This window comes from Streptopelia decaocto (genome assembly GCF_964273445.1).
Source record: "Streptopelia decaocto genome assembly, chromosome: 4".
NCBI classification, from domain to species: Eukaryota; Metazoa; Chordata; class Aves; order Columbiformes; family Columbidae; genus Streptopelia; species Streptopelia decaocto.
In genome coordinates this window covers 31,692,380-32,189,553 of record NC_138658.1, presented here as the reverse complement: position 1 = coordinate 32,189,553, position 497,174 = coordinate 31,692,380, and the positions used below count along the sequence as shown (strand labels likewise).

Genomic DNA, 497,174 nt, shown 5'->3' with positions numbered 1-497,174 from the left:
TTATTTCTGAGAATAAACTAAGAAAAATCAGATTGCTTTGCAAGATAATTCTGTTGCCTTTGAGAACCATTAAAATCCTCTGCTTTGCAACAGCACCCTGGACACTAAACAACAGGGAGATAATTTATTTCAGATAATATCTTTTTAAAAATCACATGAATATGTACACTAACTTCAGTGTCCTGATGCATACTCATTTGGGAGATTAATTTTTGATGTGATATAGGCAGGTTGCTTTCTGTCCTTTGCTATTTTTTGTGTAGCATACCACTGATGCTATAATTTATCGGGGGGTTTTATGCTGAGGATGCATTGATATGAGTACATGTTCAGCTATTTATGTTTAGTCCTGTTATTTGACACTCATTAACAGAATAACAGAATCACAAAAAGGCTCAGGAGGAGGGATCCTCTGAATGTCATCTGGTCCAACACCTCTGCTCAAGGAGGGCCACTCAGAGCCAGTTGGCCAGGACCATGTCCAGTCAGGTTTTCAATATCTCCAAGGATGGAGATTCCAGAACCTCTCTGGGCAAACTCTGCCAGTGCTCAGCCACTCTCACATTAAAAAATTGTTTCCTGATGTTCAGGCAGCACCTCCTGTGTTTCAGTTTGTGCCTATTGTCTCTTGCTCTTTTACTAGTCACTACTGAAAGGAGTCTGGCTTCATCCTCTTTACACCTTCCCTTCAGGTATTTGTACACGTTGATGAAATCCTCCTCAAGCCTTCTCTTCTCCAAGTTGAATGGTCTCAGCTCTCTCAATCCTTCACCATAGGAGAGAAGGTCCTGTCCCTTCATCATCTTCAGGCCCTTTGCTGGACTCTCCATGTACCCATGTCTCTGTTGTACTGGGGAGCCCAGAACTAGACCCAGCACTCCAGGTGTGGCCTCACCAGTACTGAGTAGAGAGGAAGGCTCACCTCCCTCAGCCTACTGGCAACACTTCTCCTAATGCAGCCCAGGGTACCATTAGCCTTCTTTGCTACAAGGGTACTAATATTTGAAGAAAGCCTGCTTTGGGATGCTAGCTTTTGACACCAATTAAAGACTTGAGTTCTCATTGTAAAAATAGGTAATGGGTCAAATTCCAACTGTTTTTCTTTTACATCTGCAAACCACTATAATATCTACAATTTATAAGAATAACACACACCTGAATTTGGGCACAAAATTTTTGGCCAAGGAGAATGGAACAAACCTCTAGAAGAGACTAGGTGAGACCAAACAATGCACACAGTTCTTTTCCGAAAAGTCCTTTCTTCTCCATTTATAAGACTGATTTCTCTTCTATGATGCAGCAAGCCTCAACCAATGGTTACAAAGAGAAGACTGATAACATGTAAAGAGATTAAAACAGAAACCACATTCAGGTAGATATTTTGTTCCAACAAATAAAAAAATACTAAATACACTGTAAAGTCTTCTAGACATACCAGTACTGCAGTTAAATTTACATAAAGGGTTGCACCAGAGATGGCCTTAAGTATAAACCTTGCAGTAGAGGAAGGTATTAAGCAAGACACATCAAACCCAGTTCAACAAAAGAGGGCAGATTAACTTCACAAGGCACTGAAGAAAACTCTCTGGTATGAGGATAAGTATTCCCATAGGCAGCTCTCTCAGAAGACAGTACCTTTACATATTGCCCTACAAAAATTCCACAACATATTGTAATAACACTCTTTCCTCACTGTCAAGGGTTCCTTACCTACTTACAACTATGTTAACCAGCTCAAGACCTCATGGTGGTCAAGAAGTAGGCTTTGCAGGTGAGCAACAGTGGAAGGTCTTGGTCCAGACAGAGCCAGTGGAATCTGTTTAGTGAATGAAGCCGAGTGAATGGAAAAAAGAGACTCCCCTGTCACTGTATTTCTCCGAGTTGGTTCTTAGTGGGATCATACTTTGTCTATAACAAATAAAATGGCCAACAATTGTTAGTAGCAACAATTAAGCCATTCATTGTGCCTTTTGGAAAATGATGGATGGAGTTTCTTGTACCATCCACACCGCAGCTGCACTCTTTATCAATTCCTCCTTCATGGAAGCTGTGCTCTTTAAGCATCTGTTCTGAGTCAGTAGATAAACAAACCACTATGGACTTCTTTGTGCACATGCCTATTGACAGACAGTCCTGTAAAGCAACAGCGATCCATTGACCTAGAGAATTGCACAGTCAGTGTGATAAGCAACCCTACATCTACTATTAGTCTCCATACCTAAGTGAACCAATCAGTTGAAGGGCTCCTTGAGCTTTTTATAACCACCTTTATTTAGATAGTTCACCAGAAGCACAGGAGATGACATAGTGGTGCTGTGCCACTGTTGCTCTGGCAACACTGAAACTTTCCTCAGTGACAAGTAGAGGGGAAGTGTATTTACAGGACAAGGCTTTCCAGATGATAGTGTCAGAGTAGTGTGGGGTCTCTGCTACTGAAGGATCTTCAGAGTAGTGTGGGGTCTCTGCTACTGAAGGATCTAAGCGATTTTTTTCCCAGCTCCCTAAATCAGGGCTGCATAACATCAGCTCTGATTTCACCTATGGCTAGCTGGCTGAGAATCAAGGAGCATTAAAAAACTTTCTTCTTTCTGCCCTCTACAGCACTTGCAATCAGGTGAGGTCCTCACTCTGTGTCTGCCATCACATTTTCAAGAATAAAGCAAAGCAATACCTTTCAGAAGACATTTCAAGGACAAAACCATTTTCAAAAGCCTTGCCCTAAGCCAATGATGTGGCCTTTTGTTGCTCCAAGAGGACAAACTCATACTTCCTGAGAAATAAAAATAATAGTGTTTTGCATTGTGGTCCTCCTTTACACTCTCTGATGCTGACCAAGAAATGAACATTTCTGGAAAAAGGAATTAGCTGCAATTATTATTTCAGTGCATGAACAATCAAGGTCAGAACCAAAGCAAAACATCACGAGCCTCCTAATAATTACAATGAAAATAATGACTTCTTTTCTGATCAATAATTATTGATTTCTGCAAGACCTCTGATGTCCATAGCATGGTGTTCATTAGAAGCACTATACAAAGCCATCCATCTTACAAGCTTCACTCTCTAAATTCTCAATATGCTCTTAAAAACAAACAAACAAAAAAAAAAGCTGAAAAAAGTCTCTGTACCTCACTTTAAATTGCACAATCTTAATTTTATAAAGAAAAATAGTATTCTGACTATTCCACCCAGTAGGAATGCTGATGGTTGGAAGCCTCTTTGAGGTATAACTTTGCCATAGGAATATGTTACATTCACTTGTAGGATGGCTATTCTTGGCCCAGGCTTAATATGTATATTGCCTTGGGAACTCCGAAGTTACTAAAATAATATGGGTGTTAGTTGGTCTTATTCTTTAATCCATTTTCAGCCTCATTGCTTCACTTTTATGTAACAAATACCTAATGCTTCAGCATTAACTAATGGCATTTAAAAATCTGTCTGAGGGCCACACATATTGTAACAAAGCGATAACAACCTATGGATTCAGCTATGTCAGTATGGCAACACTCAGAATGTCAAGGGAGTCAGTGTCAACCTCCTTTTCAAAAAACTAGCCTTGACACATAGGAGGAACTACAACTCTGCATTCCACCAAGACATAGCCAAAGACACATATTTCAGTGAACCTATTTCCAGCCAAAGAAGAATGGAAACTGGTTCATTATAATGCATTCAACAGAGGTAGCTCACTTTCAGTCTGTGGAGTCCATTCTTAAAAAAGCCCATTGCATGAGTGAATTCCCACTGAATTGAAGGTGAGGAAGAAACAGAACAGAAAAAGTATTTAACTTTTAAAAATTACTCCCCTAGGTATGTAAAGGAGATTCAAACGTACTGAAACCTTCAAATTAAGACTATGCATCTTTCTAAAAGACAAACAAGCTGCAGTGATTTGGTTATTTCTGATCTGCTGTCTCTAAAACTAGGCCATTACTTTTAGGAATGCTTTGAAATACATGAATGATAGGATAGGATTTCAGATTGTTCTTAACAGTAATCCACACCCCTCCTAGGAACAAATTATTTCGCCTTTAACCTTCTAGCTTATCCATTTGGGAACCATATTATCATCTCACAAAAAAAGAGGCACCTATCTTAATATTCCTGAATTAATGAGTTCCACAAAATTCTTTAAGGTACAAGCTAACCAGATCGATAAACTACTGCTTTACCCATCCAAATCAAGCTGGATTTATGATTAATTGCATGCTTGCAAATAATCTTTCAGACTGTTTTATTCATTGTTCCTTGTATGCGAAAAAAAACCCAGACATTTGATGAGTACAATAGCCCTTCATGTTTGGAAGCCTGCATTCCTTTAGAGTCTTTCAACTGCTTTATGGAAGGGACAATGACGCCACTATCAGAATATATTTAAATTTTAGCTGACAGCAATGCCCATGGTTACCCAAGCTGCAATGTCAATGTGAAAAAGAGAGATTATTGCAAAATATAATTTCAAACTGAAATTTTAAAATAATGGGAAATTGAAGGTATTGTATCTTTCCAACTGCAACTTGGCCCTGTGGGATCCCTTAGATGGTTTTATTCTTTCATATACAACCGGGCTTGTGACCTCATAATAAAAATGGCACTTAGGAATCATAGTGGCTTGTGCAATACAAATTTCCAGAAAGAATAATTATGCAATTTTGCTCAGTTATGTCAGTTACATTGCTCAGTTAAGTTATATCATGTATTCACATGCTACAGCCTTGCCTTATGAAGGATGATCTGAAGAATGTACAAAATGAATAAATGAAATACCTTCAGAATGGAATAATGTATTGTAATATGGCTTTGTAAACTAGAGAGTTGTTCTGACTGATTTCATATGGCAGATTCAGTCCTTGCTTACAGTATAAAAACTACTGCATACCTTACACCATATAATTCAAACAAAAGGTAGCAGAAAAGACGATATTAACAGGTGTGTGACAACTTCTGAAATCTATTTGTAAGATGGGTAAGGAGCAGAGAGATGGGAAAAATTGGTCTTACAGAAAATATAGATGAAGACTCTCATCCCATGTTATGATCTCCAGTGTTCACCTGCCAGAATCACAGTACATGGTCCATGATGAGTCAATTACCGTCCAATGGTCATGTGTCATGTTGCTGTTATTTCATGTCAATAATTAACATTGAAATTTAGATCCTGTAAATAACCGCAGATAAACATGTTTCATTGAACTTAATAATGAATATTATTACTTTTGGAATTAAGTTTATCACGAACCTTATTAACTGAGTAATTGATAAGGGTGTCTTAATGATTTTAAGGGGAATCTTAATTGTTAGCCCATAACTATTTTATAATTATAATCATGTTTTGGTCAGTTGAGTTAATTTCAATTAATAAATTTCATTAACTTTATAACTGAACATTAACAGCCTAAGGGAGATACTCCAAGTGAATCAGTAAGACAGCTTTGAAATAAGGTCACAGTAAGTGAATGTCATTTTCTTATTTTAATTACATGCAATTTCAGGCCCATGTCTAGGCAAACTCCGGTATCCTGATCACTAGTTCAGTTATAACACACTACTGACATCTGTATTCTGAATTCAGATAAAAAGCCAAACAAGAAAGGTGGTAACTGTATGATAAGGAGTTTTTGCTTTATTTTTAAAATGGCTTGTAAGCAACCTGGGGCTACAGATTACCTTCTGTTTCTGTAACAGTACCTGGCCCAGTGATCTTCCAATAAAAGTGTTCCTAGATGCTACAGAAATAGTAAAGACTGATAATAATATAAAATGCAGAATAAAATGACAATGCCATTGGTGCAAGTCAGAATTTTACATCAGGTATTTAATGAACTGATCTGACACTGCACAGGTTCTTAGGAAACAAGCAAGCCCAATTGAATTTAAAAGAAATTACAGCTGCTGATGAATATATTCGGTTATTTTCCTCAGATATTTTTCTTCATGCAAAGCCCACAGAAAACAGCTGCATCCCTATCTTATTTTTTCTTTAACATTTTGAGAGATTACTAAGTAGATTGTGCCTACATGTGGCTTGCTGTTTGAAGATCAAAATCCAAAATTCAGCCTAGGTGTCTGTGTTGTGGTAAGTTACATTAACTGGTACCTCAGTTACTTTTTTATTCCTCAAGTAGGTGAGCATACTGTTTTTCTTCCAAAAGATTTTTAAGTCTTAGTAAGCCTCAAATCACATAAATTCTTGTGGCAAAGCAGATAGAAATTTGAAGACAGGAAGAAGGCAGAAAGGAAGGAGGAAGGATTAATTCCTGTAAGATGTTTATGAGAACTTGTCCTTACCTACCTCATTTGATTCATCGTTCTTCCAGTAGGAAGTTAGGAGAAAGGAGGAGTGATCACAGAATACGGAATGGAAAGAAAAGACTAGCACGGAGACCTAGTCTTTCCTATGACTACAGAAGAGATAAGGAGGTCATGGAATACAGTGTTCCAAATTTTAAAGGGGGGAGGGGGAATCACACTTCCTTTAGGAATAGAAATGAAGAACATTAAAACCCAGCTATAAAAAGTTATTTGCCTGTACTAAGAGAGAGAACTTGGAGCGACACAGCACTCCTATCTAGAAAGGGAAGGGAAAAAGGAGGACTATGTTCCTTTTCAGCATGTTGGTAAGTAACAATGGATTTGGCACCATTAAATCTGGCCATTGACTGCTTTGCAAGGATTACCTGTGTTGGCAGCTAACACTGTGCTTTGCATGGAGAATACTGAGAATTCTCTTGTACTGTGGCGAGTTGCAAACTGGCCAGACAAGGTTGGTCTGGTGCAGTCACTATTCTCCGAGTGAGGTCAACCACAAGGTGAACAGGTTAGTTCCCTGATCAACCACACACACTGCCACTGCCTGGCTTTCCTACAGACCAAGGTAAAGGATCAGGTAGTTTCATACCCCCCAGAAATATTTATGCGGCAGGGGGAAAACCAACAAGGCAGGCATACACAGTGTCACTGATCTGTTTTCTGGGGGCAAAGGTATTTGAGAAGCTGACACACCAGCAAGCATGGGAATGCTTACACCTCAGTGCCTTCAAAGAAAGTTACAAAGCATAATGCATGTAACAGCAAATGAGGTTTCAGCTCAGGGGCTGCAGCACGAAGAACTTCAGGGGATTATTTAGCATTCAGTGAACATATGCCTAAAAAGTCAGTGCACACGCTACCAGAATTTCAGCATCCTGCTGCACATGAATGAACTTTGCTTAGGCTTCATCAGGTTCCATTTACATTATGGATAAGAGATTTTGGATGAAAACTGATATAAGTGCAAAAGAAAAGGCAAAAAGCTGCTTTCTTGGGCATACATCAGGAAGATGCCTGAGCAGATTTTAAATAAAACACCTCTGAAATTTTCCATTCATGTCCCAAGTCTTCCCAGAAGGACTTCTGAGATTATGCATATGTGTCCTGAATAATTTCTCTACATTTTAGAGACTTAGGCAGCAGCTTTCAATGTTTAATCCAGGCAAGCAGTGGATTAACTGCCTTCAGCTGAAAGCCTCCCAGCTGACAACATTTCCCTGTGCACATGACATTTGATGTCTGCCATTTAAATATTTCGACATTTTGTGAGAGACACTGTCCTGAAAGGTCACCACTTGTCTCAGCAGTTGGCTGGCTGCCGCTCAGGCTTGGGAAGCTTAGCTCCACAGCTGTCATCAAAAATGACCATTTTCACAGCTAAGTTTCAGGGAAGCTATGAATTTCTGATTCTATATGAGGGAAAGAGAAGACAGGAGGAAGGAAAGAGAAGCTCCAAAATCACTTTTCACTTGCTACAATGAAAACAGACATTTCTGCATCTACATCTGTAAGATGAGGCTGAAGAATTGCAAAAGCAGCTTATAAACAACAGATTGACCAAACATACTTGTGTTACAGCAGCATTATCAAGGGAGTTATACCACAAATATATTTAGCCCTCTATGTGCAGCAAACAACACAACATATATACTCTCTCTAGTCACTTAATTGCAGTAACCTGTTAACTGTGAAAAGGACATTTTCACATGGCTCATAAAAAGCTGACAGTACCACAATGGTCCCTAAGAAATAACAAAACCTGTAAATAAGGCAAGAAACGTGATGTGGCAACACAAATAAACTGACTACAGCCTGCATTTCTCATGCAATTATCTGTCATTTCTACTTGGTACTGTTCACAGGCTGTTTTCAATAAGCAGATTTCGTTCACAGCACAGTAAGAATTCACTAGCCACAAACTCAATAGGACAATGGCACTACAGAAGCTTTGAATTAGAAAAGAGAATAAAACCCAAGATGCTGTTCCTTCAGAGCTATGAGAGCAACACACATTAACAAATAGCAAATCTCTTCCTTACAGTATCACCGCAACACTGAGAAACCTTCAGCTCCACTGCTTCCCAACCACCTTACTATCCTACCTTCATGCCACACAGCAGATAAAGATCATCTTCATGTGCACACGGAGTGAGATTGGTGAAAAACATGCAGTGCTCACCGTGCTACGTTCATTGTTCTTATCATGTCAGATGCAGACTTACTGGTGCCCCTTATGACGACTATTTGTTTGTGCTTCTAATAATAAGGTACTGTCGAGTTTCTTAATGAGAAGAACGGGTCTGCATTTAAGGATTTTTCAAGAAAAATATTCCAGGTAAAAAATACCATGGCAGACTTCTCTCCTATGCGTTCACAAGCCGTCTGTTACTGCTGAAGTATCTTTCTTGCTGTATATCTAATATTATCTACTCTAAGCAGAAAACCATCTCTCTAGAAGTACCTCCTGCATTTGCCTGGCTTCTCCCCTCAAAGGCAAAGTTGCAAGCAGACATTCCAAAAATCAACAAACATGACTACAAACTATTTGTTCCAGAAAGCTTTCATGCATCCCTTTCCTTCAGTAGCTCTTCCACTGAAAGCCAGAACAATACTGCAGAAAAACTCTCCCTGTCAGGATGTTTTCAGCTTTCATCTCCCTGCTTTTTCAAGCAGAACACTGAGGTAGAAACACTAATTAGCAATCTGAAAGCACCACATAGGCAAGGAATACTTACATTTGCAACTGTATTTGTGATATTTGTGCACTGATCCAGCGACTGGTGATTACAAAGAAGAGAAAGAGCTTTTTAGGCTGCCTTTCAAGCCTTGCAGCAGTGAAAAGGCGGCTGTTATCTGAAAGCTACTTATTTTCTATATGCTGTGCTCTACTTGCTTCCCATGTGCACACAACACAGCTGCCAGATTTAATAACCGTGTCAGCCTGCTTTCCCCATAAAGCAGCAGAGAGATGACAGGATGAAGATGAAGTAGCCAGTGTGTTAATCTGTAGTTATGGCTGCACTAAGCCTTGAATGAATGTCATGGGTTTATTGCCCTTGAAGAAAAAAAGAAAACAAATCAACACTATTTGTGGGGAAAAAAGTGCAAAAGGATTTCAGAAATGCTAATCCATACTTGCCTCAGTGACATTGAAGTATATTAAAGAAATTTCTTTTTTTTCCTCAGTTAACAAATCCTAGGACTTAATTACTTTTTACTGCATCCTGATCTTTCAGAATACATTTTTCCTAGCAGTGCATGCTTGTACCCCAAAAGAACAAACCTATTAACTGACAAATTAGTTGAGCTTCACTCCTCTCCAGTTCCTGTCTAAAAGGAAACATTTACATACCTGTCTGTCTTTGCTGACTGCTGCCAGGGAAAAAAAAATAAATAAAATAAATAAATAAAGGGAGAAAACTCTCATTTACCGTTTACATACTCCCACGCACAGTGGTTCCTAGAGCACTGGGCTTTAGTATCTGATGTGGTCAGTTCAGTGCCAAGGTGGAGCACAGCTGTACCTCCAGTTGAAAAACCAGTTCCATGTCAAGGAAGGGTGGCCAGAGTTTACATGACAAGAGAAGGTGCCAGTCATGTAATCAAAAGCAACAAACTAAAACACGCAGAAACGTTCCGTTAAATTTACAATAGTGTGGGGATGCCGCATAGATCATATGACATCTGTGTGCGTCTTTTTCTTTCTCTCATTTATATTCCCTTCACTTCCCTTGGAGGCACCTGTCTCAGCAGGGAGTGGTTTCTGTGGAAACTACGGACAGTCGGCTTTCCCCTGAGAGAAAGTGTTACTATGGCAACCTTACATAATGTATATGGCCTAGATTATTCTTAAAAATAATCTAATTCTCATTTTAAAATTAGAGCTGATCTGTCTGGGGGACAAGAAACACAGTTATTTAAAAACTGCATTAGAAATGTAGGATAAAAACCCCCAAATGATATTACAGATTAAATGAGAGTGTAGGGGCCGCTGTCTTTGCATCACTAACAAAGACAAAATAATTTGTAAATTCCAGTAAACAAGGTCTATTATTTAGCATTTGTGGGAAGCATTTACTTGCCATTATGGCTCAACGTAGCAATCAATAGTGCATCTTACAGAGTGGAGCTTTTTCTGTGTGCTTATTTTTCCAGCAAGTAGGATCTCAGTGATGTAAGCACAAACACTGCTTACTTCTACCCTGTTCAAAACTGAAAATCAGCTTCAAAGTCACTGTTTCTACACTACGAAATTGTGCTATGCTAAAAACTCAAGGAAGGGCCTGAAAAGAGCTGTAAAAGTCAGCAAGGCATAGTATGCAGTGGAGCAGAATCAAAAAAAGACACACAGACTTTTCTCTTGGCTCAAAGGAGACAAGCCTGCCCACAGCCATGGTGGGGAGGGCAGATCTGTCAGATTCTATCAGGGAGACATGGAGGCTAGGGCCCTGATAATAAGGCTGTGCAGGGTGAGGAGGCTTTGCCTCCTAAGTCAGCAGCTGAAGACCTGCCTGGGTTGGGAACGACATGAAGTGATAGTCAAGTCACAGTTGTTTTGTGACCCCTGTGAAATGGGTGAGTAGATGTCTCCACTCCCTCCCCTACCTGCAGCCACCCCTGCAGATCACCCTTTTATCAGAAATACAAATCAAGAGTCAAATGGTTAAAAGGCAAAGCTACCTGTCTACTTGTTTACCTCTACACAAAATCCATAATTTTAGTTTGAAAAATATCATTGAGGAAACTTTAGTAATACCCTACCTATGGAGTATCTGTGTTGTGACTCAGTGGATCGAGATCTCTCTTGACTTGTCGATCTAGCAACTTATCAGCATGAACTACATTAATATATACTGGGACTGATATTTCTTTGCTATTCCTATTCAGAAGATGAACAAGAGAGAGCATCCTGTCTACAGAACATTTCCCCAAAACTTACACAAGGTCTCCTACACTTCACTGTGCAGAGCAGCTTTCCAGTTGGGACAAATCAGGCAAGAAGCATTGGTTCAAACCCCACAGCATTTATAATATGTTCCTTTCTTGTCTAGTGGAGTCACTTTTAAAAGGAAAACTCATGTTGCTTGAAGGTGAGGTGTTGTTTGGGATGTTGCTTCTCCAAGCAGGTGTTCAAGAACTAAGACCAGGATATCACAAAAAAATTATTGGTGCAACAAACAATCGGACATTCTCTAACAAAAAAATCCCCCAAAGGGGCTTCCGTGTACTGGGAAAACTTTGACTTTTAAATGAAAGAAGAAAACTGTTCCATAAATTGCATTGAATACCCAAACTAACCTATACAGGAAGTCTACTTTGACAAAAGAGCGGTATTTTGTCAGAGGCTGTGCACGCACATCTTTTTGTATGCAAAACTCAAGTGTGAAGATGTGAAAGCATTAAACATTATCTCTCCCTTTACACAGAACAACAAAGGAGATTTGGTGTGTGGTGTTAACATCAACTGGATTTGAGAAAGTTCAGCACCGCTAGGACACACTCTGCATCTTACGTGACTGAAATGTTTATGATTTATCAAGCACCACATGCCTAATCTAACACTACAAAGGAGTCAAGGCTCCTTGACATTTCATCTTTGAACCCTGACTTTCACGTTCTATCCACAGGACACGTCAACTACAATGTGTTACAAACAGTCTTTTGCCTTCTAAAAGTTGAAAAAAAAAAAAAGAAAGAAAAAAGGAAATATCATCCAATTCTGAATTAAACTTATATACAAAATCACACAATAATTGGACAGTGTCTAGTGAAACACATTTATTGTCCCTCAGAAAGACAATACATTCAGAAGAAAAGCACTGAATTGAAAACATTCCTTAAGCAGATTTGAAAGAGCTAAGCTGTCACTTGAATTCATGTAGCCCTGACATTTTTGCTATGTAAAACCTTCAACTTCAAAGAGTACCTTGCACAAAGACAGCACAATGGAGAAATTGAGAAATACATATTATAACAAGATAAAGCAATGACATTAATAGCTTATTTTAAAGAAAGAAGCAAACATCTGGCATAGAATGAGAAGGCTCAACTACTTTTCATAGCTGTGTCAACTATCCCAATGTAGATTATCAGCTTGAGCACATCAAAAGCTGAGATAGTTACATGGCTTCTGGACTGAGCTAAGTGAGATCTAGCCAGCTCAGTGTGGAGGCAGCATGAACTTGGATCCATCTCCATTCATGTGTGTAAATATGCTGTGTGTATCCAGTTAGTGTGCACTTGTGACCTTCACGAGCATAGGACAGGGTGTCTGGGCACCAGCCTCAAGACTGGTCATCTCACTAGCACCAGTGTACTTCCAGTAAGTTAACCTACAGCACTTAGATTTCTTATCTTAAACTCTGCCTTTAGCTACCTGGGGATCCCACGTTACCCAGATTTCTGATCACACTGTAAGGAACCTGGTTGAGATACTGCTGAGAAGGCAGTTAGAGGAACAAAAGAAAGATTTGCATTCACAGCAGGACTCAGGCACACAGAGATGCAGTAGTAGCCTGTGAACTTGCTGTTAGTTTCCTTCCACAAGTGTGTTATGCTCACCCCAGGAGTCCATGCTTCTCTTGACAGCTTAGGATCTGCAATAATGGTCTCTCAGTGAATAGATGCAGAAAAAAAAACATAATTGAGCTGTTATGACCTGGACATTGTTTCGCACACATCACTGAACATGATAGCAACCCTACAGCCTACCGTACCTTTGAAGAAGGCAAACTTTCAGTGGTGATTTAAAATGGCATCCACCCATTCCAGCAGTATTTACTATATGTTTCCCAGGTCTTTTCCTATGTCATTACATCAAGCCCCTGAAAAAATATATTAGCAACACAATATGACATATGGCTTTGCTCAGAGATAGAGAGGAATATCAATAGAAACCCTTTGTACAATATTACATTACTTATTCCAAAAGAAATTGCTAGTCAACACACCACCTTACTTAACTCCATGCTAGGCTTTTACATAGACAAGCTACGTACACTTTAGGGTACTGATTGCTCATTAGATTTATACTGCTTTTTATGCTGCAATCTCTTTTCTCCCATGGTTCTATTATAAAGTTCTCTTTTCTATCTACTTGGACTGATATGATTGGAATGAGGCAAAACATCTTAGCAGTAAATAAAGGGAGAGACAGATTCACACAGAGGCACAGGCAGGGATGCCAGTTCCTAACCACAGGGTGCCTTGCAGTCTGGAGATCCCCAGGCCAAGAGTTCTGTGCTTAAGCAATCCACAGGAACGATACCCACAAAAGCCAGCAAGTTAGCACAGAGCTGCCCAACTTAGCTACTGCCAAATGCTGAGAAAGAGATTTTAAACTTTCTCCATGAAATTGGTGTCCTCCTCTGGGCTGCAGGAAAATGCACATCTCCAACTGGGATTCATACATACCCATTCTCTTGAGTTAACGTCCCTTTCTCACAAAAGCTGACTGGAGAAGAGATGAGAGGCAATTACTGTACTCAAGAGATGACAGATTTGGGCTAAAATCTACTAGAAGCCAGATGAAAGCTTAGCCAATATTCCCTTATTTGATCATATCTTTTTAAATTACTCTAAGGTAGGAATCCTCCTGAAGCTGCTGCCATGATATTACTAAATAACAAAGGGAGTGAGTAAGAGAACAAAGACCATTGTGTAGCCTAGTAGTCAGGTGGTTGTGTAAGGTACTAACCTTGAAAGTCCAACCTCTGCTTCAGTAATTGGATGTTTATTAGGAGTAGAATCAGGTTTCTGTGTCCCTGATGGCATAAGCTATTTGGCTGGGGTTCAATTGGTGCTTTCTGAGCTCTGCCACACCAATCACTTCAGAGAGGACAGGCACAGGGTATCTTCTGTGATGGTGCTGGAATGTCCAGGTATGGGGGGATGGCCAGCTGCTCAGCCCTTGCTGCTGTTTAGCATCTCCAGACACCTGGGTTATGTGGCAGATTTTAAAGACCTACAATTCTGCCTGAAGTGTTTAAGGTGGCCATTAGGTACTTAAGGCCATGTCTGCAATGTGGGAGCAGGGCCACCTGGGCTGGAAGGGATCTGCATACTGACTCAAACCAGAAATGCTGGAGAATCCAGTGCAGAAACACACAATCTGTCTCTGTGCATGGTCACTAATAAGACACAGTCCTATGCACAAGGCTGCACTCCACTGTGACTCTTCCAGATCAAGGTTACTTGAACTCTAGCTCACCCCAGAGAGCAGGCAGGCCCTACATTTGGCCTCAGTCCCTGCATGAATCTTGCCTGAGTTCAGCCAAGGAAATAGTCATTATGGGGATTAAAATAATCTGATTTCATCTAGCCTAGAACATGCAGGAAACATATCAAAGATGGATTTCTGCCTAGGTTTCTCATGGATTTCAGCTTCAGTTAATGCTCCCAACTACAGGCCTGCATACTTCTTTCCTTGTTTTAGAAGGAGAAACCATCACCAAGGCTCTGGCAGCCAGGCTAGAAAACAGTGACAAATAGGGTAAACTGATCTGGCAGGCTTCATTAAGGGCAGATTAAACACTGACAGTCCCCAAGGTTTTTGTGATATGATTGCATGACATGGCCAATGAACTAGGCATTCCCTAGGGTGAGAAGCAGAGATGATATTCAACTGCCTGGAAAGTGGAACACAGACTGGTCTGTAAAATTACCAGTTATGACAATGTAAAATGCAAAGCATCATCTCTAAAAGCTTCACCTCAGATAAACCCTGTGAATAGCTAAATACAACTCTATTTATTCCTAAGTGGGCTGAGTGATGTAGAAAGATCAAAGAGACCTGTTAAAGGCCAATGTAGTAACTCAACAGTCCATCCCAGTCAGAATGCCTTCCCTTTTTTCCTGTGTAAAGTCCATAGCTCTCGTCATTTAAGTTTTTTTTTTTTTCAACAAATACTTGAGAATTGTCCCTTATTTATTATTATGTCAGAATGTCAATAAGTCTGAATTGTCTGTGCTCGTGGCAAAGTTGTCTTGGACCTAAAACAGCCTCCTAGTTCTACTATCTGCTTGTAACCTGAAGAGTTTCCTTGCTCTACAGGGTAATGAATCTCTAAGTTTCAAATCACAAAGACTGGATGATAATATTTCCCTTTTCAATACAAAAATGTTCCAAATTCTTCCAGATTTTCTCTTACATCACCAGACCAAATAAGCTGATCCTACCTGAAAATTCACCACTTAACATTGTGTTACTTGATTTTTTCTGTACCCATTTTATCCAAATAAAATGCATATGAAATCCAATGCTTTTACACTGAAATAAAAAGAAAAAGAAAGCCCCACAACATCAAAACAAGAATGTTAGCCATCAATCTTGATCTGATCTGTAGGTGCAGAATGGATAGAGTAGAAGGAAGCTGCACCGGGTCTGTGTAGCTACAGCACAGAAGAATGCATTACGATAGTGACAAACAGAAGAGTAAAATTTGTCATTGACCATCTGAAATTTTAGAGTTCTAGCAGCATAGAAGTGAGAGGTGAAAGCCTCATCTGTGCCTGACTACTTTATCCAGCAAGTCAGGAAATTTGGATACATAACCACTAACATTATAATTGAAAAGTGGTAAACAATTCTGCAAGCTTCCATAGAACAGGGGATTTCTAATTCAGGCAGAAAATTATCCAAGTTTTTGTATTTCTCTGCTACAGTCTGGATTGTATTTATTGACATAAGAAGTATGGAAGAGATAAAAAAAAAAAAGTGCTAAGTTTATCTCATACCCAGAATGCACTGCATCCAAGAGGCATAGCACAGTTTCTTAGCTGTCTTGTGGATTTAGAGTCACAGATTCTGCCTTTATCAGTCATGAGTGATTTCAACCACATCTGGACATGTTTGAATGGTGTTATATCTAGCAAAAACCTCTTAGACACAGTATGTGCAGTCTCCTGTTTGCAGGGGTCTACCCTGCCTTTATTAAATAAAATTGGTTTGCTTACAGTTATTACAGGACAGCAGGTGGAACAGAGGTGTACGTATGAGAAGATGTATCTGTAAAAGGGAAGTCAAACATAGTTTTATCTGGAAAACAAATGAGCGGCTGCTGTCACAGTTTGGTCCTTGCCTTGTCCACCTTCCCTATTCCTCCTGCATTTTGGCACCTCAACACCATCACCATGACCAGCACTCACAACTTCTCCATTTAGCTCTTTTAGCCCAGGGAGCTCAAAAAACAAGAAATAATTGCCTTTAGCTTTCCTGCTTCATCAAGTCAGCACAATGACACCATTTATGCCCTAGAAATTCTGAACTGAAATAGATGTTTCCAAACTCCAGGGACAACCAGAGGGAACTTTCCACAAACAGCACTACTTACTTGGAACGTCTTTATGTTTGTTAAATATAAGAAAACAAGTTAAAACACACAAACCAAAATTATCCACCAGTAGAATTTATTCCAATGTGATTAACACATTCAGCTAGTTAGAATTCTTTAGGGTTTTACCTCCAATTTTGAATGAATTGAGTAACTTTCTGGTATGTAGGGGTTCCAAGTGGAATGGAAATTATGAAAGTATTTATTCAAAACACTTGTTAGCAATCTTTTCCAGCATTCAGTCCAAATCAGCTATTTGAGTGGATTACTAGTAATTTAGGAACCACACACTATGACATGCAGGAAAAAGTGAATTCCCAGAAAGAACTAAAAAGCTGCAGAAATTGCTATGAATTAAAATGAGAAGAGAGGAAAGAGCTGCAATGATGTATGTTTGCATTATCTTTTCTCTCTTCCAGATTCTGCTGAAGTCCTTTTCCATGCACAGGTAGTTCCTCGATCTCTAGAAGCAAGAGGGCTCTGATTTGGTGGGAAGGAATCTGCTCCTACCATCATTTTCCCTAGATAACACAGAGATTTATTTAGACAGAGCTCAGACAATCCCAGTGCCTGAAACTAATATTTTGACTCTAGGAGTTGCAAAATTCCTTCTGCTCCCAGGCTGAGCCTGAAATTAGGGAACAGAAAACAAACCCTTGGTTTCGCAGTATAATGCACTCATATTCACCCTAGAAACAGGTTTCTGCATTGACTTGCACAGCTTTTTTTGGCAATACATCTCATTGTACCCTTCAGTCTGAAGCTAAAGAATTGAAAAATACCGCTCCTTGTTTTGCCTTCTCTGAATACAGTCCTGCTGCAATAGATGACATCCATAAGGGAACTCTTGGTAGGAAAATATGATACCATGTGACTTTCAACAGCACCTTGGTTATTGAAAGCAAGAAAATGAGGACAAAGTGCTGTGATCACTGTTTTCTTTTGGCTACTTCTATGCTGAGCTTGAAGGCTCTTCATTGACTCCATAGAGTTCCTAATTCTGGTGCCTAGGCTTAACCTGTTAGGACTAAGCACAATTTTTACAGGCACTGCAGCGTAGAACTGGAATTCTTGAAGCAGACATTATAGATCTAAAAGTGGAACACTTGTGTTATAGAATCTCAAGTTATTATCCTACTTCTAAGCAGATTCACAGTAGCATCTCAGTGTGTACAGAGATATTCACTATATTACTCGGGGACACAAATGTCCTGTCACAACCTTTGCAAACACTGCATGCAGCCATATTCCTGCTTTCTTACCTTAGATGTAGTATTATTATATGTGCATATATTTCTGTGCTAGTAATATAAGAACCTAAATGATTCTACTGTGCTGAAGAACTTCATGTATCCCTTGTGTAATATAAGTTTGCCAAGTTCTGCTGCAATCAGCAGTATGCCCAAGCAAGCAACTGTTCTAACAGGATTCATTACAGGCAAAATGAGATTGAAATCCCATTGCTGACTAGTGAAAAAAGCAGCTAAATAGCTCCTTTTCTTTAACATCAGCATCTTATTTGGTTTGTATTCCTAGAAAATAAAATGTGATGGGAAGAGCCCACTTCTCAGGGAACAGCCTGTCTTAAATCTCTGCTTGGCTAGTTAGTGCATGGTGACTTCTCTCCTTTTTAAATTAAGGAAACCCTAATACTGTTTTCCACAGAAGAACCATTTTCTTGCTATGAACTATTCACATCTCACTATAAAATACTTCAAGATTAACATTACACTAATCAATAGTTAGGCCTAAATAAACTCACTGATTTAATTACATCAAATGTTGGTTTTAGAGACTTTACTGAAAACATCATAGATCACGAGAAAGACGTTTTCATTTCATGCTCTCTCAACACCCTGAGCCTGTCATTAAGTCCTTCCCTACACATGTCCATCCTGACACCAGCTGGCTCAATAGCTGTACTAGAATAAATTAAACCTGGCCATCATGGTCACATTCAGAATTACTATCAGAGAATATCACGCTCATCACCACTGCTGACAAACAACTGGTTGTTGTGATTTCATCTACAGATTTCCACACTTCCTTTGTTGCAGTATCCCTTTCTATAAATGCAAACAATGGATGTATAGCTATTGCTCTGTGTTGCTGGACTGCTTGGCTTAGAAATTGTACTACCATCTTTTGACTGTAAGGAGAACTACACCTTTAGAGTGACTCCTTTCTGTATTGTCACTGCAGTAAGTAATATTTAATTCAGTGAATGAAACATGAAAGTCCAGTTAAATATGGACACACAAGATGAACAGTGTAGTCTGTGAGCCAAGTCCTTTATAAAAAGTAATTTGGTTTGAACACATCCACAAGGTGGCCCATAATTTCACACAGTCACAGTATATCCAACAAAAAAAAAATATATATATATAAACAGTCTCCCACAGCATTCTTGCTGCTAAATTGAGGAAGTGTGGACTGGATGATCGGGTAGTGAGGTGAACTGTGAACTGGCTGAAGGAAAGAAGCCACAGAGTCGTGGTCAATGGGGCAGAGTCTAGATGGAAGCCTGTATCTAGTGGAGTGCCTCAGGGGTTAGTACTGGGACCAGTACTATTCAATATCTTCATCAACTAGAGTGCAGTGTCAGCAAGTTTGCTGATGACACCAAGCTGGGAAGAGTGGCTGACATGTCAAAAGGCTGTGCTGCCATCCAGCGAGACCTGGACAGGCTGGAGAGTTGGGCAGGGAAAAATTTAATGAAATAGAACAAGGGCAAGTGTAGAGTCTTGCATCTGGGTAGGAACAACCCCAGGTTCCAGTATAAGTTGGGGAACGACCTGTTAGAGAGCAGTGTAGGGAAAAGGGACCTGGGGGTCCTGGTGGACAGCAGGATGACCATGAGCCAGCACTGTGCCCTTGTGGTCAGGAAGGCCAATGGCATCCTGGGGTGTATTACAAGGGGGGGTGGTTAGTAGGTCGAGAGAGGTTCTCCTTCTGCTCTACTCTGCCCTGGTGAGACTGCACCTGGAACATTGCATCCAGTTCTGGGCCCCTCAGTTCCGGAGAGAGTCCAGCACAGGGCAACAAAGACAATTAGGGGAGTGGAGCATCTCCCATATGATAAAAGGCTGAGGGAGCTGGGTCTCTTTAGCTTGGAGGAGACTGAGGGGTGACCTCATTAATGTTTATAAATATGTAAAGGGTGAATGTCACAAGGATGGAGCCAGGCTCTTCTCAGTGACAATCAATGATAAGACAAGGGGCAGTGGGTACAAACTGGAACACAAGAGGTTCCACTTAAATTTGAGAAGAAATTTCTTCACAGTGAGGGTGACAGAACACTGGAACAGGCTGCCCAGGGAGGTTGTGGAGTCTCCTTCCCTGGAGACATTCAAAACCCGCCTGGACGCATTCCTGTGTAACCTCATCTAGGTGTTCCTGCTCAGGCAGGGGGGTTGGACTAGATGATCTTTTGAGGTCCCTTCCAATCCCTAACATTCTGTGATTCTGTTAAATGTGGCAGCCACAGTGCATTTACATCTATTTCATATGTCATAGTAAACTGTCTGGAAGAAGCTCCGCTACTACAGCTCTATGTCTCCTCTGGCACTTTCAGTCTGTATAACTACAATGGTGCTTAGGTCAGGGGCAAACCAGTATGGAATGGAGTTGACATTAACTACTCATGGAAAATCAAAGAGTCTCTCATATCTAGATCAATTCAGAAGCAATGAACAGTACCATTTTCTGAAAGGTAAGTGATCTATACAAAATTATTTCAGTTTTTATGGACAAGGTGTCATACAGGATTACAGTTAACTGTCCTTACTGGAAGTCTTAATACCAAGGACTCTTCCACTTCTACGACAAAGACAAAGTTCTTCTGAAACAAGCCAGAAACACATTGGAGAAGCTCATAACAGATCTTCAGAGGTTGGTTACCTTACACTGTGCTCATACACGAAACTGTGATATTTTGAAACCATGCTGAAACACAATACTGACAATTCTAGACAATTGCAGATCCATCTCATGCCATAAAAAACAAATTCCAAAGCACTGCAAATAGGAAAATATATTTAAAACTCAAAGTGACATGTAAAAATATATACTGTATATTTGACGTGAAGAACAGGTTTGGGAATGGAGTGTTTAATAACAGTCCTCTGCATATCGACAAAGTTTCTGCTGAATATCTGACAACAGAAACACTAGTTTAATATCCCATGATCTTGCTACAGCATTTTTGCCAATCCCTGAAAACAGACCACTGGTATGTTGGGTGTGCATTATGGCATGTGTGGTTTAGTAGTGCTTTACCACTTTATAAATTCAGGGCAAAAATCTTGGTTTCAGTTAAGTCAATAGGGTATTTGGTACAGGCCTCAGTGGAGTTGGGCTTTCATCCACAATAGTTAAGTGGGTCTATAGTCTGAAAAAGAGCAAAAGAGAAAGTAAAGTTTTTTCCATTGCAAACAAAATAGTTACAATAAACACTAACAGGTAAAGTCTAAGACTCTTTTCCCTATCAATTATGCTGTGCTGTACACAGTTTGAGCAGCTCTCAACCAATTTATCTATGTACACATGCAAACAAACTGGAAAATAGTACGTATATATATATATAGGCTAAAGTCAAGATAGGTGTTATTTTTTCATTTTCTTCTCTCATTAGCATAGTTTCAGTAACATTCAGTCCCTTTGGTGTAGCTGAAATTACATATGGTAACAAAGAACAGAGTAGAGCTACTAATTCAAATATTTTTGTTCTTAGCTGTAACATTATTAAGAGGAGCTATTACAAATTAGTGGTCAAGGGTCTTCACCATCACATTTCATTTTGACCTCTGATCTACATCCTCTCTGTAACAGACCATTATACATCACAGTACCACAGTAGCTAACTCCTTCACACTGGAAAACCAGTGCACAAACTTATGTTTTATACCTGCTGGATGGAGCAAATACATTACTGCGGAATAATTTGACAAAATAACATTTTATCCAAAAAATCTTGTACATTAACTACTACTCAGCAGTGATGAAAGCAATTTCCTGCTCCCCCACTCCATTAAACTACACAGAATCTACTTTTATCCTGGGTAAATTTCAATAGAGCAACAAAAACAATTTTTCTGTCACTAGTAACAATGTTTCTGTAGTTGAACACAGCACCTAAAAAGTTAATTGCAACAGTAAATCTTTTCCATCCCTTTTTGTCTGCTGGTTCAGAAAATAACTTCTCATGGTATCTCTCAAGGTCTGGCAACCCTTATCTCAAACTAGTGTCTCAAAGACATTGGCTACTGGCATGATGAGCCTCAAGAATTAGTGATGTACTAAACTGCTGATCTCTTTTACATGCTTGTATCCCATATAAGTATTGGTTGATAAGGATTTACAAACCTTTGTGAAGAGCTATGTACTGAGGTTTGAGCATCATCAATCAGCTGAAAGAACATTTCTCTTGCAATGAGCTAATTAATTGTTTGTAGTCCAGTGAAACAACCAGTCTGTATGCCATTGGGAAAGGAGATGACCCTGCCCAGCTAACATCTGAAACACATCAGCATTTCTACAGTAAGGTGAACCGTCACTTGTCCTGTATGAGAATATTCAAAATGACGTTTAAGTGATAAATTACAGAAAAACATTAAGAGAAACAGAGAGAATGCTTGAATCTGAACAGAATTCCAAGAAAAGCTTGGCCAGTTCTCACATACAAATAACCCCTAAACAGAAGGTTTTTTTCAGTGACATTTAAATCCAAAGCAGTGGGTTTTGTCCAAGAACTGGATCCCAGCCACAAGGCACCAAGGAATTCTGACTGCTTGCTAGCTGAAGATGAGCTAAAATACAGGTAGATACAAAGATTTGCTTTTATTTCTTTTGGCTTGCCTCTGCACCTACTAACTTTGCTGTCTATATTTGGCTTATGTACATAAATTATCCCTCCACTTTTATCTTTTGGGGGATTTTAGGCTAGCTGGCAATAAATGAAACATTCTACTCTGATGGGTGTGGATGATCATTAAGACATGGGTATTGGACTAATTTTCAAGGTGCCAGTACCACACCACAAGTATACAAAATAAAGAAAATGCAAGAAGGAGATCCCTTCTCTAAGCTGTTCTGTCTTACTAGGAAGCTGGCAGTACCATGTCACTACGGAGGAAACGTCATTCCCACTGATTAGCATCATCTTGAGATATCCCAGCATGCAAAAGAACTATGGAGAGAATGCAGGACCTCTGCTATCACCCAGGCCTCTTCAATGATTCATGTCATAGTCCTCCACCTGGACCAGGCAGCGCTGAGCAAGAACCTGTTACATACACGTATATTCCTAAACTGCGTCAGAAAGATTTTGAAGATCCCCTGGTATTGAATGTTCCCATCCCTTGCCTGGCAACGACAAGAGATACTTCTCCCTCTGAAAAAATCATCACCAACCACAAGTCCAATGTATGTCTCTCTTTAGGGGACATTATTAGCTTGCTTATTATCACCATTCTTTCCTAAGATTATCAATATAACACAAACGGAAAAACAAAGGTTTGAAAGGTTATGTATTATGGAGTCCATGAGCTGTGTTTATGTATGTACTCTGTATCATGTTTGAATAGAGAAGTCTTATCTAACAATTTTGGACTTTCCATTTTCAGTACTCAACAGAAATATTTGTGGTGACATTCCAAATGTTCATAGTGTGGATTCCTTCCTGTTTCACTGGGAACTCTGAATTAGACCCCTACTTAAAAGATCAATCCAAACAAAATAAAAACCACTTGCCTAGAAAACTAATCCACAAAATGGCAGTGTTCACTGCATGGGTAGTGCAATATTTCATTATTTTTCATTTTCACAGAAAAAATTTCCATGTGCTCAATTACCAGCTACAAGTGAATTCTGAGATTTCTCTGCATGCCACAGCATGAAACTGATGATCTACACTTGATCCTAAATGCTTGGCAGGTCTATGTTCTGATATGTTTTTGTCTCTCCCTTTTTCTTCAAAAACTCAGGCTTCTTTTTGAAATGGGCCTGCTTTACGCATATGGCTTTAAGCTTTTATTCTATACCAAAATACCTGGAAAACAAGATGACAGCACAAGAAAAAAAGCTACAGAGTTATTTTAAAAGTCAGGTTTGCCAGCATATTCTGGAAAATGCCAAAGGGTTTGTGGAATAAATTCCACGTGGCAAGTTTAGAGATAAAAGAATCCAGCTGCTTTCAAACACCAAATGTACCACTAGAAAGTCTCTAAAACTGCAGAAACATCTTCAATTAAGAAAACATATCATCCTCCCACACAAACAAGAACAGCTACAAAAGAACCACAAAACATTCCTATTTAGATAGACTTCAATGCTTGCTGAAGTAGGTCTATTCCAGGCAGTTTGTCGAAGAATGTGCTTATGTACAATAAAAGGCATAAGGTTGAGGGATTTTCTGATGCTTCAGGCTATCGCAAAGCTAGGCAAAGAGAAGAAAGCAGTCTTGCTGCTGAGGGACCTAGGATAAGGAACCAGGCTGAGCCATATGATGATTTAGATCCTTTGCAAAAGCATTTCTATCCACTTCATTAGAGTCTTTCAATAACCGTATTGCTGAACAGGATTTACCTGTTTAGGGCTGAAGTCAGTTGTGGCTTTCTTCTACCTTTGAATGGTCTTTGGTGCAAACACTAGAAGATTAAAACCCATCAATTTATGTAACCTTTATTCCATGTTTAGGTTCAACCTGTTAAACTCCATGAAATGTGCATGTAAAACAGACTTCTGGCAAAACTGGAACTTAGAAGTACATAGGACAGGTACTAGCTCCTTCCTTGTAACATCAGAAAATACTGAGAGGAGTCTGCAGAAATGGCAAGAATACTGTCCTTTTAATTCTAAAGAGAATCTGTATTTTCAGGCTGTTGGTTCCTTCAACAGAATATCCACTGTCACAGATTCCTAGCTCTGCTCACAGCCACAGCCCCTTGGCAGAAGTTAATACCCACAATCCAACTACTTGTGTGACTGTACTCCAAAACATACTTGCAAAATATATTTACCCTACTGAAATGTGAACAGATTTTCACTTTTAAATGGACCATTTCACAGATCTAGGTTTGAAGTCAGCCACACTAGCACAATTGAATTATTGAATTAATTTAATAAGAAAACACCAGTGAGGGTAAGGTAGCTGCCAGTAAATGAAGATGAATCACTGGAAGCTACTAAAAGAATACGGCCCTGCAACAACAGGCTGGACATCCAAAACGCCAAAGAGTCCTTATGGAAAGAGCTCTCCTTGTAGGTAACTAACACTAAAAAGGTAACAATTTCATTAACTAAGAAGCAAAATTAATATACATTCTATTGAAAGTTCATTTCATCCCTCCTTATCTCCTGATAATACTACAGTACCAGTTATGAAGAGCTTTGAAATTCACATTTCAAGCTGGTGATTTCCAGCTAGTCTTTTTAAAGAAGAACACTGAATCTAAGTAAAAGCAGTTCAGGAATTTGCAGTATGAAAAATAAAGAAACTTTTCCATTTCTAAATGCACACGTACAAAGAATGTGAAAGAGAAAGAAGTGTTTAAATGGCTGGAGAAAGAAGGCACAAATTTGGCAGGCAAGATGACTGAATAGGAAGAAATGCCTTCACATTTTCCAATTAAAATGAGATTTGCTTTGACTGATCTGCTGCAAATCAGACTTTTTGTCCTTTATCAAGCGTTTTTGTCCAGCTTGAAAGAAAGCAGCTAAGAAACATCATTGCTGTGCTCGTGTATGATTAACTCAGCCAAGCAACAAAACATTCAAAGAAACAGAACAGCCCTGTCTGTGATATGTAGATTTTTATACTGTGCTTACACTGTGCTGAATATGCAGTATGGCAAAAACACTATAGCTCTCAAGATCTGTGTATTTATTATACCATATTTCTGTATCACCTCCACAGTCTCTGTAAAACACCTGAAGGAATTACAAAAGCTGCAATATCACAGGAAGTTGTTTTCTATTCAGTAATCAATATAGGCATAGGCACTAGGGCTTGAATCCAGAAAGGGATGCCTACATGTCCCTATGAATCAGACTCTTTATAATTAGGGTGAGGATCACCTCACTATAGAGGTTCATTACTTCAGTCCTATGACTTCAGATATCTGAAGAGCTCTAAAGTGGTCTATATTAGAAATTTCATCTTATACCTCCTCCTCCACACAACATGTGCCTTCCCAATATTTGGCCTTTAATTTGCCAGCAACTGCTTTGTTAGGGGGAGAAAAAAAAAAAAAAAAAAAAAAAAAAAATCTTGCTTTTATCAGTTTGCCATATCACATTGTTGAAACGCTACACTGATTTCAATATCAAACTGACATGAAGTACCTTGTTGTCACCATACTGAACTAGCTGTAATGTTTTTCCCTGTAGATTTCTTTAGGTAATGAGGAGCTTTACTTTTGATGCTCCAGCCTTTATAGTGTTGGATATCTGTATGAAAATTATCAAATTGCAGACAGAAGCAACTTGTCCCTGTATGCTTTTGCCAAACAGTTTAGCAGCCCATTTGGCAGATGCTGGTTGTGCATGTTCATATCAGCTATTAACTGTTTGAGTCATGTGTATGCTTTTCATCCATTGCCTTTTTTGCTGAGTGGATGGCTGAAACTTTCATGGAAAATATTTGATAGCAAACAACAGAGAATGGATTTCCATGGCAAATACTTTGGGATTTGCAAATATCTCCATGAGTGTTCCACCATTGTACAAATATTAAAGACTGGCAAACAGCAGAGCCACCACAGTCTTCAAGAATGTTATATTAAAATAATTTGTTATTATATTTACAAGAGTTCCCTTTTCTGCTGTCTTGTCAGCCTTAACCACTATTTTCCATAGCAACAGTGGCTAAAAAGAAAGCAGCAGATTCCGCTAATGCCCTACAGAAAAATACTGATAAATAGACTTTTCTTCCATCTTCAGCTAATATGCAATCTGGAGGCTGCACCCATATTCCTTTCAGATGGTTGGGAAATCATAATCTATGTCTTTAGGTATCTCCAGCTTAGACCACTGCAAATGACCAGAGTCCAGCTGCATGCCTTCCAGGCAAGCTATGAGAGCACATTAACTTCAGTATTGTGGAGGTCCTGCTGGCTTCCCATCTAGTGAAACGATACACATTTCAAGCTCTTGTTCCTAATCGAAAAGGAACCTTTAATTATTAGGAACTGGCTATATGGAAACCATTTAAACTTTTTTGCAGCACTCCACTTCCATAAAAACAGGACTTGCAGATACTGAAACTACTCAAGGCTTATGAAGAAAAAATTGTTGGGAGCTCAGGGCTGAGCATCTTTAGCTGATACTCTTGAGCTACTGAACATGTTATCAGAAGGCACCGGCATAAGTTTAAATATACAAAGGAAGATGCTTGTGACCCGCCTCTCCTCATATTGCAAGCTTTTCCTGTAGCAATAAGTACAGAATACACAACAACCTCATGGAAGAACAATGGACACTCTAAAACCACACCAAAATAGACACCAAGAGCTAAGCACAATGATGGGTAACGTACTCTCAAAAAGGAGAGCACAGACAGGACTTGAACACAGAATGCATCAGGTATCTGGCACAGCTGGTCTAGCTCAATCAACTAAAGGTCCCTAGACCTCCAAAGCATTGAGAGTAAACTTGATTCATCAGAACTAGAGGGAAATCACAGCACAGTACAGTCAGGTGTACAAAACCTAAATTATGTCAACATGAAATGAAGCTTGTTACTGTTAGTCCAGCTCAAGAGCTGGAGGTCTGTGCTCCCAGTCCAGCCAGATGACATATATAAAAATTAAAAAACCACATGTGAGTAGTCCCCTGACTTACAATGCCTGTGCCATTTACAGCAGGATGAGTGTCTGGCTACAACAAAGCTTTCGGTAAGGTTGTTGATCACAGCTGTCAGTGAGAATGTGCATTAGAACTGCTTTTAGTAGGAGGAATCTCACAGTATGAACATTTGCTGCTATCAGGCTCAAGACAAAGAACCTATTCAGAGACTTTCAGTCACCCATTTTAAAGCGGTTTTTTAAGGGTTTAATAAGAATTGGCTGTACTACACTACTGAAGGCAACTGAGGCACTACAGAAATAAGACTTTTTTTTCCTAAACAGCTGCTTCTTTGAGTGCTTTAGTGTTCTTGATCCAGGGTTAAGCTATTGGAAAGACTGAGTGTTAGCAGTAGCCGTGTTCCCCTGAACAACCTTGTCATCGCAGCAGGAATTTAACATTTCTTAAATGTTAGCAGAGCCTGAAGTTTAACACTTCAAGTTAAATACCCAGATCTGAAGAAAACTTTCTAACACATAGTTCTATGTCTCTAAAACCACAGTCACACAAAGTGAGTGCTGACATCTCAAAGATGTTTCTCCTTCAGAGTAAGAGTAAATATCAGTAAATGAAACAAGCTATACCATATTACTTGTTTGTCCAACAAAAGCAACAAGAATAATTTGTTATGTGGAGAACTTTGCAATAAAAAGGCATATGCATGACAATACCTTAAAGAACTATGGTGTAGAAATACCACTAGAATTATACAGAAGGGGATTATTATGAGGACAGTACTCCAGTATCCCATCAAAAGTGGTTTGTTAGAAATAGGAACAAATAACACTGGCTCTAACTTGGTTGAACTTGTATCAATGACCCTCAAAGCTAGGAATAAATTTTCCCAAATACCTGAAATGATAAAAGCTGCTTTTGTTGTACTTCTCTCTTTCTAACTGTTCAGGGACATTTTAGGCCTATAAAATATACCAGTTTCAACTGATGTGTTTTATTTTGCCTGCATTCTTTGTCATTCTGTAAATATATATTTTCAAGTACCTAATAACTTACATTTTGCTCTCTGATCCTTTTGTTTTCTTTTCTTATGGGCTTCAGAAATAATTTATAAACAACATACAAGGAAACACGGTGATGGTTTTCTGCTTTCAAGAACAGGGATAAATGGTTTGAGTGGGGATACAAGAATTAACACATACTGAGATGATAAAGAACTCAGAATAAGAGCTGAAGTTCTCTACCAGCACATATGGAAGCTGCTTTGGATAAATCAGATGCATTACAGAGTCTGGGATAAGATATTCTAAGAAAAAGTTACTTTAAAAAGGTAAAACAAATACACACCAATTACTTTATTCATGAAGGACTAGACTGGAGCTTTATCCCTTTTACTTGAAATAATATTAAGTTATATTCCAAGTATTGTTCTGAACAGATATTTCTAGAATCAATTATGCTAAGAGGTGAGCTACCTAAAAAATGATCTTTTGGTCTCAATGAAAATTTAACTGAATAAAGTAACTCCTCTTCTGCAAGAAATGTCATTCTTCAGCTAGAAACAGAGGAAACCACTTCCAAAAAGGTCCTTTTCATGATCTTCACTGTCCTGGAGGATAAAACGTTCATCTGACTGTATTCTTGCTCCTGCCAGCAAAAATTAGACTGCCTAGATTATGTTTTCTATTTAAACTGCATGAAGGTTTTCAGGAGCGCAGGTGTCCTTCAGTAGTCAGCCCTGCCAAAATGGGGTGTTTTCTTTTGGCACATACTAGTGAGACACAAAGCTGCATTTGCAGGTGGAAAAGCAGAAGCAATTACATAGAATATTAAAAATGTTGATTCATGCATTTTTATATATGTTGACATCATTTTCACATCTATTAAGCTCAATTCTGACACATCTGTGCTACAGTCCGGCACCTGACTGCCACTGATGTACACATGAAAGAAGAGTAATGACAATAGCATAGGTTTCAGCTCTTAGACATTACTCAGACACATGCAGCACACACTGAGCCTTGTGCTGCTTCAGCCTCAGTACAACAATAACATTCAGTCTGCCTTAAACCATCTGGGGCATCTTTCCTCTGTGTCACATGACAGGCATACCTATATCAAGGAAAATAGACCTGCTAAAAATTAAAGTCCTTGGTTGGCAGGCTCTCTGGGTCATTCACCATACCATCCACTGATGATAACGACATTTTAAGACCTTTTGTAGAAAAGGCCATTTAAAAAAAATTACAGTACTTTAAACTTCTCAGCAATTTTTCTACACAGCAAAACCAAAATATAAGTATTTTACCATAATACCTGATCAACAAACTCTCAATAGAATGAGACTTAAAATTAACTATAAGTGTGTGTAGTTTGTATTCTAGTTGAAAAACCTTCCAAAGAGCTTCATTTCCCTCATTGCCGGGGCTTGTCTTTTGCCTCAGGCTTGTCATAATACTCAGTCCTTTATAGTTTTGCACTTTTTCTCCTCTAGGGTCATTCTTCTGTCAGCTCAGCAAGACCTTTTTCATTATATATTCTCTTTTTTGGTCTCTCCTTTTCCTCTCAGGCCCTCTCTTCTGTGCTTATATTTACTAAGTATGACCATGTTTTACATTTCCTCACTATTGCTTTCCTAGGGTTTCTTTAATCCTATCTACCCATTTCGTAAGGAATACATCTATATTACTCACTTCTCTCCCTCAGGCATCCTTCCTCATCTCCATGTGGTCCAAGCCATCCCCTCTTTTTATCTTTTGGTCTTTTTCCTCATCAGGCTTCTATCACCTTCCTCTGTTCCTATCACTATCAAACAAATTATTTCTGGAGTCCACAGGCTACGGACCACTAGGCAGCACCCATTTCTTTGAAGTTAGCATCCAATTCAAGAAAGGAGATATCACTGTCCTTCTGTAGTGACACGTGACTTACATTAAAGCCCAAGAATTGCTGTCTCGCAGCTATTTGAGACCAAGAAGCTGCCACTATGGATGCAATCTGCAGCTGCCACTATGGATGCAATCTGCTCTTAGGAGATTTCAGAAATCCAGGATTACAACATTTTACCAATACTAATCCTGTACTGATCTTCAGAAAAACTGCAGTTAAAAATTTCCATTCTGATTGATGTAACTTGGGTGACTATAAATTTTATTTTCTTCAAAAGCCTAACTGCAACCCTACGAGCTGTCATTGGCTGTGTGTGGCAGTGTGATAAGAGTCATATCCAGACTACCTTCCAAACAAGTGAGGAAGCAGCAGGTGTAAAATCCAGTGGGTGTCTTAGTTGGCAGAGCAAAGCTGTCGGGTCATAAAAAGTGAAGGAGAAAGACTGAAAAATCAGCTTCTGCAGATAGAGCTAGCTTAAATATTGTTGGAACATAAGATAACCATTAGTCCCAGAGAACTTCAAGAATTAGAAGGTGCCATAAATAAACTGTAAATATTAACCCCTAAAGACAGGCATACATATGCTTTCCTCTACCCGTGTTTTACCAAAACAAATTAGCACGCAAACACACACTACAAGGGAAATTCTCTCAAGAGCACAGAAGGAGATTTATCTCCCCTGTCTGGTGAAGCAAGAGGTACAGAGGGTAGAGTCAGGATTAGGTGGGAGCTCCTGGTCTCAGCTTGGCTGGGCAGGAGAGGAAAGGAAGACTATCAAGCAGAGGCAGTGCAGCTCTTCAGACAACAGCAGTCAGTAGGGAAGACAGTTTTAAAATGACAGCTCAAAAATTGGCTGTAATCTTAATGTTTGGCCCTAATGAGCTGGACTGAACTTTCTCCAGCACAGCTGTGTTTAAAGTTGTTTTTCTGGACAAAGGCTGCTGTCCTGGTCTAATTATTTTAATAATTCCACATCCCACTGCCTTATGTAATTAACTTGGGTTTGTGGTTTTGCAGAGAAGACCGCTATTAAAACAAAACCAAGTTGGTTGGTGGTAGCAGTAGTGTTTGTATTACTGCAGCACCTCTAAAACCTAGTCATGGCTCAGGATTCTAGTGTCCTGAGGCTGTGCTGAGGATGAAGAAACATAATGGAGTATACACTGTCACAAGGTGGAAGCACTGCATCTTTCTCCATCTTGGCAATATGCCTTAGCATTTCACATTTGGTTCTTTACGGACACCCAGTTTCCTGCTACTCACTGCACACTAACCTGGGACTGACTCACAATGCTAAAATATTACTCATCTATTCAGATACGAGGCCACCTTCCTCACAGCAAGGGCCTTCTGCAGGCTGAGGGGCTGACTGTTGTGGGTACTCACATGGTGCCCATCAGAGAAACACTGAGGAAGCTCACTGCCCCTTAAGTACTCACCATTGTGATGCCCCTGTGTAGAGAGGCAGCCTACCTCTTGAGAGATCTTATTGACAAAATACCTTGCCCAAGGTGCTAGAAAGAAAAAAAAAAAAAGAAAAAAAAGAAAAAAAAATCAAATCTGTGTTAAAGCAGGAACTGAATTCAGATTTTTCTGGTGGCCACATGGCTTGAAGTTTACCATTCTCTGAACAGCATCTCCTTACATCACACTAGGTTTGCATGCCCTATTAAAAGCTGAGGTGCAAACATTTACACAGCACATCTAATTTCTTCCTCTTAGAAAAGACAAGTATAAGCTCGTGGTATGCTACCAAAAAAAAAATTTGTAATTTCCCTTTTTTTTAAAAAAAAAAAAGTCAAGAAATTTCAAGCTTTTTTTTCCATCTAAAGTAGTTACACCATTTCCCAAGTAGGTCCTATGTAATTGTATTTGTCCTTGCACCATTTTTCCTCCACAGATTTTTTTTACGCAGCAAGAAAAATTTGATTAACCACATTTAGAGAGAAGCTGAAACCCAAGGTGAATTAATGAAACATCACACAGCAAGTGATTTGAGGCTGCAAAAACACAACCCAGCACTGAAGAAACATCATGTGGGCCCTATGGGTCCTGTTCCATGTTCTTCACTTGGCATGACAGTGGTAGGGACCAAGTGCATGGTCTGCTGCAAGACCAACAGTCACAGCTATGCAGCAAGTGAACACACCAAGAAGCAGAGTTTTAGGCAGCCAAGAAAACATATTTTGAAAATCAGAAGAGGGAAGAGATGGTTTGAAAGCCACTCAAATACTTCATTCATAATGATGAACCCATGGCCAGAGTTTTCAATTAAATTAGAAGAGCCTGTTCTTTTGTGTTTAAATAGAAGCGGTCTGTGAGCTGCGACTCTATCCACAGAGCAATAAGTATTAAGTGGTGGTGGAGGACTAAATGGCAGCAAGCTGGCCCATTTAGGTCTTCATTCAAGGGAGTACTTGGCACAAATGGAAGTTTGATTTCAGTCTGGTGCCTTCCAGATTTTGTTTTCTTACATTTTTGCTCTTCCTACACATAGTTTTTCCATCCACCCAAATAATTTTTTTCTCTTACTTTTCAGTTTTATGACCACACCTTTAACCTCTTTTGTCCAGCTGCACTGGCCTTTGCTCCCTCACTTTGGCCCAATCCACACTCACACACACCTTTGTTTGCAGTCTCTAGAAAACAGAAAAAAAGCCCACCAACATTATAAACTAAAATTTCACTGAAGATTTCATTTTGTGATTCAAGGAAATAATAGCTCTGAAAGAGTCTGACACCTTATTTAGAGCCAGACACAGTGAGCCCTGATCTGAAGGCTAGCCCATTTGTTCATCTAATAGTTCACTCCAAAAGACAACCATGCTTATCATATCAGAAAGTACATCTCTGCAAACATGCCATGGTTGCATATTTACTGGGAAGCACTTGAAGTTACTTGCACAATCATGCATCACTGGTTACGTGTTCAAGATCAAGTTTAAATGCTGTGTATACCTTTCAGTTTATATCCTGTTACCTTTGCCTGTGTACTAAGAAGATTTAAACTCCTCACACCATTCCTTATATCTAATAACAGATTAGCAAACAAAATTGTAAGGTTGTGCACAAAATATTTCACAGATACATTAATGTGAATTCTCCATGCAATAAAACATGAAACTATAAGTATATACTAAAGTATTTTGAATCGTAATTTATATCTCGTAGGTTTCTAACTCAATTATTCTTAAAAGATATGTTCCTTTAAAATGAAATGCATGATAACTTAAGCATAATCTTACACTTTTTGTATGTTTTCTGCATATAAAATGCTCCTGTGTATATTTAAATGAACCCTAGTAATAACCAACAAATGCCATGAAAATAAAAACAGAGTAGTTATAAGGTAAAGTAAGGAGTCCTTGCTGAGCCAAGCTATTTCATCGGTGAGCATTGCAAAACCAAGGAAAGTGTTTTAATATTTTATATGCCCAACATCCAACTTTAAGCATCCCTCCTTTGAAATTGGAGAGCTCACAAACCATGAATTCTCTCATCAATTTATGACCTGTCCCCAGTGCTGTTACTCTTCTTTCAGACCAAGAGGACCAGGCAGTTTTACAGACCACATTCAGCTGCAGATAGGAGGTAAATAAGCTCATCTGCCCTATTAACAAGAAAGAAAGAATTTGTTAAGTACCTAACTTCTCATTTTCTTCATTCCAGTTGCTCTGCAGACTTTAGCCTTGCAAAGCTTCCCCAACCTGTGTGACCCCACAACAGACTCTTGAGTGATTCATTGTGGCAAACTTCCTTCTGTTCAGCTTCAGTTTATGTGGCCAGACTGGCTAAGGTTGGGGATGGGGGGCAGGGGGAGGCAGTGTGTGTGTAAGTGAAGGAATTAACAGGAGAAACTAAAACTATCTTAAGAAACAGTGGGTCTGGTTAAGGCACACTGTTCTTTCACTATGTCAGAATTAGTTTACTGACTATTGACTTTGGCGGTAGGTCACTAGGGTGCTAATGCCAGACAAGGCAAAAGGCATCTTGTCCTTTGATAGGATTTAAGGGTAATCTTCAACAGAGAGTGAGAACAGTTATTACCATTTGGGGCTGCGATTGTTAATCCAGCAATGATGCATGACCAATTTATTAACTATTTCACTTGCAGAAACAAATGGAAGAAGGTTCTGCCAAGAATCTGCCGTTCTTAGATGGAGACCACAATGTCTAAATCCCTCTCCAAGGGCAAAGCTGTGACAAATGCTGAGCCTGTGAGTTTCACAATAAGGGATTAATTCTGTCTTAATGTATAATCCTATATACTCACAGATGAGAAAGTGTTGCAGAGAATTAAAAACCATGCAGAAATATAGCTACTGTACTATAGATTTTTATAGACAATGAGGAAGAAATATTTCTGCATATATTTTTCCCGTTTAACAACATGATCAGTAGCTAAACCAGGTCATATGGCCAAAGTAAGCCACAAGTGCTCCCTCTGCTTCTTCACAAAAATTGCCACAAAAGCAGCCAAACTGCATGTTGTAGGTTATTCTTCAACAGGACTATGTGGCCTTGACAAACACTAGAGACTCTTAAAGAAAACATTCTCTGTCCAAATCCAACCATGCACCATGCTCAGACAGCTACATTAGCAGCTTAGAAAAAAAAAAATCATTCATTTTCAGTGCTCTGTAAATTCCCATGCCACAGGCACTTATTTGCATGTTGCAATGATATGCCTGGGAAAAGACTTTGTGATCTACACAGTGACCCAAGTGCAAGGACCAGAGGCAGAAGTTTCTACCCTGAAGGGCGAGGTGTACAACACTTAGATGTCACATAGCCAGGTCCTTTATCACACATAGCATTGAGCCTTTTAAGTTGAATTCATGTCTTGCTTTCAGAATTCTTCCCAAGTCTAAGTCTACTGGTACCATCCCAAATCGTATCTACTCTCTAAACGGTATCTACTCTCTATTACAGCTTAAGAAACCATCGCTTTTGAAATAAGAGCTATTAACATTTGCATTGTGTCTTTATGCCAGGAATCACAGAATCACAGAATCAACTGGGTTGGAAAAGACCTCAGACATCATCAAGTCCAACCCTTGGTCCAACTTCAGTCCATTTACTAGATCATGGCACTAAGTGCCATGTCCAATCTCAGTTTAAAAACCTCCAGGGACAGTGAGTCCACCACCTCCCTGGGCAGGCCATTCCAATGCCTGATCACTCTCTCCGTAAAGAATTTCTTTGTAATATCAGCCTAAATTTCTCCTGGCAGAGTTTAAGCCCATGCCCCCTTGTCCTATTGCTAACTGCCTGGGAGAAGAGACCAATCCCCACCTGGCTATAACTTCCCTTCAGGTAGTTACAGAGAGTGATGAGGTCACCTCTAAGCCTCCTCTTCTCCAGACTAAACAACCCCAGCTCCCTCAGCCTCTCCCCATAGGTCTTGTGCTCAAGTCCCTTCACCAGTCTTGTTGCTCTTCTCTGGACCCGCTCCAGCACTTCAATGTCTTTCCTGAACTGAGGGGCCCAGAACTGAACACAATACTCCAGGTGTGGCCTCACCAGTGCAGAGTACAGGGGAAGGATCACTCCCCTTGTCCTGCTGACCATGCTATTTTTGATACAGGACAGGATACCATTGGCCTTCTTGGCCACCTGGGCACACTGTTGGCTCATGTTGAGCTTCTATGATTCTATGATTCCTGTCAATTAGTACCCCCAGGTCCCTTTCTGCCTGACTGCTCTCCAGCCACTCTGTGCCCAGCCTGTAGCACTGCAGGGGGTTGTTGTGGCCAAAGTGCAGGACCCAGAACTTGGCCTTGTTGAACTTCATCCCGCTGGATGAAGACTTAACTGTCTGAGTTGTCAGTTTCTTAATTACTTTATGTACAAGATACCTCATAAAAACAAGTCAAGATGCAGATCCTGGTTCAGACAAACTGCATTCAGCATTACATGACAAGTGAGAATTCTTAGCTGGCAATGAACAAAATAAGAGAGAGAGAGACAAAGATCGAGGAGGGGAACAGCCTGTAATAAAGTCCAAAAGTTATCTATGCCTTCAGCCTGATACATACAGCCAGAGCTCTCTGCCTGTATGAATCCTGCAACAGCTAAACATCATTGTTGAGCCTTCTACCACACTTTTTCCTCTTCACCTCTTGCTTTCAGATTTAAGAGAACTTCTTGTGAACATCAAAATGCAACCCACTGCTGTCTACACAGCAAAAAAACCCTCAAAATTATCCAGGGAATGGACTGCTGAATGAAGAGTTGGCCTGAAAGTAGGCAGAATTGGGCACATCTCATCAGCTGCATAAGGTGTGCAATCCATGTGCCATTTTAAGAGATCCGCATAGAAACATCACTTACAAGCAATCAGAAAAAGGCTAAAAATTAAGATCCCCCAAAGCTGGGTCAAACTTTTTTCTTTTCAATGAATGTCAGGGGGGTGTGGTGGTGGTAATGTACTTAAGTAAGAAATTGCAAACTGTGGGCAAGAAGGAAAACATTTGCATATTGCTGCTTTCTCAGCAAGTCCTCTCACTTGCACTGTGGGCAGTTTCACTGCTTATGTAAGAGCCCTGCCTAATTCTTTGCATCTCATCTTGCTTTGGCTTGTACCATGTAATATTATATTGTGTTTCATCTTTGCAATTAATCTCGATGACTTTTTCAGACAGATTTGGACCTGTCCTCTGATAATTTATGAATCCTGGAAGTTGATCTAGGTGTCAGAACACCTACTCAATTAATATATTGGCTTATCTTGGTTAAGTAGTGACCTTAAAAGTAGCATAGAAATGACAAAATGTCTCAAGATGTCCACATGTCATTAACAACTGGTATAATGGCATAATGTTCAGAAGTTTGCCCTCCACTCTTGGTCCCAACTTCACAAGCCTGCTTTTGTCTAAAGAACGGAAAGGCCTGGAAATAAATAGCTATAGGATACCTTAGCAGAGGGAGATACAAGAACAAGGCACATTTCAGATCGAACAAGATGGCAACTCATTGAGAGAGTCTGGCTCACATCAACCTAATGATGGGAGCCTCGCAGGGTAACAGGTTAAGCCCAGTGGAAAAATTTATCCTAATAGTCTAGTTTCCCACAAAGTATACAGCCTCCAAAACCCATTATAATCCCACTTAATTTTTTTTACAACATTATCTGTCAAGAATTAATGCAATTTAGAAGGTATGTATTGTGACATCGTAGAAATTCACTACAGTTTAAAGAGTTGATTTTCTTCTCCAGCACAGATAGTATCTTTTTCCTTACTTAGCTGGTACATATTCAGCACCAGACTAATTTAAACCACTGAGACTTTATCAACCATGTCTCTCTCTAATATCCTAAAAATACAGCACTTTTTTTTTTTTAAACACGTTCACAGAAAGTAAAACAGCTGTTTACTCTTATTTTTTATTTGATGACTCCACACAAATTGTTCCTTCAAAGCCTTCATGGTCTTCAGAGGAGGAAAGCCATAAACATCCCTTAGCTGTAGCACTTGATACCTGAAAGCTCTTGCTGCCTGTTTGCATCTTTAGATACCAGAGTCCCTGGCAGTTCTACCAGAAATCTCGAACACATAGACACAAACCACAAAATTAATCAACACAAACACTGTAATTGCTGAACACCAAAATATTTGATTGTGAACATTTAAATGGTATACGCTGGGACTCACATCACATGATTATCTTCCTGTATCAGTCCAGTCACAAACTTGGACATGTTATTTCTAGAGAGAAAAAAAAAAAAAAAAAGTAGAAAAAATGGCTTAGTCCTTGCACCAAGTACTGGACCATCCAAGAACTGCAGCTGGGTAAATTTCAGTTTACTCTTAGGTCTGCAACCAGCTTACACTGACAGGAAGAGAAATTGAGAAGGTTATCTCCCACTGATCTGTTATCTTCTTCCTCACAAAAAACATTGCATCTTCAGGGTTGAACAGTCTGCATAGATAAATCTTCACAGCTTTTCAAACACCTGCACAATGGTTCATCAATTACCCTTCCCTGCCTTCTGTCACCAGCAAAGTTTGGAGAGAATTTGTTTGGCTTGGAATAAAAGTCTACGTCTTTTCTTTGTTCCATGCCTAGAAAGAGAATGAAGAACTATAGCCAGGTTGTTAATCTAATCAATTTCCTCACCAGAAACTTTTTTCTCCATTTTTAGTGGTCTTTGTTTAATTTCACTAGCTCGCTCAAGACTTTCACATTTGTTGTTGCTCAGTGCTTTGAAGCTGTGGCACAATGCAAGACAGGGCAGAGATACTGAAGTCAGCTCAGTCTAAATGGCTTCCACACCCAGCCTAGGTCAGTACCCAGGAACATGCCAGGATGACTTTTTTAGCAGCTATGTATACATCATGTCCTAGGGAGAAAACCTACATGTTTTCAAAAGGCAACTTTGAGTCTGATTGTCATCTCAATTCTGCCCATGTAAATGAGAAATAATTTCCATTAGAGATGAAGAACAATTGAACTAGAGGCTGGATTTAGTGAGATTCACACAAATCACTCAGTCCTTTCATGCAGGGCACTTCTCCCTGACTCTGTACAGCAGTTAAGCAACTAGCTCACACCACCCTGACCTGCAACAAGGGTTTCTAGGCATAAGAGGAGGTGGGAGGAAGGGAGAAACAGAAGTATGCATGGAGAGCCCCATCTGCCAGTCAGGAAGGAAAGATAAATTGCCTGAAAAGGATCCATGGCCTAGAGGAGGTTCTCACATTATCATTTATACAATGTTACAGCTTTGATCTGTAATCCATGTTCTCTTATTCCTTCTCCCCCACCTTTCACATCCATGAGCAATAATTATTCTTTATCTCACTTGGTGTTAGTGGTGTGAGCCTGGGGAGACCAGATCTTTGTAAAGTGCTTTGCCCTTTTGTGGCAGCATTAAAAAAAAAAGACAGCTTTCCATGCCCGCATTTTTCTGTGGGAGCAGGTTTCCTCTCCCAGAGCAGCAGGTATTGCCCACTATCATTACAGAGCACTTGGAGACCCTGGACTGAAAACAAGTGCAGAGTACCCGTACATACATTTTAAAAACAAACAAACAAGAAATCATCTTCTATTTTAATGTAACTAATACAGTTTCCCATGTTCTCCAAGGATTACTCAAAACCTCTGATCAGTGCTCTTCGCTTTGAAGTTACCACAAACACATCTGCAAACAAAAAGTCATACAAAAATTAACCCCTATTTCTTTAAGACTTATAAGGCCAAATCCTCCTTAATGAGGCAACCCAGACAAACACTACAAATCTATGAGTTTGACCCATGTCATTCTCTTCCCTGCAACAAACCAGCTAAAGGTCATGCTCATAAAGGCGTGCCCATTTCAACTGTGATACAGGTGCACAAACAAGCACGTGAGAATGGATGGATGTAGTCAAGAGAAGAAAATTTCATGAGGATCTAGGCAAAACCCAGATAAGATAACTGACAGTGAGGAGAGTTCCTGTCTTAAAAGGGGCTAAATAAGTTCTCATTTCAAGTAAGAAGTTGCAAGATGTTTAATTTCCCCAATGATTCATAATGTTGTGACATTGAAAGCAAGAGGAGGGATATGCAATGGAAAAGGGCAATGTTTCCTCTCCTGTTACACAGGAGCTATTCAAGAAAGGAAAGAAACTGAGCATTTGCTGACTGGCAAATAGATAATGAGTGAGGGAAAAGGTTTAGGGATTTGACATCTGTTGGCAAGGAAAAGGCTCATCATCTGCATCCCTTGCAGCTGACAATACTCAGCCAACACGCTCCTACTCTGATGTCAGTGGTCTAAATGAGGGCCATAGTCCCAGGAAGTCTCTGTTGAATTATCAGCTGAGGCTCTGACTTCCACAACAACTGCACACTGCTCCTGGAGCACAGAGAAGACTCCATAGCTTCCAATTTAGGCAGGCAAGATTCTGCAATTATTAAACTGTAGTGCAAAGTTCAAACTTACTTTCAAGACATCTGTTTACACATGTTCATCACCACAAGCCCCCAGTGAACAGAAAACAATTGCCCAGTCCCTCAAGTGATTAGAGCTGGCCTACATCAGTAATAAAGTGCAGCAAAATGCCATCTTGCCACTGAATAAAGTTATTCAGAACACATGAAAATACTGCAACAGCACTTCATCTTCCCTTCTAGTGGCTGGAAAGCTAAAGTTTGTTCAGCTTTCAGAGTCTCTTGTGGATATAATGGTTTTATATATAACTGGAAAACTTGTTAGTGTCTCATCTGCCTGTATTTCCAAGTGGATGTTTCAGTCCAATAGCCAGACGTCCATTATGTGGGCTGCTAAATGATTTACATTGATTGAGTATGCACTGTATGCAGCTCTTGCAAATTTTATATGCTGGCTTTACACAGAATGAATGCTTGCTGATTATGCTCCAAATAGCAATGAACCCAATTACCTAAGCCACTAACTCACAGTAAGGAAGCCAGAAATACAGCTGTTGCTTCACTACCTTAAAGAAACATTTACCGTATGGATCCTAAACTACCATAAACTGAAGTAAATGGGAGGCTCACATTACTGAAGAACAAGCCTGTGAGTTCAAATCACCTCTTTTAATAACTGTTGTTAACTCCTTATGCTCTAGAACTTGTATTCCAGAGTAAGGCCTTGCCCCACACCTGCAAAAGTAGACAAGAATCCAGCTACTCTGGGAATCTGAGTGACTTCTGAGATGGAGCCACCAAGATGAGAAGCCTGGAAAAAAAAGGTAAATTTGAGGGATAAACATAACGACACTTCTAAATCACCTTGTGGTGAAAAACTGACTTCTATCATACACAGCCAGAATGAACTTTGATATGAGGAATGTGTACTAATGACAGCAGAAAAATCATTTGAAAACAATATTTTGGCTGAAAGCAACACGTGAAGGCCACCTAGTCCAAATGCCTTTTCCACATAAGGGTAACTTCACATTAGATATCAAGATTTTGGGCCTTGTCCACTCAAGGGTCAGTGTAGATTGAGATATCACATCTCTGTCACTGGTTCCAGTGCTCTGTCACTCTCATGGGGAAGAATTTTTTTCCATGTCCTTCTGCAACTTCCCTCCTTGCAACATATTGATGTTGCCCCTTATCCCTTCATTGTGCACCTCTGGGCACTTTTGAGCACACAAGCTTTGTTCCCAGTGTGCTGGTTTTGGCTGAGACAGAGTTAATTTTCTTTGCAGTAGCTAGTGTGGGGCCATGCTTTGGATTTGTGCTGAGAACGGTGTTGATAACACAGGGATGTTTTTGTTACTGCAGAAGTACTTACACAGAGTCAAGGCCTTTGACTGCTGCTCACACCACCGCACCAGTGAGTGGGCTGTGGTGCACAAGGGGTTGGGAGGAGACACAGCTGAAACAGCTGACCCCAAGTGACCAAAGGGATGTTCCACAACATATGATACCATGCTCAACTTATAAAGCTGGAGGAACGGGGAGATGTTCAGAGTGATGGCATTTGTCTTCCCAAGTAGCCATTACACATGATGGAGCCCTGCTTTCCTGGAGATGGCTGAACACCTGCCTGCCCATAGGAAGTAGTGAACGAATCTGTTGTTTTACCTTCCTTGCATGTGCAGCTTTTGCTTTACCTATTAAACTGTTTTTACCTCAACCCATGATTTTTCTCACTTTCACTCTTGTGATTCTCTCTCCCATCCCATCAGGGTGAGGGACTGCACAAACATCTGCATGGTGTTTAGCTGCTGGCTGGGGTTAAACCACAATACCCAGTGACAGAGCAGAACCATCACCACAGGCACCAAATGCAGAGTAGTGATAGCAGTGGCCCTGTAACTGCAAGACCAAAGGGACATCACCACCAGAGGAAACAGATGCAGTTCTATAGATTGAGAGCAGCTACAAATTCAGCCAAGAACCTCCCTTAATAGCTCATATTGCATTTCAGGGCTTTGATGCACATGTAATTGTCTGACGTCACCACACAACCCTGCATCCACAACACTGCTGAGTCTGTGCTTCAGGGAAGGACTTAAAACTAGGACTGGAATAACAGGAAAATCAGAGGAAGGTGAAGAACAAGCTTATTCTTTTAAATTCACAAAGCACCTGTCATAGAAAACACCTCTTCCTTTCATGAGCACCACAGGAAGTCACACAGTGTACCACAGAATTAAATTTAAAAGCCAAAAAACACCAGTGTGATTGAAATCAGATCCCTCTGCTCTTGTTCACTTAGCACATTATGAAGACCAATGGTTATGCAACTTTCCATTCCAATCAATAATGAAATTGCTGCCCATAGTCAGTAATGTATTAGCTCCTATTCCAGACTATGAGGTATCCTCAACAAGTGCATTCATCACTAAAACCCATGAGGAAGGAAGCACCCCCTCACACATATCACACTGCTGCACACCTCAAGAGACTCAGAGTAGATGTAATCTCTTAAGTTTAGCAACACAATTGATCCAATTAAATATATATATAGACTTTTTTTTTTAAATAAACTTTTGCATGTGAGAATCGGCTTCCTAAACTCTCAAATTGTTTTTTTACAGATATTAATAAAGCTTAACCACATCACGGAACCTAAGATGGGTGCCTGCAGCTATCCGTAGGGTTTGGGAATGGGAAACAGTACAGTTCACCAAAATGCAAGTCTCCCAGTTAGCAAAAGGTACTGCACAGAATCAGGCAAAGCAGAAATTAATTAATTGTGAAACTCCACCTCACAAATGCGATTTGAGGATTCAATCCATATCCCTCTCTTGCTGGAAAGAAAGATAAGGTGCTTTGGAGGATCATACCGAAGGCCAGTTTATCTGCACATTCTCTTTCCTGCTCTGCATCTTTCAGACTACTTTGTACAGAGGCTGAAAGGGATGATGTGAACAGATGGCTGTTTGCACTGATAACTGTGTCTGCTCCTAGTCAGATTAACTGGTTAAAACCCAGTTAAAGATTACAGCTTGGTAAAATGATACAGAGTCTTTGAGTTACTCTTCACAGTCCATATGAAGAGACTAAAATACCTTCCTAAGAATGAAAATGGAGTTTCAATACATGCTAGGGACTGTGCAAAACACATTGCTATAGAGTACAGTATTTGTCTTTCCAGAGTAGATATTTAAAGAGTATAACATTTACAGGAACATGAAGGTCAAATGGAGGTTTAGAGACACAAGGCGTTCATGAGCACCAACAAACCCTAGGATATTTGACAGAACAGTATCAGGGTCATGACTACTTTTTGTTTACCCAAGCTTCTCATGAGACTTAGGGGCTGCAGTAGTATCTAATTTCATACCTCTTCTGATTATGCTGAGAAGAGATTCTCCTTCAAAAAACTGGGAACGTGCCAGAAGTCTAGAGCACTATACTGTTACTAAAGAAGAGAATGAGTTGACCTCAGTAATTAGAACCCTCAGTAGTACAAGGCAAGATAATGGCAAAAACCATGCAATGCAATCAATAAAGAACAAAAGGATGGAACATAAGCAGGGCTAGTCTACCTGATTATATAGAAATCAGACGCTGATTTACAAACCTGATTGCATTCTCTGAGACTTTAGGATTGATTGCTAATGATAATCATGAAAGCGTAACAACTTCAGTAGAGTACTTAACATAGTGCTGCAGGGTGCTCTATTTAAAAAGGTAACTCTTATTCTGCACCAAGGAAAGCACAATAAATGGATTAAAAATTGCCTAACTGGCAAACTCACAGAGATACTGGGGAAGCATGATCAATTGAAGAAGTTTGTAGTGGGGTTCTGCAGAGTTTCATTCTGGGTACATACCCCATAAAGGTGGGGTTCTTCCTCCTTCTTCTTTGAAAGAGACATGTACATAACACATGTTTGTATGTGTGATAGATACACGTGTATGTTTATCATACCAAGACTGACAAAAGGTAAAAGGACTCAATCATAAGTAAATTCATCTCAGTAACACATAGTACTCAAGCAAATGCAATGCAATAAATGTAAGAAAAGCAAACACAGGCCTCACAGGACTTGAGTGTATTCTAGAAAATAAAAAATTAGAGAAGAATTTGGATTTACACAAAATTAAGAGACTACAGACACATCTGAGAAGGCAAAATGAGCAAGTCCAATTCAAGTGTTTGTGCTGCAGGGTAGGGGAGAAGCAGAAGAGGTGCATGTTTCTCAGGTCTTTGAGTATGAACTCAGGAGGAGGCAGAGTGAGCCACAAAGAGGTGAAAGCTCAAGAAAATGCTTTGCAGGAGAAGCCTTTGGAGATCCAGCTGTTCAAGCTATCAAAAGGATTATTTGTTTACAGCATACAAATCCTTTAAAATGAAAATTATTAGAGAGATGTTTAACACAACAGAGAAACACACACAAAACCTCAGTGGTTCAAGCCAAGAAAATTAATTTGTGAAATCAAGACAAAGTTGTAATGTACAAGGAGATTAACCAGGAGAGCAAAGTACCTGGGGGAAGATTTTTCATCTTTGCTTGGTGAATCCAAACCAAAACTGTGTGTCTTCATGAAGAACTGAAGTTTTAGTCTGACTCTTCACATCAAGGGAAAAATAAAACTGAAACTGCCAAAAGCACCAGTTTTCATCCTGTGGTGCATGCCCATAGTTTACTTCAGAATTTGCATAATCCCTCTCATAGTGCTGAGATCCAAGTCTTTCATCAGTCACCTACAGTCAGCTAAGATTCATTTCTCTCACTACCAATTCTCAGGTTTCTTTACACATACTCCATATATCTTTAAACACATTGTTGAGTAGGCCTGACCATTTTTAATTAGTGCAATAACAGAAAAAGTAATGCTTTCAAGCAGATACCTAAAAACCCAGGGAAATATACATCACCCACATGATGAACAGCTATAACACATCTCCAACACAGACTTTTAACTGCTCCCAATCCTAACCTCATCTCTTCCTCTGCTACTAAAGATGCACAGCTTGTGTCAGACCAATATATGCATCCCCCATCCCTGCCTCTCAAAACAAGGGGAACAGATTACTTCACTTTTAAAAAAAAAATATTTTAATCAGGAGATAATTCCCAGGATCACAGTCAAAGAACTTGTTTTTAACCTTTTTTTTTTTTATTAGATGACATCCTCCCCTGTAACTTTGCTGTTACGTCTGCCCCAGCGAGCAAGAAAGCCTTCAGAAACACACCCCGCAAATCCTTCACCTACAGACTGTTTTTTTCCTGCAAAGCAACTTGTGCCTGTTAGGAAACGTTAAGACCAAAACGTGCCTCTCTCAGCACTTAGTAGAAACACGCAGGCCTCCTCTGACTTTCACCCTACATCAAACAGCTGCAGGACTAAATCGCCATCCATGGACGCAACCACCCCCACACCCCTCATAGACGGGCTGGGCGTCCCCTCCCGCCTCCGAGGCAGCGGGGAAATGGCCACCAGCCCCCACGCTGACCGTTGCGGCCGTTGGCAGCGGCCTCTGGCGCCACCCAGCGGGCGCGACGAGCCGCGCTGCCGAGCCCCGGGGAGGGGGGTGTGTGGAGGGGGGAACCCGCTCCCGGCCCCGGGGCTGCGGCACCTCCGGGATGCGTGGCCCCAAAGAGAAAGGCCGTGCCCTGAGAGCAGGGCAGAGCTGTGGGAAGGATTAAACCCACCATCTCCTCCCTGAGGCACTGAGGGAAAGAGGAAGCCATTTTTCCTGCCTGAGGAGCCGCTGCCACTCTCCCACCCACCGATAAAGAGCATTTTCCTTACAGAGCAATACCTCATAGTCCAGATGATGCAGCACCTCCTCAGAGAGCAAGCAAATTCTATGTGGGGGGATTTATACCACAAGTCCAAAGCCCGGGGCCAGTGGGGATGGAGCTCAGCTGCAGCCACACAGACTGCTGCCACCCACACCCTATTAATTAAACCTTGGCCAGGCTCTCCTCTGCCATTAATAAGCAGTAGGAGAAAAAGCTCTCAAGCACTCTTGAAAGAACACTGTAAATGCCATCTGCTAACAGGATGCAATGCAAAATGGCTGCCTTCTGCTAGCTTTTTGTGACCTTTCTTGTTGTCGAGGCTGCAGTCAATGATCACGGGCTCTTCAGCGCATCGGTACCAGGGCAGCAATTAGCATGGCTGCAATTAGCATGGCTGCAATCAGGGCCTCCCCATGCTGCTGCAGCCCCAAACAGCAGCAATAGTAATGCACATTACTACAACTAAGTAATGCCCTACTGCATTGGGATGGAGCTCTTTTGCACAGCCCATGGCTGCTTTGGGCTGGAAGACATTCCTGGCTTTCAAGCATGTCTGCTGACAAGGAGTAATAAGGATGTATATGCATGTGCACATTTTTAATAGACTTTTTGGGTTTACAGGCTTGTTTTTTTAATAAGAAAAACTGCTTGTGTTTGTGAAGGATGCAGGTTTCAAAGTTTGCCCATTGCTAGGCATAAAGCAGCCAACATGAGTTTCCTCAGGTTTTCCCCTTCTGTCAAATCAATCCACAGGGTGAAAATTCATTTAGGACAAACATTTTTAGTTCTAGCACCCAACCCAACTTTGACCAAAAAAAGTCAAAGGCAGCCCCTCCTCTGCCCCCAGCTGTGAAATCTACGCCTACAAATTTGCTATATAATTTTAAAAATGCAATTTTATCCTAAGAATTGCTGCCAAAGCTTAGTGGGTAGGACCACACTGAAGGGGGTGCAACAAAGAGATACAATAATGTCTTCAGATGTCCTGGGATGTATTGCCTCCTTCAACCACTTAACTGATATAATAAGCTAAATGAAAGCATGGGTTTTTTTAATATCACAGAGCTGCTGCTTACAGTAGGTGAAGTGCCTCCATTTTTAATGCAATGTCTCAACCCCTTATCTTGACTTTCAACACCTGCAGGAGCTAACCTATAAAATCTAATGATGGCTAACCGGCAGACTTCAAACTTGATCTGAATCAACTCCTGTTCTCTGTCTTTTCCACCCAAGAAGTGTGCCCCTTCCCCCATCTCTCCCTGGAATATCCTCAATTGTCATGCTGCTTCCACCAGCAAGCCAAACTCTTCCCTTCCTCCCCTTATTTCTTCCCACCACTGTATACTTCTATCATCTTATGCTACAGGATCACTTTGGCATAGTTTTGTTTATGTCTTGTTTGGATAGCAATGGACCGATGATTATTCACAGGGAAGACAGCATCTCAGTGTTTTCCAGTTGTTTTGTTTTGTACATCCTGTAATTTTTGTGACATCCTCTTTTTTTGGTTACCTGCAAAGTGGTCTGATAATCTAATTGTATTCTTGGTTTCCTCAGGCCTTCTCAAAGCCTTTTGCTTCTTATAATCCTCTTTTCAAATCCTGAAAACAGCATTTTTCTTAGCATTGCTGTTTAATACTTTTCTTTTGAACTCTGCAAGCATCTTCTCTCCGAAAAGGAGAATGCAAATACATGTTCCAGAAGAGCTTGCCCTTCTCCCTCTGCAGGGACACCTCCTGCATTATCTAAGAAGCATTTTTTTAAAAAGCTATTTTTCTATTAGCTTATTGTGTCCATGGCCCAATGAGAGCTGGCAAAGGAGCTGTTTATCAGGTCTCTCCCTTATAAATTGCTGTTAATGGGCACACATACCTTATACCCACACAAAACCTTGCTTGGTGGGCTGTGTGGGGTGTTGGGTGGACCTGGGCCTGCATTCCTGCAAATGCTTGTGGGCACAACCCAGTCACATCCTTGCACTTAAGTGTTATCTTAAGATACACTTAAGATAATTGTCCACTTCAGATTATTTTTGTCTCAGTTTTACACGCTTTAAAGGGTATGGACCATCTTGTCATCCCTGCTTGCTCAGTGCTTGCAACTTTGATGTCACAGCCTGCTGGATGGTCTACCAGATACTCTGCCAATACACATAAGCAACAACGAGTAATAAATTGAGGCATGGAAACCTCACTGGTAGGGTTTCTCTGGAGGTAGGACACAAAATATTGTATGTCCTACATACATAAGAGGAGGGCTCGAAAGGGTGCTTTACAATTATGATTGCTTTGGAGATAACAAAGGTAGATTTGGGTTTTATATGTCTGTTTTTCAAAATCACTAAGCATGTATAATCCTCCCAGCAGTCAGGAGGAGCTGAGACTCCTACATATCTGCAAGCTTGTCTGCCCGAGGAGGAAGAGCGCTGTATTCCAGCACTGAACCTGTTGTTCATAGCACTGGTTTAGAGATGGAGATCGGGACCTTGATTTAACTTAATACATGACTGACAGTGCCATTTTAACAGCAAAATCCTCCATCCACATGCTTTTAAGGAAGGAGGAGCAGAGCCTGTCAGGTGGATTAGCCATATGTCAACTCCCCAGCGCACTACAGCAGAGCCATCATTAATCTGAAATTTTGATCACAAGCCAAAGGGAACAATTATATAACCTAGAAATCTGAAAAGCGAATAGTACAAAAACAAACAAGAAAGAACAATCATCCTTACTTACACATGTGCACATTTTACTACAACTATTAAGCAATCAAGATTGTCATATAATTGGCTTTTTTAAAATTACAAAAACGATGGAAGGGTTACAGTAATTAAAAAGTTAGGCAAGATGTTGAAAGATCATAAATTATATAAAGGTCAAGTGCAAATGAAGCAAAATCTTTACAAGGGCTTATTTGCTTATCCACAATTTAGAGAATTTGTGGATTTGCTGTTTGTCTGCTCCTGACTGCCATTGACAAGCCAGTGTCAAATTGTTCAGAGGGACAGATAGCCATCAGAGGGAGTTGAGTCATCAGAGCAGAAGATTACTTTTAAAAAATAGTATCAAGCCACAGAAAAGATACAAGATGTAGGAGTGGGGCTTTTCACCAAGATGGATTGCATGGGCAAGTTCTATGGCACATGCCTGAGTTGCCATGAACGTCCAAAGCAAACTTTGGAAAACTGACAATGGAAGGAAATGGCCCACTAGCATTATTCCTCCCACATGGCTAAAAGAGATGATCATGCAATTAATTCAGCTTATTTATTAGGACAGTGCCTAGGCCCCCTCAAGGTGGGGCCTTATTATGTTAGGCATGTAAAAGCAGAACAAGTCTCTGCCCCCAAAAGACTTATGTTCTCCTTATACAACATAGGAGAGAGGAGGATTAAAATATAAGATAGATGAAGTAACTGTGAAAGTGAGGTTAAGATAAATCCTCTAAAACACACTGGAAATTATTCCAAGACAGAAGTGTCTACCTAGGTCAGGGGTGTCAAACTCATTTTCACTTTGGACACATCAGCCTCGCAGTTGCCTTCAATGTAATTTTAGAACTCTATAAATGTAGGAGTAGCTACACTTCCCCAGAGACATCTGCCAGAGATCTGCTGCAGAACTAGAAGTCAGTGTCAAATCCCAGAGGAGTATCACCAGTCTGTAGTAAACTCCTAGGACCAACCTAATCCTCAGGGCTGATATTTCATTGGGTGACTCATGGGAAGCTAAAGGTCCCCCTGCTTCAAGGGTCCTAGTAGCAAGTCTCCAAACCTGGCATGAGTTTAATACCAAATATCTGGACATATGCTCTTGTACATACTGTCTCGTGAGATATTATTTGCAACACATGGGTTGCAAACAATTTATTTCTATTTGCATCTTCCTTGCCTTTTCTTTTCTTCCCCCTTTTCCCCCAAATGCCCCAGGTTGCACAGCCCTCTAGCACTTTACAGGCACATGTCTGAATTTACTGTGGATATATGACAGTGTTCCTCACTGGCATGGGCAAATTCTTTATAGTAAATACTGCTAGTAATAATAACATTTGGTCTTTTTCTGTTCTTTTGTAACTTCAAAGCATTGAACAAATTAACTAAGATTCTACAAAAGCTTTTCTAGCAGTAGATTTCAGATTTCACAAAACCATCCTTTTGCTCTGTGCCCAAGCTCTCAAGTCACTGCAGTGCATGTACAACGGTAATCTATAGCAGAGAAATGTCAAACCTGACACAATCTCCACTTCAGCACATGTGTGTGTATACACAGCCCTGTAAGTTAGATGTAAGAGTTGTCCAGCTGATGGGTTTTTTTTAATATATGATGTGTAAAGAGACTTCAATGAGAATAACCCTGAGTTTGGGTTAAGGGACCAGAAGGAAACAACCCAAGCAAAAGACTAGTGGTAGGGTGTCGCGTACAATTTTGTCTGCATTAGCCTGTTCTGAGCTGGAGACAAAATGGCTGTCAGGCTTTCTTGCCAATTTCGACATTAAGAGGAGCCAGGGAAGCTGAGGGATTGCATGCCAGCCTCAAACCCAGGAAGCCTGCACCCCACAAGCTGCCGTCTGAGCAACACAAGGCGCACTTCACGTCCCCTCTCTGCTTTCCCACCCATTACTACTTTTGTAAATTGTGAACTCATCCAGAGAGAAGCTGTTTTCTCATTCCGTTTATGCACAGCAGAGCCCTGAGCTCAGTCGGGCCTCTAGGCACCGCGCTAATATATATAATAATAGTGTGGTAAAAAAAAAACAAAGACGTAACAGTTTCATGACGGAACGCATCTCTGATGAGTTAATGTGTGCAAAGCTCTTTGAAGTTGAAAGATTCTGCAGAATGTAAAAGCTGAGCATTACTTTCATATGGATTTGTTGATCTTGAGGACTCACGAAGGCTCTCAAAATATGCCTCTACTCAGAGAAGTGCCGAGTGAGAATCCCTGCTACGCACTCCGATCTCCAAATGGAATAGTATGTCCAAAACATTCCTATTCGAGGATGTCATTAAGAAAACTCATGTCATTATAAGCAAATATCTCGACTTTTAGCACCTCTCTATATTAAAAATGAGCATCCCTAGGGAAAAATGCAAATAGGCTTTTCACAATCCTGCTGATTTTGGCATTATCTCTTCTCTGTTGCTTTGAGTCACTCTCACTTTCTGCTTCTCCTACGTTAAGTTGCCATGGGAAATACAAAAATTTAACGAAAAAGCATTACAACCTGCCAACAGGTTGATACGAATCTCATCCATTCTGGCTCCTGGAGCCAAACTGACTTTCCAAGGTTCACTGAAGCAAAGCTGATCCCCAGCCAGGAATAAAGAGCATCTTGTGAACTCCATATCCAGGTTTGCTGGCCAGGTCCTTTCTGGTGCTGGAGGTAAGACCCAGCCTAAATGCTCCCCAGATAGATTCCAGACCCAAACTGCTACTTACGATCATGCTCACTTTAGTTATTCTCATACCTCACCACCTATTTTGGATTATTATGTCTATATTTCAGGAGCAGGGAGCACCCTAGCTCAGAATTAGGGACCTGTCTCATGAAGTGCTGTCCAGGCACTCCCAGCAGTGGTCCCAGAGCTCATCTTCTTACTGAGATGAGATACAACAACTGAGCAAAATATCCCCCCAAATAAAGCACAGGGGTTACAAGAGAACGAGGGAGTACATAGAGCAGTTCTGTGCCTAATTTTGATGGGTTTGCAAGTGTACATATATCACGTGGAGCTCCACACCAGCACATGCTTAGGCATGCTTCTATCCAAATGGAGCAAAACTATAATGAAATACGCCTGACGGACACGCACCATGCCCACAGGCCGTGTCCCACCCACGGCCACAGCCATCTTCCCAAAGGCGATGCCGCTAGATGGAGCTGAGTCACAAAATTCCTCCCAGCCATGTGCATAGCTGCAGCATCTGCCGGATTGCCTAACTCACAAGTTCCAACATGTTTCTTGCTTACCGGGCACTAAAGTTGTTTCCCCGGCCAGTTGATACAGGGACAAGCTGTGGCGAATTGTCATTAAGAGATTGCAAAACCATGCTCCCCAACCACGCTGATTCACCCTTAGCAGAGGATGATGTCAGTCCAGGTAGATTTGGCAGCCAGAAATGAGTTTGGGAAATGAAAGGAGGGGCTTCTGCATGCCCTGTAGTTCATAGGGCAGAAAAGCCTTCTCTGTAATAGCTTCTTCTGGTTATCTCGGGAACAGGGGATCTGGCAGTTCTTGGCCCTTAAGTGAAACCCTTCTGCTCATCAACAGCCTCCCAAGAACCTGGGAGACAGGCAGGAAGCATCTCTGCTTCCCCATGGTTGCCTTTCCAGCCTTTCAAATAATCCAGTGACAGGAACACAAAAGCTCCTCAGTGACTGGACACGGAACTGTCTCTCTTCCTTGGTGAGAGGTACCACAACAGAGAGGAAAACAGGGAAATATGGTAGTAAAATAAAAACCAAACCTCATGGTCCAGACAGAACAGAAATCTCGTGGAAACAATCAAAATGCAGGCAGCTCTGGTAGTAAAATGATATCACTCTCATATTGCATGGGTAGTGGTGCAAAGAGGCTGAAAACTGGTGCTGTGGAAACAGGCAGCCGTGGGATGCTCCACCTGAGAGAAATGACATTGCCAGGTCTTGTTTGCACACAGTGTTGACAGTGATTTGTCTCCATCTCTTCAGAGGCAGGCAGAGTTAAATGTGCTCAGCTCTGCACAGTGGACAGGATTACCCCATCATAAAGGCTGATTAAAACTGTCTCACTTATTTTGTAAACTAGTTTACCTATAAACTCTTCCATATCTAAACAAGTAAGGTGGCAGGAAATCTGCTTATACCTTCTTAAAGATGTAATAAACAGAGGAGATAAATGAATATGGAAACAAAAGGAGAAGAAAGTAAAAATAAAAGTTATTATCAAATCAGCTAATAGCACATCCAAAAATTCTTTAGGATGCAGATTGTCAGGCAAAATTTGAATTATATCTGTTGACAAATATCATGGACTGCAGGGAGCTGGGAGCTAAATGCAAAGACAATCACAACTTGTAACATTTAATATTATTTAGGTTACGTGTTGAAATGGGAATAGGGATTAGTTAGATCTGCACTACAGAGGGTCCAATATAAATTTTGGAGAAACTGGTGTGAAAACAGAATCAGATCTTCAACTTTGCAATGCACTTATACAAATTACATGTTCATGTGAGAAAAAAAAATCATTGGATGAATCTGCACATACACAGTTTCTGTTCAAGCATAAATGTATTATCTAAAATAAGGCTATTTTTATTTACCTAATCAAGTAAATGTATCTACAGAAATACAGTATATCATCTCTATTCCATGTGTATGTCATATTGTGGTAACCTCAGTTTTAGATTATTATAAAATTACTGTTTCCCGCATCCTGGCTCTTTAAGTAGCAAAAGTCTGCAGGCAGACACCATTAAGATGTCTTAACGGTACATTATGCAAAGCAGGCTGTACAAGAGTCAGTTTCTGAAATGGTAGCCAAGTGGCTAACCTGTCAGAGGACCACTCTTCTCAAGCCAACAATACTAAGATGTTTTTCAGTCAAGGTGTGTTAAAGCCTGCAGGAAAGGGTGTGGTACACTCACAAAAGTGTGTCTGTGGCCAAGGTGTTCCCAGGAATGTGGGGTGAGTCACCCATGTCACATTGCTTTGCTGCCTGTGACAGGTGACATTTGGTAGTCGCATTATTACTAAACTGCAGCATGAGCATGCCTTGCTACATGAAGGCATTGAAGTCTGACATGACCATCCGATGCCTTACAGAGGGCTTCAAGGAGCACACAGGACTGAAGCTGTAGGATTATAGCCTGAGAAAAACCAGGCCCTTTGTGTCTCGTGAACAAACCACTTTGAGGAGATTGATAACTTTCAAGAGTCTAGCCATATATTACCCCACTGTAATGAACATAAATAGTTTTTTAATGATTTCTAATCTAATTTGATAATTAACTTTGTCTTCAGAAAGCAATTCAGTATCTACTGTAGTTGAATCTTGATGTTGGGAAGCTGGAAAATGAAATTCTTGTTTTCTGCCCTATTGGGCTTTAGGCATACTTAGATGGCATCCTCAGCCAAGAGTGATTCAGCCTTTGACTTCAGCTGTGCTACTTGACCTAGGCAAACGGAAGCCCTGATGCAGCACTGTCACGTTGAAGCCTCCTTGGCCATCCTCTAAAACGTGCAAAGTGCTCCATTTTGCAGGTCCTGCATTGCACCGAGCCTGTGCCACCAAGGAGGTTTCCCTCCAGACCTGCCAAGACTTGTCAGCCACCCAGTGTGCTCGCAGACCAGCCTGCTGTCAGGTCTTCCAGCTTCCCCAGGGCACTCTTTGGAAAGGGAAAACTCAGGTACCCTCGTGCTAGCCCAGCCCGTCACATCTGCAGCACCAGGTGAGCTGGACATGGGTGAAACCCAGTGCTACACACCCTGGCCGGACAGCCAGCAGACCAGGTGACTGCGAGAGTGTGCAGATCTCAGGGCTAAGCGTGCTGAAGCCTGTCCTGAGCACAGACATGGCCCCAGGGGGGTTGCAAGCTTTGCCTCTGCTCTGCAAGAAACACACATTGTCCTCACACTCCTGAGGAACCTCTCCAGCTCATCTGCTCCCCAATTTTACAGGAGCTCAGAGCAGCCAGCACAGCACACAGAGCCCCACTGCCCAAAAGCTCAGTTTGATCTTGGTTCATGGTGCATATGAAGAAGATCCTCCCTCACCCTCAGCAGCACAAGGGGCTGGTGGCAACATGGCACTGACCCAGAGGAAGAGCCATGTGAGCATCCTGTCCAGGGGATCCACAGCTCCCAGACCCCCAAGCCTTGACATTATCTCCTGCACATCTGTGCTGCAGCAGTGACAATGAGCATTTTCAGCTGCTGCCAGCCTGCCTGCTTTCCAGCACCATGGACCCGTGCCTTTTGACATGAATCTGAGCTGAATATAGCCTCAGGCTTCAATTCACATTAATCCTACTACAAGTTCGTACAGTGTGGTGCAGCCAAGCAGATCAGTGCAAGAAATGGAATAAGAAGGGGAAGAAAGAGATAAAAATGGAAGCGGGGGGAGGGTGTTGGGTGTTGACATCTGTGCTAGGAACATGGCAGGGAGCAATTGGGAGATTTCTGACAGCCAGATTCAGATCACCTTTCATTTAAAAGGCAATCCTGCCTGTTAGCTGCAACACCTTTGACTTAGAATAAAAAAGCAAGAAGCAAGCATAAATCAGTTTTGGTGTTCAAGGCTTTAGTCTTTTACCCCTGTTGGGGAATGAGAGGAGAGCTGGTGAGTCGCAGCACACAGGGAGAGGCGCAAGGGGAGCTGGTGTCTCTGTTACCACCCAGAGATGCTCACTAACACAGCACAGCTGAGTACAGAGCATGTCCCCCACTACAGTAAGCTGAATGAAAGGTACTTTTTCCACTGAAAGGCAGTGGTTTGTACTAGGAGCAGGAGGAAGAAGCTCTTTCAGAAGGGGGAGGACTTCCAACACCACCAAAGCTCCATCATGTGGCCATAGTTTGCAGCACCTTCCAGTTAGCTAGGGAACTGGGCAAAGCACTCTTCCTGCTAAAGGACAGGCTGGATTTGCCCACTGGCTGATGTTGATGGAACAGACTAATAAATACCTTGCCCTCTGACAGGTTTACACTGGTCCAAACTAATGCCTGAAATCAGGTGACATCTCTTGAGTCCATGCACTGATGGGGATAACCGGGGCACAGTGACCATACAAGCACTGCCTGCACACTGCTCCCTGCCTCCCAGCATAGGCAGCTGGATAGGGAGCTGTAAAAACAGCCTCTGCCTCATGGTAGCCACTTGCCAAAACTGTGAGCCCAGCCATGCTGCCAGTGCCAGGATAGAGCTGTTGGATCCCAGGGCTCAGCAGGGAAAAGCACTTCTCCCTGCCTGGGGGAGAGAAAAACCTGGCTAAAAACTGCTCGAACATGAGAAGGGTCACCTGGATGAATGGCAGAGGGTTGGTTTTGCTCTGCTGCTCAGCTTACAGGTGACATTGAGGACAGCTGAACAACCTGGAGACAGAGTGTCTTGAGTTTTCTCTTTGGCTGCTAAACACCAAAGTCAATTTTTCAACCAGCTCTAACAGTGATTTTAACATCTAGCCAGTAAAGATGTGAGGTGTCCTTTCTCTGTGTGTATAAGCCCATTTGACACTTTTCACCACAGATTCAGCACTAAACATGGTGGTGCTGTTGTTTCCTCTCTTCCTCCTCTTCTTCTTTGCTTTGTAACCCCCAGGACTGGTTTCTGCACTTACAAAGGAGTTGTCTGTCCTCTCAGGACAGACAAGAGATTGTTTTTAAGTCCAGCATCTATTATTTATTGTTTGCCACAAAAGCTTCAGCTTTGACCTTAGATCAATGCAGTTGCTCTAAGTGTTGGAGTGTTGGAGAAAGTGTTCAATTATCACAAATCTTCCTGTCTTTTGTCCCTGTTCATCTGCCTTGTGCTTGGGCTCCAGGTCACAAGCTCCAGACAGACTGCAAAGGGAGACATGAAAGACACACACACAGAGTTACGCCAAGCTGCTAAAATTAAAGCTGATTAGAGTGGTGTGAAATGCCCCGCAGGCAGCATGGTAGTGTCTTTTTCCTAGGACCCTTTTGCTGGGTAACAATGAGAGCACAACTGTCAGGGAAGCCTCTTGCTGTCCTGCCTTTGCATGCAAAAGCCGTATTTGTTTTGACAAAATAAAGCTGGTGCCTTTCAACAGCAGAAATGCTCATGCCTACAAGTGGCCTGCCTTGCTTTTTCTGAGGTGTCTGTTGTGGTCACTTCCAAAGACGCCAAATCAAGATGGAAGTGGGGCTGTGGTAGATGCTGTGGAGCAATACGTTGGTGCAGGAAGTCCCACACCCTGCCACAAACAATTTCCACCCCAATGTGGAACAGGCCAGAGGAGCCAACAACTGGCTGTGCGGAAGGTCATGGCTAATGGGAATCTGATCAGCCTGGAAAGCTTGTTCTGGGAACAATCTGATCCTTCAAAATCACTCGTAAAGAAAACCAAACAAACCCTTGTACAGATAGAGCCAGTTAGCTTTGAAAGCTATCACAGCCAGCTCTCGGTGTCTTTCACAGCCTGCTGTAGACTGTCATCGCCTTTGCAGCCTCTCTTTGCCCAGCAAGGGTGGCACAGACCCCTCCAAGGGCAGGGAAGGCTGGGGGAAAGGGAAGCAAGCAGCATGGCAGTATTGCCCCACCTCCTGCCCCACAGCGTCTGCCTGCCTGCTGGGACCTGCCAGAGGGCTCTCCAGAAGTCTGCCCCTGTCAAAAATGGGTGGAGGGGGCCCAGCCCCACACAGCTGGGAGGCAGTTACAATGGGAACACAAGTTAAAGCCACCGTGTGAACTGCCTCAAAGTACTGAATACAAAAGCAGATGCATAGAAACAGAATTGCAATACCAGTTTCAGGCAGGATCCACTGGAGCACAAGATGAATTATATACATATAAGATTTCAAAGGAGATCATTAGTACAGGGTGATTTCTGCCCCTCCTCACTGCCTTGTGTTATCTGGCTGGGGAAGGTAAACTGCAGAGATTTTCTCTTCACTTCAGGCCTTAAAGCACAGCTTCAACTTAAGGGACAGGGCAGGGGGGTGATGATGTGGTGCTGCATCCCAAGGAGCTCCCATCACTCGCCTGGGGCTGACTTGTTCACAGACACAAACCCCAGGACTGCCCTCAAAGCAGAAAACAGGCAAAGGGGAAGGAAAGGGGGCCTAGCTGAGTGCACTTGGAGCAAGTGAGGAAGGACAAGGGGGAAGAGACTGCCTGAAATGAGTGTTTCTTAATCATCACTAAAGGAAAAAGAGAGAAAAATGAAAATAAACAGAGGAAAGAAATAACAAAGGAAGAACTGGATGGAGAGTTTAAACCAAAAAAAAAAAAAAAAACAAGAGATGAATGAAGGGCATAGGAGATGTCCCTGCGCCTTGCAGATCCTTCCAGCATTTCCTTAAAACAACTTCTCTAAGTTCTGCAAAGTGCCTGTTGTCCAACAGTGGAGAGGCTGAGCATGGCCTCCCTACAGCCCACGCAGGGTTTCCCTGCATGGCAAGCGCTGCCCACCCCTGCACAGAGCAGCTGTGCCCTTCCAGAGCACTGCTAAACCACCCCACGCTTGCACACCTTGGGGCGAGTACATTTTTCCTGGGTGAATACACATTTTCCAAGTCATTGAGATATGATAAGCAGGAGTAAGAGGCCAGATTATATAGCAGGGCTCATGAATTTTCATGGAGGCCCAGGAATGAATGCTGTGTCACAGGCAAGCAATGTTGTCATCTCTGTTATTTTTCAAGACCAATTTCCAAAGATAATTTTTGGGTTGCAATAAACAGCCTTGGAGTCACTCTGGATTTAGTCTCTGTAGATCACATCCAGTGACTGTTCCCTCATCAGGACAGTCACTGCCCTTACAACCCCAAGGCTATAGCCTCTGAGGGATGCGCGCTGCAGCCCCAGCAAACACCCCATCAGGCTTCCCATGTCCTACATGCAGTGTGGTGGGGCTGGATGGCCGCATACAAAAGCCCACCCCAAAACTGTGACTTCTCACAAAGCACCAGGAGACCTTTGGGCAGGGTGGACCTAAGGGGTTAGTATAGCTTTAACCCCGGCAGGTGCAGAAGACGTGACCTCATATAATCCACGTCCTACCCCTCTTTGCCAGGCAAAAAATGCTGCCGTTTAGGTTCCCATGCCATTTATTGTATACCCTTTTATCCTAAAGCTCTGGCTCTGTTCTTTAATATAATAAACAAATCACAGGTCTTGTTTTACATATCTCCGCACATGAAATCTCTTTCCGGCACTTTGTCTTTATGCTTGCCTAAAAAGTGCCTAGCAAACTGCTGCATTAAACAAAAATGAAGTCAAGCTTGGGGCTCCCTTACCCAGAGCCCTGGGGTTTTACAGAGCCTTCTTTGTGCAGCTTCTATTTCTGTCTGATTAAGCTATCTAATTCTCAAAGATTAAGGTATCTAAACTGACTGAGTACTGAAGCATTTAAAATGTAAATGCACTGAGCTTTAATCACAGCCTGCAGACTACCCCCCTCTCTCTTTCCATCTGGTTGTATGTGGGGGCTGTTTCCTTGCAATTTCTTGATGTTACACCTGCGTATAGTGGTACTTTCACATCCCACAGTTAAACAGATTGCACTGTGGTGACAGACAAGGTGTCCAGGCATATGGATGTGAGGCTGAGGGTGCAGCTAGAGCAGCTAACATGACCATGTCTCCCTTCTCTGTCCTGCTGCCCCCACAACCTCACACACCCCATGTCGGCCCCCACACCACAGGCTTTTTTGGTGGCTTGGCTCACCCTTGGTCAGGCAGCACCACTGCCAGCATGAAGTCAGGGAGAAGGAGAAGGCAAAAAAACACAGTTCCCCAAATGGAGCCAGCTTATGCTTCCACAGTAATGCACCTCAGAGAAGTCAGAGCTGCCAAGCTTTCCTTCCCCCAGTACCTCACTATGATATTCAGAAGTCACTTGAATTTTTTACATCTGATGAAAAATCTTTACAGAGGAGTATTTCCAGTCTGGCACGGTGAGCCCTGGGAAAAGAAGGCACACTACAGCCATCTCACTGCTCTGGCCCATGGTGGTTATAGGAGGAAAACTGGGGGGAGCCTGGTGCAGCCCTCTAAAACCCAGCGCTCAGCGGCCCAGGGACTTCCTGTGCCACAGGCTGCATCTGCAGCAGCCCTCCATAGAGTGCTGTCCCATTAATTTGCCTAATTGCTTCTTAAACCGACGTATAGTTTCAGCACCTGAAGCATCCCATGGCAATGAGTTCCACTAACTAATTATGGCTGTGTGAAAAAAAAAGACTTCCTCCTCTGTGCCTCAAAAACTATCTGCCTGATGATTTCATTTGACATCCCTCGGCTCTTGTCTTATGAGCCACTGCTGCCCTTCCTCCTGCTATTCGTCACGTTGTGGACCTCGTGCCATAGCCCAGAGTCCTCTCTTTTCTAGGTTGAAGTTGATTAAGTCTCATCTCATATAGATAGCATTGCACATCTCTGATCATTCCTGTCATACGTCTGTCTGCCTTTTCCCATTCAAGTACAGCCTGAATTTCAGGAGTGCCGCACACCCACAACCCTGAGGTTGCTCAGGGGGAACTGAAGATATTTGGTGTTATGCCCTTTAAAAAATCAGAATTTGCTGCTGTGGGTTGTGCTCCAAAACTGATTGCAGTCATCTGAGGAGATGTCCTGGTGGTCTTTAGTGCTAACCCTGCCTCTGGTGTGCTGTGTGGCAGCAGAAGGGGGTAGCACCATGCCCGGCTCCCAGGGCTTTGGCTCTGAAGTGCCACCATGGTAGCAGGTAGCACCAGGCAGCCTCTGTCACTAAGCCCACAAACAGTAGGTGACTGCCACAGCATTTGTATTTGATATTAAGGGGACAATGGAGGTAATATGTTCATTGAGCAATTGTAAGCATTACCACAATTGAACCATTATAGGCACTTGCAATAGAAATTTTGCAGATAGGAAAAGAAATGACCTCAGACAGGATCAAATATGCAAAGCTAACTGTGGCTGTGGACTTCTCCCACAAGATAAACAAGTGGCTCAACCCTGAGAGGAATAGCAGGAAAGGGGAATCCCGGAGAGCTGTTCCTGTGACAGGTTTTTTTGCAAGGCTTTAGCAGGAGCTGTGCCTGGGAGCCCAGAGACAGCCGCCCCACTGCCCGCAGGGCGATGCTGCGGGACCCCCGCTGCCCTGTAGCCCCTCACCCCAAGCCCCTCTCACCACAGGAGCAGCGGGCTCCTGCCTGCTCCGTGTCAGCAGTTGCTTTGAAACAGAGCAGGGCAAAAACGTAGGCACAGGTTTTGAAAGGAGGAGGGGAATATTCACATGTGAGGTGCCCAGGTAAGGTGACTTTCTCTTGCATGTGAGGTGCCCAGGTAAGGTGACTTTCTCTTGCCCCTGAGATGCAGAAGTGATTCCAGCTTTCCATTCCCATCTGAGACAGCTACAAAAAAGACAGGAACAATGTGGGGCAGAAAAAAACCAAAAATGCTGTTCAAAGTACTATGGCCACCTCCCTGTATCCCTTGTCTGTGGGATAACAACCCGCCAGCCACTTCTCCCTGCACCTGAAAACCCCGCAGCGCGCCAGCTCAGAGAATATTTTTTCCATCTCTGGCATTTTTCTAGCTCAGCATATAATCCATCTCTAAGTACCCTATTTTTCTTAAACAACATTGCCATTCCCTTCAAAACAGCGCTGTGTTTATTGAAAACAAGCAAGGGTTGGTATCGCACCACGCCAAATGGCAGCCGCCTTGCTGCTGGGTGGCGCCTGACAGTGCCGAGCTGCAGGTGACAACTCCTTTTTCCAGTAGGTGAGACAGGCAAGTGCCAGCAAGGATATGCCCATAATAAACCACCACTTAGCTGTTGGGGCAGAAACTTTTCCTCTGGTTGCCAATAAAGATTAGAGCCTGAACCTTTCTTCAGCAAAAAGCATTTACAGACGTTTCCACTGTTTCTTCACTTAGGTTATTCTGCAAAAGATGAGGAAAACAATGAAATTGTTGGCTTAGCAGGAGTGACACAGCTCTTCTTTTAAGCAGAGGATTTTGATTGTGCCCTGTTATTTAATCTCTTTAGAATATTCACTAGACAAAGTAATTTTCCTGTCTCTGAGCAGCGCTAAGCTGTCAGACTCCTTTTCTCTGAACAAAAGGTAGCACAGCATCTTCCCCCCACACAAGTGCTTTTTTTTGGAAAATAAAAAACTAAAAAGAAAAAACACCTCCACCCCCCACTGGTCACCTAGAGGCATGTGGGTTTCCAGAGGTATCAAACTGTGCCTGTTCATGTAAAACTCCAGCACCTGGGAATTGCTCCAACAGGATTACCATGACAGGAGAGTCGGCCCCACCTGGTAGCATAAGATCAGGAGGCTCACCTAGCAGCTAAAATAACCACCCTGCATATATCCTCTCATTTAGATTTAAATGGCTGATGGGCCAAAATTCAGCCTCAAGCAAGACTGGGGATGGGGTGGGGGTTGGGGTTGATGGGGGCAGGGCAAAAAGGGATTACTCAGAGCCCTCCCTTGCAACCAACACAGACACTGCCCATGTTGTTCCTTCAACTGGGGAAAACAATGTGCTCTTTCAGGGGCTGCAGGTGGCTGGGGGCAGTGCAGAAAAGGGACATTATGGCTTTCTATGATAGCGTGGTTGAAAAGTTTGGAGCCCTATGTACAAAAAAGCCTTTGCTAAGGGTATTGCTGCTGCATCAAGTATCAATGAAAGCTGCACATCTGCTGGTATAAAGCCGATTGCTGCAGAAAATGAATGGGAAGCATTAAGAGTAGCAAAATTTCAAGCTGCAATGAACAGCATCCAATTCATCAGTGAATAGCAGGCCAGGGTCAGTGAAATAATAGCTCTGTTTGGAAGAAATATGGAAGAGCCTTGGACAGTCTGCAGGAGCAGACGCACAAAAGAAGTAACCGGAACTGCGGGCAATTGTGAGGTCTGATGTAGAGCCGGGTTCCAGCAAGGAAGTCTGGCTGGGTGTAGGGTCTGCAGCTCCCCACATGTGGCCTTTAACAGCACATCCCACACCCCCGTCTTTGGCAATAAGCCTCACTGGAGAAGAAAAACAACCTGTATGTGCAAAAGCACTATAGGTCAGCATAGTCTACCTCCAAATGCAGTGGTCAGCCCTTCAGAAACCAAACTGACATGGAAAACATGAAGGAATTAACAGCGCTTCTACAGGTAGGGAAACTAAGCGTGTGTAGTAAAGCCAGAAGCAGAACTTGAATGCCTCAGTTTCCCATCCCTAATCCTGACCCTGCTCCTCTACTTGCCTCTGTTCCTCTGGTTTCTGGGATGCTGCGATGATGAGAGCTGCAAATCCAAAACCAAACCTGTGGGCAGACTGCTAGCTTGCCAGCCTCCCCAGCCTCCAGCCCACACACAAAGCATCAGTCCCCCTCCCTACACCCCTCCTGGCTCTGCATGTTGTTCTGCAGAGCCCAAAAACCTCTGGTCACTGCCTCTGGGTGCTGGGAACCATGTGAAGGATCAAACACCTGCCTGCTCACAGCCTCAGCCCAGCTTGCCTCCTTGCTTGATGGCCAGGGCTTGGTGGGCTCTGCATGGGTTTTTTCCTGGGTTTATGGGATCCGCCTGATGCTGGTCCAACCCTGCTGGTGGCATCCTGCCCATACATACTGCAAAATTAAAGGGATGACAGTAGAGGCTACAGGGGGAGGTCAACCGGGGCTCAGACACATGGCATGATGGCTGATAGTCCCAGAGCTGCTGGGGGTGCCACGGGGCTGGGCTGTCCCCAGGAACTGTCACCCCCGTTCTGCACTGGGCTTTTGCCTGGAGATTTCTCTGCCTGACCTCTCCGTGGCAGATGCTGCCTTCAAGGGGTGGTGACACAGGAACAGCAAGACAGCTGATAAGGTTTGATGGGCCTTTACTTAGGGGAAATCCTCTTGACTTTTGCCCAGGGCAAGTGAGACTCAGAGGCCTGAATTCCCAGAGGAGGAATCAATGCAGCAGATCAAAGTCTGCTCCCCAGCACTCACCGCAGAGGTATCACCTCCAACCTTAAGAAGAGGTTATAAAAACAAGGTCTCTCCCTGACACATCCCAGGCTGCACAAAGAAACCAGGTCCAAAGAAGGGAAGGCAAAAAAGAGACCTGGCTGCAAGCACACTCTGAACTCTGGGTCTGAGTGGCCAGCACCCAGAAATGCCGAGGGATGGTGGCTCCAGCCCCAGGGATGTGCTGGAGCCATGCGTGAGCTGGAGCAGGGGAGCACACATTTCCTGCATTAGCTCCCATAGGCAGGGCTGTGTCTGGGGATGCATCTGTTTGCTTCCACTGTTACGGTTTTACAAGAGGGGACTTAAATTCAGAGCACCCTGGGGCTCTTGAGTTATTAAAAGTTCCAGAGTATAGTCCTGAGTTTTTAAACAAACAGGGGCACAGGGTCCTGCTGCTGGCAATGTGAGTTCTCTTGGGCAGAGGCTTTCCAAAAGCCTTGCCGCTGCTGGTACGTCATAGGGAGCACAGCTGCAGGCAGGCAGGAGCTGCATCACCCCACTCATCATAACAGCCACGGGACTCACTTGCATGTCCCCACGTGCTCTCACGACAGCGGCTGCCCTTTGGGGCACAGATCACGCCAAGACAGTGTCAGGAGCAGCCGGCAGCCCTGTGGAAAGCTCGCTTGGCACGCGATAGGCCAAAGAGCTGAGCTGTGTTGGTTGACGTTGCTTTGATAATCTATATCACATTTTATAGCTGTTGATGTTACAATTCCTTCAAGGTACTTCAGCATGAAAGATGGCAAGGTCGCTGCCTTGGAGAGCTTACAGTCTAGTACAGACAGGTAAACATGACAAGTAGAAACATTAAACCTTAGGTAGGGAGTGGGGACAGGTTGAAGGAGCATGTAAAGAAATTATCTTTGGCACATCAAAGAGCTGGAAGAAGTCCATCAGAGGAACCTTTAGGCTATTTATGTATTTCAGGTAGCAAGATAAAAATCATGAATAATGAGTTCCTGCAACCTTTTTGCAGAACCAGTGCTGAAGCAATGCTTACAGAGGTGCTTCTCTGCTAACGTATGTGCTTCAGATGGGGAATGCCAAGTCCTACCCAGATTTACATCGCTGACTTTTAACCAGTAATGAAAAAATGAATAACAAGCAGCACAAGCACAGCCAGCATTCTTCTAGGTTTTGGTCCCTGTCCATGGCTACCTGATCACAATGTCTATCTGCCCAGCACCATCCTCAGCCTCTCTTTCTTTTCACCACAGTCTGCTGTGGGAAACTGCAGTGGGTCTGTGGAATCCTTGACAGAAAATATGGGAGTAGAGATCAGCCTTGAAGATATTAAGATTTACCCTTGAGAAGGATGGGAGTAAAGGAGTATCCGGAGAGAGGAGAGATGTACCCGTGAGAGAGAAGGGGATAGAAGAATAACATGGATGATAGAAAAATTAACCAATGAGATGTTAGTGCTGTAACTTGTAACCAATAGTGAAGAGACACATGAATTGGTAAAACTGTATAAAAATGCACTTGTGGCAATAAATGGCATCTACTACTTTCATCCTGGAAGAACTTGGTCCATGTTGTTTGTCCATCTCAACCACGACAGACTGCTTATTCTGAACTCTCAAGATACCACTCTCCCTCAAAAAAAAACAAAAAACGTTTTGAAGTTGAAGTTCCCAATCCCTAATCCAGCTCTCCCTCATGATACCCAGTCCCTTCTGTCTTCATTGAAACATTGCTGAGTGAGAGAAGTTGTGCACCACAGAGAGAAACAACTAGACCCATCTTCAGCAGAGCTGCCTGTCTCCTTGGCGCTCACAGGGGTGCAGCACAGGGGCCGTCACACCAGCACCTCCCTGCACATCTGCTCTGGACAGGAGGCAAAGGACTTGGACCCATCCTGAACAGGCTTTCAAACCCTTTTGGTGCAGAGCCCAGCATGTGACTAGGGAAGCAGAAAGGCAGATAACTCGCTCACGCTGCACTGTCAGGCAGTGGGAGGCTCACGTTCACATGCACTGGAGATAGTTCAGGTGCAGAGCAGGTGGTGTTTCTGGATTTATTCTGCTCATTTGTGAGGGCTGCCTTGAGCAGACTGACACAAGACATGAAGTCTTTCCAGTATGATGCAAAAACATGTCACTCTGAAAAGAATACAAATGTACATGGCAGCACTGTTAGCTGTTTCACTGTCAAACAGATCAAGCCAAATGCATCAGTCAATCAAATCGCAAAGGAATCCTGTGCATACAGAGGCTGGAGACCCTTTATGCCAGGCTGGTGTAATTCTTGCCAGCCTGAGCCCCAGCAGTGATGGTGTGAAGCAGAACTGCCACAGAAAATCAGCAGCTCCTGCCCATCCCTGCTGCTCCCCTCTGCTGCGCTGCCTCCCCAGCCCTGCCAGCCCCAGCACTGGTGCAAAGAGCTGGGTCAAAACAGTGACCCACCTGAAAAACAACGGTATGGCAGAAAGCATTGTTTCTTAGCCAGATAAATTCTGCAATCCAGTTCATCCTATGGCAGCACCTCTGGGCTGTATCAAGTTAAAAGCTAGTCAGTCTCCATCCTTAATCATCCCCTGGGCAACCTGAGTTATCACTTTTCTGTTTGGTGGCAAACAAATGCAAGAGATTGCCAGTGTTTTGTTGTTGTTTTTCTCTTGCTGTTTCAGCCACAGTTTGCTGGTCGCCAGAGAAACCTGGGCAAAACCACACAATCCAGCAACAACAGTGGCCATGGTACGGCTGAGGTGGCAAGGGGGCTGGCAGGCCTCTTCCCCTTACATGGCTGGGGGCAGAGGGCTAGCAAGAGGCTGCCGCTGCTTCAGCCACCTGATAAACTCTGAGAAAACTGTCAAATTTGGTTTTTTCCTCCTTTTCCCACTTGTGTTCCCCCCAGCCAGCACCATCTGAGATCTGCCCTCCCGAATGAGACAGAGGGACCTCCCTGTTCTTGCCACTCTCCTCACGCCTTTCCCCACCACGGTGCCACCCACCAGTTACAGAAGCTGGGATGTACCTCCTTCCCATTCCTTCCCCTCACCTACGGTAAACACCCCCTTGTTTCCCTTCTGTTTTGACAACCCTATCGAATTGCTGTGGAAAAGCAGAGGCAGGTCTCCAACACCTCCTACCTCCTGGGTAAACAGAGGCACAGTGGCAGGGAGGAGGCACAGTCTCCGTCAACCCCTGTGAGCAACCAACTGCTTATTATCTACAGAGGGCATATAGATTTCAAGATACAAAGTGCTCCACAGTATATGCCATGAGAAGTTACAAAAGGCTTTTAAGTCACCAAACGTCCCCTTTCCCACTGATTTGGCAGTGGACACTGTAAACCCATGGTACTCTGCAGACTGCAGATCTCTGAGGATGGGGTCATCTGCTTGCCCTGCTGGGCACGGAGCCCAGCACTTTGCACACAGCCATCCTCTTCCCCTCTGGGCTCCCCCACTATAAAATAAAAACTAAATTTAAAAAAAAGCACCATGTAAGTGCATGGAATTGCCAGTTACTTAAAGGCAAAGTAAACAATTGTTGAGGAAAAAAATGTTTGTAAGTGGGTTGGCTTAATCTATGCCAAGAGAAAAGTATGTTTGTTGCACAAATAAAGTGATCAGGAGCAAGACTTTCCTGCCTAACTGGTGGAGAGCTCCGTAAATCAAGACTGGAACTCCTTGCCACGTATATGAATCAATTAAAGCACTCGATGAATCATTTATTTTCAACATAGGCAATCAGCAACAATGGTTTGATGTTCAATTGATTTCTCATTTGTCTTGCTCCCCTGAGTAATGACGAACAGCTCACCACTTACATGGTGGTGCATGCCTCAGCCCAACTGCTCCTGGAGCAGCTTCTTCTGCAAGGAGTCACTCCGGGCACCTGCTCCTACCGGCTGACGTTTCACACCTCTTGGTCACTACCAGCCAGTGCCTGCTTGTCTCAGTCATCTCCTGCCCCATGCTCTTCCCTCCGGGTTCGTCCTTCTTCCTTTGTTTTAAAAAATAATAACAAATAAATAGTAAAGCACATGGCAGTAGAGCCAGATTCCTCACTAGAAGGCATCAGCATTCTACTTCTCAAAAGCTCAGAATATCAAAAATTGCCAGAGAAGCAGCACAGCTCTGTGTACAGCAGATTATGTAAAATACTCTAAAGAAAGGAGGGAGTCTTCAGAATATTTTCTGTTGGATACCATATCGATACAGCACATTTCCTTCATCCAAAGTGCCTTTTAAAGTGCTTTGTGTAGACCTCTAATCCTTATTTGGGATGCCTCATGGTGCATTTCACTATTTTAACTCAGGGACATACCGAAAGGAAGCCCTCTGTTCAGATGCTGGTTACGCTGAAGTCACGGAGATTAAGACATCACACCAACAGCAAGGACTCCTGTAGTCACACAGTTAATTTTACTGTGTGTGCAATTCACACGGCCCCAGATATCTGTCCTGAAACACGAAGGCTTGGCTGTGGCTGGTGGTTGTTCCTAGCAGATACAGGGCACCCCTGGGATTGGGCCAGGATGAGCATTAACATAATCCTATTATGATGAATAAACTGATAAAAGATGGGGAAGAAAAAAACCATATATTGGGACATGCTGATCTTTCTCATTAATGAAAACAGTGTGCTCACACCCAGCTCGCAGGGCTGAGAACTGATTTAGGGGCACAGGGGCCAAGTTTTTTTGGGGTCCGAGGGCCCCGCCGTGGTCACCCATGTGCTCACTTTGGCAGAAACTGGAGGCAGGAGCTGTGCTGCCTTCTGTGCCCAACACTCCCTGGCACAGAAGCTGCGGGTGAAATTCAGGCATTGGTGAAGGACAAAGAGCAGGCTCCCCTGGCTATGTTATGGTCAATATTAGGGATACACGAGTTGTGCTTCACCTCTGGCTGCCTAAGGTCCCCTCAGGAGCATCCCCTCCCCAGAGTAACCCCTCCCCAGCACCAGGCCCCCAGGGCTCTTCTTCCCTTCCAGTGAGCAGGGCAACTGACCAACAGATCTCCTTTTCCCCATCACTATGTAGCTCTTAAAAAATAATTTTCAGCCATATTTGTGCATAAAGCAGTCCCAAGAGAGCTGCAGTATAATAATAATAACAGTAATGAACAACTTGTTCCTCTGTGCTCAGAACACTTCCCAAAGTTTTTGCTTTTCAGCCATCTTGCTGGAGAACATCTCCAAAACCCTTTTCCATTTATAGCCATGTCTCAAAGATTTTAGATCCTTTGCCCACCTCCTTGTCTCTAAAGCTTTTGGAGAGCAAGGGGCCAACTCAGGGAAACAGCTTCAGGTGCTGCACTTCCAGCTCCTGTAAGAGTGAGATGTGGAGAGCAGCGACCGCCCCGTGCCCCTGAACACACACTCTGACTTCTTAAAACTTGCTCAATAGGAAAATATCAGTATTTCCAAGATTACCCAACACATGGCAATGAAAGCTGTTGAGACACCTCTCTCAAAGCGCAAGCCTTGTGTCATGTCATTTGCTGTATTTGGGCAGTGTTGTGCACGCTGCGGTTATGACTCAAAAAGAGCGAGTGCAGCAGCTGAGGAAAGTCCTTTCAAAAGGCTCCAGATTCACCTCCAAGGAGCGGGCACGTTCAGAGTTCACCCAAGCCCAAATTCAGCATTAGCTGCCTGATGTCATAGTGATTGCAGCTCACTTCCTTGAAACCCTGCAAGCCAGAACAGAAATGGTATTCACAGGGGCCGTGCAAATAGTGCCCTTGGTGCTCTGGGTCTGGCTTGGGCCGTGCTCGGATGCACACTTGCACTAACAAAGTAGCTGCCCTGGAAAAGTCAAACAGCCTTTTACCTGATTGTTTCCATCTTACCTGCAAAATCATTAGAGAGCCTCACAGTTCATGCAGTGCATCCCGCAGGTGCAGAGGGATCCTTTGTCTCAGCTTAGCAGCCTGTCCCTTTAACCAGGGAAGCAATCAGGCTGCCCCAAGATGGTCAAATGTTAAAACCAAACTGGAAAGCAGAAAGGGAGGAGAAACACATACCAGACCAATTTTCACACAAACTTCAGATGTGAGACTAGATACCTTTGGACCAACGTGCCGCTGAGAACCACCACGTTCATCCTCAGTTGAGATCTTCATGAGGCTTTTTTGTGACACACATCACCGGACCTCAGGAATGGAAAATTAGTGGATGTAGTGGGGGTGGGCTTGGTGGTATGGTCTGGTGCTCTACAGTGAAGAAGTCTCATCTGGGATCAGTTTCTTCAGTCTTATCAGTGCCTAGTCCAATGATTTCATGATCTAAACTGTGTTGTTAAATGTGGTGAACCACCAATACACCTAACAGAATCATGAAACAGAAAACAACTGACGCAGTATCACGTTGGGGATTGTCAGCACTATCCAGTTAGCACCAACACACGGAGGTGCCTTGCTCAGGAAGAGTGATGATGGCCATCATGCTCACAGCTCAAGGAGGAGGCACGTTCAGGAGTTGGTCCCCACCAGCTGCTCCTCACTGCAGTGTGCTGGCTTCCCACAGCCTGGGCACATGCGTCAGAGCCAGCAGATGCGTCACCACAAAACCCCGGGGATCTCCGGGGTGAAGTTTCCTCCTCTTTCTCCTTAGGTCTGAGCTCCAGCAACAGAGGCTAGGAGCAGCTTTGAGCTGCTCCACTGTCACAGAAGGAAATTCCAGCTTTATCAAATCCACTCCAACAGCCTGTTTTTTTATACAAAATATGAGTTGATTTTTAATTTCCGTAAAATTCTTAGCCTTGTACAACTTCAAGATGATAAAAAAAATCTGCCAATTTTCTGCACTGTTCTTGATTTAACAAGACCATAGATTTTAAATAAATAACTAGCACTTTTCATAGAATTTCAATATTTGTCTTAGGAGAAGGAGCACAGAGTTGCTGCTTTTTATATTTGAAATCAGAAAAGACTATTTGATGCCTGCTCAGAAATTAGCAACCTCTTTGAAATAATGACAAATCCAATGGAAATGGAAAACTGCCATGAATTAATTTTAGAGAAGAGGCAAAACACTTGATTTCAGCTGGAGTTAAACTTGAGTAAATCCTTCAGCTGGGTTTGGTGAGTGAGTTTGAACCAGTATCGCAGTAACTCGGCTCCATGGGCAGGACACAGTATGCAGAGTTTACCTCATCAGACCTCAAGTCATGATCACCCAGGATAGACAATACAACTTGCAGAATCCTAAAAGTAGATGAAAACAGACAATGCAAAGAGAAATACTTAAAACTAAGACCTTTGTGGACACTGTGCCAAATCATCCCTCCTTGCCTCACAGGTTTTGTTATGAAAGCCACCTCAAACTATTTGTATATATTTTGCAGCCTCTTCCTTCCTTCCTCACAAGAAGGATCTTTGCCATGTTTGTCCCTTATCACTGAATCACGTGCCTGGTTAGGTCACCCATAAGCTCTTTGCTGGGATGCCATTTTCCCTGGCTCTGAGAGCAGAGCTCCACGTGACTTTATCCTTATTCCCCTCAGCAGGCAATGAGATCATCCTTCTGGTGGCCCAGGAATTGCTGCAGGTCTTCTCTCAGCCTGAGGTGACTCACAGGGAAGCTGCTGGAGGTGGCTTTGGTGGAGCACGGCACCCCTGACTCACCCCTGCACTGGATAAACATCGGTGCCGCGGTGAGCTGGCGTGGTGTCGGCACCGGCCGAGCCGCGGCTGCCGGAGCAGCGCTGGTCCCAAACAGCAGCTTCAGAGTCCCTTCCTCCCTCTGCCCCGCTCCAAAGAGTACAGCTTCTTCGGTTACCATAGCATGGGGCTCCACAATAACATCAATAAAGCAAAATGACCCAGGATAAGGCCATCTGGTTTATAGATCCCTCGAGGCGCTGCAGCAAAGGTGTTGTGCACAACTGAGAGATGGTTCACTTCCATGGCAGAGTGAACAGAGGCAATCGGGGAGCATCACAGCTCATGTAGGCTCATAAAGGAAAAAGATTTGGGACAAAAAGGAAAATAAATTTATAAAAGAGATCTCTCTAAAAGGCAGCCTTAAAATAGAGAAAATGGTCAACACAGTCAAAAGACGGCCAACTGAGAAGCAGGTGGCATGGCTGCCATTTCATCTGCAGAACAGCTCCAGGCTCCTCATTAGCATGAGCATAAGGGAAGGTGCAAAGGAAACCAAAGAGACAAGGGGAATGTCAGAGCTCCCTTTTTAAAGGATATCAGTAAAAGTTATCACTTGTCTCCTTAGCTACAGAATGCTCAACACAGTCCCAAGATGGGAGAGAGAGAGGTTTACTAAAAAATGCCTAGTCCTAGCCTAAGGGACAGCAGGAGAAGTCCAAAGAGCTGCAGGCCAGCTGTAGGAGATAACAAAGGAGCAAGTTGATGGGGTTTATCAGTGTCCTCATTGTCCCCATCAGAGAGAAGGGAAGAGCGAGTACAACAGGTCTGACCAAAGACAGCCCTGGTGATTCCCAGCAGCATTCAGGCTCTGCAATTGGCTACATAGGGGATGCCTGGTTAAAAATAAACATTTAAATACAACCATCGTGTACTTCTGAAACACAACCCTTTTGTTAGTCACCTTTTAATAGGACAAAGACTAAAACTTGGGTTACCGAGAGTGGTTTTGGGAAACCATTGCAGCAAACACAGGTCTGACCTTTCGGAGTTTCCACCTTGTGTAAAAATAAACTCTGCTGAACAGGTTTCTAAATAGCTCCTGTGGGTCTCTCCCAAGGCCAGTGGGCAGACAGCAAGCAGCCCACCAGTCAGAGCCGCTCCTGCAAGCAGGAAAACTGCCCCCCATGCCAAAAGCCAGTGTGCCCTGCTGAGAATGAGGTCCCCCCGCCACAGCCCAGCAGTGGGAGCAGAGCACGACACCCTCTTCTAGCGCAGCCTTCACTGGGGGAGATCACAGCTCCTTTCTTGCAAAGGCTGAATCCCAGAACCAGAAATCTGACAATAAGAGCTTGCCAGTTTGGCACACAGCATTGTAACAGATCCAGTTACCAGCAATTAGACACTCCACCCCGATTAATTTGTGCTAGAAATACTGTGACAGTTTTAAACAGAGAGCTCGATTATCTGTTCAAACTATTTACCAAAGGTTGGGGTGACTTCTCTGTCATTTAAAATATTGTATATTAAGGCTGGACGTTTTATTCAGAGCTATTTACTGTGGTTTAAACAAGACTTATTCAGAGAAGTATTTTCATTAAACAAGAAGTTAGACTCAATGTACAATGGACCTCTGTGATTAGTCATGGGCCCAGTTTGCCAATTCATACTGAATTTTCAAGCTACACATTCTTGCAAATCTCTGTTTTACAGTCTTTTATTAAGTATAATGCTGTTGGTTTTTTCTACAATCACAGGACCTCTCCTGCTGTATTTCCGCACGCCCTTCTCCCACGGGTTGCTTATGCCACATTTCACGTTATTTCAGATACCATCTTTGTGCAGGCTGGAGGCACTGCGGCCCCCAGGACCCTGGGGACACAGGGCTGTGCCTGGTGGTCTCGCTCCTCTGCTTGCTGTGCAGATGAAGAGCAGCCCATGATTTCAGAGATATTTCTCATAACTGTTTAAAGACCTCCTCCTGCTAATGCCTCACTCCCAGTCACTCATCCCTGCCTTTGTGCTGTATCTTCAGCTTGAAACTCATCTGTAAATTCACTTGCAGGGGTCTGGGTTTGGCTGCTTATTTTGTTTAGTGGGTCCAAGTGGTCAGTGAGAATCGGTTACACTCCTACTGCAGGCTGCCTATGGGGAGGGCAGGGTTAAGATTTGGTTTGAGCGTTCAGGTTTTCCCTGTAGCCATCTCCTTGCTGCCTTACTCAACATGAGGTCCTTCAGAGCATGAGCTCTGGTCTGGAACCATCTCCACAGGGGTATGAACAGGTACCATGTATTGCAGTGCCCACTAAAAGCACCAGCAGGAGCTGCCGCGTGATACAGCCCACGTTCCATCCCGTTGAGCTACAAATCTCTTGCAACAGATTGCATCAAATCCTTCAGAGCAACACAGGCAGTGTTTTGCTGCAATGAAAAAATATTCACTAGATTTCTAGGCTTACTAGTAATCTACTGCTTTACACACTTAATATGAGCATTAGTATCAGCTGGGATGACCTTAGCAGCTCTACCATAAGTGTGAGGGTGCCAATCTCATTAGAAAAGCCACCTTGCAAGAGAAGACATGCATTAGAAGTGTCGCATTTATCATGAGATTTGCTGCTTAGCTCTATATACATAAACAGGCATCCCATCCTGGAGAACCCAAGCTAGTCATCAGGAACACTTACTGCAACTTATTTTTCTATTTGGCCCTTATGTCCTTAAAGAACAGGGCAAGCAAACATGTGCCAGGAAGGACTGAGCTAGAGCCAGCGTTTCCTTGGGACAGAGGGACGGACTCACCTGGCTCACGAGGGTCCTTCCTCCATTTCTCATGGGTCGATTACAGCATGGCCAGCAGCTGCCCACACTCTGATTAACAGCCCTGGACCTGGCTACTGAACATCTCTCACCTCTCCTCTGCTCTCTTCGTCCAAAGTGCAACTGTTCAGCCTTTCCCACAAGACTCTGCAACTGTCAGAGTTTTTTTCCCTCTGATTTCTCTCAAGCCACAAACTTACTTCTCTCTTGCATCCAGTAGGGTCCCTTCTGCTTTCTGGATTTTCCTCAGATTTCTTTCCTCGCTCCTGCTTTCACTTGCTTTACTGACTTCACATCACCATCAGCCTCCTAAGGCAAACTTCCATTAGAAGTTGCAAAATATTCCTTGGACTGGGTGGCAAACATTTTTCAAGCCATAGACTACAGAAAACCAGCATTCCTTTCCCAGTTTCAGCACCCTTGTTTCAGTAGCACAACCACATTTCTCCCTCTTACAAACACTTTGTGCTAAGAACAACCCTCTGTGGCCCTCAGCGAAGTGACCTACGTGTGAAGTTAGCCCTTTTTGGAGCAGGAGGCTGGGCTGGGTGACCTCCAGAGGTGCCTTCTCAGGAAAACTATTCAATGGCTTAGGCTACAACCTCCTGGGAGGAAAGATAGTCTTAAATAGGATTCAGTTCTTTTTAGAAAGAGCATGTGCGAGCACCAAGTACTTGCAGCAATAAACAGTGCATACCCTCTATAAATACACTATACATGCATCCCAAGTGCTCTCCATTTTATGTAGAGATTAGTCACTTCCAGCAGAAGGAAAACTGAGTATTTTCCAAGAGCCATCTTTGGGCTTCTGAGTGTTCCCTCTCGTTGTATTATAAAAAGGTCTTGGTCCTTACTCTATGAGAGAAAATCAACTCTACCAGAACCTTAACCTGCACCAAGAAAAGCTACGTGTGAATTTAAGAAACCATAATACAATTATTTTGCTCTGATGCGCAGGGAAACAGCACTGAACTAACTGCACAAACCTATTTGCTTGTGGTACCAAGGGTGGGGTTAGGAATCACTTTGCCAGACAGCTTTTTAAGCTGTCATCAACAGTCTTTCGTTAGGGCTTCTTAGACTTGAACCACAAAGCTAAATTGCTCACACCTTTATTTGAACAGATTTCCCTCACCCACCTCTGCAAAATCACCCCGTGCACTCAGCATCTCAGCTCCCCCACCTGCCCCCTCGTAGGCTGCTCGGCATAGGGGGTGACCTACGTTCATATAGAGAAGGTGCAAAAATGCATTTCTGCTGGGTAACTGCCACTTCCAGCAACTTGCTTGCAGTGACAAGGAAAAGCTGTAAAATACAGACACATAAATCTTAAAACATTAGTTCATTTTGTTTCTCTATTCCCACATCTTGCTGGAAGCTGGCAGAGAAAAGTCTCAGCTTGCAGATTTTGCAGACAGACCTTTGGGGAAAGACTCACATTGGCAGATAGAAGAAAGCAAGCGGTGGAGCAGAACGGCCACTGAAGAGTCGAGAAATGGGAAGAAAGCAGAATGAACAGAAGAATACAGAAAGCCTGCCAGGTGAAAAGAGGATAGAGAAGGGGGATGAGTTATTAGCGGAGGTTGGAAAATTTAATAGAGGAGGATGGAAAATGATAATACAGGAAATAGGAGTGGGAGGAAACAGTCGTGCAATGTAAAGGGGCAAATACAGCTGCAAAAGGGTGGGGAAAAAAATCAAAATCTTATTTACACCAATTTTTCATCCCAAAACTGGAGATAAAAGATTTATATAGGGAATACATTTGAATCAGTTTAAAATGCTGTGTGAGAAACACCAGACACCAAAACACAAAGCTAGCAATATGTCATATTTTCAGCCCCAGAACTCAAGTGACTCCAGCAGTTCTCAGTCCAGTGCTTTCTGCAGTGATTCAGTGGAGTCTGGCACAGGGGAGTCCACATCTCTCCTGAAGACTGTGGTTTATACCTGGATTTGCCAGAAACAGCAGACACACAGGGAACCATGAGGATGCTAATGACAGAGAAAAGGACCCCTACATTTTTTGAAAACTGTTCTTCAGTTGCACCTATCCATTTGTTGTCATCACGTTTTTCCTTACACATATTTCCCTAATTTCCATAGATAGAACATCAGTTACTGGGCTTCAGTAACTCATAACGCCCATTGCACATCTCTCCACCTTAGAAATATATGCAGTTCCTTCTCAGAAATTGTGCTAGCCCAGCAGCAAGATGTAAAATCTTACTCTTGAAGAAACAATCAGAAGTGCACAGACAGTCAATTACTTTCCCTAACCCTACAGAAAAAGACTGTGAGGAGTGAGCAGCAGGAAAATGATGCAGGTGTGGGTGGTACATTTGCCCCATCAGCCCTGCTTTACTGCTCTCTGTCAAAGGTAGCTTTTTAATTTTTAATGACAATGAAATGGAAGAGTAATGGGAAATAAAATTCGCTGTAAACAATTATTTGGAAGTGGGATCAAATATTTTCTAGCCAGCTCCTGTTGGGTGGCTGCCCAGATGAACATCTTCTCTGTTCAGTTGTGGATTTATGTTTCAGAGTATGTAGTCACTGAGATGTGTTCTGTAGTTAAATAGAGTTCTTGCTATCCCGCTTATTTTGCTGTTGGATCACTACAGACACTGGAAATATCTGGTGCAGAGAGTTATTTGAAGCTACCAGCCCTATTTAACAGTCAAAGTTCTATTGTCTTAAAAAAAAAAAAAAAAAAGGTAGGTAGAGCTCATTTGACCCAAGAGGAGGCATCAAAGTTTTCTCCTTTTTTTTTTTTCCTTCCTAATAAATAAGGATAGAAAAGGATAAAAAAAGGATAAAAAAGGAGCTATTGTTGAGACCTGATCAAAAGCAGAAGAGACACATCTCTATTCAAAGGGAGTCTGTCCAGAGCTTCTGCTTCAGATGGGCTGAGTGGTCTCAGAAACGCCTGTAACTCTCTCCCCTTCATGCAGACACGGCCACCCTTGCCGAGCATTGCTCAGCCACTGCAAACCTCACCATCAACGCCACTGCTAAAGTCCATGTGCTAATGTCACTTCCGTCCCCCCCAGTGCTTCAGCACAAAAAGAAATGATATCAGCAGCTAAAGGTTAAAAGGGTCTTTTTTTTCTTTTTCTTGTTTTTCTTTTTTCTTTCTCCTTTTCTCTTTCTTTTTGCCTTATTATCTTTTTCTTTTCTCAGAGCAAGTTGCTAGCCGAGGCAGTGCATGTCCTGCAACCTTAGCCTTCAGCCTGAAAGAACACAGAAACCAACTATATGGCAAAGAACAACTGCTGACTGGAAACAATCTTCTTTTAGGTGCAAGTAGTTGATTGTGGTAATGGTGATGATCACACATTGGGAAGAGAAACACACATTCGTGCAACAAGAACCCTTCACGTGTCCTTCGCCTCACTGTTACTTTCTTTTCCAATTGCAAGGATATTTGCTCAGCCGCCAGCTTTAGCAGCATGTGAGATTTCCAGAACGCATCTTTCAGCCAGGAGAACAAGACAGATTTTTTAATATAGGCTTACGAGTAATAAAAAAGAAATGTATTTCTGGCTATTTAGATAGTGACGTGGCTAAAACAAACTCCTTTGTTTTCAGCAGCTGTTAACAATACCTGTAGGGAGCTGTTCCCAAGGCAGTTATCTCTGGCAACAGTAGGATGTAAACAGCCTGTATCAGGTTAATGGAAAACATTGAGCAGCCAAATCTGAAAGGAGCTGTGTTTAGCTGGGCCTCTCTCGCAGGGATTACCTTCTCACGTGTCGCAGCAGCAGCAGGAATGGCTTTTGGAGGACAAGGTCTTTCCCGGGCGCGGACAGCCGGGGCTCTGCTGCAGCGGCAGAGCCCAGCTGAGGGTTTGCAATTACAGCCACGGTGTTGGGGCTTGGGGTCAGGGCTGAGCCAAGCACCCTACACCTCCAGCCCAGGGCTGGCTCGTGTCTGGTTAGGTGGGAGCCAGCGCGTGGCTGTCTGCATCCGTCCGCACAGACGTACCCCGAGATGAGAGAGATACTGATGGGTTATTTTGAATGACATAGTCCAGACTTGTATGCTGTGGGAGGTGTGATGGGAACTCATTTCTGTCTTTCTTGATAATTTAATGAGCTGTTGTAATGAGGGATGCACTGAGCCCCTCATTTGTATGCAGTTCCCACATGAGATGTGAATATTAAATTCCTGCAAGTATGAATCAGCAGCTCTTACTCCCACAGCTCTTTCCCCTATCTCTCAATCTCTACCAGCTCCACAAGCCCCAGATCCCCCCATGGTCCCCTGGGCTGCCCCACTTCACTGCCCCCTCAATAGCCACTGAAGGGGAGAGATGTGTCTCTGGTCACCCCGAGAAACATGGGCCACTCAGCAGAACAAAGCTGGAGAAAAGGTCTCTGTTTGCTCTTGAAAACTGAGTGCAGCCGGGCTAGCCCCGTGGCCTGTTAGTGTTTGGGAAAATTGCGTGACATGGGAAATTAAACCTACAGGGCATCACTGTCTCTGACAGATGGTAGTTTAAATAATGAATTGGTAATTATAAACCCTTTTGAAATAAAAATGAAGTTTAAAAAAACATAAACTTTTGAGACACACCTTTTGATGGTGAAGGGCTTTCCCACGTAGATTCCAGCAGCAGCCATCAGTCAGCGCTGGCAGACAGCAGGTGCTCACTGCTCCCTATGGGGAGAGAGACACTCGCCAAACGAGAAAAGTCAGGGGCTAAATGAGTTTGCAAATAGCAGCAATTCCAGTCCAAAAATCATTTCCATAGCAGAGGGGAGGAAGTGCTCCCTAAGGACAGGGAGGCTGTCTGGCTTTTGCCTTTTTTCTGCTGAATAGTTGTTCTTTTGTATGCAGTAAAGAAGGAAAAATAATGGGAGAATAGGACAAAATGTAAAAATTCAGAATTGCAGTGTAGAAGTCACTACCTGCTCCGGCAAAACAGGCTATTCTTTATTCCCAAAGTCCTGGGAGCCGTAAACCAGGATTTCTCAATAAAGTGTGCTAAGCTAAAAGGCATGAAGATAGCGACAGATCCAGACTTGTCAGTGCCATGAACATTTGTCTTGGCCACAACACACAACGTGTACGCAAAGTGCTAATGCCTTCCATGTTATACCCAAACCTGGGCAGAGAGAAATGTTCAGAAACTGAAGTTAAATTGTTTGTCTTAGTATAAAAACAAACTAGCATTTTAAATGCCAGGATTTACGCTATAAAGTCCTTCCTTTTGGGACTTTTCACACAGTCACCTACACCCGAACTCCAGTTGCCTGAGATCTCCAGGGCCAAAGCCAAGAGTGTAACAGGAAGGAGAAACTACAAACCTCACACCCAGTAAATGGGAACTTTATTAAACTACCAAGTTACTCCGAAATGTATAAATGTTCCATTAAATACATTCAGTTTTCTTTTACACAGATTTATAGAAATTTATTTACATATTCCAAACACAATTAAATTATTTTTCAAGCTTGCTACCAATAAAAGTTTTTGTTGTATTTTTTTAAAAAAGGAAAAAAGTCAATCATCTGCTCTTGCAGATGCGCATACATACACACAGATACAAATAAGAAGGGAGATGCTTTTATAACTAACCCACCAGGGAGGCAGTATCCAAAAAGCTTATAGGCTGTCAAGAAAAAATTCACCCTTGCCAAAAAGCAGGCTATATAAATTTTCCCTGTGGGACAGACTCAAACAAGAGGCTCTATGCAATACTTTATGGTGTTTGGGTATGCTGTCTGCGTCAAGATGTGCTGGTATGTGGGATGAGCTAAAGGCCCCTTGCCAAATTCAAAACACGAAGCTAGCTGTCCCTGATACTAGCCTGTGAGAAGCATGCAAGCAATTAAATGGCTCATTCTCATTGAATTATGCTCTCCCAGCACTGAGGGATAGAGCAGACAAACAGATAGATCTACCACTAGTAAGTCAATGCCACTTGTCTGAAGATATTTTCTTTTTTTTTTTTTTTTTTGGTCTTAAATGAGGCTTCTTTCGTAAGTGAATAAAAAGGCAACTCTTTAAATAAGATACTTAGGAGAACAGTGATCTGTTTCCCCACCTACATACATTTCTCTTGGGAAGATGCACAGCATGCCAAACAAGTTTTCCCTCATTCTCTGTACCTTAGTCTGACAGGAGGTTAAAATTTGTATCTGCAGGAAAAAAAAAAAAAAGAGGTGTTTTTATTTTGTAAAAAGCTTATCAAATACTAGTTTAATTCATCCTTTAGAGTCTTTAAACATTAAAAACCACATTTGAAGCAACCAAAGAAGTCTACGAAAACATTGTCATGCGTAAGCTCTGTGTTTCATGCTAAATATTCATGTTGACAAGGAGAGGGAGAGGAGGAGGAGAAGGCAGGGAACCTAATGGCTCAATCAGAGCCATTGCAACATTCAAGTAATTTGGTAGTAGATAAACCAGTGGAAACACGGAATGGTAAGAAAGTGCTCGGCACTACATCGCAGCCATCAGGAGTTGAACTGCAAACATCCTTGATATGTATCATAAATATATGGCACTTCTGTATGACCAAAAGCTGGCAGGTTTGCTTGTCACCAAAACAAGTCAGGAGTAGTCAACATCTCAATGGGTACTGATGGCCCTTCCACCAGTCACAGCCCCCAGCCGTGCTACTCGACCCAGCACCAGCCGTATCTACTTGTGCATGCAAGGCAATGCTGCCACATTCTTGGAGAGCAAGGCTCCCGCCCAGCAGAAAGCCTTCTCCAGACACAGGTACACATTCATAAAACATGCTATAAATTCTTCAGTGAGGTTAAAGACAGCCACAAACAGCAAATGTTCTGGTTTACTATTTTTCGGCCAGCAGTTCCCAGTCTGTCCAATTGCCAGCAATGGACTTTGCAACAGGCAAAGAGTTCCTGAATCCAAGAAATTGAAAGCACAATCCGTTGAAAGCACAATCACCCAAGTTAGTTTTCTGTACTGTTCCACAGGATTCACTTTGACATCAAAAAAGGGCCAGCACAAAGGCTTGAGTCTTAGCAAGAATCTTACGAACACAAACACTGGCCTTTATCCATGTTTTCTGTCACAAGGCATTTCATTTTGTAGTGTAACTTCTTAAAAATTTTTGGCTTTTGGTGATATTCTGTATCACAAATACGCAAAGATTTGCTGTTACGCTCATATTCCATCACAGTAGCTTCAAATACATTCAAATTCATAAAAAAGGATTTAGACCAGAATACAACTACTTGCCCTTTTCCAACAGCATGCTGTACTTTAACGAGCACATGATGTTGCTTATCAGCAATGTAACTGTTCTAAGGAGTTTCATGACAGAGACATCCAGTGCTTGAACAAGTGTTCACATTCAAAGATTCAAAAAAAACTCTCCTTTATTTCAGTAACGGCTTCAGTATTTTACCAATTGCAGTCCGGTTTGCATCTTTCAGTTTAAGAGAGGCCTTTTCTGCCGTTCCCTGCTCCTTTGGTGCAGGCTCTACTTTAGTGCTGACAGCCTCTCCCTGCAGGATGCTTCTTCCAACCACTCTGGCACTATTTGCTCTCTTTAAGGTACCCACACAGTTCTCCTTTGGACTCGGATCATCAGAGGTTGCCGCTGGCTTCGCTTTAGGCAGCCTCTGGGACACAGACCTCGTGATGGTTGGAGGTTTGGAGGAGCTGGACAGATCCACTTTTGCGCGCTTTGAAGAAGAAGCCACTGTATTCCTTGCAAAGCTTGGGACAACAGATGGTGTTTTGGGGACACTGACTGTGGCAACCTTGGTCTCATCTGTAGGGGTCTGGGGTTTTGCACTGGAGCGACAGGTCTTAATTTCATCTGTCTTTGATTTGACATTACTCCTAATGGGTTTAGAGATCGGCTTCTTGAGAGAGACTCTGTCCCTCTCAAAATGTGCACTGCTCGAAGTGACAGTGCCCCTCTGTAACCTTGGCTCTTCTACTGACACGCTGTGCCTGTACGGACTTCTTGGCAGCGTGTCTGTTGTGCCTCGGACAGAGCTGCGACGGGACAGCCGACTTTCCACTGCACTAGTTTCACGAAGAGCTGGCTTGGCTTCCGGCTTTTTCATGCTGCTCGGTGCTCTGTTTGACCGAGAAATAGGCACCACTTTCCTCATACTTTCATTCTCAGAGGCATTCAAAGTTCTTACGGGTCTGGAAGGAGCTGTGTGGTTAGGGCGAGTGCCACTGGATTTTGAGGAGCTTGGAGATCTATCTTTTACAGAGTTTCTCTTTGGTCCTGTTTGGTCTTTATTTTTTATGGTCTTTTCTTTAGGAAGGCTCTGCTTGCTATTGGCATCATCCTTATCATTTGCCGAAGTGTGAAGAGACAGATCCTTGCCAGACGCAGAATTCAGGTTTGAGAAGAATGTTCTAGCCCTGTATTGCGGATCATTCCCAGAAGAGCGTGCTTTGCCAGCCTCACTTCTTATTTCATTGCCTGTTGATTTAAAATCATTTCCCTCTTCAGAGTCCAATGTCAAAGAACAATCAGTCGTTGTATCTGACACGTAGAACATCGGCCCATCTTCCCTACTTCCTGAAACACTTGTATCCACAGACATGGGGCTGCTGCTGGGCTCTGAAGCTTCACTCCTGCAGCCCACCACCTTGGCTTTATGGTCATGGGCATCTCTGGAAGTTCTGCAAGCTGGAGGCAGGTCGTCATCGGCAGTGCTAAGGGAATGAAAGCTTAGATCATCTAGAGTCTCCACGTCTGTTCCACCAGCATCCTCTAAATATATTACAGGTGTATCCTCTGTAGGCTTTGGTCCTTGAATATCAAACTTACGTAACCCTTTAACAAGTTCATGCTCTTCAATTGCAAGGGCCAGAGCGTTTATATCTGTGGACTCCTCGCAGGACACACTGGAAGCGTGCATTTTGTAGTCAGTGCTTCTCTGTGAGTAACGGGCACCAGGACCAGTTGAGCCACCAAAGCGACTGGGCTGAGCTGGAGGCACCTGCAGTAGGCCACCACTTTTCACTTTGGTTTCAGCCTGTTGGTGCAAGTGCAAGGTATTTAAGTTGAGATCTCTCGTTTCTTTGGATTCAGTCCAGGCTACGTTGGGTCTTGCTTGTCTGGTGTTTGTGCGGGGAAGGCTGTTAAACTTGTTTGGATCCTCATCTTTTGAGATTTCCAGGAAACTCTGCAACTCCCTGTCTGCAGTAATCCCCAGGGAAAGTCGAGAACGTCTAGAATTGGGGTTTCTGTACAAAGGGCTTTGAGGTCTCTGCTGCAAGAAGGGAAGAAATTCTTCAAGTCCTTTTTTGGCCAACATCTCCACATCATTTTCACTGCTGCTCCGCCCAAAGCTCCCAAGCTCTCCAGCTGCCCAGGATCGACGCTTCTCCTCCAGCTCCTTTTGCCTTTGCAGACTATGAAGTTCCTGGATCTCTCGCTCCTTGTTTTCCTGACGAGGAAAAGCATAAATACATGTCTCAGAGGACAGTGGCCTATGCATGAGAACAAGTCACACTCATTTAACTTTCCCCTTATTTTTTCCCATCGAAGTCAGCTCCTACTCCTATCACCTACCCCCAACCCCCAATACATATATGCACACACACACAAAATCACCATGGCAACCAGAGCCTGAAACCATTAACTGTATGGAGAGCAGTTCCATGCATAATTAATGCTGGTGATGCATCATCTGGTCAGCATAAGAAAAAAAAAAAAAGCACAAGTCCTTGTGAGACCAAGAACATGACCTATCAAACCCAACTAGATGTCAAGTCCAGCCAAAGAGCTCCTGCTGTAAGATGGAGATCTTCAAGTCCACACTACATTTAAAGTTGGCAGTTTTATCAGGTGAGGAAACCTCCACCTAATCATTGCATACGTACTTTAAGACAAACTCATCTGATGAGCTTACAGCCAATGTGTTCCTTCCATTCTCCCTTATCGCAATTGCAATTGTGCCTCAGCAAGTGCAGTTTCTACAGGGTGCTACAACTCAAACATTACTGATTGGAAATTTATGAAAAGATGTTCCTTAATTGCATATGAAATATATATGAAATTGTATATGAAAGCAAGCAGAAAAGTTTACACAATGCCTCATGATCAATACTTAGACATCAACTGACCCCACTCAAGGACCTCATTCCAGTTTTGGATCTTGTTTGTATTCACTGTTGGCTTCAAAAACCGGCAACTATTGCACAGAAGTTGCCCAGGGCAGGCTGGAGATTTTGGCAGCTAGGCTGAGGGGTTTGAGCTCAGGAAACCAAAGAAATAGTTTATATTTGAAAGGTAACACAGTAATACCTTTTTACTAAAATAATTAGCAGTGGATTACTATGAATATCAACATTTTAACTGTCATCCCTAGGCTTCAGATTCAATCTAGCTGAACCTTTGGTTGAACTTTCCAGGTTGTTTTCTGAATTGGAGAACATGGTTTTCTAGAGCCAGTACAGCTGTAGCAAAAGAAAGAAGGGGGAGGCTAGTCTTGACAGAGGATTCAAAAATTACATGATTTTCCTTCATGTTGTTAAATCTGTTCTGAGCAATGACACACTGTTTAAATAAGCACACCTATATTTGTTTGAAGCACTATCTAGTTTGATCTTCCCGTGGTTGTGACAACGGAAGAGCTGCACAACTAGAAAAGCTTTCAGTAAACAAAAGCCTAATGCTGAAGCTCTTTTTGATGAATGGGTTAATCTGCACCTCTTAAATTGGATTTGAGACTACACCAGGCTCTGAAAGATAAGATGCATTAGAGACCTAAGAAACTCAAACAGTTAAGAAAGGCAAAAAAAAAATAAATAAGTATTTCAGGAGAAATGCCTGTGGCAGAAAGCTTGCCTTCACAGGTATGGAGTTACAGAATGAAATCTTGCCTAGTGCTAAAGCTCAGCTTTAAATATCCCATTGTAAAGAGAAATGGTTAAAAATAGTTGTAGATATTATTATCATATTCCATATTGGACATAGAACATTTTAACCTTACCCAAAACATGTTTCAGAAGATTTTATTCAAATGAGTAATCTATTCTAAGCACATGCAGACATGTTACAAGAATTGCAAAAAATGTGCACGTGGCCATTATGGTACGAACCATCATTTTAGACTGCAGGCTAAACATTTGTTTGTTAATGAAGGTTAACGCTCACAAAATACTTAGTAAACAAATCTCCTCAATATTTACAAACAAGAGACTAATTTTTAATTTTTAGAGTGTAGCTACTTATCACAGAGAGGAAGGAAGATCCCCATTGGACCTCGAAGTAGCTATCCAACAGCCATTTGTAATGTGTGACTATAAATTAAATCCCCAATCCCAAATAATTGAACACATATGCATGAAGTTACCTCTCACTAAAATGCCTGCACTAGTTACCACCATTTCATTCTATCTGTTTGTATAATGTTCGAAACCATGCACAAATACATGCTATCTGTGGTGGTAAAGGGTAGATAAACTAATGGCACACCAGGCATGCTAGCTGAACATCCTGTCAGCTTGCTATAAATCAAGATTGTTCTCTTTTCTGAACTAAAGCTCTTATACAAAGTGCTGTCAAATGCAGATTACATAAGGCAGCAAAATAAAGAAATGTGTGGATTCACCTAATTAATGCTATTTATAAAGGCCTAAAAAAAAATATTTGTAATGATAGGCAGACTTTGCTGAACCAAAACTGGAACAAACACCGACACTGCTCCTTCATCTTATTATACTTCTTGAATTATTTGGGACCAATTCAGGGTGTTTAACAAATGAATCGTCACACAGGAAATGAGGTATCTTTGTACTGTAGGCTTATTTAATTTCTTGAGCTTTCGCCCACGAAAAGCATTTAAAAGACCAAATGCTGGGGTGATGGACTAGATGACCTTTGAAGGTCCCTTCCAACCCAAAGCATTCATGATTCTATAAGTAGAAGACACAGTCCTTGCTTTACTTGGCAAAGTGTCTAGTCATGCAAAGGAGGGCAGTGGAGAGTCTGAGCCAGTGCTGATTCAGGCTGGTACATCCATGTAATGCAGTGCAACATCTCAAGGCCTTTCCAGTGATCCAGCCTTACCAGTCCAGGGCCTGAACAGTGAGGACTTGTCAGAAAGTCTGCACCACCTGTTTCACTGCTCAGCTTAGCAACCACCGACCTCCTCACTGACAGAGAAGGAGGGAGCCCACCCACGGGCAGGCCAAGAGGCTGCCCTGACGTGTCACCTCACTGCCCTAGTCAGCCCGCAGCTGAAGATACAGAGCAGCAGGACTGCACACAGGGCTGGGCAGAATGAACATTTCCCCTGTGGCTTTTGCCTAGAAGAGGGTGGTTTGTTGGAGCTATTTGAGCAAATATATCAAATACCACATGATATAAAACATCCCTTAAGCAGAAAAAACAACTGAATTTATGTGAGCCAATATTTCAAATGCATGAGAATCTCATTCAGTGCTCTTACCTTAACAGCCTTGTCAAATCTTATGCAGAAGTCCCTAAATATCTGGAAACATTCATCCAACTTCATGGTTTCTCTGTCTTCACAGAAAAAGTCAATGAGAGCGTTTCCCTCCTTTTGTAATTCTCGTTTCTGGTGTTCAAGCTCCTTTAGATGTCTTACAGCAAACTGCAGTAAAACATATATATGGCATGTACCAGGCAGAAAAAATAAGGTCACAACAGGTCATGTATATATTAGGAACCTATGAAATTCATGTTCCAAACCAGGAGTTGTTACAGAGCCTGGGACAGTGACTGACCATGTTGGAGCCCCCTGAAAGCTCCACATGCCTTATTTTCCCATTCTCCCTGTCACTTTCAGCTAAGCATAAATGGATTAATTCCTCCACCCTACTTTCCCACCCCCCCAAAAAATATGTGGATATATTCATGGATATATATCACAGAATCGACTTCTTCATAAGTTGACCCTAGACCACAATAAAAAAAAAAAGTTTTTCATGCCAGAACAGTAAGGAACTGCTGCATCCCCAGCCATTCACTCCCATCTTTGCATAATCCTCGATCTGACACCATAGATCGCTCAAAGTAATCTGGGGAAAAAAGTTAATTTTCAGACAAACCTGTTCTCTAACACTGTCTAACTCACGAACACCTAAATACTTTTGATACTTCAGCACTGGGGTGGGAATAGGCAGCTGGAGGCACTGGTGAACATTTAAGCCAAACCTGCTGCCACAAAATTACTTGGCAAATTATGCCAGTAGGGTAGAAACAAATCTTACTTGTTAGTCTTTAAAAAAAAAAAAAAAAAGGCACCTAATAAAAAGCTGGATTGAAGATAAACTGGACAATTGATAAAGGCATACATAGAAAATTAGTTCCTCCCACATATTTCAGTAATTTTTTCATGAAGATAAGGAAAGCTGATTTTTAAATCAGTTTGGTTATCACCTGTAATTTAGAAACAAAAACCGGAACTGTTTACGTAAGGTATGCATTTGTAAAATGAATTTTTTCCCAACATTTCTTTTGGAATGTGTCCTAAACAAGGTTGTAGTGTTACATAAAACCAGCTATTAAATTAAAAAAAAAAACAAACCACATGTTAGAACATAACATTAAAGAGTCTGGGTGCAATGGATAAAAGCCAATAATAAGGAGTGAACAAGGACAGGTATTTTAATCTTAACCCACCCTTTCTTCATCAACTTCTCATCTCATGAAAAACTGCAGGGACTATTAACTACATTTGCAAGTTGAAAATCAGGGCGGGTTAAGTTCCAGATCAACATCTGCTTTCTTACTTTTAATAATTATCTATAGCATGAAACAGAAAAAACATTTCATTGAAGTATAATATATATTTCTCCAGGCATCACTACATACTCAGAAAATACCAAGAACTCTGCTTCAAAGTTAAGTGCTATGCACATTCATGTCTATAAGGTCACCGCAGTACTAAAAAAGAAAAGGAAAATCCCCCCAGAAGTAATGGTGTGGCTCAGAATAATACACTCTGCGCTAGGGTAAACTAGTAGATAAAACAGTCCCTTAGCCTTCCAGTTTCCAATAATATCTCTTCAGTCACCCAGCAATCAGGATTCATATGCATAGCACAGCCTCAGCTAAAACTGACACGCTCCTGTATAACATAACATGCAGATACTATATTTTGGGCAACTCTGAAGTACAAAACCAGAGACCAATCCAAATTGTCTTATAGGGGGTGTTTTAAAAATATGGACCCAATTTCAAATCACTGTAGCTTGGAAACTGGGTCCATCTTTTTGAAACATCCTGTATTTTAACTCCTGATGTTCATCAGTCATTTCACAGGTATTAAACATGCCTGCCTAACAAGCCTCAGGCAATGTACACTCAATATTCCTCCCTGTAAAAACACAGTCCTTCCAACTCTCTTAATTGACAAACAGTGTGTAGTAGGAACAGCTTTGTACAACTGATAGGGTAGACATTAAAACAACACTTCTGCTTATTAACATGTCCACGCAGATTACACTGAGCTGAGGAATGCTCCTACTATGTTCAAGGCAGCAGTAAGGCATTAACAAAGATATCCTACAAACCTGGAGAAAGCTTTCCATCTGGTGAAAGAGTTTTGGGTCCCGCCGAACACTGTCTTTAACAGATCTTGCCTTGAAAGACAGCGACTGGAGCTCTGCTTCTACACTATCAATGGATAACCTAAAAACAGCATACACAGAAAATGTTTATCGAGGGGGAAGGAGCTGGCCACAGGTTAGGCACAATATGCTTCAAAATGTTTAACAATAGGTGCAACCTGGCTATCAAACAAGACCTGCCTGTTCAGGAAATCTTTTCAGAGTAGACAACAAAAGTCAGGATAGAGATAAGCACACTTCTTCTTATATGCAACCTGAAAAGATTCCCATAAGGTGTGGTTTCACGATTGGCTCCAGCCAGCCCCACCCAACCTGATCACCAGAAAGGGTAATGCTGCCCTGCTTCTGACCAGGTGCTCCTTTTCTTTCCCTGGTGCCTGTGCTAGCACTCATTTTCTAGATGGCTGGACATATCTCTGTACTGAAAATTAATCTAGGAAAAGGAAAATACAGTTTTGTTCCAGACAGATCATTTGCTTGGTACAGCTGATTACATGACTGTTCTGAGTGCAGTGGCTGGGACAAAAAGGGGGTCACAAGGGATTGTCAGCCAGGACCACCTGTTTTGGAAGTAGCATTTGGCATCATTAAATTGCACGTTACATTCTTCTAAGCAGTCACAGCAATGCACCCTACACAGTCTCAAGCCAGCACTTACACAATATTTCATCCACCTAACGCATACCAGCAGCAGAGCTGCTCCTGCAGAAAGGTAACTCAGAAATTGAAGACCACATCTGATGTAATTTAAGCTTTATCCTGGAAGTCACATGTTCCATACAATGGGAGCTCCCACCCAAATCTCTTAGTCACTTTGAGGGTAAATGCTTCTAAATCTCCAGCATTCCTTCACGAGAGAACGGAGCTCTGCCTAGGAATCAAAGCACTACAGTTTCCAAAATGATAAAAATTAACAACTGAACACATGCTCCTCACTAAGGTCATTTCACCAACAGCATGACTTTAAAACAGTAAAGCTGAAGAATTTGTGGCAGACTGACTGAAGTGCACATGGGAGTGGCTGGTGACAGCATGAGTAAGTTTGCCAGTGCGCACACAAATGAATATTATGTGTACTGGTTTTTTTCTGCTTACTTCACCTGCAAAGGTTAGTTCCCTGTTCTGGCAGATGCAAATAAGAAAAGCAGTGGGAGACACAGGCCATATTTTTCTGCCTGTGAAGAAGGAAGAGGATGGCCTACAAGTAAAGAATGCATGACAATAAAAAATAAAGAACATAATGGTAGTGGTTTTAACAGGCTCTAATTGGAAGGGATTTATGAGCAACTTGTACGTGACAGTTGTCTCTAATAAAGATCTTCCTCATGCCCAATGGTGAAACATGTATTTCATTTTGTTTCATTTTCACATACAGAGTGCATTCCCTGAATGTGATTAACAAATGTGATTAAAGAACAAAATGGTTAGAAAAAAATATCACCAGATTTGGGATTCTGCCTGTTCCCTTGCTGTTTGCCAGGGGGCTTGGATGCCGAGGGAAATTACATTCCTCAGCAGGCCACATGGCAGACTGCCAAAAAGGTGTGTGGGTTGGATGGCAGAGAGCCACACAGGTGGTCCCTCAAACATTTTCTGATTAACTCCATGGCCACTCCTTTCCTCAGAAGACTTCAGAGTCCTTTGCAGACGTTACTTAACCCTGCATCAGATCTAAGAGATTTCATCCATTTTACAGCTCGAAAAAAGAATGTAAATATGTTGCCCAAATCTCAAGAGTAAGGAACTAGCAAAACTGGGAATAGAACTCCAGCATTGCTGGCTTCTAGTTTGGGGTTTTAGATCACACTGTCTCACAAAAGCAAGTACAGTTATCAAGGTACGAATCAGATTCAGTTATGCAGCTAGAGACTTTAATATGAAAACAATACAGAGCCCCAAACGCATCAGATTTTCCATCCAAGACAGAAATGTAGAAGCAAATGAAATATCAAAAAGCAACTAACAGAAGCCAGAGCCAGTACTGGTACTAGATTTTGAAAAGTATTGTAGCCTGCTCAGAGACAGATGAAAATTGGTTTAAGGAAAAACAGCAACATGCTTTTAGTTCAGTCCCTTACAAGTAACACACATACATTTGTATTTGACAGAGACTAAACTGACAAAACCTATGGAGATCATCTCATAAAATACCTCACACCTGAAGGCACATTGCAGGCATACTTCTGCTAGCAAATAGAAATGAAGCCCTCAAAGCTATAGTAAACATTTATAAATATCTCAGGTTTTGTGCCAAGACTTCTCTGAATGAATAAGCTTCATTGTTTCACAAATAAGAAAATTCCAAGTCACAGTCTAACTGTAAGTTCTTGGTTTTCTTTTGACTTACCTGGCAGCATCATGAACATTCCTAATTTTTTCAGAGAAGTTGAGAAGAGCAGCATCTTTCTTTTGGGCTTCCTGAAACAAACAGAACAAAACCAAAACACACACAATCCATTAACATTCCACCACCAGGCCAAAGTCCATAAGTCCAGCAGTTCTAAAGGCTCTGGGAAGGCACTTAAAGGTTTCTCTCCTGCACTGTTTTTCTTCTTGTTCAATCCTAACACAACTGAGTGGAGGACACCCCTTAACAAAAGGCAGGGATCAGAACTGGAAGCTTTAAACAACAGCTTCCATTTTGCAGTGTACAATAATAGCTGCTTCTGCCAGGGAACACAAGCCACATGTATTAATAGGGGATGTCAGGGAAAGAACAATTTACTGATGCCCATTGTTTGAGCAGATACGATGTTTCCTGCGCAAACATCAATTAATACCCTATTGTTGGCTGACTGGAAATCTGTTAAGCCAGTTTGTACACAGATAACCAAAGTCACATATAGAAGCATTTAAATTCTCTCCCTTCTAAAATCAGAAAGTTTTAAAGAAAAGAAAAATAACTTGAGAAAAGTCTGTAGTTGCTTTAAAAATACATTTCAGTCACTAAGGGAGACAAAAAAAAAAACCCCACCTCTACCAAAAACATTACTCAAAAGATTAAACAGGAAGACTGAAAGAATATTTATCAAAATAAGCCACTTCCACAGTGTAAGAATTCAGGAAAGTAAAAGAACAGCTACAATGGGGAAATTAGACAAAGGCAAGCTTTTACATGGATAGGATGACCAGACATAGGTAAACTGGTGAATTTTGTGGCAGGGGAACAAAGGTGAAGATCAGGATCAAAGCTGCAAGAAAGCTGCTTTTTCTGAGGCACATGGCCCTTTATATTATCTATCATCTACGGCTCTACACTTGTAGCAGTTGCTTATACCAGCAAAACAGTTTTTCTATACCAGAGCAACAAAATGCAGCAGACTCATCCCAGGTTTGTTCGCTTTTGTGTCCGCCAGCTTGAGCAGTGACGACAGTTTAAATCCAACAGCATTGCCGGCATAACCTCCCTAAAAAAGAAACGAGCAAACAGCTGAGGCATGACATCAATGAACTGCAAAACTAACAAGGAAGTTTGGTCAATCACCCACTTCCATTTTGGACGTCACTTACCGCATTCATAATATTCCCAGCCTGAAGGACCAAGTGCAATATGGAATGCAGCTCCTCACAGGTCATTAATTCTATAAGGAACAAGAAAATTGCAGTCTGACAATTGTTTGTTTAGAAATACATACAGTTACCAAGCTCCTCTTCACCTCAAGCTTTTATAGGTGAATTTTGTCATTTTAACACAAAACAACAACAAACTGAAAAAGTGGTAGGGGAAAAAAAAAGTACTGTATAATTCAAATTCACAAACACGGTTGACAAACCTCAAGTATATGTTCACAGTAAGTGTGGTGTTTCCAAAGCAACCCACAGCAGCTAACAAAACATTTGGGGTCTAATCTTGCAATGTGCAAAGTGTTTCATGCAAGTGGTTAGGTTATCCTCACCACCTATTAATTCCAGTATGAGGCAAGTGTTCTGCACCCTGCAGAATCTATTTGCCATCTGCCAGGACCGGACTTTTGAACAATTATTCTTTTTTTGGGAGACTTAGCCATCAGGCCTGAAAAGATAACAGCAATAAATTTTCCTTGCTCATCCCACTCCCACTATGAATCATCATTTTATTTCTGTATGATCACCCACTCAGAGCAGCATTTATTTTACTTCAGTCACACCAAAGATGATTTAGCACAAAGTTACATTCAGTGTGATGCAAAGAGCCAAATAGAAAAGCTTTAAGAGGCAGCTTTATTCCATCACAGAAGCCTGTTTGGTACATATTTCCATTTTTTGCAAAATGCACACTAGTTCTCTGTCTGAATTCATAAACCTTTTCACCCAGCCACATATGAACACAAAATATATGTACTTAAAAGTCACCAGAGGGACTGCTTTATAAATAAAATACAGAAATTCAGAACAGTAAAGAGTTAATAAATTAGTATTATGTAAGTGGCACAGCAAAACAAATAACTCAAAATTTGCAAGTGCCCATATGGCAAGAAAAATAACGTGAGCTGATTTTAATGTAAGGTACTGTATTTTACACTGATGAACATAACACAAGGTGAAATTCTTTTGACTGCAGTGTAAATACTTTAAAAAATATTTTATCATAGAATAGAATCATAGAATCATTTTAGATGGAAGAGACCTTTAAGATCATCAAGTCCAACCATAACCTAACTTAACTCTAGCACTAAACCATGTACCTAAGAACCTCACCATTGCATCTTCTAAACACTTCCAGCGATGGTGACTCCACCACTTCCCTGGGCAGCCTGTTCCAATGCCTGATAACCCTTTCCGTGAAGAATTTTTTCCTAATATCCAATCTAAACATCTCCTGCCACAACTTGAGTCCATTTCCTCTTGCCCTATCACTTGCTACTTGGGAGAAGAGACCAACACCCTCCATGCTACACCCTCCTTTCAGGTAGCTGTAGACAGCGATAATGTTCCCCCTCAGCCTCCTTTTCTCCAGGCTGAACAGCCCCAGTTCCCTCAGCCGCTCCTCATCAGACTTGTGCTCCAATCCCCTCACCAGCTTCGTTGCCCTTCTCTGAACTCTCTCCAGCACCTCAGTGTCTTTCCTGCAGTGAGGGGCCCAAAACTGAACACAGGATTCGAGGTGTGGCCTCACCAGTGCCGAGTGCAGGGGGATGATCACATTTCTAGTCCCACTGGCCACACTATTCTTGATGCATGCCAGGATGCTCTTGGCCTTTTTGGCCACCTGGGCACACTGCTGGAAGTGTTTGCTTCGAAGTTCAGATTCTGTAATTTACCCTGCATTTAACTGCTCAACACAATCCACCAATCTATCATTTTGGAAGCAGACAGCCCTTGTATCTCTGGATTTCAGTATTAGCAGCCCAAAAACATAGAACTAATTAAATAACCTTTGATCTAACAAGCTATAGGTGAGGAAGCAAGAAGGAAGAAAGAGGAGAGAATACAAAGGAGGATACCACATTTCATAAGGCCAAGAGAAGAAGGCAGCTTCTAAAGATTTTGCATAGCAAGAGCCTGCTCAGCGTCACTAAGAGAGACATCCATTTGCAGGCTAGATGAGAATCCACTGGACTATTTAGACCATCCTAACCCTTAGTGATTATTGGCGTTAGAATTTAAGTAAATATTCTGTCAGCTTAATTACAAGGAAAGAAACATAGGAGATGGGAATAGAAAAGGAGACCTAATTCCTAAACAACTCTGGGCTATCAACAAACCCTGAAGTGAAAAGACCAAATGGAGAAGAGCACATGACACAAGTGGACTGAAAACAGGAAGGCTCAGTCAGTCTGATTTGCATGACTGGCCTGATGCAGGAGCTGGAGACCAAAGTGTCTCCTCTGGAGGGAATGAATTCATCAGTTCTCAGATGTCCTGAGTGAAGGACATGAACGACAACAGGACGTGGCTGCTTTGATACATAACATATTCGCTCACATACGTCTGTTGCTCAAAACACAAAGAATAATGACTTGAAAGAGATCCCAATGGAAGGCCAAACTCAAACAGCAGCCTAAGCTAAGGCACATTTTTGAGTCAAGAAGGATGAGTTTAATCCCCACTGGTGGGAAGAACTCACCAGGCTTTTCTCCCTTTCCTTTCACTAAGAACGGCTATTCTAAGTGCTGGTGCTCACAGCTGGATATTTTCACTACTGTGCCTTTTTATACCACTAGAAGCAGTCTAAACAGTACTCCAGTAGTGCATCAAAAAAATTGCCAGCATGAAATAGGAATTTCATATTGAGGAACAGGACAAAAAGGCACTCAAGGCGTTTGAGAAGGTCAGCATTAACGTTTAACTGAAACCAGGAAATTAACTGTTTTCCTGCACAGTAGAAGACACCAGATTACCTTACGAATAACCAGCTGCAGAATTTCAAAACTTGTGAAATGCAGAGAACAAGAGAAATGTACAGAAACATAGAGAACAAAAACAGGAAGAAAAAAAAAAAGAAATAGCAATAGTATTAAGTCTCTACAATAAAGATTTTAGGCCATCAATACTACCGCCTCTAAAAGCAATGGCATACAGAGAAATCTGGAAACTATACAGTGACTTTCTCCATGGTTCTCTGAAAATGAGCAGAGAGGTTTAACAACCGCATTCAATCAGGGAGACAGTGATGCATGAATGAGTAAACTGTACTCGCAAGACAATTTAACCAAATTTGGCCATGGATGCCTTTGCTTCTGTCAGTTTTGGACACGCTGCTTGTAGGCTTTGGTCATAAACTCATTGCCAGTGTGTCCAAAGCGTCCAGATTTTTTATTTTGGAAGCAAAGATTCGCCAGGCACACCCTGATGGCATTTGTCAGAGGGGAGTTAGCTTCCTTTTAATAGCTAAGGTACCTGAAATTCAAGCTCTAGTCTTCATAATGCAGACTAATTAACATGCTAACAAAACCAAGAGTATTATGCATGTCCCAACATGCTTAATTACCTTTTGTTGCCCGTCTTATAATTTTCATGTCATTCTGTAGAGAAGCACAGGAGGGTGAGAACTCCCTCTCTAACACCATGGCTTCAATCCTAAGAGCATAGCTGCAGCACACAAACAAACAGGTTTAGATCCGACAGTCAAAAGAGAATATTTATCATAAACAGAATAAACCTACTATCTCCTTACTTTGGCACCTGGATTAGTAAATACATGAAGGAATCAGCTTGAGACAGTTTTGATACATCTCCATCAAAGGCTTTTAATTTCTTTACCTAGAAAAGAGAAAAAAACACTAGCAAAGAATTTTATCAAAGATCAAGATTAACTTGACTTTGGAAGGAAACACCTTGAAAAGAAGTGAATTTAACAGAAGGCATTAGAGTCCACTTGGTGACTGAATGGCTACACTGTCCAAGCTCCTGTCATTTCCACACACCCCAATCACAAAAAAATTAAACTATCACTCCTCTCCCAAACACCTAGCTACACAATCCAGTGGAAAAAAATATGATGCCATCATTCTGATTGGTGATTCTGATTTCTGATCAATGACTTCTAATGTCCGATTCATTGTTCTGATTTTTGATCAATGATTGTTCTCACCACTGTTTTCTTTCCAGCCAGTCAACTTACTGTTCTCTAGGTGTTCGGCCAGGAAATAGCTGCTTATGTGATGGTCTGAAAAATGATCCTTGACTCTTCAACAACGGTGATATATTCTTAGGCATAGCTTAAAGTTCCAGCGTAGGACTGCCTAGATCTCTTTCACACAATGCAGCTAAGGTTTTAAGTTATGGGGGGATTGGTTTGGTTTTGGTTTTTGTTTTGTTTTTTTCCTCTAAAACTCTCTTAAGGGGTAAACTTCATGCTCTTGAGTTTTTACTTTTTTTAATCCACACGAAACATTTTAAACATAAATGCAGTCTTGCATTTTAAAATATCTGCTGTCAGTACTCTGAGAACATCATTTACATGCAAAAGAAATATCACTGCATTAATTATGTCGATCTTCCCAGCTCCACCAAAATCTGTATATTTGCATGATCTGGAAGCCACTGATCTGCCCACATACTTACTATTTGTTTATATAGAAGAACTGGAAAATACATGCACATTTGTTTAAGTGTAACTGGAATTCCTTTCACATCTTCCAACACACCAACTGTGTCCAAAAGCAGAGCTCACCCTCAATATCCCTACTTCTTCATTCAACCAACAAGTTCACACCCAGTTATCAGTTGTATGTTTCCACTGACTTACAAACCAGCCCATCATCTTTCCTTTATATAACATTACACTTAAAGCCCATTCACAACCACATTTACACGAGATGGTCTTCACTTTTAGAAAGCATATTAAACTATCCTGGAGAGAGGAACACTACATGCAGGGCATCAATAGCTATCAGGTTGCCATGATTTCCCAAGATATCCACACCACGCTACAAATTAATCACTTAAGCTATTTTGCTGCTTTCACAGCAAAAAAATAACTCATTTGTAATGGAAGATAACATATGCTATGCTAAATCAGGGATTTAAAATAAGTTCTGGACTAGCAGAAGAAAAGGATTATTTTAACAGCTTTGTTCTGCTTTATTCCCATTTTTTTTTTCCACATTATAAAAAAATTAGAATTGCTGAGAGCACAGGAAGAGAAAATAAAAATTACAAATTAAACACAGAATAGAAAAAACCCTCGATTATCAAATTAAAAAGCAAACAAAACAAAACAAAAAAAAACCCACACCACACACACACACACAAATATCCACTTATGACTGAGAAAGAGAATTCTAATCAAAGAGCAATTTTTATTCACGATATCTAACTTCATTTCCTAATCCACTGCCCCCTTTAATTCAGGACACTCGGACAAAAGCTCCTTCTAAAGATAAACAGCATACCCTTTTTTTTTGAGGCCTGAGAAAACTCCTAATTTACAGAGTCACTCAAGAAGTCTGCCAACAAAAAACAGGAAAGACCAGACTTGACATTCCTGGTATTTCTAAGATGTTAAACGAGCAAGAAACACAACCAAAATAAACACTTTTTCCTCCATCATAAAGTGGGGAGTGTGAGATACCTACTCAGTTAGTCTGTGCAGTTGTCCTTTAATCTAGGTTCCAAAAAATACTGGCTGCAACTTGAACAACAAAAATTGCAAATTTTCCAGCCTCACTTCAGAATATTGCAAATATCAAAGTTTGCCTGAAAAGGCTACAGGCGTTCAGATTTGAGGTTCAGGGAGGGGGAGAAAAAAAGCAACCTACCAAAAAACCCTGCCGAAGTCACCAAAATCAAGGTCATATAAACCACAGGCACATATAGGAAGATGCAATCTTAAGATCTAAATGCACAAAATGTGAACAATGATGTCCTGAGATACAGGAATATTAACTTATTCATGCTATCTGTACTATATTTAAATATACTTTTGACAGTAACTAGCGATCAATGTTATTTATCTGGAATGTTAATCTTACAGAAAATGGATGAAATCCTCTTTCTTCTACCTTATAATATTAGGAAAAATGCCTGGAATGGTACAAAGGAGTACTGAATCCTAGAATTCATCCAGATGAAGAACCTTCCTGCATGTGCATAGCAGAGGGCATTGACGAGGCTGCCTTCTGATGGGTGGGATGGGGTGTGAATGCCATAGCACAAAAAGCTTTGGGCAGTAGTCAAGCCAAAAGGCATCTGTAATCAATCTTAACACAGAGATCTGTTCACATCCTGGTGACACTTCTTCCAGCCCGCATCAGCCAGCTTAACTTCCACTATCTCTGCCACGTATGACCAAAAGTACCTTTTCAAGAAGCAGGAAAGCAGCTCATCAGACAAGCCCAAACCCCAGGCAAGGTGGAAGATAGTGACCCATTGCACAAACAGAAACACCAAAGAGTTATAAGGTCCTTTTCATCCTGAGTTTTCAACACAGGAGACTAAATCGGCTGTTAATTTGGCCTTAAACCAGTCAACAGTCTGGGGAATGGCTAAGGTAAAGTTAAGACAACAATTTATTTTCTGGTCTGTCATTATTACGAATTTCATAATTGAAAAACACCAGTTATCTCAACATAAACCAGAATAAAAAAAGGTTATTTGACTTAATTGACACTACCTATGAACCAAAAGAACAGCTTCTCAACAGCAGAGCTAAGAATTACTGGAACACATTTTGGATTGCTGCCCCTACACGTTCCAAGGGAGGCTACTCAAAAGCCCGTGGGATTGGCCTCTACTTTCTGCAGCTGTGTTGTCCAAGTCTTCCCAAGGAGAATGGAGATTCTTTGATAGCTCCTAGAAGTGAGGGTCAGATTCAAATGCCAAATGCAGCTAGGAACTGCAAAGAAACTATGGGGACTGACAACTACTAATCATGTTAACAGATACAGTAGAGAGGTTTATAATTAGTGTGAGAACACAAAGCAGCTAAAAAATGTGGTTTATTTTAAAATCACAATGAATAACTCTATCAGAGTCCCATCTTCACAACAAAATCTTTTCTGCAACAGTATGCAGTCACGTACCAAGATATGGCAGTGTATTGTATACATGCAAGAGAGTATAATTACATTGTATGCTAAGTTCTGTATTACTAAAATTGGGCGCAGAGTTACTAATTTATTTTTTCATTAATTTGTATACGGATTATGCATTTGCACTGTCCATGCATGCCCATGCACACTAAATCAGATTTTAGATATAGAAGGTTCTCACATATGTAATTTGCTTCATTTTAAAAACAGTTATGAAACAGAAAGCCCAATCTTTGATTTGATTTATGAACAATTGGAGTAGATATGCCTGTTGCAAATATCTCATTATTCATCACAGACAGGAAAGCTACTGCATTCCTGCCACTCAAGTTTTCAATCATTTTTGAGTTACTAGTAGCACTTATTTACATCTACTGGGATTTTAACTTCGTAGCATAAAACAGGTATGTTGCACTCCTATGAAGGACCTTTGAAGAAGAGTGCAAATCTGTACACTACTCCTTCTCATATATGCTTATAACTCAGTATTTCTCCACATTCTTAGTAAATAAGTCAAATATTCCTCATGCTACAAATAAATAAGTGAAGCCAAGTGAAGCCAAGTGAAATAGTCCAGAGGAGTAAAGAGTTTATCTTGTGTTGTTGTTGTTTTTGTTTTGTTTTTAATATATATTTCCATGCCATTGCAAACACTCAGGGCACTAAAGAACAACACAGTTGAAAAATACCAAGTACTCCCAACGGCATCACAGTGGAATCCAACTACAAGGGCACATGGGAAAGCAGCTCATGTATTAGGTGAGGAGGCACATGGGGCAAGCGCCTGGGCAGTGGAGAACCTCTGCCAACACATGATAAAAAGGAGAAAAACCTGCAGCCATCATAAGGGGTGAGAAAGGAAGCAGGAGATGAAAAACACACAGGATGATCAGCCATATAGAGCACTGGCTGAGGAAAGGTGGGGGTAGATAACTACACAAACATGATTTGAAAAGGGTAAAGCTGACAGACAGAAACAATTCCAATAAAGCAGGTGACAGATGACTAGGGTTTTAGAAGAGAGTACATGAGCAAAGGACAGGTTTGAGACATTACAAAGGAAGTTAAGACATTGTGTTGGTAACCTGGGTGTGCATATGTGTGGGTGAGCTGATCAGCAGCATGATACGCTCTCTTCAGTATATATTTAAAGTACAAATTCTGGCTATTCTAGCTCGTTAAACACTGGACTCTCTCAGCTTTACCAGTCTGGGCCTGCTGAAGATTGCAATGATATGCACATAAAAGCAGCTAAAAGCTTCTCCTCTGCTTTGGTCAGGATGCCAGTAAATGACAGCTGTCAGCCACTTCAACACAATATCCTTAGGAAACAGCTAGGAATCTTTTTAGAAGTGACACAGCAGATAAAGCCATTCCTTCAGTCAAGGCAGGCTCCCTGGAAAAAAACGGGAGCTGCAAAATGGATGAAGCACAAAACTGCTCACCACAGTAAGGTACAAACAGCAGGACTTCTAACAAGGCTTACACAAAATCAGCGATCTTATCTTACTTGTTAATGTATGGATAATTTTTAAACCTTTTATTGATCTTTTTTTTTAAACCACTGTATGATGGCTGGGCTGGTGCCACACCAACAGCCCCCAGCAAAACACTGAGTGGAACCTTGCAGTAACCTCTAGGTTTGCCAGCTTCAAGAACTTGTGAAGTTTTTTCAAATTAAACATTTGAAAATATCCAAATGTTTTCAGTTTGACAGAGGACTTCACTGCAGTGCCAATATTTCAATAATGGTCTCAATCAGTTTGACAAAAAACATCCAAAGAGCCAGTATTTGCCATTTATACAGAAAAATCGCAACAGCTTTTGTAGTTGCTGGGATTTTTCACAAAGAACAGCTAGAAAATTACTAGCACTGACACCTATTTCTGCATGTCAGCAGAGTTGCCACATTAAAATACTGCAAAAATAAAGAAGAATTTTAAAGACAACAGATGTTAAATGTATTTGTTAGCCTGAGTATTTAGCCTCCACTGTCAAAAAGCTCTCCCATCTCAAAGGCACTGGAACATCCATCAGGTGCCTGAGATAACACAGACTCAAATGATGTAAAATATATCACTTACGTCAAACTGGTGACCAGCGGAACATTCAGGTAATGTGACTACATCACACCACTTCTAGATAAGATTGGAATATAAAGCCAGTGTTTATTCACACTAGATAAACTGTAAAGGTGGTTGGTAAAAAAAAGAAGAAATGTGATGGTCCAAGAGTTGCCCTTTCTACAGCTATGACCAGGAACGGTCTTCCTCTCTCTTTCCTCTCATTTTTACAGACTAAGGATTAATGGTGCTATATAAAACAAAAAGCAGAAGTCAACTCCTAACAGAGTTACTGGGGTGGAGCACACGCCTGGCAGGGGGCACTTGGCTCTCATTCCAGCCTGCAAGACAACTGTGCTACTGGGAAATGTGACTGTAAACATCTGAGCTGCTGTAAAGAAGAGCATACAAAGAGGAACCGCAGAAGCCCACCCACGGTTACACCAGGACAGTTAGCGCTGGTAACTGAATAACAACTAACCTTCTAGGATCTGACTGCTTAAGTCTCTGCACCAAAAAATTCTCAATCCCTGCAACAACAAGGCAGGTCTTCAGGAGAGCAGGAAGTATGGAAGGGTAATCCCAGGGAACCCTTGCTGAGGACAGGTGCAACATTCTGCAGGGAGAGGTCAACATGATGACACCTCGACAAAGCTCTCTCATGTGATAAGACAACCGGATCAAAGATAAATTAGGGACTACTAAACAGGATAGGGAACAGCAGAACAAATAACACCACTTCATCTGGTATCACTAGTGATTTTGGATTACTTGTATGTGGAGATGGACTGTATAATTGTGATGGCTTCCCCTTTGCAAATGGTGAATCACTGTTCTAGGAGACAGGTATTCAGACTGGGAGGCAGATGATAAACTAATAAAAAAGAAAGGGACATACAAGGAGAACAATGCACATACGTTTAGGGAAAGAAAATGCTGAGAAAGATGAACAACAAAAGCTCTGAGGCTCATAAAGAGAACAATTTTTTTTTAACTGTCTACATCAAAATTTTAGGAGCCACAGTAGTAAATGAGTTATTGCACCCACTTATTCTTTGAACACTTGAAGGATGAGGACATGAAGGCACTGAAACTTTCTTCCATACCAGCAGAAGCATCAGTCCCTCACACTCAGGATCTTCTCCCTGTCCTGCCCCCCCGACCCCAGGTCTCATGGCGAAAACTCTCGAAAAGTTAAACAATTACAGGGAGAATAACAAAGGGAAAGGGGGTCTTTCCTTTTCCTGATGGTGAGCAATGAGACCTCTGAAGCATGGAACTAATTTAATACATACAAATAACCTCAAAATGGGAACATGCCTCTTCCCAGCCTTCCCTTGGGAACTGCTAACATCTAATGCCCCTTTAATTTCTAATAACCCTCTGTGCCATAAAATCTCTTCTATTAGTTTCTCAAGTGCCTCCTTAGAAGCACTTAAGTGCTCTGGTCCCACCATCTTGAGGGGCAGGCTTGTTGTCAAATCATCCACTAGGAAATAAATATACCTTTTCACTCTTAGCAGCACCTACTGTATATCTAAAGCATCTGGCTGAGTATTGCAGACAATTTCTGACAAAATTCAACAACCTACATTACAATTCTAGCTGAATTATAACATTTATATCACATAGGAACATGCTATTTGAAATATTTTCTACTTGTAAAATAACAACCAAGATCTAAACCAGAAAGAGGAAAAGAAGAAAAAAATTGCTGAATATACACAGTTAACTAGGAGTCACTTAACTGTTCTCCGGTGTCTTTCAGACAAAGGAGATAAATTCTGCTTAAATAAAGGAATATGTACTGAAATTCAAATAAAGAGGGAAGAGCTAATAGTTTTGATTTCCCAGAACTACTGTCACCTCTTTTTTTTCCAGATTAATTACATTTCAACTTGTTGATATCCCCCAACTCTAAAAAATATATTAATCAAATGCAATAACTAAACACCATTTTTACAAGATTCCCTGCAAAAGCAGCCCAGTTTAGGGTTATATATTTGACACCAAAACGACTGGATCTGAGATCTGCTGCTGCACAGAGGAAACGGCGCTTTGACAGTATGACCTTGAAGTGGTAAAGCATGTGAGTTGAAGTTGACCTATATGTGGACATTAACTAGCAATTTCCCAGGTTTCAGCCATGACTTTGATGTGAAGCACTCAAGCAATTCTAACGCTAATTTTGCCAAGTTTGTGGTATACATTTCACTCCAGTACATACAAATGGGTCAATACAAATACAGGAGCAGACAAGGAACTGTGCATCATTAAGCAAGGCTCCCAGGTCAGTCCATGAAGCTTCACCTCTTTAATTACATGAATGGACTTGAGGTTAGGACTGGGAGTGGAGAAAGCAGCACTTGCATGGTTATTTGGTGAGCACAGGGACATAGAAGAAGCTGCTGGTATTCTGAGCCTTCTAACACATCTCCTTTGGAGCACTGAGCCACATTAGCACATTCTGTGGGTGCACAGCAGCCTTTTTGCCCTGTTGGAAGCCAACAGCCTAGGCCCAGGAGCAGGCAGATCCCAGATACACAACACAGGTAGCAAACCAGAAGGGAGGAGAGACAGTAGCAGAGGGCTCACCAGTATTCAACTCGCAGGCACTGTTACTGGAAAGCATGAGGTAGGTGCCAAAGAAGCGAAACTTAATTTGTTTGTGTTAGGATATACTTTGACTCTGAGCTTTCTGACCCCTCCAGAGCAGAGTTATCTATGCTGCACACAGAAGGGTTCCATAGGGCTTGGTAAAATGTTAATGGGACAAAGGGAACATCATAACAGACATCAGAGAAACCTTATATACCTTATCACTACCTTAATTAAGAAGCACCTTAAAAGTAGGTGAAATTCCACGGTGTGAAGGGAATGTGTACACTGCAACCTCAATACTATATGTCAAATGAATATTAAACCTTTGTACTCAGTGATTTTCTATCCCCTGGCTCAGGAAGGATTCTTCTTTTACAGACCTTCATCGTGGAATCCCAGGCAGTAGAACTCCACACACAGAAAAGTTCCATGTAAAACCATTATTTACCTCCTCTGCTTCTGGTAATAATTTAAGAAATTCATGCAGCAGTTCAGAACCATAGGGCTCACTCCTTCCGTGATAAATATCTTCAATGATGGATTCAGCAGACCTTGAAAAAACAATTGAGCATACACATTTCTAACACTTGCAGGGTGAATTACAGAAACTGAGAAAAAAAACCATGCCTGGGCTACTCAGAGGAATTATAATGAGGTTATGTATCAGTGTCCACAGCAGCACTGTTCTAACACCACCTCCAGTGATGCCTTTACTGAAGGACAACATTATCAGTGAATAAAGATAGCATCAAAACAGCTAGCTCACCTCTTTCTATTCATTCTTTATAAAGAGAGGAAGCCAGCGAAAAGCAGCTCTCATGCAGTACTACATGAGATTCAAGGGCTCCCCTTAGCAGCTGGTTAACAGTAGCAAACTCTAAATGGTGCTAAGTCACTAGGGCACTCAAAACCAAACATAGTAGAAAACAAGCTATGAAACATAGTCATTCATGACAAACCTCTATAGAACTGTAAACTCCAAAAAGAACAGAGCACAATGTGCAATACATTTCATGAAAACTACGAAGAATTTAATACATCTGTAGCCTGCACTAGCTGCATGGAAAAACAAAATCTTACTTTTTGAACTGTTTGAGAAATATCCCAATGTTCATACTCCTTTTTGCATCCAAAATGGAAACCTGAGAGAGAAAGCAAGAAAGATTAATCTACCAATACCTACGAAAAGCAGCATATCATGCAGATATAATTTCTTAAATTGCCACAGATAATTGTTTGCAGTTGCCACCAAATCACAGGCCAAATGAATACACAGAGTCACTTCTTACCAACAAAGATCATACGTTACATAACTAGTTTTTATCAGGAAAATACACAGCACACCCACACCATTTTTTTCCAAGTGAGGCAAAAAAAAAAAAATCCATAGCAACTTTCATAAAAGGAAAGAATCAAGTTCTATTTCATTACAACGTAAAAACATTCTTCTTATTTCGTAATGCTGCATCTGCAAAATGTTGCTTATCAAGTAATACATTGTATTGCATTTGAAAGCCCCAGATATTGAGCACCACACTTAAACCCCCACATATGTCAGAGGTTTTGTAACAACTGTGAGGATGGGCTTTCTAAGCAGAGGTCAGTGTGCGCTACTGACTCCATTCACGCAAACTAACAGACATGCTGATCCACAGAAAGATTAGTAAGTTGATCTTGAATCAAAACCTGAGACAGATAATGCTCAAATTTGTTTGCTTTATCTAGAAGCAAACACAAACCCGTAATAAAACATAGTCTCTCCCCACTTTATATTTTGAAGTTAATTTGCTGTATCATCTTACATGTATCATTCTGCAGACTATGCAAAGGAAAAAAAAAAAGAAAGCTAACTTTTTTTCCCCTAATTCAACTTCTAAAAATTTTAAATAAAAGAGTTAATTCTTTTGATACTAGTTTTTCTTGCTGTAACTGCGTACAAATTCAAGCCTGAGATGTCTGCCCTGTTCTAGTGAATAGTGTCCTTAAGGTCAAAATTTTACCACAGCTACTTTGTTGATAATACTCACAAAAGTCATGAGATGTAGAAGGACAAGAGAATTGTTTCATGTTAACAATGCCACACGACCGCTACAATAAAACTCAGTACACACAGATGTTCAAGATTGCTGTTGGACTCACATGATGATTGAGGTTTTGACAACAGGAAAGATGTCTTGAACTCCGTGACAGTGCACAAATTAGAAATACATACATAAATGCAATGTTGGCATCGTCATGAAATTGAATTAGCCTGCAGTCAGCTGGTGACAGTGAAAATATAGGTATGATTAATGTGCTATTCTCAACATAAACCCAGGAGACAGCCTCATCTGCTAAAAAGAGAATCAAATGCAAAAGTTTTTTGAAATTTTGGAATTTCCTCCCTTCTGAAACCAGCAAAGACTACAAAACACAGGGAATAACAGCTTATTAGCTTTAATTAGATGATTGCTAGCCTGAAGCCCTTCAGTTCTAGCATATGCAAAGATAAGAGGACAGATTGTGGTTTATTCTCCTGTTATCTTAGGAGCTGAGAGGCCCCCAACAGATCATTAAGGAAAAGCCCCTTAACACAGGACAGGTTCAACTATCTCTCCCCCTGCATTATCTAATCTTTTTTGAATGTTTTACTGCAGGGACCTCTCGCTGACCTCTCAAACTGCAGCTCCAGTCTCCAGTTGCTCTGGTCACTCCTAATTCTCTGATTTCTCTGTACTAGTTCAAGCCTATAAGCTTTGCCACCATGATTTGGCTTTTGGTTTGCTGGAGGTTTCTAAACCATATTCACAGTTAACCTTCTGTACATACTCTCAGTCACGGTCGGTTACTATTACAATAAGACTGACCATCAGCTAGGTGAAAGTAGGGCACAACTCAGATTTACAGTACAACCTCAAACAAAACCAGTTAATTTTTTTTAACATCTTCCCTTGAAGAAAAACAACAGATAGCAACACATACATCTGCATTTGCCTTATCAGCGCAACCATAAACATGTCATAGCTGTTCTTAAGTATAACGATCTTAGACACGCTTCTTGCTCTGTATATGATTGTACTATATTTTTTCTCTTATTTCTTGTTCAAGTACACAATCAAAACACATAGCTCAGTTTTCGGTCACTCTTTGCTTGGTATCCACTTCAAGATTATCAAAAGTGTTTGAAAACGCTGTGATTACTCAGCTGCCTTCAAGGAGTTTCCAGACGGGAGCATGAGGAGGAGAAAAGGGGAATCTGGCAGATACGCCATAAATACAAGTTCCTATTCCTTGCACACAAATAGGGTATCTTCCATCTCACATTCAGTTGCATATTAGATTCATAATCTTGGTCTGAACATGTGTTCATAATGTCTACTCTTCTTCCCCACTGAGCTTTCATTCAATTTTGTCCTTGCAGAAAGCTGTCTGCATATGACTTCCTACCAAGCTGTTGCTTTTTATCCTCTAAACAGTACCCCAGCTTTTTATAAATTCTGCTCAGCCTGCTCCTATCTTCTGTTCATACACACCTTCAGTACTGGCACCAGCACAACATGTTCCAAACCTCTGTTCGTCACCTACAAAGATTTTAAAGTGCTGTCCACCAGCAACAGCCTTGGATTTCTTGACTCAAAATGTTACACTGGACTGTAGTTAAAGACTCTCTTAGCCTAACTGGGATTCTCTACACCAAAGAAAACTGTTATATGGTTTCTTATTATTTACTTCAGATAAATTCAGGAGCGCTTTCTCCATTATCATCTTTTTCAACTCTCCTGCCACAGAAAACTATTAAATTTTTGTTTATCCTGCTCTGGAAATACTACAATTTTCCCAGATACTCTGCACCATCTCAGCACCTGCACTTTGTCAGCCAGTGCAAGTGTCACTGCCTCACACACTCGCCGCTTCTCCTTCTAAACCAGTGCAATCTTTGAAGGAAGGGCAGCTGATGCACTCATGAATCTGCTGCTCATCAGGACAGTATTCAGCTCAATGTATTTCTGAAATATGCCGTAGGCACAGATCATGTGGGGTAATAACAGCATCAGCTTGACAAATATTTATTCACCAATGAAATATTCACTATTTTAGATGTATTAAGGGGAAAATTAGCTTGAGTACCATAGTGTAGTTCTGATGACGGTAAGAGGAAATCCACTTCCGAACTCCAACACAAACTTGCAATCAACACAAAAGATTCAGAGGAGTGTTCTGGGAGACTCAAAAAGCCCCATATCAATACTGACTTTGCAGTGACTGCAGAAATGCAATAGGAGTTTCTTGCCATGAGATTGTCAAATGAGGAAATAGAACACGACAAAGTGGATTTAAAACAGAATAGCGAAAGCAAAATATTATATGTATTCTTTGCATCAGAACAATGGCGTTTCACATGGTAGGATACAGTTTACAAGTTACAGCAAGCATGAAACAGCCTGATGCAGCAGGCTTGGTGCTGGAGGTTAAGAAGGATATAAAAAACTTCCTGCTTCATCTTCCACTTGACAACACACTAACCATGTTGAGTTTAATATTTTGGGGTCTGTTATCCAAGACACATGTGCTGACTGGAGTGGCTGAGGAAAGGTGGGTGCACTTTCACAGTGCTGCAGAGTGAACCCAGCAGCTTACTGCAGGGCTGCCCTGCTCCGTGTCACCCTCCCTGTCACGTTCCTAGCCCGCTCTTCCCCTTCGGCAGGCACTGGTACTCATCTCGTTGGTTTTTTGCTGTGTTAGTCCTCTCCTGGATTAACAGGTTGAAGCAGCTCTCAAGGAGGCAGAACGAGCATCAGAGCCAGCACAAGGAAAACAGAGAGAGCATGTTCAGGAGAGGGGAGAAGAGACAACCTGTTTGCCCCTTCTCATCTTCCCTCTCCTCTCTACCCCCTTGCACAGGCTCTGGAATTCACCGCACCCTTTTGCAAGCCATCAAAACACACTAAAATAGCAGAAAACTACTCCAGTAGAAAACAAACAAAAAAACCCCAAACAGCATTCTGCTAAGCTGCTGATTTAAATCTGTTTACAGAGCGTCCAATGTCTGCCAGAGCCAGCACACAGATGGGGGAGGTGAGGGACCAGAGCAGAGGGACAGGCTGCAGGAGAAAGCAAGAGCAGCTCCCTTGGCTCCAATACACTGTTCCACCTGCTCCACTGCCAGGCTAGCCATATAGCCCAGGTGAGTGTATGTTGTGCCATACTGTGACACCACTGAGGGGAAAGTAAACTGGCACATAAACTTAACTCTACACTCCCTATTTTTCACAGGCTCAAATTACATGAAACCATAGGGCAAATTAAGCCTTTAGTCAAGGAAACATGCTAATTAATCTCCTAAGGGTTTGGTGAGGGATTGTTTACAAAAAGGAAAGCATCTGCTGTAGGAGTTTCACTCAAATCTCAAAAGGGACTTCTGTTACAATAATAATGTTCAGTACTGAGCCTCCAGAATTGGGATTTGATAATCTGAGTTTGGTATATAATTTCCCTCTATGAAGCACCAGTGAGTGGGGAATTAAAAAGGACATGCAGTTCTGGAAGCTGCTACATGGAGAACTTTTTCCAAAACTGCTCATGATTTCATAATCAACAGCGATCTCTGGAGCAAATATGAAAACTGTCTCTCCATCACAGTCTCTGCGGGAGTGCCCTCAACTCTGGCTGACAAGTCCCTCCGCACCCCCTCCCACAGAAGCTACACCACTGCACCTAAAGGAACCCCACTGAGCCAAAAGAGCAGACTCTCCAGCCACACACTTCCATACAGCGCTTTGGACACATGCTGTTTTTTTCAGATTTGGCTCTAAGCAATACTTGAATTTAGGCACTTGAAGTTACCTTGAAAATTCACTGTTAGCATACTATGGCAATTAGACTAATTCCACTATTTAAACTCCAAAGAACATTTTTCACTGTTAGACCATAAAGCACTTTCTAAATGAATTGTGTTTTACACTAAAGGAATAGAGATACTGAAATACAAGATATCTTGTCCAGGCCAGCGATGCAGCCAGGAACAGCAGTACAGCTGCCTTGGCCCCACACTAATGCATTCTCCATAAAGTAACACAGATGCTCTGTACTTCAGCCTGTCACCGACTACTTTCAACCTCCACGGGTTTTACTGCCGTGAACTGAGAATAACCATCATACCATCAAAGTGAGCAGCAGCTGACAGAACTGATGACACAAGCACTGCCTGTGCCTCAGATCTCCATACTATTGCTGAATGATGCCTGTAGTAACGTTAAGCACATGAGCTGTTGTGTATCCTTGCTTCCGCACTTCCAATAACGCACAGCCCTTCCGGATTATCTCCTTCCCTCCTTACTAAGCAGCCAGTACTGCAAAGCCCATTAACACACAAGAAATTGCTCATCACTCCCTGACTCAGCACTGTTGCATGCTTGACAAAGCTTAGCAACGGAGTTGAACATTTTGTCGCTTAACTCAGAAGCAAGTCCTGTTGCCTCACCGGCTGCCACGTGCAACAACACTGTGGGAGCCCTGAACCAGGGTGGATGGGCATCAAGCAGTAGGGACGCACTGGACCACTGTACCAGCTGCAGATGGATGGACAAAAACACAAACTTGCAGCAAGGCAGGTTTTTGTTTCCCAGGCACTGTATCTTGGAGAAACCCTTGTATTGCCTGTAATTTTAATCTCTACCCTGCTCATAACCTCTCCAGGATGCCCAGTTTCAAGCTGCACGTGAAAACACGTGAGCTCTGGAGCACACAGGGGTGTTCTCTGCCCTTGCTACTGTACCCTAGTTTATGAAACTTACAATCATTTTTACTATAACTAGATCTTCACACATGGCAGCGAAGCTTCTAAAGACACATGTGGGGCCAGAGCTGTGTACATGTGTAGGCAGCGCAGGAAGTCCACTCACTGCCATCCTGATTCCAAGGTGAGCACAGCCTGAAAACCACGCAGAGGCTGATGACTGCCTCTGGTGATGGCCCCAATTACTCCTTCCCGACGTCAGGGTTCCAGAGCTGGCAGTACACATGCCTCTTTTAAACCCCTTATTTTAGGTCATGTACCACACACACAACTATCAGTACACTGGTTTCTTACCTCATCCCCACTGATCTCATTTTTACATATTTTGACTCCTACAAGATTCCATGAACTTCGAGTTCCTATTTTCTGACTAAAAACTGATACATTGTTACATCTCTTAACCCCTGCCCTCTGTATTTTGTTTACAAGCCATCATGTATATAGAAACACACCGGTGATTAGATCTGCATTTCAACCCTCCAATTACTTCACAGAAAGATCACTTAATACAATTCAATTCAGGCTTCACAAAGAGTCTGTTTATAAATCAGGATCTAAGAACTAGAAAAGCTACTTATCAGTTCACTGGAGAGTGTCTTAACCTAAAGTGCTTGGTATCTACCTTCTCACCACCAGAAAAGAAATAAGTAACAATCTTCAGACCTTCTTGGAAGGTTACTCTAATGTCCAGAAAAAGCAGGATAGATTAAATAAAGTTTTTGTTAGCAGGAAAGCAACATTTATTAAAGTTGAAACCTTAGAATTATCTAAATTAAATAATAAATTCCATCTAAATTAAATAATGAATTCCCTTAATCACTATATTATATTTCCTCACTGTCATACTGGTACTTCCCTTCCTGATACCTCTGGGACACCAAGGGTATATACAGCATTAACTCTTGCAACAGTATTCCCTTTCCCTGCTGCCTGGTGCATGTCTGCATGTAGAACAGTTTGTTTGCACAGCAGTCATAGTGGAAGAGCTGAAAAGTTACAATACACCTGTTTCATGCTGAAAACTCAAGGGCTATTCAACACAATAAATACACAGTAAATACAGATGCCTTCAGCTCCCTCCACTTCTTTATGTTAACAGGTGATCAAATCACAGCACTTAGCAACTTAAAATAATGAAACACTGTTAGTTCTTTGAAAAGCAAATGTGTGCCACTAAGGATAAAGTGTTTATCTTCCCCATCGCTCCCCTCCCCTTCAAATCAATACAAATTTTCGTAAGGATGAAACACCACAGAGAAGGAGACAAAGACATGTCAGAATTTACACCAGTTTCTACAGCGTTAGGTAAAAGAGAGATTTTACTGCAATTCTTACCTCCTCTTTAGTCTCTTTAAATGAAGACTTTAAAGACCGACTTCTGTGGTCCTGGGGCTTGGTTTCTTCCTGCTGCCCAAAAAGTTCCTCAATTGTCTTTGTATCAATCTGATACTGTGGTCTGGCAGCAATCGTCCAGATATTGTTTTTACCACGGACTTGTTCTTCGGGGATAGTTTTCCAGAAAAAACTCCGCATTCGTTTTTTTTTGCTGTGGTTGTCGTGCCCATTTACCAGTTGTGGAGGCAGAGGTACGCTTGGCCCAGGCAGCGGAGGAGGAGGGGGCGGTGGGGGCGGCATCCCTGGGGGCAGCGGAGGGGCTGGGGGTGCCCCTGTGAGGGGACATGGCGGAGGGGATGGCAGTGCCGCAGGCTGAGAAAGCTGGGACGCTGTCGTCGTGTCTTCGCTCATTAATCCCGTCACAACTGGAATAGCCCCATTTTCTTTATCATTGACCAAGGAGAGACAATTCATAACATGCATTTTATGGCCCCTCCGAAGAGGAGAGCGTTACTTCCTCAGATGGGTTTGAAACATCGAAGAGCGAGCACAGCAGCACCGATCTCAGGCACTCTCAAGCCCTAGTCTGCCAGCAGCAGTAGAAGGCGGGACTGTGCCATCTCCACAACCTGCAACAAAGGACAATAGGGACACTCAGATCAGAGAGACCGGAGATCACCCCTCACACTGAAAGGACACTAAAATTAAGGTATAACAGCTACAAAGCTTTTAATGCAGAAAGGAGCTGTAGTGAATCAGAAGTCTTTCCCAGGGCAATCGTATAAAAATTATCCACATCAAGATTTCAAATAACTTTGGGCATCTACACATCAAGAACGTATATAAAAGTAAGAATACCTCTTAATCACCCACAGTAGATACTGAATGCCCCTATTAGTTCAGTGCAAATTTGTAAAAGAACACATCTCAAATGGTTAAAACAAACAAATATTATCTCACTCTTAATTTTAGATTTTCTTGTAGAAGATGATTACACACAGTTAGAAAATGTAAGTACTAACTACGGTACTAGATTAACTGGATCAAACAGATTGTTTGAATCCTTTTAACTCATGGCTTAAATCCAAGCTGCATTAAAATAACGAACAATATGTCAATGACTTAACAATCTAGCCTAATTAACTGCTTTTTTGCCTTCGTATTTTTCCACACAATTGTCGATAAGAGAAAAATAGTGTACAATCCCTAAACTCTTTATGTTCACTGAGCATAAACTTAGAGCATTTGCATTGCACCATTACTGGTCTGCTTACACTGCCTCCCAAAATGCACTAAGAGAAGAAAAACCGCAGTTCAGTTAAGCTGCCTCTTATAATCTACTTCAGTATCTATGTTAACAGAGCCAGTTCAATAAGCAGAGAGAAAGGATAGAGGAGCTGATAGTAACAGTAACCTACACATCCTAAGCTCTGTACATATGCAAAGCTTTAAATATTTAGGAAGTCTTTTACATCTAGATTACCGCAGGAAGCAGCTTAACAGGAATCACAATAATTTTGAGAAATTTTTCTTATATTTTCACCTACTAAATGAGTATGTTGTCATTCACAGTTAACCTTCAAGTAAGAGTATGACTTCCAAAAAAAGCAGAATTTTGACAAGCCAATTCTATTAAAACAGATTTACTTCATAAGTCTCAGAGAAAACAAATTAAGGTGTTTCAAATACAGACTAACGAAGAATCCTATGGTTTTATGGAAATTTGTTAGATAGCTCTAAAAAAAATGTGGCATTTACAAAAAAAAAATCAAAGATAACACACATTACAAATTTAGATAGAAGACAGCCCCTGAGCAAAAATCATTTGTAGGAAAGCTCAACAGAAGAAGCTGAAGTAATGCATTGGCACATGAACAATATCAAATCAGAAATTTGGCACTGATTTAGTCGTATGCCTCTTCAGCAGGGTTCACACAGAGCTAAGAGCAATCCAGATCAATTTGATGTTGTGTAATAGTGATGAAAAACCTTCACTATTTTTGCCAGAGTTCCATCATTAGAGTGTACACGAACAGACGCAACTCACAAAACAAGCCTTAGGGCAAATTCCCTCTTGGTCTGCAAGGGCTCAGCCACTCACAGCTTCACTGAAGTCAACAGAAACCAACACAAAATGATCCACTATACCTTGTTTTCCTCAACCGCTTGCTTGCACAGGTAGCATCAAACTCCTCTTTACTGCTTCAGAATTTCTAACCTTATAACTTACATTATCAAGGTATTTACAAAAACAGAAAACACACATAAAAACCTGTATGAGGTTTAAGTCATAGGAATGATGGAAAATATTTTAATGGCAAGGTAAAAAGGGGAAGAGCTACAAAGAAAGTAGACCAGGATAGAGGGTTTCTAATTTAAATCAGCATTAATACCCAGTTGCTATTACAGAGCTCTGTATGTTCATGCCTCTCCGCCCAACTTCATGATCATAGAAGCAGAGAGGCATAACAAGGCAGGTGCAAGGTGGTGGAAAGAGATTAAGCACTTAAGCAATTAAGTGTTGCACTAATTTAAAGAAACACTCAACCAGGAAAAAATCTTTTCCTCCCTACCACTTATTTAAAAATGAAAAATGTATTAGCTAGTCTTCCACCGTCACACAGCAGTGTTCAACAGTTCTTATTTTCAGACTTGGGCTCACACAGATTTAAAAAAGAAAGAAAAGAGAGACAGACAGACTGACTGACCAACGGATCATGCCCCTGGGCACTGTACAAGAACTTCCAAAAAATCTAGATGCTTTAAGAAAAATGGGATCAAATCCTAGTGAAATAAAGTTGTAGGTGATGAATCATCAGAGTCCCAGTGCTAACACACAAGAATGGAAAATGACTGATCTCAAACCTGAGCGCTTCTGAGTTGGACAAGAGACACTCCTAGTGAAAGGAGTGGAGAACACAAGAGGAAGAAAACATCCCAACCTAGATGTAAAGATAGATAGGAAAAACTGTCTTCAAGCCAGCCAGCTCTGTACTGCTTTAGATGAAGTAACCGTCACCCAGAACCAGGAAAGGGGAACCACCGGCATCTGGAAGGAAGGCATGAAAGGAAAGACAGAGCATGATGGCTAGCACTCAGCTTTGTCTTCTGACAGACAACCACGATGCAGGTGAAAGAGGGCACCTGCTGGTAAGAGGATGGTGGTCTCAAGTTACCAGATACCAGAAGACTGGTCAAAATCCCCTTCTCCTGCTGCGTCTGGGAGATGTTCCCGGCTCCCCTGCCGTTGCAGTGGGTGGGAGAGGAGAGACGCCAGCAGCTGGGACCGGCTCTGGACTGCTTGTTGGTATCGGCAGGTGTCTCCGAGCAGGAAGCACAGCCAGAGGAGGTGGGGAACAACGCAGCCGTTCTGACGGGGAACTACAGGTTACCGAGACACGCCGGGACTGGGATGTATAATAAAACCCAAGCAAAATTTTAACTCCTACGGAGCCTCTTCGCACTTTTCAAAGGATTAAAGAGGAGAAAAAGAAAGGGACCCAAGAACAAACGTTTAATATGTCTCAATTATGCTTAATTATTGCATGTTTGTTATCCAAAACAGACCAAGAAGTACAAGAACTCTCAAGTAACATCTTTACTGCACTTTTTAATTGCATCCATATTTGGCATAAAAGAAATACTTTATTTCTTTGTCTCATTCATTGTTTTAGCCAACCTAATCTAACTTGGAAATATATTTCAAAGTTGGAGGGTGGGGACAACTTTCTCCCCAGGTAAGAGGACAAACGCTCTAAAGTAATTTGTTTCTTGCAAAAAAGGCAGTTGCCACTGAGACGGACATACAACATATTTGCATACACAAATTAAGAGCTGAAATGCACAATGTGCTGAAGGGCACCTCATAATGCATACTGCAAGATATTACTCCCTTTAACTCACGCCTAATGTTCTCTGCTGCCCACGTTCTGTCCTCCAAATTCTCATGAGAACAACGCCGATTTTGACACCAAAGCCCGACCACAGCATTTGTATGTCTGGGTCTCCACAACAGCTGTACAAAAAGGTGAGCGGAGCAACCAGTCGCTAACTGTAGATAAAGAAACTGCAAACGCCGCCTCGCACAACCAGCCACTGATCTTGCCAAAACGTGTGGGCTACAAAGAAGACACAGCTCGTGCTATTGCAGCAACGTAGCGCTTCACCACTTCACGCGTCCAACAGAGTCCCTCGCGGGGCACGGCCTCCCTGCCAGCCCGGCTGGGACGGGAACCCCACGCAGGTTCAGGACACGAGCGAGCCAGGCAGGGACTTTACGGCTTCTGTCGGGGCGCTTGATTCTACCTATTTTTTGTTCGGGCTCCCCAGCCGCTGCGCTCACCCCGCCGCAGGGATGGGAACAGCAGGGGAGCAGCCCTCACTCAGTCTTACCGTCCGACTGTCCGTCCGGAGCGGCTGTCCGTCCGGGGCGCACACAAAGGCCGGGCCGGCGCCTAAACGCCCGCCCAGCCGCCGGGACCGCCCGAGCGGCCCAGAGAGACCCTCAATTCGTAACTCCCCTCAAGCGACGCCGCGGGCCAGGATCGCTGAGGGCTTTTCGGGAGTGATTGATGCGGCTGGACGCAGGGAACAGCCGCGACCCACTCACCTCAGGCTCCCGCCGGACCCCGGGCACCCTAAGGCGCCCCGTCCCGCCCGCAGGAGCCGCCCGGCCCCCTCGCCTTTGCAGGGGCCGGGCGGGGAGCGACGCCCACCCCAACGGCGAGAACCGGAGGTGCCCGCGGCAGCCCCCGCTCCGCCGCACACGCCCGCCACATAGACAGGGGGCGGCCGGAGATCTAAAAGAAGCAGCGGGGGACGCCGGACCCCGGGGTCCCGCGGGGCGGGGCGCGGCGCCCGCTTCCCCGGCCCGCTCTCCCCTTCGCTGTCTCGGGGAGGCGGACAAGGACCCACACAGGCGGCCGCGACCCCTTCGGCTGCGCCCCTCGGCAGCGCGGAGCCCCCGCGCAGCCAGCGGGAGGCCCTGGCGTAGCCCCCGCTCCGCTCCGCGCCCCTCCCGCCGCCGCCGCTCACCTCCGCGCGCAGCTGAGCCCGGCGTCGCCGCCACCTCCTCCCATCGCGCCGCCGGAGCGGGGAGGGCGGGACAGCGCGCAGGCGCGGGCGGGGCCGCGGCAGGTGACAGCGGCGGGAGTGCCCCGGGATCCGCCCGCCCTCAGCCGGACCGCGGGGACAGCGCCCCGGCTCCTGCCCGGCACGGCCGCGGTATGGAACGCTTGCGCGGGAGCGGGGCGGCCCACCGCGGTGTGCGGAGATGGGTATTGGCAAGCTCCTGATAAAATTAGTGGTGTATGAATACACATATGTCATGGACTAGTTTGGGTTGGAAGGAACCTTTGAAGGCTATTTAGTTCACCCCCTCTGCAATGAGCAGGGGCATCTTTAACTAGATCAGGTTGCTCAGAGCCCCGTCCAGCCTGGCCTCAAATGTCTCCAGGGATGGGGCATCCACCACCTCTCTGGGCAACCTGGGCCAGTGCTTCACTACACTAATTGTAAATCATTTCTTCGTCATGTGTGACCTGAATCTCCTCCCTTTTAGTTTAAAACCATTACCCCTTGTCCTGTCATAACAGGCCCTGCTAAAAAGTCTGTCCCCATAGGCCCCGTTTAAGTACTGAAAGGCCACAATACAGTCTTCCCCAGGGCCTTTTCTTCTCCAGGCTGAACAACCCCAACTGTCTGAGCCTGTTCTCATCGGAGAAGTGTTTCAGCCCCCTGATCATCGTGGTGGCCCTCCTCTGGACCCCTTATCTCATATCTGTATTTCATCTCATTTCACTCATTTACCACAAACTACCACTGAAATTGCAGCAACTATTTCTATAGAAACAGGACAGCAGTACCATCCATCAGTCACACTCCCAGTTAGAAGGAATGGGCTCCCTTCCCGACTGAAGCCAGGCAAGCATCCCCTTTTCCATCCCCAAGCCCTGCCCGCCAACTCAGCTGAGCAAGCCCGCTGGGAGCAGGTAGGCAGGACAGGCATGCCAACATGTCTCCAGCCTCCAAAGTGAACAGTGTGAGAGAACTTCAGATAAAGCTAAAATGTGATCGCAGCCCTGGGTTACGTCACACTACACAGCTCACGTGGCTTGTGGACACCTGAAAGCCGAAGCACCATCCACAGGTTATATTTTAGAACAATGTATTTGTTTGTTGTATTTTGCTGAGAGATTCAATCACATTTCAAAAACAAAACCAAAAAGAGTGAAGGTGAAGAACTTCACTCAAGTAAACAGTCACAGCTGCAAGGAACAAGCACGGCCCATACCCCCCAACACTACTTTTTACAGGAGGTCAGTTCTGAGGCAGAATCAGAAATATTTCCTTGCCTGAGAACAGAGGGAGGAAAAAACCTCACCTCCAGCCTTGCACAATCAGCTTCTGAGCTGAGCACATGAGAGAGAAAACAACACGTTGGCAAGGCCAGGGGTGGGAAGGCAGGAGGACAGAAGCGTGCCTCACCTCAGCGTGGGGTGCTGAACCTGCACCCTGCTGCCTCTGCCTGGGGGTCAGGAGGCAGGAACCGGAGGCAGAGCAGGAGGCCAGGCAGCATCCCCCAGCCCCAGCCTTAGAGCCTAGGCCTGTGGTTGCTGAGGTTACACCATCCTCGCTTTTGCAGCCAGAGATCTCACCTACTGGTTTGGCAAGACAGCTTGTTTCATTTAAAAAAAAAAAAAAAAAAAAAAAGGAAAATTTAAGGAATGCAATGTCAGAACCTGCTCATTTAAAGCTCAAAATTCAGTGAGTGGAAGCAGTTCAGCTGCAGTAAATGGCAATTCACATCATGTCACACATCTGCGCTTGGCAGGGCTAGCGGCAGCTGGGGGGGACACGCTCGGCCTTGGGCCAGCACAGACGTTCCTCGAGAGTGTTGGGTCACCCCCGAGGTCATCAGCGAGGAAGCGCATTGCCGCTCGGACTTTAGCTGCTTGTGTTGGAACCAAAGAGGTTTGTTTTCATTGCTGCCTGTCACAAGCACAAATGTTCACTCGAACAGACGGAAAGACCAAGCCAAATAAGAGACTTGCATAATAGTTTTGTATTAAAAAAAACCAAAAACAACCAACACCAAAACCCAAACAGTGCAGAGGACCTGGGAGCCAGTCCGGATGTAAAGTTAAACACTTAACTTTTCCTCACCCTGTGGGTTTTTTCCCCAGAACTTTTCCAAACACAATGTTAGCAAATTAATTTTAAATTTTTAGCTCCCTGCCCACCTCCCACCTCCCCCCATCTCTCCCCACCCCCAGCAGGCAAAGATTTTGCCCACATGGCTAAAATTCATCCAAGATACAAACAACTGAAAACAGGTCTTTACAGTAGAACTATTAAGCAACATTAATAATAGGTAGATTGAGCAGCCCCACCTATAATAAGCAACAAATGCACCTCCCTAGAACAGATAGCACTTAGGTGGGTTGGTGTACTACGAAAACAAATCCTATTGTTAATATTTTAAGATTTCTAGTTAACAAAATGCTCAAGACAGTTTTCAAGATTACTGCTTCTCTTAAGGCATTTTTTTCTTATGACAGAAAAAAAGTGTTTTGTAAATTCTGCTTTTCTTTAGAGCACAAAGAACTTCTAATGCTTTAGGCTGAACACGAATTTAGTGATCAAACAGATCTAATGGGAACAAAGTAATTTATACCACCTGAACAAAAGCCGTCATCATCTTCATTATAAGCCCTCATTTCTACAGTGTTCGGACAAAGGCAGGAGAGGAAGTTAATTGTGACACTCTCATCACCTTAAAACCAAGTTCTATTTGGTTTCAAAATGAGGCACTGTGGTAGTTAACCTCTTGAAACAAAACCCTGCAATCAATTACCACTATCACATAAAACTAGCATGATGCATACACATATGCAAGAAAAGCAAATCAAGACTGAACAGGCAACACTAGTTTTTAGCATTATTTAACTCGTTTGAATTTACAGCCTTGCGTATTCTTTAAAAGGCAGCAAGGTGTATAATTTTTTTTTTTAATTAGCACAGTAGGACATAACATTTGTTAAGTACCATTTACTAGGAAAACATTGTTGATAGCTGAACTGTTCCTGACTGAACCAATGGATTTATGCTGGCACAAACAGTAATAACAGGGCAAACCCCAACTAAAATTTGTTTCAGGTTTACTCTGTTCTATATCTGATCTCTGCACTTAATTAAGAAATATTATCATACAGCCACAATGGTACCTAAGTTCTACCAACCAATGATGCAAGGAAACCCTGGAAAGATACTCCTGATCTCTTTTTCTGCTTCTCCTGGAATATCAAATATTCCATTTTTCCAATAGCTGTTATCTTTAAAATTGGTTCTCATAAAGAGATGAGCCAGATTATTTTTGCTCAGAAAACAGTTTTTTTCTCTACAGTGATTATAAAAAGTTGAACATATATTTTGCTGAGCATAAGTATTTAACAGAAATACACTGTCAACAGCAGAACAGCACAGAATTGTTTCTGCTCCTGCCTCCTTAATTTTTTTTTTTTTTTTAGAAAGTCAGCTGAAATGTAAAAAGTAATGCTTTTGTACCAGCACGCTCAGCTGTAGGAAACAAGAGATTTGCAAACCATAGATTGTGCTTTTATGCCCAAAGCTGTTACTCTGCAAGGTTCATACGCTGCTTCTCTGCATTTGAGTATAGGGACTCTGATTAAACAGCAACACATCATTTTTCCTTTCCACTGCAGCTCTACCAATTCACACCATCCTTCTCCAAGGCTGCTTGCTACTCTTATGCTACAGGGTAAGGTACTTCTTTCATTAATTTCAAACTATTGCTATGGTGACACACCCCATCTACCTGGCCACCTGGTTCCCATATAAGGACTAACAGAAATTAAAAGACCTTGGTGAAAATAGGTGCAGTGAGGCGAATCTGCCATCACAGACACGTGCTTTGACACCATAACATGCAAAGAACACATATGTCAAGAGCTACTAACAACAAGAAGTAAGAAAGAGAACAATGAAATATAAACTAAGCAACAGTCAGCTCCTCTGCAGATCTTCTCATCAAAAAAAGAAACTTTCAGTTTGATACAACTTAGCTGCCAGTTGTTGGATAATTTTGGGGTGGGGGCAATCACAAAATATGAAAAGATTAATTACTAATTTAAAAATTCTGTGACTAGTACAACCTCCACATCAAGCATGCAACATAGAAAAGATAATCAGACTTTAAAAGAAAGCCCTAAAGATAATTGCAGGTGAGGAATGCTAAATAATTATAATACTTTATGATTCTTGTAACACCACAATAAGGAAGAAGAGTAGATAAGCATTAAATACAAACTGAACATGCCCCCCCACCGCTTCAGTTCAAAACAGAGTTGAGGTGAATGTTTAGCTTTCCTTTTATATTACTTCGATCATTTTTTGAAGCAGAGACAGAACAGAGATAAGGTTGCTGGGAAAACCAGTTGACAGAAGATTGAAATCAAGCTGTTACTTTAATGATACTGCTGTGTTACTATACTTATATACTTATTTCTCTTCAAATATAAGTATAGGTAAATTTTATAACCAGAAAGGTTCTTTGTATGGACTTGACAAAGCATGAAGTATGCCAAAGAGCATTTTTACGGCAGAAGAACTGTTTGTAGAATTCATACAAACAAAATAACAGGAGCTACAAGTTTCAAACAAGCCAGGAGTGCAGGTAACTTACAGTATGGTCATTGAGAAAGGAAACAGCTCCCTGAGTCCCTGTTTGGCAGAGCAGGTAAAAGAGCACATTTGAAACTATTAATGGCTTTAAATTCTTCCTGAGAAACCTCACACAACACTAGAAGCACTAATGTGACAGAGATGAAATGCTTCACAGACAAGACTCCACTAGGTGGGTACAGCCCCCTTGCCAAACAAACAAAAAAAAAATTCCACCCTGCCAACTGCCTATCCAGATAAACGCCAGCATTACCACCTTAAGATATTTACACAGCTTTTTTGTTACCATCAGAAAACCTGACAACCATAATTACTTTCCATTAGAAAATTCAGCAGTATCTTCTTTGTATGATCTCCATAAGCAAAAGATTCTAAATTTCATTAGGTCTAAAGAGCTAACTTCAAATATAAAACATTAGCTTGAATTATTTCATAAGCATGTGTATTTGAATGGGGGCAAAGAAAGTTAAAGTACTACAGAAGGTAATCAGTTTACTATCGTATCAATCAGCTGAACACATAACCCTCTTCACTGAAGCTATCAATTAGAACAATCGCTTCAGTGAGCAAAACGGAAATCATTATTCCTCCCCCTGCTATTAAACAATACAGACAGATTTTAGTGAGTAATCTCTTGTCCAACCTTTCCTTCCAGGTGAAGAGACTCTAGCAGTTCTAAGCCATTGCAGAAGTTTGAGGGTTACACAATGCCACAGGGCTCGTTCCAGCATAAGGCAGTTTTAGATTCAAATTTACTCTTACCATTTCTGACAGATCAGGTTCCTTCTGCACGGGGACCATCCTCAGCAAGAGAAGCGTGAATCTGAGCTAGAAACCAATAGAGAGTGTTCCGTATGTACCCTTTTCCTATAGTGTTCTGAAAGCTGATATTCCAGTTGCAGTCAGTAGGTTTGCATTCTTCATCCCTGCTATAATGCTGCTATTTGCATTTCCTAGTCAAATGTAGAGTCATACAGTTAACTGCTTTCTTGCACCATCACACCATATGCATGCCAAGTGGAAGCCAACAGCTTCCTAAGAGTTGTAAACTTAATAAAACGTCCTTTAAAAGTTCAAGTCAAGAATTACAATATACTGACAGATTTGTTTCACTATGACTTCACATTCAAGTTGAACTTGCACCCTGTTAAATCATCCTGAAATAAGCGTTACCACCTAGTAATGCTTTACCAGAAATTCTTGGCCAGGGGTATCAACTAAGAATAACAGGACTATGCTTTCACTGCAGAAGCTCCATTCTACTCTTAACCATCACAAGTCAAGAAGTTTGACTGCAAACACCTTTAATATGAATACAAAATTCACATAGGATATACATTCTGGGGAATGTATATGAACTATTACAAGAGATTCTGACAGAACAAAAACATAAAGAAGGCTCTGTCAGCCCAAGAATGTAATGAGGAATGATTAAAAAGTTTGATTTACAGTTACATTACAGTTGTGTTAAGCACTGAAACTTTAAGAATGTCAGCTGAAAGGCATTTGAACATACAGTACATAAATCATACAATCCACACCGTTTTAAGTAACATATCTGAAGTATTTCATTTTACTTAACAGAACACAAAGCAGCGTAACATGTGCAAATGAAGACTCCAATATATTGAATTTTAAATGTCTATGATAAAATTGACACCATTTTACACAGAAGGACTGAACGATTGATGGAGAAATTAAAAAAGTATCCTCCATGTTACTCCCATTACTGAAGTTTGCTTTCCAATTTAACAGAAAAACCATTCTGGCCTCTGTCAAAATCATGTCTGTCCATGAAGGTTAACTAAAAGCTTTAACTTGCTCTAAGTGTACAATGAAACAGTATTTTTACATAGTCTCCTTCCCCTTGGGGGGAACTGACAAACCATTACGCAAAGGGTTCTTGGATTATGTACACTGTTGGAAAATACTATCTTATAAAAAGGCACATACCTGTGATTTAAGGCTAGTACGGTATTTGTTTCATAGAGAAAGTAAAATTTTAAATGAAATTAGTACACTGCATGGTTGGCCTCAATCAGCAAACCACTTGGTGCAAAGCAAAAATGTGTGCTTAGAAGCCTCAGACTGACAGTGATTCTTGCTTTAGTGTTTTCTTTTTTGAACCTATGATGGAAAGGTACATCTTTTAAAAAGACATTTGCTGCAATTCCACTAGTCAATGAGCCATCTGCTACTGTTGCCTTATATGCAGATATTGCATATAGGCCTTATATTATTAATCTGCAAAATATTCTTTTAACTCTCTCCTTTTTAAAAGTCATACGAAAATTACTAAAGACATTTTCTATATTCATCTATAAAATATCAGATGTCGCTACAAATGATGTAAACCTCCATTTGGAAATATTTTGACTAGCCACCAAAATGACCAGAAATCACAAATATAATTTGTCAGTGCAAATCTATAATAGTTTTCTTTCCCTTCCCTCCCTCCCCTTCCCCATTACAGAAATAACCACCAACCTTCACATACAAAAGGAGTGCTCTGTATTTGAAATGACAGAAATTATGTTTGGTTACCTTAAAGTCACCCACTTTCCCACCAAATTCAGTTTTACAGTATTATAAAAGGGGAAAAAATTAAAGCTGTCTGTGCAAGAATCACTACAACAGTCCTTCAACCCCAACCCTTAATTATTATAAGATTTAACGATTTTATGTTAACATTGGGTCCTCTTCTCTCATCTGATTACTGTTCTTCAAGCCAGGATGGGGCATCTGCTCCAGGAGTTTTCAATTTGATGTGGAACTGTTTAAGTGTCTGTTCAAGCTGCTTTTGATTCCCGGCAAAGTATGCCGCAATGGCATTGTGGAACAGAACAAGCTGATTGTGCAATACCTTAACCTGCAGGCAAGGACAGAAATGGATTAAGAGGAGGCAGATGTTAACAACATCACAGGTCAGCTATAGAAAAAAAAAAAAAAGTATTTGAGATGCTAAGACTTCATACAAGTTTATTTAATACAAGTTAAAAACCACAAATCCAAATTTCAAAATTCTTTAACATTAGGGCAATTTTGAGTTTTCATAAGGTATGCCTAATAGTCAATACCAACTCAGTATGCATGGATCAAAGCAATTCATGAAACAGAATATTATCAAATATCAAACACTTGATTACAAGCACTTGTTTAATTGAAATTAGATGTCAAACCTCTGTTTAAGATACCCACCTGCAGACCAAATAGATTTCTGTGAGACAGTACATGACAAATGCATTATCTAAGTATACAGTTCATTTATTTGCCCCCCCTTTCAGAGCTGCCGTTTTCCAGCTCACATATACCCAAGTTAAATGAAACTGATGTTTTTTTTTTTTCCCAGCAATATTTCTCATCCCTCTTCTGTAACACCAGATTATTTACAGAACTTGGTCAATACCTTGACTACAACATCTGTGCGAAGTAGTCATGAAACACACAGGTCACAGCAGTAATCAAGACTCAGGGAGAAAAGCAGAGGAGCAGCTGGAGGGCATCACTGTTACTCTCCTTCCATCTGGTCTATGATGACAAGCCATAGCATTGATGAAGTCAAAGCTGAACAAATGTTATGTTTCCATCCCAGCATAGCAGTAAACTCAAAGTTATGAATGATGAACAGTAGTATGCTAAAAAAAGGCAGCTGCCCATCTTCTCTCGCAGCCAAAACCCGCCCTTTTGGTTCTTGAGCGTGTGTTCAGCCCAGCAACACCTCGCTCTTCTGTCAGAGCCCGAATCCCTACAGTGGTGACCCTGTGCCTGTTTCCAGCTACAAGACCCTGAGCACAGCAGCATTTAGCCAACACACAAGAGAACAGAGGAACAGGGCGGCTGATGGGTCCAAAGGGAGAATGTAGTAGTCAGCAGATTTAGCTTTCTCTGCCCAAATTGTGGATCACTGCCCTGTCTGTCAGCACAACCCACAAGGAGAAATCTACTCTTGTCATGCTAGGAAGCAAAACTGTCCTTGGGCCAGGCTTGGCCTGTGCCTACCAGCTGACCATGCTTGTTTCAACAGGTCATCTGGCTAACGTGCTTTTCTGAAATGCATGCGACTCAATATAGAGATCCTTTATTGCCTTAATTTAAGAAAGGATCTCCAATTTAAAAAAACAACATGTATTAGGTATGCTGTTACAACAGAAAAATGTAACATCTATGCTATTACACAGAAACGTAATAATATACTTTTAAAATACAATACTTTGAGAAAAAAGGGCTGAGCATGCATGCACGTGCATGTAGATGTAAGTAAAAGTTTAGCAGTAAAAGTTGACATTTTTTAATGAGTATACAACAAATTTTTTTACAAATAGTCTCATTTCATGAATTAGATTTTGCCCATGAACTGATGACTGTACAGACCTTTGTATCCTACTTGAGTGATAAACTCTCTTTGATGACACAAATTTTTTCTAAGTTGCTCCGACAATTTGAAAACTGGTATTCCTGTGTTTTCTCCCCTAATAATTCAGGCTAATTTAAACTTAATAGATGTGAAATAATAGGCTTTTTGCCTCATTAACAGTGTAAAATGGTAGGTTCTTCCATCAAAAGGATCTCCAAAAAGAAACATGAGAGAAGCAGGTATGGGTACAAAGGAATCTGCAGTACACATCTGATCTCAGCAAAGTCTTTTTCATTTACAGTAGAAGACTTCACCAAATTCATGAGGTCCAGACACTTTAAGGGATGTAGAATATAGCTAACTACACTTGTTCAACAAACTTACAGTTCATCTTTTCAGATTAAAGTAAGATGGCCTCTTTCAGTTCACGTGGGAAAAGTAGTATATATATATATACACATATATTTTTTGTATCTATAAAAATGTGTATTTTAATCTCAAAAATATTAAGTGACACAAGTGGAAAATATCAGAATACCACCAAGAGTTTGCTTTTAAAAGTCAAGAGCAAAACATTTAGCAAGTAGAGTTGTTTTTTTCTTGAGCAGATTCTTTCATCATTGACACACAAAGTTTCACACAGTCCAAGCTAGTTCCAGCACATTATTAAAATGCCACAAGAGTTTTATTCATACCATTTGTAGGAACTCAAATAAAACAAGGGTAATTGATACACTGTCCCAGCCCAAGCTCATCAATTTGAGGCTAAATCAGTACTTCCTTAGGGGTAGCTTTTAACAAAGCTTTTGTGAACTGCCCTGAATTCTCCTGATAATTGTATAAATTCAGTCAGGCCCAGGCTTCAAATACATGTGCACAGACACACACACACAGGAATTCACAATGTAGAGGCAGATGATTTGGGCTGAAAAATGTTTTGTTTTGGTGGGGTTTTTTTTGAGCTACCAGAGCTACCTCTTTGCATGAGGTTCAATCCCCACACCAGAACTACCCCCTCATAGTCTAAATTTCATGATCATTATCAAACTAGTTGCAGAGATTCAAGATGTTACAATTTCCGCTCTCCTCCTTCAGAAGCTAATTGCTAAGTGAATCCCAAAAGTGATGGTGGGATTTTTTATCCGTAGCTACATTCAGGCAACTTTAAATTTCTAGAAAAAGACCACTTAAACTGCCTGACACTGTACAATGAAGCTCTACAACAAAGCAGCAGCCAGCTAAGAGAAAAGTGAAAAAGCTGGAACATCTCAAATCACCTGATGGCCACTGCAAAACCACCTGCAATCACAGCTAAGAACTGAACGACATGTATTCACTTAAAGCCAAGTTCAAACCTAACCAGTTTTCCCATGAAAAGAATCTCAGCCTTGCCCACTCCTGTCTCCAGCCACTGATTCCCACTTCCACACTGTTTCACCTTAGCCCTCTGTTGGCAAAACATTAATGCAGTTATGTAGTCAGTTGGATCAGATCTAGATTAAAACTAACCAGACAACAATGTATTTGCTTTAACCTGCATCAGCTCCCCAATCTGATTCTCTGCACAGCTGCAAAAACACTTTTGTAAGCACAAGAAAGCAGGCAACGTGTGGGAAGGGGGACAGGGGAAGGAGGGCAGACTATTAAGGGACCACTTTTTTGTGCAGCAAAGCCTTGAAGACCACGGTGTTAAAAGCCAACTCTTCTATTCCAGTGAATAAGCATTTGAAGATTCATCTTTCATTAAAAGAATCTTAATGGTATGCTGCTAAAATACAGATTCCAGTGTATGACTAGCACGCCTGTCAAAAAGCCATCATATTTTACAGTTTAATATAATTTAAAATCACTGTTCCTTGTTAATTAATTACATACATCTATTTGTTCCTAATTACTAGCAGAGTAAGCACTCCATAACAGACTTGGCAAAACAAAACTGAAGTTTGTGGATAAGCATAAGAAATGGGCATGCGCTAAACAGAAGACTTAGATTTCATATACAGAAGGTACTGTAGGTTGAATTTGAGTTTTCACATTTCCTCTGGATGCTCTTAACATTTCATTTCTTTCTGAATGTTGTCCTCTTCCCTCCACCTCCCTCTGAACACTGCATTTTCCATGGCACAGTGAATACAGATTTCTTTATATCCAACCTCATTCAGTTCTTCAGCCAGAAGAACTACCCCTGTTCTCTCTTTCTGTTACTTTGTTCCTCCTCACAACCATCAGAATCCTCTCCCCTTGTTATCTTCATCTGAAGTTACTTGGTCTGAACAGTTATTTCATCTGGGTTTCCATTAGACTGCATATTGCTTTCATTTGCAGAGGAAAGCATTTAAACACCAAACTCCTGAAGCACAACTCACAGAAATGCATTCAATTTCTTTCTTTACACAGAGAGATTTGACATTTCTCAAGTGCATACATGAATAACAGTTCTTCCTTTCTCAAAATAATGCCTTTTCAAAAAAATTTCAGTGGCAGAAATCTTTAAGCTAAGAACAGTACACCATCCCTATTAAAAAAAGTTATCTATTTGTAAGCTACAGATTTTGATTGTAGCTATTCTTATCACCCAATGCCACAAATTTCTACACAACTCTGCCAGCTGGGGATAGCCCTAACTTCAAACCCAGGCACTATAATGAAAGTGAACAGAAATCTTGTATATCTTGGTTTTACAGACAGAAACTTGCAATCCCAGCTTGTCAAGGTTTAAGGCAAGGTGGCAATAAACCATGGCAGACATTCCCTGTTATCCCCTCACTTCCCGCCACCCCTTTCCTTTAGATGGGAAAGATGATTGGAAAGATAAGAATAAAGGAAAAGAGACTTCAAGTTGGAGAGTTTTAAAGGATTTTACTAATGCTACTAATAGAGAATATATATACAAAATATACAAAACCACTCTCAAGTGCTCAATGTGGAGTTGGCGTCACTCCAGCAGCAGAGCTGGGTGTGCAGAGCTGGCGGCTCCAGCAGGTGCAGCTCAGGCCCCTGGAAGTCATGGGTGGGACTGCACAGCAAACCGGAACCTGGTTGCAGGGATGCAGGGCCTGAGGCCTGTAGGTCACAGGCAGACAGGCAGGGTCCTCTCCTGATGCCGGCCATGGTCGAAGAGAGAGTGACCCTCGTGATCACCCTCTTATGTAGGGGGTATGACAATTATGGGATGGAATACTTCCCTTGGTCAGTTCTAGTCACCTGCTGTATCCACCCCTCCTCAAACACGCCCCTCTCACAATGGAATGTTGGAAAACTTCTGTCTTTCTTGGCTACCATAGTAATAAATCTAAACATGAGCTTCTTCAGCATTCCGCTGGTCTCTTATCAGCACCAAGTACAGCATCCTAGGAAAAATATGCAGGCTAAAGCTCAGAAAAGTACAGCCACCTATAAGAACTTAGCTGAAAGAAAAATCACTAAAAGAGAACCAGTCTTGTTTTTAACAAAACCAGGACACAGCTTTACTGTATCACAAAATCACAGAATGTTAGGGAATGGAAGGGACCTCAAGAGATCATCTAGTCCAATCCCCCTGCCGGAGCAGGAACACTTAGATGAGGCTACACAGGAACGCGTCCAGGCGGGTTTTGAATGTCTCCAGAGAAGGAGACTCCACAACCTCCCTGGGCAGCCTGTTCCAGTGTTCTGTCACCCTCACTGAGAAGAAGTTTCTTCTCACATTCAAGTGGAACCTCCTGTGTTACAATTTGAATCCATTGCCCCTTGTCCTATCATTGGTTGTCACTGAGAAGAGCCTGGCTCCATCCTCATGACACTCATCCTTTATATATCTGTAAACATTAATGAGGTCACCCTTCAGTCTCCTCTTCTCCAAGCTAAAGAGACCCAGCTCCCTCAGCCTTTCCTCATAAGGAAGATGCTCCACTCCCTTAATCATCTTGGTTGCCCTGCGCTGGACTCTCTCCAGCAGTTCCCTGTCCTTCTGGAACTGAGGGGCCCAGAACTGGACACAATATTCCAGGTGTAGTTTAATTCTCTGAACCTTTGGGGGCTTTTAATTGAAATATTAACATATGAACCCAGGAGAAGAGGTACAAAGAGACTGCAACGACAGAATGCCTTTTTTACTCTAAACATAGGGCCAGCTGGATTATGGCTGTTTGGTGACATTAGCAGCAACACAGATCAAACAGAGCCCACCAGCCAGTTAAACTGCTTTGCAGTGACAGCTTGAATCACCTCCCAGTTTTCCATGCTCTGCTCATATGTCATGCTTAACCAAATATGGGACAAAACTTTTGAGTGGGAACATAATTGAGTGCATTTAGTGGAGGCACAATTAGAAAAGAGCATCTATGATTCTGTTTTGACATTAATTTGTCAGGCAAAAAATATACAATTCTTTTTAATGTTTAATATTGGTCAGACTGTAAAAACATTTATTGAGAGATAATGAACTGATTTATCTAATCTAAAATTAAATCCCAAATTGCTTAATTGCTTTGCTATGGTGAGGTTTCATTACACAATTCTGTTTTCAACACAGAAGTGATAATAACAACTAAGCTTGAGACTACACTGTACACTACATCCTGCATCTATGTATATAAAACTTGAAGTCAAAAGTTTTACAATCTGCAACAGAAAAAATTATACAGCTACCATAACCATTTTCCTACCTAAAAAGGCTTCTCTAATCAGAATAAATATTAATTCACATCTGGACTCACCACCATGATAATATGTATTAATAAAGTTGATGATTAGAGATTTGCATGTTCTAGTAAATCATGAGTCTGGCAAGGCCATGCCTTGATACAGCTGCTCAAATACTAACCTTCATTTGCCTTGTATGCAATAAGCCTGCAACAACACAGGCCTTCTAAAACAGGCTACAAAAAGGCCCTTTGTGAGAGACTGAGTAAAACCAGTATTTTGTTCATCTGATCTTCCTCTATTTTGATCTCCCATTCTATTAAATGGGCACTAACATGGTGCTGGGGACAGACACACAAAATGGCAAGTTCCCGTTACTAAGGATCTAGTATCAGTATAAACAGTATAATCCCCAGGACAACTGTATCAACTTAACAATATCAAAATTGCCCTTGGGAATTCAGCATCATATCTGGTCTTCAGTTTACCCATTCCCTAAAACCGTGCTACTCCCACAGCAGAAGGGGCTGTCTTCCTCCTTCTTCCTGTTAGGTGCACGCTGTACTTCTAGCTGTTTAGATTATGCTGGATCATAGCAATGGTTACAATGTACCTTTGGAAAAAGTAGAACATCTGAGATTATCAAATCTAACTGAAATTTAAATCTAGTTCTTATACTCTTGATTCTATACTTATTGAGTTAAAAATCCTTTAAAATCTAAAAAGTAGTTGACTTAAGAGCAGTCACATATTTTGTATGCAGCTAAAAATTAAAAGTAATGTTTATCATAGTAATGTAGCTGTCTGGCAAATCAATTGTGCATTCCAATTTCTTAATACTACCCACAGGACAAGTATGAGGTCTAACAGGAGCTCCCCTCCGTTGACTTTAATGAAAAAAACGGTTGATACCAGCAAAACAGATAAATACATCAGACTCGAAAGAACATCATCTCTCAGATAACCACTGCCTCCCTCTACGCCCCAGGAAACATTCTGAGCAACAGAAGAACAAAAACTAGCAGATACCGATGAAAGCTGGGGAAAAAAAAAAGTGCTCCCAAAATGTAAATTTAGGATTGGGATTACATATTGTTTACTATGGAGAATCCTATACAATAAATAGAAACACTAAACTTTACAAAATTACATACACCCTTCACTAAAAATTTTGACATCTCTAGTGTCAAAACTGAGACATGTCAATTGATGATAAAAACTCTTAGCCATGTGAAAATCCCCACTGTATTAACCTAAACAAAAAGGCAGGAAGGAAAAAACAACCTTTTTCAGAAGTAAAATTTGTAGGCTGTGACTGCTAACAGGATGCTTCATCTAATTCAAGACTGTCGCTAGGAAGACAACTTCATTAGTGTTCCCTAAACTATCCAATTTAGTTTTTTTAAAAAACATGGAAACTTTTTTGTACAATATGGATGTAAAATGCTTTCACTCTGGAACTTTACTATCTCTATAAATATCAATTGATCAGTCAGCTGTACAGTTAATGCAAACCAAGGGGAAGCCGGGCACATGCTATTTTCAACCAATTTGAACTTCAGCATCAGAATTCCTGTACAGGTATGAACTGCAAGGATCAAACTATTTCAACACAAGTACATTATATTAGTAGGAAACAATTTACTAGAAGAAGAAAAAGGGGGGAAAAAAGAACGACCCACCTTCAGTACATCCATTTTCAACCTAGCATAGTTTTAAAACTCAGTTATAAGCATTTTCTAATTTAAGCATAAGTATCAGCATTTAGATTACACTCCAGCTTGTTCAAGAAAATTAATTTCAATATGGAGTTTTTCCATTTGAAAGTTAATGGGCTACAAGTTCAGCAAGAACAACAAACACCAGGGCCATACCAGTTTTTAAACTTCTGATGATCTGGCTCATCAACTCTTAACATGCTGTGTGATTCCAGACCCCTGGTCCTAATGCAAATGCCTAGATGAAGTAAGAGTGCTCAGGAGCTACATTTTTAGCATCTATTGTTTTGGAAACCAAAAGGTTTGTTGATTTTCTCCACTTCTTTTCTTTTCCTCATCTGTTGACAGTTCATTTCTTCCTTGTATCCAATCTTTATTCCAAGTAGCTGATACAACTGCATATGTTACAATTTACTCAATAATTCATAATAATCAGTTTTAATTGGTCTAGCTTGTCCCCATGATTTTCCCTTGAATTTCCTTCTTCTATACAAGTAGTATTGTTTGCTACTGTTGTCATTTGGGGCCTCTCCTGGATTGTCTGACAGGCAGCTGTTACCTACATTGAGATCTTTAAAATATATTAATTAATCCATACTGAACATGTTAATCCACTGCTAGACGTAGACAAAATGTCAAACTACTATCTTTTATATAAGTTTTGATCATATCCCTCCCTCTGGAGGCACAGGAAATACTAGCCATAGATTGTTATAACCATTTCATTTACTATGAGTATGAACAAAAATAAGATATTGAAAGACCATCATTTTTACATTTAATTAGAAACAATTTAGAAGAACTTGTTTATCAAAGACAGCACGGTTTAAAAGTGTGTTCTGTATGGCAATTCTGGTTTTGCCTGGTAGACAGAATAAGAGGGATAAGAATTCCATCATTAAGAGGGTGCAGATTAAATGGTACGGTTAGAACAAACACATACGAGAAAAAAAAAACCCTTTAAACCAACACTTCAAGAGCCCTGTTTAGAATTAAGAAACTATAAGGGCACTAATTATAGAAAGTTGTATTTTGCAGTTCAAGTTATTAGTTTGAAGAAGCTTCTTCACAGTTCTCTCTTTCTTTGTGCGTATCCTCCATGACAGTGTTGTCAAACATAAGTATTACTTTGAATCTTAAATCCGTATTTATATGACTCATGGTAACATTAGATGCAATAAACTGGAAAAAACCTCCCACGTCAACAAGAAATTTACTGCCCTATTGTTTGCCATTTGCAGCTGGAGCAGCTTGATTAGGGACCTCTAAGGTTGCCTGTTCTAAAAGTGCGTCCTCCAGTGATACAGCAAGAACTCAGAAAGTACACCTTACTTTCTTTGCTCGCTCTATTTTTAATTTAAGATATATAAGAATTCAAATATTTCTAGCAAAGCAGAAACTTACAGGACTAAACTCCTAAGCATAACATCAGAAACTGTAGCTTACCTTATTTTCTTCCAAAAATTTCAATTTGATGGATACATCATTACGCATTTTGTCGTATTTCTCTTTATGCACTTGAAACAGTTGTTGTGACTGCTCAATCTTTGGCAGAGTGTTTGCATCACGAGGGCCAAGATTCAGCTCTTCTAGGTCTGTTCGATAGGCATCATATTCAATCCTGAGAAGGAGGAAAGGCAAAGTGTCTCAAAACAGACCTCACAGACAGGGCCAAGTACAATAGAAGATGAACAAAACAGTCAAGTACAGAAAAACACACAGAGAAGCTTTTTCCCCCACCCCCCCATACATCAAGCAAAAACATCCTTAAGTACATTGTATAAAGCTGCCTCAACAAGAACCGTCCCTCTTCCGTTCCTGTCTCAGCCACATGCTCTGAGTCCTCCAGTTTGTGCTGCTTCAGTGGTCAGAGCCTTTTCTGGGACATCTCAGCTTATTAACCCAGATAAAACTAGTTGGTTTTCATTTTTGTTTGTTTGTTGGGTTTTATTTGTTTGGTTTTGTTTGTTTGTTTTTGGGGGCATGGGGGTGGGGTTCAGGTTATTCTTCTGCTATTGCATCAGTTCCATGAAGAGTTTTGCCAAGAGCAATAGAAGCACGAAGAGCGGGACATCGCCTTTCAGCAGATGTGTGAGCAATGGCTCAGTTCTACCAAAATCTGTCCCTAGGCTTCTTCGGCAGCCTCTGGGCTTCTCCGTGTGCTTTTACTGGAACAGCTCTAGAGCTTTTCCACAAGAAGTTTTGCAAGAACTTGTCTGCTCTATGGATAAATAGGCTGCAAAAAGATGATGCATTGTTTGTATGATACTGAAGGCCTATCTTATTTTCCTAGGGAAGTTTGACTCCCTGGATCAATACCACCACCAATGGAGATAAGGGAAGAGATAGACAGAAGGTTAAGACTAACAGCTGGGTGGTTAAGCTAACTCTACACCAAATGCATATATCCCACTTCTAGATAGGACAGATAAAAAGTATTTTCTAATTTACTCTTGTTCTCTCCAAATTATCTATCCTGGATACTACTAGCAAAACCAGAATCGATGTTATGGTATAGACTCTTGCCTGCAGACACCCAACAACGTTTTAGTTGAACCAGCTAGTCTTCATACACCACTATTTATTAAAAAGTTATAAACCTCCTTGATATCCTTCCATATTGGAATGTAAATTTTTTTTACATGAACAAAGATGAACCAGTCATACCCTCTTTCTCATTTCAATGGGAAAAAAAAAAAAGTCTTAAAAGTATTTTTTAATACAGAAGCTTGAATATTGATAGTTTTGCCTTCAAAACCATTAAGCAATTATTCTTTTCAAGAAAGTTTAAGTTAAGCTTTCTATTAATCAATGTTTAGCATTTATAAGTGGGAAAAACACCTATGGAATGTTAGCAGTTTAAAGACCATACCACTAAATTAATCTGCTTTGCAGTGTTAGATACAAGTCTGACAAATGTTGGATCCTTGCCAGGTATACCATTTTTATATTTTAAAACATTATTGCAAGTGGATAAGAGAAATATAGAAACAAGCTCTAGCTTTTTTCTTCCTCTTATGCAACGTGGTCCTTTGTTCACAGCCATTCAGCACTTGACCAGGTGAAGCAACAGGCAAGAGACAGAAATGCCTGCAGGTGAGGGGCAGCCCTGCCCAAAGCCTCACTGCTCCTCCCATACTTCTTTGTAGCTTTCAGATAATGGAACCCAGCATGTGATAGATGCCAATTTTAATGAAACAAACCAAGCTATTCCTGGCTTTTCAAATAAGTTTTCTCATAGGCATTTCTAAAACAGGAAACAAATCAGGATTAAAAACTGGTTACAAACAACAACTTTTCAGTTGGCATAACCACTCCAAAAGAAAATACCTCACTTTCAGAGGTAAAAGGAGTTATAATATTCACAGGGCTCTTTCTGATTCTCATTGCCACTATGATTCCAGCTTTATTTAAATAACTTAGGACTTAATTCCAAAAAGGAAACAAACCAGAGTTGATCGAAGAGGAGAAGAGGCGAATGCTGAAGTGCAATTTGGGACAGGGAAGAAGAGGTACAGAAATAAACGCACTAGACTGCCTATGTAAGTGTAGAAGCTTTGTAATTGATTTGCCTTACTGAAATAGCAAAATACTAGACATCTGTAATGAACAGGAAGGGAAAGTAATGACATTACTTCAGGAGGGAAGAGCCATATATTGAAGAATGACTCACACTAACAATATCAGTAGATATATTTTGTGTAAATTTTCAAGGGGATACCTGGAAAATATGTTAACAGATGGGGTCTTTTTACATTTAAATGTAAAAAAAGGAATACTTTATATTCAGAGTAATTCTGCCTTTTATGCCTTCTGAAAGTTTACCTAGATATCTAAACAATAACTTACTATTGTGCTCATAAATAAAACATTAGAAAATAAAAAATAAAGGGGAGGAAAGAACTTCAAAACTCAAACAGTTTGCAATTTCTGACCTAAGAAAACCCCTCAACAACTCACAAAAAATTATAGACGTAAACTAAATCTTTGGCAAATTGAAAGAAACATACTTTACGCTATTGAGTCGAAGTCAGAATGGAACCAAGCATCAGAAAGGACTGCAAGTTCAAACCCTGGCTTTAGAGTACTGTACCATATCCAGAAGTAACGTTCTCCAGGGCAGGAAACCAATTAGATAATATTCACTCCCTAAGAAATGTCTTTTTTATTTTCCCCTTTCTGACTTAGCCTGCAACTTCTACAGAAAAACTCAAGTATGAATTGCAAATATTATGCATCAACAGAATCATGAGATTAAATGTTTGTCAAATAAATTATTTCACTTATTATAATGTAGTTAAATAAAAGGATTAATCTTGCACTGTTCGCACTGCTTAGAAAGCCACCTGAATCTAGCAGGCAGGAAAAAACAGCTATAATTGCTCTTAGATACAGAACAAGTAGAACAGAAAGTTTACAAAACACTTGAAGATATGGGCAATGAGGCAGTTAACTGTAAATCCTAATTATATGAGAGTTTTGTTATACTTAGAAGGTTTTTATCTGACAGGCTAGTCACTCAAATACAAGGACTAAACTGATACAAAGTCTCTTTCCTAAAGAGTAGTTTGTAATGAAAATAGCTAGACAGAGAATAGCTACCTGGCACTTTCATACTGTTTCACAGTCAATAAAGTATCCTCAATTGTTTTATTCACCAATGTAGTCACACTGGCAATAAAAAAGTTAATAGCCCCGAGAAGAGTTTCTCCATTTTTAGCTAGAAGTTTCTGCGTATCTGCATTGTAGCCAAACTCCTCCTATAAACAAAAAGCAGAGAAAACAAAACTGTAGATCATTTAAAATCATAACATTCATCAGCAACTATATAAAAAAAATACAAACACAAAGATGTGGGAGCTCTCTCACTTCTGTTTGGGGATGGTTATGATTAAACAGATAGGATTTCAATACAATATTCAGTTCGCAGTTCTTACAAAATCTGTCTAACATCAGTAAAATACGGTTTAAAATTTTGTTACCACACATTATGTTAAATTCTATTTAATAACTCCCTTTTTTTGTGTGTGTGCACTTGGAAGACTTCAATGTTACTTAAAAGTAAGTGCTAATGTAATCTTTACATTGTCATTCAGCAGAGTTTTAATCCAGCATTTAACATGTGGTTGTTTAAGTAATGCTTAATACAGAGACACCACTACATAAAATATTGTAATATAACTGAATTTACAAGGGTACACAGAATTAATTAGCTATTAAGTTTTATTCTTACATTCTGGAAAAGAGCACTGCAAAAAACCTCAACATCTATCACAGTTTAATAGGCTGTAAATAACTGAAGAGCAGAGCATTATAATGGATAGCAAATAAAAATGATAATGTAGCTCAGCCATAAATTTTAAAGGGACAAGGGCAAAATTATTTCCAAGGCATTTCAGTCACATTTGGATATATGTTTGTGCATGTCTTTGTTAACAGCAGTGTAAGCCCTGACCAGGGTTGCAAAGATTTTCCTAATGCATGGATGCCAAATGAGTCCAATTATTATATTTATGTCATCCATATGGCATCCTCATATTCCACAGATGGGAGTTCTCACAAAAGAGTACAATCTATGTTTGTAATAGCTGTAACACACACTAGGTTCATATTTGGAACTTGGTTCTTTTTAGGCTTGCACATTGCCAACAACTGACTCAGAAGTGCTGTATTCTCCCAGTTTCCTTTCATCTGTGTAGAACACAAACAGCAAAGCCAAGTGATATTTTATGTTAACATTAATGACTTCAAGAGGGTAGGGTTAATGGGCAATGAAAAGGGAAGAAGCCTCTAGAAAATGAGGTGCAGTGGAAGTGGGCAATTTGAGGGAGAAGAAAAAAGAGAACTTAGGGCAAGTTTTCATGAGCAAAGCCCTCCAAACACCCCCTAAAGTTTTGTCACCTTTGCTTTGCACAGCTTGCTTGTGTGGCAAAAGCAGCCAGCCAAATCACTACAGATCTTGCTGAAATCAAACTAAGTCTTTTTCAGCTGGTTTTGCTCTAACACTGCCAGCTACACAGTAACACAAGCACTAGGAGAGGGAAGAGGCAGGAGCACATGCGCAGAGCCCACAGCCTGTCCCTTACAGCAGGGCTCAATCCCATCTCTCTTCCCTCCTGCAGGCAAGACTGCAAATAGTTATCCAGCTGGTCCTCTGACCCAGATCATTACAAACCCAAATGAACAACGCTACCAGTTCAAAGGAGGGGGATAGGAAGGCTGGGACTGCAGTGGCCTGCAGTACTAAAACATGCTAGCTACCAAAAGTGTCCTTCCACTGGTTCATACAGTTTCATACAAAAACTTTGAGTTTTGTCCATGACCTCTGTGAAAACCTCTTATAAAAGAGACAGGAAATCCTTTCAGTATCAAGAGTTTATGCTCAGTTCATACTCCATGCACAGGTCAGTTAAAACTGGAATTTATCTGTCTATATAACTAGAGGCACATGAGCCTGGAACCAGGAGTTGTATTTGTATCCAAAAGAAAAACAGCAAAACATTCACATTAAGTAATACCACATTAAAATCTCATTTTGTTAACACGTATAAAATATTACCTTAAGAAGTGGTGTTGGTTTTGTTTTCTTTTTAAAACTTAAATATTGTTATCATTTTAAACATTAACAACTAACTGTTCAGAAATTTTACTTTTAGTCTTGCATAAGTGTTAAGAGACAAGAATGCTATCCAAACATCGAAGAATAGGCCAGGCTACAGATGGTAACAAAGTACAGATTAAACAAAGGGGGAACACAAAGAGGAAAGAGGCAAACATCAGGCAAGTGTCCAAGAGGCAAAGGTTAGATAACTTTTATTACAGCAGCAGAAACCTTTATTTGATTTTCATCAACAGCCCCATTCAATAATCTACACACGAGATGAATGACTGAAACAAATTCCAAGACCAGTACAAGATGCTGAAAGAACCTGAACAGTATTCCCATTAGAAGTTACAAACTGTTCATGGAAAAAACCCATTCATTAAACAAGATCATGACACCAGATTTAATCCAAGTTCCAGAAGAAGCACCCAGCTTCAGCACATACTTCATAACAACCACTAAGTTCTGCCACAAACCACATGCCTGTATTTGTGTCAAGAGTAAACTCATGATTAAATAATCTGCTAAAAGAAGGTTTTAATTTCTTAGCGGCTAGAAGCGCTCTGCTTTCATGAATTTTCATCTGTCGGAATGATGTGCTCCAGTGCAGGAGTCTCACATTTTTCAGCTAGCTATTGGTTAAGGTTCCTCTGTGCAAGCATGAACTCCACCTCCTCCCTGAAAACTCAATGGGAATATGCAATCATGAAAAAGGGAAGAAAAAACAGAGATTAAGTTTAATCATCACAAAGGTGATTTGGGCAGCTATATTTTAGGGAATCATTAAGTTCTTCAACACTGGTTTTCCAAAGGATCAGTAGCAGTATCAAATTGCTTTAATTTCATGAATACGGAACGACCAATGTAGAAGCAAGTCAGCTACCATGTTTTGGACACAACACCCACCTTCTCTTTACAGCAGACAGTTTTATTACCAATAACAAGAAATAGCAGTGTTACATAAACTTCTAATCCAAAGAAACATAACAGCCCAAACACAGACCTCTAAATATTGCCTTTCTTGCTCAGAAATTCCAAACAATGTAAGAATGCAAATTAGTCCTATTAGTAACAAAATTTGCATTAAAAAAAGACTTTGAGATGAAATCTCAGTGCTTGAATATTCTACAGAAAAATAATTTACTCAAATTCAATGTGCACAAGTGAAGTAATATGTCCTATTCTACTTACTCCCAGGCATATTCCCCAAAGACATCCTGTAATTGACATGATGTAACACCCTGGAGCAGTTCAATGCTTCATTACAAGCAAAAGAAATAAAATGCATTTTCTATATAAATGAAAGTTGTCAGTTGTCTAGTCCAATCATCAACTAAAGGCAAACATTTAAGAAACAATAAAGAACTACAGTAATTTCAATAACTTCCTACAGTTTTAAGTGAATTACATAATCTTTTAACACAAAGAACATGTAATATACTGTCAACTACAACGTTTAGTAAAATAGCTGCTAACTACTATATATATTAATATTATATACCCTGCATGAGGCATTTAGGCTTATCTTCATCTCTGCCATTTTATTTTTTTAACACTATAAATGTCTTACATGAAGTTCCAATGATTTCAAACTCAGGTCAGCAAATGCGTCTCCAAGTTGCCTTTGGGTATGTACCATCTGGAAGAGTTGTGTGGACAATGTCTGTGCCAGTCTTAAGATATTTTCATATTTTTTCTTGTTATCTCTCAATATATCTATTTGAGCTTCTAGTTCCAGATCTACTGTTCTCGAGCCACGACCCAATTTTTCAGAGATGATCTGACGTGTACACTGGGGGAAAAAAATTTAAATTATAAAGAATCACATATATTCAAGACAACACAGCATACACCCATTTTCAGCTTCAAGGGACATATAATTACACACAATTCTTTCACAATCACCCCTCCCAATAGAAGTTTGCACAACAAACTGAAAAAACAACACACTCTTTAGAAGTTTATCAGGACTCAGCAAGAAGAGCTGGACAAGTCTCAACTCCTACTAAGCTGAATATTCAAGTTAGCAAATCAAGAGCATAACTAATTGTTTCTCAAGTAAAAGAACACCTATCTCGTTTTAGGTTTGGTGAATCTCATTAAGTTAAAAGAAGCAATTTAGCCCAGTGCATTAAAGTCAGTTAAAGAGAGCATTACTAGTTCTGCATAAAAATATCTACTCAGTGATCTTTTGGGCTTTGCCTACCACCATCCAATTCCAGATTATCCATATTATGTTTTCCAAAAATGTTGTGGTTTTGGTTTTTTGTTTTGTTTCTTGTTTGGTTGTTTTTTGGGGGGGCGGGGGGGGTGGGGTGGGAAAGAGATAAGGAGGTGATGGTCTTCAGCATGTTTTTTAGAGCTGTCTGGGAAACTGGGAACTACTACTACTAAAATGCATTTCTCATTATTTATACATCCATAAAATGGAGCTGGTTGTCTCAGAAAGACTTACTAGTTCCTTTTTGTCACAAGTCAGATTCTTAATAGATTTGGAGTTCATTAACACTGTAAGCAGAAAACCTCTTACGAGGCTGTAGACGCTTTCACCCTGGCAATGGCTGTCGCAGCTCAGGCTGCTACCATGTTCCACTTATCTGTGACACCTTCTCTGCCAGAGATTTGAGCCCAACTTGGCAGTGAACCTCCCAAGATACACATTGGGGTTTCCCTTACTGAGACACAGGAGAAGCCATTTGCAAAGCAGATGTGCAGCAAAGCCATACAATATCTCTATGAAAACCAGGATTTACTGTTATAGTAAGTTATTTGAAGTTAATCTGTGGTCCCAAGAGATGAAGAGGTAATCAAGTTACACATATGAAGAATTACTGCTAGAAGTGGAATTACAAGGAAATGAAATTAGTACATTAGTACACAAACTACTCTGAAGGGACGTAACCTAAGTGCAAAACTGCTATTTTGTTAGATGAAATAATTCCAAAGCCTATCTTATATCACATTCCCGAAATACATTACAGCACTAGATTCCAAATGCAAGGCCTTTAGTTTAATCCAGTCTTTAATTACGCCAAAGGAGATACACATTTCACCTGCTAGCACTTTTACAACCTCATCATAGACAAAAACTGAAAAGACTCAAAAATAATCAAGCAGAATGAGTTGGTCATAACTCAAACTTTAGATTAGAAGGTATGGACTATTTGGGCTACTTCATTAGATTCAACCAATTAACAAGAAAGAGCACAGCTAATCTAGAAAACATTTGTCAGTCAAGAATCAGAAGTTTGGGAGAGTATAACAAATTGTATCAACACAGAATACAACTTTACTACCAAAGTCTGCAACAGAAATTGCAAAATACAGCTTAGCAATGAGTGTGATCAGAGCATAAATAAGCATTTCACTAGGAACTATGGAATTGATGGACAAATTTTGGCTATTTTCCCAAAAAGCTGGGACACACACTTCCCTATGGAAATGCAAGAGAAAAATCTGAATCATGGGAAGCAGGAATAAGGAATTATTTTCAACCAAGGAGTATTTGTTTCAGAAGTTACAGCAACACACCTAAAAACCCTGGCAGTGACAAGTAAGGGAAAACTAGTAGCTGGAAAGACACTGCATACTTTGTTAAACTGAGATGTAGTTAAAGTTGCACACTGAGACCAAACAAGAATAGTTGAGAAAGAAGATGCACCTGTCTATTTTGATTTACTCTCTAGTACAGACACACAAGTCTCTGTATATTCTCACTATTACACACACAAAATTCCACACGTTAATTCCATTTTGCTTTGTTCTAAAAGCGTATCTGTCCTAAATACAACAACATTCCTCAAAAAGTAGTAACACAAGGCAAAGTTTAAAAAAAACGTGCTCTCTCTCAAAAAAAACCCATGACACCAAAACACACTTAAAAGAAATGTATTTTAAATTGTGTGTATATCAAAAAATGAACACAGACATTACTAGACCTGTCTCAGAAATAAATATTCCATTAAATGCAGTAGCCTAGTATTAAAAAGGCGTGTAAAACAGGTATATTTTTTTTCCACAAAGTTTAAGAACTCGGATGAAAAACAAAAATACAAGCTTTCTATTAGAATGCTGAAAGTCCAGGAGAGTCAGAACTTTGTGTGCCTATGTCTTTTTGCTAAACTGAAAATGCCCTTCTCATCCAAAGTGAGGAAGTGGGGGAAGGGAAAAATAACAGAAAAAGCTCTTGACACTAGATTACGGAAAGAAGGGCAATATCTTCTGATGCTAACTCATTATTACTAGGGAGCATAAAATTGAAGAGAGTGAAGAGGGACAGTAGTTGCAATGGCAACAGTATAATCTTATCAAGTTAAGGGAAAAAGTTAAATACAGTGTACAAAAATTAATGGTTAGGCTGGACAGAAGAGCAGCTTTAATCTCCTGTGATTTGCAATTGGAAACGGTTTCTTAAAACAGAAATAAAAATGGGAGATTGTCTCTCACAGAAATATGTAGGGGACAAAAAGCAAGGCACTCAGAACATATGAAGGCATACTTATTCATTTATTCACAGATGGGTATGACTTCTTAATGTATCCAATAATTTGATTTCACAACTCCTGATACAGACACTCTAACAGAGGAACTACTCATCTCAGATTCCTAAAGAACCTCCCAACAGCAAGTTTCCCCACTAACTCCACTTGCAGATTCATTTCTGGTACACTGAATAGCATGGTTTTCAGCTCAGAGTGGCTTAACTACTGACTTCCCTCCACTAACCACTTACTCCTGCCCTTTATTTCCGCATCTTCTAACCTATGATCAGTCAGCTATTATGAGATAAGGAGAAGACTTTTTCCACAACCTTCCTGATGGGAACCAAAGCAAGCCAGTATGTCCACAAACTGAAATACTGTCCTTAATCAAATTAAATATGCTTTTCATATGTAGCCTACATATAAAGTATATTCGAATGTGTGGCATCTCCAGGGATATTTGCATAATACTCCCTCAACTCAGAATGAATTCATAAGCTCTCTCTAAATAATCCAGTTCCTCAAAAAAGCCATACAAGAAGTCAGTACGTGACTCTAGAAAGATCATAATTGACCTGTCTCCTTAAGCATGTTTGGGAAACAACTTCAAGCTTATAGATTTCAAGCAAACAGATTCACTTATTTTTCTGATAGTGCTAGTCTTTGCTTGCTATGCCATAATTGGTGGGATTCTGGATTTCAGGGAAGGGGAGGTTTAAGTCAAGAATGAAATATAAAAATCCAGACTTTGCAAAGACTGTTGCCAAAGAAATAATGTTCTAAACAAGGATCTGCGACCACTTTTCCCAGCATTTTTCACTAGCCCTCTGGCTACTGCCTCACATAAGTGGGTTCGCAATCATTCTGCAATTGAGACAAGGATTTTTTAATTTTGTTTTCTAAATCAAGGCACCCAAAAGAGAATAAGGTCAAGTCCTCTCCTATTTAGTTGTGGTATAGCAGATTCAATCTGAAGAATCAATGTTTCTTAGACACAGAATTTTAAAGAATGGCTTCAGCTGAATAGCACATATTCTGATTGGAGTACAGCACACTCCAGGAGTAGCTGACAGATTTCTGCAGTTGGTAGAAAACTGAGATTACATGAAAAGTAGAAACTCTAAAAGCTGTTCAGACATAAAAAAGATGCAAACTTCTGATTCTAACACAAAGAACAGAATAATCATTTACTAGTGGGTAGAATATCTCCATCCCTGCTTCCCAACCTCAGAGGGTAGGAAGTCCTCATCTAGACTTAAGAACACTGGCAGGATTCAGACCTGTGTTTTACAAGGGACATTTTTTCACAGATTCGCCATTTCTTCATGGTTTGATCTAGATGCCACTGATGCACAACCCACCTGTCCACACCTCTGTCATTTAAGTTGAGGGCATAACAAAAAGCTATTTTTCAAAACTGGTCTTTGTTTTAAACTCCTGATAGTATCCTATTTCCTGACAATTGTTCCTTACCTTTAGGCTTTTTAGTGAGAGTCACTTCTGGCAAACTGTTTTGCTTTAAGCACCTTTTTAAAATTCTTTTGTTATTATTTTAATTTCACCAAATCCCAACTGATCACAAAGCAGCACCATGGGAGAGTAAAACACACATGAATTGTAGTAACACTTCAAACACTAACAAAAACAATTAGCCAAGACAAAACAAAAACATCAGAATAGCGATTAACAAGTTTGGAACGTGTAGATGGGCCTGACTTTTTTCCATTAGCTAAAATTTTATTTTATCAGCAATCAATTCAAAGATAGCAATAATATTTAATATAAGCATTAGTGCTGAAATCTGTACGTTCTGTATGTTGAGGGGGACATAACGGAACATTCTTTACCTTAATAAACCAGTAACACCTATGAAAGATTTTCCACTTAAAACCAGGTCTTTAAAAATGCTCACAATAATGCTACACTTGGAAGAAAATGAAGCCTTCCCTATGCATTCTTGCTTATGCTCACTGCAACAACAGATTACTTTCATGCAGTAGTACAATACTTGGAAAGCTTCAGTCCAATCCAGTAGCAAATTCATATCTGGAATACACACATATAAACACACAAATGTCTGCCTGCATACCTTGTAAGTGTTTAGGCTCCACTTTCTCACCAATTCCAATTTCTCCATTGCTGGATTCTTCACTTCATCTGCTAACACAACAGGTCCACTCTTCTGTTGAGCTCTGCCCCCTGTATCAGACAAGGCAAATCTTCAAGGCCTTGGGTTTTTTGTTTTAAGGAAACGTATGGAAGATTTGTGCAATTGCACATGTAAAAGCAGAGCAAGGTGACAGTGAGAACTTAAGATGAGTATGTAGACTTTCAAAATCAATTCCAGAAAGGAATCATTATTTAAAAACTGTTCTAAAGAATACATAAATCTCAGTATTTCACATAGTAATAGGCTCAATAAAGCTTACCTGACTGCACTGAGTTTCACCAAACAACATTAAAACATCTTTTGAGGCATGTTTATCATTTAATCTGTTTTAAAATTCCAAGAGTTGAACATCCTCTTGGATATAGCCAGCCTAAAAGTCTGTTTACAATCTACAGACCATTAAATAGCAACTATCGGCATAGAAAAACTGTTGTCACAGAGGACAACTAATAAATTTCAAAACGGGTTTTTTTCATCTTTTCCAATCCTTTCCAGAAGATGTGTTCAGCCAATATCTAACTTATTTCAGCTTATTAGCTCATTAGATTAGGCAAAATTAATTTTACAAACCACCAATATAAAAACAGCAAAGAAAGATCTAAAGCAACAATTAAAATATCTAGGGCTAATCGCATGCTATGTGCCAATATTTAGCATTTTCCAGCTAGTTTGTTGTATCACATGGATTCTATGTTTTAATTTTAGAAAAGCATTTCCTAGTGTCCTAAATAGAAAGAACTGCAAAGCATTACCACTTCTTAAGCAACATTTTTATTTATTCACATACAATTTTGACTACTCCTGCCTCTAATGCCTACTGCTACTTACACAGTCACCTGAGCCTTGCCAGGTTATTTCTGTAAATAATTTTGGAAAAAAAGTCTATACAAATGCCTCAAGATACTCCTTCAGCATCAGGCTCTACTATATTCTTTATGTATTCAAAATGCTGTGCAAACATTAAGTAATTAATCCTTCTCAACACCCTTATGAGGTAAGTGAATAGGTTTTCTCCTTTTATATAGGAGGAAACAGACAAAGATGTTAAGTAATTTGCCCACAGGCACAAAATGAGTCAAGTCGCAAAGCCTAGTTTGGGTGTTGTGAATTCCTAATGGCCACCTCATATTCTATTCTACTGGAATATGTGATCATTTTGGCAAAAACTACCAAAAGCTTCAGCTTTAACCTTAAGAAAAGATTTCGCTTGCTCCCATTTTAGCTACTGCTTGTTATTATTAATATTCAGTAATTATTTGTAAAATTTTACAGAGCAAAAAGCAGCATACAGAAAGGAAAGCAGAGGTTACTTTGTGAACTGTTAAAAGCCAGAAATGAGAGGCACCAAAAAACCCCAGAAATCATATTTGCAACTAACAGTAAATAAAATTATTATAGACATGGAGAAGTTAGTACAATGTCAGCAGAGTCAAGGGTGTTATCCATTCAGTGCTATGATACCTGTGGGAATAATTAAATCACAACCTTGTCCAGCCAGTCTGCTAGCTGCTGCACTGCTAGGAGATATAACAGATGATTTGGGTGATGCTGAGGAACCTGAAAAGGGGACATATTTAATCATGAAAATCCATAATTTTCCCTAGAAGGCAATGTGCACTTTTACACAGATTATTTTTTTTTCAATACGAAGAAACATTTGCTTCAGCAACACATTAAATAGAAGCATTCACAGAAAAATTGCTGGAATTTCTGATGGAAATGTTTTTTAAGAGGTGCAGCTGTTCCTGTGAGCCTCTCCAAGTTTTCATGATTTAATGTTTTTCTCTAGGTCATAATGCCAAACTGGTTTGGGTTTTTTTGTTTTGTTTTGTTTGTTTGGGGGATTTTTTGCCTTTTGTTTTATTTTGGTTTTGTTTGTTTTTGTAAGAGTAATCAAAATACAACTGACAGCTTCATCAGTAAAGTATATACCATCAACAGAAAATTCCATGATATTTATTATATACAGCTTCCATGGCTGATACCTCCTTTTTCAGGATTAGATAGATTTCACTGTGCACTTTACTTCACAGCATTGAGAGATGAAATAAGCTCTGAAATCTGTGCCAATTACAGATATACTTGATTAACATCTCTCCTAAGTCTGTGTAAACACACAGCAATAAACTACCCTGAAGATGGTATGAGCCATTAGCTGTTAAGATGTGTAATCTCCTTCCCAAAAGAAAGATTTCACAGCACTTGCTTGTCCTCTTTAAAAACAAAACAAAACAAACCCAGTGTTAAATGACCTGCACTATGTGTGTTCTATGAGCTGGTTTAGGATTATGCTTTTTAGAGCTTGGTAACTCTTTCATATCACATAAATGTGCAGCAGCATTCTTTTTAAGTTTTCAGTACTTAAAAACCAACCAAACATATTAGCTTTTTCTCTGTAGTGATGAGTAATCAACAGGGGGCGGAGGGAGGGGCTGTGTGTGTGAAGATTTTATTACTTTTTGCTGAGAAATTCTGAGATACTTCAGGGCTGACTGTGTGCTGGAAGAAAAGGAAACCAAACCTAAACTTCAGCAGTTTCAACAAAATTTAGTTATCAGTAGCACCCAAAATATCACTCAAAGTAACTGAATCAGCAACCAGCTTTTGCCTTTTAAACACACTACAGACCACTGCTAACATGGGGTACAATTCATCTCATGATTTGGATTCAGTTGTACCAAAAGTACAAGATTGAAAGACACTTGTTGTGTCCTTCTGTAGCAAGAAATTGCATAAGAGCTGCAACTGGATTCATCCAGGCATAAAAGTTTGACTGACTGCGAGATCCTGCTGAAGGCCTAAAGACTGAATCACTTCAGCAAGCGAGCTAAGACAAGCAGTTTAAAAATCCTTATCATTTGAACAGAGCTATTAACACAGCCTTACGTGTGCTTCAGCATTCAACATCCCACAAATCCTAAAAGCCTTTCTCCTCCAGTATTGTTTAATTTGAGTGTCCTTATTAGGGCATCATTTTTTAATGCAAACAGAAAACAGAATTTTTAGAAACAAGGCAATCGTTCTACTTTTGTCCACAGTTTCCTAAGAAGCCTTAGTTTCTACCACTTTTCCTCCCTTTCTCTGATTTGGTTAGAGCATTAGGAAAAATATGAAGAAAATATCCTTGGAAGAAAACTGTGATATCTTAAGTGTTTAAAAATCACATGTGCAATGCTCATCATTTGGGTACTTAACTTACTAAAAAACATTTGGATTTCAAACATATTAGTGTGGCCTGAAACACATCTTAGATACTTTTCCCTTTACGGGCTAATGCACTTTAACAGCTGCAGCAGTTATCTTGCTAACAGAATATAAAAAGGCAAGATTGGTGAGCAGTTCGCCCAGCTTTTAGCTAGATATTCTGCTACTTTCAAAGACTTAAAGAAATCACAGCATTCACTCTGTAATATAGGAAATGTACAGCATGTAAATCACTTGTTTTCATATGAACATCCTACCAAACAGGAAATGCAGTAAAACAGAAATTAAATCTATAACTACAAAGAGATTTATTTTCACATCTGTTCATTTGAGATCAGTTCAAACTTTTCAAAATCAGAAATTGTTGAAGCTACATAATTCATTAAAATATAACTTTTACTACTATATTGTGGCACTGTTTTTAAATGGAAGACATTGACATTACTGGCATGTTTATCACTTTGTATTTCTCATTGTTTAATGCTAGCTTATATTCTCTAAAATAAATATTAATACTTGCATAGTGAATTAAATATTAATTAACTACAATCCTCCTGCTATAGACAATCACAATTCTGCTGAGAAAATATGAAAACAGATACTTTTTTATTAGGTAGTACCTGCAAAAAGAGACACAAAGCATTATCCGTCCTAGCAACAATACATTAAAGTAATATATGCACTACAACAAAAAAAGGAGAGAAAAGTCTCAGGGACAAAGATTAATTCCATTCATTAATCTGCTTCAGGAAAGTGAACTGTGTATCAAGAAATGAATAATTCTCCAGTTACGTTTCAAATCAGAACAATACCTGTGACATTTAAAGAAAGCTTCAATGCAATGTAATAGTAAAATTCTTCAGCCTGACACCATTTCAAGGTGCTCAAGGACTTCTCTTCCTGTAAATGCATACCAATTCAACACTGAGTAGTTTCCGCTAGTCCCTTGACAGATACAAGTGTAGCATATATTCTCTATTTTAACAACCCAGCTACCAGAGAATATAAGCAGGTTGTCATTAATGTACATCTCAATGTGTACATTTACACAAAATATTCAAAGCAGCTACAGAACAGTGTATTCCTAACCATATGAAAATATGCCTAAAGATTTTAAATTGAGAAATACAGACAAAAAATCAGTTACCTTTACCTGGAAATGGTCCTGCCTCAACAACTCCCTCTTTGGTGCTGTCAAAGCCATGAGATGTTATTTTGGTTTCAGAAAGTCCAAGTCCAACTGGTAATGAACGTTTCAAGTCCTTAGAAATATTTGAATAAAAGTAGAAAGTTAATGCATAAAGAAGTGATTCAAAAGCCTTACAATGCAGTTTCAGCAGCCCTCAGACAGACAATTCTGCCTTTAGCCTGGAATGTCTTTACTGGTGTTAGAGCATTCTACTGCTATGCACAAATAAAACATAAATGAATGAGAAATACTGTAAGTATAGCCTGTGTACTTATTCTAAAATTTTTTATGTTGATGAACCACTAGGATGCCATCTCTTAAGAGCAGCAGTTACCAAAAATGAGGCTCATAACATCACATTATGTGGTCTGACACTAGTCCAACCAACCATACCAATTTGATAATGTGTCTAGTTAAAAACTGACAGGGGTACAAAATGATCTAAGAGTAAGAGAAGACAACATTTTACAAACAAAAAAATGTGGAAGCAACTATCATCTTAAAGATTAAAAAAAAATTCATTCTAAGCAAGAAATAGCTTTAAAATTCACAGCACTGTTAATTTCTACAAACAGCACATGAAATCTCTTTAGTATTTCACATGGGAGAAACATCCAGAAAGGTATCACTTCAACAGCTTCCTTCTGAGCACCTTACTCTACAACGTAAGTGCTCAAAGCACAAAGTTACCATTTACTTCCATTTGCTTTTGAAACTTGATCTAAAATTGCCTCAGATAACCTTGTTTAACTTTAGAGAGCTAGAATTAACTACAACTTTAAACTTTCAGTTAACTGAAGTCTTCACAGCAGCCCAGTACAGGCGTATTACTTAACTATGAATTTGTTCGCCATAATTCAGATACCATCCAACTGCCCATTTCTGTTATCTTGTCTCTCCCAAAGGTTTCCCAGACTGTATTTCCAGCCATCTGACTGAAGGTTAAGCCTCTGGTGTTATGGCATATACTTACAGCTTTAAAGAAAGCTCAGCTACTCAAAGCAACTTAAAACCACTAAATTGTAAAAGTAAAAAGTGAGTGGAAATGAAAGCAAAAAGGTAAATACACTTAAAAAAATTAAGTATCAAGAAACTGCAAAACTGGCAGTTTCTGGAGTCAGGTATTCTTTTGCATGCCCCTCTGCCTCCATACAGAGGCAAAAAAAGATGATAAAGTATAGAGGAGCAACAGTGAAATTTGCAGAGAAAAAGTATACATAGCTTTAAGATGTCAGTGCCTGGACATGTACAGTAACTATTTATGCACCTTTAGAATCCAATCCATGTCTGACATATTACTGTAGTCACTCAATCCACAAACCAGAAGCAAGCTAGTGCATAGGAATGATACTGCCCAGAGACTGACTGTCAGGAAGTGCCTTTGGATCACATTCCCACAGATTTAGTTAGTTGTCTTTAGTTTAAGACAAATTCCTGGGAGAAAGAACAAAGGAAAAGCTACAAATGTGAATTCCAGCAGAACAGAAATCTTGTTGACATCAAAACCCCAAGATATTATTGCAATCAGAGTAATCAATTCCAATAGCCATACTTTCACTCCCATGGACTGGCTATTTAGTTATAGATTATGCTGTACTTGTGTATCTGAAGCATTATACCAAAAAAAGAAAAGGTAAAAAAAAAAAAAGAGGAAAGGAAAAATAAACTGCAAGAAAAATGAATAGTCTTCACATGCAGAACCTGATCTCACAAATGAAGCCTTATCACAACACTGGATACATACTGCTTTCAGTCTTCACAACTGACTTAACATTGGTGCTTCCACTTAAGTACTTGCATTTGTCGGTATGCTGGAAAGCCTTTGCTTCAACTTAGTTTGGCTAATAGACAGAGTCCATTTAACTCAAAGCTGCAAGTCACTTGGAGCTGAAAAAGCAGACACTTCAAAAAGGATAACCAGATTGCAGAGGACAAGATGCACTGATTTAACAAAATGGACATGCCATCCTTTTTTTTTTTTCCTGAAGGCACCTTGGCACATTGTATAGCTTTCAGAAATATCTAAATCTGTAGTCAAAGAAATGTAGACAGCTAACCTGCTTAAGCATGTTTGCAATAGTAATCTAAGCAATTGTATCTAAGGTTAAAATGCATAACACCTGCTTCATAAAGACAGAAGTTTATATCTAAACTTAAGCAATTGTACTACTTTTGTATATTCAACTTAATTCTAATTTGAAGCTAAACATAAGCAGAACAAACTACAGAGTTAAATAAATAAGAATATTACAACACATCCTTCTCTTAAATAAAAACCTGATAATTGGATCACGAAAATTATTAAGATCTACAACTGTGTATGTATATACATCAGGGGGTTTTATATAAATATATACATATGTATATATATGTACACAAACATTTGTTTGAAGAGATCTACACCCTTTTCATTGGCAAAAAGGCAAGGTTCAATGTAAAGAACTGTATTCAGATCTGGCTTTAAACACCTATATTAACCAGTTGAAATATACCCTGCTGAATATGAATTTACCCTTACATATTAATTTAAAAGAAATATTTACCATTTGTTGATCTATACATTACCAGAATTGTCATCAAAAGTCAGTGATCACCAATAGACTACCTTTTTGTTGTTTATAAACATGAAAGTTCAGTGGAGACAAGCTTCTGCATGTAAACTTCAATTTTTAACATGTCATTCATGCAACTGATTGTGCTTGCCTTTTTTTCCCCTCTCCCAAGTGTAAATAACAAAAAAGCTACCCAAAAATCTGTAATTATTCTAACAAAGCAATCTATTCCTTCAATAATTTACAAAGGAGGATAAGTTAGAAACAGCCTTAAAGTAAGAAAAGATGTACACAAAACTTCATGTTTAAGAGAATGCATGACAGTACTTAAGGAGATTTTTAGAATGGTAAGAAGACAACATAAATAGCTTTCTTTTTTTGTCAGCAGAAAAGCGAGGACAGATTCCCCAAGTACAACAAGACGATTACATTTTGATTACATATTGCTCTTCTAGCTAAGAGGAAGATTTTGATGATCAGATTATCTGCTTTCAAACTCAAAAGGGATTTCCCCCCTTCTTTGTAAAAACAAAATAAAGTCTTTAGAATTTATCAAAATTTGCTGGTACATTTCAAAACCACCAATCTGCTAAGGGATCACTATCACAAAAAAAAAAAAAAAGATGCTTAGTTCATAATTTTCAGTTGTATCAGGCTGAAAACCATTGCAAGTTTATGCAATTACCATCTAGCAGAAGTATTTTAATACTGTGACTTAACTAAGACCTAGAGGTATAAAAGCCCTACAACTCAGAAGATTCCCAAGAAGTCGAAAGGCTGGATTACCTATCCCATTCTCAGTCATTTAGCACGCTAAAGGCTCAAAGAAGCAAACGCATGAAATACAGATACACATTAAGCTGTACTAGCTTAATTTGGTCTAGTCAAAATAGTGCAAGCCTATATTGTACACAGCATTTAAACCACTTTAACTCTTTGTTAAAATCCCATTTAATTAGTTCAAATCACCATATTAAACTAATCATATTTTAGTAAGGTTAGCCTTCTTTACACAAATCTAACAGGGATATTCTTCAGTTTATTATACAGATTATCTAGAACAACCAGTATGAATTTTTGACATATCAATCCTGTTGAGACAGTAAACACAGCAAAGAAGTCACTCAGAGCTTAGGAGGAGCCAAAGCAACTGGCTTAGCCAAAACTTAGTAGAAACTAAGAAGCAAACAACATCATATTAATTTCTTAGTCTATTATTAATGTATGACTAAGCATTATTTTTTGCTTAGTACCAACAGTAAGCTTAAGAGATCTGGGTTTATTTGCCTTTACTACCTCAAATAAAGGTGTTTTAAAAACCCCACAGCACTAGCTAGTTCAAAGAGTCTATTAAAAGTGGAGCAACTAAACTGGGAACAATGATTTGCTTTTTTTTTTTTTTTAAATGATGGATAACATTTTAAATAAAACTACTCAAGTTACCTCTAAGAAAAATTTGCAACACATCTTATTGTAAAGTTCACAGTTTAAAGTTTCAAAGATTACAAGTCCCATGAAACAAAATGTTTATTTAGATAGATATAACATCTACCCAGTCAGATAACTGGCTCTGAACTTTAACTTCTAACCCTAATTTGTGTGCAAGTGCTCTATTATATCACTCAGCTCCTGTTTTCCATGAATTAAGCCACTACATCCCCACATCAATATAAATTCAAGCATAAAAATAGATGGGAGAAGAGCTGAAGGCTTTAATCTATGCTGAAATGGCAAACATGGACTGAGACGTTTCTTCTGTTCTCCAATACACTGCTCTTCACTCAGAAGACCCTTTTTTTTCCTACATCCCTTATGACTTACCTAATGTCATACCACAATCCAGCCTAAAATTAGCTTCCCTTCTACTCTCAACATTAACTTTCATATTTTGTTTTTTAAGATTGTATGAAGCAGACCACTTGGCAACAAAACAAAAGACTGGTCTTTTTCATTTCATCTCCTAAAACCAGTTTTCTAGAACTGACACAAAGTTATATTTTAGATCAGTCTACATTAATTAAAATATAATCGCCCAAAGTAAAATCTAACTATGCCAGTCAATACAGCAAAACCTAAGAGATGAACTCAGGTGTTTCAGGCAGGATGTGAGTGACAAGGTTGGCATTTTTTTTTCCCCACAAGGCAAAAGACAAAAAAGAATTGACTTTATCTATTTGCGCAGACTGGCAATAACAGAACACAATACTGAAGCCATGCACTCAGATTCATCAGATACCAGAGCTTATTTCACAATTCTAGGAAGATAAATTGAAGACTCACAACAAAGTTAATTTATCTTTTGCAGCCTAAAGTTTATTACTGGTATCATATACATGTTTAATGAAGAGTTTGTCCCCATGGGAGTACAAAAAGAGCCAGGAGAAGAGACCAAATACAGAAAATGAAAGGAAACAACTGGATCAATTTCAGAGACTCAGACTGATATGAACTTCATATAGATTTTCTACAATAGTTTAAACATAACAAGTAGCTTACAGCTGCCTGAAGACCTTTATAGGCAGAACGTTTTTTTTTCATTAATTTATTCCTATGCAGTTTTCACAGTAACACATGCTATTGAATTATGAATAACATACCTCCTCACTCCTTCCCACAGTCCTTAGTTCACAATCTCCCCAGTGACATTACAACACCACTATTCCGATGACATAATTACAATAGCATAGGAGGAAAACTGTGTTCTAGAAGTTGGTGACACATTAAATAACCCAGTGAATAATATAAACCAGCAAGACCTTTTCCCTTTTGCAGAGTTTTCTTGTACAAAGTAGTAAGAAAAACATGTTTGATTAGGAAGTGCTGAAGTCCTCTGTTATTAAGACAGGCTAACAAACATCCAAACATTGGCAAATGGTTCTACACACCAAGTTCTTAAAGCTTAAGTGAGTTCCACCAGAGCTTTTTCCTAATGAAAGGACATTAGGCATTTCATCCAATGACAACTGAAACTGTAGGCTTTTTTAGTTTAAAAAAGTTTCCATCCATCACACAGGCAAGACAAAACTTGTCAGAATTCCACAGGCATCTCTTATTATTACAAAGAAGTCAGAATTAGAATGTAGCAGCATATTTCTGAATGAGACTTTACAGTTAGGCAAACACTTAAGTTACCTTATAAATATGCTTTTGATTCTTTTTCTTAAAAATAAGGAACCAAGAAGATGGATCTAGTAGAGCTATATCACATTCCCACAGGACTGGAACTAATATACTTCCTTCTGAAATGACATTATGGCAATCTATGCTGTCTGATGTTCTGCACAACTAATAGCATTTTTTTTTTCAAAGAACGAACAACTCCACTTGCCACTTCCAGGTAAATATATTTGCACTGCATTGCCTCGCAAAGTGAGGTACTTTTCATGCTTGAGTACATACAAATACTGCATTTGGTGGAAAATAAATATGCATTTTCATGCCTGAGCAGCTTACGGATGAGGTCTGATGGAAGGGCTAAACAGAACGCAAGTCTAGAGGGACATTTAATTTTGTAATTAAAGAACCCTGAAGAAAAGACTGTACAACTACCTCTTTACTCAATCTATCAAAAACATGCAATTGAAGCTGCTCAAGTGTTTGTCACAAAATAGCTGCAGAAGACCAAATAAAAAATACAGGATAAATGATGTCTTATTGTTTGGATCTGAACTGTACAACATCTAGATGAATGGCTCCCTGATCATCATAATAAGAAAACAAGAAACCAAAATAACTTTGTTCCCCAGCTTCCCAGGAAGGTGTAATTGAAATCAGTACATTGGAGTTTGAGTGCTCTAAATTCTGCTGTGGTCACATACTCTTAATAAGCACTCTGCTAACAGTACAACTTAAAGTGGTAATGGTTTCTTGCCCCCTTCTTAAGCAACCTCCTAAAAAACAATATTTGGCTTGTCATTTCCATAAGAGTATAAGAAAAAAGACCCCTGAAAAATTGGCAAAGAAATTGTGGTGCAATGCATATTGCTTTAGGTTAAAACAAAAAATTACCTGGCAAGGAAAAAAAGAGAAAGCATAGCATTAAGCATTAGAAATAACAAACACAAAGCAAGATGAATAGCAGCTAAATATTAGAATTTGAGACTAACAGATTAGTAAACAGACCTAGATGTTAATTCCAAGAAGTTTGTTTTGTTTATAAGAAGTCTTGATTATCACAGATTCTGAGTTCAGGTCACGCATACAGGCATTAACTTGTACAAGACAGTTCAAAAAAATATTTGAAGTGCACTTCATTTTCACTGATCTCAGAATAAGCATTGTGAAAATAATTACAGCAGCAAACACAACTATGCTTGCATAATATAAATGTTCTGCTACTCGACCAAACATTTGACAAATTTTTGTGAAAGTGGAAGTTTCAAAATACAGTTAACTCCAGGCCAGCAAAATAATTAGTATGCCAGCGAAAACCTACTTCAACTTTTATATGTGGCCATAAACAAAAACTACCTTAACATTTCAACTTTCCACAGAAAATGGTGATTACGTTGTAACTGCAGAAGAGATCTGACCCAATCAACAAGAATGCTAGTTCCATTTACTGTAACCAGTAATTATGCAGGACACTGAAGAAGCAACTATTATGTAATGTATAGATAACTTGGACAGCAGTCCAGTCACAGTAGCATCAAGGTCATCAGGCTTAAACAGTATATCTGTTTCTCTACTTCCAGAGGAACCCAAATTCATTACCACATACATAGGTACATCTTAATGAAATAAAGGGAAAACTAAATATTGATCAAACTTTGTCTTAATTTCTACATTAGATTACTGGTAGATCTTAGTTGAACAATTAATCATACGAAACAGAAGCCTTCCCTCATCGTAGTGCTATTCATAAAAAAAATCATGGCCCATTCAGCAGAAGCAGAAAAAATGCCCACTAATAAACACAGTGTTTTTTAATAAGAGCTCTAATACAGATGTATTTTCATCTCATGAAGTTTTATACATCTTTTCACAGCCATGCTCTCTATACAACTACCATCCAGTCATAGTCAAATGGTCTCAGATGTTGTTTTCAGTATGTATTTTATCTTGAAATATATTTAAAATACATATTTTTACATATTTAAATAACATTTTCATTTATAACAATAATATAATAAATACGTGTTTAAAACTATACTTTTAATATATATTTAAATGTATGTTTTCCTGTTTTATGAATAAAAATGCTGGATTAAAAATCAGTATCCTAAAGGCTTAGAGTCAATAATTAGAAATGTATACACTTGACTGTGCATTACACAACACTCAGTACTTTACACAATTTAACATTCAGAAAAATTTGCCACTGCTAATACACCTTTCATACAAAAAAGTTATTGTAATGTGCAGTATCTGCTTTGGCTTTTTTTAGTCAACTTTAAGAATAATTTATCAGCTTTGAAGTTTTTAGATTAAAGCTAAAACTAGAAGACAAAATGAGGCAGAAGCTGATTTTACCAATATTCAGGAAGTATATGTAATTTGGTTTTAAACTTATGAAGGTTCTCCACTGTAATCAGCATTTTAACAGGAGAGAATAAAATGCTGAAGTTCTGCTGAGTATTTATTTTAGAAATAATCCTGCACTGCAAGTCAGAATGGGACTGTTACAGCTTAGAGATTTCCTTAAAATCTAAGCCTCAACAGATATCAAACAAATACGGATAACTAGTCTTTGTAGTTCTAGCTGAGAAGAATAATAATCATCAAAGTAAAGAAGCCCCAACAAATTCCATCGGCTGTACCACAGCGCCCTCTGCTGCTCAGCCAGGCACAAGGAAAACCGATAGTAAAATACATAAAGGTTGAAGGAAAGAACTCAAAATTGTACACAGATGCTTATGGAAGTATAACTTTTTTTTCAACATACAACAAATAAGATGGATTACGATACATCTCATCTATATATCATACAAAAAGACAGCAGTAATTTTCCACTTTCTAGACGAGAAAACTTACCTCTCTCCTGCTTACAATTTTGAATCAGAATGCGACTGTATTTACTTCCAGGCATGTTCTGTCAAAACTTAATACTCCCTAGAAGTAATTTGCTTCAAACCACTTGATACTTATTCATAAAAAAATGTAGGATTTGGTGTCCTGAATTCACAGGACCTGTTAAGTCTTGTATTTTTAAAATGCTTGTTGTCCTGTTTTATGAATAAGATTGGCAGCTTAAAAATCAATATCCTCAAGGATCAGAAACAAGGACAGAAGCATAGACAATTGTGCACTACAGAGCACCAAATTCTTTACATTATTTCATGTTCAGAAATATTTGTCATTACTAATGTGCCTTTTGTACAAAAAAGGTTACTGAAATGTGCAATCACATTATGTTATGTCAACTTTAATAATAATTTATTAGCCTCAAAGGAGCTTCTATTAAAGCTCTAGAAAACTATGTCAAGTGAAGTCTGCTATGCATTGGATTGTAACTTCAGTATTTCTGATAATGGTATCTTTTCAGACAGGAAAGAAAATTCTTACCCTGTTAAAGCTGTGCTCATGAGAATCTTCCAGTTGTCCATTGCTAGTCACAGGAATTTCTGCCGCTGAATTTCTGGGAGACTCTTGAGCCATTGCACCTTCCTATAATATAAGATGAAACAGGTTAGCATTTGTCTTAAATTTCCAATGAGTAATCTATATGAACCTATTTGACATGTAGGTTTCATAACAGTCGATTTTACTCCAAACTCCTATTGGCAATATTCTGATATACTAAGTCTGTATACCTTCATTTAACCACATACCCATACCACATTAATATACCAGCAGAGATCAGAGAGAAGTAACTCAAAACTTCAGGATCTAAGAGAAAAGAAACACTATGATTTAACCCATTGATATGGAGGGTGAGAGGGTATCAGACACAAATAAGACATGTGAGGCCAGACAAGTATCTTCTACATGTACTTGACCTTTAGAGCAGTTTACATATCTTGAACTATAAAAAGGTGAGCTTGGCTAAAAATAAATAAATAGAATCGCGCTATGTAATCATCAGCAAGAAATATTAGAGAAGTGCAATGAGTTTTAACATGTGTTAAAAAAGTGCAATTGTTCCAAACTTGGAAATAGTTTAACTTCCCTATTTTATCATAATACAGTGCCACCTTCTGACTAAGCTGTTAGTATGCAACTCTCAGTCAACAGCGGTAAGTCTGAAGTGAAATGCAGAAACAAGAACTTAAAAGCACCAATGCAAATCAAGAATCGAAGATAGTTTCCAAATGCAGCTGTGTTATGAACAGTAGCAGCTGTGAAACAACTGCTTTCAAGAATGACCTAAGGTATAAGCTAGAAGAGCCATCCTCAGAAGAAATGCACACTGTTACAGGCATCCTAACACTCTCTGAAACTAAGAAAGACTGAAAATTTCGACATTCTCAAAAAGCAAGCCTGAACTCTGCAAGACAGCTTCGTTAGTCAACTTTAGTGTAAACGGTAGAAAAATCAACACACATCCAAAGCAGTGTTTGTTCAACTACCTACATAAAAGTTGTCTGAAGTCATCAAGCCAGCCCATGCCCCAGTGCAAGACTGGCAAGACACTGTCAACGGGTACTTGAGAATAGATGCTTTCTTCGCTTAAACCTCTAAAATCATCAGACTGAACCAGCTGAATGGGTCAGGGTGAGGCCAAGTCTGAGATGAGGCTAAAGCACCAGCAGCTTCTCCAACCACATGTGAAGCTTTTACGGAATATCCATACAACACAACAATTCTACTGGTACTGAGGATCACCTGCATCATTCTCAGTGGCAACATCTGTCATACCCCATTGCTGATATTTCCCACACTTTCACCTATCAACACTTCACTTACATTAGTGAGTTTAATTTCCTTAGTAAACCTTGAGGCCACCCAAACTGTTTTTCTGACTAGTCACTGTCTGTAGGCTCCAATTAAATGTGCTCCTCTAACTCCAGATGGCTTTCAAAGTCTTGTTATCATAACTTCTTCCAAAGACTGTGAACTACTGAGACTTCACTTCTGTTGGTCTTTTGAAGCAGAACTCACTACTCAAACTTCATTTGTTATCTACAAAATCTGATTTACATTTCTGAAAGCATAATATGCTTCTTCAATTAGCAGCATAAAACACCACAACAAATTTAAAGAAAAAGGCAAGGAAATCTAAGTCCATCAAGTTCTGAGTGAATGCTGCTTTTTACCCATAGGGAGAAGGGAAAGAAAAAGGTCAAGGAAAGGCCGCTCTAAGAACCATACATTTGAACTACAATCCATGGATGCACACTCAAAATACCATTTGAGGTGATACATTTTCCCCTTTTGATGATGAAGACCTTCTCTACTACAACTTAGCAAAACTGAATTGAAAGCTACTCTTTCAAAATACCATGCTTTATGAAACTTCCCTAAAAATGAGAAGCTAAACATTTCAAAAGCACAGCTTTTGAAAAAATTCTAAATATACAGAGAACAGATTTCGAATAATGTAAGAAAAAGTCAGTGTGTTAGAAATTCAAGAAAATGTGGTTTTATAACACACTAACTTACTCTATCAGCCTACCTCATTAAGGATCCAGTAAGTGCCTTCTTTCAGCACTAGGAAGGAGTAGCTCCTATACCATATACTCACATCAGCCTAGCATCCCAAATTCTCCATATAGTCCAGTCTCCACCCACAATTACAACACAGAACAGCTTTTCTGGGGGTCATTCTTCATAAAACAGAAGAAACTCAAAACTCATAGCCTTTAAGTAAATGAAAATATTGAAGTACTCCAAAATGTCTATGTTTACAAGTAGTTTTAAAACAATAATTTGTTTAGTTTCATAAAATATAGAACACCTGGAGTTAGAAGGGACCCATAAGGATCATTTAGTCCAACTCCCTGCTCCTCACAAGGAGTTGCTAGTTACCTGCCATATTAGATTTTAATTTAGGAAATCTGTCCACTTGCTCAAGCTTCTTAAGCTTGCTCTAAATCTTGCATCTGCTTAAACTCCAAGATTGCTAGGAACTATATTTCTACTTGACACAGCAAAGCAAGATATTTTTCAAAATGCTCTGCCTGTCACAGCTACCTGCACAACACCAAAACATTAGCATAGACTAATACAGCTATTTCGTTGTTCTTTCTGCAAACTGTCAGAAAACACAATGTCAAGGGGAAATCCTGTACTGTCACTTCATTTGGCAGGGGTCACAAATAAAACTGCATCTCCGAATTTAATTAAAGACGAAACAAATACTTGGCGTGGATGCTTTTCATCAAGAATCCCAAATCATTTTGCTGATATTATACATTGATACATGTTTATGCATTTATTCAGATATATAGATGCTTGCACATATGCATACTTCTCTAATAAATACATATATTAGAAAACAAAAAAATCATCAGCTTCTCTGGATAACCCACGAAATTTAAAAACACCTAGAAGCAATTAACAGGTTTTTTAGGTGTTTCTACATATCAACTTCAGAGAAAGCAAAAAATTACTTTGCTAACTTCAGTTTCACATTACATCTGAACTAAAACACCATCTCCCATTGCTGAAAGGATGTTTCACTACACCCCTTTTCCAGTTCCTACTGTGAGCCCCAGAGTGTCCCATCTCCCAGCCACAACACATCCCTGCCACTCACCTGACTGCACAGTAAACAGACTCAGCTCACTAGCCTGAAAACAGACCTTTTCACCAGGTTCATTTCCCACAGTTGCAGTGCAATGAGGTCAGACAAGTACTACAGACAGGAACTGAGCAGCTGAAAAACGGAAGTGGCATGAACTGCTAATTCGGCTCAGACATAACAAGAAATCACCACCTGCATTTTAGTCAACAGTCTACAAAGAACAAGTCCTTGCCCTTTTTTTTCCTTTTTGCCCTTTACCCCTATCTCTTCCCCCACCTCTTCCCTGGGCCAGAACAATGTATTTGTACAGCAAACAAGATAGCTGAAACGTAGCAGGTTAAAAGAAGGCGACCTATGCCCAAAAAGGGGATGGGTAATTTTTCCACTCAAATTGGTTCTCCAACACAGTTCATCACACAGCTCCATCTCTTGTACCTACAAAACAGAGGGGGTAATAATGCAATAAAACACTACTCAGATGAAGGACGGCTCTCAGCCACAGCACCAGCTTACTTCCGCAGCACAGCATCTCAAAATACTGTAGCTGCAGTCTACTGCCAAAACCACTGGCCATTTCTTTTTACTTCTGGATGCATGTTCCTGCAGCCTCACACAATCCTGGCCAGCTTACTGATCTGAGAGAAAACTGAGACACCAGATCACAACAGTATTCCATTAGAACAGTGAGTATGATTGCTGACTGAAAGTGTCCCTTTGGCAAGCGCAGCCCATAGCTGATTTAAACCAAGTACATAAAGAAACTGCATCCTCAGAAGAAAATCTATCATATGTAGGAAGACTCTAAAGTAAACACAAAGTTCCTAAATTTGCATTGATGTATTAGGCATTAATGAAATAAGCACTATGGAAAATCATGAAGGATATTTTATATAGAAAAATATATTAATCCTTTAGTAACTTTTTTAGCACATCTTAGTTTGCAAATATCAGATTTAGAGATACACTAAATATCTATGGAATCACTATTCCATTTTTTATAAAAGTTTAAAAACAATTCACTGGTATTGAATCTCTAACAGCCATAAAGTCAGCATTGTGTTTTTTCATTCTCACTCTAGAGCAGCCAGGGAAACATTTACTCTTTACCTTTCTGAAACAGCCTCCCAAACACATCCAATTGGCTAAATATTACTGAGAACCTTAGGAATTTGTTCATTATTTTAAAAAGTCACAGACTTATTTACTATGAAGATGCAAGCTGTATCTACTCCCAAGAAAAAAGATTCACCACTGCAGCAGAAGACAGAATGCATTGTTAAAGTGAGGTTACACAGAAACTGCTGCCTTTCAAGTACCAACTCTTGTTTCCCGCAGCACCTACATATTTCAGACTTCACCCCACCTAAATCTATTCAGCTTATAAAACAAATACCACAGCACGGCAAAAGACTACTGGTTGAAGTAATCCTTTGTTATTAACTAACTGGGTTGCTCTTAATAGCATCTCAAAACCAAACCCACCCATTCAAGATAACATGCATGAACTCATATCCCCACACTAACTTTACTGTGCCATGTATACCAGAATTTTTGGCAGTCTGAAACTGTTGCTGGGATTGGTTGATTTTTACAGTAACAAACCATCCACCCAATCACCTCAGAGTCAGACTGGACCTCCTCTGCAGCTGGATGAGATTCATCAAGTGTTGTGGATTCATTGCTGCGTTCTGACATACCTGAAAATAAAATAGGTTTGGCATGCATTAATTGATGTGACAGGAGCTGGATGCCACACCTTACAGAAACGAAAGCAGGCTTTCAGAAAACTTTTATTTTATAAGTTCTGCTAAAGCAAAAAGAAACATCTCTTTTGATGACAACCGGGTCTTTAGCTATCCAAAATCTAACCAGGACTAGGAACATAGTCTAGCATAAACTCCCATTGCCAAAGCAACCTTCCCTGCACAGACAGCTAAGTTTGCAACATAAACCCCAGCAAATCAAACAAGGTTCTGCAGCTGATATTTACTGTCACCTGTAATAACACACTGACTGTATCCTACCATTGCAAAGATCCAATTTTGTTAAGACATGAGATTTAACGAAACATCGCAAGTCCTATCGATGCTAAGTCACTGGAACCTAGTAAGCTGTTCAGTCTGTTAACTAGAAACAGAATCTCATTCATTTTATTCTCAAAAAGATCTCATGAAAGTCAGTAACACTGAGCACACACACAAGAAAACAACTCTGAGCAGAGCAATCATGAAAGCTAAGTTAACTAATTTAGCCTAAATAAGCAAAGTATCTAAACTTGATTTCAAACAGTTGGTATCTACAAGTGACATTACAATTCACTCAGCTGTTTGAGAGAAGGAGACAATAATTAAAAATTAAACAGAGCCTGTCAGTATTGAGTATAATCACACATGACTTCAGTTAATTAAGTCTTGCACTATTTTATATACATTCAGCCAAATATCAGATTAAGAAAAATTATATAGAGAGAACCATTTATATTGTATTTCAGTTTCCCAAGCTATAAAGCATTTTAATTAAAGCAAATAATTAATAAGGTAAGCAGCTCACATGATAAGGGAAATAAAATAAGGACACAAAAGCTGAGAAACTGAAACACGTAGATCATATTGCACTAGATAACCTATTACTTTAGTTTGGAAAGCCAAATATGTAAAGTAAGGTATTTTCTCCATTAAAAAAAAAAAAATCATTCACTGAATTAAGTTCAGTTTTTCTCCAACCAATACAAAGTCCATTTCAAAGGACTTGAAGAATGATAACGTCTTCATGTACCTTTCTTAATTTTCTATAATTCTTTTGAATATGAAAGACCATACAGCGGAGGTGCTGTTTACCCACACAGTCCTGCCCAAAATCCGTTCATCGTTGAAAACCACCTCCATGCTTAACAGCTTATTTCTGAGCAGATAAAGAATTTCCATTGTGGACTAGAAGAATAAGTGTGATTTCTTTGCTCTGCTGGTTAAACAAGAAAATAAATTCATCATGCAGCACAGTCTTAGTTAAAACAATCTGTACCTCAATTTTACCACATTAGTAATTCTGGAGTTATGTTTGTACCCCACATACAAACTTACACACCATGGCAATGCTGTTTAAAACTACTAAATGCTATAAGGAACAAAAATATTTTCTTGATAGCATTAAGAACTCTTAACAACCTAATCTAGAGGCATAAACCATCTCACAAACCCATGCAAAAGACACAGCGTAAAGACAAATAATTCATATTGTAAACAAAAATTCACCATTTGTGTTACAACCTACCCTCACCCATTTTTCTGTAAAGTATTTCCTGCAAGCAGTATCAACACTTCCAACACAGCTCTGCCGGATCACACTGACCAACTTCAAAACATAAGAAGGTAAAAACTGTAGATTAAAGGTGGCTTTTGTAAAAAGTTTAACTGTATATTCTAGTTTAACTATAGAATTCCCTGATGACTGCTATATAGCAAAAAAAAAAAAAATGGGAACGTAAACATCAAATGCCGGATGTAAGGATAAAAAAATTTCTACATGTTTACAAAGATTCAGAAGATAGTATGTGTATGTGAATTGTGGCAAACATGACATCTATATACATATATTCCTTTTATTTAAGGTTCCATTTTATAAATACATATAGATTTTTGTATCTCAGTAGTTCCCGATTTGCTCTTGCAGGTGTCAGAGAAAGGGACATTCTTTAAGAGCTTGATAATCTTCAGTACAGTATGAATTCCATGTACCAGGACACTAAGGAGCATGAACTGCAATTACAACAACTCAGAGATGTTCTACATGGAAGAAACATGTCTGATCCATATTCTGAGAGAAATTTAAGCCAAAACCCTGCCCTCCTCACTCCTGCCCCTATGAATTTCTTGTGTTTCTTTTGTTGATTTTTTGTTTGGTTGGTTGTTTTTGTTGCCCCCCCCCCAATTCTGCAAATCCACACAAATACTTGTACCAGAGTAGAAGAGAAGAGACAGAATAGACTGAGAATCTTCCCCCCATGGCAAAGACACCTCAAATGCATATTAGATTACAACCTCAGTCATTTTAAATTCTGCTTACCACAAATAAAACCACACAAGTTTTAAGTCCTGGGGATTTATATACCATTACTTCAACTGACAAAGTAAAAAGTAAAGCAAACCAAAAAGTTATTAACAACATACTAAGCATCCTGTAAGATGAAGACTTCCGAGACATTTAACCAATTATAATTAGTGGTTATACAAGGACGCTTATGAATTTGGTTTTTTATATGAGAAGTCCATATTTGCTTATTCATGCATCTATGAGTTAAATGTAATCAACAATAAATTAATCTTGAATAAGGGATTTATTCTTAACATAATTACATTACTTCAGTAAATTACTTATGGTCTTGGAAACAAGAACCATGGGATTCTCAATAATTACACCTGTTTTTCTAAGCAGTATGTGCAGGCTCCTTAAGTTTTTCCCTTATATTAATTGCCAAAAAGGTAAAAGCAAGATATCTTCTCTCCAAATAAAGTTCACTACACACTTTTGTTGTTGTCTTATTACTCCACACACAGATAAGAATTAAAGGTTTTTGTAACACTGCATAAAATGCAAGCACTGGTGGAAAATAATGATAACACATATTTTCTTAATTTCATTTTCTAACTAAGAACACTACCCCTTATTCTTGACAAGATCACGATCAATTGCTTTTTTTAAAGAATTTGAAGAACTGCATTAAACACTTTCTGCTCTGATCACACCATAGTTTTCTCTTTATGCTCTTGAATTCCCTGGCTGCTCCACTTGCAAGATCTAATTATGCTTAAAAGTTACACAATCTGATGGAGATAAACACTGGAGAACAGAACCTTCCACACTTCCTACTCCAGGTCAACCTGTCCCATGGCACTTCAGCACTCTGCCCCTGTCCAGATTACCTAAAGCATGGGCTCCCGTTATGGTTCCAACTTCTACCGAAACAGAAAAAAAGCAGCTGATCAAGATACTGCCTCAGCTTACAATTTTTCTAGCCTAGTATTCTTCCGTACTATTTATTCCTTGCATTTTAACTGTGTGTGTGCACATACGTATATACAAAAACATATACATGATTCAGACAGCTGTTTAGTTTTGGGAGTTGCACTGATCAAATTACATCCTTCTCCAGCTCTGCAAGCCAACCATTTTTACCTTTTCTGGAGAATCAACACTTAGATAACAAAGCCACTGACTGCAAGTGCCAGTTCCACCAAGCATGAAAAGATGACATTGAAAATACATCCAGTTCAGGGGATGCAAAACGAAAAGCTATGAGGAGGGTTCAGTCAACAATGAGAGATCAGACATGTACTCTAAGCAACACTAGAAGAATTGCTCATAGTTTGTAAACAATACTAGATGCAACATCTGCTTGTCACAACACCACACTGTTTCCATGTTTTAACAATAGTAAGCCAGCTGCAAAAGACAAATTGGAACACTTAAAACAATAATTGTCAGGGTGTGGAATAAGCCCCAGGGGCATAAAATTTATGCAATATCTACAGTGTTTTCCTCCACCAGCAATCACCTTCCCTTTCCTTCTCATGAATCCCAGCTTCTACCAAGCTCAGGCTCTGCCCGCCGTCTCCGGGCGCCCACCACCCCCTGGGGCAAGGACCTTCCCGCGAACCCCGCAGACAGACGAGGAGATGGGCAGACCCCCCCAGCACCGCGCTCCCGACCCCTACGGGAAGGGCACCGCCCGGCCGCCGGCCCCTGGGGCGGTGGGAAGCGGGCGGGAGCAGCCCCCGGTGGGCCCCGCTATGGGCTGCGGGCTCCCCTCACGCCGCTGACAGGCCCAGCCCCCCGCATCCAGGGGCTGCCGGGGAAGCAGATGCCGTTCCCGCGGTGCGACACGTAGGACGGGACGGAAGGGAAGGGAAGGTGAGGCCTCCCCGCCCCGCTGCAGCGAACGCCGGACTGGGCTGGGCTGGGCCGGGCCTGGCCTGGCCTGACCCGACCCGAACCCGGGGCCCAGCGGCCCGCCCCTCACCTGCCGGCGGCGCTGCTGCCGCCCCGGAGGCGTCTTGCTGAGGGAGAAAGCAGGGCGGCACGGAGGAAGGAAAAGGGGGAGGGAGGACGCCGGGCGGGGCAGCACCGCTGCCCCCTCTCCAGCTTTATTTTCTTCCTCCTCCGGTACCAGCAGGAGCCGGAAGCGCTTGGCCGGAAACGCAGCTGAAGGCGGCCTCGCCGGGGAGTTGCGGCGGGCAGCGGCCTCTCTAGGCTGCGGCAGGGATGTCTATGGTCGCCTCCTGGCCGAGCGGTAGCCATGGCAACCAGAGCCGCGGCCGCAGCTCCTCGCCCGCTGACAGCGGCTCCCGCCCGCTCCTGCCGCGCCGGGGTTGTGTTACCGCCCGGCCGGGGCCTCTGGGGGCCGAGCGGTGCGGAGAGGCGGCCGCGGGGCGCTTCACAGAACCCCAGAATGTTAGGGATTGGAAGGGACCTTGAAAGATCATCTAGTCCAACCCCCCTACCGGAGCAGGAACACCTAGATGAGGTTACACAGGAATGCGTCCAGGCGGGTTTTGAATGTCTCCAGAGAAGGAGACTCCACAGTCCCCCTGGGCAGCCTGTTCCAGTGCTCTGTTACCTTCACTGTGGAGAAGTTTCTACTCAAATTTAAATTGAACCTCCTGTGTTCCAGTTCATACCCATTGCCCCTTGTCTTATCATTGGTTGTCACCGAGAAGAGCCTGGCTCCACCCTCGTGACACTCACCCTTTATACATTTATATACATTAATCAGGTCACCCCTCAGTCTCCTCCAAGCTAAAGAGACCCAGCTCCCTCAGCCTTTCCTCATAAGGGAGATGTTCCACTCCCTTATCATCCTCATTGCCCTGTGCTGGACCCTCTCCAGCAGTTCCCTGTCCTTCTTGAACTGAGGGGCCCAGAACTGGACACAATATTCCAGATGTGGTCTCACCAGGGCAGAGAAGAGGGGGAGGAGAACCTTTCTCGACCCACTAACCACCCCCCTTCCAATACACCTCAGGATGCCGTTGGCCTTCCTGGCCACAAGGGCAAAGTGCTGGCTCATGGTCATCCTGCTGTCCTTTAATCCTTGGCGAGATTGAACTGTGCAGCCCTGGCGTATGTGTGCCAGCTGCAACTGGGAGGCTGCCCCTGCCCCTGCCAAGTGCCATGCCCGTGAGATCAGAGCACCGCCTTGAAAACGAGCCTTACGGAAAGCGCCAGCAGCCCGAAGCAGCAGAGTGGGAGCGTGCCTGCCCGGCGTGGGTGTGCGCGCCTGGGACGGGGAGCTCGGTACCATGGCAGAGGCTTCAGGGAGCCCTCCTCCACAACCGACAGTGAGGAGGAAAAAAAGCATATCTATTGAGGAAAAAATTGACATCATAAATGCTGTGGAAAGCGGTACGAAAAAGGCAGACATCGCAGCCAAGTATGGCATAAAGAAGAATTCCTTGTCTTCAATTATGAAGAATAAAGAAAAAGTTCTGGAAGCCTTTGAATCTTTACGATTTGATCCTAAAAGAAAAAGACTAAGGACTGCTTTTTATAGCGACCTGGAGGAGGCACTGGTGAAGTGGTACAGGATTGCTCAGTGCTTGAATGTGCCAGTAAATGGTCCTATGTTGCGCCACAAGGCTAATGATTTTGCCCAGAAGCTTGGACATAGTGATTTTAAATGCAGTAATGGCTGGCTCGATCGTTTCAAGTCAAGGTATGGCTTAGTTTTCAGAGCTCATCCTATAGAAGCAGCTGCTACTACAGTGGATGCTCCAACTCTTTGGTGCCAAAATATTCTTCCTTATTATTTAAATGATTATCAGCCAAAAAACGTGTTTTATATACAGGAAACTGGTTTGTTATATCAGATGTTACCGCATAACACATTTGCATTTAAAGGGGAAACTTGTTCTGTAGGTGAAGTAAGCAAGAAGAGAATAACTGTAGTGGTGGGTACAAATATGGATGGCTCTGAGAAACTTCCTCTGCTTGTTATAGGAAAAAACAAGAGTCCTCGCTCTTTCAAAGATGTATTGTCACTCCCTGTGGATTATGAAGCAAATGATATGGCGTGGATGACTTCAGAAGTGTTCGAACAGTGGATGCGTAAACTTGATGACAGATTTCGAGCACAGCAGCGACGAGTAGTTATTATTGTTGATTCTCTCCCAGCTCACCCAGAAGTAAAGAACCTGAAGTCTGTCAAGTTAGTGTTCCCTCCTCCAGACTCTTCTTCGAGTATAGCTGTGAAGCAAGGGGCTATCAGAAGTCTGAAGGTTAAATACAGGTGCTGCCTTATCAAGAGATTTGTTGACTGTGTAGAAGGTAATAAAGAGTTTATGCTGACTCTTCTCGATGCAATTGAGATGTTGCACCTGTGCTGGAGGAAAGTAGCACCAAAGACTATTGTAAAAAGTTATAATGAAGCAGGATCCAAATTAGAAACCCAGGCAAATGATAATGACACAGAGGTTGGAAGTGATTTTGATTTGATTGCACATGCACAGGCAGCTGGAGTGGAGTTTCCAGAAGATTTGTCTTTGGAGGAATATGCAGCTCTAGATGATGGCTTGGTAACTTGTGAAATGCCCACAAATAACAAAAGAATGTGTGCCAAAGAAGGTGCATCAGATAAACCTGGGACATTTGTTGGTGATGAAGATGAGGATGAAGCTGATCGATTTCAGGGAGCTGAACAGCCTTTACCATCAAAACATGAGGCTTTGAGTGCTTTAGATACCCTTCGAAAGTTTCTCAGAAGTCAAGACACGAATAATATTTTTCATGACTCCTTAGCTGACCTGGAGAATTTTATTCAACATGTAGCATGTAAATAAATATTTTAGTAAAATGTGAAAGCATGTAATGGAAAAAAAGGAATTGTATAAGTAAACAAAAATAGGCAGTTTAATAATTGTTGCTGCTATGTCCTCTAGCATGTCTTGCTCAGGTGCCTAGATGTACATAATGAAAGAAATTTGAAATTATGAAAAAGGGCTGTGAACTGAAGTTTTCCACAAAATCAGGTGGAAAGAACACAAAATTTGGGGTGGAGAGAGGAAATAAGTTGAACCTTTAAAATTATAACTGCAGTATGCACAATGGAGGCAAAAGCAATTCTTTGAGCAGTTTGGTACACTCGGAATGAACTGGTGCCCACTTGGAATTCTTTCTTCAGGAAAAGATTAGCACTTTTTCACATCGATAATTTCACCAGTGTCTCTGTTATTGTTGACAGTGGAACAATAAATATTTATCAGATTGGTGCTTTTGATGCTTAAAAAATTGAGTAACACAGAAAATATGTACTTAAGTTCTGAGGACTAAGGGCTTTTTAAATTTTTTTTTTTTGTCCTTGTTCAAGAATTCTGACCACAGTTTATTCTTGCAGCTGATGGTGAACAGCAGAAAGTTACCAGCATTGTATGTGCTTTGTTTTCTTAAAGCTGTTCATGTGTGGATACACACAAATGGCATCATAATTTATCCAAGAGTCAAAAGACAAACAAACCTTTATTTGGTCTTTGAAGAGGTCAAAAAGGAAGGTCATTCTCTCCTTCTCAGCCTTTTTGGTATTTGGATTTGATGTAGGTCCTTCTGTGCAACTCCATTTACTACACTAAATACAGAAAAATATCAGCTTATGCATCACCTGCACTCAAAACCTTACTGAACTCTTGATTTATTTACTATACTTGAAGGCTTTGCTGTCAGATTCAATGCACCAATGCAGTTCAGCGTTATCAGTGCCATTAAGAGGGGTGCTGTTTGCATGACTACAGTGTGAAGTGGAGTAAATCACAGTATGTTTATACATCTTCAAGTATGGGGTTCAAGCAGTGTAACTATCCCAGAGCCAAAAATCTCAGTTTGTTTGAGACATACTGTTAGTGACTTTTTTCAAAACCCGTTTTAAAGATTTTCCTCCCACAGAGGCCAGCGGAGGATTTTTCTGTAGTAATTTTTTTATTTAAAATCCATGGTTTGCTTTGCATCAGCATCTCCTACTACAAATAAGTTCAGGAAAAGTTTCTATTATCCACATAGTAAATTTGTATATTGTTTAAAATTCAGCTCCATTATCCCAGGATCCCAATAAGGAGACTCCTGTTTCCTTCTAAGAGAATTCTGAGTGTGAAAGTGTGGATCTGAGTGAGAAAGACTTGCATAAGTAAGCAGCAGGTCTTGGTTAAGCAAGTGTTAGATTTACAAGAAGTGTAGTTCTTTGCAAGATGAGGTGTAGAAAATCAGGAGATAGGAAATATCATTAGCTGATGACAAAGGAAGTAAATTACTGAGTGCTGTCATACTCCCTCATAAAATCAGCAGGAAGGATTTACTAATTTGGCCTGGACTTTGTTTTAACAAACATACAACCCATCAAAATCCTGTATATTTAGAGAATATATGACTTTTCCCAGCCTCTTCATTCATTCTGAGAAGCCAAGGTAAAATTCACTCACTAAAACAATTTTTTTAGGTCAGACACTTTATATTCTAACACTATAGCTTTCAAAATTATTTAGGAGCCCAAATCTTTCTTTTCGCTTGGGTTTTGGTCACATTTATATTTGAACAGAGAACATGAAATCCATTATGAAGCTTGTTGCTACTTTAGGTGTTTGTTCATGGGGAAACGCGGACTCCTTAGATCCAAAATGCTAGCAGTGAAGAAGGAAGTGGTACACCATGTAAATGGTAGTCATTTTAGCCCATATATGCAGTTTGAGCTAGAGAATTTTTTACACTGTGTAGGTAAACCATCAGGACACTGGCTTTTTATGTCTGGGGTGGTATCTGTTGGAGGGAGAGGGAGAATATTGCTTTAGAGTGCACTGTATTTAAAAATAAGAACCTTTTCTACAAAAGGCAGATTACGAAGGCTGTAATTTGCTTTAATACTTCAAATACTAGTTTAGACAACTAAGTGTTTTTTCCTATATGCTTTTCTACTCCATGCTATAGTTAGATAACAGTTACGTGCTTTGGCATCAAGTCAGTGAGGTCATTTTCAGTAACCCGAAGTTACTTCTAGAAATGTGAACTGAAAATATGAAGCTTTAATAATATAAGTAATTTCCAAACAGGGCCAAAATAGAAAAAAAATAAATTGGAACATAGATTTGATATAATCAAAAGCATCCTCAGAGTCATTCTCGAGACAAGTAATATATAAAATTAAGTATGCTTTTCAAAATACATCTGCATTTGAAAATTTTAATAAATACTACACTATTTCTGATTTATGTTGTGTGTGTTTCTGATTTACTGTTGTGCGTGGTTCTGGATACCTTTCAGATGTATGAACTATATCTCCATTTAAAATTGTTACTCAAAGCAACATTACCTCTAAAAGTAAAAGGAAATTAATCATTTTTTGCACCATTGCGCAAAAAGATAAGAGAGGGGGCAGTCAGAGCTTTACAGGAGAGCAATCCATATGTGCCTCTATACCCAAGACCCCTGACATTTTGATAGCAAAGCAATCTGGAAGGAGTAAATAAGTAGATTCTCATTATTTATTATGTAAGGCTTGAGAATTATAGTCTCAAATGCACAGAATCTTCACTGATTTTAGATTTTAGAAATGCCTTACTACTTTGTTAGCTAGAATTCTTAGAGTAGAAAACAGCAATCATATGCAAGTATTAATTTCAGTTAGTTTCGGACCATTTTATTTTGTTCGCTCTAGTGCCCTGGAAATTATGCTGGCTCACATAGGCATCCAGTTTTTCAATTAACAGTAGGAACTGATTTAGTAAAATTTAGCTGCAACAATTTCATAAATGTCAGTTAAATTGTAAAATATTAGTAAAACACTGTCAAGATTTTTTGGTGGTTGCGTTCAATGAAAAGGTAGGGTGAATATTGCCTACTCAACAGTTAACTAAAAACATGTGGTGGGCAACCATGGCATGCAATGACACTATTTCACATTGTTTTTCCTCCTTTCATATCAATAAAAGTAAGTGCTTTCTATTTTGGGGGGGCAATTGTTAAAGGAGGACTTCATGAAGTTCTTATTGAGGCTGTCACCAGAGAAGAGATTTTATATTTAAGCAAGGAAGTCACTATTTGTATCTAGATGTTTAATGTGACTATTTGGGGTTTCCTGTCTTGAAAATCACAACCAAAATCAATCAATCAATCCATAAGCATACAACTGTCTTTCAATTGAATTTTTTTTTTATGTGTTGAGTTTATGGCTAAATTTTTTAGAGACCCTGTTCAAAATTGTAGCAATATAGGTATTTATTGGATGTAGCCATCTGCTTTGTGCATTCAAGACAGGGAACTGCCTGACAATTGGACTGAAGTTCGTACTTTTTATTGATGCATTCATTCACAATAGAAAAATCTTTGCAACAGATGAAAAGATAACAGTGTTATGTCAGACAGCCTGTTTTTACACACAGCTTTTATATTGCTAAAGCGGAGATGTACAGAAATGTGATTCCCTTTTACTGATGTAACTAGCTGTGATATAACCACATAATTGTTATATGAGATTACTAATTCAAGCATAGCTCATTGCCTTACTTGCTAGTACAGTTACTCCATTTGAGATGTATTTTCTCTCTTACAGCCAAAGCTGTTTAATTATATCAGTCTTTTAAACCATACAACTTTTTGATATCTGTGTTACCTCTGTTCCTTGAATGAAACGGAAAACCGTAAATTACAAATTACTCTGATCAGTAAAGTGGACAAATACCACATTGAATTACCAGATCTGCTGAGTGAGAAGATGCCATATTTACAACAATTTTTTAAATGCCTTACTGCGTTTTGCACTATTTCAGCTGGAAGCCACCTTCTTCCTAAGCAACTCTGGCGCAACTTTTCTGCCTTGTGCGTGAACAGCACCAAGGGGAACAGGTCAGTCCCCTCACCACAATCTGTGCGAATTGTCAGCCTGCATGCAGGTCGTTGGCCACGTCGCCGGGGAGGTGAGCTCCAGAGCTGGTTTGCATCCTCCACTTCTGCATTTTTGTTGCTTTGTGTGCCTGTGCGAGCACTTGGTGATGATCACTGAGGTAGTGACTCATCTGTCTGGGAAAGCTGTGGTCTGATGGGGTCATGCAACATCACCTCAAGTGCCAAATTAAACACTGTTCATAATATATTTGTTAAAGAAATGTTCTTGACCCTAGATTTCCCCTTGTCTCAGACATCTAGGCTTAATAAAACAGTTTAATCAAAGGATAACAAATAAATTGAAAAGTACAGCAAAGAAACAGTCTAGACAGGGTGCCTCTCAAGAAGAAGGACCCTGAGACAAAAGCAGCTTGGGCTTTTAAACCCTCACAATCTATGCACCCTCTCTTCACGTGTCCTTCACGTGCTGTCCACATGCTTTTTGGTCCAATGGTAATTCTGAGTCTCGGGGCTTCTTTGTTTCTCACTGGATTCTCTTTCTCCAACCTCCAGACAGCTTTTTACTGTTCTTATCTAAATGGTTTGCAGCCTCTGCTGACAGTTTCTTCTTTGTCTCCTGGTGCAGGTCTTCAAGACTTCCATCAGTGAGCAACCAAGTTAAGAAAAGTTCACAACTTGCAGCCTGGAATTCCAGCGAGCCTGGCCACTCATGCTAAGTTTGGTGCTCATGCAAAAATAGGTTATTCAAACAAAAGAATGCAGCTAAAATAATAGAATACAATTTAAAAGTTAGTTTGATTAAGCTTATTCTGTAACATATTGATCAGCTGTTTCAAAACTCTGCAGGACCTGGGACTGCTGACAGAGACATCCCAGGAGGGTGGTAAGAGGTCTCAGCTCTCCTGGTCCCTGCTCAGTAGCAAAGCTGGAGAGCTCTACTCTCTGGAGAAGTTCTTAGAAAACACTTGCTGTTCAAGAAGGATTACTTCAAAGTCTGATAAATGGTTGCTGGATTTCTCATCTGAAGTCATCCACTTATCCTAAGACGTGCTGAGGGCCTGCCACCATGTCATGCGTACAAGGCGACCGCTTACTGAAACCACTGCTTTTCTTCTAGCAGTGGTGGTGTCTCATACGTGTAAGCTGTATAAACAATGGAACATTATATTTTGCTATTCAAAATTGTATTTCTCTCCTCTTCCATCTTATTTCATCCATTGCCTTCCATTGTTTTATATTAATTGTAATCCTGCTAATTCTAGTGTTGATGTTAGGATCGTTAGAACCTTCTGACAAGCTGTTTTTCCCCTTACTTTCCCTGTTTCTAATATTATGTTCTGCAGGTGGTATTTTTGAATCATCACATGTAGCAGTAAATATCACCCTCTTGGTACACAGTCTCATGATCTCAGGCCTTAATTTCTCCATTGCTGTATTTAGTGGCCTTCCAAATTCCTTGCTTCATTTAGCTGAGAACATTTAGTATGTCCATATTTCTGTTTGTCTTTTCTTTTTGTAGAGCAGGGTCAGCAGTACTTTTTCCAGCAGTTGCCCAGGATGTCTGAGTGAATTGGTAATAAAACATGCAATCTTTTTCTCCTTTCAGGTGTCTCTGTTTCTTCCTTCTGTCAGTGGCCCTTTCTGATCTGTACTTTTGAGATTCTCATTTTGACATTTAGTATCTTCATCTAAACCATTCCCTTTTCTCTTTCATCTCTTACCTTTATCTGCCTGTATAGCATCCTTGGCACAGTTAGCTTCTACATTTCAATTTCTAAATATCGAACCCCTAACCTCAGCTCTTTAGATCTTTCTTTCTTCCTGTTTTACTGGACCCATCTAATGTTTAAACTACATTTCAAACTCCCTTTTCCTCCTTTCCATGATTAGTTTTCAATTTCCCTTCTCCAAAAACAAGTATTTAACTCTTTCTGGAGACAACCAGTTTTTTACTTTCTATTTTACTTGGTGTGTCTTCATGATACTCTTAGATCAAAGATTATATATTGATTAAAAGTATGTTATTTTCCCTAAATTTATCTTTTTGTATTTTGTTTTCTCCGATTCTTTATTCCTAGCACTTTCAAGTCTTTGCTTTGCTTGAGCCTTTTTTTTGCACTTGTGATCACCAGCATTTGATTCATTTTTTAAGGTTGCAACAAAAAACAAACAAACAAACCAGACAAACAAACAAACAAACCCCCACACAAACAAAACCTGCACAAAGAAAGATATCAGGGCTAATATTTTTACATAGCTAACCATATTGCAATGTCACATAAAACAAATCAGAGGAAAGCCAGCTCAAGCATTAGCTAGTTTATATCAATGTTTTAATTTTAATTTACATTTTTATTGTTTATTTTCACTCTGATTTTTCCTATTTTAGTAGTTCTTTGTGTGTTGTCAGATGTATATGTCCTGTTTGGCTTTGTAGCCAGCCCATGTGGCCTGAGTTCATGGAGAAAAGCAGGTAGATCATAAAAACGGAGCCAAGGTCCTGGTCCATTCAGATTCCCCTGCAGGAATTTAAGGAGAGCTTGTGACGCAGGTTAAGCAGAACTTTTCATTCAAAATCAATATTTAGAGTCCTCTGAAAGTCCACATCCATACACAAATTAGCCACAAAAACTTATTTGAGAGACAACACCACAGCTTGCCTGAACTTAGGGTGGCAAGAAATTACCACCCATAATTCAGCTTCACTTCAAAATTAATTGATATGAGAGTTTGTTTGTTTGTTTGTTTGTTTGTTTGTTTGTTTGTTTGTTTCCCAGAGCTAAGGAGACATGATCTACGTAAACCATGTGTCACCACAGTGCCCAGGGATTCGGTATTCAGTAAGCAAACAGAAATTTGCCTAGAGACAGAGGAAGGCTGAAACAGCATTTCTGGGTAAGAGCAGTAATTCTTTATAGTCTAGAAGTTGCAGGAACAGTCAGATGAGCTTGAAAATTGACATGGCATTTCGGAAGTTACTGAGAGAGACTTTGTAGTGTGGCCTTGGGATTTCTGAGTTAAAGAGATACTTATTATTTGCAGTTCCAAACAACTACTGAACTATTCTTGAAAAGCTGGCTTGATGGATATCGATTTTACAGGTCTGAGAAAATGTGGCAAAGCATTGCGTGCACATTCAATGCATGGCACAGACAAACATTATAATTAAATTCCAGCAGAGACAGACCCTCTGTTCCCTGTGAGAGCTGAGGGTGACCAGACGCAGTGCATACCTGGTGAGCGTCTGCACAGAAGCAGGAGCAGATGCGGTGTACGCTGTAGACATGCAACAGCAAGACAGAAAAGACAAGTACAGGCAGACAGAGCTACAGGCTCTCAGCTTTGGTTGTTGAATGACTATAAAGGACTCTTCTATGCCTTATCAGAAGTGCTTTCCCTACATGCCCCATTATCAACCCAACTTTTTCAAAAGCAAAGGAAAGCCTCTTATGAACTGAAAGCTTTTCAAGATTTGATAAGTTCTTGCCAGTTTGGCATTGTTGTGCTTCATACCCTTGAAGCACACAGAAGTTGGCAGCAGAAACCAGAACTACAAAAGGTAAAGCTGAACTAAATGCATAAGGAAGCTTGTAGGTCTTTATGTCACGTTCTTACCCGGCTTTTACTCAGCCCATGTGGAGTTGGCAGCATTAATACAAGGGGCCACCTGTAGAGTTCCCCCAAGTCATACAGCACCTTCAAAGATTTGTTAAAACCTAATTTAGTACCAGCAGTTTGCTCACTGCTGCTCACAGGAGAGCGTTTGGCAAACATAATGCTTGGATAGTTAGAAACCATCTTGCAATTGCATCTTAAATATTCATGGTTAAATAGCCACTGAGAGCTTTAGGAAAATAACAGAACTTGATAATTCCCTAACAATAGCTACACTATTATGCATACCCAGCCTTAATGCACATGTGCATCTGCAAACCTGTATTCTTATTTAAATGCCTGCATTCACAGTGTTGATCTGTTGAGGTCTAATACTGGGGTGGCAGATATCATCCTGGACAATAAGATTATATGAAATATACATTAATGTAAGCTTCCTAAGGGATTATTTAGAATGGAGATTAGGGAGCTTTATGAATTTAAAACTTCCTTTGTATTTCTTCATCCTCTCACCTCATCTCACAAGGTGGAGAACCCAGTGGCTTGCACTGGTGCAGTCTCACAGTGGGTAACGTGATCATTTTGAACAACCTTCTTTGCGGGGAGCTCTGCTAGTGTTTGCCAGCATATTAGTCTGCAAGAATTAGGAGGAAATGCTGCTACATGTGGAAAACAGCCCTCAAGCTCCAGCCAGTGGGAGGTGTAAGTGCTGCACTGCCTCCCAAGAGGGATGAGTGAGCCTCCTGCTAGGATGCCGACTCCTCAGGCAAGGCACATATTTGTGAGGTTACATCTTCAGAAAGCAGAAATGCAGATACTGGTTTGCTTTTCATCATTCATCCTGCATTTCTCCTTCCTGTTTGCTATTCCAGCTCCTCAGAGATGAAAAATTCCCTCTCAGCCACTTGCCCAATCCGATCAGTTCTCTAGTTCAGAAAGTTGAGACAGTTCTGTGCCACCCACCCGCCTGATTTACAGGCTTTAAATATAGCTCCTATATTTGGCAGGCACCTTTTTGCTTTTTTTTTTTTTTTCGAGCACCAGATATTTGCATTCTCTAAAAGCATTTCCAGCTCTAATGGCAAAAGAATGAGTTGTGGACCTCAAATGAACTCCATGTTCCTTTCTCTGTGTGGAGATACAATTATAAGGATTTATACCAGGCAGAGATCTGGCCTTAGTGACTTTCAAGGGGGTTGTAGACTCAGGCTATGTGTGGATTGACCTTTGCAGACATGGTAGGAGACTTCCCAATTATGTGATCAGAATCAGAATGATTAACAGAAGAATTATACATTCACTTCCAGGAAGACTCTATATCCTATAGGATCATAACTGCAATTCTTTCCATCATGGGTTTTGTTACCAGGCATTAGCACTGACCTCTTTTACTCTTGATGCAGCTGCCTGTAACAGGACGAATGCCAATTCTCACAGAATTTTAATATGGCTTACCTTGTACACAGCATGCGTGCTGTGGCATGGACAGGAGCCGTAGGAGTCAAAGGCTATGGGTTTGTATAGTGCTATTAGTATATGTAATTAAGCTGCTAGCCCGTACTGAAGTATATTTCACTGTTACAACTCTGTACAGCAACTGAAAAAAATCTAATAACGGAATGCCAACTTGCAGTGCTGTCACGGATACCAGATCTACCTGAAAATGAGCTACAGCACATCTAACCCAGCTGTTTGGAAAGGATTTCTCCCCAAACCAGCCTCAAGCAGGAGGAAGGGGACAAAGGCAGCTGCTTGTATTTTAGGAAACTCAACGTTTCTACAATTTATACAAATTCATGAGGTTTCACTAAGTTACATTTTGGTAAGCTCAGCACTCACACAACATAATCAAATTCTTAAGGTTTCACTAAGTGACTGCTATATTGCAACTTAAATATGGAGCCGTTCTGTATATTGAGAAAAAATGAAGTGAATAAACACATAAACTTACTTTAACCATATAATAAACCAGCATAGTTTCTCATTAGGAATGAAGAAGGGCAGGTTTGAAAGAAACAAAAATAAAGTAGCAGAAGAGACGCAAGGCAAAATTTCTGAATTTTTTTTTCCCCCGGGTAGTCTTGCAGCACTACAGTCAGCTTTACTGAACTGAAAGTTAGGTTTGAACACAGGGTGCTGAGAAGTGGTGCTTTCTTCCATAACTCCACTCAGCATATCCCTCCTTGGCTTGTGACAGATGGCATTCTGGATTAGTAAAATATCAGGGAAAAGTATTATCACGTGCATAAAGACCTGGTCAGTGATTAAAGACACCACATGTTGGAACAGGGCACTGCTTTCAGAGAAATAAGAATTGTAGGCAAAATACCACTTGCATTGCCTACTAAAAATGAGGGTGCAGGTATGTGACTTTCCAGGTTTCAGCATGGCATCTGTATGATTTCAGATACCATGCAGAAGTTTACAAATTCCTGAAATAGAATCCTTGGCATTGCAAAGACTGTAGAAAACTCATATAGAGTTAGCAATCTCTGTGCTTAATATACAATCACACTGACAAAGGGACTTATCACATACTAGCATCTGTGCTGGTAGAACAAGTATCAACAATATAGTGCCACAGAAAATACTTTAATTGGATATTTTGTTTTAAAATGCGTTTGGAAAATATACTTAGGTCCATTTTAAATAACCACCTATGCCTCATTGCGTCAATGGTAGTTTTCACTAGCATAGAAGAGCGGGCAAAAATGCCTGCAAGACCATTGATACTTTTCTGCACAAGGGCCTAAAGTTATTATGAAAAAGCACATGATGGAAACACGGGCTGAAAGCCATTCACACAGCCTCAATTTAGTCTCTTGCTTGTCTACACATTATAAATACAATCTCTCTACAGACTATCACACTTTTTTCCTTTAATATATGTCTAGTTTTCTGCCGGATGGCGTCTCTTTGATTCCACTGGGACTATTTATATGCTTAAATATGTGCACAATTCTGCAGAGCTGGACTAAGACAGGACTGGAGGCTGCCTCCATGATTTTAAAAGAGGGCTCATAATGCTAGACTAGAACTGGGCACTTGGGTTAGGATCCTTTAAAAATATTTAAATGACCAACTAGGAAAATGCACTTTTCTGAAGTATCTAGGAACCAAACTTGCCCCAGATCAGATATCCATACTCTTGAAAGTAATTAGTGCTTATTTGCATCCTTAGGTATCTAAGTAGCTTTAAAAAAACCTCTTCTTTAATGTTTCTTTATAGTCTGGACTTTATATTAGCTATTTGTGAGGTTAAGTTCAGTAATTACAGTGAAAGTATGCAAAGGCAAAAGCAGAGGACATTTTAATGCTAGAATAGAGAAAGGGACTTAGATGGGAGGATCAAATGAGAGCTGCCACAACCAAAAAAGTATCAAGCAACATTTAAGTAGCATTATTTTAGGACATCAAAGTTTATCTTCAGATATTTAAGGTGTGGCTGGAAAAATCTCAGTACTCAAATTACAGTTTGGATGTGCCAGTGTGTTTTTTATGGTAGAGTATGACTGCAAGAATGTGCTTTTTAGATTTTATTCACTGCTCTTGAATTGTTCACAGCCAAGAAAATAACCTTCAATCAGTCAGCTGAAGCGCCCTAGAAATAAAAATAGGTGTTTAAAAAAATCTAGTTTACTTTCCCTCAAGTACCTTGTTTCTCTACTCTTCATTTTATTAATTCACCGATTATTACACCCAAGACAGATTTATGTTTATTTTTTCAGTCCTTTACTTCATCATTCTCACTTTTTATTATCTCTTCAAGAGAAACATTTCCATTTTTATAGAGTAGTGTGGGTTTTTTCCAAGCCAGATCTTAAGCTAAGACTGACTTGAAAGTGACAACTAATGAGTAGGCACTTCCATGTAAGACACACAGGACTGACATTTCATGTACAGATAATTAACCGGTTGACAGCTTTTTTCTCCCATTTAAGTTGCTGACTGTGCATCTATTCACTGAGCTGACACATGAAAGCCTGTAACCAGACAAGGCTCTGATCCGTGTGCCAGACACCCAGGCCGCGTTTATTCTCTTGCTCCCATGAGCAGAATTTCCATTTTCTGAAGTGTTTTTCTAAATTACACAGATATTCTTTTTAGCATTGCAATTGTATTGTCCATCCTGTGTCTGTCCATCCTGTATCCTGCAAGGTCTGCTCTCCTCCCATGCCCGTGCAGTCATGTCCATACAAAAAGACTTTATTCCTGATGCTGAAGACTGTAGCCAGCTCCTGTTCTGAACAGGCATTTGAGCACATTCACATTTCACTGTGAGGCATCTGAAGCAATTCGTTCCTCCCAGCTTATTGCATCCACGTGACTCTGTTTTTGGGGTCCACATCTGACAAGATGTCTTCCAAAACCTCTGGCAGGGATTGCAAGGGGACCCTCTCCTGGCAACAGAATTTTCATGCCCTAATGAACCACCTGTTCCTTAAATCAGTTTATCTTGGACTGTTTATACCAAATATGCAATTAAAATACAAGTTTGGAATACATTGCAACCCTGCAGAAAATTAACATTTAAATCATGCAGTGTCTAATTCCACCCCAGACCCTAAGTGTTGTAATGTATCATTTACATAATTATTTTCAAAGAACGAGACAAACCTTTAACTAATAACTCCCTGCACTGCTCCACAAAGAAGTAAAACCCTGATTTATTCACACATAAAAGATCAGGAAACTGACTTGAGCCCTTTTAAAAACTAATGCATTTTATTTCAGTTTCATTCTGTCATGGACCTCGAAGGATCCAAACAGAAGAGGTTAATAAATTGTAGATTTCTGTCACAACAGCAGAGTTGTCAGAATTAAGAAAAGTGCCCGAAAACTCGATTCTTGGAATTGCATTGCACAGCCCTTGGTTGCTTATCTAAGATGTCCATGGCTTCATGTCTTAAGACAACACTTTGCATCATTTAGAAATAAAGTGGGGTACAGCCGCCTGGCCCAACCACCTATGTGTTCTGTGTTAAAACTGAGAGTTTTGGGGGCAGAAGAGGGTGGGGTGCACCACTGCTGGAGTTCAGGACTACTTGGACCTTGCAAAGTTGGGACAGAGCCCTTATTATTTAGCTGCTGAAGGGAACATGAATCTGGTAGCACTGAGATAAGCACAGGCTTTCCCCAAAAACAAACCCTGAAGCTGTACTTTGGGGTGTCCATCCCACCTTTACCCAGCCTGCATTGAGACATCTCATGGAGTCTCACCTAGATTTCAATAGTAGAAGTCTTGGAAGGTCGGCGGTGAAGGAAATCCCACACTAGACTAAATGAAGGCACCGCTTGGAACTACCTTGGTCACATAATACTGCTGTGTTTCACTGGCAGTTGAAGATGACTTTGCTGACCAGCTGTTGTCCTGTCAGAAGGGCAGTCTTCAGCTGTGGAATTTGCCCAAAGTAAAGCTGAGCCCCTAGGAGGAAGCATATTTCAAAATGCAGTCAGTACTACAGTGCATCATCTATTTTAGAGTTTTACGCAAGTTACAAATGACTTGAGAAGCACTTGGCATGCGCAACATTTAAAATCCATGTACTACTTTCCAAAAAAACAGTAGAAATGAAGTGTCCAGCTACACTTTGGTGCAAGCCTGCCAGTGCCCTAGCTGTACACTGCAGTCTTTTTCATTTCAGAGAAGTTTTTTGATGTTAGGGGTCTCTCTTTCAATCCATTTTTCATTTTGTTAAAGGAAACTTAGATACAAACATCTGGATATTTTCAAGTAGTTTTGTGTTTCCTTTCTGTTCCTATTGAAGTCTCCAAAATATTTTAGCCATGATTTAATGGCCCGTGTTGGGTGAAATGAAAAAAATAAGGAAAAAACCAATAAAGGAAAATAGAAATTTACAAGCCCACTTAAACAAAGAGCTACCTAAAACTGGCACATGCTTGTTTTTATGCTTTTATTGTCACTCTCATTCTAGTTATGTTATTTTATGATACCCAGTTATGGCCAGTATCTCATTGTTCTAAGCATTGTTTTATTTTATACTGGTGGCATTGGTGTCAGAAAGGTATACATCTTTTTATTGAGCACCTCTGAGGCTGAAATAAAATGTAACTTGTCTTTTCATGTAATCCAGAATTGAGATATTTTACTGGAGAGAGAGCTTTGTCTTCTACAACTCACTCAGTTCTACAGCCCACTCTGAAACAAGTGCAACCCTGGATGTGCTTCCTGATCCAGGTCAGGTTTCTATACAAGGATGCTGGGGATTTTAGCCTTGATTCAGCAACTGGAACTTATCTGTGCAGTCCACAGAAGCACCATTGCAGCTGGCACTCAGGCTGGCTTGAGAAGATCCCTGTGGCCTTTGCAAACCCTTCTTTGCTTTGAGGAGTTTAGATAGATCGATAGATAGATAGGTAGATAGATAGATAGATAGATAGATAGATAGATAGATAGATAGATAGACAGACAGACAGATAGATAGATTTTTTTTTTTTCTTTATGTCACAGTGAATTGCAATATAGTGCAATTTCCTGTTCTTTCACAGTGACTTGAGGAAAATTTTATCTGTCTTTTCCCAACATATGTCAGAGACAGAAATAAGTCATTAAGGGACAAACAGAACCTGACTGGCTCTAGCCCTTGCCTGCACTTCAGAGCAGGCAGATTAGCTGCTGACATCTGCAGCAGACAAGCTGCCCTAGCAGGAGGTTATAACATAAACCCTATAACTAATCAGAAGCTTGCTGTGTCACTCTCAGAAGGCTCACTGCTGCTGTTGTTGTTGTTGTTGTTGTTGTAGTTTTCATAGGAAAGAGGAACAAGAAGAGCATGAGTCAAGTGGCTGCAGCATTACAAAACATTTCTGTTTTTCTGAAAATGTCACACTGATGATATTCTGTAATCTCACTGATGCAAACCTTTCTCTGATTAGGGAAGAACAATAACAAACAGCCCAGCTAGGTAGTCAGAATTCCCCTTTATAACATAAAAATCCATGAAACAGTACCAAAAGCATGTGCAGATGTTTCCAGCTGGGTAACACACATTGAAAACACCCAGGAAACTTAGTTGCCTTACCTGTGAAAAGATATTTCTTTTTGCAAAGGTGCATCGTGCATCCTAGTTAATACACTAAGCCCTATGAAACTATCAGATACAATCTAGCCCTCTTACAATAATCGTCTGTGACTGAAGCCACCTGGGCTTCCAAGTGCCCAAGTTTGTTTTGCAGCAAGGCTGCCATTATAGCTTTTGGTTTCCATATTTCCACCGTGAAGAGAGAAGCACATGGCTGAAGGTGATGACCCAGGTGAAGGAAATAACCTTGCTTCCCAGGCAGGTGAAAGGGAGTCCACTGAGAGTGCTTCAGGGGAGCATCCAAAATATCTTTTTCCTCTTTCTCTACCTTTTTTTTTTTTAATTAAAATAGTCAACTGCATGCCAAGCTGCCTTTGTATCACTCTGAAGCCTTAATTAAAATGTTATGTGGCACAAAGTCACATTTCCTGAACTTTAATTTGCCTTAGAAATCACTAATTGGGTACACACCAGGGGGTGCCTGTCTTGCTCTCAAGGGGCAGGGATGAGTTGTTAGCTAAATGTGTGTCAAAAATAGTTGATGAGAATCTGAGTGGGAAATGCTACAACTCATATAGAAAGACTGAAAGGAGAGGAAAAGAGGAAAGGGTATAGTTTTGTACATTAGAAACAGGAGATAAAAATGCAGCAAAATACATAATAATAAGTCCTTTCCTCTTTTCCCTTCCAGTCTTTCTAGCTAACCTAGGTTTTCTAGCAAGGCTGTTTTAGTAATGGGTGACTTGGGTGACTACAGAATGGGTGACTACAGAATAGGGCAAACCAGCCAAAAATGCAGGACAGGACAAACCCAGAGAAAGTGTTTGCAGCCCAGTATTGGAAAGACTGAGAGTGGCAAACACAGGAAGGAGATGGGGAAGAAACAGCAAGGAGGGTAACACATCCTTTATGCATTAAATCAATAACAGATAAAAATACTGTAAAAAAGCATGACTTTGCCTACTATTGACTAAAGCTAAAGAAAAGCTGAGGCTGGACAATAGTAATAGTCTTAGGGCTCGAGTCTATGCTCATCAAAACACAGAGAGTCCTTGCTCGTCCTGCCCCAATGGCTGATTATTGGTTTTCCCATTGCCAGACTAGACAAAGCTACAGTGCCTCTGAGCACATAGGAAATGCCTGGGTAGCCTCAATTCCTGGACTTTCATAATTGAATGCATATCCGTTAGACACTATTACTAATAATTGGAACTTTTTAAACAGGAATTGTCATTTTTTAACAGGAAAAATCTTAAAAGCATTCACAAGTCTCACTTCTAACACTTCTGTCTGGTAAGTATTGTAATGTATCGCTATGACATAATTTAAAGAATATCTCCTAGAAATATTTGTCAGTCAGTGGTTTCACAACTCTGAGCTCTTCTTGTAGCTGTAATGTTGTCACTCTGGTTTGTTTTTTTTTCTCACTGTTTTATTAAGTGCACAAACATACATTGACAATACTAAGCAACCAGTTCGGATTTTTAGTTAACTAAATCATTCAACTGTTTTATATCTATTAACAAAGTGGTCATTAAGTTAACCACTGACCCATTTCTCAGCTACTCAAGCTAAGAAACGATAGCTGATGACCTATAAAAGCATCAGTGTGTTAAGAGAAATTATTAGATGCAAAAGTAGAGCAACAATCAGTCACTTCAGCAGCTCCCACCAATCTGAACAGAAAGATTCACCAGCTTAAACTAATTCACCAGAAATCACATTTTGACACAGATTAATGTCTAGGGGAAGTACCATGAAGCTGCCATACTGGCAGCATATGTTCTTCCTTAGTTTGTTACTGGAAAATTTTGTGCAAGTATTTAAAGTGGCTCAGATCTGGGGTACAGACTCTCCTGGATTCAGAGGGATAAATTTCAGACCTAGTGCTTATTTGTACAGTGCAACAAACCAAACCCATGGTCCAACCACCACCCCACACACACGCCCCCGACTTGAGGACAGATATGGTTTAGATCCAGGTCCAAACTCTGAGCCCTGGCTAGGCCCACCCCACATAGCAAGAAGGTCAAAAATGTTGGTTTTAATGTTGAGCTCCTCCATTTCACTTATCCAGTGACACACGATACATGGAAGCCCCTGGTGAACCCTCATGTGTTTCTGAGTGAGCAGGCACTGGTGGGGCAGTGGACACAGAGGACGGGGCAGCATGGGGGGCACACAGCCATGCCCCATAGCATGCACACCCAGGGGGAGGAAAAATCAGGAGGAGGGAGGAAGGGAAGCAGGAGTTACCTTCCCCTCACCACCTCCATCATCTGCAGCACCACGGACCCCCATCCTGCTGGGCCTGAGACCTTCTGTCCCCCATCACCTACAGCCATGGTCACACGGGCATCTGAACGCTTTCCAGCTAAGCCACCTGCTTCTAACAAACAACGATATGGTTTTCTGCTTTTACCTCTTCTCTGTCTCAAACCAGCCCAAAATACTCAGTTACAGGCTGCCAAGCAAACCAGCCACTTTTCCCATTTGCTGAAGACAGCCCCACTTGGGGCTTGCCTTTTGGGATCACGAATGCATGGTGTCCCACTGTGCTGGAGGGAAAATGAGAGCTGGAAAACCAAGGCGAGGAGGAGGGACACACATGACTATTGAAATCTGCTCGCTCAACCACCCCAAAAAGCAACCTAAAACCTTCCTGCTAACACACATAAATGATCTTCTGTGTCTGATTTGTATTTGCGTGATGTTCATCCCATGACACTGCAGGTAGATGAAGACAGATGGTAGTAAAGTTGGCAGTCAAAATAGCAGCAGAGAGTAGGAGCGCGCTCACCTACAGCATAAATGTGCTTCAGCCAAGTTAGTGCTTGAAGAACAACTTTTTTTTTCTGCTTCTTCCTTTTGCAATCATTGCTTGCTTGACAGGCCCAGACGGAATTACATCACTTCCTAAAACCCATCAAAGAGAGTCCATCTCCTGAAGAAATGCAGCTCAGATGCACCCCGGCAGGAAACAGGAAATGTAAATGTTCGGGTGAAGCAGGGAGGCAGCTGAAGCACCCCTCGGGTGGGAGCACCGCCGAGGTAATATGCGAAAGCGGAGCCTCATCATGCTGTTCTCTGCCCTGTTGCTGGCCGGAGGATCTGTGGGGAACGGTGAGTAAGAAAGTGTCTTTTGCCTCCCGAGGTGGGACTGCGTTTCATGCCTGCAGCGATGGGACCGACTCGGAGGGCAACACCCTCCAAACTGAGCACTAGGAGAAGATCTGTGGGGACTTGCTCTCTGCTTCTTTTAGCTGTGCTTAACCTCTCTGTTTTCAGCTGCCTGGCTTTTTCAAAGCATTGACTTTTTTTCCTTAGACCTAACCCCAAACAGCAGCAACCAAATCCTACAATTCCTACATTTCCTAAATTGCAGGTATGTAGGGAACTGGACTTTCCATGCTGGCCCACCAGGCATTTTGGTTCTAATTTTAATTATTTGTTGTATTGTTTTAACCCCACACCCATACTATCAGCATTTAATAGTAAAGTTAAAGACAGAGCACTGCTTCCATTCAAAAGCCCACTGCCAATTTCTGTAGTCCCAGTGCACTGAAACCAGTTTAACAACAGAACAGCTGGTTCTGGAGAAAAATATTTTGAATTCTCAACTGCAGAACAAAGTAGTTGGCACTGTGGATTTATGTCCTGACCTTCCGAAGGGAAGAACTGCAACAAAATGCTGAAGTGTTGGAGTGTCATTGCAGAGGCTCTCACTCATTTGCAGGGGGTAGTTTCTTCCACTGGCATTTTGGCAGCCAGCGACTCTGCAAGACAGGCAGCTCTTTTCGTAAAACCTTGCCAGGCGGTGCTTATGTGCCTTTTGGTGTTAAAAAAATCACTGCCAAAGTGCCTCAGTATGGACTAGAAGTATTTTCTGCCTCTGTGGTGCTGTAGCAAGCAGTAGCTCTCCAGAAAGCAGGGAGAGAGGGTGCTCACCCTCTGCTATCGCTGCACTTCTACTAAGGTTTTAAAATTCGTTGGGGAAATAGGTGGTTTGGTATGGGTATTTTTTCACTGAAAAACAGTACTATAAGCAGAGTGTAAAACTGGGCTGCTGGCTCCCGGCGTGCTGCCGAGCTGCTCACGGTTAGGAGCCTTGCTTAGCTGTAAGAGTGAGCTCAGTGACGTATGAAATGGTTCGGTCTTGTCTGCATTACAGACACATTTGTAAAATATGCTGCAAATGTTGAACGTAGCTCAGAATAAAAGGAAAAAATAACCCACTGTGGACAGAGCAGAGGAGAGGTCCCAGGGAAAGAGAGAGGCACGACACAAGCAATACAGAGTAATCAGCCTCCAGCTTCCTCAGCTCATTTGCAGTGCACTGATTGCTGGTATTTCATCACCATCTCCACAGGGTGGAGGGACACCTTGGTCCCAAAACCTCTCAGTCCATGGCTGGCCCCCCTGCCCTTCTTTATGATGGGCATTGAAGGCTGCACAAAGCACCAGGTGGGTGCCACATACCAGGTGCCCCAGTCTACTCCCCCCTACCTTTAGGGGCTTCCTACTCATGGGTCCAACTTTAAATTCTGGTTGATTTTGAAACCGTTCCTCTATGGAGGTGAGACGGTCATGCCAGAGCTCTCCCTGACTGCTGTCAGACACAGCTCTCCTGAGCCAGTCCCCAGCTGCTGGGGAAGGGGAGGAGAGCACCCACCTGGAGAAGAGCAGGGACCCTTGCTCCCCACACACAGGTGGCTTTTGCTTGTGCAACCAGCCCCAAAATGTACCTGGGGCTTACTCTGACTGCAAGGGTGGGAGGGGGAAAGTTGTGAACTTGGACCTTGGGTGGGAAAGTGAACTGGAGAGGGAAGAGATTGTGAAGGGGCTTATATTCCCTGCAGGTACTAGTAGGTCAGGAGCCCCTCTGCTGAGGGCAACCTCCCAGGGGGATCCTATGCTCTCACCCCTGCTTGTCCACAGATCAACAGGGAATGACCTTTAAATGAGATTTTTTCCTTTTTCCTCCAGTCCCAGACAGTCTTCCCCCTTAAAGTGCTCTGCTGGGGAAGGGAGGAAAAAGTTCTTGGGGATCTTCCAGATCTCACCTCTCCTGTCTAGAAACCATTTACAAAATAGGCAACAAGAGCATGATTAAATCTTGCAGTGTGGACAGATTGAAGCCTTTATAAGTCCTGTTCCCATTCCATGATGGAGCCCTGTAAAACCCTAGCCTTGCCATTTGGATCACTATTTGCAGATGGTTTTCTCTTGGCTACATGACAATTAGTCTAATTGGGTAGCTTTAAGACTGTGCCTAAGGTCCCAGCCCTGGGTCCTGGCCCTCTCCCAGCTCCACACTGAGGGGAGATAAGGGTTTGCACTAGTCCCCTTCCCTTGCTTTACACAGGCAGAAAGCCCTGCTGATGGCTTGCTGAGGGCCAGCAGTGGCCCTTCCTGCTTTGGGTGATGGTGCTGGCTGCTCAGCCTCACAGCAGCCCTGAAGACCCACCTAGGTGTGTGCTGACCCTAGGAACAAGTATTAAGGCCCTTACTATAGCTTAAAGGAAAAGGCTCTGACCCTGTGGGTATTTCCCAGGGTACACCATCTCCCTTTGTGTTTGGTGAAACATTCAGGAAAGTGTAGGTGGTCTAATGCAGGGAACAAGAAAACATGAGAGGGAAAGGGGCAGCCAAGTGTGTGAGATGGTTAAGTGGAAGAGCTGGGATGGTTGCAGGTGGTGCTTGATTTTGGCTGTCTCTGTGCTGTTGTTTTGAGCCATCATTCAAAGAATATTGCTATCAACGATCCAGATATTCAGCAGCATATGTCATGAGCACAGGCAGCAGCTTCCTCTTTGGCAGAGAAATGCCTTTTAGGTAAAGTCCCCTACAAAGCCAAGGTGTCTAAGGGACATATACTTTTGACCTGTTCCCCCTAGAGTAATGAGCTCAAGAATGGGTTTGAACCCGTCAGAGCCACCTGTAACAGTTTTCAAGCAAAGCAACAATATAAAAAATGAGGATTTGCTACACGCTCTCTTTTCAAAGTGCAGCCCCCTAAAAAGCAGATGAAAAAGCCTTTCTACTGAACGCATCAATTCCTTTTATGTATCTACTTCTATTTCTCCCTTTTATCCACACACACAAAATTCCACTGTGTTTATTCAAGTGCTTCAGGGACATTTTAGAAAATCTCTCCATCAGCAAGATTGTATACTAAATTTCAGTCAGTGACCCCAGTCTATTTTCCCTCAAGAGATTTTTAGGACAGCTGGAGATCCTCCAGAGCTTTTGAAGCTTTAATTTCAGTGTCCTCCTGAGAGCAAGGAGCACCAAGAGATTTGCATCACAGTGAGGTCACAGGGCTATCACTGATGCTGAGCTAGAAGGCCATGAGATTAAGTAGATGCAACTAAATGCATAAATTTGTCTGGAAAAGCTTTAGTACTAGGAGTGAGAAATGAGACTACAGGTTCACAGTTTGACTCTAAAATGCGTGACTGAATTTGCAACACTGGCAGTTAATGCGGCACTTCAGCTGGATGGAAGTACAGTGAGGAAAAAAGCAGTTTCCATCGTCTAGAAATGGACTTAAACAGTTGTTTCCTCTTTCAGGTTATACCTAGATAACACTTTCTAAGCACTCTGTTTTAATAGGATCTTGTCTACAGATTAGCCATCCTGAAATGTTTGTGCTCCCTCCTCAGAAGAGCGTATGCACCCAACAGCTAGCCTGCAGGCTTTCCAGGATTCCTCTCCTAGCCAGACTGACAGGCAGGACCTGCCACAACAGGCGGCCAGGCAAGCCCTGGCCATGGCAAGGAACAGCCCTTCTTACAACAGCATGACACACAGGGAGAGGAACAGAACAGGGATGAGTCAAGCAATAGTAAAGAGAATTATATGGACCACGTGGAGTCGTATGACTATACCACCAGAAGGAATCCATGTATGGAGGAGAGTGATATAGGATATGGCAACTTTGCTCCAGCATACACAGCTTTATAGCATTTTCTTGTTTTGTCACCCTCTTGTGAGCCTTCCTTTCACTGCATTTTTATAGCTTATAGGAAAGTTTGGAGAAATAAAAGATTCCCTTTCAAACTAATAAGCTTGACTATCCCATTGACTTAGCTCTGGCTTTTCCTCTATGCCATCCCTTTTTCTTTTGTAAGTTGGTACTATAGTGCAATTTCAAAAATTCCCTTCAGAGATCCCAATCCTCCAGTCTGATGAGAGAGCAGCAGGGAGACTGATGATTTATTGCAGAACCAAATGTGCTGACTGCTGGCTATTTTCCTTTGCCTCACATCCAATTGAAATCAGAAACCTGTTTGCCCACTTACTTCATCAAGAAGCTCATATCACCACCTCTGAGTACTGCAGCACAAACCTCAGAGGAAAAAATGCTGCAACAACAGAAATTATGTTTGTTTGTTTGAGATGCAGTTGTTTGGACTCTAGTCTGCAAAGCTGCTCAGTATATTCAACTCCCTCTGCCTCCCTTGAGAGGCAGGCTTGGGCGCAAAGACCATCAGTAATCAGAGCATCATTTTAAAATAGAAAATACTGAAGAATATCTTCTACCATGGTATCTGCATACAGGGACATAGCCTTTATGTAATTCATAAGAACCCTAATGGAACGTTTTTTTGAGCTGCTGCTAGTGCTTGCTCAGGTATTTTGGTCCCCTGAGGACTAGATCCTCTGATACCTCAGTGGTGGGAACCTGAGAACTTCTTAGCTTCCAGTTCCAGCTATGCCCAGCTCCCCAACAGGGTGGAACGCAGCTGCATGCCAGCCCCTCTCTTTTCTGCTGTTGAAAGCATAGAGAATGGCAATAAGGGCTGGGCTGAAACTGTGGTATGCTCCCATCCACTTCCTTCGACACAGGGAGAGGCCACCAGTACTCCTGCCCCAGGCAGTCCAGACAAAGCTGAAATTGATGCTGTTGTTGTGTGAGCACCTGCTCTTTGGCCAAGATGTGCAGAGGGCCCAGTACAGATGTGCCAACAGCACAAGGCTGAGCTCAGCAAGCAGATGGGCATGGGTTTTGCAAAGTCAAGGAGATACCTATATTGTCAGATGTGACTTGCTCCTTGTTCCACTCCATTTGCCTTGGTATTCCATCCTGAATGTATGTTATGGTCAGATTCCCTTTTAGAGGGAGCTCATAGATCTCTGCAAGGTGAAACCCAAGCACAGCTGACAAGACAGTTCATGGTACGAATGACCACCGCAAATTTGTCTCCCTCCAGGCAGGGAGAAAATGTTTTAATAGCATCTCACAAAGTCTCTGACTTTCAGATGCTCTCCAGCCCTGCTCCAAACGTCGCAACATCCACCTTTCATTCACCCTATGAAACAGCCACTGGGACCAGCTGAAAGACAGCCCACTTGCTATTTTGAGCACTTTAAACTGAAAAGCTACGAAAAATAACAACTATCTTGGGACCAACCACGTGGGTCTCATGTAGCCCAGGCAGCTGGCTGTGGCAAGCACTGTGCCTGCACCAGGAGGCCCAAATCTATCCTCACCAGGCTAGAAGTACAAATCCTTCCCTGGTGCGAGCCAGGCAGGTATTGATTTTCTCACCATGTAAAAAATCTGACGTGCGGGTGGCCTGAGAGCAAGAGCAGCCCCTCTGTGACAGGTGGGGCATCCCTTAGATCTGAGCTCCAGTCCTCAAAGCTGACAGGCAGAAGAGCTGGAGAGAGATGTGTCAAGGCAGCAGGTGAACCATGGGAAATAAGAGCAATATCTTTGCAAGAACATTGTACCATTGACTGCCCTTCTGCTGAAAGACGTATTTAATTCACTCTGAGAAAAGATCTCTGTAAGAGGAAATGGTGTTCACAGAAGTGATGCTGTTTTGTCCCTGGAATTATGCAAAGTGAACAAAAATACATGGCAGCAAGGTCACTCCCTGTGATTTGCTGTTTTCTTTGCCTAGAGACTGGAAAAGGTAATTCTATTTCACACAGAGACAAATTACTTGAAATCTGCTTCATAGCTCAAAACCAGGCAAATAAAAAGTACCAGAGACACCAGAAATTGTCTTGGAAATCAAGTGCAGCATATGTTGCAGCTGAGAGTTTAACCCTGCAGTTTTTGAGGTGTGACTGTTTGCTTTTGCTTTCAAGTCACACCATGCTTTAGACATTTGAAAAATCCATTTCAGCTCTAAGGCTAAATGAAAAATAAGGTGTTTTCCCCACACCCTTTTTGCAGTTGTACTATTTTAAGCAACAGGCTTGTCCTTGTCAATATATCAAATGAGGCAGATGACAGATTTCAAGGGCAATGGCTAGAGGAGGAAAATGAAGTAAGGTCATTGAAGTGGTTCACTGAGGCTATGGTGGCCATCGGCTCCACTAGCAGCACAGTCCATCACTCCATCATGCCCTTGTCTGCGGCACAGCCACCTCTAGTGATACCTTGCTGCTCTGTGCAACAGCAGTCAAAATGCAGCAGCTGCTTGCACCATGGACTGTAAACTACCCTGGGAAAGATAAGTCAGTGGCCAAAACTAATGAGGGAGAGGAACTCGCCATCTCGTCCTCTGCAATAGGATTAAGGAGAACCAGCAGGTCATGGGAAGGGTGAAGGAGCACATGCATAAGGGGTCATTACCCACAAGGGAGGCAGAGATAGTGTTTTGCTCTTGACTGAAATACAAAATACGGAAGAATATAACATAGAGACTATCAATACAAATTGTTTTGTCAGTGGAGAGCTAACATTTTCATTGTCATATTGCAGTGAAAGAGTCTGGTGACCTTTACAGTATTAAATGCTATATTCAAGTATTGGGTATTATTTATTAAATATTAAAGTTATTTCATAGCTTTTAGGAAAGCATGAAATCAGGGCCTGAGTGTTAAGTGTGGCATAAAAATCTATATAAATCACTGCTGTGACACTCAAATGATTTTATTTTTTTGAAATTGGGTTTCCTGGAACACAGTCTCATGAGCTACTCATCTCCTCTTTGATACAAATCTGACAGGAGAGGAGATGCTGCAGAGTGGATTAAGCAAGAGATAGCGCTCTAATCCCAGTTTTCCTTTCCCTCTTGGCATCCCTTGGAAGGACAGCATCCCGTCCTTCTGATTTCTCATTTGTAAAATGGAGATGATAACTGCTCATCTCTCAGGGCCATTATGAAGATTAATGTGTTTACAAAAGCATTTAAAATGCTAAGTACTTTTGGTTCCAGTCCTGTGAGATTTGAAATGCCAGCACTGAGGTGCTAGAAACCTTAAGCTCTTATTAACTCTAGTGGAAACTATGGCTGCCCAGCATTGTACAAGAACGGGGAGCAACACATCATTGCAAAAGTCATGAAACCCCATCCTGCTTTATTGCATAAAATGGGAGTTGCATCATGCCAACATTGTATCTGAAAGGGCAGATAACACCAAAAAATCATAACTTCATTTCATGCTAAGAAATTATTGAAGGTTTTGCATTCTGAAATATGATGGTGTAATTTATCTAGGGACTGATTCCTGTACCTCTGGCTATGACAGGATTTTTTGCATGGGTAAGAAATACAGTGTCAGCCCTAAATTTGCTATGCTTTTGTTAAGCTTTAAACTCCATGACAGTAAACAGACTCTTAATTAGCCACAAAAAAGGTTGTTTCACTATTACCAATATAACCAATTTTAGCCACTTTTCTTGCAAAATACATGCTAAATGAAACCAAAACACAAATCAAGCTTCAAAACCCCCAGTCTTAAAATTTGTGAAAAATACCCAGCACTGATTCTTTACTGCATGCTCCTTTATCCAGCCCACAGGATCAGATAGAGGAGCAGTTAATTGCATTTGTATCCAGTAAAGTCCCTGTGTTATTACTACCTCTTCTAGTCCAAGCAGAAGTGAAAGTCAGCAGATTCTGCAGGCCTCAGACTTCTGTTTTTCACAGCAAAGCAAATTTAACACATTTGAGAAAGGCACAGAAACAGGTGGAAGAGTGACCTGATAGAACCAGTGAAGCTGGGATGCTGATCTCCCCAGAGGGAGTACCAACTCCTTGGGTAAGGAAGGATGAAAGAGGTTGTGATCATACGTGCCAAGGCTGAGGAGCAAAGCAGGATGGTGTGGTTTACTGAGAAGATAACTTTTACGTGAGAGAGAGACCGGATGCCAACCTGCAGGTAAAAAGGTCTGGTTTTGCAAGACAGCTGCACACAGAGAATCCAGGCATGCTGATGCATTCCAGTAAAACCCAGCTGACAGACGCGGTCAGGACTGGTAAGATTTTGTGACCAATTTGTGATCTAATTTTACATCTGACTTAAAATCTATGTGTATGGGGCATCTGCTGATTTGTTTTTCAAGACATGCAATGAAAAGTTAATATTAAAGCTGTACATTTTGACTTACTGATAATACAAATAAAATGCATGAAATGTTAAGTTGTCCTCATATATTTGGCAGGCTCTGAAAACGATGGTTCAGGAGATGGATTGCCGATATTATCCACCAGTACAGTAACACCTCCTCCTGCTACACATCCTTCAACTGTGGATGACCGTGAGCCAGTACTTGTCACTGCAAGCGCTACTGAAAGTGGTTTTGAAACAAAAAGTACTCCAAGTACTGAATTGAATGCCATGAACAATCAGGACAGCCTAGAAGTGGCAGAACAGTCAATCTTGATATACATTGTCCCCGTTGTGCTGCTGGTCCTGCTGATTTTGCTGATTGCATTTTTTGTAATATATCATAAAAGGAAAAATTCTAAGCAAGGTAAATTTGCCTACTTGTGCATCTGAAGGGTATTTTTAGGACACACTTGACATGAACAAAACATTATTTGGAGGCCCGAGATGCCACATGTAGTATGCAGTTCTCTGGTTGCAGTTGCACATAGGACAGATAGGAAAGGGATCCATCCCCTGCCATCTGTATTTGGGCACGCAACTGTCCTTGGGCAGGGGCTCATTCTGCTCCTGCTCTCACTGCACATCCACAGGATCCACCACACCAAGCTCCATCTCCTGGCAGTGCCAGGACCAGCGTACAGACATAAGCGGGTGGCTGCAAACACTTATGCCATCTTTATGCTTAGTACCTTCATGCAAGGTGAATGTAATGCTCCTGTTGCCTATACTGCCCACAGGGTAAAGCTCCTCAGAGCTTCAATAAAATAAGAACAAGTAAAACCATTTAATGGAATCCTTTAAAAGGATCCTGTAGGGTCGTGGCAGCTATGAAGGTATCACAGTAAATGAGCTGGGAGTCCAGGGGTCAGACAGCCTGGGGGCTGCAGTAGGGAGAGCAGCACTACAGGAAACTACCTTGATCTGTTAGCAAAAAAAGAAATTAGAAACTAGGAATATGAAGCAACAGAAAAAAAACCTGAGGTGTCTTATTAAAACCACGCAATTGGTAAGTGAAAACCTAAAATGGTCGTATCAGTACCTTTACAGAACAGGAGTGCAGCTGTAAGCTCCTCAGTCTGCAGTGACATACATTCAACATAGATTTTTTTTAAGTCCATTTTTCAGGCATTTTTAGGCTGCACCTGCTTTATCACCAGGTTACTCTCATAACAAACTTTGAATCACAATCAGGCATCTAGTTCCCCACCTGTTTCTGCATGACCTGAAACACAGATAAACTCTTCAGAGGGATAGGAAATGTGGAGCCTTGCAGGAGCACAATCCTGGCATCCCTTGCCCTGTGCATATTGCTTGGAGCTTGGATTTTGGGCATCCTCAAGGTACTGGCAGGTGGCTCCATGGCCCTGAGTGGCTCTGCAGCCAGGGAATGTGCTGGAACAAGTGGGAGGTGTCAGCAGCCATTGCAACATTGTATTAAAAATAAGCTGCTATAAGAAAACATACAATGTGAAACCTATATGTAGTTCTTAATTCTTTTTTGAGGGCTGAGACTTCCTCAAGAGGAAGTTGTTTATCTGAATAATAGCTGTTACACTATTGTTTTCCCCATCATTACTTTGTCTTGGGGTGACAACTTGCTTTGGATCCCTTTTGGCATCTGGCTAGTTCAGCTTCATTTACCTGAGATTTAATCTGCCCTGCAAGTCTATTATCTCCTTCTTCTCTCCATGAGTGGCTTCCAGAGTCTCCAGGCAGAGACAGATTGCACACAGATAGTCTGCAGCAAAATATTCCAAAGCTTCCAGTAAATTTTTTTGCAGCAGTGGCTCCTTTTCAGGATGCCATTTCTCTCACAACATCTGTGTTGCTCAGGAGAACGTGCAACTGCAGTGTCCTGCCCACCATGGCACCAACAGTCAGCTTCCTCCCAGCATGGCTGAGCTAATAACGAGCTGCTTTTAGTGTGTTCAAGATTAAAAATAATGAGTTCCTCTGAAAATTGCAAACAGGATGAGATATTTTGTCTTTCATCTACAAATTAACTACCATGCCTTTTGAAAATGCAACCTGTTTTACATGACCCTATTCAAGGCTTGCCTGCAGTCTGGACCCTCTATATGTAAAGAGCAGAACTATGAACACCAACTTTTTTCTTTTCCAGATGAGCTGGGAAGTGAAAATGTGAAAAGGTAAAGTTTATGAATGTTACTTTTAAAAAATTCTCTTAGTCCAACAGGATATAATTTTTTTTGGCTCCTTCACTACCTAACTGTACACTAAACACCATTACCTTTTGCCATTAATTCTCCCAGTTAACTGCCTTGAGAGGTGGCTAAAGCATGACTTCAGTATTTTGCTGAAGGTGTAAGACTGGAACAGAAGTACAGGCATTTTGGTGGCAGAGGCGAGCGCTGCCCTACCACCACGCCTACACCTCCTCTAGGCACCCCCAGCCACAAGATGCCACAAGCTATGGGTATACCATGAGCAAAGGGGATCAGTTCCCAGGCTCAGCACAGACTTTTACTATTCAGAATAAGCACTGTGTCTTGCTCCCCTGTTTTTCAAGTTTGTCTTCTCACTCTGAGGTGAGGCAGAAAAGCTCGCCCAGCTGCTGTGGAAGTAATGCCTAAGCTGCTGGGAAAACAAGCCAAAAGCTGCATGGCTCTTACACAACTGATAATTTTTATCATTACTTTTTATTGAGCTCCATCTTGCTGATCAATGCTGGAAGTTATCAAATTGACTTCACAGGGAAATAAAAAGATGGGTTTGCTAATAATATTTTTTTCTCTACCCTGTGACTCCAGGAATGACCAGCAAAGGGAAGCTAAACAGGCTTTTGAATGAATGCAGAGTTACTATACTTACAACCTTTCCTTTTTGAAGACACTGACAACATCACTTACAGATAGGATGAAACTTTAGGCCCTCTGCTTTTATCACTGGAGCAACAGGCCTTTTGCTGTTTGTTCCAGCTGGCCAGAGTTGAACTATTGCATGTTTTGATTTTCTATTTACAGTAGGGCCAGTTCTTGAATACCTGCAGTGGTCCTGTTCTCTGACATACCCCAGGCTGCACTGTCAGAGTCCCTCTGCATGTGGGGTCCCAGGCAGCCCCACCTCTGCCCAGGACCAGCATCTCTCTGCCACTCCACATCTGTTTGCAGCTGTTTTATTTGCACCCGCTGGGCTGACATCTTCTCAGATTACTTGGCTAGGATGGCTACATGTGCCTGGAATGAAGAAAGACTGATAGAAAATTACTACATTATAAATTGCTTGAATGAAGCATTTTGTGTAATGCCTTTCCCCTCCCCCCTTTTTTCTCTCAAGTCCTATTTTTGAAGAAGACACACCCTCTGTTATGGAGATAGAAATGGAAGAACTTGATAAATGGATGAACAGCATGAACAAAAATGGTACACGGTAACCCCTCTACTCCATCATTCCTCTCTTTATAGCTGATGTAGATCCCATGTGTAGAAATTCAGAGGCATTTTGTATGTATGTCACTGCTTTTCCTACAATATTTTTAGTTATGTTCTTGTCTCCCTGCTACTAAAACAGCAGCACAAGTGTCAGGGGTAGAATTGTTCAGATGAGTATTTTAGTTTGTGTGGGAGCTCATTTTTAACATATGATGGAATATCAAATGTTTTGAGTTTCCAGTAGACACTTCTATTAAATGCACATATAGCTGTGAACAGTATTTACATTTTTAAAGTCACATTTTTAGTCCTAAGCATACTAGTTCTCTCTGAAGCATCTAGTCCTCTCAGACTTCAGTTTGTACAGTTCTGTGCTCCACATCATGCTATCACAGAAGAAACACACATTTACTCATAGTTCAGATGACCATTTACTTACAATTGCTGCCAGGACCCTATGGCTATATTCCTCCCCTCTCAATGTTCTTTCCTTTACTTGCCATCTCTACCACATGAAAGACAAGCTGATCTGTGCTGCCACCACCGTTCACCATCTACATCCCCTCCAGCAAGTCCAGCAGCCCATGGAGCAATTGGTACCCATGGTAACTACCACCAGCAGCATCTTCAGTGCCTTCTTAGCTACTTTGAACTATCTTGTATTTTTTCCTCCATTTTACTCCCAGCTGAAATCTCCTAGTCAAAGTCTCTAAGGGCGTCACATCCTCCTTCAGGGCTTTCCTCAAAAACTGCAGGTTGTTGGTAAGGTGTGAATTAACCAAGCCCTGATTTTGAGCTGCTAACAGCTTTTCACTGGCTAGGAATTGCTGAAATCCTGACTTCTTTTTTTTTTTCTTCTTTTTTTTTCATTCCTGGTCCCTTGTCTTACATCCAAATGGCTCATTTGCCCGACCTCCTAGGGGTGTTTTGTTTTTCAGGCCATAAAAATCTTTGGAGCGTTTCTTTGCATTAGCACAGTACTCCACACGGTGGGGTTTTGACCTTCGCGGTCTGTAAGCTCTACCAAAAAACATGCTAAATGGCAGGAGTGAAATAGAGGCATTGAGTGTAATACATGGAGAAACAGTGCTGTAAAATATCTTTTAAATTCCATGGGCAGAAGGGAGCAAATAGGTTACATATTGGGGTTTTTTCCAATATTGTTCCCTAAACACCAGCCCTGAATTCCCAGCTGTACTATAAAGCAGGTGCAACTATAAGCAGTGGAAGATTAACAAATAGTCCTCCCCAGGGTAGTTTCTGGAAAACAGTCCTCAAAAGTACTTAATTTATATCGGTGTGCATAAACAACTGAAATATATATAATAAAGAAATGACAGCAACACCTATTCAAGGTAAGGAGGATTTGAGACAACATTTACACTATGTAGACTGTGTTGATTTTACATATAAAAGGGTACAGAATATAATCTGCAGTTTTACATTCTAGAGACACTGCACCAGAAATGTTGATGCAATTTTTAAATAAATGAAGAATCACTGCTAAGTGTAACTATAGTTTTGTTTCTTATCCTTTTTCAGCTGATTGTGAATGTTTGCCTACTGTAAGAGAAGAAGAAAAAGAATCAATTGCTAACCCAAGGTACTTTTAGTTCACTATATTATTTGAAGAAATATGGTCAATGTCATTCCAAAATAATCTATTTTTTAAATATATTTTGTTATAAATAGACTGATTCTTTGGTCTATTTAAGTGTAAAAAGATCTTTTATATAGGAACTTTGATTTCCACTTAAACAAATGGTTTGATGGTCTTATTTCTAAGCTGGTCTCTGCCTGTAAATTGCACTCCTAAATAATCTTGTGGTTGTAAACGCACACAAGATAGAAAACCAGATGGCACAGACTGAGTTTCACTCACTGATCAAGCTTTAATCACAGTTTCCCAAGGTGTTAATACAAGCATTTAGCATAGCTCCCTTGGTACTCCTTGCCAGTGCAGACACCCAGCTCCCCTCTGCCACCAGGTACCTGTGGGTCCCTGAGAACCACTGCCAGATGTTTCAGCTGCAGCTGTGACCTGCCAGACAGGGGCTGGTCTGACATTAAGGAAAAGCCAAAGGATTTTCCCAGCACCCTCATGCAGCACATCCCCAGACCTGGCACCAATTCACAGGCACAAGCAGAGATCCCAGGAGTGATGCAAAACCATGATCCTGACAGCTTGTAAACTTCAAAACTTTCCAGCTGGTTTCCCCAGGATTTTGGCCAGAACCCCTAAACCCCTCTCAGACTCCCATTTTCCCTAACTAAAACTGAGCCTGGAGTTTCAGCTGGAAGGAAAGGGCTGCCTGTCAGCCCTGCCTGTATGCTTGTGGTGCAGCTGCATTTCAGGGAGAGGGTGAGGCAGCTCTTCTGTGCCAGGTTACAATAACAAGCAATTAAACAATCCTGCCCATTGAGAAAGTCCTTGGTGTGGTGGAAGCATGCGGGGGGGATGGTGAGAGGTGGCCCTGAGTCTCCCCTTCCCATAGGATCAGATAATGCAGCTCAACACATCCCTCAGACAGAGCTGCACCTTCCACTGTAGACCATCATAATATCCTGGTCCCTCTCTTTCCTGACTTTCCTTGTTCAGGGGTGAAATAGCAGTGATGCTAAATCACCACTGCCGGAGAGTTTGCAACTTGGTTGCTCCAAAGCTGCAGTTTCAAAGTAGCTTCTGGATGCAGCAGCTCCACCACTGCAGCTATTTGTATTTTAAAACTTTCTGGTTATGGTTATTGCAAGAGAGATTGTCTTTGTGGGTTGTTTAAAAAACAAAAACTCTCCAGATGCAATCATTTTACCTTGCACTGCTGGAAAAGATGCTGGCTTCACTAGCCATCTGAGTCTTCCTTGACAGAGTCTAAATGATAACTCAGAGATGGAAAATTTCTAAGGAGGGTCAACTGCACAATGGTTCTCTCAAAAAAACAGGTTTGCTGGACATGGCACTAACTACAGGCAGGGAGTATGGGACAAAGCATGCTTGAGCCATATGCTAACACCAGCAGAAGGCAGTCTAGTATAAAAGGCTTTTTAGGCATGACAACACTCTGAGAATTATATTTATTTCCCAGAAATTTAACAGTTCATTTTAAGGAAAGAAAAAAAAAATAGCCACCAAACATCATGACCTAGCAGCTTGAGCTGGCATTTTAAATACCACCCTTGCTAAAGTGCTTTCATACAGGATTTACATTAACCCCACAAAAAGGAGGGGGGTTTGCTCCTGATTGGCAAAAGGTATCTTGGGCTACACTATACCTCAAGTTCTCCACCTGTAAAATAGAGATATTGTAACTTCAAAGCACTATAGGGAGGATTAAGCCTTGATGCAGAAGAGCAGCCCTGTTCAGATAAGTATGCTTCATTTGAAGGTGCACAGTTTATTCAAGCATATTTTCTTATGACTGGTATCTTAGGATCAGGCTGCAGAGAAATGTATGCCTTTAAATTGTAGGAAGGCAAACAAATGCAAATAAAGAAAGGAGATTTATCTCTAAAACATTCAGAGCTGCTCAGGCAAAGGGTATTTGTTGAATACAAAGTACAAGATTATTAGGTTCAATTTCAGATTCTGGAAGACTGCTTTGTTGAGGCAAATATATTCTCAAATTATGGTAATTCCTGGTTTAGATTTTATTGATGATGTTGTTTTCCTGTTTCATACAATATATTGGGGGGAACAGTGTTCATCAAGACCCAGATGTTTTGAACTATGAATTGATTTTTATAAGATATCATTTTGAAAACATCTGAGACTAAATTTTTCAACAATGACATTGACTTTTTCAGAACCAAAGTTGTTCCAAAACTGCTTTTCAGAATAAGTGATTTTTTTATATAAAATTTTTCAAAGTTTTAAAGAGCAGAACCCGGCGGTGGTAAAATATATCTAAGTTGTTTCCTTTAACTCAAAACTACTTTTTCAGATTTCATTTTACATGAAATTTTGAAACACGCTTCATTTCAAAGTGAAACTGAAGTGGTGGGATTTCCTGGTAAACAACAAAGACTCCCATTTATTTCTGCAACTGAACCATATCATACCAAAGTCTGTTGTTCTTCCCTGACTAAACTCTTAGCTGAATAAATAACACCAGAAAGAGAACTATGCACAGATAAATGGGTGTTTCAGCAAATCTTTTGAGCAAGAAAAGTGTAAGACTACGAAGTAAAACAAAACAAAGCTTTTGTTCTGGCAAACATTTGTACTAATGAGCATCAAGGCTGCAGATTCACACACAAGAGGCAAGACATGACAGCCCAGGCTCCTTTGTAGCTGGTGGTCATCTGCCTTGCGCATAAGCCGAGTTAAGAATATATGTGTTTAAATACATTAAATTTTAAATATATATATTTAAAATAATACATCTTGCCTTTAAAACCTAGTGCTAAAAATCACAATAGTACCTGAGTGGAGAGCCAAGAAATATTCCCAGTCTTGATGGGGCCAGGGTTCCTGCAGCTGCAGGAGGGAGCGGGCAAGGGGGCTGCTGCCTGTGTGATGCACAAGGGGGTGTAAAACCAATCTCTTCTCCTGGGACCTTTATTCTCTGGCAGACAGAGGTGCAGCCTTTCCCCTTCCCAGCATTGCTGTTTGTAGTCTGCCAAGTATGAAAACACACACCAAGTGAAATATTAAGATTCTAAGCAGCCCTTTTATCTTCAGTGGTGGTTTAAAATCCTGCTGTTAATGCTAACTGAAATCTAACCAGCTGATAAAAGAGAATGTTGCATTCTTAATGTTGGCATGAACCAAACGTTTATTAATAAAAGCACAAGGGAGAAAACTAGCTAGGCAGAAACCAGCAAGACAAAGAAAACTCACTTGTTACAAGGCCAGATTTAGTACTAAAATTCCATCTGTAAAAAAATTGTCCTTATCTGTGGGAAGAGGGCAATTTTGTTGCTCAGTCCCCACCTGGGAGCAGGAGCAAGGGTGCTCTGGGGAGCCACTAACCAGTAATCAGACCAGCCCTCACTGCCAGCATCCAGCACCACAGATGGGTCGTCTCGTGCATTGCATGGCTGACACATGAGTTTTCTAACACCTTCTTGTGGACTCTAGAGATACTCTTGCATACTATTTCCTGCTGAGACAACTAAACCCATAGCATGACCCTGGTGTGTTTTTTTTTCTTTTCCATGTACACACAGTGATGGTGAATCATGAAGTCAGAACAGCAAAGAACTGGCTAAAGAAAAGTAGTGCACAATCTAATGGTCCCTCATATTGGATGAACTGGATTTAAATATAATTAATCTCAAAAGGCCAGAGAAGCACGTGCTTTTGTTGTGTCTTGCTACATACAGTCTTCAGAAAGGAAATATCACCAAGGGGAAGAGAAAAAGAAAATAAAAGAAGCAGCACTATAGTAAGATTAGGGGTTCATTTAAATTCCTTCTGCAACGAGATTCTTCCCACCCCACTGTCCCCCCAAAAAATCTAAAAATAGTTCATGTTTTTGTCTATTTCTTAAGTTGTATATCATGCAGCACTTAAAAACATTTCTGTTCCAAGTTTGGAGGGTTTCCTAATACTTTTTTGTGCCTTTTTTAATATGAACAGGATCCATAATTCTGGTCTACCCTGCTTTGGTGGATGCAAAGCTCATCCTATGCAATGTTTGTTTTTCAACTTCCTTTTTGGTAACAGTGCACTGATTTGCACAGGGCTTCTGCTGGGGAGGTACCACACTAGGATGGACAGACCAGGTTTGAGGACAGACAGAGCAGCTGGAAAGCCTCTTCAAGGATTCCTTAGAAGGGACTGCAGCCCAGCAAGGCTGGACTGCAGCCCCCCAGCTACAGTCTTTCTAGTGTGCCTTTTAGTTTTCAAATTAAAATGAAAAATATTATTTTAAGACTGCCTTTCAGTTCATTGTCTCCACAGATTAGTACCCTGGGCTGGCTCTAACCATTTAACCCTCCTCCTTGCTCAGTGCTGTTCTCTAACAATCACCTACTTCAGGAATATTCATCTTGAAAACTTTTTGGTTTTTTTTTTTAATGAGAGGTTGAAAAATTGAACAATTCAGTAGTCACACCAAACATAAGTTTAGGTAAGTGTTGTGTAACTACTTGGTCAAGGCTTTCAGATGCAATAAGATTTCTGCTTCTTCTGGTTTTGAATATTGAACTTGCAATATCTGAAAGACACGGACTTGTAAGAGTGCCTGGTCATTTTTAATTACACTGCAAAAAAAATAGTCCTGAGATAACTCAAGGTGGTAATATAAATGTTGTAACTGCATCCACTAATTTTAGGTGGCATGTCCCTTACGGATGTAGTTTAAATAAGGAACACAAAAGAAAGTGGATCCTTGTCTATGTAAAGTTTCCCCCACCTCTTTTAAAATATTAAGTTAACATCCAACCACATCTTACATCCTACCCTATTATATCCTGCCTATCCTCATCTTATTTAAATGCATAATTTCTTCCCACTCAATATGTGTTTAATATGATCAGTTTTGCTTTGCCTGCAAATATTTCACTAATATGTTATCATGTACAGCTTGGTTAAAGAGAGCAAACAAAAGTTTCCAGCGTCTGGCATGACAGCTAAGTGTCACTAAAAGCTGACAGACACAGAGGAGGGTTCAGCTTTGTGAGTAACTGAGGATGTGTCAAAATATAAAATGGAAAAAAATGTTCACAGCTAACCATATTCATTCATTACTGAGTATGACTTGACTAGTAATTCTGTGAAAGAGATTTCATCATTGTTCCAAAACAATTTATTGCAAATATTGGATTTAATATATGAGTGATACTCAATTTTCCCTGCTTGGATGTTTTTTAACTGTAAAAAAGTTTAAGTTGATCTTTCAAAACTTTTAACCATTTCCACAAGTTCCTGACGGTAAACTCCTTCTCTAGAATATTGATTTAAAATAATGCAGTCACAAGGGGGGAATAAGTGAAAGACTGAAAAACAGAAAATCAAAAAAATGGAAGTGGATATTTTCTAGTAGCAGCTTTTTTAACAACTACTTTGCAACAAGGATGTTATGCTCAGACTTCCTACTATTTGCAAAGCACTAGCCTGCAGGTGCCGAAAACAGTGTGGTTTATTTTAACAGTACAGGCTAAAAAGATGTACTTTGAGATGTGTACCAGCTGTGTGGCTGGAGGGCAGGCAGCAGTGACCCAGCAGTTGCAACACCAGTGCGCAGTGGTGACTCTCTTCCTGACTTGCCTTTTTTTTTTTATTTTTGAAAGCTAACCGAGCCCAAAAGTGACATTACCTGGTATAACTCAGTTCTGACATGCTGATGATCCTTCACCCTGTCCTAACCACACCTATGATAGTGCAATGCACTAACTCTGTCTGCTACAGCACTGGAAAAGAATCTGTGTCATGAATGTGTTTTGTTGCTAGCTTGAGACTAATGTTAATTCTGAGTAGTCCTTCTGCCAGATGAAATGCTATACAGTTTCAAGTAAGTTTCTCAGAGGTTTAGTGTTTCTTAAAAACATTTAAATTTAACTTCAGCAAATGTGTATTCTGTAAACCCATGTTAATAAGCATTAATTCTTATTCCAGAGTTCATGATCAATTAATCTCTGTATCAAGCTTTAAAATCAGTTTTGCCCAGAACTAATGTCTAGGTTAGAGCTTTATAATTATCCAGGTTATGCCATTTATCCTCTCTAAAATCTGGTGGGCCAGAAAATTTCTCTTCATCTTCTGGAACTTTCAAAGCATTTAAAAACACAAAATAATGTTTTGGACACTTCCTTGGCCAATTATAAATACAAATTACCTTGGTCTACTGTTGAATATAAGTCTCATAGTTGCTGAGTTACTATTGAAAAAGACAGCATTTCATAAAATCCCACCCTCCTCATGTGAAACAGACCAAGTTTCAAGTAATTCAGATACAAGTATAGTTATGAATATTTCTAATAGATTCTGTCAGTGCTAGGCACGTATGATTTTCAGTATTTCTATTTTTCCTACACATACTTTACATCTTTACATCATTGTTATTCTTCACCTCTGATCTGAAATCCTGACCTTAGACTACTTCGTAGGGGATCAGCCACTTGCCTGATAGCCCTCCCAGCTCTGCACTGCCCATTTCACCCCTCTGCTCTTTGTTCAATCTTCATTTTTTATTTTGACTTCTGCATTTGCTGTAGCCACCCCCCAGGACCCACTCAGGTTACAGCCAAATCTTTCTGCAAACCCCAGAATCATGGCTTCAGCGTGGTCCCTGCATTGGCTTCTCTCCTCCCTCACCCCATTCGGTATTTCCCCCTCCTGCTTACTTGTGTGCCCCTTGCACTCTATTTTACACTTGTCATCAGTTCCTGGTTGTTCCCTTTTACACACAGTTTCTCTCAGTATACTGATACTAGCAGATTTTTACAAATTTTAATATTGCACTGTGCACTACACAGTATTTATGCCTCTGCTGTAGCACCCTCAACATTAGCCTGATCTGAGCTGATCCACCATCTTGCAACATCTACCATCAACTGATAAGTTATTATCCCTCAGTAGAAACTGAGGAAAAACAGGCAAATAGAAAGTCACTTGCACTATGTATTATTCTAAAATGTTTATCAAATGTGATGATTCCTAAGGAACTGTTACCTCCTCTTCCATTTTCATTGAGTATTTCAGTAGTTATCTATCACTACTCAAGAGAATTCAGTATCTAATTCACAGTGCAAGTACTTTCTGTCCTACAGAAGGCAGAAAAGCTACCAGTTCAAAGGAGGAATTGTTTGAGAAATACGTGGATCAAAGAAGGGTAATTAAGAACCAGCATCTCTCCTACATATGCTAAAAATCACCATCTTAGAGATTTTTTCAGTAAAATAAAAACAAGTCCTTCATAAAATTGCAAACATGGTTACTGGCGTTACCAGCAGTTAATTCATACCATAACAGTAATACACTTGTAAAGCACATAACTCTTACATTAACCTCAGCAAAAAAACAATGTTGATTTAGTTTCTAAGTAGCTGTCAGTTATGGATCCATAGATAACTATGGATCTATGAGATCAGAGTAAATTGTTTAGCAATGCTAAATCTGATGAAGGGCTATAAAAAACCCCAAACTTTTGTTTACATTCTGTACATTAAATTGCTGTATGTGCAACTGTTTTATTAAATAGCTGTTTCAAATGATTTTGTAACAAATATTTCAAAGTTATAATATTGCTCAGTTCTATGTAAGAGTTTGAGATTTTAAAGAACTTTTTCTAATAAAGGTTTGAAGCAGTTTTTAGTGTCTACAGGTACTATCCTTCCCATAGTCCTGCTAATCCATTAAAGTCACTGGGTGCCAATTATTTGTTGTTGATGTCATACTCAGGCCTTAGAAAATGTACAAAGATATACATAGTATGTAGATATGTTACTCTCATCAGCTAGCTAAAATTCAGACCAAAAAAAGCCTAAAGGCTAGCGCACTAGCCTTTCCAAATTACAGAAGTGCTTTGAAATTAATTTTACTGAAGAAAGAAAAGCTGCTTTATATTTCATTTTATTTTTTGTTGGGATATTCCAGATTGTCTTTATCAATGATCAAATTCTAGCGCCAGTGAAACTGGTGAATACTCCCGTGATTTCACCTTGGGTCATTGTATCCATCTTTTTTAAGTGATCAATCACTTCTCAGTTTTTTCCAGTTAAACACCAAAACTAGAGAGTCTCCAAACTGATGAAGCTGCTGAAATGATTTTCAGCAGATTTAAGGGAAAAGGGATGGCAGGGGGAAAGAAGAAAAGAAAAAGAGGTATTTCCAGATAGAAAAGATTAATAAAGCAGACCATTACTTTTATCCATTTTTGCAACAGATGGTTTCATTAGAGTGGAACAGAATGGCCCAGGGGTAATCCAGAAAGTTCAAGTCAGTCTTGATTCCATCTAATGCTTTTAATGTTCAAAGAACCTCAATTTGAGAGCATCACAGCAATCACCAGGCAGTAACTAGCTTTTTCCCCTCTCTCTTGCTTAAACATCCTCTTGGCAAGAAACTAATGTTTGGTATAGGGACAGACTTTTAAAATTTGCATCTTGATGTGGCACTTGTCTAGTTCTCTAGGGAAGTGCAAAAGAGGACTTTGCCACAGAGCCCCAGGATCTATTTTGACACCTTGGGGAGTAACACAGAGTCACTCCCCCATCCCCAGGGTTTTTCTTGCCCTGGTCCTATTAGTACCATCCTGTTGCCCCACAGACCAGGAGCTTCTCCAACGTGCATTAAAGGCAGCTAGGAGGGGTCATGAGTAGCTGGTTTGGCAAGGGGAGACGAGATGAGGGACAACCAAAAGACAAATCCTGCATCAACATTATTATCAACATACATGGAAATGCATCCTGAGCACTTACTCTGTGCTTATGTTTTAAGAAGGGCTTAAGACATACTTTCTGTGAATATTAGTAAAAAGAAAATAGCAATGACAAGGCCTGACACAAAAGCAAAGTGCAACAGCAGCTGCTCTCCCACAGAATGCTGTGCCCTTCTAGCACATGGTCGCTTCAGGTCTGGTTTTGCACTGGATCAGTTCCACGCCTGATTTTGAGATTCTACATGCTGAGGGTTGGGAGTGGTTCCCTGCTACTACACAAGCCCCAAAGCAAACAAGCAGACATTGCAGAGGGGTGCACAGGTGGGACAGGCAGCATCATCACCCCTCTCCACAACGCAAAACACAGTACAGGGTCAGACGGTTTGCACAATCATGTAAATGGTCAAACACATGATCGTTTATACATGTGTTAATGTTATTGTTATTATCTGTTCTATGGGAAATCATCTTTCTCTGCTAATGAAGGCTAAAAGCTTACCTGAAACATAATATTAAAAGAAGAAAGGTTACAAGCACAACATGGCTCTGGGAGCAAACTGCACCTCATTTCCACAACCAGGCCCCAGTGCATGGTTGCTGCTCAGGTACAAAGAGTCACTTGCACCAACACACAAGTTAGGAATTATTTAAGTATTGCATTATTACAGCCCAATTTGCACTCTCCAACAGGTTTTTATTTGTATATTAAATGGCCTTTTTAAAATTACCAGATGTGCAATGGTTATTTTTATACCAGCAATGTAAAACTATAGTTTGAGAATTGTCAGATTAGTTCCAGCAACTAGAGAAATAAAAATTGCTAATTTGAACACTTGAAATACACAGGAAGCCAATCAATACACACTAAGAGAATTCTGGGACAGAGGTAAGGTTTGTTTTCCTCCCTCATTTTTTAAGAGATTGGATTTGCTAAACCTTCAAAGAGAAGGGGAACTATATATATATATATATATATATATATATGTATCTAGCTCTTACTCAGCTAATTTTGATTTTAAAATAAAAAGATCTTAATAGAAGGGTCATAACATCTTTTGACTAACTGCTCTTTCATGAGAAGGATGATTTTTCTCAAAATCCAACCATTTCTAAATATAGACATTTCAGTGGTTTTCAACTTCTGAAATTTTTTAAGATTGCTGAAAATGGACTTCAACAAATTTTGGAAGAAAGTTTTGAAACAAAAATATTTTTTTTATAGAACACCAACATCAAGTCCAGATATGGAGTGAAACTCATTAGTTCAATTAACTTCCCCCCTCACTCCCAATCAACTCAAAATTTTGTTCTTACTTCAAATTCACCAGAGAGGCAAATATTTGAGACTTATTCTTTTTAAATCAGAGGAAAGAAAACCTACTACAAAAGTACCCACCCAGGTATTACTCCTAAAAATACCAGCAAAGAAAACTAAACCCAAGTCTGAGTTTGAACTTGCATATTTAATTTTGAACAGCAACATTCAGTTAAGATGTAGAGGATTAATATTTGGTTTTTAATCTCTGATGCTTACCAGATTTGACAGGTTTCATGAACATACTTAGGATTTGCTTGTTGTAATCAGACTTCCATTTTACAACCTGAAGTAAGGAGCAAAGAGCATGTGCTCTGCTGCTGTCATTGGGATTTGTATGACAAGGCATCAAAACTATCAGGTTTCCCCAATAGAAGAAGCAGTTTTATTAGTTCTGTATTGAAGTAATTCTAGCAGATTCACCCCTACTCCTCCCCCCCTCCCAACAAACAAAAAAAAACCCCAACAACACAAACACCATCACCGAACCAAACAAGCAAAAAAATCAAACCAAAAGAACAACCACCACCAGAAACAAAAAATCAAATAGAAACCACACAGTAGCTTAGTTATGTTTGCTTTCTACTCTCGGGGATGCTAGTTGAGCTTTTGGTTGAAAAAATTGTTTCTCTTACAACAGGTCCAAATAACACCTGGGAAATAAAACTTTTACAGTATCCCCAACCTCTGGAGCAAATGCATTCAGACAGTAGATGCAATCATGGCTATGATTTATCTGCCTCAGACCTCTGAGGTTACATTTGCAACAGATTAGCTGTAACTTTTATTATTCACTTTACTGCAGTCAGATTGTAGCTATCAAAAATAAGCCCTTTAAATACACCCTTGCTGGATTAAAGTACCTGCACGCTTGTCCTGCTTAGTATTTTTCTTGCAGAATACAGCAAGCAGCACTCACTGCAGGGGAAAAGTGCAGTAAATTGTTAGAAATGAGCACATTATGCACAGGGTGGAATAACACTATCAAAAAGCCCTTGTCCAAATTTCCTTAAAATATATATTTGGGCATGGTATTACCATGAACAAAGGGTCTTCTTCCCAGCAGGTGGCTGCAGACTTGCTGCATAGCCCCCCGCTACCAGTAAAGGAGCATTTTTGGGTCTAGTGACACTGCTGAGGACTCTCCCAGCTGTACCTTGGCTCAGGGCACCCACTTTGCACTCAAAATGAGACTGACTGCCACCCCCAGGAGGGAATCCCTACCTGCAACTGCAGGACATTTTTCCTACAACGCATATTCTGCATCAAACCATAATTCCTGCAACTGAAAGAAGGAGCCCAGAGTTTGGGGGGTGGTTCACCTTGGCAGCAGCGCCTGCAGCATGGGGATGTCTCTCAAGTAGAGACATCAAGGTTGGCCCTGATTGTTGAAGACCAGCATTTACTTGCCCAAGGATTAAAAGATTTTAAATAAATCTTAATAATATTTTATAGCAAAATTGGAGCAGTTTAAGAACAAAAGCACATAACATTTTTATCCCCCTGGTAAAAGTACAAGCATTTTCTTTGGGGAAAAGAGATAATTTTGATCCACTATGGTGTTTGCATGTGAAATTAACGCAGAAGAAATCAGACAGCAACTTCCAGGAGCAGGTTGATTTAAGAAGTCTAGTTTCTTTCAGTTGGTATATAGTCAGACCTGTCAAGGGGTTTGATGCTTTTTCTCAAACAGCAAAGATGGCAAATAGGACTCATGGAGACAGTAAAGTGGAAATGTTTGGGTGACAATGCTACAGGGATATGTGCAAAGAGCATCGCTGTCTGTGAAGCAGCGACTGTCAGAGTACACAGATAAAAGGGGTAACCAAAGAGAAATAATTGAATGAACATAAAATAAGGACCCTATAACCCTAGAGGAAAAACAAGGATTTGTATAGTCATGCATTAGTTGGATTCACAGAAGAGATTTATTTTTACAAAACACATGAACAATGGAAGGCCTCTTTGCTGTAATTTAAATACTTACAGTTAAACATACCACTAGCACTTAATTTAACTGTAGATAATTATTTTTAGTGCTGTGAACAGCTTTGTAGGAAAACTTAAAAATATAAGAGCAGAAGTAGTCAACTCATAACAGACCACAATCTAAAAAAAACAGATCCCTGTGTTACCTCACTTGAGACAAATTACTGAACTGAAAGCAAAGACCAGAAGGAGGCATGAATTGAAGTATTATCCTTGTGCATTCCAGGAGCACGGGAAGAGCCGAGGTCTGGAGGAGGACTCGTAGGTCCAGGCAGGCAGCACACTAAACTGGCTCCTCTCTGTTCTAAATATTTTGCACAGAGCGTATCTATTCTTTGAGCACAAGATTAGTCACAAGAGACTCAAGTTAATACTAGTTATAAATATACATATTAGCATAAAATAACACCAGCCCTAAACTGCTCTCTTGGGTTTTGATCAAGTGTTATTTATTTATTAATAATTAGGTTTAACACTCCCATACACGAGACCTCAGAACTTGTTTACACCAGTTCATGCCAAAGCTTCAATGTATTAAAGGGGAAGTTCATTATTTTTGATTTATAATTATCTATGACAAGGAAGATCTTAGACAAGAGCAGAAGAGAGCAGGACATGATCTACTCATCCTCTGTTTATCCAACTACTACAAAGAGGCATGTGACAGTTTTGGCATCAGTCCAGCTGCCATTCATCTCTATAGGATTCTTTCTATGACTCTCACACAAGTATCACGAGGCCCTTTTTCATCTTGAAATAACTCAGGTGTAGACAGGCCATTGCTCTCAGCCTACAAAGATACCAAGCTGGCGCCTTTTATGGCTGATGAGCTATCAGCTGAAAGAACAAAAACCTCATTGATATATGGCATCATTGTTCTCACTGCAAATAAATTTTCCTGTAGCCTCAGTGATTCACTTCCCTCCTGTCCTCATGTCATTAACTATCAACTAGGAAAGTCAACTACACTTATGTAGTTCTGGCAAAAAACAACACAAAACACACAAAGCAAGCAGCTGAAACTGTTGTTTAAAACCAATAATGCTTGAGCTAGGCCAGCTCCGGAGCCATGTCGTTCCCTGATGCAACCCTTGTGCACTGAGTGGGAATGCACTAGCAGCAGCCCTGCTTGTCAGCTCCTTGTGCCCAGGCAGAGATGCTCCAAGGGCTCAGGAGCATGAGGGGTCTTGGGCAAGTGCCTCCGCACCAAAGTGGATCCCAGTCCCATCCTTGGACTCCATCCCTGCAGCAGATACAACTTGACAAGCAAGGCTTGGCAAGCTCCCTGCCCTACTCACTGCATCCCTTATCTGCCTGCCCACCATTCATTAAACCCAACAAAGCCACAGAGCAGGAGGGAGCTTGTCCCCACAGGTTAGGCATCTACAGTTTTATTATTAGGGTCTTTTCCACGTTACAATGAGTAACTAAATCACAGCAATTTGTAATTTTATAGTCATCAGCACATAGGCATTTTATTCCCAGTAGCTCCTCATGTCATTACCCTTATCTTACCTTCAATCATAAATCTATGGTTTTGTTTGCCATTATCTTGCATGCAATTCTGTGCCTTATTTATTATCCTGAGGTTTCTCTGCCTACTTTTAATACAATCCTTGATCCTAGACAGACAAGGCCTGCATCTTTTTGCTTCAAAAAAATTACTTCCCCTAGTGATTCTTCCAGCAATAAACCTCTAACCTTTCATATTAATATGAAAATTCACATATATATTGTTTTATTTTCAGTCTGCATATAAAATATTTTACACTTGAATATGAAGCTGAAATTAAAAATAATAAAACAAATTAATTGCTTACATCCTCCCATCCATTCTAAACGGCATTTATAGAATTTATTCTATCACCATATAAGCATCTCAATCCTTGGCCCCTTGCCTTATAAATATAATAAGGAGAACCTCCTGGCATAACTTGCTGCTTTGTTTTTCTTCCCCTTTCACCTCACTCCGCACTCAGGAGCAGCACAGGCCTGCAGCAGGGCACTGCAGCTGTCTGTGCTGGCAGCAGGGGATAACTCTGAGCAGGACTCAGTCTGTGCCAGGTTACACTGGGGCCTGGTTTTAGTCCTCTGAGGTCTGAACTGAGGAGAAACAGAAACATGGCTTAAAGCAATCTTTTGTTCCATCCATGCAAAGGATACTGCAACTGCTATCAAGCTGCAGATTCAATTCTTTACTTTCCCTGAGGCAAAGGCAAGAGGCATTACACCGCCCCCATTCCCCAGCGCAGGCTCCCCTCCCCTAGCTGCAGCAGGGAGGTTCCCCAGCTACCACCCTACCCTCCTGGGCAGCTGGGGTGGGCAGGCGTGCAGCTTGCAGAGGAGCTACACACCTTCTCTCACCTGACCCAACAGCTTCAGCACCTGATCTGTCAGTGCTGTGAATCACTGACGGGATTCGCATTCAGCAGGGCTGCCAGGAGCAGCAGAGAGCATTTCAACTTTGCAGCGTCAGCAGCATCTGGAAGACAGAGCTGCTGGATGTCTATAAGCAGAGAGGGGCAGAAGATGACTTTTATACAGATTGCACAAGCATGTTTAAGCCTGCATTCATCATCAGTTTTGAGATAAAGCCAGTAGGGTTTTTATTATTTTCCCAGTTAAATGTAGATTCTCAATCCCAAGATCATACCTAAACTAACATGCTTTAGGTAGAGGTAAGTGTGTCCACCTGTACTGTTAAAGGCAGTCAAGCCAAGGGAAATACTGGGATGGGGAGGGATAGGAAGCCAAGGGTGGCTGAGTACACATCCAAAAGCAAGTGTGCAAGAAGGAACCTGGTGTAATAGCCCAGGAGAAGAGGCAGGGGAAGAGCAAGAGCTAAAGGATCCAACTGCTGTCTCATAAAATCCTTATTCCATAAAAAGGCACTAAAACTAGATCACACCTATGCATCGTGACAGCTTCCTTCATACAGATGAATGTAGTTTCTAGAGAGTGATAAAGTTATTGTAAAAGAAAATGAGAACACAGTTATTTCAAACTGTCCACTCTGAAACTGGCCAACAGAGAAAGAGAAAAGGGCTTCTGATTACAGCACCTTCAAGAAGCTTTTCAACCTCCTCGCTCCTGGAAGTGTTCTTTCAGCATTGGATGTGCCTACAGCTCTGAAATGCTTTGTTTGGGTGCCATTAGAAGAAGAGATTTCCAGACAGATGCCTTATGTGAAGCCTGTAATTCTCCACATAGAGATCTGTCTCAGTGAAGAATGACTTTTATATGAAAATTAATACTGTTTCAGGTATCATTTTGTCATGTGGCACATTCCAGTTGAAATTGTAGCATTTTATATGTCTCAGCAATGGGAGATTTTTACCATAGAGATTTATTGAATCTATAGTCTATATTTAACAATTCAGTAGATGAAAGCTGGAGCTAGCTAGACAAATGCAAAGCAGAAATAAGAAATGTTTCTAATAAAATGGATAATGTAGGACCAGGTTGCATTTTTTATTCTAAGACTCCTGAAGAAATCTCAGTTTCCCTCCACGACACAGGAACTCTGAACTACCACCAGCATTTGGCTAAAGTGGAGACATAAGTTGTCTAGGACATAGTTAGAAGAGTTTCTGACATCCCTGAGGTCCAACAGTTACAAAGATGCCTCCTATACATAGTCTTCAAAGCACTTGGAAAAGAGCCTAGTTTTTGAGGACACATGGCTACAGCTGGAAGGTATCAGCACAAGTGAAAGTCCAAGACCTGGGAGTCATAGGCCAAGCTCATTCCTTGTCTTCCACTTACCTTTATACCATCTAGAAGTGAACCTTTTTTTTTTTCTTCCTCTTTTTTTTCAATCAGTGTTTCTCAGACTTGTGATCCTTTAGCACACACACTCTGGTTTAAAGCTCACAGTGAACCTCTGTTGAGGCACCAGCCTCACTGCCAAGCCTGTCCCCCAACCACCTGCTTTGTCACATTCCACCCCACAGCTGCTTTTCATAAGCCCACACCACAGAAAGCTCCCACTGCACTTCTTACACACCCACCGGGAATAAGTGCTGTAAAAGGTTTTATCTGGTTCCTAGCGGTGCAGAGGCAAGTTTCACCTTTGCTTCTCTGCCCACAGACACCCGCCAAAAGATGAACCTAAATATTTTCAGAGCTTGCTGCTTTCAGCCTCCTTATGTAGGCAGAAGAAACTGCCCAAATTTGAAGTTATACCCTATTGCTTGCCAACAAGTGTAACTGAACCATCGCGCCACTGTTAGACATTCCAGCTGTGTTCTTCATTTACTGTCAATGTGTTACTTCACAAAAAATCCAGAAAGATCCATTTTGAGTGTGGGGTTTTTTTTGTTTGGTTTGTGTGGGTGTGCTGTGTTTGTTTGTGGGTTTTTTGTTGTTGTTTTATATTACTGAAATACTCTTTGCAGTTATTTCTTAACCTTCAGGAGTTCTGCATTTTTTTTACTAGCCTGTGGTTGCTCCTCAGTTACCATGGCACCCACTACCACACTGAAAACTAGGGTCTAAGAACAGAAAACAGCCAAATCACATGAGAAGACAGACAAGTTACCAAGTAGATAAGGCTAAAGAGCACAGAGACTCCTTAGCCGATGTGAGTCTGTGTAGCTGCATTGAAGTCAGAATTTTAAGTCTCTCCCTCTGAATCAGTAAACACCTTCAGAGATCAGAGAACCATACCTGCAAATTGCAGTGCTGAAACAAGTGTTTTATTACAGATACTTTTTCACCAACATATAACCATTTCAGGCTACACAAATCAGAGTGCAATTGTTTCCAGGTACGCACTTAAAATTATTATTTCCCCCCCTCTCCTTTTGCTGCTCCAGACATATTGAAATGCTTCAAAATACTTAACTACAAACAATAACAGGCAACTAAAAACACATAGCAGCAACAATGAATAATATAACCCCCTCACTGTTTGTTATACTGCAAGTCTGACCATTGCTCTGAGGCATTGGTGACCTAGCCAACAGGACAGCTATTGCCTCATGTCTCTTTTTTCCATTTCCTTTTGGTCATGTTATGGACTACCTGACTCTCAAAGACTTAGGAGCCTCTGAACAACAGTCCAGAAAATCCCCACGCTGAGCCAAAAGCTGCTGAGAACAGACCAATATAAACACCACAGGGACATGCCTCATTTCCCACCTGTCAGAAAACAAGGCCAAGTGCAAACAGCCCCGAGAACATTAAAAAAAAAAAAAAAAAATTTAAAATACCCAGTCTTCAACATTCACATGCAATGGCTACTTTCTAATCCAGTATACCATCTATTAAGATCAATCTCCAAGGCATCTGTTGTTTTTCTTACACCACACAAGTCTCAACACACTTAACTCGTGGTTCTGATACAAGCTTCAACAGGTTCATGAGGAGCCATTTATGTAGGGTCTGATCAGCCCAAGGCTCCCTAACATGTGTCTTGCCTCAGAGACATAGGAACCCACATCACACTGCCTCCTTTCCCTGGAGAGAGCCCTTAAGCAACCAGCCTTGCTTTTATTGCCACGTTTATCTCCACTCTCAAGCCACAGCTGTGAGCCAGGAACACAAGATTGCAACACTACTGTTCCAGGTCTGCAGTATAAGAGGACCACACCAAAGCAAACTGGTGGGCAAGGTGACTCCAGGTGATGCCCATTCCTGAGGCTGGGCTGAATTGCTCCCAAGAGCTGAGATATAAGGGCTTCCAGGGCAGGCAGCTGCTAGGTGGTTCAGGTGAAGGATAACTTGAAGGGCAGGCTTTGATGTCAATGCAGATAAAGCCTCAAAGGTTAGGCACTGCTTCACCCAGATTTTGGGTGCCTGATTTATTTGGTGGCTATGGCATCTAGCTAAGATTTTAAAGGAAACTTGCAGCTAATGAGAAAGTAGAGAGTGAGAGAGGGGCTTCAAACAGTCAGTGTTGTCAGATACTAGGGTTTTTTTGTGTTTGGTAGAAATCTTTTCTTTCTTTTTGCAATGTAAAACATAGAAATGTCTGACATTACAGTGCTGGTCTTCCCTTAAACAGAGTTTGCTAATTGGGGCTGTTAGAAATCAGATTTAAATAATGAAATTTATACTGCATGAGAGGTACTCTGAAACAGAATTTAGGCCTCCATGAGGGAAAGCCTACTGCATTAATCCCACTATGCTTCTGATGCTAGAATTATCATAGATATATCTTAATGAAACATGCTGTAGTTATTTTTCATTTAAAAAAAGAGACAAGATTGTAACCTATTTTAGGTAGAGACAGATTAAAAAAAGTAGGAAAAGATGCCATTAAGCAATTTGTTTAACACATTCATTATATTAACACTGCCCATGGCAAATACCTATTATTTCAAAGAGCAAATCTTCCTACAGCACAGCTGTCAAACTAAATGTAACAAAAAATGTTATTAAAATGATAATGTTGCATTAAATGTTACTAAATGTAACCACTCCTACATTTATACTGTCCTAAAATTACATTTGGACATTTGAAGGCAACCACGAGGCTGATGTGGCCCCTGGTAATAATGAGTTTGACAGCCTGCCCTAGAGTACATCTAGATTTCATAGGTGTAATAACAATAAAAACTCCTCCTTGATTCCTGTATTTATTATAAAGCACTGGATTTAATTATTTGACTACAAACTTAAGGAAGTGACTTTAAAATTTCAGCTTATTCTATACCTTTTAAACAATTACCAGTTTGTCTTATGCAGTAAGATTTTAAAGGGGTGCTGTTTCTAGTGTAACAATTTAAACAACAAAATGTTTGTAGTTCTTCCATTGTAATACTGCAAACTAAAGCTGAGCTCTGCAGCCAGTTTGCTGAAATCCTTTGTATACTCAGCATGTTATTCACCTGGATCGCCTGCTGAATTTTACTAAGTAGAGAGAAGATGAGCAAAGTGAATGCTGTGGGTTTTGTTTTTGTAGTTGAAGTCTTAGGATTTCAGAAATAACAACAAACACAGATGTAAGCATGTAATTCAGCATTTATCAGAAGATATTCAATGACTTCTCTGAAAGCAGAACAACAAAAAGCAGGTAAGACTGTGTATGGAATATGAACACTGAAAGAAAAGTGGAGGTAAAACTAAAACTCAAAGGACATGGAACTGATTCTAATTTCATGGCACAAACATTGCCCCCCTGCTCAGAGATTCTGTCCTGAATATCAAGTGCTTGAAATTCAAGTGAGCAACAGGAAAAAATTAAACAAGTTTCATGCTCCCCTTCCTTCTGAGTAGTAAAAGGTAAGAATTGAATTGTCTTTAATCTGCATTAGAAGATCAGGCCATGCCCAGCTTTGAAGGCTTTACAGGAGCAGTGGGAAAGGTAAGTTTTTATGATGACACCACAAGAAATATTTTATTGCCCTTTTATTTAAATGGGTGAAGTCCTTGAACTAGTAAGGTCAATGTGACTTGTGCCAGCAGTTCAGTATGCTCTATTTTACATTTGCTTTCACAACCATTTAACAGAAACGAGGGAAGCCGCTGGGAGGCTATATGAAGCACAACCTGCTGTGAGCTAAGTTTGATAGCTGGCTGGATTTGGGAAGTTCCTGCTTCCCCATTCGCCTGCACCGCTACGCCAATTAAAAAAAGGAGCTGTTAGCTGACTGAACTTCAAAATAAGCCTCCTAAGAAGGGGTTATTTCTGATCTGTTTTTCATTACGGCTGTAAAAAGCTGGTATTGCAGTCAGGGTGGGGACAGGGCTGTGCAGTATGGATGTGAGAGGGGCACCCAGAGCTATCACATGTCGAAACTGCAGTGTGACACGGGGCACCTCTGCAGTTGCACAGGGGAAAGACCAGCCTGTGTTTCTGAGGCTGCTGCCAAGTCAGGGGGCAAAACTAGGACAAACCTGACGTTTTATAAAGAGATCCCAAGCAGAGTCTGAGATTTCAAAGCATTTTTTACTACTCCTCAATTCTTGAGTGAAAAGCTAAATCCCTGCAACTGTCTTTACCTTTTCAGATTGGCTGATCAGACAGCAAAATGCTGGGGTTTTTATTGGTAGCAGCATTAACAAAAATCCAGAAGGCCACACCCTGTCTAGCAGCAGTTGCTAGGGAGCATTGGGGTTTGTGTGCAGCATCATTAACACACCAAACTGGAGGCCGCAGGAGGGGTTCCTGCAGCATCATTAACACACCAAACTGGAGGCTGCAGGAGGGGTTCCGGCTGCAGCCCAGGCTCCCAGGGGAACTGGCGTGGCCCTGGCTGGCTCAGCCTGCTGAGCCCCAGTACGCTGCTTTTCCTCTCTAGCCTCCTATGCAGGAATCCGTGGTTTTTCTTAACACCACCCCCCTTTCAAAATTCTGCTGCTAAATTGTGTGTAGTTGCAGTGTCAGCAGCGTCAGGAATCAGTATGAGCTTCCTCAGCTCTAGCAACTGTTTTCAGCCCTGTGCCATTGAGGAATGCTCCCAGGAGGTCTGATGAGCATAATGTTGAACACGTCTGAAAAGTCTGAGGGCTATCTAGATTAAGGCTCTCAGCACTATTAATATTCATGCAACTGATTGAGTATTATAACTCTAGGCATTTTTTTTTCTACAAATAACATGGGTCTCAAGGTTTCCTGCTGAATTAGGATAAGTTTTATTGCCTTCTGAGCAACACTGAAGAAGATAATTGAGGAGACGTTCTGGCTGAGGAACTTTTGTTTGTTCAATTGTTTTCTAGTACTGCTTCTGCTAAGGGGTAATTCTGCAAAATAACATGTGCAGGCTCATTGCTTTGCTTAATAGAAACTGAGGAACCTGACCTGAGCAGAGCTGCAGAAGAGATATTATGTTATCTTGTTTTTGTTCAGTCTTATGACATAGTTCAAGCCCATTATAATAGCTAAGCTACAATAAATATTTGACCTGAGAGTGTTAGAACGAAATTCATCCTTATTTCCTCCCCCCAATTACATAAATCTGAATGACAAACTATTTAATCTGGGTAATAGTTAACAGTCTCTGATTGCAGCTGTTAATATTACCCAAAGGAATACCAGCTACTAGTCGAGAACTCTATGGCAACACCTTGCTAATGAGAACAGTATTTGAGGATACTCAGATTAATAGTTTGATTCCCACAAGCAAGTAATTTTTTCAAAAAAATAAATTTTGCTTTTATAATGATAGGGTTAGTAAGAAAGTCCAGCTATGTAAGAATCCTGTACATTTTTGGAAGCTTATTTGGACTGCCTTCAAACATCCTGGAATCTCCTTCAACTTTCCCTCTCGGGCAGCTGGGACTACTTCTTACTTCTAAAAAACAACTGCTTTCAGGCTGGTTTCTTTAATTGAAACTTTTAAAGCACTTCACATCGCATAATATAGTCTGCACAGAAGCACTATCTCTGGAAGTGATGATGACCTTCAGAAAAACTCTAGAAAGCACTAGGGAATTTTTTTTTGGCTTTCTCTTCCCCCTCACTCCCCTGTGGTATTTCAGGACCATCTCTCTTGCTGATGCTTGGAGATCTTCAGCTTTTCCCTTCTGGAAAGGGGTTTTGTGCTGTACTGCTAACTTTTATATCCGAGATAGATGGAACATAATAATCTGAAGGGATCACTCATCATAGCAGTTGCTAGGGCTGTAACACCTCCTCTCTTCAGGGTTTCCTTTTTCAGGGGAAAAAGACAGTATTCAACACAAATTTATGGTATCATTTTTTTCCCCTCCCCTGAACTAGGGTCTTCCCTAGGAGCCTATTTAGCTCTCTATGCTACTGTCTCCTGGAGAATTTTGTGTCACCTGCCTATAACAAAAGTATGCTCTGGAGACAGAATAAAACTGCAGCCGTGTGCTTGTTTCCTCAGGTGACATCTATGGGTTCTGCCTTTGAAAAGCAAATCTGAGAATTTTCTCTGTGAAGATAAGCTCTCGGATGCAGGTACTTTCAATGTTTGGTGTTCCCTAAATGCTGAATGTTTCTATTTCTCAATGCTTTTGGCTGCCTTTGGTGTAATACGAGATGGTTTTATCTGACAACGCATTTACTAAAGGAAGTCAGAGAGCGTAGCACTGTGACTTAACTCTGCTGCACAGAAGCCACTCTTTGTTAAATAATTTAAAACCTTTTTGTTACATTGTTGCTAATTTCTTGAAAAATTATCCCAAAAAGCACTGAGGAAGTGTAAGAAGTTCAACCTCGCTGTCTTTCCATTCTTAACAGGGGCCTGGATTTACTGAAAAGAGGGTAGCAGCATGACCGACTAACCAAAACTGTTATTTTAGATTGCACCATTAAGAGATAGCAATACTATTCCTTTTTTTTTTTCACAAGGCTTTCCAAATCTGTATAGTTTTCAGATTGTGTTGTACAATTCTGTACACAGCTGAGTACTCTAAAAGTTGTTCTTGCTCTCTGTATGTATGTATATACATAATTAAAATATAGTTATTGAAATATAAGTAGTTAAAGTCTGTTTATTCTGGAGCAGCACAACTACAGAAACTTGATTGCATTTTATTCAACTATGGGAAAGTTTGATTTCTTAGACATGGGAGAAATAAGAATATAGTACCAAGTAAAAGACAACAACGCAGGAAAAAAGTTATTAACTGGAGAGCATGCAACATAATTGAAAGAAAGTTCTCAGCTTACATTCATTTGTCAGTATTTTTTATTGCAAAATATAATCTTGAAAAAACCTCAAAGCCTAGAAATTGATGAGATACCGTGCCACTCCATGGCGGTCCTTATAGCCTAATTTGGATAAATTGAGAGCTGTCTCTCTCAGATAAGCTTTGGGAAAGTGCCTTTACCCCATTCCACTGATTTTATTAGTTAGACTAGGTGCTGATTGCCTAAAACTTCAGTGTCACATTTTATAGCCACATAATTAATATTAGAAGTAGAAATTACTTCAGAAACTTTAATTGATGAGAATGCTGTGTTGCCTGTTACAGTTAGTGATGATTCTTTGAATTAGCTGAGTACATGAGTCCAACCTCTTTTTTCTCCCTAAGATTGTCTTTTTTTATATCTGTGCACACCTTTTTGCAGGAGCTGATGTACTAAATAAGTATTTGATAAGAAGTAACTGTTGGAGGGCTGTTGATGGTCAAAGGAAGATGGCTGAACAAAAAGTTAATTATACTGGAGAGAATGACAGTGTCAGTATCTGAAATAAAGATGAAATATAAGTATTTGAATTTAAGTCGAAACAGTAACCTTATTGTAGAAATACCTTTGGAGATGTGTGCAGTAAACTAATGAAAATTCTGAAAAAAAATGGGCTCTGCTGTGGTTATTCAGCACTAAGATCAACCTGTAGCAGAAAACAGCAATGTTATTAAAAACAGGTTTCCACAATGGTTTCCTATGAACTGTTGTTTAATGGTATTATAAATAATTTAAATATTACAACTGTGACTCAGTTATTTTCAGTATTGGGGGATACCTTATTAGGATTTGCTCCTACCAAACCTGCTTTGCTTACCATGGCTAAATATAGATTATAAAAGAAAAGTGCTAACACTTTCAACTTCAAGTACACACTTAGACAAATGCTATAAATAGGCTGATGTTTTGTAAACTAGTACTTGACAGAGGCACAGACTAGATGTTCTCCCGTGGGAATTTTCTGTATTCCCTCTGTGGCTTTCATGGGAACAAGTAGTTGCTCTTAGTTAGATATCTGAGCTCTCTTTTTATTACTGTTATTAATAATTTCAGGTCCAAGAGCAGCAAGAGACTGACAAAGCTTGCTAGCAGTGAGCTTTCAGAAAAGCTGCCCAACGTAATTTTGCCACTACATTGTTCCGCACTACCCTTGCTATGTTGGCCCTGACTTCGCCAGGGTACAGTTAATTTTAAAAAAGGTTCTAGTGCTGGTTTAGTTCTGCTGTAATCATGGCCCTGGTGGACCTTACTAACTTTGTGTTTTGGTGCGGATTTGGAGGCCAATCTAGAAATCAGTTCACTTGAGTGCATTACCAGGTGTGTTAGTGGCAGGGATGGAGCTAAATCCCTGTCCATAACATTGCTGAGATCAGAGATCTGAGCATGCAATATTGCACAGGTCAGGTCAAACTCAGGCTTGGTTGCAAACATTTCACAAAATTCAGTGGGTTTTTTGAAGCTGTGTCTTTTAGAAGTACAATTTTGCATACAGTGTTCAATAGTATTGTAAAGAAAAACCCCAGAAACTTTCTTGTATTATAAGCAAACTAAAATATCTGTATGTAGCACACTCACGCCAGACCTGTTTTAACTTGAGCTACATTTGCATTAAGCTATAGCCAGACATGCATGCAAAGGTAATGAACTCTATCATTAAAACTAATCTATTTATACAGGCAATCTTTAGTAAACCTTCTCACCAATTGCACTGTTTCTCTTGTTTTATAAGTTACTTCTGCCAAAACCATTACAGTGCCTATAACAATATGAGCAGAAATGGAGAAAAAGAATAGGTGAAAAACAAACAACAACAACAAATACCCCAAAGATCTTGCACTGTATCATGTCTGTAAGTATCAAAAATGAGGCTATTTTCCTGAGTCATGGTAGAATTCACAAACCCTATCTGATATGATATTACTGCCATGAAATTTATAAGTAGATGCCCATGGCAAAGGATGGTGTTGTCACCAAGACCTATGGTTTGAGATTGAAATTCCCTGTTGATGAGATTATCTGTGCTATCCTGAGCTGGTGCTGTTGCAGTATTGCTCTTTAGCTTTACTTGCAGCCTGATCCTGGCTCTGCTGCAGTTATGTCTGGCTAAACTTTTGTCAATGTTGGTTCAAGTAAATTTACTCCCTTTGTCTCCCAAGCGAGGAGGCCTGGGAAGTAGGCTCCAGTTGTTTGACTGCATCCACAAAAATTTGCCTTATCTGTCCTGGAAATTTCTTCGCTCTTTCCCAGACTTTCTATCTGCAACCGAAAAGCATTAGGCTGTTACATCTCTTGAAAACAAGATCGTGGCTAGCTCTTTATTTGTTTACCTATTCCTTTCATTGGAACAGAAAATTACACTATAACTCTGCTTAAGCTTAGCATTTCTGTGAGGCCCTGTTTCCTACAGGAATGAAGATTTTAATTCTTGTTTTCCTGTTGTCGCTTCTGTTGTATCTTCTATATTTTGTTTGAATGCAATAGGTTCTATCTACAACCCTGATTTTATTGTCTCAGTCTAGTGCAACTTGGCTTGCACATAGCTCTACAGTGCTCAGTAAAACGATGGAAGAAACATGAATTATGCCTTACCAGTGACCCTACAAACATTCTTGAAAAGAATAGCAAGAAAACAGAAATTAACCAAACGCCTAGCTGCTGGGAGGCAGGAGGTTTCAGTTCCATCAGGCAAGGTATTTAAGATGACCGTCCAAAGGTCAGCTGGGACAGCAGTTTCATTTGTTGGGAATTAAAGGTAGAACTAACTGTGATTGAGCTTGGGAGGCTTTCTATAAGAAAATGAGCTCTTTGCTTCTTGAAGTCTGTCACATCCTTACATGAAGCAGATAGATAGGATGTTTTGTAACAGTTAGGAAGTGGCAGCAGGCGGTCTGAATTAGTAGATTTAGTATGAAGGTTTTGACAGCCAATGTGCAACATACGCACTGCAGCTGTTAGGTTGAAGTTGGAGACAGATGAACCAATCTATATTTCACTAACAAAAAAAGTGTGGCTCTTCTCCCTTGTCACTTGCTTATCTTCCCCATTTTGCTACCTTTTGTCTGCTCCTGTGATTTTTTTTCCTTGCCCAGCAGAACATGCTGTGATTAAGACAGCTGCTGCTCTGGCATCCCCCACTCCATTGCCTGCCTCCTCCTCCACCTGCAGCACAGCAGCACAGGTTCCCTGCAGCTCTGGCCCATTTGGCAGGGGGATCAGACTTTTTAGAAGGACCTGTTATGATAAGACAAGGGGTAATGGTTTTAAACTAAAGGAGAGGAGTTTCAGGCTAGACACTAGCAAGACATTTTTTACAATGGGAGTGGTGAAACACTGGCCCAGGTTACCCAGAGAGGTGGTAGATGCCCCATTCCTGGAGACATTCAAGGCCAGGTGGGACAGGGCTATGAGCAACCTGATCTGGTTGAAGATGTCCCTTCTTATGGCAGGGGGATGGGACTACATGAGCTTTGAAGGTTCCTTCCAACCCAAACTATTCTACGATGTTATGAAAATATGCATGAGCACTTCACCGCAAGCCAGGACTTGGTGTCTACCGGAGGTCCCTCCTCACAGGATTCTTGCTAAAGGGTCAGTTCCTCAGGCAGCAACCCTGCCTCAGAAACCCTCCCCAGCCCAGGACCCCCACAGGTGTGACCCCAATACATGGGCTGCCTGCTGCTCCCAAACCCTGACACCGGGCACCTGGCACTTCATGCATGGGCAGGTTAGAGAAGCTGAAACACCCACCTAAAATAGCGTTCAGGTTTTCATTCTCATTTCTACAGGTGGTGTGATGTACTGCACTGCAAGCCTTTGGGATTTATCTATCTGTAAACACTAGGGGCAAATAGTCTTAAAAGAAAAAAAAAGTGAATTAAATTGTATTAGTCAGAAATTAGTACAGAAAGCTTCTTTCAGCATTAACTTCATTTGGGTTCATGTTTTCACACACCAAAAAAATCCTTTATGCTTCCCTTTATCTGCAAACAGGGCTTCAATCTTACAAAATTTATCATAGGCATATGATAAAACCATAAATATGGGAAAATGAATCAGATTTTTTAAATGGCGGTTTAGTATTTGAATTTGCTCCTTTCGTTCGGTTATTTCACCTTATTATTTATGTCATTTTGAAGATGACATAGTACAATACAAGGCCAGCTTCCATCTATAATAACAATTTTCATGTAGATTTGTTACTAATGCATGTGCCTTCTCTCTCTTGGCTAACTCACATTTTCAAGTCATCATCTAATTTTTCCATGCCTTTTATCATCTAATCTTTTCAGTTATTAAGGTTGGGGGGAACTTTTAATGTATTTCAGTGCAGTTTTTCTTATACATGCTTGTTAAGCTTAATAAAAAAATGATAGGTTGCAGCCTTGCCATTAAGCTTAATATCAAGTTCTGGTACAGGTGCTAGTCTATCAAGATTAAAAACACCACAGGAACAAAATACATCGAGACAGTCAGCAGGTATCCCTTCAGCCTCTAGACAGAGTACTTAAGAACAGTATTTCTCCAGCTTTGTCACTATTTCATGCACAGTAATAACCTCTGACAAGTTTTTTTGTGTTCTCACTGGATTGTATGTTGAAAACAATACAGTTCTAGTTAAAACTGTTCTATGTTTTATTTTTAAAATCAGTTTTATTGAAACTGTATGTGTGGTGGCATTAGAGTCTGGCATACGGCAGTGTTAATCTCCCTGCTTAGTTCTGCCAATGCATTGATCTGCAGTATGATTGCTATTTTTATCCCTGCTGTTTGAAGTACAGTCAGTCATGACCACATTTCCATTAAAGACTAGGCGCTGAACAATTTTAATCTGTGGCTAATAAAAAAACATAACATTTTCATTAAATCCACATACAGTCTCAGCACTATCATCTGTGCTGGCAGAGTAGGGATTCTCTGTTTCTTGAGCTATGCATCTGCCATTGTCAGTGATCTACACTGATTAGACAGCCAACTTTTTCCTTCACTCCCAACTAATACGTACTCAGTGTTCCAGATGTGCATGATCTATGTGTAAATCTATTGTTCAACTGGCAGAGGGAGAACGCTGCAATAAAATGGAAAACCAGAAGAATAAGCAATAGGTTGAAGAAACAGGAACTAGTAACCCCTTGATGTGGATAAGGTCTGAGCGGAGAGAAGTCTGTTCTCTTAGCTCAAGGGGCAGAGATCCATACTGTAGATGTAGAAATCTTATCACTGCCATTCCCTTCATAGAGGGGAAAAAAATCACAAGCATTTTTGTAAACATAAGCAAAAACCCCAAAACAACAAACCTTACCAAAATGAAAATATTAGAATTAGATTTCTCGGGCAGACTTAATTCTTGCCTGTTCCAGGAATATTAATATGTTTACATATTTATCTATGTATTTATTACAGGGCTGCTTGGTCATTCTGTGGGAAAGCTGAGTGATGCTCTGTGAGGAAGCAGGGCTTGCTGGTGAAGGAGGCTGCTGTCTGCAAAAGCACCCCCTGCCAATTTGTGACAAAAAGCGTGAGCAGTGACTGAGATGTGGAGCTTCAGCTGGTGAGGAAGGGACCTGGCCAGAGCTCTGAATAGTGAGAGTTCTCCTCTGCTGTGTTGTCCCAGCAGGGGCAAGGAAGAGGTTTGGCAACTCTGATAAGCTCAAACATCTGTTTTTAATACACAGGAGAAGAAAAATCAGGTAAATGATGTTGCGGGAAAGGGTAAAGAAACATCCAACACAAGATGATGGAGGGTAAGAGGTAGTATTAAAACTGAATAGCAGATGGGGAAAAGCTGGTGGGCAATGGGAAGACTTTTAGCATGGTCAGCCTCTGGCCCAGAGCTGCCTGGGGTCTGGGCAGAGCAAAGATTAGCACTCAAAAGCAAATGCCATGTTTAAGTTACATAAGTGATCTTAATTTTGTTCTTGCATATGTCTTATGATAGCAACGCGATCAACTACTGCCTTTTTTTTTTTCCCCACAGAGCACAAGCTTTTCTTGGTGCACAGGCCGGATGTTGCGAGCAGCCACCACACACGTTTGATGAGTGGCAATTAAGTATTTTTTCCTTGGGCTCAATCAACAGCGCCTTGTCTTCTTTATCACGCAGTAAAGGAACCCTGTCGGAGCTCCCGGATAACGGTCACAACTCTGTTATAAATGTTAGAGCCTCCTGTAGTTACTATTTTTTTTTTAGCAGGGCCTGTATAGCCATTGTCCCGATTACGGAGTTGGAGGCGCCCGGAACTCGGCAGCGCTGCGCAGAAGCCCGAGCAGAGAGATGAGGTACTGCCGGGCACGGCTCCGTACCCGGGCGCCGGAGGCACCTGCGCGGCCGAGGCGCAGCAGCGGCCGCCGGATGACGGGCACTTTCCACCGGCGCTCCTCACACCGCAGCCGCTCGCGGTCCGGCAGGGCCGGCCCGGGGGAAGCGACGATCTCGTTGCCATGGCAGCGCCCACGCCCGCCCCTCCCGCCGCCGGGGCGGGGGCACGCGCACGTGCGCGCGGGCCAGGGCTTCACGCCCTCCCCGCGGCCCTGACGTCACGGGGAGGCCGGCCGAGCGCCGCTCCCGTCCCAGGCGGAGCTCACGAGCCGCCCCGCGCGGCGGGAGGGGGCGGGACGCGCCGAGGCCGCCGACTGCGGCTGCGCACAGACCCGCGCGGGCCGGCCCCGCCCCCTTGTCGTGGGCTGAACCATGCGGCCGCGGCCGTACCTGCTCGGCTCCACCTTGCCTTCCGCTGGCGTCATCGCTCCGCGCCGGCACGGGGGCGGGGCCTGTTGCTGGGTTACGGCTGTCATCCGCGCGCGCCGCCGCCGTGCTCGCTCTCTCGCCCGCCCGCCCTCCCCGCCCCCTCCCGGCGCCGCAGGAAACGAGCGGATCCCGGGGCGCCGCTGCCCGCCACCTCCCCGCGCCTGGCCCCCCCGGCCCTGCCCCGCCGCCCAGCGCTCCGCGCCGCCGCTCACACATGCCGGAGAGCGGAGCGGCCGCGGCGCCCAGCCCTGCCGCCTGGCTGCCCCGCGCTGCCCTGCTGGGGCCCTAGCGGTCCCCCCCGGCCGCTGGAGCCGGGACCCGGCGGCGCCCGCAGTGCATGAGAGGGAGAACGGGGCGGGGGCTGCGGCCCGAGCCACTCGCCTCGCGGCCGGCGGCGGCGCGGAGACCGGCCCGGGGGACAGCGAGGGGCGGCGAGGCGGCGGCTCCATGTGAGAAGACGCGGCGGCGCACCTGAGCCGCCGGGACAGCCGCAGCCGGTGGGGAGCGGGCCCCGGGGCCAGCCCCGAGGCCCACCTGCTCGCCTGGGGAGGGCTAGACTCATCTACCCTCGTGAAGCCGCCCGGCCCCTGGCGGCAGCCCCGGGACAGCGGGCCCCCTCCCGCCGGGGGAGGGGGGCTCCGCCTCGCCGCCGGCATCGCCCTGCCGACGGGAAGGCGTGCGCGCCGCGAACGGAGGGAGAGCCCAGCGGAGCCCGTCCCGGAAAGTGAGTGTGAGCGGGAGGAACCGCCGGGGGAGGGGGGGCTGGGTGCCCCGGGGCTGCCGGTGGAGCACGCGGGGCCGGGCGGGGGGCGCGGCGCCGCGGCCGCCGCTTCCCATGCGGCTCACGTTGCCGGCTGCGCACGGTCTGGTGCCCCGCGGGCGGGCGGTCCCCGCCCCGCTCGCACAGCCTGAGGAGGGGTTGGGGAGGTGGGGGTTCCGCGGCCCCCGGGAGGGGCTGAGGTCTCCTCCGCAACTTCTGACGCTCCCTTTGTACCCGCCGCGGCGCGGGCCGGGAGCGGTGGCCCCTGCGAACAAAGGCGGCGGGCGGTTGGAGTGCCCGGGACCCCTCCGTCCCCGCCCGTGGGAGCCGAGCGGAACCGCCGGGGCGGAAAGTTGTGCAAGGCTGGGAGGGAAGCGCACGGCCACGGTTCTGTAAACGCTGAGATTTTCAAACATACCCCCCTCACCACCCCTTTAGGGGGTTGAGTTGTTCCTAATAGACCCTGTGGCTGCCTCCTGCCTGCTCATTTACATAACACTTGGGTGGAAATTGCCGGTGTTATTGTCACAGGGAAACGTTATTAAGGAGTTGCTTTTTCGTGTAAAGCATTTTAATACAGTTTAAAAGCAAGAAGTAGTGTTGGCTCTTCCTGTTTATCGGAGAAGTTGCTTCTTCACAAAGCACGAGCAAGTGCTCTTGCTCTCACTCCAAAACTTTCTCTGAGGCTGAGGAACGAAGAGTCTCGTTTGGAAATGGGACTCTTTTTGCTTGGGTTTTGTTTTGCTTTGCTTCTTAGCATTTCTGCGGTGTGCAGAATTTCCCTCTGAGCAAAAATACAGCAAAACTTAGATTGTAACTCTGTGTGAAAACTGTTTGCATGAGCTTAGCCTAAGCACTGCTTCCTCTTCGCATATCTCTGGATTGAGTCTAGAAGGACTTTGGAGAGAAAAATTGCAGGATTTGTCTGGTTCTTTATTAAAAGAAGAATAAACAGCTTGTGAACATCCTGTGGGTCAGTTGCTGGGGTCCTGCTATTCTGCATTTTCTTTACCAGATGGAGTTTAGAGAAAAAACGTAGAAGAAATGTATAGTGGCTGAAGGTCTAAAAATACATGTGTGTGAATGGAAAGCTCTACTGCAGAATTCCAGCAATGTGTACTGACTCTGTTTGTTTGTGCTGTGCATTTGAGAGTAGATGGAGTCTCTTTCCCAACTGCGTACTTGCTGTTTCACTGAGAAAGGGACAGCTTCTGAAAACTCAGGGGAAAACGTAGACATCAGTTCAAAGGTAGACAGGGCACCTGACATTTCACATTTTCTTTTTGAGACTAAGTATGCTGACAGGTAAGATGATTCTTTTTTTTTTTAGACCAAAACACCTCCATGCAGTAAGCTACATGTCGTCACTACTGTTTTAAAGAGAGGGAAAAAAAGTTAAACTTGCTGTTTAATTTGCTTTTTGCTTTTCTTGGCCCTGGAGCTGGGGGTTCAGGTAGCTGCATTCTCTTCAGTCCATAATGTTAAGGCCAATGCCATGCTATGTTCAATATACGGGGGCTAAAAAGTTCTACATCCTTTTTCCAATGTGGTGATTACACTTGCTTTTATCTCACTTCATATTTCCAAACTTAAATGTGCCCTTTCCCACTCCATCATCAGCCAATGGTTAACGGCAGCCTGATTCTGTCTGTTGATAGTACTTATGCATTCTTGTTGGTGTTCCAGGTTCATAAATATCTCAAGAAAATATATCACCTTATGTTATTAAAATGATTTTTGTGAAGGTTTAAGTTTTTCCTCCTATTGCAGCTTAGTTCTAATCAATATAGTTCCTTTATTCAAGCTGAATAATCTTTTACTGTTCCAGCATTGTCTGTTTGGAAGCAAATGTTTATCAGAAAGTATGTGAATTTCATTTTTATTAACTGTTAGAAAAGCTTTTATAAAAAGTGGCATTTCAGTTTAGAGAAAAATAATTCTTATCTTCAGACTCTTAGACTGACAAATTAACTTTATTTCCCCCCATTATGTACATACACAGTACTTTGCAGAACTTTTGTTAATTACTTCAGTGGAATTTGTTGTCTCTCAATCAGTGAAAGAAAGGAATGGTGTGTGATGATTTAGGCCTGGAGATGTTATTGAACAGAAAGGAATGCTATTCTTCTGGCTCTTTAAAGTAAACTAAATTAGTTAAGTATCTTTTGGTCAGCATGTTTTAAATTCAGGCTGTGTTTAACGACCATGTTTATTCTTCTGAATCTTTTTCTGAAGAACAGGTGCTTGTTAACCAACCATATGTATATAGCATTTGAAATAAAACTAACATAAAGACCCTATCTGCAGACCTGCTTCAGCCTTCTCTTATGTGGGCTGCATATATTGGGTAATTGTTGAAAGAGATAATGAGGATTATGTGTAATTGCTCTTGAAAATGCTCTTTCATGACAGAAAGTATTGTAATTTCGTGGTTTTGTGGAAACTAATGGATAGTTCTGTACCAAAATGCTCCATGTGTGCATAGGATAGACAAAATCTGTTAATCAAGATCACTTCTACAGACTTGGATAGTCTCTCGTGACTGTGAAGGCTACAAAGACTTCAGGGGTTTGTCTGGTGAAGACCTGGAACCATGTAAGTGTAGAAGTTAACTTACTGTTAACAAACCTCTTGGTCTTGCTTTGTGGTGGTATAGCCGGTGGCTTAGATCAAAGGTCAGTTTAGCCTAGTATCTAGTGTTTCTCAATGGTCACCGGTGGATGTCTGTGAAAGACTATAGGCAGCACTATGTGCTACAAGTCCCTGTCCCAGAACAGCTGTCCAGTCACCGTTGGTGTGTGCTTTAGGGCTGTGTCACTTCTGTGCATTTGGCAGCCCTTAGTAGCTTCCTCTTGGGTGAATATGTTTGATGGCTTCAAGGGAAGAGTGGGCAAGTCACCGCTGAGTGACTTGTTTTGAATGTACGAGTCATCAGCCATGTTGGATACCTTCTAATTCCTGTGTGAGGAGAGAGGAAGAATAATTGATACCTGTCCACTCCTCACCTATCACAGTTTTGCATTCAGTAGAAAATGAAACACGGTTCTCCAACTTTCACTTCATATAGAATATGGCTGAAATAATAAAGTAATACTTTTTTAGCTCTGTTCTCTGATCAACTGGAATCAGTAAATAAACATAATGGCTTGATTAGGCATTTACTTAGATGTTAAAGTACACGTTTGCTTTTCTCCTTCGAGAACTTTGCATATGCATGGTATTTTTTTGGCTGTAATGAATGCTAGAGGCATTGCAGCTCACTCGTGAGGGAACATTTCTTGAGAAGGGAGAGGGAATGGGAGCAATTATTCTGTTGCAATGTTGTGAATCCTGCCTAATTCTTTACACCAGCACTTTACTCTGATCAACCACTCCAGTGTTCATCCTATATCAATGCATACATTGTAATTAAGCATTTTTAATAGATCCTTGCCACTTTTTTTTGTCAGTAGTGTCTGTATGATTTGTCTGTAAGCACTTCCTCTTGCAGCCTGTATTTGAAGTTTACACTTAAAAACACTTAATAACTGTGTGTTGGGGGGATGTTTTATTGCTGCCCCCCATTTACTTTGAAATAGCAGGGTTTTTTCAGACTTTGATCAAAATAATTTTCATTTGGAAACATAACTCATGTATATTTTAGTTTGCAAGGTCAAGTACCTCAGAAGTAAGGAATGTCAGAATAAAAAGGGACTGCTGCATTCAATCTTGTTTGTGCTCACCATGACAAAAAGTATGTGATCATCTCCACAGGACTGTTCGTCTTTGCAAAATAGACAGGTCTTGATTATTCAGTAGCTCTCCACTGTTTTCTCTGTATTGTCTGAAAGAATTGCAGTTATTTTTACAAGGGCAAAACAGTGTATTTTTTTCATAATGTCATGTCTTAACATACCAGCAGACATCTTTTCCCATTTGTTGGGGCAATTGAAGATGTTAGCCTTGCCTAGAGGATACAGCACCCACAGCTTGGCTGGTAAGCAAAGGTGTGTGAAATAGTCCTTATTGTCCAAAACCAGCTTGCTTAGCTCAGAAACTTTGCCTGCATCTTGAGCTGAGATGGTTGGCTTTGTGTTGGAGGATGAGGAATGTTGGTGCATGCTGTTTTGCCCGCACAGTTCTGATGTGATGGTTTCAGCAGGTGCATGCTCACAAGTAGCTACAAGAGCAAGATTTGATCTCAAACAGCACTTCTTTTCCCCTCCTGAATCTCCCTAACATGATCAGTAGTGGCTGTTGCAGTATGAACTAGTGAAGTTTCTGTAGCTTTTTGACCAGCCACAAATAGGACCCTGAAATGGAGAAGCATGGGATGTCTTTATTGTATGTGTTCTTTTCAGTTTTGGCTGTAATAGAGTTGTACCAGTATGAGATGTTTTGCAATGCTATTTATTATACCTTAGACTATATTTTAAAAAAGAAAAGCAATTTCCCTTTAATAATCTCACAAAAAGTTGAGAGTGCTGTTTGGATTTTGTAGCCCAAATACATTGTTATGATACCGATTAACATTTCAGTGTGCCCTAAATGTCACATGGGTCATTGGGATGTTGAGGAGGAAAGTAATGTGTTTCTTGAAATAGCTTGGTCTGTTTTCCGATTGCTCGCACAAGACTGCTTTCTAGCAGCTGTAGTATCAGGGAAGCCTGTTGCAGGTAGTGGATGGCTAAGCTGGCCTAGGTGAACTTACTTTTTCTTGTGACCTGGAATCAGATGGCTGCTTATAGCAGAAGGGCAGCTCGGAGGTGGTTAACTGATGTTGCCCATTTAAAGACTGACTATTCTAAGATGTTTAAAATGTGTTTTGAAGTGCTTTCTTTCTTGAAAACCTTTCATTAACATGGATGGTGTGAGCTATGTGTTGCTTCGCTAGAGAAGGCTATGAGCTTTTCAGCATAGGTAGGCTGAGCTGAGGTGTGCTCAGAGGGCAGAACACGCTGTTGAAGCTACGCTAAGCACAAGATTTGCCTCCTTACCAGGGCAAGAGAGCTGCCCACAGGAGGAGCCAAGAGGTGTGTGAGACCTGGCCTCATGGAGCTGGAGCTGTGGGGAAGGGGACATTGGGGGAGGAGGAGAAGCTGCAGTAGTTTTCTGTAAACTCTTCATAAACTTCAATTAATTAATCTTGCCACTAGGTCGTAATCATGGATTCATTCTTTCCCTTTCCTTGTTGTCCTCTTTACATGTGGGCCTCTCTTGGAAAATTGGAAACCTAAACTAACTCTGGGATAATTGTTATGTTTACTCTGTATTCCCTTCTCCAGTTCCTCAGCCTTTTGGTTCAACATCAAATCTTGTCATTCTCCCTCTTCAGCACTTCTTCCTTTGGAAATATTGCTCTGGGGAAGGTGGGAGGAGATCTTGACATGATACAGGTTACCAAAGACTTTGCCTGTGTATTTCCTTGCTGGGGTTATCCAAGAGCTTAAGTATGGTGATGGATTGCTGACTGCACGTGGAGTGTTGGGGGTCTTTTTGGCGGAATGAAGTACTCCTGGAATTGGTTGTGTGGAGTCAGGGTTACTCAGCTGTGGTTTTGTGTCGCAGGTTGTGGCAGATGCTTTGAACTTCTGAAGGACAGGAACTGCGAACTTGTGGTGTGTGTCGTTGACAGTATCTGCCTAACTCTGCCCACTTTGACTGACATAGTGTCCTTACTGCACACACTGGCTGGTGAATTCTTTTGGAGCATGTGTTTTTCAGGATAAAGTCTATCATGTTTTCTTTAAGGTGGAACTTTATGTTTGAATCTGCTGTAGCGTGCTGCCTATGCTGGTAGGGAGTTTGCCATATTACAAGCTGTATGTGAAAGGATATTGTTCTCTTTATGTAAAATATGTGATATATAAGGATAGACTGTGTATCCTCATATATCTGCAGGAATGAAAATAGTCACAATATTTTCAGAAGCGAACAGGCTACTTTCAGACAAGCTATTTGTCTTACTAAATGACTGACAAGCCCAGAACACCACAATCCAAAGCCAATGGGGAAGAAAAGGTTTCAAGCTTTTTCCGAAGTTCCCTTTTTAGGAGGGTAAGCTGCTCAGTTTGTTCCCTGGTGAGCGCAAGCCTTTCAGCACCGTGACACAGTTCATGCTTGACAAGTTGCTCACTAGCTATTGCAGTAGCTGCAAAATGTAGCATGTCTTTGCTAGACCTGACAATAGTGGGTACATGCTTTTGTTGACTTCTCCATGGCCTAATAAGGCTAGTTCTTAAAAACAATATTTTCTTCAGTGTTCAAGGCTGTAATCTTTAAATAATGATAACTAAAGCTACAACTTTGGATTCAGGCCTCTCTGAAGAAAAGTTACTCACCTTTTGTGGAAAGTGTTGTCCCACATAGCTTGGCATGGTTTTGAATCTCTGTTGATTATAGGGTGTCTAAGCCTTTGCTTTACCATATCCTGTGTTTTTGCCAAGGAGTATTACTTGTGGCCTTTACTTGTTCAGTAAACCTGCAGTTTGCCAGGAGTGCCTACTTCTCCTGCTGTTTATATCTTATTTTGTTTTAATTCATGCAATAATGCTTAGAGCAAGAGATCATCTAGCACAATAGAAAAGGGTCCTGAATCTGATTGTGGAGATACCCTTGTCTATAGAAAAGAACCCTGAAACTGCGATTCTGGAGATGCCCTCATCTAAGTTATCTGTAATGGTTGTTTCTGAGTTCTGCTGTGGCAGTTTCGTCTGTTGTTGCCTGAGCTGATGAATGTCTTCAGATCTGTGGCATTTCTGTGAGTGGGTGGATCACTGCAATGGCAGGTAACTTTCTTTTCTTAACTGCAGAATACAATAGTGACAGTTTTTATGGATCTTGAGGGCATCTTCAGCATCTTTTAAATCATGCTAAGGCAAAGTTGCTGTGTTGTTGGTTGTTTGGGTTTTTTGTGTGTGTGTGTGTGTTTTCTTTTGTTTTGGTTTTGTTTTTTGTTTTGCCAGGAGACTTTTGACACTGTTTCTTTCTCCATGTACCTAGACAGCAGGCCCTACTGGATATTCCAGCAAGATGGAATTTGGAAGAATCAGTTTGTTTGGGAATTGCTTTTCTTCTAACGTGGTACTTGCTGCAAGAGTGCCCGGGGAAGGAGATGATGGTTCAACCTGCTGTGTTTGTCCCCACCCCAGACTGCCTGCCTGGTGCATATTTAAACTTCTCTGTGTAGCCAAGAGGGGGGCAGATACACACCCTTGTGACGAGCCTCTGCTAGAAGAGGGCAGTTGTACCCCTCTGTTTCCATGGTGTGTTGGTTGCATTATCTGTGGTAGCAGGTGGATTCTGACTCTGATTAAGAGCTAGACTTAGTCACTGCTTGCCTCCCAGCTCGCTGGACTTTGTCTTGCCCTGGACTTGCTCTGCATTGCCAGCTGTGTGGCACATGGTCCTGGATGGCTGCTTGGGGGTCCTGGAATGTGGCAGAGTAGCATGCAGGCTTTGGTAGCCCTTTAGTAACACACAGGCAATACTAACTACGTTTTGATGTGTATCTTCAGGGAAGTCACAAATGTGTGAAATAGGCAGCATGAAGAATATCTTACATGGGCTCTAATCTTAGGTGGGCTCTAATAGACAGATGTCTGAACTTTCAATTTTTCAGACCTGTAATACAGAAATATGTTTGTGTTGATGACCCTGATTGTCTCCATAATGGCAATTTCTTAGCTTGTCTAGATTTTTAAGTTAATTTTGAAAGTTGTGTGTACCTGAGAGTGCACTAAAACTAGGCTGATTCTTAGACATGGCTTGCTGTAGCAAAACAACTTTGACATTCATGGTTATATTTGATTTGTTTCCTGGACATACTGTTTCTTCATTTCAGGTTTTGTGTTGTATTCCCAGTTTTATAGCTTATTGCCATGGTAAATATTGCAAATTGTTGTATTGTTATTTTTCCTTTGAATACTGTTACGCCCGACTGTTTTGAAATCAAGTAGTTCCTGATATGCAATGGAAAAGAAGTGGGCTGATATTGAAATAACTGAGGGTCAAACTTCAGTTCTGCCATTACTGCTGTTTGGCTGTGCCTGGCGGGAGCACTAGATAACACTCAGTATGACTCAGGAGCACAGGCAGGATTTTTTTGTTTGAAGGGGAGGGTGGGTGGTGTCCCATGGCATGGGGTGGATGTATGGCTGTCTAGGTAGGAGAGCTACATGCTGCGGTTGCTGGCTGCCTATGTAGGAGGTATGTACAGTCATCCTGCTCAGCCTGCGTGTTGTTTACACGGGCTGTGGGAACCTTTCAAAAGGGTGCTGGGAATGACTGGAAAAACAAAAGCTTGCTTGGTGGCACAAAAGAAATGTTACCGTTTGGGTCCTTCTCATTCCTATTGTTTGTTTACACTGCAGCGTGGTGGGAACAAAATTGATTGCGTAGGTTAGGCACGACTTAGCAAAGATTAAAACCAGGAAAATTAAAATTGAAACAATTTACCCTTCCTTCATACAATGTTTTTGAGCTTTGCAAAGATGGAGGGTTCCTGAGAAGTTATATTAATTTGTCCTTTATGGGTTTGTCTTCTGATAATGCATTTGACCTGCTCAGTCGCTGCTGAAAGGAGTGGTTCCAAACAGCTCTGCCTACCACCAACCTCTTCCTTTGCTAGCTATTGGTTTAATCCAACTTTTTGGTAAATAGTTTTGTGCAAGTGGTTTTCTACCATTTTAGTTCACTGAATTTAAGTGAGAAGGGAACTAAAAAATCAAATTGAGCTGACTCAGTGTGACACAGGATTTGTGTTAGAGCTGGCACAGGGCATGCACAACTGGTAGTGAATCCTTTGAGCACTGGCTGGCCATTAGATCAGCTTAACTGTGTCCTGAAACCTCATGATTGTGGTTTGATGATCTGCTAAAGCCGGTGTGGAGTATGTGCTGCAACCTAAAGGGCTAATTGTGCTCCTCCCAAACCCTTTTTGGCTTTTGTAGTTGTGGTGTCCGCTTCCCAAATACAGCTGGTTGTGAACCAGTATGGGTGCTAGTGCTGCCTGACTTCTTAGCCTTTTGGGTAAATGGAGTGTGGGATTGCCCCTTTTAATAGCAAGATAAACTTAAGCAATCTAAAAATGCTTATAATCATATACTAAACTGCAGATGTATAGTTGTATGTATCATATTGTAAACTATATGCATGACAAAAAACACATTCAGCTATTACTGCCAATTCAACCTACAAAATTGAGCATGCACTTGATCTTCAAAGGTTTTTCCCTGGAGTTCTCTTCATATCACAGTCATAGCTCTGCCAATCTGGACAAACTAATCCTTTTATTCATCAGAGTTACATTTAACACAGTGATCAAAGCTACAGTGTGCAGAAATCTTAGTATTCAGATCTGTAAAACAGAAGGGAAACAAATTGTTCTATGAGCAGCAGAGCTAACAAAACGTAGTTTCCTGTGGATTCGTATCCTCTGCTGCTGTATCCTACCACTGCAGTAACTGAGTCTTCATTGCTGTCCTATTATCTTCTGTGACCTCCCTTATCACAATATGTTCAGATCCAGCAGCCTGACTGCTATGCTACTCCCCACACAACCTACCAAGCTTTTTTTAGTTTGCTAGCTGAGCTAAAGCAGCATGTGCTGTGTAGCTGTTGCAGAGCTTTGTGTATCCATGCTGGCTGCTGCCAAAGAGGAAGAATGAAAATCATGTTCAAGAATTCTACTGATTGTAGAGCTCAGAGTTTAACTTTTGTGCTGTTCTCTCTGCCTACTGGTTGCCACCTGCAGAAAGAATTGGGATTTCATTACAGGACACATGTATGTCTTTGTCCTTTCTTTTGAGAATAACTTTGTTGAAAGGTGTGTAGTGCCACAGAGAAGCTTCACATATAAAACTTTAATAATTCACTAGTCTTCAAGATTGGTCTTAATTGTTTTTACAGGTTGTTATGCTGTTTAATAAAACATGTAATCCTTTTAAAAAGTATGTTAGGCTTATAGTTTAAGTAACTTTTTTTTTCTTTTTCTTTTTTGAACCAAGTTTGGAGATCTGAGCATTCGTTGTATGCAAATGTATTGTTTCATATTAATAATGAATTTCATAGTAATGTCTTATATAATTATTGATGTTATAACCCCATAGTTTAGTTGAATATATTCTTGTTGACATATCTGATCTTTCTGATGCTTTTTGACAACCCCTTTAAGATGACTGGTTTAGTTTAATTAGCATTTCAAACCATTTTTTACATTGTGTCCCTACCTGGAGTGCTGCATATTTTCCGAGTGCCTACTTCGAATGCTGTATTCAGTTTATAATGTACTAACTGTGATATTCTCCCAAACATTTTATATACATCCTAGCTTTTTTTTTTTTACTGAATATTATTCTTCAATGGACTGCTTGGAGTGAACACATCTCTTTCTGAATTTGTTGTTAAAATACAGAAAATTGGTGAGTAGAATATTAGTCTTGACGTGCAATCCCTTGTTGATTGCTCATTTTGTCTGTCATGGATTTCCCCTTTTATCTAGCTTGGTTAGACTATCTGAAGTTCTTACAGTTCCTTCTCTTGTCTTAGCCTTAATAATTTTGATGTGGATTTTGCCACTTTTTGCTTTCTGGACCATTAGGGAGCATGTGAAGGTAGTTCTAGAGCAGAAACCCAGCCTTCTGCTGTTAACCCTTGCCTGCAAGTTAACAGACCACTTACTGCTTTTTCTTTTGATGCTTTGTTGCTGGCATCTACATGCAAATATTTTTTCCCCTCATATCATGAATAATTTTACTTAATGGCTTCTTGAGGGGAGGATTTTTGAAAGTCAGTTTTCCAGCTATTTCTCCTTAGTTCACTGTTGTTGTTATACAATTCCGCTAGTCTAAAAAAGCATAGTTTCCTTTCCAGAAACCATGCTGTATATATTGTCCAATATCAACCTAGGTAAGTTTTACAATAGTATTTCTAAACAATTGTTTCAACTAGCTTGCTGATGCATGAAAGGTTTGTTTGTTTGTAACATACTAAATTATGTTTCCTGGCTCTGTTAAATGTAGGTAAGTATTGTGTTTTCTCACATTCTAATATTAGATATCTTTAGTAGGAGGCTAAAGTAATTTTTTTAATATTTACAATTTTTTTTTTCCTCTCACTTTTCTGGCATGACCCAGTTCTGATTTCTGCTTGTAAAATGAGCAAATGCAAAAGTACCAGATTTTCTCCAAATGCGGTGTTAATGATTTAGGTTTGTTAGCTCTGTTCCACGCCCCCAAGCTGTGCAGCGGAGTTCTGGCAGCAGAGAAATGTGTGTGCTCAGGTGTCTTTCTTAGACTTTGATTTTAGGATCTAGGAGGTCTTGAATTCAGATGACAGAAACCCTGTGAGATGTGCAATGGAGAGGGAACAAACAGGAGTATAGAGGTCTCCCTAATTAGTGAACAGGCTGATGCCTGTCACTTGTTCTTCCATCTATTTTTTGCATCCTTTTTCAGGAAGGAAAACAACCTGCAAACCCATTCCAAGGTTATTTAGGTTTTCTGGGGAGACAAATGGCAGCCAGGACTGTCTGCTAGTAGACCCTTCTGCTGCACACTAAAAGCTTGCAGACGCAGAGGGTGTAGGAGGGAAAGCTATGAAATGTTTTGGTTCGGTGGAGAATAATCAGTAATGTTGTTCCAGTAGAGGTGTAATAACTTTTAAACTAAGATTTTGAATGAAAAGTCAAGCTTATTAAAACATTTGAATGTAATGTATTTTATCAAGCTAGCAGTTTTGAGAGGGGGATCAAAATATTAAAATACTTTTTTGTATTTTAACTGGTATGTCTGTTTAAAAATGTGCTTATTAAATAATTTGAAAACAGAATAATTGCCACACTGTATCACACTGATGTTCTTTCTAGCCTAGTATCCTGTGTCTGATAGCAGCCATAAAAGAAAATCGTGTACAGGCACACAGAAGTTCCCTGATTCTTCACTTGATTCATCTCCAGAAATCTGGAAGGGGATGCATGAGGAACATTGAGAACAAGATGTTAGCTGGAAAGTAAGCATGAAGAGTATCTACATTCAGCTCACATAATGTCTGAGCCAGAGACTGTTTCTGTTTATTCAGATATGCTTGAAAGTTTACTGTGAACTTGTCTGATTTCTCCTTGAACGCATGTGAATTTTTCATGTGTGCATCTTTTCACAACAAATTCCACAGGTCTACTAGCTATTGCCTGCAGAGTCACTCATGTTACGAAGGTGGCTCCTACCAGATTCATTAACTGCTGTCTAGTGCTGGCGTTGGAAGAGGCAATGAACAGTCAGTCAGTTACTATCTTTTGCTTTTCATGTCTCTTGCCTCTGGCATAGTCCCTTGAAATTGGTCGCTTTGGTCCAAAAGAGACCATTTTTCAGGTGTCGGTTCTTATATACGTAAGTAATTTTTGCTGAAATAGTGCACATCGGTAAGAAGATAGATGTTTCTTCAGTAACTGCTTGATTTTTTTTTTTTTTTTTTTTTTAAACTGAAAAAGAGAGATGCTATTTGGGCACCAGTGCTTACTGTGTAGCTGTTCCTGTGGCCATCTTTTAATGTGATTAGAACATCAGCTTAGCAACTCTTAAGTTTCAGTGTCTTGATGATAAGGATCATAAAAATAATAATAAAGAAACACTAGGATCTTTCTGAAATTATAAATAGCAATAGTGATTTGTAGAAGATAAATGGATAAAAAAATAGTCTGCAAGCTACATCTTGAGGTCTTATTAAGGTGTTAATGGCTTGTAACCTAAAGTGTTTCTTTAAAAGTTGCTTTTAAATAATAATCATAAATTTTTTTTTGGTCAAATTGGTTCCTAACATGAAGACAAATCTGAAGACACACACAATGCATTGTAACTCAGCAGTTAATTTTCTGTTGCCATGACTGATAGGCTATCATATCAGTTCTTGTGGAGTACAGGTGAAGATAGATAAATGAAATGCAGCTGTAATCCTGCAGTCATTGGAGTATACACTTAAGTTTGATAATAAGAATACCTATAGAAAGCTCAGTGTCTGCCTAAATGTTAGCTGCATCAGTAGCTACAAATGAAAATTTATCTGACTTCTTAGTGACATACTTCTGTTGTCTCAGAACAAAATTGGTTGTCAGTTTTTCATTGATAACACACTCTAAAATGTACTGGGAATTTTCATTAGTCTAAGCTTGCATGTATTTGGAAGAGCAACAAGTTAATCTCTGAAGTATGCTGAAGTCATCTAGCATCATAAATTCCATTGACTTTGCACTGTGAGAGGAGTAGAATTGAACTGAAGCAGAAGGTTAATTTTGGAAGTTAAGCAAACTGAAAAGTGCGGTTGATCACAAATATCAGGCAGAATATTGTGTTGTGGAGGTCTTATTCTTGTATGAATCTTCTTAAGCCTAAATGAATGTCTGACTGTAAAACTGTTGAAAGACTTGGGCAGGGAGAATTAGCTAAATGTGAATTCATAACTTAATTAGTAAAGCATTATGTTTAAACTTTTTTTTGATCACTGTTTAGAAGTCGTGTTTATTTGGTCTCAAGAAGTATATAAGAAAAGCGTTGTATAACTCTTTTTAGAACCAGTGTCTTTGCAATAATTATTGTACGGCTGTTTTCTTTGCTAGCACGTGTCAGTGGTGCAATAGTAGGCAAAAGACTCCAAAGTTCAGGAAACGCTTTAAGTGAAAACCATAGAAGGTGGTTGAAACTTCACAATTACGTAAAATTACTGTTACATTTTTGCTATGAAATGTGGTAGTTTGTTTGCTTCTTGACTGCTCATTGATTAACTATTTGTTTGGCAGTTGCTAGGAAGGCTGCAAAACTTGCATGACTCTAGTTTCAGCTATCAGTTTTCTTTCTGTGTCTTATCAGGCTGCTGACAACTGTTTAATTGAAAAGTTTCACATACTATTGAAGTGTTATTGTTAGAGTAGGCATTAATTCCAAAAGGAGGATATAATCTCATGGCCTGACAGGGAGAGTCACAGTGTAGGGGGAGGGATGTTATCACTGTCCTAGATAGCAGGCTTGTTTATTTTACAAATCCAGATTATTTTTTCTGAATAACGAAGGACAGAACCTTTGCTAATTGTAAATATCTCTGAGTGGGGACAAATATTTTACTGTCATTTTGTTACAATAACTTTCAGTGAGACTTCAAATACTACATCCAGTGTAACAAATGGGAATCTTGTCCCTGAGAAATTGCAGTAGTAAGGATGAAGCTTGCTTATTTATTTTTACTTGGGTAGTTGTGCATATAAAAAAAACAGTTGCTATGCTTGACAAAAAGAAGATGATGAGAAATGTTAGCAGAAAAGTGGTTTCAGGTTGCTTCTACAGTGGCTTGCCACTAGGAAAAGGGGTATTGCACTGTTAAATATGAGTGATAGAGTGCATATACATACTCTTTTCCCCTCAGGTCTTGTTTTGCTTTATTAATGTGTTAACATGTTATGCAGCTACAATACTTTTATGTTACTGCTGGTAAAAATGTCTTTCACGGTTTTGAAATATAGTGGTTTAAAGGAACTGTACCTGCCTGTTTTTTTTGCCTAACTGATGGTCACTAGATGGAAGGATGCTTTTTTTTTTTTTTTTTTTTTTTTTTTTTTTTTTTTTTTGACCCAGACTCTAATCACAGAATGATGGAACTGACTTGCTAACAAAGGAAACTTAGAAATTGTAAGGGAGGAGACTTCATTTTAATTCTTTCAAGGATTGCTAATATTGTACAGCTAAAGGTATTAGGGCAAAAATAGTGATCTTGCTTGGAGGAAGTTTGTGGCCGTAGTCATGGTAGAGCTGGTTATCAAGTATAGTTACAAAAAATCCCACACAGCAACACTGAGCACTGGGGAATTATGTTCAAACTTTGCTTCAGCTTAATTGAAAGCAATGGGTACAAGTACTTAGCAGCATTTTTGATCTTTGCTCACTACAGTGCTTCTGATTTCTTTTGTTTGTCAAATCCTGATGAATCTTTGCGTCCAAACTGAGTGCACCCATTGAGTGATTTTTGTTGCTTTACAGAATTATGGTGTTCTTTTTATTATAGGTTGTCAGTGTTGCACAGGAAATTTTGCATAAGTCATATGATAAATGTGAGCTTTTGGCAGGGGGGATAACTTCACCAAGAACTCTAAACTTTTCTCTTGATGAATAGGCAGGAAAGTTGCATTGCACTTACTGTCTTTTAAAAAGTCAATGCTAAGGTTTTTTATTATCAGTTTAAGGAAGTGTAGAAGTTAACAGATTTTAGAACTTTTGAGTTGGTGATTTTTAAGAAAGCATAGTTAAATGCATTCTATGAGGTTTCTGATGTTTCATAGACTAACAAAAGGTTGCTTTATTAGTAGCTTTAATGAACAAATCGCTTTATTGGCTTAGACATACTGGTTGCTTTGTCGGTCCAAACAGCTATGGGTTCTTGTTTCAATTCACCATTGTGCTAGAGTAGAGAAGTGATAGCCATTGACCTTCTGTTAAAGCACAATAAAAAGTTTTTTGTGAAGAAGGAAAGTGTGCAGGGAAGAAGGCAATGCAGTTCTCTGACTTGAGTTCAGCAATGTGAAAATCGAGAGACGGTGTACCTCTCCTGTTGCTTTTCTTGCTAGGTGGCTCAGTATAGTGAACCACCTGAAACAAGAAAAGGCGAGACTGACATTCCGAAGGCTGTTTTTCATGGAACCTCTGTGTAAAGTAAGAAGGTATTTGTATTGTAGCTGTAAGGAAGCATATCAAGTAGGTACTCATTCAGTTCTGAATGGAAAGTGTGTTAGTCTTAAAGAAAAAATATTTTTATTATTGGTGGTATGGTTTCTTTTATTAAGTGATTAACACACATGACTTAACTGTAGCCTTTGACTGAATTGTGGCCGTATTTTATTTCTTGAATTACTTCTTAAGAGTTTGTTAAAATGAGCAAGTAGTGGTTTTTTTTTTTCTGGCTGTATGGTTAAGACAAAGAGGAAATTAGACGCTTTAGACTTCTGTTAGCAATAATAATTGGTTATCAAAGTTGATGTCTGTATAATGAAAGGATGCTAAATCAGGTGGGATGACCTAGCAGTCCCCCGGCTCATTCCTGGAGTTATCAGATTGCTTTAAAAACTTATAATTTTACTTGTAAAAGTTGAGCATCTTCCTGTAACTGGAATAATAGTGTTGCAGTTGAAGCTGGGGATTCAGATAGATTTGCCAAATGTATTTACATTATATAACATGTGAAGTCATAATCATGATTAAAAGGATTAGGAACTTTTTAAATGAAAGCACTGTATGAAAACAATTTACTGTTCTGTGCAAATACTTTTTTTTTTTTTAGGGTGGGGGAGTACAGTGGAGGTCAGATGTTCTGTAGCCAGCTGTAGCTGGCTGATTTCTAGTTTGCAGATTTGCACTGGAACACTTTTAATTTGGTGGGAGCAGCTGCTGGAATATATTTTACACTTTAGTTATACTTTGAGTTTCGTTGTAGGGATTGTGTTGTATGCCTGGTGGTTATGATGTGTTGGGCCAAGTTCATAGTGGTGGTTCTATTTGTATTACAATAAAATGTTCAAATTACTGTTTTTTTCATGGTGCAGTTTTGTGCCCTAATGCATTCCTAATTTCTCAGGAAAGCAAGTTTTCTCTGAGACAATTTCTTGGTGAAAACTATGACAAGCAGTGACGCTGTCCTAACATAAATTTATGTAGATTTCATTTTTGAGACGGTTTTTCCCTATAAACTTGTTTCTGAAGTTAGGAATGAGATTTGGTGATCTTGTATATGCACACATTGAGGAGAAGCAGCACACGGAGAGTGTGTTCAGATTGTGCATTGCTGATCCTGTACAGAGAGGATGTGACTCACCATTGTGCTCTGGTAGCAGCTGTAGCTTAGCAGGGCTATTTAGAGGAACTACCTTTGGACTTGCTTTAGTTTTCTTCTGAATCTTATAGCATCAAAATGCCATTAATGTAAAATTTACATGGTTTTGTGTGGAGGAGACTTAGAGCAGGGAAGCACTTTTTTTTTTTTCATTTCCCCTTCCTGTGAGGAGATGGGTTGGAGTTCTTTGCTGCTGCTGTACACAGTGCCCTCTTTCCTACCTTTCTTTGTTACTGCCTTCTCTGCTTTTCATCTTTCTCTCTGTGGTCTTCCAGCATGTGCTAGGATGTTTGTTTTGCTCTCTAGAGCATTCTTTTCTTGGTGCTATCTCCCTATTTCCTTCTGGCTGCAGGTTTTTTTGTTTGTCCACTTCTGCCCTCCCACCCTTGTTTTGCATTTTAATGCTGTTTCATTGGTTTTATATGTCTTCAAAATATGTGGTTTTCTTTTCTGAGCCTAAAAAGTGACTAGAGTCAGCCCTGATTTTTTGAAGGAGCCACCTCTCCCAGAGGCCCTGTTAGCACCCCCTTCAGCTGGATATTCACAGATGTTCCTCAGGAGCTCTGTGCTTGCCACTGAGTCTGGATCTCAGCTCCCTGATGTACAAAATTAAAGGTAATTTATGCCCTCACAATTGTTTAGAATCAATTAAGGTATCTCAGGTGTGTGACGTGATAATGGTTACTATAAAAATACTGGAAAAGTAGTCGACATATAAATTTAGTTCAGAGGCAGCAGTTGGCTAAACACAATTTACATTTTTAAATTCCTAATGTCCAAAGTATTGTCATGAGTAATGAAATGGAAGAGGTTGTGTGTCATTGAATAATACTTTTTAACCCTTCATGCTGCTATATGGAAATTTGTGTTTTACTAGCCTGCTGTTGGCGAACTGGTTTTGAGGTTGTGTTGATATTATAATGACTACGCACCATCTGTAACTTGAGTATGTGGTGGCAGCTGATGCCAGCTGTACATGTCAAAGAAAAGTGGTAATTCTAGTGCAGTTTGCATTGGAAAGATAGATCAAGTAAAGAAAGAAATTGCAGAATTCTAGCTGTCCAGAGCTCTGCTGCAGATAGCTTTTTTTTTTCTTTTAATTATATATTTCTTCCTCAATATCAACTTCCTAAACATCCATCTCAATAACAAATGGCAGCCCACAAACTGCATGTATTGAAGAAAGAAGACACAATTAACATCTGTTAGTTTTAAAATGAGCAACCATCTGCAACATAGAATAAAACATGTACTGCTGAGCCCTTAGATATCACTGCATCTGCAATAAGGAGAATGCATCTGATATTCGTCTTTCAAAATGTATACCTCAGAACACTGTTCCTCTAGAGAAATAGTAAAATCTTTGAATATCATGCAAGAGCTTCCTGCAATACAACAAGAAAATCCCGTTAGTGGCTTAGCATTGTGCCTTGGAATCTATACAGAAAATGATTAAACATTACCAGCTATAGTGGAAAATGTATGTGGAAGAAATTTCTCTGTGACCCCCTTCCTTAGCTTTCTAATATTGCCTTACAATCAAGTTCACAATCAGAGCCAAACTTTTTGTAGGTGAATTTGCATCAAATAGTACCAGGCCCTGCAGAGCAACAAAATGCAAAGCTTGCCAATTAATTTTCACCATCCTATGGTAAATATTTGTTCTCCTCCCCACTAAAATCAACAAAATCTGTGGGTCTGACATATTCACACACCACAATGTAATGCAATGTACTCAATACAGTTCACTAAGTGTTCTTATTGGAGTAAAGGGAGGTAAAGCAAACAACTGCCAAGCACCCAAATGAACTCCATCTACAAATAAGAAAAGACCTAACCATTCTGTTATTTCAAGGTAAGCAAGCTGTCAAGAGAAACTGGGTAGTCAGAGTTTAGCCAAGGTGGGCCTAAAGGAACCTTCAGGACACAAACCTGGGTCTTTAAGTGTGGGATTTTGCAAGCCTATCATGGCCTCAAGAGAGGGGTTTTGTGGAATGCATAAACTTTCCCACTTTAAATCTTTGGTATATCACAGCTAAATAGCAACTGTCTGTTTTATCCTCCTTGAATGACAAAGGCATTTGAACTTTTCCCATCTTACTTGGAAAATCTCCATTCCACAGTTTTTCAGCCACCTCATGTTGTTTAACATAGCCCAGGTGAAATCAGAGCTCATATTCTCAACTGGAAGTTGTTCTGAAGGTTGTTTTGGCTTTTTGAAATCTGAAGGTCTTCTGTACCCGATCTGTTCAGCTATATCAGTTTGACTAATGGAAGAGATTTTTTACTTTGTAGTATCAGTGCTTCTAACGCTGTTCTTCAGACCAACATTGTCTTAGATAACTCAATTTCACTTAATTTGAGCAGACTGTTAACCTGGCCTTACAGTGTTCAATTTCCCCTGTTTAGAGTCTAGTGCTGCCTTCAGTGAGACTCTGGCTCATTTGGTTTCCATAGGGCTTCTGTCATCATCACTGCCTCGCTAATCAGAAGTTATTTTTAACTCGTGTAACTGCCTTTTTCATCAGTCCTTTGGGGGTGGAAATGTAGACAGAGCAGTGGCATGATAGTTGGAAGAACTGGGGTTTCTATTCCTAGCTTCTGCCACTGACTTTCTCTGAGATGCTCTTATTTAAGACCGTAATATTCCTTTTTGTGTCTCATCCTCTATAAAATGAGAGTACTTAGCCTCATCTGTAGAATGTTTCAAGATCTTTGGGTAAACACTATTCGGAGTGCTTGTATTTGTTTCAGTGGATAACAGTCTGTGATGATAGTATAATAATACAGGTTTTTTTCTTTGTGGAAAAGAGGTAGCACTAGTTCACCATTCTGCATTCAAATGGCAGTCTGTAACTTCTGTAATATTCTTAAGTTAATGTGGTCTTTATGTATAACTATTCATTTTTTAATGGGAGCAGTGACTTCAAGTGAGTTGCTATTAATTTTACTGGACATGAGAAGTTTTAATGAAAACAGGCATTTATATTAATTCAGTGTTTCTGGAACTGTTTTAGCAGGTGCTAAATTTCTGTCCTCCTGGTATTGTTCAAAACACATTTAATGAAACATAAATATTGTTTTCCTGTAATGCATACAATATCCAAGACAGGCGCACAAACTCCAAATGAGAAGTTACTCTGCTTAATGGTCCACATCTTATGTTTTTTCACTCTCATGGAAACAGCTTACTGCTATAGCTGCTGCATTAATCCATAATCCAATAAAGGGGATTTATTCGAGGGGTTGAAGGGAGAGAGAAGAAAAAGAATGTGTCTATACTGTGCTGTGGGCAATAGTTGAGCTAAAAATAAAATAGAGCTCTTGAATGGGCCCGTGTTTGCCTTTCTCAGTGTGTGAGACATACGCACTAGAGTTTCACAGTAAAATTTTAAGGTGTGATTTTATCCTTTCTCGTGTTTCTCAAGGAAAAAGACCACACCAACAAACCAAACAAGCAACTCCCCAGGCCCAAGTTGTTCTTCCTGTTATCTCAGCTGTCATAAATGCAGGGGTAACTGGGCCACTACTTAAATCTGTACAATTGGCTTGCATTAAATATCATATGGTATTAAATGCGTGCTGACCCTCCAGCTTCGGTAAGAACTATGTCAGTTCGGTGTTCAACTCTACTGTAGTATATCTAGCACAACTCTAGCAGCATATATGCTCAAACTTATGGCATCAAGACTGTTCTGAAATTAAGCATTGTATAGGTACCTGTCATGTTGAAGCTCCTACGTAACGATGTAGTAAAATGTTTGAATTAAAGCCATTCCTGATTGCAAAGAATACATATGGATAGCATGTACCTGTAGCTGAAGGAGGGGCAGCAGATTCTCCATGTGCGTTTTTAAAGCTTTAAAGACGAAACTGGAAGAAGGAATGCATCGATATTTATTGACGCTGATAAGTATTTACAGAAAGTTCAATGACAGTCTGGTTCTTCCAAGGGTGTGCTGACAGACAAGTTTTCAAGTTGATACCTTATTGATAGAATTGCACTTTTTTTTTCTTTTTCCCTCAAAGGAAGCTAAGACCTTGATGGATCTTTCTTTGAGTTTGGTGCTTCATAGAAACCGAATGCAGGATCTTCGAAAACATTAGTTGTTTTTACTAGAGTTTGAAAGCTACAATTATGTGACTCAGTCTCTAGAAAGTGAGCCCTGTGGAGTTTTTGACTCTAAATGTCAGGTACAATAGTTTTCATTCCTTTCCCCTTCCTCTGATGTGAAGGCTTTACCTATAATTTTTAATGCAGTTTGTAAAGAACTCTGAAGAAACTTTATCAAAATGTTCAGGCTTTGTAGAAAAGATGTTAGTACTTACCTTTCTTCTTTAGAATATGGGTTGACTTCTAAGAGCTGTTAGATGCCCTATCTGCATCTTGTAAATAACTGTCCATATAAGATAGAGTATTCATACTTTATTTTAAAATGTTGCTTGTTTCCCATGTCTGAAATGAATTTCACAAAATAGCCAAGAAGGCATGCCGGTTTTTAATGCTTGAAAATTTCTCATGCTAGAATTGTCATTTAATGAAATGATGTTTTATTCCCCTTTCCAGTGTACAGTTTAGATATGAGTAATGGTACTGTATTCTTAAGGTTAGATATAAAAGCCAGAAATTATTTGGTGCTGAGGTACACATGTGTATTCCTGTGGGTCTAATTAACTGGGAAGAAGTTTTGAACAGAATTAAGTGAAGGCATAAGAATTACAGGCCTAAGGTTTGATTTTGGCACCTGCCATCATGTGATACAATCAAAGCCTTGAGCTGTCTATGAAATGCTCGAGGCCATGGGCTGCAAAGAGAAGCCTGCAGACATCACCGGAGTGTAATCCACACAGCACTGCCTGCCTGGCACTGCAAACAGCACCGGCACAAACCGCTGTGAGCGTCCAGGACATCTTGAAGCAAGGTGAGGAGAGGTAAAAAATGGTTCTAGCAAGCATGTCTCAGTTTGAGTCCATGTTCCAGGTAGCAGTGAAGGGCAGGGGGAGCTTGACACATCCCTCTGGGTCAGACACAGCAGCAGCCACATCCGTGTTCTGGCCTGCAGCTCCTCATTCCTCGCTCTGCTAGCAGTGGACTGGTTGCTTCTAAAAATAGTAGGTGTTGCAGATGCTTCTGTTACCACTGCATGAAGGAACGGGATCCTTCTGCTTTGTGTAAGTAGAATTACAGTCCCTGAATAGGAGCAGAAGCAGAGCTGCAGGAACCCACGCCTCGGTGGACATTGGTGTCTGGAGCACCTGAATCTGCTTATGGTGCTCATCAGCTGGGTTATATATTGTTTCTTCCAATTGCAGGTTTTGCTGGTCTTTGAAAACTATAATGCTAATTTAAACAGCAACCAGCAGGAGGGTCTAGCATACAGTATGTCATTAGAAAGGATTGGTTTTTCCCTTTATTTTGAGTTTGGGAATTTGTATAAAGGACAGCCAGATTTTTAGAACAGACTACTCCTCAGATTAGATTGTTAAAGTAGAATTCTTTTAGCAGTCTCTTTTTTATTTGTTGTTGTTTATTTTATTTTTTAACAAGATTGGTTCATTTAAAATCAATTTCATTTTTACCCTTTTTGTGCTTCGCTATTGAAGTAGTGGTTACTGGGAGAGAGTACTGTATCCCATTTAAGTTTTCATTATTTTCTGTTTGTTCATTCAGAGTGCTGCTGTTTTATAAAGTTAGACAGAATGTTTTGTTAGCAAACAAATGAGAAGTATAAAGCAAACAGCCTTTCCTTCTCTAATAAATGCTTCCATTATTCTTTCTTATTAGACAGAATATTATGTCATGGGCCAAACTTGAGCTGATAGGCAAGCTGGAAATGATAATAATGTCTCAGTTTTGGGAAACAGATAAGGTTACTGATAAACTTCTTATTTTGCAAGGTGCCTGGTGTCATCTTGAGAGTATTTTCTTAGTTTAGACTTACGGGATTTGCAAACTCTGATAGTATTACTTTGTGTCCTTTTTTTTTTTTTTTTTTTTTGAGAGAGAGATTGGAATTTAATATTATAATATGATACATGAAACTATTGGAAATTGTTGGCATGGATTGTAAAGATCTGAGTTTTATCCAGTTAAAATAGGAGCATACATGCAACGAATGCAATACTTATTTTCTTGCTTTGATACTAATATCATTAAAATATTTAGATAGACACAGAGCTGAAAGATCTTGCAGGATAATTTAACAATACTGCATATGAATCTGGATGTGGACACAGATTTAGCTGTTAATTTGAACATCTCAATTTACTAGAGTATTGCACAAAAACCTAGATGGCTGTATGCAAGTTATTGAAAACCTGAGACTTGGTCTCATTGAGAGGAGTTTCAGAGTTGTCCCAAGAATTGTCTGCCTATCCAGTACCTTGTGGTAATTCACTCTTAAAATAAAGAAGGCCTGGATCAACTGATCTTACATGTGTGAGAAATCATAGATATACAGGTGAATGGACCAGGGTATGCAGTAGAATGACAGGTATGGTGCTGTACATCAGAATACTGACTCTGTTTGTGTCTCTCACAATTAGCTACACATCCATATTATCATAGAAATATATTAGATGCCTTTGGTACAGAGTCTTAGCCAAGACCATGCTGTGAAATTTCTTGATGTTTATCTACTTCAGTGATGTTCTACTAGTTAGAAAGTGAAATTTATTCTGTCTGTTAGTACAAGGTAAGTGAACAGAATTTCTAGTCTTCCATACCTGGTGTTAAATTTAGATTGACTGTTCAAAGAATTTGGAAGAGCCCCCAAGGACTGTTAAGAGTTGCTGTGACACACTGTTTTTTAATCTTATGCAAACTAAACCAAACAGAAAATAAAATTGCAAACCCTCCTTAATATCAGAGACTGATTTCTACTTAAACAGCTGAAGAACCTAGCAAACTTGTCATCCTTTCTCTTTTGACAATGCAGATTCACGTTACTGTAAATTTAGCTGCTTTTTCCACAGGTATCTGCATCTGTGTTGTTCTGTGAGGTTTTTTCTTTGTAAATCATGGCCTGCAAGTAGGTATGGAAAGTGATGCCTTAGAACAGTAACAGAGAATAAGCTTGTCCAACTTTACGTGCCTCATTTAATGGCATGTAAGCCATTAAAGACTGGTGTACAAGGTCAGTAATAAGTTTTTGCATACGCAGTAGTTCTTCTTTAGTCTGAAAGAAGATAATGTTACATTACATTCGTTACCCTTACTAGGAGAAATGAGCCTTGGTCTCTGAAAGCCTCTTTGAAAAAATGCCTTGCCATTTCTGTTTACTCTCCTTCCAATTGTAAAACAAAATTGTTGTGCGAGTAGCTGGATTCACTGGGTTGGAGGAGTTTGAGGTTATCATGGATTACTCATGGGAACTATTGCATCCTGAGAAGTTGGTTATTCCAGTGCTTATAAAAAATAAAATTGAAAAAAAATACGCTACAGCCAAGATATATTGGTGGTAGTTTGTCATATCCTAGGAGGGTGGGCCCTTGATTGGGACCAAAAGATCAATGTTAAATGCTCTGTTAATGGCCTATTAATGTTTTGTATTTCTTTGTGTGAGGTTGCATACAATTACTCTTCGTTCTGTCTCAGTTAAGCAGGGACCTCAGGGAGATTTTCTTATAGAAAACTGAGAAAATGCACCAATTAATGTGTAGGTTGTTCTGTTGCTTAGTATTTCCATCAAAGTCATCCTAATGACATCAACATCTGTAAGCATGCCCTGGCATTCATAGATCTGTTAAACTGTCTCTATCTTTCAAACAGCACAGGCTTAATGCAATGCCTCACCTCTTGATGCTTGTCTGTTTGGACAGTGGGTGATCAAAATGCAAAAATAACTGTTAATCTTTCACAGTAATCATAGCTTAAACTTTGCTGTCTTTGTAAACTTAACTTGAAATTACTCTCACTGTAGCTTCATATGTATGCTACAGCACGCTTTTGTTTTCTTTGTGATACTGCTAAATTGCTGAAATAATTTCCTCCTTGTTCAACAGTTGCGGACTTTTGTTTGGTTCTGTTTAGTAGAACTAAACCAATATAACCATAAAGAATAAGTACAGATTGCATTGCAAATGCACTTCAATTTTATTTGAAGGTTTTAAAGCTGCACAGATATAACTGAAGGTATAATTGGGATTTAAAATTTCTACTGCTATTATGGAATCAGAAAAGATCATCTCAACGTTCCCATTTTCTTCTTTGTTATCAGCTCTGATAATTAGCATCCACTTTGATCCAGAATTTCAGTCATCCCACAGGAGTTATTTTCCAGTCTCACTTCCTCCTTCAAAATAAAAAGGAAGAGGCAACACCAATAACTTAAAGATCTGGCTCTGAATCTCCAGCTGAATCCTAGGTCATCTTGACAGACAGCTTGAAACAGTTCATTCTATTACTGTTACTTTAGATGTATAACTGTATGGTGTGCAACTGAGATCTTAAACCCATGGCAGTGTGATAAGGATACTCTGTTTTGTCACCAGTGTTGCATTCAAAAATGCATACGTTTGACAGAGTTCTTAGCAAGCTTTTTAGCTCCTTTGACCTCCTCTATAAAATTTTGCAATAAAAAGACCTGTCTGTGATTGCAACTTACTGTTGCTATATTTAGACTGAAGTTCTGTGCCATGTTTGTATGATGTGATCTGTCTGTAGCAACGTCAACTGTGATGTTAGCAATGGAGGAGTATACTAGAGGGCCTCCACTACAACCATGTTCTAGTTTTTCATTAATCTACCTCAAAGCTTTGCAGTAGTTACCTGTAGTGTTGCTTTTGGATATGGATAGTAAAGCACATTTTAAATATTGCATAATGGTCTTCTTCAGCCTCTTCCTTGTTCTATCTTACGCCTATAGTGAAGTCAGTAAGAAGCAATGTACTGAACTGATGAAGGAAAAAAAAAATCCTTTCTTTTGTAGATATTTAGAAAACCAGTCTTCTGAAGGTGCTCTGCTTTTGCATCTTCAGCTTTGAATAGCAGTATTGAAGTTTACAGTGAATTGTGATTATTTAAATTAGATCTTTGAAATACAGCAAAATGAGTTTGTTTTGTTTCAGGAAGGCACCATGGTGTTGAACTCTGAAGCGCTTCTACTTTATCTCCACTAGAGAGCACTACCAGCTGCACTGCTTAAGGCCTCCCATGTATTTGCCAAAACACTGATTGTGATGTGATAGTCCTGTGTAAAATGTCATTAGAAATGTTATAAACCTGTTATCTTGTCATGTGTGCTCATTAAGAAAAACTGGGGCCAGAAGGGACTTTGGCAGATCATTGAGACCCTTCTCCCCAGGACAGAAATCTATCTAGACCAGTGTCTGTCAGGAATGTTTTGATCTGTTTTTAAGTCTTGAGGGAAGGACAGTCCATGTTTTCCCTAACCAGTTTCTTCTGACACTTTGTGACTTGTCTTACTGCTTTGCCTCCTTCTTCTTGGTATCACCTTTCCTGCAACTCAGTTCATTTTTTTTTCCTCTGTATTTGTTGTAGATAGGATAAATAGTATTTACTTTCCTCCATATACATGCTTTTTGCTTTAAAAGAGTGCTATTTTCTTTTCCTTGCTCTTGTCTAAGCCAGAGGTTAACAAATCCATGTGGCACTTTAGCATCATCAGTGGTGATGGGTGCGGACATCCAGCTGTGAGACAACTCATTGCCAGTGGCACCTGCTGGCTCTGCTGGGCCATCTGATGCTGTGGTGCATTGTCAGTGCTCCTGAGTTCTGACTTTATAACTTGAAATCTTGCCGAAGAGAGACCGTGACCACAGGATAGCTGTGCGGGGCAGAGGGCTGGCCTTAGCAATACTGCTGGGGTTGGGAGCACTCCTCTGGGGAGGCTGAGGAGGGAAGAAGGGTGGCTGTGGCCTGGAAGGAGTGAGTCACGCTGAACCCAGATAGTTTTGCTATGCTGTGCTAGGCTCGGTGACCAAAAAAAGGTGGAAAAGCGCTGCTTTGAATGCACAACTCTAGTTTCTTCAGTCTTTTGTTGCAAGTTGCCATTCCAGGCTTTTGGTTGTGGTTGTTGATTCCTCTATTCATAGATAACACGGTAAAGACTGATTGTGAAGCTGTGGTCAAAGGAATAAATATCAATAGGATTTTTTTGTTATATTTGCAGTACGTCAACTTCTGTCTAAAGCAGTGTTATAGAGAAACTGCTTGATTTTTCACATTGTGGATTCAGGGAGGCTGGTACCTTTTCTGTACTGGGGTTACTTATTTCCCTGTACTTGCTTCGGACAGTACAGCTTCATATGAAACTTTGGACTGACCTAGGGAGGAACACAATTGACAGACTATTTTAATGTCCAAAAGTCTGACTTCTGTTTTATAAAACAGAATTAGTTCTCTGTGCTTATTCAGTGAGCGTTCTGTGTGCTGAAGCAGACAGCTTCTGGCTGGTTGGCAAAACCTGGTGTGGTGGAATGGTGATATCTTGTCAGGTTTGCAGTCTCCAGAGTGCAGGGCAAGCATTTGAAATGAAGTATGACTACAGCTCCTCCCAGTGGCAGGTCTTTCTCTGCTTCTCTTTGCTGGGACAGCAATGCCAGGCCAAGCAGTATTCTGAGGAACACCCCCACCACTTTTTTACAGAGGTGGGAAAGGGTCTGATGCCTGATGGGTAGGATCAGTAATAAGGAACTGACTGTATATGTAGCAGCCCACCGGACAGAAAGGCTACCAGAAACATTGATAATGTGTGCTCCCTCATTCAACTTTGCTTCGTGTTGTCTCAATACAGGTTTGAAAAACAGCATGTCTCCACAAAGAAACAAACTGCTGCTGTTATTTTGCACGGGCAATCACCCTGAATCTTCCTGCAGAAAATCTGTGAGATTCGTATTCTATCCACATAGCTAAACCTCTCATCATCTGGCGGCGTGATTGCTGCAGCATCCTCTTATCAGGCCTTAACAAATGCAGTCTTGCTCAGACTACAGCTGCATGCTGAATTTAGTTCTTGTACAACCAGCCATTTCAAAAGTGTTTGGGCAAGGCTTCCAGGAGGCAGTGCGAGAGATACCATAACTGTTGGCACCAACTGGTTTTGGCTCTGTGTCAACCCATGTTTGAAGTCTTTTCTGTGGTGTTGTATGTATATAAAGCCTCCATGTATGTATATATACACACACAATGTGAATATATAACACTTTATATTGTTAAAAACTGTACAGGATTTTTGAAAACCACTTCCTCATAAGATTTTTCTCTGGCATTTCCAATTGCATAGGCAGTTGCATTTGAGTTCCATTTCAGTTCTGCTTACAGTATTTCCTTTTTCTTATATCCTTAAATGGTAAGCATCTATGTACATTGACAGACTTGCATTGCAAAGTGCAAAACCTCTACCATGTCCTTGGAGGTTTTCAAGACCTGACTGGACAAAACTCTGAGTGACTTGGTCCTAAATTCAGTATTGAAATATCATTTGAATAGAAGATTGGATTAGAGACCTCTTGAGATCCCTGAAGTCTCAAGTAGTCTGATATTTTTTTCTTTTTGTGGGCAGAATGAAAGTCTGGCTCTAGAGTCAGCAGTAGGGGTTAAAGCTTCAGTGCTGGAGGACTAATCCAGTGGAGAGTCAAGGGCTCAGCTTCTACTGACTCCTGTCAGTTTATCGAAGTGCCAAACAAATGTATCAGAAATACTGTGTTTTCTTGCCCCTTTGCTTTGAGTGGAGTGCTGGGATGTGCTTCAGTGCATGTGCACAGCCTCGGGAGAAGCCACTTGGCTCTGAGTGTGTACGAACTCCACACTCTGTGGAGGATGTAAAACTTTCAAGTGGCTTGAACATTGTTGCTGATGTGTGTTCACAACTTAATAACCTCTGTTCTTTCCTGTTGGATCGTGCCAGCCTCATCTCTGTATGGTTGCATTCCTTCACCTCTGTTACATCTAAAAAATACTGTTTATGTATATTTTTTTTAAGAACTTTTGTGGCTTCTCCCTATTTTGGCAGTTTGATGTAAGTCATTAAAATATCAAGACCAGTAGGGTTCATTTGATAAGATTTTGAAAAGGTCTATCAGTATTCTGTTGCAAAAGCAAGTGATGACATAGGGAGAGAAGTTTGTCTTCAGTAAAGCCAAGAGTAGGGTAAAATTATGGTGCAATATTCTTTGTTCATTGTTCTGTCTGCTGTTAAAACTAGCCTTTCATAATTTTAGAATTAAAGGTTCTTACTTGTCTGTGCTACCTAATACAAAGCAGGCAGAACTCCAAAACCTTTGAATTTTGGTCCCACAGGAGATCTAAGTTGTGGAAGGGAGAACAGGCACCTCCCATCCTTTCCTTTAAATGCCAGCCAGCAGTGACTGGACTTGCAATACTCTGCTGCTTTCCTGGAAGACATCTGAACCATTAGCCCCAGATGGTCAATGAATGAGCTTTTTAAAGGGAGCTTCTCTTGGTGGGTTTGGCCAAGGGTCACATGCACTTCAGGAATACCACCCCCTTCTTGCAGCCTCTGTGCTTTCATCTGTCCATCAAGTCTGCTCCTTGTTTGGACCTCCTGTGTGCTTGTGTTATTTGGTATGTGAATTGTGAATTATTGGTTGTCAACAATAATACTTTGCAGTAAAATGAAGGCAACTTCAAACAATGCGCTGATTATTTCCAAAACATATTTCATAAAAATCAGTATTAGATGATTTGACATCGTTAATTAAAAGATGCAAAGGTGAGGTTGCCCAGCAAGTTGCCAGTTGTCTATGGTTCAACTTGAAAAGTAGCTTTCTTTTAAGAATTTAACAACCTCCCCCCCCTCCAGAATTCTCAGTGAAAAAGAAGTGTTTTGTCGTGTGTTTTGTTTTTTGTGGTTTTGTTTGTTTTTTTAATAGGATCTCCTGGGATAGTCATTCAAAAAAATAAAACTTTTTTGTTGATGATTTTTTTAAATAGCTGTAGTAACTCTTGATTAAACAGTGTTGTGGTTGTTTCATGTTTGTGGGTTGTTTTTTTTCTCTCCTCTCTTTAGAATCCATTTAAAATATCTTTTTTTGCGTAATGTTTCCTATTGCTCTAAACTTGAGCTAGATGCATTTTGCATAATTAAATGAAATTGTACTTTCACTAGAATATTATCCAGAGGAAGATCTGGGTGTTTTCTAGCAAATTAATTAGATACCAATTGCAAAATTAATTTAGAATTCTGTTCCTTAACTTTAACACTTCAAACAACACAAATTACTAGTTTCATGTACTTTTTTCCTTTTTTTCTTTAGGAGACAGTACATTTCCAGGGGGGCTCTTCATGCATATTACTCCATTTTGTTCCAGAGCTGAACATCATGCAGTATATTCCTTAGCTGTCAAAGTCTCTTTTGGTAAGAGAATGTTGCAGCTAGTGATTTTTATATGATAGCCAGCCCTTCATTCTTTAATGTCTGCAAAGAGGGTGCTGCTGTTGGTTGTCTTTTCCTTGAATGGCCTTTAGGAGGATGACGTGCCTCCAGTGAGATGGAGCTGAAGAGCAGCCGTCATTGCATCGACACCAAACAACCTAGCTGTCTTGATGGTGGCCATTGCCATCTGCTTGCAGGGATGGCAAGAGAAGGAAGACCTTTGGCAGGATAGTTCATAGGTTAAGCTGGTTCCAAGACTGTCTGCTGGGATGGTCTTAATTGAGAGAGTTAATGATAGCATAGAATGTCTCTGTGCTGTAGACTGAGCTGGTTATGAAGCAGTTCCTCACTTTACAGTCAGGAATTTTTAAGGTAAACAAGCACCGATTTAGTCTGGGTCAGAAAGCCACTTTTATAATTCAGTTTCAGTTGCACAAAGTAGATTAATATTTAATAACATACTTGCAGTTGTCTTTTTAGCTCATGTTTTGAAGTATATGCTGATTTGCCAGCTACTGGAGGATGATGAAATATTTAAATTAATATAAACTTTAGTAGAAAATTATTCTTTTGGGAAAAATTTAATGGAAATGCTTTCTTAAATTTGGATGAACTTTTAAACTTGTATGAAATGCTAGAATAAAAATAAAATCTTGCAATTGGAAACTGTGAGGTAGGGGCATTGTTTGTACCCAGAGGTTATTATGAAATGTTTTCTGCTCCTCACTGACACTACTTTGGCTAATAGGTTCAATATGTGACTGGTTGACATGTTCCATGAAGACTTATTTACATTGCATACATTGCATTAAATTATTGAGCAGGAAAACCAGTGGATAAGAATAGAAACTATTTGCAGAAAGCTAAGAAAATATGACTTTGAGATCATAAAGATGACAAGAATTCCTAAAGAACTTAGCTTATCTGACATGCTCCAAAGATGCCGTTACTTAGCTAGGGGGACTAATATTCAGGGATTGTCCTGAGATGAGTGTGTAAAATGGCTGGAGGTATCTGTTCTGAAAGGTCCATGTTGCATTCAGGAGTGGCGAGCTGTTTGGCAGCTCTGAAGACCACTGTGATAAAAGATGGGCTGACCATTGACAGTGAGAATACTCATAGTCAGGTTAAGAGTCTGAGGACCAGACTGCAGTGAACCGGGGCCATGTACACAGGTGACATATCCAAGTGTTAGAATACAGTACCGGGAGGGACACTGGTACTTCTTCATGGGAAATGTCATTGCCTGAGTAAATATAACATAGAATTGCAAATATTATTTGTGTGTTTTAATAAAGTCATTTGCAGCTGGTAAAGTCTAGAAGTACAATGCATGTGTCATACTGAAACACTGAAGATATGTCAATTAAAAAGCTCCAAGATACATCAGTTAAAAAGCTCCAAGACATAATGTGGGAGAACTCTTCCTTGTCTCTTAATTTAAGTCTTAGTCACTGAGGAATTCAATATTTGTGCTCAGACTGTATATGTTTTCTTTTATGCCAGCTTGAAAGATTAGTTCCTATGAGTTTTAGAATTACTTAAAATTTTTGTGTTGTGGAACATGTCATATGCAGGCATCCTGAGGAGTGGATACAGCAAATCATAACAGCATCAGAGCTGGGATGGAGTAAAGAATGAGAGTAAGACCAAGCTTGTTGTGCAGTGAGGGGCAGGAGATGGAAGAAGGGTAATATCCCTTATTATACCAGCTAACAAAAAAGGGGAGGGGGTGGAATTTTCCAGTGTATGAATTCTTAGGTGTAAATGGCAAATGATTAATTAGTTACACTGATTAACTAAAGCATTTAATGTAATTGAAGTTGATTTAGTTCTGTTATGGCAGACCAAAAAAAAAAAAAGCATGAGCAAACTGAGACTTCACCTTGACTGTGTCCTTAAGCACTCTATTTACAGTGCTACAACAAATGAAATAAAATGAGGTTTGTGTTTGAATGGCGACTGTGACTACACAAAATGAACAGCAATAGACTTTTATGTCCTAAAAGGTCTTGGTGTCATTGTCTCCCTCTTACCCACTCCCAACTAAATAAGAGGCAAAAAACAACCCCCAAAGAATGAAAACTAAACCAAACAACAAAACAAACCATCAGATCTAACAAGATCCTGTGCAATTCTGTAGGTTTTACATTCTTCAATGTGACCCTTAAGAAACTAAGCTGGGAATGGATTGCTTGGGATGCATCATACTAAGTATATTGCATTACTCATGTGTTGCTCATCAGATGTTAAAAAGATCCCATTAGGTGAAGAATTTTTAATAAAAACATTGTGTTGCAGATAAACACCTCAGAATTATGTTGGTAAAAGCTCCACTTGTACTACTCTTTAGTTAATAAATTATGATAGTTATGTCGTATTATAGTATTGTTTTCTGTCTTCAGGGTTTTTTTTAATGATGTCTACAGATGCCCTGTTACTTAGCTCAGTTATGATTGTCAAGGCTTTGCAGAGCATGCTAACTTTACTGTTTGTCATAGGTCAAGGAAAATGCTTTTCTGAAGTCTGGAGCAAAGAATGTCATGATCTTAACAGCAATGATAAGCTGCTTATTCTTTAGGATCTCAGTTCTTCAGGTATCTTGCTAGTTTTTCTGCTCATCAAGCTAGAATGTGAAGTGGTTATCATTTAGTTCTTGTACACTAATCAGTTCATCTTGGTGTTGCTTTAGGGAGAAAGTATTTCCCTGAAGTTTGAAAAACAGTAAGTCTTATATATTCTAAATCACTTGTAAATTGGATGTTTTGGGGCCAAAGATGTTCAGAATTGTAGAGAAAGTGAGTATTTCTCTGAATTATAAAAATAAAAACTGGTAAAAGGCATGTAATCAGATGTGAAGTTTGCAAATCCTTGTATACATATATCTGCTTCCAGTTAATTATTTTAAACTTACTAAACCTTACATAACTTTGTATGGCTTGCTTCATTTGCACTAGCTACTTACTGCTGAGAGATGTGTGTATGTAAAACTTGGCTCCCAGTAATTGCACAGGTGATCTCACTGTGACCTCTTTTACATCTTGATATTAACTAAAGCTTAGGAGCATAGAATGGTTTGGGTTGGGAGGGACTTTGAAGACCTAGTTCCAACCCCCCTGCTATGGGCAGGGACACCTTCCACTAGACCAAGTTGCTCACAGCCCCATCCAGCCTGGCCTTGAACACTTGCAGGGATGGGGCATCCACAGCTTCTCTGGGCAACCTGGTCCTGTGCCTCACCACCCTCATCCTTAATAATGAGCCTTAGAACACAAGAACTGTTTGTCATTTAGAAGTAAAATCTTGTTTTGGTGATGCACAATGAAAGCCTGTTTAGGATGTTACATTGATGGCTAATTATCCTGTATAGCTAGGGTACTAGTTCTAAGTCAGTTCTCCCCTGTAATGCCATGGGTCTGCTTGCTGCTCAAATGCAAATGCAACTAGGGATGATAAAAGTGCTTTGTGTGGCACGTTAGAGTGCATCCATCTCAAGTTCCTGAGCAGCATTCAGAATGTTTATTGCTGCAGCTCTGCTCTCAGTTTTGAGCACTTCTTCCTCTCTGGCAGACTGGCTTCATCATGTCAAAAACCTTTACGTTTATTTCTCCTACAGTTTGGTTACAGGAAAAGGAAAGAAAACGACTTATTTCTCCCATTAGCTATTTTTTCTTGCCCTGTCTTCAAGAGGATTTGTATCCCTCCTTTTATATCCTCTCATCACTACAATAAGTAAATAACTTAGTCTATACCTTCTTTACCTTACCAGAGTGCCCTAAGCATAGTAAGTATTAGACAAAGTAGTGAGGAATGGAGCAACAAATTATTTCATCAGTGTGGCATATGACATCCATGGATTTTGTTGTGCTTGAATTCCTGTGACAACCCTCCTGGCTCAAACAGCAATATCCCGGCCTCCCCAGCCCCCTTGGTCCCTGTTCTCCTCTACACTTCACCTCACCATCCGTATATTATGTTGATAAAGTCATATATAGTGTAGCACAGTGATCTAGACTGGCCATCCTAGGAAGTGTGGCCTTCTTTCCTGGGTTATTTTTCATCTTAATCAATTTTCTATTATTCCCTGTCCAACTAAATGAATGATTATACCTCCATTGTTTTCTCTGTACAGGAGGGAGGGGGTTTGAAACGATGAATCAAAGGCTGTGTAACCTGGCATAAACAACACTACTGCAAAAACTGAAACTAGTGTTAGGCTATATTTTTTGAGTACTTTACAGTAGGTAGTACTACTGAAATAAATTCTTCTGATCAGTTTCTGTCTCTTGACTTCTTCTAGAAGTTTTGGAGTATTTGTGCAGTGAACTAGATTTCAGAACTATTGCAGGTTAAAACTGATTATCTAGAGAACATCTAAAATGTGTGTACAGTGTACACAGATTCTTGTGCCCACACAGGGCCAGGGGTGACATGGGGATGGAAACATGTGAGAGAGGCTTGAAGTATGTTTTTGAAGCTAGCCTAAGTATTTCTGCTGCAAGTGCTTGTTGGACTGCAGCAGCCTCAGGTGAACTCTCCTGTGGTGAGCACTGACACTGGGTTACTCTGGCTCAGCAAAATTCAATATGTGACTGTATGCCTATGCTAGTGTGTGTTTAGGTACTCTCTTTAATCATGAAGAGTGCTTCAGTTTTGTCTTCTGGCACACACTTAAAGCTTGTACTGAAGCATCTGTACTGATATTGTTACTTGTCTAGGTTAAGCTCATACATGATTATATAATACCTTGACTTTTTTTTTTATGGTCAAAATAGATGGTATGGCATAAGGAGGGTAGAGAGGAGCCAATTGTCTTTTGTTTTCTGCCATGTAGGTAAATTGGTAAGTATAAATATATTTGATAGTTCATAAAAGATTTAACTATTTCTTCAATTCTTTTTGTATTGATCTCTGATTTTTGAATGGCTGAAAGTATTATAAGATGTACTAAGAAGTTCAGTATATAGCAGTCATAAATGTGGAATGTCCTTGTAGGTGGTTCCTTTCTGCTCAACACAGTTCAAGAACTGACATACTACATATTTCTGCAAACAAATTTTGCACAGCATTTGTATGGTATGTGTATATTTGCCACCTCCTTTTTTTTAGGAGGTTGAAGAAAGAATGTAATTTCTGTTTACCTAGTGTTATATTGGTATTGCATTTTTATCTGTCTCACTTTTAGAGTTGAAGTTCACTCAATCTTTGTTAAGGAAACATGAAGTATCCTCTAGGCAGTACAGTTTACAAAGTGCTTACTTTCTCTGATAGCTTTGGATTACCTTCACTTTTTTTTTAGCTGGAAGACACAGTTTCCCTTCTAGGATTACCAGATTGATGATCTCATATGAAAAAAGTGAACAGGCAATGCACTTTTTTCATCCTGTTACATCAACATCTGTAAATGTTTCCTGCTGTTAAATGTAGCCAGCTTCTCCTATTAAGAAGATCCAGCTTTTCACCAGAAAGTTAACAGGGACACAGAACATAATTCTGTGTTGTGATGAACTTCTATCTAAATTAAAAATAGCTTTTTAAACTTTCATAACCTTCTGGTGTTAAGCTAGCATTTTTCCACATGACTCACTCATACAGATTGTATGAACTGCAGCTGTGGGTAAGGCTGTGCAGAAAGATCTGGACTGCGACTTCCACAGGGGTAATGAAAGCGCATTTGGTGGTGGATAAGGACTTCAAACAGACTATTGCAGAAGGTAGTATTTGTAGTAAATATTTTGCCTTACTGTAAGCCTCTAGGTAAAGGGTGAGGCTTGAGTGGAGAAAAGGGGCAGAAAATGTCTGTTATTTGAAAATGGTCATGACAATGTTGTAAGCGCTTATTTGAAGTTAACAGTCATTTTTGAATTTTCTACATCTTAAACATAATGAAGGCCAATCCACTTGTTTCTTGCAGCCTGAAGAGTGTAGAGGATTAGAACAGCTTCATTGTTGTGGTTCTTGATTTAATATAGTGGGAACATTGATCTTTGTAAGGCTCTTGTTATTCTCTCTTGAACTTTGAAATTGGCTTGTAAGTTTTCTTATTTGAAAAATCCTGTTGGTTTACCAGATAGTGATGATCTGCGTTCCTCTGTACTTACACTTGAATAAAGCTCATATTTCTTGGTTTTGGTTTGGCGTGTTATTTTTTGTTTTGGCATTTTCAAAAAATATTGCTGAAAAGCTGAATTTAGTAAAGCTGACTTCTGTCTGCAGCTCTATGAAGACAGATTATGGGTGAAAGTACATTACATTTTTAAAACTTAGTAATTCTGAGTATTCCTTGAAGTCACAGTGAACAGAAAGAACTGTAGGTCTTGCTTTATGATGTGATTTGACATGGGGACGTGACAGTTTCTATATCGAAGGGTTGGCTGTTCTTCCAGAGAACCTTTCTGCTCTTTTGCCTGTTCTTTGCAGAAATGCGCCTTGCTGGATGATGTGGCCTGACTCCCAGCAGCAGGGAAGGGAGGGTGGTCTCTCCTGCCTTGTCACTTGGAAAGACCTGCCTGTGAGTGGGCAGTGGAGTCACTCTGCCCGTATATGGCAGGCCTGACACCTTTCACAAGCATCAAGCTTTCATGACATATAAATGTACGGTTATGTCAATGTTACTTCTCATACCTCCCCACAAGGAGACCAGGGGTCAGGTGCAAAGTCTAGGCTAGGTTACTTGGGGCAATCCTACATAAAGGGGTTGAAAACCACCATTTTAAGACTTGGGTTTCAGCCTTACCAGGTCAGAGACATTCTGTTCCAAGGGCATAGCAGGAATTGCTTGGTTATTATCCTGTGCTTCTTGTGGAAAGATTACCATCCTGTTAGTGGTGACAGTGTGGCTGTTCTGAGAAGTAGGTTGTCTTCATCCTCAGCTCCATCAGTAGTAATGGAAATGGATGGGTCTGAAATTTGCAGTCAAATGATGAACCACTTGCTTCCTCTGTTATATTTATTGCAGGCGAAGGCATAATAGCATTCCTATTTCCATCAGACATCAGTTTTCTTTTATGCTATTTTGGGATTTTTTTTTCATTGCCTTTGTTTGAAAAGGGATAGCACTCATGCTTAAGTCACCTTTAAAAAGAAGTACCAAGCATAAATTGATAGTGTTTCCTTCTTAAATCAGCGATAGGCTGAAACAAGAGCTCTGAAAGAGAGAAGCATTCAGTGCTTGCTGAGGATTACCTCCAAGGAAAATATTAACTATTTCGATACTGGGTTGTAACTTGGCAGCCACCTAAGTGTTTATCCCAGACTGCTTCCCAGAGCTCTAGAGAGGGAAAATTATTAGCTGTTAGAAGCAGGCACATGTGGATATCTTTAACAACTTTTAGTACTTATGAGGTAATATTTTAGAATATTGAAAAGGAGTAGGTAAAACATGGTCGTGTGAATTTATTCTTTACTTGAAGGATTACTGACTTACATTCAATTGGTTTGTAGTCTCCAGCTGTTTTTCTGTTCTGTGTAGAAAACTGTTTTGTACAGATGGTTTTTAGGGAAGAGGCGAGAAGAGAAAGGGAAGTAGAAGCTACACAGTGCATTTGGGAGGACTGGAGGAGAGGAACAACTCCTGTGCAGATGTCGCTGTATTTAGCTGTAATAGCTCCATACCTAATTTGTGCGAGTGGTTGCTGCTGTCTGTGTTCATGACTCAAATGTAGGCTTCCCATCTAATGCCAGGAACCACATGTCTATCAAAAGCGCTACTTAAGCTAAGTGATTTTAGCTCCCAAGCCAAATAATGAAATCTGTTGTCCTTAAGCCCACTAGAAAAGGCATCCAGAAATCTGCCACAGGATCACCTCCTGCTCTCTCAGGAGATATCCTCACCAGCCCCCCACTAATTACCCTCATTAGACTATACTCACTGTGTGGGCTAAACCTTGTTTTTTCTCATACAGCTGGAAGATGATAGAAAGGACTTTTTTTCTGTTTTAGCAGGTGCTGGGCATTGTTCAAGGTGTGTGCTCTTTACTTAGGTAGTCAGCTCAGATGAAGAGATCATTTCACTCCTGAGAGGAGTCTTAGTCTAGGCAAGTTAGCTAGAGAGGCAAAGGCAAGACCAGTGGCTGGGGGACTCACTCAAAGAAATGTCAGTGATTATTTCTTATTTTTCTTTTTTTTTTTTTTTTTTTTTCTCCTTTCCGCCCTCTCTCTCCCCCGCTCCCTCCCACCCCAGCTTTCTTCCTTGCTTGTCTGCAATAAAGGCAACAGAACACACGGGGTGAGAAAGACTGTGTGAGGGTGTTCTATGGCCAGGAGAAGAGGGAGACTAGCCCAAGTATGGTCCTTATGTAAGAGCAGATACAAGAGATTCTCAAAAGTTTTATCACAATTTTACGTAGTATGTGACTCTTGTTGATTGAAGCAATTAAATTTTAAAGTGCAAAATACCTTGAGTCTAGAAGATATGTTGATTTCCGCCCCCCCCCCCCCCCCCCCCGTCCTTTTAAACTTTTACTTTTTTAGGCTGCGTATGAGTATGTTGGAACACATGTTGAGAACACTTCACAGGAACAACTTTTTCTTCCTTGCTGCATCAACTTGCAATAAATACCAAATGATGTTTCAGCTGGGAAGAGTACTGTAGCGAAGTTAAGACAAAGAAATGCAATTGGTATGTGGGTCTCGGATATAATGAATAAACACATATCAAGTGTGGAAAATGATGAAGTGGTTCTTAAAAAATTACAGAGAATGAGTTGGTATCCTGTCACCTTTTTTCTCTCCAACAGAGTCCAGGTAGATGGACAACCTGCAAGATGAGTACTCAAAATATCAACAGAGTATGGAGTTAATGAGAAGGCAATGTGTATGGGCTTTTAAGCAAAGGGAGCCTCTAATTTGGATGACTAATGATGATAATATAGCTATACTGAGATGTTTGTCAGTTCAGTTGGTTGGATATGTCACTGCACTTGCCACAGTGAATGGTGTTAAGGAATTAAAATGGCAGTGGTGTGGACTCAATGTCAGAGCAGATGGGTGAAGCACGGGCCCCAGCCGCCCAGTGCTGCAGCGCTCTGGGGGCACGCGCTGGTGCTGTGCAGGGAAAAGAGGCAAGTTTGCTGAACTCCAGCAGAGTTCAAGAAAACACGTCCTGATACGGTAAATGCCGGGACTTTGTTGTTTTTCCTTTTATCTCTATGGGTGAAGCTGGGAAGAGTACTGCCACTGGGGTTTTGGAGAGAGGTGCTGTTTGTATGTCTTGTTTTCCAAATTAGAGAACTTGTCATCAACAAAAGGGGTCAGGGATGAGATGGGGATCTTAGGAGTTGCAGCCAGTGTTTGTAAGCTTGTACAAATTGCACAATTGAGGAACAAGAGAGTTTTCTCCTGCTTTTTCAACCTTTGTTTGTTTGTTTTTGTTATTCCTCACGTGTGAGAGGGGAAGGAATGAGCCTGAGTTTGATTAGTCATTCATCTCTCCCCACCCTGAACAGAAGGAAGGGATCTTGAGAAAAGCTGATGAAGCTGAAAACCACCTCTTATCTCACATTGTGTGTCAGGTGAAATGGGACATTCCTTTCTATATCCTTCCTATAACCATTTTGAAATCTGTCTGTTGCAAGGGATTGTGGTGGCGTTTTTTTTTTTTTTAATTTTAAATCTTTCTGTTTTCTTTTATTATCTTTGACATGAGAATGCAAACATCCAAAGACCATTTTCACATCTTTAAGTTGGAATCTTGAGAGTGCAGCAGATGATGTAATTTTTAAAGTAATTTGCTGCCTTCCCTAATGGACTTTTTAAAAGTTTTTATTACCAGTAGCAAACCTTCAGTTAGAAGCAATCTTTTACCTATTTACCTATTCTACTAGTATGTTAAAAGACTTTATATGTACCAATAAAGCATCTTTTTGGATTAGGAACAAATATATAGCCTAGGTTCAGTTTATGGCACTACAAGTTCTTTTATTATTTTAATAAGATTTATGGAATTTCTTTCAGATTGCTGTCATCTTCACTTGAAAAATAATTTCAAACAAGGCATACATTCTTGTACCAATTTTTGCCTATCACAAACAAATGTATATTCTGGCTGTATTAAAAGTTAGGTGTGTATTGAAAACAGGTTGTTGTTGTGTGTAGTTTTTTGTTGTGTTTTTGCTTTTTCCTAAGCAAGGATGTGAGCATTAACTTTGAGAAGATTGATTTATTTTCAAGGAAGTTTACCAAACAGCCCTTTTCTTGACCAGCTGTTGAAAAGTATAATGTAGGTGCTTGCTCTTTGTGTGGCATTTACTTTCTGAGAGAGCAGAACTGGCTGCAGACAGAACAGGGGAGCTGGTGAGGCTGGGTGGCAAACCTCAGGGGTCTGTGGTGTTTCCCACTGTCTTTCAGAGAGTTGCCTTAAAACTTGTTCATCTGTTGTGGAAAGTCTGTTCTGTCCTCCTGAGCCCTTTAGGGTTGTAGCTTCTCTTGCATTCTCTTCCTGTTTTCTAAATATGTAACAAACCTATTGGCTTTTTTCAGTTTCAGTATCTTACTATATATCGAGCATGTTGGACGTTTGGATCTTAGCAATATGTTTAGACATTAAAACTTTACAATGAATTGTATGTAGTATAGTGGGTTTGCCCTGATTGTGTATTACTAATTATGTGCTACACTGGTCTGGCAAGAATCTCTTTTTGTAGGAAGGCTTTCCCCCAGTTCAAAGTCGTATATGTTTGATTATTTGTTCAGTAACTGTGTTTCATAATTTATATAGTCTCTATATGTATATCCTTGTGAACAATTACGTGAAGTATATACTCTGCACTTTTGTTGTTGTTAGTACTTATATTTTTCATAGCTGACAGTCTTTTCCACTCTCTGTGTCCAAGTGGTATTTCATCCAGGCTCTTTAACTAAGAGCGTGTCTGGCTGTTTGCCCATTGATACTTTGCATACAGGAGAGTATGGCCTTAGCTTAACATGAAATTATCTCTCCTTTGCAATTTTTATATAGAAAATGTCTGTGGCTTGTAATGGAGAATATTTCAAGAAAGCTTTGTTAGTATGATAAATATTTCTTTAAAACCATAAACAATCCTGCTGCTTTTTTAAGTTTGGATTTGACTGAGTTGTGGAACTCATGAGAGTTAATGATAAAAATAGTTGGTATTCTGAAAGGTTGACCAACGTTCTGAGGGTGTTGTCTTTGTGACTCTGTCTTGTGAATAAATATTATGAAGGAGAACATTATGCATTTCATACTTTAGTTGGAAACAGTGAAGTAACAAAAAAGATTATTAGTAAGCAGTTTTAGTTTCAGGTGAAACACATCATAAGGAGTAAAGTAGTATTGGAAACTTTGCTGATAAGACACTAAAAAAGTAGAGCAACAAAAATATAGTGGTAACACCAATATAAAATATAAGCAAGTCTGTCTTTTTGTTTTAAATGACATTATAGAATGTTTTTGGTGTGGGAGGAAATGTTTGTTCATCTCTATTAACTATGTAACTATGAGTGGGACTTCAATTCTGCTGTCCATAGACAGAAAAAAAAAATCCCACAGTGATATTACTTTGATATTCTTAAAAATATTAATTTATGTTGCAGATATTTATTCTATGAAACTGTGGCTTGTCAGTCACTGTCTCTGTCTGCACGTGCCCTGGGATCAATAGTACATTAAGGAAACTGACAGGAAGAGGAGAAGAATTCATAAATAATGAATAGCAGGCTTCACTGGTGGTGCTTCATTTCTACCAAGAATAATACAAATTCTAGTGGAGTACCCTTGTACTCTCTAACACTGTTAGACTTGAAACCATTATCCCCCAAATATTGATACTCTCCTTTAGGCTGTTTCTTGTTAAGAAGTAAATCTGTGTAATCCTTAACTACATGCCTCCAAAGGAAAAAGCTAGTGTTTATGTTTATCTGAAATGCAGGTACAGTTAGTATATTTGTATTAGACCTGATCTGCAGTCTACTGAGAAACCAGGATTTGAAGTAGGGGGATGATGTGGTGGTTGCTATTAATGTTTTCTTATCTTTATAAACAATAGATGCTTGTGAGAAGATATTTTTGTGATATGCAGGACATGTGAAATGTTAAACATTAGAGCATGATCCTTGCACTTTAAATCTGTGTATTAATTTTTTCATTAGCTCTCTCTGCTTCCACATCCTGCACATTGCTGGTGAGCATGCATCAGCAATGACAGTTTTTTCACTAATGTGTCTGAAATGTGACTGGTCAGAGGTATAGCTGATTTTTTTGAAAGTTGGTTCCTATCAAGCCATTTAAGTAATTTCACCTGATATGACTTAAAATTTTGTATATAATGTGCTCTTTCGATGAATAGCCATGTAGAATCAGCACAGGAAGAGCAAAGTCCTTGGCAATACCAGCTCAATTGCATCTGCAGATGAGGATTTAAAATTCTATGCAGCAGACAGTACCTCCAGCAGGCGAGTAAAAGGTTACTGCATTATTCTGCTTGTTTGCATCTGTAGTCTTTATCTACTGAAGGTTTTTTTTATTGTTCAATTTGTTGTGCATGCTTCTATATAGATACTACGGAAAATTGATTTAATAGAAACATGAATATCAAAAGGGCAGAGCAAGGTGAAGGGAGAGGCTCAGTTCAGCTTTAAACCAAGGGAAGGGAGGGGGAAGAAAGACCAAAGGGGAGGGGATAAGAGAGCAGGAGAGAAATTAAGCTTTTTCAATACAGTGTGCAAATGAGGAGCTTTTTGTGATTATATTCATTTCAGCTGCTTTCACATCACTTGCATTTTTCTTAACCTTTTGCTAAAGGGGATGCTATTGAACAAGCACTGATATCTCTATAAATGTGACAATTATTTCAAGTCAGATTATCCCATAATCAGGTTAAGCAGTTGTGTTAATAATAGACCTACCTTCAGAAATCATATTGCATACCATCTTAAACTAATTAAAATGAGCTTTTTACAATATTACTTGTGGGTTTTTTATATGGAAAGGAAAAAGAATTATATAGTTACTGCATTAGTATCTCTTGCAAATGCAAACATTTTCAGCAGTAAGTTACTTGTATGTGTTAAATTAGAAAGGTATTCTGTATTTTATTTTCAGCACTTCTAACCTTTAAAAAGTGTTGAGAATAAAAAGAAGACTGCTGTGTGACTGCTCTTTTGAATTAGTTTTGCCTTTTCTTTTTTTCTTGGAGTGAAGGGCTCCTCAAAGACTTTATTAAAGCTGCTTATATGATCTGCCTCTAACTTGCTTTAAGAGTAGGTTGTGGTGCCTTTTGATACTCCACTTTAAATACTTTCACGCTTGTTTCTTCCTGGGTTTAAATTTCTGTTGGCTTTTCCTAGTGTTGTTCTCACTCACGTACCTTTGTTGCAGCTATTCTTATTTCAGGATTTGGCTAGCATTTTTCAAGAAGAGTTTTCAAGAAGACTTTTTTTTTTCTTTCCTCGCAAACGGTGCAAATAGTCCGTCTCAGAGTGCAGCAGTCAGACAGGTCTTGTCGTTCTCCTGTGTAATTAGCAGGTCCTTTTCCAGCAGAGGCTTTGCGACAGGCTGGCAGCTCTGAAGTTGTGCGGTGAGGTGCGGAGTGGCAGCGCCGGCGCCGTCCCCAGCGCGCAGGGCTGCGCGGGGTGGGGCTCTGGGCTGGCGGCTGCTGGCGGAGCCGCCTCTGGCCGGGCCCGGGATGCGCTGCCGGGGAGGCTGAGAGAGACCTCAAGTGACAAGAGCCACAGAAGGGATAGGCAGCCAGCAGTCTGGAGAGATTGCCATCCCTGACTTTACTTCTCTGTTAGACAGCTGTATGTTTTTTCGAATCAGCTTACTTTGCAAAGAGTAGTAGAGGGGAAAACGTATGTTTTTCAAATGTGAGTTATTACTTGCTGATGAGACTGTGGCTGACATTTTTTTTTAAGATTTTTTTTTTTTTCTTTCTGTTTAGCAGTCTCAATTTCAGCCAGGGAGCTGCAGAATGAGGCAGCTGGCCAATTTTGAGTGTTTATGGGACAGTACCAGTCCTAATTTCTTTAAGAATAAACTTGTCTGATGAGCAAGTCAATGTGTGGCTGGGGCTGCAGCATTATTTCTTCTTTAATGAAGAGGCTGGGCTGTTTGACCTGCTGCTCCAATCTTCTATCTTGCAGTCATACATCAGAGCAGTTGCAGAGACTATCCATTGAATGTCTCAATCAGCCAAAGAAGGTAACTATATTTTAAATTTCAAATATACCATTAAGAGGATGCTGTACAGTTTGGATTTACATGATAAAAAGACAAATTTCAGATGTTCTTAGCAGTTTTCTTGACCTTGCAGTAGCTGTCTAATATCATTTAGCCATTATCAGGTTGTATAGCAATAGAAATGTGCTGCAGTAATTGATTTTGTAATAGGATCAGGTGATTTACTGGCTGCACTGACAACCACTTGCTTGCTTGTTCTGAAACATGGAGCACTTTAATGGATGTTTTGATTGCAGCCTCGAGTTGCTCTGAAACTGCTAGAGGCTTGAAGATGCAACCTCTCATTTGTCAGAATAAAAACTTCTGTAGCTGTATTCTCCAATAACATTGGAAATTAGTTGTATTTTTAAAATACGGAGTCTTCAGATTCTGGATTCTTTGTACACTCCTTTCTTTGTAGAACTGAAAATTGTCTTAGCCAACTTTATGCATGTCAACTTATCTCCTTTCCTGATAGCCACTTAAAACACATCAATGCGTGTGCTTGATGCATTTCCTGAGAATTTGGTCCATGCGAAAAATAGTCCAAGTCTGTGCCTAGAGAAGAATATACAACAGTTCCTTGTGGACTGCTATTAAATGTTGTATTTTTCTGTTAGTGTATTATGCTTTGGAAGCAGAAATCTGGCTCAAATTAGAAACCAAACTAAACTAAACAAAAACCATTCTGTATCAGAATATGGATTTTACTGTAGAAAAGAGTCGTTAGGAGCTGTGATCCAGTGAATGAAATTGGGGAGCTAAATTGGACCAAGCTGTCTTAAGCTGATAAAATTAAAACATGTTGTTAAACTCTTAGAGCTTTTAAGATATGTTGTACACCATTCATCTCCAGGTTAACTGGAGAGTAGTATAAGCACAGAGGATGTTACAGGAGTTACTGATAATGGATACCTCATTCTTTTCACTTTCAAAAAAGTCTTAGTTTTTATGCATTATCATGCAAGAGCAAACATGCCCTTTTGAGTGCTTGTTCACTGTTATGTGCTATATCATGTAAGAATGAAAACTTCAAAATAAAAACCAACACTGAGTTATTAAAAATGGCTTTTAATTGTTGTTGTGCCTATTTTGGAGTGAAAACTGATGGGGAAAAAATTGCATCAGGAAGTAGAAGAGTCTTGCATGGACCTCAAAGTAAGAAACAGTCAAAAAGTAACTTCAGTATGCTGAAATTTAGAGGATGACACTCTTTTTGACCTAAGGACATCAGTATGCTGTGTACAATTGGCAATTAAATAACTAATAGCCAAGATCAAACATGTAACAATTTTTCAAGTGATACAGTGGTTTAAGTGGCCCAAAGTGAATCCAAGGGGTTGGATTTGAAATCATTGAACCTAAACATGATTAAACTAAAAAAGTATGACCTTTCAGTCAATTCTCACTTGATAAAAATCCATGAGCAAGAAACATTTGATTTAAACCAATAAATTTAAATTTTATTTGCTATTTGTACTTTAGAGAAGGTAACTAAAAGAAGATTGATTCTCACTCATATAATGTGTCAGACTTTTTTCGTAATGAGGAGAATATACTACTATTTATACTTTTGTCCATGTGGTGTATGGTTAGACATTCAGATTTGTCTCAACTGGTTGTGTGTTTTTTCTTTGTTTGGTTGGTTTTGTTTGTTTGTTTTTCCATTGAGCCTGAGTCCCCTTGCAGAAATAAGTTTCTATCTCACCAATTTATACATATGAAAAAAAATTCAATTCTCATTTCTCCAGCATATGATCAGTTTTTCAGTGTGAAAGAACTGGCCATTTTGTTGGAGTAGCAGAATGAACCCAAGTGTGTTTTTTGAACCTGAAGAAGAGTAGTGTTCAAAGGAGTTGCAGGATTTACTTAGTGATTATTGAGTTCAATGATTTGACTTCAAAGAATGTGTGTGGGGAGGCAACAATCTCATACAGTTTCAACTATTTACTTTAAATTGCCTTAACAGGCAATAGGAAATGCAACTATTAGCTTAAGAGAGAGAATAATTAAAAATCACTTCCATTTAAAGGAGTTAACTTGATGAGGAAAAAAAGTCTAAGTTTGATTTTACTTTTTTTTATTACATCTTTTTCAAGGTTAGTTTATACTACGTGGGTGTTTTGCCACCATAACGTTATCCATTATAAAAGCACTTGTGAGAAAGTTGATGTGATCTGCTGATTTTTTGATTCTAAACACAATGATAAAGAGCTAATGAATTATGTTCTGAAGTTCAAGAGGAAAATCTTTGTAAATTGCTGAGGAAAATAGTTGGGAAGAGCTGTTTTTTTTCAGAGAAAATGGAAAATAGGCTCTTTTTGTAAAATAGTAGTGTTTTGTATGCAAAACTGCACTGCAAGACATAGAACTCCATGAAACTAGCTAGGGCAGAGGAGAGAAAAAGGCCCTTCTGTTGAGGGTGATGTTACTGAAATGGTAGTAAATACTGGTAATATGTGCCATGGGAGTACTGTTACACCAACGGAGTGGAAGGAGTAATGGAACTAATTGAATAGTAGTATCAGGATCCTTGAAATTGGATTTAGCAGTCTGAAAGTTCAGCTGGAGACCTTTTCAGAGTCTTCCAGTGTGTGCTGGTGACCCTTGGGGAAGGTCCCAGCTCCCACCCCTCAGGTGCATCTCTGGACCATGGGGCAGCTTGGCCTTATCTACGGCCTGTAACCGCCTCAGGGGTGCACTAATGAACAAAAGCCAGCACTTTGCCAGATTTAAAACAAGAGTTTCTGTCTTATTATTCAGCCAGAAGATATTTGTAGTGGTAGCTGCTACAATAGCCTTGGAAAGGAGTTGTTTTCTAAATAAATTGTCATGAGTCAGACTTTGAGTTTGTGAAACATTAAGCTCAACCTATATCAAAGTCACAGAGAAACTGGCTTTATCTTAAATGTTCACTGTGGAAAATTAATCTTTGCAATTAGGCCTCAACATTTGCCAAAATTTGATTTAATTGTGCATGCCGTTTAGTGGGATGATTTTGTAGACTTGAAATGTTGCATGTGCAAATGTCTCTTGAATTTTTTTTATTTAAAAAAAAGGAAAAAAAAAAAAGGAATCTGAGAGAATTACATCAGTTTCATAAAAATCGATGCTGCTAATATACTTTTAACCTCCTTTAACAGAACTCTTAGAGGTGTTTCCCAGAGATATACTGACAAAATGATGTTTCCTGGAAGGACTTTAATTTTTAACCAGTCTAGTTTAATTTGATTTTGCTGAAATGTGATAGTACTAGGTGTTTGTGTGCATGTGCTGTTCCACATAACCATACTGTCTTCTAGGGGAACTGACGGTGTTACCAGATTGTGAATGCTTGTTATCAACAGCAGAAACCCCATACTTCTGTTTAGTGATCTTTTTGCAAAAATGAAAAGAAAAAAAAAAATCACTGTGTAACACTTCTGAAATGTTTCAGTCCCTTGTTTGAGAATCTGGTATTTTCTCTATATTCTGGAAGTGGAGCATAGGCCTTCGTTCCATTCTGACTTAGCATTACAGTGGTATGGGTAGCACTTGATGAAGTGTTGGATATGGAAAACATATGTTGTAATGGCGTCATCAGTAGAAAACACATGTTGTAATGGCATCATCAGCCTCCCTGGCAAGTAAAAGCAGCTCCTCCCTCCCACGCAGGTCTGCGGCTGGGCAAGGGGCGTCTCTGCTTTCACTTGGGCGGCTCGTACTCTGAGGAGCAGATGGTTTCATCAGGGAGAGGGTGACAGAGTGGGGCAGCCGTGCTGGGGTCAGGCTGTTACCTGGGATGCTCCTTTGTGCCATACTTGGGGATGCTGGAACTGGGGTGAGAAGGGGTGAAGCTAGAAAACTAGTGAAATTTTGGATGAATGTGGGAGCAACATATCTAGGTTAAGATTAAGTTATTTCTAGCGATCTTATATAATAGGGTTGGGATATCATCAATGAGCAAAGTCTCTTTCTGATGCAGAACTGAGGGGTGAAACTCTCTCCAGTAGTCTGCAGTGAGCGCTTTGCTATTTGTGGATGCCTGTGTAGCTAAAGAAAGAAGATAATGATCTTTTAGACTGGTTTTCTCACTTTCCCTGACCTTTCAGATCAGTTGAGGGCTTCAGTCCCTGATTACTTAATGAGGAATAGATCAGATTGATTAATAGTTTGTCGCTTCCCCCTGGTCATTTCAGTAGGAACAAATACTAGTTCGCTGGCGATTGCAGATCACTTTAGGGCCTTATCTAAACCAAACTTGAATTAAGGCCAGAACAAAATCATGTGACTATGAAAATGGGTGCATGGTATATCTTGCACCTCAAACTGTGTTAGACATGCTCATTTTGTAAGAATGTATGTGACTATATTCTTGTATGTTTAGCAATTATTTCAAACTGGAAAAGAACCAGTAGTGGAGAAGAAGAAATATTAAAAAAAAAAAAAGTCGTGCACAAAATTGGAGGAAGATTTGAGGAGGCTGAAGGTGAGATACTAAGAGGAGAAGCAGTATAAGGAACTAGGAACAGGCAGGGATTTTATTGGAAGGTGGAAAACCTTGCAAGTCACTGCTCTTATTATCTGTGTATGTATGAGTTTTGCACAGGTGCTGAATCACAGTTTTGGTTTTGCTCTTGCAGATAACATGCAGTGTGTGTGTGTATTTATATACACACTCAGGAGTTACAGTTGGGATTTATGTTTTCTTGTTTGTTTCCTGCTGCCATCCAAATTGGTGTCATTAGAAACTTAACATGCGATCTGAATGTCAGGCTTCATTCTCTCAGAAATAAAATTTGTGATCATAATTCTGCATTTTAGATAGCAGTCCTAATGTGTCTAAATGGAACCTGCTAACTCCCACACACCTAAATTTAGATCTGCTAAGAATAATATTTAAAAAAAAGAAAAATATCTGAGCCTTCTATTGGTGGAACGAAGACAAAATATAAATCCTAGCTATGTCTAATAGAAAAGGCACAATTATGCCTTTTTAGGTGAAGAGCTATAGTAAATTTAAGATTAATTCTCCTTGTAAATAGATTTTCATATTTAAATGTTATGTCATACAGATGCTGATGGCTAAAAGTTCTTAACTTCTGTTTCCTATGGAGATATCTACTTCACATATTTTGCCTACAGGACAACAAAACTAAGTAACGTCATTCAACAATGGCATGAAGTGTTTCAGCTGAGCAAGCAGCTTCTTCAGTTGTGCCATCTTATGTCCACTTTCTGGGTTAAGACATTAGTATAATTACAACAGAAGAGAGAAGACTATTGTGAATTCCAAAGTATGGTGGCCTGTGATTTTTATGAATGAATGTTGGTTCATGGGGTGGCTTTTTGTTTGTTTAAAACTGGTCCTTCTCAGCATAGGTGGGCTGTTCTGTTTGCCAGCAGTTTCTGCTGTGATCAGAAGGGTGGAGAGGGTAAAACAGACTGTGAATACCCCAAGAAATAAGATTAACTTTAAATAGAAACAGAGCTTTTCTTCTGAATAATCAGGAGGCAAAGAACCTTGCTTGATGACGTTTGAATGAGGAGGTGGTGGTGAGGGTGCAGAACTGAGCAGGAGGAAGCCTTCCATATGTGGGAGACAACAGCCTATGCGAGGAACTGAGTGGGGGGAGAAAGGACAAATAGATTTTTTTAAGGTCAGAGGAGCCCTTATGATTATCTAGTCAGACTATTTGCATAGCACAGCACAGGATTGCACCCGTGCTGTAACCCTGAGTTTGAGGTTCAGCTCTAAGAGTATTCAGACCTAAGTCATACTGCTCATTCTCTTGATGAAGACTGTTCTGTACCACAAAGCGCTAATCCAGCATTTGTTGCATTGTCATCTGTTAACTCTTTAAAGATTCAATTCTATATTAGTATTTCAATTTTTCTTGTGCTTTGTCAAGCTAAAGCGGTTTCTCTCTTTTACTTTTTTTACAGCAGCTCATAATTTCTTTCCTGCTGTTGGCAAAACAGGAGAAATGATGAGAATCTAGTAAACAATAACATTTTGTGGTAAAATGCTATTACTGCCATCAATATTGTCATTATCAGAAGAACAGCAAAGTAAGAGATAGCAAAACCATTGCAATGTCCTCTTGCTCAAAGCTGAATTTAGAAAGATCAATTTCAGAAGTAAATGAGATTTCCCAAAACTCCTAATAGGAATAGTTTACCAGAGTGGTAAAGTTTTTTCTTCATCCCAACAGGCTGACATTGCAAGTCTTGTTTCGAGTATGGTCACTCTCTCACAAATGATATTAGAAGCGCTACAACACAGACAATTGTCTTAATAGCATTAAAGAGTATGAGATTCTGGGGTTCAAATTAAATATTGTTGATTTTAATCAAACCTACTTTTCATATACAATCTTAAGAACTCTTCCCCTAATCCGCCCTCTTCTCTCCCCCTGCCCCCCCCCCCCCGCCTTTACTCATTAAATTACAGTGAGCTGCAAAGAGTGAAATGTCATCACATCACAGCAACTTACTGAAGCAAAATGAACATGTGTGGTTGGCTTAGCTGGTTTCAAAGGTGCTCCAAGAAACTTCCAGCCTACTGGTAGCTTAATGTTTCTGCTGTTCCTGTGAATGAATTTTCATTTTGCTAAGTACCACACTTAAGTCACTGGGACTTTATGCTGTGTCTTAGAGCTTGTTCATGTTCAGCCTTAGGAGGTGGTATTCAGGGACACATCAAGAATAAAGCTGATGCAGTAGAAACCATTCTGGTCATTCTTGCAACACTTTCAGTTGCGTAAAAATATTATGCATCCTCATAAGCTGAATGCTATACTCTGCTCACTGTTTTGGTAAAGTGATTGCAAACTATTTTTTTTTTGTACATTTTTTTTTAAAGCTTCTGTTTTGAAGCTTTCATGATAATCCTTTTCCCAGCACTGTTTTTATTCCACTTTTAGTAGCATTTTATCTGTCACCTTAACTATCTTTGCATTATACTGTAGTGCAAGAAAAACTGAGAAACAAACATCTTGGATATTGGTATGTTATGCTTTGTGGATAATGTTACAATCAGACTGTAAATGTAACAACTTGCTCTCCACAGCCTTCAAAAGATAATTTTTTAAAAATACATATAATTTTTCTTAATTCCATAAGAAGCCTCCTTTTTTCCTTTAGCTTTCCTGTTGAGATGTCGCTGATGATATTGTATTGATCCACTAAAAAGGTTTGCAGTGGAGCTTTTTACTTGATGTAGGTTGTCTTTCTAATTGCAGCTATGGCACGATGCTGTGCAGAACTCTGTAGTTAGGGTTGTGTCAGCACTTACATTTTAAATCATTTTTATCAGCAACTCATTACTGACAATAAAAAATAGCTTTGAGGAAAATTGTAGCAAGATCTTAGCCTTAGGGTGAGTCACTTAGAGTTCATTGTACTAAAAACTATTCAGATGAATCTGAATTAATGAAAGGTTAACCATTTTAACACACAGTCTTTATGTGTGCTTCTGATTACTATTTTGCTTTTCTTTTAAGATTTTTTTCTTATTTGAGGTACTTCAGCATCTAAAAAGCAGCAGAATTCATTTCTCCAGTTCTGTGGGCATCTCTAAGGGATCTACAATAGTTCCTGAACCTGCTTGCCTCTTTGTCCCCCCCCTTTCTTTTCCCTTCTCCCAAACCTGCAGTTACTCAGAGGAGGACCTGATGATAATGAAGGATGACTGTCTCAGTTGTGTTTGCTATATGTATACTTATCAAATATTTTATCCCACATAAGAAAGGAACATGTGCAGAGGGGTATCTTCTCCGTATTTTAGAAACAAAGCTACTACTGTGAAAGAAGGCTGTTGGAAATGGCTCTGCATTAGATATCTATGGTGGCTCATGATCCAGAGCACAGAGCTGTTCCCTAGTGATGGGAGCCTAAACAGGACTTGGGTTTGGTTTTGGTTTTGGTTTTTCCAGGATGGAGTTAGTGATAGTACTGGCCCGTTGGGTGATGGCTGGAGCACTCCGGGCTAGGTTCAGTTTTGTCCTCATTCTGCAAGGGTGTAAATGCACATCCCTCCCTTTTTTGAAAGCGTGCTAAGAAATTGTTTGGGTGGGGGCACCTCCCAGCTCTGTTGTGTGTAGGTCAATTGTGGGATCAAGAAAGATGGGGGGAAGAAAGGAAGAAGGATTTGCAGACTTAGTGTACTTTGCCCTGAGTTTGGGGAAGAAATGCCTGAGTAGTAGAATCTGCTCCCTGTGTTATTTCCAGATCTCCTTCAAAAATTTGACAACTATACAGAAAGAACAGGACTAAAATACAGCTTTCCCTCCTAGCTGATAGCCTAACAACTGGTTAGTGTTCTCATCCCTTCTCTTATTCTGTGCTGTCATGTTAGAATGCTGTACTGAGGAGAAAAAAATGCTGGTTTAAATCTCCCTCATCAAATTTTGCTCTGATAATGCGCTTCTGTGTGTTTCTTCATTTCTCATCTAACTGAGCCTGGCATATGGAATTTATGATCTTCTGACTTCTGTTTTATTTTTGCCCTAGGGCCAGGTGTTAGCCTAGTCACCAGGCCCTCCTGGGATGGGAAAATGCTGGAGGAAAAAGAAACATAATCAGCACAGGCAACTGGCGATGGGTGCAACGGTGAAAAGAGGAGGGAAGAGGTGTAGTACTGAAAAAATTGAATTTAAAGAGTCAGAGTTGTAGCATAGCTGTGCTGTGAACTCTGACATTGATATAGATACAAGTCTGGATTTCACAGTAACATGACGTGACAGCTAAGTTCACTGCAGCCGACCATGCTGAAGCCTGGGCAGGCCTCTCTGCAGAATGGAGACAAAGTCACTCTTTCACCTTATGTTTGGTGCCAAGGTAAAGCAGTTGACTGTGAAACACACATACATACCATAGCATTGAGCACCCTAGAAAATATGTATAATAAAATATATCCTGGAAACTTAATTGAATAATGAGGATGGAAAAATATCTCACTAAATATACCTTGTTTGTGTTCTGTGATCACGTCAATAGGCCTTGAGGGCAAAAATTAATATGTGAGACTCTGTTGTAATGCACATTCAGGAAGAAGTTAGTGACAAGGCAGTGATGTTCATGATCCTTTATTTACCTTGCACGTTTTTCAAAGCTCTTTTTCAGGGAAGTATATATAATAAACCTCACTTTATCATGGGGAAACAGACTCTGATGAAGGTCCCTCTTTAGGCCTCTGGCAAATCTGAGCATGGAAGCCAAGTCTCCTCTGACTGAATTCAGCTGTTTTCCCCCTAGATCACATTTTCTCCACATAGTTATTTCCTTTGTGGGAAAAGCACAATGAAAATTTAAGTCTCAAGTGCCTGAAACGCGGCAAAATATTTGCATAGGTATTGAAAGTACCTTTTTAAAAAGGTGATTCCCACTTTGTATAGCTGGAAAAATAAGGCACAAGGAAGATACTGACTCACCTGGATTCTCACATCTGGAATTGGGATTTGATTTCTATCTTTCTAATGGTCTCTGCAGCCTCTTCTTTACAAAAAGATGGACCTTTTTGCTTCAGTTCATTTTGTGCCACTTCTTCACAAGTACGTGTGTGTAGCATCTTTGCCAACCATTGTGGACTGTGTGCCAACTAATGCAGCTGCTACTTGATTATTTTTTTTTTTTTTTTCTTAAGCTTTTTGGCTCCATCTGCTTGCCTGGTCACTTCCATAGTTTGCTTTACACTTTCGACTGTACTGCCTGCCTGATGCACAGTTGTCAGTAATAGTCCATTTGTCCCTTGCCTGCACCCCCAGTCTCCCCAAAGGATGCAGATTACACCTTTCCTTCCTCCAAATGTGTATGCCCATACTTGCAATTCAGGATGAGGAATAGAAGAGGCTTCCTGAACATTTCATAACTTAATGTATACAAAAGCATTTTCCATCTGCTTTCCACCCACAGCTCATTCTCACAATATCTGGAGTGAAAACAAAGTATTTTTCTTGAGCAAGCTTTGGTTAGGTGGCATAAATTGAGGAAGAAAGGAAACAGCCAGACACCATGGACTTGAGGATAGTACAGGAGCTGGGAAAGCAGTTCTGTAATTTATTTCTTTTAAAGCTGTAACAACCTCTAATTTTCAGTGGTAATTTACTGATGAAAGATTGGTCACTTATCCTTTTTTCTACTTAGAATGATGTCTTACCTAAAATGAGCAATTCAGGGTCTTAAGATGTGCAAATCACGTTGCTACATCAGGGCAGGGCATCAGAATTAGTGTGGTGGCCAGCTGAATTTGAAACAAAACATGAATTGGCAAGCCACTTAACCCAATTAAAGTGAGTAATGTGGCTAGATTCTACCTGCGTCTCATGCCCGTCTGAGACTCAATTTAATTTGTTTATGTATTTATTTAAAATATCTTTACATCTCTATAGGTCTACTTGCAGTTGACTTTGTGCCAATTTTTGTTTTGGAGCTCAAGAAAGCAGCAACAACTGGCAGTTGCAAACCAATTAAGTTTTTCAAGTATTGTTGGTCTAAACTGTTCTTTCATTCCATTTTTGTAACCAAGATTTTTTTATCTTGCTTATGTGTACATAGACTTTAGTAGCTTCTCCTTTAAAAATTTCTTCATATCTTCAGATATGAGCACTGATGCCTATATGCATTTTGCTTAACCTGTTACACACCTGGCCATTTTTCCTTCAGAAAAATGAGTAGTTAATGTGTTTTCACCGTACTTCATCTTTGTAGAGTTTCTAAATCCACAGAATTCTGGGAGGAAAAAAAATCAAATTTTATGTCACCCTGAAGAGACAAAAAATTGCCACTTCCCAGTTAGATTCTTATTAGAAATGTGGAATAATCTTTCCCAGTCTGAGAAGTTCCTGGTCATTTGGTGACCATAGTTTTCATTGTGGACAAACTTACAGAAGAGGCAACTTCCCTTATGAAGAACATACTGGATTTCTATGTTTCAGTCCCAAATTGAAGGCTTCCTCGTATCTGTTTTATACAACATATAACATTAATCCTTTCACTATTCTATACTCCCCCAGTGGTACTCCACTTTCAAGTTCCTTGTGAACCTTTACTTTTGTAACTGAAGTAAATGGCAGCCTTCTATCTGTGGAAGAAGTTAGACAAGGAAGGATAGTGTTTTTTGTTGGAAACGACATTGAAGGATTCTGAGCTGTTTCATTGACTCAGTGGCTGGCAAAGGTAGCAAAAATGACTTGGGTTTTGGAATATTTCACATACTTTATGATCCCACGACATCTAAAAAAAATCCTCAAATGAAACAATGCTACCACCAAACAAAAACCAGCCACAAGCCCTGTTCTGAGAGAACAAGCATACAAACTGTGTATTGATATATTGGAGACATTAGCTCATTTGATGGCAGTGACTATGCTTTCTCTAAACACACAAAGCTAAATGTTGTACCTCAGTTGTTGCATCAGATCTAAGTAAAGGGCGGAGACGGCACATTAAGAGGAATCTATAGTGTCCAGCAGGCATTGTTTTCCATTAAAGAGGTGAGTCCTTTAATGCAAAGGCCCTGGTCAGCCAATACACAGCAGGGTAGTCTGGCATTTTCTAATTTATTCTCAGCTTTGTACAGATGGCTAAGTTTCATTTTTTCTTGAACAGAGAAGAATCTGCCTTTTTTTTTTTTTTTTTCTCAGACTATACAAATACAAGGAAAAACAGAGCTAAGAGATTGCAGAGCCCCTGGAAAGAATTTAATCAGGACATTTTCAGGGATTTTGTTTACTTTTAAGTCAATGTAAGCTTTGTTATATAGATCTAGCCAAATTCAGAATAAAAAATACTGAAGTTCTCAACAAATTCTTAGCAGGTACCAAGCACTTCACCTGTCATTTGATATACAGAATGTGCCAATAGCAGCAAGTGGGCACAGGATTTGTTTTCTCTGCAAGTCAGTAGATGAGGCTGTCTGACTCTTTGTTAGTGCTGAGAGTGGATGCTTGTGGAATAGTGGTCTGCAGAAGTGCTAAAAGCCGGTGGCATCAGATTCTTGTAACTTATGGAGCAGACTCCTAATGTCCTCTCTTGTATGCTGATACAGGAAGCACACGTGAAAAATTTCGTATGTATGCTAGATCTCCACATGGTGAATTAAGTAGATGCTATTCCAATGTGTGTAGTTGATCTTTGACTCTCGGAATTAAAATTCTAAGTGGAGGAACTATACAAAATAATGCATGCAACAAATACCTGCTTTTGAGAATAGCTGAGAAATAAAAAGGTGATGGCAGTTCATTGGCTGTCTTACTGCTATCGATTTATTTTTGCCCTTGCATCTGAAAAGGTTTTGTATTAGGACATACAGCTTTACAGGTGTTTCTGACTGGTTCTATGAGCAGGAAAATGTGCCATCCTTTGCAGAGTGGTGGCTAAGGTAAATGTCCCGATGTCATATATTACATAAGGTATAATTAGGTGACAGATGGCATCAAACTTCAGTTGCTGTTTTAGTTGGCATAGTTTTTTGGGTAGGGAACAGTAAGGGCACGCTGGTATTTTTGCACTTAATTTAGCCACTTCTGTTCACAAATAACAGATATTGTGCATTTACTCATGCGGTTTGAATGCAGTTATACTTTTGGTTTCAAAAAGCAAGTTCTCAGATGACCGGTTAGGATATCCTTGATGCTGAGGAAGGCAGGTTCTATTGCTATATAAATTTAAGGTTGTCTTTTAATGTGTACAGTATACAGTGGTAGTTTTATCTTGACAGGCCATCTATCACAGTAGCAGGATTGATATTCCTAGAACAACAAGTCCACTATATTCCACAGTGAAACTTACTACAACTGTAAATACAGACAAGTACTATGAATACATGAAGACATTTGTCTTTTTTTCCATTGGTTTGTATTAATGATAGAACTGATGGCTGGCAAACAGCTTCTGGTGTCAGGCAAAATCTATCACAAACAGAAAACTTGATGTCATTTTCATGCAAGGATTGTAGTACAGTCTTTCAATTTTCTCTGGTTGAGTTAAAAAAGGCAGTAGTTTGGTATCTCATGGTTTTTAATTCTATAAGATTTATTGCTGTCCCAAGGTCAAATTTTGTCTCTACTGGCCATGGTGAAGAGGGCCTGTTGTTTGTAATCTTCTAGCCTTGAATTTGTTTTTGCTCATTTAGTTGGTCAATAACTCTTACTGGATCCTGTTGTAGACCTGTCATAGCAGCTCTAAATAACTTGGCTTTTGCTAGGAGTCCCATGCAAAGGTGAATAGACTTTTGCTGCTTTCACGTGATGTGAAACTTCAGTTGTGCTTCAGGAGCCTTTACGTTTAAGGATCATACACAGATTTACACAAGCACATGTTGGGTATGTCAAATAAAAGTTCAGGTAAATGACTTTTTGAAAATACTTCTAAACACTGCAGCTACTTCAGACATTAATTAGTCTAGGTGGTGAACTTCACTGGCTGACTGGTTTAACATCTTAATTGTTAGTTTCCAATATGAAAGTCTTGTCCTAACAGTATCAATATTATAATATGCCGCAAGGACGATGCTGCTTGCACTCCCTTCATCTCCATTGTTAGAGAAGCTTTAAATATTATTAAATTAAGGAATTGAGTTCTTGGCCTTTATGACAGTGTTCTTCTGGGTGCACAATGCCAATTTATTTTGAAGCATAAAATAAACAATCAAGTACTAATGTTATGAAGTGTCCATTTCTGCTTGTTTCAGCTGTTACTAAATATAAAAATTGATATGCTGGAACACTTATTCTTGATTCCTCATCTTTTTCTAAGCCCTGCATAATACAGTAGATCAATAATGCACTTTCTTTGCTACAGGCACTGAACACATCAGATCCTGTTTACTCTGTGTCTAGTAATGAATTATCCATAATTTGTCTGAGACATTATATTGTATAATTTATTCTACTCTTCACATTTCTTTTTCTTGCTGTCCCCTTATGCTTACTTCATTTCTAGTTTTATGCTGCCATACCTGCCTGGAATATTCTCTGTTGTGACACACAGCTTCTAACTTGACCTTCCAATTCCTTTTCGAAACACACGATTTCAAAAGTGCTCTGGAATCAGGCAGCTGTCAGTAACCCTCAAAAATAACACCTGTAGATCCTGCATTCATTCAAATAAACTTAAGAGTTACAAGTCCTTTAAAAAATAAGATGCGATGAGAAGTCTGAGCTAGCTGAATAGAAGATTCTTTGTTTACTCTGAAATCACAGGTCAGTCTATGCCAACTGAATCAGAACAGAAGAGATTCGGTTGGCAGAGACTGACCTGTGATTTATGTTTTCTACTTTATTGCAACATTTGTGACTATCAAAAGACTGTAACTGTTTTTACATTTTGTTGTGTTCTTTCCTGTCGCTGCTCATTGATGAGGATTTGATAACAGCAGCATGTACTCCCGAACAATGTTACTGTATTTTGTAGCTATAAATATCTAATTCTTCAATCATGTTAACTTTATTGCATCTTCATGAAGTATCTTACCTTCTGATCTCTCTGGCACATGCCTGCTTTGTTTAAATAAAGCAACCACAAAACACAAAAAATGGTGGGAAAGTCTTTGTTGAGTTCTTTGAGAGATATTCTAAGTATAAAAGCACCCACCTCTCACACCTACTTGATCACTGGATGGTTCTGCACAATCTTGTTAACATGGAAGGTGTTTAGAAAAGAATAGGGTGTTTTTGTAACATGTTTCATAGGTCTAGATTTTTCGTTCCTTATTTTTGGTCATCAGTCCAAACAGTTTAGCTGTCCTGTCTGTATGTCTGCGTCTTAGGCTCTTCCTGTGTATAGACTGATTGCTTTCTGCTTGTAGATAAAGAACGCTCAGGCAAAGGTGTTTTTAGACCTTCTTGGAGAAATAGCAAGAAATGGAAGCAGAACAGAAGCAAACACATGTAAATGCAACATAATGGTAGTGAAAATACTAAATCCTTTACCTTTAGAAAGACCTTCTTTTATAGCTCCAGTTGTGGAATGCCTGTGTCTTTGCACTATATGTCTCCTTGAAGCTACTGATGAAGGGATTGGTGATATCTTTGCTTATGCTTTCTAAGTATTTGCAGACTTGGCTTATATTTTGTTAAACTTCTGAGGTTATTTTAACAAGTTATTAAAAAAAAATATATATTTTAAAACTTCAGAGTAAAATTGGGAGTAAAACACTCTGGCCAAGTAGTAAATTCTGTGGTGAATTTGCCATCTGGATATATATGCATGGATTTCCCTCCCACCCAGTTATCTGTCCTCATGAGTTTTCTCAGGATGCTTACTTACGAACAAAGAAGCGGGAAGGCAGGAAGCCCACAAATTAGGCTAGTGAGGTGCCGGTGCCTCCAGTTCACCTGTACTCTTTTCCTCATTATTTATCAAACAAATAAAAATAAAATAATTGTATGCCTCATAAAATATGTAACATTTTAATTGCATTTACAGCTTTTCTCTGCTTAAATAAGAGAAGTGGTAGCATTTCATCCTTAAATATCACTTGTATGGTTCTTGTGATTTCTGAGATGTGCATTATGTCTCAGACTTACTAGGCTGTAGGTGCTAGCTGCTTGGTAAGAACTAGGGTTGACATCCTTGATTCACTTTTCATGGGTCTTATCAACATGGAGAAGCTGTGAAATAGAACAGACCATGAATCTGAAGTGAGTTCTTAATCGTTTCCCAGGAGGCTGTTGCCGGGCTGCAGTGAGTGTTCCGTTCAGGTTCAGCTGGGGTGGTCGCAGGTTACAGCCACATGCTGTCTGTCCTGTCCCACTGCCGAGGGAGGTTGTTCGCTTCTCTAATCTGTTCATAGAACTGCTTGTGCAAGTGCTTCCTAATCTATTTCAGGTAAAACGAATCTGCTTAGCTGAGAATTTGAACTTGTAAGTTAACCTGGCTCATTCTGACCGAAGCAGATTAGTGATGCTTATGTGTGCAGGTATGCCAGGAGATCTCGTTGAACGCAGTGATAAGCGGGTTGGGTGTGGGAGGCTGAGCTACACCTCAAGAAGAATGTGTGCATGTTTGTCTACACTCCTTTCTGAAAGTTTCTTTAAATAACTTATTTTAATGTGTTAGTCTATTTGAAAGAAAATTACAGCTTGTGCAGAATAAGGCCACTGGGGAGCTTGCTGAGCACTTGCTTTCGATTAGCTGCAAGTCCTTACCTGTTCGTTGTTTGTGGTTTTTTTTAAATATATGAAAGCTCTGTAGCAGTTCTATCTCTTAACTCAGTGAGCTAGAATTTCACTATGATACTTGTGTTAGTGCTAGTATGTCACTTGCTATTGAAAGTTCAGCTAATATTTCAGTTCCCACAGGAACAGTATGTGCACAATTAAAAAAAAGACCAACTAAATGATTGTTCAAAAGTATCTGTGCAAATACTGTTTTCTGGCTTTTGAAGTTGATTTGTTATGTTTTGAAAAAGTCCTGTTAAAAGATCTGCTGAAGCTTCCTTTCCTTTTTTTTTTTTTTTTTTTTGAGAGAGATGTCACCAAGTTCTTTTGCATAATTAGGAGAATTTCTGTGCAAGTTCACAAAAAACTCTCATGCTTTCTTGAGATCAGTAATGTGATTTATACCAAGTCAAGCATTTCTCATGGATGGATGGTGCCTGCATCTGAGCTGCTTAATACTTACATGTTGGGGTATAAATGATGGAGCACTCATCATCCAATCTCTGTTCCTTCACCAGTGGCAGAAAGACTTAGTGATGTCCAGCCTGCTGCCCTGCTTGTGAGTTGAGCCTTTTCCAGATGTTATGACTCTTCAGAAAAAGTTTTCTTATTCTGTTGTCTTGTAAGTTTATTATCTGGGATGGAATAGACTTGGGATCAGACTTTTAAGTTGCCTCTTCCTGTCCACTTGTAACAGGTCCAAATATGTTAAGATTTCTTTCTGGTAAGCCCTAGTGCTAAGTGTGGCAGATGTTGCTCACTGGGGCAGTTCCGCCTCCCAAGCCAGATGTGTGGCAGGCTGCTTTTTTTTCACCACACATAGACTCAAAAATAAATAAATGGAAGACTGTATTTGGGCAGTCTAAAAATGGCCTTGAGCCAGAAGTTCTGAAAAGAACTACAATGCCTAAATCTGCATTCACCAGTACTTCTAAAATGGTCAGTTCCTCAACAGAGAATTCAACATTGAGTGCAGGAGCTGCTACTGAGAACAGCCACGATCCTGAATGGGTTGGTGCTCTCAGTGTCAAAGTAGTTATTGCACATGTTGAAACAAGATACCAGAAGCACCTAAAAGAGCTTGGGGGTTTCAGGTCAGTACCTACCCATGAAGATAAGATGTCTTGGAAACATGTGCTTGATCACACTGTCTGAGGAGTAAGTGCAGATCTGTGGACCCCATTGGTGCCATTACCCCATGTTAACTTCAGTACCTTTGAGAATGGCTATGTACTCCATGGGAACAGATTTCAGTACATGAACCCTGCACTGTTACAAGTAGAAAATATGTTCTTTCCAGGCTTTGATGAAAATCTGAGTAATGTCAGCAGGAAATGAAAGCATTTCTTAGAACCTACTCTCTTTCCAGGATTCTTACTGGAGAAAGAAAACTTATGTCCTAAATATTTCCCAGGTGTTGAGGTGATAGGAATGGAAATGTAAATACCTTAGTGTCGAGGGTTAAGATTACGGGGTGACAATAAAACCCTGGCAGATGTATTGTTAACCTCCTCTCCCCCCCCCACTTCCCCCTTTTGCCCCTCCCTCTCCCCCCTTCCCACTCAGCACAGGCGATCGGGAGGGAAAGAAGGACAGAGAGAAGAGAGTTGGAAAAATTAAAGATGTTTTACTAATGCTACTAATAAGAATAGAGAAAATAATACAAAATATACAAAACCAATCTTGAAAGTCTCAGCAACTGCAGAGCCGGCACCCAAAGTCCTGGATTAGACTCTGCAACCAAGCGGAGCTGGATTCAGTCTCTCACTAGGCCTCAGTTCTCAGGGACGACCAGCAAGATCCTCTCCTAAGGTCGGCCATAAGCAGAAGGGCAAAAAGGCAAAAAGCAAAAGGGACGAGATCCTTGTGATCTCCCACTTTTATATGAAGTATTCACGTGAATGGAATGTTATACACAGTTGGTCAGTTTCTTGGTCACTTGTTTCTCGTCGCCCCTCTTGCGAGATGTCCATCCATGCTTATCAATAAATTTGCATTCCATTGCTAGGTTTACCAAAACATGTGTCTGGTTCTCCAGGAAAATGCAGTTAATATGAAGGCTTTAGCTGACAGGCAAAATTCACTGAAAGAGAAACTTGTTTTTAACAAAACCAGGACACTTAGAAAGTTCGATTGTATGTTTGGTACCATTTTACAGTTTATACCTAATCATTGCTTCTGTTGAGCAAATCACTGACTTCTGTGTCCTAGTGACCAAAAAGTGATTTCTGAACTTTGAACAGAATAATACCATTTGCTAATCAGCCTTGCATCTGAGAACGTGGAAGCGTACATGTAGATTTTAAGAAAAATTAAGATAGATACAGATTTGAAGGCCATGATGGATGACTTGGACTTCACATTGCCAGCATGGTTTTTACTTTGTGCTGTTTTCCTGAATGGAGGACTGGACCTTTTGGAAAGTTGAGCTATTTGGTGAGAGAGCCTTACGGTTACTGAAAGCCTTTTTGGGCTGCTGCAGTGAGAATGGTTACTGTAAGGTCCATTTTGCAGGCTTCAGCCTGTGTCTATTGTAACCTAATCAGCCAGGTTTTCCAGTAAGGACAAATATAGATGCCGTGGTTTTGATAGTGCTGTTGCTACCAACAACCAATGTATTATTCAGAAAGTAATCCAATTTGGTGTTCTATCAGTAGAAACAGTTGTAGTGAAATACAACTGTTAGCAGCTGGACTATTCCACACATCACTCTTACTTTGTGGTGTTAAAACCACATTCTGAATTAGTTGGATATGGCCTCAAAATTTGGTTTAAATCAGTTATTTTACAGGTCTTTTTCTTGAATGACGTTTCTCTGTTAGAAAATGAGCAACCAACCCAGAAATATGCCTTGCCTGTTCAGTGCATCCAGAGCTCTGTTCTTGTGTCAGCAGGGTTTGACTCTTCAGGCTCCCTTCCTTATAATGTTGTGGATCCCTGAGTCACATTGGAGACAAACCATCTTGTCTCACAGATTGTGCCATATCAGGCTGCTTTGGAATTCCACCTGTGACCAGCAATCTGACAAGTCTCTTCCTCTGAACATCAGCACACTCTTCACTAGGGCCTGAACAGCTTTGTCTACTCACTTCATAAAGGTGCTGGTCTCCAAGATTTGCAAGGCTGCTGTGCAGCAGAGCAGCTGTCTTTTGTGAAACACTGTACATCTGATGTAGCAGCCAGGGCAGATACCAGGTTTGGATGGGGAGTTGTGTGATCTGTGTCTGATCAACACAGCTGATGCTGTTTAGCACTGCTGTCCAGGCAGGATGACTACTCTTCACCTACATGAATCTGCACCAACAATGCCCTTGGAAAATCAGGAAGATAGACTGGCTTCCAATAAAGGTGGGTTGAGGCAATGACATCAGAGCATCTTCCTCTTTGCGGCTGCCATTGTATGATGGGTTCACTGTTGGAAAGAAACTGTCCTAGCCCTGCATGCCTTTCCATGTAGGCATGAGAAACAGTGGCTCATGCATGCCATGTCTGGCACACTGGTGGTTTGCTGAGACTTCTGACAACAGTCAAGTTTAGATCCATAATGCTAGCACTGAAGCATGGCTTGCTTTTATTGAAGAATGTGGCTTTAAGTTTATGGGTAGGTGTTTATTTTGCAGCAGTGTAAGATGTTAATTGGCCCCTAGCTGTTACCTGCTCTCGGCTGGAATGGTGTAAGGTCTGCTGTCCTTACAACAGTTCACATCAGTCATTTTTAATTCAGCGCCAGCAGCACCATGTAGGTTGGAGGAAACTGGTGAGTTTAAGTAGACTTGCCTAATTTTGTCTGGAATGGGTTAGGGAGCACTCAGTTGACTTCAATGAAGCTCCACTGAATATATTCTGTGGCAGAGCAGTAACAGCATCTTAAATGACATTAGTCTCTGAAAAGGATCTCTCTCTACAACCTGTTGTTTAGCCTTTCAAATAATGATCCCAATTTCAAATTTTTAGTTAGTTTATATTTGTATCAGTTATCTCTTTTAGTTGGTAGTTTTGTTCACTATATCTGTGGTCAGTGCTGTCCTGTGTTGGACTCATCTCTTTTTACTGCTTGGAGTCACACCACCTTTCTGTCATAGGAGAGTGCTGTAGAGCAGAAAAGTAGGATATTTAGAGTTGATGACTACATAGGATTTGAAAGAAAGGTTGAATGCCTGCCTGACAATATTGTAGGCCACCGTACATTATTATCTAGTCATCTACTTTCATCTCTGGTCATGCAAGTACAAAAACTTACTTTCCTGGTCCCAGAAATAGATTGGCCAAGCAAATTTAGGTTTCCATAGGCTGTTAGGCAAATGCCCTGCTGCTGAACCATACTGCTTAATCAGTTATTGAAATATGATTCTCAGAGAGCCATTTTAAGGGCATTGAATCAATAACAATAATTGCAACCATTTCCATTTCTCTAGTGGAGTCTGCTAAAAGTCTGTTTGGGCTGGGGCCAGAATCTTTTAGACAGGTTTGGATATCATCTTCCTTCAAACCTGGCAATCTCGCATGCTGTTTGTCAGCAAGCACCTTGTTGTTCTGCAAGGTCAAATTTTAGATCTGCTGCCGGAAAGCTTCCCTGTCACACGGAGAACAACACTTAGGAACCAAGTGTGGTAGGCAGTGTTCTGGACATACGAGGTTAACAAGAAGGCATTTGCCTTTCTTTTTTTAATACCATGTGGAGACTGTAATTGTTTGGGGTTTTTTGTTTTTAAGTAAGATACCAGGAAGGGCAATTTGTTCTGCTGTGTCCTAGTGGTATATGACCTTGTTTTACTTGTATCTTTTTACTGTTAAAGATGCTGAAAATGCAAACAAACCAATGTATTAATGGATTTCAGCAAGTCTGATAAATGCTGCCATTCTGTCTGTCTGTGTATTTCTTGCTTTTATTAAAAGGAAAAAAGTGCAGATCAAAGGCTCCCTATCAGATATTGATGCAAAGGCATTTAAAAAGTTCATTGACTAGCTCGGGAAGAACGTACATGATTTGGAGTTCATCTTAAAAAATACAGTATTCAGAATGGAAACAATATTGCTCAGCATATACTGCATGAAATCTGGTTGAATGTACACAGCTGAACATTTCATAAGATATCACTTGGGACTGTGGACAAATAGGAATTCTTTGTAAAATATGCATTACTCGTTCTTTTAGAACAACCTCACAGGAGTAAAGCTGAGCTGTATTTTTTTCCCCACCAAAATGGTAAAATACACCAGTATTAATATCTTGTGTGGCTTGCATGAAGCATGTTTTCTGCCTCTACCTGATCCCCAGCTACCTTTTCTTATCTCAGAAATTCAGTTTATAACTTTGCTGAACTAAACGCAAATAGGAAGTTATCTTTGTCCATAATATATCACAGCCTTTCACTCCCAGCTACTTTAAGAGTACTGATACTTCCTTTTCTTCCAAGCAATTAGGACTAAAGGACAGCTGAATATTACAGATAATAGTCCTTCAGACTTTTAAAGAATAGGCAACTGAAAACAGGAAATAAAGATAGAAATTTTTGGCAATAGCCTGGAATAAACATTGTTCACTATGGATCTTGAGGTAGAATATATTATTGATGGTAGGTTGGCAAGACTTGGGGATTTTGTTCATTTTCCCTTATCTGTCATCTCCTTGTATGCTTGGAATAATATGGAAGGACTGGGATTTTTTAAAAAAAAGTTTATAAAAACCCAGGCAACAAAAATCAACAAACAAAACCCACCACCAACAAAACCAAACCAACAAGCAAAAAAAACCCTGTAGTGTTCAAATTAATAGATTGCTGTTCAGTCTCTGGTAGGGTATTCTTTATTTTTACAATAACTTGATAATATTTTCTAGAAGGTTAGTCTGATACAGAACCCTGCACCAAAACACAATAAAGAGATTGCACTTTTCATGCCATAGCCTGTGTTACTTTCCCTTAGTCATTATTAAGAGGCTTGAAAATATTGTTCTATGCCTTGGAACTTCTTCGGAGTTAAGGGAGTTGATTATTCTTGGTGATTAGAGGTAGTATAAGAGCTGCTTGAAAAGGGGGTATTTATATTGAACTTTTTTAAATAATTCAAATATATGTGTTCTTAAATAGTAGGCACTGCTCTTGATTTTTTTTTTTTTTCTTCAGCTTTAATCCTGCTGTATTTTTCTTTTTAGCCACTAGAATGCTTTTCAGTGCACAGGTTTTATGTTTTGATTTGTGTGTTTTCATTCCATTAGAGGTGTCTATCTGAAACAACTCTGAGGTAGGGGAGAGTTTAGTACTTGGTGTTAATTTCTTCTCCTTCCACTTAAATTTAACAAAAGTAAGTTTAAATTCAACTAAATCTTGTTGCTTATTTGTCCTCAAGGTCTATCCCCCCCCTTGAGTTAAAGATGAACTTTTTTTGGTCCATCTTTTCTGCTCTGTGTTCTAAGTTGACTTATTTTCCTGACTATTTCTGCTGTTCTGCACGTCTGCTTTTCTGTGCTGCACTTATGCAGCATTTGAATTGGAGATTCACTCCAAGAAGTCATGCTACCATTTTGCCAGAAGCTGACACCAGCCATCTGGTAAAATTACAATTCAATATCAGTAAAACCCATAATTTGGAGAAATGTACCCAAAATTACTTTTATGATTAGTGGACAGGAAAGAAACAGAGAAGTCAGTTGGGTACTCTCTAAATCACTTTGAGGTTTTTCAGACCAAACGTCTTAATGGCAGCATTCTTGCTGCCAAATGCTGTTTTGCTTTTGTCTTCAGAATAGTTTGCATTAATAATGAGTGATTCTGCTTGGACGTTATTTATGTATTGCTCTTACGATACGGGTTTGCAGAGCAGCACCACGTGAGGTAACAGACTGTGTGAACGGATTCGTGAAGTGGTTTAGCAGATTGTACTGCTGATGTCTGTAGGTTTTCCTGTTGAAAATGCATCCCAGCCTCAGGGTCGCATTCAGCAATGTCGTGGATACTGAAGAGAAGTTTACATTAGAGCCATTTTGGCCATACCGCGCTAGCCTGTGTGTTAAGCCAGGTTTTAATTAGGAGTTTAACTCGTTTTGCCTGTATGTCACTGTGGGAACAGGGAGGAGGGGACAACAGCAACTCCTGTTTGTGTGTATTCCCAGGGAGGGGCTGTCAGGTAACTCTGCCTTGGCAGCTGCACAGGTGTTGCATGTTCTGCAGTTGGTGAATGTGTGTGTTAAACTCAGATGGAACATATTTCTAATTTAAGACTTAAAGTAGTGATGAATTTACTATCTTCCTAGTAAGCTTTTACAGTGAGTAATTATCGTCATAGTTAATTCCATTTGGATTTTTCTAATTTCAGCATTCAGTGATTGGATCTTGCTTCCTGCCTATTAGATAAAATCCCTGCTCACCTAGATAGCTGGGAAGAAAGTAGTTGTTTCTGCATAGTTAATCACATTGCCTGTTTACTTAAAATAAGCATTACTGAATGATTGTTTTGGACTTCGTAGTTGAGATTTCCAGTTCCGTCTGTTGATACCTGTAGCTTGACATGTGTTAACTCAGTAGAGTTTTCCATGCTGTGGTAACACTCCAGCGTGGCTTAACTGAAGTTTACTAGTAGAAAGCAAGACCAGCAGTATCAACCTTATCACCCCTCAGGCTCCTTCTCTATAGAGGGAAGGCCTTGAGTTGCATGAACCCATCCTAAGGAGTTTTTGTTCCAGGCAGCTGGGAGATCCCCGCATGCAGTCCTGTTGACAATGATGCTGTAAAACTTGACTGCAAGGACTTTTGTTATAGGCAATATAGGTGGTCTGGCTTGGGGGGCAGAAAGGCATCTGTAGAAAGTGGAATGCAATGCTTCGTGCTGTGGAGATTTCAGGCCAGCTTGGAAAGCTATCACAACTACCACAGACCAACAAACCTCGTTTACTTACTTTTGGGGAAGAAAGGTGAATTAAACCCCCAAATTATCCAAACCTGTTAAGTTTGAAGGACTGCTTAGTCTCCTGTTGCACTGTAAAAGGATTTGTGATGGTTTTTTGTAGATAAATTCTGTACCTATCATGAAGTAAGAGTTGGGATGATTCTGTTTGTACACTTCTACCCTTTGCTAAGCAGGCATAAAACAGCATCTTTAAATTCCAAGGGACTATAAAAAACTGCCTGCCTGTTTCTCTCATCTGAGAATTTTTCAGCCCATGTGCTTCCCAACTAATGTAACTAAAGATACTGTTTATGTTGCTGTAAGGATGATCTAATTTTTTTTTTTTTTTGGCAGGAAATCCTTGTTAGTATCACAGAAGGCATAGTTTACATGAGACTGAAATATTAACAGAAGAAACTTGCTATTCTAAATCGAGCAAACAAGCATGCTTGTGCTGTATCACTTGCAATAGTAGTATAGACTTCTTGTAGTAATGTAATTTGTGAAAAAAACAGGTATTTATTAATTATCCAAGGTAAGAATTTTTTATTTAGAGAGGTAAAAATGTTAATACAGGAACCCAAGTAATGGTACAGTTGACAAAGCAGAAAGCATGAGAAAATGTAATTGAAAATTATGTGCTTTACTTTTCTAGCGCGGAGGTTCTTTCAATGAGAAAATGGACACTCCATTAAGTGGGGGGTTGTATGGAGGACTTGCCTGTTTTGTTTCCAATAGTTGTTGAAAAACTTGGCACCCTTTAAATAACTCAGAGCTTTTTTTCTGCTTTGCCTTTTCTGAGGAGAAGGGGAGAGAAGCTTTTCATTAGTTGCACATGATAGTTAACTTGTCACATTTTATAGCTTAATCCTTTTGCTTTAAAGAGTTGTTAGTGAAAAGTCAAACCAGCTATCTTCTGTATAAGTCATTATTAATATGACTACTAAAACTAACATGATTATTTATGTGAACAGAGTAAAATCAGTCATAATAGTGATCTTCTACTGTGGATTGTTGCCTCCCATGATATAGTTCAAGGAATTAAAATGGGTTTATTCTAAATTATATCCATTCTCTGATCTTGATGAAAATACAACAATGCAGAACTGAAAATAAGGAGTAACTTTTGTACTTCTACTGATGGTCCTGGCTTTTGGGGAGCTAGGGAGTATGAACAGTATTCTTGATAGACAGATAAGAGCTCCCCACTTCTTCAATAACACAATATTGGTGTTAATAACTTGTCAGTTTGGATATGACTTTGAGGAAAAGGACTTGAAAGTTTTATTTTTTAAAAATACTTTTTCTTATTACTGGGTGATGGAAGCTTTCAACAATTTCCTAATGGTCACTTTTGCATTTCCCTCTTATTTGCACTTCATCCTTACTACAGTATCTCACAGTAATTCTCATTTTGTTGAGTGTCAAATTTTAAGGTAAAACCATAACTTGCGTAGCACACTATTTACTAATCACTTGCTATATTTTTCTCCTTTGTGAAACAAGGAAAATGCAGGCATTTTTTTAACACTTCAAATATAATAATTAAGGTCATGAATTACTTATGTAGAAGTGTTTACAGAAAAAAAAATCAGTGCTTTCCTCTCTTCCTGTTATGTGTTGATTGCTTTAATTTTGTCATCAGGTCTCTATTAATACATTTTATAGCATGATTCTCTGTGCTACAGCATTAAAAACTGCTACAGCTTTAACTCAGATTGGCTTTTTTTTTTTTTTTTTTTTTTTTCCCTTTCTGCAAGGAGTCTTTGAGTTAATATTGTTAATATTGTTAATACAAGTTTTAGCCAGAGCAGCCCTGGTTTTGAGGAGAAAGCATGAGGAGGGAAGAGAAGGGCTTTTGGTTTAAAGCATTAAGACTTGATACTCCTCTTGCTGTTGCAAAGAGAATCCGTGGAATCCATTTTAGCTGTAATATGTCCAGATTCTGTGTTTGTGTGTGTGCATGAGCCCCGCAGGTGGTTGTGTTTTCCACGTGAATGGGATGAATCCAGGTGTGCCCTGGTGGGATGCAGCAAGGAAGAACGTTGCATCTTTTGCAGCTTTTCCCACTCTGTACCCACAGTCACTCTCTGTGAGGGTTAAGTCAACATGTATCGAGGAGACTGGGCTTTTACAAGGATGGGTGAAAAGAATTTTGTTCATCTGCATACTTGTGCAATACAGTGATATTTGTTTCTGAATAAAGAGTTTCAGTTAAAAGTTAAAGTTCTGTGATGATGTTAAATGTCCACAAATGGAGATCATGTGGAAACACTATGGAAAAAATAAATGTAAAGAAAAGAACTGACAGATCCATAAAATGGAAGACTTTATTTTTCCACACTAACAGGACAAAGACCTGTTAAACAGATAATCTTATATTTGGTTCAGCAGTTGAGTTTTAAGCAGGGTTTGGACATCTGCAGATGGGAATCTGTGTGTGAATGTAGCTGAAGGTCAGGAGAATGCAATGTGAGTCCTGGGCTCTTGTTTTGTTAGTGATATAACATACCTTAATGTGTATAAAGTAATTAGGCATAAATATTTTATTGTAATCTAAAGCATAAGTATGTTGACTAATTGTAGCTCAAGCTGTTTCTTCTAAACTTCTGCTCATGCCACGTCTATTAATCTTTCCTCTACCTCTGATACTCCTTATCATCTGAAGTAGTGCTAAATATATGTAAATTCTTGTAGCAATTACGCATTTCCGAAACCACTTTTTGTGTTCTCATTCTCTAGTGGGTTTTGTGTGCTATTTCATATTTTATCCCATATTGAATACTTTACTTGTGTCTACAAAAAGAGGTACGATTACCTGGTAAGTCCTCTGTGCCTCTTTGTCCTTCCAGGCCCGAGTTTTCTTTTTAATACTATGTGTTTGTCCTCATAAATGATAGCACGGGACATTGCTCTATTGTGCTCTTACTACTCACATATCATCAGCTATTGTTTCATGTAACCCTCTTCGCTTTCTGCAGGGAATGGATCAGAATGGAACAATGTGTCTGGGACTGTAAAGTAGCACTGTGGGCCAAAAGGGGTTGGGAGGCTGAGTGAGGCATGGGATGGGAAAAGGAGTCAGTCCTGGGAGAAAAAAAAAATAAGTTTGGATGGTGAAAGAGAGAAAGGATAAGGTCTGTTGAAATAGGATTGTGGGGTTAATAGAAGCAAGTGACCAGAAGGGAGAGACATCTACAGTAGACCATATGCACTGGCAAAACTGGAATTCTCTTTGTTCAGAAACATTTAGGAGGGAAGGTCAGGGCACAAGGGCTTGATGAAAAGCCTCAGAAGGTAGATAGAAAATTGAGGCCAGATTACAGTAGGGAAGAAGGTAATTAAAAGTGGCCACACAAGAAGATTAGAGGCATCTGGACTTAATTAGATTTGTACAGGAAACTAATTGTGGTATTTTTTTTAATTTAATGAATGGTAAATATTTTTTGTGTGTGCTGTCAGATTCATGTTTGACATAAGTAAGTAATTAGGGGAGCACTTTCATTTAGTAGTGGTTACTCTGACCACTTAGCATCAAATAAACAAAATGACCTGATTGTTACTAGAGAGAATGAAAAAGGGAGCAGGATAATATTAATCCAATAGAAAAGTTATGTGTGTGTTTCCCTAAGCATTGCCAGAGCTTTGCTGGATAGGGTGATAGAGCAGAAGCAGATAATTTTTTTAGCTGTTAATTTGTTCTGGAGCTTGGAGCCATGAATAATGGAGTTGACTGAGAGATGTGAGGTGTGTATATGTTTGGAAGAAGTAGTTTATTTTTCTTACAAAAAACATGCATGTATGCTTGTAGAATGAGATACGTTGTTAATGATGTGTTTGATTTTGATGAAAAGTTACTGAAATTATTTAAAGCTGTGTGTTAATCTTGCCCTAACCAGCATTTTGTGCTGATGAAATACATGTTTATTTATTTTCCTCTTTTGTACAATGTATTCAACTCAGAATTTTATGGCTTGAGGAGTCCATTTCTATGATCAAGATTGCCATCCTGTGTAACACAGCAAAATTATTCTTCTGTAACTTCTGTTCAAAGTTCATAACTTTTATTTTAAGTTGTGGCTTTAAGTTGTGGCACTACCATAATCTATAAAAGAAGGTGGTGGATTCTTCATTTGACTTCGTATAGTTTCAGTTTCCAGTTACTGCATATTGATTGTTTTGATTTGTTACTTTGCTATTGTTCAAAATCTTTCCTATATACAAACTGTGTAGCCAGTAATCACATCAATATATTAAACATTTTTGTTAATATAGCACGTGGGTTGCTTGCTCATAGTGTTTTGCATTGTTAGCTGTTATGACCATATACTCAACTATTTTTTTTTCCTTTTTTTCATACAACAATGTTAATTATGTTGTTTGCTTCTACCTGCTTGAAGCTGCATTTAATTCTCTTTGTATACATGTTCTTTAAATGGGTTTGACAGGTTTTAGGTGGCTGGCAGGGCTGATGTGTACCCAGTACCCATTGTCACGTGCATTTGCATTTTGTCTGTTAGTCTGAATTTGGATCAACAGGACACTTTGGAAGTGTAACTCCTGATTGTCCACACCTGTTCCCCAACAGAAGGAGTTAAAGCACAGGTGTCCCCAAGCACTTCCTGGGCAAAACTAAACCAGAAGATGTGCTCTGGCTATGAGGGTGGACTGTGGGGGTCAGAGCTGGTCTGGAAATAACAGCCCTTTCCCCCCTGCCACAGCCGAATCCTGGGCTGCCCAGTCCTCACGTTTGCACATCTGCTCCTATGGTGCTGCACTGCTTGCTAATGTCAGCTTGGCTCTGAGGTACCAACACACCAGTGTCCAGCTTGGGCAAAGCATGCTTGTAAGGATTTCATTTTTCCTTCAGAAGATAGGTTGGGATGTTGAAATTAAATCATAGGAGATCCTTAGCTTGGGTGGGATGTTCCTTTTTTGCTTTCTACTTAGAAAATGCAACCTGCTGTGGTAGATAAACCCGAGGAGTTTTCTCTGTAGTTTTCTGGTGTTGCTTGCTACTTCTTAGAGGTGGTTTTGAGCAACTGTTGTTCTGGGTTAATTTGTATAAAGTCCTCTGTGCAAATTTAATGGATAAAGCTGAAGAATTCTGCTTAAGGAGCATTTTATCTTCAATATAAATGGAGGATGTGTTCATTAACTCTGAATTTACAGCTGGATCAGTCCAGGGACTTCCATTTCCCTTAGGGATTACTTGTATTTTGCTTTTCCATACCACTGACCACAAGCATTACAAAACTTACCTGGGAGTTGCTAAGTTAGACTTGTTGACCAAATGTAATGAGTTTTGCATGTTTATGAAAGTGTTGCAACTGTTCTGCAATGTTTCGGTTTCTGTCTAAAAAAAAAAAAAAAATCTCTTCGTGGTCTGAGTTGTGTAGGAAGCAATACCTTTCCTCTCTGATATGCTGGAGTTTAGCTGATTTGAGTAATTTGCGGCTGAGAGTATAAATGAAGGAGGTACTGTGCTAGCTGAAAACACAGCATTTTAGTTCTCTGGTAGTTGATTTGTAAATACATTTCTTCCTGCAAAATAATAATCCTGTCTTATTCCTTATCTGCCTTATATATTGAAATGATTGTATCTTGTGTATTAAGCTGACAGTAGTTAATTCTGAAAGCACTTATGTGACAGAAGGCAGCTTTAATGTTTCAAATATCTCAGATAATGTACATCCATCTGTTCTTCAGTGAATGCATCACCTCTTTGCATACTGATGATTTCTGATGCAGCACTGCTTGTAATTAAATTTTGATAATGCATTTTACAGGCTTCTGGAAAATCCAAGTTGAGTTTATTTGTGCAAATACAGAGTAAAACTGAAATAACTTATGACTGAAGCTAATTTTGTGAGTTAATGGTCACTACAAAAATGTAAGAATAATTAATAATATGTAATAGTACTAGTGTATGTTCATTTCTTTTTAATTGGCTGGAATTTAATTTGGGTATATTAACAATAGTGTCATTTTTGTCACTTAAGCATTTAGCAGATTCAGGCATTTTATTACTTGCTGACCTTTTTTGTTGGTTGTTCATAGGTATAAATTGAAAGTATGTATTAAATTATGGAAACAAATGCAACATTTGCAGTTTTATCAAGTCCTAAACCAAAAATTGATGCATATATTTGAAGTAATGCTGTTGATACTGAAAAAAATATGATTAAAACTTTAAAGCTTCATTCACAGCTATTTAGAGAATCATTTGTGATGGAAGCTAAAATTGGTAGATTGTGAAGATGTAGATCTCTTGGCCTTTTTTTTAAATGAGTGATTTTTGCATGATTTAATGCTTAAAATATTCCAAATTAGATGTAGTTTTGTCATCTTCATAATGCCTGAACTATGTAGCAAGCCTGTTAAATAGGTTGTACTATCCTCAGATTATATATGCAAACAAATTTGATATTTGATGAAATGCAGTTATTAAACATCACTCCAATATGCCAAGGTTTCTGGGCTTTGAGGAAAAATTTTAAGTGAAAACATTCCTCTTAGATGCTATGAAGAGTGCACTCTTTCTCATGTGCTACTTACTATATATAGAAAGTGAAACACACTCACTTTTGATGCCCCTTGCACTGAAGGCTGCAGTCATTAGCTTCTGGTTTGGGTCACATGCACCCCAGTGCCCCTAATGCTTTTTGTCCTGGTAAAAGCAGGAGTCAGCATGGCCTCTGCTTCCATCATGTCTTTGCCTTGATGTGTGGAGCTTAATTGTCTTTTAGTATTAGCTTCTCATTCACTGATTGGAGCTAATTGCCGGTGGACTCTTTCTTTAGAACATATATTTAGGCTTTTGAACTCATAAGGTTTTATTTGGGGGCAGTTGTCATCTGGGTAGATATGTGGAAACTTGAGAACCACGTCTTTGGGATGTAAGTAATGCTTCCCTGAGAAAGAGGGGTCAAGTGTGCAGAATCCCATCTACGAATCCTTCTCAGTGCAACACTTGAAAAAAATCTGTAAATGTGTTTCTGTGACTTTCATGGTACAACACAATGAAAATTACCTTAGAGCTATGGTTTCTCCTACTTTCTTCCCTCCTCACGAGTAAGTTGAATGTTTTCACAAATGTCATGAGTAAAGCTGGGCTTTATCAGTTCCACACATCTATCATCCAAGGTGCCAGGTGTGTGGTTGTTGTGGGTTTTTTTGTGTTTTGTTTTGTTTGTTTGTTTGTTTTAAACAGAGATAGAGGACTTTCTCAAAAAAGGAGTGAAGGGGGTGGGAAGGGTTGGGAGAATATCTTCCTGTACTTGAAGAACTCATGGAAACTTCTATCCTTCATTGCTTCTACTCCAAGGACACTCAGGAGTCTTTCTCCATTCCAGTATTGCATTGTTGTGCTTTCTGAACCTCTCACTGTGTAGCCTGCTCAGTGTGTGTTTGGTCTATGGACCCTATGGGCCCCTCAGTTCAAGAAGGACAGGGAACTGATGGAGAGGGTCCAGCGTAGGGCAACGAAGATGATTAAGGGAGTCGAGCATCGCCCTTATGAAGAAAGTCTGAGGGAGTTGGGTCTCTTTAGTTTGGAGAAGAGGAGACTGAGGGGTGACCTTATTAATGTTCATAAATATGTCAGGGGTGAGTGTCACGAGGATGGAGCCAGGCTCTTCTCGGTGGCAAACAATGATAGGACAAGGGGTAATGGGATCAAGCTGGAACACAAGAGGTTCCACTTAAATTTGAGAAAAAACTTCTTCTCAGTGAGGGTGACAGAGCACTGGAACAGGCTGCCCAGGGGGCTTGTAGAGTCTCCTACTCTGGAGACATTCAAAACCCACCTGGACATGTTCCTGTGCGACCTCACCTAGGCGTTCGTGCTCCAGCAGGGGGATTGGACTAGATGATCTTTTGAGGTCCCTTCCAATCCCAAACATACTGTGATACTGTGATATGGACACCCGAGCACAGTGGTGAAAAAGCTAGTTGATTTCTATTTGTGCACTTTTTCCTGTGCAATCTGTGAATCTGACCGCTTGTTGAGGTCATGTCTGACTTCACCAACTCAACTCATCACATGAATTTAGGGGACTTGGAGTCAGGATGTGCCAGCCTGAAAGGTTGTAGAGCTGGAAATGTAATACCAAATTTAAGATCTAGCTAGACTGTAATTTATTTCTCTGTTCTTTTATATTGTTTACATGCACATGTGTAGCCAAATGTGTGGATAATTTTGAAATTGTGTATTTTTCAGTTTCTGTTAGTATCCACCTAAATTTGGCAATTTCTAAACTTGTCAGAGTCTCATTCAACAATTCTTTTAGCTTCTTAAGATTTTGGAGAACTGATACTGCTAACAGTGATTTTTGTCGGACAAGGCATGTGCCATTTCTGGGCTGCACAGGGTGCCTATTGATGTCTGCTTTTGACCACTGGGCATCTCTGTGGCCAGTTTATGATTTGAAAGTGATAAGGATATATTCTTTAGTGGTCGTTATATTTTTCATTTATCTGAAAGAAAATCTTAGTAACAAGAAATGAAACTTCCAATTATAGCCGAAAATATGCCTGCTCTTAAGGCATAAGACCAAAAGCAATTCATCATTTGTGAGTTAGATATATATATATATAAAGTCTGTAATCAAATGAGAGGGAAAATATCCCATTTGAAAATGTTCTTTGTCCAATTTTTGGCAAGTAATATGACATACTTGGATCTTCTGTTAACATGAATGTTAATGGTTCAAGTGGATTCTCTAGGAGAGGAAGTAGATATTCTGAATTTTGCAGAATCTGGTGCTTTTGGAAATCACGATCAGACTGTTTGATAGAAGAAATAACAATCCTGCTACAAAGTTCTCTGCAGTCTGGGTTTTTCTAGTGTGCCTCAAGTAGAAATTTATTCCTTGTTTCTTGGAATTTGACGTTGTCAGGACTAATACAATGAAATAAGTTTTTACTGCTTTATCTAATAAAAATTGTAACTTTTGTAATTTCCCGCTTTTTCGTGTTTTGTCTCCTTAGAATGTGAAAGCATTTGCATCTTCAGATAGCCTAGCCAAGGTCCAAGAAGTAGCAAGCTGGCTTTTGGAAATGAATCAGGAACTGCTCTCTGTGGGCAGCAAGAGGCGACGAACTGGTGGATCTCTTCGAGGTAATGCTTCCTCAAGCCAAGTAGATGAGGAGCAGATGAATCGGGTTGTAGAAGAGGAGGAGCAGCAGCAAAGACGACAACAAGAGGAGCAGCATATTGGGAGGAATGGGGAGATAGGAGGAGAAGAACCTGGATTTGATGACAGGCATGAGTCTCAGCAGGAACAGTTAGAAGAAAATAACAATAGACTTATTACAGTGGATGAAGAATCCACTTGTAACCAAGAGGAAGAAGATGATGAACATTCTGGTGATCATGAGGAGGAGGCGGAAGAGGAGGAGGAAATGGACCAGGAGAGTGATGATTTCGATCAGTCTGATGACAGCAGTAGAGAAGATGAACACGCTAATAGTAACAGTGTCACAAATTCCAGTAGCCTCGTGGACTTGCCCATTCACCACTCATCGCCATTGTACATAAAGACAAAGGTGAGAAGCTACATTTTTTTTTAATTTAATTTTTTTTTTTTTTTTTTAGTTCTCACTCCTTGTTAACTCTGGATTTGAGGAAATAATTTTTGTATTTAACTTAGACTGAAGTTTTACAATGAAGCAAAGATCTTTCTTGCTGAAGATCTCATTGTGAAGAATTTATGCAGTCCACAAAAACTATGCAGTTTTAACTATTAATAATCAAATTATTTTCATGCATTCGACATGAGCAAATACTCCTGTATATTTTAAGGAGTAGTACTCTGGTGACTCTGTTCAGAAGATCAAGGTGTTTCTTTATGAATATTTTCACATGCTAACTCATACACTAAATAATACCTTTCTGGCACGATTTATGATGTTTTCCTTCTCAAAGCAGGCATGAAGGAAGGTAAGGAATTGTGCATATGTGGTGTTCTCTGAGAATATCTGATTCATTTAGATGAAAACATTGTAATGAAAAAATAGGGTGGAATATTACTGAAACATCAAGTTTTTCCTTCTGACCAGGTTATTGTGGGTTTATTTACAGAACACAGGTTAAAAAAAAAGTGTCTTAGCCAGTCATTCAGTTACAAAGTCATTACATAACTTTGTCTGATATCCTGCTTGTGAATACCTTGTAAATTGTATGCAATGATTGTTGAGACCTTCAGATTTGCAATAAGAATTTGGAAATAAATATTTGTGGGTTTATTGCTACTTAAATCACCTAACCTTATAGATTAAAGAAAAAAACGTTTTTGGAGTTTTAGCTCCAGTGTACCTTAGTAGTTCATTATATTTTTCAGATTCTTCAGGAGAGAGATTTTCTTCACTCTTAGCAGTAGCAAAAACTGAAAAAATAATGAAAGTGGTGATACTGACTCATAAAAAAGAGGAGCAGGCAAGTGTTCTTGCGGAAGAAGGTTATTCCTAAGCCTGTGTGCCAGTTCCTTTTTCTTAATCTTTAATTGGTAATAGAACACCTAGCCTCCTCTTAACTTTCAAAAAACAAAATTACAAAACCCCCTCAAATGTTTATAATGTACTTTTTTTTAAAAAAAGCCAACAAACCTGATGTAAAACAAAACAAATCCACAAGAAATCAGTGAACATAAGTTAACAGGGTTTCCTATGTGATTATGAACAGAATTGTATAGAGATGCAAAATCAGTCTTGAAGATTCATGAAAACAGGTAAATAGAATCAGGAAGCTGCAGCAACGTGGTTTTGGTAGTAACTATGTATGTAACTTGTATGTTTAAAGTGTCTCAACTAACATCTTTGATTTTTGAAAAGTTGTAATATTTTCACATGAGTTTTTAGTAAATTATATAACTTTCTATTGATAATTCTACTGTTCAAGGTACTGAAGTATATGCTTTTTAATGTGGAGTGGAATACTGTCGTATTCCACGTCATTCAGTTTGGCTTTTTATAACTCAAATTCTTGTTTCTATTCTAATGCTTTGGTTTTCCTGGTTTTAGTATGACTTACTGAGTATCATATAAAAACTTGCATCCAGTATGGACCTGACATCAAAAATATAGTTTTAGGTCTCTGAATTGGTAACTCTTTGAAGTGCTTTGTAAATAACCATACTCAAATCACATACAGACATAGTAGAGTGGAGTTTTCAGTGGTGGTCAGTTCTGAAGCTTTTTTTCAATCATCTCTAATAACAAATGCAGGTTTTCCCTTTGTTTCTTTGAGGTGTACTTGTCATAAGCAGAAATAAGCTGCTTTAGCCTGAAGGAAGTTGTCTGAAAGATTTTTGTGAAGATGCATGATTTCTGTGTGTCCTGATGGTTGCTTGGTGTATTGTTTCCCTACAGTGCTAGCCACTTTGGGCTGTGCTCCGCCCCCAGGCCTGTGCTCCTGCCAGAACTGTTGGGACCAGGGTACCATGTTTGGGAATCATTCTTGATTCATGATGCCACTCTGTTTTAGGTAGTTTTAACTGCGTAGCCAAAGGATCAGCACAGGTTAGAAAGCTGCTTGAGCTGGCACCGCTCTAGGTCATGGTTACACAGTAAGACAGACATAGGGTGACATTAATGCTGCAAATCATTAATAAACTAACATTTAACTATAGGAACACATTCTGTGTTAAGAAATGTTGTAGAAATGTAGCTGTTCTGGAGCATGAGTGAATTACTAGAGTAAAAATAAAAAAAGGCTAATATGCTGTTCTGTGAGAAGAGAAAGTGTTTGTAAACTCATCAGCTGTATTTGCAAGTGATTTCTGGTTCTACCTGTTGAAGATAGACTCATCCTGGAAGACTCAAACCTGATAGACTTATTTTTAGATTTTCAGATACGATTCTCAGCATTTGTAGTCTCGTACAATTCTCCTCGTTACTTGGGCTGAATTACCTGCTCCCTTGCTGTGTGCTGTTCTCCTGGGAAACTTGCTTTGCAGCACCAGTATTGGCTGCCATGGGGGAATCCACTGCTCAGACGTAAGCCTGGCTCCTCAGGAGCATGCAGTCCTGAGCCAACACAGTCTCTAGTTTAGTCTGGTTGTACATAGCAGTATTGGCAACACACAGTTTTCGTCACTACTAAGTGCCAAGAGATAATATTGAAGCAGAATAAAATAGCAACTGCTACTGCTATAAGTGGTGTTGTGCAGCTCATCTCAACTTTTGGATATTTCTGTTCTTTAATCTTCTGGTTTTTTATGCCTTTCCTCATCAACTACTGAATGAAGTCTCTTTCTAATCTGACTTCCTTTGGTTCTTGGCTATGTGGGATCCTGTGTGGCTAAGGAAGGAAATGGCAAGGTTCCCGCATAACACCACAGTGTGTCCTTGCCTACGTTTGCCACATATCACCTGGACTTCCACTTGACAGCAGCAGGCTGTCTTTTTATTTTAATTGAGGCTTTCAGTTTCCATCAAGATGAGTTGTTTTTCATTAACTGCTGTGAACTTCTCTTATTCAGAGGAGTATTTGCTTTGTGATTATCTTAAAATTGTTTCTAAACAGTTAAAATATTTTACAGGTTCATTCAGCTTTGGTTTGGATTTGATATATTTTGTAGAAAGGGAAAAAAGTAATTATCATTTGTACTCAAGCTACCATGAGTTTAACTTTGTTCTAGTAGTTTTTCTTTATCTAAAATTCTACATTACGTGATAGTTTTAATATTAAGTGTGTCTAATGTTGAAGCCACCTTAGTTAGGAAACAATCACTTAAAAAGTAACATTAAACCCATGAATTCCTGAGAAGCATTAGCTGCATTCATTCCAGCAAATATTGTGACAGATTTCTATGATTAGGCAAAATAACTAATTTATATCTGACTAGCAGGTGTGAGATCTCCAGATGCAGATACATACTTGTTCTAGGTCAAATTGTGGTATCAAGGCATTTTCTTCCTTTCTTACTCCTGCTTGCATGCTCAAAGTTGGTCTGTGGCAAAAAGAGGAAAACAATCTGAAAATTACACAGAAACTAGAAGATGCAATTTACTGTGTCCATGTTAAAAAAGTTGTAGGAAATGGTTGTTGGGAGACAGGCAAATGGCAGCCCTTTTTAATCTTAAAGTATGCCTCTCACTTTGGGGTGATGTCATCTCAAATTTTGATATAATATCTTATTTTCATGCCACTCCCTCCAATTTTAGGTATTATCAATTTCTCCACAAATTGTGTTTTGTGGGGACAATACATTAGAAGGCACTAAAGGTATTTTTATGTATTCTGTAAGGACCTGAATTCTAAAATCCAAGTGAGCGGGTAAAGCTGGAGGATTCTTAGCTGGTGCACAGCAGTTTTTTTGTTCTGAGTTTCAGGAACCACATTTGGCTGCCCTGCTTGTCTGGAGGGATGTCTGAAGGACTGTTTGGGCCTGTCTGTGGGAGTTGTTCAATCCTTCTCGACAACAGGCACTGTTCAATAAGTCTTTGCAACAAAACTCCTCTTACTTAAACATTGGTTTCCTTTTCTTCTATTGAGGCTGTCTTGAAACTTCGCAAATTGGGGTATATGAATGTGAGATGTTATTTCTGTGCTATTTGGGCTGTGATGGTGACTCCTCATAAGGGGTCAGACATAGTGCATGCAGAACTCTCCACTAACTTCCTGAGTTGGTGTCTGATTGTGGGCTGTGATGGTGATTGTTTTGGTGGTTAACCAGGGCTCCCTAAGAACTAGAAAACAGATTAGCTAAAATGAAGATGAAAAATTCTTGTATATTTGGATCTACAACCACAAAAAAGACTTTGATACTCTTTCAGCAGTTGCCATATTTGAGCATTTGCTTCCTTACTAAAGGTAATAAGATGATTTTTTTTTTTTTAATAGATGCCTTTTCTAGATAACATATATTGCATATAACAATGGTAAAGGCTGAGAAGCAGCTTCGTTTTCTTGTAAAAATGGTGTACTTTGTTTGCAATATTCTCTGATTCTGGGTACCGTGCTGTCTGGGCACACCTGTGTAAGTAATGCTGCTGTTCCACGTGTGCCTTTTCTTGGTTGTGTGTTGACCCTAGGGAGTGGAGAGTGGAGAGACAGAACAAATAAGCTGGGTTGACTTCTTGGAGCTGGGACAGGAAGGTACCACAAGAAGATCCATCCCTTGGAGTTTAAATACCCATCTTGCAAATTCCAAAACAAATCTAAAGCCATGCTTAAAAAGCTTTGAGCTTAAATAGTGTGAACAGGGACAGAATTTTTTACTGCGCTGTGCTTGGTACATAGAGCCACAAGGATATAAAGGATTTCTTTTCAGCGATTTTTGGCTTTGTATGGAAGGATAGACTTAATTTTTAAAACTAACGAAAACTATGCATATGTGAAGTGAGAACAGACTCAGGTATGAAAGTCTGCAGTTATCATCAGAATGTTAATAGGCTAAAAGCTTTGTAGGGGTAGGGGGAAATAAAGAATTATTAGAGAAATGCTGATCCTTAGAAGTAGTTTTTTGGTGTACAGGCAGTAAACACAATTGAGAAAAAGCTGGAATATTATGTGTAGGTGGGGTGGTGTTCTGGTAATATTGATGTTAAAATATTTCTTCTTTTTGAGCAGCAGAGGGGGCTGCTATTGCTTTGCTGCAGCCCTACAGAGACTTGTGCAGTGTTCCTTTGCAAAGGCTTTTCCTGCTCTTGCAGCTGAAAACTTGAAGCATGTCTTTTAAGTCTAGGGACTAAATACAACTGGAACACAAGGACTCAGTATTTTTTATTTGGGAAGATATCAGTTTCCAGTATCTGAAATGATATAGGAATGTTTTCTTTAAAAAATAATTATTAAGCATTTTCAGGTGGCTTGTGTGATAAGAATGTGATGTATAGTTCTCTGTTTTGAGTGCATAGGAGAAAGAGGAAAAACTGTATAGTACAAAAAAACGGTTAAAAAAACGTGATTTTCTTTTTTTTTTTTTTTTTTTTTTTTTTTTTTTTTTCCCCCCCAGGGATCACACATAGGGGAGACAGATTCTTCATGCATTCTTCATGCCTGTTATCTCCTGAGTTTTCAAACAGTTAATGCTTTAAAGAGTTCTTAAGCTAAATAATAATTTGGCTAAAGCTGTGTCAAAAAGGATACACATAAAGACTTGCTCTGTTTGTTAAAACCAAACCAAACCCCCAAAAAACAAACAACGCAAACAAAAATAACAAAAACACATTCGCCCCGCTCCCCCCTCAACTTAGTACACTGGCAATATAACTTTTTTTCCTCTTGCTTCTCCCTGGGATTTGCCTTGTTAATTAAAGCTTCTTTTTCTTTCACATTGCTCTTTTTAAAAGATTAGTAACTGGCAAATTTTCTCCCCCCATGGTTATTCTGAGCTATGGAACTAAAGTAAAAGAGTTCAGTACATGACTTAGAATAAACAATAAATGGTTTTTACAGTTGCCAATCAGAATTACTTTTGCATTACCGTGAAAGTTTGGTTATTTTTGAGCAAATTTTGCTGTTTAATTTTTTTTTTTTTTTTTTTACTCTTCTGATACAGAGCTTTGTTTTCATATTGGACTCTAATAATATTACAAATATTCATACTCTGAGATTAATATCAATCAACACTTTAAGCCTTTTACTTTTTTCTTATTTATATACTATGTAGTTTAGTTGTTAATGATTCCAAGCATGCAGGATCATTCGGAAACGTTATACTACTGTCATAAAGATGTAGTTTGTTAAATATTTAAACATCCATGGAAGGAATAGAGATTTTTCAGTTTCTCTGTAATAGCAAGGTTCCTCCCCATGTGTACTCAGCTGTAGCGTGCTTCTTTACTACAGGTGGCAACACTTCTTTCTCAAAAGTACTTCTCACTTGCTCTGCTTTTATTTGACTGCGTTAAGTAATGGCTTTACTTGCTGCCCAAGGCCTGCAGAGGTTTAGCTGTACTTTTGCAAGTAGAATTGACCATACATCTTCACTAGCAGGAAAAACTGGTGGTTTTTGCTGCTCTGCTGATTTTCCCTACTCTGTAAGCAGATCATGAAGCTTGCTAATTGAGATGTGGGCTCTGCTTGTAGCAATGTGGTTATCCCTGATATAGGTTGTGGCTTATCTAAGAACTTGGCTATCTAGTTCAGCTTTCTCATGCAAAGTTCTTGGAATACCTAGTAATTATGTTAAAATGTCACTTGCAATCAAAGGACAGTAATTTCCTCTATAATAAGTCCTGGTTTTTCTTTCCCTTAATGAAGGATGTCTTACCTCTTTTCAGTATGATTTTTACAATTACTACTACAGAATTAAATGACTGTGCTAATGTATAATTTGTGAAGTAAGTAATTGTGTATAGAAGGGAAAGTGAAGAATCTTTGCCTGGAAAGGAAGAAAGGTAGTTGCTGCGGATGGATTGTTTACATGGTTTGGATTTAGCAGCAGTTTGAAATTTATTGAGGTAGATCACAAGTTTAATATATGATTTCTAATAACACTTAATCAGCAGCTGATGAATAAAGTGATCTAATGCAATTCAATTGGATTTGTTGTAATTAAAACAGCGACTTGCTTACAGATTCGAGAATGGCAAGGATCACACTACACTTGCAAGGAGATAAATCGGATCACATACATATAGACACATACACAGATATATGGATAAAAACACATACATACAGGTCTGTGTGCATTAATCCATGGATATTTGAATGTATGTGGAGGTATAGCTGTGGCCAAAATTGCCCTCTTGTGATAAGCAAATTACTCACTTTGAATGTATCAGCATTCTCAACAGGTGATCGTTGAGTCTGGAGAAATCTATCTTCCCGAACGGCTTTGTGGCGTCAGTTTGTCGCGAGGTGGCTCCGAGAGGCATCCCAGCTGGGAGGGAGGTACGAGGTGACAGCCTGCTGCCACCCCCCAGAGCTCCACAGGTCTCGCTTAGCATTGCTATTTATAGGGTCCCGAGATCATTGACTTTGGTCAGTACATTTCCACTCTGGCCGCACTTAGGATGAGGTAATTTCTGGTGCTTTCCACCTTTTGTCTACATCCAGAACTTTTCAGATGGTAAAGTTCTGGTACCATCCTGCTCAGGCTGCGATACAGGTGGCAGGTGTGTCAGGTTGCCAGGAGTGACCCCATGGTTGCTGCCTTGCCCAGGCAGAAGGGGGGTGTTTCACCACCTGGTGGGAGCCCTGAGACCACGGAGGGGCTGTCTCAGAGCTTGGGCTCACAACACCTGTGTTTGTTGTGGGGGTTGTTCTCTCCCAACACACCTGGCTCGTGTGGAGGCAGCCTGGGAGAGGGATTGCAGCCACCACAGTAGTTTAGCAGGAAACATTGATATTGACAGTTTGGCTTACAGTTTTGACTCCAAGATTGTATTTAATAAGTAGATTTTCATTGGGGTTCCCCCCCCCCCTTTTTTTTTTTTCCCCTCCCTTCCCCCATCATTACAAAAAGATGCATGTTTTTTGATGAGGTAAGAGCCAGTGCTGATTTAGTTTCTCATTTAGTTTCCCATTACACAGTTTGCTTACTAGACTAAAGACCTAGCTGAGCAAGGCATGAGCAATTTTCTACTTCTGTGCCAATAATTGAGGTCAGTCTTTCAACTTCAGTCAAGGGTTTTACCTCAGCTAGCCACACTGGAAAATAAACAGAGCTTTTGATTGTGACAGACTTGTCTGTGCAGGTGTCTGACTTAATGTACAATTGCACCTTCTTTGCAGTGAAGCTATAGCCTGCATCCCAGAGTGTACACATTGCTTTTTATCCTGGTGGTTCTTACCAGACATGTCCAGTAATTTCTTCCGAACATAAATGTATACATCTAATTCTTTCATAGCCATGTTGGTTGGTTGCTCATAGGAGGATTTCCAGCAGTTCCCTAACGCAGAAGAGATGCCAGCCCCCTTCCGGAGTGGGGAAACAGCCTCTTGGTTTCGACCTGCTCAGAACTGATGCGTTGCCACAAGGTTGTATTGAATTGTCTTTCAGTTGCTTGGCTTATGCAGAGCTCCTTAACAGTAAATACTGGAAAGGAACTTAGCTGTGTTACTCAAACTGCTCTATCAGTTTACTTTGTGAAGAATAAATTAAATGGATACCTTCAGGTAACTACTTGAAGCAGTGCCTTTTAGTCACACGTTTTTTCATAGGTTTTGAAATCAGTGGCTGTTAGGCACCTACGTGGTTTTTGCTCTGCATCTTTGTTCTCAGTGTAAAAATGAGCTTTAAAAAAAAAACCTGCCGCAGTACCATTTCAACTCACCAATTACATGGCAACAGCATTATGAAGTAGAAATCATGACAATGTGCTTGAAAATACTTTCAGTATGCTTACTCAGTTGGGATGCATGGCTTGTCTAACAAATACATTTGGGAGCTCTGCCCCACTTAGATATGCCATTTGTTCCTCATGTTGTTCTTAACTATGTGGCAGGTGCTGTTGGCTGACGTGATTGTTACCCCAAATATCTTCAGTCTGTAGTGATACAGCTGTATTTACTGGGCATTTTATCAGTGGATGCCCTTGTTCTGAGCGTCACTTTAAACTGCTTCACCTTTTGGGGCTTAACTGAAGTTGGTGTTACTGGCTATGAAACTTGATGTAAATGGTGAATCTAAGTGTGAAGAAAGTAAAACTTTTGCTGGCAGGTTTGTTTTTGGTTTTGTTGACACTCCCTGTTTCCAAATTAAATATTCTTTGGGCTGTGAATTTGAAGTGTATGTTTAGAAATATAAGTTGTTATCAGTATATTCCTTGTATTCACTGATGTTTTATCCTTATGAAATCATGAGATCTGAAATCAGCTTAGAGGGCCAGAGGAACAGAAGGTGATCTGAGGATCAGAATTACATTTAACAGCTGCTGCAGGACTAACATTTTTTTCCTGATGCATTTCTCACTCACTGTAATCTGCGAAATAGCAATATGTCCTTTATTTCTGTAGGAAACATTTATTATCTGCAGAACATGTTGCTATTCAGCAAACTGTGCACAGTAAAGTGATTTAGATATCTTTACAAATTCTTGAGTGTAAAGAGGAAAACTAGACATGGTCAATTTTTATGCTTGTTTAGTAATTTCTGGAAAACTGAAATTTCTAAGCTGTCTCAGCAGAGTGTTTGAATAGCCAGCATCTAATGTCTACTGACAAAGGATGGTTTTTGACACATGAACTGTTTTTTCGTTGGTAGCATATGGTGTCTGATCTGTGCATGAAGCTTTGCTTGTGTAGTAAAGGTATAACACGAATTTTGTGAAGATTTATTAATCTGCCATTATGTTTTGTTTATGTTGCATGTGGATGTTTTACAGATTACTTTATTAGTGAAATTTCTATTAGAAAAATCCCTATAAAACTTAAAACTAGTGTTTCTATAAACTGTTCTCTTTGTGACAAGCATCTGCTTTCTTCATGTCCGTAGTGTGGTTAATGAAAATGCTGTCTAAACTTCAGCTTAATGCAAACTTTGCTAGAGTTCTGCCCATTCTGTCATGGCCAAACAAGTTCAGGACTTCACTGAATTACTGTAAAATGTGCTTTTTGTTAAAAAAAAGTCTATAAAACTTCATGTGCATTGACTCTGTGTCATCAACTTATGATGTAATGTTATATTTTGTTAATTGACTGAGTTTTTACAGGTAAAAGTCATGAGTTCTTGTACATGGATGTGTTTCTCTGTAATAATCACTGAGGTACAAGTGGAAAACATTGCTGTCAGGCATCTCTTCTCACTTCTCTCTTATTTCTCCTTTCTCCTCTTCTTGCTAATTTTCGATTATTTTTTCTTTAGTCTGTTATAAGAATTAGCAAGACAATCTGAGAAGAACACAGTTACTGAGGAAGTGCAGAGATTTCTGTCCCAAGTCAAGGTGGTCCAAACCATTTCCTTATAGAACCTTCTTTTTATATTCTTAATAAAAGCTGGTGTTTTCTCCTGACGTTACTACCTGACTATATATTGCATAATATGAAAGGAGCAAATTGAAAATTTTAGTAATATTCCATGTAATTTAGCTTTGACAGACAGTGGCTATTCTTTTCAGCTGTGTCATGAAATATGACTCTGTTAATGCTTATTGATTTTTAATACATTGGTTCAGTCCTTGGTGCCTCTACCGAAGTGGAAGATGTACCTACCGCCACCACAGATTGCCAGCAGGGAAAAATTCCACTTCATGCATCATCAGAAGTCATTACTACTTTTAAGTATGAGCAATGTTTCCTGTAAGTGCAAATCACATTCTTATGTCATCCAGCCACGGGTTATCTATGCTTAGAAGTGGGCAGGAGACTCTTCTTCTTACTTATAGAGTGTCTCTTAAGGATGGAAGCTATCATGATGGTTATTGACCCAAATACATTAAGTGCTAAAAAAAATTGAAAGACAATAAGTAATGAACACTCTTTTTACCAATATCATAATTCCTTCAGTTCTGATCCCTTGGTCAGATTTCCTAAAACACACAGAAAATAATTCACTTAATTTAATTTTTACTTATTTTAATTAACAAACTGGAAGTGACAGATCTAAATGGAAGAAATCAGACTTGAAATAATTTTCTATGGATCCCTCGTTCTTACTGAATGTATTAATGTTCCTTCTCTTTAAGCCAGACTTCATCCAAAGCAAGGACACTTTGAATTGGTACCTTCAGACATTCACCCATCTGCAGAATTTTTGGCTTTGGTGCTGTAGGACATGTAATACTAATGACTTACAAGTACACAGAACACGGTGTTTATACATACACGTGTATATGTTTTGGTGGACAGACTGCTGAAACTTGTCCTACGCTGTGCCAGTCAGAATTTGGTACTGCTGTGCTGCTTTTCTTTGCTGGCGGGGTTGGAAGTCAGAGTATCAGACAGCTAGTAAACTCAAAGATGGTTTTGTTTGTCCATATACAAAAAGTCAATTTATATGAAGTACTTTTAAGCATTTTAAATAATAAGTGATATTTGAACAAATCAAAGAAAGACAGTGTTTTAAGATAAAAATCAGGCAAGGCTTCCCCTTCCTCTGAAAAAAAAAAAAAAAGGGGGGTGGGGGGGGTGAAAAAAGGAAAGGCAAAAATAAGTGGTAACCATACCAACCAGGAACACCAGCCCTTCTACAGGCTACCTGCTTTTTCTGTAGTCTAGGCATTCATTACTTTGCATATCTTGAGCTTTATAAATAGCCTCGCACCCCTTTGCAGGATGCTATTAACCAGCTGAAAAGGATTATATTGCTTAATTTGGTGCTATCAAATGAATGCCAGTGTAACAATCAGTTGTTGCGTTTGTTAGATTTATGTGTATTTTACAGTTCTAGTAGGAAAAGCAAGATCTTGTATCAAAGTAGGCCTTGATATCTATATTGTTTCAAACATATAAAATGTAGTACTTTGCATTGTTCAACCTTTTATTTTGGCAGTAGATAATATAGCTAATATGAAGAGTTACTATGTTGTCGGGCTTTATACAAGAGAAGACTTTTTTAAATGCTGAATAAATGGTATGTGGACAGAATTGTTAACTACAGATGTTTGTTGTTTTGTTTTGTTTTTTTAGGTGGCAGAAATATTTTCAATGCTTTTCTGATGTTTTGGTGATTGTTCCTTTTCTCATTTAATATGTAGAAAGGAAGAAATTTCTAAGTCCAAAACTAATTCTTGGCAGTGCTTTTTAGACACTGTTCAAAACCTGATAATAATATTTTTAATATTTGGGTACTGCCTTGTGTATATTGTATGCATGTATGAATATTAGAATTTCCCACTGAAAGTCTTGCATTTTACATGGAAGAGTGATACAGTGATAAGAAAAGCTGAATTACTATATGGAAAACTAATTTTTCCATTTCCTATCTTCTTTTTTCATAAAAGCAGCTGCATTACTAATAAAAACACCTGCTTTCCCTTCCCCCATCTTATTCTCAGCTGGGAATTTGACTTGCATTTTAATCCAGTGTTAAATATTGCATGACTTCTCTACCTGTTGTTGTAGTTATTAATTCTTGTCTCAGCTTTATTTAAAGGTGCAACAACAGCATAAATAAGTGGTCAGCAAATAAATTCCTGCAGAGCAGCTGTAGCAATTCTTTTTAACAGCTGGTGCAACTCTGACTAGACCAAAGAGTTAAACTTGCTTATCCAACAAGTCATTTTACAGCCAGTGAGAACCAGGCAGACATTTCTGGAATATTTGTAAAACACGTGATGATGCAGCTGGATTTCTGTTACATACCTGTAATATTTTCTGAAATGTTTAATGAAGAAATGAAGATACATACTTTAAAGATAGTTTAAAAAAAAGTGACAGTGATGACAAGACCCCATAGCACGGTAAATAAAGCCAAATAATATAGGCCTCTGGTTACAAATTATTAAGTACATTTAAAGGGATGTCTAAATATGGTGGGAGTTCTTTTTTTTTTTTTTAAATGTGCATGGTTAAGTATGTGTTTTAATGATACAATAGTGTGATTAGTTGATATGATATAGTCTTGCCAATATGCAGTTTTCTAGACAGTCTACGTGTTTCTTTCATAAACACTGAATATGACCTTACAAAAAGGTAGCTTGTGCAAATGGTCCCTTGTAATTTTTCAAATGCTCTTTTGCACTCGTACTGTCATGACTGAGGGCAGCTTCCACAGCTATAGCTGCATATGCTTGCATGTTCCCTTCCCTTTCTTTGGAGATGAAATTCTGTATTCTTTGAGATGCCTAGGGAACTTTTATCATTGGAATCTCTTTGAGAGCAGTATTGCGTACTAAGGGATCCATGGACAAAGAGAGGTGATCTAGTAGCTCTTTGCTGCCCAAAGATGGAGGTCTTGACTACTCTCCACTTCCAAACACTTTTGCTTTTTCTCTTGTCTCATCATGTGTTTGGCTGCTTTGTGAGCTGTTTGCATTTGCTAGACTAGTGGAAAAATAACTCGGCAACAACAAAAAATGGAGTATTTTCAGGTATCCTACTTACTGGAGTCATTTCAGAACTCGTAAGCCTCACAGATTCTTCAGCCAGTTTAAGGAAGAGTTTGGGAAAAAAACTGCCAGAGCAAGAAGGGCAGATACTACTTTTCTTTTTGCTACTTGAATCTCTAGCTGACCTGTTTGTTTCATTTCAGCTCCAAAGATGTTTAGCTGTGGGATCAAATAGATCTAATGGAGATCTGTTATTTTTTGCTGACAGTCATTCAAACTCACTTGCATTGGTATTCACAACCGGAAACTGAATCTAGTGAACCCTTGGTGTTGGTTAGTCTGACCTACTGCTTGGGTTCTCCAGCAGACAATGCTACTAGAGTTAAATGCTATCCATGAGTATTAAAATGCGGTAGGTCAAATTTGACGATGACTTCATTTTTCCATGCATTCACACTTAGACACCAGGATGCTTAAACAAATATGAGGATGAACATGGGCATGAAAGATGCCTAGTAGATGTGTTTATCTGATTATTTCCCCTTTGCTTGATATTCATACCTTCTTTGACATCTGCTAGGGATTTCTGGAGAATGCTCTCTTCTGGAGTGTGAAGTATTTTGCCATAGTTGTTTGAACTTCTAGAATTTTTTTCAGTAAAGGAGTGTCATACAAGTTGTACCATCTTCCACCAGCAGCTGTGAAAGGTGTATCATCTTGCTCTTTCATGGCAAAAATTTTAAAGTAGCTTTTTTGTATTAGATGCTAAACTCTTTAATCACTGTAGTTATTAATGGCCATGCCAGAATTACAACCAGGAATTATCATCTCAGTAAGTCCAAGTTAAGAAAATCTGGATGATTTCTGGATGATGTCTTGAGATCAAAATTATCTTCATTGATACCCTCCATACCCTTTTCAGGGGTCTGGGTCATTATGTTTTATTACAGATATAGATTTTTTTAATTGGGTAGACTTGGATATGATAGAGAATCTTTAGAGCAACAGTTTTTTCTGTGAAGCACCACTAATACAGTTGCAATTAGTACAGTGCCTTGTTTCTATGCAGCTTATTAGTTTGCCTATACAAAGCAGGCTTATGTGCAGTGTGTCCTTTGGGAGCTACATTTGTATGCTGGTATTAGAAACCCCTCACATAAATAAGCTTAGGAACACAGTCGCTACATAGGAGTAGTTATAGTGTAGTACAGACTGCCTTGCTTTGCTAACAAAATGGTTCCTGCTCTTTGTACACATGGGTGGGGGCCAGCATGGATCAAGGGAACAATAAGGCTGATGTATAATGTGAATTATAGTGCATCCTGTATGCTACAGCTATGCAGAGCTTACTAAAAATGTTATTTAGGAAGTACATTATCAAATATATTCAAAGGTTTATTATGCTGCTATTATTATTTTTGAGAAGGTAACTTTTAAAATGTTGCAGTGCTCTACTTTATCCATTTGAGGGCAGCTGTTCACCGATGTTAAGAACTGTGGAAAACCTGTCTGGGTTCTGCTTTTTGCATTTTAATCTTTGTATACTTGCCAGTACTTCATTTTGCAAAGATGTGTCTTCACTGGACCAGCCAAAAAAAAAAAAAAAAAAAAGAAGAGGAGGAGTCTTCTGGATTCTTAAGTTTACAGTTAATACTCCCTGATGTTCTCAAGCTACTGTTTTCAAAATCAGGTTGTCAGGCACTTGAATGCATCTAAATAAAGCGATCTGATTTCAAACATGATCTTCTGATTAAAATGACAGACAGGCACCTTTTCTAGGAGCATCACTGGATATCAGCCCCACTTCATTTAGAAACAGGATGTTAGAGATATGTATTACAAAGCATTAAAGCTCAAATTTTCATAGTTTCACATTTGTCAAGGTTATATTAAAAATACACACTTCTAAAGATAACTGCAACAGAGTGGCTTGTAAAAATTTACATTTAGAGCTTAGATTAGACTTTTATGTGTAATAAATACAAAAATAAGTGATATCTAGTATATGCAATGTATTCCTGACACTTCTAAGATAGCCAGCCCTCTCAACTTTTGTTTTCCTGTTACTCCCCCTTAATGCTTAAATTAGACTTTATCATACTTTCAGGCTAATATTTGTAGCTGTCCAGCAAAGCTTTGGGCCTTTAAACGTTACTGTGAGACATACTTACAATCAGTAATGTGTAGCAAATCTGAGACTAAAACAAAATGATGATATATGGAAACAAAACTGGGCCAACAAGATCTCATCTGCTAGTGCAAATGTTTTTTTTCTGGAAGACAGTGATAAAAAAGGGGGGATATAGGCAGAGAGAAAACCCAAAGCTTTTCCTTATTGCTATGATAAAGTGTGAAATCTAGCATGGTAATTTCATATGGGACCAAAAAAAAAAGACTTTAGTTTGCTTTGGCTTTATCCACTTAGAAAGGGGACTGCACTAAATGTGAACATAACACCTTTTTTCAGCTAGAAGTGTGTCCCTGTGGAAGTACTCTAGAATAGCTTGGAAGTTCCTGAGGGTATCTCAAGCCACAGAAGAAGCAGGGCTGACAATCAAGAGTTTTGTCTTTTCAGAAGTGTGAGAATAACCTGTGACTGGAGATTTGTGCTGTGAGTGGTGCTTGGAGGGTGCTGTACTTCAGTCTTGTCTGCTCCCCAATTGTATGTAAATTTGTAATTGGGCCAAGTTGTGCTGCTATTTTGCACTTGGGTTATGAGCTAATAGTTAAATTTTTTAAAAAAGGAGGAAAAAAAGGAAGGGACAAGTAAGCATGTAAAGTAAAAATGTACTATGCTCTTATCAACTAATAATGGCTGGTACTAAAATAGTGTTTTGCCACACTGTCAAATTCTCCTTTCAGCAATTGCGCAAGGAAATAATATTTCAAAATTGAGTTTACTTCAACAGTTTCTCTTAACGTGCACACGCAGGCATTTCTGTATGCAATTAAACAAAATATTGAGTACTTATTAAACTATAGTCTGAGGTTTGCTTTGTACAAAATACTGTATCTGATCTTGTGTTACATACATGCTATTCAAATGTCAAATTATATAAATATAAATACATTTTATTAACCTTCCCACTCTGGAATGACAGAGACAGCAACTTGTACATCAAAAATGGAAAACATTGACCTGTTGCTTCTTTTTGAATGACACATCAATAGGGATATGTGAGTTGATCTATTTTGGGTTTTTGGCTCTGTTCTTCACTTTAGTTATTTAAAATAGAAACAAAAGGCTAATTTTTCTCCCTCTTTGGAGTGCTTCAGTGAAGTTTTCTTATTTGAGTGAATCTAAGATCTCAAGAAACCTTTCCAAAGTCTTCCAGCCAAGTGAAAGCCTAATATTTGTTGTATAAAATATGAAGTAATTCAGAATGAAATTATAAACTGTGATCTAATGATATTGCTGTTGAGTACAGAAGAATGGTAAGCTGTTTTTTGGAGTTTATAGGATGAAGTATGAACAAGGAAATGTAAAGGGTCTTTTAGAAGAGAGTGTATGTCTAAAGGTGCTTTAGACTGGCATTTGAATAGAATGGCAGAAAAGAAAAAAACAATCAGGGCTTGAAAATATTGTGCTACCCAGCATTCCATCATAGCATTTCTGTATGCAACATCTGAAAAGAAATAAGGATTTCTTGTTGTTCATCTGAGAAAGAGATATTTTGTTGTAATTGAATGCTTACAGTAATGTATGTATACTCAGTGAAGCATTACGGTTTTTCATGGTTGTTGTTTGTTTGTTTGTTCATTTTTTAACTGTTCAACAAGCAAATGTTTGCTCAGGGGAGGCCCTCTATATGCAAGTGAGACATGCTTACAGCTTGGCTTTTAAAGGGGAAACAAAGGGTAAGTGGAGATGCTAATACAGGCGTATTTTAATGCTGTCTTTTTGTGAAGTTTCAGTGTTGTGCTTCAAGCATTAAAGCACTACTACACTCCCTCTTTTGCCCTCGCATAATTATACAGTTAATTATGTTTGCTGGGTTGTGCATAAAGGAACTTGTAAGATTTCTTAATGGTCATTTATTCACTGTGTTTTGGACTGTACCTACTCAGTGCATACAAGGGCTCTGATGGCTTTCTGTGTCTCTTATCAGCAATTTAATAAGACATTTTCATAGGCTTTTACCGCTTTCTACTTAGTTTTGCTCAAAAAGGTTTTCAAGATTTGAATATATTTTTAAGAAACATGTCCAGGTATAGGGATCGGAAAGGGATTGTGGGAACCTAGAGGCATTGTAGGAAAGCTAATTTGATCAAGAAATTATTTAAAATGGAAGTAAACTAATTGTGGGTAATGTGAGTAATAGACATTGCTGTTCTAGCTTCATTTGGTGGAGTAAAAGCTTTTTTCCTGGAAAATGGCCCCGAGTCAGGTTTGTTGCGAAGAGCAGGCAGCCCTTTCCCCACGTCCTTTGGGAGATGCTGTTCTGGGAGAAGGAGCCCTCCTCCTTTCCATCGGTGTGGCGGGTAGGCCTGAGCAAACTGGTACTCAAACCTGTGATGGCCAGAAAAGGGAAGAATGTTCAAGTACCATTGCAGCCCTAGAGCCAAAACCCCCTGGATCCTGCTCCCCCCCAGCAGCAGGGAAGGGGAAGAGGTACAGCTGGGCTACCTGCACATAAGTAAGGAGGGCCAGGAAGAAAGAGCTAAAAATCTCAGTATAGGTGAAAAATACGTTGATAGCCTCTACTTTTAATAAAAAATCATGTTTTGAGCCAATACCTTAATTTTAGGGGACTCTCTTTTTATTTTCTTTTCTGACGTGTTGTGTGTTGGGGTTTTTTTGTTTGGTTTGTTTCGTTTCCTTTTTTTAACTTTTGGACTTAGTAATACATATTGTTTGTGGAGATGGTGGTTGAGAAACAGTGAAGTCCAGGTCAGCTTTTTAGTCAGTAGCTGTCAAACTTATTGGAAGTCCAGAAGAAGTCTGCCTGGAGAGTGATGGAGTTGATCCTGCAGTAACACGGTTACTGTCTGAAGGTTGCAATCTCCTTGGGTTCTTCTTCTGAAAGCACAATGCCAACTTATAAATACCAATTAAAAAAAAAAAATATTCTTTTAAAGCACAGGCATAAGCACCTGTGGCTATTAAAACTCCTGACAGTCATGATTTTCTTCTTCTTTTTCAATCTGCGTATCCCGTTTTGGAGAAGGGCTCCTCTGACATTGCAGGGGAGGTTCCACCAGCTGTGTGACTGGCAGGCGCAGTCTGCCTGCCCCTTGGTAGTTTAATTCCTGTCTATACTAGGATAGCTTGCACTTCACTGAGCAGCAGACAGGTCAGGACACTTGGCAGAAGGCTGAGAGACAAAGGCAGCAGGCTGCGGGGAGCCGAATCACCAATCTGAAACTTTAAAAAAAAAAAAAAAGTCATGCAACTCTAGAAGCAAAGTCTTTAGCAATGTTCTTGCATTATTAGTAGACCTGACAAAGTAAGAACGATAAAATGTCCAAACCTGGGAAAACTGCCATCAACCATGGCTTGGTTCCTGTTGATCTTAAAAGTGCCAAAGAACCTCTACCACACCAAGCCGTGATGAAGATATTTAGCATCAGCATCATTGCACAAGGCCTGCCCTTCTGCCGTAGGCGGGTAAGTGTAAAAGTCTTTAAAACCTAAATTTTGATCGCTTGGCTTGTAGCTCAGTGCTTTGTCATGGTGCATTCATTCCATGAGGAAATACTTATATCTGTATGATCTGTTCACTCAGAGTGCCATAGAGGAGCCCTCAGGTCATTTATTTCAATACTTCTTGTGCTTGAATTGAATTAAAATCCGTACATGTTGTCTTAGCTATTACCCATTTAAAAGGGATATGCCAGAGAGTCTTTTATACTTGTAAACCACATAAATGAAAACAAATGCTGTACAAAATAGGTGCATTCATAAATGTGTATTTTGCTTTTATTCACTCCTTTAGGTGATGTCAGTCGTTTTGAGTAAAATCTATTGAATGAACTTCTGAATGCTATCGGCGCGTGCGACTTGTTGAATATTAAAGTAGATAATTTAGAGGTGTTAAACTAATTATTATTTAAACATTTTCAGTAAGAATTCTTAAAATACAATTTTAATACTTTTGTAACTCAGTAGTGGAGAGAACATTTTTGCTGTTAGAGAAAACAAAAATAGCATGTTACTATGTGGAGGTTGCGATATAGTTTATATATAGACAATCCCAGCCTGACAAACTATCACGGGTCTTATGCTACAGCTTCAGGGACTATACGAATAAAGTGGCTCTTAGAGCACATTATGTGAGTTGTTTGGGGGCTTTTTTAGTTTGTTTGTGTTTTGTTTTGTTTTGGGTTTTTTTTTTAAAGTCTTTTAGATTTTGTTTTTTTCTATCATATACAATTTTCAATAAAAAGTGAGTATTTTCAAATCAACTTCCATGATTATTTTGTTACTCAGTTTGCATATTGCTGAGCTCAAAATCTTTAAAGTAAAATTAATTTTTCTTCTTTATTACTCTTTGGAACTTTTTTTCAGTAAAATTATAAATAAACTCATTCTACATAATTAATTTTCCCAACACTACCTTGAGTTTTCTATTGCTATTGAATAAATACTATTTCCATTTATTGATGCAAATCTAGCTCAACTCTTTTAAGTGTGCTGGCTTTCCTTGAATGTAAACATATTCCATAAGCTTCATTATTTAAATCATGAATTAAATTTAAATTTGACAAGATCACCCTTGAAAGCTTGATTTCTTTTTACTGTGTTGCTTTGAATGTCTGAGTATGTTTCTTATATGTAAAAAGTATGTTACATGTGTTGAAAACTAGCAACATATCAACCTGCAGCAATGCAAAAATTAGAATACGTATCATACACATGACTGCTTAATGTTGGATTATGTACATTTCAGAAAATTATTTTTTCTTCTGAGATTAGATATTATACGTATGTTTGAACATTGAATAGGAACATTTCATAAAGTTGAAAGTGATAAAGTAACCCTCGATATTTTAGTAGATGTGCTTTCAAATTTTTTTAATATGATTTGAGAACTGTTTACTTAAAAATGAGCATTTGGGATATTGATAGTTTCAGTTCTTTTGTCTTGGATAAAACCTATAGTATACAGCATAGAAGATAAGTTTAGTAGATATATTTCACAAGTCTTTTTGTGACTATATTAATATGTTATACTATTGGAACTTTACTGTTGATGTTTTATGCATGTATTTTCTGTAATGAGAAGTGTGGTCACACATTAACTTATCACAAATATGAAAGATCTAAAGCAGTTCTCTGAATACTTTGAATTGTTCCAAAACAACCATGACTGATCTCAGTCGTCCTGTCCTATACGATGTTCAAGCAGTTTAATGACACAGAGGTTTTAGGTCTAGGAAGGTTTAAGAAGCTGTTCAGCATCTACTTTACTTTTGGCATTAGGAAGAAGGAGAAAATTAAGAAATGCTGTAAATACATGTTTTACCAGCTAAGCTATCATCAATCTGTTGAAGTTTTATCTTCTGAAACTAGTAATTCTCAGTGTGATGGCTGCTGATAGTGGAGAAGATGAGAGCTCTGCCTTTAGTCTCATGCCTTGCAGCACTCAGAGCCTGCGTGTAGCTCCCAACCATTACCATATTGGGTTCCTTCCATGCAAACACGTGTAGGGTGCATGTGACATCTGCATTTTCATTTCTGCATATTAAAAAAAAAAAAAAAAAAAAAGCCAACCTGATTTTGGATATCAAGAGATGAAAGAATCAGTACTTTTGCTACATAGATCTATCATTTAACATAGCAGGAACAAAAAATAATTTTCATGTAAAATATGAGTTCTGACACAAAGTCTGCAACACTTATATGAAAAGTAGAATTAAAATAAATCTAAGTAACGCATAGAATTATTTAGCCTTTAATGTTCAGACCTAAACTTGATGTGCTTTAGAACATAAGTTACAGATTGCTCCTAGGTTTTTAAGTTGGTAAGATGTCAATACCAACTTTTTCTGGCAAGTGCATGATTGAGCCATTCAGACACAGTCCTGACTTAAGAATTACTGACCTTCTCCTTGTTCGAACTCATTTCTTCCCCTCCTTAATTGTACGTCAAACCAAAAAAACATCTTCAAAATGTGCACTATGATCCTTGGGAGTAAAAGTGCTTCCTTTCTGAAAGCTGACAATTCATGGCTTCTGTATCCTCTACATTAGTTATGCTGGGGCTTCTATCAGGAAGTGCACTATAAATGGTCACAGGATTTAACAGTTTGCCCTTATGCATTTTGTCAGCTTGCTCATGTAGTTAAAACACTTGTCTGCAATACTACCCAGTTAAAAATAGTATTACTTAGCATTCTTTGTGTAGCACTTGAGGATAACTTCAGTGCATAGCTCTAAAAGTGCTGTGCTTACACAATGAACATACGTATTACCTCAAAGCTGTCACTGAAAACACTGATGCAGTGTTGTCAAACATAAACATAGCCGTGGTCCTCTTTAGCTGTTAACATATCGTTTGTAGGCACTGAAGTAGATTTTGCAGTATAATGTGAAGCAGCACTGAATACCTTTCTAGTAGTGCACACTTGAAGTATCGGGTGTCATTTAGCCCTTCTGTGCAGTGTAACTGCAGCTGATCATTGGACATAAGAGATAGTCACGCATGTCACAAATGTTCCACAATCAAGTGCTGTATTTTGTTTGCCATGGTAAATACTTGCAGTTGACAAAAAATTGGTCTCTTAATTAACTATGTGATTTTTCCCTTAGACTGCTTTTAAACTACTAACAGTAGAAGTGCTTTTCATTCTGAACTGTTCCAATTCTTAATGATTTCAAAAGCTGTACCTTAAAAATAGATTTCTTCCCTCATTAGTTTTCTGTGTTTTTTCCTGAAAATTCCAGTACTTGTTGCTCTTAGAGGCTGCTGTATAACAGTTTCATCACATTCAATATATGTTTTTAAGAAGTGCTAATAAGCTGGAGAATTTGTGAAAGTGACTTACACACCTGCAGCATTCCTTCATTTCAAATGCTTTAGAGTAGCACTGAATTCTTATAAAACAGGGGTTTCCGTGTGAACCCTGTGGCATTCCAGCTAAAAACGTCAAGGCAATAAATGTATCAATTTTTAGTGCCCATACTCTCAGAAACACCAAAGATTCTGTTAATAGTTTTGCTATATATGTGTATGTTTCACCCCTAAAATGTATCCAAACAAATTTTGGCAATTCATCAGCTTAGTTCATCAGTGAAATGCTTCCCCCTGTAGGATGTACTTGTGTCTTAGATGAACATGGGATAAAGCATTTAAGCATTGATTTATATACTAGCCTGTGTTTTTTGTATATGAGAGTATCCACTGTTTTTACGTGTGACATGTGGCATTGGTCCATTTGTTACTACAGTGGAACACTTGGGAAGAGACTCCATTCCTTTTGCTTCCTCTGGTTGACTGGTATGCTAATAATTCATTTGAAATACTAATGTGTTGTAGCATGAACAACTTCACTTATTTGGACTTGTTTCTTTATCCCCTCATTTCTGTGTTAAAACAACCAAAACACCCTTTTCATTGTCAGTCCAATCTATGCAAATGCTTGCACCAGCAGTTTAACCAAGTAGTCCGTCTGTTCAGTTTTTCAGGGAGATGTAGTCCTGAAATTTTCTGTAACAAATCATATTTATTGCTTGAGTATGGCATGCTATTTCATGGATGACAGTAAGAAGTTACTTAATGGACAAAAAAAACTATTTAGCTTTCTCTGAGATGATATATCCTCTCATCTTATACTTCCTTGTATTTCAGCTGACTTTGGATCAGGTCCTGAGTAATATGAAAAAGAACTTAAACACAAAAAAGAAAAAAAAATTCTCTTTTTACCTCAGAATTTTTTTACTATTGGGTCAGAAGAGCATTTAAAAAAAAGTGTGGAAATGTACGTGTGTGCATGCATATATATGTATATGTGTATAATTTTTAAATTTAAAACTTAAGGGGGTCTTAAAAGTCTGTCACAGGACAAATCAGAGCACTCCCACATGCCTGCGTCTTTTACAGGAGACCTTTAGGTTCTGGGCTTTGTGGCAAGGAACTTGCATAATGGTTAGTGGTGTGAAGAAGCCTCTTTGAGTGGCTGTCAGATATAACTTCATTCCTAAGCTGGTTTAGCCTTTTCTTCAAATTTTCTTGTTTGTTTTAGAATTTGTCACCTGAATGTGCAGATTATGGGCTAGTCAGTTGATATCTACATGAAAGGAAGCTTGTTCTTGTCCACTCTGCTTGTTTCTCATAAAGGAGTGTGTCCATTGCTCTGGATATCCAAATATTCACAATAAAGCCAGCCTTCCAGAGGTTTTACTTTTCATTGTTACACTTACAATCTATAGCGTTTGTTTTCTTGCTTTTATTATTTTTAGAGTTTTAGTTTTGGAAGATCTTTGCAAAGAAACATAAGGATTTTGAGTGGAAAGAAAGGAATACTGAGAAGTCTTGTGTAACATTGCCTAGAGGGTAACTCCTTTTAGAAGATAAATGATCTTGAATAATGAACTTTTTCCTCTCTTTCCACTCTGCATCTGCTTTTCCCATGCCTTTAATCTCCTCCAAGAGGGAATAAAACTTTTTCCTGCATGAGGTGATAGCCTTGAAGAAAAGGACTGTTACTTATTTTCTCAATGTGGTACAGAGGCAGTCTGAAAATTCTCTTCACCTTTTTTTTTTTTTTTTTTTCCCCTTCTTTCTGCAATTATCTCTTTCATTTTGCTTTCAAACCGTGCTGTACTTGAGAGGTAATCAAATAGGAGCTACAGAAGTAGTAGACAAATCACGTTATCTGGTCAGCTCCAGGTGGGTTGGTTCAGCCTGGCTCAGCTGAAGATCCCTGTGGTCTCCCAAGCTACGCTTCCAAGAGGTTAGTCAAGTCATACCACAATCCATCTTTTTTTTTAACCTCAAAACCATGGATGCAGTCACGTGTAGCCAATGTTTGTGACTCTGTAGAACTAGATACAGGCAGAAGTATGCTTGTCTACCCCTCCCCTTCTCTGGGGTGTTACAGAAGCTCTGGGCTTAAGATAGCATTTGTAGGAGTAAGCTCTGAGTTTGTTCAAACAGCTGTTCCCTGTGTCCCCTGAAAAAAAGAAAATTGCTAGCTAAACTGTGCATATCTAGTCCAACCTGCTACACTGGGTCAAAAATACTTGGACACTCCAGAAAACCTCCGACAACTTTGCTTGGGTTTTTTGGGGGATAGAGAGTTAGTTGGTGGTTCTTTTCACCAAAACTTCTGCAACATGTCATAGCACTCCCAGAGTCTGCTTTTTCAGAATATTCAGTGATCCTCTGTCACCATATTGACTCTTGAGAAACACTTTTATACTTAAATTGTTCTACTTATTTCTGGCCAAGATAAAAGCAGCAGTCGGAAACTCATTTATATTTAACGCTAGCTAAAATGTTTTTCTTTGTGGCTTTGATGCATTTAAAACTTCAATTTCTCGTACAAGGAGTGGTGCTGTCTCTTACAGACCGATGCGCGGGGTGCAGATGCTAAAAGCCTTTTAGGAGGGCTCTGCAGTCAGTCACTTCCTTTCAGGAGGTGTCAGAAGGAAGATTGCCTGGGCAATTTTACTCCTTTGTGCCTGATTGTTTAGATGTCTTTAGAAACCTTTATTGTTATTCACGTTGAGCTATTCAAACATGCTGGATTGACTTTGTGAAAGCTCTTTACCTGCTTAAAGTCTGTCAGTTTTATCATCTCAAGCTGTGGAGGCTATAGAATCCAGCGGAAGAAAAGAGGGAATGGGAGGGAGAGTGATGCCATAAACTGACCCAGCTGCCTCTTTGCTGATTGATCATGCCAGAGAGGAATTCATGAAATGTGTAATTAAATACTTCATTTATTGCTTTGAAACCTAATTGCCTTAACTGCAAATCTCCTTTTTTCCTCTTTTTGCAGTCTGTTGTATCACTAAGTAAATACTTTTTCTTTCTACAACAAATGAAGCTATTTTAATTTCCTGAACAGATCTTTTTCAGGTAGGGGGAAAGGATCCCTTGTGAGGAAAAAATGCTCTGCTGTGACATGACTATCTCATAATACAAATACACAAAGAGGGCAAATGAGTTTTAACTGGCAATCTTTGTTCTGGCATTTCCCAGATAATGACTGGAAGCTGAACTGAACTGGAATGATACCTAAGCAGGATTGTAGCATTAGCATCTTGCTGTCTGATCTCTGCCACTTATCACAGCTATTTGATTGTTTTTCCTTATGTGCTGAACTGTTGCTGTCACAAAATGATGCTTTTACCATTTGAAATAGATCCACTCCTCAGGGTGGAAATCTGAACTCATTCCTGGTTTCACTGCTCAACTTGTGTTTTTCTTCCAAACTGGTGCACTCTATCTCACTCACCCTTCTCCTAGCTTTGGACTGTTAATGCTGCTTTCTCCCAACACCTTTTCATTGATATTCATCCTCTGTTAAAAGTGAGCCTCTATTTCCTCTCTTCTTTGTCCTCTTTCCATCTACTGGTACACTTATTTATCTTCGTTTCATGATAAAATTTTTTGAGAATATAGTTTTGCACAGGGACAAGAGGCAGTATCTTTCTAAATCAAGTATTTTATAATGTTACTCAGTTATTTGAAAAGGCAAGAAAACAACACTGGAGTTGACATGACTTTATTTTTAGTCAAGGAAATGTCCACTCTTGATTTGTTGTGTTCCTTGAAATACTTTTTGAGTAACTAGTTTGATTGTGAGGCTTCTTGGTAAGAGGATTGAGATGGTTGCAGATCATTTGTGTAGTCATATGCAGCTTAATCACATTTCAGGAAAAATTCTCTCAAATACACATGATTTTAATTATGAATTATACAATCCATGAAGCAGGGTAATGATTTTTCTTAAAAATTCAGCTGATAATTACAAATTTGTACTACATTTTTAATATGCTACAAATATACATGTTTGTGAAAGAGAAGTGCTAATTATGTATGTCATATGAAAATGCTGACCCTGTGCAAGAAGGTGATATAGTAAATCTGTTTTTAATAACTTCACTCTTACCATAACATTTTGAAGTAGTAAGCAAGGCATTGTAAGATTTGTATGTGCGGTATTTTTCATCTGTTTTGTACATCATATGCTAATGTGTAGCAAGACCACCAAAGATCTGATGAGCCGTAATTGATTGATAAAGGGAGGAGAGAAGAATTATTTAAAATACATAAATGATACTAAAAGTCTAAATATATTCTTCTATACATGTACTTCCCTTACAAATTATCTGAATTTAGCAATACTTCCTTAACCCAACTTATTTTATACTTAGCATCAAAGGAACTCAAAACACTAGCTAAATGCTAATTTGTTAAACTTCTTTGTGAACTGTGGAGATGTTTTTATTCCACAGGAAATAGTACGATAATGTGGCAAAGACAGCAAATGTTTTTTGTTGTAAATAAAAAAATATGCTGCTTCTCTGTTTCAGATGGTTCATTATTTCAGGTAGTTTATTAATCTTGTACATGCTTCATTGCTTTGTATATGAAAGGTAGTAGATAGTATTTTATTTGTAACTTGTTAAAAAGAAGCAAGTTGTATGTAGAAGGCTCAAATTGGTAAAAGAACTATTTTAGGAATTCGGAATATGTAAATACGTGCAAATTTGAGACCAGATATGTTAATATGTGTACCTTCCTGTGGAATTTCTAAAATTGCATTTGACTCCAGTTCCTGAAGTCAGCATATACTTCAGTTTTATAATGTGTGTAGTGTACAATGAAGGTAACTGGTTGTGATTTACTGCTCTTACATTGTATTGTATGGGAAGTTTTCTCATGATTTATACGCCCTCATTTATATATACAGATGTGGGCTTTAAAAGTGTACTTTTATTTACCAATATTACTATTGGTATTATAATGATATTATCCTAAAAGCTGTATGCAGAATTGTCCCTGCACAGAGAGCTTACTGCTTGTAGAGATAAAAGACAGAAGGCAAAATAGGAACAGAAACATCATGTGTTGGCTGCTAGAAACAGAAAATTGTTGCTTGGCTCATAGGCCGGGAGCCTGTAGGTGACACTGTCCTGCTCTTTTTCTAAGGATACTCTCCTAATAGCATTTTACTTTTTGAAAATGGAAAAAGAACAGCAGTGGAGGTGCTGCAAAGGGGTTTTTTATATTTTTTTAGCCCCTTTTTTTTTCCTGCTTACCCTTTATTTAGATAGACTGACTACTATACTTAAACAGTTCAGATTTTGTTGCTCAAAGTGAATCTGCATGATGGTGTTCTCTAAGTACAAATGGCAGTCTCTTCCAAAGCATGCTGCTATTAATAAACCTAACACAAGATTACTTCTCATGATAACAGCAGCAGCTGGCAAGAATGTTTGCAATTTTAACATCTTTGCAGCACTACTACATCCCATCTTACATTTCTGCTTTTGTTTGTTGTCAGTGAGATTTCAGACTAAATTCTTACCATGAATTTCTTCATGGCCTTGCAGTCTTCCCCTCTTTTGTCTCTCCTTCCCCAAATCCTGTCTAGATACCAAGCTATTAAACAAGTCCTCTACAGTCTACTGCCTGTTCTGTCCACATAGCTTTTCTTTAGCATATCTCTTTTCTTTCCTTCCTTTTTACACCCACAATGTTCCTGTCCTTTGCCTGTCTGCTTATGCCGCATGCAGTTCTGGGAAGCCTTTCCTGCCCACACACGTCCTGTAATGAAATGAAGAATTATTTGTAGCTGGCTAGTCCAATATTTCCTAATTGAACCAGATAAGCTATCAGGTTGAAAAAAAAATACAGCTGCTATAGCATCTATTAACATGCATTTAGGTTTAAGTATAATAAATTCAGTATTAAAATATTGCATGTCAATCAGTTTTCACGTCTCACCTTTATCTCTAGGCAGATAATAAGCTCTTATAGTTGCTGCCAATTCTTTTCTCTTGAATAATGTCCAGAATAGATGTTTGCGCACCCTTTTTTTGGGGGGATGAATGTGTCTGTTTTAAACAACAATAATCTTCTGTTTATTTCATATATTAGACACGTGAGCTTGTCTCTTATTTGCAGTTTCCATTCGTACTGATACAAGAAATAAGTAAGATTATCTAACACACGCTGCACATGGCAAAAAACTAATTGTACAAATTAAAGTGGGGCTACATCATCCCTTTAGCCTATGACAGGATCTGTGGTGTCTGTGCTATTTCAGACAGATTTATCTAATGGTGTAAGATTGTTTCTGATAGAAATTCTTAGCTTCCTCATCATGTTTGAAATATCATTATGTGTTGAGGTCACTTTACACTATAAAAATTTGACGCTGATAGCAATTCATGTGAGGGCTGAAATTAATTTCTAGATTTATTAAGGACATGCGTCCATAGCAGTATTTCTTCACTTCAGAAAGAAAATGGCTTAGAATAATAACAGCAGCTATTTTGGTCATTGCCTAATATGTAATATTAATGTGGATTAAAATTGCAAAAGTAGGTTCATTTTAGGGTTGATCTGTTGATGTTTTTTAAGACACACTCTTCCCTCCCGCTGCCATGGGGTAAGGGAAAGTTTGTTAAAATATTAAGGGAATTATTCCATTTAATTGTCAAATTAGTTTGCTGTAAATTTATTTTAGTTTGTTGTCTGCTTCAGTTTCCTTATTGCATGAAGAGCTGACCATCATGGGAGGAAACTTCAGTGAGTTGTAGCTATTCCCTTCCAGAAGCAGCAGAGGAGGCAGCTTGAGCCACCTGGCGCCAAGCTGTGTGAGTGATCATGGCTTTCCATGAGGTCTGTTGGCAGAACTGAAGTCAGCTTTCCCAAAGGGCCTGTGGACTGCGCTGCCTCGCTGAGGGAAGTTGCTATGGAGCATCTGATTAATGTGGAGCACTTTCTGGACCTGGCACCGCCTCAGTTTCTTACATCTGTTCAACCTGTCTTCCTTGGTTTGTCCTGTGTGTTCCCATCAAGGGTTGCATCCAGATGTCTCCTCGGTTTAGTGCCCTACATAAAATGAATGCAGCTGTCTTGAAAGCACAGTACTAAGCCCTGCGCCGGTCTTGAGATTTCTGGGAAGGCATCCAAACTGCTGAGAGGGTCAAGAGGAAGTAGTTTCCTGTTCTGAAGTGCTGGCCCATTTTAATTTGTGCACACAAATGAATGTTTTAGGTGTCCAGAAATGCTGCATATTTGTCTGTTTGTGGCCATGTTTAGCAGGTCAAGTCTTACAAGCTCTTCCCAAATCAACAAAAGTATCAGAAGTGGCTTATTCTTTCTGGTGTGTGGAGAAAGTATTAGTTGATGCTTGAAGACATCTAAGATATCCTTAGAGAATTAATTTATTCCTGTAAATATGGCAGTGAGGATAGGCAGGTGTGGAAACCTTCATGCCTGACCCCCTGACTTTTCTCTTTCTTCTTGATACAGGGGGAAACCTGCAATAAAAATTCACACTGGTCACTGGAGTGCAGGAATGTTAAAAACCGTAATTTGCCCCTCTCTCTACTAACATACAGTGTCTTTCGGACTTGGGGGACCTAATTTATTAAAGCAGATAGCATTGGCAGTTCCTTGGATTGGACACGCAGGCTGTAGGAGTTTATAATTGCTGAAAATTTTCAGCATGTTCTTTGGGCTTCAGTAGACAATTTTTGTCCCCTGAGGTTATTCAGACATTGTTACCCAGTTATAATAGGTACTACAAGCCTAATAAAAGTAATCTTTCAAGAGATATCTGTGCTTATTTGCTCTTAGTGTTGTCTGTATTTCGTGTATGCATATTGATAAAAAAATTGAGACATTTAGTAATTAGTCCTAAGGCCTCATATTTTGATGGTGGATTTAAGATTTGTAATTCAGATTTGCACTGCTTAGGCATGAACAATGTTAGTGAGCAAAAGCTTTAAAGTTAACTGCATTCTCTATGAAGAGAGAACTGTAGTCTTCTTGATAGAAACACCAAAATGTGTAAATTTTTATTACATAATTTAGTGAGTGACTGTGTACATAATGTACAGTATTTGCATATTTATATATTTGGAAGAAGGACATATAGGATCCCTTTTGCAAAGGTATTTGTGATGTCACAAGTCAAATGTCAGTAAGAAGAAACATAAGACAGAATTATTGAAAAATAAAGTAGCATACTCAGTAGTAGATTTAAATGTCATGTAAACTATTTTCTACTGTTTCTCTAATTTTAATTTCTGATTGCCTGTATCTTAGAGTTGTTCTACCTTTTTACTTCATCTTCAGAACCGTGAAGTCAGGACACCTATTTGTGTATTTTCATGCAAGAAGTTCCTTGCTGTGAGGCAACATAGGAAACACACTTTGTTCTTGATCCATTTTTTTTATATTCCTGTAATGTAGCACAAATTGGAAGGTTCGATCTGTCTTTACTAGGAGTTTTAACTTCTTTACAGAGTTTTGAAGAGTAGTTCATGTTTTGATGGTATATGGACATACGGCGGATGAATATTCTGTGGAGTATTGAGGCTGAACTTTTGAAAATCTGAAGTATTGCTTTATTTCCTTTTTTTTAAGCTTACTAGGAGGCAAATTTGGGAGAAAAGAGGAAGGAGGAGATGGAGAATGTGAATTAAATTTAGACATTGGAACTTTGAAGATCCTGTATTCCTTTATAGATACTTCCAATTTAATTTTCTAAAACAAATACTGAAATTAAGGGGAAAAATAATTACTGCTGCTAAGTAGCCAACAAATGAAAGCAATTGAATAAATGGTCTTTTTTTTCCCAAGTGTGGCTCCCTTTCTGTTGTATGTCTCTTAAGAGAGTATTGTCCAACTGCTTTATTCTAATCTTTAAAAGCTTATTGATAATGCCTAGTTAAAGTTTTCTCTCTAAGAGAAAACCAGTATGCATTCTAGTAGAGAGGACATACAAATGTATGTTGTCTTTGAAGAATTAGAGTGCCAGACATTGAATATGGCATTCCAAAGCATGTAATGGCACAGATCACAAAACTGTTGCCCTATTTAGAACCTAATATATGCAACCATCTTTGTATTTCCAAAAGAATGTCAGTTGCTACTTATAAATATGCAAAAAACCTTTCCGAACTTCTGAATTCCTTTGACAGTGCTTGTGAACTTGATGGTCTATTTTTAAAATACAATATATAATTTTCATTCTGTAGCATGCAATATTAAAGCTAGTAGGTAATTACTTCCTTTCTTATTCCACTCAGAACTGGGGAGTCGTAGCATCTCGTTATCTAATACTACTTAATAATGGTCCTTAGAATACATACACAGATATAGATGCTGTTTTCTGTGTTTTCAGAGCTGTTAGTTCAGTGAGAGTTTTAAGATTCCCTTCTAGCTTTTTGCTAATAATCAGCAGCAGCGCTGCTTCGTGAGACTCTGCCCTTGGTTTTATATATCTATCATAGATGTATCAAAAACTGTATCAAACAGAAAGGCTTTATCTGGGTTGTCCTAAGTGTATCTTCATTACGGGTTTTCACAAATAGAAAAATTAGCATTTTTACTACTGTCATCCAGCAGAACAAACCTTAAGTTCCTCCCTTTCCATTTTACTTTCCCTTCATATTATCTTATAATCTAGCTTTAAGCAGATATTTTCAGTAAAAACAAGTGCTCAGTTTTCAGTAGGAGAAATATTCAATGGGAGGAATTGAATATTGTCTTTTAATGTATGATAAATAAGGAAACTTAGTTTCTTTCTTTCTCCAGTCCTTCTCCCCTTGCCCCTTAAAAACAGTAATGAAATGAATTCTCCCAATTTACTTCAGCACACAATTTCTATTCTATACAGATAAGAGACAAGAACCAAGATGTCATAGTAAGCAGTAGCTTTATAGACAAATCTAGCAACTAAGGTAATCTTGCATTATGTCCTGCCTTTCCTTGTTTCTTTCACTGCAGGGATGGCTGCCGCCATAGTCTCTAGACATGCAAACACCTGCTGCTCAGAATCCCTGTCTTTTCTGTTTGACTTGGGCAAGCAGGAGTGGTTTGTTTCCTGTTAAACCAAAATGGAAAAAATACTGGCGTTGAACCCTGGTCGCATCTCAGGTTGCAACAAGTTACAAGTTGGAGATCTCTGAGATGATACAGAAGAGAGGTTTCAAGAACTGAACACTCATGGCGTTCTGACTATTCCCTGGTCTAGAAGGCATCTAATACAAAGCCAGAGACAGATAAGACAACTCCATGCTGTCCTAATTCTGTTGGGAATAGTATAATTTCTCCTGAGAGAGGAGACCTCTTGAAAATCCTGTGATCCTTTCTGCTGTTGTCTTCTGTCAAGTTTCCATACTAGTGAGGCCTTAGGAACATGCATTTGGTTCTGTGGATGTAAAATTCAGTTGTTTTGTCAGCGTAGCTTGCTTGTTATTAAATGGTCTCAAACTGAAATCTTCCTCAGATTTTGCTATCCTGTTTTAAGTAAAATTGTATATATTTCTTTACCAAGTATAAAAATGTTTCAATATATGGAACTTGAGGTAATTGAAATGAACCTATTAAGTCTGTTATAAATATATGTATTTTTAATTTGGAATGGGGAAAAAATTGTCTGGAATATATGATTTTTTTTTTTTTTTTTCTGAAAGTGTAACTTTGCCTCTGAAAATGTGTTTACCTCATTGTGTCCAAGTAGTTCGTATTCATTGAATCAAGATTTAGAGAGGCTGTTTTTCCATACAAAAGTAACAGAAGATATAGGCAGGAGGATGAAATAACTGCTGCATAGAAACTCTCTGAAAAGAGAATTTGATGGCACTGCTTTGTAAACAAAGTGCATTAGGTGTTGAAAAATAACCACTGCATTTAAAGTGCTAAATGTGTTTTCTTCATTTATGAATGAGCATGTTTGAGCTCTGACTTACAGCTGTGTTTATTTTCAGAAAAGTAAATCTGATTCTCACCTAAAAACAAAATTAGAAGTGGTTAGGAGCATTTGGTAGATTACTCTAAATGAAAGTTTTGAGAGATTCAGTTTATCTACAGATGGAACCTCAGCTGCATTTTGTTTGGTCTTAGCAGTTATTTAGTTCTTTTGCAGTGGTTGCTTGAAGGGACATGGCATTTTCTGCTTCCCTGGTGGATGCTTCAAATTCAGATGGTTTAGCAATGTTAATCACAGGGTGGAGAAATCCAGGCACTGACACACCAATCCCAGGCTTGTATTGTAGATACAGCATTGCTTTGTTGCCTACAAATGACATGAGATACACAGAAAATGAGACTGATGAAAGACAGCCACTCATTTTTCTGTTCTATAGTACCATGCAGCCGGATCGGTATTGCTAAAAATGTGGCTGTTTCTGTGTATACATGTCAGCAAAAACGAAATTTTTTGTAGCAGTAGAAGTTACTGAAGTATTTTTATTACTCCCAGGTAGCAGTCCCACTTGACAAGAACTTTACATCATTTTAGAAAGAGACACTGTAGATTATACAGTGAAGTCTCTTGTAAAAGAATATATTTTTGAGAAAGAATATATCATTACTTGTTTGAGAATCCATTCATTTCATAAAAAGAAGGCAACACTGAGTGTTGGACAGTCTAACTATGCCATAGGTCATTTTTAATCTTACTTTATGTCTTGCTTGCAGAGTAAAAACTGGATTGGTTGTAGTTACAGAGATCTGACCTCTAGGTGCCACCAGTATGATAGAAACACAACTCCCTGTTCTTAATCAAAAGTCTTTCAATTAATTTGATGCTGACATTTTAAGTAGCAACCTCTTACATAGAGAATAAACCCCTGAAGGGGAGGTGCCAGCTTTACTTCAAAGCTCAGAATGCACATTTAAGGGAAAGATCCCATATAGTATGTTGATTGACACTTACGTAAAAAAAAAAAAATCATCAGACTAGGCAGAGGAGAAAATAAAATACATGTTGGTGCTGATACTGTAACTGAAATAACTGTAATAATGATTATTTTCAAGATTTATTATAAAACAGCTGTCTTATCTTTTAAGTCCCCTTGTTTCTACTTGCATGTAGTTGGAAGAGAAGGCTTGAATTTTGTTTACCCATTGTTAGAAGAGAATTCTTTGGATGTTATCTTTATGGTTATGGAAAATGGGTTTTTGCTATACCTAGCGTCCTGTTATTTATGATCTTTTTAAATTAGAAACTATTTCTTGCAACAGTTAGTTAGAGAGGGGAGCAGGGGGCTGTGAGTTCAAAAAATGGTAGATCATCCTGTTCTTTTTAGCAGTATTATGAAGAATGCAAATTGTACTGGTTTGAAGACTCTCAGTGAATAAATTTCCAAAATACATCATTCAGAGAACTATTTTGCACCCTTTTTCATAATTGTTGATGATCCATCCTTAATTCTTTATTTTGATAATCCAGACTTAATTTTTCCTTTTCTTCCTTAAAAACATTGTGATTGTATGCAGGTGACTTGAGTAGTCTAATAGACATGGGTTTAGTCTATGATGAAAATTAATTTGTTACTAGACTCTGCTAAGCTAGATAGATTTTTTTTTTTTTTTTTTTTTTTTTTGCTTGACCCAGGAAGACATTTGTGATGTTCCTGTGAACTGTAACATGTCTAAAATATCCCATGGATTTAATTAAGCGCACATGGAAAGAACAACTCTGGTGTGCCATTTGTTTAGAGTTACCATAGCAGTGTAAGGGACAGAATAGATTTATGGTATTTTATAAGAAAAAGAGATTTCTAAGGCACATTTTGCACTTATGGCTCTGCTTATGTACTATACAAATGTTTGTAGCACATGAAATATTTTGAGCATAAATTTTTAAAAATTGTAAATGTTGCCATTGTAGTTTAGAAAAAAATGTATTGCCTCTATACAGTATAATGACTTTCTTTGTGGTCTCATTGTATACCCCATTTTGGTTTTATAATGAAAAATATAAATTTGGATCACAATGATATTCAATAAGGGCTTTAGCGTCTTGCAGCTCTTCTCCGTCAATTTATCATATTATAGGAAAGGTTAGGAAGATCTGCAAGTCTCTGTCCTGGCTTGAGGAGGATTTAATAATACTGGGGAAATCCTCCAGGTACTGTAGTAATTTTTTTTTTTTACGGAGATCAGTTTCTTAAGGAAAAAAATGCCCAATTTATCATTTTTCTAATATTGAAATCTGAACCAAAAAGAGCTAGAACTTAATTTTTGCCATTTATTTCTATACTTTATGGATTTTCTACAGAAAAATACATTCATCTCCAGAATTTCATGGATGATGTTACGTAGTTTATCTGAATAAATGATTCGAATATACATATTTTCTTATTAACATGAACAAGTAATATACTTGATTCTAAAATAGTGAAAGATACTACGTCTGGATAGGAACATTAACTGTAACATACAGTCCTATATACAACCAGATGCTCTAAATCTTAAGAAAACCTAAGAAATGTGTTTATTAATACAATATACTTAGCCATATTTCGCCTTGCTCATCTTATTTTTTTGATTGCGGTTTTCAAGTGCAAGCAAGCTGCAGGTATTGAAATAGAAAAAATATTTTTATACTTTTATCTTTCCATATATCTGTAGAATATATAAAAAAGTAATACCGGATGTTGGTACCTTATTTTGTTCAAAATAGAATCACAAATTTTTGTTGTCTTTTATGTAGTTTAAGAACAGTATGAAGATTGGACTAGGGCACCTTGATATTTTCAAGGTTAGTATTCAGTTTCGAACTGAAGAGCTCTGCTGAATTGGAGACGTAGAAAACACAGATTTACTCACACTAGAAAATAAATTATAATACATTTCCTTGCTTTTCTATTAGATTTAAGTTCTTTCTTCTGAAAAGGCTCAGAAATTAAACCAGTGAGAAGGTTATCCAAAACTAATATCATTAGTAATGAAAAACAGGAGAAGAAAGGTGGGGGGAGGGATGAAGATTTATGCATTAGAAGATTTAATTATTTATGAATGAAGTTCAGCTTTCCCATAGTAAAGGTTTTTTGGTGTGTATCTGCCATATACTTGTGAAGTACTGTGTGCTGATAGTTTTCAGCTATCTGCTTGCAAACCAAATGAACATGCCAGCTGCCTTGTTTTCTGTGAAATTTCCAAACTGTTTTCTCAGAAAATGTATTGTTTTTAGAAATGATCCATGACTCGACATTCATATCTTGGCCACAAGATGTAAATATATGCAGATTTATTTATTTATTTATTTACTCTTCTCAAAATGTGGTCTTTACAAGAAGACTAAGTCAACAAAGCAGTGACAAAATAAGAAACGATTAGATTAGTCTTTAAAAAGCATTATTTCTGACCCAGTACAAGTCTTCCTTAATGCTTTTATATAGAGAGAGAACTTGTCTTCCTAGCGCATGTGCTGATGTTACTCTGTGGTATGTGCTTTGTGGAAATAGGGGACACCTTTTACATCATCTGAAGTTTTTGACTGAAACTGAACTTAATGCTACCTGAACCAAAACCCCATACACCAATCAGAACAAAAAATTTAACATTAAATTACAAACAAATTATCAATTGAATTTTTAATCAGAAGAAAGAGGATGCTTGGGGAAAAATTGTATTATTTAAAAAGTTAAAGGAATTTATAAGAAATATGAAATAGCTTAGATACTCATAAATGATTTCTCATGCCATTAAGAGTTGATGTGATGGAAGGTTTATTGTTCCGTTCTTAAAACTTTCCCTCATAGCTAAGTGTATCCATTTTAGTTATTGTTTGAGGGGGGTGTGGTGTGGGTTTGTTTTTTTGTTTTGTTTGTTTTTTGTTGTTGTTGTTGTTTGCCTCTCCCCCCCCAAAAAAAAAAAGTTACAATTAACTGTATTGGTTTTGTTTTTAAATTATAATCCACCATAAAATCAAGGTGGAAAATTTATATCATTTTTAGAGAGAAAGGACTATGAATATTGAGTTTGGTTGTTTTTTTTTTTTAAATACATTTTCCCACTAAAGCAAAAGTTTAATTTTATTGTGATTCTCTTCCTTTGTTTGTAGGTTTTATTGAGACGGTTGCTGCCAAATAAAAAATTTAAGAAAATTGCAGTTTAACATACCATGTTAATTTTCACTGAACTCTTTTGCATCTTGCAGCCTGTCATGTTGTTTCTGTAGTGGACATGAAGGGGCAGTGTAGCGCTGTCTATAAATCTTCCTCTTTTTTTATCTTTTTCAATCTGCTCTGGAGGATCACGGTTTGAAATGTGATTATTTTTTCTGTCTTGTGTACGTGCATTACTTGTAAGGGAAGTATGTTAATCCTTTTAAGTTAAAGAAATATCCTAGAAATGTCAATAAACTTAAGATTATTTTTATTTAAAATGAATCACTTTTCTCCTCAATACAGTTTAGACCTATGAATATAGATAAAATTCAGTATTTTTTCAGACTGTTAGTGTTTAAAGGTTTCCATGTGCTAGAAGGATGTCAAGAGTATGGAGAAGTTCTGGAAAAGTACCGCTAGGCTTGAAATATAAAGGGTGTTGACAAAACAACTTTGATTCCTTTTTTGTTTATTTTTGTAACTTTGGATATTAAAGTATATTTGAAGTACCTTTTCTGTGTTAATGGCTATGGTTGTATATGCATCACTTGAGATGCTGCAGAACTGAACTACTAGAGATACCCAATGCATTTTTCTTGAGTAGAATAAATTGATATCCAAAGCAGGCACTGTGTCAGTGTCTCTTGAAACTACCATCACAAACAGAAGGCTCATCCTCTTGGGATGGATGGTCTGAAACAATGATTTTAGATATTAGGAAGAAAAGATATAAATAAGAATTCTTTATGAGGGTGGTAAGACACTGAAACAGGCTGCTCAGAGAAGCTATGGATGCCCCATCCCTGGAAGTGTTCAAGGACAGGTATCCCGGCTCGTGATCTTTAAAGGTCACTTCCAATCCAAACCTTTCTGTGATTATTTCTGATGTCACTGTTCTAGCAACAGAGCCAACATGCACTTCAGTCTTTTCTTATAACAGTGTTCCGGTTAGTCATTGTTATTCTGTCCAAGTGATAGAATAACGAAGATTTTGAGGTTAATCTTTAGGAATGAGTGTAGCTCTGCCAGTTTCAGTGGCAAGCTTTTCCTTGCATACCCTGTCATATTTTTTAAATGTTTATGTTGTGTTGGGGGAGTTTGTTTGGGTTTTTTTGTGTGTGTGGTGGGGTTTTTGTGGGGTTTTTTTGGTTGTTGTTTTGTTTGTTTGTTGTTTTGACAACTTTGATTTTGTTTCTGTGAATGCCTAATTTTGTTTCTTAGTAGTAAAACATTCGATCTTAGCAGATTTTATATGAAACATACAGAACATGCAAAAATCTTTCAAGTTTAAATCTTCCCCAGTAAGTGGGGCTTTCCATTGACTCTGATTTAGCACCCAGTATGTAGATCAGGACCATAATCTGAAAAGATAAATAATGATACTGAAAAGTTCAGTTTTCTTTGAAGATAAAAGACAAGGCAAACCTGGGTTAGTAGCATAGCAAATACCATCAAGACACAGCACTTCTGTAGTATCATATTCCTTCCTCCTGGAGTGCTGATGAGCTGAAGAAATGCATGTACCTGGAAAGAACCAAAGCCATTTTGGCAGATAATTTTTCTACAGATAAAGTGTTGTACCTTCTCTCATAATAAAATACTTTCAGTTACTTAGTGTTTTAAAGCGAACAGTTTTCATCATGATACGCACTAAACAATTAAGAGAAGATATTAAAAAATAAGAACTAAGAGTGATAATTGTGGTATTTTTTAAGTACAGAACATTATGGGAACCACTGATAATTTTAATGACTGATAATAAATATGTAGACTGAATATTAACACTTTTTTAGCCAATAAGTAGCTTTATAATTAATTCTTAGTATTTTATTCACCTCTGTATGTTAAAAATGTCTGTTAACCATTTTGTCTTTTGATAAACTTTTTATTAATTCCTTAAGATTTTGAAAATATGAGAAATATTTTGAAATATGTGCTAGAACTTTCCAGGAAAGATCAAAGTCCATGTTCTTTAACTTAATTTCAATAGATTTGACCTATTGTACATTTAAATTTGAAATTAGGTGGCAACTTACAGTGAACTTCAATAGTGATTTTTTTTACTTCTGTTTATTACAGGGTTATGATAGACATGAGCAATTAAAATGTCATTTGAGAATGCTATTGTATAGTTGTGTGGCAAGCTCTTTCATGCCCTGAGAAAATTGCTTTCTCTTTTTTTTTTTGTTTATTCTGTGATCAACAGTGAAAAGAAGCCAGTAACACAGCCAATTTTGTCTCTGTATTCTGTTTAACTCTTTAGGTGTGAAATATAAAGGTTAAAAGATTGTGTGCTTCTGTGTATCAAACTTTTAACAGAGTGCTTGTTTGGGCAGTGTCAGTACACCATCTTTTTACATGTTTTTCTTAGAAAGCATTAGGCTTCAGTTCTTCAAAAGCAACGGTAATGCTCTAGATGCTACTGGGAAATCACAAACAAGAACAAAGTCATGTATTTTCACATCAGCTTTGTGCATCAAAACTGCATGCATTTTTCCCATCTGCCAGTAGACAAATGCATACAATTTCAAATGCAAAAGTGCATGTGCGGTTTTTAGACTCTATGCAAACAGTGTATATCTAATTAGCTACTTGCATAAACAAATACTCAACTGCATGTCGCGTATGCACAACAGCTGAATGCAGTTATGCACAAATTTTCTTAAAAGAAAGTGTCTTTTATGCTCACTGCTTAAAAAGCTTGTCAGTGTCTGGAGAGTAGCATGGATGTTGTCAGCATTTTTAAAAATGGCTTTACAAAACTGGTTAGGCTGAGAGGGCTATTATGCACAAAGTTAATAAGATAATATGGTGCTTGTTGGTCACACATGCTGAAAGTAGCAAGGACTGAAGTAGAAGTGTGTTCCTGTTCTTGAGGATTTCCCCCCGCCCCCACCCAACAAAGAGATTTGTTAATGAATGGAAAACTTTCATTAACAAGTTGCCTCCTTTAAAAACTAACTGAACTTGCAAATGATCAGAATAGCATTTGGCATATCGTTAGTACGCGAGGAATAAGCCTTAGAAAACTTGAAGAATCGGTTCATGCAGTTCAACAAAAGTACTTTAGAATTTGGGCTTTTCTTTGGTAGCTTGTGCCCCTTTGGTCTCTTTTCATTTTCTTGCTATCTGTGCAGACCCTCTACATTTTTTCCAAACCTCTCCCCACCCCTGTTCAATAGCTAATCTGCTAAATTCATGCTACAACTGCTTCATTGAGTGGAAGCGTTGTTCTGCCCGCTTCGTACCAGCTTTGTTACTGTGCAGTATTTTTCAGCTGTTTGTGCTCATTACCATACAGCTGGTATTTAGAGGAGAGGGAGAAGCAGGCAGAAGCTTTCCTGTCTGCAAGTATAAGAAGCTCTTTTGCAAATGGGGCACTGGCAGATGGGACATGTGTTTAAACGGGTTTTGCTGATAACAGACTGCATTAAAAATCATTCTGAGAAAGTCTAAGGTCAGCCCCATGAATTCAGAACTTGAGAGGTATTCAGCTTTTGGAAGACCTTTATAGAATATTAATTAACCCTGGTCCATGCAAGTGACAAATGGATTGTTTGCAGAAATGTTAGATACTATCCTACTGCCCCCACTTTATGGTTCCTTCCCTTTTGCATCTCGTGATTTGGTTTGTGGGTTTTTTTTTTTTTTAAAAGTAGGATTGTATAGTGTGTTCGTGATCCGGGCTGTTGCCAAAACAAATGAGTGAACAAACAGTAAAATTCCAGATCTCATGAAAGGAAAAGTAATTTTCCTTTTGATGTTGTGACTGAACTTCACATTATGTACAATTATATAAATCTTTGCCAGAAGCCAACCCTTTACATATACATGGAAATTGATTGTCTTGCTAGCAATATGCGTAGTACTGCACTGGCTGAGATGATCTGAAGAGATAGTTGAATGAAGTTTGTTTTTGGGGCTGGTACATCTTCTACTGGATCTATTACCATAACTGGGAAGGGGATCAAGCTTTTGGGTGTACGGGCTGCACTTCCAGGCCTGAAATGGAAGCAGGAAATGTTGAGGCTAAGTGCAAGCTGAGAACAGGTGTTCTGCATTTAGACATACATGTTAATCATTTGCTGTCTGAAATACAAGGTAATTGGTATGTGCTAGCACAGCTCTGCATGGATCTAGTGCATGGCCCTTGTAACAGGATCATCAAATTCCTGGCTTCCTGCTGGAATTCAGTGCATTTTGTGCAGCGCTCTGAGCCCCTTGGGACACCCAGGGGTGACTAAGCAGTCACCTTGCACAGATGGAATTGCTCTGACAGCCAGTGAAGGATGGAAACACCAGTGGGTTAACGTTTCTCAGAGTACCCACACTGTCTCTGACCCTCTAAGTCCTAACCCTCCAGGGAAGAGCTACAAAATGCTTTCCAAATCATTGAGCCTGGGACAATAAAGCCATAGATTCAATAAAGGTATTGATTTCATGGCACGTTATAATCTTTTTACGCATTGTTTCACCCCTTTCTTTCCCATTGGAGACAAATTGCATTACTAACACTGCCCTTTCTGCTCGGTGGGAACCAGAAAGTCTCAGATGCATTACCTAAAAGCAGACCAGGTGGTCTCAGGAGCATACCTGAAACCTTGTTAGCCCAACTTCTCACTTTCCTTCCTTCCCCCTGGCCCAACTATACTCCTTGGAGTAGTGAAAGATACTGCCTTTGCCAACAAATATTGCTTTCCTGATAATAAGGGGGTAAAGCTGCATTTGTGGAAGCTGGTCCTGCAGTGCAGCAAACTCTTGTGTTTCCTAAAGCCAATGCCAGGAAGTTGGAAGATGAGCTCTGATTCCAGACCTACTGACAAATGTTTGTACAATGTAGACCAGGTTTTTATGTTCTGGAGAGAGGAAATCGAGATGCTTCTTACCAACATAGCCATTTGCTCAAAGTTTAATTTCAAGAATAGTTACAAAGCACACAGATTTTCAAGAACAATCCTGCTCAGCTGCCAGATACCATTGCTTCTATATAGTGTGAGCTATCCATGTGGAAAACGTGATGCAAATACTTTTGGTTTGAGTGAGTTAGTGATCATGTTTAAAATGATATTGATAAAATGGAAGATCAAGGTGGGGCTTTTAATGTGTTTTGAGTTGCAAGTTTAATGCTGCTCACTGGTTAGCTTTCACATTTTAAGCATGCATTCTGTATTTGGCCAGAGTGCAGTGCAAATTCACTAAGTGCAGCTCATTGAAGTTCTTTAAATCAAATATGATTTATTAGAATTCTTGATGCCTATTGCAGTACAGGAAAAAAAAAAAAAAGTGGCTTAAGTAAGACCCTGTTGTGATAGCTGCTGCACCAAGGGCAGTTCCCCTCCACCCCCAAACTTATACTCTAGTACTTCGCTTTTGCACATCTGTTTTAAAATGCAGTTACATGAAAGTACCAGAAGTGATGAACAGCTGCCACCTTCTGGATCCAGCTTTGCTGGCTGGAAGGTTTATTTGCACACCTCTGCCTTCAAACCGCCCTCTTCCTTTCTCCTTCTTTTCCCAGTACTGCTGCTCTGCCAGAAATTGCTTCCTCCCTTCAGCTTTGCTGGCAAATGGATCCTGTAAATGCTCTAATTTGCTTTAGGCAAAGTTAGTTAAGTTTGAAAGACTATCAAAAGTGATTTAAACTACCTGGAAAATCTTTTACATGAAGGAGATGAAAAAGCAGCAGAGCTCTAAGGTCAGTAATGTCTTACAGAAAGGTGGTAGAATACCCAGGGGTGAAACGTCTTTAACTGGCCAAGTTGTTCAGAGTGAACATCTATCCATGGTGTGTGTAGAGCAGATGTAAGCCTTTCTGTCACTCTAAGTGCCCTTGTATGACTGCTTGTGTGAGTATCACTACTTTGATTAAAAATCACATGCTGGAGGTTGTAGACAGACATTCAGTTGGCTAAAATCCATGCCACTGGAAGCCTTCATCGCCCGCTCGCTGGTTGCTATTGCCCCTTTGGTGGTGGTTATGGCCTTACTGGAGCCAGGAGAGCTCCCACACTGGCCATGGGGCAATCAGCCAGAAAAGCTTAGCTGATTTAAATGGGTGATTTGTGCTAACCCAGCTAATTTGGCCTACAGTGGGTTTTAAAACTCTCCTATGGATAGTTCCTTTGGTTCTGCAGTGGGGACAGCAGCATCTTTCATTGCTACAGCTAAACGTGGGGGAGGACGTGGTACAAAAGATGTGTGGTGTCCAGGTGTGACAAATCAGTAGTATGGTGAGTGAGGACCCTACTCAGCACTGTGCCCAACCCTGTGGCTTCAAGTTACAGAAATGTTAAAGCTTCTTGTCAAGTATCTTGATTAGTAGGGCTCTACAAGTGTATTTCAGAACTCCTTTTCGGTAAACTAAGAAGGGCAACTGTAAATTAACTCGATGGTTTGTTCTTGCATAGCAGAAAGCACTGGGTACTTTGCAGGCTGTGGGTAGGTGGTAACAGGGAATTTGTCATTTAAGTCTGGATGTTTATAAGCATGATGTAATTTCAATGTTAATTTGAATTCAGTTCATGTGTAAAACTAATTCAGTGGGAGTATTTGGCCAGTAAATAATTTAAGCTTTTGCTATGAAAGAAGGCAAAATGTCTAGGTAAGTTTTTCACACTAAGTACAAAGCAATTACATTCATGGTACAAGTTAGAATCTTCCAGATCTATGATGTCATCTTTGTCGTAGGGAATCTCAAATAACTGAGGCTTATGAGAAGCAAATTACATCTTTAAAGTTGTCCAAGAACCACCTCCACCTCCTGGAAAGTCTTTTGCGTGTTCTTACCTTAAATATTTTGAAAAATTTGCAGAATTGTTTGCATTATTATAATTTTATAGGTGTATAGTATGTCTGCTCCATGTTATTTTAAAAAAATAATGCATGTGACCACTAATGTTTGCTTAATGTCTAATTAATGTTTGGCACTCAGAACTGAGAGATGTACAGATTTGAACAGATCTTGGGCTATCTATTTTTGTCTGTTACATTGTCTACATGAGCTTTGTGATGAAGCTTGTGGTAGGATCTTGAATGCACCCTAAGATAATAGATGATCTTGCATTAAAGACTAAAATATTCCTAACAAGCAGACAGACAGCAGGCACCACTGTTGATGAAATAGAATGAAGTTCCATCCAGAACTTCATCCCACTAAAGGTATTTTATACTGACTTGTTTCAGAGAAGTTCATGATAAAACCTTCAGTGAAAGAACAATAGCATAGTTATTTACGGGAACTGAAAAAAGTGGAGAAATCAATGTAATGAGTAATCAACATCTGAAGCAACTGACTGGCAATGAGAACACATCAAAGACAGTTTTCAGTGAAAGCATGGAAATTACGGAACCCTCATGGCGTTTAGAGATGATGTGGTTTTGTCTTTGTTATGCTGAGTTCCTGGGCCTCTTGCACTGGATGCTTCATTGTGTTTGCAACTCATGGGCAAAACCAAAGTTGGCAGTTACTGACTTCCTCTTGAAGTTTTTCACTTTTGTGAAAAGATTCTTTGCTTTGGTAATAAAAGAAAGGCTTTTAGCTGTTGGGAATATTTCTGCTTTGGAGAACTCTGACTGGCCTTCAGCATGTTGGGCTTTGACCAAATAGTCTAAGCCAATGAAGTTACCCGATACCAAAAAAAACCCAGACATCGGTCCTGCATCCCTGGAATCTGTGCTGACAGCTGTACTTTAAACTCAAGAGCTCAGTGTTGCTTCAGTGATGAATAATTGTTGATGCTTAGTTATTCAATTAGGAAACCCTCTCAAAAAAATAAGAGGCAAATTAAAATAATTAGGAAATTGTTGTGGTATTTGCCCTTCATCTGTATTGTTGAAACAGAAGTATACCCAGGTGTATCTCAGGTAGTAATACCACTAGGCACAGTATTACCTGCAACAGTGTCAAAGTCCTGAAGGAAGGAGGTCTTGCAATAATCCACTTTTTATTCACCGGTCTTGCAATAATCCACTTTCTTGACACGTTGCCTTTCTTTAGTTTTACATTGGTGCCACTCTCTTTATCCATTCACTCACCAAATAGCTGTCCAAAACTTTGTTTAAATACAATTCTTAGATGTTGTCCTGTAAATATATTCTGTGAAGCTGTGCAGAAGTCACAGGAGCTGTATTTTTGTCTTGCTTCGGGTCTTGAGCGATCTCTAGAAGTACCTTTGGGTTACGAAGGATCTTTTATAAAAGCTCAGAATGGAATTATACAGTCTGTTCCTAACAAGTCTGTTCAGGAGGGCTTTTAGCATAGTCCTGATCCATCTACTCTTCTCTCATTTTGCATATGATTAGTGGCTATTTCAGTAATTTCTGATCCTACATCTTACATTTGTTTCAGGAGAGAAGGAAATACAATCCTAATTCACATTAGTTTTGCAGATGTATGGAGGGAAAGCTGAAGCAAACTGATACATTTTTTTCAGCGTATCATGATTTCCAGTAAGCACAGGGTGGATGCACAGTGTCAGAGATGTCAGCTTGAAGACCTGCACTGAAGGAGAATACCACAGGGAGCAAGATGTCTTCTGAGAATAATGTTGATAAAAGAATTGAAAATGGCCTTAATTCAAAACAGTAAGTGCAAAGAAACAAGTACCCTGTCCCCATTGAAGACAATGTGAGAAATATAAAGATATCCCCTGTTTGTGAAACAGACAAATTATTATTACAGATGTCACCTGCAAATAATGGAAAGCATTTATTTTGGTCCCTATTAGTTTAAGCCATTTATATGACAGTGAGTAAGAGTACAGCCTCCCTTGGCTGCAATGCAGTGATTCACTGAGGTCTTGAAAGTATGGATAATAGATTTATTTTGGTTAGCTGAAAACATCATCTGATGAGGAATTTACAAGTAATAGCTATCATGGGTTCATCTGTTTCCAAAGTGGAAAGATAATCACCTTCCTCTTGGTTACAGGAATTTCCTATTGCAGTGTGTGCTATAAATTAGATGAAAAACATACATCAGACATCATGGTTTGCCAGGCAGAAAGTGAATTTTGGTGTGACAGTCAATGGGTACCCATGCTCCCTGGTAACCCACTTAGTGGGCTGCTAGTTGACCTTTTTACCTTGGGGGAAAGGGCAAGAGGCAGCCATAAGATGAACATTATTTGGTCTCCTCAGTCACCCTAGTTGTCAGGATTTAAGAGAAAATGAAGCGTCTCATAACACTGTCGATAATCTAGGTGCAATATGTCATTTTTCAGAGCAGGACTGTCACAGGCAAATGCTGTGCTGGCTGACAGAGCAATGGTTCTCAGGCTGGTGAAGTTGGTGGTCAACAAACTTGATTCTTCAGCCTCACCAAGAAGATCTGTTATTTCAAGGATCTTTTCAGTGCCACCAGATTCAAAATCGTGCTTTTGCAAATGCGCTTTTACCTGCACTTGGGGAACACCAAAAAGTTCTCAATTTAATTGCAATAAATTCTTTCAGAAGGGGTATAAGAAGTGAAAGACATTCACTCATGTATTTCTCAATAAAAATCAGGACGGATACCTTGGGAAATTTTAATGTGAACTATGTTTTTCTGTTTCCTTCTGTGGGGATAAGTGAAACAGTAGGACTGCACTTCCAGTCCTTCCAGCACAGCACCAGTTGATTCTCTGTGGGAGTTGTCGTATTTCTTATCCATTAAAGCAGACTCCTTAATACCTCCTATCACAGTCAGGCAAGCTTTAGAAGTTCAAGACATCTCTTATGAGACCTGGTATTATATGTCTAATTCAGAGAAGTATGTCTCGTAATCACGATTGCATTGTTTCCTAAGAAAATACAAGAATTATCCTTTCCTCTCTGATGCATCAGTCCAACTCTGAGGAAGGCTAAATCTCTGGGCAAGGAGGTTGTGGTAGGATTTGCAGTTTGCCTGTGCAGCTGCCAGCGCACAAAAGCTGACTAAATACCGTTGTATCGGCCATCAACATTTAGCTGTGCGTTCTTGACAGAAGTTTTCTGTTTGATGTGTTCCCTCTACGAGGGAACTGCATAGATTGTGTACAATCCTTACAATGCTTTTGGTTGTTGAAGCTCCAAGAGTGGCTCTTTTTTTCTACAATAGAGAGGAAAAAATACTGTGGTAACTGTAGACAGTGGCATGATTACAAAAGGAAGAGAAGCATACTTCAGCTTACCTGAGGAGCTTGTTTCTTTTGAGTAACAAGTTTCCAGGTGGTTGTCTACACTGTAAAAAGAGGGTCCATCCACAATACAGAGAGAAATCAATATTAAAAGTTTGGTTCTGTTTTGTCAGGAGACGTTATCTGTGCTATGGAAAATAAGTGAGGGAATTTCAGCCTGCAGATTCAAACGTAATTCGGCTTGACTGTGAAAACTGTCACATGGTGGGAGTTCTATAGAGCAGGCCGAATGTTGCTTTGGTGCCAGTGACTGGCAGGGCTGGTTTGCCTGTAGTTTCCATCTAGCATCTGGCATCGAGAGCGGCACCTGAGGTGGAGGCGGGACCACCCCAGTTGGGTACGGCTGCTTTTCCCATTGGTGTTGGACAGGCCCCAGAGTTCAGAGGAATGAGCTTAGGCCCTGGCAAAGAGGAAAAGCTTGGAGGCCAAAACAAAGATTTTCTTTTTTTTTTTTTCCCATCTTCTTTCCCCAAAGGCCTTTTCTCTGATTTCAACCTGAGCGGAGTTGGAACTGCAGGGGAGAACCCAGTCTGCTCTCTTTTGTCCCTGCCGTAGAGGTGATATAAACTGTTGGCTGCGGTATTTGTTTCAAGTGAGAGCCACAAACTGTTTAAATATCTTCAGTTTCTAGAAGTGTATGCAAGATCTGAAGCAGTATTTTTAAGAAGAAAAATGCCATTTTTATTAAAATGTGAGGTGTATAATAATGCCTTTCTGGTTGGCAAATAACTGATTTACATCAAGCCACAACTTAAAACATAGTGCTTGGAACACCATGAATACAAAATTGTATCCTTTCCTATCCCATGTGTAGGAGGAAGCCATCATAATTGCAGATACAATGAAGCAGTGGATTTTGACGTTTTATTAAGGTTTGGACATGTAATCACTCTTCAATGTTCTGTTCAAAGAAGCCTCTGCAGAAAATAGCAGAAAATTATCATGCACTGATAACAGAGAGAAGCACGTACTGAACTTCAGACTTACGCTCCCATTACTTGCTCCATTGCGTTCCCAGTTCTTTGTGTCTTGTCTTTCTGGCTTCTGGTGTTCTGAGAGTAAAGTTCCCATTCATTGTTTGAACTAAAAGGAGTTAAATAATGGCTGAATTCATATATGACACAGGTCAACAATAAGTATAGAAATTTTTTACTCTCAGCTCTCAAAAGCAAAGCTAATATATTTTTCTACTATGTTCTTTCGCTTTCTTTTCCAAACATACAAGAAAAGATACTGTCTCTGACCATTAGCTGAGGTCGATGCTGCACTATAGATATTTGTAGTAAAGTTTTTCTATATTCTCTAATTACTAGCCTCAAATTCTGGATTCTTGATTATAAACAAAGTAACTTCCTTTTCTAAAGTTACTTGTGTAATTACTAGCTTGAAATTTTACATAAAAACCTTTGTAGAAATTGCCTTTTGCACACATCTTGGTGCAAGAAACTGATCTTAGCTAAAATGGAAGTAAAATTGTCTATGGGTTAAGAGGAGCTTTCTCATCTCAAGAAAAGTACACCATGTTTAAAGAAATCCATGTTTTTACTGATTAAAGAATTATTCAAATAAGTCTACTGCATTCAAGTCAGTAATAATCTTTCACCTCATGTCTGCTGTAACTTTAAAAAAAAAAATAGTTTATTATTATGACTTCGCTAAAATAGGGGGGAGAGGAATTGCCTGTTCCGTTTATTTACCAGTGAACAGATTAACAACAACAAAAAGAAGACCAGGTATTCAAACAAGAGTTTAAAAAAAAAAAAAAAGATGCACAGAGAGAAGGTCATAGATTCTTTGTGCTGTCTTTGACTTTGTACTTTTTTATATATTTGAACTCTCCCTCCCAGGATTTTTTTCGTATTGCAGATTTCTGTACATGAGTGGATTTCTTAAAAAGCTTACAGATACAGCCTTTAAAGGTGTCCTTCAAGTCAGTTAGTAGATGCCCTAAACTTCTGTAAGCAAATGAGGCTTTGTCAAAGTTTTTGGTATAATATCCTTTTTTGGTGTCTTTATTGCCCAAATATGGCCTAAGTTGTAGCCTGCCTTATTATTTTTCATGATCCACTGAGACGTCATCTGTGACAGCTTATACTTTTACAGACAAATCACATGGGTGATGAATATGTCTTCATGATAGCATACAGTGTTTTTCTGGTTAAAGAAAAAAGTGAGGATGGTTGCTTCTGCCAAAGTACTTTTCACAGAAGTGATGATCATTTGTGTAATTTATGTAGCCATAAAGTCTTATGCCTTGAGAAAGTCCCAATTTTTACCGGCTATTTCTCAGCTAATGAAACCCTTCATTTGGTTACAGCTAAGCTGAGCAAAGAGCAGTTTTGTTGGCAAAGAGCTTCAGATCCAGCCTGAACAAGAAGCTGTAGCAGCCTAAGATACTATAATCTTTCTTCCAGCTGTTTGTGGGTGCTCTGCTCCCACAGCACAGCTGGTGGAAGGAGTGTGCTGGTGCTCCACAGCCACAGTCTGCATAATCCAGGGGCTTCATTTCCACCATTGCAGTCATTGATAAACATGTGGCTAAGCCTTGTAGCTTGTTTGCCTGGGGAAGCTCAGCACAAGCCCTCTGTTTAAGGGAAATGCCTTCTCAAATCTGCTGGCAAAGTTGTTTGTCAAAATGAAACGGATATTTTAAACAGTAAGGTGCTGCCAACCTGGCTTGTTTGATTGGAGTGGATTAGGTCAGGCTGTTTGCATGAGAGCTGCTGTGCTGGCGGGTGCAGAGGGCTGCAGAGGACAGGGTGAGTGACAGGCAGCTGAGCTCAAACCTGTCACCGCCTGGGGCACAGTGGGCTCTGCTTCCACGTGTGCGGCACGAGTCATGTGACCCTGTCAGCGTGGGGTAACTGCAGTCTTGGGGAGGCTCTGTTGGCATTGCTATAGGAGGAGCAAGGGCTCTGTAGTAAAATCATCTTGTGAGCTGGCCTGGCAGTATAAGGTCTGTGGGAAGTGAAGGAAATGTGCAATTTGAAGATTTGTAGATATTTCATCAATGGATTTGGAGCACATATATATCTACCTTAATAAAAATTAGTTGGGTTTGAAATCGAAACTTTTATGTGGGTGTAAATGTACGTTATGAATAATATTTGAGCAGAATGACTTTGATTTCACCATAAAACCTTTCCATCTGGTGAAACCAAAAACATTTCCAAAACACATCAATAAAAAGTTACTAGAGTTTGTTTCTCTGATGTATAATTTTATGCCTGCAGAATAAAAGTGCAATTTCATTTAGCTGGTGTGAGCAATAGTAAGGGAATCATTGGAGTGGGCTTCAGAGCATGCATCTGGCGTCTCCGTAAAGTTTATACGTTATCTGCTAGTATGTGTTAAACCTTGTGCTGCTGTTTCTCACTGCTTCTTTAACCTGTCTCATAAACTGAGAAAGCAAGGGACCATGAATCCAAGTGTTCTTTGCAACTGGCTGCTGTTAGCTATCTGTAAGCTGACCCCATGTATATTTACTAAAATGTAATTCTTAACAGAACTGAGGCCTCTCATATATATGGCCTGGGAGTAGGTTACCATTGTTTTCCCTTCACAGAGGGAAGAGTTTTTGCACGAAGTTGCAGGTAGCAGCCCTAGAATCAGAACTCAGGACTCTTTTTTTTTTTTAAAAAAAAGAGAGATAAATTAGACCAAAATCTTGTTTACTTGAGTAAGTTGGCCATTGAACTGAGTAAATGATATGTGTTTTAGCAATGCTGTCTGTGTATCTATCCAATCAAAGCACTTGTGGAACAAATGACTTGGCCTGCCGCATCACACCACAGAGGGGTTTTGTGTGTATGAATGAGCTGTGACTGCCAGTACAGAAGAAGGTCCTCTAACTGCAACAGCAGGTAGCAAACACAACCAAATTTTACAACAGATGTCTTGGTGTTGGATTAAGTCATTTACCTCTAGAATTTCTCAAAGAAAGCCACTCTTGAAAGTCAGGTATGCCACTCTTTGCAGGTATCAGATTTTAATCAGGTTTTAATGGTTAAAGCAGCAGTAATATTCTTAGTTCAAGTCCTGGCAGTACCATAAGTTCCCGATGAGTTTGGATCACTTATCCTACCAATAGGGAATCCAATGTATTTTGGCTTCCATTAGTCTGACCAGTTGGTACTGCGAACATGTCATCTTCCAATTCAGCTATGCTGGCTGAACAAACTGTCACCTTTCAGGCTACTTGCAGGTATTTGTCATGTGTCCTGCCAGCAGACTTCTGCTGTTTCATATCTGCCACTTAAGCTGCTCGTGTCATCACTTCTTAGCCTGTTTAGGGGGAAAAAAGTGCATTTATTGCCAAAGATCTGCTACTATATATAGTTGGATAAGCCAGCTTACCTCACTGACTGAAATAGGTTAAGGAGGGAAGAGTAATCTCCTGGTACAGTTTTATCCAAAAGAGGATGTGACCATGGCTTTCCATGTGGAGAGCTGGTTTTGACTAGTTTGTTTCAGAAAAGCTTATGAAAGGTAAACTCAGTTCCTGTCTTAGCGGGAAGGAAATCTGTAGAGGAGTGTGGGCATTTCAGTAGGAGGAGCTAGCAGTAGGCATGAGGAATGTTTCTGGACTAGACAGACGTCTGGTCTGGAATTGTTCTTGAAGTAAAACATGTTTGTCAGTGTTCATCTTTCCACAGATTTTAAAATGAATTTTGAACTGGGAAAATCGCAGTATCCTGCTCTTTTAAAATAGTTATTTCCTTGTCAACTGCAGTTTTCTACTGATGCAGTCTAAAGTCATCCTCTCAGGTCCGTACAGAGACATTGATAGGGAGAGGAGAATGCGCTTGTAGGCTTGCTGGTCCCAGCCATTGCCCCAGGGTTTCTTTACAGCCAAGAGGGAGAAATGGTAACATGAAGAAACAGTCCGATTCCTAGCCAAGGTTTTAGTCCTTTCCTCCTTTAGGTTAGCTAAGCCCTCAGCTTGTGGGCCTCTCACTCCATTCAGTCCCACGGAGTGGGGGTGTCTACCTTATCTCGTACTGAAAGGACAATCTTATTACAAGGAATATTGATCTTATTTGACAAGCCTTTATTATACACATTGAGCTATCTGTTCTCTTCCTTTCCAGCTTCAAGATCACTCCCAAAAAGTGCTAACAAATGTATTAGGAGCTCCTTAAAATTAGTTTAACATGAAGAAGCAAATATACTCAATTCTGTTACTGGTTTAATGCAGATCAAGATAATATTCTCACCTCATTCCCAAAGGCCTTGAAGGGAATAATGCAATTCCGTTCTGGCATCCATATAGATAAAAGGTTGTATAATTGCATTATATGGAAACTACTGCAAGCTGTTCCTCTTTTCCCTTTCATTTAAAAACATTTTGAAGACACTAATGCTGGGGGGAGGGAAGCTTAGCATCCGAGCACTGGGAAATTTTTTCTTAGCTGTGTGCTCTTCCAGAGTATTTCTGAGAACTGTGGTTTTGTTTTGAGGAGATGAAAAGCTGGAAGAACTGGTAGAAAGTTCAGAAAGACCTGTCAGAGGCATAAAGTGGTTAATTTGCATGCCTGAAATTCTTGTGTTGTCTGGAAGGAATCAGTTGCTAATTTATTTCAGGCTGAGGTTTTTGTTGGGCAGGACCAGATTTGCTCAGATATAGATGTTACTGTTCAAGTTTATGCTAGACAGCATAAGCTAGATATGGGACAGGGCCCAGCTGGATGATGCTGCAGCAGCATTTGTCCGTCTAATTTCAAACTACCCTCACAAAACTCGGCACTATCAGCTGGCCATTTGCACAGTGAGGTCTTGTTTGGAGACCAGTCTCGTGTTCTGTTTCATCAAGTGCTAAGTCCGTTGGTACCTCGGTAGGGAGAAAAGATTAATCATATTTGAACCACTCATTGGTTTGTATCCTTGTGTGCTAATTCTCCTCAGGAGTTGATTACACTTTGCTTTCTTATCTGCACATTCAGGTAGATATAAAACTAGACAAAAACTGACAGATACAAATAAAGAAAATAACCTTCCAAAAGACAGAGGGGATTTGATTCAGCCTGCTGGTTGTTCTCACGGCCTTTACTACTGTTCCTCAGGCTGGTACCCTCATTCTCCTACTTGGGCATCTGCTAAACTTTTAAGTTAAGAATTCTATTCCTATTGCAACAGAAAAAGTATAGTTTTTGTGTAGGTGGAGGGGGAATTGTGATTGGTTTTCTCTTTTTTTCTTCTTCTGAGATGAGACTTCTTTTGGTACAGCCATCTCTTTAACCTTGGTGTACCCTGCCTCTGCTTAGAGAACAGCTTTAGGAAATGGGAAATGAAGTGGATTTTCCCTATCTTGAAACTGTTGACCCATGATTTAGATCAACGCACTTTCTGGCTGAGTCTTCCTCTTTTCTCTCACATTTAGTGTGTAGTACTGAACAGGTAACCCAGCTCGCTGTTCACGTTTCTCTAGCTCTTTTCAGAGTGCAACACAAAATGGCCAGCTGGTTTTTCCTTTTACCTGCTGTAAAAGGAAGAAAATATTCATTCTTAAACTAGATGCAGGTAATATAGTAATATAGTAATATAATAATGTAACTAGTTATCATGAACAGGGAAATGAACGTATCCCAGCTAGTATAAATGTTCTTACTTTTTTTGTATCCTCACCTGCTGAGAGACATTTAACTTTCTTCTCTTATATGGAAAATTAAGTACTTAGCATTTTTTTTCCCTCGGTATTTTGCATAAAGAAGCACAAAGCGTACGCAGATTTTCTGGTTAACAAGATACTACTCAAGTAGCCCACACATCTTGCCACAGATTTGATGCTTGTCTGTCTAAAAGGAAGAGGATTTCAGAGGACTCTCTGAATGAATGTACTGATAAGGAGACTGACATCCCTATCTTAAGTTGGAATGTATCTTATTGTTTTAGCTTTTAGCCCCGCAGTCTGCAGTACCTAAAATGCTGCTCTGAACTACAGGGAAGGTTAATGTCTTCTGCTGTATTTTCTGTGGCAGGTTGAGTGCTCTGTATAAACTTGAGCCTGTTGGATTTCTTCTTAAATTAGTTTTCAACCAAATTTACTTTATGTTAATCAGAATCAGTAAATATTAACATACTTTTCATAAGGCACATAAAAAGACTGTTTCTGCAGTTGTTGATTTAAAAAACAAAATACACAAAACAAAATAACAACAACCACCACCTTTGCCACATTAGTTGTGACCAGGTAGCATTCTTGTATGTTTACTCTGGGCGAACACCTTTAATTTTTTTAGTCTTGCGTATCAGAGAATAATAGGGTTGCTCAGTGTAATGTTGCATGCAAATCCGGAGACCACCCACTGTTCCTAAACACAGGGATTTCAAATAATTTGTAACCAGGAGAGACTTTGAATGAAGTTTGCCAGAAATCTAGTAGGAACCAACATAAAAGAGTCCCTCATATTGGTCAACTAATTGAGCTTTTTGAATCAACATAGCCTAGGAGTTTCTAATCCCTCTGGTGATAGTGGTCTGCCTTCTAATTTTAGTCTCTTTCAGTTTGCAGTTACTCGTAAAGCACAATAGGCCAGTGGAAGAAATCTGCATTTTAAAATAGTTTTGAAAGAACAGCATTGGCATGAGTCATACCTGTCCCTGCAGGCCACAAAAAAGCTGTCAACAGTTAGCTGGGAAGAAGTGTATTTAAACTTTGTTCTTGCCAATTGAAATCACTTTATTCAAAAACATGAATGAGGTTGTAGTATTCCATTAAGACTGTTTTTATCAAATTTTAATGAGGAAATATATTTACACAAGCAGCAAATGAGTTCTTCCCAGAATTTTCTTTGGAATCAAATATTCCTCAACATTGTCTATGATTTTACAAGGGACAAAAGCAAACATTTTCAAATCTTGTCACGAGGGAGAATTTGGCTAAGAGCTGGGATTGTATTTAAATAACTGCATAAATATTTAAATTTAGGTTGATAAGCGAATGATCTGGTCAGTGGCTTGTAGCAGGTTTTGTTGGCGGTAGATAGTAAAATGAGCTTTATTCAGATCTGGCCAGTTTTCAAGGCACTAGTTTGTTCTGCGTATGGTATTATGCTAAAGGGAAGAGACCACGATGTGTGAAGCTCATGTTGAAGGTTAAATAGCAATTTTTGCCAGCCTTCTGATCAGAAAACTCAGACTTCTGCTAAATACCAGACTGCAGACTGATGCTCTCGTACTCCTCCTTCCCGCTTCCCTTTCCCACTTCCATTCAGTCTCTCCCTGTCACATTAGCAGGCCTATGACATATAGCTGGATTTCTTTTTCTATTTCTGTGAGAAAGATTGGCATACCTAAACCAGTTTGGCACTGATTGAATATTAGAGATGGAATATGGTAATAAAAAGAAAGTGGGCAAAAAAATCCTCTAGAGATTTGTCGGAACATTGCTGGCATCACTTTAGCAATGTTACAGCTAATAACATGCTTTAGCAGTTGCTTTCAGCAAAAGAGAAGGAATAGGAATTAGGATGTACATTTGCACAAGCTTTATTGCAGCATCTTTAAGCCCTCTTCTTGTGTACTAATTTCAAATAATAGTTTGTAGTATTCTGCATTTTTCTAGAAAGTTAAAGTAGTTTAAGATGTAAAGAGTAAACTTCCCCATGCAGCCGATCATATTGGTGCTTGAACTGTTCCTAGACATTTTGCTTTGTCGTATCTAATTGGTTTCATTTTTTTTGGTAAATCAGTGACAATAGATGGGCAGGTGACGTTTCATTTAGTGCTTGAATTTGTGAGATACTAAGAGTCTCCATAACATTACAGACTTTAAAACCATGGTTGCCATCTAACTTGGTGGTTACAAGTGAAAGGAACAGCAAGCCAAAAATTTCTGAAATCTCTAATTTGTTCCATCCTGTCTGTAAATAAAGAAATTGTAAGTTTCAAAACCCAGGAATTTAGATAGCTGGCTTGCTATTTATCCCACAGTGAATGGGTTGGTTTAGGGAGTACATCAGTTGCATCACACTGAACTGGTAAACTGACAAGTTTTGGATAAATGGTTAAATATGCAGTGTCTGAAGTTATGTAAAGGTTGCAATATGCAGTTTTCCTTGAGGGTAGAAATGGGGCTTTTTGACTTGTGATTTTTTTAATTCAAGTATAAGTATTATAGCTAGATAAAAGGAGTATAAATGTGCACTAAATAAAATGGTTTCCCAAAGGAAATTTAGACACAACAGTGGTCAGGTATAGCCATTTTCCTTTTTATGCTGTGGTTCTTGGGTTTCATACAGGTAGCACTGTTTGAAAATACCTCTGAAACACTGTGAGATGAGCCACCTTATTTCATACTTTCCATGTTCTATTAGAGATCTCTGTTATAAATACCTGTTCTGGGCTCGAATGTATTAGAGGTATCTATCTCTAATCTTACCTAAGTAAGCAATTCTCATCCTTCTCATCTGGATGAGGGACTACCTACCCTAAATAATGCAGTGCCACATTTCTTGTGGAGGCAGGCAAGCATTTGTGTGGTTTCTAGTCTGGAAGCACCCGTTCAGGGAAAAGAGTCTAGATGGGGCTGGTTTGCTGGCTCACTCACTGCGCCTGTATCCCCTTTTGATGTGAAATTGCACAGCATAACCTTAATGACAGTGGGTTAGCAAGACTTAAAAGCATCTGGTGTGACCCTGGCATGCTTGGCATTCATTTCTGCTGTGCAAAGGTTTGGCATCGATCTCCCCCACAGCCAGAAGAATGTACTGGGGAGAAACCATCTCCTGTCGTGGCTCCCCCAGGCCTCTGGAGAGGGGAGAGTTGTCATGGCAATAAATCATGAGGGTTTGTGGAGGATGAGTAAATCCCCTTCTCTGTGGTCTACCGTAGGCATGGGTTGTGGTGAGAAAACGAAGCTCGATCAAGCGGATATAATGTGCAATTATCCCCTTTATAACTATTGCCATCACTTACCAGTAGCACAGAGTGTATGTTGAGCAAAAAATGACCACTTGCATGTACCAGAGACATTTTGGGCTGTGAGGTGTCTGTCCCACCAGGTCATGGCACTGACCAGACTGACCTGCACCCTTTCCCTGGACTCACCAAGCACACTGTAGCCAAAGGCAACGTGGGCAGAGCTGCATCTTCCCCAATCTTCCCTGCAGTGGCTCCTTCCAGCTGCTCAGCAGATTTGGCCAAGCTTGGGAGGGGGGGGGAACAAATATCCCTCATGTCCTGCAGTCCAGACACACTCTTGTTGTTGCTTGGACATGGTACAGAAAAATGCTTCCTCTAAGTTCCAGGGAAGGAGGAAACATGGAAGACGATGCAAAGGGAAAGGTGTAATAAGGTGGGACAATAAATCTTGTTAGACTGAGCTGCTGTGGAGAGGGCAGGAGGGAGGAAACTAATGGAGAATTGCTGGGCCAGGAGATTGATAGAGGGAGCAGAGGACAGGGGCACGAAAGACCTTGGGGATGATGATTACGGAGAAGCACGCATGGGAGTGGACCCAGGAGATTCATACACGTTCGACAGAACAAACTCCTCTCCAAAGCCAAGATTCAATGCTATCAGCTGCCTGCCCTGAAACTTAGTGGCATATCATGTTTCATCTTCCTCTAGTGCTGTTGCAGCGGATTCCTCACTGTTGGTGACCTGCAGCGGTGAGGCATCTCCTGGGGGCTCAGGCTGCTCCGTGCCACTGGCACACCAAACAAAGTGTTCGCAGATGAGGAGGGAAAAGTTAAATTCCCTTGACATTATAAAATCCTGGCAGGATGCCATGCCTAAAACGTTCCCAAGTTTGCCTTTGCAAACCTGATGCATGTGCACAGGTGGGTAACGATGTATCTTAAATTCCAACCTCAGATGCTGTTTTTTCTACAGAATGTGTGTCTGATTTACTGTGTACCATGCACAGAGCTGTCTTGGTAAGCAGCTTTTTAGGAGTAAAAGCATCTTACATCTGTTGTTTCGAACTCCTTTGAATGCTTGGTGTTGCAGCTTTCGTACACTCTTTAGGTAATGCAGGTGGGAAAAGATATTTGACATTTTTAATAGTTTTTTTTCTTCAAATTCTTTCTAAATCCTTCTGGTATAATCTATAATGCCAGGAATTCTGTCTGTAGCCTAAAGGCTCACCACTAACCCCTTGTCACTCTCATGTACCACAAATGAGAGACAAACTGTTTTGTAAATAGATTTCTATAGATTATGCCAGATAAATAAGAACTTCTCTTGGCAATCAAAATTAAGCTGTCTTCAAAGAAAATAAAAATGAAAACTTAACTGAAAACAGGCAGTAGATACCAGTGCTCTATTTGTACTCAGTGCAAAGGACAGACATTTTTGGAAAGTCTTCCAAGTCCACGTAAACTTTTATTTTTCTGTACAAAGGTGATTTCCCAACCTGCTTATATTTGAGTGAAAACAGTTAGACCACTAGTGTTCAAAGACAGAAATGCATGCTTCATTGATTTGGAAACATTTTTGTCAAAATAAAACCAACTCAGCTCTATGGTTGAAATATTGAAAAAAGGAACTGATCTCTATTAGGGTGTGGTTTTTTGTGTTTTTGTCTGTTTCTTTTTAGTATTGTGGTCATCATCTGTTGATCAGCAGAAGGGCTTGTGCTCTGTGCACCTATGGTGGGATTGAAGAACAGTCTCAAGTGCATGTTTTTCTAACTTTATGGACTATGTCACATGCAGAATCTGTAAGCAGCTATAATAGGAATAGCAGATGAAATTACTAAAAATGGAGTCCAGGGGTGGTGTTTTAGAAAGAAAGGGACTATCTAAGTGCCCAAAGAATAAGACATGGACTGCTGTCTCTCTGTTGCCCCACACTGAATACCCTGTCTCCAGGGGGCGGCTGGCCTGGCAGCCCCTGCCCTTGGCTTCGGTGTGAGGACATCAGGGAGGAGAGTGGTCCGAGGGAGGAACTGGGATGGGACGTGCAGTGCCACGTTCCTCCACGGAGCAAGCGTGGGTGCCAGCGGTGGGCAGAGGCTTTGCCATGGGGCAGGGTGACACCAGGCTGACCAAAGGATATCATGCGCAAGGTCACCTCTTTGGGAAATTTAAGGATGTACTTTGGTCTCTGAAGCAACTGCTGCTGTGTCTCAGATAGAAGCAGAGCCCTGTTCAATGTGAACTTGAATGATTAGCACAGCTATTACTGCATCTATAAATAGAATTCATCTTACAATATATTAAGTTTAATGATATAATAAATAGATTACAGTTAACTTTAATAGGAGCACAATGAATGGAGATGCAGTTCTTACGAAGATCTGCTGCTATTAGTGAATGTTTTGCAAGATGCATTATATGTAATACCTTCTTCCTTTGAAAAATGAATAATGTAACAATACTGTGTAGAAACAAAACACAAAAAAGCAACTCATAATGTTCCTGTTGCATGGAAAACAGTCAAGTAGGTGAACGTGCAGGTTGCATTAGCAACCTTAACTTTGCTCCTTATGAATATGCATTATGAAAAATGTTTATTATATGATAATATTGCTAGTTTTAAAACAAACCATACAAGATTTCTCAGTAGGAAACTTGCATATGGTTACTGTCACAGGGAATTAAAAGCAACATGAAGCCTAGCTCCACTGATATTTTTGTTTTCATTTATCTTTTTTTGTTAACAAGGAAAAAAAAAATGCTTTAGGAAGAAAACTTTGTTATTGTTGTTTTTCAGTGAAATAATACACAGTTCTAATGAGACAAGCTCCCTGCAGTTTTAACATGACATGTTTAAGGAAGGTTAATATTATACCCCCTGCCTGTGGTTCACCTTGTTGTGCTTCTTTTATGGTAAAACTTCAATATTTGAGTGTCCATTTCCATTTGACAGAGACTTCTTAAGTATGTTTTTCAATGCAAATAAGTTGCTCTGTGGTAACATTCCAGCCCCCTGGGCTGGGAGGACAAAGCCTAAACCTCAGTTCCTTACCGTTTCACCTAAGGCTGCAGCTTGGCAAGAGTTTAAGGTAGCTCTTCTGGGGGCTTGAGGAACTTAAAAAGGAGAGCGGGCCTGCACCTCTTGCTATGCTGGCACAGACATCTCTGTGGCCACACAGCAAGGGAGATGGGCAATCTGACCTGGCTGAAAAATAGCCCAGCAAAAGTGTCCGTAGGTCAGTTGCCACCCCAGTTAACCACACAGCCATAAAATGAAGGCTGTGGTGGCACTCCTGAGGAGGTGACACAAATGTAGAAATGAATGGCCAAGGGCAGCCGCAGGTGCAGGTACTGCTTTTTTTTTCCAATGGCTGTGCTGGCTTAAATGCACATCACACTAATGTCGAGAGAATGATGCCTCTAGGTGTAAATAATAGGCTTATGCTCTCTGCATGGGACACTCTGGTCACCTTTTTCTCAGTGGTGTAGCTGGCTCAAGAAGTTTGTGCCCTGCCTATGAATTGCTCATTTGCTTCTGCTGGCTCAGTTGTTTGTAAAGGCATGGTAGAAAACTAAACCAGTAACTGGTTCTAAAAAGAAGAACCCAAAGGCAAAAACTTACAAGTATTTCTCCTCACCCCATATCAGTTAATGAATGTGGTTCACAGAGCATTTCTGCCTATGTTTCTTCCTGCAGAAATAAGGGCGAGAGACATTTGGGGATGGGAATAAGCAGGTGAGACTGGGACATCTTTGAGCTGGTGTTGCTGCCAGGAAACACTGTGTAGAACTGCCCCCTTCATAAAAGAGTGTATGACAGCTTTGGCTGTACTCCTTTAAAATAACCTAAGCATTGAAGCATATGTTGCAAGTTCTGTGCCCAACTACAGGCAACCAACAAAGAAGACAGGAGGTATGACCTTCAGAGGGGAGTTCTGCTCTGCTGGAGACATGGTGATGCCGTATTACATTAAGCCTGTCTTGTAATCTCCCTGCTCTTAAAACATAATTTGAAGTTTATTCTAAATATCCAACGTTGAAGTCTGTTACATACTCTTCATATATAAATCCTTTTCAAAGCTATTTTTGCAGCCATTAACTAGCATGCCTTTTGAATCCTATCAAAATATATTTAAAACTTAATATTTTTTGAAAGGCAAATGTTAAAAGGAAGTGGTTTATGAGAAATCTCTGCTACTGATGTATACCTTTTAAAATAGTATTTATAATCAAAGTTCATACTATTCTAATACAATAAGGATTTATTAATAAATATTACTCTTATTTTTCAGTTGCTATTTACACCATTTCCTTCCCTGCAAAAAAAACCCACAAAACTTTGGGGCTATGTCCAACTTTGGTGTACAGTACCTTACTTTGTACAGTACCTTACTTTGCTTGGAAATAAAGGATAATAATGTGTGGGAAATTTCAGTTTGAAAGCAGTCTTAAATTCTTTGCCAAGAAACATCATACAATGGGTAACCAATTCAGTATTGCCTGTCATACTTCGTAATATGCATTTTCCAGTCCATTTAAGTAAACTTTAGAAGACTGTGCAATTTACTGTAGTGCCTCTCTGTGTCCTTCCACCCATAACAGAGTTCCTGTTGTTTTTCCTACTTCATCCCAAACCTTAAGTTCATCAGTACTGCAAAAATGTGTCATTGATCAGTAAGCTACTGATCAGCGCACACTGCATTGTGCAGGATTATGTTTAACTTGTAGTACATAAGGTCAAAAGCTTACATTTCTTTTCGTAACTATGTTGAGGCAAACATGCTGGAGTGGACCTCTGTAAGCTTGCTGCAGGCATTATAAGAATTTACTTTTAAGTAGAAATTCCTCCATCTAAACTGCTTCCAGGAAGCAAAGTTGTGCTTGTTCTCCCTTCATACTTGGAGCGCAGCAGCTGTTGGTCACAAACTGGTGCACTTAAATTTATCACTTCAAGTCTGTTCTGTTGCATCAATGCTAATTGTATATTCTACACAAACACATGGTTACACGTGTGTCATAAGGTGCGTCATATGCTGTGCCCTTGAACTTTGCCTGTTATCCAAAAATATCACTTTTCCTTAATTGATCAGTGTCCTAAAACTTTGTCTCGGCTTGCCTGCAGGTATGGTATTTACCTATAAAATCGCTCCAGCTCAATACCTGGGATGCATGCTAATAAATCTCAAATTAGTGACAGCTTTAAGGTCATTGTCTAGCCCAAAGTTGAACCAGGAGAAACCATGAGAATGTAGGACTTCCAAGAAGATCTCAGTCACTTGTTTCATGTCATAACATGTTCAAAAAGAAAAATATCTGATAATAATAGCAGTGCCCTTTTGTAGAGGAAGGGACTGCCCTGCGTTACTCTGGAACATGCTTAACACTTGCTATTGTATGGGATTTTTTTCTTATCTTCTAAAACTTTACACAAGTTGGACTCCAGCATCTGCCTTTCTCATTGACTGAATGGGGAACTTAGGCTTTTAAATGTAGGTGTGCTAAGCTGTAGTTAAATGTCTAAAGCAGATGGCAGAAGTACCTCTCTGTGGGGCCAGTTTCTTGCCTGAATGAGAGCATTTGGCAAATTAAATGAAGTATGTGGTCGGATGAAGAGGTCGAATACAGAAGACAAAGCACTGGCTGCTGCAGCTGCCCAAACTAGATTACCAAGCAGAAGGGAAGTGCTTAAAATCTAAGTGGGTCCAAATTTGAGAAAGTGAAAAATCACTAAGCATGACTGTCCTTCCTGAGTAGTCTTCGCTGTCTCCCAAGTAAATCTTGCACAGAGAAGGATTTGGCCCCACTTGATTAGGATGTTTAGTTGCCTGGGTGGAAAAAAAACACAATCCTATTAGACAACACACAAAAATCCCTCTGAAATGTTTCTAAAGGAGTCAGTCTGCTTCATGTCTGCTAAATGTGCAGAGTACACAGAATCCCTTCTGGCACAGTCCTGAATGATGCATTTACCAATATTAATGGAGATACCAAACCATATTGCTCCACAGCTCCTCCTGCACACATTATGCTGCTAAGGCACATATGTGTATGTTAAATGCCAATTACTATTTTTGCATTTCATGGTTTAAGCACCAGTGTACTTCCAAAATGCTGACTGGTTGTTACCATGGCCAGACCATCCTGTGGTCTCTGCACTCAAAAATGTTTCTCCAACCAAAAAGGAAAAAGAGTAAATAAAAAATATTGTTTCTTTGGTCTGTTGCACTGTAATCTCTGTTCTTCTGGGGATTATATAGCTCTACGGGTGATTTCTGTAATTCATTCTAGTCTTTCATTAGAAGTAATAGACGGTCTTAATTACAGCATGCCACATGACAAACTGGTAAAGGTGCTAGAAATGTTGCCAACAGGAAAAGAATTGGATGGTGTGAATTTTTATTAATTAAGAGCTGGCAGTACTGAGGGGAAATAAGACTGGACTTGTGTCCACTGAAAACTATGTAATTTTGGCGTAGACATTTTTCTAAATGTCATTAATTGTATGCTGTTTATGGTTTTAAAAACTAGAAAAATTACCTTCAGCTTAAATAAAATAAAATCAAACTTTGAAGTTGACTATATATTGAATAGGGAAAGAAACATAGGAACTTTTGATTTTTCTCTTAACATTTCTTTATAAACGATAGGTTTCCTTTATAAATGATGGGTTTCCTTATTGCGGTTTAATTTGTGATGAGCATGTACTTTATACCACTAGGTATTCTTAGAGCATATTAAGTTACTGTAATAAATATTGTTGCAAATGCCAGTAGAGATGTAAATCTCTGCTACTTGCTGTTGGGTTCTCAAAAGCATCTGAGGGTTTGGGGTCTTATTCTTCCACCATTGTATTTTGCTGGAAGGTGCAGCGTGTCCTGCAGCGCTGCTCCATCTTCCCAGGTTGGGCAGTTTCCTGTTGCAAAGCCTTAAGTAATTTCTTACAATTGAGAGTGTGGTGTATTCACAACACTAAATTTTTTGGAGGACAGTGGAGTTCTCAAAGTCAAGGGAGAGGGAGAAAGCTCTTCCTAAACAGTAATTTATAGCAGGAGCTTAAGAGTAGGTGCCCTTAGCCACTGGTGAAGCATGTTCCTTTCCATTGATTGCAGAGTGCCCAGGCTGTGCTTAAGCATTTTGGGGAAGAGCAGACATCCAACTAGAGTAGTCTTGCTACCACCCAGACTGTCAACTTTAGGTAGAGCGGATGATTCTTTGTTTGTGGCCAATACGGAGAAAAATATTAAGTAAGTGAGAACCAAAGCCGTATCTGTATGCAATTTTTGTCTCTTGCTTGCAGAAAGGCAGACTGCTAGATGAAAGATGGCCACCGTTCAAATGTCAAACTCTGTCTGTGGTATCTGAGTCTAAAATTAGGAAAAACCCAAAACCTTTTGTGCAGAACACCAAGTTTTCTGCCACTGGCAAATGATTGTTTGGGCTACTATGTGGGTCCTTACCAGCAGTTAAGTCACTGGGTTTTTTTACCATGAGAGAATATCTGCCAATCATTATCAAAAGAGAGGGAATCGGCAGTAATAGCCATCCAAAAGAGAGGAAAATAGTAATTTCTAATTATTATTTGACTCATTGACTGCTAGCTCCAAAGCATATTTTGTTCAAAAGATCAATCTAGTTATGCTATCAGGTTACACTTGCCTTTGGACTGGGGGACAGGCTGATCCCTGAAGATTTTCTGCCACTGCCCAATGCTGAAGTGTAGCTGTCGTGCCCCCTCTGCATTGAGTGTGCTCACAGACTGGAAAAGGGGCAGAGATAGTCCTGAACATTACGGGGCACTATGCATGCATATATATAAAGTACTTTGAATCCCCACAGTGATATTGTTCAAATTCTTTCTTACTCTGATGATTTAGGTATTAATTTGCTTCCTGTGATTATTTAATGTGTATGTGCAGCCTGTGTGGGTTTTTTTCCTTCCCCTCTGCATGTGATGTGCTAGCAAAGGAAGACAGTAATAGTCTCCTGGGATATGTACAGCTCTGTTCACGTCTGAGGTATGAAGTCAACTCAAGACCATTTTGTTCTCATAAAATATACAGCACTGCAGTTTAATGGATAATGGCATAAATGCCAAGGTTTGATGGGCAGAACCATTTTCACTGGGAGATGAAAAAGACTGTGAGGACTTAGTGTTGGATAGGAGATATGTAAAACTGTACAGAAGCAGGATCTTGTGTGCTATGGGGTAGTGATTTTGCCTTATCTGAGCACCTGGCACACTTAGTTATTACAAAGTAATAATACATGAGATTTTTTTTTAAGGAATCTGATGGGTTTTACAGAAAGTAATTCTACTCCTTTAGATGTGTTCTTTTTTCTGCTTTTCTTGTACTGCTTTGGATGATAAAGATGGTTTTCCCTCAGGTCAACCAGAACTGACTACGTGTTTGGTTCTGTTTGAGTGTATCGGTCTGGAGGGCTGCTGAGCATCTCCAGTTCCCGCTGCACCTGGGGAAAATTATAGGGGAACGTTGTGGCTTCAGATCATGTTCTGGGTATGCTCTCTTCTGCTCTGAACTTGGGCAGAAAACTTTGCGGGGGGGGGGGGGGGAGGGGGCTGGAGTCTCTTATTTGAGTTGTCTGTATAGAAATTAAAAAATAAATAAAGGCCGCCTATCTGCTGTGCTGGTTGCAGGTATCTGTCTGAGAGCCCAACCATATGTCAGAACTTCAGTGCCCTTGAATCGAACAGTAAGGGTGAATTGAACAGATCTGTTGATGTGCGCAGAGTAGGAAACAACCACAAAAGGAGCGTTTTTAGCAAGTAATTACCTAGGGCTTTCCTTGTGCTTTCACTGAAAGACAGGTGAGAATCCTTCATGGGAGGATTTGTGTTTGAAGACAGAGCTAAGATGGCTTGGCATCGCCTGCGGGCTGCGCTGCCGGCGGGGAGCGTGTGTGCGTACAGCCTGCCCCAGGTGCGTGGGGATCCGGGGCGGCCGGGGAAGCCCTGGACCGGCTCCTGTGCTTTGCAGCTGCACCGCTGCTGTGCTGCGAATTAAGGTTTTAATGTATGTTACATAATTGCTGGATTCGCGTTTTTCAACTCCTAAATCCTCAAACCCTGTTTATTCTGTTGTTTAGCCAATAGAGGGTATTTCAGCATATTTTTTTCCCCTGGCGAAACTGTAGGGTATTTTAAATTATTCTAAAATTAACCGCACTTTTGAAGGACTAATTTGCGTCCGTCCACGGACTACAATCATGTACAAGTCCAGCCAGGCTCGCTGAGGGCGACGGTATAATTATAATTAGTGGAAATGAGCTTGTTTTGCTCCCGCTTGGAAAACCGTGAAGCGTGTGGCACCGGGGGAACAGAGCGAGGGTTGGGGAGCAGGCCCCCGGCCCCCGAGCCGGTTTGGAGAAATAGGGGGGAAAAAGGGGGGAGGGGGCAAGGAATGGCCTCAACCCACGGCGCGCTAATTTTTTTCCCCCTCTTTTCCCGGGGCGGGGGCGGTTTCCTGCCGCCGGGGCCCCCGGGCTCGCTCCCGGCCGCGCAGCCCGCAGTGCCGCGCCGCCGCTGCGGAGGCGGGCGGGGAGGGAGGGGACGGGGCGGGCGCCGGGGGAGGCGGGGGGCGGGAGGAGGCAGGCGGGCGGGCAAGCAGGCAGGCCGGCGGGCAGGGGGAGCCGGGCTCCGCGCAGGCAGGGCAGGGCCGAGGCGAGCCGAGCCGCGCCGCCGCCCGCCGTGCCTGAGCATGTCGGCGCGGGAGGCGGTGACCTACCTGCCGGAGAAGGGGCTGTACTGCCAGCGCCTGCCTGGCCGCCGGGCCCGCGGGGCGCCGCAGCCGCGCAAGGGGAAGCGCGCCGACACCATGGGTTTCTACGGCACCCTCAAGATGATTTTCTACAAAGTGAGTGCCCCCCGTCACCCCAGCTACGCGGGCAGGGAGGGAGGGCGGGAGGGGCGGAGGACGCGGGGTCCACGCGTGTTCCGCGCTGCCGCTCCGCGCCGGCGGTCCGCGGGCGGAAACGTGCCGGCGGCGGCTGGGGCTGCAGTGTGTGCTGCCGGGGAGACCTGCCAGCGCCTGGTGGCGGCTGCTGATGCGGAATACTGTTTGCTGCCTTTTTTTTTTTTTTTTTTTAATATACTGCAATCTTAGTTATTTCGATAAATAAACGTTGTCTAAAGGAGTTGTGTTTTCCTAGCGACAGAATAAATACTTGCCGAGATGTTTGCTCGGCGGTTCATGCTTTTCGGTTACACAGACGCCTTACTCACGTCTAAATCTTGTCACTAGATCTCTCTGCTGTAGAGAAAGTTTTATCTTCTTCGTATGGTAAACGACATTTTTGACCGTGTATTTACTTAGCACCTTCTGAGATGCTGGAAGTTGGTCTGTGTGGTGGTCCCCATGAGAAAGTTCCCTAAAATACCTGAAAAGAAAATAACGTACCAGAAGAAATAGGCAAAATCATTATTAGGCAACAGAATAGAGAACTGCGTATTGTTTTCTTTGCTAATGCTAAAGGGTAAATCACTGTAGCTGCTTATTCTGCAGGCTTCGTACTCGTTATTTTTAGGTGTGCTTTTGGAAAACTGCATCTCCCTCTTACGAGAAGCAGAAGAGGAGTGTGATGATGATAACCTCTCAGAAACGCAAGCAGGAAATAAAAAATTTCCTTGAATAGGAAAAAAATCCTTTCTGAAAAGTCTATCATCAAATACAGAAATTCATGTTAAAACATCTTATTTATGCTTCCAGTAATTTTGATGGCTCCTTCATCTAGCACAGTGATAAAAGATGATAGCCATTATTTTTCAGTGATGCTTACAACTGATTTTCCTGAGCGAAGCGCGGGGGGCTGCTCTTATGGGGCGTTGAGAAGCAGCCGAGGGTGAGGTTGATGTTTCGGCAGCGCTCGGGGCGGTTCTGGCTGCATGCTTGTCTGGTGAGATGCTGTGGAGTGTCCCATGTGAGGCACGGCCAAGAAAACACAGCTAGAAGGCAAGATCTTCTGGTTGCATTGTAGCTGTTCCTGCAAAAAAGAGAGAACAGTTAATCTTAGTTATCTTTCCTTTGTAGTCAATAACTAAACAAAACATAAGATCTTCAATAGCTGTTTTTAGGCAAACCCATAAAGGTATTTTAAAAGTTTAAAAGAAAAAAAAAAGTCAACAAAAATATATAAGCTTTAGAGAATCCTGTTGATGAAATTTTGAAAAAAAAGGGAGTAAATAGACAAACTAAACTCAGAATTGTTACACAGCTAGTTTATACATTCTGTAGCTCACAATTGTAAACAGCAGTAAGTATCCTTCTGCTGGCTAAAGTGGTTTTGGTGTATCACATCTTAAAACAAGAAAACCAGCAGAAACTCAGAAATTGCATTTGGCATTTGTATGTCTCATTGAGTCCAAAAGCCTGTGGTTAAAGATTACCCAAATATGTAGAAAGTAATCTTTATTTGTCTGACTGGATAAATATGGCTTTCACTGGTTTCCATCTCTTCGGTAATTTTTGCAGACTGGCTTCCCCTTTTAGCAGCTGCCCTGCTCATTATTTGGTTTTGATCATATCTAATTGCGGGTGACATTCAAGACCGAGGTTTAGTGTTTTTCATCCTTAGCCTTCTTGTAAAAATGTTGATTAATCTGTCAGATTTACTGCAGTTTTATAAATGCTTTCAATGTACAGCATTAAAATAAAAGGGTAGACAACAGAAAAAATATATTTGAATTCTTCTTTCTAGGCCTTGAAATGAATATTTGGTTTATAATGTAGATAGGCTGCCTAAAATTCAACCATTTCCATGAGAGTCATAGCAATGAACCTGAACACAAAGAATGAAGGAGTTTGCTTTAGTTCTTTCCCTCACCCCCCAGGAGAACAGAGAGAACAGTAAATAAACCAACACAGAGTTCTGCACACTTTTTAACATGTGAAATTTGGAAATTAAAAGAATGTACTTCTAATTGGTTTTGGACCCTAAAAGAGGAATAATATATGCATACACCGTAATAAACACGTATCAAATGTTGTTGAAGCTAGAAACTAAAATGTTGCTTTAAACTATCTTGTAAGTGTCAGCTTTGTTGAAATTGGATACTAAAGGAAAAAGGTAAAAATGGATTAATTTTACAGAGGTACGCGTAAGTAAGGCTGGTCACGTAACTAAATCCATGTTGTTACTCTCTTCCCTCACCTTGCAGATGAAGAGAAAGTTAGACCATGGCTCCGAGGTCCGTTCTTTCTCTCTGGGAAAGAAACCCTGCAAAGTCTCAGAATACACAAGGTAATTTAATGCAATAACAGATCTCTGGATCCTGATTCTTCCGTATATCCCGTCTTACCAATTGCTAAACCTGATTCATGGCTCCTCTTAGTATTAAAGCAGTGTAAAGGAAAGGAGGGGTGGTATCAGCAGTCGTATATTGCACAGCTGATTTAAATGATGTGAACTGAAGATGAGTTTTAATGAAGTAGCCAGACTTGCATTTCTTCGGTTGAGGTTTGTGTTTCATTCTAAATATGGTATGCCCATTTACTTAGAGACTTTTTGAGGGCTGAAATATTCCTGGGAATAAAATAAATCAGATTTTTAAAAAGGGACATAATGATAAACCCTAAGACTATTACAAACTGTGATCAAATGTATCGCTTTGCTATGGTAACAGGAATGAGAGAATGGAAATTTATGTAGGCAGGGCAGACCATCTGATCTTAACAGGAACACACACGTACTTGTTATCCACAATATGAAATTATTACGGGTTTTAATCTGCTTCCTTACTACTCCTGAATTCCACCAGATCGCACAAATAGCTGCTTGCTGTTCTAGTCAGATGCTTTGCGGGGTAAAGCACTCCTAAATGTGAGCAGTAGTGGTAGAGCAGGGCCCTGGATGCACATCTTACAACTGCAGTGCTCACTGCAGAGTTGCCGTAACAGTTGTGCTCAGATGTCACGCTGCTTCCCATCCTGTTTGGGTTTACACCATTTTATGTTTTTTTCTCTGTAATAAGCATCAATACTCCTACAAGCATTGCACTTGCTTCCCAACGCTGTCTGGGGATGTTATTTCATTTGAACACACTATAGCAGTGTTCAGTCACTGTTGGATCTTTCAAAAGTAACTTATATTTTATGTCTTTCCTTTAAGAGTTTATCAGATGATGAGTGAAAAGTTAGGACAGTGTGGGGAAACAGGCTCCAGGGTTGCTTTTCAGATGTGTAAATGCTGCAGTAGAGAAAAAGAGGTGATGTCTCGTTGCTGAGAAGCACATATTGAACCTCCACATCCCTGTCAAGCTGGCAGCTTCTCTGGGTTTCTGAATCAGTCCAGTGGAAGAACACTCTTGTTGGCCGCCAGTTCTTTGGGTGACACACCATTCTCTGCACTCCCCTAAGAGTAAACTGTTGAGCGACAAAGTACACTTTTTGTCAGGTGTCTCTGTCAGTTTCAGAGGAACCACTGGACTTGTCCAGACTTGTCCAGCTTCCACAGAAGCCTGACTGTCTGTTTCAGGGAAATGAAAACATAAAGGAAAAATAAATTATGAACAAAAAATCTTGTGGTTTAGTCTCAGGTCAAAGGAGAAAGACTTTTATATCCTGTTTTGAATAACTGTTTTTGACTCAGAACCAGTTTACAGCAGAAGAAATTAAAGTATAAGTGTTCTACTGAGGCAAGCTCAAGACTACGTGTTGCTCAGAACCAGTAGAAGCTAATTTTAAGAGCCTTATTTTGGACCTTAAATGATGGGCCTTCTGCTATATCTTTGTGCAGGTGATGAGTAAGCTGTAAAGCCAGATTTTATTTAAAAAATACTTTGAATTGATATTGATTGATTTTTAGTCATTTTTGGCATTAAAAAGAATCCTTAAATCTGATCCTGTTTAAAACTGTTTGATTATATTTTATTTAAATAATATTTAGGCAAATGATGCAGTTCTTGTGCCTATTTGTTTCCATTTTCCCTAGGATCAGACACTCTTTAAAATTGACAGGCCTGATGAACTTTCTTTACATATAACATCTGTGAAACAGTATTTTTATGTCAGTTTCTGTTTCTCTTTATTATTCAGTAAAATTAACAGTTAAAAATAAGCCTATTCAAATCAATCTTCACTTTTATTTACTAGTTTGGGTGAATGTTAGGACATGCTGTGATAGTCCTTCAGAGCAAGGAAGAGTAGAGTGAAATATTTATACAGTATGATGAGATAAATATTAAAATGAACTTGTCTTGCATCATTTGAAGCTATTCCTGTAGCCACAGAAAAGTTGGTAAAACCCTGAAGCTCATACCTACTAAAAAGCTGGATTTATCATACACAAAAGCAAAGTGGTTTTTGGGAGTCCCACACTGCATGTAAAATTTTCATGCTTGTGCAAACACTACTGGAGTTCCACATTCCCTGCTAGGGAATACAACTTTGATATTCTGTGAACAAAGTACTTTACATTATGAGAAAAAAAAAAAAAAAAGGAGAGAAAACCCAGTCAGCTGTATTTCTTTAGACTCCTACAATAGCAACTTAATCCCAGCTCTTTTAAAAGCTTCATCCCATATGAATGAGCTGTTTTTTAACGTATCAGAGTAAAAAAATCTAACTGTAATTCAGGGAACACCTTTGGCTCCTTTTCCCTCTTCACCTCACCCCCCTTCCTTTTATTCCTGTGTCACTCCATCAACATGAAAACTTCAAAAGTCTAGAGTATTTTGAATCATAGTTCCAAACCACTAAGCCACTAGAACTGCATGATACTACTGTCTCTTTGTCAAGAGAATATATTAAGAGCTAAAAATAGATGTATTTTTTTCTCTGGTGATGAAGCAGTACTAGCACATTTCACATACAGGTGAGACTTGTTTAGCTCTGGTCCCCTGCATCCCCAGTCAGAAGACACAAATGCAGCCCAGAAGGAAAGTAAATGCTCTGGCAAGGAAAGGAATATATAAACCTGCATCTATGTGGACAAGCTGCTGGCCAGTTAACGAGTAGTAATTTTTCAGCATTGAAAGGTGATGTTGATTTTCCCCCTAGTTGGAGGATTAGTACTGCAGTGGTAGAAACAGGCGGATTATGAAAGTGAGGGAACTGAGCTCTAGAGTGAGGATAGAACAATTTTTTATGTTGTTGCTTTTGCTTGAAGTTAAAGAGTTAAATAGTTGCAAATTCTGTACTAAATTTTTTGTTCTGCAATAGACTTGTACATTTTTCTGAATGTTTTACATGCGACTGTCACTTTTTATTTGTATTGCAGTACTACGGGGCTGGTGCCATGCTCTGCCACACCTACTACTTTTGGGGACCTGAGGGCAGCCAATGGCCAGGGACAACAGCGTCGCCGCATTACATCTGTGCAGCCACCAACGGGCCTTCAGGAATGGCTGAAAATGTTTCAGGTAACCAGTGCTTAGAGAAATAAACATCTGAAGCAGCTTACTTCCATGTCTTGAGTACAAGGCTGCTTCAGTAGGGGCAGTCCTCATACATCCCAGAAGTTCTCTGTCAGTGATTTTGTGTACTCTTGTGAAAAACAAATGGGCGTCAACTTTAAGGAGTTTTTCTTCCCTGTTACAGCTAGTTACTGTAGGGATTAACAAAAAGTGCTTTCTCTTGTTTCTTAATAGAATAACCCTTCCTGTTGGATGCTTTCGCATTTTCTGCAAGGTCTGTCCAACATGTAATATCTGCCTCTATGGCCTCAAGCTGAAGTGAAGTGTTTTCACTTGGAGACTAGTATTAGTGTTTGGTTTGCTTCAGTGCAGGTATAGCACTAAATTTATCATAAGTCTGGTGTATTCTAAGAATAGAAAGAAAAATTTAATGAAAAAAGATGAAAGGGAAACTCAATGAGTATTTTTACTGATCTTTGTATACTGAGCACAATGTCAGCCAGTACCTGCATACACAACAGAGGAGGAAGGAGGTTTCCTGCGTCTTTGCAACAGCCTTCAGCAATGCCTGAAACTTAATCTGACAAAAGAAAAGGTGTGAACGGCAGTGCTGTGCAGCACGTGCGCAGGCCAGAACTGAAATCTGTGTGGACACCAGTCTGTTAGCATCTAAGCCAATTTTGGGTATGTTAACACAAACACAGTTTGGGGCAGGCTCCTGCTCCTCTTCCATAATCTGTACTGTGGAGGTCTCCTTACTGTACATTTTTGCTCTCTATTTTTAAGAAACAGGGATGAATCCTAGTCCCCGATTTGAAAAATGGAAATATTATGTCTTCCTATCTTGATTAATAAACTGTTACTTCTAAAAACATTTTCAAAAGGAGTAAGTAACTAATACAGGCATTGTTTCAATTACTGTAACAGGCAATATTGTAGGTACAGTAGCAAACATAGTATTTTGCAGGCAGAAGCGTGCTTTTGGCTTGATACATGCTGCCACATAATACTGTTGATCTCGATCACTGTCAGTTCTGAACATTAATAATGTAGAACTCATTCCCTCTTTATTTTTACACATTTATAAAATGCTTAGAACAGTGCAAGTGTGGAATGATGATATTCTAGTACACATCATTCAGTTTATTAAAAATATTCACATTTAATTATTATTGGGTTTTTTTTTTTAGGCTGTTCATAGAAGTATGTCTTTTTAACCCCTAAGAATCATATTTCAGTCCTACTTTGTATATATGATAATGTAATACTATGCCATATTTTAACTTTTTGTAATGTTAAAGCCTTTGTGCTAACAAGCTGTTTTATTACCTACAATGTGTATTTTCTCCCATAAGATAGGTAGTTATCAATAGTTATATATTTTAAAAGGAAGATTGTTGGTGAAGTGTTGGTGCAGAAGTGCTTGACAGTAAAAGCAATGCTGTCGGCTGTTTGATCAGAAGAAGGGAAATAAGCCCATGGAAATTTTGCCCATGGCTGAGCTGTTATTATTTTAGGGTTTCACATTTGTGGTTAGCAATGTAGAAACCATGCTTTAATAAATATATTAGATACTTTTGGCTTTTCGAAATACTTAGTTGCAGTACTAAATTCCTAAATGTTGATCTATACTCTTGAGGGAGAGAGAGAGGCCTCCCTCTCATAACTGGAGATCATCGAGCAGCACTTATTGATCACTTCTGTCACTGGTAGTTTTTATTGTATTCACAGAAAGGAGTCCTTTATTTTAGAACCAAAAACTTTCAAAATCACATATATCAATGTTACATCTCCTTGGCTAATGCCAAACTATCTCATTTTCTGTGTGCTTATTTTCCACGTGAGTTTTATGAAAGGGGCGAGTCTTCAACACTCAAATGATAAAAGCACATTGTTAGAGTCAGAGGAGCTAGCTCTGCCCAGGGGCAGAATTAAATGGCACATGTGGCATCATTCTTGCAATACAAAGCTTTTCCTCTACAGAAAAAGGAGAGCTTTCTTCTTTATGTACTGTATGCCTGCTAAACCTGCTTAATAGCACTATCTTATTTTATATGAAAATATATTTCTAATTAATTTTAAAGCTTAATTTCCAGGGGGACATTAGCTGGATGTATGTCCTGTTTCAAAGTAGAACTGTCCTTTGGCATAGAAGGTGTCAGTAACAAGGGATACTCAGGTATTTTGAAGTCTCTCACCTGTACATTGGCCTTCAGTTGTTCTCCCATGTTATCTTTTCAAATTAAAAAGCAAGACCATGCTTCAAATACTAAGAAAACTTAAGGTGGCCTCTAGGGGTTTTTAAAATTTATTTTTTATATGTTATTGCTGCTGTTAGGTTTTATGGTTGATCTAAGCCTCTTATGTTGAAAGTGACAGACTAATGCAGAAAGGAGAAACAATTGGAAGTGTAGTTGCACTTTCCCTTTAAAAATAAAGACATATTGATTTCAATCAAATGCAAGTCTGGAAGGAAGAACAGAAAAGCTTTTTAATAGGTTCAAACCATTTAATTTCTTAAAGACCTATTTGTTTTTTCTTTTTTACACTGGCTTTTGGCTTCAGGTCTTTTTAATATCCGCTATAAGACCTTAAAACTCAGTGCCCAAGTGAATCTTTACAAGATTTTTTCTTTCACAAGAAAATGTATTTTATTAGAAGCAGGATATATTTGTTAAGTCATCAAGTTGCTTGCCAAAATGAAAAAAAATCACCTGCATGCTAAGTTCAGTCAGAGATGGTATCACTTTTGTTAATTTCTCTCTCTCTTCATTATTCCCACTTCAAATATTTAGAGTGTTGAATTTTATTTAGGTAATGTGATTAAAAAGTGTGTTTTCTTGGCAAATTGATGTTCAAAAGTTGTTCCATACGCAGGAAATAACTGAGTAACTAGTGAATGCTATTATTTTACCTAAAATTGGGAGCATTTTTTTCTCAGCAGTTTAGATAGTGTCTAAAAGGCTTTTGCCATTTCTGGCTGGTAAGAATACTCTTCGTTGGTCTTTTGCATAAGCAGTTGGCTAAGCCTAAATTCAAATTACTTACCATTCTCCATTTCTTATTCTTCTGAAGACACTCATGAATGCATAAATGTGTGACTGAATAGTCCACCTCTTACATGAAGCAGGCGGTAAAGATTATATCATGACCAGCACTGCAGGATTTTCTGCTCTGTATCTCATGGTGGGACAAGGTCAAGGGTTTGGTGTTTCTGTGCAACTCCTACACACAGGATGGGAGAGATCTGCACTACAGCAGCACACCCCTTTTTGCTGTGTCAGCATTATCAGTTTGTTTCCAGGGAATGGTGCAGCCTTGCAGCAAATCTGCTGATCATGCCTGCATGTTTCCCCTTGGTTTGGGTCTCAGGGCTCTTTTGATACACACAATTTAGACTCTTCAGAAGAAGCTCTACGTTGTCCAATGGTTCACATTACATGTGGTGCAGATGTTCAGCCCAGGGGACCAGACTAGGTCTTATAAATGGGTTGGTGTGGGGGCTTCAGCACCAGAGGCTCCTGGACGCCTCCTGTTGTGACAAACTACTTGCTGATGTAGACAGTGTTTCTTTCAGTGGATTTTGCCTATGTGCTGTTTTTATCCAGACTGAGATCCCTTTGAGGGGGAGGATGGCAGGGTTCTTGGTGGCTGACCCAAGAGTCAGACAGAAGCAGGCCCCAGAAGAGCCCTTCCTTGCAGGTCTCTATAATGTCAGACCTCTATTAACAGGACAAGTAATGGAGAACAGCACCCTGAAATTAAACCTTTTAAAATAGGTGTCCTAAATATACCTATAATAGAAAAAAAAAAGTAATTGCTACAAACTTTAATTGTACAAATTGGAGCTAGCACATGAGAGCTGTGCGATAGGAAAGTGTAGATCACAGAAGAGTAGAGGTGGAGAAACAGAAGATGATAAATGGATAGGTGGCAGGTCAGACAGGAGAGATGAGGTGGAAGTTGTAGAAGCAGCAAAGACGTAATTTATATTGATTATATAGCTGTTTTACATGCCTGAAAAAGAAAGGAAGGACATTTGAACATAACAGCAACGGAGAATAAGGAGTAGTTTTCAGGTAGGTAGTGCCATGGTTGCAGCAACTGTATTGCTGATTGAGGAAATGGTATGAACCAGCCAAAAGGCCTCGGCTGACAAATGAACACCTCCTCGGAGAAATGGGAGGGAAGAGGTGGGATGCTTGTTGAGGAGTCTCAGATCATTCAAAGAGTATGTGAAGTGCCTGCTGGCTTTCCAAGGGGTATGTGAATGAATCCTCAACTTACCTTTTCTAGGGGAACCCCTGCGCATAATAAAAGCTTTATTTTAAGTTTAAATTAAATTTCGAAGACGAGGAGAACCAATCAAACAAATGCATTTTAAAGATATATTCTTTACAAGGATCTTCAATTTAAAAGGTAGTTGCATGGTAGAAATCCACTACACCACATCTCAGAAGTCCTTGGTCATCTACAATGTTTGAAACTTTGCAAACTGGTACATGTTTACTTTTCTTTCTGTTCTGTGACACTTGTTCACTGTGTTGTTTCTCATCAAAGCCACAAACTTATTTCTTACCGTCTCTGTTCAATGTGCTACCTGCAACTGTTCTTGCAAACAGATCAAGCTGTGGGGCCCAGAAACAGTAATTCACCAGTCTTGCCGTCAATGCAAACAGTTGTGTTAATCTGGCAAGGCTTCATCCCAATTTTCCACAGCAAACATTTCCCTCAGAGACCCCTTACCAGCCATAGCTGGAGGTTTGTTTGCTTAAATGAAAGACTGAGGGGACAGTGTCCTAGAGAAAACATTTTGTAGCAGCTGATTGCTTAAAAAGAGCCTCAGGAAGCTGCCTGTAACCATCCCCTAATGGTGAACGGACAGATGAAAGAGGGTGCTGCTTTTATTCATTAGCATCTCTTTCTCATTCTTGAATCTTTTCCATTTGCTGTTCAGATCTGGATTATATTTTAAAACTAGAAATGTCTGAGTGTGAGAGAGTTACAGATTAAGATAGTGTACAGCGAAATTATTAATCAGTATCATGTTTATAACTGCTAGTAATGTTTGGCACAGCAAAAAACAATGCTCTTCAGGTTGAGTTGTTCTAATTTAATAAATGTAGCTATTTATAAATTAAGGGCAGACTGACCTTAGAAATTTATATTATAAGGAAGTTGCACAGTTAATACTTTTCCCTTTTTTAATTCTCCAAAATTCAAACACGGCTGACAGAGGAGATTAAAGATTGCAAACGTTTGTACCCAACATCAGCTCTGGGTTAATGAAACAAACACTAGTTGGAAAGTTGGTGGGATAAACAGTTCTTCAGTGCATGGTTTATGGAGAAGTGCTCTCTGATGCAAATGTTTCTATTGAAAGAAATGTATAATAAAAGCTGCTTGTAACAGCACTGCTGCAGTTTATGGTGAGACATTCCTGTTTCTTTTTAATATTCTGAGGTATCAGATACGAGAGACGGAAACCCTCATCTTGCATGGTGACAACCTGCATACACACACACGGGTGGGGCCAGTTTAGTTTTCAGGCCAGTTTAGACTATTTTACTGACTTCTGGCAGCGTTTGGAAAGGCTCAGGTCATAGGAATGTCCTTCCCCTCCAGCATCTGCCACGTCTGTGTTGTGGAGCAGGTGTGTAAGGGGGTTGCCCAAGCTCCAGGCGCTGCCTGCCTTCTGACAGCAGTGCCGGCAGCTGCTCGCTTCAGGGTGAGCACAGCTCAAAGCTGCTTTCCCTGCCCTGGTGGTCTCGTGAAAGTCAGGTGTGTCATCCTGTGGGTGAATGATCACAGAATCGTCTTGGTTGGAAAAGACCTTTGAGGTCATCCAGTCCAACCGTTAACCCAGTACTGCCAAGTCCACCTCTAACCCATGTCCCTAAGCACCTATGCATCTTTTAAGCCCCTCCAGGGATGGGGACTCCACCACTGCCCTGGGCAGCCTGTTGCAATGCCTGACAACCCCTTCTGTGAAGAAGTTTTTCCTCATATCCAATCTAGACCTCCTTTGGAGCAACTTGATACTTTTCTTGACATTCTAAGTGTTTTCACAACTGGGGAGAAGTGATGCAATGTGATGATCTTTCTACGTCGAGTAAAGCCAGGTCTTTATCTGTTTTGCATTTGCTTCCAAAGAGACCGGAGTTGTCAGAATCAAATCCAGAGAACAGAAATTTGGAGCATGAGTAATAAAGGTCCTGAGATACATAGCAGATTAATACAGAAATCTTAATTGTAAGGTATCTTGCCTTTTTTTTTTAATTTCAGTTAGCCTCTTACCGTAACCGTAATATCATTTGTATGTGCTAATTTGCTTGTAAATGTCACTCTAGAAGACATTCAAGAATACGAATGTGAATCTGCTCTCAAAACTGTGATGTCTCATTTTCTGTCCTCTCTAAGGCTTTGTTCATGCTCTAATTCTGTTGCTAAATCAGTTAGCAGTGGCTGTTGTTTTCTCCCATAGAAATTATTTTTTTCTTTAAATTGTTTTCACATAACAAATCAAAACTCTTTGATGAGCACAGATGAGTTTAAGGCGTGCTTTTCAGATGTGGAGTATATTCAGTTATTATTTTTTTTCTGCAAATGATGCTGTTAATCTGCTGTGCTCTCAGATGAGTGCCTTATTAAAATCTTGAAATTTTATGGTGCCCATTAGTAAAAATGTGAAGTAAGAAAATTACCAATCAAAATTCTCTGTTTATTCAAGTGTAAATTGATACTTCCAAAGTACACGTTGGTTTATAGCCAAGATTCTGAAATTACAGCATTGTCACTGAGGGACATATTGTACTAATAAGCAGGCAATAAGCTAATGTACTTTCAGAGAAAGTTTCTTTACTTTCCTTTCATCTTGTTTCATTTAAAGTTTTTGGTCTGCCAAATGAAAAAGAAAGGTTAAATGTTATCTCACTTCAATGCAAATGGAGAAAAAGAGGGAGCGCGCTCTGTTGCAACCCCTTCATTGTCAGTAATATGTGTGTAGATTTCATGAACTTCAAAAGAAGCTTAATTAATTTAATTGTTATTATTAAATATTATTATGTATTTAATTGCTAATCTGTATGTGTGTGTAGAACAAATCCTTTCTTAGCTTACGAATCAATGTAGCAATTTTCAATATTTTGTGTTGATTAGCTTCTCATTTTTGTGTAATTAACATGAGCATTTATCTTGCTGGCTTTTTTTAATATGCTCTTTATATGCGTGTATATAGGTTGACAAGGACACCTAACTTGCCTTTTTGGCAAAGCAGTGGCATTTATTAATATCAACCAAACCAGTAAACTAGTATATTAAACTAAGCTTACTGTTTCTTTTTGTTTCTTTTTTGTTTTGTTTTGTTTGTTTGTTTTGTTTTTTATTTTTTCTTGCAGAGCTGGAGTGGACCAGAGAAGTTACTTGCTTTAGATGAACTGATTGATAGTTGTGAACCAACACAAGTAAAACACATGATGCAAGTGATAGAGCCCCAGTTTCAAAGAGACTTCATTTCCTTGCTCCCAAAAGAGGTGAGAAATACAGGTTAATGCTGGACTGTGCAGCGCTTCTGCTGCCACCTTTTAAAAACTTCTCACTCATTATGGCTTTGGTTTTGCCAACGCAGTGATGTAAACTGACGTTAAAGAGGTCCACAGGTTGATACGCTGCCATAACATAGTAACTGCAATTTCAGATTAACGTAGCCTTATCTCTTGATAGGCATTTAGATACCTGGAAATACAGATTACTCCTTTGAACAAAATCCCAGTAGCTTTAAAATTATCTCTGTATCTTAATTGGGCCGATTGTGCTGTTTTTTGAGAACTAATTCTGTTAGGGCACTCAGAAAGATTTCCTCTGGATGCAAGACCTTTCTGCACATTATTCTGTAAGTTTAACCATTATTGTTTAATGCTTTAAGTGATGGGTGGGTTTGTGAACGTTGTCTTTGAATTTATTTTAAACAGAGCCCTGAAATCTCTACCAGAAAAAACAAAAGTAAACCCAGATAAGCACTTCTCACTAAGATGAAAGCCAAATTCTAATTAAGCAGATATCTTACAGTAAATCCTTTACTACAAATCAGATCATGTTGTATCAGGTTAAAGAGAAACTAAGATTTTTATTTCACCATGTGTGCTTTTCAGCATGTGTAACTAAATACTGTCCATAGAAGAGTAGTTGTTGGTGTCCTCACAGCTAGAATATGAGGGTGGTATGAAAGATTGTAAACCCAGTGTGCTACAGTTATTAAATGAATGTATTTTAGTTGATTTAGAAATGGTATTTCTGACCTTGATTGATTTTAGGGAATTGGAAATTGTTTTGTTGCTTGGAGTGGGGAGGAAGTCTATTTTGTTTTGCCAGATCTCCCCCATGTTGGGTTTTCCATGTGAAAATTTTCATGAGGGCTGAAGTCTTCATAAGTCTTTAGTTACTAACACATTACAAAGCAAGTTCTTCAAAGGTATTCTGGTGCTAGTGTTTGGTTGCTGTGTTTAACATGGTCTTATTATGTGAAGACTGTTCTGTATCTCTGTTTTGTGATGTTTTTTCTGGTGTATATCCTATTTTTGAACACTTAGATGTACAAGACCCTTCTGTTCTTTGCCATAGCATCATATCTTCATGAGTCAGGAAGTGTCACAGCCTTCCTTTGCTGGTTAGCATTGGGGCAGGGGTCGGAAGCAATTTTTGCAACAAGTATTAACATAGTACATGTGACGTGAGATTAGTATTTCCAGCAGCGCTTCCTGTGGCAGCCGCCTTCCCGAGTGGGAAGGACACTGCGGGAGGAGAGGAGCTGGGCAAGGCCCCTGTGTTTGCCTTGTTTCTGGAGAAGCTGCCCATGGCAGCCTTGGTTCCGAGGCACAGGAAGGCAGCAAGACTTTATATTTGGAGAAGACAAAGGATAGTTTGCCACTTCTGCATCTGTTAAATCTGGAAATTTGATACAGAATTGGTAACAGTAACTTGCAGCTCAGTTGTCTTTGCATGATTATGGGGCAAAATTAATTCAAGTATAACCAATGATCTAGTTATGCTGTAACTAATGATCATGTTGTTATTTCGGTTTTACCAATTCTTTCACAGAAAAGACATGCTATTTAGCTGTAAAACTTCGTGTATCATTTTTGTTTCTTGACTCCATTGTAAGCTACTTGTGCTTAATTCAATTAATTTATTTTTAGTGTTTGTTTTTGCTTCTTGAACCCGGGATACTGTCAAGTGTTTAGCTTCAAAGGCTGACTTCACCAGCAAAGCTGGCTGAAATAATTTTAGCTTCCTAACCTCTAGTCGCTGTCACCAAAATTAACTAAGTTAAACAAAAAAAACCCATTGAGCTGCCTCAACCATCCACTCTCATCTTTGAAGGTGATTCTCCTCCCAGATGTCCTCAGCGATGCCGTCCCCAGCTGTCACGCTGGGTGCAGGAGGGGGTGATGTGCTGAGCTGGGGGGGATGGCAGCAATCATTTGTTGGGGTCAGCAGTTCTGTGACCGGGCTTCCCCATGGAAGCGCCCTGTGAAACCACGCTCGCCTGGGCTGTCGCTCTGCGTTAACATCTGTAGTTACCTCCAGTGCTGTTGGATGCAATGCAGGGATTTTATTACCTAACCAGAATGAGAAGCTGATTTGGACAGGAGGGCCTTTCTTCGAAAACGTTTTGAGCACTGCTAAGATAGTAGCTTAATAACTGAATAATGAAGGAAATGTTTGCTTTCCTCCTGAGGAAACATGCAGTCAAACAATTAATCTGAAATGAGTACTCCTGTTTTCTTGCTGAGACTTTAGAAATAATTATTGAAATTACTTGTTTGTGAAAACCAGGTCTAGAAACCAACAGATCAGGAGTTTTGCTGAAATCAGCCACAGAAATTTTGTTGGTGCCACGTGTGTGAGTGAAGAAAAAGGAGAGAAGCTGCTTGTTATTGGGTATTATTAACACTACAGCGGAGAGCAGTCACAATTGAGTCAAAGGTCAGATCTTTGCTACCTGAAATTTTTGTATAACTAGATCCATGAGCTGAGACAAAGGGACGTCATATTTTACGCACTGCTAATCTTAAAGTCAATCGTGGGCTATGTTGACCCTTGATGACTATTTAGATAAATATAGTCTAAAATAAATGTCACCCATATGTAACCTCTTCTAGAATCAGTTGGCTCACAGGTTTTAATTAACACCATCTTAGCAAGCGTCCGTATCTGTATAGATAGGACAAGTGATATTTGAACAAACTCTGCCATTAGTTAAGGAACATCCAGCAAAAATGGAAAGGATCTCTTTCAAGTTTGGGTCTTGCCGCGTGCAGGACTATCTGATGTGTGTTGGGAAACAGCACTTCTTAAATAATTTTACGTTACCAGAAATTAGGACAGAAAGTCTAAAAATATGGGTGCAGTCGTTGCTCTTGTAACAGAGAGCCTTAGCACCAGATCCCAAATGCCGACTCCCCGAGCAGGGGCAGAAGGATGATTCTGCAGCTGTATGGCCTGGGGTGCGTATGGGATCTAATGCATAACTTACAACACAGGTCCCTCCAATGCGGAGTCCTGCGTGTTCAACGTGAGCTGCAGCTGATGACTTGCAAACAAGGTGTGCATGCAGTCAAAATGCAAACAGTTCTGTTGTACTGAATTCCTGCTCAGTCACTGGCTGGTCTAGATTACTGAAAGTAAACGTTTCTCACATAATAAGGTCAAAAATCTGCTGAGGTCAACAGCCTATGGTTATGACTTCCTTACTGAATTTCAGTCTGTCCTGCTTTGAAGGGCAGATTCCATATATATACATCATAACTCCAACTAAAAAGTAAATTTAAAAAATCCTAAACACAAAAAGATGTCAAGCAGAAGTAAAAGTGGATGATCTATTTTGCCTGGCAACCTTTGCATCTTATTAGTTACTGACAAAGACCTCACTGTTTTAGCATGTAAGTAGGTTTTTTGCATCGCCTTCTATCAATATTCTTTCTGCAGAGTTTTTAGCCATGGAAGGGACTTTCCTGGCTCTTACTCTTCTGTTTTCCATGACTCGGGAGACTGTTGCTGTTAAGTAGAAAAGCTGCACTTGGTCATCATACCCTTAAGGAGAGCTGTCCCTGTATTTCGGATTGTGTTTTAGGTGCCTCTATCCCTGCTTAAGACTTCAGTAGACCTGAAGATATTTGTGGAGATGTGGTGGGGTTTAATCATGGTCATCACATGGCTCTGCTCAGTCAGCAGAGGTCTGAATTCTCCCCAATAACCTTTAATTTTGTCACATGGAAAAGTTCATCTTCTGTTTATCTTCTGCTGCCTGTTGGGATTCCCGATATGCTTTTTGTAACAGACTATGTGCAGTATCGAAGTTCCATATTTCAGTCCTTCTGCATCCCTGTCTGTAAAACTCCCCGTAGCAGGGCTGAGGAGTGTGTGTGCATTCTAATGAGAGCGGAGCGATAGGTGTGCAGTGTTGCTGCAGCTGCAGTGCTGCTTTTCAACTCGAGTGCACGTAGCATTTACTTTTTCTGTATTCAGGCTCCCTGAGTGACGTTATTCATCACAACATATTTTCCTATTTGCTCACATGGTGAGTGTTGCATTTTCTAGTTAAACTCTCAAAAGAACTTTTGGTATAGTTGCTAGCTAACATAACATAGACATAATTGGTTTAGTAATAGTTCTGTTAATGGTTCAAAGTAATGAGGATTACATTAAAAATATAATAGTGATTTCAGCTGACATCTACTCTCTTGCAAATACAAGTATCATTTCTGATGTGATCTGTATGGATTTAGTTCCTTAAGATGATTGTTATACTTTCATGTGCCCCCTGGAATAAACCGTAGCTCTAAGTTTCTGAGACTGTTTAATAATTTAGTGTTTCAATTTTCTGTATTTCAGCCCCTGATGTGTGATAATACTTCAAGTTACTTCACATTGCCTTTCAAAAGCGATTCAGTGAATACACTTTCTTTTTTCGTAGCTGGCACTGTATGTGCTGTCATTCCTGGAACCCAGGGACCTTCTGCAGGCAGCCCAGACCTGTCGTTACTGGAGAATTCTGGCCGAAGATAATCTTCTCTGGAGAGAGAAATGCAAAGAGGAGGGTAAGGCTGAGCAAAAAGATGGATGTAATGGTCAAAGAGTTGCTGTCACAAAAGGTGCAGTTCATTTACATAATAAGCTTAAAGTTTTACAAAGGCAATTCAGGCAACTTTTAAATTTACTGGTAGTGATGCTTTGAGCTATGTGGTACATATCTCTGTTGAAAGTAAGAAGCAGAAATAATCCGTGGAGTACTAGAAATGAAACTAGAGTTCAGTTTGAACATCTTATTTATAAAGTATACTAGGTGTATGTTTTTCAAACACAACTGGTTTTGCTTTTTAAGGATTATTTTTATTCAAAATACATCCAAAGCAAATAAGAGATGAGATGTAAAAATGATAATATAGTCTTGCAGTTTGTAAATAACATGGAGGAAAAGCTGTTTCAATGGTCAGGTAGAAGGGATGCTAAAATTTCACGTCATTTATAGGAAAATTAACAGAGAAATGGCTCATGGTGGGGGGAAGAGGTTGCTAACTTGATTGCTTAGAGGGGAACATACAGGCCCGAAGCCACATAGATACTGCCTGCTCGTGCCAAATCAAGAAGATGCAGTGGTTCAGCAGTAATGTGAACGGGCAATAAAAGGCTCCCAGGGAAGTTGCCATGTATTTGAGCACAGGAAGAATGTTTGCTTTTATTTTTAAGGAGAATTATATGAACAAGGAGTCTGTTCCGGGGAGCAGAGCACAAGCATGTGATTTCAGAAGCAGTATCCCTCTTGGACACAGGCAGGCTGCCTCAGAGTGTGGCCACAAGAACTTGTGAGAGGTCCATGCAAAGGCTTTAAAAACATGACAGTGTGAATATATCTGGCTGTTTGTAATGGCACGTCAATTAATTAGTTTTCTTGTGCAGTAGAAACCAGGTATCTGACCTCTTAAATCTTCTCGAAGATTCCCCTCTTAGATATTTCAGTGAAAATGCATTAAGAGGACAAAATGAAAAAAAGGAGATGATCAGGAGGGGTATGTGCCTACATTTCTGAGCTTAGAAATAAAACCAACTATGCCCAGGCATGAGAGCACAGACAGAATAGGACTGTAGGCTGCTCAGGCTTGGTGAGGTGCTCAGTAATGCAAAGGAGCAGTTGATTCAAGACTTGCAGATAAAGACGAGAGGAGGGGAATCCACGCACTGGCAAGAGACAAGCCTTGTGCCAGTAATGAGATGCGGTGGAGAGAGGAGCTGCATGGAAAAGAGAGATGGGTGAGAGAATTGTTAAGAAAAGATCTATCTGTAGTAGCAAGGCTAAAACAAAGCACTACCATTTAAGCATCAGTTCAGAAGGGGCACAGCTATGCTTAAATTCCAGCCAGGAGCGAACAGTCCCAAAAACCTACAGCCTTTTGGTTTTAGAAGAGAATTTAAGAGCTCACTAATATTCAAGAGTCAGTGAACCTAAAGGTAATGAAGCTGGGTTACAAGAGAGGAGGACTGCTGACCTTCACTTTCTGAAGGGTTGCAAAATGAGTATACAAGTGGTTATGGAGCTTGTTGGACGATACCCATTTGAGGACAACGTTCTGCTGCGTTGCCTCAGAAAGAGGAATCCAAAACCCAAGCTGGTAGGCAGCCATCAAGGAATGATGAACTAGAGTGTGTTCAGCCGTGACTATGGTAATGATGATGCTTAAGCAAGAAGGAAGGACATCGTGTGAAGTGCTGGGGAGCAGGCGGTGTCACCGGCACAAACGGCAATACCAGCGTTGTTATGTCAACACAGTGTTTGATGTCTGTGGCCATTGCAGAACTCCGGGAGGGAGAGAAGTTGTTTTCTTTGGGATGGCCTCATCTTTCCCCCTCTGTTTTTTTTTTTTTTTAATTAATTTTAGGGATTGATGAGCCATTACATATCAAGCGGAGGAAAGTAATCAAACCAGGCTTTATACACAGTCCGTGGAAAAGCGCCTACATTAGACAACACAGGATTGATACCAACTGGCGGCGAGGAGAACTGAAATCGCCTAAGGTGAGTTTCTGAGCTCTGTGCATGGGGCCATGAACAAAGCAGGATCAACGCCTAGGTTATTTTTTTTTTCTTTGGACAAGCCAGACTATCCACGCACAAAAAGCAACGGATCGTTACAGGAAAAAAATAATTTGTATTTCAGCTTACCCTGGGTTTAAATTAATTTCTGAGCACCATACTAGCAAATGAAAATGCGATTCTTCATACGGCAGAATTCTTTCACTGCTGTTCTAAAAATTTCTGTACAGTTTGGTGAATCCCTGTGCATACACCAGTGTCTCTGAGACAGATAGTCTCAGAAACTTGATTGGAAGTACTTATCTTTAAAATTAAACATAACAGACATATATATGTATGTATTTGTAGAGCTGGGTCACGTCACAACATAAAAATAATGCACAACTATTCTGTGATCGTTTCATGCTTTATCTTTATACATGTTCTTCTAAATTGAGCAGCACAAGACAATACCTTCATTCTGTGTTAAGATTTTGGGCTGGGGTTACTCAGATTCTTTAATGACATTGTAAAATAAAATAGCAACTGTCTAATGAAACCTGGTATTGAACAAGCAGTCGGAAATGTGAAGAAAACCCATATTCATAGCCTTTTAAGGTTTTAAGGCAATGTGCTTGTTTTCTTCATTACTGTACAACAAAATAATAAAAATAAGGACGGAAAAATTCCCATGGAAAACCTATGGCTGTATCCTGCTGTTTATTTGGCCGTGACTTATGTATGTCTCTGGCAACAGCTCTGTATTTCTTGCCTTGATACGCCACATCAAGTCATGTTGGAATTATTATTAAAATTACAGCCTCAGGCTTTGTCCAAATGCCCCTTTCATTTCAATGAACATCTTGAAAAGTGTTCAGATATCTTAAATAAAAAATTCCTCATTGTATGTATTCTGATAAGGATTTTTTTTGCCGTATTGCAGTAAAATATACTGAATTGCAGTATTTTTCCCAAATCGAGCATTGAAAATCCCACCTCTATAAAGCAACATTCCAATCCACGTTGCCAGCACGTTAAATTAATCGCTTTTGTTTGTATTTAATTGAGTTGACAGTTTTCTAGTTTTTTTTACTTTGGTGCTGCTTGGCATTTAATAGATTACAATGCTTGGTTGGCGAGGAGGAAAAAAGATATAGTCAGCCTTGACCACCAAAATACAAATATGCAGCAAATAATACAACCCCATCCTTTTTGTTCAAGATGGTAACAGCTCTTAAAAGGTAAAAGTAACTGAACTCAAAAATAATGAGATGGAATAACTGCAGAGGAACTGAGCAATGTCCAGTTCCTAATTGAGCCGCTGTTATTGGTGATGTGCACTCATGCTGACTGCAGTGTGCTGGCTGAGCAACGTGGGATCGCTCCGCGGAGGAAGGAAAATACCTCCTTTGGTCCCAGCTGGCGGTAAATTAGACTCGACACGCAGGATTAAGGGGGCCGCCTTATTATTGAAGCAAGTCTAGCATTTTATAGTTTATGAATCAGAAGAGCACTTTGTTTCTCCCGCTTCTCTCTGATCTCCTGTGTTGAATTGTGACTGTATGTTTTCATGTTCTTTATCGCCAGGTGCTCAAGGGCCACGATGACCACGTGATCACTTGCCTTCAGTTCTGCGGGAACCGAATAGTGAGTGGCTCTGATGACAACACGCTGAAAGTGTGGTCAGCGGTGACAGGCAAGGTAAGGCAGCTATTTTGCTGAATTCCTTAGGAAATGAGCTACAGGTAGAGCACTGGTACTTCAGACGGAGCGCTTTGCAGCTGTCTGGTGCAGGAATCGGCAAATGCCCGCTAAACATGGGGGTCATCTTTGCCTACGCAGAAACTAGTCTGGTTCAGAAAAGTCACCGTGATGCGAAATTGCAATGCTGTTTATGTTACCATTCGCATGCATCTGTGTTCTCTTGGCAATTCTGCTATTCTTGTGGAGTCGTTTGTGACATGGATTCTAAAGAATTTGGACTGATATGTTACTTTATCTTCCTTAAAGTTTAATTTAGCCTCTTTTGCCCCTCTGGATCTTACTTTCTCACTTGTCTTATAGCATTTTTTCTGGTGTTTTCAAGTTATTGAAATGGGGTGTTCATCCTACTGGCTCTGATTTCAAATAGATTTTGTTTTTCTTTCTAAGCTACTATATTGCTGAGCCACCAAGGAAAAAAAAAAGTAACTTGCTTTAGGTTTAAATATTTCCTACTAAATTAGATCCAGCTCAGGCAGGAATTTAATAAGGTTCAATAATTTAATTCTGGCTTAGAGAAGCAAAACAATACGTGCAATCAAAAAGACAGTACTGAACATTTCACTCATGTTAGAACATCACAGCTACTCAGCACCCAGGTTTTTTTGTTTTAAAGTGACTGCTCCAAGGATACAGAAGAGGCCTTAGGGAACCAGTACTTTTTCCTTCTAGACTGGTATTTTTTGTGCGTACTTGGCTTTGTTTTAATGAAACAGTTATGTGAACAGGACAGCTATTGAGGATAACATGTTTAAGATGTTAAAGGTATCCACGCTATAACGTTAAAGCTGAATGTATTAAGCATTCGTGTTTGCATACCTAGAAGATCCTTGATGGGCTTGGAAGTACAACTGTGGGGAATAACAAAATTAAAAGCAATAGGCAGCCTCACCCTGCCTCTCTTGGCTTCCCTACAACAAACGGTCTAATGAAGGAACCCAGATTGAAATTTACAGGTTTTTTTAAATTGAAAAGAGCACCCTAAACTCAAAAGAAAAATACTTTCTTTGTTCGTACTTCCGTCTCAAAAGCAAAATATTCCTTTAAATATATACAATTGATCATAGGAGCATGCCTTTACAGTTCCTGCTTAGTGATTTTTTGAAAGTAATTACAAAGCCTAGTGTGCCTATTTACCCCAAACCAGAGAGCCAGAAATAGTATATGAAAGATGGAAGGGTGCTGTATCAGCCCTTGTGCTTACTGACACTGAAGAATTAATAAAATAAAACAACCCTAAAGGTTGGTTTGTGCAAATGAACATGACTAAATCATTCCCTTGACAGATGTAAAGCCCAAAATAAGGATTCTGTGTCCTTACTTCTTTAGAAGGATGATTTCTTAAAATATGAGCAAATCAGTTGAAATTTAAAAAAAAGCAAAACAGGAACTGTGAAAGTCAGTAACAGCTATGAATTGAAAAAGATGGATTTGCTAGCAGTGAATTAAGCCAGGAGCCAGGAACTGCAGAGGACTGCTAAAAAATGTTAAAGGGCAAGAAATCTATGTACAGCAAAAAAAAAGCAGGCATTTCCAAGGAGGTTAGAAAGAGCAGGATATTAACAACAGAAATTAGTATACTGTCACTGATGCAGAAAAAAAAATAGTTATTTTGGTAGAAAATTCATGTGATGGAAATACACCACACAGTGATAATACAGCATTTCAGCAGAAACTCGCAGGATGTTAAACAACTACCAAAGTTATGTTTTTGTTACTGCAGTTGGGCCAGATAATCTGTATTTGATGACTTTTTTCTAAAGTAATCTGTGGGGATAAATTTGGTGTTTTTTCAGAAGATATGAGCACAAGATCCACAGGATGGCCAGACGGCTAAAATGCATCAATATTTATATGCAGTAAACTATAAGACACTATTTAGGATACATTATCTCAGATAAAAAATACTGGACTACGTCAAGAGGAGTCACCTAACAGTTAAAGGAAGGCCACGGCAATTAATGCCACTTAGCATTAAGTTACAGGAAAAGAGATCATCAAACGGTCTTGACCTCTTTTCTCATGCAGTTACAGGTTTGACTGATAAAAATAATAGTGCAGAAATAGATGGCTATATGCACTGCAAGACTGTATCCCCATGACATGACAGAAGAAAATAGAGCAATGCAAAAATCAACATGGCACATATTTAAATGGGTTAGAAAGTGGGTAATTATAGAGATCATGTTGTTAATGTAAATGCAGAATCTTCATGGAGCATCTTTCTGGAGGGGTCTTGCAAGGATCTCTTCTTGTCTGTGCTAATTAGCACTTATTGCTGCCTGGTGAGAAAGCACATATAGTCGTTATTCGTAAGAAACACAGGCTGAGAGACAGAGACAAGTCATTGTTCCAGAGTGACGGAGGCTTTAGAGAAGTGGGTGTGAGCAAACACTGTCTGTGCGTGGTGAGAAATCCTGTTGTACGTTTGGGATCAAAGAAGGTAGGCAGCGCTTTTGTAGTGTGGGGTTCTCTCCCGGCCAACAGGAAAGTCTAAAAAAGGCTTGAAATGTGATTTTGCAATATTGATGCTGTAGCTACAGCTTACAGAATGCAAAGTTTCTTGGATAAACAAACAGAAAAATAGGAGTATATGGTTTATAGCTTAGTGGTAAAACTACTAAGTGAATGTGCTCTCCAGTTCTAACATGGATGCTTCAAAAAGCTATTAGAAAACCTGCAGTGACTCAGAAAAATGGCAGGAAGATGACTCAAGGCTGCAAAACATGCCCTGTATTGAGAAATTTGGAAAGACATTTTAGTTTATCAAGGGAAAGATTACAGGGAGAATTCCTCATCGTTGAAGTACCAACAATGGACAGAGAAATTTGATGAGTATTTTCTAAAAGGTGGGATTTTTTAGTTCAGTCACAAAGCTGTCTCCAGGTGTCTTCTGGCTCTTGCTATGAGAGACTACTCTTACCTCCTAGATTACTTTTTCTTAAGTTCCATTTGACTCTGTCGAAAGGGTAACTAAGCAAAACGTTTCTTTCCAGTGTTTGAGAACACTGGTTGGGCACACAGGCGGAGTCTGGTCATCACAGATGAGGGACAACATCATCATCAGTGGATCTACAGACCGAACGTTGAAAGTCTGGAACGCTGAGACTGGCGAGTGTATCCACACCCTGTACGGACACACCTCTACTGTGCGCTGCATGCATCTCCACGAGAAGAGGTGAGGCTTTGTCCACAGCTACAGCCGCCGTTCGGCTGGCAACACACACCTGTGCTCGCAGAAAATGCCTGTTCAACTTGGGTACTTCATCCAGCATTGAGTGAAATACAAACCAGGCGAAGCATTCACTCTAAACTGCATCAATCAACACAAGGGAGGAGATGATTAATAGCAGAAAAGGCATGAGTGCTAATTAAAGAACAGAGAATTGAGTCATGTCCTTTATAAAGGCACATTCTGTGTTATTTCAAAACTAATTCTTTGTTATGCTGTGATCCCACACTCTGAATAATTTCTCCTTTTTGTCAATGCTATGAACTTTTACTCATTTTACAGAATTACTTTCTGTCGTCACTGCAGTATTTTATTAAAATTTTAACTGATTATATAATCATTTCTGCAATAGTAAACCACGCCTTGATTCAATGAACACTGGCAAAGCACCTTGACTTTGCTGTGGTATGGAGCTGGACAGTGCCTCTTCCTTGCATTTCTTCTTTTTTGAAGAATTATGAGATGTTATTTTCATCAACTCCATTAATATTAATTCCTTCTCATTTCTGTTCTTGCCTAAAGCTTTTAAAAGTATAAACTGAAAAAATCAAGCAAAACAACAGTTACTTTATTAAAACTTCTAAAGATCTTGTTTAATTGTTACAATAAGTTAACTCAGTCTTTAGAACAGAATGCTCATAGCATTGGCTTAAGCTCAGCATATTCATCATAAGCTTTCATAGTTAGATTCAACAGCCCCCTTCATTTCTTACGGCATCATTTTGCTGTTCAGGAGTGAAGTGCCTTTCTAAATACTGATTGCTCACTATAGCAAATAGATGGATCGTAAGGAGGCGGGTAGCACAAGAAAGAAAAATGCGCAAGTCATTTGCAACCCTGATTGAAATATCATGCCAAACCAGATCTTTGCTGGATAGTGGACAATTGCTATCTAATGTCCCACATTAAAACTCTTAACTGGTTTATACCTGAGTCTAATTGTTTTAATATTTTTATGTCCAATACTAAGTACAGGGGGGGTTTTCTTGTTCCTCCAGAGTGGTCAGTGGGTCACGAGATGCTACACTGAGAGTCTGGGACATAGAGACGGGCCAGTGTTTACACGTTCTGATGGGCCATGTAGCTGCAGTTCGGTGCGTTCAGTATGACGGCAGAAGGGTTGTAAGTGGTGCATATGATTTTATGGTCAAAGTGTGGGATCCGGAGACAGAGACCTGTCTGCACACGCTGCAAGGGCATACTAACAGAGTCTACTCATTACAGGTATGTGATTTTTATCTCCTGCTTTAGTTTCCTTAAGTAACACTGTAGGATGGTCTGTTTCACGTTGTTTATTAAATTGTGGGTACCGACTCTAAAATTATACAGGCCACAAGAATATAGAAGCATTTGTGGTATTCCCCTGTTCCATTTTGTTACACTAGTTACATGTTGTCTTAATTTAGAGACTAAGATTTTTTTAGATTTTTTTTTTTTAAAGCACCCAATACAATAAAGCCCAAATCTCTATACCAGCAAGGTAAGTAGTTTTCTGGGTTATTGAGTTGTTTGGTTGGGGTTTCTTTGAAACCTTGCTTGTATTTTGGAGCTATGGTTTTGGTTTCCCAAAGAAGTTCCAGTGGTATTATTTGAAATAAATCAGATTATATAGTAATTGAAAATGCACTAAAAAACCCACTGGATTAATGTTCTGAATGATGCAGAACTATTTATCCTTAGTTTGTAGTTCTATCTTCCAGTTCTAAACTGTAATTCCCAGGAAGGCTGAACCTAAAATTTTAATACTCCAGTGTCAATCTCCAGCCTTCTACTTCCTCTTCCCTGAGCAGAAGCCAGATCTACAACTGCGAGGCTTTGTCCACAGAGACATGTTCCTGTAGATGCAGATTACTGTGGTCCTGCTCTGTGGCAAGGCTGGATTCCCCACCAGGCACCCACCTGACCAGCAGAACTGTGCTGGTAAAGATACACACAGACTCAAGTAGACTTTTCTTACCTTTTACTAACCCAAAAGATCATCATGTTCATTCATAGAGTGAAAGCATCACTTCCAGGCGTTGAAAGGCGAAATAAATTAATTTCATGCTTGTGCCTGTTCTCACCACAATCTGGCAGGACTTGAAAAAGAAGTTTACAAAGACCATTCAAATTCGGGAAATTGCATTCAGCTTGTAACTACTCTGGTTTGTGGCTCAGAAAGGGAAGCATAGTGCTAGAGACATTCTTCATAAATGCTTTCATCATAAGGTATCACTTGCCATAATAGGTTACATATGAACAAAATACCTAATTGGTTTCCTTTCGCAAAATATGTGGTTAAATTTACCAAAAATCTCAAGCCTTTCTCTTAAATTCATATGCTGAGGAGGATTCGCTGGACAAGCAGCAAGTTAAAAATGCTGTACTACCTGCCTATCTCTTAAAAATATGCCAAAGGCTGGATTTCATCGAGTGCAGTTTGGGAACAGTGTATGTTATTCTGCTTTATCTTCACCAGTGGCTCTTGTCTTTGCTTATTGAGTATTCATGTCTCACTTGGCTACTGTAGTAATAATGCATCAAATAACTGGGTTTATGTTGCACACACTGATACTATTCGCACCTTGTAAATGAAACTTGGTATTCTAAAACAAATTTCTGAGGGACAGGAGGCTACAGGTGCTTACAGTTTTAGGAAGTCTTGAAGTTTATAAACCATATGGAATACAGCTAATTTGCAGGAGAGGGGGAGGAATTCAACATTTCTTATGTCAGTCTGGTTTGGTTCTGTTTAGGAAAAAAACAAACATTGTGTAGTATTTCCAGCCAGCCAGTCTGGTGGGCTACTTAGCACTCCTTGTCCTTTATCTGAACTCAAATTGTTCACATCTCTTTTGAAAGCAGGGTGCCCAAAACAGGATGCAAAATTCTAGTCAAAGTCTTATCAATGCCTAGGAGAAAGTTATTTTACATGCCTTATATAGCATACCCCTATTTCAGATACTACAGTGTCTTTTTTACTGTATTATTTTCCCCAGAAATGCAATGTAGACAGCAGATAAACAGCCTGTATGTGTCAGTTGCTCTGTACATTCTTTTGAACCGAGGTGCCATGCTCAACCAGGTTTGACTGTAGAGATTCAAGATGTCCAAGATGTTTTCTGCAGCTTTTATAAAAAGAACCAGTCTCAAATAGTTGAGTTCCCTTAATTGGTTCTTTCTTCACCATTATTAGATACCAGTCAGTCCTCATGGACAAGCAGTGTGGCACTGCCCTAGCTGTAACAAAGACTCCTGCCCAGCCATCCTTCTCCCTGGCTGCAGCTGCACCTTCATTCATCATTCCCTGCCAAGCTCAGGTCTTCACAATTTTCACTTGAATTTTACACTCTTTGCTTTGGATCAGTTCTACCATTTCAAATGTCACCTAAATCCTAATGAAAGTACTAAATACCACACCCACCCCCAAGCTCTTTCGACTGTCTCTAATAAAGCTGTGAATAAAGTTCTGAACAGGATGGTATCCCTGAGTCAAATTTGCCTCCCTCTTTGTGAAAATACAAACAAGGCATCTGCTGTTTCACGTGGCTTTTTACTCAGTCACAGAAAAAGCTCATATTGGTTAAGATCATTTTCCCACAAATCTGTTTGCTGCTACTTACTGCATTACTGAGGGCTTACAACCAGATAGATTATTTGTTAGTTCCTTCTAGAAACTGAAGTTAGGCTAACCAATCCATAATTCCCCATCTCCCGTCATCATCTCCTTCAATAAGAAAATAATTGTATTTGCCATCTGAAACTTGGCTGTCTTCCATGAGTTCTCAAAGATCACAGCAGATGTCTCTGAGTTTGTATTAAAACAACTTGCCTTGTGAGTTTATTTCCCCCCATTCCAGCAGAAGTTTGTACTCAGTTGACAGTGGTGTTTGTGCTGTGAGTCTCTGCTCCGAGGGCTGCGGACTGAAGTTAAATATAATAGTTAAAAAGTTAAATATAATAGCTGGTCTCACTTGGTGTTTCCTTCACACTAAGCATGCATAAGCTTTTTAAGTTTGGCCTTCCTCTTGTTGATTTGTTTTGTGGGTTTTTTTTTTTTTTTTTTTTGCTTGTGTGGGTTTTTTGCGTTGTTTTTTTTCTTACCGAATAGTGTTTGATCATCCTTAATGGTTCTTGCTAGTTTTATCTTGTTTTGTGCCCTGCCTTTCTGATTTTGGCCCAGCGTGCTCTTTTAAACACATCTATTGATCTAGTTTCTACTTTTTGTACAATTCCTTGTGTTTTAGCCAAGTGGGTCTTGGTAATTTACTACACTTCCTATCTTTCCTTTACATGAGGACAGTTTGTGTCCTTAAGAAAGTGCCAACTCCCCTGAACTCTTCTTCCCCTCAGAGAATAGATACATAAAAACCTCATGGGAAGGAAGTCTCCATTTATTGAAGTATTCCTCCTTGAAGCCCACTGGTTTTATTCTACTACTCTTTTCCCTTCCTTTTTTGAGAATCCTGAACACTTATGTCATTGTCACTATCACTCAAGTTACGTTCCATCTTGAAATTCTCAACATGTTCAGTCCTCTTGGTCAGAAGTGTCTCATCTCTCAGCTGATTCCTCTCCATGGTCTACATATTTTTATAAATATGTCCAGAAAAATCCAAGAAACTCTGGATATCTGTGGTAGCCTGTGTACTTTTCCCAACAATGACTATGAAGTTAAAGTTCCTTACTGCATACAATTCTGACTATAAAATGGCTAAATCCAGTGTTTTTCAATTCCATTCCTTCCATTTTCCTGTGTTTTGGCTTTTGTTAGATGATTCTAGATTAATGTTGTTGCCCTTCTCCAGCTTCAAGTCCCTCTGACTTGTGAAAAGCTTTGGCTTGTTAACATCTGTTTTAGGAAAGCAACGTTCTCTTACCATCACATGCTGCAGTACAGACAGGATTCTGTTGTGTTCAAGAGAGCTGAATTATATTATATTCTGCTCAAAACCGTGTGCCTCACAGACCATCTCTTCAACAGGACTAGCACTCACCATGAATCGCCTGCTCTGATACCAAATGTGGCCATCTCTACTTGGACCGAATTCTTGCTTGGTCATTCAGTTTCTGAATACATATATATATAGAGAGAGAGAGTATCTAATGTTGCAGTTAGTGAATCAAATGCTTAATGGCCTTTGTAAGATCCTAGTGTAATTGTTTGTAATAGATTTGCCTTTCTTGTAGTTTGATGGTGTCCATGTGGTGAGTGGATCTCTCGACACTTCCATCCGGGTTTGGGATGTGGAGACGGGCAACTGCATTCACACGCTGACAGGCCACCAGTCTCTCACCAGTGGAATGGAACTCAAGGACAATATACTCGTGTCTGGGAATGCCGATTCTACAGTCAAAATCTGGGACATTAAAACAGGACAATGTTTACAGACATTGCAAGGTGAGCTTAAACTACCTTCATGTAAATCAAACTGCCTGTGGTAATTACACTGCAGATTCACACAAAAAAAAACCCAAGCACAGACCACTTACAACTTCAGTATTTTTCTGATGACAGCTGTATGATCTTTCTCTGAATTAGAAGAACAAAATCTATTTAATCTAGTCTATTCAAATCACTTGCCTGTTATGAAAGGCAGATGGTCTGGACTGATAGCAATTTGCTATGGGTACATTAGCCTAATAGGCCACAGAAATATGTAGGAAATGACATCTCAAAACAGACATTCAACGTATTTATTTAGGTGTCACTTGGATGTTTCCAAGCCTACTGATTAATTGCATCAGGAGGCAAAGTACACTGTCTGTTGCAATAAATCAAGAGAAATGAGTGGAAGATGTTTTCTTTCTTTCAGTAAGAAGAAAGATTTCCATTGTGGCAGTTGTCACTCAGGCATTGTGCACACAAACATGTTGTTTTGTTTCCCCTCACAAAAAACCATCTTAAGTTGTTCCTGTACATCATATGCAGCATCTCTGGCTGGAGCAGAAAATTAAATTTCACTGTAAAGCAAACTGCTGTTTTAACAGTATATATTTATATGTCAATATAGAACTGTCAATATTTACTGATAATTGCTCAGTAACACTTCAGAAGAACTTGGAGACAAACACAGTGTTCATCTCATTCTGGATGGTTAAGTTCATTTTCATGAATGTCCTGTCCATGTGCACACTTGCCCCACTGGTTATATGCAACCAAACCAGATCACTGTACCACAGAAGGAAATACGGGGGGATTTTTCTATACCTGCATTTACTTTTTGAAAGCACAGCAAGGCTTCTGTGCCTCTTAATGCACAAAACCTGAGTTAATGCATCTAGGTAAAAAAAAGCTGTATGCAGATAGCTAGGTATTTATTTTATATGCAGTGCTGACATTGCTTTCCAATGACAAATAAAAATGCTTTTGGTTTACTGTTACAGGTCCCAACAAGCATCAGAGTGCTGTGACCTGTTTACAGTTCAACAAGAACTTTGTAATTACCAGCTCAGATGATGGGACTGTAAAACTTTGGGACTTGAAAACGGGTGAATTTATCCGAAATTTAGTCACATTGGAGAGCGGGGGAAGTGGAGGCGTCGTGTGGCGGATCAGAGCTTCTAACACAAAGCTGGTGTGTGCAGTTGGAAGCCGCAACGGGACTGAGGAAACAAAGCTGCTGGTGTTGGACTTTGACGTGGATATGAAGTGAAGGGCAGAAAGATGAATTTGTCCAAACGTGTAGACGATGTTCTCCTTTCCCTCCCCCCGAAAAAAAAAAAAAAAAGAAAAAAAAAAAAGAAAAAAAAGAAAGAAAAAGGAAAAAAATCCCTTTCCTTGGTGGTGCAGGATGTTGGCTTGGGGCAACAGATCCTAAAGACCTACAGACTACGAAGGAGAAGACAAAGATGACAAACTATAACTGACAAGAGAGGCATTTGCTGTCTCGTCACATAAAAAGGCTACACTTTTGACCGGGGCAGCTTTGCAAAAATACGACTTCGGAAATGAAACCAGGTGCAATTATTTCTTTACTTTCCTCCAACTGCTCTTGGAGCAATTTGGAGGCAAAAAAAAAAAAAGTTACCGTTCTTGTTAACAGGTTATTTTACCACAAAGCTCTTGAAAGAAGCTGCCCGGGCAAGTCTGCTGGCGCAGCCCCCGGCCAGCGGGTCCCGGCAGCCCCTCCAAGCAACGCGCTCCCCCCGGCCCCACTGGGGCAGGGGCTGGGGCGGACGCCCTCCAGCCGGCCCTTCCAACCTCTACCAGCAGTCACTGGTTGACTTTCAAAAACTAGAGAGCATCTGTAATGAAAACACAAAAACAAAAGAGTCCATTCCTGGTGTGGAAAAGCTAAAATATTACTGTGAATTGTTTTGTACAGTTTTATCAGAGCTTTTTCTTTTTTTTTTTCTTTTATTCCTCTTTTTTTTTTGCCAACCATTGCCAATGTCAATCACAGTATTAGCCTCTGTTTAATCTACTTACTGTTGCTTCCATCTACACTCTTCAACGCATAAGTTGCTCTGAGGTGGCAAGTTGTCCTGGGTTTTGAGAGTCCTCTGATGGATTTAATTCGCAATGCTGGTGCTAGAAGTAGGTCTTCAATTACGGGATTGTTGTCCCACCCCTGTACTGTATTCCCAGTGGCCAAACTTATTTATGCTGCTAAATGAAAGAAAGAAAAGCAAATTATTTTTTTTTAATTTTTTTTCTGCTGTGACGTTTTAGTCCCAGACTGAATTCCAAATTTGCTCTAGTTTGGTTACAGAAAAAGACTTTTTGCCACTGAAACTTGAGCCAACTGTGCCTCTAAGAGGCTGAGAGTGGAAGAGTTTCAGACAATTAAGAGTGAAGTTTGCCTGCAAATAAAGAATTGAGTGTGTGTGCAAAGCTTATTTTCTTTTTTTCTGGGCAAAAATTAAAACACATTCCTTAGAACAAAGCTATTGCAGCCTGTTCTGTGGGGAAATTTTTCTTTGTGAGGGCTGTGGTGAATGGAATGAACATACATTAAAAAAAACTGACAAAATTTTTAAAAAATATTATAAAATACAAAAATGAAAATAAAGTTGCTGGTCAGTCTTAGTGTTTTACAGTATTTGAGGAAAAAAAACAACAGCTGTTACAGTTATTGCTGGGAGGAACTGACAGAGCAAAAACTTCGGTTTTTGTAAACATGTCACATGAAACAAAATGAGAAAGGAAAGAGTCAAATGGTTTGCCTCATTCTCCAAGAGCCACAACTCAAGCTGAACTGTGAAAGTGGTTTAACACTGTATCCTAGGCGATCTTTTTTCCTCCTTTTTTTTTTTGTTTTATTTATAGTCTGATTTAAAACAATCAGATTCCAGTTGGTTAATTTTAGTTATGTAACAACCTGACATGTTGGAGGAAAACAACCTTTAAAGGGATTGTGTCTATGGTTTGATTCACTTAGAAATTTTATTTTCTTATAACTTAAGTGCAATAAAATGTGTTTTTTCATGTTAGTTTGTCTTTTTTTATTTTCCCCCATTTCTAGTTAACTTAATATCATATATCCTACAAAGGCTAAATTAGGTCAAGTTGCTCATCTTACTGGTAGATGCTAAACTATGTCGCAGGACGTTTTATGTAACGCTTCCACAAACAGGTGCGCGAGTGTCTTCCCTTCAGTTCCCGTATAGGATTTGTCACGTGGGCTTCGAGAAACATGCAGGAAAGCCCATTAGCTTCCTGGCACTAGAATATGGCAGGATTTGACTCCGGAGGGGTTGGCTATAAAAAGTTGCTCAAGTACATAAAATCTTCCGCTAGCATCTTGTAACTGCATCTTAAATTGAAATCTGATATTTATTATTTATGGATTTCAATCAATTGATTGCAGTCTGACAAGAGAGAATAAGTAAGTCCATAAATACAACCAAAATCAAAGGTAGGTTTGTAGGTGAGCTTGAAATAAAGCCTAACGAAGAAAGAATAAAACCTCACATCATTCCAGCTCAGTCCAACAGCAGTTTTATCAGTGCCCTGAAACCAAGGTAAGTCATCAGCTGTCTCAGAAACTCACCGCTTGGGTGGCAGGTTTTCTCTCAGATCTCCTTGACCAGAATCATTGTTCTCTTCTGTGCAAGAATCTTCTGTCAGGGCACAGCATTTACTTGTGACAGTTTTCCCTGTAGAAAACTCATTACAAGAAAAACCCAAAACACTAAAAGAGAAAATACGTGGATGGAGAAGAAAAATATTTACATAGTTATACCGTATCTTTGACTATGCTATTCAAATGTAGTTCAAATCCCTACATTATGCAAAACAAGCCATGCTGAAGGATCACGCTTCCATCTGGCCTCTGGAGATTAAAAAGCCATACAAAATGACTGAGCAGCTACAAATCGTAAAAATCTGTTCATTGAGTTGGTGTTTAAAGAAAAAAAAATTGCAGCAAGCACTAACATTAAAAAGCTATGATGCTCTCAGTATTTATGTAAAAACAATTAAAAAGCTAATCCTCTCCCAAAATGAGAGTGAAGGATTGGCAGGACTTCATGTTATTCTGCTGAGGACGCTGGCCAGGACTCAGGCCCCCATGACAGAAGGTACGTCAGTCTGCACTGAACTACTCGTGAGAGGGGATGCAAATAGAGGGGTAAAAAATATGAATATTTAATGCAGGGAACACAGCAATAGCTTTTAAGATTATGTAATTTTCTTCCATGATGTGTAGAAATTGCAACAACATATTTTCAAAGAGCAAAGGCGCTGGCCTGACAGCACAGGAGAATGAGGGATTTCTGAGTAACATTGTGCTGGAGGGCAGGAATACAAATGGGGGCAGAAGAGTGAAATGACAGAACAGGAAGACGAAGAACTCCAGATCAGTTCAAGCTGTGTTTAAGAACACTTTAAGCAGCCAATATGACCAGGAGCAAAATGTGCTTAACCTGAATTCAGAAGTTTTCCAGTTGGTGATAGTGTTGGAATTGCACTATCTTATGTTCAAATCAATGCAGAATAACTTGAACAAGTTAAGCAAACCACATTTACAGCTTACTTCATCCCAGATTCAGGTTAAGAAAAAAAATTATATTGGCTGCAAACTCAAGATATGATAGACTGTCACAATAAATACAAAAAACAACACAGCACTTAAAAATTACTTTTTTTGAAAGGCTTTTTCCCCTTCAATACAACAACTTCCCAAAGTTACTTGTGTTAGTGCTCTAAAGACTTCGATTTGTGAAAAGTCTCTTCAGGTTTGTAGGAGTTGATGTTGCTTATGAGACACTTGAACAACATAGCACAATAAGCAGAAATGTGTTAATTTATTAAACTGACAGCTTTTCAAATGTGGGCCTGTAGTAAACACATCACTTGGAAGAAAATGTTGAAGTAGTTTTTCTTGATTACTCCCTTTATGTTGACACACTCAACATTACATAGTTCTCTTGGTACGAAGTCTCCAGTCTGGCAGCACATGCTCCAATTGAGACTGTTTAGGAAATGTCTTCATTTTGTGTAATTAAATTTTGATTTTAGGGTGGGTGGAGTAGAATTTTTTTTTAATAAAGATATTTAAGAATACTAGTACAAGACTGTAACTGCTTTATGCTGTCAATTCACAGGCACTTTTTGAATCTAGTGCCCTACTCATCGTAGGCTATGTCAAAATATCTGCAGCTATCCTAGAGAGGTAATTAATTTTACTTGCGTTTCTGGCATCTTACCCTCTTGTTTTAATGCTGAGAGTTCCATTTTTTCTTTTTGTTTTAGCTCCAGAAAGAGCTTCCTCATTTTCTCCTGTATCTGAAGCAAAGTCAACAACATTAAAAGTTTTTTTTTTTAAGGTATTACTCTTAGCAGACCTTGATTTTAGCTAGCAATAAGTCAGAACTAGTATTGCCATTTCCTCCAAGAGCCTGTTCCTACAGCCTCAATTTACTTACTCAAGAGAGAAGAGCAGACATTTAACAGCTGTGTCTGCACCAATTTGTAGCTCAGATCAGCAGCTCTCCCAAGAGAGGCCAGCACTGCCTTGAAGCCCACAAAGAGGGTTCCTTCAGGGTGTGACTAAATCCGGAGCAGCTCTCCAGGAGCACACCCCAGGCACTCCAGCAACCACTGGAGCACGTGGGACCAAACCAGAGCTGCTCCAACATCTCAAAGATACATTCATGTGGACATTAGGTCCTCAGGACCAGCAAATTGGTGCTGCAGCTCTGCTCCCACAGCACTAATTGCTAGTGCGGGCATAACCTTCACCAAACCCTCTCCCACAGCAGCCCTGACTCCTGATTCGTAATCAGGAACCAGTTCCCAATCAAACATCAGCAGCAGAAAAACAGAATCTTGCCTGTTACCATTACGGAGCTTTTGCCAGAGGAAAAAGGTTCGGATGCCTTCAGCTCTCTTTCAGTATGCTTATGGAAGGGTTTTTTTTATTAGCTTACGGAATCAACTTTAAAATAAATATAAATCTGTCACTCCTATCAGCAAGTCAACACCTGTATCATTCAGAAAAAGAAATCATTAAATTCTATAATTAGATAAGCAAAACAACTAGATTATAATAATAAAAAAGAAAAACCTGCCAGTCACTGACCAAACAACTCTTAATTACTTTAAGGGTAATATTGAACCACTGAATCTTTAACAAAAGTGGGATTATTTTCTTTCCATCTCCTGCCACTTTATCTATAGCCTTGATCCCTGATACGCAAAGGTACATGTGCCGTGTGATGATGTTTAGTGTTTTATGATGATACATGAGGTTTGTGATCATACATGAAGTATATGATCTATATGATATACACCAGGTTTTTCAAACTTCATCTAAAAATGGCATATACAATTTTTCAAACACCTCTTCAAGCATCAGCGCAGGTTTATAAATACAACAGATGTTTTAGCAAAAGAGCTGTTCCAGATCCCTTCTGAGATAGACAGTCTGACAAAATAGGTGTCACCAAAAAACTGGCAGGCAGTACGGGCCTCTGCTCCCTGCCCAGGCTGCCAGCTGGCCCCGCAGCGCTGCGGTACTTCAGAGACAAGCAATGGCGCGTTGTGCCACCATGAGTACGCACTGCTGAGGGAAAATGCAGCAGCTCTGTGTGACTGCAGCTGCCCAAGAACTGACGGCTTTATGGCCACCGCATTGCTCTAGCCTGGGTGGGACATGAGAGTCCTACAAAATAAACGAGCTAGGACAGCATGTCCCCACCAACTAGAGATGGCAGAAATCATTAATCACAGAGGCTGCCACTCAAGAACTAGGCAGCACAGAAGAATCCAGTGGTATTTCTTATCTACGCACTGCAGAGGACAATGGAAAGTTGGCCAAAGGCATGCTCCAGCTCTCCTCCTCTAGCCTCACCTCTGCCTTGGTTAGATCCAACTTCAGCTACCTGATCGCCACTCACAAGCTGGTTTGGTCCAACCCTACATGGCAGCAACAGTTTTGGTGAAAGGTAAGTTGAGCTATTTGCCCTCTGCCCTCCTGTGCTGCTGGAATCTACACAGTGCTTTCTGCCACTTTCTGCACGAGGACAGCACAAGCTCAGTCCAACACAGAATGCTCCGAAGTAGTATATGAGGATGAAAAGACATTGCTCAGCCCAGAGTGAAAGATTTATCAGTGTTGCTAAAATGATTTCCATCCTGAGTCTAGACTCAAAACAATATCGTAGACCTAGTGCAATTTGGCAAGTTTCAAGTTTATTTCAATTCCTTATTTTTTTTTAGACACAAAGCTTTAATGCCACAAACCTCATCTGGCCTGGGTGTTTCCAAGGCCTGCAAAACAGGCACATCCTAAAAAGCTTCACAGTTTAAGAAGGATCATAAATCCTGTTGCCTATGTTGAGCTGGATTAATATTGACCTATGAAGTTCAGAGAAAAGCAGGTGCAATGAATTTGGGGCTTTTTCTATCCAAGAGATCATCACTGTAAGTCCTACAACAGCCAGTGTGGGGTATTTCATCACCCTCATCAACAAAACACAGGAGTAAACTTTCTTTATGAAGCCTTTGGTCTAGTAATTGAGGACACGACCAACCATGTTAGCTCTGACTTGCATGACCTTCTGTTACCTTGGGCAGGTTGTCTGACGGGAAGATGAATGGAATGGCCCCGACCTCCTCCTCCTGTCTGGCTCCTCACGTCAGCCGGCCAGATGTCGGAGGTGCAGGTTTCGCAGGGTGCTCACGGTGCACTCTTCCAGAGCGCTTTGTTCTTTTAATTTAAAACAGGAAACATGGAATGTAGAAGATCCAAAAACTTCAAAGGCGGTTTTCATTGCCAAAGGAGCTGCATTTCGACTCCACTTCAGTCTCTAGATTAAATATTCAAATCTGACAGTGTGGGAGGATGCTCACACCTTCGAGAGGATTGACAATTTCTATGGGATAGAGGGATTTAGATTAGTTGGCTGTAAATATCAATGTGGCAAACTGAGCAGTACAACTGTTCTGAAATGGGAGTTTTATTTTGAGCTTGGTTTGAAACGAATTTCTAATAATACCACAGCTTTGCAGATACACAAACAATATAAAACATGTTTCCTTTACCCTGGTATATAGAAGATCTGGGTACTACATTTCCCTCTCTTTCAAACTGTCGTTTGCTTTTAAGTATCCTCATTGCCGATTTCAAATTTTCACATTATAGTTTGAAAAAAGGAAGAACTTAAGCTGCAGACTAGACAAGGCTCCAAAAACGTGCCTTCAGACAGTTTGCTGCTACTTGTCTGCTTGGTGTTTCTCCTGTCTATTCTCAGTTGACAAGAGTGAATGTTACAATTAACTATTACAGCATACACATTTTCTCAAACAAACAAGTTTTACAGAAACATGTTATGTTGTTGCCCCCAGGGGAAAAGTTTCTTGATCTTTTTTCTGTTTGTGTTTCTATTGCCCATTTAGCACACGCTTTAGGCAGGCACCGATGCCATCTTTACCATTCTGCTGGCTACGGCCACGCTTCAAAAATACCCCATTTCATCCCAAACACCACAGTAACATGATGTTCCTTGTGTCTACCCCTCAGTCTCACACACACTTTCACATTACAAAACCAGATACCTGATCTGTCTCAATTCACCATTTCCCAGGCAGTCACCAGCAGAACCAGCTCGAGACCTCGCCATTTATCACTGTTGGCCATGGGGCAGAACAGGGACAAGCCCGGGCAGAGGAGCAATCAGATGGAGGAATGCTCTGTGCGAGGTATCACCAATGTGGCCATCTGTTAGTACAACCAAATGGGATACGGCTCCACTAAGCCCACAGGTCTCCAATTCGAGCTGAAAAATTCAAGATTACAGTCTATATTTTAAAAGGCTCAAACTGCATATTCATTTCTATACATTCACAACTTGAAACGCTTCTCGTTTTACATACTTTAAAAAAGACTTGGCGGCTACATCATCTTTCTGCTTTCTTCTATTTGCTTTCCTCATTTTCTCTTTTCTTTGACATTCGCACTTGAGTTTCCTTATGTTTCACTTCCTCCTTTGTCCTGTTCCCTATGTTTTTCTTTTCATGTTTATCATTCATGTCCCTATTTTTCACTTTTTTAAATCTTCCTCATCTTTCCCCATTTACGGACTTCGCCTCCGCTTAGAGCTGCCATAGCCAGCTTCTCTCTTTGCCTTCGCCCAAAGATCTGAGTTGGCCAACTGGAGTCTTTTTCACTCCACCCTATGGACATGAGATACACAGGAGATACATAAGACAGATGAGTAGCAAATACTCAAAAAAATTCATTTATTTGTCTGCTTCAAAATGAGAGATCTCATGTTTGTCTATCTACTGTCCACAAATTACTCAAATGGTCCAAGAGCAATAGGATCAGGCCCTCTAAGCACAGACTGGTCTATTATACCACCGATTTCACAAACAACTGAGGAACAAGCATTGCTTAATTCAGTACTCATAAAGCGTTCTCTCTTCTGTTTTCTGCCAAAATATAGTATTTTATTTAAAAATAATATGTTTTCTTGCTCCTTAGGAAATCCAGTGTGTAAAGGCACATTTGAAGACATTTCTCATTACAAAATACGGGTGATACATGTTTTTTTTTTAAATCTGTGCAGAATTTGGAAGTTACTTTTGGTGACAAGTCTCTAGACGGATTCACCTCTGGACAGAAACAATCTTCCCAACAGATGCCTGTTTCATAAAGCTCTGTATAAACAGGAATTGGAGGCTATAAATGAACCTATATTCCAAACCTAACAACAGCGGCTGATATTCCTTCCAGTGCTACCAACACAGCGCAGCTGGGATAGCACGGTCTGTCAGGGTACGTTAAGAATAATATATAGTCCATGTCTAAAACAATCTAGTGCACATTGCTCACTAATTCTTAATATGCAGTGACAGCATAAACAATAAAAGCTCCAGAGCCAGCATATGATGGGACTGTGTACTGGGTACACTACCCTGGCACTGGTGAAATGTAACTGTTCTAGTGACAATATATCCAATTGAAAAAAGCCAGGGCCATCCAGCACTTCTCTGAGACTTGGCTTCTGCATACTGTTAAACCAATATAACTTAATTTTAAAAGATAAGCAACTATTAAGGAGGACACAAACTGTGTCCAAAGCTAGAGCCACAAATAAGACATCCTCATCTTTGCAGAACAAAAGCAGTAAAAACAAAGCAACCAACCAACGCCACACAACAACACCCCAAACCAACAAAACTCAAACCCAAATCTCCATTTCTTTTATCTCCCTGTTTCATTTCAGCTTAATGATAGTGTTAACAATTGCAGGTGACCTCTTCTCCTTCCAAATGCATTCACACCCAAGCTCTATGTATAGTGTACTCACAGACTGTACGGCTACATTTGCCTAGTGAAAAAGATAAATAGGATTTGCCTCGAGTTTTGCTTTTATTTTTCATCTTTCTATTTAAGCATTTTGCTCTTGCTTCTGTTGTTTCACAAACAGAACAGCAACTACTGTACTTCCCCACGGCTTGAACAAAGCTGACAATAGATGAGTGTTGCTCCTTATCCTTTCCAGGCTGAAGGATCATTGGATCAGGGAAAATAAGTTAGAATTAGATAGAGGTTCAAAGTCCAAAAAGCAGGACACGTGACTAGCATTGTATCTCGAATGCCCAAGGTGAAGAAACCTTCCCTGCTGACAACCAGACTAATACCCCATGCAGCTCACAGGAGCCACCACATAGCACACAAAAGCAGTTAAACCTGACAAGTAAAGGGAGCAGAAGCTCTTCCATAGACATAAAGAGTGCATGATATGAGAAGGAAAAAAAAAAAAAAAAAAAGTATGGGTCTAATATCAGCATCTTCTTATTTGTTCTTGGAAATTCCACACAATACCCCCATTATGCAATCTGATCTATCTGACAGCACAATGCAGACAAAACTGTTCTGACAAGAAGACAAGAGTTCTTTTAATCTTTGACTCTCCAAACAAATTATGGTCCGTAATCAATACCCAAATTCAGTTATTTATGCACACAAACTGGAGCCTGAATTTTCTGCATCACAGAAGCACCCTCTTCCCATATACCCAGCTAGAATGAGCACACACAGATGCACCTCTGGCCATCAATCCTTCCCTCTGGGCTGGTCACAGGCACCACACCCCCAGACACTCTAGAAAAGCATCTCCCTCTCCATGGCTGTTCTTTAAAAATTTGGAATATTGCCCATGAAGATTATTCCATCACTTTGGCTTTCAGTAAAAGCAACACAGGTGAAACAAAAGACCTTGCTTCACAGGCCTGAGAATGGAAGACTTGCTCTTTTAGATATGTGATGAACAGGAAGAAATTATCTCAGTCATGAAAGAAATGAAGTGACAGTAGTAATATCTCACACTAAGCCAAAATTTACCTTGCCTACATTTTAGTATGCTTCCTCTGTACCTAGGTAAGAGGTACAGAGACAACTGACGGTATTTTCCCTTTCCAGGAAGGATGGCTATTTCAACCTGTCCTTCTTACAAAATGGAGAAAACCTACCTCCAGTGTAACGCTTGTCCCTCTTTCTGCCAGCTCAGGATGTAAATTTTGTACTACCCTTGGAAAGCAACGGGGGTTGGTCCCATTCGGAATTCTGCTGTGGGACATGGCAAGTCTTCCGCAACCCATGTTTGGTCATGAGAGCATCTCCCCGCCTAAGTTTCCATCTCACATCTTCTTCAGCATTTTCCAGCATCTACCCAATGTGCAATCACTCCAACAGTGAGCAATTGAGAGTTCAAGCAAATGATATGGAGGAATGGATAATTCCCCCCTAGGAATGCATCCAGCTACAGTTATACTCTGTGAAGGTTAGAGGCCCAATTCCTCCTAATTTAAATCTGATATTGAAGGAATTTATAGAGCTTTATCCAAGCCACTAATTTGCAATTTTACTGCAAACAATTTACAATCAAATGAAGTGAAAGCTAGAAGCAAAGAGTACATTAATAACTTAATTTTCTTGTTGCATTTATCTTCATTTTGTCTTTCAGTGAAGACCAATCTTAAAAACTGGGATAATTGGCCAGCAAATAAATACACACTTTTTTATTTTAATTATTACTGCATAAAAGCTAAATTCTGGTATGAACTACAGTGTTGTCTTCTGCTGAGGACAGTCCACCTCCAGCAACAGAAATAGGGAAAATATCCCTATTTCTCAGACTGGAAATTCATGCTCTAACAAAGCAGTACAAATAGTATCACAGTATCTGAATACAGAGTTTAGTGTTCTGGGCTAGCAATATGCAATTTGTAAATTATACAGCCATGTGCACTGTGAGATGTTACTTAAAAACACAGTAACTATTCTGTCAAAAAGGAAGCATGAATGTCAAAGCAGCTTTTGTAATACTCCACTGGAGCTTCATCTACGCTAGGAGAGATCTAGGTGCAGCTAAATCACTATTTTTTCCTTAGGTTTAGAGGCAATCAAATGGTGCTCACTGGTCGAGTGCAAAACCTCTGTTTAGGGGAAGGAGCCAGGACAGGTGGTTGTTTCACAGGACAGCGGTCAGTCTGAAGCTTGCTCCTCGAAAAAACACCGTGCTGCCTCCTGGAACAGGCTCTAGTGCTGAGCTGACCTGCTGAGACAGTTGGAAAATTCACATTTATATAAATAGTTTGGTTTTGGGAGGTTTAGTGAGCTGAGCTGGCTCAAGGGGGTCAGTTAGCTGCCAACACATGGGAAGCAAGTGGCCAGGAGCAAGGCAGGTCTGCCTCTGCCAGTGACAGAGCTGCTGACAGGAGAGACTGAGCCAGGCCAACATCTCAAAAGCTGCTGGGGAAAGTGGGGCTGCTGCACTCAATTCTTCCATTCCCACATCTCCTGTCCCACTTATTCTCATGCTCACCTGATATCCAGGCCCCATTCTGATAGTTAAAGCACTTTGGCAGCAGTGAGCTGTCAGATCAGCTCAGGAGCTCAAAGCACATCTTCTGACCTGCTTCACCACTTCAGCAAACATCATCATAAGACTGGCCCAGAATGAACTGCTTTTCTTAAAAAAGTGGAATGAAATTTTGCCCTAACTTAAACATGCATGGCTAGACAACATCACCAACTCTGAACACCAAGCTACACGCTCCTGTTAGATAAAGAAAGCAATCTCCTGAAGGAAATGTAATGGCTGGAGCGATCTTCTATGCTCAGGATACCACAGCCTGCACATCCTCAACACAACCTCTGCAGAGAAGAGGCCTGAAGCACCTACACAGTAAACATTCAGAGTAATCTCTGTGCCTGGTCCTCTTCAGATGCACAATGCCACAGGGGAAGCAGCAGGCTGCTGTAGAAGCAGAAATCCCACACACTGCTGAGAAGGTCTCCAATGTCTGGGGTGGAACCCGCTGCTTTTGCCTCCAGGTAAAACACGTACATCATGTTTGCTCATCATGAGTCCAGAAGAAATGCACAGAAAGAACCTGCAGTTACAGAGCTTGATCCCAGCACGGAGGAACAAGTCTGAGTCCTGCTTAAGATGTGAAATTGTAAGACGCTGAGACACATAATTGGGCAGAAAGCTGGGCCTGGCTCAACTTGGCTGAGTAAAGTAAATCAATAAGCCATCAAGGAGAGTAATGCAGCTAGGTAAAAAGAAGTTTGGTTTGCAGAACACTCTCTCTCTGGTGGTTTGAAAATTAAATGCTTTCTTCCTCCAGCTAAGCAAACACAACACAAAGCATCCCTCTGAGCCAGAAGCATATGACAGGAACCCAAGGTACAATAAGCACTTTCCCATTAGTGTCCTCGTAGGCTGACAAAAGAAGCAACAAGAACCTGACCTGTACAGCTGAGTCAAGCATTAGTACCCACAAAGAGAAAGAGAAGGAAGAACTGAATTCAGATAACTTGAATGAAACATTAAACATTATACCAGTCAACAAAAACTAGACATAAATTCCAACATCCAAATACCAGTCAAATAGGGGAAATTATATTTAGGACTGAATCACTGAATGGTTTGGGTTGGAAAGGACCTTTAAAGATCATCTAGTCCAACTCCCTTGCCACAGGCAGGGACACCTTCTACTTGGCCAGGTTGCTCAACACACTGTCCAGCCTGGCCTTGGAAACTTCCAATGAAGGTCTATCCAAAACTTCTTTGGGCAAGTTGTTCCAGTGTCCCACCATCCTCAGTGTAAAAATGCCTTATGTCCAATCTAAATCTACCCTCTTTCAGTTTAAAACTGTTGCCCGTTGTCCTGTCACTACAGGCCTTGATAAAAAGTCTCTCTTCATCTTTCCTATAAGCCGCCTTTATATATCTCACCAATGATCTCACTGGAAAATGCTATAAGGAATAGGCTAAGGAAATGCAGACTGAGAAAACATCCTGAGTGCCTAAGAGAAAAGATGAACACCACATTGGGACTTGGGACAACAGCAATCTCAACTGGAGATAAAAAGACACATCTTGAAAACGCAAGCAAATATATCAGATAGAGAAATATGTCATTTTTCTCATATTCTGCAGGATCATTCAGCTTTGTCCAAAAAGAGCAAAGTGAACAGAAGTTGCCATGAGGCTGGCAGTGCCTGTGCAGTTACAAAGGGCTGCATGAGGTGCACACCCCGAGCTGAGCTCTACAGTCTCCTAAGGAGCGCTCGGGGAGACAGCGATGCTGGTTGTAGCTTTCACCACAGAATACTTGGCAAAGACAGGGAACAAAATGCAGTTGTAGCTTTACATCAACTTTTGCAGTCTGTTACCCACCCTGGAGCTGCTTCGTGGTGGTCCAGCCTCCCAGCACAACACAGAGGAGCTGAGAGATGCCAACTGCCAGTAGCCTCAGGGCTCATTGCAGCAGGCCCAGGCTACCACAGGTTCTCCTAAGGTGCAGAGACTACCCAGATACTCTTCTCCCACCTTCCCTTCCCTGCAATCACCTTTCTCTGTGCTAATATGTCTTAAGGGTTTAAATTAGCTACCTTGCATTTTGGCACCAGAGCAGGGCAAAAAACTTTCAGAAATGACCTGTGAAAGGTATTTGTGAAACACAAATTTGCCAACTGCTTTGGCAACAAATTACCAAATGGTGATTAGGCTACGCAGGTAAAGGCATATGTGGAAGATGTACATATATATGTATAAGGAAAGGATCAGTTTAGGACTATGCATTCAGTCCCAATCATCTTTGTGTGGGAAAATAATAGAGGGGTTCACAGGTCAGACATCCAAAGATCCCAAGATACCTAAAATGAAGAGGACATAAAAACAGTTTACGTAAAATCTGTAAATATTTCAAGATGTGGAGCTGGGAATTTTGTGGGTTAAAATAAAGTATAACAGGAAGAAATTAAGAAAAATCAGACCGTTGGGATAAAGACACTTTACAGTAAATTTTAATAGGCAGTGGAATTGTTTCCCAAAGTAAGCAGCTGAAGTTTGAAAACCTTGGTTTTAAAAGCATATCAGAAAAAATACCAGAATATAATTTTAGATTCAAAACTTGGAAAACACATAGGGCTATAAATCATTGAGAACAGAAGCACGCATGCTTTTAAAGTCCTCCACAAGGAAGTATCTCACAATGTGCCAGAAAACAGAAATACGGGTCTAAAGCTTTTCCCACTTGCAGTATGCAATTCTCTTTCCTTCCTCCACCAAGCCAATATCGACTATTTCTACCATGCAGCAAAGTGGGACACGTTCTAGCGACATGCAATTACTCTTTGGAATGCAAACAGAACTTGGACACGCTGCTGTAATCCCAATGGTGTCCTCTAATGGAAGTTGTCTGCTCATTCCCATTTCCATTGGGATGGCAGCCTTTGATGGAACTCCACTGTCAGTCTGGCCCAGAGTGTTCCCCTGAGACACCAGCATGATGAAAAAGTCATTTTAAGAAACGTAGACACTAAGTATTTTATCCCTATTTGACTCCATGCCAAGGGAGTCGCACAAAAACCTCGGGATGTTTCAGTGTTAAATATTATGTAACAGCAACTTTTCTGAACCCTCATTTAAAATCATCACTTATTAAAACAAACAAACAAAACCCTCCTGATAATTAGAAAATCTTCACTCTGATAGTCAAGAAACTGCCACAACATAATAAGGCTTCTCAGTTTCTTTATCTTCCTCTCCTACAAATGCAGGATTTTTGATCTTCAATCAAACTTAATTTCTTTTCTCCTTGTTTTTATGTGATGGTGTAGTCAGACCTACTCCCTTCTGAACCACTATTCTATGCCATTAAGAACAGCTCTCCGCTATTGTAAGCAGCAACATCCTTTAATCCCTTCATTAATTTAGACATATTCTAAAAGGCACTTAGCTCTCTATTGGGACTCCAAAATCACTCTATGAAGAGAGCCCTATACAAGCTTCACTAAATGCAAGGCAACTGTTGCACTCATTCCCTGGAAGCACCAATACTGGTGGATGTTTCTGCTAGTAGGCAAAACACAACCTTCTCTAGCTCAGCAGGAAGACCAAGGGCTGCAAAAGGAAGAGTCCTTCTCTCATCATCCATTTTTGGAAGAGATCTCACAGGTTTAGCAAAACTGAAGCCTCTTAAGTGCCAGTACCAAAAGCTCAACGCATTCATTTTTTTAATGGAAGCCTGAAAAGGCTTCTGGAAAGTAAAGAAGCGTCACTTACAGAATATAGCCAAAGTTCTCAGCCAAAGATCTCCAAAGACTTTAAAGAAATCCTCATTTTACAGATGGAAAAGTGAAAGCACAGTAAGGTAATACCAATGTCAGGGTCATCAATTCAACTCAGATTTCCTGGGATTGTTCAGAGAGACACAAATCCATTCTCTATCCAAATTTATTTAACTTTAATGAAATAAATTCCAGAGAACTTAGCCTTGTTCAAAAATCATAAAAATGTCTATAGCAATGGTTTTGTCTGTCCAAAAATCAAGATTATATGCACTTCTCCCCTTATTCCCTACTTAGTTTTGACTGAAGAGTGTTTAAAGAGAAAAAGTGAACTCAGCAAAATGAAGCACATTATTTAAAGCAGGGGTGTCAAACTCATTTTCACCAGCAGCCACATCAGCCTCACAGTTGCCTTCAAAGGGTCGAACATAATTTTAGGGCTGTGTCAATGTAACTCCTACATTTATACAGTCTTAAAACTATGTTCGGCCCTTTGAAGGCGAATGTGAGGCTGATGTGGCCCCCAGTGAAAATGAGTTTGACACCCCTGACTTAAAGCTTGCACAAAATAATGATACTTTAAATTCTAGGGTGAAATTTCTGACCTAACTGAAGCTCATACTGATTTCAGTGGGGCAAGGTTTTCACCCTGTAATGTGTGGTAAATGGGAAGAAAGATAACTTTGTAAAAGCACTATAAAGAAGTACTCCATTTAAAGGAGAGAAAAGTTAAGTCAACGAAATATTTCATGTAAACTCAGTGAGCTCATTTCCCAGATGAGCCAGATATCTGCTGAGCTTGCCTTAAAGGGCAAAAAGCAAAGATGGCTTCACCTCCTAAATGTGGCCGGGGGCACCGTTAGGATGATTTACCTTAAGACAGTTTAAATGCTCTTGGCTTATTCTGTCTGAAGATCACATCTCCTGACAGCCAAAGATACTGAGTCACTGAGGTTAGGTCAGAACCTGGCCCCCAAACTCCAGAATAAAATAAAAAAGGCATATCATAATCAGCTGAAAAGAACAACAGCCTTCATCTCAAAAAGCTATCAAAGAACAGCTTTGCTAAATAAAAGGGCGGCAGTAAGAGTAATTAAAAATAGTATACTAATTGAAAGGTTGACATTTTCTTGCACAGTATCTGACACCTACAAGCAAATAATTGCAAGTAGAAAGCATTAGCCTGATAAAAGCAATGACAACAACCTTGTATGTGAGAAAAGTTTTCAAGAACTTGTGGAAGACAAATAGACACTTGAAGACTGGAGAGAGGCAGATACACGGAGTAGGAAAAGGAGAATAGAGATAATCTGATTTCAGTGCACCTGCCTGTAATTGCTGAAAAGCTTAGAGAACAACAAAGATTCAATCTACAAACACACAGAAGACAGCAAAGTGATCAGTAGCAGTCAACACAAATGACATCAATTGAAACTCCTATGACATTAGTAGAAAATCTACCAGTGTTGCCCTAACCTACCTCACACAACATTTTCATAGGGAACCAAAGGGAATACGAATAACATAAAGCAGGCACATTCTTAATTGAAAAGTTGTATTTGAAGGATAGCTTTCTTTAGCTTGTCTTACTGAGACTGATAGCGTACAGCCATTTCATCAATGCCTTTGATGATGTAATACATTTGCAGACCACATAAAGCTGCAAAAGGCAAAAACTGCTGGAGAACAGGATTAGAATGCCAAACAATCCTAAGAAAATGGAAAAAGTGGTCTGAAATAAATAGGATGTGCCTCAGTAAAGACAAACACTAAGTGTTATGCTTCAGATCTTGTCAGTGAGCTGAAGGTCACAACAATCAACTCCACAAATACTGGATGCAAAGTGACCAGCTAGGAGACAGAAGAGGACCGGGGCGGGGTAAAATGGCTCAGAAATCAAACATCAATCAACACTGTCACACTGCTGGGAGAATAAAGCCCCCAGATGTTACAGTGATAAGACCCAACCAAGCCTCCTCCAAGGTTTAGGTTTACGACTTTATATTTCAAAAAATCCACAGACTGTATACCATTTAAAACTACAAGTGAGAGCACAAGGATGAGCAACGTCTGAATAAAAGGCCCTTTAAGCAAATGCAAGAAGAATAAGAGGTGCTGCCATCTGAGGAAGAGAGAGACTGAGAAGTCAGCTAACATGTATATAAGATGTATATGAAGTGTCATTGCAAAGAGGAAGAAGTGGAATGTCCTCCATGTCCAGAGGTATAAGGAACCACCACTTAATTGAATATGCTGTTCAAGAATATTGCTTTATTTTCATAATGGAAATCTCTTAGGAAACGTTAGATAAACATTGATAGTAATGTTGGAGGTACAGCTCAACTGCCTTGGAGATGGGGGTTAAACAGATAATCTTGATGTCCCTATTTTACATGATTTTTTTAGAACACTGCATATGATTGACTCACCAGGCATATGTGTCATTTACAAATGACTATTTTCAGTGTGTTTTCTCTCTTTAGAAAACATAGCAATCTTCTTGACTCTGGTTTGTGATATTCTCCCCCCAGTTTCTATCTACAGAAGCACTTACTTTAAAACTTTGCACATCAGACACGCATATTTGAACAGTATGCAGTATTCATGACACTACCCTGGCTGAGTAAGGCATGGAGCCAATGATAGTCTCAGAGCGTAGGCAAGGGAGAAACCGGAGGGAGCAGAGTCAGCAGGGCTTGTGAAAGGAGGGGAATGTAGGCTGAGAGACAAAAAACAAAAGTTAAGGACCCAGGGCTAGTCAGACCAGACCAAAGAGTGAGGAATTTCAAAGTTATGGCAACACTCCAAATGATCAAACACCACACTGAGCATGCTGTTGTGCATTTCCATGTTTTTTTCTCCCCTCACCCCCTGGATAAGTGGAGTACAGAAGCATGTTTATACTTGTTCTGCTTATTGAAGAGGATCTCAAAATTGTGCGAGGTGGAGGCATGACTGATGCTGAGCTCTCAAAGAAACAGGAAAACAGAAATAATTGAATGTGAGCTTCACTGGGAACTGAAGTCAGAGTAGGTTTTGAGGTTTGTACTTTTTGTAATGGGCTGCAACCAGGAGCTTAGATGGAAACCAACACTTTGTTTAGAACTTCTTTCCTGATGGTAGATATGCCATGCCTTCTACTTTCCTAAGCAAACGGTGGTAAAAGACCATGAGAAGATTAAAATTTTCACTCCCTTCTTAGGCACTTGGCAACTCTGCCTCCCAATATAATGCTTCTTATTTAATTACCACTTCAAACAAAACCACATTATATCCACAGTCAATGCTTCACTTTCCAACAGGCAGAACAACATTGTAAAGAAGATTTAAGGCATATCACTTTAACAGCCATAGGAAGAGAATACGATATCCTTAGCAGAAAGGGACAGAAGAAATAATGGAGGTGTGACAGGTTGCTTAAAAAGGGAGGGCAGGGGAGTTAGAGAACTTATTAGTAAGGAGAGCAAAAGAAGGAAGGAGATGTAGAAGTGAAAGAATGTGTATCTTGGCCTTCAGCTTTTATGCTGAACACTGAAGTGGCATGAGCTGAAACATCCTCCAATTTGATGCTAACATTTTATTCACACAGCCACAACACCCAAACTGTAAACACAGAACGCAAGGCACAACACAAGGTCTTTTGCTATTTTACTTAATAAGCAGCAGTTGCTACCTTATCTGCCTCTCATTTCAATCCCCTATTTCTCTGCTGTTGCAAGGTCCCACCAATGCCACCATTACTCCAAAGGACCAGAAAGGCCCTTAGGCAGTTTCTATCATTTTGTACCACTGTATTAGTAAAATCAGTGGAGGTTTCTATGATACAGCTAATGCATCAGCAGGCACAAGAGCCTTCTCTGCACTGCACCACCTGCCATTCTGTTGTTTCTGCTCAAGCACTGAATGGATGTATTATGAGAAAGAGCCATTAAATTACTTAAGATGAGCAAATACAGAAAACCTTCTTTCCGAAGTAGTTTTTCTTACACCAAAAAGTAGCAAATTTTGCCTTGATGTACTAATGCATGGATTGAGTTGGGATGGTATTTTTCTGCCTGTTTAAATTCACATCTCTGCAACAGATGGAACAGAATAGTTGTAGCCGTAGGCCAAACTCTGAGAATTATTCTAGTGTAGGCAATAATAATGATCACAAATAGTAAAATGAAGCAAAAGTTCAAATTTAACTCATCAATACATTACTCTCCTCCTTGCTACAGAAAACTTGGCAATAACTGCTCCCTGCTTGTGATTCTTTCTGAATGCTGCCAAAGAGTCAGCGTGGGATTTCCAAAAGCCATCTAAGAGACTTCAGAGCATAGCTGGGCAGGATTTCTCATGTTTCTACTCCACAAACAATACCAACCTTTGGAACATAGCTAGGGAACATTTGTTCCCTAAAGGAATACAATTTAAATTATCTGTGATTCCTCCCAAACAGGAATTTCAGGATTTCCTTTCAAGTCAGCCGATGCTGCTGGACTACACTATAGCTGGGGAGTGTCGGAACTGATGCACCAACAAGCTGCAAGTTTAGCAGCTCTGAGAATTCAGGCTCATGAGATGTCACAAGTCAGAAACGCAGAAGTTTCAGCTGCCAACCAGCTGGTGCACAACAGAAGAACCTGGGATTTGGGGAAAATGCCAGCTCACCATACTGGCCTTAAAAGGCTAAGCAGATACACAACCAACTCACACGAGTTTTATGAAAGTGCACTTGACATTTTTTGGTTTTTGGTCAATACAAAAATTCAGACAAACACTGGTTCTGAATGAAATCTGTGATCTTACATCACTTAGGTCATTTAGAAAATCCTTCCCTCCTACAACTAGTATGAAAGAACACCAGCAGAGAAAGACGAATATTGAAGAGTAAGTTCATCTCTACACGCAACATTGTTCAGTTACACTTCACAGATTTCTTCTTCTAACAATATATTACTGTACCAAAAGGAATTTCAACCCATTGACAGCTCTTTAGTCCTAAGGAAGACTGAAATCACAATATGAAGCTTATTTGGGCTGTTAGGCATTTGCCAGAGTACAAAAGTACAGTGGTTTTTGGGGATGCTTAGTGCCAACATTTCCTTGCACTTTACAGTCTTTTCAAGTTCCACACAAATGCTACAAGGTGGTCTACAAGCAATTTGTCTGCATTTTGCTTATTATTATTAGATAACTTATGAGTATCTGTAAATGAAGTATGGGATCCAGCCAAGACACATGTAATGGCTGGTACCTCTGAGGGGGAATAAAAGCATGAATATTTGGGTGCTGCCTTGAGAGAATTAGAAATCTTCCAGAAATAATATTTAAAAAATGTTTTACATAGTTTTATATTTTTTTCCTCAGGTGCAATACCCCAGTGGATGAGAAGCTACACGTCTCTGTCAACACTTAGCTGTGAAGCCACGCAAATATTTAAACTGAGTTGGAAATCCCTGGAAGGCAAAACACGTTTTCAAAGTCTCAAAAATTTTACAGAATTACAGCTTTCTACACTATACAATCTTCTTACCTACCATAGAAAATGGTTGGTAAGGTACCAGATTAAATCAGTTGCACAGCCACGAGGCATAGTGCAATAAAGAATCCATTACCCAAATCATTTTATACCTAAGCAAACAGAAAATGTAAAGACATTTACATTAGTGTCTGATGCAAATGTAAACCCTGCATTACTGATGGGGAAATGATAGTGCAGCTGTCCATTCTGTGTGTGACTGCAATATTGGGCAACCCATTTATCAAACTGCCTCTTTTATTTAATAATGTATTATAAATATGTGCATGAGCTCTGCATTATATGGTAGCAACAAAACTAAGAAACATTCTTCTACTATTTGTTATCTGCCAGCAGTGCAAAATTGGGGTCTGCAAAGTTGTTTAAGTCATATTTTTTCACTGAGTTTCTACGCAAAGCCTATACATTTCTCTTAGAAATGTTTATTGTTCTGGAGTTGATCACACAATGCAATCCAGGTGATAACCACACTTAGGTTTGTTTTTTTTTTTTTCTTTTTTTCTTCCCTGTTTTCAAAGCTCTGAAAAAGCAAAAACAAACAAATGCTCATCTCAACATTTTTTTAGATGTTGAAATTCTCTGGCTCCAGGATGTTTATACAAGGCACAAGAAGAGGAACAAGAATGCGCCAAATTTTACTTACTATTTTCATGTCCACAGTTCAGCTGAAATGCAGCTGACTGCCTCTTAAGCAGACACCATCATCCATGAAATCCACCTGCAGCAAACTGAACAGTAAAATGGAAAATAGAGCAAAATCAAAGAACATCCTTTGGTCCATAGTTGGACCATCTGGTGGCAACTTCCCTGATGTCAGCTTATTACCAGACACCTTCATGGATGGACTACCAGTGACTACATGTTCTTCTTTCTGCACCAGTGGATAAACAGCAATTCCCCACCTAATACCAAGGGACTCTGAGGTAAACAGCTCTCTGACACAAATTAATGCAAAGCAGTGCTCCATCACTTGGGTCTATTAGATAGTTCACAGTTGTTTTCTTACAAAGTGAACAGGTCTTGTCCATATACTGTCCAAATGTCGATTTGGAAGATGGCATTCTGCCTTTCTAAGATTAAGTTCATCACCAAGCAAAGATGTTATGATAAAGAGAAGAGGAGAGGGGAAGGGGAAATTATTTCCCATCAAAATCATTAGACTGATATGGGGACTACTTTCTGCTGAGCACAATTTGTGAATGAATACATAGCTGGCATAATATATCATCATACCCCCTATATAAATAAAAGTTTATAACATGTACTGCTATGTCAAGTCACATTGAAGATCATTGATGACTGCTCAAAAACTGTTAAAATGCAAGAAAAAGCCCTATCAAAATGAAAACAGCCCTTTAAGAATGTTATTTCAGTGCTTCTCAATTTCTATTACCAACTCAGCTGGTGAGAAGTGAGATACCAAAGTCATTTCCCTTTCTTGTATATAATGACAATTTTTTTCTTTTTTTTTTTTTTTATGGAAACCACTGTATTATTCATTTTGTTTCCATTCTTATTCCAAGAAGATCTGTTTTTGTAAACAGCCACTGAAATGAAAACCAATGCATACATCAAAAAGACTAAAGGCTAAATAAAAAAAACAGCCTAGGATTTCTCATCCATATAGCACACAACTGCAGTCTCTCATCTCACCACGGTTAGAAGTTCCTTTCAGAACATAAAGCAAAACAGAACTACACCTTTCATTTTCACAACTCCATAATAATGACACCTCATAGAAGTAATAGACTGCTAGGATCTTGTAACATGTATTTTTATAATAGTCTATCCAGTTAGAAGTGATATCATTTGACTGGAGAACAGAATATGTAACACCTGCATTGAGACCAGGAAAGTAATATGAATGAAAACAGTCCTTCAAGTCTGACCTTAGGAGTATGGGAGAATTTAGAACAAATTTTGAAAGGAAGGTTAATGAGTGGTATGGACATAAAGGCAAAATGGGCTAAAATTCAAAGAGTTCCTTCAGTTGACATGGCAAGATAATCCACGTTTTAGACAAAGACAAAATAAATTCAGTCAGTCTCATATATCTGGACTTCAGTAAAGCATTTCCAGTGGCAACCATTTGTCTGTTTAGAAAGTAGTAACTGGTGGGTAGGCAGCTGGATAAAGGAAAAATAGCAACAAGTATTAAGGGGAAGAGGTCAGACAGCAGGGAGCTTGGCAACTGGAGTTTTTCAAGGATAAATCTAGTTTAGCATTTTCTTTAATAACCTTGGCATAAACAAGCGGGCTAATGAGAGTCAGCAATGTGGGGTGTCCTTGCCAACACAGAGAAGGATTGCAATAACTACCCCAAAGGAAACAGATTTCTTTGGTGACAAGAGCAATAGAAATGTGAAATGAGTCCCACATGAACAAAAAATATTGTGATTCTGCACTTGGGAGCTAACAGCAAAAATTCCCGCAATAAGCTGAGAGCTCATCAATAAGAAATTACTAAGGTGGAGAATGTACGGTCTGTAAGATTCAGCTATGAAAGAGACAAATGTAATGTTAGGAAGCATCAATCAAGGCATTTTCAGTAGACAGAAAAGTATTAATGCCACTGTGCAAGTGCTTTCTTTCAAAAGCTGCATGTGATAATGTCTTCAACATTCAAGACAGAGGTTCACAAACCAGAACAGGGCAGAGAAGTGCTGCCACAACAATCCAAAAGTGTGTATCTCACAAGAGAAGGACTGAAAAGCTGAGACGTTTAGCTTGACAGCACAACTAGCATGTTGCCTGTTATCTGTTTACAACAGGGTAAACAGGCAGGAAGAAAAGCTGACACAAAAATAAAAGAGGTATAAACTGGTCATTAGGCTGAAAATGATCAGCAGTTTCTCAAGTATTAGAACAATTTGGTTGCAGAAGAAGCAATCATAGCATCTGAAGCTAAGAAACCCAACCCACGCTGTGTGGTACAAGACACAGCACACCATGCCACTCCACACCACCAAGGAGGCCTAAGATTAAAACACATTTTATGCACTAAAGATGCCTGACAGTGCTGCAGTGACAGGGAGCAAAAGGAGAAAGTGTTCAAGGTGTCTTATCCATTAGAAAACAGAGTCACTATATTAATGGCAGTGCTTGATATAATATAGCCTGCAACAGCAAGGGACTCAAGCTGACACCTTCAGTTGGATATGTGTGAATGTGCTGGCCTGTGTTTGTTTATTAATAAAGCAGATAATAACAATATCCATGGAACACCAGAGAAGCAAGCAAAGCCTGCAATTTCATTTATCACATTTCAGGAATCAAAAGCAGTAAAAAACAATTTAGAAGAGATTAGTGGGTGCTAATGCTTTCACTTCATTAAAGGACATTCTCACAGGAACACTGACATGGTGTCTTAGGGAATGACATTGATAGATAAAGACAGAGTAGTGAATCAAAAGACGTGCAGACCTTCTCTAGAAGCATTCCAGGACGATGAAACAAATGACTTCTGTGTATAATGTCTGAAGTGATTTTTTCCAAAGGGTGCTTATTCCTATAAAATCCAAGGCACTAATGAGAACAGATGTAACAGACCTTTCCCTATCAGTACAGTTGACTAAGCACGGCGCACACAATGCCTGGTTTACAAACATTACAGCAAACAAATTAATAAACTATCACAGTCTTAATAGCATATATCTGGCCATTAACATTAAAAATTTTTAGGAGTCAAACTTTGTTAAGGAAAATAGCTTCATGCTGTCCATACTTCATTACTAAATATAGCGTGAACATGTTTGTCCCCCCTCAAGAAGTACTTGAGAATCATACAGCACCCTCTTACTAGCAACCGGCATTGAATCTAGGTTGCCTCTAATAGCACACAAGGGATGGGTGGGTTTGCTTTGTTTCTCCTGAACGGGAGTTTCTGGCAGCCAGAAACTACTCACATAGATGTAGATTTGCCATGTAGGATTAAAAAATGGTGAAGAAAAATTGAAGGAAAAGAAAATAAGTCAGTGTCATTTTCCTGAAAGGACATTTAACATTGACAGCAAATTCCAGCGTGTGTTTAGTTCGGTTTGTCTGGGCCTGACATGATGATCGCACCTATGCAGAGCACCTTGCTCCCCAAACCCCTCCAGGCCTGACTGCCCAGCAGCATTATGGCTTTGACAGTTGAGGGAGACTGTTTCAGTAAAGTACTATTAATTTCTGAGGTGAAATACCAGAGATTGACACTCACAGTTATTTCACACAATAAGTCCATTCAATAGTACTCAGAGACAAGCCAAACAAAAATGAGGTTTGGCCTCTTGAGTACACATATAGGGAAGATTACAATGAACTACCATTTTGCACATCAAACACAAACCACACCTTGCTGTGTGAATGTGCTTCTGGGATTACCAGGAGGTCTGAGATTCCCTGGGTGCATGCAGGGACAGGAGAAGTGCAGACTGAAGGGACAATTAGCCGCCTTCCCATTGAACAGCTTCCATGGCTCATGCAAATCAATTTAACATGGCTGTTACGCTGCAGAAAAAAAAAAAAATCCCAAACAAAATCCAGCACTGCAGAAACTTGATGCCTGCACAATACACACTCTCCTGGGTAATCTGCAGCATCCAGACATTGCCACTGCTTGAGTCCCATCCCTGCAAAAGGAGGTTAATACGCATCAGTGAGAGAAAGAATATTCTTTTCTTTCTCACAGCTCTGGCTGGGACATAATGCAAAACAGCAGCTTTCTTACCTCACCTAGCAGGAAAGTTCCCCACATTGCCTTGAAAAACAACTCTGTGAGCATATGTTAACTCATACAGCATCACTGCACTGGGCATCCTTTCTGAATTGGGCAATTTTGCCAGCCCATCATTTTATTCCAAAGGCCAGAGCCACAAGGGGTATGAGCTAAGACATTAGTGGGGTACTGCTCAGACAGCTTTCTGAAATGTAGTGGGAGCTGCTGTTGCCCTGGGATTCCAGCAGCACTGATGAACAGGTGGGACAAGAGGCCGCTGCTTCGGACAGCTGGAAGATGGCATCAAACAGCTGACTGACAGCATCTCACTGTCACGGCAGAGCTGAACCCTGAGGTCAACGGGAATCGAGAGACTTCCTAACCCAAGAGGCAAGAATTTGCCTCCGTGACAAGGAAGGGCTGCTGGGTCAAAGCAACCCTCATCAGATGCCGAGGTCAACAGGGGCTAAAAGACTGCATGGGACTGGGAAGGAAGATTTTGTCTTCATTTGCCTGAAGTAGGCAAGGATTTACCAAGGGGAGCTCGGAGTTTTAAAGTTTTTCCGTTGTCCCTTGAATACACTGCTGGCAGCTCCCACACTCCAGGGTGCTCCAGGGCACAGCAGCTTCTCCCCAGCTCCTTCAACACCAAAGAGACACGACACCGCTGGGTGGTAGGCAGAGGCATGCCCGTCTTATTCCAGCTGTAAAAGTGCCACTGCAGGACATGTCTCCAGCCTGTGATGTGGCCTGAGAGTTCAACAACCCCCCCACACCCTTTTCATCTGAGCACTCATTCATTGGCACTACAAAAGCCCAGCCAAGCATAGGGGACAAAGCTGAACCGCCAGACTTTGCAGAGGGTCCTGGATTCACTTTAACCTCCTCATGCTTACCCACATTATTCAATATAAAAACATGCTTTCTTCTTAAAACTACGGCCTGGGGATCTCAGAATTTTGAAATGTTTAAATGGACATGAGAAAAGGTAATTAAAATGAGGAGAAATGTGAGGCAGTTAAGACCAAGGAAAAGTGCATCACAGTGAAAAGTGAAAAAGCAAGAGCTTTACAGAAATGTTGGGTTTACTTGGTGAACAATTTGCACACTGAAGGCTTAGAAGTGTTTTTCTGGAGCGTATGTAATGTTAGTCTAACATATGAATAACCAGAGAGCTAGTATCCTCTTATTTCTTGTCTTTAAATCGGTGCATCTCATCTTTAAACCACCCCCAAGGTATGCAGTCCTCTGACTGCAAATACCTTGCAATCATACCTATACGCTATGATTAAATGTTTTGTGGACCTACATGGAAGACCCAAGAAGCGTAAGGAAATCTGGGAACTGAGATGAAGCTGGCAGAATTTTCCAGTTCATCTGCTGGCATATAGCATTTCATTTATCTTCTACAAAAAAACCCCACTGACTTCCCATTGCCAAATAACATGGCTGCAAACGAACACTGTCCCTCTGCAGTCATTGATCGCAGAGGCTGCTGCATCCAGATTTCCAGTTGTGCAGCCAGATGGCTCCAAGTGAGCTGCCCTGTCGCTGAACCAATATGGGCTGGAAGAAAGGAGGGGTATTGGAGGAGAAAACCAAAAGGTTGATTCAGAGAGAATTTCACCTGAAGTAGCCTCTCTGGCTACAGTCCTGTTTCTCAGCTAGGAGAAGGAAGATTGGGAGAGAGGACATGACCACGCAAGCCCACAAGGACAAACCCTGACTGCAGAAGTTCAGGACAATAGGAGCCTTATCCAAAGCTTAGGCAGCAGCATATCACCACCAGAAGTCCCTTCCTTCACAGGACAAAGAAAGGTTTCTTCTCTAACATACAAAATGTCACAACTTCCAGTGAGCATCCAACTACCGCAGTGCTGGTGGAACTAGACTCTGCTATAAAGGAGAAGGCAATGTGCCAGCTCCTACAGCCTGACAACTCAAGGATAATTTCTGCTGGATTCGATCAGCTGAGGTTCACAGATAGGCCACGTGACACATTGCTGCTTACCAAACAACAAAAGAGTTATTTCTTCCTGCTGATTTAAAGTCTAGATGGGCTGGGGGTTGGACTAGATGACCTTTGGAGGTCCCTTACAATGCAAACTATTCAGTGATTCTATGATCCCTCTGGAAGACTCATCAGCAGTAATACAGAAGGATTCTAATACAAATCTGGGCCTCCCTCCTTCAGTGAGAAAGGGAATTTTTTCTCCCAAGATCATTATGATGTTCCACTGTCATTCAGAAAACTCAGATTCGCTGGCTTTGACTGGTCATTTGGCAAGGAGACATGAGTTGTTTAGTTATCTCCCAAGGAGCAGCAAAATGACAGTGGAGCGTGCATTTGGAAGGCTGAAAGGCAGCATCTAATGACAAGTCTGTAAGCTGCTGAGCAAAATCTGCTTCCTGTGATAACTGCTTGCTGCTTTTTGAATATTATCTGTGAAGTCAGAGGCCGATCTTCACCCACAGAGGCAAAGACAAGAAGGACAGTAATTGCATAAGTACCGTTGCAGATTCTCCTTACCCTGGATCCAGGGAAGGACTTGCTAAAAGGCAGTGCACAAACCAGTAAGACACGCAGTGCTGTTATACATCAGACTAGTCTATACCCAAGATGACCTGGAAGGGCAGCAGCATCAGCACAAACACTTTCAAAAGCCTGCACTGCCTTGCACTATGAATGCGAGCCTAAAATCAGGTCAGTTTTTGACTGCAATAAACAACTATTTATCTAGACTGTCAGATGTCAGAAAGATCCTCTCAGACTACAGGGTTTTTTTAGATGGGTATGTAACAAATGAAATGTACCAAGGCTTGATAGAAAGACCCTGGTCTCTGCTTCAGCTGAATCCAGGGAACTTTCATAAGTTTTGGTCCAAATGTCACATATACACTGCAATAAAACAATATTCGTTTCTCTAATAGCACTTGGCACTCCAGTGTCTTCAGCTGGGGATATATAATGTCAGTTTTGCGGGATGTAGAAAGTGAAAGAACAGAATGACCAGCGCTGGTTCTGACTTTCCCTTCAAAGGCTGCTGAGGTCAAGATCTGCAGGGTGTGGTAATGTTCCAAACCCAATTTTGATCCTTTCAGGCCACTGCAATGACACAAAAGTCTCAGAGTGTCAGTTCTAAGCATACTCTTCAACTCTTGCCACAATCAGGGCTCCCATGTTCAGAACAGAAGACAGCTGCTATCAAGCTGGCAGAGAACTGACACGGGGTAAGTGCAACGTCTGCTGCGCCTCACAGAAAAAAATCATTTTCAGTTTAACCAAAAGCATTGAGCCAGGCTATTATCAAGGAAAAATACAATGGTGTGTGACATCATGTAAAACAGTAGCACAAGTCCTTGGATTGCACTACTGCATATGCTGAAAACAGCAAACATAAAAGCCATGAATCCAGTAATAAGGGACAGGATTGTAATTCTACAAGGGCCAGGTGAAGGGCAGGTTATGGACGACAAGGAGCAATCCAATTTGGTTACACTAGCTAAGGTAAAATTTACTATGGCTATCAATCCTCATGCTTTAAGGCATAAACTGAGCACCATCTGGGGCCAGAAAGAAATTTCCCTCTGTGGTACAGTATAACACAATTGGCTGTGTGTATTTCTTCCTCTGAATCACCACATATTGGCTACTGTCAGAGACAGGATACAAGGCTGCACGGATCACTGATCTGTTCCAGAGCAGCAATTTCTATGTTGTTCATTTTCTTCACAGCCCTTCCAGATTACAATAATGTTATTAACACTGCAGCAGTAATTTTCCCAATATAGAGTAATAGTTTCCCTAATTCTGAAACAAACACCGATAGCAACTTAGATGATTCCAACAACTAATCAAAAGCACTAGTCTACATTTTTATGAGGTCTGAGTGATTTACTAGTTCTGTTTTGGAAAATGAATCTCACAGTCTAATTACTTGTATTTTTAAATTACACATCGAGCATATTATCTAGCATTTGATTTAACAATAGCAATAGTATGAAGAAAATACAGCAATGATGTTTAAAAAAGGAACTTAGAATTCAGCTTGGAATTTTTTTTAAGGAAAAGATGTAAGTACTGTCTTCCTGACTGAGATTTATTAACACTCCCCCTTTCCATTATCTGAACATCTCACTTGCCCTAAAGCACATCTGTAAAGACAGTGAGAGACTGCATGCGTTTTCTATATCCATAAATTACAGATGTTGCTCTGAGCTACTCATCTATCAAGACAATTTTCCATAAGAGTAAGACCAACCTGAAAAGTACCCATCTAACGGATAGTACGGAAAATAATTAGTAAAAGCACACAGTCTGCAGACCTAATTTGTTTTACTGGGAACATTCTCTACCCAAAGCTTTATAATAGGGTTTGACAGAACACAAGGAAGCCATTCAAAGCCCCAACAACACTTGTGGGTATCAAAACAAAGACCTTGATGCATCAGTAACATGTCGGTGTGCACACAAATAGCTATAACAAACTCAGTGAAGAGGATATGGGTAATTCCATGTCACCTGTGTTGAATGACTTCTGTTAGATCATATTTTCCAACTAGTAACATTATGTCATGTATTTTACAGGTTAGCACATCTGTTATATCTTGCCTACATACACTTGCCTCGTGATATTCAGTTCCATGAAGCACACTGTGTGCATAATGGAAGAACAGAAGACCCATACCTAACATAATGTGTGATTATCCTAATGCTGAAGTCTATAAAACAAAAGGCAAATTGTGAAGAAAACATAAGCAGAAGTTCTACAAAAAAGAGTCTGCCATCACAGAGCCCAGTTGTTGTATCTTACCCTTTCTACTTCCATAGGCAATTGAAAAATAAATAAATGCTGAGGAAGCAGATAACAAGATTAAGAAGAGAGAGCTTTTTCTAGGTTGCACAAAATACAGAACATGACTTAACTGAACAGAAAGAGGGGAAAACTGTACTTGTGGGAGATAAAAGAAGGACACGCACTTGAAAACTTAGTGTCAATCATTTGCTTATCCTAAACAAAAGACAAATACTGTATTACTACCTTTAGAGCGGGGTGAAAGAAAAAAAAAAAAAAGACAGCTTTCATGTGTAGAAAACTGTCCCTTCTTCAGTGCAATTTGCATTTCAGAAATAATAAAATACCCTTGGTTCCCCTGGGTTCTCTCTTGTACGATTTCTGCAAAAGCCACAGTTTCCCTTTGTTTTGTAAAGTATTTTTGTGAAGATAAAATGACAGGCTTCTAAACCTACAAGACAAGTTGTTGGTTTTCTTTCCTCCTCACCAAAACATAAATCTTTGGTGGAAAGAAGAGTACTTCAAGTCTGTTCTGACTTATGCAAATAGAACAGAAAATGATATGGGAGTAGATGTAACACAAGATACAACAATAGTTTAGGCTTGATTTCCTCACAGTAAAATCAAGAATATCTTATGAAACTAGGGAAAAGGAAACACATTAGAGTAGAAAAGATTAACAGCCACTTTTCATAAAAATTATTGCCAGCTAGAAAACAAGCGTTGTATATCAATGGTTCCATCTCACAGCCCCAAGAAGCCTACCTAAAATTTCTCGACCACCCACATTGCACCCAGTAGGCAAGACTTTCAAAACTGGGTGCCTGTCAGACTTATATCTGCAGGTAGGTACTTACACAAGTGCCCTGATTTTCTTAAATGCTGAGCACCTCTGCAGATCAAAACAAGAACTGCTTGGTACCTTGTACGGGGAAAAAAAAAAAAAAAAAAAAGGAGAAAGAAAAGAAAAAAAAAAAAGGAAAAATTGCACTTATTTGGAAACCTAACTTTTAAACCTCACTTGTAAAAAATTTCTTAGTTTGTATCATTGCAGTTAGAAGACTGAAAGAGACTCCCTTTGGAGTTTATTTGTGCAACTCTTAATAGGCTGCAAGAATACCTGCTGGAAAGAGACAGTCATGGTCTCTGTTTCAAACAGGAGCGCATTTTTCCCAAAACAGTATCCCTAGTCCTTGTACATATGGGGAACAAGAGACCACAGCTAGAATCGTACCTAGTTTTCTGCAAATCAGTGCCAATAAGATATAGGGCACACTCCCCAAATAAGCATTTAATATGTTTAATGGTACAACTGATTAACTTTAAGCTTTCTATTTAAAACATCACTGTTTCTCACACAGATGAACCACTGCTCTTTACACTTCCAATACCATCAGTCTAGAAAGTGGAAGGACTCTGACCACTACATATTTTGTACCACAACAACACAACCTTTTGCTTGACAGTGCAAACAGAAAAAAAAAAAAAAACAAAAAACAACAAAAAACAAACAAGCTTCCTTTTTTTTTCTTTTTGTTTTTTTGCATAGCAAGTAGATTTCACAAGAAGGTTAGTAATGAAACGCTTAAAAAAGATTTACAGGATTAAAGTCAAAACCTAGAAAGGCAGTAAGTTATCTAGTTTAAACACAAATAAATTGAGGGCAGTTTAAGTAAGGCAATATCTTTGATCCCCTGTCTCTCATCACCAGTGAAATCTGAGAAAACACACAGAAATATGTTGTGTGCATCCTCAGGAAACTGAAACATAGTTAATTGAGAAACAGAATTCTGCCTTTTGATCCTTCTAATAATTCTCCCTTTTTCTCATTGACATGTACACAGAGCGATAAGAGAATGAAGGGTTTAGGTCACTGTTGCTCAAGGCATTCTTTTCTACAATCTTTCCCACCCACAGTGCTATGGAGAGCTTGCAGCTCTTGTCTGTCCTCCCTACGTATTATCCTTCTCATGCACACACCAATACATACAAATTAGGAATGTGGTTGACCTGGCAACAAGATGTTAATTTCCTAATTCCTCCACCATTTCTTCTAATAACATTAGTCTCAGCTAAGTAGAGAATAGTTCTGGCATTACACAATTTTGGACATGTCTAGTTACACCAAGTGCAAATAGCAATCCCCAAACCACTCCATGTTGTGAGATACACTTCGCTATCAAGACTGTGTTTCTATCAAACAGGAAAATAGACCATGATAATCAAAACTTTCTATCTAACTTCAATAATTCAGTATTACCTTAGGATGGGTTTTCCCCAGTTTGCTTACTAGAATCAGAAGGATTGAAAATTATGCCCTGCAAAGAAGCTCCTGGGCAGGCAGTGGTCTTGTGAGAGGAAGGAAAAAAAAGGACACTTAGACCAGGGAAAGCAAGAGACTTGTCCAGGATGGATCGATGCCTGAGAAATCTTTGGTCAAAATAAATGTCCAAAGGGACTGATGCGATAGTGATCTGTGTAATGGGAGACCTCATCCCATGTCTCCCAGCATTGAAAAATAAGAGGAACACTGGGATCTGAAAGTCACGATTTGGGAGGCCTAACCCAAGGAAAACTTACAAGGCCTTGACTTTTCAGAGTCTGATCCGCATCATCTGAAATGTAAGCCCATATTTAACCAAGCTCCTGAAAAATACAACTAAGCAGGAAGGTGAGCTCCTGTTCCCATTCTGCTATGACAATTATTTTTCTCAGATTCTGTATCTATTACATTCCTCTAACCTTTTTGTATAGCTCTAATGATCCAATTTGAATTTGCCATATGATTCAGCGGTGTCTGTGAGAAAGCATCAAGTTGCAGTTAGTTGTACCATAAGCAGTCTGTGCCACGTCCCGAATTTAATTTCTACAAGTAAGTGGCACTGTAGATAAGCTCTGATCACTATCACAAGTGCCACCCGGCTCACCAGACATTCAAACCTCTCCAGCATATCTCTGCAAGATTTTGTAGACAAAACCACAATACACAGTGTGACTCTTCTTAATAAATAAAACTGCAATCCTCAAGGCTGTTTGTGCAAGCTACTGTTCTGGGTGCCTACACAGTAGCGCAGCACCAGCATCTAACTTTATACAAAGTAAGAGGATTCTGTCCTTTCTGGCACAAAGTACTCAATCAGAATAACCATTTTATTCTGTTTGATTACCCCCCCTGACGTTTTGCAGCTATAGCAGATTGTCAAGCATATTTTCAGTATACATAGCAAAGAAGTGTAAAATCCAACAACATATATTCCATTAAAATGAAATTTTGCATCACCAGGTTTTTGTAAAAGTAGAATATTAAAAGACAGCTAATTTGAAGGAAGTGTTTGCCAGTAAAAGCTGGAACACAGCCACAAAACTACAGTATACAAGGATTTTAACGGCTATGAAACGTTTGGTACTCTGGTGAAATTAGTTAATAGACTAATTTTTCCTTTCTAGGGGGGTACACTCAAAACCCTGCAGGTGTGAGACCTAAGTGCAGGAGTATGCTTGTCCACACCTGAAGCCATTTGCCCACCACATAGGATGAGCAGCACCACATTGTTTAGGAGCACTGAGGAACAGTGTGCCTGTAAGTCAGGATTTTAAGTAGTATCAGCAGCATACTGTGATGAATGTGCACCACATCAGTTCACACTTCTGCCTGCCTCTAGACTGCAGCGTCTGTTCTTCTCACGGATCATGATTGAATTTGATGGCTATATTCTCCAGAGCCTCCTCCCTCCAGCATTGCTTCACACCTGAACAAACTCAAGTGCAAAATGCTTCCGCTCCGATTTGGTAGCAGTTAGACTACTGCCTTTACAGGGTATAAACAACATGCAAGACAGAAAATGCTTAAGCTCTGTATGTAGCGACTCAGTAGGTCCATAGCAACTACATAAAAACATCTCTAATTTTTACTTCAGCAACATTACTTTTACCGTGGTATCTACCAGACTACCCACTGGCTCCCTTGCTAGGCAGAGCTTTCCAAATAAGGCATGATGCTGGCAATAAGTTGACATATTATGAAAAAGAAATCATCTATAAGAATTAACCCAAGATGTTCACATTACTCAGAAATTGTTAATTGATAAAGAAAATCTAAACTGGCAATTACAGGCCCAGTCCTAAACTGGTTTGATAAAGAACTGCAGTAAAATTATTTTCTTGTGGCACAAAAGTACATCTTTAAGGTTCTTGTCAGTCCAGAAGCAACTGATACAGAAAAAAAAATTCGCAGATACCCAACCACCCTTTTCTGGGCAGAAGAAAGTTACATTCTCTGTACACCATGGACCTAGGACATACCAACACACAATCTGGAAACATTGCTGGGCCTTATTCATATCAAACATTGCTAAAGTGACAAAAATATGTTTGACCAACAAGCATAACCAGTCCTTTCCCAACATAACACTGGTGTTGGGACTGTCTCCTCAGCATCTTTATGGTCATTTTAGCAGCAGCCAATGTTAGCACACAGGTACAAAAATAACTTTTTATTCAGCTGATTCAGGCATGGAGGCAAGGTTTGTAAAAAAGCCTGGAGGGCTTCCTAGCAGCCAAAACAGTTGCCTGGCTATATTAGTTGCCAGCAGGAGTATCTAAGGATGGGGGGCAGGTAAATCTAGGACAGCACTTCTGGTATCCCCAACATTGCCCCGTTCATTCTGTCCTTCGAATGCTCCATAGGTGCACTCATATGCTGTGCAAACAGTGCGGTCACTCTCCAGAGCCCCACTTATCCTACACACTCTATCAAGCAGGTATTTACAGCCTTTGGGGTTCACTTTAGAATTCTCTGACATTCCTGTTTCAAGGCTAGACAGGACTTACAGGTTGTCTAGGCAAAAACTTCTGCTATTTCCCAGGGACAAAGTGTACACCAGCTGTGAAACCCAGAAATGCACAGTGCTCACAAGGTCCTCCCGCCAGCTAGAGCACAGGTGCATTCACTGTGAATACATTTGCAATAATTCTGAGTGACCAGACATGGTCACTGTCACCTCTGAGCAAGTCTTTTCCTGGCTCAGCACACTAAGGAATGGTGGATTGCTGCTGCCACCCCAGAGATTCAGGATGATGCTGCTGCCGCTGCTGACTGGGGGAGTAGGTGCTGCTGCACTGAAACTTCTCTTTCCAGCAAGAGCCCTTTCCTCATCGCTCTCCTCATGCCTTCCCAGTCACCATCCAGTGCTCCTTGTCAGACTGAACAAGCAAAGGAGGGAGCATGCCACCCCCTCAGCTGCATTTCTTCATGACACTGCTCCCTTTCTGCTCCAGGGAAAATAAGGCAGTCAATGGGATACAAGCATCCCATGGGCTCTCAGTTGAGCCACACTGGCCTTCTCACCTTGTTAGGGAAGAAGATGATACAGCTGTTCCCCCCAACACCTGTTTTTATTCAGGTGTGGGGAAGAAAACTGGTAATCAGAAACATGGATCTCTGCTGGGTGAGAGAAATCAGTTCAAACATGCTTCTACCCAATTCACCTTCTTCTGTATGTCCTCAGAAAAATCAAAAGACAATGATTTCTACAGGTTCAAGTTGGTTATTACAATACTCTTGAATCACTGCTGCAGTTTCTGACAACAGAAACTTCTCGCTTTTTCCCATGGCCGCCCCAGACAATTCTCCACTGCTCTCTGGAATCCCTGCTCCTGACCCGCAGAATCTCCTGCTGAATGCAGACCACCAACTACAGAAAAGTGCCCAGGTCAGGAAGCAGTCCTTCCAAAATACTACTAGTTAGCAACTGACTGTTCAGAATTAGTTAACTTTCACAGCAGAAGATATTTTCACTCAGTCAATCACTAGCTGACTGCAGCTAACCACATAATCCTTTAGTATTATCTGTCCTTAAAAAAATAATTTCTTTAAACAAGGTAGCCATCACTATCTGTAAATTTACTATTTTAGCATGGCACTTCTTTCACATTTTTTCTACTTCAAGATTTTTACAGAATTTCTTGAGGGCAGGGAGGGGCAGAGTACTGACCTGTAACCGAGAGGTTCATAAATAGTCTCCATGCCTCCCACAATCTTCACATTCAAGACGCAGAATTTGAACAGAGTTTTGGGTAAGAGTCTCTTTGTAACTTAGCCCTAAAGATGGCCTTTTTAATAGACATAAAATCTGCAGAATTAATAGATGAATTAAAATGCTTAAAGGCTGGTTTGCATTTTACTGTGTTCCACAGGGACCAGGTGGTTTTACATCCTCTACCTACACTTTTACTGAAGGTGGTCTAGAATTTTCATTTCACTCAATGCACAGCTTTTATCTGTGCTCTTCCCAAAACCACATCCATTATATGAGGAAGTTAGATTTTATTAACTTGATTTTGAGATGTTAACTGTCTGGGAAAGGCAAGCCTCTATGAAGTTACACAGATTATTCTGTAGCATCAGTAACAGACTACTATGTAATCCCTCAGTATTGGCTCCTGTTCACATTTTATTTTCAAATAAACCATGTTTTATAGAGACATTGGGACCAGAGATTTAAAACAGCTTTGTGCAACATTTTTGTTAGGGAAGTTAACACCTTGGTGCTTGCTTTGTGCAGCTTTGGATTAGAAATTTCTCTAGAGGAGCAGTTTGGAAGGATAGTAATTGTTTAATTAGTACTCTTCTCAATTAGCATCTGGAGCTAAAGATCCACAAGTAGGTATAAATCCAATACATTCTCAGAAGAAGTATTTACCAGTAACTGAATACGCAGAAGGTCAGAAAATTGCTCATCCTCCCTCATTTCAGCTTCTTTGGAGATTTTCTTCCTTTAAATTAGCAAAAATAAATGCAAAATAAGCAGGACTGCACACTTGTCTTCTGCTTCCACACTCAAAGAGTAGAACCCAGAGGCAGGTATAAAATCACTTCTTTTTCCAGTTCCAAAACTCAACACGTACACACCTAGGAACAGATGCAGGTAAGGTACGCTCTGAAAACAAAAGTAATATCATTAACCACTAAAGGTCAATATGGTCCTACTTAGGCATGCATACAGCTGGTCTGGGTATCAAAACTGTTAAGGACCAACAGCTGCTCATAAACCTGGGAAAAACAAGATCCTGCATACAGATTTGGAAGCCCAAGCTTTGGTATCAATTCAGCTATGTGGTGCCTTTCAGCTTCCAAGTCAGGGGTGTCAAATTCACTTTCACTGGGAGCCACATCAGCCTCATGGTTGCCTTCAAAGGGCCAAATGTAATTTTTGGGCTGTATAAACTATATATATGCCCTTTTCTAAGGAAACCACCCTCCCTAGCAGACTATGGTACATGTCTTATTTAGTCAGCCCACAACCGCTACTTGATGAAACAGCATAAAGACAACAACAGGAAGAAACCTGTAGGGAAACTTGGGTAGAAAAAAGAAATCCTGCCTGCCACTCACCAATTATTAGCTGTTTTGAACCATTACTTCAAGGACTTTAAAGGACTCTATTAGCTTTATTCTTTGGAGTCTTTAGGCAAAACTAAGCCAAACCACTGCACTAAAAATTACAGGTCACTTATTCTTATTTGCTATTGCTTTACAACAAACTCCTTTTTTCCTAATAACTGCAGTATAAAGGTTTGCTTATGGAGGCCTGTTTCTGCCCATGGGAAAGGCAAGCTGTTTCATATAGGTTGCCATACTGTTGGGAGAAGCAATGTAGCCCCAGCTCCCACTCCACCTCACCTCTGGCAAGGACAGCTATGCTGGCAACGGTTCCTGCCCTAGTGAGCAAGGAAGGGGCTGGAGTACGTAGACAGCAGTCACCTGGAGAGAGAAGGAAGGATAGGTCACATCATTGCTTCTCCCTACAACAACAATGGCTTTTCTGTCCTGGCCTTCATCCTCAGAGCAGAGACTCACAACTTTGCCTTCACTTCTGAGATGTCTTAAGCCAGCTCTGTGTATGAATACCTGAAAGCAAGACAGTTCAAGGTAAGCATACTAAAATAACTAATTTTTATATGCTATTAGTGCATACAAGTATACAAACAGACCAACAATTTCTAGTTGAAAATTACCTCTGGCAGAGCCAAACTCGTTGTTATGCTGAGAGGAGCCATGGTGAGGACTCTTTCTCTTTAACTCACAACAAGTCTGAAGAACAAAGTCTTCCAAGGAAACACCACCTCCAATATTCTTAGCAAAATGAGTTTATGTCAGTTGTAAGTGATTTTATTTTCTGAAGAAGAGTTCTATTTGTATCATGCCAAAGACAACAGAAGGCCACAGGTATTCCTCAAGAAGGCTGGTTCTTTGTCTTCTGAAGTGAAATGAGTCAATAAGAAACTAGTCAAAAAACCAAGGAGAGTTGACTGAGTGGGGATACACACTGCAAGCTGTGTTTGTCCTATCAGGTGTCTTCCACCTGTGTAGATGTAAATTCTGTATACCAAATCCCAGACCACTTGCTGCCTAAGGAAATAACTCATGAGTGAGCACAGAAAGGCTGGGCAGGGGAGAAGGGGATGCTACTTGCACAGCTTTTACACAAATCCTTATCAGACCACTCTCAGGGCAGAATACCTGTTCTCTCTTGCTTTCTTAGTTGGAGTTAAGGTGCGTTTACTGGGAGTTAGCTGTGGATAAGAGGAAAATAATTATAAGAGAAAAATAATGTAAAACATTGGAGAACCAGCTGGTAAGGGAATCCAGTCTACTCTTGTATTCAGCAAACAGGAAGATTTTTTCCCTCCCACTCACACAAATTCCCTTCCTCAAACAGCCCTCCATGGCAGCTCTCTAATTAGTAATGCTGGCACAGCTGTGGGAAGATGAGCCTACCTCTGAGTTCAGCTCTGCCCCATGGCAGAGGCATGCTGTATTACCAATGCACCAGTTTGCTGCAGACCCTGGAATAGAAATAGATTTAATCTGAGTATATATGTATGTTTTTGTTAAACTCATTTTCCATGTACTGAATATCTCTGCAACTAGGGTAGAGCAGGCAAAACCAAAGATGGTTTCATGGGAGAAAGAGCTTTTCATTACAGCTATCGTGTTTAGTAGAAACAAAACCATCTATGAAAGCCCACTGTTGCAGGTGTACACAAAGAGCCTCACACCTAAATACCAGAAGTAATGAACGTGAGAGAGATTCAGTAAAACTGCTAATATAATATTGTAATGCAACTAGGAAACAGGAATGATTGCACATTGATTTCCACAGAATCAAAACATTAGTGTGCCAAAAATATACACAATATATTAACAATCACAATGAAGCAGGACTGGAGCCCCAAAGATCCTACACTCTAACACAAGCACATATTCACAAATTTATCATTAAACCAAATATTTAACCTGCATGTGAGAGATTTCACTCAAGCAAGCTTAATTCTGGTTTTCTTTCATTCTGGAATTTCTACTTGCTGAGAGAAAAACCTAGTACCCCAGGCCACAATTCCTGTTCTTCCCCTCTATTTCCATTTATGCCCACCCACTTCAGCTCCCGGCCTTCTTTTTTTTTTTTTAATCCCATCCATCTTGTTTGTTCCTGCCCTCCCATACCCTTGGCCCTGTTCAATCTCAGCTCTACTTGCCCTCACCCTGCCTGATATCTCTTCTCCGACGCACCAGTCACCACCTCCTCTGCCTCGCTTTCTTTCTCTTCCACCTACACCCCCCCAAATCCCTTTCCAGCTCCTACCCCTCCCCTCTTTGCTCTCCCCAGTTCCCCAGGCCCCTTCTGGGGTTCCTGCACCCAACCTCCCCCCCGCTTCACGCCATCATGCCAGCTTTCCTTCAGGCTGCAATGGCAAGAGCTCTGAGAAGACAAGGGGAAAATCAGTCCTGGCACCACATGCTGCTGCAGCAGGAGGAGATTAAACACAGAGAGCAACCAACTCAAACCCTAAAGCCCTCAGATAAAGCATATTCAGTTGAGTGGGCATCAAAAATACCCAAAGGGACCGAACATGCTGTGTGGACACAGAAGCTTCAGACCCCTAGAACAATATGCACAAATGTATTTAGGCTTACAGCTCCTACCTAATGTCTGCTTCCCTGCCCCCCAAACCTACAGCTCATCAGAAGACTGAACACCTTTGTGAATCCTGAACTCAGCCATTAGGTTCCGACAAGTCTGCTTGCTGTGTGAGCTAGCTTAGATTTTCAGAGGCTCACAAATTGACTAAAAATGGATACCTTAACATAGCTAAATGTGGACTTGGATGGATGCCCTGACAAATTTCAAGTCTCTGCTTGCAAACAGAATAGAGCTTCAAAAGCAAACCAGGTACACATTTATTTTGAGATAGGCAAAACACGTTTATTCCTCAAGCTCGTTCTCAGAAATGGACAAACTCTCCCACAATGTGCCTGAAGCAGATGCTCGGCTTGAAGAAGTTCACCCCAAATGCTTAAAATTTGAAAAGTTGTATACAATTTGAAATTAGGTCTCTGTGACAGAAAGCACTATATATGCACTATCTTCATCCATAATTAGCACATACAAACTCAGCCTTTTAATAGCTTTTCCCACATTTGTGCCACTAAAGGTACTGTAAACATCACCCTCAAATATTTAGCCTTCATTTTATGTCAGCACTATTTTGTTCTGCTGAGGGAGCACAACCCAGCCTATGAGGTCTTTAAACAGATTCAATGACCACCTTGGCAAGAAGGCACAGACTATGATACATATAAAAGATTCTCTGTATTTCTCCTCCCGTTTCTTCAAAATATTTGAAAAGGGTTATTTAGAAGAGTATTTCAGCAAGATGAAGCTGATAAAGATGCCTGTATGTGGGCAAATGTTGCAAGCCACTTGAAACAGAAAGGAATTAAACAAGGGTATGCTTCCTTCTTGTTCAATGTTCCTATGACCATTCATTTTGAGGATTCTTGGCTCCCCACTGATGTCAATATAGTGCTCAAAACAGTACACAATTGGCTTCTGCATTTCAAAACTGAACCTGAATATTTTTGCCTGTTTCCTCTTCTGATGGACAAACTTCAGAGAAAAGATATAAAAACAATTTAAGAAGTTATCTGTGTAGGTCACATACTGACCTTTACCACCCAGGACTCCACAAAGCAAGAATTCCATATCAAGAATTACTGGAGTTGTGAGGTTTCTCACCAACATTTGACAAAGCTTCTTTGATCAAAAAGGCATGTTACACTAACCCCTATTTCCACTAATGTTTATTTTCACATAGAAGAAAAAAGTATTAAATCTATCTTAGATTTCTTTGCTAAAAAAATTTGAGAGGCCTGCTGTTGCTTCCAACCAGTCCCCCAGGATCTTCATCCTATTATTAATAATAATAATATGAAGATTTCTCCTGAGTATCAGTCAAAACTGCTGTGCAAGGCAAAGCTGAATTGCCACACAACTTTTTGCTGATAGGCTCTTCCAGACATTCTCAGGAACAATATCAGAATATTTTTAAAGCTGTTACGACATGGCCTATATTATTCCCCTTCAACAATGTCAGCATAACTCTCAAAATCATGATTCAACCTCTGAAACAAATTGATGGCTTTACGAGAATAGAAAAGATACTTGAAAATGGGTCCTATAGATCAATACATCCATTAGAATGGGTCACATGAACCTATTCATAGCTCTCTGTTGTGAGGGATGTCACAAGCTTAAGTAGCCTAAGACCAAACAAAAATTACCAAAGAGTCACCTCATTACCTTCATGAAGTAGTCTCTATTTGAACAATATAGGATATTTCAGCAGCCTCTACAGTTCTGTGAAGGTTATGAAGATTCTGTAAAAGTAGTGCAAATAAAAAAAATAAATGAATAAAACATTTCCAGTAACATGGAATTCTCTTTACTCAAACTTTCCTTAGTCAAACTTTTAAAAAATAGGTTATAAAGTCTGCTAATTATAGAGTGCTGAACCTCATTCAGTCAATCACAGCACTGGATCCACTTAGAATAAACACTACCACCACTGGTAAATGTACAATATGGTTCTTAATACCATTTAGCTCCTTATATAAGCAAGGGCATAATTAAGGTGCTTGATGCTGATCTATGCAGAATACTCATGTTTAAAGGAGCCACTGTCAATATTTCACATTGCTGGATGAAGCGTAACGAACACTAATGAAGAGCTTTGTCATGGTCTTCTAAAGAAGTCGTCTAATAGCCTGGGAATCCTGACACTGAACACATTAGTTCATTCAAATCTCATTTCCCAGTCCTTCACCTGCAACTACCCATCTCTGATTCTAGTCAGAAAAGTTAATCTATTTTTTCCTCTATCAAATACATCGCTCCATTCCTAGGAGACTGTTGCATGAATCCAGACTCTCCATATACTCATGAGTACCCATCCAGAAGAGGCAAAGCAAAGCAGACAACATACAGTCCTTTTACAACGCTGCAAGGAAACAGGACATTAAAATTACATATTCTCATTTGTTCAACACAACAATTTTATATCCAAGTGCTTTCACATTCTGTAATGTATGTGCCTCTGTGATGCATATAACCCTCTTCTCTTTAGGAAGCTCCAGGAAACACACTTGTTTCACACAGTTAGTGTGTGAATGTGCAAAAAAAAAAGCAAGTAAAGTGGATCCCAAAAGAGCATCTTACTTATTTTTGCATCTGTGTTTTTGAGATTATTCAAAATGCATCCCAGCTACAAGAGATCTCACAGCACAGCTATTACACTTGTGCAGGGATGCCATTTGAATTAGGTAATAAAACGTATTAGAGTAGTAAGATTTTAATTCTCAATATTTGGTATTGCACAAAGACTTCAAAATAGCTTTTTATGATATTTGAATGAGATGAACAGAATAACCCCAATAAACATACAAAAGGGGTTTTTCTTAGTAGCTCTGTCCTACTTTTAAAGCTTTTACTCTAATAGCGATGCTATTCTCTACCTCCCCTGTAGCAGATTGCACAGTTTTCTCCCGACGTTGTAGCATGGCTAATAAGTTCTGGGTTAGAGCAGCTTAGACCGCAGGCTACTAGTATGTTCAAATCAATTATGCAAAGCCCATTCATTTTGATACAATGTACTAAACTGCGGCTGTCACCGCAGTAGAATGGCTGCTCAGATTGGTTTCTTGGATTTCTCCCCCCTTCTTCTTTTTTATCATTACAATGTCTTCATCCATTGCCAAAGTTGGCATTCTTTGTTGAATACACTGCCTCCTACCTAGGATGCAATGCGCACTTCGAGATTAATCAAAACCAACTTGAAATTCCAGTAGCAATGAAAGCTGAAAACACAATTTCTACGTATTGCATGAATTTTACACGCAATGGGATTAAAAACCTAATTCCTTCAGTATATCAAATCACTAATTTGGTTACAAACGACTATTCCAAGGTTAAAGAAAGAAAATTCTCTAAAAGCGTAAGAGCTGCAAAAATTAAGAAGCCCTTCTCGAATATTTGTTTTTAAATGGATAAACAATATGTGTGCTAACAGGACACTGTGATATAATTATTTGCTTATAAATTTAGGATGTAGGCGGATACCTTACAGTTCTTAAAAGTGGAAGTGGCATTAGCTATCTCAGATTTCAAATTTACTTTATTTTTATAACTTTCATCCATTTCAATGGCAATCATAGTTCTTATATGACATTATTTGTCATAATAGAATGAGGAACAATAGTATTAATAAATGTAAAAATATTATTAAAATACACTCAAGAGACATTTTGACTATATGTGACATTTCTCAAGGCACCTGAACCAATCCATTAATTCAAAGGCACTGAAATGGATGGACTTCTCAAGGAGCTTTTCAACTTGCAACAGTGGTAGAAAAGCTTTTCTTTTTTTTTTTTTAAAGTGAACATTTCTGTGTCAGTTTAGTATGCCGAGTCAGCTCAACAAAGGGTCAGACAGGAACCAGAAAGGAGGAGGGAGCAGAACTACCCCTTTTGGCAGAAGCAACCCATTTCATTGGCGCAGCCAAGTCATGCAACCTCACATCCTACCTTACTAAAGGATGTGAGAAACAACATGAAAATGTACTAATGCCACTGAAAATCATGAACTTAGCACATCTGATTTGACATTACATCTTACTCAGAAAATAACAGCCCTTAAAATTGTATTTGAGCCCATAAATGAAGCAAAAAGTTAGTAGCAAAAGAATCACAAGTGGCTCACGTTGCCAGGGAGATAAATTCAGAAAGAAACAGGAAACAATGCTTCAGTCTATAAATGTGAGGTACTAATGTGGAAGGAGGGGCATAACTTTCAACTTGCAGATCCCAAGCTTATACAAAAGACCCCAAACAAAGGACACACAAGAACCCCTCAGGAGGGCTGCCAAAACTGGAGTTATCAGTACTTCACTACGAAACTGAGAGTGTATTTCCAGGTACGTTATTTCTGACAGTGAAGGCAATTTAAAAATAATCTGACTTCCCTCACCCCTTCTTCATCTGCCTTCCTTCACCTCTCTGTGCACAGCCTATTCCTTCCTGCAAGGTACCAACGTGACTGTTGGAGGTGTAAGTGTAAGGCATATCACAGAAATGCCTCAGATTAAAAAAAAAGACAAAAAAAACCTTCTTACTAAACTCAGTAACTGTAACATAAATACTTTCCAATAGTAAGAATGATACAGCACTTGAATACAGAATAGGGAAACGCTTGGACTAAGTCATGCCTCACATAATGAAAGGCTGTAAAGTTACAGAACATATTCTCCCTAAATATACAGGCTGGGGTCTCTGAGACTACATTTCTACATGTCTCCTGGGCAGATGAGCGTGCAGCCTAATTATTCTGAGCCTAACTTACCCTTTCACAAGAGTATTTGTGAACTAACAAACAGAAAACAAGCAAACTATCTGTAAAAGAAACACCTGGCGACCAGTCACACCTCCTTTAGCTCAGATGCTATCAGTTACACACCATCCCCAAACTTCTGCAAAGTTTGGGAAATGAAGAAGATGCAACAGGCCACCAGAGACGTGTGTCCACTGTAAACATCGTGGGAATGTAAACACAGTGCAGTGTAAATGCTGCGGGTGCTGGCAGAACGCTTGTTTTCTGCTCTGCTGCTGTGGGACTTGCTTACCAGCGCTGGCAAAACTTGTTCTTTCCCCGTCTCACAGCCACCCCCAGCCCCTTTCAATTCAATCTCAAACTGCAATGATCGTTAAAAACAATGAGGATGTCTGGCGCAAGTAAACGTGCCTTGACTATCAACGATTCATTAAGTACCTGGCACTGGATCCATAATATGGGATTCTGACGTGGAAAGAAAAGCTTTAGAGCTCATTGAAAAGTACAAGCTTTACATTAAGAAGAGTTAAAAAGTGCATCTTTGCCTAACAAATAAGAGAAGGCTAAGTCCTTTGTGACAATGTTGATAGTTTCATCCTCTGTATAAGCTAATTTTTCCTATTTAGATACCACCTTTTCCAAATCACAGATAAATTAAGTCAACTTTAGCTAATGTGGTAATGATTTGTAGTGAGTGGCAGAAATTCCCCTGTAATTATGCATGAATTGATGTGTGATTTCCTAATGAGCTTAAGTGAAGAAATCATCATTTTGTGATAAATGCCTTATTTCTTAAAATGCTCGTAACACATTTCTAATAAATTTAATCAAGCGATTCGCACTCATGTAACATCTACAATTATTAAGTGTGCAGTCTTTTACACTGCCTCATAGCTTTGGCTGATTGCTGTGTGCTAACGTTTAGCATTTCATAAACATGGTTCTAACAACCATTATGTTATTTTTACTCAGAACCATGAATTATTTCAGTTTGAAGTTAATTTACATGCTGTACAAGTTTTGTGCCTCAAAGGCAAAATTCTTTTGCCATTTACATATGGATGTACACGTTAGGAAATGAAATCAAGTGTTTCTGCCTTTCAGGACACATCTCGTCCTTCAGCATGTTGACTGAGGGACAGCAAAGTCTCACCATAGAATGCGTATTATTGGATTCCCAGTGTAAAATAACTCCCAGAGTACAACTGCTGCATCTCTGAAACACCCTTGATCAGTCACCCCCAGTTCTTCTGGCTCCCCTGGTTGAAAACCAGTACAATATTCAACTTGGTAGCCAAGCTGAATTTCTGTGGGAGCTGTGGAGGAAGAAAGCTTTCTAAAAATGACTCGAAGGCACCTTATCCTATGGTCTATTTACTAAGAATTTTAGCTCAGATCTTTCCTTCTATAGCAAGCTACTATCAGGAATGGATGACCTAGGGGAGTCACAAATCTAGACACTTTTGTGAGTTGCCCCATCCTTAAAGACTTGAAATCAGATACTTCCTGCACTTCCACACATTCAGGTGCTGGAATTTAGCTATCCCAAGTGTACCATATGGGTTAGTAACTTCCTAAAAGGAGGTCTGCCTGATGAATGGGAGCCTCCAGCTCTGCTGTGCCTCCTCACACTCTCTTCACCAATCCCTTCTTAGAGCTTCAGAAGAAAAAGGTAAAAGAGGAAACCTGTCTTGGCATTCCACATCTGTAAGAAACTGTGATTTGATTTCTCAATACAAATATAAACCTCGTATAAAAAGAATCTCTTGTCTCTGGTGGCCAGTGACAGAACTCAAGGGAATGTCAGGAAGATGTGCCAGAGGAGGTTCAGGTTGGACATTAGCAAAAGGTTCTCCACCCAGAGGGTGGTGGAGCACTGGAACAGACTCCCCAGGGAGGTGTCACGGACCCAGGCCTCACAGTGTTCAAGAAGAGACTGGACAATGCCCTCAGACACACGGTGTGAACTGTGGGGTTGTCATGTGCAGGGACAGGAGTTGGACTCAATGATCCCTGTGGGTCTCTTCAAACTCAGGACATTCCATGATTCTGTTCTAATATTAAACTCAAGATGGTGAAGCTGGCCAGTCTTAAATACTGAATCAGTGTTAAATGGTATCAGTAGTAAATTTCAAATGCCACAATTCCTTACACAGTGATGTCCCTAGAGCTAGAAACCTCATCATTCAAAGAACTACACATTAGCACCCTGACAGACAAGAAGAGATCTTCCATGAATCAAACACATACAAGTGTTTATTTTGATCCTAGGGTGGACTGCAGCCATTTAAATTCAAGTTAACATGAAGAGTATAGTCTAAAACTAAACTGATTCAGCTATCTCAAAAAGAAAAAGAAAGAGTCTTGGAATAACCACTTGAGCACCTGTGTTCCCTGGAACACATCATTACTACATAATTATCACTGAGTACATTGATTTTGGTTTGAACCTAGTAACTTATCAGTGAACCCAGGTTTCAATGATCTACATTCAAAAAGGATTTTATTACATGCTCAATTCCCTTAGGATACCTAGAAGAATTGTAGCACAAGTATTTCTTAGCAAATCTCTCTCTTAAGAGCCTCTATATTGTAGCTGTTAATAAATCCATCTAGATTGTAATCTTCCTTCCTACCTCCCCACTTGTTTCCATGTGTGGTCAAAAAGGCAAATGACAGTGACAAACTTAAATTGTCTTCCCTGAGCAGGTATTCATTCCTCCCTGATCCTCACAGGCATTCTTCCAGTTCTTTCCCCCACTGTGGTATAAAGTGGAATCACAAGAGAAGCCTGTCCTGCCAATCCTCTCTTGCCAAATTCTGTCTTCTCACAGCCAGAATACATTTCACAGCCTAATTCAGACCATTTAATCATCCTCCTTCAAATATCCAAACCCTTCCTCGTCTAAGTTACACTCCCTGACTATATATTTGTTCAAGCTTTTGTGTTACAATTGATAACAATGCCAAAGATTAAAAAAGAGATATGGTGATCATGTAGGCTGGGATTTTTGAAGAAGGAGATCTCAAACTTCCTTTGGATTCCAACAGGAGTTGGGTTTCTATTCGTTTTGCATGCCTCTGAATAGCCCAGGTCTCATATATCAAAGATTTAGTGTAGGAAAGACAGAGGTAAAAAAGGTTTTGAAAAAATGGAGGAGTGCTAGTTCTCTTCAGAAGAAGGGTAAGTAATTGCCAGTTGACTTAAAGGCTCAGGCTTCAGGAAAACCAAACATCCCCTGACTTGCTTCACTTTAAGGTTCAGTGCATAGTCTCCTTGATTCCACTGCTTGCTTTCAACAAAAATGCTAGTTTTTTGGTATAAAAGTTAACAAAGCTTCAAATTATTGAACCTCAAATGTCAAAATTTGCATTATTTTCCTGGAGGTATGTGTACTAGTCCAACTGGCTCACATTTAAATGTTACTACGAAGAAAGCCATCAAAAAAGCAACCAATACATGCACTGTTTTATTAAAAGCTGTTCAAAATCTCACTTTTCTGTTGTAAAATTCTTCTGAATAAAGTTGTACACATTTTTCCTTCCTCTGAAATATTTATTTTGATTTACAAAAATAAATACTGCATTTGTGAGTACGTGAAGGACAGGACATTGCAATTTGTTTTTTTCAAGTAAGTACATTAAACATTCAAATAAACACTCAAATAAAAACCATACACTATCTTTCCACCTTTTGTTACACGTGCTAAGCCAGAGGCTCTCTCTTAAAAACATTGTGTTTCATTTCTCTCTTCGAAAAGGTCCTGTATTTAAAACTGTTTAAATAGTATTTTTCTTCATTAGGTTTTTTATTTTCTATGAGTCTAGAGGTAGTATTTCTCCAATCTTGTATCCTGTATATGGGATCAGCTACAACATTAGTGACCATTCCGTATTTCAGCATAAAAAACATTTTAAAGGGCCAAATACTATAAAATCATCAAGAGATTGTAATATTAGCACTGCATTTTCTCAGTCTAAACTCACATCCTGTAGTAAAAAGGAAATACTGCATTCATATGGTCTGGATCTCAGGTTAATTCATCAATAATATTTTATAATTTTTATCTGGCCATCTACATTTTATGAATGTTATTTGCACTTTCCACTGAGCTGTAAAAATAATGAACAATATAAATTCTATTTTTTATGTTTCCCTGAAACACTGAATAGTCAAACTTAAGCCATAACATGACTAAAATGCACAAAGAAAAATGCACAATCAGACCATTTTACGAGAAAGACTGTTGAGCTACACACTTTTAAATTAACAGAGATTAGTTTTGTAAAATGAGAACAAAATACGTTGTTCCTCCCTTCTGCAAATATACTGGATTCTAAACTGATATGTGTACGCAATCTGTCAGGCAGTACGAGACAGCTGTTTATATTGTTTATTGTTTGCCTAATAACAGGCTAACTAATTTTGGAGTAGTGCTATTTATGACGGCCAGCAGAGAGTAACAATAATACACATTTCACTCAAGTAAAAATCCTTGCAAAATTTGCCAAAGTAAGGAGACCAAATGTAAGAGTGCTACAGCCATCAAGTGTTTTCTGATTGACTGGCATGCACCATACCCACAGTGAACACCTGTATGAGCAGGCATAAGACAGACACATCACAGCATACAGCTACTCTTTACACCTCCAGCTAAAGAAAGTGTTTCAGTATGTAACTAAATCAAATAAACTCTCAAATACCTTTCAAAACAGGGACCTCTGTCATCAGCAGTATTGTCTGTAATGACACATTCAAGTTCAACTGTAAAAGAGGACAAATAGATTAAGACTAAAATACTACAGCAGTAGGCATGACATCAAAACATAAATGTTTTCATATGTTAGCAGTACCCATGGCAGTGAATATTTTAATTGTTACTGATAAATTGCACTTTATATTGAACTATATTGGTGCCAACAAAAAGCGTGGGACAGACAGAAAACAGGTACGCTATGCCCAAAACTGTTTCCAAGAGTAAGCTAAGATTCTTTGAATGAGTTAGTGGAGACTTTGTTTGAGTTGTGTTCTTGAAAAGCAATATTAAATGAATATTAAATAGTACACTTTACCCCCCAAATTACAATCACACTCCAGCATTTGCCAATATATGATAGGTACTTATTGCAACACATTGAAGATTAATGAGCACACTGAAATGTACCCACATCCCCTGTTTCAGTGCCACTTGGAGTCAAAATTATGGCATTAACTCACAGGCTCTGCATCCCAGGAACCAGTAAGCAGTGCCAAAGAATCCTTGTTAAGTTATAATTACAAGATTTCTGTTTTGCCAGCCACTTCAGGGGCAGATGTGTGTGATCTCAAGATGCCAGCTCTTTAGTATTAGATGGAAACGGGCTGAAATCATTAATTAAAACCAGTTAAATAATGAAAATTTTTGAATATTTTCTATAATCTGCTCTCATTTTCCAGTCTACCATAGCTACAGTCTGCCCTACACAAGCCTATGTGGTTTTTGTTATTAAAGTTTTATAGAAAAATGGTAAATAAACTTTAGCATATGAAAACCAAAACAAAAAACCAAAACAAACCAGAGATATATCAGAATAGGTGCAGTCCAGCATCAGATGAAGTGTAGTTTAGCTAGTTTTTCAAACTTAGTTCTGTTTTTGCCACACTGCTTTCTCTATAAAATTCTATGAAACTTTAAATAAATTCAGAATTACAAAAGGAATAACTTCCTTACTGCATGCAGTAACAGAAAGAAGGCTGACTGCAGTAACTTCGATTTTCTTACATGCAATAAAACTCTTGAGACATTCCTATTAATAATCACTGACAAATGCAAATTTAAAAAAATAAGAAAATAAAGACTGAGTAAAGTTTTAGGAAGAAAGTTGTGGTATTCATCTGGGTATGACACAGGTTGCTGCAGACCTAAAGCCATTGAAAGTCCTTGCTTCAGGGTTCTGGAATATCAAATATTCATGATGTATAATTTTGCATAATTTGTTTAGCTACTGAAGCACAATTTAGTTCCTTGGTGCACAGATACAAAGAAAAGAATGACGGAAAGAACAAAATATTTTATGAAAACTAAAGGGGTTTGACTATTCTGTTGTGTATGGTGTATGACATCCACATGTACACAAACTAGTCTTTAGGTATTAAACAGATATGTATAGATATCAATAGCAAAGCTTCTTTAATTTGTTTGGTGTTAGGTTCTTGTGCTTTTGTTCATTTGCTGAAGGTATTAACTTCCCCCCAGCTACATGCTGTACTTTTAGAAATACATCTGAGTTGGGCATAGTCAAGCTCCAGATGCAGAAAGCGTCTTCTGCTGTATTCACCAGCTCTAGGCTAGTTTGTACTTGCCCAAACACTCTGTATACAAATTAAAAACACGACTATAAAGAATCCAAGAAATGTTGTGGCTAGGATATTCAAAGCTATTGGTATTGCAGCCTGATCTCCCATCGAGCTAAACCTAATCTGAAATGAACTCAGCAAGTCCAGAACACAAAGCCACACACTCTACTCCAGTTTTGCAAAATCAAACCCAAATCCAGAGTTGCCCACAACAAAGCCACATCCTTTTTCTGAAATCTGCTCTGCGCCAAAGTCCCAGTGAGTAAATAAGAACAAGTGCTTATTTCTTTTTAACCACTCTTGTTTGTTTTCACACTTTTACTCAGCTGCATATTAAAAATGATTGCAAGATAGCACTGAGAGAAAGGGCCAAGACTTCAAGAGCTCATACTCAAAAATACAACACACAAGAGACAAGGAAGGAGAAGAGTGGCAACAAGATAATGAGAGTCCATGATAATTCTTCTTTGACTGGATTTGTGTGTTATACTTACAGTCTGTCATCTGATTTTTTTTTTATTTATATGAAATTTTAATCGACTAGATTATTAGAAAGAGTAACTTTTTTCATACACAGAGACAAAAAGATTTCTAACAAGACTGCTTTGAATCTGTCCTGGTTTTGGTTAGGATAATTTTCTTCCTAGTAGCTGGTATAGTGTTGTGTTATGGAATTAGAATGAGAATAATGTTGATAATACACTGATGTTTTAGTTGTTGCTGAGCAGTCAGGGACTTTTCAGTTTCTCATGCCATGCCAGGTGCACAAGAAGCTGGGAGGGGGCACAGCCAGGACAGCTGACCCAAACTGGCCAAAGGGATATTCCACACCATATGATGTCATGTTCAGGATATATTTTGGGGGAAGCTGGATAGGGGGACTGCTGCTCAGGAATGGGCTGAGTGCCAGTCACTGAGTGGTGAGCAATTGCATTGTACATCACTTTTTTTAGATATTATTTAATTATTATTATTACTATTATTATTGTTTCCCTTTCTGTCCTATTAAACTGTCTTTATCTTAAACCATGAGGTTTACTTTTTGTCCCCCAATTCTCTGCCCCATCCCACGGCGGGTGGTGGGGAGTGAGCAAGCAGCTGTGTGTGGTGTTAGCTGCCTGCTGGTTAAACCGCAACAGAACCAAATTTTGTAAATTGTTCTTCCAACTCACACATGTGTGATCCCTTGGAAAAAAAACAAATAAACATACATAGGTATCAGAGAAATTTTAAGATAAATATTTTGGGAGATTGTTTTTCCACGTTTATTATTACAATATTTTTACAACCATCTATAAACCTTTATAGTTTTCAATGAGGGAAACATCTCATTTCTTTCTTCTCTTACTCCAAAAACATTCCACAGGGAATCTGGCCCAAGCAAGAGCTTTTGGATTATGACGCCACCAAATACAATGTTAAAAACAAAAACAAAAACAAAAAAAACCCAACAAACATTAACATGCATTACATCTTAGGGAAGAAGTCTCAAAAGTTAATAAGGGAGTTAGACCCTTCATTCCCCTCAAAACTAGACCAAACTGAGGAATGAAGTACATTTAGAACTTCTCAGATATCCCATCTTATTAATAGTTATTTTGAAACTCATGTGGAGAAATACAGAAAAATAGGCAGACAGATGTATTGCTCTGTTCTTTTGCTTTAGCCACTGAAGCCATGGACAGCTGCTCATTTCCTGTCATACTATGACAGAGCCCAAAACTGGGGGGGAAAAAAAAGGATGAAAATAATTGTGAAACAGGCTACACACACCTGATTTTAAAATATATTTTCTTAAATTCTGACTGATTTTTACATGGGAAATGACTTCTATATATTTATTTCCAATCTAAGTTTCCTCAAGTAAAAAATGCTAATTTTAGTCCATTATGTCAGCTTCGACATAAGCAGTATGACATAATCTGGAAGGCCTGATAAGGATAAAAAGATTGCCAATAATTGAAAGATGTTATGACCTTACTCATATGTATAAAACTGTGAAACAGGAAACCATCTATTCAACACATCCCCACATGTGTTTCTGACCTGCTATCGCCAGAGGGGACATAATCTTCTTGTGCAAAATTACTCTCCTATCATTTTTTAATTCACAGAACAATCAACAGGCATGTCAAACAGAGAGGGAGGAAAGACAGGAAAACAGTAAACACACAACAGAAATTCCTGCAAACTTTCTTCAGAGTCCCTAACCAGCAGACCAAGCTTGACCATTTCTGAGTTAACTGCCTGTCAGTTCTGCCTTTGTATCTCAAGAAGATCTGGGAGCAAGAATTGCCTGGGCTTGGTCAACCAACAGCAGCATCTGTATAGTTTGCATTTACCATCTGTATGTGAAAGAACAAACTGATAGTATATAACATAACAGTTATTTAAAGCCCTTTGGAAAATCAAGTCACTAATGCTGAGCATTTCTATACCTCAGGCTATATGAAGACAAGTTAAGTGCTGATTCTGAACTCTACCATTTTATTTTATTTCACTACGATAAGCAGGCTGGGAGTTACCCAAGACAACGAATGTAGCCATAACCCTTCTTCATGGTAAACATATAATTTCCCCAGTGATCCAGTAAGCAATAACAAAAAGTTATGTGTAGTACATATAGTGTTTGTATTCCCCTGGGTTTAATATGGCTCACAGTAAAATTGATTTTCTGGAATCTTGCAATAAACCTCATCAAAGTAAATGAAACCCACGCTGACTTTTTATAAAGTGATTGGATTCAGGGTGATAAATTAACCCTCACCATCAGAGAGACTCCCAATAATGCACTTGCTCGATTAAACTCCTCCAGACTCTGTTTAGATTTTATTTTTTCTATAGGACTCATTTAACTTTCTCAAAGCTTCCAACTTAATGCTTGCAGAAGGGATAGCAGCTGAAAACTACACTTGCTCCTCTCAGACTAAACAGATCAACCAGATTTATATTTGCTGAGCAGTTGCTTAACACTCTTCTCTAACTTGTATTAAAAAACCACTGGTAGCTATTCATATCCTGTTGGAGTGAGGAGGAGGAAAATAATGACTTTCTGCTTACTAAGAGTTGCTAATCAAACACCAGGAAATGCAAAGGATTTAATAATTCTAAACTTTTGTACACATGTGAAATCAGCATTTGTAAGAGATGCTAGAGCAAAATCCAATGGATATCCTGAAATAACCTACAGAAGCCTGGCTCACAACAGGCTTTCCTGCACTATCCATTTCCAACAGATGATTCTCACCTGAAATGACCACCTGGACTAGCCAAGGTAGATTATTCCTAATTCTTTGCTAGTCTTTGGACACTCCAGTTTTTCCACTGATCAGCTCCCATTTCAACAGAAGGAAAAAAATGTGTAAAAAATAAAACAAATTCAAAGTGACCTTCCCTAATATTCCTCAACAGAGTCTAGTGACTTTCTGGAAGAAAAAAAAAAGTTCATGATGTCTATTCATAGCTTCTGTGCAATATGTATGAAAACTATTTTTGTTGCCATATTTATTCCTGGTTAAATGAAAAAATTATTCATTTAACCAGGAGTAAAACCTCTGAGATTTTTTTTCTAATTTCCCAGCCTGTCTAGGGAAAACAGGCTGCAGTAAACAATCATGCCCTATTTTATTCCTACTTAAATGAATTATCATAATAATAATTACTAGTGAAAACATCTGGTTTCTGCATAGCACAGACGGCAAGTTCTTTAACACATTGCTTGCATTTCCCCTTCTTCTTAGTCTCCAGGCTGAGGGTCTCAGGGTTCTCTTAGGCCAGCATACATGCCAGCTTCACGGTGTGCCTGATGGTACAGATTTATGGAGAGACTGCTGATGTCATGGAACATAAAATGTTTCCTCTGTTTTTTCCACCTCTGGAAAATTATGCCTTTATAATAACATCTTCTTTTCAGAGCATTTCCCTGCTTTTTATACAGATGACATTTGCATGTAAACAAGTTCTTGCTGTTTTTCTTCACTACTAAACAACAGCCAGGAAAAGTAATGTTCCCTTTGACATCATATTGGCCTGCTATTGTAGAGTGATCCTAAAGCCACTATTTAACGTTTTGAATTAGAAAACGGGGCTATCCAACAGAAGCAATTTAACTTTCGATTTAATTGATATTTCCACTGTAACAGAAGATTGTTATTTTGTGGAGAAGAGAAAGAATTACAAATCAACTCATTTATCATGTGAGACTTCGAGCAGTACTGGTAGTTAAGTACACTAATAGTATCATCTTTTGCATTTTCATAATGCCTTTTTTCAGAGGATCTGCATTGGATGACTTTGCCCCCAGTGTGTAAAAAAAGCCCCCTCGCTTGTGTTCTCTGCTGTCTCATGGCTGCTCTGCAGTAAATACTGTGTCTGTATTGGGGAACAGCATGTATCAACCGCAAAGCAGCCCCCCTCTCTTGCTGCTACAAGGATACATCAAGTCACCCCAACCTCGCTTCCTTGCCAGAGGGACTCCTATGCCAGAAGTACAAAGAAAATTTGCCAGAGCTTGGCTTGCAAACAGCTTATTAACATAAAACAATTTTGGATCCCAAAGTGTTTGAAAAAGTAAATAAATATTAGTCTCATTTCATAAATGGAAACTGGAAGCACCAAGATGTTTGATAATACATAGTGAGCCAGGGGCAGAGTTCAGGGATCTGAACTTTGCTGTCTGACCACTCCCACAATGGTCCTCTTTACATCTTTCAAAGAACCTATGTTAATAGAGGCCATTGGTCTGCTGGCTTATTCTTGCTGAGCTCGGTAATGTAAATATTTGCTTTGGGCTCCCAGAGATCTGAGCTAGAAGAAAAGCGGCCCGCAGTCTGTGTGGAGTCACTCCCAGGATACAACTGAGCTCTATACCCACCAATATCATCAGTATCATCTGTTTTATGTCCCCGTTTCAATCACAAATGGTTCACCTTTCTTTCATTTAAATTCATGTTTATCTCAACTGCCCATGATATGTAAGATATTTGCTTAACAATAAAAGGCCTATACTAACACATGGGTCAATATATTTAAGTGCTTTCAGCAAATGGCAAAAAATCTTATGACAACATTTTACATTCTTTGTATTTTCTTTATAACCTCTTTGTGAACTTTCAAAATTATTTCCTTGCCACTTTTTCAAATTTTATAATATTGAAAAGTTATCTTCAACTTGCCATTAAACATTTAAGAAACGAACAATTCAAATCCCTCCAAATAAAACATAAAATATTGTCAGAATTCTACCACATAAGGATATTTTTAAACACATGAAAGAAATATGAGAGAATTATCATCCATGATTTCTAGCATTACATGAAATAGAATGTATTTACAGCTTACAATATATGATCAAGAAAATAAGTTCTTTTGACATTATATTTGATGAGAAACTTTACCTAGAGAATAACACAGGCTCCAGAGCATGAGTCAGGTGATCAGTATCTATCTAAAGGTTTGCATTAATAGACAGAATACAACAAGATTTTTCTATAAAAGGTTATGCTAAGCATATGAAAATTGTAATTTTTTGAGCTATGATTAATTTGGTTATATTCTGTTTTAAGACTCTAATCTGCAGGCCATATTAATACAAATAACCTAATGGATTCAATTTATGTGAATTAAGGCTGTGGTATGAAATGGTCTGTTCTAAGAAGAAATAAAAAACTAATGGAAATAGAGTCTTCATGATGCTAAAAGACAAATTAATCAGAACCAAACGGAAGTTTCAGAGGGAAACAATTTAGGACTCATACTTGACAGTACCTACCTCAAGTTGCTTTCACATTCCAAAGGAAATGAAAAAAAAAACCTTATTTTTTTATTGCTGTTATGCAATACATCCATTTTACTAGGTTGTCTTGCACACACAGCAGAGTCCTCTGTTGAGTGTTCTTATTTTTCTACCGCATTTCATAGCTACAATTTCAGCAGCACTGACTTTAACAAAAATGTATAATTTTATAGCATTCCTAGGCACCTCAAAAATCTATTTTGGTGACTAAAGTTTGGGGCCAAACCCTGCATTTAGGTAGATATGTCAAAAACTCATATAACATCAGGTACATCTGAGGGTGTATTCATCAGTGGTTAGATCTGGCATCCTGGTCCATTCACCACCCAGCATCATTGCATGGAATGGAGCGTGCATGCACCAGCAAGGGCTTCCTCACAGCAGCACTTCATAGTAGCGTAATTTCTACAGGAAATCTTCACAGAGACTGACAGGGAGGAAACAGAAAGAAATCAGGGAACACAACTGCTCTACTGTGAGGTCCCTCCAGAATCCCTGCGAAAAAAGCAAAACCAACCAGACAAAAGGTCCTTCTGGATGTTGATGTAGATGGTGGTATGCACAGGCTGAGGTTACAGTAACTTCAGCTACATTTCTCTTACGCTCTTGCACTCCTTTATAAAGTTTTGCAAGGGCTGCTATGGTGAAAACTAGGAGCCTTGTGAATCACAGCTTCTGTGGGAGCTGGAGTCAGCTGCAGGATCAGTGTAGTACAGCAGCAGACATTTCATCTCTACAAAGCACGTGACAGAAGTGGGATACTACAAAATTTGCAAAGACCTTCACTGTCTCATTCCAATCCCATGATAAAGTTTGATTCAAACAGTAGATATAAATATTCAATAATAATAATAAATGCTACTTTTACATCAAATCATCAATAAAAACATGAAAGATGGAGGCCAAAGATGAGCCAAGCCCAGATGACCCAAAAAAAGATTACTCTGATTCTAACTGGTTATCTGCAAATAACAGTTCTTGAATTTCCACATTTTCTAATAATGTACTTGTGTACACAAAGCATTTTCTTCTACACTGGCATCACCAGAACACTCAGCATTGCTGAAAATCAAACTGTTTCTATTTATATATCTAAGCATTGATTCAAGGGCCTATCTTAAGCACCTCAGTCTGAAAAGGTTTCCATTTTCTCCTTAATAAAGGAGCATGAGCAGTGTTAGTGTGCTGTCAAAACGTATGACTTGAGCAGGCAAGTGAGCCGCAGCAAAATTCTATCCAGATGCCCACTCACTCTCTATCTTCCCCTCTCCCTCAAAAGTTCCTTTGATATCTAGATTCATGCGAAGCATTCAACATTTATTCTAAGACATTCCAGATGGAAAGTTCAGGAGGCTGGCAGTGGAGGAACTGCCTCCTCCTCATACACAATGGTGAGCCTGGCTGAGTTCAGGGGTGCAGCCTGGTGGTTTCAATGTCTCTATAGTCAGACATGGGCTGCTCCTTCCCATAAAGCTCAGGCTTCCCAGTTACACAGCAAGAAAAGTATCCAACTGCTGTGTGAGGAGCTGGGCTATGCAGCAATGGGGGGTTCTTTCATGTTCAATGACTGCAGGTAGTTAAGGCGATAGCCTTGAAGGCCAATAGCAAATAGTTGCTTTAAGAAGCCTTGGCCAGAGTACATCCAGTGAGGAAATCAAGTGCAACATTTGCAGAAGAGTTAGGAAAGTGGAAAATCAAGTACATACATTGGTAAATGCAGAAAAGTTTAGAATAATTAGAGCTAGCAATACACAAATGTGGGGAAGGTCAGGTAATGGAAAGGCCGATATGGGTGAAGTGGGATGTGGGGGGTAAGATGGCACAGCTGCCTGGCTAACAGAGCAGCGGACTTCTAATGGGGCTATAACAGAGGAAGGTTTCTCAAATTAGAAGAAAATGTAGGTTGAAGGTGACCTCAGCTTCACTGGGAAGTGGAGAAAATGTCTTTTAAAAAACTAAGAATAGTAACAGATTCAGGAGGGGAAGAGTCCCCTCAGTGAATAAAAGATGGTCTCCTGTCCTCAGACAGGGTGAGCCAGAAAACCTGCCTGCTGGAGGGCCTTTGGTTCACGTGCCAAAGGGAACAGCAGCTCTAGGAATGCAGAACAAGCCCGGGGATGCAATCAGTATCATCACTTTTGGCCAGGAAGAACCATACCAATCTGGTAGCAATGGTGCTGGCAAATCTAACAAGCAAACGTCCGCTCATTCATTACCGACCTCTCAGCAACACTCCCAAGCACCCATGACTGCAACAAAAGGCTGGTTCTTACCTACAGAGCAAGTAGTGAGTAAAAACATGAATCACACCAGAAAATATCTGTATTCATTAGGAGCCTTACATTATCACTAGGTAACACGTACAAGCTCAAAAGGGCCTCCTCCTGATGTGATTGCAGTGTGGAATGAGGTTTTAACTGGTGATATAGAAAGTATGGCTTTATTGTTCAGAACAGAGCTCCTTCTAGGGACTCTCCCATCCTTTCAAAGACAGCTGGTGGCACAAGGGGACAAGAAAATTGATTTAAGTGTCTTGGCAGGACAGGTGTAGATGGACTGAGAAAACAGTGTTATCGCATCAAGAAATTAAAAAATCAAATTTGCTGAATTAGTTTTTTTAAATTTGTTTTAAGGCTAATTCTAAAAACAATTCACTAGTTATTTTGACAGAACTCTGCCTGATTACCTCCTAGAGAAGAATCTGTACTTGAAACATGTGGCAGACTAACTTTGAATTAGTAAATATCTTTAAATAGATAAAACACAAACCTCCTCCTCCAGGCAATTGCTCTGACAGAAATCCCAGCAACTTTTCTCCAATACTCACAGTAGGTAAGATACAAACTTGTCCCTTTCCCCTGCTCTGTCTTTCATGCATAATTTCAGGAGCTCCTGTCCAGACCTTTTGCTCTGAGTAACCTAATGAACTGGACATCAGATTGTCCTGTTTGGTATTCATTGTCCCAATTTATCGCCCAATAAGTCCTTCCTTTAGACCTGAATTTCTGATAGTCTTGGCAAGAAACTTTATCTTGCCCACATCTCATTTCCTCCAACACCAGTCTTCTACTTCACTAGTTTCTCCTCCTGTGTTGTTCCTCTTTACTCCTTATTCCTGTGCCCGCAGAGGGTACCTACCTCTCCACTCTAATCTAGACTCTTCTGCCTCCTACTTATACAAATTTTCCCACAATTTTCCCAGATCCGTCTAATTATCCTAGCCCTCACTGTACTTTTTAAACTGTTTTCTGTCCTGGTCTACAGACCCCCAGCTGCTCTGCCCCTCCAAGCCTGCCTCATTCCCATGTATACAAATCAAATGTCTGCATCCTCCTCTTTCCCTGGGTATTTTCTTGCTGTCAGAGTAGGTCTCCATCTTCTGACACTACATGGAAGCCTCTTCACCAAGAGGGCAGCAAAGATCCAGATGACAGTCAAAAAAATGGCAGTAACCTCCTCACTGAATGCAAACACTCAATAGGAAAACACACCCAGCACAGCCCAGCGAAGTGTTCAGGGGCAACAGTAGATGCCCTGAACAGAATACATTTCCACATTGCTCTTGATTATGTCTAGTACAGAAAGAGGGTGACAACAAAAAATATCTCATACCGTGAGATTCATTATAATGTCAAAAGAACTGGCATTTCTGGAACAATGGATGTATTAGTGTGAAACATCTTGTTACACAAAAGAGGAGGTGAATTCCCATGGTTTAAATGCAGGTTGTCTTCTGCATTTCTAATGAACTGGAAAACAGCGAGATCAGGGGTTTTTCCTTTTCACTGTGGGATTATAGAAGTTGAGTGTCTAAGAATGAGAGCATCTCCTGGAAAGTACTAAGTTCCTTATCTGTCATCTTGGGAATTGACATAAACTGCCATTGAATTCACCTACATCACCTACATGCTGAGGACATTGCAGGATCAGACCTATGTAAAAATAAGCACACACACAGTATTGCATCTACCTGAATCTCCTGACTCACTGTATCGAATTCACAGCTGTATGGTTCCAGATGAAGCAGTAGAGATACTAGTTTTCTTATTAATTTTTCTATTTCGAAAAATGTGGAAGACCAAAGATTGTAACATCTGAAGACAGAGGATAGGAGGAGGGAGAGAAAAGCAGGATAACGTACCAATTAAATGTTGACAGTTTTCTTTTTTGCCAATTGTTGCTAAAATGACAGACGGTGATGTTTATGAAATGTATAATTCAAAGCAAATATGCCTAGATAACCAAGTTAAAGGTGCTTTATCTTTCCTAACAAACATCATGCAGCAATCAGCAAAACCCAAAGTACATAATACAAACTGAAAATGCAAGAAAACAAATATTTTCTTTTCCCCTAAGCCAACAAATTTTCTGAGCCCAAATGAAGTTCTTGGCTTTCTTTCAAATCTTCACAGCTAATCAATAGTTTAGTCATACGATGAAAAATGACGTATCTATATTCTTCACAATTGACATTTGCTAACTGTCTCCAAGGTCGCATTGATTGCCAGTTGTTCAGTTTACCCAACTTCTGTTTTGAGCCAAATAATATGATCTTTGTTTCATTAATATTTAATAGTAATTTAGATTGTGCCAGATGATCTTAAAGCTCATTTAAATCAGCTTGAAGATAATATTAAGCTTTCTTCTAGTATAATCCATTACCATAAATGATTGTGTCATCTGCATATAAATGGTGAGTTGAATATGATAATGAAGTGCACAGATTATCAATATAGAATGACAAATGCATCTGACTTAAAATAAATCCTTCATGGACCCATTTATTCTGTTTTCAGTGGTAAAAGATGCATTTTTTCGGTTCAAGTATTCTACAGAAAAGATAAAAGATTTCCATCATGAGATATAAGATTTACCTTGTGTGAAAAAGGAAAATAAAAACGCCAAATTTTAGAACTCTCTTTTCAAGTGCGGCAATTACAGATCACACAGATCTGTACAGATTATATTTTTTGTACAACATGCCTTGATTAATTATTAGTGGTTTGGGGTTTGTTGTTGTTTTAAGTGATTACATTGAAGAATGTATTTTTACTTAGACCAGCTTTAGTTTTCAATTTTTTTCCACTAGCTGGTCATTTAAATTAGTTCATTTCAGTTGTCACTAAATGCTATGCCCATTGAAGAAAAGTACCCAAATGCAGTTAAGAGTAGGGTACCCAAAGTTGTTTCCTCTATAAAAACAAGAGCTGGGACGGTTGCGGGGAAACCCTGCTTGACAATAAGGCTGCATTTAACAGAATTAAATTGTCAAGTTCTCTAGCCTCACAGGTTTAATTGAAGTCAGTGGACAATTTCAGGGACAAAAGAAACACAACAGTGAGAAATACTAATAAATACGTTAATAAATGGTTAAAAATAGCTGAAGAGAAAGTCAGTACATTTACCGCGAGGCCTCTCTTTGGCTTTGCATTCAAAATCTTCCCACTAAAAATTTCAGATGTTCTGATATCACAGATATCTTAAAATCTTACATATCAGAACTAATCATTTAGCTTGGGTGCAGGTACATATAGAAAATGATCCAGGGTTATTTTGGCCTCCTGGGATCTCAGCTCAGTTCTCAGCATTTGGTCTGGCAGATTCATCTGTTGCAATACACTGGTCACAAATATATCTGGATTAGAAAGTGGAAGGGTTTTATTTATCCAAGAATGAAATTGTGCAGAAGCCTTGTAAATATAGTCATGGGAGCAAGAAATGTAGGAAGCAAGATATACTTACAGAAGGGATTGTAAATTAAATTAAGAGAACTCCTAAAACCAGGAAATTAATTCTGTGGTGTGATTCCTAGGGAATCCAGTCCTCAAGCATATGTGAAGAGTTTTGAGAGCCAACTGGATGCTGGGTGTCTGCACCACAATTTGTAGTAAGTTCATGGTTCAAGACTCGTGTGGACCAGAAAGGAATTTTCTTTTCTTTCCTTACTCTATAATTTGGCTTCTGGAAACGGTATGACACAAAACCCAGGATGTAAACAGAGTACAGCTGTGTTCCTAGTGACGTAAAATTCCCAGATGAATGGTGTCCTGCTCACACACAAATGTCTAAGCCATTCATCAGATTTAGGTTCAGGGGGACATCTGTCTTCCAGGTCAAATTAGCAGGCATCAGAGGGGCATTATTTGCCCCAATAGTAATTTATGGCATGATCAGTTTCTTGGGATCACACAGGAGTTAATTTTATAAATATTTTGCTATCACACAGACCTAAAAGACTAGCAATGTCCTCCACTCTCCTGCTTTTTGCATGTGACACATTACAAGTGCAGCTTTTACACTTTTACTACAATCTTCAATTACTCTTAAGTGCTGAGAGTTATGCTGCCTAGTGACACAGGATGATCTCTGGATTCTTACAAACTAGTGTTTACTCTATGGTTGTCTGCCTACGGAACAACAACATTTACCAGTTTGTCAGTTCTATGGTGGTTACGCTGGTGTCCATGAGAATGAGGGCTGACAGTAGTCCATAGGTTCAAAGTCTGGGAAGCACTAGTACTCATAGTTTCTACGCTCGTACATCAAAAATGCCCTGCTCATAAGGAGTAACTGCATGTACACTCTGAACATGTGCACTTATACAGCTTATACCTTCACACCTCAGTATCCCTGGGATGCTGGGACACCTTTATTAATGTGACCCAGATCTCATAGCTTGGGTGAGTGGTATAGGTATTTAAGCCCCGAGCCCAGTGGATACATGTCAAACCACCATATTCCTTCGCTAGGCTCTGTACCCCGTCTCCTAACTCATTCCTCTGTGACTAAAGCTTGTTTCTTCTGGTGACAGATAAATTTTTAAACATAAGGCGAAGAACCAAAGGATTCACTGCCAATAAATTAATTGCACTACTCAATAGTTATTAAGATCCTAAGTATACTAATCTTAAATAAGAGCTCAGCAGAGTGGGCTAGCATTTCATAAGCACACTCCATGTCAGTGTCACACATGGATACATGTGCAGAGTAACATTCTTGTAGATGGCAAATTTCATCCCCACAATTGCTAAATACTCATAGTTCCTTTGTAGAATCACAAGCGAATTTGAGGAGACCGTGGGTGTGTTGTCATCTTTGTGTTTATCTGTTTCAGAGATCTCAGAACACTTCTGTGGATTGACAGTGACACCCCACAGAGGTGTTACGAAAGACAGCTGCAAACCTCTCCCAAGTGCCTAGCCAAAGCCTTGCCGCAGTATGCTGGAGCTGAGAGACTGCCACGGTACGAAGTATTTGAGAGCCCCTTGTATTAACCCACATTGCCCTGCAGAGTTTGCAAGCAGTGCTGTTATCCGTAGGCGAGTTGTTGCCACTCCTTATGCTCTTGGTTTCTGCCTATTGTTTTTAACGTGCACGGGTCTCCTATCAGCTAAGTGCAGAGGTGTCCAAGGTACGGGAAGCAATAGCAAGCCATCCTAAAAATCAGACCCTACAGGAAAACTTGCCCCTCCCTGCCCACCCACCCCCCCATGAATTATAAGACTATTTACACCTCAACAGTAATGCTATTGTATAGTAGATAAAACTGCATGAGGACATGCAGGCTTTCCTTTTTGTCAAGGAGAAAAAAAGATAGGGTTTGAGTCCACATTACATTTTCTGTACTAACTGATTTTTGTGAAAAATTCGAATGCAGCTCAACTGGAGTGAAAAGCAGCATGAAAACTATGAATCATTATGGAAATATTTCTATAGTGTAGAGCTATTTATTCTTTGATTTAGATTTAGCATTAGTGATTGATTTGTAGTCTTTTTTAGTATTTACAGTTGTAGCATTTTGCTTAATCCAAGTTGTTCCATTAAAAATCAGCTAGGACACTGATAGTAACTTTGAGGAAAAAAAAAGTCACCAAAACCAACAGTTAAAATTTGTTTAAGCTCATCAAGTAAAAGAGTTTGATGGTGACTGCAGAAAGGTGATACCTTTAATTAGTAAATATATGTTTCAAATTAAAAACAAACAAACCTCTCACTCCTGAAATTATAGTATAGCTCTTAAAAAGAAGACGACAACAAAGTGAGATTTTACAGTTTTCAGTTCAAATCCAGACGACCTGGGCAGATATTAAAATTCTCTTCATCTCACAGGTATCTGCTGTCTCCCCTGTATTAGTTCTGTAGATGTCACTTCAAACTCACCACAGTCCTTTGCACTAAATGACAGGACGTACAAGAAACAAAAAGACATGTGCGTCCTGAAAGGCCACTCTACTTCTATTAGGCTCAGAAGACAGGACTCTTCCTCTTTCGGCAGCTGGTGAGCAAGCCTCTGCTACACAGTGAATCCACGCTCTTCTTCAAGCACCCGTAAGCCCCACAGATAACCCACTGATCTAAGCTATATGCAATTTCTAAGCCCAGACTGGCTTTCACAGGTTAGACCTTAGCTATAACTCAGGCTCGAAAAGCAGTAACATGCAATGAGAATGAAAGGGAGCTGGACTGAGGAGGGGAAATCACTTTAGTGTCCCTGGTATTCTCCAGTCTTCTGCAATACTTAAAGGATGAGGAGATGAACAAATGTAGTTTCTTTCTACGTATGAGGCAGATTTCTATCAGGTAAGAAGAGAAGAGCAGCTTTTTCTAACTGCCATTGCCATCACATTCAACTGTGAGTTGAGAAGGATGATTTTAGCAGTTGTGTTTTCTGTTGCTCAGAAACCAGTGACAAAGAAATCATGGAGGTCAGAGAAAATAGGATTTCATTACTCAAGGTGAGCAAAGAGAAGAGCCTTGAACAAAAGTTGCATCTCTCTGAACAAAATGAAGAGGCCTGATTCTCATGGCAGTGGGCTGAGCCACATTAACATTCAGAACCAGTCTATATGGCAAGGACAGGTAAAAGAAGAGCTGGAGGCGATTTGCAGGCTACAGGCTTCAGTGACAGGAGGTTAGGGATCCTGGGACAGTCTAGTAAACTGCCTATCTATGTACAGCTTCTATTTGATGCTCTGAATACATTTTGTACTTTGATAGTCAGCAAGTCAGTGTGGACTAGAACTGGTTGGTGGCAGAAAACTCAATCACAGTGGAGAGGGTAAAGCTGAGCCACTAGCTGAAATGGCCCTACTGTAAGGGGCCACAGGTGATGACCACCTGCCAGCACTCTCACTCAAGAGTCAGAACCCATGACCATTGCAGAAAAATAAGAAAAATACATTAAAAGATTTAAAAGAAAGTCTGTACAACAAAGGGCTTGACATCTGCAGGGGTAACAGACGCAGCAAAGAGAAATGGAAGCAGGACATTCTGGCCTCTCCGTAAACACTGGCCAGAACTCAGAAGACCTTCAAGAACGGGAAGGATTTCAAAGGCAAGAATTTTGTTCAGGTGAGTGTTATTCCTCACATGCCAGCAACTCTCACATACTCTCTCTGAGTGACACAGATCTATTTGTCTTGCACCTAACTGAGCAGAGCTGAGCAGAAAGCTGGCAATTATCAGTGTTCCTTTCTCTCCCATTCCCAGAAGACGGTGCTTGCAGAGCTGAAACTAGAGACAATGCTTGGATGCTGCCAAAACTCAGTTTTAGTTTAGAAGCAAAGAGATTCAGCTGGGGCTGGGCCTCATGCAGCTGAGAAAGAAAAAGAGACACAGGACTGGAGGGAAAGCGCCTACAAATTTTCAGTTTACTAACCTACTTTCACCACTACGAAAACAAGGGTTTATCTTGCAAAGCAGTGACACGAAAGAAAGGCTCTAAGTGGCCACTAAATGAAATGCAGATAATATCATTGCAAGTAGGCAAAATGTGTTCTTATATCTCCATTAACTTGCTTTCTTCCAAACTGCCTACAACAGGTGGCAGAGTCTAGATGCAATGTATTTTGTACCTTGCAACAGCTGTGAACAGGGTACTCACTGAAATGTTAAAGAGACATTACTTGTCGCAACTGTCTCACATGACCAAGAACTGTTCCAGAATTCAAAATATTTCCTTGTTCTGAAGTTAAATTGGGCCACTGTGATATTCATTCTGCAATTTAATACTCAAAGGTTTTGAGAGACATAGAAAGATATGGGATTAGAAACCTCCAACATTTTTCACATTTTGATAGTTTTTTACATTATATCAGCCTAAGACCAGGTAAAGTGGCTTTTTAATAACTGTATTACAGACTTCAAGTGACTTTCAAAGGAGAAGCCAAAGCAGCTGAAAAACACCAGGTTAGACTATCTAAACCTACAGTGTTTTCTAAATAATCAGGGGAAACGAAAGGGATAAAGTGACTTTGTAAATTAATAATATAATCAGTGAGCTTCATTTAGAGGTCTTTACAGAAACATCTCTTTTTGTGCAACTTGAATATAATATATACCTTTTCTCAGATTAATAACTGAAGGTTATCCACAGAAATGCACCAGCTCCTTATTGTCCTCAGGAAACAATGAAACATACATGGTTTCTTAGAGAAGACCATAAATACACATTGTAGTAACTCCCTTCCTTGTCCATATAAAGCTCTTCCAAATGCAAGAAGAAACAGAAGATCTTGGGGGCTTTGTGTGCTTGCCTTTTTTTTTTTTTTTTAAATAACCATTCTAAAGCTGTTTTTCATTATTGGCAATGTAATTGTAATAATCGATACGTACTTTCAAGAATATAAAATTAATTTTAAATATGGAACTGTGTATTTATAACACAGTTTATCTGCCTTCTAAATTACAAGTAAGTCTGGGCAGTAGTCCTAGTACCATTAATGTTAAAGATCACAACTGTTTTCAGAGATTAAACATCCTACAACTGATGAATGTCATACATTTATTATATTGTGTGTATATAAAATGCATCATATCATGTTCTGTGCATAAAAGATCAATAGATGCTTCTATTTTAAACATCATTTTGAAGGCTATTATAATTCATATTTTAATTTAATCCACCTTATGCCGGAAATGTTTATTCACTGCCCAGAAATCAATCACTTAAAAAAATCTCTGTGGATTCAAGTTTTGCATCTACCACCATTTATTTTCCTACTTCAGCCTAATATGAAAATAAATAGATTTCAAAAAGCCCAACAGGCAAAAATAAATGTACTGATACATCAATATTTTCTTATACATAGCTCCAATCTGTACATACATTTATTATTTCTCCATTGATTCAGCATTTTTACCCTTCAAAAAGATACTTTATAACTTTCCCTCACCAGAAGATGATTAAAAAGTAAAGGGCACCACTGAAACTTAGTCTTGTCAGCTGTAGCACAGTGACAGCCAGAGAATCAGTGGCAAGGACACTGAGAACAAGAAAAGACTAAGGGACAAATTGTGGCCACATGGTCTCCATGAAACTCAACTCTGATTTGAAGCAAAGAGAGCATCACAGAACTTGCAGTAACATCTGTTGGTTATGCCTCCATTTTATATAAAGACTGCACTTGTTGGCACAATTTGCCTTTCCTCAGCCCACTTTAGACTGGGGCAGCTTTAGACTTTCAGCACATGTTACCCTAAGGTGCTCTCCTGGAGCACAGGAGGCGCGGTCTGCTTGGGAAGGCAGGCTCCAGACCGAGCTGCAACCCCTCTAGTCTTGCTGTCAGTGTGGAAAGCAGTCAGGTCTGGATTTCCGGACAGTCTGGAACTGTCACAACCTCTTATGTCCATCAAAAATAGCCAGGGTGACTACTGAGCTTCAGCTCCCAGCCTGTAGACCACGCACAGCCCGCAATGGGCATGTGCCTGGCCCTATGCTGACAGCATTTCAGTGTGACACACAACTGGTGGCACCAGTCCTTGGGCAAGATCTGTTCCATTTTCTTCACTGCGGAGGGATGCAAGCACAGCCATTCTGACACCACTGTCTTGTTATTCCCCTGTCAGCATCTGGACCTACTCACAAACACCTTGCTCATGTATCCTCTCCAAGGGAGAAGAGTCCTTGTTCTCCCAGTTACTGCAATGCATGTTCACAGTCTAAACAAAGGGAAGACCCACAACACAACTGTGACAGAATAACGTAACAGGCACTTTCAATAAAAGTGGAAGCAGAATGGTAGTAATGGCAGATAATGGGCTACAGATTTTTTTGTTTTGATCCCATGTACTTCTACTTTATTTCCAATATGGTCCAGTTAACAAGCCACTTGAAGAATCTTGGTGCCTTAAACACCAGTACTTGCTCTTTTCCAGGCCAATCAAGATCCTCACTGGTATGGTCCCATCACCTCTGCAGCAAAACTGGACTCATTTCAGAATCAGTGAAATGGCACTGTGAAGAAACCTTTGAAATAGCTTTGTTGACTTACTGGCTGCTCCAGTTTGTTAACTTTTCTTCAAAGTACTTTTGTTGCATTTATTAAATTATTTCATTTATGTGTTTATGACAAACGATTAAAACATCAAAGAAAAAGTACAGAGGTTCCATTAAAATGACACAACAGATTCAATCAATACCTATGGATAACCTTCAACATTTTATCAATAGCACACCATCAGCCTTGTGCCAGGCTGCCATTCAAAAAATCTTAACGGCATCCAGATGTTCACAAATCCCACAAACTAGCATGGGATCAGACCATATTAGCTCTTGTGTACAGGTCATCCAGTCAGCTCTGTTTTGTACTGCAGTTGCAGAAACAGTTTCCCAGATATCCAGCTGTTCCCTATGGAGGGAGACAAGACCATTCTCCCCACCACACTGCTTGCAAGAAGAGCTTCACCCCCATGGGGCGCTCTGGGAGGGACCCTGTGGAGCTGCTGTGGGCACCACAGCTGCGTCATCAGAACACTGGAGCATAGGGCCCCATCCTGATGAAAGGCCCCAACCCTTTCACGCATCCCCTGTATATACGCTACCAAGATATGAGTAATATACAGTTCTTCTCATATCAGCAGTATGGAGTTCTCACGGCCAGTTCCTTGAACCTACGTATTTTTCTAGCATAACAAGGGTACTGAAAGCCTATCAACCGGTAAAAGGCTGAAAGCTGGCTACCCTAGAAGGTGACTGTGCTGAGCATCTTGAACCTTCAGAATCCCTGCACCTCAGTTCCTCAGCAATAAAATGGGATAAAAGCTATTTCCCTAATTCATGGGAATGTGAGAATCAAAACTGCAAGGTATTCTACTTACAAGGTAACAAGCATTCTCTAGTTTCATCAAATAAAATGTTCTGGATTAGCACTCCCTGGCTACTCACAAATCAAGCATTTGCTGATAAAAGTGTAAAAGGTATAAAGGTCAAGAAACGCAGAGTTTTACCAGGCCTGAAAATATTTACTTCACCCTTCCACTACCCTAGCTGGTCAGACCCTTTAGGGGGCTTATATATGATCTTATATACGGTAAAATATGTGCTGCAGGACAGTGGGTGGAATTATGGATTAGAGTATCAGCTTCTGAATTATCTACTGTTAATGAGCTTAAATCTGAACTTTATTGTTAGGTTGGTTTAAGGTAGGTTTTTCTGTGTCTAATTTCTGAACCATTATGCACACATACATTCTTCTAAAACTGCCAGGTAACTCGTTTCACTTGTGGAACTGAAATGTAACCTTTAATTTTACAGCCTATACTTCAGAAAATTATGCATTTGAGTGGTTGAGACTTTTGGAAGGTGGGAGTGGTACACCAACCACATAAAAAGTGGAAAGCCACAAGAGACTTCTTTGTGCTGTGAATAATGAGTCAGGAATACAGTTATGGAAAGCACATATCCCACTCTTCTATCAACGTGCAGGCTCTTTCCTACAGCTATTCTCATCTTCTGTAGCCACTGGCTAAATTCACAGACATAACCTCGGATCCAGTATAAACAAATGAAATGTAAATATCAGTGTGGTTGTAGCTACCTCCCCTAGAGCTGATTTTGCCACAGGATTAGACCAAATGTAAATAACAGGGAAAGTACAGCACTTCGAAAGAAACACGTCAATTTAAATTAAATACGGCTTCTCATTTTATCTTAAAAACCATGATCCAAACAAGATTCTCTGGCTTTCTGCTAAACAACTGGGCAACAGGCACTGAAGACCAATGAGTATTTGCCCTTTGTGACACTTGAAAAATCTCTGGATTGATTCATACAACACTATTTGCAACCCAACTCAACAACAGCCTACTGCTGAGCTCTCGTTGCCTGTCCCTTTGGTGTCTGGTGTACCTTGCTAAACTGAGCATCCCCAGAAGCAAATTTCCCTGGGAGCAAGGTCACAGAGGCAAGTAGACACAGGGTGACTGACAGCTGCCTACGCACTAGGGATACTCTATACAGTCTGTTTAGGTATGCATATAGACACTCTGCCCCTCCCCAAGCACCACACCCTGAAACAGCTGAAAGAACGGGCCTTAACACTGCTGTAACTTGTCTGGCAAGTTTGGTTTTGTAACCCATGTTTGACTCAGACAAGGTTTAGTTCTGATTAAACCTGTCACAGTTGGCTCGCTTCCCCAGACAAGTAAAAATTTATTATTGAAGTACACTCATCAATGCTTTCTAAAACTTCAAAGAAGACATTGAATAAGCAGGACAAGTCTACACAGCTATAAGTATTATTACATTAATATAATCTGTCTTCAGGATTAAAAATTTTAAGAACCATTATTATAGCGTGTGGTGGCACTAGATTGTTTCAACTCACAGAAGACACTGTTCTTAAAAGTATGGCTTCCCCAAGATCATCTTAAGCACTCTTCTCCTTTAAAAATCTGAGCTAAATTACAAGAGCCCATATAGATCTCCTTCCAGGCCAGGGTCTCAGCTCTTCAGGAATTTTGATTTGTGATTCTTGAAATACTATTTAGCCTAATCCTACTTTTTTTTTTTTTCACAAAATTATTGCTGGGAAGTACACACACGGAGTTTTCTAAATGGACTGGTTTAATTCTACTGCTGTATACTGAACATAATACTGTGCACAAATAGAGTTTTGGGGAGAAATGAGATTACAGATGGACATCTTTGGCCCATGGACTGGCCTAGCTTGCTTTGACCCACTGATTACAGCCCAAGCACACCTCAAGCCCTTTTGCAGGTTGACAAGTGCAAAGATGGGCTCTGAACAGGGACTTCTATACTATCCGATGGAACAAAAGAGTTGTGGTCATTTCTAAAGCAATTGTTCTATAAAGTATTTAATAAATAGCAATAATATTTATATTTAAATATTTAATGTTTCAAAGAACAAGATATCCACCTGATCAGTATATGCTTTGAAATTTCACACAGCAATACCAGGAATGTTTTCTCAGCACATGTAAAACAAGATTAGAGCTTTTTCATTACAATATTCATATTGAAGCCTATGACAGTTATTAGACAACACACCACAGGAAAGTGACATCTCTGACATAGGTAATATTGAGCCATCAGCATCAAGAGAACAATATCTTTCTTGTTTGATACTGTTTTAAGGCAAGAGTATGACAACTATACAAAGAGACACACCCAATAACAAAAGGCTTACTGGAAGCAGCGGAGTGAGACTTGGGTTGATAAGACCCATGAAGGCTGAAGGAATTGCCGGCATTGGGGGTGAGGCTGCATTCACCAGTGTGGGACAGTGCTAGAAACTATAGCATGAGAGAACACAGACCTGTCTGGTGGGCCATAAAAAATAAGGAGTGAGATCAAATCAAAGCAGAAATGCAGACCTTTTATCCCATTCCCCATAGCACTTGATTGTTAAAGTTGCTGTGACTGCCTTAGGCAAAGTTTGACCCACTGACTGTGTCCTGAAATATGGTGATACATTTTGGAAAGTACAAGCTCTACATGCACATCTCAGACACTTTTCAGAGAACATTTAGTTCAAGTAAACTGCCATAGAATAAGCACAATTACATTTCCTCCTACACCATCCTGTAACTCAGTCACATCCCGGTTTAAACTTTGACTCATTCAATTTTTATGCTGCTCATTTTATAATCCAGTTGTTATATGTTTCACTTTCATTACTTATTTTCTTTTGCAATCATCCTAGGATAGGGACTAATTATTTTAATAGCTCTCATTACAACATGCTGGTGCATTTGCTTTTCTTCTTTAATGGAGTTATGTTTATACAATCTCTTTTTTTTTTTTTTTCTTCTTTCTTTATCACTAAACCAGAAGAGAAACAGCAAGCTCTGTTATAGGTTATAGAAATAAACAGTACGTTTAGCAAACTTTTCAACAACAAATTAGGGAAATGGGAGTGAGCATGATGAAAAGAGTTGGAAAGACTTGTGCCCAAGGAATTAAAGGGATACAAAATACTGCAACATCACTGCATCTAACTACACTTCATTGAAAAAGTTTTAAAGTTAACAAAAGCTTGAAAATAGGACCACTCTGCAAATATCAAATATACAAGCCTCAGGAAGACAGGTGCAACTTAAAAACAACAGCAAATGCTAAAGGCAAAATAAAATAACCCCTGTGTATATGCATACACATCTGCATGTGTAATCATCTAACTTCTCATCTCCAAGGTGAGAAATTTTGATGAGCAAATACATTTTACCTCACCCACATCTTTGCTGCTTGCACAGCCCTGACTATAAATAGTCCCTTCTGCAAGCGCCTTCTGAAGCCCTGGAGGGAGGAGGATGATCTTGAAAAGGGGAGGGAAGTTCCTTTACAAAATATCAAGAGAGACAGATAGATGTTCGATACTTGGACACAACAGACTTTTACACTGCTGGCTGAACTTACAGACCTGCTCTGTCACATGTATCCATTTGCTCATGTGCATACCTGCATATGTCACACACGTTTCATCCAAAAAATGTTCAGTGGTTCCCCTGTTGAAAATCCCACATTTTTCTCACCCTGTTAAAAGCAAACCAACCAACCCAACGCTGACTCAGAGAGGACTGCAGATTGGTAGGGACCCTTGAAAGTCTCTGGTCAACTCCTTAACTCAAAGCAGGGCCACCTTGAAACCTCAATCACAGGACCTCTTCCTATGAAGCCTTGACTGTCTCCAGAGATGGACTTTCTGCAGCCTCTGTTGGGACAGCCAGACCCAGGGCTTAACCACCCTCTTTGGGGAACACTTTTTTCCTTATACCCAGAGAACTCTGCCCTTGCTCCACGTTGTTGTTTCCTGTCCTTTTGCTGTTTGCACCTCTGAGAAGAGTCTGCTTCTGCCTTCTCTGTGGCTCCTGGGGAGTATTTGAAAAGAAAAATTACCCCTCCTCAGTCTGCTTTTTTCCTCACTGACCCACTCTTGTGGCTGTGCTCTGGACTTTCTCCAGGGTCTCAAGATTGCTCTTGTTCCAGCAGATCCCAAAACTGAGCACCTGGTATTCCACATGAAGCCTCCCAGGCTGCTGAGCGGAGGGCAACAGTCCCTTCCCTGGGCTTGGCAGCTCAGGACGCGGTCGGCTGTCAGCACTGCAAGGGCGCGCTCCTGACTCTGTCTCTCCTTCTTGCCCGCTGGGACCAGCGGGGCTGCCACTGGTCTGCCAGCCCAGGCTGTGCCTTGAGCTCCCTGAGGTTCCTGGCAGCCCCCGCTCCTGAATGACAGGGAGGGACCTGTGTCAGGAGTCCCTGTGAAGGATTGTGACCTTCCAGGATGTCATCAGCTCCCTCCAAATTGGTCTCACCTGAGAACCTCCTGAGGGCACACTGTCCCTTTAATTGTGTTGTTGCTCAAGATGTTGAGTAGTGCCAGCCCCAGAAGGGATTTACGAGGTACTCTACTTAGGAGGAGCCTGTAGCCAAAGTATTAACCACTGACTGGCCTTTTCAGCCTGATAGTTCAGCTTTTTTTTTTTTTTCCATTTTGTAATTCTGTCCATTCTAGTCTGTATTTCCTCGAGTTGACTATGGGGATACTATTAATACACAGGACCATGTTGAAAGTCTTGCTGAATTAAATCCACTCCCTGCTCTCCCCTCATTCACAGAGCCAGTCCTTTCCACACAGAAGGCATTCAGGTTGAATACCTACAATTTGCCCTTCAAAATCTGCATTGCCTTTCCCAGTCCTTCACGTGTCTGGAAATGGTACCCATGAGAATGTGCTCCATAATTTTCAGGGCTCTGGAGACATGAGGCTATCCAACTTGTAGTCTGCCAGATGTTCTTTTAGGTTGTTTTGAAAATTTGGCTACCATTTCCTTTTTTCCAGTCTAGAGAAGCCTCTCCTGGTTTCCATGATCTCTCAAAGAGAAGCATTACAATGACATTTGCCAGCTCCACCAGCATGCTTAGATGCAACCTGCCCTATCTGATGGACTTTATACATCCAACTTACAAAGTCCTTAACTTAGGTCTCGTCTACCATGGACAAAAGGTCTGCTCCCAAAAACCTCTCTTGCTAGGCACACAATCTGAGAGGCTTATACATACTTAGCTGGTGTAAATACACACACAAACACAGACACTGCATCCAGAGTACTCAATCAAATGGCAACTACATATATAAAAAACTGCCTACTTCTCAGTGGTAGCAAACCAGACAACTAAATACAGCAAGAGACAGAATTAAAACTGCTTACAGTACATGAGGGGACTTTGTCAGCATGAGGATACTGGCCTTAAAGAGCCCTGCTCATCTGAGAACAGAAGGATATGCCCACAAGTCATCTAACCTCAAAGGACTTCATGCTTAGTTACCAATAAATGCAACATAATATTCATAGGGAGCTATGCTGATAGTGAATGCTTGCAATGAGCTCATTCTCCAGTCTCTGAATTTCATGCTGAGAAAATGAAACCATGTTTGGACATTTGCCAGTTCAAATTTCAGATCGAATTCTGTGCCTTTTTCTTGTTTTCCAAACTCTGTCACCCTGCACGTGTGCTGTGTTTGAAGCATGTTGACACTCTCTGCCTTGGTACAGCTGGCACCCAACATCAATTACTGGACACCCAACTTGAAAACACTTGAAAGGAAAATCACAAGGCAGACAATGTGGTTGGCTTTCAAGTCTGCTGGATATTGGCTGACCCAGCACAGCTTCATCCCAGTGGAGTTCCTTTATTTTGTATTTCTTCTCTGAAAACCATGGAGATTTCCAAATATCCTGTGTACTAATTCAATTTTCCAGTGACTATCACAACATTGACATGGCAATTAACAAACATCATTTCCTAAAATGCAATCTGAACTTCGAAAGCAGCCTTTTTTTTTGTTCCTCTAATTTAGTCCAATCTACTTCCAATTCTCAACTTCCTTTTTATCTTCCTCTGCAGAGATGCCCAGAGTAGCACTGTTGCAGGTTGGTGATTCTGATCATTAGCCAATAAGCACTCAGACTTATTTGGCTTTTGTTTTAGTTCCTCAAGATGCAGTTCAGATTAAGGCCCACCCCCCACTGCATATACAGATTAAAAGAGACTCCTAGTTTTGTAAAACTTAGTCTAAAAAGCAAATGATCACCACTCAGGACAGGAGTGACTGCTCTATTGAAGATAAGGCTTCCAGCACCGATAATGTAAACAAACCTGGTGGCAACAGGACAACATGTGCTGACAGCAGTCCCTGAGCTTAGCCTGCTGCTAACACAAGCGGCATCTCTGAAAAGGGCATCCAAAGTCAAGCCCTGCTTTCCATCACTGAAGGGAACAGGCTCCTGTACTCCCAACAAATAGACAGTGATTTCCTGCTGTATCATGACACTAAGTGTACTAGTGGCAACAGCAGTTCTGAAGCAAACTCTCCCTGCTTCTCTGCTCCCAAGACAGCACCTTTTTAGATGCCAAGGTACAGTACAGCTGTCTGCCTGAAGCTTGATGTGAGCTCACAGTATTAATGAAGCCATTAAGAGTTTTAATTTTAAAGAGTGCTTTATGGTTTCTATATATGGTCAGCTTCTAATCAGGTAAATCTAATGTTAGAAGAACTACAAAAGATTCTCTCCTCTCACTGCTCATTTTGTTTGCACGTGGTCATGCAGGGTAGTTTTATCTTTATTTAAATACTAATAAAAAGAGACAGTTCCACATTATTAATACCTCCTCATACTTCATGCATAGCCAACATTTTTACATATTCATAGCCAACTTGAAGGCAAGCAGAAGGACCTGGCTACTTGCATTTTTCATTAACAGCAAACTGATGATTCTACTCCCCTTAGTATAAAGTTTGGCCATGATTTAAAGGACACCGAGTTAAGGAAAGATGAACTGCTTGTCACCAGTGTGTGTTTCACAAAATTACCATTTATGCATTGGGGAAAAAAAACCAACCTGCTTGTTGCATTGAAACACCTAATGACATTTTCCATTAATATTCAGTCTTTTGTTCTCACTTATCTCCATTTCTGGCAGCAAGTCCCCATGACCACTGCATAAGGTTTCGTAAGGTTACTTATCCTTGAAAAGCACTTTCATTTACCATAGAAATGAGTGGAAGGATAACCTAGCTGCTCAGTAGTGGGCTCTTCTCTCCCTCCCCCTCCCTACTCCTTTCATTTAATTTAAGGAAACCAATAAGAGAGACTTAACTCTGCTTCTTCCCCTCTCTTTCAGATATGATGAAAATAAGATAAAAACCCTCTGTCAGGTCTGTCACTAAAATTTCAGTTTATTTGTTATGAAATAACATCATTTTCCCAAGGGAGCAAGCTATTCAGCTTCTCCTGTCATCATTGTACACTAAAAGGGAGGGAGAATTGCCTACTTTTGATCAATAAACGTTTTTGTGCCAATAAATGTGAAAATTTCAGGTATGATCTTTCTTGTACATTATTCAGGAGAACAATTTGTGAACGACTTACTGACTGGCTTATTCTTCCCCTATAGGACCCTCTGTGCAGTACTGCCAGTACTACTAAGAGTATTTCTGGGAGAGACAATAAAGAATCTTGACAACCATTTGGACACCATCTCTTCTTTCTTCCCCCCCCTTTATATCTTCTTTTTTTCTTTTCCTGTCTAAAAACCAGTTCTTTTTCCCTTGGCTGTATTTTATATTCTGGTTTTTGTTTCCCTATCTGTCCCCTACTCTTTACTGCCCTCCCCCACAAGAGCTTGTGGGCCTTCCTCCCTCCCTCCCTCCCTCCCTGTGAATGCCATTACCCCAGGGACATCAGGAAAATTTCTAGATGTAAACAAAAACATAAATCCCTTTGTTTTTCTGTTCCTACTTTCTTCTCTTCTGTATTTTTCTCCTCCCAGCTTCGTAAATACTTTTGTATGTTTAGCCACCTGCAGAGACTGAGGGTGGAAGACATGAAATCAGAAGCAAACAAAACCTCTGCTTGCTTTAGCTTAGTCACTAATAGCACCATTAACTTATTGAACTCCAGGATATATCATGTCACAGTTCATGATTCAGGGTCTCACAATTGCTCTTGCATTGTTTATATCCTGAGTCAGAGTCTTTCAGATAATTTAGGCTTAATCATTCTTCTGCAACAGTCTTATGGGTGCCATTTAATCAAATCTATCAGTCATGCTACGAGACATCTTGAGGTTTCAGAGGAATCACCAGACACTGACTTAGCATTTATTTTCTTGTGGGAATAAAATTGTTCTTTGTGCTTCAGCTTGGTGAAAATGTTAAATGACAAGGAAACTGAGTGACCTAAGGTATCTGTATCTGTTTGCCAATTTGGGAACAGGGAGCTCGACTGGACAGCAGAAATAGGGGAATGAGGAAAGAATCCTGACATCAAACAGCGGCCATGAACCAACCACGCCGAGTTAGTGGTCACAATTTGCTTGGCTTTCTTCTGTGACTGGACCAATGCAGACAGAAAACCAAGAAAGTACTAGCCATTAAACTGTAAACTGACAAAACCCCTTATTCCAATGTATTGTTACAGCACTTGCCATCTGAAGGCTTTTGAGAAGTATTTTACAACATCTATGTATTTATTCTTATGCTCTCCCTTCCTCTCTAGTTGGGGTGAGAGGAGGAGAGGTGACCCATAGGCAGGAAGACAAGCCAGCACAGCCACGTGATTTGTATTATACTGTAATTCCATAAGCAAAGAATAAAAACCTCAACAGCCTGATCCTGAGTTCATGCCTGACCTGTAGTCTGTCTTTTGCCACTTTGGTCTTGCAAAGTCATCAAAGCAAAATATCAGGGCAACAGTCTAAGAGCCCATACTGCAAGGAACGACTGTGCCCTTTATTTCAGATTTGCTTTTGAAGATTTAAGAATACTAAGGGAAGTTCTAATAATGTAGTACAAATATTGGGGGGTGGTTTTTGTTTGATTTTGATTTTTTGTTTGGTTTAGTTTTTTTAAAAAAACCCCATCAACAACAAAACAAACAAAACCAACACTTAAAAACCAAACAACACAAACCAAACAAAGACACACACACTATTACTGTTTTTTTTTTTGTTGTAGGAAACATTACATTCAAGCACTTGTTGGCAAGGAGACCAGCCTCTAATATGTTGTTTGCCAATTTAGACACACAGTCAACACAGATATATGTGTATGTTCTACAGCCCAAAAGCATAAATCTGAAGAAAATCTAATCTTCCAGTCTTATGAAAATAGTAACTAAGCATTTTTTTATCTGCTTTTGACTGGACGGAGGAGTATCACATACAACCTGGCTTTAGCTCTAATGCTCTGGCAATATTAGGAAATTTATTTAATTTAGATGAGAATTAGTAATTTCCCAAAGATAACTTATAATCCTGACTCAAACACTTTTTAAAAGGTTTGTCAAATCTTCAAAATCCTTTTCCTCAACAATCTCACCTGGCTGACAACTTTTAGAAAAGTAATATTTAGCAAACAACACCCTTTTTCATACTTTTTTACATCTTACAGCAGGATGAGAAGCTTGTTCTCGTGAAAGGAAGGCTTTGTAGAACAAAATGGTTTTCTTCTAGATCATAAGCAACCTACAGATGGCTAAGCAATTTACTTCATTAGTATCTGCAAATTTCTGTAAAGCACAGAATGCTATTAATCTTTGGTTTACAGATGGGGAAACCAATACAAAAGAGTATACACAGAGTACTTGCAGTAGAACAGAGACAGAACTAATACCTCGAAAGTAACAGCTCTGCATCTGGATCCTACAACCACCCTTCCCTAAATAGTCTCTATGCTTCTGATTCATGGTGTTAGTAAGCACATGAAATAGTTTACCCAATGTATTACTCTCTAGAAGACAATTCCCTCCACTTTTTAGAGAACCCTGAGGGTGGCTGCGTGTTTCCTGGTCCTTGGGAGCCTGTCACCGTCTGCCCTGGGACCTGCCCTCGCACACTGTTAATTACAAGTATAATATTCATCTGGTTTGCTTTCAAACCTCGTATGATAGACATACATATCTACATCATCACTTTCTCTCTAGAGTCTTACTCCTGCACTAAGCCTCATGTCTGTTTGTCAGCCATGGAGGGCTCAGCATCCTGCGCTACCAGACTATGTTCAGTGTTCTCTCTCGCAGCCCATCAAAGATACAAATTGACAAGTCCTCACGAATATAAGGAATTAGAGCATGCTGATGGCACAACTCTGCTTTGCAGTATTTGTTGCTTTTCAGTTAAGGCATATCCGCCTGGAGTCTGTCAGGCTGTAGCTGGTGCTCAAAAGCTGCTGCAATTTTTTCTGTTCTTATACATCCCTGCCTTGCCCATGGACCTGGTCAAGTTGGTTGTCCACAACAGCAGCCAGGAGAAATTCAACAGGTGAGGATGCTATTACACCTCTAAGCAGAATTTCTTTGAGCTGGGTCTCTGTGCTCCTCTAAAGAGTAGAGGAAACTGTTAGGGAGGGTGGCTGTTCAGTGTACTCCAGATGCCTTTGTTCTGCTGCTGTGCACTGCAAGTTGTTCTTAGTTTCATGTGCTTTGTGTCCTAGAATGAATGAAAGAAAGGCTGCACTGCCTTTTATTACCCCTCATCTAATTGGCCTCATCCTCAGGTTCACTTGCAAGTAGCTGACAACTACATATCCTAAGTTTTTCCTAAAACGCACATCTTCACATTTTTCTGACAATCTCCACTACATTTTCGAAAAATACCCGTTTCTATCTTCAGTGACAGAATTAAGAGAATAGCACTTCCCAAACAGTAATTTCAGCACACAGTGGAGTTCACAGTTGTTTTCTAAAACAAAGTTTGCCACATTTGCTTTTACCATGTTTTGCTATTTAAAAAGAGCAAGTTTACCATTAATTCAAGGGATGGAATGGAGTGCTTTTGAAGTAATTGGTCTGTGCAGGAAATCAAAAATGCCATTTAGGAAACAGACAAGGTACTACTTGTTTACTATGCTTTTTCCATAGGCAAATGTCTGTTGAGAATACTTAGATAAAGCTGATCCTGTTATGGAGCAGAGACAAAAAAAATCCAGCTGTCACCAGCCTTTCCTGAGGAAAGCTCCAGTGTAACTCCCATCAGCTCCCTGCCAGTTTGCTCTGCCTAGTGCATCACTCCTTATCCTCTGCTCTGCCTGCCTCCATTATTTCTGCCTTCTTTCTGAGTTCATGCATCCTCAGCCTCACATCCAACCCGCAGACCCCGTCTCTTTGTGTCCTCCTGACGCCCTGCAGCTACCTCCTCACAGCAGTGCCTTAAAACTGAGGTAAGTCTATGAGGAAAAAAAAAAAAAAAATAATAAAGTTGACACCTCCTTGGTATGAAGAGAGAACCTGCTGCTTCAAATTGTTGTGCTTTTTGTTTGTTTTCTCCCCTGACTGTGTCCCTTTGTTAGCTCCTGGTAGCACTGCCTGCCTCTGCCAGCACATTCATGGGTACACAGCCCAAGCTAACAAGGCAGGAAGAGCCTTTTACTTAGTATCTGTTGCATGTCTGGGCTTTAATATCAATGCTCCTCACTAGGAAGAATTGATGGGCTAGGCAATAGATAATCTCTTAATAACCTTTCCAGACAATCTCTCAATAACCTTTCCAGCCATATTTCCATTATTCTATTCTCCTGTGATTTACTAACAATAAGCTAGATTCATGACAACTGAAACAAAGACTGAAAGGAAGGAAAAATCCCTAATATAAGTAGGGGAAAAAAAAAGAGGAAGAGGACAGAAATCTTTATTATCAAGAAATATAGTGGCTTGACATTCAAATATGGCTGTTGAAAGTTTGCCTAGAATCCTGAATTTTCTAAGTGCTGAGTACCTTCATCTGCCATTAATTGTTACCTTGGTACTTGCAAGTCCCATCACTGAATTAAATGCTTTGAAAAGAGAGACCCATTTTTTCCTTCCAGTGCCTGAAGTGACTGATGTGGATGCAGCTGTTTAATTTTAGGCACACAGACTTGAAAAATACAAGTGATTAGTTCCAGGGTTAGTTCCCAGATAGATTTACTATAGCTAGACAAAAACCACAATCCATCTGCTTTACATTTTACCAGGAAAGTAGACAGGTAAGATAGAGCTGGTTTAGTGAACTACTGAAGAGCCTTCAATCTGCAAAAACATCAGGCTCTGGAACATCTCCCAGGTAACAACCATCTTGGTCTTAAATAACATAGACCCACTGTGGTCTTTCATACTAACATGAGGCACTTTTTATCATTTAAGCACCATATATCTACTCTCACCTGTGTATGAGAGCCTGGGTACAGTTAGGAAAAGCTGCAACCACTGGATTCCCATTGAGCTAACTGTGGCTCCAGCCCCCTTGCCCTTGATTGCTTCATAGGAAGGGAAGTGGTTGCCATTACTTTGGACTAAATGCCAGGTGTGTGATACCAGAATACTTGCTCCTAAAAACCTTGTCTCAGCACCAGATTTAAGAGCTTCTTTTATCACCTTCTCATTCCAAGCATCTAACATATGTAGATCTTCTCCATTCTAGGAACCGGCTTCAAATGCTTTGAGACACACATTAACATGGCAAAGTTAACAAGTGTGGTGCATCTTGCACACTGCAGTGCTGTATTAATAATAAATATTAATTTACATCTACACAGTACAGAAAACTCTGACAGAACAAGCAGCCCTAAAGCATTTGAGTGTGAAACCACCTGAACCTCTTATTGACAGTAAGACTGCCTATGGATTCATCCAATTTAGGAAAAAGTTACTGGTTTATAATAGAAAATAATCTTTTTATTCGGACATGACTTTATGCTCTACTGCAGGGTGTCTGGCCTGTGTGCTCAGCAAATGAAAGGTGGAGCCCCAGTAGTACATTTACCTGTGCCCCAGAGGAGACCATTCTGACTGAAAAAATTCCTCTTGTGGAGCTCCTGTCACCAACCAGCTGGTCTCAAAGCACAAGGAGAGGCTCAGGATGGGGTTAAATGCCAACTAGGAAAGCTTATTAGTCTACTTTATAGAGGTATTTTTCAGAAAAAACGCATCAAGGGACATGATGAGAAAATAGCAAAGACACGGGGAAGAAGCACGTTTAACTCTTAGGTTTGAAGGGAACATTTTTTTAACCCTCTTGAGGGAAAGCTTGCTTTTTCCATCCAGTTTAATAAAACCAATTGCAGAGAACTAATTTCTGCTAGGTAAATAGCAACTGCTACATCAATTTCCTGTCAGCAGCTGCAGTTTCAACAGTTTCAGTGTTCCATTCAAATGTGTGAATGCTCTGCTTAAATTGCACATTTCTCATTTAGTGTACCTTGAAAATACGTACTGTCACTCACTCAATCTCTGCAAAGAGTTTGGCTGTGCTGTGGTTTGCATAAAGCAGCACTAGAGAGAATCATTCAAGCAGATAAGAGGAGACATTAGAACACATGCAGACAGAGTTTGGGAGAATTAAAAAAAAGCCTCTGACTACAATTCTGTGTAGCAAATGAGGCATCCAAAAGCATAAGTTCTTGATCAGCTCACCAAATCCATCTGATTTCTCTGAAAGGTTAAAGGCTAGCTACTTGTGTTAAAAAATAAACTACCACATAGACTCAAGGAGCTTAAAATGATAAAAGGTGTCTTGAAAAAAAAGTCCAATTTGGAAGCCTTAAACATAGTAATAAATTAATGCAAATCTTCAGAAAATTCTACCTTCCTGGTCAACTCCTGTAAGTAATCTTTCTTTTTGTTTCTGACTGCTCTGTTATATTGACAGGAAGAAACTAGGATGTCATTTACTTAGCCTAGCTAGGGTTTCTCATTTGCAATTCCAGTGGTGCCATTTCTCCTCCCCTCCAGCCCAGGAGCTGTATGATTTATGTGTGTTCTCACCACTTGCTCTGGGGATTCCAGACTTCCTCATGTACCATGCTGTCACCTTTTGCAATCAGCCCTTAGTGGAGTCCAAGAACAAGTTGCAAGTTGCATAAAACTAGAAATTCCTGGCTACGGGTTTGTTTGTTTGTTTGTTTTCCCCACTGGAAAATGCACATTTGCTGAAATTTCATCTTTTTAAAGTAGTCCTCAGTTTTGGAAAAATAGGCAGATTCCACTACAAACAGTTCTGTTTTCAAAACAGTTCTTCAAAATAAAATCAAATTTAAAATTTAATTAATATTTTGGTTAAAATTAAACTAGTTTGTCCATAATGACACTGTTTTGGGAAGAAATTTCACAACCGTTTTCTTTCCCACCCCAAATTCTTCATTCGTATTTTTGTTTTGAGACAAGACAGGCTTTAAAGACATGAAACTTCCTACAAAATGGAAAATGCAGTTTTTGCACTTTCAGAACAAAGCTAGTTATTAAAAAGATGTGTTATTTGCCTGCCCTTTTTCCTCTTTGTGTACGGTCTATATGTGCCTTCATATTGTGGATGCACCGCAATGTAAATCCTGGAAGCGGGAGACTTTTCTGTCCTATCAGTATCAATAGCATACCTGAAGCCATGGTCCATTAAGCATAGAGTTCGTGATCCTATAAAAGGGAGTAGCAGTGAAGATGCGAACATATAATTAGACACATCACCATGACAAAAAACCCCAGTGCACATCTTTTTCCTTCAAGTGTTTTCCTGTATGTACATGTATACTGTGTGTCTGATTTCAAGCAGTACCCCAGCATATACCTACAGGATGGCAGAGTTCTCAGGAAGAATAAAGCCTGAAGATCTGATGATCTGACCTCCCAGAAGCAGCATCATTGCAAAGTTTCAGCAAGAGCACTGCTGGTAACAGAAGTGGAAATAAAGCTCTCATGGAAGCTGGGGGTGCATTCTGCAAGGACAGCATCAGTGATGCTTCAGGTCTGGCTGAGTGAGCAGGATGCTCCTTCCCAGCTATCTCATCATGCCTTCTCACACAATTGGTCATCCATGGAGAAACCTTTCATGTTGGAACAGATGGTTCTTTAACCAGTTGGTAACAAACTCAAAAATACAAGTCTTCCTAAAGCTTCTTGCACTGCTAGTACAAACCAGACAAAGCAAACCTCATGTTTCATTCATGCAAAGCAATTATAGATGGAGATGTGAAGCTCAAAACGCAAATAAAAACACAGATCAGTAGTTTCACCTAGTAGAAACTCTGATACTTCATTTAGTAAAATTAGAAATTATTTCTGAGTCTGATTTCGTCCTTAAAGTTTAAGAGAATATGCAATTAGTGACACCATTATGTTAACTTTCCCAGCTACTAGCTATCCAGAAAGATGCTTTCATGGACAAACAAAAATGGAAATTGTTTCTACAGATTCAAAGATTCTTCCCACTAACAACATTAATACCAAGTTCAATATCATTGCAGAAGCATGTGGGATGGGGGTGAGAGGGGAAGGCTAAATAAAGCATTCAAAGTCTTGTCAGTAGTAGGGTATGAATACATTTTTAAAAACGTATTTGGGGATGCTGGGCAAAAATAGTTGCCAATTAGTTACAAAACTAATACAGAAACCTATTTCTCGCAAATTAAATTAGTATTTCTGAACTACCATGGATTAACTACACTACTCTGTAATGTTTGATTGCTTAGCCACATTGCTTTGTCTTTCCAGTGGATGGTTAACTGCTGCTAACAATAAGCCTTAAAAACACCTAATGTTTTCTAACCTGGCAGGTTATCTATGCAGGCAAATTAAAAAAAAACCCATGAGGTCTACATGATAAAAGTAAGACATTTTCTCTGTACAGAGAGTTTCATTCGTGTGTGTCAGTGGGAAGGACCTTAGGAAAAGGTTAAGTGCCTTTTTCTTTCTTAATGAATGATGCTTGCTACTTCTGCGGTGGCAGACTGGGGCAGTGGTTACCTGTTGTTCTTGGACAGTTCAGTGGCATTAATCTCACTAGGAGCAAATCCTGGAAAGACTGCAACAATTGTGCACATTGGAAGAGGAAAAGCTTCTATTGCAAGAAATACAATATTGGTAGTTAACTGGAGAAGGAGAAAGAAGACATTACTGCTTACCAAACTCACACTGACAGGCTTTTTCCAGTGAGGCTGTGTATTACTAACATTGAGTTGCAGTACACAACAAAGGGTCTATCTTCAAATAAAAGCTATTTCGGTAGCAGTAATTTGGTGTACAGGTGTCCAGGCAGCCTCAAGAATCAACTGAAGAATCAGATTTGTCTTTTTGACAACCAAAATTTAAAACCCTTAAAAATGTATTTTTTCCATAATATTCTTCATTTGCATGGAACAAAGAACTGCTGGATGTATAGATGTGAGAAAAAGGAAAGTGTCAGGGTTTTTAACTTTCCAAATTCCTAGCTGAGAAGTATTAACATGGAGTTACAAAAGTATGTGAAGATCTCTTAGACTAGACTGAATCACTCTTAAGAAAGACAAAATGTGGGTATGAGCCTGATAACAGACAAATTCTGGCAACTGTCACAGACCTAGATAAAGCTCTTGTAATACCTTCATAGCTGACATCACTACATCCATCTCACTGCACAAAACATGCCTGAATCATGAAGCAAGAAAGAATACTTTCAACAAAGCATTCCTTTTCTCTAAAATGACATGCCACCATTAGCATCAATGCTGCTAGCTTTGAACGATGTGTTACCTACTGTTCTAGCTGAGCAGAGAGAAAAATGGGAGAGAGAAAAGGATCCCTACAGTTCTGAATTGATCCTATAGTCTGCCCTGGGACACAGAGGTAAATGTTTTCAGACATGAAAATTTATTTGGGTCCTTTAGTCTTTGGTTTCAACCTGAGCATCTGGAACTCCCTTGGGCTGATTTAGAGACTGAAGTGCTTATGGTCTTCTGGAGATGGTTGAATTAGTCAGTGTCTCTTCAGAATTAAGAATGACTCCTTCCAGATCAGGCTGTGCCTTTCTAACTTTTCTGTCATGTGCTGTTGGCATGGACAAAAGACTGATTCAAAACCTAGGCGCTCTTAAAAAAAATACAGAACAAAACTAGCTTGAATACACACCAGGAATCTGAGGGGAAAAAAAACCCACCTGCTCTGGGCACTTAACTAGGCGGTTATCTCACGCTACAACACTAAGCTAGAGTGTCAAACATAACTAATTGTTACAGATGTCTGTTTCTCAGATATAGCACTTCTTAGGGAAAACAAAAAAAGCAAATCCAGAGTATGCTGAAAGCAAGGCCTGTTTTCTTACAGATCCAAGGGATCAATGGTAATTTATTTTCTCCCCCTTCCTTTCTACTACAGCATCTAGTGGAAAAATATCCTTTTCCATTTCTCACTTCTTTCCTTGTGGTGCACCTAGTCATGGCTTGCAGTCACCAGTTAAAGAGCTGAAGAGTTCCACTGGCCAGTGCTACCTATCAGCAGCTCTAGCTTGTAGGGGAAATATCACCCATCTTCTACAATAGAGCCTCATTCCAGCTTCAGGCCACAAAATGACATGCCATTTCTGCACTCTTTCCTCCAACCATAACGTTGCTTTTCATATCATCCAGTCGTGTGGCTGCCTAGCACAGAAGTCTTTTTTGTAGCTCTTCCCCTACTGCTCCTGAAAAGCCAGTTCCCTTTGCAGCAAAAGATCTCACATTTGGCTGTAAAGGTATCCTGAGAGAGCCCTGTAATCTCTCACCAGCATCCAGGATTCAGGATGTCAGCTCCCACTGAACCATGAAGGCAGCTTAATAGCAAACCAGATTCTGCAAAAAGATTGTTTGCATAAAAAACTCACCAGAAGTAATGGACTGTTTTTTCTCTACAATATATTTCTCACTTAGGGCGCAGTAAGTACTGTTCTGTTGCTCAATACCCACAAAAAAATTCATGTGAAGTTCAGGCACAATAATTAGGAAACATGATGCAAACTAGTCTCTTTCTCCACCTGGCTTGCAAATTACCCTCTTCAATTTCTTTAGTGGTTATGGTAGAGAAAATCACTTCCGATTCTCAGGCCAAAGGACTACAACCATGTTGTGCCATAGAAGGGGGACTATGTCGGAAAAAGCATCTACTTCCAAGAAACAATTTTTAAGCCCTATTTATAATACAATGAGGTTGTAAATGAAATAGCAAGAAAAGCATATGCATTTAAATGTATCTGAATATTTTGCTGCTTTGGCAAAAGAACTCTCAACAAAAAAAGAAATGCCCTATAACAGTCAAATATTCATAGACAGAAAGCAGCAGCTTGTGCGACAGGTCACGTTTCCTAGTTTTTGGGCCTCCAGAAAGATTGCTTTCTCTTTGCCAGCCAATCCTTTGATATGCTTGTCATGCATTAAAAGCTCTTTATGGACAGCTATATAATCCT

At 39.9% G+C, this 497,174-nt stretch overlaps 5 protein-coding genes across 20 annotated transcripts; 3 read left to right on the top strand and 2 right to left on the bottom strand.

Annotated features, from left to right (window-relative positions):
* Window positions 1-81,394: 81,394 nt before the first annotated feature.
* FHDC1 (FH2 domain containing 1) lies at window positions 81,395-112,303 on the bottom strand (the record flags this gene model as incomplete). Its single annotated transcript, XM_082051171.1, has 11 exons — window positions 81,395-83,437; window positions 86,447-86,611; window positions 88,536-88,653; window positions 90,940-91,010; window positions 91,892-91,999; window positions 92,103-92,173; window positions 95,503-95,603; window positions 95,689-95,774; window positions 104,159-104,261; window positions 104,791-104,852; window positions 111,821-112,303. 11 exons carry the CDS (start codon window positions 112,301-112,303, stop codon window positions 81,395-81,397), a joined length of 3,411 nt encoding a protein of 1,136 aa, XP_081907297.1.
* Window positions 112,304-123,120: 10,817 nt separating this feature from the next.
* ARFIP1 (ARF interacting protein 1) lies at window positions 123,121-168,224 on the bottom strand. 7 transcript variants are annotated; one of them, XM_082051870.1, is made up of 10 exons: window positions 168,059-168,224; window positions 163,660-163,739; window positions 158,922-159,023; window positions 149,824-149,938; window positions 146,934-147,029; window positions 145,392-145,501; window positions 140,392-140,613; window positions 136,820-136,977; window positions 133,664-133,838; window positions 123,121-124,391 (listed from the first exon to the last, which is right to left on the bottom strand). In XM_082051870.1, the coding sequence occupies exons 2-10, from the start codon at window positions 163,735-163,737 to the stop codon at window positions 124,236-124,238; spliced, it is 1,212 nt and encodes a 403-aa protein (XP_081907996.1). In that variant the 5' UTR covers window positions 163,738-163,739; window positions 168,059-168,224; the 3' UTR covers window positions 123,121-124,235. The 7 variants fall into 7 exon arrangements, with proteins under 7 accessions (XP_081907996.1, XP_081907995.1, XP_081907997.1 ...); XM_082051869.1 differs by lacking the exon at window positions 168,059-168,224 and adding an exon at window positions 165,313-165,333; XM_082051871.1 differs by lacking the exon at window positions 168,059-168,224 and adding an exon at window positions 165,313-165,333 and having other exon boundaries at window positions 146,958-147,029.
* A 1,113-nt stretch (window positions 168,225-169,337) lies between these two features.
* TIGD4 (tigger transposable element derived 4) lies at window positions 169,338-170,873 on the top strand (the record flags this gene model as incomplete). Its single annotated transcript, XM_082052167.1, has 1 exon — window positions 169,338-170,873. The coding sequence occupies one exon, from the start codon at window positions 169,338-169,340 to the stop codon at window positions 170,871-170,873; it is 1,536 nt and encodes a 511-aa protein (XP_081908293.1).
* Window positions 170,874-188,509: 17,636 nt separating this feature from the next.
* Window positions 188,510-230,701, top strand: TMEM154 (transmembrane protein 154). 3 transcript variants are annotated; one of them, XR_014183941.1, is made up of 8 exons: window positions 188,510-188,696; window positions 196,981-197,292; window positions 199,051-199,078; window positions 200,226-200,311; window positions 201,863-201,923; window positions 223,741-223,814; window positions 226,279-226,398; window positions 230,524-230,701. XR_014183941.1 is itself a non-coding variant. In XM_082051433.1 (6 exons), exons 1-6 carry the CDS (start codon window positions 188,630-188,632, stop codon window positions 205,500-205,502), a joined length of 570 nt encoding a protein of 189 aa, XP_081907559.1. In that variant the 5' UTR covers window positions 188,510-188,629; the 3' UTR covers window positions 205,503-209,571. The 3 variants fall into 3 exon arrangements, 1 of the variants encoding a protein (XP_081907559.1); XR_014183942.1 differs by lacking the exon at window positions 226,279-226,398 and having other exon boundaries at window positions 230,524-230,543; XM_082051433.1 differs by lacking the exons at window positions 223,741-223,814; window positions 226,279-226,398; window positions 230,524-230,701 and adding an exon at window positions 205,487-209,571.
* A 38-nt stretch (window positions 230,702-230,739) lies between these two features.
* FBXW7 (F-box and WD repeat domain containing 7) lies at window positions 230,740-410,229 on the top strand. 8 transcript variants are annotated; one of them, XM_082051427.1, is made up of 12 exons: window positions 230,740-230,825; window positions 309,449-310,006; window positions 379,559-379,641; window positions 382,618-382,759; window positions 390,151-390,285; window positions 394,728-394,851; window positions 396,688-396,824; window positions 398,409-398,522; window positions 401,579-401,760; window positions 402,813-403,038; window positions 406,984-407,194; window positions 408,181-410,229. In XM_082051427.1, exons 2-12 carry the CDS (start codon window positions 309,518-309,520, stop codon window positions 408,447-408,449), a joined length of 2,112 nt encoding a protein of 703 aa, XP_081907553.1. In that variant the 5' UTR covers window positions 230,740-230,825; window positions 309,449-309,517; the 3' UTR covers window positions 408,450-410,229. The 8 variants fall into 8 exon arrangements, with proteins under 8 accessions (XP_081907553.1, XP_081907558.1, XP_081907557.1 ...); XM_082051426.1 differs by lacking the exon at window positions 230,740-230,825 and adding an exon at window positions 231,660-232,018; XM_082051425.1 differs by lacking the exon at window positions 230,740-230,825 and adding an exon at window positions 276,389-276,413.
* Window positions 410,230-497,174: the final 86,945 nt, after the last annotated feature.

What these genes read in the sequence shown, in the direction of transcription:
- FBXW7 (XM_082051427.1), top strand. Translation starts at nt 309,518, where the DNA reads ATGAATCAGGAACTGCTCTCTGTGGGCAGCAAGAGGCGACGAACTGGT. An exon ending in TTTCCTTGCTCCCAAAAGAG is followed by an intron (nt 390,286 to 394,727) that starts GTGAGAAATACA and finishes CTTTTTTCGTAG; the next exon opens with CTGGCACTGTATGTGCTGTC. An exon ending in ATGTTTACAGACATTGCAAG is followed by an intron (nt 407,195 to 408,180) that starts GTGAGCTTAAAC and finishes TTACTGTTACAG; the next exon opens with GTCCCAACAAGCATCAGAGT.
- TMEM154 (XM_082051433.1), top strand. Translation starts at nt 188,630, where the DNA reads ATGCGAAAGCGGAGCCTCATCATGCTGTTCTCTGCCCTGTTGCTGGCC. An exon ending in AAGGAAAAATTCTAAGCAAG is followed by an intron (nt 197,293 to 199,050) that starts GTAAATTTGCCT and finishes TTTCTTTTCCAG; the next exon opens with ATGAGCTGGGAAGTGAAAAT. An exon ending in GAACAGCATGAACAAAAATG is followed by an intron (nt 200,312 to 201,862) that starts GTACACGGTAAC and finishes ATCCTTTTTCAG; the next exon opens with CTGATTGTGAATGTTTGCCT.
- ARFIP1 (XM_082051869.1), bottom strand. An exon ending in AAACAGTATGAAAGTGCCAG is followed by an intron (nt 133,839 to 136,819) that starts GTAGCTATTCTC and finishes CCTCCTTCTCAG; the next exon opens with GATTGAATATGATGCCTATC. An exon ending in AATTTTTGGAAGAAAATAAG is followed by an intron (nt 124,392 to 133,663) that starts GTAAGCTACAGT and finishes CCTTGCCTGCAG; the next exon opens with GTTAAGGTATTGCACAATCA.